At 41.0% G+C, this 570,500-nt stretch overlaps 31 protein-coding genes and 4 long non-coding RNA genes across 78 annotated transcripts in view; 24 read left to right on the top strand and 11 right to left on the bottom strand.

Moving 5' to 3' along the window:
• scn1laa (sodium channel, voltage-gated, type I-like, alpha) overlaps positions 1 to 6,231 on the top strand; it is a 29,938-nt gene extending 23,707 nt beyond the window's left edge. For all 3 annotated transcript variants that reach the window (XM_037109510.1, XM_037109509.1, XM_037109508.1), the window contains 6 exons: positions 1,125 to 1,397; positions 1,543 to 1,599; positions 1,843 to 1,980; positions 2,068 to 2,172; positions 2,279 to 2,549; positions 2,662 to 6,231. In XM_037109510.1, coding sequence (XP_036965405.1) covers positions 1,125 to 1,397; positions 1,543 to 1,599; positions 1,843 to 1,980; positions 2,068 to 2,172; positions 2,279 to 2,549; positions 2,662 to 3,836 — 2,019 coding nt within the window. In that variant the 3' untranslated portion in view covers positions 3,837 to 6,231. The remainder of the gene's footprint in view (positions 1 to 1,124; positions 1,398 to 1,542; positions 1,600 to 1,842; positions 1,981 to 2,067; positions 2,173 to 2,278; positions 2,550 to 2,661) is intronic.
• A 6,035-nt stretch (positions 6,232 to 12,266) lies between these two features.
• ttc21b (tetratricopeptide repeat domain 21B) lies at positions 12,267 to 25,705 on the top strand. 5 transcript variants are annotated; one of them, XR_005076755.1, is made up of 30 exons: positions 12,267 to 12,457; positions 12,929 to 13,058; positions 13,145 to 13,255; positions 13,352 to 13,518; positions 13,651 to 13,773; positions 14,145 to 14,302; positions 15,355 to 15,439; positions 15,542 to 15,640; positions 15,755 to 15,947; positions 16,043 to 16,140; positions 16,306 to 16,506; positions 16,707 to 16,836; positions 16,963 to 17,120; positions 18,028 to 18,252; positions 18,385 to 18,623; positions 19,032 to 19,104; positions 20,234 to 20,344; positions 20,430 to 20,568; positions 20,916 to 21,022; positions 21,142 to 21,330; positions 21,549 to 21,659; positions 21,752 to 21,833; positions 21,932 to 22,082; positions 22,164 to 22,325; positions 22,415 to 22,610; positions 24,367 to 24,591; positions 24,752 to 24,872; positions 24,964 to 25,031; positions 25,114 to 25,243; positions 25,282 to 25,705. XR_005076755.1 is itself a non-coding variant. In XM_037108662.1 (30 exons), exons 1-29 carry the CDS (start codon positions 12,434 to 12,436, stop codon positions 25,189 to 25,191), a joined length of 3,954 nt encoding a protein of 1,317 aa, XP_036964557.1. In that variant the 5' UTR covers positions 12,267 to 12,433; the 3' UTR covers positions 25,192 to 25,207; positions 25,250 to 25,705. The 5 variants fall into 5 exon arrangements, 4 of the variants coding, with proteins under 4 accessions (XP_036964557.1, XP_036964556.1, XP_036964555.1 ...); XM_037108662.1 differs by having other exon boundaries at positions 25,114 to 25,207; positions 25,250 to 25,705; XM_037108661.1 differs by having other exon boundaries at positions 25,114 to 25,207; positions 25,242 to 25,705.
• A 2,286-nt stretch (positions 25,706 to 27,991) lies between these two features.
• On the top strand, positions 27,992 to 38,636 carry galnt3 (UDP-N-acetyl-alpha-D-galactosamine:polypeptide N-acetylgalactosaminyltransferase 3 (GalNAc-T3)). 2 transcript variants are annotated; one of them, XM_037108673.1, is made up of 12 exons: positions 27,992 to 28,060; positions 28,173 to 28,514; positions 29,117 to 29,634; positions 30,342 to 30,514; positions 31,585 to 31,734; positions 31,933 to 32,167; positions 32,251 to 32,368; positions 32,529 to 32,729; positions 35,384 to 35,515; positions 35,750 to 35,851; positions 36,333 to 36,485; positions 37,097 to 38,636. In XM_037108673.1, exons 3-12 carry the CDS (start codon positions 29,138 to 29,140, stop codon positions 37,208 to 37,210), a joined length of 1,875 nt encoding a protein of 624 aa, XP_036964568.1. In that variant the 5' UTR covers positions 27,992 to 28,060; positions 28,173 to 28,514; positions 29,117 to 29,137; the 3' UTR covers positions 37,211 to 38,636. The 2 variants fall into 2 exon arrangements, with proteins under 2 accessions (XP_036964568.1, XP_036964569.1); XM_037108674.1 differs by lacking the exon at positions 27,992 to 28,060 and having other exon boundaries at positions 28,171 to 28,227; positions 28,390 to 28,514.
• A 625-nt stretch (positions 38,637 to 39,261) lies between these two features.
• csrnp3 (cysteine-serine-rich nuclear protein 3) lies at positions 39,262 to 68,780 on the bottom strand. 9 transcript variants are annotated; one of them, XM_037108665.1, is made up of 8 exons: positions 68,520 to 68,780; positions 66,514 to 66,554; positions 50,324 to 51,453; positions 49,754 to 49,864; positions 47,250 to 47,418; positions 44,652 to 44,911; positions 44,236 to 44,532; positions 39,262 to 43,240 (listed from the first exon to the last, which is right to left on the bottom strand). In XM_037108665.1, exons 4-8 carry the CDS (start codon positions 49,778 to 49,780, stop codon positions 42,107 to 42,109), a joined length of 1,887 nt encoding a protein of 628 aa, XP_036964560.1. In that variant the 5' UTR covers positions 49,781 to 49,864; positions 50,324 to 51,453; positions 66,514 to 66,554; positions 68,520 to 68,780; the 3' UTR covers positions 39,262 to 42,106. The 9 variants fall into 9 exon arrangements, with proteins under 9 accessions (XP_036964560.1, XP_036964558.1, XP_036964559.1 ...); XM_037108671.1 differs by lacking the exon at positions 49,754 to 49,864 and having other exon boundaries at positions 39,267 to 43,240; positions 51,380 to 51,453; positions 68,520 to 68,779; XM_037108663.1 differs by lacking the exons at positions 66,514 to 66,554; positions 68,520 to 68,780 and having other exon boundaries at positions 50,324 to 51,803.
• LOC119025277 lies at positions 52,212 to 54,437 on the top strand. The gene is made up of 2 exons (XR_005076756.1): positions 52,212 to 52,497; positions 54,039 to 54,437. It is a non-coding gene; the product is annotated as an uncharacterized LOC119025277 (long non-coding RNA).
• Positions 68,781 to 68,783: 3 nt separating the features above from the next.
• xirp2b (xin actin binding repeat containing 2b) lies at positions 68,784 to 114,177 on the top strand. Of its 4 annotated transcripts, none has more exons than XM_037108656.1 (10): positions 68,784 to 68,909; positions 74,144 to 74,486; positions 99,221 to 99,389; positions 100,489 to 100,617; positions 101,189 to 101,278; positions 101,503 to 101,560; positions 101,649 to 101,740; positions 103,348 to 112,717; positions 113,492 to 113,622; positions 114,045 to 114,177. In XM_037108656.1, the coding sequence occupies exons 3-9, from the start codon at positions 99,339 to 99,341 to the stop codon at positions 113,581 to 113,583; spliced, it is 9,882 nt and encodes a 3,293-aa protein (XP_036964551.1). In that variant the 5' UTR covers positions 68,784 to 68,909; positions 74,144 to 74,486; positions 99,221 to 99,338; the 3' UTR covers positions 113,584 to 113,622; positions 114,045 to 114,177. The 4 variants fall into 4 exon arrangements, with proteins under 4 accessions (XP_036964551.1, XP_036964553.1, XP_036964550.1 ...); XM_037108657.1 differs by lacking the exons at positions 68,784 to 68,909; positions 74,144 to 74,486 and adding exons at positions 95,858 to 95,976; positions 99,060 to 99,123; XM_037108655.1 differs by lacking the exons at positions 68,784 to 68,909; positions 74,144 to 74,486 and adding an exon at positions 95,845 to 95,976.
• A 3,919-nt stretch (positions 114,178 to 118,096) lies between these two features.
• On the top strand, positions 118,097 to 173,900 carry b3galt1b (UDP-Gal:betaGlcNAc beta 1,3-galactosyltransferase, polypeptide 1b). The gene is made up of 2 exons (XM_037108637.1): positions 118,097 to 118,293; positions 169,774 to 173,900. Exon 2 carries the CDS (start codon positions 170,009 to 170,011, stop codon positions 170,996 to 170,998), a length of 990 nt encoding a protein of 329 aa, XP_036964532.1. The 5' UTR covers positions 118,097 to 118,293; positions 169,774 to 170,008; the 3' UTR covers positions 170,999 to 173,900.
• A 2,514-nt stretch (positions 173,901 to 176,414) lies between these two features.
• Positions 176,415 to 208,458, bottom strand: stk39 (serine threonine kinase 39). 2 transcript variants are annotated; one of them, XM_037110588.1, is made up of 18 exons: positions 206,836 to 208,456; positions 204,253 to 204,365; positions 203,929 to 204,037; positions 202,131 to 202,269; positions 201,709 to 201,764; positions 200,956 to 201,065; positions 200,718 to 200,819; positions 199,623 to 199,756; positions 199,423 to 199,471; positions 198,087 to 198,152; positions 193,123 to 193,245; positions 191,481 to 191,510; positions 190,901 to 190,957; positions 189,355 to 189,416; positions 182,527 to 182,579; positions 182,263 to 182,331; positions 181,843 to 181,907; positions 176,415 to 177,994 (listed from the first exon to the last, which is right to left on the bottom strand). In XM_037110588.1, exons 1-18 carry the CDS (start codon positions 206,933 to 206,935, stop codon positions 177,920 to 177,922), a joined length of 1,512 nt encoding a protein of 503 aa, XP_036966483.1. In that variant the 5' UTR covers positions 206,936 to 208,456; the 3' UTR covers positions 176,415 to 177,919. The 2 variants fall into 2 exon arrangements, with proteins under 2 accessions (XP_036966483.1, XP_036966484.1); XM_037110589.1 differs by lacking the exon at positions 190,901 to 190,957 and having other exon boundaries at positions 206,836 to 208,458.
• Positions 208,459 to 210,044: 1,586 nt separating this feature from the next.
• cers6 (ceramide synthase 6) lies at positions 210,045 to 232,839 on the top strand. Its single transcript, XM_037110940.1, has 11 exons — positions 210,045 to 210,797; positions 212,751 to 212,856; positions 212,958 to 213,088; positions 220,485 to 220,542; positions 223,876 to 223,926; positions 224,051 to 224,143; positions 228,243 to 228,371; positions 228,640 to 228,746; positions 230,709 to 230,865; positions 231,024 to 231,047; positions 231,830 to 232,839. The coding sequence occupies exons 1-11, from the start codon at positions 210,628 to 210,630 to the stop codon at positions 231,986 to 231,988; spliced, it is 1,185 nt and encodes a 394-aa protein (XP_036966835.1). The 5' UTR covers positions 210,045 to 210,627; the 3' UTR covers positions 231,989 to 232,839.
• Positions 232,840 to 234,176: 1,337 nt separating this feature from the next.
• Positions 234,177 to 242,168, top strand: nostrin (nitric oxide synthase trafficking). Of its 4 annotated transcripts, none has more exons than XM_037109572.1 (16): positions 234,177 to 234,247; positions 234,436 to 234,521; positions 234,626 to 234,709; positions 234,930 to 234,992; positions 235,100 to 235,181; positions 235,286 to 235,348; positions 236,440 to 236,538; positions 236,626 to 236,751; positions 237,279 to 237,377; positions 237,473 to 237,598; positions 238,953 to 239,061; positions 239,222 to 239,310; positions 239,458 to 239,583; positions 241,141 to 241,399; positions 241,496 to 241,588; positions 241,673 to 242,168. In XM_037109572.1, exons 1-16 carry the CDS (start codon positions 234,221 to 234,223, stop codon positions 241,807 to 241,809), a joined length of 1,668 nt encoding a protein of 555 aa, XP_036965467.1. In that variant the 5' UTR covers positions 234,177 to 234,220; the 3' UTR covers positions 241,810 to 242,168. The 4 variants fall into 4 exon arrangements, with proteins under 4 accessions (XP_036965467.1, XP_036965466.1, XP_036965465.1 ...); XM_037109571.1 differs by having other exon boundaries at positions 241,123 to 241,399; XM_037109570.1 differs by having other exon boundaries at positions 241,496 to 242,168.
• Positions 242,066 to 246,681, bottom strand: spc25 (SPC25 component of NDC80 kinetochore complex). Its single transcript, XM_037109579.1, has 7 exons — positions 246,535 to 246,681; positions 244,698 to 244,869; positions 244,416 to 244,481; positions 244,163 to 244,309; positions 243,922 to 244,047; positions 243,686 to 243,784; positions 242,066 to 242,953 (listed from the first exon to the last, which is right to left on the bottom strand). Exons 2-7 carry the CDS (start codon positions 244,846 to 244,848, stop codon positions 242,829 to 242,831), a joined length of 714 nt encoding a protein of 237 aa, XP_036965474.1. The 5' UTR covers positions 244,849 to 244,869; positions 246,535 to 246,681; the 3' UTR covers positions 242,066 to 242,828.
• A 98-nt stretch (positions 246,682 to 246,779) lies between these two features.
• Positions 246,780 to 248,972, top strand: LOC119025707 (glucose-6-phosphatase 2-like). The gene is made up of 5 exons (XM_037109576.1): positions 246,780 to 247,700; positions 247,806 to 247,915; positions 248,002 to 248,116; positions 248,198 to 248,319; positions 248,422 to 248,972. The coding sequence occupies exons 1-5, from the start codon at positions 247,483 to 247,485 to the stop codon at positions 248,931 to 248,933; spliced, it is 1,077 nt and encodes a 358-aa protein (XP_036965471.1). The 5' UTR covers positions 246,780 to 247,482; the 3' UTR covers positions 248,934 to 248,972.
• A 1,654-nt stretch (positions 248,973 to 250,626) lies between these two features.
• Positions 250,627 to 262,583, bottom strand: abcb11a (ATP-binding cassette, sub-family B (MDR/TAP), member 11a). 2 transcript variants are annotated; one of them, XM_037109567.1, is made up of 30 exons: positions 262,449 to 262,583; positions 261,092 to 261,144; positions 259,618 to 259,727; positions 259,207 to 259,271; positions 258,908 to 258,920; positions 258,752 to 258,800; positions 257,891 to 258,132; positions 257,731 to 257,815; positions 257,440 to 257,573; positions 257,185 to 257,356; positions 256,931 to 257,055; positions 256,671 to 256,845; positions 256,364 to 256,477; positions 256,136 to 256,246; positions 255,929 to 256,054; positions 255,635 to 255,838; positions 255,353 to 255,523; positions 255,054 to 255,243; positions 254,598 to 254,676; positions 254,416 to 254,503; positions 254,162 to 254,326; positions 253,961 to 254,065; positions 253,702 to 253,863; positions 253,384 to 253,587; positions 253,057 to 253,298; positions 252,784 to 252,940; positions 252,479 to 252,676; positions 252,166 to 252,372; positions 251,018 to 251,164; positions 250,627 to 250,843 (listed from the first exon to the last, which is right to left on the bottom strand). In XM_037109567.1, exons 4-30 carry the CDS (start codon positions 259,232 to 259,234, stop codon positions 250,643 to 250,645), a joined length of 3,894 nt encoding a protein of 1,297 aa, XP_036965462.1. In that variant the 5' UTR covers positions 259,235 to 259,271; positions 259,618 to 259,727; positions 261,092 to 261,144; positions 262,449 to 262,583; the 3' UTR covers positions 250,627 to 250,642. The 2 variants fall into 2 exon arrangements, with proteins under 2 accessions (XP_036965462.1, XP_036965463.1); XM_037109568.1 differs by lacking the exons at positions 257,731 to 257,815; positions 258,752 to 258,800; positions 258,908 to 258,920; ... (2 more) ...; positions 261,092 to 261,144; positions 262,449 to 262,583 and having other exon boundaries at positions 257,891 to 257,963.
• Positions 262,526 to 268,315, top strand: dhrs9 (dehydrogenase/reductase (SDR family) member 9). Its single transcript, XM_037109578.1, has 5 exons — positions 262,526 to 262,681; positions 264,392 to 264,708; positions 265,738 to 265,996; positions 266,104 to 266,267; positions 267,856 to 268,315. Exons 2-5 carry the CDS (start codon positions 264,396 to 264,398, stop codon positions 268,092 to 268,094), a joined length of 975 nt encoding a protein of 324 aa, XP_036965473.1. The 5' UTR covers positions 262,526 to 262,681; positions 264,392 to 264,395; the 3' UTR covers positions 268,095 to 268,315.
• Positions 268,316 to 268,648: 333 nt separating this feature from the next.
• On the top strand, positions 268,649 to 273,997 carry rdh1 (retinol dehydrogenase 1). The gene is made up of 6 exons (XM_037109577.1): positions 268,649 to 268,718; positions 270,549 to 270,584; positions 271,140 to 271,470; positions 271,858 to 272,116; positions 272,638 to 272,801; positions 272,886 to 273,997. Exons 1-6 carry the CDS (start codon positions 268,716 to 268,718, stop codon positions 273,101 to 273,103), a joined length of 1,011 nt encoding a protein of 336 aa, XP_036965472.1. The 5' UTR covers positions 268,649 to 268,715; the 3' UTR covers positions 273,104 to 273,997.
• Positions 273,991 to 322,248, bottom strand: lrp2a (low density lipoprotein receptor-related protein 2a). 5 transcript variants are annotated; one of them, XM_037109562.1, is made up of 82 exons: positions 322,110 to 322,248; positions 321,249 to 321,508; positions 316,309 to 316,416; positions 315,861 to 315,983; positions 315,320 to 315,436; positions 314,762 to 314,872; positions 314,514 to 314,627; positions 314,278 to 314,394; positions 313,598 to 313,741; positions 313,388 to 313,507; positions 312,782 to 312,910; positions 312,117 to 312,286; positions 309,641 to 309,864; positions 309,011 to 309,217; positions 308,685 to 308,887; positions 308,350 to 308,490; positions 307,964 to 308,167; positions 307,107 to 307,299; positions 306,567 to 306,692; positions 306,243 to 306,373; positions 305,891 to 306,028; positions 305,501 to 305,782; positions 305,109 to 305,348; positions 304,191 to 304,310; positions 303,683 to 303,799; positions 303,179 to 303,559; positions 302,821 to 302,835; positions 302,273 to 302,521; positions 301,451 to 301,662; positions 301,171 to 301,355; positions 300,832 to 301,060; positions 300,495 to 300,672; positions 300,242 to 300,370; positions 299,305 to 299,471; positions 298,796 to 298,939; positions 298,590 to 298,699; positions 297,910 to 298,087; positions 297,604 to 297,817; positions 297,262 to 297,501; positions 296,961 to 297,149; positions 295,127 to 296,059; positions 294,865 to 295,030; positions 294,031 to 294,189; positions 293,654 to 293,943; positions 293,376 to 293,576; positions 293,139 to 293,165; positions 293,005 to 293,040; positions 292,677 to 292,919; positions 292,457 to 292,582; positions 291,356 to 291,475; positions 290,631 to 290,762; positions 289,797 to 289,998; positions 289,413 to 289,708; positions 288,540 to 289,206; positions 288,012 to 288,182; positions 287,698 to 287,921; positions 287,325 to 287,502; positions 286,236 to 286,432; positions 285,816 to 286,061; positions 285,512 to 285,640; positions 283,418 to 283,537; positions 282,625 to 282,741; positions 282,161 to 282,277; positions 281,929 to 282,066; positions 281,683 to 281,805; positions 281,417 to 281,545; positions 280,455 to 280,586; positions 280,232 to 280,363; positions 279,987 to 280,130; positions 279,722 to 279,887; positions 279,505 to 279,633; positions 279,181 to 279,404; positions 278,911 to 279,090; positions 278,354 to 278,473; positions 278,089 to 278,179; positions 277,877 to 277,944; positions 277,319 to 277,436; positions 277,101 to 277,221; positions 276,813 to 276,914; positions 275,362 to 275,481; positions 275,207 to 275,278; positions 273,991 to 275,124 (listed from the first exon to the last, which is right to left on the bottom strand). In XM_037109562.1, the coding sequence occupies exons 2-82, from the start codon at positions 321,316 to 321,318 to the stop codon at positions 274,954 to 274,956; spliced, it is 14,046 nt and encodes a 4,681-aa protein (XP_036965457.1). In that variant the 5' UTR covers positions 321,319 to 321,508; positions 322,110 to 322,248; the 3' UTR covers positions 273,991 to 274,953. The 5 variants fall into 5 exon arrangements, with proteins under 5 accessions (XP_036965457.1, XP_036965458.1, XP_036965459.1 ...); XM_037109563.1 differs by lacking the exon at positions 302,821 to 302,835; XM_037109564.1 differs by lacking the exons at positions 293,005 to 293,040; positions 293,139 to 293,165.
• On the top strand, positions 322,027 to 326,142 carry zgc:172182 (coiled-coil domain-containing protein 89). 2 transcript variants are annotated; one of them, XM_037109574.1, is made up of 7 exons: positions 322,027 to 322,166; positions 324,386 to 324,852; positions 325,140 to 325,270; positions 325,350 to 325,486; positions 325,566 to 325,642; positions 325,731 to 325,830; positions 325,930 to 326,142. In XM_037109574.1, exons 1-7 carry the CDS (start codon positions 322,053 to 322,055, stop codon positions 326,014 to 326,016), a joined length of 1,113 nt encoding a protein of 370 aa, XP_036965469.1. In that variant the 5' UTR covers positions 322,027 to 322,052; the 3' UTR covers positions 326,017 to 326,142. The 2 variants fall into 2 exon arrangements, with proteins under 2 accessions (XP_036965469.1, XP_036965470.1); XM_037109575.1 differs by lacking the exon at positions 322,027 to 322,166 and adding an exon at positions 322,291 to 322,430.
• LOC119025705 (ATP synthase subunit beta, mitochondrial-like) lies at positions 326,134 to 329,276 on the bottom strand. Its single transcript, XM_037109573.1, has 10 exons — positions 329,111 to 329,276; positions 328,398 to 328,571; positions 328,139 to 328,313; positions 327,844 to 327,965; positions 327,562 to 327,746; positions 327,300 to 327,458; positions 327,072 to 327,194; positions 326,774 to 326,986; positions 326,477 to 326,678; positions 326,134 to 326,385 (listed from the first exon to the last, which is right to left on the bottom strand). Exons 1-10 carry the CDS (start codon positions 329,214 to 329,216, stop codon positions 326,288 to 326,290), a joined length of 1,557 nt encoding a protein of 518 aa, XP_036965468.1. The 5' UTR covers positions 329,217 to 329,276; the 3' UTR covers positions 326,134 to 326,287.
• Positions 329,277 to 331,540: 2,264 nt separating this feature from the next.
• On the bottom strand, positions 331,541 to 332,820 carry LOC119026498. Its single transcript, XR_005077169.1, has 2 exons — positions 332,732 to 332,820; positions 331,541 to 332,589 (listed from the first exon to the last, which is right to left on the bottom strand). It is a non-coding gene; the product is annotated as an uncharacterized LOC119026498 (long non-coding RNA).
• col28a2a (collagen, type XXVIII, alpha 2a) lies at positions 332,582 to 351,497 on the top strand. The gene is made up of 35 exons (XM_037110941.1): positions 332,582 to 332,955; positions 334,398 to 334,972; positions 336,194 to 336,214; positions 336,344 to 336,403; positions 338,571 to 338,624; positions 339,695 to 339,739; positions 339,834 to 339,860; positions 339,938 to 339,982; positions 340,094 to 340,138; positions 340,404 to 340,457; positions 342,210 to 342,278; positions 342,454 to 342,522; positions 342,683 to 342,751; positions 343,745 to 343,813; positions 344,411 to 344,479; positions 344,579 to 344,647; positions 345,201 to 345,269; positions 345,359 to 345,430; positions 345,519 to 345,587; positions 345,676 to 345,747; positions 345,988 to 346,056; positions 346,212 to 346,280; positions 346,382 to 346,450; positions 346,855 to 346,923; positions 347,018 to 347,086; positions 347,725 to 347,793; positions 348,035 to 348,103; positions 348,203 to 348,283; positions 348,543 to 348,578; positions 348,659 to 348,695; positions 348,841 to 349,398; positions 349,491 to 349,795; positions 350,055 to 350,316; positions 350,474 to 350,665; positions 350,750 to 351,497. The coding sequence occupies exons 1-35, from the start codon at positions 332,739 to 332,741 to the stop codon at positions 350,755 to 350,757; spliced, it is 3,801 nt and encodes a 1,266-aa protein (XP_036966836.1). The 5' UTR covers positions 332,582 to 332,738; the 3' UTR covers positions 350,758 to 351,497.
• A 369-nt stretch (positions 351,498 to 351,866) lies between these two features.
• bbs5 (Bardet-Biedl syndrome 5) lies at positions 351,867 to 356,326 on the top strand. 5 transcript variants are annotated; one of them, XM_037109741.1, is made up of 13 exons: positions 351,867 to 351,955; positions 352,501 to 352,546; positions 352,882 to 352,964; positions 353,056 to 353,121; positions 353,526 to 353,575; positions 353,811 to 353,938; positions 354,039 to 354,174; positions 354,401 to 354,496; positions 354,964 to 355,026; positions 355,149 to 355,283; positions 355,526 to 355,609; positions 355,849 to 355,872; positions 355,972 to 356,326. In XM_037109741.1, exons 3-13 carry the CDS (start codon positions 352,886 to 352,888, stop codon positions 356,071 to 356,073), a joined length of 963 nt encoding a protein of 320 aa, XP_036965636.1. In that variant the 5' UTR covers positions 351,867 to 351,955; positions 352,501 to 352,546; positions 352,882 to 352,885; the 3' UTR covers positions 356,074 to 356,326. The 5 variants fall into 5 exon arrangements, with proteins under 5 accessions (XP_036965636.1, XP_036965638.1, XP_036965637.1 ...); XM_037109743.1 differs by lacking the exon at positions 351,867 to 351,955 and adding an exon at positions 352,023 to 352,166; XM_037109742.1 differs by lacking the exon at positions 351,867 to 351,955 and adding an exon at positions 352,283 to 352,362.
• A 1,251-nt stretch (positions 356,327 to 357,577) lies between these two features.
• klhl41a (kelch-like family member 41a) lies at positions 357,578 to 361,999 on the top strand. Its single transcript, XM_037109153.1, has 6 exons — positions 357,578 to 358,797; positions 358,886 to 359,043; positions 359,131 to 359,238; positions 359,338 to 359,523; positions 360,384 to 360,530; positions 360,625 to 361,999. The coding sequence occupies exons 1-6, from the start codon at positions 357,718 to 357,720 to the stop codon at positions 360,734 to 360,736; spliced, it is 1,791 nt and encodes a 596-aa protein (XP_036965048.1). The 5' UTR covers positions 357,578 to 357,717; the 3' UTR covers positions 360,737 to 361,999.
• A 97-nt stretch (positions 362,000 to 362,096) lies between these two features.
• On the bottom strand, positions 362,097 to 369,856 carry fastkd1 (FAST kinase domains 1). Of its 2 annotated transcripts, XM_037109149.1 has the most exons (16): positions 369,727 to 369,856; positions 368,135 to 368,248; positions 367,520 to 368,031; positions 366,967 to 367,035; positions 366,560 to 366,685; positions 366,075 to 366,473; positions 365,879 to 365,989; positions 365,377 to 365,508; positions 364,807 to 365,293; positions 364,610 to 364,724; positions 364,401 to 364,529; positions 363,505 to 363,636; positions 363,281 to 363,394; positions 362,764 to 362,908; positions 362,550 to 362,664; positions 362,097 to 362,427 (listed from the first exon to the last, which is right to left on the bottom strand). In XM_037109149.1, exons 3-16 carry the CDS (start codon positions 367,852 to 367,854, stop codon positions 362,332 to 362,334), a joined length of 2,505 nt encoding a protein of 834 aa, XP_036965044.1. In that variant the 5' UTR covers positions 367,855 to 368,031; positions 368,135 to 368,248; positions 369,727 to 369,856; the 3' UTR covers positions 362,097 to 362,331. The 2 variants fall into 2 exon arrangements, with proteins under 2 accessions (XP_036965044.1, XP_036965043.1); XM_037109148.1 differs by lacking the exon at positions 369,727 to 369,856 and having other exon boundaries at positions 368,135 to 368,527.
• Positions 369,031 to 375,535, top strand: ppig (peptidylprolyl isomerase G (cyclophilin G)). Of its 3 annotated transcripts, none has more exons than XM_037109150.1 (13): positions 369,031 to 369,194; positions 369,837 to 369,920; positions 370,341 to 370,415; positions 370,508 to 370,615; positions 370,870 to 370,914; positions 371,003 to 371,090; positions 371,214 to 371,243; positions 371,323 to 371,462; positions 371,703 to 371,871; positions 371,955 to 372,140; positions 372,225 to 372,315; positions 372,454 to 372,593; positions 373,623 to 375,535. In XM_037109150.1, the coding sequence occupies exons 2-13, from the start codon at positions 369,860 to 369,862 to the stop codon at positions 374,602 to 374,604; spliced, it is 2,115 nt and encodes a 704-aa protein (XP_036965045.1). In that variant the 5' UTR covers positions 369,031 to 369,194; positions 369,837 to 369,859; the 3' UTR covers positions 374,605 to 375,535. The 3 variants fall into 3 exon arrangements, with proteins under 3 accessions (XP_036965045.1, XP_036965047.1, XP_036965046.1); XM_037109152.1 differs by lacking the exon at positions 369,031 to 369,194 and adding an exon at positions 369,221 to 369,729; XM_037109151.1 differs by lacking the exon at positions 369,031 to 369,194 and adding an exon at positions 369,221 to 369,733.
• ccdc173 (coiled-coil domain containing 173) lies at positions 372,405 to 380,113 on the bottom strand. 2 transcript variants are annotated; one of them, XM_037109155.1, is made up of 10 exons: positions 379,934 to 380,113; positions 379,050 to 379,249; positions 378,778 to 378,951; positions 378,484 to 378,689; positions 378,070 to 378,226; positions 377,850 to 377,989; positions 377,584 to 377,761; positions 376,908 to 377,072; positions 376,539 to 376,801; positions 372,405 to 372,575 (listed from the first exon to the last, which is right to left on the bottom strand). In XM_037109155.1, the coding sequence occupies exons 1-10, from the start codon at positions 379,980 to 379,982 to the stop codon at positions 372,563 to 372,565; spliced, it is 1,545 nt and encodes a 514-aa protein (XP_036965050.1). In that variant the 5' UTR covers positions 379,983 to 380,113; the 3' UTR covers positions 372,405 to 372,562. The 2 variants fall into 2 exon arrangements, with proteins under 2 accessions (XP_036965050.1, XP_036965049.1); XM_037109154.1 differs by lacking the exon at positions 372,405 to 372,575 and having other exon boundaries at positions 376,068 to 376,801.
• Positions 380,114 to 382,644: 2,531 nt separating this feature from the next.
• phgdh (phosphoglycerate dehydrogenase) lies at positions 382,645 to 390,049 on the top strand. Its single transcript, XM_037110910.1, has 12 exons — positions 382,645 to 382,923; positions 385,166 to 385,317; positions 385,394 to 385,459; positions 385,566 to 385,620; positions 385,802 to 385,900; positions 386,648 to 386,780; positions 386,880 to 387,028; positions 387,151 to 387,303; positions 387,919 to 388,057; positions 388,385 to 388,509; positions 388,607 to 388,829; positions 389,623 to 390,049. The coding sequence occupies exons 1-12, from the start codon at positions 382,786 to 382,788 to the stop codon at positions 389,775 to 389,777; spliced, it is 1,587 nt and encodes a 528-aa protein (XP_036966805.1). The 5' UTR covers positions 382,645 to 382,785; the 3' UTR covers positions 389,778 to 390,049.
• Positions 390,050 to 391,858: 1,809 nt separating this feature from the next.
• On the top strand, positions 391,859 to 396,376 carry klhl23 (kelch-like family member 23). The gene is made up of 4 exons (XM_037109765.1): positions 391,859 to 392,400; positions 392,546 to 393,769; positions 395,427 to 395,579; positions 395,660 to 396,376. Exons 1-4 carry the CDS (start codon positions 392,394 to 392,396, stop codon positions 395,968 to 395,970), a joined length of 1,695 nt encoding a protein of 564 aa, XP_036965660.1. The 5' UTR covers positions 391,859 to 392,393; the 3' UTR covers positions 395,971 to 396,376.
• Positions 396,377 to 397,795: 1,419 nt separating this feature from the next.
• ssb (small RNA binding exonuclease protection factor La) lies at positions 397,796 to 404,914 on the top strand. The gene is made up of 12 exons (XM_037108995.1): positions 397,796 to 397,949; positions 399,159 to 399,225; positions 399,312 to 399,415; positions 401,765 to 401,939; positions 402,485 to 402,592; positions 402,674 to 402,777; positions 403,331 to 403,402; positions 403,508 to 403,550; positions 403,641 to 403,781; positions 403,869 to 404,052; positions 404,168 to 404,302; positions 404,412 to 404,914. Exons 2-12 carry the CDS (start codon positions 399,166 to 399,168, stop codon positions 404,450 to 404,452), a joined length of 1,167 nt encoding a protein of 388 aa, XP_036964890.1. The 5' UTR covers positions 397,796 to 397,949; positions 399,159 to 399,165; the 3' UTR covers positions 404,453 to 404,914.
• On the bottom strand, positions 404,480 to 407,320 carry mettl5 (methyltransferase like 5). The gene is made up of 7 exons (XM_037108996.1): positions 407,019 to 407,320; positions 406,819 to 406,933; positions 406,548 to 406,732; positions 405,883 to 405,965; positions 405,375 to 405,426; positions 404,996 to 405,045; positions 404,480 to 404,592 (listed from the first exon to the last, which is right to left on the bottom strand). Exons 1-7 carry the CDS (start codon positions 407,116 to 407,118, stop codon positions 404,551 to 404,553), a joined length of 627 nt encoding a protein of 208 aa, XP_036964891.1. The 5' UTR covers positions 407,119 to 407,320; the 3' UTR covers positions 404,480 to 404,550.
• Positions 407,321 to 407,952: 632 nt separating this feature from the next.
• ubr3 (ubiquitin protein ligase E3 component n-recognin 3) lies at positions 407,953 to 451,208 on the top strand. Of its 6 annotated transcripts, none has more exons than XM_037108989.1 (41): positions 407,953 to 408,762; positions 410,323 to 410,462; positions 410,742 to 410,894; positions 411,218 to 411,373; positions 412,105 to 412,145; positions 412,396 to 412,462; positions 412,543 to 412,673; positions 412,866 to 413,094; positions 413,915 to 414,094; positions 414,988 to 415,121; positions 415,209 to 415,295; positions 415,382 to 415,447; positions 415,570 to 415,659; positions 415,766 to 415,894; positions 416,010 to 416,062; positions 416,162 to 416,295; positions 416,990 to 417,075; positions 417,157 to 417,298; positions 418,951 to 419,047; positions 420,048 to 420,189; positions 420,705 to 420,809; positions 420,903 to 421,073; positions 422,318 to 422,350; positions 423,737 to 424,182; positions 425,765 to 425,853; positions 427,887 to 427,922; positions 428,147 to 428,296; positions 429,803 to 429,936; positions 430,494 to 430,604; positions 430,978 to 431,178; positions 431,845 to 431,981; positions 436,692 to 436,777; positions 440,263 to 440,368; positions 442,275 to 442,375; positions 443,283 to 443,407; positions 446,035 to 446,142; positions 446,400 to 446,525; positions 446,625 to 446,804; positions 447,694 to 447,903; positions 448,050 to 448,189; positions 449,235 to 451,208. In XM_037108989.1, the coding sequence occupies exons 1-41, from the start codon at positions 408,329 to 408,331 to the stop codon at positions 449,350 to 449,352; spliced, it is 5,604 nt and encodes a 1,867-aa protein (XP_036964884.1). In that variant the 5' UTR covers positions 407,953 to 408,328; the 3' UTR covers positions 449,353 to 451,208. The 6 variants fall into 6 exon arrangements, with proteins under 6 accessions (XP_036964884.1, XP_036964883.1, XP_036964885.1 ...); XM_037108988.1 differs by having other exon boundaries at positions 420,903 to 421,091; XM_037108990.1 differs by lacking the exon at positions 427,887 to 427,922 and having other exon boundaries at positions 407,955 to 408,762; positions 420,903 to 421,091.
• A 1,252-nt stretch (positions 451,209 to 452,460) lies between these two features.
• Positions 452,461 to 528,144, top strand: myo3b (myosin IIIB). Of its 3 annotated transcripts, none has more exons than XR_005077147.1 (37): positions 452,461 to 452,798; positions 453,121 to 453,157; positions 460,757 to 460,940; positions 463,203 to 463,337; positions 464,854 to 464,958; positions 465,225 to 465,324; positions 465,992 to 466,068; positions 466,772 to 466,917; positions 473,023 to 473,088; positions 476,716 to 476,871; positions 479,573 to 479,657; positions 479,749 to 479,865; positions 481,260 to 481,364; positions 481,600 to 481,683; positions 481,795 to 481,997; positions 482,078 to 482,176; positions 482,273 to 482,387; positions 482,477 to 482,603; positions 483,918 to 484,128; positions 484,931 to 485,078; positions 486,240 to 486,393; positions 486,567 to 486,655; positions 487,851 to 487,980; positions 496,477 to 496,556; positions 497,851 to 497,871; positions 498,988 to 499,065; positions 500,585 to 500,790; positions 503,557 to 503,668; positions 503,830 to 503,992; positions 504,363 to 504,536; positions 505,981 to 506,077; positions 507,392 to 507,446; positions 508,380 to 508,503; positions 510,425 to 510,443; positions 518,461 to 518,561; positions 518,939 to 518,985; positions 519,327 to 519,420. XR_005077147.1 is itself a non-coding variant. In XM_037110825.1 (37 exons), the coding sequence occupies exons 1-36, from the start codon at positions 452,732 to 452,734 to the stop codon at positions 519,433 to 519,435; spliced, it is 4,107 nt and encodes a 1,368-aa protein (XP_036966720.1). In that variant the 5' UTR covers positions 452,465 to 452,731; the 3' UTR covers positions 519,436 to 519,482; positions 528,010 to 528,144. The 3 variants fall into 3 exon arrangements, 2 of the variants coding, with proteins under 2 accessions (XP_036966720.1, XP_036966721.1); XM_037110825.1 differs by lacking the exon at positions 510,425 to 510,443 and adding an exon at positions 528,010 to 528,144 and having other exon boundaries at positions 452,465 to 452,798; positions 519,327 to 519,482; XM_037110826.1 differs by lacking the exon at positions 510,425 to 510,443 and adding an exon at positions 528,010 to 528,144 and having other exon boundaries at positions 452,466 to 452,798; positions 504,456 to 504,536; positions 519,327 to 519,482.
• Positions 528,145 to 532,472: 4,328 nt separating this feature from the next.
• sp5a (Sp5 transcription factor a) lies at positions 532,473 to 534,780 on the top strand. The gene is made up of 2 exons (XM_037109761.1): positions 532,473 to 532,846; positions 533,219 to 534,780. Exons 1-2 carry the CDS (start codon positions 532,796 to 532,798, stop codon positions 534,293 to 534,295), a joined length of 1,128 nt encoding a protein of 375 aa, XP_036965656.1. The 5' UTR covers positions 532,473 to 532,795; the 3' UTR covers positions 534,296 to 534,780.
• A 9,128-nt stretch (positions 534,781 to 543,908) lies between these two features.
• LOC119026380 lies at positions 543,909 to 546,262 on the top strand. Its single transcript, XR_005077130.1, has 3 exons — positions 543,909 to 543,998; positions 544,293 to 544,399; positions 546,085 to 546,262. It is a non-coding gene; the product is annotated as an uncharacterized LOC119026380 (long non-coding RNA).
• A 2,102-nt stretch (positions 546,263 to 548,364) lies between these two features.
• LOC119026472 (glutamate decarboxylase 1) lies at positions 548,365 to 561,979 on the top strand. The gene is made up of 17 exons (XM_037110904.1): positions 548,365 to 548,851; positions 549,755 to 549,923; positions 551,605 to 551,667; positions 552,733 to 552,891; positions 553,591 to 553,833; positions 553,998 to 554,088; positions 557,310 to 557,422; positions 558,088 to 558,203; positions 558,328 to 558,407; positions 558,495 to 558,549; positions 558,952 to 559,068; positions 559,165 to 559,229; positions 560,335 to 560,413; positions 560,525 to 560,674; positions 560,774 to 560,881; positions 561,170 to 561,259; positions 561,394 to 561,979. The coding sequence occupies exons 2-17, from the start codon at positions 549,848 to 549,850 to the stop codon at positions 561,565 to 561,567; spliced, it is 1,779 nt and encodes a 592-aa protein (XP_036966799.1). The 5' UTR covers positions 548,365 to 548,851; positions 549,755 to 549,847; the 3' UTR covers positions 561,568 to 561,979.
• On the bottom strand, positions 558,642 to 561,501 carry LOC119026473. Its single transcript, XR_005077167.1, has 4 exons — positions 561,364 to 561,501; positions 559,122 to 559,212; positions 558,918 to 559,034; positions 558,642 to 558,781 (listed from the first exon to the last, which is right to left on the bottom strand). It is a non-coding gene; the product is annotated as an uncharacterized LOC119026473 (long non-coding RNA).
• Positions 561,980 to 570,500: the final 8,521 nt, after the last annotated feature.

Genomic DNA, 570,500 nt, shown 5'->3' with positions numbered 1-570,500 from the left:
TTGATCACCTTATAAGACAATGAAGCATAGTGTGAATCTACAGGGACAATGGGCCATATTTCAAGGGATAATTGAATTGACCTACTGGCATCCAACCAAATTAAAATTACTATTTGATAGTGTTACAGGCTACAGCAAGAATGTCAAAAAAGTATATTAGTGCACATCTCGGGCACATTTATTCAAATTCAGAAGTGATCACACACTGGAAGTAATCAAACAGTAATGTTAGCTAAACAGCACAAATTTTTCCCAGCATTTGACCTTCCCACCCTAGGGTGACGTCAGAGGAAAATGGCCTCCGTGTGAATGTGGTCCATTGATCTTACTCTCAGCAAGAAAGCGAGTAAGCTGTTTCCCAGAATGTCAAACTATTCCTTTAAGTGGCACCATGTTTATTACTATGGAAAATTAAATAATCTTTTTGTTAGTAAGTGTTTATATGTAGTATTATTACATTATTTTACTGTTTAAGCATGGTCTAAATACAGTTTGACAACTTATGTAACTGAGGGAGAGGGTTAGTCAGCTGCTGAAATCAATGTAGCATGTATTGATTAGCTGCTTTCATATTGTGGTGATCTAGCTTTACAGCACTGATGAGCCGATGGTCTTTCCTCACGTGGTAGCCAGTGTATTCCCTCATTTGCATGAACAGCTTTTCATGTGCGTCAGTCTGGCTCCAGTAGTTTCCATTATAATGTCATTGTTTTGAATATTGTTTGCTGGGTTCTTTAACATGACTCCTTCATGTTTTATTTATGTTTCTGTTTACAGTAAGCAATTTTTGTGGCATCGTCCTGCCTCTGCAAGGTGTTCTGTTTCAAAGTTTGTCCAAAATTTAGTTGTGACCCATTAAGACCACCTTTAGAATACATAAAGTAGCACTGATTTCCAGCCTCCTCTCCTGATTCTTTTCCCATCCTCACCACAAAGTTACCATTGTATTTGAGCTTCGGTGTTAGTCATGGCTGTGTTGGGCTCATGCTGATGTGTATGTTGGCTCTAAAACATTCACTTTTGTGTTTTCCTGTTCTTACCGTTACCATTAGTATACAGCTGTGTGCATCTATTTGGTCGCTGTCTGCTGTACAGATAGGCTGTGTTTGTGTGTCGGTGTGCAGGTGGTTGTCAACGCCTTGCTGGGAGCCATTCCCTCCATTTTCAATGTGCTGCTGGTATGTCTCATCTTCTGGCTCATCTTCAGCATCATGGGAGTCAATTTATTTGCTGGGAAGTTCTACTCCTGTGTGAACAGGACCACAAATAAGCCTTTCGATACTTCAGAGGTGCGACATGTTAACGACTGTATCCGTTTGGGTCCTGACTATCGCTGGAAGAATTACAAAGTAAACTTTGACAACGTTGCCTTGGGTTACCTTGCATTGCTGGAAGTGGTAAGTAACTGAAACATTTGTAAGTGATTGATAATTATGAAAAGTGCAATTTTAGGCTTATTTTTTAGGTAAAGTGTAATTGATAAAAAAGTATCTACCTGGGCTAGTAAAATATTTTTCCTGGATATTGTTCTTTGCTATACAGGCTACATTCAAGGGCTGGATGGGCATCATGTATAGTGCTGTGGACTCTCGAAATAAGGTGATCAATTTTTCATGTTTATTACATTTTATGATCTTTTCATTAAATCATTGCACATTTTTGATAGTATAAATGTTACGTGACAAGTTACTTTTTAATGGTGGTTGTCTTGTAACGTAACTCACTTTCTTTTTTGTAATTTAAGTTTACGTAACTCTCAACTGGAACGCTACCCCAAGGACTGAAATCTTCAGGATTACAACATTAACATGATAATGTCTCCATTTTCTGTCACGATTACAGACAGGTTTACAACCAATATTTGAGAACAACCTGAAGATGTACCTGTATTTTGTTGTTTTCATCATATTTGGAGCCTTCTTCACACTCAATCTCTTCATTGGGGTCATCATAGACAATTTCAATCAGCAAAAGAAAAAGATAAGTATCAAATCTGCTTTCTAAACCAAAATCACATATTTGTGTCGCCTTTGCTGAGATTTAACATTCCTTGCATGCCTTCTTTACCTAGGAGGTCAAGATATCTTCATGACTGAAGAACAGAAGAAATACTACAATGCCATGAAAAAGTTGGGGTCAAAGAAACCACAAAAACCTATACCTAGACCGTCGGTGTGTAATTAAAATCGTGACAGCATCTAATCTGCATTCCAGATATGATCTTTGTTTCATAGCACCTAAAATGTGTTTTTGTTTCTCCACCTTGTGTCTTTTTCAGAACAAAATTCAAGGGTACATCTTCGACTTCACCACAAAACAAGCATTTGATATTGTAATAATGGTTCTGATATGGCTTAATATGGTAACCATGATGGTGGAAACTGATGACCAGTCTGAGACACAGGAAAACGTTCTCCAGAAGATTAACATAGTGTTCATTGTCATATTCAGTGGAGAGTGTCTACTGAAGATGATCTCGCTTCGCCAATACTTTTTTACAAATGGTTGGAATGTTTTTGATTTCATCGTAGTCATCCTGTCGATCATTGGTATGACTCATCTCTATTCACTGTGGTGCTCAAATACATTCAAATAACTTATTTTGTCGGTATACATGTTCTGTTTACTTTTTGCTTACTGTGTTTTCCTTCCACTCTTTAGGTGTGTTCCTCTCAAAGTTGATTGAGAAGTATTTTGTTTCGCCAACCTTGTTCAGAGTCATCCGACTGGCTCGGATCGGCCGCGTTCTCCGCCTTATTAAAGGCGCCAAAGGAATCCGCACACTCTTGTTTGCCTTGATGATGTCTCTTCCGGCCTTGTTCAACATCGGTCTCTTGCTGTTCCTGGTGATGTTTATCTATGCCATCTTCGGCATGTCAAACTTTGCCTACGTCAAGAGGGAAGACGGCATTGATGACCTTTTCAATTTTGAGACATTTGGCAACAGCATGATCTGTTTGTTCCAGATCACCACCTCAGCAGGGTGGGATCTCCTACTATCACCCATTCTTAACAAACTCCCAGATGACTGCAACAGTTCCATGGAGCATCCTGGCAGTTCTGTGAAAGGAGACTGTGGAAACCCTCCTGTAGGAATTGCCTTCTTTGTGAGCTACATTATCATATGTTTCCTGATTGTGGTGAATATGTACATCGCAGTCATTCTGGAAAACTTCGGTGTGGCCACTGAGGAAAGTGCGGAACCACTAAGTGAGGATGATTTTGAAATGTTTTATGAAGTCTGGGAACGGTTTGATCCCCATGCAACACAGTTTATTGAGTACAATAAGCTGTCAGAATTTGCAGATACTCTGGACCCACCATTACGTATAGCCATGCCTAACAACCTCGAATTGATCTCTATGGATCTACCTATGGTGAGTGGTGATCGCATTCACTGCCTGGACATTCTGTTTGCATTCACAAAGCGTGTTCTGGGTGAGGGTGGGGAGATGGACATCCTAAGGGGGCAGATGGAGGAGCGCTTCATGGCCTCCAATCCCTCCAAAGTGTCCTATGAGCCCATCACCACTACCCTCCGCCATAAACAGGAGGACTCGTCAGCCACTGTCATCCAGAGAGCATTCAGACGTCATGTAAGGAAGCATGCTGCTGTTAGGGCCATGATAACATCCGGTCATAACATTCAAAAGGATGAAACACTCAACAAAGAGGATCTGGTCACAGACAGACCCAAAGAGGTTTCTGGTGCTGATAAAAGTGAAAATGAACCTTCAGCAGCACCCCAACCTCCAGCTAACAGTGTGACAACAAATGGAAACAACAAATATGAAAAAGACAAAAGTGAAAGGGAGGTTGTGGGCAAAGATGTATAAAAGAATCCTGGAGGTGCAACAAAGACATTTTAATTAATGACGAAATGTTTACAACCTTTGAAAGAGACTAAGACATCCATTGGACTCCTCTCTTTAGTATATGGATATCTACGCTAAAAACTGACCATGCTTACTTGAGTCTAAAGGTTGGTGCCTAAAATGGTGAAGTGGTTCATTCAGGCTGCAGTGGGACCACTTTTGCTGTGTTCATGAGTAAAGATGCCTTTTGGCTGTTTGTGGGGATGGGCAAGTGTTCTGAACAGACACATTAGTTAATGCTTTAACTTACAATGCAGCTAGTCCTGCTATCCAGTGTCTTGATTTATTGTTATATCACTGACTGTTGTATTAATTTACCTACTTATTTTTCAATGCTATTATTTTGAAAATTCATAGTTTGGTTGATTGACTTTTTATACACTTTTTTTTACTCTTCAAAAGGGTCGTTCCTTCAGGGTTACTCTACAATGAGCGACATTGCTTCAAGGCTAGTCTTGCTAACTATTAGCGCTTAGAATACTTGACAAATCCAGGAGACCATGTTGCTGTTGCTGCGGTCAACTAGAAATGTAGACCTGCATGAATGTGTCTTCATGATTATGCATGCTAGGGTGTAGCGCTCTCCCTGTCCATCATGCTTCACGATGCGAGGTATACTGTCAGAACATGGCTGTTTTTTTTTTTTTTTCTACATTGCAGAAACACGGCCCTCTAGTTGAGTGCTTCGATTTCGTTTGATTATCAGTGTGAGAGCAGGAACACTTGGCAGAAATACTTTGCACATTCAGTTTTATTCAATCATCAAGATCATTCACTTGCTTCAACCCAGCCTGCTGTGTTCTACCTATGTACAAATGTATGTGTACATTTTGTAATCAAAGTGTGCTAAAAAAAACCCTCTTCAACCAAAGGTTTGTCTTTCAAAAGCTGGAAATATATAAATCGTATGTTGTTTGCACATTGTACTAAACTTTGCTATAGCTTACCTGTCTTAAAGGAGACCTGTTGTGCTTTTTGGTATTTTTTGAAAGTTAAAATGTTAACTCCGCAACAACAGTTGCTCTTCTCTTATTTATCACCTGTGATATGAAAACACTTCTCTTGAAATGACTTGTCAGTTGTCCTGCCTTTAACTCCCTGACTTTGTGACATCACACTATGTCACCATGTCACATGTTTGAATAATTTATGCCTTAGCAGCTAGTTTGGCATGTAATAATTGATTTGGCACAGCTGTTCTGTTGTTGTTAGTGGTGCTGGTGTGTGTGAGCTGACCAATTAGAGCAGACTGGGTATTCAGGAGAGGGGTGGCCTTAAAGAGACAGGAGCTAAAACAGAGTGTTTCAGACAGAGGGGAATACAGTGCTGCAGTTCTGGACAATATGGGAGAACTGATGTTTTTGGAGCATTAACGCACGTAAATCTATTTTAATAGTAATCCCCCAAAAATTATGTACCAGAAAATGAGCATAATATGTTTCCTTTAACTGCAAATCTCTTGGAGGTTATCTGTAATGTTGCCTATTTTTTGGACAGCAGGTCTCCTCTGTGTGTCTACTTTTTTCCTAATCTTTGTCAGTTTTCTTTCTTTGCTAAGTTTGATGATGGACCTCAGCGTGGGTTCTGTAATGATTATGAAATGATTGAGTTTATGGACAATGGTTATTTATCACCTGTGATAGGAAAACAGATTCTCCATGTTCTGCTGTATTCAGGCATACAGGGACATGATTCAAAAAGCAAGAGCTGTGGGGCTTGAAATATAAATGCTCGTAAAAACTGTTATATGGATGGTAATTTTACTTCATAAAACAAAACTCTGTGTTTGCTTACTGGTGATGTTATGTGAAACTAAGCTTTACTTTATTCAACCTTTAATTGTGTATTATTTGGAAATTGTGATTGGAACTAAAAGGGTAGTTGTATGCATTGCGTTTTTTTTGTTTGTTTTTTTTACAGTTTACCTCTCAAGCTTTATCATGATAAATATCTAAGTTGGATGAATGATGGTTCAGAATATTCTAAATGACTGTCTCAAGGACATGGCATCACACATCTCTCATGTGCCCTTGGCTGTTTCCTACTTTGTTTACATTTTATAGTTGTGCTACATTTGTCAGTTCCCCCGATAGCTACGACATCCACCCTAAACTGTGTCACTACATCTGTTGTTCCATGTTATTAAAGTATAATTACATTCATGTAAGTATATTGTGCATGTGATTAAAACACTATACATTATGCATAAGGAAAGAATGTTTTGATTACACAAAATTTCACATCTCCCATCACTCATATGCATAATGCTTGTAGTGTATAATTAAACTGCATGCAAGACACTCTTATAACCCATTTCACTGAAAAGCCAAAAGAATAAAGATTACATGTACCTCAAGTATGCCTAAAACATGCATTTATTTTATCATGCTATGTAAAAGACATTTAAATATTGTTTTATGTATGTGGGGTTCAGTTTGATGGAATTACTGTGCCTTTCTTTCGCTGAATGTATGAGTGGGGTTAAAAGTGCATTATATGAAGAATATTCTCCCAGATTGAGACTTACTGCCCAAAGGTTGGCTCTCTGCTGTCGCTGCTTTTTTTTTTTTTTTTTGTCATTTGTTTTCTTAATAAGGATGACCCTGTTTTCATCTATGATCTGGTAAAACTGGGTACTGCTTTTTGTCTCCCTCTTTGTCTCTACAAATCCTTGCTTACAGTGATAATGGTTCTGCTTTTATTGCACTACATTCAGTGAAATATTTGGAACTTATATTTTACATTAACTTTGATGTTGTTATCAATTCATTTGTTCATTACAGAAGCGTATTGCTGCCACACCAGAAGGAGAAAAATGTATTAGTATTGTGTTATAAAGTGGAATACTTATTGTCAGAACAAGCTGTTTCCATGTTATAACAAATATTTTAACATCACTAGCTGAAATGCTCATGTTATTAGAAAATTCTGAATTTCATTTGTGTTACATCAGTCTAATCTTACAACAAGAAACTTTTCTTATAACAATATACTATTGATATTGTTATAAGCTGTAATAATATCAATTGTGTAAAGTTGTAACAAGAAAGAGTTTTTCATAACTTTTTTAAGAACTTGAAACATTTTGTCATAAAAAAATATACTATTTAATTTTTAATAGCGTTTTACGTTCTAACCTGATATTACATATATTATAATGTGGAATGTTTTGTTATAACAATGGATTACCAAATTATATCAGACAAATTTTAGATAGTTACAGTTGTTATTAACTTATAACAACACCAAGTTTGATGTTATGAGGTGATTACTTATTGCGTATAACGTGATCATTTTAAAACAAACAATTTAGTGCTATAACAAAACATTTCACCTTATAACAATTTGAATGTAACATGTTGTAACAATATAAGTTGTCACAATGTAACATCAAACATTTCATGTTACAACAAAATACATTATATATTTCTATGATAAAATGTTTCACATTTCAATGATGATAACTTATTACTGATAAATATATTGATATTGTTATAACCTAAAATGTTTCATTTAACATTGTAACAACACGTGTGAGAGTTAAACGATTTTTGTACATTATATTATGAGGTCAAAGGTGAAACGTTCAATGTTATAACAATATAAGTAATTGCGTCATAATGTAAACATTTCACGATAAAACAAAATAAATGGTAAATTGTTATAAAAAAAAGTTTCTTGTCATAACAATGTAAATTATCATGTTGTAATGTAAAACATTTAGTAACATGGAATGTTCACATTATAACAAAATGAATAAAATACTGTTGTGACAAGAAATGTTTCCTGTTACATTATGATAAGTTTGTATTATGTAATGTGAAACTATCCAGTTATAATGTGAAAGACATCTTGTTACCACAAGCTTTTCATATTATAACCTGGAACTGATCTGTTTTTCTTTTCTGGCATGGCAGCAAAACACTTCTTAGGTCAAGATAAAAACAAAAATGTCATTTGATTGCTCAGAGCTGCTAGTCTAGCATGAGAGAAGCTGTTTGAGAGTGCTGTAAACTTTAGCATTTATTATCCATATTGTTTGGGCCGGGAGCAGCTTTGTGTTTCATTCATCTCGGGTTCATTATCTGCATTGTTTACTCACGCAAAGTGCTGACATTTCTTTAATTTTGAACTGAAATCCTAGAAAAGTTGCTAATGATTATCTTTTATTTTGTTAAGCTGAGTATTTCTACCTTATTTATTTCCCACATGCTTTTTTATTTGTTCCACACAGGTATTCGACTTAAGCATGAGATATCTTTTCTTGCTTAGTCTGACAATTTTGAATGCAATGGGTGATTAACATGTTTAGGTTGCAGGAAACGGCTGGAGCTCATCAATCTACACTTATTAGAAATATAGCCTACTATCAAAAACATCTGCCTATCTAGATTATGTCCTCAAGTCAGACTGATTCATTTTTCTTTCCTGAAAAGTAAAAAAGTTCACATGTATGTATTTGGAGAGTCTCACTGTGATTATTCATTGGACCCTCAAGTTTTGTTTTTTATGGAGCCAGCAGCTGTACTTCATCTTTGTTTGATAAACTCTTATCATTATAGGCAGCAATTCCTGTCCATAGTGTAATGGGAACTGATGATTAATCATCAAGCTCTCGTGATAGTTTCCAGTCAAGTGAGGCGATTTAATTTTGAAAAATGGATCTAAAGTGCTCACCACATTTAGAGGCATTAAGCATACCAGCTTTATGACTGTTACTATGCTGACAGCTACCAAACCGCAATCAGCATTAGTGTCATTTCCGAACTGGTGAAATGTTGAAGTTGTCAGTGTCCATTTCACATGGAACAAGTGATGAGCACTTTAGCTTTTATATGGTTCAACCTATATTGATCTCTGGAACCTCTTGAGATATTGATAGCACTTGTGAATGTGTGACTTCAAATCACCTAGAGTGACAGTCAGGAGTGACAAAAACATTTTGGAGAAGTGGTTTTGTCACTCCTGACTGAAAGGGGGAACTTAAGCTGAAAATGTGTGCAGGTTTATAATACTTTCTTTTTGCCATGCACTGTGTTTTAGCAAACATCTGTGCAAGAACCTGGTTTCTGAGTGTGCTTTGTGGCTCCTGCCAGAAACTATTAGCATCTTAAGTGGGTGGAACATTTTTATTAATTATTAATAACAGTCCAAATGTTCATTACAGTCCAGCATTACTTGTGCCTGTTGTGGCCAGTGAATCCTGGAGGCAGTAAACAAGAGGCTGATGGCAAAGTGCTGATTATTCCTGCCATTTTGTCTCACAGCGATGATATGATTATCAGTTTGCGCCGCACCCAACCTCACATCTTGTTTTCCTGTCACCAGAACAATTGAGCTATCTCTGTATTTGCCAGCATTCTCTCATCACCCAAGGCATTATAACTGAAACAAACAGGGCACCTGTTTTTAGATAGCAAAGAAATCTTTGCCTCACAAAAAGATAGCCAGTGTACTTTGAAATGACTGAAACCAGCACACAGCTCCACTGATGGTAACAGGTGGGGTTACAGACTGCCTTTTTTTCCCCTTTTTTTTTAAATGACCAGTAAATCAAGAGTGATTCTGCAGATTCTCCTTCCCGGTTGCCGGGCAACATGACATCAAGCTCCCTTGTTAGACTGCATTAGGGTGGAAGGTCGGAAGTTGGTCTGCCATCCCCACCCGAGGAGTCTCGCAAGCTGGGCAGTAATATGTGGACATGTAATATGTGAAAGGATGTCTGTTCAGCTCGGGATCTCGCCACTGGCATGCATGGAGGGCAAGAGTGAAAAACAATTCAGTGAGAAATCTGAGAATGACACCCATAACAGCTCTGTAATTTCATTTGCTGTAGAGAGATGGGAGGAAAATCCCATTAGATAAGGTAGAGGTGAGTGGACCCGCCTACCTTCCCAGTGTGTTAATAGACTGACACGTACACCCACACACTCGCTTTTTTATCTTAACCACTAACTCACACACGTACACTCACAGTTCATGTGAGCCACTCCCTCTGTAACTCAGAACAACACACAGAGACCGCAGTTTACAGACCACACCTTGAGGACAGAACTAATTCTTCCATGTTCTCTATTTCTGTTTCATCAGAAGCAAATATGTAAGAAACCATAAAAACCCAGCCAGCAGTATGATTTGGTATGTTTACAAGATAATTGTGTATCTCTGCTTTTTAATTCCAAGCAACTTTCTTTTATTGCATCACATATGGAAAAAGAAATAAAAGAGTTCAGACATTAGCAAGTGAGCTGCTTGTGTTATTAGGCATGGCTCTTTGATCAATAATGGACTGTGCAAACCACAATGGATATAGCCATTAGAATGCTATAGCAGCATGTCCCATGGGGTACATATTCCACAGCCTATCCTCTAATAGGTTTTCAAATGCATTCTTTGTAAGTGCAACAACACATGCAGTATTTAGCGCTCTTTGCTAAGTACAACACCTTCATCATGTACCATGTAACTACTTACATGAGTATTATTATAAACATTTATTTCAGAGGGATTGATACATTAATAAACACAAAACAGATAATATTAAAGTTGCACTTTGTGGTTTGGGGAATTAATTTTTATCAGAAGAGAAAGATCTTCATTGACTGATTTTTTTTTTTAAAAAACAAACAAACTGAATAAATAATCTCACCTTAAACACCGTTTCATACTGATTTACTTTGGCTTATTAACCCTTTAATGTTACAAATATTGAAAAGTGTGAGTTTGATTTTCTTTTCCAAAACAACATAATGCCCATTTGAATGGAAAATATAATTCATCATTTGTATTTCTGGTAAAACAAACAAACAAACAAACAAACAAACAAACAAACAAAAAAAACTAACAATATGATTTCAGTGCTGCCAAATTGTGTGATAGAGCACACAGACAGTTCCCATTGCTGCACATGCTCAGAGCTCGATACCAACCTGATTTACTCTCCCATTGATGTGTGCTGCAGAGAGTAATGATTATGTGCCAGAGCTAGTGCTAAATAGTATCTGACACGGCATAGAATAGTCTCTCCTGGAACAGTTGCACTCATGCTCGACACTGGCTGCTCCTGCCATGGACTCAACACTGTAGACATATGAACACAAATTCATGCTTAACAGTCAATGCAGGTTACATAATAACACTGGGCCGCCAATTACAGCCGGCTGGATGGAAACATTTTTCCACTGTGCAAGGTAAACAATGTAAAGATGTGTTAAAGGTGCAATATGTAAGAATTTTAGTTTACAGTAATTAAACTTATCAACAGGATGTGATGAAATAACAGTTCTCTTCTGTTACAAACTGTTTCTGTAGCATTCCTGGTGTGAAACATGACAGTGATGCTCAAAGTGATGAGATTATCGTGAATGAGCTGCCTTGCCTGTGGTAAGTGGAAATGGGGTCACTTGTGTATTTTTAGTGTGTTTAAAAAAACCTGCGTTTTAATTTTGGAGGAAAAGTTGTATGACACTCCGAACTCACAGTTCGAGGTAGAGTCAGCTAACATGGTAACAGGTAATTGAGCTAACTAACTTATGGCTGCTACAGTTAGCCGTAACTCTGGTGGTTTGTTTGTGGTATGATTTTGACATGTGGTAAATTCTTACATATTACATATTGGTGCAATATTACATATTGCAATATTACATATTGAAACTTTTTATAGGTGGAAATTTCCAAATGTTTTTGTTGTGTAGTGTGGATGAGCTGAACCATGATATGTTGTATACAACATAACAAAAATGAGAGGAAGATGCTGACATACTTTTGAATGTCTTTCCTAGCCTGAGCATGGTATATTGTGTAGGTCTGGCAAATACACAACAACAGGCCTGCTGACCACATGAATCCAAACACTGCCAGTGAAATCCTTCAATCATTTCCATGTATTCAAAGTAGGTTTAACTTTGGCGTGCAATAAATCCTGGAACTCAAAGTATGATACCTTATAAAATAGAAAAATACATACAAATACATTATAAGTTTATGTTATGGGATTATTATTAGTAGTATTGTAATCATCATAATTATTAGTTGTAGTAGTAGTAGTAGTAGTTTAACAGTTTCTAAAAGGATGACTGCGCCACCTGGAGATAAAATGGCCAAAGTAGCGAGACTCAAATTTAAAGATGGCGCCCAAGCACGTTCTACACCCTGAGTTTCGTCTGTCAGGCTACTCATCAGGCTTTGACGCCTTACACTTGCCGGCCATCGCCCGACAAACTTTTAAAAATAAATAAAAATTAATGTTTGACACGTGATTGAAAGACAGTTCAAACTACGGTTGGGTGTTTGAAATGCCAGTCACCGTTAAGGGGGCGAAATGCACAAGCTGTCAGTGAGGAAGTACTGCCTGAGAGGACAACTGCAGGGAGAAAATAACCCTGTGCTGCATAGCTGTTACTTAGTTACCGGGCAACGCTACGTTGGTGCAAGATGGCGAAAACAACACGAAAACTGCAATAACACCGTTCTTATGCTCAAATACAGCGCAGATAGGGCAAACCAGTGGATTATTCTCACGTCAGCAGCCGTTGAAGCACAAAAAGTTTTCAGCCAAGATGGAGGATGAAGACACAGCGTTGGTAAGCGAACATAGTTTGATGATAACGTTACAGTACCAACGGCTTCTGGTACAGCAAAAGCAGCAGCCTGGAGATACAGTCTAAGTTCGTTACCTGACGTTAATAGTACAATAAATGCGCACATTAGGCAGTCGGACGTGTGGCAAAATTATAAAGTAACGTAGTTGGTTCTATTTTAGAGAGGGCCTTTCGTCAGACCTTTAAAAACATTTAGCAGTTGTACTAGCTGTTGGTAGTGTGGATAATAACGAATTGAACGCTAACTAGGTTAGCTAACATAATGCTAATAGAGCTAAACACAGGGTTTGTCTTTCACTTCAAACAAATAACCTCTTTGGTTAGTGTGCTTTTTCGTTCTATTAAGAATAGTACATTGGTTTCAACATGTGTTTGGGAGTGTATTTTACAAACCGTTATTTGCCACTAGCTAATATAACCACCTCTAAACCTCCCTCCTCTATTTTCCCGCAGGCTTTAATCAGGCACTACTGCTACGAAAAGTATTTCAACCACGCTGTAAACACTGCAGCAGCTGCTCAGAGGAAGTTCAGCAATGCACCTATCTACAGTTTTTTCCATGCATATGGTACCCTCATGCAAGGTAAGCCTGAATAACTCATATAAAGTAATAGCTTTTCTGTCCCTTTGCCATCTGTCATATGCACTTGTATTTCCCCCCCACTGCAGATAAAATTCAAGAAGCCTCAGTTGAGTTGGACGCTATAAAAGATAGTCGGGATGTGTCCCTCTGCACATTAATGGCCCTAGTCTATGCTGAGAAGAAAAAGACAAACCCGGGTAAGCCAACGTAGTCCAGGCTTGCTCAGGCTTGTGTAAAGTAGCAGTCACACTTTTCACTTTTCTTTAATAATTTAAGTGTCTTTGTATTCACAGACAGAGAAGTCATTCAAGAACTTGACGCAAAGGTCAAAGAGGACCGTAAAAGTGCATCTCCCAAGAGTCTGTACTATGCTGGTATGTTTCTCTGGCTATTAGGGCGCAACGATAAAGCGAGGGAGTACACAGAGAGAATGATCAAACTCTCCAATGGTTCCAGAGAGGTGAGATATGTTTGAGAAATGCATCAATATTACCTTATCCCATTTTTTTGCAAATCGTGGCGTGCATGCATAATGATAAGCAGGGCTATCTGGCTTTCACTTCTGTAAAATTTGCACTGATATCTTGATCAGGGGGTAATCCTAAAAGCCTGGATAGATGTGACATCTGGTAAAGACGCCTATGCCAGAAAGGCTGGAAAATACTTTGATGAGGGACTGAAAGAGAGACCAGATGTTTTCGCCCTGATGGGAAAGGTGAGATGGGAGCTCCACATTCATAGTAGAGATGAGAGTAGAGAGTCTTCCTCAACCACAGCTGAAAATGTGACCATGCTTTAGTCATATTTCCTGCACCTTTTACAGTACTTACTGTGTTTGTATTTTTTGTGTTTTATTTAATATGTCCCTTGCCATCACTGTGATTGATGTGTTATAGTTTTTCAGCTCAGCTGTTCAGTTCATCATATCATATTATTCCTTTGTAACTTCGGAAATAAGGCATCCATAGTTGTTCTGGTTTCTTGTTAGACATGAAGATTTTTATTCCTATTTAACATTAAAGTAAGTATCATGTTTTGTATGAGCCTGTGTTGTATGATGCCTAACTGTTGTTTGGTCTGTCCTAGGCACAATACTATGAATATCGTCAGAATTTCTCTGGAGCTCTGGAGATGGTTAACCAGGTCATTGTTAGTTTCCCAGGGTTCTTGCCTGCTCTCATCAAGAAAATGAAACTGTTGCTCAGCCTTCAAGATTGGGAGCAAACCATGGATGCGGCACACAGGTGAGTCATTAAGATGTAAAGAGGGTTTCCTCCAAATCATGCACAGGCCACATCTCTCTCACAGGTAGTTCAGGACAGGTATTAACATCCATCCTGAGTGATCTAATCACAACTTGATAGTCTGTCAGTTTACATCTGGCACTACACTTTGGATCGGCTCTTACTTCCCCTTTTCTCAAAAATGGACAGGATTTTCTCACATAAAGAAAGAAATATCTTGTAAACAAAAATAATTATCATGTATAACATTTGCCCTTATAGTTAAGAATGTTTTGTAGACAGCTTTGCATCGAGTTTATTACATGTCTGCTAATGTCTAATGTAAATGTCCCTGGTGAGATCATAAAACACAAAAAACTACTGAAATCACCAACAGATGGTAACATTCATAGTATTGTGTTTATGACAGACCAAACATCAGTCAGTCATCATACAACACAGGCTGGTACAAAACATTGTACTTATTTTAATTTTCAATATGAAAAAAAATCTTAACGTCTAACAAGTAACAATGTGTAAGAAAATAATGTGAGAGTTTCACAAATCTATGGGTACCATCTATTATCAGCTGACCACAAGGGATGTAAGAAAAAACACAGTCTGCATTTACCAATGGCTCAGCATTCAAGTTCAAATGACACACTAGCGTGATGCCTCAAACCAGTGCATACTGATTAAGCCATTGTTTGTGTTTGCCCCGCTGGACCTCAGCCAGTGTTAGACAGCATAAAAAGGCCTTTGAGCCAAAGTGCAGAAGTCTCAAACAATACCAACGATTTGCTGCTTCAACTTTGCTGAGCAGGAGCAAGAGTGATTACTCAAGTTGCACACAGTTCAGAGTGATGCCGAAGGCAGAAGGTTGCATCTCATACAGTATACTTTACATCCTTTGGCGGCATTGACAGTTCCTTTTAGTTGTAATGTTATTTGTATGGGAGCCCTACACAGTGCTGTAGCAGTATCAGATATTCTATTACTATCAATCAAAGGAATCCAAGTTTGTTAAGTGTAGAAGATGGATTTTATTCACAGCACCTTGTGTCATATTTCAGACTTTTACAGAAGGATAAAAATAACTTGGAGGCACTACGGATGCTAGCTCTACATTCTCTATGTAGAGATGGAGATATTACGGAGGTAAAAGTTCATATTTTAAAGTTTAAATACTCGCATTTGTGATGGAGCTGTGGCAAAGTGCTCATAAGTTTACAGAAACTGTTTTGATTTCCCCCCTTGCAGTCAGTAAAGCAGCTTTCAAACCTCATCAGCAGCTTGGAGATCTTGGAGCCAAACAACCCAGAGCTTTTCTACAGGATGTCTCTCGCCTTCACCCGTGTTGTAAGACAGTTTTCACTGTTCTTTACTTTACTTTTTATGGTCATCTTTCCTTATGAGGAGTTGTGTGACTTGCACTGAATGTCAGCATTTACTGCATTTCTCATTTTGTCATAGTGTGGACGGAATGATAAAGTGATTGAGCAGACTTTCAGAATGGTGGACAGAGCCTTTTCTGTGGCAGCGGGGGACTCCGATTTAGCCACAGAGTTGGGCTACCAGATGGTGCTTCAGGGCAGGATCAAGGAGGCTATGAAGTGGTACAAGACAGCCATGACTTTGGATGAGACAAGTGTCACTGCTTTGACTGGTATCGTGTTAAAATTACTAATCTGTTGTATACAAGACATTCAGGGTCTATACATGGACTTTTTATTTCTGAAGATATGTTAATTTTGACTGCAGGTATTATTCGTTGTCAGCTGATAGAAGGCCACCTTGAAGACGCAGAACAACAGTTGGAATTTCTCACTGAGATTCAACAATCTATTGGAAAATCAGGGGTAACAACATGAAATCTCTTTCATTCTATCAAGAATATCCTAGAAAAAGAGGCTCATCATGGTTTAAAATCATTATTGTGCTTTAAAAAATGTTTGAAACCCATTAAGGAAAAGCACATGACACGATAAACAGGATAGTTCATTCGTTTTTTTCTACTCCATTAGGAGCTGCTGTACCTGCGTGCCATTCTGGCAGTTAAAAAGCGCCGGCCGCAGGAAGAGGTGACCAATCTGTTGAATGATTCTGTAGACACACACTTCTCCAACCTGCACGGTCTGCCTCTGGGAGTGGAGTACTTTGAGAAGCTGAACCCTGACTTCCTGTTGGAGATTGTCAAGGAGTATCTTGCGCTGTGTCCTGCTAAGGTATGACTAGGAGGCTCAGCGATGACAGTGTGGCCATCCATCTTTGAGATGTGAATTCTGGGCCTTAAAAATTGGCAGTGCAAGAGAGCGCCAGACAGTTGTATTTAGTTTAGTCAGTTATTTGGGGATGGTATTGTAGGGATATGCGTACATCATCCCCTTGCAATGAGTACGTAAAACTTTAACCTTTCTTCTTTTAGCCTCCAGCCCAGGGCCAGCCTCCTGCACCTCAGCTCCAGCACTGTGCCACATTATTAGATACTGTGGTCAAGATTGTGCCAGGTCTACCTCAAGGTGTCTTCTTGCTTGCCAAAGTCAGATATCAGTCTGGTGAGAGAGCCACATTTAAATATATATATACATACACTCGCATATACACACACACGTTTATTTTTTTGTTGTTGTTTTTTTTTTTTGCAAATGCTACTTTCAGCTGCATTGCTTCTGTTTCCTCAGGTGACATTGACGCTGCACAGAGCAGTCTACAACACTGTCTGGACCAGTGTCCTTCCCACGCAGACGCTCATCTGCTAATGGCACAGATCCATCTGCTGCAGGGAAACTTCACATTGTGTTCCCAGTCTCTTGAACTCTGCCTGAGCCATAACTTTGAGGTAAGATCACCATCAACGTGGACAGTATGACTGGCTATAAAGGTTTATGAGGCAGTGTGTGTTCAGGCTTTTATTTGACCCACAGAAAATGTGCAAACACATTGCAGCGCTGTCATCTTTATTAGTAATATTTGGGAACAAGTTAGCTTGTAATATTATGTTATATTAATACCCACAATTTTATGTTACCGTATTGTATGTATTTAATGGTGCACTGTGTAGTTTTGTTGAAGAAATCTTAATCAGAGAAGAAAGATCTTCATTGAAAGATTTTTTTATATCTAAACAAACTAAATAAACAAACTTTTTGTTTTCATGACTGAATAAACAAACTTACTTTAAAGGACAACACAGTGTCATACTGTTTTACTTTGTTTATATATGGCGGAACCTGCCAATTTTCTAGCATCAAACAGTGTTCTGGGGACCTTATTTTCTTCTGAGAGCAGCTTATTATGTTTATTCAGTTTGTATTATTACCTCATTAAATCTGGAGAAGTCATCCTTTCAAAAATGTGATTATTTCAAGTTTCAAAATGTTTATTGTATATCAAACGCGCTCAACCACAACACCTTGCTCCATATGCAGTTTTTGTCACCTTTTTTCAAGTTAGGGTCCAATAATCCAACTTGGTCAATAATGGTCCATCAGTTATGACATTCCTGGAACAAAGCTGACATGTGCATAGCAGATACATCATATTAGTACAGTAAAGGATGAAATTAAAAGAAAGAAGAAAGTCACATCTGGTAAATGTACATCATCTCCACTGAAGAAAACTTTAAGATATTATCAGCACTGACAAGTCATCAGTGTGTTTTGTTAAATGCCAGCACCCCAACATTGTTTTGCTCTGGCTCATTGACTGCAGGGACTAACTGGGTTGTAACTTTTTGTGCATTCCAGATCCGAGATCACCCGCTGTATCACCTGATAAAGGCTCAGGCTAAGAAGAAAGAAGGCAAGCTGACAGATGCTATTCAGACACTACAGATGGCCATGAGTCTTCCAGGTGTCCGCAGAGCTGGATCCTCCTCCAAGTCTAAGAACAAGAAAATCGAGCTGGGTCCTGCCGACTGTGTCTCTGTCTTCTTGGAGTTAGCTGAGGCCCTGTGGCTCAATGGAGAACAGGTAAAGTAGTGAGTTGTGATGGAAGAAGGCTTTTACAAACCATCCTGTTTAATTCAAAGCAACAGATATTGTTCTTTACATTAGTACATTATATTACATTAGTACAAACTAATGAGTGGGTTAATATTTCAGCATGAAGCGGCAAAGGTGATGCAGGATGCCATCAATGAGTTCTCAGGAACCCCTGAGGAGCTACGCGTCACCATTGCCAACGCGGACCTGGCTCTGCTGCGTGGTGACACCGAGCTGGCGCTGAATATGCTCAGAAACATTACCCCCGAGCAGCCCTACTACATCCAAGCCAAGGAGAAAATGGGAGACATATATCTGAACCACAGAAAAGAGAAACGTCTGTACGCCAGCTGTTACAGGTGAGCACTCAAGTTGGATCAGAATGAACAAAAAAGGGCATACTGAAGTCTTAAGTGATCTAAGTATTACCATGATCAAATCCATCTGAAACCTGATGCATTGTAAATGTTTGGCTGAAACTTAATTAAATACATGACTCTAGGATATTTAACCGACATTTCATCCAGCTGAGTCAGTAGTAGGATTTAGAAGGCCGCAAAACATAAAGTAAATCAAATCAAATCTTAACTGAATCCATTTATACGGGAAAGACGACATGTGCACAGTTGCATTCCAGTCTTCCGCTGCTCTCTGCTGCTACTTGTATCCTCAGCTGAGACGTAGTAAAGCATGACTGAACCACAGACCAGCAGGTCTGCATAATGAAGTGCGCCATATGTGATGTGATATCTCTGTTTGTACTCCAGAGAAATGGTGGAGAAGCTGCCCAGCCCTCACACATACCTCTTACTAGGTGATGCCTACATTAACATTCAAGAGGTAAGTGGGAGATGCGATTTATGTATCCATTATGAGGTGTTTTTTTTAATCCCATAACCATTGATTTTTGTCAATATTGGTTAACTCAAAACTGTAATGAAAAGTTATCCTTCACTCAGAGATTATAAATAGAGGAGGTACATGAATATGTTTCATCTGTGTAATGTACTGTTTTCTGCATTCATATAAAAGAGCCTTGCTGTTTACTTTTACCATTGGACAGTGAGTAAGCAAATACCTCCCTTCTTGGCAAATTTAATACAAATTTATCTTAATAACTTGGCCTATTGGCACTATTCTGTGTCCCAGAAAATCTGGGAAATTAGAAAGTTTGTAACTTCACGTCTCGAACATGAGAGGATACATTAACTTCCCTGGAAAATAATGTGTTAAAAGTGGGAGATAATATATAACAGCTAATGCCAAAACAGATATGTGAAAGGAATAGATAACATTATCAAGCTGAAAAAGAGCATAATATGTCTGCTTCAAATCAGTCCGCTACATGTTAGGTCACAGGGGTTTACATATGTTAGGTTAGGTTAGTCTGTGAGACAGTATTTTATAAAGGCTTAAAAGGAGGAAAAGTGGAGCACCCTATACTCGGAAAATAGGTTAAATGAAACAAGCAACATAACATTCACTGATAAATCCAGGTTAGGGTTAGGGTTAGGGTATCCAGAAGTTTCATCAGAAAATATCCAGAAGTTTCATCAGAAAGTTGTCCAGTTTCAATAATGATTGACAATGGAAAGAAACACAGTGTGCCTGCTGCTAAGTGACTGTTGTCAGAACAGTGAGGTTATACACACGGTTTGATGGGAGGGGAGCCGAGTCTCCCATCAAAATCCTTCAGGCGTGTTAACACATAGTCTGGTTGTGATGATCGGTAAGGTGGCGTCATTCAAGTCAGAAATAGATCTTCATATCTCAACTGTCAGAATTCCCCTCTTTATTCAGCTCTTAATTTTGAAGCTTACAGCATACTTAACAACTTCAGGTGTTTACCACATGTTCACAGAAATTGGTAAATAATTAAACGAATTCGACTTCCAAAATAATATTTACAAAAACTTCAAACCCATACCGGAATGTGACGCCACTTACTGTGTGTCATGTTTATCCTCAGCCAGAGAAAGCCATCGAGGTTTATGAGCAAGCTCTGAAGAAAAACCCCAAAGATGGTGCTTTAGCCAGCAAGATTGGAAAGGCTCTGGTCAAGACCCATAACTACGTCAAGGTTTGTTTTGTACACTCATTTATAGATAAACACAATTCACTCACAGAACAAAAAGCTGTGTTGACACAAGGATGCTGTTACACAGGCAATAAATTACTATGAAGTAGCCCTGAAGACTGAGCAACAGAACTTCCTACGCTATGACCTGGCCGAGCTGCTGATGAAGATGAAGCAGTACGAGCGCTGTGAAAGAGTGCTGCATGAAGCTCTGGCACATGAACCAGGTAGGTTCATGGAACCAGACGGAACCAGACGGAACCAGACGTCACTGTGTTTCACCCACAGTGAGGACTACAGCTGCCAAAGTCAAAGATTAACAAGGAAATGGAAAAAAAAAAATGACTGTCTTAATAAAAACTAATAAAGAAATAATAATGATAACAATAATAATAATAACAACAGCAATAATAATAATAATATTAATAACAACATCAAGGGTTTTATTTTTATTTGGGTTTTATTAAGTCCACACACTGTCCCCCTCAGATCAAATATTTACTGATTGTTTAGTGTTGATAATTGTTCTGTTGTGCTTCTAATTTCACTTTTTCTTTTTCGACTGATTGCCCAGGGAATGAACTGCCGGCACTCTCAGATGATTGCCGTTATCTGGTCCTGTTGGCAAAAATCCAAAATAAGGTTGATAAAAATGAGGAAGCTTTACTTTCCCTACAGAGGGTAAGTGGTTCCACTTAGGGAAATACAATATTCTCAAATGTGTTCCTGCAGCAGTGATAAGGATGAAGCATGTTATTCTTGTTGTATTCAAAATAAGTTTGTGCTTTCGCTGCGTTTAGGCTCGAGACGTGCAGGCCAAGGTGCTGAAGCGGGTGCAGTTGGAGCAGCCTGACGCCGTCCCTGTGCAGAAGCAGCTCGCTGCCGAGATCTGCGCCGAGATCGCTAAACACTACACAAGTCAGAGGGGCTATGAGAGAGCAGTCAAATTCTACAAAGAAGCTCTTGTGTATTGTGAGACTGATTGCAAGGTCAGTGCAGCTGAATGAAAAACGTCCTGTGTGCTCACTGCAGCTGTGGTTTACAAGCACTGGCATCTTTTAGAGTCTGCTGCTTGTGTTTCTTGAGATTTTTGAGATCTCAGTTGTTGATAGTTTGATTTAAGCGAACACTCTGATTTATCTCCCCCACATTATTCCACCGAGAGTTTTGTCACATGAATTTAGCTGAATACACTCTGTGTTCCTAGGTGATGCTGGAGTTGGCTCGGCTGTACCTTAACCTCAATGAGGTCGATGCGTGCCAGGAGCAATGCAGTGTCATTTTGAAGAGTGACCAGTTCAATGAAGATGCAACTCTGGTTTGTTCCTTCTGCTTTTTCTCCACTTTTGTTCATAATGTGTTTTTGGAACTGATTTATAGACATTAATTCTTACATGTGTTTGTTCTTAGATGATAGCTGACATTATGTTCAGGAAGCAGGACTACGAACAGGCGGTTTTTCACTTTCAACAACTCCTGGAGCGCAAACCAGGTGCAGCAGCCACGCTTCACTTTTTTTTCCTTCGCGGTGAATGTGAATCAAGTTGACTCTAATCAAAAAACATAACAACTTGCACCTGTTGCTTTTAGACAACTACCTGACACTATCGCGTCTTATTGACCTGTTGAGGAGGGCCGGGAAGTTGGAAGAAGTTCCAAGATTTATTGATATGGCAGAAAAATATTCTTCCAGGACCAAATTTGACCCCGGGTTCAACTACTGCAAAGGACTTTATCTTTGGTAAGTTTGGATGAGCATTTCCTCTGGAGTGAGGCAACATCTGTTTAAGGATAAATGACTGAAGTTGCGCTTGCTGCTCAGGTACACAGGAGAGCCTAACGATGCTCTGCAACACTTCAACAAGGCGCGGAAAGACAATGACTGGGGCCAAAATGCCATTTATAACATGATTGAAATCTACCTGAACCCTGACAACAACACCATGGGAGGAGAAGTATTTGAGAGTTTAGATGGTGAAATTGGGTGAGTGGCAGTGCATATTGCAATATTTTCTTTATATTGCAAAACCGACAGATTTCCTTCCAACACTAGTCACCCTTGTCTCTCATCAGGAACTCCACAGAGAAGCAGGAGTCAGAGCAGCTCACTGTGAGAACAGCCGAGAAGCTGCTGAAGGAGCTGAAGCCTCAGACGCCAGGCGGACACACACTGCTCCGCATCCTGGAGAACTACTGCCTTTTGGCCTCTAAGCAGAAGAGCAATATTGAGAAAGCACTCGGTGTTTTCACAGAGATTGCAAACAATGAGGTAAGTAAACTCCAGATGGTGTGCATGAGTCACGTCATTAGTTATACACAGTATCACTTCTGTGTAAATATACCTCCACCAGGAGCTGGTGCATTATATAAGACTCTCTCTTACAGGTCCACTGTGTGCAATATAATATTCTTATTTTTTTCAAAACATTTTGTTGTGTTTTCATCACCTTTAGAATGAGTTCTATATATCTACTGAAGGAGCCGGTCCTCTTTCAACGAGGCCACCTTGTTGTTCTGCCATGTTTCAGTACAGTAGTGCACAATGGACAAAACAAACACCAGTCCGGGAGAGGGTTTTTTAAGGCAGCCAACGAAGGTTCCAGGGTGTCTGCAGGACCATAAAAAGTCTTAAACTATGTTAATGTCTACAGAAAATCAAAATGCAGCTGCCAGGCTCCTGAGTGGTTCCAGGAAGAAGGACGACTTTACTTCCATTCTAGCCACCCCTCACTGACTTCCAGCACACTTTAGGATTGATTTGAAGCTTATGCTGTTCTTTTATAAAGCCCTAAATGCACTAGTTCCATTCTAAATCACAGACCTCCAATTCTCTAACACTACGTTGTCTGACACCTGCGTTTTGGCTGTCCCGTGTTCTAACTTTTGCAGTCATGGCCCCTTGACTGTGGAACAAGTCAAGTCAGCTTTACTTATATATTGCCAATTTATAACTTAAGTTATCTCATGACACTAATCAACTGGAGCAGGTCTAGGACCATACTATTTAAAGAATTTACAGAGACCCAACATTTAACCCCATTAGCAAGCACTTGCTCTTGTCTGTCAGGTCCGCCTCCACTGTTGGCTCATTTAAATCTTGTCTTAAAATATACTTTTATATTTTAACCTTCTGTTTGGTTTTGCTCTTATTCACAGATTTTGACTTTGTACAACACAGCTGTGGCTGTTTCTTAAATTTTGCCCTCTAAATGAAATCATTTGAAATTCTGTTTTATAAATATTAGGCCTTAAAAGACATAAAATAATCTTTCATCTGAATTTGTGAGGTCTTAATTGCCACCATCACCCATCTCTTTCATCCAACCCATTTTGTGAAACTGAGTCAAGCTCTTCTACATGGAAGTCTTTGCTGATGTTCCATCTCGCTATCGCTGAGCATAATACTGCCTTTTATAAGCTCTGCTTGCCTGTTGGCAAAATGTAGATTAACTTAACTCACTCTAAGTATATTCCTACATAAAACCTGCCTCTGAACATCTGTATATTACTTACATTTACACTTACCTTTAGTTCTTGAATTTAAAAAAAAAAGACAGTTTGCCCAAATTTTCCCTCCTACATCTGATGATAATTTATCTTGAAAAGGTCTTAAAACACATTACATTTAATTGTCTGATACCTGTAGACAACCTGGGTTTTCCTCCCTGTGCACCTGGAAGGGGAGGGTGAGCGAGGGGTGTTCAGTTTGTTGCAGTCTGCACGCTCACCTCTAGATGTCACTAAACCCTAAACCTTACACACTGGACTTTAAATGTCAGTCATCCCATTCAGCCATAAACTGCATGTTAAACTGTATCAGGTTGAATTTTGATAGAATATGTTCTGTATATATTACTGCTCATATGCTAAATTTTATTTGTCAGATTTACCATTACATTCTGCTATTTAACTCAATGTACTGACGTGAAGTCAGTGTGGTTTTGGTGTAAAAGGTGGAAGTGGGATTGTTGGGGAGGTGTTGTCTGGTTCATCGTGTCTAACCAGGATTCTCCGGTCGGATTCAGAAAGACCACGTGCCGGCACTGTTGGCCATGGCGACGGCTTATATGATGCTGAAACAAACCCCCCGAGCCAGGAACCAGCTCAAACGCATAGCTAAGATGAACTGGAGCATTGTTGACGCCGATGAGTTTGAGAAGAGCTGGCTGCTCTTGGCAGACATCTACATCCATTCGGGGAAGTATGACATGGCCGGGGACCTCTTAAATAGATGCCTCAATCATAACAAGGTCAGCCTAAAAAAATTGTCGCTGCTTGAGTATTGTGTGGTTTACAAAGCAGTCCAGTTCACACAAAACTCTGCTGCACTTATTTTGGAAGTCTATGTTCCTTTATAATGTTGTGGCCGCCTTTTTACTTACATTTCTTTGTGCCCTTTTTTTTCCACAGTCGTGCTGCAAAGCTTATGAATACACAGGCTACATAATGGAAAAAGAACAGGCATTCCGTGATGCAGCACTCAAGTATGAAATGGCTTGGAAATATGGAAATCGGACTAACCCAACTATTGGTGTGTTATCCAAAAATCACATGTCCAGTTCTGTTTGTGAGGGGACTGAAAGAATTATTTTTCTCACGTGCAATGTCTGCTTATATTTCAGGGTACAAGCTTGCTTTCAACTACTTAAAAGCAAAGAGGCATGTTGACGCCATAGACGTGTGTCATAAGGTGAGACACTTGGATATTTACAGTTTAGGAGACGACATCTGTGTTTTATCATCATGTGAATCATCTTTGCTTCTGTCAACAGGTTCTGGCTGCTCATCCCAATTATCCAAGAATGAGAAAGGACATCCTTGACAAAGCTCGCGCTGCCCTGAGATCTTAGTGTTGGAACTGTGCACGTGTGTGTGTGTGTGTGTGTGTGTGTGTGTGTGTGTGTGTGTGTGTGTGTGTGTGTGTGTGTGTGTGTGTGTGAGAGAGAGAGAGAGAGAGCGAGATGAAGCCAGTGGTTCTGTTACTTTGATTGAATCCAGTTTTATTGTTTGGCTTTTACTGTCCAGTTATACTGTGTGTTATTTCTTTGGGGAAAACCCCTGAAACACATTCTTTTGCAATTTTGTTTTTAGTATATGAATAGTTGGGTGCTGGCAGTCCTGAGGGAAAACACAGTGCAGAGGGGTTCAGGCTAGAGCTGGACCGATAATCAATTTTAAAGGCTGATGGCATTATCAATATATTGGCCACACATTTTTTTTTTTTGTAATAATCCCTCTAATGTGGTCATCAAACACTTGTCACAAAGAAGTGTAATGGATGCAGGAATCTTTTACAGTTAAACAATTGTCCAAAGTGACTTAAATGCGCTGAAACAATAAACTTCACTGAGAATTTAGTAATTATGATTTCCCTCAAGCATCAATGTATAAAAATGTTTTCATACCTGCACATACTGGACATCATCAATACAGTATCAGTCAGGCTCAGCTGGAAGCATTAAAACATGCAATTGTTGTAGAACAGTACTGTCTAAATTAAAAAACTTTTTGTAAAGGTGCAACATGTAGGAATTTTTGTTGAAAACATTCAAAAATCAGCATTAGTAACAGACTGTGAAAAAATGATAGTTTTGAAATTATGACTATGTGTTGTGTTGTGGGGATATCGACTGAAGTTAGCATGCTAAAGCCAGTGAGCTCCTGCCCAGTCCAAAGCTTCTGTGCTCCTGTCCTCCCAGTTTGGACCAGCAGATGAGCTAACCGGGCTAACTAGCTGACAGCAGCTTCAGTTAGCAGCAGTTAGCAGTAACTCTGCTGATGTGCTGCATCTCGTTAGTTTTGAGTACTAGTTTGACAAGTGGCTGATTCTTACATATTACACCTTTTTAAATGTCCAATGTACCGCTAACTGCTGCTAAACTGTAGCTGATGTTAGCTGGTCAGCTCAGATAGAAGTGCAGCTAGCGTTCCTTTCTGGGAAAAGGAAACTGTCGGCGTTTGCAGTGCCCATGCGGGAGCTTTTGGCCAGATTGGGCCAGGGCAAGCTGGTTAGCATGCTAACTTCTGTAGATATCTGCAACACAATATATGGAAATAAAAACGCTGTAGTCTTAGGCCCTGTCCATACAGAAACGCTCTTTAGTGTAAATGCACGTTTTGCATCGTTTTGGCTGATCGTCCGAAAATCCGAAAATGCAGCCCTCACGTTTTTGTGTGGACAGCAAATCCACATACTTTCCATATCGTTGACGCCATCGCCCCACCCATCTACATCTAGCCTTCGACCTCTGAACCCCACGACATCTCATAACAACAACAACAACAACAATGGCAGACTACTGCTTGTGTTCTAGTTTCTTGCAACTTACTTGCCTTGTAAGTCGAGTGTGAGTCGCAGCAGCAGTTCGACCTCATTATCAGTCCACAGAAACACTTCTGGTTTCCTTGCACTAGCCATTTTCGTCTTCTTCTTGTTGTGTTCGTTTTTTCCGGCTATTGTCTGTTTGTATACAAGCGCGCAAGCTGTATGCACATGCTCCATCTCTTCTTCTCCGGTTTTGGTGAATTTCAAGCGCCACCTATAGGCGTGTAACATGAACAATACAGCGTTTTGAGTCTTTTTTTAGTGGATTGCAAATATTCTTGAAACGATGCCAAGGAAGACGGAGGAGGAAAAAAAAGATTGTTTTGGTAAATGTGGACAAGGCCTTAATGTTAAAACTGTTATTTCCTCACACTGTCGATCATTTTAGTTGATTTTATTTTCACTGCAATTCTTACATATTGCACCTTTAAGATTTACTCATCAGAAGTTGAAATATTCTCTCTTTTGTGTTTTCACCACCTATATTTAATTTGATTGATGACATGTTGTCTTTTCTGCAGTTCACTTATGTGAAAATATATACTTAAAAGTTTGTTTCTTGTCCTGATTATTATAAGACAATTAAATGCTGTTATTTGTGATACTGTAAAGTGTATATTTTAATAAAATAAAATAGTTTGGATACATGATTTTTGCTCTTATTTCTTTCTGACATCTTCGTAATAAGACATTCTACATCATCAGTGTCTCCGCTCACAATTGCCACATAGTCAAATATTTACAACCCTGACCGGAGGGGGAAAGAAAGGGGGAAAAAAGAGGGACACTGAACATTTTAATGGACATAATAAACTGGATGCCTGCCGTGGATAGGAAGTGCTGGGGAACACAGTGGCTACAGATGGAGTCGCTGTGCAAGTGAAAGGCAGCGAGGCTTCAAACTGGGCACCAGAGCCGGCTCCCTGCGGCTGGAATCCGCGTCCTCACTCCTCCATCCAACTCTGTATGAAGACCATCCGTCCTGGAGGAGACCTGGGACATTAGAGGATCAGACTCAGCTACAGAGGAGCGCTGGTGAGTGTGCGTTCTTACAACTTTTTTTTTATTTTTTTATCTTAACCAGGATAGGTCAGACTGATCGATCATTGATCTGTTCGCTTCCACGCGTAAAGGACGCTTTTAAAAGTTGTCCGACCATGTGCGGGGGTTTTTTTTGTGTGTGTGTGTGTGTGTGTGTGTGTGTGTGTGTGTGTGTGTGTGTGTGTGTGTGTGTGTGTGTTTGTGTTCATAATGTGCAGGATGTGGTGTTTGGTCGGATGCGATGGGCTGCGAGTGTGCGGTGGTAAACCGCGTTCCTCCGTTATCTGTAACTTAGCAACTGTCCCGCTGAATGACCGGTTGAACAAATCCTATTAACGACTCCGTTATTGAATGTGAGGGAGCTCAGCCTGCAACTCAGAGTGACCGCACACCACTTTCAGCCATTCATCAAGAGTGTTGTCGCGACTCGTGTTTGATCCTTTTTGTTTTTTTGTTTTTTTTAAGGAGACTCGTCGCCAGAGCTGTTGTTCATGCCTCGCTCCTCATCCGTGTATCACAGGTATGGATTTTGACACGCGCAAGTCCTCTCTGCGCAAGCGCGCCGCTGCGTCCCCTCCCTCTACCTGAGGGGAGCGCACCTGGATCCAACGAGACGGAAGTTCAGCGGACAGGAGGAAGAAGACAGAGCGAATCTTTTTTTTTTTTTTTTTTGTCTCCCCAGCTTCAAAAGTTTCTCTGGAGTTCAAGCCGACAAACGCAGGATCTCCAGCGACTGCAGGATGTCATTCACCGAGCCTCTCCAGGATTCGTCTCCTCTCACCTGAACCTGTAGCTCAGCGGCTCACGGTACGTGTTCTTTTCTGTCTTTCTGAAGGAATCCAGAGCGGTGGCTGCTTCGGTTATTTCATGCGCCGAATTCGAGGATGTGATTTTGTCGCGCAGCAGACAAAGCTTCGCGGGTGATTGTTTTCTTAGTTCAGAGGTGAAAAATGTCAAATTTGTTTTTTAAAAAGAGGTGCTATCAACGATGTGAATGTCGTGACGTGCCATGTAGTGAATCTTACTTCTGTCTCGGGGTGCGCTGTGTAGTTGTAGGGAAGGAATTTTAACCAGGAGCGAAAGGTCCTAATTGTTATGCCTAAATAAACAAACTCTCGTTGTTTTTATGACTGGATAAACAAGCGGATCTTATAGGACAACACAGTTTCATACTGTTTTACTTTGTTTATATTTGGCGGACCCTGCCACCTTTCTAGCCTCAAACTGTGTTCTGGGGACCTTATTTTCCTCTGATTCATTTATGGAAAGAATACATATGTCTGAGTTTGTATAATTACCTCATTGTTATTGTAATTCTGAGTTTGAATCTCTTCACCAAAACTACATAGTGCCCCTTTAAGTTTGATGGTTACAGTGATGCTTGTTGAACAAATCTGTATTTATTACAGCCTCATCTCCAGTCGAAAAGGATGACATCCCTCCGCAGAGTTCTCCGAAGGCGACTGCACCCAGTTAAACTGGCCGTAGTGGCCCTCGTCTTCGTCACATTCGTGTTCTTCATACAATGGGAGGTGGGGAGCCAAAGCCAACTGGAGGACCCCTGGCTGAAGGAGGTGGCGGTGAAGCGGGACACCATGCTGGGCATGGTGATGGGAGCTGTCAATAACTTCAGGGATGCCATGCCAAAGATGCAGATCAGAGCTCCTGTGCGTCAGCAGGACAGTGCAGACAGCGCGTCCTGTCCGCCGGGTCACTACACAGCCGCCGAGCTCAGGCCGGCTCTGGAGAGGCCGCCTCAGAACCCTCTCGCTCCCGGAGCAGCCGGGAAGCCTTTCCACACAGACTCGCTGAGCCCGGCAGAGCAGAAGGAGAAGGAGAGGGGTGAAGAAAAACACTGCTTCAACCTGTATGCCAGTGACCGCATCTCCCTGAGCAGAGACCTGGGCGCTGACACCAGACCTCCAGAGTATGTCAAGCTTTTTCACAAAAATGTACAAGAAAGCTCAAGGATAGCACGGTGCCAGTGAACAAACTCAACTAAATAATGTTCAGTTCTGATTTACAGACAGCATGTTATTGCACCATCTAGTGGGTGTGCAGGCAGCTTTGGTGCCGTACAAGAAGTACTCTGCTTTCCCCTAGATCTGCTCCATGACTCGATGTTCTGGCCCAGAATATAACTTAAAAATCCACCCACATAGATCACTGTAATATAGCCGGAGTATTACAAAACTGACTCTCTAACCCAAACACATTCATCATGTTTGCTTTTTGCAACTGATCCCAGGCAGAAACCCCAGAGATGATTGTTCTGACTGGGACTTTGTTTCAGCTTGCCTGCCCAGTCACTGTGGCCAGTTCAGAGAGAGTTGTGTTTGGCTAATTACAGTACATCCAAGTGCATGTAGGTCCAAGTACGTGTCAGTACATATTCAGTGCGTGACACAGACATAAAGCCCCGTGCATGTACTGGCTATCTTATTGGGCTGAATTACACAGTCTCTCCCGCTGTGATATGGCAGGTATTTCAAAGGCTGCCACACATGTGGTGTCACAGCTGAAACGGACACCCCACAGGGGAGAGTCTGCAGATGTAATAACTAGACCATTGTGCCACTCAGGAACTGTATAGGACAGTCACATCTTTGTGCTCTTTCTCCTTCTTCGCTGCAGATGCATTGAGCAAACCTTCAAGCGATGCCCCCCCTTGCCGACCACCAGCGTGATAATTGTGTTCCACAATGAGGCTTGGAGCACTCTGCTGAGGACAGTGTACAGTGTCCTCCACACCTCCCCTGCCATTCTCCTCAAGGAGATCATCCTGGTGGACGACGCCAGCGTGGATGGTGAGAATTCAATAAGGGGCCCTTCAGGACCGCCCTGCTCTCTTTTGGGTTCGATTTCACGCCGCATGTTGGGTGGGCAGCTGCGAAACGTGCAGAGAGGAGCAGCTCCCGCTCCTTCTGCGGGCCACGAGGCGGTTACAGCAGGAAGCGAGGCTGCTAGTGAATACTTTCCTAGGAGGAATTAGTACCAGAAATGAAGCGCACTAAAACATTTTTAAATAGGTCTGATGTGGGAGGGAAACATGATGCCGGAGAGGAGAGAGAGGTTTCAGGGAATTCAGTCTGTCAGTCTGAACTCAGGTATTTGTTGGGAGCCAGCCACAGATGGAGGTCTGCTGTAAAACAGCTCTCCCGAAGATGAAAGCAAGACAGCTTTGTCTTTTTGATCTGCTCGAGTCTTACTTTACAAACTGAGCACAGCAAATATAATCTTTTTTTAACTTTAGCAATAACTGCTTAAGATTATAGTAGCCGTGACTATAATTTTATGATTGATTGATTGTTTTAGTCATTTTTTGAGCGATAGTTTCATAATTTTTCTGGTTGAAGCTTCCTACACATGGAGATTTGCAGCTTTTTTTGTCATGTATGATCGAAAACAGTGTCGTTTGGTTTTGGATTGTTGGTTTGGACAAAATAAGTCATTTGAAGACATCACTTTATCCTCTCAGAAGTTGTGATGAGTGTTTTTCAAATATTTTGACATTTTCTAGACCAAATGACTTATTGACTAAAGCTACATTATGTAGAAACTGGCACTTTGTGAGATCCCCCCCCCTCCCCACACACACACAGACACACACAAAGTCTGAGTGCAACACTGCTGTTGCAAAAACAAATCTCAGGTCTGTAACAATATGTCATACGTTATGCAAGTCTTAACCACAAACTAAACTCATTGCATCACAACAGTGTTATGTGTTGAAAAAAGGTGGCGGAGCAGCTGAGACAGAGACACTATGTATTCTTTTACAAGACGCTGTACCATCAAAATGTTTTTAAAGTACCGTTACATAAAGTTTCTTTAATTGTGAGAACTATCGATGAGCTCATCTCTTGTGTCTTCTCAGATGTGCTGAAGGACGAGCTGGATGAGTATCTGAAGCAGCTGAACATCGTCCGTGTCGTCCGCCAGCGAGAAAGGAAAGGACTCATCACCGCTCGCCTTCTGGGTGCCGCTGTTGCCACCGGTGACACCCTCACCTTCCTGGACGCCCACTGTAAGTCAACACCGCTGACGTTACTCACATATTATAAATACCACTTGCATGCTCGCCACACCCTTTCTCACACACCCACAACTACAACCCAGTGGTTGCTTTTCCCTTGGCATGGCTTACCGTTCCAAAATAAGCCTCTAAGTGCTTATTGTTAAGAGACGTGTTGTGATGCAATGTTGGATCTGCGTGTGTCGACAGGTGAATGCTTTGATGGGTGGCTGGAGCCGCTGCTGGCCAGGATAGCTGAGAACTACACTGCAGTAGTGAGTCCTGATATCACCACCATTGATCTCAATACATTTGAGTTCATGAAACCGTCCCCGTATGGCCAGAACCACAACCGGGGCAACTTTGACTGGAGCCTCGCCTTCGGCTGGGAGAGTCTGCCAGATCATGAGAAACGAAGGAGGAAGGACGAAACATACCCCATCAAGTAATACATGATTGTAGATTATCAGGTTTTATAAAAAGTCTTGTATCTTGTGATTGGAAATCACAAATCACATTTCTCTGTAGGACTCCCACATTTGCTGGCGGGCTGTTCTCCATCTCTAAAGAATACTTCTACCATATCGGAAGCTATGATGAAAAAATGGAAATCTGGGGCGGTGAGAACATTGAGATGTCATTCAGGGTAAGCTGTCAGTATGCTGCCATTCAGGATGTGCAGCAGCTTATCTGTGTGTCAGAGCCCTTTCACCTGTTAATCATTCCTCTATCCAAACGGCTGTATGGGGCCTGTCTGCTGGCATGTCATTATGCATCTGTTCCTGCTGTCTCCCATTAACCTGCAGGTGTGGCAGTGCGGCGGACAGCTGGAGATCATCCCTTGCTCCATTGTCGGTCATGTTTTCCGCACCAAGAGCCCCCACACCTTTCCCAAGGGTACACAAGTGATCGCTCGTAACCAGGTGCGCCTGGCGGAGGTCTGGATGGACGACTACAAAGAGATCTTTTACCGTCGTAACCAGCAAGCTGCACAGCTGGCCAAAGATGTACGTACAGCTTCTGACCCTAAAGTACCTTATCCAACTAATGATTATTTTCATTGTCAGTTCATCCTTCCATCATTGTGTGCCTTTATGGTGCCTGTTCAAAAAAAATGCTCTGTTTTGTGTTGCAGAGATTTCTGCTAAACATAGCGAGCTAACTAGCTAGTCCCCAACAGTCCAAGGCTCCTGTGCTAGCAGTGCTAACACCAACACTGCCCCATTGCTCAGAGCTCAGAGTCCAGGCATACTCAAGTCAGCTAACAGGACCATTTGCTACAAGCTAACTAAGCTAACTGAGCTAACTAGCCAACAGCAGCTGCACTTGGCATGAGTTAGCATTTACTCTGGTGCTAAGCTGCCCACTAGCAAATTCAACACATTCTTAATTTTCATTGCCAAGTACACTGTGTAAACAAACTGACCTTAAAGGACAACACAGTTTCGTACTGTTCTACTTATGTGTGGCGGACCCTGCCTCCTTCCCAGCTTCAAACAGTGTTCTGGAGACCTTATTTCCCTCTGAGAACAGCTTGTTTATTCAGTTATAGAAAAAAAAATGAGTTTGTATTATTTCCTCAATAATATTGTGAATATAAAAATTATCAGGTTTAATTCATTCTCCAAAACTATATGTTGCCCTTATTTAAATTTTGAACATGTATCCAAACGCATGTCCAAATTGCACCAAATTTAACACTGCACTTCTCTGGCTACTAAGTAACACACTTGCCAAGTGTGAAGTAAATGGGATGAAGAGTTTTTGAGATATACAAATAACTAACAGACATATTCCTTGCTTTTTGGTTAGATGTGGTCCTTACATAGAAGGGTAAAGACACCAGAAAAAAAAAAACAAAAACTGATAAATCCACTATCGAAATAGTTGATTAATGAAAAAAAAATGGAACAACTAATTAATTATTAATTTCAGTTCTATTCATGTGTCTGTGTTACTTTCAAATGCAGCAAATCGCTCTCCACCCTCCTCTTTCACTCCCGCTTCTCATGGTCACACGTAAGTGTTTTTTAAGACCACTCATTATCTTCGCCTTCAGACAAGTTTGAGCAAATCCAGCTCGCACACAACCAGCATTAACTCTGATCATGGCTTACTTAACGGGCTCTGAAGGGGGAAGCATAGAATTACACTTACTTGGAGGAACACAGCATTGCACTATTATAATTCTCAGGGCACCCATCCTTTCGACATGGAGAGAAATAGACGAGCTGCTAGGGGCTGAAAGCTGTTAACCGACTGAGGGAAAAGGGGCCCGGAGGAAGTCTGCCCTGGTAAATGACAGGCTATCAGCATTTCCCCAACATGTGGTCCCGTAGGTGCCATAAACAGTCCCTTCAGGGCTCTACCTCACAGAGTGGGCCAGCCCTTTCCCGTTGGCTTCAAACAGACACGCTGTCGTCAACAGCTTCAAGGAATCCACTGTAGTAGCTATCAGTGTGCACTAGTGTGAGCAGCATCCTCGTCATTGTAGTAAGTGCTCTCATTATTCAAGAGCGTGAGGTGCCTGCAGATCTTCTTAAATGTGGCGCTACGCTTCAGTTTAAAAGGAACAGTGATGGAATACTTGTCGCGTTTTAATTTGTTTAACAGAGGAATCGTTAGAGCACTAGAATGCAGTCACTGACTTCAGGAAGGTAAAGTAATGATGACATTCAACCTTAAAACAGAAAAAAAGAGGAGTGTTCTTGTTGAGGCTTTGCGATGGAGTAATTTCTGTAATTGCAGGACAGTTCAGCGTGCGGCTCCATTGATGCTGTTGTTGACTGATCAGTGGGTCCAACAATTTGGTCCAGACTGAAATATCTCAGCAACTATTGTGTTCATTTTTTAGTTTTTATTTGCTTTATGAAGCCACCTTGATTCCTAATAAGTTTGATGGTACCCAGAATTTTCCTCCAGCATCCTCATGAAGTTGACATTTTAAGTCTTTTGTAAAATACATATATTGCCATGAATTTTGGTAGATATTTGCTCAACCCTCAGGATACATTCTAATCATTTACTCTAGTGCCACCATGAGATCAGATTTTATATTTTGTCCAGTATGTCAGTTAAAGGTGCAATGTGTAAGACTTTTAGTTGTAATCATTCCGAAATTAACTACAATTATCAGCAGACTGTGGGAAAAAAACAACAGTTTTAAAGTTATGACATCTTTGTATTTTGTTTCAGGGATATATATTGAAGATAGCATGCTAACCAGCTTGCCCCCACCCAGTCCAAAGGTCCTGTGCTAGTATTGTAAACTCCCAACACTCCCCTGGTGCTCCAAGCTCCCCGTTAAGACCACTACATGAATGGCTAATAGTGTTACAAGTAGCAGCTACAGTTGGCAGCAGTTAGTGGCTACTTTGCTTATATGCTCCTATAACTTAATAGTTACACACAAAGCATTTATTGCTCAAAGTATTGTTTTTAAGTCCCTTGTCATTTGTTTTCTTGACATCTGAGTGAGGCAAACTGTTATAGAAGGATTTGGTGAAACACTGTTTGGGCCTTCACATCCTTTCTGACGAGACCCGATTTCATATCTGACAGTGTTTTGTCAGCATAAAAAGAGCATATCTGAATTCAAAAGTCAAGAGCATACCCGTCTAACAGAGCTGCTTTGCTCTTCTGCATGCCACTGTTTTACCAGAGGGACTTTGGAGACATCTCCAGACGCGTGGACCTCCGTGAACAACTGCAGTGCAAGAGCTTCTCGTGGTATTTGAAGAACGTTTATCCAGAAGTCTTCATGCCTGATCTCAACCCACTCCGCTTTGGCTCGGTAAGATCACACACGCCCCACCGCCCGCTCTTTTTCTCTTTCCAAAACCTCAGAGCTCTGTCTAGCCACTGTGGGTTTCCACTTAGGATCTCCAGAGGGCACTGAGCAGTTCCAATCTGACACCGCTGAAAGCACTCCAGAGACGAAAGTTGTTTGAACAGCTTGCACTGGATGTTGGTTTTTCATTTTGTTTCCTTTCACTGCTTTTTCGACTTCCCCCCTCTTTTTCTGTAGGTGAAAAATGTCGGCAAAGACTCTTGTCTGGATGCTGGAGAGAACAATGAGGGAGGGAAACAGCTGATCATGTATCCATGTCACGGACTAGGAGGAAACCAGGTCAGTTGGAAAATGCACCTTTTGATCCTGGATTTACTGAAGTATGATTCATTTTAAAGGTGCAATATGTATGACTTGACCAGCTGTAAAACTGATATTTAAAACAAATGGGGGGCACCAGAGTAACCACTAACTGCTGCTAACTGTAGATTTCGATAGCTTGGTTAGCCGTGCAGCTAGCAACCTTGGAGCATCGAGGGAGTGTTGTTTGCATTGTTTACACATCGTGCCACAGGAGCTTCAGAAAGGTGGAAGGAGGAGGTTTTCATGACCAGGCTAGCTGGTTAGCATGCTAACTTCAGTAGATATCTTTGCAACACAATAATTAGACGTCAAAACCATGACGTCAAAATTGTTATTTCCTCAAGTTCTAATTATAATTCAAGTTACATGTTAATGTTTTAAAATACCATTCTTACATATTGCACCTATTTAAAAAACGGTGTCTGATGGCATTTCTTTCCTGTCTCCTCTGCTGTAGTATTTCGAGCTCTCCACACATCACGAGATTAGACACAACATTCAGAAGGAGCTATGTTTGCACGGGGCAGAGGGGGCTGTGAAGCTGGAGGACTGCCAGTATAAAGGCAGGAACACATTCGTAGGAACAGAGCAAAAATGGGAGCTGAAGGATGTGAGTTTGGTCTTTTGGATTCTCTGGGCTTTCATGTGTGATTTCAGATACCCGTGTTGTCTTTTATTGAAGAATAATTTCACCCAAAAATGAAAATTCAGTCACTGCCTTGTCACCCTTGTGCCAGTGGAGATTTTAAAATGTAAAAAAGCAGTGTACAGAAGAACATAAAAGGGCTCCGTACAACTCAACAGGTATAATCCAGGTCTCCAGAAGCTCCAGGTTCCCAAATGGATTTGATTTTTATGTTAAGTCTCAATCTACTTCAGCTGTTTAGGAGAATGCTGCAGCACTGCTTTGCCGTGAAGCTCCAGAAATGTTTTGTGGACTACGAAACTTCCTCCAACTTTCCTCCTGTGTAGTGGTAGATTGACTGAATGTAAATTTTTGGGTGAACGTGTCCCTTAATCAATTAGTCGTCTACAAATTTTGAGAAAATGTTGAAATGATGTAAATCAGTGTTTCAAAAAGCCCCACAAATGTCTCATTTTGTCCACAAGTCAAATATATTCCACTGACTGTCAAAGAGGAGTATAGAAACCAGAAAAATGTCATATTTGGGTGAATTTATCCTTTATGGCAAATAATGCTTTTCTCTTCTGTTCTTATAGAACCAGCTACTCTACATCCCCGGATGGAACATGTGTCTGAGCGCCCGTCATGAGCATCCCTTCCTGGCCCCCTGCAACCCCGCAGACAGATACCAGCTCTGGTCCTTCATCTGAGTCCGAGCTACCACTTCACAAGCTAGCCACTCCGTATGAGTGGGCATACTAGGAAATGAGTTTACTATACTGTATGCAGTTAAAAGGCAGTTTTCTTTAGACTATTGACATTGAGTTTTAATTTATTTTTATACATAGAAGAACTGAACTGAACTGCTGCTGCTGGGAAGTTTGGACTATGAGGAGAAACCACAGTGTGCCTCTGCTGGAGGGAAGCATTGAAACGATGCTCGCCAATCAGACTGTGAACTGAGCTTCTTGGAAACGATGAAGATGCACCGCGTTCTGGCGAGTGCCTCCTTTGTGTTTGAGATGTTTTCACTACGCCGACTCTTCACAACCAACACATGCAGTATTGGATATATAAAGCCAACAATGAACTTTTTTTTTTTTTCCAGCAAGAATAAAAAATACAGCCGATCATGTATGCGATAAGTTCGCACAGAAATATTATAAATAAGGCTATTATGCACCAAAGTGAGTGAAAGTGACGACCTGAAACACACAAGAATGATGTGCATTGTCCCTTTTTAATGCAAAACCGTCTGGTGCCTTAGATTTTATTTTATACAGGGTGGGTGGAGTGGTGGAGGGATGGGTGATGGTGTGGTGGCATTGTGGTTGCAGTTGATGCAGAATAATGGCTTCTACAGTCTTGTGATCAGAAGAAAGAATTATTTCACTTTTTTTTTAGGTCAAATTCAAAAACCTTTTTTTAAGCTATGTTAGCTACAGACCACTCCTCTTAAAATAATGTAATCCAATGGAAATAACCTGCAATAAATTCAGCCTTCATGAAGATTGTAGTACCTTTAGTACCTTTGTGCCTGTTTAGGGAGATGTCCATTCAACTCCATGGTTATTTCGTGGGCTTCAGTTGTGTTTTTATTAATAGATCAAATAGGCAAAAAAAATTAATATCACGATATTGTTTCGCCCACTTATCGTGATAGACGATAGTATTGTTGCTCGTCTCGCAGAGTGAGCTGCGCTGTGTCATGGACTCTGTGGTAACACCACAGACATATAACCTCATTCAAATCCCTTGGCTCGTCAGTTTCTCCTGCTTTAAACCCCCCAAATATTGCCATATTGGGGAGCTGGCATTCATCTTAGAAAGTCATCCATGTCTGTACATTAGAACATTGTGCGTATGTCACTTACTCAGATATGGTCATGCATTGCCTCTGCTGCCATCAAAGCTCTGCCTGCATTTTTTTTTCAAAATAAAAGCCTGAAGGTGCTGTAACAGCTGTTTAATAGTCGATAATGTGAGAAATATCGAATATGTGGCAAATATCGCAATACTTGCTAATGACGATAACTAATTAATACAAACACCTTTCACTACAATGGAATTAAAAAAAAATGAACACATAAACCTTCATGAGCACAGGATTTACTGCAGGACTGCTAATTAAGACTACTTTTTGTTAAGTGTACCTAATAAACTGGCAACTGAGTGCCGAGACATGAATTTTGGATGTGCTGGTGAGCTAAATATGAATTACATGGTTCAGACTTCTCATCTCAAGTGCTAAAGACAGAAGTGACACTTGTTTTATTGATTAAAATGCTGTTTTTTTTCTTTCCCTGCTGTAAATATTTTGTTGGCAACATTAATTCCTGACTGATTTAAGACAAATCATGTAATTGCAGCAGTGTTAACCTGTTTTATTTCAGTTGTCATGCTTTTGTGTTCCATCAAACGGGAGTTTTAATGTAAAATCAATGCACCGAAGGAACTCTTATTTGTTAAACCTTTGCCTGAAACTCTGCCTCTACATCTTAACAGGAGTCCACAAGTGAATTTCTGGTGCAGGCACTAGTGTTGAGGTGGCTGTGGAATATTGTAAACGACTGGACGAGGAACAGACCGAATTTGTGCGTTTGTCTTCAATGGAAACTTTCTGTTGTTGGTATTAAGAGGTCTTGTTTGTTAGGTCAATAAATTCAGTTGGATAGTACTGAGACACTCTGTCATTACTCCCTGTGAGCTGCAGAGGGCGCTTTGCACCAAGAAATCACCGATGAGCACAGCGTGGACTAACATTTTGAATTAGATTTATTTCAAAACCATGTTAAAAATGAAACAACCAATAATAAAATTGGCTCTATCTACAGTTGAAAAAAAAAACATTGAAACACAATGAAAAAAATCTGTACCATTTTGTGCAAAACGTATGCATTTCACAGAATAAGAAAGAGAACAAAACAAAATCAGGCACATGAAGCTTTTACAACTCACAACCAGCATGAAACAAAAGTCATTTTTTTAAGATAGTGAATCAATTTACTCAATACAGACTTTTAGTAAACCACAATAAATACACATTTCAATATATAATTCATAATAAATACTGGAAATCAAAATTAAACACAGGATCTCTTAAACTGGATGCGGTGTCGTTGTATCTAAGCCTTCTCACACTGTACGCTTTGGCACAATTAATATGCACTGTAGGCCATGGTGATGCCACTGATTGCCTGAAAGCAGTCTGTACACTTCCTTTGTACTGTCGAAGTGGCGTGAGAGGTCCCAGCTACTCCGCAGTCACACACATAAGACTCCAGTGCTGACCCTTGTGACGATTAAATATGGGCAGATATTTGCAAGCTTGGGAGAGGGACAAATATCTGAACTCATGCAGGAGCAGAGAGCTCAAGGTAAAGAATTCAGCATCGTACTACAGTTATGCTATTCACTCAATTGTTGCAGTGTCTATAGCAGTCATTTTAATGTCCTTTTGTTGTGAGAAGGTTGTTTAAAGATTTTTTTTTTTTTTAAATCCTATCATCTTGTTTAGTTATTTTCAATGGCTCATGGGACTCAAGAGTTGTATTGTGTGGCTATTAAATACTGATATGACTCATGTTTGATAGTAAGCTTTGATTGTCAACCTTGAACATTTGTTTCCCCCCATAAACAGTTATTAAAAACAGTGGCTTCTTTGTTTTCTTGTTTTATCAAAGCAATGGTGCTTGGAGTACAATATTAAGTACCATGACAGTCAATTAAGGGTCGGCTCAGTCCACTTTACTGAGGATTTTCTCTAAAATAGAATGTGTATTAAAAAAAAACCCTGTGCACTATTGCACTAAACACTTCAATAAAACAAACTGACATCATTCTTGGATCCACATAAATAAACATTTCAGTATATTAGATGAATGAAGCTTAAACACAAATCTGGTAACCAGTTAGTCAGTTAAAGGTGCAATTTGTAAGAACTGGCCACTTGTCCATATTCATACTCCGAACCAATAGAGTGCAGCATATCACAGAGTAACCACTAAAAGCTGTTAAGTGTATCTGCCATTAGGTAGTTACCTCAGTTAGCCGTACAGCTGGCAGTCTGGACTCTGAGTGTTAACACTGCCAGCACAGGATTTTTGGACTGTGACGAGCCATGGTTAGCTGAATAGCATGCTAACTTCAGTAGATATCTCTGCAATGACACATTGAACCCTGACGCTATCCCCAACATCAGATTTTGTTGCCAATTTTAATGTCTTTATCAAAAATTCTCACATATTGCACCTTCAAGTACTGACACATGAAAGGTGCAGTACGTAAAAGTTGGCCACCTGTTGAATTCATACTCCCAACAAATAGGAGTAGCATGTCACCAGAGTGACTGCTAACCACTGCTAACTGTTCTCGAATTATACATCCTGGACTGTAATAACTATTAGCCTGTTAGCTCAATTAACCCTGCAGCTAACCATGCTACCAGGGGTGTCTTGATGTTTACGTCACTAGCACACAAGCTTTGGACCGTTGGGAGAAAGAGGTCTTCAGGACCAGGGCTATCTTGTTAGCATGCTAACTTTAGTAGATATCTTTGCAACACAATGCATAAGTGCCAAAACTGTTATTTCCTCACATTGTGTTTATATTTTCTGTTCATTTTTGAATGTTTCAAACTAAAATTCTTACATATTGCACCTTTAATTTGTGTCAATAGTTTGTCTCCAGTAATTACATGGACCCTGGTTACTGATGGTTTCTGATCTGATCTGTTCTTCTCATACTTTTGGAGATATGTCAAAGTGCTTCTTTATTAATATCCCTGTATCAATAAAACACTTCCAAGAACAAATCTTCATTTGTGGTGACACCCGCAAATCAAGTTATTCTAAGAAGTGCGCAGTAGAGGACAAAAGAAGGGGCCGTACTTTTCCATCAGATAAACCAACTGCATGCCACTGGACCCCCACACGTCAGTGCAAAAGGCTGTGAATTGATTTCTGACATTATATGCTACCGATATTCTAAACATACAAATAAGAATTCAGGCTTTTTCATGCTTTTCAAAATCATAGAAAAGCATAGAATAGTGACAAAAGAAGGATGTATACAACACATTTTCATATAAAACAATGGCAATTTTTTCCCCCTTAATGTTAACGAGATTCCCCCCCAAAAACAGCATGCGTATTGTTATCAAAACATTTACAATATAGAAGTATACACATAATTCAGAAACAATAAATAAACTGACAATAAACTTTTTTTTTTGCACATTTGACACATACAGTAGACATAGAAAAGTCCCATCTACAGTACAATATCTGCGTAAAACTAGAACTTTACATCTGAAATTACAAGATACATTGCACAGCATGACGTAACTGATGTTTCATGTGTTTTTTTAACTGATCCATCTTGCAGTGAAGCAGCGGAGCGAATAAGTCCTCGAAAAACATTTTCCACCATGAACCTATGGCTTTATAGTTACAGATGTGAATGAACCACGGTGCTGTAAATTGCTTTGAAATTTAAGGTCAGATGATGCAAAAAGGCCATGATTATGATCCCTTAAAATGCCGCTTGGCCAGGCTCAAGTTAAGACATGATAACAGAAGAAAGAACACTTCAAAAGTTGAGACCCACTAAATGGCTGCGACTTCGGGGCAATGGTCTGGTAAAGGGAGGTTCTTAGTGTTGTTTGCTAGCAAGGTCAGGTCAGAATGTCCACTAACGCTGGACTCTTGCTGTGGCTGTTCAGCGGTCACGCACGAGTTGTAGGAACTCTGCGTGTTATTGTTCAGGTAGTTTTGAAACTGCGTCTGCGCCTGGTTGTCCGGCTGCTCCACAAACGCTGCTTTCAACAACACCTTCTCCTGATCAGGTGTGTAGCAGGTCAGCGGGGTGGCAGTAGTGCCATTGGTGAGAGCTAAATGGTGATTAGCTGCGTATTGCTCCTCGGCCTGATTCGAGTAGTCTGTGTACTGCTCAGCAGTCAGGTTGAAGGGTCCTTGGGCCGCGCTGCCGTTGGTTGTTCTGACTGGATCCTGGAATGCTAAGGCTTCCCCGTAGGGTTTACTTGGTTGACTGGTTTGGCCATTAGAGACGGCACTGGAGCTCCCCAGCTGATAGTACTCAGCCGAAGAGGAGTTCATTAAGTAAGTGTTTCCGTTCATGTGGTTATCATGCGCCACGGAGCCATCGCTGTAGCACAGCACAGAGGACAACGGCACCACCTCAGTGTGAGACGCTGGCGGGCTCGTCATGTCATCCTGAAAGCGCTCAGGCTTTTCTTCGTCTTCATCGTCCTCCTCGTCTTCAGAGTCGCTGTTGGCTAGGCTCTGCGTGCTGGAGTCGGAGAGGCCGCTGCAAACGCTGCTACTATCCTCCTCATCCTCGTCGTCATCTTCATTCTCCTCTTCCTCTTCCTCCTCCTCGTCGTCTTCGTCCTCTTCCTCCTCGTCATCGTCAAGCGTCTCCTCCATATCGTCCGAAGCCTGCAGGTGCATGCTGGCCGTCTGCGGGACGGCGTCTGACAGAGAGTACTCCAACCGGTGCTGGGACTGAACGAGAGGGTTTCCGCTTCCCAGGTCGTTAGTCTCGCCACGGTAACCGTTGGTTGGAGATGCCTGCTGCTGCTCACGACTCTTCTCCAGCTCGAGCTTCATTATGGTGTGCAAGAAATGGGTCCGAACACGGATGGGATTGAACTCCACTCGGCCGGTTGAATTGCTGCAGCCCTCTTTTGTGCAGCCACATGGAAATGACATGCGGTCCACCTAAGGAAAACATCATATTTAGTGTGCGATTCACTGGATGATAAGATGTGAAACTCTTTCCCATGTTGTACAAAGTGAGATTCCCATGTCTTTGTGATTATAAAGCAGGTCAAGGTGCTATTAAGACACTGTGAAAGTATCAAAATGCCTAATATTTGGGGACATGCACACAGCTCGTATTCAGTAACTGTGTCTTTAAATGATGTTGTGATGACATAACTTTCCAGGCACCTCCCTTAGCCACGCCCCCAGCACAATCTGTCGTCTGAACCTTTTGTTGTTGTTGTTTCAACGGCATTAACATCTACAACTATTTGTATGGAGGCGATTTACAACAGGTCCAACCGGGACTCTGATCTGGATCATATTCATAGAGAAAATATTTGTGGTTCTCCCTCAAGCTGCTCTGTCTGAACTCTCAGTAATTTTTCTGAGTTTCTAAGGTTCCTGATGGACAGATATCTTTACTTGTTGCCTTAGTTACAAGCATCCCTCTGGTGCTCTGAACTCCCAGCCTTTGTAGAATCAGGACTACAGCTAACTGAGTTAACTAGCTAACCACAGCTGCTTGATTGCCAAGTAAAGCCGTCTTCCAATCAGCAAACTCCTTATACTTCTAGTTAGTTCTCTAGTGAGTTCTCTTCGTAAAATAGGATAAGGAATCAGGAAGTGGTGAAATGATAACGTCTGAGCTTCCCACCCTGATCATTATGTCAGGAAAATGGTAGTTGTGTAAATATGGTCTTTTGCCCTTTGAGCAGGCCTCTAGAAGTTTGTTCGATTAGAGTGAGCTTTTGGGGAGGGGGGCATGAAACAGACAGGAGCTAAAACAGTTTGTTTCCCCAGAATACAAAATATAGAGCTAGAAATAAGTATAATGGATCCCCTTTAACGTACCTTACCAGTCATTAATCCTCCTCTTTAAATGTACAGTCTGTTTTTCTGTTTACAGCCCACAGGCTAAAAGTGAAACACATGCATGTCCTGGGATTTACCTGGCACTTGATCCCTGCGATGCTGCAGGCACAGGTCTCCGGGTCACAGAAGACGCGGCAGTCACAGCCGCAGTCCTCTCTGGACATCCGGATAGCCCTCAGCTCGTGTTTCTCTTCCACGTCAATCTTCTTCACCCCAGAGGAGCGCAGCAGTGCCCTTCGCTTCTTAGTGGTAAGAGGCTGCAGGAAGAAGTACTCGTCCACCTCTGTGTTGTCCAGATCGATGTCATCGTCGGAGATGTCCTCCGCCGTGAGCGTGTTGGCCTCTTCAGACTCCACGGTGCCGTTTTTAGTCAGCTGAATACAAGAGGGAAACACATTTTTACAGGGAACCAAATCTTCCAGGCCTTTAAAATTCCTACTACTGGCATCTGTTAAAAGACGATATGTTATGCAATCCTTCACAGATTATCTACCTTGAGTTTGATTGAGTTGAGTTTCTCCTCCTTCAGGTGATCTCGGAGCATGTCTCTGTGGATCCTCTCCTGCTCCAGGGCAAATTCACCCAGTGAGTACTGCCTGATCCAGCTGTGCCTGTTGGACATGCCCAGCGTGCTGCCTCCCTGGCTGGGCACGCTGGTGAAGCCCTGCCGCCGGCTGAAGTAGTACACTGTCACATTCTCAAAATGCACCCTTCGTGTCCTCAGGCGCTTCTCTCTCTTCAAGATTGAGTCAGCTGCAAAGGGAAAAGAGGGAACCGTGGCATGTAAACTCTTTTTCTTCACATGTCACGTTGGTTGTACACAGTTTTGACAATTCCTTAGTCCATTGTGGAAAGAATTAAGTCAAGAACACATTATTCTTATCATTTATACGTTCTTTCATGTTGGAGTACAACTGTTTCATAGCCATGTAAAGCCTGTTAAGATAAGTGACGTCTTTATGGCAAAATGTGGGACACGCTAGCAGAAAGCATTGTCCTCAAACGCCTGGAATATGAGGGATTCTTTCCTCGCCAGCTTTGCAGCGAGCTCCCTCTACATATCTTAGCTCAGCTTTGTAGGGAAGGATTTCATCACAGCTCTGCATGCGAGTCCTCGGTGTGTCTTTTTAAGGAGCGCTCTTACGAGAGGGAGGGGCAGAGAGGAGGGCAACGGTGGAGCATAAATAATCCCCTGCCTGGCCCGGAGATGAAGAGCGCTGGTTCACGGAAGCAGCGTTCCCAGCATTCACCCCTCCGTATCAGACAGACAGGACAAATAGGAACCATCTGGTTCAGACAGCTAGCCACACCACACAAGAGGGACAATGCGCTTCTTTTGCAGATGAAGAGCTGTCAGACCGGAGCATGAGACGAGCTTCATTAAGAAATGCAAACAGCTATCAGCCTGATTTTTTAAGTGTCAAAACAGCAGAACAGATGTTAAGGTCTATGTAAACAGCCTTTTTTTTTTTTTTGAGAAAAAATTTTTTCTGAGATTCAGACAAAACAAACACATTACAGGTGTTTTTTTTCTCTCTCCTCCCTCCAACACAACAGTGTGGGGTGTCAAACCAATCAGGACTTAATTGTCTCATCTCTGTGCCGAGGCAGTCAATCACTATACAGTCACATGTCTCTTCACAGGAGAGGCGTCTTCACGTTGCGCTAGCTCCCTCGTTTGCTTGTTTCTCCACCAGCAGCTGCAGCTGACACAGAGGCCACGCTCAGCCCCTCTGGGGGAGTCAGCACCCTACTTATGTCTGGCTGCAGGGAGGGGGGGGGGCACCCTGTCACCCATCTGCGTGTCATTCACACACACGAATAACATCGTAGTGAAATCATCAAAACGCACATTCAGTGTGCATGCTCACAAACCACACACGCTTGTCCAAACGTGACCCCTCTCTTTGCTCCTTTTACGAGAATTTGTATTACTGAGATTTTCTTTTGGCACAGAGTATCCGGAAGCTTTCATAATCCCCCTCCCCTGAAAGATTAATAAGCTACAACTGTGTTATCTATTTCGTTCACGGTCTGTCTCATCTTTTTTCATATTAAGATTCACACACGTGCGCCGTGTTATTTATTAGTCATGACTTCGGTGTCCTTTTCAACCCCGCTGAGGAGACTCGTCTCTTCTGGCTGGTTTATCTTCCATTCAGACTGAATTCTTTAATACAAAGTCGAGTGTGAGCTGAGGTGCTGAGGTCTAAGAAGTGTGGAATCTCTCAGCAGCAGAGCATGCTCGAAGCATTTGTAAAAATCTTTACTTGTATGGCACCTTGACATAAAAAGTCATATATAACAAAATACTTTACAGATTAGACAATTAAAATGACATCTCCAACTGTTTTGATTATTGTTTAGTCATCCGAGTAATTGAGCAAAGAGCATCTGATGGTTTCGTCTTCCTTAATGCAAAGATGTGTTGCTTTTCTCTGTTTTTGAATAATTATAATTTGAATATTTTTAAGGTGGGTCAGACAAACCTCAACATTTAAAGACCTTAGGCTCGAGGAAAATGTGACGGGCATTTCCCACTGCTAGACATTTTACAGAACGAGTGGTTAACCAGGGGATCCACCAGGGATCATGAGGTTATGTCTTTTGTTAATCCAAACATGATTTTCTCAGTTTAAAGACAATAATTCAGTGTTCTTAGAGAGTGGTACATTTCCATGTACAGTACCAACAGTGTTGCACACTCGCAGCTTGAGCCTGCATCAGCTCATTGTTCTGGCTCGGCCTTTACACTGACGCTGTTCCTAATGAGGGAGGCTGCCTGCACATCCTTCTCCTTTATTACAGCGTGAGACTCTGGGCATCGCTCAGCCTCCTCTCCTCTCCCCTGCACAGCCTTGACTGTAAATTCACGTTATCAACAGACGTGCAGATCCGTTTTCTTTGACCTGCACTGATTGTGCGCTACAGAAAAATCCGCCTGTTGTTCTTGTCTTGATTAGAAAAACCCCTCTCAGTGCTTCAGCTCTGTTTTCCTCGAGATGGAATGATGACATCAATCTTACTGTCAATAGCGCACGTTAGCCACACCGGGCGGGGTGGATGAAATTTAAAAGGCGCAGGCACTCACGGGTGAAAGGGCCCGAGGCGGAGGGGTTGACACTGTCACTGCTATCCCCGCTCTCACTGCAGGAGACCTCATCATCAGACTCCCGCAAGGAAGAGCACGGGGAGGAGGAGGCTTCCACCTCCTCAAATTTCCTCTTCAGTATTCCGCTCATGGCCCGCCGCATCTGCACCTGAAACCCAAAGACAGCAGAGGGGCCAGACATTATTTAATATCCAGTTTAGGGCCTTCATAATCCTCAGTACACTCAATTAGCAATGAGACCCAGACTCCCTCCCCCTCCTCCCTCCTCCTCCTACCTCCCCTCACACACACACACACACACACACACACACACAGCCACTCCTGCCGCTATCCCGGCTCCCAGGGGCTCCCTGAGCGATTGATCACCTTGGCACAAAGGAGCTGAGATGGAAGGAGAAAGCTGCTAATTACATACTACTTCTGCTTTACAGGAAGTTCATTCTGCTGTGTTTGATTGAGAGGCTGGAGGAAAACAGAGACATGAGCAACGCTGCTTCTGGTCAGGGTGAAAACGTGCAAGAATTATGTGATTGCATTTATTTGCTTTCAAAAACAACATCCACTGGATTGAAGTGTAAATTACTGCACATTATATGGAAGAAAACATCTCATAAAAATACCTTAATGCAACAAATTTAGGAGGAAATGTATATTTACACTGGTGCATTCTGCGCATGACACAACGTGACCTGTACATAGCACACACACCGTGCAGAGCTAAAGGAAGAATAGGTGAAGCTGCTGACAGTGACATCCTGTGTGTCTGTTATGAGCTTCTGTTCGGGCAGAAGCTTCCTACAGAAAATGAATGAAATCAATGAAGCCACAGTCACTGCAAGGGATGGGATGATAAAAGATTTTATGGCAGATCATGATAAAGAACACTCAGATTGATCACGGTGAAATTTAATTATTGGGATTATTGTCGTCATTCCTGTGAGGATATCACATGAATGACTTGAAAAAGATGTCTAGCTCGCTGACGTTCAGACCTTTTATTGGTTTACAAATGTATTTTTAACTGCCTAAACCTTTTACTGCTGCTGAAGGCATGACTTGCACATTGTATCCCCCACAAAAATGTGTTGAATACTAAGGATTCCAAACTAAAAATGACAGGGAGATGTGTTTACCACCATTTATTCATCCTTTATTTGTGTAGGAAGACATCATGATCGTGATGTCGGACAGGATGATCATGACATGAGATTAGCATATTGCCCCATGCATGGTCACCACAGAGCAATTTAGAAAATCTATATCAAAATGTAGCCTTTAATCTTCTACAGTCAATACTGCTGTGTCATAAAATATTGTAATCTTTTTTTTCACATTCAGTCATGAAAACAAAGAGAGTTTGTTGAGACATGAAAATCAATCAATACAGATTTTTCTTCCCCAAAGAGTGCACCTTTAATCTTCTCCCAGAAATGAGCAGCTTCTGCGATCTGGATATTTCACTCGGTCATACTGCAGTTTTACTAATATTTTGATGAAAGGTGCAATATATGAGGATCGGCCACCTGTCTAAGTTACACTCAAAGCAAGTTGGGGGCAGGATATCAACAGAATAACTGCTTACTGCTGCTAATTTAGCTGTCATTAGCTAGTTAGCACAGTCAGCTATGCAGCTAGAGGTTTAGATTGGGAGCTCGGGGTGTAGATATCGCTGCAACACACAACAGACATCCACTTTTTCACATTCTGTCGATAATAGGAGTTAATGTTTGTGACTGAAATTCTCACATATTGCCCATTAAACTGTGCAGCCCTACACTTCAGTAAAATCAGCTCCAGCTCCTCATACAGAGGCTGTTACGGAGCCCTTCAATGTCAAATGAGAGGGGGCCATTAGCTCCCTTTGACTGATGAAGCAATTAGACATATAAACAAGAACAAGCTCATCAGTCAGCTACACTAAAACTAATCAGCTTTACACTGGAACTGCCTCCAATAACTTCTGCGTTCTACCTGTCAAACAATATAGAATTGTAATTACAGCTTTTACCCCCTTTTGAATTATATCCTTCCATTATTCCTCAAAGTGCAATAATGATTGTAATGTTGCAGGACTAGCTGGAACGTCATGTCACATTTCAAAATAAACCCAGTAACACAACGGCGCTGCTGTAGCACAGCGAGGCTCGCTATGACTGGCAGCCTTTCCCTCGCTGCCTTTCTTTCTTGGAAGCTGGAATCAGTAAAGACAGCATGCATCTCCTTCGCCCAGTCCCCGCTCTGTCTATCAGCCAGAGCAGCTTGTGGGGGAGTTCCATTCACAGACAGCCACAGTGTTTCATCTGGGCTCCGCTATCGAGTCATTACAGATGCAAATGCTGCCTGAGAGAAAAAGAGGTGCGACCCGGAGAGGACTGGCGCTGCCAGCGAGAGGGTCATTGTTCCCAGGAGGCTGTGCTTGTTCAGTGCGGTGACATGGCACCACCAGCATTTGGAGACCCTCCAGAGTCAACAACTCTACCTACAACTGAGGAATGTGAGGCATCCTCCATCTGGGCGAGGGAGAGAGCGGAGGAGAGAGCAGTCCGTCAGGGAAACCGTGTCTTTCTCAGAAAGAATTCTTTTGGAGGTGAAATCTGCGCCGAGCGAGAGATATTTCAGACTGACAAGAAAGCAACACTTTTCTGAGTAAATATGACACAGCATGGTGATATTAACAGTGCAACGTGTAGTTCTGGGGAAGAAATTGTAATCAGTAGAATTTTTAATGCCTTAAAATTAATAATTAAACAAACCCTCTTCCTTTTCATGCCTGAATAAACCGAATACATAAACTGACCTTAAAGTACAACACAGTTTCACAGTGTTTTACTTTGTTAAGATGTGGCGGACCCTGCCACCCGTCTAGCTTAAAACAGTGTCCTGGGGACTTTTTTTTCCTCTGAGAAAAGCTTGTTTATTCAGTTATAGAAAAAAAAAAAAAACATGTTTTCTGATTTTGTATTATTACCTCATTGGAAATAATCCCCCATCTACATAGTGCCCCTTTAATAGATGTACACCTATTCTAGTAGTTACCCAAAATAAAGACGAACCTGACAATGAGCATAATGTGTCATCTTTAACTAATGAACCAATCCTGCTCTAAAATATTGAATTAGTCTTGCGAGATTTAAAAAAAAACACTGAGCAGCGAAGGAACTGGATTATCTGTTTCATTTCATCTGTTGGCCAACAGGAGTGGAAATTTCCACCAGAAAACGACCTGTGCAATTTCAGTCCATTTCCTAGCGAGGGTCCTAATTAGATACCATTGTTGGAAACCTATTTGTATGCTTAGCCCTCAGCTGATGCTGCACTGGGCTTTGATGCCAAAAATGGTTTCCATGGAGATTCTAATGTACTCTCTCAACAACTAGGGCTCTCTCATACGACAGCGTCTCCAGTGTTACATACTGTATGGAGAGGTTCTCCGCAGTAAAGCATCAGTGTCAGAGCAACTTAAACGACGTCTGAACATTTATCCCACGTCCTCCCAGCACTGGTTCATTTACATGTTCTTGTGACGGCATGAAAAGTTAAAATCTTGACATCTCGGGTGACATCATTAACCACGGAGCTGTGGGTAATCTCGGGTGAAACTCTCTCTTTGTGGCTAAATAAAAACCAGAGATTGTTGCTCCTCTCCAACAGCTCTCTCTTTGTCTCCACTGTTGCCTTACCACTAATCACGGCCGGGCAGCACACACTATGGTACAAGGGAGAAAATCCCAGAGAAAATAATGCAGCAAAAGCCAGCTTGGAAAGCCCCTCCCTGTGTTTGCCTCTCATCATCTGTGGAAGACAAAGTCCTGTCCTTAATCAACAGCAGCACACTTAGATTCTGAATGATTCCCCCACCCCCACTCGTCATTCACAAGATTCCAGCAATCGCAATGAATCGATGGTATAACACGGTGATCAAAACACTCATACTGACTGAGTGATGCCATGAAGCCTATGGCATCTGGAGCAAGTCATGACACATGAGTCCCACAGTGACCAGACAACACTTCTGTGTGTGTGTGTGTGTGCACGCGCGTGTGTGCGTGCGTGTGTGTGCGTGTGTGTGTGTGTGTGTGCCTGCACCGGCCCTCACAGGAACAACTGACCTGTATCCACTGGCGAGTCTGTGACTCCTTTCACCTCTCCTTACAGCAGCATAGGCGCACAATCATAAATGTGGCTATTCAAAAGAAGCAGAAAAAAAAAACCATGATGAATGAAGAGGTTCCCATTTTATTCCAGTCTACTGACTTGCTGCGACCCCTGAGCTCCAAGGGGCATGAGTGGGGGGATAAAAAAGGGAAAAAAAAGGGTGCAGGAGAGTGAGAGAGACAGAGAGACCTGTAATTCTCCGGATCAGGACTCTCAGCACTGTCGGCACCATATGCTTTTATTGTTACAGGACTACTGTCTTTCTCACTTCAACTCTCTGTCTGTCACTGTGCTCGTTTCCCTCTCTCTCTCTCTCTCTCTCTCTCTGTTTCTCTCTCTTTGGCCACACAAAGGCTCATTAGCTGCAGCCGGCTGAAAGGCAGGAGCCTGACTGGAGCAGAGTGGAGCAGAGCAGAGGCAGCCTGTGAGATCACATGGGTGGGATGTCTGAGAGAGGGAGAGAGAGAGAGAGAGAGAGAGAGAGAGAGAGAGAGAGAGAGGGAGTCAGGCGTGCCTCTGCTCCTGCTGTCTGCAGATATTTTTACCAACATGAGCCGGGGAAGGGGAGGAGGGTGAGGATGGCGGAGGAGGAGGAGGAGGAGGTATGAGAGGAGGTACTGGGGGGGGGTCAGGAAGAGGGAAGAAGACAGAATGTTGGAGAAATGGGTAAGTGTGAAGGGGATGCAGAGAGAGGAGGGGGAATAGTAAAGAGGAGGGGGAGAATAGGGAAGAGGTGGAGTGAGAGAGAGAGTAGTTTTGTGGGGGGGGGAGGAAAAAGGGGAAACATCTGATGCCAAGAACAACATAGAGTGAAGAAAATCCAAATCAAGAGTGAAGAAAAAAAAAACCCTACAAAATAAAAGCTCGGAATCCAGGATAAATCAAATGGAATCACAGAACATGACACCGTGTTCATATAAAAAATGCTGGCAAAAAAAACAGAGAAAACATCCAGCTGCAAACTCGTTTGTGCCCAGAAAAATTAAGCAGGAGAATCATAAAGCTGGACGAGGCTGACAAGAAAAATATCAACTGCCTCATCCACGAGGAAATAAGATTTGTCAGCTCAGAGGTAAATGTGCTCCCAGCGCTTCCTATGCCAGGAAGTTCTGCAGAAGAGTTAGTGGGGCCTCGGCCTGTGCAGTCAGAGAGCCATTATATCATTCTTGCACTCAATTGGACTGTATGTCAACATAAACGCTCCAGCACTTCCTCGCACAGGATAGCACTAAGCCTCCAGGCTTCAGCATTACAGCCTTTAAAAAACAAATGACTGCGTCTGAGCAGCATTCAGCACAGTGGGTGAGAATCGCAAGAGTGCAAGGCTGCAAATAATAATTATTCATTGTTGATCTATTTGTCTGTTCACGTCAGTTCACCTAAAAATGAAAATTCAGCCATTATCTACTCCGCCCCATGTGGATGGCAAGTCAGAGGAAGTTTCGTCGCGCGCAAAACAATTCTGGTCCTTCAAACAAAACAGCGTTGCAGCATTCTACTAAACAACTGAAGTAGATGGGGACTTGTATTAAAATGTAATACAAAAAAATCCCACATATAATAGACACATAGAAAAAACATATAACAGTTCATCCTGCATGATCAGAGTGTCCTAGAAGCCCAGAGATTCCATTTGCACCCTTTTTAAAGCTAACATTTTTGCTGCAGCTGCCGAGCTAAAAGCGTTAGCGCAGACCGTGTCCGAGGTAGGAAAGCGAGATTGACCATGCATCATGGGCGTTAATTAAGTCTTTTTTCCAGTTATGCCATATGAGCTGCATGGAGCTATTTTATATTTGTTTGTTTTTTTTTAGTTGTTTATGTTACATTTTAAAAAGTCATTTAGGAGAATACTGCAGAATCTTCCCCTGACCCTCCATCAACATGGGGCTGAGCAGGTAATGAACATGTTGAAAAATATCGATTAACGCTTTCCAAAGCCTAAGACGAAGTCCTCAAATGTCTTGTTGTTTTGTCTAAAGACATTCAGTTTACTGTCATAAAGTAAAGAAACACATTTCGTATTTAAGAAGCTGGAATGAGAGAATTTCTAAGAATCAATTAGAGAACAATAAAATGGCTATCAATTTGTTAATTGACAACAAATTGGTTGTTGCAACTCTAACACATTAAATGACATTACTATCAAGAATTCACTTAAATCCTCACATTTACCTTCTTTTTTATGGCTCTCTAATGGATTTAATTATCACTATATCGTCTATAAAAGTCAACATTCTGGTGTCGTTCCTTTGATGCAGCTTGACGAAAATAACAGTCATTCGACCCTGCAATGTTCTGCATCCTCACCAGTGTCCTTGCTGCACTCCTCCTCCATCCCTGTTGTGCACCCTGCACATACCGTCTCTCTCTGTCGTGTACTATATAACATCATCCAGCTACAGTCTAAGATACATTAGCATGCAGCCTTGAGTTCATTTGGTCTTGTACCTTCAGAGATAATCACAGATCTGAATGACTCTTAGCGACAATTAGAGGTTACCCTGGACTGTGTACATTGAGGAGGAGTAGCTGTAGCGGGGATAGTGTATTATTTAAGGGTTTAGATCCCTTCTAATAGTGATGTTGTGCTCTGAAATGGCTCCTTTACAGTGTGCACGCAGGAAGCCAGGGGAAGTGTGCTGACTGTCCTCTGACAGACTCTGCTGAGCACTCAGAGATTACAGCTGGCTGTTTATGACTGAATCACAGACACCTCAGAGCGAGCAGGCACACCAACACAACTGCAGCAACGAGATACGCGTTCGACGTGAGCAGTGGACACAAAAACGGACCTATTCAGTCCGACACAGTTAGGGAGAAAAGTCATTTATTTTGTTTACCCCATGTATGTATCATTGGCACAACATATGTACTGTTACTGAGATGGTCTGGATTACTGTACCACCTACTGTAGATAAATGATGCTGTATCTCATCTAACTGGACTGACGAGAAAGCTGATACCTTCATCATCATAATGTATAAAATGACAGAGCTGTTGTCCATGTCACAGCTGGTGTGTGTGTGTGTGTGTCTCCACTAGGCCCTGTAATAAAAATGATTGCCAACGACAGACAAATAGGTCTGTTTGATCTGTGGGGTATAGTTCTAGGCAGCGTGGCAAGGGTTTAAAGCAAAGTCACTGTCTCTGCTTTAGTTTGAGCAACATCTGTATTCAAATTTGTATAATGGAAATGGGTAGGAGTCAGGGTTGCAGCGATATACCAGTTTCTAGATATACAAAAAAATATGTTACTGTTCTACTGTAGACATACAGATACTGACTGTTTGTTCAACCATAAAAACCCTTCTGTTTTCATTCCCTTAAATGAGACGTGGTGAGACATTTTAATCAGAAGAGAGAGATTTTATGCCTTAACAAGCTAAATAAACACACTCTCTTTGTTTCCATGAATGAATGAACTGAATGAACTGTAATAACATACAATATATTCGTTGTTTTAACCTGGCTGTTCTCCTGATCCCTTCCTCCCCTGAACCTTTCATGAAATGTGTTATTAGATGACCCCATCTGCATCCCTTTAATGATTCACCACACATATGGGCTGCTGCCCTGTTGCATAAAATGCAAAACATAAGCCGGAGAGATGGCATTTGTTACACCACTGCGCCGGCGATGGTGACCTATATTTGCTCTGACTTTCAAAAGGCTTTTCCTCTTTCAATGGAGGAAATTGAAGACAGCTGGCAGAAAAATAAACAAAGAGAAGGGTCTAAAATTAATCATTTGTGTAGCCGTACTGAGGTCATATGCAAAAGACCAGCCCAGCTCCCACTGTGACGGATGAAAGGTAACTGGCTTAGGTTTAAGTATGTTTTTAATGACACAGAGGCAGATTATTAAAAACAAATAAGCAAATATAGAAGGGCGCTGTTTGTGTGTTTGTTTGCTTCTTCTTTTACAGAGCGCGACCAAAGTGGCCTTTTGTCTCAGCTATAACACAAGACCTGTCTCATCGACAACCTTTGTCTGATCGCTCTTCCCAGTGTCCTTTGCACAGCATTAGTGTTACAAGACCTTTAGAGGGAGTGCATGAGTTGAGTTTAAAGGTGTGAAAAAAAACAGCCGTGACCAAAACATTTAGAACTCTGAACTGTCTGGCCTCATGAGAGTCTTGACAGTTTAGCAGCAGCGCCATGAATCAGACCCGAGTGAAGCGAGGATGAATCACTTTATCCACCCTGCTTATCACCTTCGTAACATCCAATATAGCCATCTCACCGTAGGTGGATGTAGCATTTAGAAGAGATGGCGGGCTCTTTAACTTATATAGCTTCAAGTCAAAGGCCAAGGGTCTCCACCATCTTATCTATGAAGTGGCGGCATACACATCATAATGCCTCCGGCCATCATTGAGAATTGGAACTGTAGGGCGCCAAGTCTGCATTTCCAAGGCCATCGAGAGCGAGTAGATAAAAGTAATCTGTGCTACACCCCGACGTGTGTCATAGACCACTTCTTTGTGATCATATTTCATTGATGCACAAAATCTTTATCAGCCTGGTTTTTGGAAATGTAACATTAGCATCTACTGATAAGATAATATAACTCTTTTCAGTGAACTTTCACATTCACTTGGCATAGCAAGACAAAACAGGGTGAAAAGACTTCAACAAATCACAAATGAACACCAACAAACAGAATTATTCTTTTAGAGCTATGGAATATTAAATCATCCATCCTTGTTCACTACACACTGAGCCTTTCTCAGCCTCAGGGCTGCATATGTTATTTTATCAGTTATCATTAGCTAAAAAAATACCCTTATCTTGCATTCCCTAATATTTACTATGAACATGATTACATAGGGGTGGGGATACATGTTTATAGCTAACAAATAAAGATCATTTATATAATTACAAATGTCACTGTATCAATCAGCACAAAATGTTAAAAAGCAAAGTGATAATAAACCAAAGAAGCGCCCCCTGGAAATGATGGACATCCACTGGAAAATAGATCCATAAAAGGCCATATAGTCATAATGTCTGACTAAACCTACATTCTGGCTACCAGGCAGCTATAGATATTAGAGACAGTGGTGCTGGAATGTCACAGAACATCAATACATTGCACAGGCAGACATCTCTTTGGTAGAGAAGTTTATGATAAATATTTTCCAACAGGTCACACAAGACAAAGACGAGGCTGACGAGAAACAAGGCACATCCATGTTGATCCATGATGACCTGCACCCTCGCTGCAGTAAATACTGTGGTTCCAGGAACAGACTGTCCAATAAAGACGTGGTACATTTCAGTTTTGTACGAGGACTGCTAAGATATTTTGAGAACACATCTGACTCTGCAGCTTCGAGACTCTTAAAGCTCATTACCTGGCTGGACTGGCTAATTCCAGCAAACACACTCAGATCATGGAAGTGTTCAGATGAAGATTAAGATTAATTCTGTTGAATACTGCTTGCTGGTAATATACTGTGAAAAGCAGGAAACAGCAGTGAAGTCAAAGTAAACAAGTTAATAATGGAGAAAGGCGAGCTGACGGCCCAGATTTTGAGCTGGTGAAGACCAAAAACACGACGACGACGGACTTATATCGCGTGAAGAATTTGCTAACACATTTAGCAATTCCAAACTAATTAGCCGAAAGCAATAGTGGCTGTGCTTCGGCTTTAGTTCGTTCAATCCATCAAAAATTGCTCACTGCATGGGATCATGGGAGTTGTTGTCTTCACTGATAAACAACAACCAAAATGTCAGTACACAAGTTCAGGAAAATATACATTAATTAGACAAAACATTAAAACTAGTGACCCCCTGACTAGAAAACCTTGACATAGAGCTGGACATGTGACTCTCAAGTCATTTCAATATAGTCTCAAGCAATTCAAGCAGGAAACAGCAGTCTCACTTGCAGTAGGTAATCTTTATACAGAGAAAAGACTAGGTGTTACCCATCTTATAATGATATCATTGGCCAATTCATCTGACCTGTTAGAAAAAGGTGCTATTTTTTAAATTTCTCCTCAATCCAAAGAATATTCCCTCCTCATCACTTTTAAACAATGAAACACTACCTAGATTAATACAAACATTGAATGTAACGAGAGTCAAGTCATTTATTTCCTGTTAGGTCCAGTTGCAAGTCATCGAAACACTGACTCGAGTCGACTTCAGTCTCTCATCTCTGCGCAGAGCTCAAAGTGCCAACCAATCCCCGACTGAGAGTCCAAGGCCCCTCCTCACAACCCGCAAAAACCCAAATCAGCCACATCACTACACCATATCCTCGTGGCTGATCGATGTCAGTGGTTTTAATATGAGGGCTGGGGATTTATGCGGTCGGTACGTGTCAAAGAACACCCACACGAGCGCCAGGATCTTGGGTTTCGCAGCGGAAATGTTGCATTGTGTTCAATCTTATCTACTCCACCTGTCAGTGTTTCATAGTGCATATATCTAAACAGCAACACTGACATTCAGTACGTCTGTGTCACAGTAGGTGAAATACAGAAGGTAAATATGCATAAATCTCTAATTAGTTTTTCACATATGTATAAACCAATTATTTGCATATAAATAGAATTTTTTTTAGACAACGCAGTTCCTCCAGCTGGATCATCAGACTCTTTCAGTGACAGCCAAATGTGTATGTGTGACGGAGCAGGGGTGGGGTTGGGTGGGTACAGATTGATATAGATTGCGGATTTGCTTCCTTGTTCTGCGTCTGCCAAACGCCTATGCCATTCAATATGGCCGGTCGCCTCACAGACTACTAGTGTTTCCACAGTGATGAAGCACACATTTATGCAGCGCAGATGGCTTGGCAGATCTTTTTATTAATTCTTTCTTTTTTTTTCTTTTTTTTTTTCAAATGTGAGAAACAATTTGATTTATTTTTTTCGTTGCGGCAGACCCCGTCTGAGCGACTGAGGGCGCATTCCAGCGGAACCAAAAGACAAACCCCCGAAAACCACAAAAGATCCTGGGCCACGCACGCAGCCAGTCTGAGCTCAAACCCATCCATCACTGATGTCACACGCTGCCATACGCGGCAACCTTGAAGGAGAGTGGGAGAAAGCTCAGCAGAGAGAGAGAGAGAGAGAGAGAGAGAGAGAGAGAGAGAGAGAGAGAGAGAGAGAGAGAGAGAGATGGGAGATAAATAGATAGATATGGAGGAAGAGGCTTGGTCTCAGCTGGACTCCCCTGAGGAGAGGCTGTGGCCTGGATGATTATACAGCTACAGATGATGTCAGCGGAGGATCCCTGCCACCGAGAGAAACACAAACACACACACGGCCACAGCCGAACGTGTTTTTCAGCGGGGCGCCTTAATCTGTACGCACTGCCATCGTGTTTAGGTAGAGCACAATAACACATTGCTGACCACACGCTAGGTTTAAACTGACGCACTGCATAAACAGACAAAGATCCTTCAGTCATGTGCCAAAAATCAAAATGCAATTAAAGGCGTGCTACGTAGTTTTGGAGAAGAAATTCTAATCAGAAGACGAGGAGCTTCATTAACTGATATTTAATGTCCAAACAAAAAAAAATTGAACAAACTTTCTTCATTTCCATTGCTGAGGGAACTGAATAAACAAACTGACCTTAAAGGACAACACACAACACTACACTACTTTATTCATATGAGGCGGACCCTGCCGCCTTTCTAGCTTCAAACAGTGTTCTGGGACCTTATTTTTCTCTGAGAACAATGTGTTTTCATTAAAGGGGCAATATAAATGAATGATATTTCACTAAAATTACCAGCAGAATGTGAATATCTAAGTGTTATGACATTATGATGTATGCAGGAATATCTACTAAAGTTAGCATGCTGACCAGGTAGCTGCAGCTCGTCCTGGCCCCAAGCTCCCGTGATATTGGCGCAAACAATAACAGTCTCCTGGTGCGCTAACTCCCAGTCTGGACTACTTGCTGCACGGCTAAATGAGCTAACTAGCTAACGACAGCTAAAGTTAGCAGCAGTTAGAAGTTACTCTGGTGATACACTGCCCCCTGTTTGTTTTGAGTGTGAATCCGACAGGCAACCAATTCTTACATATTACACTTTTAAAGTTAATTATTTGAATTGTGATTTTAAATTGTCCTCTCCAAATCTACATCGCACACATCTACGCTACAGCAGTATGCTGAATCTAAAAAATATTTAATGTACGGCCCAGTTTGCAACCGGCCTGCCATCGCTGCATGCTGGAGACAAATCCGCCTGAAAACCACACTTCTCTGCTGTAAAGATCAGATGAGCAATTTATGCAAATAAATAACGTTAATTGTCAAATATAGCCATCCTCATCATTAGTCAGCGCTGAAAGAATTCCACAAATGCACGAGGGACATAAACAGTGAACAATTAAAAACACAAAGGAATCCATTTAAGGAAATGTGGCCACATCTACAGATTTATGCAAATGAGCCTTCACATGCGCTCTGTACATTTGTTAACTTGCACTCGCCTCAGGCTGCAGACAGATCAGCTCCACACACATGAACGGGGGGGGGGGGCGGTAGGAAGGGAAGGGGGGGCGGTAGGAAGGGAAGGGGGGGCGGGAGGAGAGAGCACAGCCCGCTGCTCAGCACTCAGCACACGGAAGAGCTGCAGCCTGGTGATGCCTGCTGCAGCCTCCCTCCCGCAGCTACAGTACAGACGAGTGCTGGGAATCATTGATCTGTTCTTCCTTCCTCGTAGAACAATAGAGGAAGCATGGCTCCTTATTAACCACATGGGTCTGGAGCAAAGGGTGGCAGCTACTCTAATACTGCGCAACTACCCGCACGTGTTTGATTTGATCGCATTAAAGCACAAACAACTGTCTGCGTGTGAGAATATTATTTTCAGAACTCGTCTGACTCCTGACATGATGTTGTGTGTGTGTGTGTGTGTGTGTGTGTGTGTTTTTTTAATCCTCTCGCCCCACGCAGCTTCGGCAGTGTTTTAATTAAACAGGGCCACGCAATTCAATTAAAGTGTAATCTTTGAGGAAACATTTCATCCGGCATCTCGCTCGCCTTTTGTCGTTACGGGCACCGATCAAAATACGCCGTAGCAGGCGAGTGTGAACGGGCGAGCGCCGCGTTCACACTAATGTTTTGATTTGCCTGTAATTCAAGTCACACGGCGCGGAGGCATAATCAGGTGCTCTCACCCTCGTGTCAATCACAATGCTCCCCCCTAAATTATTCAGGGCTCTATATTTTATTTATGACTATATTTTCCCATGCCACCTGAAAGTTCGCAAAAGCCGGTTTTGCTGGCAGAAACAGAGCTGCCAAGGCATTTCACAGAGACAGGGCCCGCTTTCATCTCGCGCACAGGCTGGGAGAGCTGTGGGATGTGGGGTTCATATTCTGCAGACAAGCCTTATCATTTATATATAGCCAGTATCATGTTGAGATCTTGAATCATTTTTTTTTATATGCAAAAGCACTCGCGCTGCTATCTGAGAACGTGCGGGAAGTAGGCCAGCTCCGCATGCGATTAGAGTATACGGCGAATTAAGAGTGATGTGAAGAGCAAAGTGACACAAAACACTCTCTGAGAAGTTACCCGGGCCACACACCTCATCTATCGGCTCTTATTGTTGTTGTTTGTTTGACTCTGACCAACGTCTCGGTCAACTCTGCTCGTGGATACATACTGACTGAAAAAAATGTGGCTCGTTTTTAGATGTCCTGTAACATGAATTCAAAACCGCGCCATAAACGTTACTTAAAGGGGCACTAGGTAGGTTTTTTTTTTGGAGAAGAAATGTAGAACTCAGAATTGTGATGTTTAGATTTTAATGAGGTAAAATACAAACTCAGAAAAATTAATTATCCAAGCAGTTTTCAGAGGAAAATAAGGTCCCCAGAACAATGTTTGAAGCTAGAATGGCGGCAGGGTCCGCCACATGTAAACCAAGTCAAAAAGGATGAAACTGTATTGTCCTTTAATGTTAGTTTGTTTATTCAGTTATGAAAACAAAGAGAGTTTGTTTATTCAGGTTGTTAAAAGCCTAGGGAAAAAAATCAGTCAATGAAGAGCTTTCCCCAAAACTACATAGTGCAGCTTTAAAAAAACAAAACAAAAAAACACCTTGTATTTATTTCCCTCCTAAATTAGAATTCTGTGTTGATGCTGTCATGATGATAATATTGGGATCCTTTGATGACAGCAGTGTTATATTTCTTAAAGACTGGTTGGTTTTAATCTCTAAGTTTTTTTTCTACATGCCTTTTTATGTTGATTACATGACAGATCAAATAATCAAACATTTGAATAAACTGAGCTGAAATGACTAAAGATCAAATCATTTGCTCACTTATCTCCACTGCACAAAATGCATTATCTAATCTTTTGGTCACGAAGATCTTCATCAGAGAATGAGACACATCAAATTGTGCAAACACATGTAAGAAAAGGTGACGTGACTGTTTTTGTCGCCAGTGCATTCGCGAACAGTCCCGGGTCCCAACCACCACCTGACGGACCCCCACATCATGCCCACAATTCAAGTTGACTATTATCCTTGTTGCTCTTAATAGTTTTGTGATATGGCATCATACATTCAAAATAGTGGAGTGAAGAGGAGATGCACCAAGCACCAGATCTGGATCAGCAGTTTAATAAGGTGTTTGAAATACTTTAATCCAGATTTAAATACATTTTTTCTTCTTACATTTTCATCTGTCCACCATCTGGGGTGGACGTTATGCACCAGACACTTTAATCTGCCTATTTAGTGTGTTTCATTAAAATTATGATATAAGGACATAAAGAGTAAAAAAAAAAAAAAAAGACCTAAAATTATGACTTTGTGATTGAATAATTTATGTATGAAAGGATTTGAATATTTCATTTAAATCCAGTGAAGATTTGCAGTTACAAAATTAAAAGCACTCGTGACTAAATGAGCAACAAATCAGTTTAAAGTTTGACAAATCATCCTAAGATATAACTTATTAAGAAATTTGACAGTCAAAAACAAAAAAACAACCCACCAACTGTCATCAGATTCTGTTTGAAATGTTCGGCGCTGATAGCTGATCTGTGCACAAAAGTACGTGGCGTCGTGTTTTTCCGACTGAGCCTGGCAAGCGTCAAACCAGAGAGAAAGCTGGAAAAACATAAATCACTCAAATGCAAACCAAACCATAAAAAAAAAAACAGTCTGACACTTCTGTTATTTTTGTTTGCTTGAACTGTCTCATTCTACTGTTGCCATTGTTTGCACTTAATGTCTGTTTTTTTTCCCACAGAGTGTTGTTGCTGTCATGTCTGCCATTTATTTTGTTCTGCATCACTTAAGAATAAAAAAAAAATGCAGCAACAAAAACCATTTTAACGACGACTGAAAAGGTTCATGCAGGACCCCGTCACTCATATGGAGAAGCTAATCGAGTAAAACCTTTAAAATGCTAAAATCAGACATTATATACACTGTGTCTTGTTTATTTCTCATTTTCAACCAGGGAGTCTATCTTGTCTCTTTTACGACACACACCTGATCGAAATGGCAGCATGGAGAAGTCAATTCACAGTCTCGTAAGAGCACCTACATCCGTTTCAAATTCACATACAGCACAACAAAACACGGCAAAAGACGTTTGTTTAACTGTCTTAACAATGACATCTCTCATCCAACATTTTATGAACATGGCGTTTGAAAGCGGCCAATACAGTTCATGTTGTAAATGATTACAAGCTCAGGCTGCATATCTCCGATTTGTTGTAAAGCTGCTTCCATTGTTCAATCAGTTACCAACTATAACATGAATCCCGAGCTATTATCTTGATAAACGATTAACTGGTTTGAATATTGTCTAAAGAGAAAATGTGTAAATATGTGAATATCTGTTCGCTTCTCTCCTCCTCTGTGACACTGAATATCTTTGGGTGGTGGACAACATGAGACATTTGAGGACTTCAGCTTCTGGAAACACTCGTCAATGTTTTCACATTTTACAGACCAAACGACGAATCAGTTGAACGAGAAAGCAGTAGACACATTAATCGACGAGGAAAACAATCATTACCCGCAGCCCTCATGTGCTGTGGAAACAAGAGGGCATTCCCGAGCTCATCTTAAATGATTTCATCTAAATGAATCAGCACTTGTTCATCAGAATGAATGTTTAATCTGCACTGATCACAGAATGTATGCAAAAAAACCTAAACAAATAACTACAACATCACTTTATATATTGATGTCTGAGCTCACACGGGCTGTTCGGAGCATTAATGCAGCAGCATAACATGTGCTGACAGATAAAACTCGTCTTTTTTTTTCCTTAACACTTAATTAGCTGGCAACAGACAAAAGATTTCAAATAGGTGTCATGGCAACATCTCAAGAGAGCACAATCCTGAACCGTGAAAGCCCAGAGCTCAGCCAGGAAGGAGCCAAACACACAAAAAGAGTCACATCAAAAGCCTCTAAATTGGAACCATGAACCCTGCTGAGACTCACAAAGCTGCTCCGTAATCTAAAAGGTTGATATTAGCTCACACAACAATCCTGCTGTATACTTCATTGATGCCGGAGATTTGAATTCTGTGTCTGGGAAAGAGAAAACGACAAATACAAACATGCACAGTGACAATTAATGGAAAACATGAGCGCTGGGAGAGCCGGCGGGTGTTTAGTAAGGAGATAAATTGTGTTTATGACGCGGAACATTTCGACTGATCAGGACCGCGATCCACACAGAGTCACACAATGTTGCCTGGCCTACAAATATTGTATCAGAATAAGATTAGATTAAAAATGTATCGTCATCGCGCACAAGTACTGAGACAACAAAATGCAGTTTATGTTCATGGTACATCTGAGTGCTATCTGAAGGTAACTGGACCTGCCTGAGTTTACTGAATCGAGAAGATCAATCAAATAACTGACTATTAAACTTATCACCAGCTAGTCTGATCATTAGTTAATGGGTTACAGTCATAATAATTTCTGATTTCTCTCCTCCTCTGTGACAATTAACTGAAAATAAAACTAGGATTGACTGCTTTGCATGCAGGTACATAAAATTATGAATGAGCTGTATCAACATAAATATGTATGAGTCCTTCTCTTCTTTTTATATTCAGATGTTGTTTTTATTTTATTTATTTTATTTTTTTTTTACATTTTAAAGGCACACTTTGTAGTTTGGGGGAAGAATTTTGAATTGGAAGAGAAAGTACTAAATAAACAAACTTTTTTGTTGCTGAGGAAACTGAATAAACAAACTGACCTGAAAGGACATCACAGTTTCATGCTGTTTTGCTTTGTTTATATGTGGCGGACCCTGCCACCTTTCTAGCATCAAACAGCTTGTTTTCCTCCGAGAACAGCTTGTTTATTCAGTTAAGGAAAAGACAAATGTTTCAGAGTTTGTATTATTACCTTATGGATATTGTAAATATTAAAATTCTGAGTTTGAGTTTGAATTGTATTATTGTAGCCTGTTGTAGAGGGAAAGAGGGATGTTTTTTCTCAAAGGGCAGAAATATTCTGTGTGCTTTGTGGAGCTCCATTCTGTGCATGTTTGGAAGGTTTTTAGTGTTTGACTTGACTTATCTCATCCATGTCAAGCAACCCATTGGATCTGTTCTAGAACAATAACACTTAAAACTCCAGCAAACAAGGTGCAGCATATTATGAGAGCATTCTCGCTGGCTTTAACTAGTTAGCTCAGTTAAGCGTGCTGTTGTTTACTATGAGAGTCTTGAGGTGCAAAGTGGCTCGGGGCTAGCTGGTTAGCAAGCTAAATTCAATAGGTATCACAATGCATGCAACGACTCCAACATTATTTCTTCACATCCTCTTGCAGATGTCCATCAATTTGTGAATGTTTTAAACTAAAGTTCTTACATATCGCACCTTTAATCTAAAGCGCGACCTTCACAACATCTATTTACAACCTGAAAGGAAACTAAATTGATTTAGCTGTGCATGTGAACCCTCTGTGTGTGTGTGTGTGTGTGTGTGTGTGTGTGTGTGTGTGTGTGTGTGTGTGTGTGTGTGTGTGTGTGTGTGTGTGTGTGCACAGACAGCAGCCTCCTGCAGGGAGACTCTCCTTAGCGCTGTTAAGCCACAACACCTTCCCTGTGAATCTTTAATAGACCACATTCACTGGTATCAAGCTTTAGCCATCTGTGCTACAGTATGTAATAGCAGCATGGGCCGAAATTACTTATTCAAATAAGCCAGCTTAATGATACTGCTTTGCACAAGTAAATACATCTCCTTAATGTTTCAGTGTCCTTTAACTCGGTGCCACGTAGACTAATTAAATTCCGCTCCCTCTGAGGACTGGGTGTTGATAGACGGAGGAGACAGATGGATTGAGGAGGGGGAAAACACACAGTCACAAGAAGAAGCAGGGCCCCCCCTCCACCCGCTCCCTGCAGACACACACACACACACACACACACACACACACACATCGCCCACCCCCACCGCCCCCGAGTCCTCACCTTTCAGATCTCAATCACAAAGATGGAAATGGTTGTGTGTTTGTGCGCGCACCGGTCGCGTGTTCAAGTGCAGTGCTTTCGCACATAATGATGGACTGTTGCCTTTTTGTTCTGACAAAAGAGGCTGGCAGAGGTACAGTAAAAAAGGCAGGGGAGGGATAACGATGCTGCCATGTTCGAGCCTGATCAAAAAAATAACAGAAAGAACAGTCCACACTGGGATATTTCTGTGTCATTTGATTACAATAACGTATCTAAGCATCTTGTAAACATGGCAAAGCCTGTGATTTCACCCCTTTTTTTTCTAGCACCATCAGTTGATGGGCAGAAAAAAAAATATCAAGCTCATAAGAGAACGCACTCTAGAAAGAATATGTCCCCTTTTCATCATTTTGATATCAGAGGCATCTCTCGGGTGTAATCCAGTGAGAATAGCGCAGCTGTCTGTATTGACTAAACACTGCTGTCTGCATCAACATCACATCATATCTCGTTATCAGAGGGTCTTTTGTGGCAGCGTAGCAACAGTTGTGCGAGCTTTGAACCATCCATCTCGCAGGCATGAATTCAATATGTTAATGTGTGTGGCGAAGACGGGGATATCTCAGACGGCGAGGGGGAGACGTGGTCTTACCTTTAGCAAAATATATTAAACTGGAGCAACCCGCCTCTGCTCTGTGAAGAGAAGATGGGAAAGAAGTATCAATAATTTTGCGCTCTGCAACCAACTCTGGATTCATCATGCAATAGGGCGACCTGACATAATGTTTTATGCAGCTTGCTGTACCAGCCAACACAAGGTGCAACACAACAAAGCTCTTATTTTGTAACGCACGTGTCGTTATCACAGGTTTTGTCAGGCAAAATTTGTCACCTCAGCACTGATGTACGGATGATTGACAGGAGCTTAATCTGAATCTCTTTGTGAGCCGCTCTTTCTTTTTATAGCCGGTGCGAGGGGGGGGATCCCCGGGGGAGGCAGGAGGGGAACAGACTCTCTGCCTCCTCTGCCCGTTCTGCAGGAGGCTCTGCAGGGAACCAGACTCTTTCCCGTCCCCCCGGTCCACATGAGAGCCTCTCAGCCAGTTGGCCTTATACCAGTCAGCTGGCTCCCAGTCGAGCAGCCCTGGATGACACACATGTGCGACCTCAAATGTGACACACAAAGTGGACGGCGTCTCTCCGGCTCTGTGTCCTTTATAGAGCTGTGCTGACATGAATCTGACATGGGGCCTGAAAATAATATCGTTCTGTTGTAATTTTTTAGGCTGTTTTCTCACATAGCATATACCTGGATATTTTGAAATGTCCTAAAAAAGTTTTTTTTTAAAAAGCACATCATGAATGCTAGGACTGGGTGACTGGGCTCCAGGGTGCACCTACTTTTGCTGGACATACACTGAAAAATCTGCCATGTTTTATCTCAAAGGGACACTCTGTAGGTGGGAGAGGAAATTCAAACTCAGAATTTTGAATATTCACAATACAAATGAGGTAATAATACCAACGCTTTTTTTCTCTTTTTACTTTTTCTTTTCCATAACTGAATAAACAAGCTGTTCTCGGTGGAAAATAAAGTCCCCAGGCAGAACACTGTTTGAAGCTAGAAAGGTGGCAGGGTCCGCCACATGTAAACAAAGTAAAACAGTATGAAACTGTGTTGTCCTTTAAGGTCAGTTTGCTCATTCAGTTCATTCGGCCATTAACACTAAGAGAGTTTGCATGAAAAAGTCAGTCAATAGAGATCCCTAAAACTACATTGTGCACCTTTAACATAAAAAAGTAACGCACAAAATATTTTGAAACAAACTCCAACTGGGAGTGTGGACAGTTTCCTTTGAACAAACTGATTCCTGTTTACGAGTGTTGACTATATTAGATAAGAAACACTTATTTTTTTCATCATTGTGTGTGCACCTAAATGACAAAGCCAGGCGCACCACGGCAACCAGAATGTAGAGCTCTGGCAAACACCTCCATGATGATACTGCAACAATATTGTGGGGATGACTATCGATTCTTTCACTAAATATTAGCACAATGAGATTTTTTGATACATAATCATCACTAATGTGAATATAATGACCAGGTGGTAAAATGTAAGTATAAGAACAAGTACAACAGTCTGGTAAGTTTGTAAAGCTGGACATTTTTAGCTGTTAAAACTGGGAAAACACAACATATATGCTTTATCGTGATATAATGATGTCCATAATTTAGGATGATGTATCCTATATAGGCTCATATCACAATAATGATATAGATCATAACGTATACGGTATACTGCCCAGCCCTGGGTCCTTAGGAGGAACAAAGAAAGCATGGTCTACAGTTATGAGTGCGATTGTGAAATCTGAGTGACTGCGTATAGTTGCAGCAGATGTCCTGAGCAGAGTGACTGCTGAGGTGTGATGCCTGGAAAGAGTTTGACAAATGGACCGTTCAGGGATGGGTCCCAACACACTGAGGTAACAAAAGCAGGCAAACATGTAAAAAATTAAAAAATGCCCGGTTTATTTATTCACGTGAGAAAAGAGATGGCCAGTAAAGATAACAGGATTGTATATTTTTTCTTTTTAATAAACATGCATGTGTTTTAAATCCAGGCCTATTGTGACATTTGAGATTGTTCCTACTCACCATTCATTTCGTTACTATCATCCAGCCAGTCAATGACGCCCCTTCTCTTCAATGGACTTCTCTCTCCTGTCCCTTCCTGCACCGTGTCACGGTCCTCCGCTGCGGAAACCCTCCTTCCACCGCCGCTGCACGATCATTAAAAAACCGGGACCGGCTTCACCCCCTCCTCCCCGAGCAGTGTTTGGACCGACCGGCACTGTTTGTCGCATATGAGAGCGCCTGATCAGGCTCTCCTTCCGGCTGCTCGGGGAACAATGGTGCAGCATCAGACTGACAGCTCCGCGGACAACGTGACTCTCTCTGTCCAATCGTGGCTTCCTGAGGCAGGAACGAGCCGCAGAGCTGCTGCTGCTGCCGCTGAGGCCCCAACACACCGTGTGACCGACCGAGGTGGGCTCATTTATGACTTTTTAACATATTTATGAGGCTTTATAGGCAGATGCGGGTTTATAGTCATCTAATGTTTGTTGATGGGGATTCTTGGCCACACGGGTGAAAAGTAAGTCACATACTGGATCTGGTGTTTCACGCAAGACTAAAAATGAGATTTTTGACAGAAAAAGTTGATTTTTGATTCTCACACAGGGCTCTGTGTTGTAATATTTCTGTCTCCAGTGGTCTTAAAGTTGTTTTAGATTCTCTGTACCACTGCTGCAAGCTATGGAAGGAGATTAGGGCCACATGTGAACAATCTATTTGAGTTTTTATGTAAACACATCTTTTTTGTTTGCTAGTTTTTTAACATATGCATCTACAAAGCTGGTACAGAGCTGCTGAATAAATGTATTTTCCTTAAAGGGGCCCCATGTAGTTTTGGAGAAGACATTCAAACTCAGAATTTTAATATTTACAATATTAATGAAGTAATAACTCAAACTCATAAATATTTATCTTTTCCATAACTGGATAAACAAGCTGTTCTCAGAGGAAAATAAGGTCCCTAGAAACACTGTTTGATGCTAGAAAGGTGGCAGGGTCCGCCACATGCATGTAAACAAAGCAGAACAGTATGAAACTGTGTTGTCCTTTAAGGTCAGTTTGTTTGTTAAGACAAACAAAGTCAGTCAATAAAGATCTTTTTCTTCTGATTAAAATGTGTTCTACAAAACTTTATGGTGCAACATTAAAAAATATCATCATTGTGATTATATAACAATTATTTATCAATATTTAGGTGGAGCTCCTATGAAAGTTGCTCTGTTGCAATTTGAAGCTAAAAAATCTTGACTTCTTAGTGAAATACCCAGATCTTACTGGTTGTGCGGCACACAGAGCGTCGCACTAAAGATTTCCCTTAACAAAGGCGGCATACTTTTGGTTTAGCATCTGCTAAGTATGATGGGGTTAAAATATCGAATCTCAACCGAATGGTTCAAATTATGACAGTGAATCTAGTCATTTTGTGGGGGCTTGGTATCACGCGGTGAGCAAGAATCCTGATATCTGTAGAAAAAATGTCTAAAATGGCAGAGTTCTACAGTATACCCCCAGCGCTAATGTCAGCTAGTGCTTGCAACTTTATCTTTAGGTGACGTTAGCAGAGTTAACATTAGCTAGCATTAGAAACCTTACTTTTTTCTTACATACCTTTAGCAACGTTAGCTGGTGCAACAAAATGGCAACCACTCAAGGGGGCAGATGAACACCTTCGCAGTCAGGAATTCCTTTATTCTCAGAAAATTATAAAATCAAAGTAATCAGAGTAATGAATGAATGTAAATGCACAGTATGCAGTTTGTGCAACTAGGGGTTTCTCAGTAAAAACAAAACAAAAGTATTAAGTAACCGAAGTAGGTGGTTAGATGTAAGTAGTGGGGAAGCTATTGTCTTTACTGTTAAACTTCTGTAATTTCTGAAAAAATGTATCTGTTTTTAGTGTAAATGTTCCTGTATGAGTGTGCATTTTTTTTCCCCAGAAGATAAATTCCCACAAGCTAGATATCATGCACGTCAGGTTCCCTCATGTCGAAGTCAATAGATTTTTTTTGACTGGGTTAAACGTCTGACTTTAGGTCTGTGGCTAACACAACCTTAAAGCTGAAATAGACTCAATCAACCTTTCAAGCCCCCCTGCTAGGGTTCCCCTATGGTATTACAGTTAACGCCACTGTCATAAAGACAGCATTAGCATGGCTACAGCTAACAGCCTGACTACTGTCCAAAGCAACAAACCTCAAAGTAAAACACCCGGCTGTATGAAGAAATATGCAGGTGTTGTTACTGACTGATCTAGTAGGAAGAATGACGATGGTAAGGATGAACACATATCAGCAGGGGAACAGACATTGACACAACATCGAAAACAAGCACTACTCAACACAACACACAACAAAAATCAACTGGTTTTAGACATTTTAATGCAGAACATTACATTTAAATTTTTTCCCTAGTGGCCTTAATCTTTTTCCCTATGCTATAATTATAACATCCTTCTTAATGTATTGTATTACTGTGGTCACTTTAATAGTTATGGTTTTGAAATAAGCCACACATGCTAATGAAAGTGAGGAAGTTGAGAGGCTTATAAAAAGAATCAGCTGCCTTGGCAAACAGCCCTGCTACATCAGGTTTAATTAGTCCCTGCTGGGTTAAATGTCAGATCAGCCAAATGCGACGAGTCGGTTAAAGCTGAATGGAACAGGAAAGCTTTGTTGGTTTTTATGTTGGTGCAAATAAAAAAAAAACTCAACACTAGGTCCTCAATATGTGACTTCTTGGGGGGGGGGGGTGAAAAAACAAATCAGTGAAGCACGGCGCCATCTTGTGGCCATTAGCCGAAACTACGGGTGTTCTACAATCCCTGATGAACTCAAATACCTCTTGTAAGGTTCATCTCCAAACAGAGCCAGGCGTGTGGGTGGGGATGGCTGGTTCTGAGTCTGCTGAGATTTAAAGGAGAGGGATGTTGCGCTCTTCCTTTCTGTTCAGTATGATTTATTTTAGCGTGCTTGGTAATTGCTGGACATGAAGGGGAAGGTGACGATTCTGAAGCTGAAACAGAGGCAGCTAAATGGAATTAATCCATCACTGATTTCATTATTTCCACTTGGGCTTTTTATACTGTGACATGCTAAAATATCTTCCCTGGAAAAAAAGGACCTATTGTCTATTGTTGAGTTTAACAGGCGTCCAGTCAGGTATCACTTTTCCCAAACCTGTTTGGATAACCTGACACCGGCGTTCTTGAACAAGCATCAGGAAGGCGGCCTGTGCTTCCCACGAAGAGCAGTAGATGATGCTAAAGAGCTGATGGTGAAATACACTCATGTAGTTAAACCTCAAACTGTGTCAGTCCAACCACAGGTCTTCATGTGGTTATACACAACGACAAGGTAAACCGATACAGTGCACCGTGTCGGCTATGCAAAGATGCAGCTGCTGCACTCTGAAGCGAGGTAGTCACACTGTGTTGACACAGAGACACGCTGTTGACATTACTCATTTCAAGTATTGCATTAAGTGTTTAACAAGATGAGGCTCCAACACAACCTGTCCTCAATAGAAGGGGCATGAAAAAACAAAACAAAACACAAGAGGCATTCTCATGGATAAAACATGTCAACAGTTAGAGTCAGGTATGTGGTGTGTATCGCAGAATATTGTGGGGAAAATACAGAGGAGACGTGAGTGATGCAGGGTGGCTGCATTATCGGGAGGCAGGTAAACATATACCTGCATTGAAGCAACTCCTTTTATACAAATCACACCAACGTTATTATTGTCAGCTGAAACTGAATCTGAAAATAATACCAAAAAAAACCAAACATTTTAATTAATTGACATAAATATAAGAACTTAACTTTAAAAACAAAACAACTATAAGTAAAAACATTTTGCATAACTACAAAATTAAGTCAGATACAATAAGATTATCGAGGAAATGTCTCGACTTTCAGTCTTTTGTCTATTTGGCCAAATTTGTCAACACAACAAGCATTAGTGGGAGATGGTATTTGTCTACACGACTTTACTGAGTAAACTGCTTTCACGAAGTGTCACGTTTGTATTGTAGTCCTTGTTCTGAACTTCTTGAATCATCATCCCTGACAATGTTCCCCATAATAGAAATAAAGTAAAACAGACTAACCGTAACTGAAATGAGCAAACACACAACTGGAGCCCAACTGACACTAAACTGAATTGAAAATGATAAGAAATTAACTTTGTTGGACACCTGAGAGCGCCTGAGAGCACCTTCCGGCCATAACAGATAACAACAGAGCAGCACTGGTGTTAATCATTTTACTCACTCTACTTTTATATACCACAGGATTGTTTAAAAGAAAATTCTTACACGAAGCAGACAGTATTTAAATAGAAAACAACTACATAGAATTCAACCAACACAGTAAAGGAATTAGTGATGTATTTACAAATATTACATCAACACTAACCCTTGGTTTTAGTGTGATCAAATAATGGGTTATGAATTAAATCCAACTTGTTAGATTGGTGTTTGTTGAATGTCATTCAAAACCTGTCTGAAATACTGAAGCTTTGCATCTGTGGCTGGCTTGACTGACCAACCAAATACGAGGCCTCAGTGACTGAGCTGGAAATTAGGCTTTTTAATCAGTTGTCTTCGATTTGTAATTAAACTGGACATTTATACATAAAGTCTTTTTAATTTCTTTTGGGAACTGTGGACTGAATGTTGAATCAGAGCATGTTCTGTGTCCTCCTTCTTCTTGTCTGCTGTCTGATAACTTATCTTTTCAAATTAAAGAATTGTTGTGGCAGCTATAAAAATGAAAAACAAAGACTGAGAAGACTAAGTGAGCTCAGAGGGAGCACATACTTACAAAGCTATTACAGAACTAAACCAGAAAAACTGCACAATTATCTCTGAAGCACTCGCCTTCATTATGTGACCAAAAAAAATAAACACTGTCATTAAATTGGATTGTGAGATTTGACAGTGCAGCAACTGTTGTGACATAAAGTGCCTCCCTTTCAACATCCAGACGTATTATTCTTATGTTTTTATATCCCCCAATTACTGTTATTTTATAATTAAGCCTGGTGTGACTCTGTTTTCTCATTAGTGCTGATGAGAATTCACTGCTCCCATGTAGTCTCTTTCATTAACACCTAGAAAAGCACCTGGAAAAAAAAAAAAAACTGATAATAACAAAACACACTTTGACATTTCACCTGAGGATGATTTCAGAAAAAAAAAAAAAAAGTTCATTGTTGTTTTGTTGCATGGTTAAAAAGTCAAGTTTACTGTGAAGGAAAAATGGTCCGCTGTCAGCCGGCTCCTATCAGTGTAACCTGATGGCTGTGAATGCATGAAGGACCGGGCTGTACGTGATACTCCCCTTTCTGGCCTTTCTGAATTATGCATTCCTCTCAGGTTAACGGTGGATATCCGGTGTCCTTCATTCAACACTTCATTCAACAGTGGACAGATCCAGAATGGATGTTTCTGTCTTTTTGTCCTCCTTGACAGTCACAAGAAGCATTTCAAGTGAAAAAAAAAGCTTCTGTGTGTCAGTTTCAGGGGAGATTATTTGCATATCCTCACGCGAATTACTTGTCCATGCTGTGCCATGTGTGAACATGTTGCGTTTGTTGCGGTGTTTAAATGTGTGAACGGCCTCACTAAGTGTGTCTCTATTTAGGGGAGCTCAAGAGAGCTTTTGTGCACAACGTGTCAATTCTCTGCCTCTGCGGAGCCGCTGATAGAGGCCCCCTCAGGCGGCAAAGGAAAGTGGAACCCTGTGGAGTGCGGTGACCTGTGTCCTCTCCCTCCTGTAGTCAGAGCACCCAGCGATACAATTGCACCACAATGGAAATTCAATCAAGAGATGGAGCCGGAGCGAGTCGCAACTACTCTGCCTTCCATCCCCTGCTGGCCTGCTCATTGATGAATTCATCTGAAGAGGAAGAGGAACTTTGGACACATCTGGATTAAAGATACTTCAGGTTTCAGGGGGAAGATTATGAACTTCGCTTTGAGCAAATGTAAGTAAGACTGTCGTTCTATTTAAAGGCTGCGTGTGTGAATGAGTGGCAGTTATCACCTGCAGCCAAAGCTTTACACAGTAAGGCCACAAACGGCTCTATGCACTTCAGTGATGATTGTGACAAATTTATAGTGACTGCTGTTGATGGGTTTGTTGCTAAGGCAGCATCAACACCATCCATTAGAAGGGAGGTATATTGGCTTTGACAGACCTGATGCTATATTACAGTATGCAGACCTACTCCGTGACAATGTCAGAGAAATCCACCTGTGGCTCTAACAGAATACGCACCAAATGGTGTGTGTGTGTGTGACAGACGGAGTAAAAAAAAAAGCAACAAAAAAAAGAGACTTTCTAATTTTCAACTGAGCGATTTCCTCCCATGTATTTTTTTCAAACGGATCAATCCTCCCTCGCACTTCACCTAAGAGACTCTCCTCTCTGTATGAAGTTGCCCTCACAGATGTGGCCACTTCACATTAATGGGAGGGTATAAATAAACAGGTATACAGAGGGAGTCACTCTCAACCATTAGTAGGAATGTTGGATGGCTTGCTTAATCAAATGTTAAACTGTATTATGTGCAGTTTGCCTGTGAATGTCCTTCAAACAAGCACGAGCTGTGAAATGATGTTTGATTCTTAAACCTGCACTAATGGACATTTTTATATAGACAGTTTATCAGAGAATGAAGTGTAATGTGAAAGGGGGTGCTTGTAGTGACGAGTATGCAGCGAAGTTTCACCCTGCAAAATGGTTTTGCATCTCTTTCTTACCTTGTGAGTAAACTGGAGATCATCGATCGTGCTCAGCTTCAGGTCCAAACACACAGTGGTCGAGCTGTTCAGCTGTTCAGCTGTTCAGCGTTGGGGCACCAGGACTACACTGTTAGCACAAGAGCTTTGGAATGGAACTGAATGGGGGCTAACTTGTTAGAAGCTAACTTTAGTAGATATCTCTCCAACACAATACACAGACATAACTTCAAAACTATTCTTTTTTCACAGTCTGTTGATAATTGTAGTCTTTCTTTGTGTTTTCGACTAAAATTTGTACATATGTCAACTTTAAGGCCCACGGACTCTCTCGCCACTTTCATCAACCCAGCAAGTTTCATTTTGAAAAAGCATTCATAAACCTGCAACCTGCCCTGCATCAAACTGCGAACCAGTAAAGATAGCATCTAGCTGGTGAACACTGTGGGGCATTCAGCAGCTAAAGAGCCAAACTAATTTTTCAGGTGATGGTTGAGACCAAAACAGAGCTAAAAGGAGAGTGAAATCAGCCAGGAACATAACTGCAAGTGAGGGATGATGTCTCCACCTTGTGTGCTGGATGGGTAGTCTAGCCAGACATTGAGAGCGCTGGAGAAAGGTCTGGCTGTGCAAAATCAATCACAGTCATCTCGGGCGATGCTAAACTCTGGATGCAGCAATCATTACCCTGCAAAAAAATACTGGGGGGACTCGAAACTAATGCTCTGGCATTAAAATAGGATACGATCTAGCTCGTTTAGGCTAGAACTGTTAGCGAACAGGTTATGGTGAGGGTAACTTGCTACTCTTATTGTGTAGGTTGTTAGCTTTGATGTTCTTGTGTATTCGCCATATTAATGGTATAAGGTGATAATATGTCAGTGTCATTTTTACAGATTTTTTTCTGCCCCCGAGTGGCCCAAAAATGATGAAATGTAGCCTCAACTGTTCTGATTTTTGTCTAAATCTATCACAGAGCAAAAAATGTAGCGAATGGTTCATTTGAATGATGAAAATAATGTCTCCTTAAGTTGCCAGTCGTAACTTTGTGGCATTTCTCCATTCATCGGAGTTTGATGATTAATGTAGGGCTCGTTTGAGTCAGTTAAGTCAGCGCTGATGCAGAATCCACTCCCTGCCAAAGCGTTCAGGAGTTTGATGAATGCGCTGCTGCTGGCATGGTTTTGTAAAACATGAGAAGTAGTAACTTGTGATTGGATGCCATTGTTCCCACTAATTTTACGCCGTGAGAAGAACAATGAGCACAATCAGTCCAACATGAATGATCCTAATAGAGGGAGACAATCTGGCAGAACACAGAAACGCATGATTAGCAGGGTGTGGGAGCCAATCATGTCATATTCCAGCGCTGGGAACCGCTGATGAATTTGAATGACAGGGTATCCATGACGACTGCTGCAAATGGGTGTGCGCTCAAGAGTAAATCCTCATTTAGTTTGAAAGAAGCAAGCACGCGTGTGTGTCAAACAGGCCATGTAGCACATTACCCGCTTGGATTGACATTTGTCAGATCTCTCAGTGAATCTCTCAGCCAGTATTTCTTTAACATAAATAATGAAAGCAGAAGTACTGTTACACTGTGTGGGGCCTTGAACCAGTGAATTATTGTTTCAGCAAGCTGGCAAGCTTTATGCATATGGCTCATTTCCATACAGACTCTCTTGTAGGGGCAACAGGAATGAGATATTACAGTTGATGTATTTTGCAGACTTTTGAGTGTGGCTCATCACAGCGACAAGAAAACATACTCTCTGTCTCTCTGCTGTCCTCGTTTTACACTTGCAGCAGTCGTTCTTGTGAACGGAGGGATCAAACTTGTCATGACCCTGAAAAGGATTCAGTTCTTTGTATTTTATCTCCTACCATCATGTTCACCAAATTGACGTTGTAGTGACGGTACTGTGCCACAAGATGGCTGGTGGGTCCACACTGAAATCATGAAGGAGGCAAGGGTGTTTTCTTTCCTCTGACATTCTCCTCTGAAGGTGGTGTGTTTCTCCAGGCAGAAAACAGAATACATTACTCTTTAATTACTGAAATATTAAAAAAAAAACCAGCAGCCTCATATTACACTCTCCAAATTATTGTTGATAAAATGACTGAAATGTAACCAAATAAACATGCCGTGTTTGTAAAACAGTCAAATCATCCGACTCTCTTTACAAATCTCTCATGAGCCGAAACCAGTTCAGTGGTGATTTGTTTTTTTTTTTTTACTTTAGTTTAAAAAACGATGGGACTTTTGATTTAATCTGCTTCTACTGCACTCTCACTGCGGCAAAGATTAATTGTGCATGATACATTTTGCATAATGGGCACTTGTGTTTAGCAAACAAATCCAGTTAACATAAATCACCCAAATACAGGCAGTCTAGTCAGGAGAAAAACCTGCCGCACGGCTGTTTTTTTTAAGTTTGTGGTACTGTTGGGCACAGCGAGTCTAGCTTTAAGCCATTCTGTCTCAGATGCTCATTTGTATAACACAGAGTGTCTCATGGCTGCCCTATTAATTAGTTTGAGCCAAAGTGCTGTTTATCAGTTGTAATGCACATATTAAACTTAACCTTATACCTATGAGCCTCAAGTTTACCACAGTTCAATGAGGTGTGCACAGTCTCAGATTATGGCTGACATCACTTAATACTGTGCTCTTTAGTTTAGTGCTTTGAGCTAATTGGAGTCTGCATATGGTTATATTTGACATGTTTCTGGTGTTTTACATGTGATAGGCCTATGTGGTGTTTTTTTTTTTTTTTATGACAACATGTTTTGAGCACGACCACTGGACCGCTAAATTATCTGTTGATAATTTTAGTTATTTTTTGCCCCTACATCTTTGATGGTGATTCTGTAAAACCAAATCAGCTCATGCAGGTTTCCAATGGATCAGCAGGTTGTAGCAGATGTGTGAAATCGAAGATAAAGACTCTCCTCTGCATGTATAATACATGCTGAATTTAAAGTGAGAAAGCTGCCCTGTTGTCTGAATCTAACAAAGACACTTCATAACACAAATACTGTTGAAAAAAAAAAGGCAGCAGAAAGCCTTCAGGAGCACTTGTGGCAATGTCCTCTCAAACATTTTATTCAGATAACAGCATCACGGTCCTCTGCAGACATTTTACTGCCCAACATAAAACCACTTCTCGCTTTAGCCAAAAACATTCAGAGACATATGGCGCTGGAGTGGTTTCTAACAAAAGTGTGGTTCAGCATACCAAGTCAGAGCATGACTAACAAAGCAGGCTTCGCCCTGATGCTGAGGTGCAGCTGAATATGTACACTACCCAAACAAGGGGTCGAGCTGCTTGGCCTCGCAGCGGAGATATGTCCAGAATGAAATGGAACAATTGGCATGTAAATAGATTTCTGAGTGATGAGTGTGAAGAAGGTTGACAGAGTTCAAAAAGGAGAGGACCCGGGGAAGATGAATGGAGCTCAGCACTGACAAAGAAAGCCAACGTTGTCACCTCTGATCCAGATGAAGTCAGGAGAGAGAGAGGAGTGTGGATTTATTGATAAGGGCTAATGTCATGGAAAAGTAAATTGATATTATTTCATGTTCTTTAGTTTTGTATTAAGCCAAATATGATTTTATGATACAGTATAGCTAATGTCAAGCCCATAAACAAACACAGAGAGATGTTGTTGGACACTGAATGGTGTTTTTGTCATAAGTAAGTAAAAAAATAACTGTATTGGACTGTAACTAAATACAATTACTCAATTTCTTGGACCTAATTTACAGTTCATACAAGGGCAGGTACAAACAACCATTCCTGCTCACATTCACACCTACACACAATTTAGAGTAACCGATTAACTTAACATTTGCATATCTTTGGATTGTGGTGGTACCCGGAGAAAACCCATGCTGACACTGGCAGAACATGCAAACTCTGCACAGAAATCAGTGACAGAACTTAAAGCTGTAGTCTGTATATTATATGTTTGTTATATTTGCTAAAACTGTCAGTATGATCTGACAGTAGAATAAGATACGTCAGCTGTGTAAAAATCCACTGTCTGTAGCTCCACCCAGTGGCCCTAATTTGATTTGCAAGAATCCACTGCTCCCAGCTCAGTACCACCAATCAGAGCCAAGGAGAGTGTCTGAGAAGTGTCAATCATTATTGTGCGTATGCTGCTGGCAGCCCCCCTCCCTCATGCAGTGGTTACTGGGCAGTGCCCCTCCCCTGTAAAGACACAGTCCCTGCTCTTACCTGCTCAGATCCTTTCATGCCCAAACTGTAAACAATGGCAGAGAACAGACAACAACAACAGAGCTGAACAATGCCCCACAATTGCCCATGTCAAAGAGAAGAAATAAGAACACTGTCAAAGAAAAGCTTTGTAAAAACAAAGAAGCTGCAGGATTTGTAAGGACTCAAGTGCTACGCAGAGTTGGACGCTTTTCTGCTGGACAAGTAAGGACCCCTGCTTGACATATGTTTCATTAACCACAGGGCTATGGTGGTGGCGGTTACACTACTCGCAATAGTGAATATCATCGTACAATGTTGCAGTCAAACTACATAGCTTGTTGGTAAATCTAGCTTGTTCGCTTGTATGCTAACCCTGGTGATTAGCTTTGTTTTTATGGCGACTGGTTAGCAAAAGTGACTGTCAAGTGACCTGGCAGTTAAACATTAGTTTGTGTTCAGGACAGTCTGAAGTGGTTGCATTGGTTTAGAGAAATAATGTAACTCATGCTTCAGAAAGGCAGCATGGTGATAATTTTTACCTGAATGATTACCAGGTAACTCTGTCTACCGCGATGTGAGGAATATTGCTTATTTCTCGGGATATCTACAGTGACTCGGCATGAGGCAATAGTCATTGTAATTTAGTTGTATTGATCAAAAATAGAACAATCGGGACACTTTTGTTGTTGTTGTTATTATTAATATGCTGCCTTGGTTATCGGGCGTCCTCTGTTCCCGTTGTTACAAGCCTGCTCATGCACAGCAGGCTCCTCTGTGGGGAGGGGCTTTGAAGGCAGGGCTACAGTGCAGCAGAGAGGAAGACAGAGGGCTCTGGGAGCTGTGGTCATTCAAATACTCTATTTTATTCTCAGAACTCCAGACTGCAGCTTTAACTTTATTTAAAAAAGGAAACCGATTACCACAGAATTTACAACTAAAGAAGAAGATTACTTTTAAGTTCTACAAGCTAAAATGTTTTAATTCAAAATTATTAGTCTTCTCTGTTTGCTGACTTTTTTTAAGATAACTTTCTCAGATTGTACCGTGTATTTTGATAATTGTTAAAGTCAATGTTCTTGTTACTAGAAGCTACTGGAACCTGAATAATTTCATGTTTTCAGCTTCACAAATGTCAGGGTTCTCCACTTTTCCTTTTTAATTGTTTTATCCATTTAAATTAATGTTTAATCATTTAGAATTTTGTACCATTAGTGGGACAAAACAGACCAGAACAAACCAGAAAATCAGTAGATTAATGGAGAATAATGAGCCATCCATCCAGTCCATAATGAAAATATTCATTAGCTGCAGTTGTATCCTGCTTTTTTATTAACGCATTAGTCATAATTGTATAATGAGATAACATGCAGTAGTTTAACAGAGAAAAGGGTCATTATTTATGCCATTGAGTACTTTTTACTTTTAACAGTGTAAATACTACTTCTTCCTGATTACACATTTTTAATCATGTAATACTTCAGTACAGGATGTTTTGACAGTGTTGTCTAATACTTTTACTTAAGGTCCCATTCAACTCGCTTGAGTGCTACATTACATTACATATGGTTGTGCACACCAACAATCCACTGCTATTACAATAATATTTGCTAACTTGTATGTAATTGTCATGTACCAGGTATAACATTAGCATCAGGCTCCCTTTCTGTAACATGAAGTGATTCTACATTATGTTAGCTAATTTTAAACTTGCAATGCTGAGCGCTACTGTCCAGCCAGGGAAACAACCATCGTTTGTTGTTAGGTGACGTCAGACTCACTCCCCTGCAAAATGTATTTTATTGCAGTTATTTACCCAGTATTTGCGAAACAAAATCACTGAGGTTAAAGTTCTGACACAAAACTATATTGTTATGGATCTTTGCACATTTTTAAGTAGGTATATGGAAATCCTGTAGTGGGTATATGGTGTATACCTGCATGTCACGTAGACTACACCACTGATTTGGACACATTTGACGTAACTGAATTTTTCACTGACAGCAGTGTGGGTCAACCTCCTTTGAGTGACTGTGCTCAGTCTTTTGTCACTTGAGACAGTTATTTTTAGGTTCTTTTTGAATTTCCGTCGTGTCTTTTGGTGCCGAGATTGGATGTCAGGCATGACTATGTCATAGGACAAGCAGGGGCTAAATATATACGGCCTGTTGCTATGAATGTTGCTGATGTCGTGGGTTTTTCTGCACACTGATTGTTTCTTTGTCTCAGCAGCTTGTTTCCCACATGAAGGGCATCTGAACATTTACAGGTGAATTTACCGGGGTAGGTTATTAAGAGATTTATTTTTAGGAGCTTACCTCTTTGTGTCGACATTAAAATGCCTTGATTGTTGTGTCTCTTGGGCAGGATTTGACAGAAACTTCTGGGCACTGTTATCTTGTCCTTGTTTCCTTCAGCTGGTTACAGAGCCTCAACAAAGTCATGTGAGATCAGGGTAAAAGCCTGATTATTTTACAAAAATCTGACACCATAATTGAAGGACAGTGGTGGGTAGAGGCAGCGAGGGGCCACTCGCACACGATGATCATGAGAACACAAGTAACTGCCATTGAAGTTTACTGATGTTCCTCCTCTGCAGGAATGACCCAGATTCAATGAAGTTGTAATATTTGTTTCTGCAGATTTTTTTCTCTTGCGACATAAAAGTTCAATTGCACAAATTGTGTTGGGATGTGTGGAGCAGAACAGCATATGGAGAAATAAAATCCGTCTTTAGAGTCACTTTAGTATTTTGTCACTTTAATCAGAAATCCTACAAAAAATTTCAGGAGACTTAATTGTCTCTGCTTTTAATCCTCCTTTGGATCTCACAGATGTAATTAAGATGAAGATTGGTTTGCGCTTCCCTTCTGTTTTTCTTTTTTGGTGTTATCTGGTGTCAGTCATGAACACACAGATGGAGTGAAGTGGTGTTAAATGTTTGCCGTACCTTCTAGAATGAAAGGTTGAGGGTTTTACTTTGGGTTACTGATTTAAAAAAAACCAAACATTATTGCAAGCATTTCCTTGGAAAATAGAAGGTGGAGAATTTGACTAGTGGTTATTGAAGGTTTTTCTCTGGTTTATGGATGGAGGTCACTCTGATTTCCCCAAATCGGCAAACATGTTGAAATATTTAAAATGCCTCGATGCATTCCAGTCACATGTTAAAGTTCAGCGGGGGAGGAAGAGGGGGAGTGGTGGAGGAAGGGGCCAAGGTTCTTCACCACAGGGCTGATGTATTCGGTTTGTGTGCACATGAGTGTGTGTGCTTTCCTCTCCCTTCTTTTAATCTAACATGTTTATTGGAGGTTGACACGCGTTCAAGGTTTTAACAACTTCAAAGTAGCGTCTTTTTACAGTAATATCTTGCTGCCATTGAAAGGCTGCTGGTATTAAGAGCTGATCTGTGAGAAATGAAAAGATGTGAAGGAAGGCTGACACTGGAGCAAGAAAAATGTCATGACTGAATTCATAATAAGTGTTTATTATTCATTCTAAGACCATTTAAATGAGGCAAATTATATTTTGCCTTCCTCTGAACTGGGAATTCTGCTCGTGTTTTAGGCAGAACGTGAACGTGAATAATCACAGCAGTTTTCTGAGAATGAATGATACGATAACAACTTTCTTGGATGATATATTGCCCAGGAAGAAATTGCAATAAACACTATTTTTCAAATGTTAATACCGCTGATAAATAGAAAGCAATATCAGATGATGATGATATGATAGGATAAATATGCAAGTATACCCTCTCAGACAAGAATATTCCGACATTGGAATTGATATATGAAACAAATATTAAAATATCCCAAGTGACTAAAAAGATCAAAAGTACTATGAGGAGTTTTTAACTGGTTATAAAACAGTCTCAGTTTAATAGTGATGCTTCTACCTGACCTACATAAGCAAATGAGACCATCAGTGAGACAAGGGGCTCCAGGTCACCTGTCACTACGTCAGATCTGACTTGAGGTTGCGTCACAGCCTGAGGAAAGACGCTGCTCTGTAGTCTGGTTGTACGGCACTAAATAAAGGTTGACTATGTTTCACCATCATCTTCCTACAGTTATCAATCGTGGCAGAATCCACCATAATAGAAGCTCAATACAGCAGCTTAAAAGAAAATCACACAGCTCAAACAAGAAATAAAATGGGCTCTTGGGCTGTCAAAAGTTAACTCCAACAATTTTACACATAAAAGTTTGTTTACAAGCTGTATGTAATCTGATAAATTGCCTCCAGTGATGTCCCTCAGCGGCTAAATTGCATCATGAGTAATGTCAGCACCTGGTTTTCAAATGGAAGAAGAATGAGTGGAATTACAAAAACGTGATACCTCTGGTTGTGCTGTGTCAATTTTGATTACCCATTACTTCATTACCCACAATGCAACTTACTAACCAGCTATTTATGAGATGACAGGCAGCTTTGTCTAACCTTCCGTTATCCTTTAAAAAATAATACGTGCGAATGCAATGGCCAATATCGCTATTAGCAAAAATGATCGAAGTTACGTACATCTAACTAAAAGATCGGATGGCTGTGACTCACGGTTAGAGCCAGCATCTTGTTATTAGAAGGTCGCTGGTTTGATTCCCCCTGGTCTGCATGTCGAAGTGTCCTCGGGCAAGATACTGAATCCATACTGCTGCTGATGGGTTGGTCGGCACCTTGTATGGCAGCCACCGCCGTCAGTGTCTGAATTACTGTAAGTTGATTTGAACAAAAGTATCTTATAAATACCCTAAATGTAAGATATGTAGGTTTAGTTGATGATGTAATTATTGTGACAGGCCTTGAGTAGAATGAGTAGAAAATATGAGTGCATAACATATGATGTCATTTGCTTTATTTACATGCTGACCTTTTGATCTCATGACTTCAGACCTGAAAAAAATCTCTGTGTGACACATATGACTTCTGGATGTTATTGTAGGACCTTGCCTCTGCCGCCCAGCTGAGTGATCGTTTCTAACTGTTATTCAGTGGCGGGCTTCTCAGTTAATGGATATTTCTCTCCAAAGCTGATGTCGTATTGATTGGCAGTCCCCCAAAAGGCCTAGCGCTGGACCTGCTGCGCTGGCCTGAGAGCCCCTGAAGTATATCTTGAAGAGTTGCAGAACCACAGTGAGTGCAGTGTTGCATTAATGTGTACGTCCGTGTGTGTGTGTGTGTGTGTGTGTGTGTGTGTGTGTGTGTGTGTGTGTGTGTGTGTGTGTGTGTGTGTGTGTGTGTGTGTGCGTTTGTCGCAGTGTAGTCAACCAACTCAAAGCTCTCGCCGTGCTGCCTGCTCTTCACTCCAGTCATGAGGAAAGATCAACCACACAGCTTTATTAGCATACACCCAATTACCATCACACACAAACACCCATGGATGCAGGAACACAAGGACGCACACACTCACAAGTACACAAACAGTGCGCTGTGAGCAGAAGCAGCTCCCTCCCCACTGGGCGTCTGAAACAAAGCGTTGCCTGCTTTTTGTTCTCGGTAGTGGGAGCTCTGACAGCTGACTGGGGGCTTGAAGAAACAAAAGTACCTGTATGTGTGTATGTGCGCGCAGGCAGAATTGATTATTTGCCTCTGTGCATCGGAGGCCTCAGCCTAATAAAATGTCTGTTTATTTTACAGATATTTCAGTCTCTCCTCAGTGTTTGTTAATGAATTCCTCATTGTGTGAGACATGCTTAGACAGACTGACTACCGCAGCAGCATTTATCTGCTTTTTTTGCAGTTTGATGTGTTAGTTAAATGTGTGTTTTTTCTTTCCTCAGCAGCCACCTGAGGTAAAGCGCACTGATGCATTTTCTACATCCCTCTGTTAATTGGCAATTTGGATTATACACCGCAACACAGAGATAAATTTAGGTGCAGTGTTGATGGATATTTTTCTGCTCAAGTAACTTATTGTGTTTGATGCGTTAGAAACCTTTTTTATCATCATTAGCCAGAGGAATATTTGACTTTCTAAAAGAAATTTCATACGGTTGAAGAAATGACATGGGCAAAACTGAAAGCCAAATGCACAAAGAATACTTAGAGCCAGTTATGCATGAAATGACGACGACATGAAGGAGGAGAGAGATCGGCAGTATAAATCAGATACACATGAGCTGCTTCCATGCTGCTCATCAGCATTCTCCAATGAGGCTTTTCTGGAAGGGGCCAGCTTTGGACAGCTGGAAGTGAGAGATTGGAGCTTTCACCGAAATCCCTCTGTCTTCAAGACGCTTATGAGGCCCAAACACTCACAGCTCAGTTTGGCTCCGTAACGTACAGTAAGCAATAACAACTGCAAGTCTGTGGGGACAGAACTGTACACTCATAGATAATTATGTTCTATTTCGATGATACAATGTGTGCACGTCTGCAGTGTGATAGCATCCAGAGAGATGTTTTATTTGAAACATAATTTAAAAGTTTGAATGAGAAGTTTCATATTAAAGTTGTCTTGCTCAGAGGTTTTAGCTCAGTTGTTTTCCCAATTTATTTTGAAGATTCTCTGATAATGTGTTATATTTAACTTGCCAATTCCTGTCTTTGTCTCGTTCCCGCCCCTTTCCTGTTCACCTGTGTTTCATTAGTTAATTAGTATGAATTTAGTTTTGTATTTGACTTTACTTTTTGTATTTATGAAAGGATTTCAGTTTTGTTGCCTCTCTTTGATTTTTTTAAACTACAGCTTCTGATCATCAAGGCTCACCTCTTTGCTATTTGCATCCTTTTTGTAAAGCCATTGCAAAAAATATGCTTATTTACTTTCGAATAAGTTCAGTGTTACCAGCACTGTACAAGGTTGGAATCAGAAGGTAATCAGTTTAAGGCCCTGTCCACATGAGACCAGGTTATTTTGCAACCGAGATTTTGTTAAATAAAATTCCACGTCCACACGAGTGGTGTAATAAAAATAACCGAGAATAACTCTGTACACACGCAACCGTAAAATCCGCCACCAAGTGATGCAATATACGTGTAATACATATGCCACAGCAATAGGTAGGGATGTAAGGTAAAACGGGAAGGCTGTTTTAACCAATCAACATAGTTTAAAACCGGAAAGGGGAAGCATGGCAAATACCAAAACACAAACAACAATGGCGACTCGCAAGGGTGCATCGTTTGTTTGCTAGCAAGAAGAGCAGTCTCCTTCGTTGCTCATGCAGGCGCCGCCGTTGTTGCATTAGCAGCTGGACATGACAGCCAAACACAGCAGACAGCAAGCCAATAAACAACAACTTTGTCACGTCCATTTTAGCCAAGTTATCAAGCGAAGCTAGTTAACAACCTCTAACCACCTTCTAACTGTCGTTACTCTCTGTTTACATTGCTGCGTGTGCAATATTTACAGAGGCACGCGCTCAGATCTGACATAAGCAGTGGAAATATTTGCGGTTGTCTTATCCACATGCAACCGCTGAAACCCGAATCAGCTGAAAACCTCACCCTGGACTCCGGTTTCAAACGACCACGGTTTCAGTGTTCCAAAAGCACGGTTGCATGTGGACAGAACAGTAAAACCGGGAACATAATTTCACAGTTGCAAAATTAACCGGGCTGGTGTGGACAGCTCCGAAGTTAGCATAGGGACTCAAAGCACAAAATGGCTAGCCTGGTCTTTTCTGATGACTGACAGTCACTGCAACGCATTATGGATATTACAGCTGAATTTTGTATGGATGATGTAATATTGTAGGTTAAACCGTAAATAATGTTGTGTAGGTTTAAGATAAGTAAAGAGCTGAAGCTGAATTATTGTTGAAACACAATGTGTCACAGTTGACATGATGTACTGTAATGCTGCTGTCATTCATGGTCTGTCATTATGTTCCACTGGGGAGTGTCATTTCAAAAGCTCATAGTGGGGGATACAAACCTCCCATCCTGGGAAACTGTATGAATCACTGTATATATCACTGGAAACACAACTGTGTCATTGCAATAATGTTAATAACACTCAATAAAAGCATTTGTGCACCTTTAGCCCTCAGCAGTGGTGTTACACAAGATCCAAGTAAACCTACAGTCCATGATATTAATTACCTTCTGACACAAAATACAATACAAAACAACACATTTATAATCATCATGGTCCTCATTTTCTCTGACCTCAATCAGGGTCACTCGTCGTTTTAGCTGGCGGTTAGCTGACGTTTGCAGTTGTTTGAATACGAGTCAGTGAAAGAAGCTGGAAAAGCAGTGTGGTTTTGCTTAGCTGGCAGGGTGATGGAGAGCTCAACAGCAGAGTTACAGCACTACTGTTGGTGTCCTCCTCAGGGATGAGGACACCAGCAATTGCTCTTAAGAAATTTTCATGAAGAAAGTTGAAATTGAAAGTTGATATTGGATTTTTGACTTTGGGACAATACCAAGCAAAAATGCAATCCTGTTTCTTGGTGTTATGCACTCTACAAGATTAACATGACATGAGTTAAATACTGTGATTAGGTTGTGTAGATACAGTGCTTATAGAGGATTAAATTATAAACCTGCTTTCAGTTTTTGTCATGTTTCACATTGAGAGTGTGTGTGTGTGTGTGTGTGTGTGTGTGTGTGTGTGTGTGTGTGTGTGTGTGTGTGTTTGTGTGCTGTTAATAATTCAGTGTTGGAAAGCACCTTTCCACAGCAGCCAGTGACCCAACACCACACTAAATATATCAGAGACAAACATAGAGTCCGGGACGCTTTAACTGCCTTCTTAATACTGTAATCTACTTCAGGTCTACCTTATCTGTGCAGTGCAGCGCTAAAATGTAAAAAAAAAAAAAAAATAAGCACGTTAGCTTGAAGGTTTGCGAAGATTTTTTCTCTATATTCACGCCCCAAGCAACAACACCTGCATTATTTTGTGTGAGTGGAGGTGGGGGAAATACGTGATCACAGTGTCAGTTTGAAAGCGAGCATGGATATTTTGAAGACAGTTAGGAAAAACATATTTTGATCTGCTGGAGGAAGCCCCCTGAGGATCGCTGCCTTCGCTTCAGCTTCTTGTCTCTCTGATGCCTGTTTGGCATTTTCTCTCTTATAAGAATTTGATTTCAGCCCGTTAAGTGTTTTGATGTGAGGGCTGAGCTTTGTGTGAGAAGGTTCCCCGTTGCAGGTTCCAAGCAGAAGGGCGGCACTGTCTCAATTGCAGAATTGTTCTACGTAATTTTCCAAAGGAGAAGCAGGAGAAGCACCTTTGGGGGCTTATTCATGGGCCCTGTGGTGCCGATTAGTGGCTAAGTGGTATATCCTCACTCTGCGCCCTGAGAGCATTTGCATATATAAAGCTAAAGCAGTGTGCATATATTATCTATTATATCATTAGTAGGTGAATGGCAGGAAGGATGCTCTGTTAGGGATGTTTTAGAAAAAGCTTTCATATGAAAACGCAAGAGTTAAAACACATCACATCCTTTATGTAATGTATGAGACTCTCTCTGTGATTGTTGCAGACAAACCTGCAGGTATGAAAATCACAAATCTCTCAGATGAGTGCCCTCAGCTTTCAGAGCACTCTGAAATTATGTTGGTGTTTTTGATAGAAAGGGGGTTTTTGAAACTCTCACAGTGTTGCTGCTTTTGGACATTTCAAGTCTCCGTTGTTACTATCACTGAATGAAAACTTCAAGCTGAGGTTTTCCAGTTTGTGTGTCTCACACCAAATAATATACTGGCAATAATATTAGTGGTAGTTTTGCCCACGTGCGTGACTTCACTTGTATGGATTTAATGTTGCGTCATTATATGTAGTTGATCCACCACTTTGTCTTGATATATTGCAACAATTATTGGATAGGTTGCCAAATGATCTGGTACAGACATTCATAGTGCCTGGAGGATGAATCCTGCTGACTATTAAGATCGTCTGACTTTACCTCTAATTAAATGTATTGTACCTGCAGGTAACTGTTTTCCCCAATTCTGTGAAATAACTCAACATCTTGGATGGATTGTCACAAAATAAGAACGCTCAACCTGCTATCATGCCAAATCGTTAAAAGGACCCCTGGTCCACCATGTCTTTTATGCGTTTGGCCCATCGCCTATCCATGAAATCTGTGTTCATGTCACCAATAAGTGACAAGCTGTGTCTGATTACCAAATAAAGGCAGCCAATCTACTTGCTTAGCTTACTGCTACTTCCCAACAACCTCCTCTCAACAGTCAGCGCCGGCTGTCTGCCTGGTGACTCTAACGCTCTTTGCCTGAGCTGGAGTCCTACATATTTATCACCCAACCATTCCCATCGTCCACCTGCCCAATGTCACCCTCACATGCTGACCTCTAATAGACTGGTGGGTCACTCTTTGGTGTGAGACTGGGCTGGATTTTTAAGTGAGCCATACTCGTCTGACATTAATTTCTGAGGACGTGCACAACCAGCGCTCCAGATGGATGCAGGATAGGCGAGCCAACTGGACCATGTTGTCTGTGCTTTTCTTTGATTAGCTGCTAGATGCTTTTTAAATCTCCAGATGTGGGTCGCACACAGATGACAAAAGCTTTAAACACCGGTCCTGTCCTGTTGTTTCACCAGTTTATATGGCTTACACAGCTCAGAGTGGAAGCGTTCTGTCTTTGTGCCTTTCAAACAGGACGGTGAGGTGGAACAATGGCATAGCGTCCCTGCCTAGAACACGCTTTAGTTCAAGACAGGAAGTATGGTCCAAAATAGGACAATGCAGTTTATTAACCGGTTTTAGAATGTTAAGTTTTGTTGCATGCCAGTTTTTCATTGTCCTTTAATGAGTTTTATCAATCAGTCTGTGAAGTTTGTGGGTGCACACTGTGCCTGGTATTAATTAGGTCTTGTAGTGTTTTTTTGTGGACCACAGGAGACCAGCTTGTCAAAAATAATGGCCTTCCTGATAAGGCACAAATAGCTTTATATTTGGCTTTCTCTCTCTGCAGTAATAGAGTTATTTCCAATCAGCGTCACCATCCATTACATTATCTCCCCTTGCTGTACTCTAAAATAGCACTCCTTCATTCAGTTTGTTCAACACTGGAATTTAGTGATTGAAAACACAGACTATGTTCCCTTCTTCAGTTCATCAACTTAAAACCTTCATTTTCCTGGGCTAGCAGACTTGTCTTTGATAGGCTGTGGGTCGCTCCCTTCAGCTCTACCAGGTGGCCTATAGTCAGGAGCACAAAGTGACACTTTCTGTGTGTAGCGGCGAGCACCACACACAGAGCAGCGACTATGTGGAGCTTAAAGACGCTGTGTCTCTATGTAACACCACAGTGTACAGACACTTTGGAGCTTCTTAAAATACTGCATATCACTGGCCACTCACTCCTGACATCATCTGTTAGGCATGCTGGGCTTTATGGTAGATCTGCGCTCGTCATCTCGCTTCATACATAACACATTGCACTCCTCCACTTGAGATGATCAAAAGCCAGAGCAATAAGAAATTGATTTTGAGACGTCAGTGTGAGAGAAATCACATGAAAAGAGGAGCTTGTGTACTTTGAGCCTCATAGTAGCATTGAAGGCAGTTAATAATTCCTGATTTTGCAGTTTATCGGGTAGTTTCACTCTAAATGTGGATCCAGTTAAAAGACATAAAAGAACAAAGTCTGCCCCAAATAAAAACAATTTCTTTTGGGAGTGTGTGAAGAATCCTTGTGATTCATCGCCTTGCTTCTAATGGCATCTGGCAGAGTTGTGGCTCATTGTCATGCACCCCATGGTGCTATCTGCCTGTGGTCCGCATGCAGTGCTCACTTATGTGAGCTACACCAGGCCCTGACTGGGGAGAGGATCGAAATGAATACACTGTTGGCAATATTTCGAGAGAATTCACAGGAATTGTGGAATACTGGCCATTCAAACTTCTCGAGCTTTGGATGAAACCACATAGTTCAGATGAAATGTGAATAAAATCCCTTCATATTCCAGCGGAGAGGTGGCAAAACAGGAAGAGACGTCCGGTGACTGTAATGATTCTTCGCTGTTGCAGCTTTAATAAAATCATTGTTGTCACATATTTGTGATAAAGATGACAGAGCTGTTAATTAGCGCATTTTGTAATTAGCATTTCTAAGAAGAGCGCTGTGGATGGGAACATTTGCATTGCACTTTAATGTTGTGAATTTCAGCATTAGAAACAATTATTGTTTCTTTACGTTCACTAAACAAAGAGAACAACTGCAACCATAATTATCACACAAGAAAGGTCAGGTTATTTAGCAGCCATCATATTATATTTTACATATTTGTCCCTGAAGGTGCAGTATGTAATAATTGGCCACCTTGAGCTCATACCCCCAACAAATAAGAGGAGCATGTCACCAAAATAACTGTTGCTATAGGGTTAGGGGCCTATATTATATACTATATACTTTATTCCGTTTTTTAACATCCATTACTGCAGTGAATGTTAGCTTAGTTAGCCATGGAGCTAGCAGGACTTCCAAAGGGGTTATGGTGTTTAATGCTACCACAGGAGCTTTGGACGGTTGGGAGAAAGAAGTTTTGTAAATTAAATTCCTACATGTTGCACTTTTAAGTTAGGGTTAGGGTTAGTACCGATACCTATAGAACTAATAGTTATCATAAGAGCGTGACATCATGTCTTAATGTTTTAATCCCCTATATTTTCTTGATGTTTTATCACAGGGTGTGTTTGGCAGCCTTTGTGAATGTGACATTTCCTCACTTTCTACAGAAACCTAATTAAACGTTGTGATGTAAATAGCTCAGAGGCGTCCTCTCTGGGCTTCGCTCTTATTTAATCAGGCGCTGTGACAAAGAGCTCACAGATATTTGCAGCAACAGTCTGGACGAGAGTAGCTGCGAGAGTAGTGAGGTTTACAAATTCACACTGTAAGACTCTCCAGCAAACACTTGTGTTGGCTGGCAATGGGCCATTTTCTCGTGAGGGACCAGCCGTGGGGTTTGGTGCCTTGCCTAAGGGCATGTTGGAGAAAGTTGTTGGGAAAGCAAAGAGCGTTTTACTCAGCCATTCTGTCTGTGTTTATTGAAAGAGGATTCCTTTTGTTATTATTCTTTGTAAATTATTCACTGTCAATTATTCTTTTTTTAATGTTATTCATTGTAATTCTTTTGTCACATTCCTGGGAAACATCCCCAAGCTTTGTTTTGATGTCATGAATCAGAAATCTAATCTACTTTCCCATCGAACAGACATTCAGTATACTAAAGCTGCTTTTCCAACAAAGTGCTTTTTCCCCTGGTGAACCCAAGATCGGTTTTGTGTTCCCACCATGTTCAGGACTCTAAAATGTAGGGGGAGGTTGTTTACAAGATCTTTGGGGGTAATCCTTTCATTGTCCCAGTATTTGGGAAACAAAAGGGGAAACTGATCTTAACTCTTGGGAGCAAACATTTGCGAGTTGGGGAAATCCTACATTAATGCACAAATGAAGAGACTAGTAGAGTTTTTTCTGACTGACCAATCAGTGTTCAGTGCTAGGTGCCTTTACAGGGAGATGACAGGCGGCAAAAAGAAGTTTTAATGGTAATGGAGCTGCAGAAATAATAGTGCTAATGTATCACAAACTCAGCTCAACTCAACCAGACTGCTTAATTGAAACGCAAATTCATAGACAGTACTGACCAATACTAAATGTTATTTTCAGCCCTGGCCATGCAGTGGTCAAGTACTTAGAGAGCAGCTCTGTCCCCAGAACACTGCACTAGAGAACAAGATAAAAACCAGGCTACACTTTCAGATTTGAGTTATTTGGACAAACAGCGAATGTAGCTGTGTCAGTTTCCTGCCTCACTTTCCAAAAGCATGCAGACTATAAAAACAGCTCCATCTACATACCTGGCAGGTAGATGATCCCGACACTACCATTCCTCAAACACAACTGCAAGTCAGCACATTTAGCTGAAGTTGATTTATTTCAAATCCAGTGTGCTGGAATAAATTGGCAAGATTAACACAAAACTGTCCAAATATACTGTACTATGGAGCAAAGTGACTGTGTATATCGACCAGTTCACAAATTATTTTGCAGCTTCTTTCAAGTCACTGTCGTTGTTTGATTAAGTTTAGGATTGCATGGTTTGGGTTAAAGCTGGAGCTGATCCCAGCTGTCATTGGGTGACCGGCTGAGTACACCCTGCATAACTCACTACTCCATCACAGGTCCGAAATATAGGGAAAAACAACCATTCACGCTGACATCCACACCTACAGACAATTTAGAATAACTGATTAACCAAACCTTTTGGATTGTGGGAGAAAGCCGGAGCACCCGGAGAGAACCCACACTCTGCATGGAAAGGGCCTGCCCCATGCAGGTCTTGAATCCAGGACTTGCTGTGGAGCAACAACGGCAACCACTGTGCCACCAGGCTGCACGTTAAAGGTGCAATATGTAAAAAGAACATTTTAAAAATGATATAATAATACATCTACATGTTGCATTAAAGACATTTCTACTGATAGGCTTTTATGTATTGTGTTGTTGGACATTGTGTAATTGCTGGGACAGCAGATGCAAATTAGCCACTAGCTAACTGCGGTGCAATTACATTTAATTGTGTGCTGTTGCTGTTAAAATACATGAAGAAATTAAAGCAAGCATGTTAATTAGCTAGCCCAAGCCTGTGCTTTCCCACGATACCATTCCTAGGTCCCAGTCCGGACTGCTAGCTGCTCGGCTTACTGAGCTAACTAGCTAGTGGCATTCACAGTTTTCTGCAGTTAGCAGTTACTTGGGGTGATATGCTGCCCCTTATTTGTGTCTAGCATTTACGTTTGGGGTGGTTAATTCTTATAAATGTCACCTTTAAACTCGTGTTCAGCCACTTTTTTTCTCAGAGTTACAAAGACGTTATAAAACATGAGTGGTCAGTTGCAGTGATCCATGGAGTAACGTTAGTTATTATGTTCCAGTGACAACAGAAAGATGGCCATATACAATTGTACAGTCTTCTTGGTCAGATATATATTTGTTGCTAGTTTTGCCCTGTACATCAGATTTGTTAAAAAATAAGAAAAATATCAAACAGCATCCTGTGCCATCCGCATGAAAAGCTTCATCATTAATTCAGAATTTTCTCTGCAACACTTTCTCTGCTTTCTAAATCCACGTAATTACAATGTTTTTCCAATCGAAGAACTTACTGCAGGGCTCAAAACTGACAATACTGATTTTCTTTTTTAATTCTGAAGGAACTCCAAATAGAATTGAACATCTCAGCAGTCAAAGAGGTGACAAAAGATGCTGTCACTAAAAAATTTAGCTCTATGCTCCACAGTCTGGACTTTTCTTCTTCATCTGGAAATATGTAAAATATCACATGGAAATCACTTCTTATCTCCTGTGCTCTCTGTGTCTGTGAGAGAGAAAGAGAGGGGGAGAGAATTAAATATCTCTCCTTTCCTTTCACCCTCACTGCTTGGCTTAACTCTGCTATGGATCACAGCGGACTAGCTCCGAGCCGAATAAAGCAGGGTCATCATGAAAAGAACATGAGACCTCAAACACTGACACAAATATTCAGATATTTTTTCTTCCTCGTTAAGATTTGGCAGGAAAGTAATGTGACTTCCATTACAGCGAGCACCAGGCTCTCCAGAGTGATGCCAGAATCGCATTAACTCACATTTGAAATGATCGGGAAAACAGGTGCACGGGCTCTTTTGCATTTCAGTCTGGTGCAGTTTGGCGGGAGCAGGAATCCCAGAGTGTCTCTTTAAAACAGGTGGTGTATGGAAAAGCAGGTATGAGTTACACATGCTGTGGACGAACGGGGGTCTTGCAGATGCCTGGCAGACATGTCTGCTCTCCGAGCACCGGCCCCTGCTTCTGTGAGATACCAGGGTCAGGCTGGCGCCACTGTCTCCAGCTGGGCCAAACAAGATGAGCTGGCCGCCTCCTCCACACCTCAGAGGTGTCTCCTGTCATATTTACAGCCCCTTTAACCCTTCTCTTCTCAGCAAATAGCATGACATCACTGACCCCATTTCGATCCAACTGCAAAGCTCAGCTCACAGCCAACACATTTCACCACCTTTTACCGTCACCTGATTTCGCACCTGTCCGACATCCACTACCGGCTGCTCGGGGATTATCAGAAGCTGTGAATTATGAGAAACTCTCAGGTTATTTGTTGTGGATTTGTGCGTGCATAGTTTGGCATATCATGACAGGCGGCAACAGCTGCTGGAGTATGCAGTGCACTCTGATGATGAAACCTGGCTGGCCTGATTTACACAAGCGTCTGCAGTGGAGTCACAGGAAGTACTTCCATGTGGATTTTCTGGGGACTTGACATTGGAGGCATGGAGACCTCTGAGGCTCTAAAAAAACACCCCAGGCCCATCTTTTGGAAGTGGGCGGAGGGTCTAAAATAAAATCAGCTGTCACTGTCTGCTCGTTGGACAGAGGTGAACACATAGTACCGGAGCTGGTCTCTAGCGCTGACTTGGATTTTGGCTTGGAGAGACCCTGCAGGTCGGGGGTGCGCTGGCCTTGGTGTGGGATTTCTACCTGCTGAGTTCCTGTTTTTTATAATTCATCATCCTTGTACCTGGTAGGTGACGAGCACTTTGTCTTGTCTTGTGATGAGTGGAAGTTTGTATGCGTAAGCGAATGATTTCAGCATTTTTTAAAAATGTTGTGCTGATGATTTCACATGCAGAAAATCTATTATCAAATCTGTTTTTGATATCTACCCAAGACACACATGAAAAGCTGGCACTGGATTCTTGATTCATCACCATTGTCCTCATGCTTAGTGCAATTCTACTCAAAATATGGGAACAGAGGCAAAATATAACTCTTACGTCCAGCCCGCAGCAAAATAAACCGTGACTAAAGCACTAAATTAACTCTGGATTTTTAGCTTGAGGAGAGATTATATTTATTCTGTTACTAATTCCAAATATATGGAGCAGCTGAGCTGTTTGCGCCAAGGCTAGCACCTCAAGGTGTTATGTCGCTCTACTTCCTCGTCACCAGGCAAGCCTTGAAATGAGCAATACTACAAATAAAGGCACAAACACAAGGTTTTCAATGCCGGCTATCTCAAAGCCTTATGGAAAGGAAAGACTTGACCCTCCAGCTTTCCGCTATATTTCACTGAGAAACACGAGCCTTTGTGGTTCAGTTTTAAAATAGGCTTGATTTATTTTTGCAAGTACATGGCGCCGAGATTACTTCACTTTCTTGTCATTCGAGCTCTTAGCCCGACCTAACGTGTCATCAGATAGCCTCAGTCTGTTGACAGATTTTTTTTGGCTCCAAATTTTAGTTCCTACCTCAATAATTTACGGTCTATGAGTCAGTGTCCTGAAGATCTTAACTGGGTTATGCTGCAATATAAAGTTTCACTGCTCAAGTTGAGATTTGAACTAAAAGATTGACTAAAAGATGTGCTGTCAGTAACTACCTGTAGTCTAGCATCACAGCAGTGAGTGCCCATTTTTTTCCCCTAGAGACTTAATTAACTCCCTGTGACTCCAGCTCTGTTCATTAAAGGTCCAGTTTGTAAGATAGTTGATTGTTTAGTTGTGAACTTGTCAAATACAGCGTCATTATTTGATGAACTGGGAATGAGACTCATCAATGAACGATCTGACAAATTTGACCTTTAACGTAGTGAATAGTTAATCAAATGAATGAAGCACAGATGGTCATGCTAAGAATCAAGAAAACCAAAAGAATGTGTCCGTGTACATGAATCCCACAGATTATATTTAGTGACAGTTTCAGGAACTGCTGTGATGCTACGATGAATTTTGAGAGTTGTGTAATCTACTTTACTGCTTTAACGGACTGATAGGTTTACACACACACATACCCACCATTCCTCCAGGGCTAAAATAGATCATCCCAGACTGGTAAGCTACAAATCAGAAATGGCCAATGGAAACCAGCTAACATCAATTCAAAGCACTAAAAAATAAAATGTAAATGCAGTTTGTTTTTAAACAGCTTATTACGTTTAACCCAAAGAATTGATAAAGTAAAAAAAAATAAAAAACTGCTGTGTTTTGCTCTGATTTCCTGTTTCATTGACTCTGTATTTCATTGAGTTTTCAATACTTTGAAAAATGATATGCAGTGATTAAATCTGCGCTTTACTGACAAAAATATAATTACAGGTATGAAATATCATCTCACATCGCCCGTCTGGCAGCTTTAGCTTGCATTATTCTGGATATTACAATAAGATGGGTACACACATGGCTCCAAGTGGTGCTAATTCACCACAGAGCGGAGCCGAGATTAAGATTTTCAATATGCTGTGTGCCTTCAGAGTAATAGATGGTCGGATGCTGTGCTTTTTTTCAACAGTGGAAAACAGTCTGTAGTCGTATTTCATTCATCTGATTTGCATCAGCACATTTCGTGTCCACAAGAACCGAGGTGTGAATTCTCCAGACGAAAACGTTGTGTCAGCAAATGGCTGGGTAGTATTAGGAGTCAGTGGATGTTAACAAGTAATAATCTTGTTAACTGTCTGTTAAGCAGATAGCAGCATCCTACAGGTTAACAATTATGCTCCTTCGCCTCTGTTGGTTATCATACATAAACTCCTATATTACAGTCATGCCTAAAAGTGAAAAGGAATCTTAATGACTGTTAAAAACACTTCCTGGATACTGGGCTGGATCTGCACACAGGATTTTTGGACACATGCCGAGGGCCTCCATGCCAGTAGAGGGTCCAGATGAAAGGAAAGAATATCAACCCTCAACATAAAATAATGTTTAACATAAATTTACATTTTTGAAAATCCAAAACATCCAAACATGCACAATCAGAGGAAAGATATATTAAAGGGGCAATATGTAGCTTTGGAGAAAAACTTCAAGCTCAGCATTTTAGCATTTACAATATTAATACAGTAATAATATGAACTCGGAAATATATTTCTTACCATAACAGAATAAACAAACTGCTCTCAGAGGAAACTAAGGTTCCCAGAACACTGTTTGAAGCTAAAAAGGTGGCAGGGTCCACCACATATAAACAAATTAAAACAGTTTGAAATTGTGTTTTGCTTTAATATAAGTTTGTTCATTCAGTTTATTCAGTCCTCAAAATAAACATGTTTTGTTTATTTAGTTTGTTGCATATTGCATATGGCTGTCCAGAAAAATGATAATCATGTAACACTTACATCATTTATTCATCCAAATGAAGGAGACAAACCAAGTCAAATCATGATGAAGCCACCATCACTCTGGACATCTGGGAGGTTGTACATACTGTAATAATAAATCCCCTACATCTTGTTATTATCACTGTAAGGGAACAGGTTTAAATAATTCCCCTGTAGAATATTTTAAATCACTCACAAGACATTGTTTAGCCAAGAAAGTAAAAACTATCAAAGCATTATTACACATAACCATGGCTCAGCTTTTGACGTCTTCATCAGCATATTCATAAACGGAATAAATACCATCAAATTGATTTTTTTTTAAAAAAAACAAACTAGCTGTTGCATTAGCAGACTGTTTGTTTTATGTGAATTTACCTTGAAATTTATGATTAACACACAAAAATATCATTATTGCCTGTGAGCCATTTTATCTGCAATGTAATGAAACATATTAAATCAGGCTCATAAAAGTCCGCTCTCTGTGCTCTTTTGAAACAAAACAGCCAGAAACATAAAGGGATCCATCACCTGAGGCAGTGCTTTAATTGCATGTGTTAGCACCCAGAGGTATTGTGCACTTTTAATAGTTAATGACACACAATATTACATGCACAGTAAGTAGAATTTAACACTTATATTTATTGGCTTATTATGTGTGCCGTAGCTGCTGGCAGCGCAGGTTTGAAACCAGGACAGGACTTCCTGAAAGCGATTTGTAACCAGAGGAACCGGATTCACTCTGTGGACTCAGAGGTCATCCCACTGACCAACTGTGTGAGGCCATGTACCAGGCAGCTGTCTCCAAGCGGGTCGAGCACAACATCCCCAGCGGGGTAGTTAAGCCTGCGCATGGACACGTATTGTTTCAGCTATACGACATGTACCTGCCAGAGCTGCCTGCGCTGATAGAGCATTAATGCAATCATGAGCCAAGTTTCTATGGTCAACACTTTTGGTTTGTTTACTTTCCTGTTGTACTGTGTATAGTTGGGCGATTAAAAAAAAAAAGGCGCATAATAAAAAAATGATTTACTTTAAAGCAACATTATGTTTTACTTTTTACTTTAAAGTAACAGCCACTTGGTGGCACAGTGTCTTGTGTGTAACTACAAGCACAACTCATCGCCTCATAACAGTGTTATGTGCTTAAAACTTGTATGTTGAAGATGTATGTAGCGCTGTGATCCGACCTTCTCACTGAAGTTACACAGTGCAGACGTGAGTGATAGAGACAGAGACACCATTCACCCTGTTACAAGACACTGAACCATCAACATGATTTTTAAAGTTGATATTATGAAGTTTAAAAGTCGCATAATGATGTTTAAATGTTTACATATACTCATTAACGTTAATAAGCATTATAATGGCTTAAGAGGGGCCTTATTATAGATTAACTAATGTTTCCTTAAAGTACCTTTATATAAGCGGTACTGCAATATTTAGCTGCAGAGATCCAGGTTTGCACAGTAGCAGAGTCGCTCTGAGACGGTATTGTTACCATTCATTGCTGGCGTTGTCATACAGTATTAGTGGAGGTGATGGCAGTTTTACAGCTGGCAAAGGGGGTTCAGGCAGTTTTGTGCTTATACTACATGCATGTATATAAATAGAGGGGAAACATGAACCTCTCTGCGCAGGGCAGAATACAGAGGGAAAGGCTGCAGAAATTATTTAACACAACCTGGCTTTGCTTTGAAAGTGCTCTCCCAATTCCTTATGTGAATTTTAAATGATAACATAAACATCAAACCATGCAAGTTTGCATGTCTGCAGAGAGAGAAAACAAACCGCACATAGCAGCGATTGCGACGTGCTCGACAGCGGCCTGCACTTGCACGCACGCCAGAAAAGAATGGCCCTATTAAGCTTCAGTTTGATTTCAGGTCATGTAGAAGTGGAGGCAGCTGATGATATTTCCTGCTTCATTAGGTCATGGAGGAGTCGGAGGTCTGTTCCCTGCCTGGGGGACTTGCCAGTGTGAGGAGACAATTTGAGACCCAGGAAGCTGCAACCTCACACAATGTAACCCAGTTCCATGTTCATCACAGAACTGTGCAGGTACACAATGTGGAGCACGGCTGTACAGGCCAAGAGCATGAGAGCGGTGACCGTGGTCATATGACCGCCTCACATTTAGCTTTCCACCTGCTTCGCTGCACGAGGAGCTTTGCAAGTAAATGTGTGAACGTTAATGCCGAAATTTAACACTTAGTACACCAATACCAGAGAGAAGTGTGTGGGTTTAGGTTCGAGAAGTTGCTTGACACTTCTAACATCTTTCATGAAAACCTCCAGGGTGCTTATTCAACGCTTATATTGCAGCTGAATTCAGTTTAAACTTAACAAAGCCATGGAAGAGAATGTCTTTGCATCAGTGCGGTGTGAGTGAGCCCTCCATCTGTGATTAGTCATTTCAAACTGCGGCGAGCAATCTGGTCCAACGTCTTCTCTGCATGGTGTTCAGTTGTGTGCCATTAAGCTTTGGCTGGTGGAGTAAATTGTAGTGGAATCAGTTCACATCTGTGGCTGTGAGAAGAGTTGGAAAAAGACAGAGAGAGTCGTCTGTCTGCACGCGTGGCAGGCGCAAATTTCTCACTGTGCTCGGCAACCACTGTCTTCATCTTCACAGGAAATGTCAAACTCAGAGGTGACGGTGTCGAGCAGCAGCAGGCAGGTCCTCCCAGGCAGTCAGCAGCTACATTTCAACCAAGAAGCAACGGTACTGAACATTTTCTGAAGGCTGTGTTCCTGCAGGCAGTGGGACGAGGCTTTAATTGGCCTGTTGAGTAAAAGCCACAACTGATTGCAATCAGTCAGATCTGTGTATTAAATGTTTGTGTAATAGTCTCTGTCAGACTGGACTGAGATTGAAAACATTAGATTAATGCCTGTATTTCTATTGTATTAATATTTTTCTGCTGTTTCTCATTTTCAAACACATAGATGTCATACAACAACAGTAACCTGGAATCGAGTTTTGAAAACCATCAGAATGAAACAGGTAAGACGTTGTTCACATATTTATATTCTCTCCCATGCACACCGACACTGAGGCCTGCCTTTGTACTTCTGTTTGCTCCGACTTTTAGAAGAGGAGGAGTTTCCCAGGTACACTACAAAAGAACTGAGGGATCGCTTTGAAAGAACAATAGAGGAGGCTGCTCCACAAAAACCAGTGAGGGTAAGCATCTATGTTTAACATGAGCTGGACAAAAGTACTGAAACTATGAAAGAAAGGGATGTTTAATTTAGGATAGTTAAAACTGTATTAGGTTTAATTTGATAAGATAAATACAGGTTAATTGTTAAAGTTGTAATCCTTAAGATTTCAATCCTGGTTGATTCAATTGTGAGTGTGGTTAAATACTACAGCAAATACTCCTTGAGTGCCTTCTTCTACAATTGATGGACAGGTGGGTTTTTCAACCCATTTTGTACAAATACGGCCAACTTGCATGCAGGTGATTAATCCAATCCTTCCCTTTAATTGATCCACAAGTTTCCTGGGGAGGTCACTGGGGAGGTGAAATGGCTGTAAATGATACTGTGGGTGCTTAGTTGAACTAGCAAAAGCAATACAGTACCATCTTAAAATGGACCAAGGAGGCACTTTCAGGGCTGTAGAAGCGATTTCTAAGTAGACTTAGAAACAATATTAGTGTAAGTAGTATTCACCGGATAAAGATGTTACAGTTGCCAACTGTGTCAAAATTTTGAAAAACCAAGTTTGGAATTAACCTAAGATAATATACTCAAGTATTGTATCCTAAGTATTTCCATTTTTCTGCTACTTTATACTTCCACTCTGACACATTTCTTCATGATACATTTAGTTACTAGTTACGTTACTGATTCAGATCATTCACTGTTAAAAGGCTATTAGTTGTCAGGTGTTACCAATCAGATAGTGTTGTGGGCTGGACATTGTGTGAAAGGATGTTGCATCAGACCCAAAGTAGCATATTTCTAAATTAGTTTATTCTATTGGCAATCTGAAAATCACAGATACCAGACAATCGGAAAATGCTGAATATTGGCCCCAATAATCAGCCAGGGCTTGATAATCGGTCTACCCCGTAGTTGTGCAATTTGTACACAGATTAAAGCGACTGGGCTGGGTATATTTCGTTACAGTGCTGCCAAGCTCACGTCATTTTAACAAAGAAACCCGTCAAAAACAATTGGAACTGGGATCTGATCCAAAAACACAGAAAATTACTGTTGTATTGTCAGTGCTGAGCTCCATGAGGAATAAACTGCATTTCTTATGGCTCCTTCATGGTGAAAGCCATCCCCCATATGTCATCATGTATTTCCAGTGTTAACTGTAATTTGCATTAGCAGTAAATTAACACAGCTCTGATGCAGCAGCAGAAGAGAGAACAGTAAACAGTGGGAGAAGGCACTTTGAATCAAAGTGTTGGAATTGCTTCACCACACCACAAACAGTGACATTTCTTTATAGAGATATAATAGCAGAATGTCAATACATGGGATTTGCACTGCTTAGATAATGCAAGCCATGAACACCATCAACGAAAGCGTCTGACTCCATGAAAATCTTAAGGATTATGACTTTAACTCATCCTAATGATTTATTGATTTGTGGCTGCAAAGAACATAATAAGAAAGCCACTTATCCATACAGTAGCATAAACCATCTGACTGCTTTGTAAGGTTAACGTTGTGTTATGACAAGTAAAAAGAAGTGTAATGCGCATATAATAATGGAGTAATGTGATTGATTGATTTATTTACCCACAAATGTCGTTTTTGTTCTTCAAAAAGATTGAACGTGACATCAATCGAGCTAAGTGGTCCTCAAAAGTGACACAAAACAACACAGTGGCTAATGAGGCCTATGAAGTGAACACTACCGAGGCAACAGAAGACACGCTGGCTGCACTGATGGATTATGAGGACTTTCCACCCCCACCGGCTGATGATTCTGACTACCTTCCACCCCCACCTCCAGATTTACTACAAATGTCATCAGACAGTCAAAATATCCCAGCATGCAACTACTCACCTGAGCCTCCAGAGCCAGTGAACCCTTCCAAATACCCAGTCAACAGGGACACTTACTTCAAGCAGAAGAGCATGAATGAGCTGAAGCGTCTCTACAAGCACATTCATCCCGAGGTTCGTAAGAATATCGAGAAGGAGTTCTACAGTGATTACACCGAAACTGAGAACAACCAGTACCAGAGCCAAGAGTATATGTATGAGGATGATGATGGTAGCCCCATTAATATCAATGATGAGGAGTACGGGGAATGGGAAGAGATTCTCCCCGGGGACGTGCAGTCGAAGCGTTGGATGTTTGAAAATAAGGCACTGGACTCCATTAAAGATGAGGTTCCTGATGAGGAAGACGAAACAAACAAAATAACGGAACAGGAAATCATTCTCGGGAAAGATGTGAGACGCACAGCTTGGATGTTTGAGACCAAGCCGATGGATGAGCTGAGCTCACACAACATCAGCTCGACGGAATACAAAAACAAATTCAACAAATTTGATAAAGGAGACGTCCGCGCTGCAGCGTGGTTGTTTGAAACCCAGTCGATGGACACTCTGAATAAAATGCACAAAGAGGAGGACTTAACAAAAGAGATTGTGTTCACAGAGGAGGATGGAAATGCCACCATTTACATGATTGACAACAAGTATATGGAAAGCCTCGGGCACACTGAGACCATTGATGAGAGCCACTTGCTGAGTTTGAGGTCAGTGCTAGAGGAGATTAATGGCGAGGTGAAAACTGTTACAACCACTTTTGACACTCAGTTTAAATGCATCATTATGGGACAGTCGAGCCAAATGCTGGAGATTAAGTCTGTGCGTAAGATTGAAACTGAATTGGAGAGCTCCATCGCTTCACGTTGGCTTTTCGATACCCAACCCTTGGACATGACAAACAGGGAGCCTACACCTCTGAGACTTGTGTGCAGCCTTTCAATGGAGGACAGCAGTAAAGGCGACTGGGGCAGGTGGCTGTTTGAGATAAAGACCATAAACTCTCTGAACGAGTGGGAAAGCTCCAAACTGGAGAATCAAGAGATCATCGGGGCTGATGTGCGCAAGCACTGCTTGGTGTTTGAAACCCAGCCAATGGACTCTCTGAAGGATGACTCCAATGCGAGACCCCACTCTCTTGAAGAAATCATCGGGGGCAATGTCAGATCTGCCAGACACTTTTTTGAAAGCAGCCCTCGTGTAGAGAGGAAGACCGGCCCCGAGGTTGGAAAACTTCAAAAGGCAGCAGTGAACGACGAGGTGAAAGGTGATGTCAGACACCAAAAGTGGCGCTTTGAGAGTCAGCCTCTTGAGCACATAAGAGAGGGGAAGAAAGAGGTTACCCGCACTGTGAATGTTCACGACGACCTCACGCAGGAGGATGGCACAACCTGCCGGGCAGATGTTCGCAAGAACTGCTGGGTGTTTGAGACGCAGCCTATGGATACGTTAAAAGATGAGTCAAACAGTCTCTCGGTGACAAAGGAGGAAATTATTGCAGGTAATGTGAGATCAGCCAGACATTATTTTGAAACAAATCCAGCGGAGGAGCTGAAAGAGCTCGCAGAGGTGGGCAAGCTGAAAAAAACAGCAGCACTTAATGAGGAGAGGGGTGATGTGCGTCATCAGAAATGGCGATTTGAGAGCCAACCCCTGGAGCAGATCAGAGAGGAAAAGAAGGACATCCTCAGGACGATCGACCTGGAAGAAATTGATAAAGTGGACGTCTCGAACTACAAGCAAATCTTTGAGAGCACAGAATTAAACAGGATCGATGAATCTCAAAAGATCACCATCGAGGGAGTAACATCTGGCTCTGTGATATCAAACAAAAACCTGTTTGAGTCGACCCCTCTGTACGCCATGCGAGACCGCTCTGGGCACTTCCATGAGGTGAAAACGGTGCGCCGAGAGGAGGTCGTGAAAGGAGACGTTACAACATGCAAGTGGATGTTTGAAACGCGACCCATCGACCAATTTGATGAAAGCATTGATAAATACCAAATTATCAAAGGCATATCCAAACAGGAAATAGAGTCTGGTGACGTTAAAACTGCAAAGTGGCTGTTTGAAACACAGCCTCTCGATGGCATTAAGTACTTCAGCAACATGGAAGACGAAGAAGTTGTGGAGACGAATCAAAATATCGAGGTCATGAAGGGTGACGTGAAAACCTGCAAGTGGCTCTTTGAGACAAAACCAATGGACGTCCTGTATGAAAGAGCGGAGTTAAAGGGTGAAAACGAATCTGAGGAAATGCAAAGAGGAGACGTCAAAACCTGCACATGGCTGTTTGAGACGCAGGCACTTGACACCATCCACGATGAGACCGGGACCCATCTGAAAGCGTGCACTGTGAATCAACAGGACATCAGCGGAAAAGATGTGAGAACGGCTTGTTTTCTCTTTGAGACAGAGAATCTGGAGAACCTCACTGGAGAGGAGACGGGCTCTTTCAAGCGTGTCACCGAGATAGACATCGCATCTGGTGACGTGTCAGGGATGAAGTACATTTTTGAGAACCAGACATGCGATATCATGACTTCAACGTCTGAGGAGGTGATGCAAAAGCTCAAGAGGGTTCAGACTGAGGATATACAAAAAGGAAACGTGGTGAACTGCAGATGGATGTTTGAAAACCAGTCCATAGACACAATCCACGATAGCGCGGAGGAATCTATGAGCAGCCGCACCGTGAACGATGTGCAAGGAGGAGATGTGCACAAAGGCCGTTTCATTTTCGAGAACTACTCCATGGATAAAATTCAGGAGACGGACTCTGAGCTGATGAAAATGCGAACCATTGTCCGGGATGAAGATGAGAAAGGGGACGTGAGAAATTACACCATGATGTTCGAAAATCAGCCCCTTTACGCCATCCAGGACAAAGAGGGTCTTTACCACGAGGTCACCACTGTCACGAGCGAGGAAGTATCACGTGGAGATGTCATCGGAACCCGGTGGTTGTTTGAAACCAAGCCCCTTGACGCCATAAGGGACACGGATGAGGTGTATATAATTAAATCTGTCACACAGCAGGATGTGCAAAAGGGAGATGTCACCTCAGCCAAGTGGAAATTCGAGACACAGCCTCTCGACAGGATCGCTGAGGAAAAGAAGGCTTTGATAAGGACTGTGGATGATATTCAGGGTGGCAATGTGAGGATGAACAAAGACCGTTTTGAGTCTGACGCCCTGTCGCAGGATTCTGTTAGGACGGTCAATGTGAGCGAAATACAGAAAGGTGACGTGAGGACTGCCAAATGGCGCTTTGAAACCCAGTCCATTGACAAAATAAGAAGCATGAGCTCTGAGAATCTGATTGAAACAGTTAAGAAGGAGGATGTTGCGAAGGGAGACGTTAAACACTCAGTGTGGCTCTTTGAGAAAAATCCTCTCGATCAACTTAAAGAGGTAGACGAGGATGAAGGTCATCGCGCCGCCACTCAGGAGGACGAGATCTCCAACGCGGATGTAAAGACGACAACGTGGCTCTTTGAGACGACGCCATTTGACAACTTTAACGAGACAAAGGCGGAGAAGACAGAAATCCTGGGAAAGAGCGTCAAGGGAACTCTCGAGGAACTTTATAGTCAGAAAATGGTGAAGTCGAAGGGAGTGCTCATTGAGGCTGATGAAATAGGCGATGTCAGGATGGCAAAATACCAGCTAATGAATAAGCAGGCTCCGGAGATTCAGCGAGAGGAAGTCATCAGGGGAGATCTGCAGACTGTTATGATGAACCTACTGAACAGACAGGAGAGACAGGAGCGTCAGGTAGTTATAGATTCAGAGGAGAAGGGTAATATCACTTCAACAGTGCATCAGCTGTTCAACCAAGAGAGAGACAGCAGTGTCGAAAGGGAGGAAATATTACGAGGCGACATCCGGGAAGCTATAAACAACCTTTTCAATGCGGACCAGTCGAGAAAACATGGAATACTCATCCAGGAGGACGAGAAAGGTGACGTGCAGATGACGATATACTCGCTCCTCAATCAGCACGAGAACGTGAACGTTGAAAAGGAGGACATCGTAAGAGGGGATATAAGGAGCGCTCTTCAAAAGCTGTCCAGCTCAGACAAGTCAGATCAGGCAGTGAGGATAAAGGTGGACGCCACTGAGAAAGGAAACGTCAACTTCTACTCCACATGCATCGAATCTGGCTCCCTCGACTATCTTAAACAACTCCATTTGGATTCTGATGAGACTCTAGCAGACACAGTGGCGAAAGAAACGGTTGTCGGAGGCGACATCAAGGGCACAAAGCTCATCCTTTCTCGCAGTCAAACACAGGTTGAGCGTACAGTGGAGGACGTTATACCTGGGGATGTTCACAAGACGGTGAAAGTTTTCATGTCGGAGCCGACCGTCTCGTTGGAGGGACTCCAAAAGGAGGAGATAGTCAAAGGTGATTTAAGAGCTGCTTTGAGTTCGCTGTCTGAATCAGCGAATCAGACGGTCGTCGTAGAGAAAGAGGAGGTGGTGAAAGGCAACATCCCGAAAGCCCTGCGGTGCCTGGAGAGGGCTCAGAAACGCTACAAGGAGGTGGAGAAGCCAGATATCATACCAGGAAATATCAAAGGGGCGCTGAGATCTCTTGAGAAGTCAGCAACATCCAGAGCCGAAACCACTGTCGAGGATTTAGTTCCTGGGGATGTGAAGGCCACGCTGAAGTCTCTGGAGCTGGCAAAGAAAGCGGTGAGGGAAGTGGAAAAGGAAGAAATAGTGAGGGGTGATATTCGCATAACGATGCAGAGTCTCCAAGATGCATCCAGCGAGAGGAAAAAGTGTCAACAGGAAACAGATGTTCAGGGAGACGTCAGAGGAACGATTCAGCTCTTAATGGAGCCTCCACCGTCACCGAGGATGCAGAGGAGCCCAAGCCTTGAGGGCGAGGTAAAGGGTGATGTCAAGATGTCAATCAAGTCATTATATGAGTCACAGGAGCAAGCCCAGCTGGAGAAAGAAGAAGTGATCAAGGGAGATGTGAAAGGCAAGATTAAGTGTTTGATGGAGACAGCGCAGCGTCAAACTCCCAAAGTCAGACTCGGAGCTTACCGAAGAGTTCGAGTCAAGCAGAGTCCTCCAGTTAGAAACCTGAATGTTGATGCGCAGAGGAACATACAGAAGATAAAAACTGCTAATTCTAGTGAAACCTCAAATGAAAATCACTCCACGTCTAAAGAAACCGAAACAGTTACAACAAAGACGAGTTCTGTGGAGGAGTCGGCACAGCAGTCAACAACTGTGGTGGAGCATAAAACGATCACCCAAAACCACGGCATCAAAACGCTAAAGACACAGTTTCGTAATCTGAAGTCGAGCCCGAAGGGAATGATAAAAGTAAACAAAACCAAAGTAGAAACAGATGCTTATACTCTCAAGCCACACGTGCCAGAGCCTGATCTGCCTCCTCCACCCCCACCTCTCCCAGTAGTAGACACTGACCTTCCTCCTCCTCCTCCTCCTCCTCCTCTCCCTCTTGATTCTGACATCGATCACCTTCCTCCTCCACCGCCACCTCTCGCCGGCGAGCAGGACTTCCTCCCGCCTCCACCATCTCAACAGGAATTAGAGAGCATGCCAGCGCAGGCAGTTCATCCGGCAAAAGCCAAAAAGATGACGGTTAAGAAAGTGAAAGGTCCCGCTCTCCATCCGGTCCCGAAGCTGGAGGCCAAAGTGGAAATCAGCAAAACACAGCAACACGTGGAGGTTACATCACAGAAGGTGGTATCAGTGAGCCAAAGCTCATCGAAAACAACATCGCATACATCAAAAACTGTCTCGCTTGAGATCCCTCCACCACCGGCGTCACCGCAACCACTAAAGAAAGTTTACATCCCTGTGAAATTCACCCCTCCACCCTCTCCTCCACCTGCCATGAGAGGCCCGGTGAGTAAATTTAACACACCATTAATAAAAGCAGAGGGAAGGTACAGGAAGCTGAAGGAGGAATACACACCTCCAACCACTCCAACACCCACTCACATACATGACTCAGTCACCGCTGCTCTTGAAATGCTTTCCAACAAAGACGAGCAGCAGTCAAGTAACAACACAGCTGAAATGATGGCAACGAACGTTCATTCAGACTCCCGATCAAGTGAATTATCCAAACATGTGGTCTCAAACACCACCCAGAGCAATGTCAGCGCTAATTTCACAGATTCAATGATTATAACTTCTGCTCAACAGCAGTCTTCTAAGGTTGTCTCTGTTCAGAAGACCTCATCTGTGTCGTCTGTTAGACAGCAGATGCACACGACTTCACAGAAAACAGTTACTGTTTCGTCCACGCAGTCGGCTCAGGCAGTCACGGCTAACGAAGTCCAGGCCTCTGTCAGTGTCGTAGCAAAACCAGAAGATCTGTCGCCTGACAGAAAGAGAGATTCTAAAAATCAGGCAACAAAGGCCTCCAGCAAATCTGAAGATCAAAACGAAGCCCAATCTGAGAACAAGAAGACAAAAGATCATAAAGAGTCCGAATTAAATGTCACCTCAGGGAAGGATGCAAAGGAGTCCAGATCACCCCAGCGTGGCAACAAGAAGAAAACAGATCATTCTCCTCCCAAGAGCCAGGAAAAGGTTTCCGATCAGACAATGCAAACAGAAAAGGCAGCTGCTAACACAAATGGAAAAACAGGCAAACAAAACCAAAAGGTGAAAAAGAACAATAAGCAAGAAAAGCATGTAGAGACAAAGAGGTCCAGTGAAAGTGAAAGTGTGGAAGTCAAGGTGGAAGTCAAGGAGGCTGCTGAGGTGAAAGTGATCTGTGAATCTAAAGAAGTAAAGACAGAGTTAAAGCAGGGGATTAAGAGTGTTACTGCCTCTTCTGCTCTGGCCTCTCCGCCTGCTGCTACTGTTAGCATAACTGACAGCCAGCCAGAACCTCCGGCTCCAACAAAGAAGAAAAAGAGGTCCAAAAAGTCTAAAGGGGCTGCACAGGCAGTCCAGGGCAAAGAGCCTTCCCCAGAATCAAAGAGAGAAGTTACAGAAACCAAGACAGCGACGCCTGAGAGATCCCCCCAAACTCAGGAAGCGACTGCCCAGATTCACAAAAGTGTAAAAGAAGAGCAAGTCGAGAGAGAAGTCATTACCACAGACGGCAAAGACGAGCACGTTTCCCAGCAACAGAAAGCGGTTCAAAAGAATGTGAAGGGATCTCAGAAGAAGAAAGGAGTGACAGTGACGCAGCAGAGCGCAGAAGAACCACCAGAAGAGAGTGGGGATGTCCCAATTACGCTGACAGGCGAGTCAGAACAAATTGAACTAGTAAAGTCCACAACAGGGAGAAGGGAGGAATCTCAGAGGCAGGAGGTCCAAGAATTCATCTCTCACGTCACAGAGATGCGACGAGTTACAGAAAAGACCGGTTCTAAATCTGTAAAGACCCTGCTCGGCACAGATCCAGATTGGCTGATGAGTGTGGAAAGAAAATGCGAAGTGCGGAGATCTGTTGCAGAAAGTGATGCTCAAGACAATCCTGAAATCCTCTCACATGTGAGCAAGGCAGCAGAGCCGACACTGACGCATCTTGAGGATAATGAGACAGTGGAGAAGCACGAGTGCGAGCCAGTGTCTGAGAAATCCCTCTCTGACGGGGCAACGACGAGAATATCCAAGATCAGCATTGGTTCTGCCAAAATCGAGAACCAAATGAGGAAGAAGACGTCCCACGAGAGAAGGAGAGAAGACGTGAGTCAGTGCAAGTCTGTCGACCTCCGCGCTCCCTCGCCGTCGCTCAGGATGCGTTCCCCCTCGCCGACGTTCATCACCATCGAATCCACGCGGCGAACCGACTCGCCCCAGAGAGTCACCCCTTCACCCACCCTTCTGCACAGGCCGCCCACGCCTCCCACCCCGCCGCCACGCAGGTGCGACACCCCGACATCACGCCTCACGAGAATCACACCCTCTCCAACTTTTGACAGAGCCGAGAATCTGGCTCGGCTCAAAGACACGACAGCCAAGCTCTCGCGTGGCGTCACCCCGCCGCCGCTGCTTCCCCAGCAAATCTCAGAGAAGAAATCGGAGATTGTGGAGTCGCCTGCTTCATTCCATCGGCAAATTAAAATCGAGTCACAACTCGCGGAGGCCTCCGGGACATCGACTGAAACAAGAAAGATTTTGTCCAGGGAGGAATATGTAGAAGATCAAGCACGCACTTCAGAAATACAAAGTGAGCCAGAGACCTGCATGCCTTGGAGTCTAAATGACCCAGATCTCGTTGAAGCGGCAGATATTTCAGAGCCGTCATCTGTATCTGTCAGAGAGAAGAGAGAGTTTTTTGAAGAGGCTCACAAGGCTGAAATCAATAAGACCTATGTGCGTAAGGAGCCCATTGCCATCCCAGAACGACTGGGCCCAGACATGGAGGAGTGTGAGCAAGAATATAAGAACAAAGAAAAGGATGTGCTTCCCAAGGCAGACTTGTCGGGCCTTGTAAACAAATTCGAATCACCAGAAGAGAAACTGTATTTGAGAAAAGAGCTTATCGCGCTCTCGGAGTGGCTTCATGATGACACTGAGAGCGCAGACTGTGACAAAGAGAAAGCAGACATCCTGGAACAGGAAATGCCAACTTTTGACATCCAGGCTATTAAAAATGTTTTTGAAGTGGGTGAGCAAAGTTCCCCATTCAGTGAGGAGAAAAAGGATCAGGAGGAGCTTGTGTCAAGCCTGACTGAAACAAGAGCAGACACTTCAAAGCGGGAAAGTCCTCAAGAGACAAGGAGAGGCTCGCGGAGGAGCACCCCCCTCCCTCTGCAGAAATATGAGGCGGAAACTGTGCCAGCAGAACCCCCAGCCTTCTCTGAAACCCAGTCATCCACAGAACATTTCTCAAATGTTGATGAGTTTGGTAACAAGGTCACTGGAACAAGGACGGTCGTCACCGAGCACTCTGAGAGCGCGTCGGCCCACCCGGCTCCTTTTTCCTATGCTGACGCGGTGAAAAGAAAAGCCGCATTAGCAGCGCGCCGAACAGAGACCTACGACGCCGACGCCACCGACAAGTTGCTGAGCAATTTCCACAAAACGTGGTCGGAGAGCGAGACGGTCTTCAAGAGCCTCGGCTACACCGTGTCTGAGGAGACGACGTCACAAGTCGTGTCACATCAGACGGAGATTGTGTCTGGTAAAGACCTCGCTTGAAACAACAGAAACTAACGGCATGGACTGTGGATGGATGCAGCATTTTTGATTTATGCATTGAATGAATTGCATTTTCATAACAAGAATAACAAATGAGACTACAGCCATGCTAGCATTTTGACCTAGAAATCCAGATCTCTGTGCAATGAAAAGACAAAGTAAAACACTCAGCTGTATTAATCAGCAGGCAGGTTTTGTTTTTTTTTTGTTTTTTTTTTACAAGTCGCCTGTAATAAGGATGATGTCATTCCAAACCTAACTGGTCGTGATAAGCACAGCAGCCATGCTATATTGTCAAGAGGCTGTCCATTAGCCAACCAAAATAAAGCCAGCATGCAATGTACCTTTCCAGCAGGGAAATTACAGTATACACCAACCGAGGAGCTCATCTGTAGTGCTCACAAACAAAGTGCAGCTGAGAGATGCATGCTTGAGTGTGTGTGTGTGTGTGTGTGTGTGTGTGTGTGTAGGTAGACGAGAGAATAAAACAGAATACTGATGAAACCATACACTGAATCATCTGCTCTCACGACTGTGATAAACGTGTTATTTAAACGCCAAATTAATGAGCATGTAACAAGTTGTGCAATAAAAACGTAATCTATTTTGCTACAGTGTTCTGACGAGATTCAACACGATAACAAAATGGGAGAAAAAAGATTGTGCATTGTGAGGCAGCCCAAAGGAGGTTCTGCTCACCTGGGGAAAATTACAAAAAAAATAATCAAATCATTTGCATTTTATCTCCTTTTAACAGGCTCGTGTTCCGAAGTCGGAGCTGTGCACGGTGTGTCGGAGGAGAGCTTATCCGATGGATGCTCTGATAGTGGACAAAAAAAAGTACCATAAATCCTGTTTCTGCTGTGAACACTGCAGAAACAAATTGAGGTAAATATGGCTTTCATTCAAACAGACACTCACCGTACGCACCGTTGAACACTGCCATGCTTAGATGAGAACATGACTTAAGAGAAAGGCTCTCAGTAGAGCGCATACCTCCGCCATGGACCAATATTCAATCCAATATTTAATAATCCAATATTAAACTTGAGTGCTCTGTGTTACTAGAAACCTAAATACAACACATTTTTTCACCAAGATTACTGCCTCAAAAATTGTTGAAAACATCTTAAAACGCCCTCACAATTAATGTCACAGTTACAGTTATAGAAAGCGAGAAAATTTGTAGGTCCCATTTGGACCTACAAATGGACATGAAAACATACTCTCCTTGGCGGAAGTAAACAAAAAATAAAGAAATGAGTTAACCGTTATCTGACAGAAATAAGGAATACTCTTCTCTCTTGCAGCCTTGGGAATTACGTCTCTCTCCACGGACATTTTTACTGTCCTCCACATTACAAACAACTCCTCAAGTCCAAAGGGAGCTACGATAATGGACTTGGGCAGAATCCTCCCACAGGAAGTGGTGGACCTATCCCCTCAGATGAAAAGCTTGAATATAGATATTCCATGAGCAGCCTAAGTTCAGTTGAAAAAACGTGCGATGAAAGCAAACCACACTCCAACAAAATATCCGTCGTTTGGCCCCCGCAGACGGATCCCCCGAAGAAAGCTTTTAAATTAGAGGAAGACATCCAGCTATCTAAGCCACAGTGGCCCCCTCCAGACAACTCCCCCAAGTCACCCATACACCAGCACAGAAAGGCTGTTCCCAAAAGTGTCCTTTGAAATCACGTCACCGAACTACAGATTAGTCAAATAAAAAACAGAGAGAGAGCGAAAACAGAAGGAATGGTATGTAAGAAGCTAGGAGAGAACTGTCCTGTTGGCACAGTGAAGGAAGTGTTTGGATGAAGGTTGCGCAGTCAAGTGATTTAATAGGGAACGTGAAAAGTAAGGATATGAAAGGAAACTTGTGTTTATTCTCGTAAATGGAAGTGGAAAAGCAGGTTGTAGCTATGATTAACTGTAAGGAAGTTAGCAGGTACTAGAGAGATAGACGTGAAAAAAAAAAGTGTGTAAAGCGGATGTAGACGTGAAGCTCGTGTGCCTAGAACTGACCGTCTTGTTCCATGTGTAGGTTTGCATTCATTGCTTTTAATTTTGCTTAGTTTTTTCTGACGTTCACGATCACACTAGCACAAGATCAAACCAAAGCTGTGATGATCGGTTTTAATTTGTCATCCACCTTGTAGTTAAAGGAACAATTTGTAAGATATGGCCAGAATTTTACTGTAGTGTGAAGGAATAACATGTTAAGTTCATGTCAAAAACGTTTGTTGTAGAGATTTGTACTGACGTTAGCATGCTATCCAGCTAGCCCTGGCCTGTCCTGTCTCATACCGCTTTGTACCGCCAAAAGGTGATAGCCTGTCTGCCGGCTGTCAGTGTAATAAATAAAGAAAATAGATTAATAAATGAAATACACTTACTTCTATATTTCTTACTAAACGGAAGAATACTACCACCTACCTTCTGAGCCACGAGCTAAATAGCTAACAGTAGCTAGCGACAGCCAATGATAGCTGGCAAAGAGCAGCAGTTGAACTCTCATGATATTCTGGGGTCCATGTTTGAATTCTGGCCATATCCTACAATAAACTCCTTTAAACACATCATGACTACAACAGCATCACTCTGGGGGGGGCTCTGTTGAACTCCGATGTTGTGCTAATAACCGGTCCTTAGCTTGTTAGCGGACACCACAGTCAAGCAGCATTAAACAACTCAGACAAATCAATCACAAGTTTGTTTAGACAACAGAGAGAGACAGGGAAAGGCTAACTTTTTATGTCCCGCTACAATACACTTACATACGGCCAATAAATTGATCAATACATGTGAATTACCACAAACTCTTACATTGAGCTGCGGCTGCAAATCAATCTTAATGTTGGTTTTGATCTATATATCTGGGGGGAATTGATAATGGATAACTCATAAGTTTAATCAGGTTTGGTCCAAACCTTATAACCCTCACTGCTCCTGGAAAAAATGTGTCATTTTCAAATATAATCTGGCACAGTGTCTCTTTCATCCCTTTTGTTTTATTCTAAAATCAATCAGTTTATTGTACAATTCACTTTCTGTTTTTTGCAATCAGTTCATGGAAATAGTTTCAGTCTATGGACTCTGCTGTTGTATTACTTTATCAGGGCTTTTATCTTTCAACATATCAACATTTTTTTTTTTCATTTGCCTTTTTTTAGCACCTGGTGTGCAGACTACGAAATAGACGCATCTTGGGATGCGTTTATTTATAATATTGAAAGTATATAATATAAACAGGCGAACTGGTGATAATCATGTTTGTTTTGGACATTTGTATCCTATTTTGAACGACAAATATTTTTGAATGAAGAACTTTATTTTTTAGCTTAGACGATTATACCTTGCTTTGTACAAGACAATTCCTGATTCTGTCATGCCGTCAGGCTGGTTCACTTACTTTATTGCTGATCTAAGGGCAATAAAACATTGAATTTAACTGTCTCATGTGTCTGTTTGAAAGTGAAATGTGGGCCTCAAACATAAAGAGGAAGTACTGAGCTTGTCAGGCGTGTGTCAGGTTGATGCAGCCTACAGGAGACGGGGGCAGGTCAGCAGATCTCTGTCACACCGTCACTATAATCTCCTTTAGAAGATATCCTCCTACTGGATCTCAAACCACAGGTAGACTAGGAAACCATGTCCATGCAGTGAAGGAAATGGATGATGAATATTTTAAAGGAAGGCAGATGATGGACAGTGTGAACTACATGCAGTATGGTACAGCAGCAGATGATTCAGCGCATGTCTTAGATGAATTTTACAGCATGTCTAAAATAAGCTTGTGACCAAATGTGGTTACTCATCCTCTTAGTGACCCTCAGTGTGGACGTGCACAAGCTCAGCACACTGGCTGCTGCCTTTGACCACCATAAAACTGCAATACTTTTATTTAGGTGTCCTAACATGAGACAAGGTGTATTAAAAGAAAGTTCAGGCTCTGGATAGGCTAGAAGGGATGCTTAAACAGGTTTTTATGCAGAGTGTTTGCCCTCGTGACCTAAAGTATGTGGCCTACATACTCATTTTTGAATACTGGGCCAACATACTGTACATTCTTAGCAATTCATTACCTTAATCTAATATCCTTAATTTGTGACTTTTTTTTCTTTTTTTTTTTTTTTGCAAATTACTATCTATGCTTACTTTTTTTTAATCAAAATTAGCTTTTTAGCACAGTATCAAATTTTGAAATCTCAAATCTATTAATAGAGAGATTTTTCTAGGCCTTCAAAGGCTCTGTAATCTTAAGGATTAACTATATATTTTTTCGATCTTTAACAAAGTCCATCCATCCATCCATCATCTGTACACATTATATGTACGCCGCTTAATCCTCTGCAGGGTCGCGGGGGGGCTGGAGCCTATCCCAGCTGACTTAGGGCGAAGGCAGGGGACACCCTGGACAGGTCGCCAGTCTATCGCAGGGCTCTTTAACAAAGTTTTCATCATATTTATTTTTTATGTATTGTTTCCACTCTTTTGTTTTTCTTTATTACAAATTAGCATTATAGTTCATCTTGAGTCTATTAATAGTTGGGGGATATGTCTACACCCTTTAAGAGGTCCTCCATGCTCTGGGACATAAAGTTGGCCTGACACAAGGTTGAGTTTATCTTGAGTGAATAGGAAACATGCTTGGTGAAAAAAGTTATTCCTTAAATGCAAAATATTCCCATGAAAAGTCTTAATTGTGAAATAAAAGTCAAAATGATTGGACAAAAAATATCAAACAATAAAAATTAAAGTCATATTCATGAGATTAAAAAAAACAAAATTACGAGATAAAATGTTGAAATTATGAGATTATAAAACACAATAATAAAATATAAATTCATAACTAAAGTCAAAATTGAGATAAAAGCCTACATTTATCTCATATTTATGATGCAGGCACTCTTTTCTTCAGTTTTCATTAATGCTTTTTGTGCTGTGGCCCACCATTAGTTTTGGCCCCTCCATGGGAAAAGGTTTTGGCACAACTAAATTGCCATTTTCTTTTTTTTCACTTTGCAGATGTGTTCTTCATATTTCCTTTTCTAATTCGTATCTTAACTAATAGTCTTTGAAATGTTCCTGATTGAAAATAAGACTTTCAGCACCTCATCTCAACCTTTGAAATCCTGAATCTATTCCTGGTGGAGATGCTCTCAAAATACACTGTAGTGTGAATTAACATTTAAAAAAAAAAAAAAAATACAAAGAACATCAAACAACGGCTTCATGTGTGGATGCTGGGGCAGTACAGGAGCTCAGTGTGTTTGCAGGCGTGAACTGGAAATTCTCTCACAGCGTCAATCTAGCTTGCTACTACCATCCGCGTGCACGCCTCCTTTATCCTCCCTTTTTGCGCTGATTGGTCGGGAGTAAATCGGATTGCGCTCTGATTGGCCGGCCCCAGCTCGTCAGGCGGTGCGTCAGCCCAAGCAGCACTGCCATCATGTTTCCCCCTCCTGGTGGAAATAACAGTGCTTTAAGGATGCTGGAGCGAAGCGGCAGCGTATCATCAGGACCACAAGTGTGAGTGGGATGGAGACACTGACAGAGGTAGGCTCAGCGACGATGTCCTCTCTGCCCGACGTTGGTGTGTGCAATGCGGCGTCTCTGTCTCTCTCTGTGCGATGTGATGCTTATACTTTTTTTTTTTTTTTTTTTTTTTTTAGAAAAACAACAAAAAAAACAAAAACAAAAGAGAATTTCTGCAGTGTTTGTAGACTCGTGTACCCGCAGATTTAAATCTGTCCTTCCTGGTTTCCGTACGCTCGTCCGCAGCCGCTCGGGTGTCCCGGGTTTACTGTGGGGCTGTGATCCCTGCTTCCTGTCCTGCTGCAGTTAAACCCGTCTGAGTCTCCGGTGATGCAGCTACTTCTGGCTCAATCTCCTTTTCAGAGTACATGCTGATCTCAGTCCTGCTTGACTACTAAGGGCCACCGACACCTCTGCACTTAGAAATGCGTAGGATGTCCAGGAGGAGGAGGAGGAGGAGGAGGGTGCAGAGTTACATATGGTGGCTTATCAAACTTTAAACAGATGCATGTTGTCTTTGTATTTATTTATTTATTTATTTATTTATTTATTTTAACGCGACGTTTCTGCAGAGGGTTGGTCTTTGATTTAAAAAGATAGCATTTCACTTGAGTCATGGATACAAAATTGAATAGCTGCCAGTCACATGTATGTTTCTATTATCATAACTAATATTTATATTAAGTCAATAAATAATGATGCTTAGTGTGTCAGACCCTGATACAAATAATTAAAAGTGACAAATCTCTGGCAATGTTCTGTGTAGCCTATTGAAGTTTTGATTAGTCATAGAAGCACATTTTTATCATCCTTAAAGGTGCACGCACAATTTTAATATTTACAAATATCACTGAGGTAATAATGTAAACTCTAAAATATTTATTTGTTCTGTAACTGTATAAACAAGCTGCTCTCAGAGCAAAATAAGCCCCAGAACACTGTGTGAAGCTAGAATGGTGGCAGGGTCCGCCACATATACACAAAGTCAAACAGCCTGTGACTGTGCTGTTGTTTAGGGTCACTTTGTTTATTCAGTTATGGAAGCAAAGAGAGTGTGTTTATTTAGTTTAAGAGACCTTTCTCTTCTGATTCAAATTTCTGATGCACTGCTCCTTTAACTTTCCTCCCTTTTGTGATACACAACTTTATTATCATCCTCTCGCTCCGTCCATTCTTCCGAGACGTCCCTTTAATTACTAATGTGGCGACAGTGTGATGAAGAATGATCAGAATAGAAGTTCAAAGTCAAAGAGTGAGCGAGATCTCCTTCTCTCTCTGTGTCTCTCTCTGGAGGAGCTGTGTTTCTTCTTCGCTGCCATTACTGGGACATTTTAGATCATTATCTGGATCAAATGCTAATGCGCACTCTCTCATTCAGCCACATGATGGTTTCTATTACATGTCCATCGGCCGGTACAGTTAAGTAGGCTTAGCGTTCCGTGCCAGACGTGCCTGCGTTGTGTTATCTAGAAGCATCTTTTTGTTGATTTTGTTCGGCTGCGGAGCTCGTGCTCGTACTCCAACTCCTCCATGTCTGCGTCTGTGCCCTGCTTACTGCGACTGCTCCCGCTAATCACATTCCTGCAAGGTGTAATTAGTCTGGGGAGTCTGAAGCCTTAATCCACGGTTTTAAGTGCACTGTGTCTTTGCTTAGTCAGTGTTGCTCCTCTCGTTACACCAGGCTTACAGGCAGCATGTATACAGATTGTGTCAGTGTGTTTAGCGTTTGTTTTACAGTAGGTGACTGTCGCCTGAGGCACATGAGGGAGGAAAAGTTTGAAATTTGACGTTCTTCTTCGCTGGTGTCACACAGTGCATCCTGTCTGTTTGGGTCTATACGATGGACGTCGCATCAAGTCAAGACAATAGCACAGATTTGGCTCTCCCAGCCTGGGCAGATGCACGCTAATAATAGGCTGACATGTGCGCAGCTTCGTGTTTTGCAATATTTCTGCCAGCTCCTTCTCTCCTCTAAGAGCTCAACACATTCTTTATGGAGAAATGTGTAGCACCTCCTGACCTATTTGAGAACAGGCAGAGGGCCAGTACACGAATGTCAACGACTTTGATAAAACTTATTGTCTCCTCCCTCACACACGCACACACACACATAATGCAGACTTCTGGCAGCCTTGCACTGAATCATTATAGCAGGAATTCACGAGAAACAGCCAAGATGAAATATGCTGGAACTTTGTTTTGCTTGTCCCTTAAAGCAAAGTCAAGCACCGTAGCTAACAGGAGGCAACCTGTGATAGATGAGACCTTTGAGATGAGATGTTTTTGGAGAATTCCTTTAGAGGTTTGCCTGTGAAGAGTGTTGCTTTAATTACCTTAATGCACACGTGTTTCTGTTTCCCTCCCCAGTACAAGTCTGCTGTGTGGACTTCCTCTGTCAGCTGGAGTTGTAGTTGTATAAAGTTGCTTATTTGCTGCTGTTTCGGTTTTTGTCACCCCGATACCATTTTCACATGGAGTTAATTATTCAACTATTCAAACTACCAAAACCAACGTGATACAGAATAATGTAGCAACAACAAGATGCACGTACGAAACCTGGGATGTCCACCTAAGTAAAGTCTGTGTTTAGACTAGTCTATCCTCTCAAGATATGACCGGAGTTCTTCAGACACCGATGAACAAGACTTCAAATGCAAATATAAAGGACCAGTTTGTAGGATTTAGTGGCATCTAGTGTTGAGGTTGCAGATTCCAACCAACTAAATAAACCTCATCTGACCACATGTATTTTGTAACTACAATGGCTGCCATAAAGTGTGAGTTAGTGTTTGGTTTGTCTGTTTAGGGCTTCTGGTCAGTAACCTAACCTTTGAACTATGATGCTCTACTTACTCCTCTACCATCAGTTTTGCATGTGGAGGTCAAGTATGTAAAAATATATATGCAGTGTCGAGTTAGACTTGTAAAGTAAAGCTTGTTCCCAAATATTTCACATTCTGTATCTGTAATATGATAACATTTTGGACTGCTTCTCACTTTGTGAATTGGTTGCAGTTTGATTAGGTTAAGGCACAAAAGCTAGTTGGTTAGGTTTAGGAAAACTACTACTCACATCACTTTCGAATATTCAAATTATTATAGAGACTTGGTCGTAAAATGTCCTCTTTGTGACCCATCCAACCACCTCTTTATACAACTGCACAAAATATAATATAATATTGAAAATACAATACCTAACTAATGTTATGCATTTTAAATTTCATTGTGCATGTAAGTGAACTGTGTGATTTTTAACGAGACCTCGGGACATTTCCGTCCATGTCCGATCAAACCATGATCTTTTCCTCACCATAACCAAGGGTTTTTTGTGCCTAAACCTATGACCAGGTCATGAGCACAGCGGAGTCACAACATCAAATAGTACCTTAGGAATATGAAGTTGCTGCATATGGTTTTGCTGAGACGTATATATGCAATATTAATTCTGGCGATTGGGTTTTTGTCTGATAAGACCTCTCCTCAGGTTAAATGGAGCAATGCAAAGAAACCGCTGAATGAATTAACTCGACATGCTCAAAAGATTCATCACTCTAATCAACTCTAAAAAGTACCAAAAAAATTACAGAGGAGAGTGAAGGAGACATCCATAAAGCCTGTGAGAGATGCCCTGGCAGTAAAGTTGATTTGTTGAGTGCAGCTCCTGCTGGATTTTACGTAAATTTCATGCATTTTTTAGAACTGTTTCTATGCGACCGTGCAACTTTACTGCATGTTTTTCCCGTGAAACTGGTGTTTGTTTGAATAATTCACCCTGTTGAAGTTTAACTGGGGAGGGAGCAGAAGAAACCACGAGATGTTTGTTTTGGCAAAGGCAGCAGCTTGTGCATCCAAGAATGGATATTTCCGTTGGATAATGTTTTGGATATGATCGCTTGTGATGTGTTATTGACCCTCAGGCATCATTACTGTGATTGTGTCTGGTGCGTTACTGATGGGGAAGTGCTTCCTGTCCTTGTGGATGTTCAGACTGTTTCTGCTACACTCTCTCATCTCAGATGTCTATAAAACCCTTTTAATACCAAGACACTGTTCATAATACCTACATTACCTTTTGCCTTTTTAGTATATTCTCCTCCTCTACAATTATTACAGTGTATTTCTGATCATTTCATATCAGATCGCAGCATTGCCCAGGTTGTGGTGTTATATCCTATCCTCCAAGTGTGCAAGGAGTTGTACTGGAGCATATGAATAAGTGTTAATGTTTAACTGAGGCTTTTTCCCATCGGGACATCATGATTCATATTGTTTATACACTGAGAATATGCTCCATCGGTTGAAGGTTTTCTGAGCTTGTGTAGACTGTGTTCTCACCTTGTGGCTCTGACTGCAAGTAGAGTAGCGATTATTTTTATAATCTGCTGTTTTGTCTATTCATTGTTGGGATATTGTGTAAATTGCTTATTACCATTTCTTAAATCCCAAAATGCATCTTCAGATGCTTATTTGTGAGACAAACAATCCGAAAACCCCAAAGTATCCCATTTTCTGCCAGATAAGACAACAGAGAGCAGCAAATCCTCAACACCGAGAGGCATTAGCTGTGTAATATTAGCTCGAATAAAGACTTTACAACAGTTATTCGATTTTCAAAATTCAAAAACTGTTTATATCACCAGTCGTCATTCGCAGACCTCATGTGCTATACTATTAGACTGTTCTACATATATTGAGTAAAAGGGTAATTAGCAGGGTGTAGGGGCAGCATTATCAGTTCTCAGAGACGTGCAGAGTACTTGCTCGCATTGATTATCAGATAGTGAGCTGGAGGAATGTGAAACAGGGGACGATCCCAGTTGGAGGTTGTGGGGTTTGGCTGATCTGGGGGTAAAAATGAGGCCAAGTAGAAAGAGGGTTTGTGTGTGTGTGTGTGTGTGTGTGTGTGTGGGTGGGTGGAAGGGAGACAGAGCATGCACAGGATTGAGAGAGAAGAGGGAAGGTAATAAAAGGAGCGGTGAGAATGATGTGAAGAGGGATCAATGAAGGGCAAAGGTGCAACGGTAAAGGAATTGTGTATATGTATAGACGCAGGTTTTGATCCTATCCAGATATAGGAATAAATCTTGGAATGTCTCTTGCCATATACTCCTCGCTCATACACTGAGGAGAGCTTCTCTCTTCTCCTCTCGGGAAAATAACCAGATATGGTTCAGATGTTATGAATAGACCCATTTTGCCTCAAATTATGTGTTGGCATTAAAGCTGATGTTTTCTGTGTTTTTGAAGAACCCCAGGCAATTATAGCCTCCATCCCACTTTCTATTCACAGGACTCGATTAAACATGCTTACCAGTGACAAAACATTTTCATTTTTGCTTTCTGAAGCTGCTGTTCTGTCCAGTAAAACAAACACCAAGGAAGGGTAAAAATTATAACGTTACTTACAGGCATGGATGATGAACTCTGTTCTGCCTCTGTACTGAAAATGGATGGGACGGCCGTATCCTTCAGATGTAGCAGCATCTTTCTCGTAGCATACTGCATTTTCTCTTCGTAGTCCTCCAGTTTAAAATGCTCATCGCAAACACGATATTGATTGATTTTATCCACTGGTGTTGTTGCAGGAATGTCGAGGACAGCAAGCCAAAGATTTCTTCGTTCCACTGGTTTTGGAATTCTGTGAAACATTATGTTCGTGTATGTCCTCTGCTTGTTATCGCAGCCCTTCACACAGCAAATAACCATTTTTCCTCAGTAGATGTGAAACTAACTTCAAACTACTAACGTAACAACCTTACTGCAACAACTTCTTCTCTTACTGCAACTACATGCAGGTAACACTGGAAGTTGTGGTGCTGTGTGCTGTCGGTGTATTGACGGAAGTTGAGGGTTTTCAGGTGCTGGTCTCAGGTTTCAGGTCTTTGCGTGTGGTAGCGGTGCTTTGCCTGTGTTGTGGCCGCAAATAGTTCCAGATATAAATTGGTCTAGTAAATCCCTTCGTGTTAATTTGCATTTATACGTGTACTCGATATGAATGTATAGGTCACGAGAAATAATTTAAAAAAATCTTGAGTTATTTGATTCACTTTTGCAACAACATGCTAGCTGGACACTCCGGATTACAGCGACTACGCTAAGCTAAAGCTAACCGCGGCGTTTCTAGATTAGGACAATGGCTGGGTCGGCTAAAAAACGCTTTGGCTCACTCATCCAACTCTAGGGACTGCGGGGAGTGACTCAATTTCACCTGGGGGTGGCGTACTCCTTTAAAAGATCTCAGTCTTCAAGTGGTCTGATAATTGTTAAATGGAGCTGACATCAGATGTAAGTAGAGGAAAACCCATGGCAGTTAGGACCTCTTGGTCTTAGTCTCACTATCCTGCTTATCTCTCCTTGATCAGCAAAATGTTGGTGCTGCTCTGGAAGCAGCTTTCCAATGCAACTGGATCCGAACCAGCACCTGAACTTCCTCAGTCAAAGGGGAGACCGCTACAAGACGGCCCTCTTTTGACAGTACTTAAGTTGATTTGAGTCTTGTGTTGCTTATTTAGAAAATTCAGTATCTGTGTTGAAGTTGCTTTTCCAGCTCTCAGGGAACCGAGCTTGATGTATTGATCTTCTGATTGCGTGGTCACTTTGGGTCTGCCTGACCGTGCTGCGAATACAGCTGATCCAGTTCCATGCACCGCTCCATTAGAAACCTTCACTCTAGCCATGATTTGAGGCTGAGAAAGCCCCTCTTTGCTTAGAATATAAATTTGACTTCTGACTTTTTGGTTTTCTATCCGATTCCTTAGAATTCCTGATTATTTTTGGGTGTACATGAGATTTTCAATATGGTCTCAGAGTTTTGGACCCCTCTGCTCCATATTCTCACAGAAAGGTTAGCTTGTTCTGAGAATTCTCGACATAACAACATGCTAATTAAAACAGGACAGAAGCAAAGAAATGCACCCCAGCTATAGCCTCTTTCATAACTAATTATTAAACTGAAATGTTTTCATGGTCCTCTGGACTGCAATTGTATTTCTAATTAATATAATTTGTGGCCCCTTTATCACATATAGCATTCACCTGCTTCTTACTGTCTTGTTAGTGTGCAAGCATCCAAATGTGTTTCCGGATTTATGATCCTCCCCCGCACATCCTGTAATTACTCTTTGTGTTCAAATTTTAACAAGACTCTGGAGCAGCCTCTCAACTACTTTTTCTGTTCCTTTTCATAAATGAGATTCTTCCTAATCAACAGTGAGAACTTTCATAAACAATTCACAGATTTGATTAAAACCGACGCAATTTTCAACACAATCCTGGACTCAACAAAAGTGAATGTATTTCATTTCATTCCCTCCTGAATGAATTATTGGCTTGTTTACCAGTAATATTGGCAGTTTCGTTCGGTCCATATTCATGCATGCAGTATTTCTGTGTTGTCTCGTTTAGCGTGCCGCAATTTTTGACAGATTTGTTCATGAATAAGTGTGAAAAAACATCCTGATTACACAGGGTGGTGAGAAGCATTCATCTCTGTTCCATCTGTTTTCCTGTACAGTGGGACTGAAGAAACACATTTTACTGTGAGGCACTGAGGAACAATTGCAGCCCATGATTGGTTTCTAGTCACCTTATTAGAGGAATGAGTCTGAACTGGGGCCTGTTGAAGTTTGACTTGATTTCCCCAGTGAGCGGCCGATCAAACCATTTTTTATTGCCGTGACAAAAAGGGCCCTGGACAAGTTCTGCAGGAGCCATGACCCTCATACAGCAGAGCAGCTTCGGCACTGACGCTGCTCCTGATGTGAACCAGCATCGTGCCTCATACAATTTCAACTGAAGTGTACAGAAGGCATTGTTTGTTCTTCAAGAAGAGTGGATCAGCATTTACAGATCCATTTATGTGGATTTGAACAGACAGGACAATGTTTTGTAGGATGTTTGACTCCTTTGTGGAATATAACGTGGTGTTTATCTTCATAATACAGTGCAGACCAGCTAAATCGTTTTCTCGATTTGCTAGCTAAAGATATGAAGGTACAGATGAAGACGCTTTCCTCTATTATTTTGCTTTACTGCAGGGAGGCACACAGATTTTGTAAGGGTGCTGTTGCTTTAACCCAGTCCTTCTCAAATAGTGGGGCGCGCCCCCCTGGGGGGGCGCCGTGTAATGCCTGAGGGAGCGCGAGTGCTTGCTCCTGTTGTATTCAATTAAAGTGTAATTGCACATCCAGAAAGTAGGTGGCAGTGGCGCTCTCATTGTGCGCACTATTAGCTCTATGGTGTTTTTTAACAGAGCCGGCGGTAAGAGATGTAAACAAACTGAGGGAACATGGAAAAATATTTTACAGGGATGAAAAGAAAGGCCGTCAGAGAGGAAGATAATGAGACAAAGGAAAGTCACTCAAAACCCAAGACAAGGAAATATGACAGAACGTATGTAGCGCTTGGCTTCACTGTAACTACAGTCGGGGACGAGGAAAGACCGGTATGTTTATTGTGTCTTAAAATGTTGGCAGCGGACAGCATGAAGCCGAATAAATTAAGGCGTCACTTAAACACAGTACATCCCAATCATGCCGACAAACCGCTTGAGTTTTTCAGGGAAAACGCTCCGAATATTGCCAGCAATCATCCCGTTTTGTGACTGGTACGTCAGTTAACCAGCAAGCACTGTTGGCATCATATAAGGTAGCGCACCAAATTGCTCAGTGCAAGAAACCCCACACCATCGCAGAGGAGCTGATACTGCCTGCAGCAGTAGACATGGTCTCTGTCGTGCTGGATGATGCAAGCGCTGCAAAACTAAAGACTATCCCTCTGTCCAATGACACTGTCGCCAGACGTATAAACGGCAAGTTAAAGTTTAACCTCAGAGGTGCAATATGTTAGAATCAGCCATCTGTCATATTCATACTAAAAACAAATAGGGGACAGCATGTCACTTGAGTAGCACTTTGAGATTTGTTTAAATCTAAAGTGCTTTACAAATTAAATGTATTATTATTATTATTATTATTACACAGTACATAGATGTCATAATGCCAAAGCTATTATTTCTTCACATTCTGTTCATAATTTCAGTTTACTTTTTACAGTTGTTTTTCTACTAAAATCTTCCATATTGCACTTTTTAAAAAGGCACAATGGCACCTTCTATCAGTCACATCTGCATGTTGGTTGAAAATTCACAACCTGAATGATGCAAATTCAAGAGCAAAGCTAGAAGTTCATATCACAAGCTAGAGCAGCTACTTGTATTTACTGTATGCAGTAACAACAACAATTTTCTTCTTTTTTGTTAGTTTTCTCTTTCCACAGGGGAACCTTGGCCAAAAAAAGCTTAGCCACAGAAAACGATTTCTGTAGAATACATGAAAAACATTTTTGATGAATGCCCTCGAGGGAAAATGATACCATACAAATACTAATATTTTCACAGCGAGTAGTCATTCAATCAGTGTTAATGATTTCCCATTCTGCATCCACCGCTATATTGGGCTCACAGAATTTGCTCAAGCATTTTTCCAGCCGAGCCGGTAAAGTGAGATACTCAGTAGTCTACCATAATGGAGCTGTTTCATAATCCTTTAGCATATATGCTCTCTAGCTGGCCGTCTGTCTCAGACAGCTGAACGGCTTCATAGTCTTTATCAGTCTGTGAGCTCAGCCCCAAATCTGATTTATTTTCCTCACACTCCTACAACTCTGAATGCCTCAACAACTGACATGTACATTCAGAGGTTACAAATTGCTCTCCTGGGGAATAAAACGGGCCGATTCAAAAAAATAAATCAACGCAGAAATGGCAAAATTCAGCAAAATCTCTACACAAACAATTGGAAATGACTGCTGAAGGTATGAAGGCTGACATCACTGAGATCCTTGAGAGAATTATATGTGACACATAGAGGTGTCACACTTCCCATGTAGCCTCTTTATATCCCTGCTTTGTTTACAGTTTCTTTGCAGGTGGAGCTTACATTTCCATCTTTTGTGATATTCATGTATGGTTCACAGAGCTGAACAAAGTCTTTCCACTTGTCCTGAGAAATATAGATTAGACTTCCCAGACCGACACAGTCAGGGTTTCCGTAATCCAACTTCTTAGTGTGGGGGCATCCATACATGCACCGAGTGCAATAGCTGAAGAAGTCCAAATTTCAGAAGTGTAGCCTGTTTCAATGTTTGTAGAAAGTTGGTTTTTAAAGAGACTTTGATTTGAAACATCTCACATAACATCCTTCCAGAAGTTTTGTATCTTTGGACATTCCCATAAACAATGAAATAGAGTTCCTGTTTTACATTGTGACATTCAGTACAAACATCTGGAATATTAGCAGATATGTGATGGCTCTTGACAGGAGTTATGTGCATTCTCATTAACCACTCATACTGAAGTAATTTAAGCCTCGTATTTATTGTCTGTCTTCGTGCTGTTAAACAGGCGTCAATCATCAGAGATAATATTGTTTACAGCAGGTGATGTGTGATAATTGCGTCTTATAAAAGAGTCCTTGGATGACACTGGTTGTGGTGGTGGTGGCTGCCGATTCTGCTGAGACAGATGAGGCAGATGAAATGAAACTGTTGAATCCGCAAAGAGTGGGCGGTAATGAGGAGGCAGAGGGGCCATGCAAAACAGCAGCATGAATGAACTGAAGGCAGCGAGAGAACCGTATCTAAAAAGACAGCCGCAAGATGATAGGCTAACGATGTAGGTGTGTCGCTGTGCCATTGGATATACGTGACCTGCTGATGTGAACAGCTGATGGTAATTGATAGCCTGAGATAATGATGGCAGGGAAATTATAAGTGAGCATGCGTGGGAGTAATGAATGAAGGGATGGTATGAGAAATAGATTAAATGCCTTAAGCAAGCAAAAGAATAGTCCCACTGACCGACCTTTTGCTCGAGCTTCATTTACACCACACTGTTTAATCAGTGTTACGACAATAGCATCTGCAGATGTTGCATACATACATACAATTGTTACCTGGAATTCAACACCAGTACCCAGCGGCTCCTCTCTTCGGATTCTTTATTCTCTCCATAAGAACAAAAAAAAATAATTTCAGCTCTAACCAGCTGAATTATTCACTTTTGGAGACAGCATATCATGAATCATATTGCCAGTAACAATGGACATTGTTGCGTGTTATTTGTAATCCCCATGATGTGTTAGCATCAAGCTAGCGGGCTGAGCATTATGTCCTCGGTTTGATATCGAGGTCTTGGACATACTAAGAAACATTCTATTTTAGTAAACTAAACAAAATGTGTTTTTTTAATTATTTTTTTTTCTTTTTACATTTCATCGAATTAAAAGTTTAGCAATTCATCATGCAAGCAATCTGCAGATTAATCAACCATAAGAAATAATTGTTAGTTGTAGTCACAGATAGACACTGCGATGCCAGTCCATAAAGTTCATTGTAAAAGTTCCACATGGATCCCCTTGTCTAATATTGGCACTCAGTGTTTAAAAAAGATTAGTTTGTATGCACAGTAGGCTTGTGTTAGTTTGGAGAGCGATAAAGGCAGCATTTTCATCTGATGCAGTGTGTGATTTGTTAAATCATGGAGTAAATTAGCCCTCTGTCTGCTAGCAGGAACAAGTCCCTCTGGAGCTGGAGTCCCCTCATTTAAACTCACACTGAAGTCCCAGAGCTGTGGACACTCTCAGGGCTCACATATGAATATGCAATATGGTACACTAGTGTCCAAATCAGCCCATTAAAGGCTTTCACTCCTAATCCTAATCTCTGTCTAATCTCACTGGGTTTGGATTAGTTGGGTTCATTGAACAGAGGAGAAAATATGGTTGTTAGCGTATCAGAGTTCATTTGAGGTACGTGCTACGCTCAGTTTGAGAAGTCTATCAGCTCTGGTACTTCAAAGTGACAAAGATCCATCGGGTTATTTTTCTTGGCCCCTCAAGTCAAAAGGGAATTGTGTCTTAAAACCATGCATTGAAAGAGAGCCGGTGCTTTGCCTTATCCATATTTATAGCTGTGTCATCTTGGGCCACAAAGGCAACTACAAAACAAAGCACTGCATAAGAACACAGAGCCTGTCAGAGAGAGAACGAGTGTTTTCTGATGGTATTGAGAAGTAGGTTTATTCTCTATATGTGTATGTGCGGCAGCATCTCTATAATGATGTTAGTGTCAATAGTTTTAAGCCGATCCTAGCTGCGGTGCCCTGCACAGCATCCAAAGTCCTAGACATCTTCTGAATACATTTCACTTGTTCTGGGGCAGTTATCGGAGAAAATATGAGGAGATGCCAGTGATCTCCTCTCTCTCAGTGGCACTGAGCAACAAGAAAGCCTGTGAAGGTGACACTATAGCAGCACTGTGCACAAAGCAACTCGCAGCCTGCCTGGAATTGATATTCCTCAAAATCCACAGCCAATTACTGAAGTGGAGCCTTGGTGGTGGCTGCAGAAAATGTATGGTGTATAGCTCAAGAGTATGACAAGTGCCTCAGTCCTGAAACATACAGTGTGATGTGCTCTAAGCGCAACATCAATCCTGACTTGTGTTTTGTTGTACAAGTGGATGATTGTCCAGAATCTATATATCCTAAAGCGTTGGAGCTGTCACTGTCACTGTCGCTGCAATGGCTGCTTGAAAAGAGTTTTTTTAGTTGAAACATGAGTTAAATTGAGACATTTTAGCCAAAGGAGTCGAGGAAACCCAAACATTCAATCATCCCAGAAGCATTCCTCAAGCAATTTTTCCATTGTTATTGTGCCATGCCTGCAGGGGCTCTGGGGAGGTTAGTATTGTAGGCTGCTTTTTTTGCTTTTGCTTCAATAAAGAAAATACTCATCCATTGTAGATTATGCGTTTTTTTATCCATCTATTTTTTTTTTTTAGCTATCTATTTCAGAAGGTACGCTTCTTCAGAGGCGTGCAAAGGTCAAATTATTTGGAATATTCCCATAAACTGCTGTGAATTTTAATTTAAGAGGCATTCTGAAGCAATCGTTAAAATAATAATAATAATAATAATAATGATAATGATAATAATAATAACTTCTAAAAACTGTATTTTCACAGTATTTAGACTTAGTATGCCTTACTTTGGAACATAATACATTGCTGTGTTTTTTTTGTCTATATTGGTGTAAAACGAGAACAACATACTACTGTGAATCTACTGTTATTAATTATTAGACAGTCATTTACTGTAAAATGACAGTAGTACGTTTTACAGTATAGGCAACATCTGTTTGGTGATATAAAAAGAGTGACAAGGCCTCCAGCCAATTGCACCTAATAGGAAAATATGATTTGTTTGGGGGGGATACAGAACTGTGCCGTCATGTGTCTCACATGTCATCCTTCTTTTAGCGAAAGCTCCAGTGTGAAGGATTTAAAAAAAAAAAAAAAGGCTAGTTAAATTAGACCATGTTCATCAATCAGACAATAATTATATCAATTATGATAAAGAAACACAAACAAGATTTTGAATAGAGCTGATGACAGTGTGCGCCAGAGGGAGATAAATACACGTTTCTCTGGTCCATTTGCAGTAATATCAGCACAAGATTAAAGACCCCGTCTGGAAGGCTACTGGAAGCTGAATAAGGGCGATATCTAGCAGTATTGGCTGGAAAAATCAGAGATTCAGAAACAGAGTTAAAGTGTTGCCTTTTTGTAGCTTAAGGGAGCTCCTGCAAAATGAAAATATCTTTTACTAACAGAGTATTTTTTGGAGACAAAGCTAGCTGTGCAGCTTTTGTGGTTCACTATTGCCTGATCAGCCCGGGGTGCCATTTCTGCAGGCCAGTCATTTACTGAAGGCAGCATAAAAATAACTTTGACAGATCAAAGAGTCATTCACTAACATGTTCAGCACACTGACATGTAAAAAAAAAAAAATAATAATAACAAAAAAATGCATAAATGGAAGGCCACTGGGGAACCTTTAAAGCTATTTGACGGGGAAAAACATAAAAGTAGCCCATAAAAAAAGCTGTGTCGAGAATTGTCATGGAAACAACCCACATTATGCTTCCATCTCAGGTTTTGTTCTACACAAAGAGGCTTTGGAGAATGTAGAACTTAAAATATGATCATTATCATTCATCATATCGTACAGATAAAAGCATACATAAACAAAGACAAAGTGACCTACAATAATAATGATGCGCAGTTTGAAACTCAATATACAAATCTTTTCAGGTCAGTGCTGAAGATTAAATAACGCAACAATTGAACCCATTTTCTGTCAAAACTGTGTTGATGGTGTTTATACCAGATCATAAAATGTAAGAGATTAAACCATGAGAATTTAACAAGACTTTAGGGAGTCAAGTCACAAGAAAGTATGTTTTTAAAAAAGTCTTTATTTTCATAACCAACAAGATTCGAGTCTCAGTACAGTAAACAGTAACGCACCGTATTCTTAGGTATAGGATAAAAAGGACAATATCTGTTACATCTCTGTGTGGTCACCGTCGGAAGAGCTTGTTCCAGGTTGCGTTTAGCTCAGTGCACACAGAGTTAAAAAAAAAAAAAGTCCAACAATGCCGTGAATCTCTTTGTGACCTAGTGTGCTCGCTAGTGCCCGAAAACCCTCAGGACTCACCGGCGTGAGAGTCAAGAACATGAACAAAGTCGGCACCTTGGCGAGGACAGGACTCTGCATACTGTTGAGCCACTAAATCGCTTTAATATGCAGGCTAACTACTTGTTCAATCACCTTGGCCCTCATACAAGAATATTTTGGCGGACATGAAAAAACGTACTTTTTAAAATTCATTAACATCAAATATTCATTAACTTGAAACGCACAAGCGTATTTTAAACTGCCTGATTCGCCCTGATGAATCTCACCTGTTCACTAGGTGCCCATTTGTGAGAATTGATCATGAGCATAATTGATGCCCCTGAGATTGCCCTATTAAACTTTGACTGGGTGCGTGGGATAAGGCTCTGTGATTTCAGATCAAATTAGAGGGTTGTTGTTGTTTTTTTCCGTAAGGCAGAAAATTCAACAACTTGGTTGTATGTATGTACCACATAAGAACACATCTGTCATCTACCTGTAAAGCAGAGGATGAGACAGCCTGCACCATGCTGCATCTCTGCTATTGAACGTGTGCTTAGTCTCTTTTAGTCTGTCTGTTCAGTCCTCTGTTGTCTCTATGATGGGCACAAGTGAAGAAGAGGAAATATTCCACTGAGGTGGTGAAATTGAAAAAGAGACTTGGCAGAATAATATTCTTTCAGGGGGTCCAGTGTTCCTCAGGCATGCCCCAGAGCCAGCTGTATTGAATTAATCTGAATGAATTCTGAATCCCGTTGTGATATTGGAGTATAAGACACGGTGTCAGCTTATTGTGTTCTTTCCTTTTTTAATGTTTTTGATCAGCATCGCGCTCTGAATCACCAGCTCTCCCCTTTGGTCGCAGCTACAGAGGTCAGGAGCTGAATTAATTAGAATTCAGGGCAACGCTGTGAAATGGAGTGCTTTAAATGAACGTTCTTCAATGAACACAGGCAGGAAAAATGAATGAATTGCTTTCTCTTAATCTTCCGGTCAGATGCGTTTCCCGTCCGTTTGACTTGCCTTTTGTTTCGTGTGTTCATCAGAGGACGGAGAAGCTGCCGTGAGAGATTTGATTGAAATTGATTTTTCAGTGAGCAGGAAATGTCATGTGGCGTGCTGTTACCTTGTAGATGCTCATGTGTACGGATGTTGATAGTCTATTTCTGTGACGGGAAACTGAGATCCATCAGGGACGGAGATGATCTTATATTCAGTATGTTTGGGATAAGTGGTAATGATAGTCACGGCATAAAAGACTCTCTAATAGGCCTAACCAGGGGGCCGCGTTCGCCTCGGCTCCGGCTGTAACGAGCACAGCTCAGGGGACGCCGCGGTGGAAAGAAAGCTGAATTCACCTGCTCCAGTTTCCTCATTAGCGCCGCTCCGTGCGCCCATGTGGTTATCGAGTCGCCGCGTGCGATGCGATTCATGACACGCTCTCCTTTCGGGTCACCGTGAACCCAAACTCCCAGACTGTGGAGATTCAGGGAAGGAAAAGCAGCGAGGAAATTGATGCTGAGTGCTTTGCCTTTGGTCGGGGGTTGACAGCTGAAATAATGAAGTAAAAATCAAAAAAAGAACAAGTAAACTAAACGCCGCAAATGTACTCGTGGCGTCGTCAGTTGTCAATGTATCGCCGCTGTGATTTGTTTATTTTTAGCAGCATGGTGCAGTGCCACTAGTTTTGATTTGATAGGTTAGATTAGCACGTCACAGCACATCCCGCCGCTTTGTTTAACTCCGTGACAAAACGAACAGGGTGTACATGCGCAGTGTTTCTTCGTTGTTTCCATGCCATCTTTTTTCCTCGTGGCCATCCTCTCAGTAATGGCGTCTGACGGGGGACAGGTTGAAAGATAAAGGTTAATCACTCTGCGTCCGAGTGCTCAAAGACCCAAATCCTTCCTGCAGTGGCGTCCTTTGTATTCCCCAGGAGTAGCTGCGGCTCCTCGTTTCCCTCCGTAATTGCTTTGTAGGGGGGCAATGTTTCAGGAAAATGTCCAGATAAAGGATATTTTGTTGGGTTGTAATGGCCTCAGTGTTAAAAGGCTTGTGCTCTCAAGGATGTCAAATCATTTCTCAAGCTCATTCAGTAGTTTTCCTAATTAGGGTTGCAGCAACTGACTTATTATTATGGATTTATGGGTTTTAGGCTGTCCCTTTTTTTATTTTTTCCTTTGATTCACCAATTAATAATTGAGAAGGAAAAATGTCACAAACAGCCTTTACAAGTTAGAGGTAAATTCCAATATTTTTCTAATCTGGGCCCTGTATTTGCATGTTTTGGTGTATAAATGATTCATACGTAGCACATCTCAGCTGGCAGCCGTGACATGGCTGTAATGTAAATCCTTTGGGGCGATTGCAACTGCCAAAGCTACGTCCCCTGACAGTGCTTGTTTTTGCCACTCAACAGCTGAAGTGTCTTGACAGCGTCATGGAAATTATTCCTATGAAGATAGACCTGTTTCTAAAGAATAAGGTCCTTTTTGTAATGGAAAGTGTCATTCAAGTAAGATTTGCACTCTGAAATCTTGCACCAAAAGAGGAGGAGCAGAGCGGCGGCGTTAGATTTGGAGAGCGGAGTTTGGAGTTCACAGGAGGAACAGCCAGCAGGAATTTGTTACCAAAGGCACGGCTGAATACTCAGCTGATCTGACTGAACAGTCTGGATGAGGCAACAACACAAACTGTTCATCTCTCGAGATTTCAAATCGAGAGCTCCTCTTGAAGAAGTCTTGCTTTTGTGGTCACAAAAGGGATCTTATCATTTAATCTCTGGAGGAATCGTCCATAATACTGTCAAACAGTCGTCAGTGCCAAAAACAAGGACGTTATGATCGCACAGTTGCGCCAAACGATTACAGTCATCATGGCAGCTGTGCCAGCTAGAGAAATATGCTGGACTGATTCCAGAACTGTTGGTAAGTATGAATTGCCTCCCAGCATTTGGCCTGGGTTTAACAGAAAAAAATACCAGAATTCCCCTTTGACAAACCAGTAACTTCGACAAACACATACATCTCACTGTCGTTACATGTAGGGACAATCTGAAGTATCATAGAGAAGTTCAAATTAAATAGTCCTTTAACAGAGTGTCCCTGTTGTTTGGCGATATATTCATTCATATTCATTTGTCTTGGTAGGATCCATCATACACACCACAGTGAGCTTCAGACGTTTATGAAATGTGTTTGTACTGCTCGCATTACGTGCTGTGTCATACAACCAATAATCCATTTTAAGGATTTATTACGATCACAGGAAGCCTGTCATGAGATCCTCAGTTTTATTGAGACAATGAGGACACAGTGAAGTCGAGGTGGAGATCACAAATCACTTAAAACACTTCACTTCAGACGTTTGTGGTCTGACTGTAGATGGTTTACTGTCATCGCTCAGACAAACTTCTGTGTACATCGACATTTGAACGCGCCACTGTTCAAAGGCACTTAAACGCACACCGGGGAAGTGAACGCACCACCCGTCGTGCCACCCAGAGTTCAGTGAGCACCAATTCAGTCATAAATCCACTCTGTTGTTAGTCCAAGCTGGCATGTTCAGGCCAACACAAACCCAGCTCACACAGCCTCTGCAGCTGACTTTTCAAGTTATCAAATCACAATTTGTTTCTGTGGCGTTTGTGGTATTTTAATAAGCTTTTAGCGAGGAAGGAACAGGCTTTGAGTCACAGAGCTCACTGCTAGGTTCAGCTCAGTGAGCTGCCCCGATCTGCTGATTCAGTCAGTGATAGTGGTGAATCAGTAAAGTCTCCACTGTTTTTGTTTTTTTTTAAGTATTTGGCCTTTTTGATAGGACAGCTGAAGACTTGGACAGGGAGGGAGAGTGACACGCAGCAAAGGGACCCAGGCCCGGGTCCACTGCCGCGAGGACAAAGCCTCTGTACATGGGATGCCCACTCTACCCACTGAGCTAAACGGCGCCCCAAAGTCTGCTTCGTTTGAAGACTTTGTCATTACTGAAGTTTAAAAAATAAGCCCCCATCTTTGACTTCTTTGTTTAAAGAGTCCACATTTAAATCAGCAGTTCAACAGTGCTTTGAAAGTGCCTTTGAGGTTTGCTTGTACTTTTTTATTTTGCAGTTCTGCTCAGTTTGCCGCCGGCCTGGTTCTCAAATCCTCGCTGCAGAGAGTGTGATACCTCTGCGCCACCTGCCAGCAGCAGTGCTCCATCCAGACTGAACAACCCGAGGCAGTGCCACCAACCGGCTTTTCAGAGGCTTTGTTTTGAAGGGGCTCTGTGGAACTTCTGTGTGGCTCTCATTCGTTTTTGTTGGAGGACTCCATTCATAAACAAACGTTAGCTGCTGCTGCTGCCGTCTGTTAGCATAGCCGGAGCGAGGTTCTCGCACCATGAAGTCATAAAGTCACATCCTTTGTACTGTTGAGGAAAAACGGACCCAAAAAAACACACAGTCCAGCCGCATGAATCAACTTAAACAAATATTCTACAGGCTTACATTGGCAACAGAGAGAGAGACGGGGGAAGGTTTCAGTCTTCACGTCAACGTCCACTCACATATGGCCGGTTAAAAAGTGCTTATTACATGAAAATTGCCACAAGATATTATATTGACGGCCAACCAAGGGAGCTGTGTGGAGGACTAAACTGCCAAAATCATGGATGAATGAATGAAGAAAGTAATAAGTAACTGTATTTCTTGATAAAAAGATTATTATGCCATCTAATGCAGCTGAAATAATATTGAAAAATAAAGGTAGCCATTAATTGATGTATAAAATGTGACATAAATTCATTTAATCAGTTTTTTTGGGGGGGTTTTTTCACATCACGTTTATCTTTTTATTTATTAATCATTTTGAATTTACTTATTCATTCTTTTTTTCTGTTTTCTTCTCTCTTTGCATTTTTCCCCGTGTTTTTTTTTCCACAAACGTATTTATTTCTGTATTTTACTTTTTCACCTTTTATCCATTTCTGCTTCGTTAAACAACTTTTCTCCAACCGGCTGATAGACACCAGAGTGTTTACGCCGACTACACTTGCCTTGCACCCTCACCAGTGGCTCACGATGGCTCATCAGCCAAGAGGAGGCGAGCTCGGTAGTCTCAACAGAGTTTTGACTTTCTTTTGATTCTTCTCTCTTATTATTTCGTGCGGGGGGGTTTTTTGTCTTTGTCTATCTAACCAAGTGTTAGATGTTCGGGAATGTTCCATGGAACAAGCCGATGATTTGGGGATTTATAAATAAAACTGACTCAACATGATTTCCTGCAACACCTTGTTATTTGAACAAGAGAGCCGAGGTAAACAAAGCTGAACAGTACGGCACACAGTGTGTTTGTGTGCTTCTGAGATTTAAGGCTCTCGTACTCCTGCTCGCAGGTTTGTTAGTTTTTTTTGTTTTTTTCTGTCAGCTTTTGTCTTAATAGCGGTTTGGCCTTGAAAAAATAGAACAAAAAAAACAAAAACAAACATTCCCCCAAATCATAAGCTGCTCTTTTGTATTCTGCCTGTTATAATCCCGCTATTCAAACTTTATTATTCTTTGCAGTCTGGACACGTGGTCCTGGAATGAAGCGTCGTGTCAGATGAAAGGGAGTTACAGCGAAAAGCGTCCACTTACAACTGAGGGAAGTGAGCTGAAGCAAACGCGCAGTCCATCATTCGGGTTTTGATGTTGAGAAGTGTCAGAAAGGGTTGCAGTAAATCTCAGTTTCAGCCATTGCAGCGTACACAGAGGAGTCCTTTCCTGTGGCTCGCACTCCATATGGAAGACCACTCTCAATGTAACAATGCACAAACGGACCGTGTGTGTGTGTGTGTGTGTGTGTGTGTGAGTGTGTGTGTGTGTTTTTGCAGATGTTATTTTCAAGATTTTCTCTTCAGCCCTTTCACATTCTCCACTCTGCAATCTGTCTCATCACCAAATTACACCAAATCTGCCAAAACATAATTACAGACAGTCACTACGATGAATATACTTGTGTAATTACTCTGCAGTTCTATTTCACTCATCATTGACTGTCAGCACCAATTATTATTGGCATAATGAGACACTTTTTTTTTTGGACAATGTAGAGCAGCTAAAGAGGAGTCATGTGTAGTCATAACTCGTGTCTCTTCTGACTTAGATAAGAGGAGAAATTTGAACACGCTCTGAAGGGAGTAGAGATCATGTGTAGGCTGACATGTAAATGCATTTCTTTGCGGTCGTAGCCTCAGGCAGTAACATCACATAGTTTAGATGTTTTAAAGTCGCCCGTCTGACTTGAACAAATTGCCGCCTGATTCATTTGTGAAGTCGTTTGCTTTTGACAGCTCCATCTGCCTTTCAGCGATTGTTCAGTAAAGCTCCTAACGCAGCGAACGGGCCAACAGATACAATAAAAATTGGGACAAAGCTAAAGCCGACAACATGTGTGACAGTTTGTAATTCTGGCAGATGTCATTAGAACGAGATGCGAACATTTGCTGCTTCAGTCTGTCACTTACTGCTCGTCCTCTCCCTCAGGAAAGACGTGGAGTGACGTGCACGTGGTTTGTCCACATCGTGCACCTGTCATCCGTCCATCCATCCAGTCATCCATCCTTCCATCCGTCCATGCATCCGCCAAAGATTAGTACTGTTTCATAACCATCTGCTTCCTGTAGCAAATGCTGCAGTCACCTAGTCCTGATGCAGGGCTTAGAAGGACGGGGGACCTCATAAAGCCGCTTTGTCCGATCACAAAATAGTCTGGTGCACCAAACCCATGAAACAGGCTTTTGCACATCTAAGTCTTGGGCAGTAGGAGGATAACTCCCACTTCCCAAAAATGTCAAACTATTCCTTTAAGGTGGTGACTATGTAATCATAACGTTTCCAGCCAGATACATCTCATGGCATCCCTCCCTCCTTCCCCTTTATTCCTGCAGTGACATCCTCCACTTATTGAAAAGATGCCACGGCAGGTTACAATAAAAGATCTTGAACAGATCTTCCCCGGTCATATTTGTCGCTCTGAGTGTTCCCAGCGAGTTGTAGAGATGGACAATATATTCTCAGTCATGAGCAGCAGCTCTGGAGAATGGGCGACAGATGGGGGTTGTAGCAGTCTGTTACTAAGCTGTCTTCGGATGGGGAGGTCCACCTAGATCAGCAGGGAGGCCACATTCTACTTGGCAGCGATGATCAAACGCATGAAGGCCCTCGGGGGGAGAGTGGCCGGGGGCGTTAACTTTTAGGATTTTGGTGCCTCTTATATAAGACATGTACTGCTGCTCTTCACTGGAGAAGCTGGCTTGAGCTATTGCTACAAACAGACACACCTTGATCCAGCTGCCGGGGAGGGCTGTTTGATCGAATGTGGCAGTTTGTAGCGGGGTGAAAATGCAATGTGTTGCTTGGAGCAATTACACGTACCATCAAGCATGATATGGACTTTTCAAACAAGATGCTCCCTTTTCACTGTGCTAGTCCTCTGTATAACACAAATAAGGTAAAACTGCATCCAGCAGGGAATAAATTGGTTATTATATTTAACATTATACATTGTTGGTTTATCAAGTTGCCGAATACCACAGACACAAACTGCCACAGACTTCATTCACACTCTGACAAAACTGACTGATAACATATTTTTTTAAGGGAGACCTATTATGCCTTTTGTGTTTTCCCCTTCCTTCAGTGTGTTACAGTGTATTGGTGCTTGTGCGTGTAAGAGATCTCGAAAGTTGAAAATGCCAAAGTCCACACGAACAGAAGCTCCTCTCTCCCACAGAAAACACTGCTCCTTAAACGCCTCGTCAATGTGTGACATCACACTACATCACCATGTCACACATTTGCTTTATTGGATGTCTAGTGGCTAGTTTTGGCACAAAGGAAATTCATTTAGCACAGCTGCTCTGTTGATTTTAACGATGCTGGCTCTGGCGTGCGTGAGCTGGCCAATCAGAGCAGACTGGGTATTCGGGAGGGGCGGGGCTTACGGAGAGTTTCAGACAGAAGGGGGAGTATATTGCTGCAGCGCTGGACAGTATGAGGGTGCTGATGTGTTTTTTGAGCATTAAAGCCTGTAAACATATTCTAGCAGTAACCCAAGAATAAAATGATGAAGCTTCAGATGAGCAGAATATGTCTCCTTTAGGTTCAGTGCAGCACAAATCACAGTGTATTATCGATACTAGGAGCTGGTAAAAATTTAAATCCGACACTTTTTATGGGTTTTAACCTTCAATACCTGATTTCAGTCATTGTTGTTGTCTTTGATTTTGATGTTGTTATCGTCTATCTAGAGTCTTGTTCCTGGACACTCGATGAATAAAAGTCCAGTATTTATATCTGCGGTTGAGCATGTCTTTCACCAGCTGGAGGGTCGACGGTTAGATCTCGGTCATCAGTGTATCTGTGTGCGTGTGAATGGATGAAAAATATTGTAAGTGCTTTGGTGGTCGGTACACCAGAAAAGATGAATGCAAGTCTATTTACTTATTCTCAATGTCAGAAAACACTCAGCTCAGTAAGAAAAGCCACTGCCACCACAGAACCACTGCCGCTGAATTAGGAATATGATTGTGCGTAATCATACAGTAGATGTTGGCAGATTGCTTGGTCATTGTCACCGAGCTGAAACAGGTCCAGGCCCAGTGAGCTCGACCTGAATGTGGAGACAGGCAGAGCTATTTTTGACTCAAGGGGAAGTGAAAGCACAGCCGCGCTTCCGTCTGCACCACACACAAACCGAATAAACACAAGCAATAATTATATCAGGTATCCAAACCTGGTGTTATCTCTGCTCTCAGAGGATCATTAGCTGTTCCTTCTGTGACTGTGACAGCATATAGGATGTCGAACTGCTGGTTAGACGTAGGGGGATTTTCAGGATTTTATTCTTTGAGAAACGGAGGGAGTTGTGTTTCCCTGATACATTGGTGGTGTAGTATTGACAACAAACACAGCTGCGTCCCGTGTTCTCTCATTAAAGATCCTGAACACTTTGGTCCTGGCTGTCCCAGATGAGTCTTTGTGGCGTCACCAATTTTGAAGCAAGATTTCATTCAAAGTTTTGAAAAAAGTACACAGGGCAGCCTCTCTTAATCAGCTGTTCAATATACCCTGAATCATGCACCATATGCCAGGTCTCAGAGGCTCCGTGTCTCCAGGGGACCGTCGGCTCTCTGTGCTCGATACGCGTTCATTTCAGCAGTTCGTGTGCTCAGGTGTGCAGCCAGACGAAAACAAATGGCAGCGTGTATTTTCGAGCACAAAGGGTGTTTCAATTCCACAGGACAAACTGCGCAAAGCCACGCAGAGGAGCGAAAAAAAGGGGGGGATGTCCACGCAGGCTGTTGAAAAGAGGCAGAAAGTGGTGACAGTTTCATTTGGAAACCTCTCGCCTGGTTAAGACTCTCGCTCCGGATTCTCTTCAGCGAACGAGGAACACGCCTGTTATTTCTTCTTTAATTTAAGTCACACAAACCAGCGGCGTTGTCTTTCATCCCTGACATAAAACCACATTTCATCTGTACCTGAAACTCTGGCATTTGACGAAAGCGTCAGGCTGCTGTTACGCTCCGCATGCTACTCCTCTTGGCAGTGCTTCTGTAGCCTCTGCCTTTTGAGAAGTATGAGCCTTTCTTTGCCCACGCTGTGAAGGATATGGATTTTCTTTGTTGAGTCAGATACCATCACACTCAGATTCTTCAACCTTTCACATAAAGAAAATCTCAAATATTTGTTTAGACGGAGTGAGGTGCGCACATGAAGGGAACAGGTGACATTTCGGGAGACGTAACTCACTTTTCTTGCCAATAGAACGCTTCCACTGAAATGTTCGTCTCCTAATTGCGAAGTTGTGGCCCGGAGAATGTTGATGTGGCTCAACACAAAGACTTTAAGCAAGGGAAGCAGTGAGATTAATCACCAGGCAAGAAACAATATCGAACATGACCTTTTCACGCTTGCTCAGAGTATCGATCTCTTAATGCCACTCTCTTTAGTTTTATTTAATCCAATGCTGTTCTATGGAGTAAGACACCCAAATTCTTAGAGTAAATTGGACTGGGTGGTCTAGGGGAATGTATTTTGGAAAAAAAATACACTATGTTCATATTTAGAAATTGAGCCCATATTAGCAAATGGCACTACTTTTTGTTTAAGACACAACTGTCAGTATTCTGCTTCACTTCTATGACAGGTTGAGTGTCAAAGTGTGTCATGGCAGGATCCACCCATTTCAAATATTCATTGTCTGATGTAATGTTTTCTCCTATTCGTCACAAATATTGTCATTGATATATGGTCCTGAGTGTTTTTGAATGAATGAGCTGTCGAGTTTGTCATTTGCTGACAACTATCTACGTGTCCTGATCACCAGGGACCACAAAATAAACACTGTCTTTTGTTATCCATGACAATTTCTGAAAGACCCTAGTAATGTTCTTTTCTACTGACAAATAAAATCAATCAATCAGCATTTCACACAAAGAAAAGGTTGCGTTCCATTGTACTAGGAACTGAGAGAGAAACGACCTCCGAGACAGAAAAGTGTTTGCCGATATCAACACAGATGAGGCAACAGTCTTTAAAGATGAGTCTTTGAGAGTTTGGGTTTGGAGTCGACGACTCCTGTCTTTTTTTTCAAGTACCCTTAACTGTGGCAAATATTCAGCTCCTTTGTGTTCTTAGACTTGCCATTCAACCTGTTTGCAGCAAGTGTTCGCGTTTTTTCCGAGCTACTGCACTGGAACGCTTTTGGATCAGAAGTTAGAATGCCAGTTTGAAAATTCCAACTTCCGACTTGAGATGGGATGCACTATAGTTGCATTTTTCTCAAAAAGCCTTTCATCAGTGTGATACCCCTGCCGCTGTCCTGGAGGCTGACCTAGCAGGAGGCAACTGCTGGCTGATATGGGATGGTCATCAGCTGATTAAACTCACCTGGGCCTTTGGGCTATAAAAACTGACCCATGTGTTCAGTCAGCAGCTCTTTTAACACAGTGACGCCGCATTATCTCTAGTGAGGTGTTTGCCAATTCTCCACAGATGGTGATTCACACAGAGCGAAGCATCTCTGCCTTAAAGATGAACCGCTGTGTAATTCACACAGAAAGCCGGAGCTGCAGCTCTTAAAGAGGCGTGACGGTACACGTCATGATGATGACGTTGGTGTGTTTTCAAGGAGCTTCCCCGGTGCCCTCCTCTGTCAATCTAAACCCGCGGACAGTTTATAATTATATGGATGCTGTTATAATGTGTAGTGATTTAGATCCTGACCCACCAAACTTCCTGGAGAGTGACAAAGTTATGTTTTTCGCTATAAATTACATAATTACATAATCGCCAACAGTAAACATGGAGCCTGATACTACCTCCAGAGGCGGATCAATGCCGGAGCGAAATTTCACCCCTTACCGAATCTGAAACTTTCACACAGAGGAGGATGCGGAGAATTGGGAAAGGATCCACGCATGCAAACGGCAGTGTGAATGGAGCTACTGTCTGACTCACTGCTACCATTAAGTGTCCAAATAGGGGGCATTGCGGATCTCGGCAGAAAGAGAGTTCCAGAGGGCGGGGGGCCGCACAACAAGAGGCCCTGCCCCCAAAATTTCAGAGGCCAGTGTCCAGGGTATAAATGATTTACCATCATGCATTGAGCTGGAGGGACAAAAAATTAGGGAGTAGTGAAGGACGCAACCACCATCCCTCCCTTCCCACAGCTGACATTCACCCTGAATTTTTTCCCTTTGCTTTGTCTTGTAATTTGTATTACTCATAACTTCATTACTTATTCTTGTTTTAGGTCAATCTCTTGCCTGGACACCCGGCCCCCGTGTTATTTTGGTCTCAGACAGCAGCTGTTTTTCAGCAAAAAAGCTCTTTGAAAAAAACCTACTGTGTGCTACTCGTCCAGCACCAAACAGCAGACAGACAAAGGCCAGCAGGAAAGTAGACGTTTCGTTCATTTGACCAGAGACGTGATTCCAAACCAATTCAAATATCTCTGTCTCCTGGATATGTAAATAGAAACCAGTTAAAAAGACTTCACTGGATCAGCTTTAAGGTCATAGGATGTCAGTGCTGCGTTCGGAGCTTGTTTCTGCTGCCCCAGAGTGGCCGAAAACCTACTTTTAATAGATATTAGTGATGCTGAACGAGGCTTCAATTCAATCACAGCTCAACAGTTGAAACCTCTTGGCTCTTGATGTGGCGGTGGGTCAGAGCAGTCATCATAAAGGGCATCCAGAGGTCATATTCTTGGAGGACTTTCACATAGTTTAACGTGGGTTGCAACAGCTGTTGGCTCAGCACATGAGCTTTTTAAGTTTTTTTTCTGCATGTCTCTGTGTCCTTGGCGCCTTTTTCCCACAATGTGGTATTATGGTAATTCACTTTCTCTATCTGCACACCACTTAGCATTCTGGGGTTGCCAGCCAAAACAGCTTTGTGGTCGCATATATTATTATTACTGCACATGCACTTTTGACATAATGCACAATAACTACAATCCCCAACAGCCGAAAAGCTGCAAAAAACGCAGAAGCAGGTTTTTATGTATCGACTAAGCAGAAGATACAAATAAAGCACATAAGAATCACAAGATCTATTCATGAGTTCTGTCACCTTCAATCTGAATTGAGGACTTTGTGCTCAATCGTGCTTTGATATTCCAGGTGAAAGAGAATAGAGTAGAACACAGTGATTTGGTGCAACATTTACCATGTCTTCCTCCACTTTTCTTTTCATTCATCATCTCAGGCTTACTGTGCCCGCAGAACTGAACACGTCGCCTTGAACAACACTTGAGATGGTGCAAGCCTTTTTTCTCTGACGATGTGGACATGAATCACTTTGTCGCTGCATCACAGAAAATGAAGATAGTATTGATTTTACCTTAAATTGTTCTGCTCGCTGCATTTCATTTTACCTAGAAGTCCAGAGTCATATCTGTGTTACGACAGTGAATATGTCTTTTGTCAGAGTGTCCTTGTGAATTAGTTGGAACGTTGGATGCCCATTATATTCTTGTCGCTGCAGGAGTGTGCTGTGTGGACACATGGCCAACTGCTTGAAGAACATGCACTGTGTTTCTGTGGCAGGGCTGGAATTAGCATATGTGTCTCAGTGGCTACAGCGGCCATCTGCTTGTAAAGAAAACCTGAACAACATTATTAATAGAGTTTCAACAATTAATTGCGTTTACGCATTAGGGCTGGGCGAATTAAACTGGCATAGGACGATGTCTTCAGTGAAACATGGTGATTGATGATGACATTGTTGTTAGGGGAGCGTTTGAGAATTCGAAGCAGGCTGCTCATTAGCACACTACTGTAGTCACTGCTTCCTCCCACCCAGCAAAGAAAACATCTGTCATCACTAACATATACAGTGCTGCCTGTTACCGTTCCTGGAAATGTATGCATAATTATCCTAAAATGCCTTTTCCAATCCAGCCCAAACTCAATTCAAAGCTATTGTTGGACCATTAGGAGTACAGGCTGACAGATGCTCTGTAGGTGCATTCTGGTATTAATCGATAGGACTTCCAACACACTGATTTGTTTATTTGTATCCTGCCTAAATTTATATATATATACAGTATGTGTATATATATATATATATATATATATATATATATATATATATATATATATATATATATATATTATGCAAAATACATAAAACTATGTTAACCTGCATATTATATAAAAACTATATGACAAAATCTATATATATTGCTGGATAGGAGCTCTGATAGGCAAGTGTCTCAGGAGAGAGGATAAAGAAATGGGAATGTATCACTGATCTGCACTATCACTCATTTGCTGTTATAGGTTCTAGGGTGGGCACAGAATATAATCACAAGACTCTAAACTTGCTCACAATGTACGGCATGACTACGCACTTTTGCTGACACTGAAGTGTTTTGAATAGGGTCTCTGTCTCCGCATCACCTGACCGTAACTTAGCTGTGTGCTGCTTGAGAAGCCTGGAACAAAGATAGCCAACACAGAGAAAGCTAAGCTGAGAAAACGCAGATAACAACAGCTCGGTCTAGAGAAACGCATAAAACACAGATGTGCCTGAGCGTCTGGGGTTCGACTCCCTGAGCTGGTTAAATACAAAAAAACAATAAATGGAACATGGAGGAGTAACTTCAGTGCACTGAGCAGCAACAAACTTGATTTAATTTTGTCTCCCACGTGTCACAAACAAGGCAGCAACTCCTGCCTCACAGCAGTTCTGAGAGGACACGCTACATGGTTGTGTGCCTCTAGTGGTTGCATTGTCCTTCGGCCCAACCTCGTTATAAATAATGGATTTTGTTTTGTGGCAACTATTATTTTTTGACAAATCTTTAACTGTAATGCAAAGTGTGAATTCCACCTCTGCACTCACACTGAAATCATTACTCTCAATTTAGGGGTTTATAAAGGTCTCCTCCACCTTTATAATCATGGCACCGCCTCACTGTTTCAGAGCAGGACAAAGCTTAGTTAGTCCTGAGGCACTTATCTGTCTCCATCCTGTACCTGTAATGGGAGCCCTGGAGCTGTATGTTCCTCATCATCCTTCCCACCATGCTCTGTTTTCCATCCTGTCCAGTCTCTCAAACGGCTGTGCTGGCTCTCTGCTTTATGCCCGCGCAAGCTGCTGGATGCGACGCACTTGGGAAACTTGCATTCATTGCTGACAAAATCCTGATTTAGTAACAGATTGAATTTTGAAAGCTGGGTGCTTTCTTCATTCTTCATTTGGTGATCAATGGAAACAAAAAGTCTGAGTCTGTGACAGTGACTCACCGTGGCCTGCCCTAATTGTGTTTGCCCAATAGCTTTAACTTGTATCATAAATTATCCACAGCGCTGTGCCAGTGAAAAAGGGGGCTGGAAGCAGTTTTTTTTTTTTTTTTTTTTCTACCGCTAAGGAAATAGGTTTTTCCTTCGGTTCTGTGTGTTGACTCTGGATCCCAACATATTGAATGTGAATGCATATTTCATGACAGAGCTCGGGGAGTAAGGGGGAGGGAAGGGCACTGAAACGGAGCGAACCTGTGCTGTAGTACACAGAGACACAGCAGCGTTGTCACAAAAGAAAACCATGTCTTGCATTTAGCGTGTGTGGGTGCGTCATGATAATAAATACACCTTTGTGCGGCCTGTGTGTGGGTGCACAGTACGACATCGAATTCTGTATACGCCGTGCCTTTCTTTCCTCAAGGAGCTGCGGTTAACAACGTGTGTCATGGTGAAGCGCTTTACAAAGTGGCGATCCTCCGCAACCCTGACGGAGTGGGGAACTCAAAGGATTCAGACAGAGGTGTCTTTGGGGTTGACGGGGGAGCTGCATCCTGTCACGTAATGAGAGGAACTTTCCACAACCCCTCGCATAATGATTCATCATTAATGCTGAAGGCAAAGGCTGTGGTGACTTTTGGGCTATTTACATTAACTGTGGCGGTGCATTTGGAGCGTGCAAGAGGAAAATCTTTGAAGTGCATTAACGGTGCACAGAGATGAGCAGCTCCCCGTAATGGATGCTTAATTACTTCCTGTCACGTGTGCAGGTCCCACAGCTGCTTTTACTCCGTCAATACATCAATGCCGGGCTTCATAAACCACACATTTACAGACCTTTATTAACCCGGAGATGAGAACCTCATTATTAGCAGGCTCGGTATACCAATTTGCACAGTCAACTAAATAAATTACATTTTGCTTTTACCATCCCCAGTGATCAGCATGTAAAAGGATTTACAACCTGGCAGGGGACAGTGTCTGTAGTCCTGGTTAAAACCTAAGCATTAATTCTGTCCTTTCATGTTAAACCACTGCTACACAGCATTAAACTGCACCGTGACATAATGGCAACACTACCTTTTTACTGTAAACACACGCTATTATGAGTATTTTGCTCATTAAATTCACTGAATCTTTCAGTGTATTTGTGTACCAAATGAGAACCAACTGGACAGCTTGGGATCACGCTCCTTGTCAGCAAGCATCTGCCTTGTGGAAGTGTGTCTGGAGAAATCTCTGCCAGCTTCGGAGTTGATGATCCTTAGCTGATTCTCCCATATGAGGTGGCGAGGCGTCCCCTTCATACACACTGTTAAAGCACATGGTCCATTTTGCCACCTGAGCTGAGATGATACAGGTCGGTCAGCGCTGCCATCTGGACAGACAGCCCACTAACTCTTTAGCGTACTGTCGTGGGGATAATTAGCGTTGGGCCGATGTATGGATTTTTAAACCAGTTTGATATTAAGCCAATGGCCTGGTCAGTTAAAGGAAACATATTATGCTCATTGTCATGTTCATATTCTTATTTTACATTTCTACTAGAACAGGTTTACTGTTGCTGAAAAAAACGCATCAGTTTACTGTCCACAGCGACAGTCTGAAATGCTCTGTTTAAGCTCCTGCCCTCCCACCCCAAATACCCAGTCTGCTCTGATTGGTCAGCTCAAACACGCCTGAGGTAGCACTGCTCACTGTGTCTCAGGTTGGCTCAGTTTTCAGATTTCTGATTAAAATCTCAGTCTCAATTGTGAAAAACAGTGAGAGTCAGAACTCGGTTTTCTTTCTACAGTGGCCCTGATCCTGTTCTGTACACATGCGTGCCGAAGCATTTAATTTGGCTCAAAATGTTTCATGGTTACACATGCTGATTCAGTCAGTTCACATAAAATGAAGCCAGTTAAAGCTTGTACACCCGACCTGCAAAAATGGAAACTGACCCAACCCTATCGGGGTTGTTATAGGGATATAATAACAAATGCATTGTATCATCTTTTAGGATTAAGCAGTTTTGCTTACAAGGGAAACAGTTACGCTGAAGAGTGGTCTGATGGAGAATAGCATTAGTTCAAGCAGAGCACTGAAGTCGTGATTGGCTGATTGATCTTGTAATGTCAGGCACTGAGATGAGTTTCTTTTCAAACGCCTTAATGTGAAACGCTGTTAACTCTTAACCTTTTTTTATAAATACATTTTTAAAGATTAAATTAACAAGCTTAGATGTCTCATAATGGACACAGATGTACTCTGATTTGCTCACATGCAGTAACATCTTGCTGTCTGGAGCCATAATGGAGCCTTTGTTTGGGGGGGTATGAAGTCGGTTTACCTATGATAACAATGGTGGACTCAGGACATTTTAAGGACAGGGTGAAAAACATAAAAAGGGCACCAGCCCAGTCGTGATACATGTATCTACATTTTGTCCACTGGACAGGCACCCTCGAAGGCACTTTATCATGTTTTATCTACCAATGGGGCATTTTTGCTGTGTTTTTCATAAAATGGAGGAACCAGGGATGGCAATTAGACACTTTATACTAACGTAGCTACTGACTGCATTAAATCTTATTGATTTTCTAGTCTTATCATTAAAAACAGACAGAGAGAGAGAATACTTTACTTTAGGTAAGCAACAATACTTCAGCTTTAGCATTGTGAAGTTGGTTGCATCAGTCACAGACTGCGGGCAGGACATCAAACGTCATTCTTGCTTGAAGAAGTGCACTTTTGAAGCTGGCAGCCAGTGTGACAAATGACATCACCTCAGAAACCAGCAGCGGGGGGGTGCACAGCAAAACGTCGACTGTTTTTTCCCCCCACAGCGTCATCCTGGGCTGAGGGTGTTTGACTGCTGGCAGCCATGCTTGCTTATAAAACCCAACATACAGTAGGCAGCAGGTACTTCACTGTAGTGGAGCTCCGTGCAACTCGTCATTAGAAGTGACACTTTGCAAGAAGAAATCCAAATTGAGAGCTACTCTGTAAGAGAAGCTGAATACATTGAAGCTGTTTCACTTTATGAAACATCTACTGTAAAGTAATAATAAACAAATGGGCTCATTATTTAATGCCGCCTCATTACCTAGCTCACTCCATGAAATATTGCACTATTAGAAAAGTAGCTACTCTACTCAAACTGGGGAATTTAATTAGCGGCGCACTATTGTTGACAGCTTAAATACACTGCCTTATTGAAGTAAGTAGTTCACTCGAGCTGTTTGCCTGCAGCAGCCTCGAGGCTTTACTCAATTTATACAGTAATGGCTCATTTGAGAAGTGACACATTGATGTTTCTTTGTTTTGATCTCTCAGACAGTTCTTTGTCGCAAAATAAAAGGAAAAATACAGTGTGTAACCTGTTGACATGTGAACCGTGTCGCACTATTCGTGATTGCTGTATATGCAGTGGTTTACTTTATAATTGGTTTTCTTTGTTTGAATCATCGGCAGCTCCTTGAGCCAAGAAATATCTAGTGCGAAGGCCTTGTTGCACTCCTTAAAACTTGAACACATCGATCCATCCACGAGGACTGGCGAGAGAAATTGCCCGAGAAGGAAACAAATGTTTCCATCGTCTCATTGTGCAGCCTGTGTTTTCCAGTCAAGCCGCAGAGAACTCCTTTAAATATGCTCATTTCCGTTTTGAACGGACTGCCTCAAGGTGACATTATGGCAGAAATTCTTTTTGCAGTAGCCTTTTGACACATTGATTAAATTCATTGCACTTGCACAGATTTCTTAAACTTGTACTGTATGTTAACTTGGTACACCATCCTGGATAACTTGTCTTGTAGCTGGTTTTGTGGAGTTTTAGTTTAAATATATTTATGTTAGACACTGGTGGACGTTGCGAAAGTGCCCTCTTGGGTGCCCCCGTGGTAGGTTAACTGTAATAACGTGGCCTCTAGGGTGCCCTTCCAGTACTCCATCTGGTTGCTGGTGCCCCACCCCTCACAGCTTTTCCACCTCTGCCCCTCAAACATCCTGAAACCACCACTGGCCTCAAGGTAACATTATACCAGAAATTCCTCTGACTGTACACCTCTGGCACATACCTCACTACTGATGCACCTGCACAGATTTCTTAAATCCGACTGAAGGTTACCGTGGCAGACCTTGCGGGATAAGTTCTTGTTGAGTTTCACATGAATTCAGCTGAACTGAAAATGTATTTACGGAAATCTCCCGACTGGATACTACAGCCTCCATTACCAAATTGGCTGCTTGTCAGGCACTGCAAGACCTTGTTTTTCCCCTCTCACAAGATGTTGTTTATTTCATGTTTTTGTGGCAGACAGTGAAAATTATAGATTCCTTCACTCATTTCATTCACCACTTCTGTAGATCATGGCTTTGACAGAGAGGCTCCGCCACACTCTTTGCTCTTTCTTTGGATGCCAGACTTGCAGTGACAGCCATCGTAGAAGTGACCCATTATTCTTGTCTCCGCCATCTCGCCTTGATTATTCCTGCCGCGGCTCCTGCGTGCGTCCCGTTTCATCCTCCTCTGTAAATGTTGCAAAATGAAACTCGATAGGCGTTCTGCAACATGAAAGTCCCATCTGTTCCTCCTCTGGTCGATAGTGCAAGTGAAAAATGTATGGCTTCAAATGTAAATTTGCAACATCAGAGGAGTCATCAGGAGAGATTACTGGCTTTATGATGTTTGATATTTTCTCGACATGTTGAATTCAGGTTGTTATGGAGATAATAAGGATTTCTGGCTGCTCTGATAGAGAAAAGAGCCCTCACTATCACTCTGTATTTCATTTTTCAGTTACAGCACAGACCTACAAAAAAACATCTTTACTTTCTCATACCGAGATTTTCATTGTGCATGTAATCCATCTCTTTTCTTGGCAGCAGATGATTTCTGTGCAAAAGTAAGGTGGAAATGTGACAGTTGGTCGGTACACGGGGTACAGCAGGTCAGTTTAGGATTGCATCCTCGCAGGACCAGCCCAAAGATTTGTTTCCTCTCCAGCTCCAGTCGACAGTCAACATTACAGTAACTTACACAAATGCCAGACAACGGGTCAACACTGTGGGTCGTTGCTGCAGTCAGGTTGATAAACAGGACTGAAGATGGATTCACTTTTTAATCCCTTAAATTAAAAAGGAATCTCTGAGTTTAAGTCTGTCTTTTTCCGTCACACTTCGCTGGTTCGTCTTGGTCTCCTGCTTCTCTTGTGATCCTGCTTTGCTTTCTGTGGCTTCTGGTTTGTCTTCAGTTTTGAGTTTCTCTTTAGTTTTGTCCTCGGAATTTCATTTACCTGCCCTCTGGTTGTTTGCATTTTGGATTCTGGACTTTGAATATTAGCTCATCATTAAGGGTCACCTTTTGTTGTTCAGTTTGTTGTCTCTGTGTCTACTACTTTAGCCTTGCTAACAAACCTGCTACTTCGACTCCCTTTAAACGTTAGCTAACAACTGGCTTGTATAGCATGCTAACTTGCAGAGTGGAATTTGCCTTAGTATAACAAAACCCTCTCCTACTGGGTTTTGATCCCATGACCAAGGTAGTGTAGATTTTTTCCTTTATAAGCTGGTTGTACTGTATTTTTACGCTACTTGCTCGTACTTAACTCCTTTCTCCTTGCCTTTTCACCAATTCCAAGATCCATCTGTGGAATTTCCTGCGATAATTTCTTTGCTAAGCTCTATGGATGTTTTGACAATTTCTTCAAGAATTACTTTACAGGATAAGCCACATATCCTGGGGTTATGCATGTAACTAAAGTCCCCCGAGGGAGGGACACAGGGCACAAGACAAGTCACCGCCTTTCAACTCGGCGAAGTGCAGTTGAGACTGAGGAGGGGTGATTGCGCAAGGTGTTTTGTAGCCCTACCCGCAGCAGCCTCCTTGGTGTTTACAGACGTTTTGCAAGAGGTTGTTCAGGCTGCATCCCCGAACTGACCCCAAAGCAACACCAGTTTCACGCCCATCCCCCGGTTATATGGCTTCATCTAAAAAGGAAGACATGTTTTGCACTTTTTATTCATGAGTAATTCACAAGCTCATTTAGTCTCTTATAGCCTTCCGCACATCAAAGCTGCTACAGGCCTCCCGCAGATTACTGAAGTGTACTTTGCATTTCTGTCTTTATTGGAGCCTTGCTATCTCTCAACACTTCTGAGGAGAGGCCTGATGAGGAGGAAAAACACCTTCAAATAGGTCAGCGGAGAGACCAATCAGCCGCAGCACCATCTGGCCCTCTAATGACTACCTGGTTGCTCTGTGATGTGACACGGTTGGCTGGAGAGAGGCTCCGTGGCATTCTCATTAAGTCTCCGCACATACACCCAACTCTGCACAACTGATGACACATGATCAGGCCTTTTTTTTCTCATCCGAGCACAGAAATATACACTCCATCATATTCATTAGTGTGGAGGAATGAGGTGATGACTTTATTTCGGTATTAACACAGCAATACGTGAACAGCGTCTTCCTTTGTTCTCGGCAGTCTTGATCAATTTGGGCCACATACCCGCACTAAAGTCTCGCAACGCTCATGTGAAAATGTTTGCAGGAGCAGCGTAATGATCCACAGCAGGGTGTTATATTGTGACTGACACACAGTATAAGCAGATAAAGTGAGAGATAAAGATTCCCTTAAACTATTCTTAACAGTTTGAATGAATTATACGTATCCTACTGAGAGCTCAGAGCTCATGTAAATAACTTTCAAAGTCGAGAATAAAGTGATCGCTGTGGTAAATTTATTTCAGCTTCTTCGAGTCCACCCTTCTGTATCTAAAATTCACATAACCAGTCAGTTCCAGACATGCAGACAGAAGCAGATCCCTGTCAAACTGTCTGGTACTGTACCAACAGTAATCAGGGACAAACCTTGCCAGGATTGCCAGACCAATCATGTTGTCTAGCAGGGAGGTAGAGGATGAATATAAAGCACCCAGTGTTGTAGAAACTGAGATTTTCACTGCTTATTTGATCATGAAGTTAAATACTGCTAAGTATCGAAAGCGCATAGTCTATGACAAACGCACACAGACTATATTCAGTCTTCAAAATGAGCCGTCATAACCTCGGTAGGGTTGTGATGTCACAATGTTACAGTCACTTCCCTAAGCCGCACCCCCAGCATGTGCCGATGTCGAGACATGGTGGGCTGACAAGGATTTGAATGTGCAACTGTTCTCCATGCGTCTTAATATAACGCATCCTCAAAATGCTTTAACTGCACACGTCTACGTTTGCATCAATCAATACAAGCAATTTATTTGGAAAGTCCTAAAATCAGACTACAGCTGTCCTCAATATAAAACTGCATCTTTTCAATGCTTGATTCCACTGCACCCATCTTAGGGTGAAAGGCAAAGTTGACAGCACATCCTCAAGTCCTGGCTGAGTAGTTTATCAGTTATATGCTTTATGATTGCAGATGTTAGCTCAGGGTGACAACAGTTGATATAGGTTGCAACTGTTTTTAAGGTTATTTTACAAACTGCGTACATCTTGTCCACTTCGCGTCTCCTAGCAAGTTCATAAAATCTGAAATGAGGCGTGATGTCTAATTACAGAGTAGGGGTGTGTTTTTTTTCATCACTTGCTGCTGATTCCTTCCTTCCACTACATCTCCCACATATCAAAATAAGCTGCTCAGTGGCACAGGAAGCCAAAAAAAGTTCAGCTTCCTTGGTATAAAATTACCCGGATCCTCCACAATATGGGGCCCACAGAGCGCACACACCAGTCTGCGTCTTCCATCAGCCAAGCTGGCTAACTTCTGGTTTAGCCCCTGGCTAACTTGAAATGGGCTAAAATGATCTGACGATTTGGCTCTTTGAGACTAAAAATACTGTCAGACCAAATAGATCAAACAATTTGTCATTTTGTGGGGGCATTTTTTCACCATTTTACAGCCATTCTTGGTGTTGTTCCTTTTGACCATCCTGGGGGCTTGAATCGAATCGAGAAATCTCCACACCTCCAGAGACGACCAATAAGAGCAGACTGGGCTTTTCTGGGAGGACAGCATTAAAGAGACGGTGGCTTAAACAGAGCGTTCAGACAGAGAGTCAATATTGATGCTGCTACAATCGACAGTATTAGAAAAACCTTTTTTTAAACATTCTCTTGCAGATATCCAAAATAAAAGCCTGAACCTGACATGTGCATAATGTGGGAGCTTTTTTCAGTTTTTATGATTGAGTAATAATAAAGTAAACTTCCTAATCAACAGTATGAATTACAAAAGACTCGCCTTGACACTGTGTGACTGACTAGCGCTGCCTGTCTGCATGCATTAATCATGTCGGTGCTTACACAGTACACAGCGGCTGGTTAGAAGTGTCAGTCTTTTCAAACTGACTGAAGTTCATTTTAATGACCGGCGTTTAAACAATACTTGTTTGTTTCCACAGCAGAAAAGAACGAGTGAATAATTGTGCTGTTGATGGAGGATATGTCAGGGCTTAGCTGAGCCCGATGGTGTCTGAGGACCTGTGTGCCAGGGCTGACGCCTGGGCAGCCTCGATCCAATTTATCCGCTGGCTGTGTGTTAATGCCAAAAAAAAAAAAAAAAAATCCAGGGCACTCTCCGTAACGCTGAATATGTCACTCAAAGCTCTGCTTGCTTGACATTTGAGAACTGATTCTTATATGTGCTGTTGGCATTTTGTGTACAATAATCTTCCGCATAATAACTTCTGGCTGGAGGCTCTGCAAATCCTCACTGTGTCATTATTTTCATCATTCATATTTATGACGCATGAATTGATTAATGTAAGCCTTGCTCTGTGCTTTGCTCTGCGTGCTGTATGTTGCAGAAGCAGGCCGAAGTTATTTCACCTTTTTCCTTTTTTCAACAAATCCCATGAAGAAAGCAAAACCAAGGATGCTGCTAGGAAGTCTCTGTGCTGTCAGACTTCGAGCCTGCTTGCTAACAAAGAACTAAAACTACTTAGGTTAGGTTAAGGAATTAAATTTTATTGGTTAGGTCAAGGCACAAAAATGACTTGGTTGGGTTTTCGCAAAGAAAACACACACACTGTATGTAGACAGTTTGACTCATAGGTGGTGAGTTGAAGTAAAATACAATAAAGACTAACTATCTACTTTATTTGTAAAGCACTTTTTAAAACAAGGTTATTAAGTGCTTTACAAGCACTAAGCAGTGCTTTACATCATCAAGATTAAAGTGACACCAGTAAAAGCATAAAACAGAAGACGGAGTGTACAGTAAAAGCACAAATACATACAAGTAATAAAAGAGGGATAGAAACTAGACACACGACAGATTTATTATCAAATTCCTTCCTATAAATGTGAATTCCTCAGGCAGGGAGTTCCACAGCTGTGGAGCTCAAACAGAAAACGCCTGGTTTTACTGTCAGCGAACAGTGTCCATGTTCATTGTAATGATGTACAATGTCACCCAGTGTGACAATGTAGCTTGCTGATGCGCTTTTTATTGTGTTTTGGCTAAAATGAAGTTACATCAGGCTTTGGCTACAAAGGGAACACTTGTGGGTGGATACATTTAGCTGTGGTGTGTCAGACGGGTATAGAATAAAGAATATTTCGACCTTCTTTTTCTAATATGCAGCTTACGGATGGATGAATGGCTCATACTAACTATATGCTTATTGTCTGCACTGCCCTTCAAACCGCCCGAAGGCTTCCTTCTCTAATATAACGCCAGTAGTTTCATATTCACTATGGAGACACTGTCCTTTGGTAACAAAGCAGTCTGTGTTTAGACTGAAAAGAAACTTTCCGTTAGATCATCATCTTTAAGCCATCTGGTGTTTTGGCTGGAAAAAATCCATTTACATGCAATGCACTTATCTGTACTCGTCTGTTCAGATCTGAGATACGCAGCTGCTGTGCAACAGGCCAGTCGGTCGTGTACAGTGTTCATCACTTGTATTTTGTTGTAAGCATCAAATCAAGTGGTGAGTCAGACCCGCAAACTCCTGCTCGAGCGTTTGAATTTACATATTAATCCATTAGTGTTCACCTATTGTGGGAGTTCAAAGCCACATATCTCATGAATCTGTTGGCGTGCTGTCTGTCTGGCACATCACAGCATTTCATCTAGCAGCATTTTAACGTCAGCGCTTAAAGAATAGCTGTTTCGTGGAGTGAAAAATATGGAGAATCTGGGAAAAAGCTTGGATTTCTCTGTAGATTTTAACAACTAATTTTAACAATATATGAAAAACCAAAAGTGTATGACAAGATTTTTTCGAGGTTAGACAATGCCATTCTCACCAGTGTTTGTTTCTTCTTCTGTTGGAGAGAGAGTCCCCCTGCGAGAGGGATCAGAGGATTACAGCGTGATCGCTGTTCTGTGCAACGTTGTGTCCTGTTTAATTTAGTGTCCCGGCCTTACTAATGAGGGTCCTTCACATCATATTACTCAGGACAAGATACAGAAACAGACAGACAGCAATGTGATCATAAATAATTTGCTCATATCACAGTTTTAATAATGTACGAACAAATGTCGCACACATGGAGAATAAGCACGCAATGAAGAAATAAAGGCTGTTCGTTGATTTAACTGCAAGGAATCACTTGTCAGGCAGCACGTAGAGATTCGCCTCCGGTCCCAGACAGACAGTGGCCACCTCAGGGAGCTGTAGGTGGATAATCAGGCCTCTCACTCATTTCTGTGAGGAAAGCCTCAAAAGTTGCTGGATGTTTATGAGAAGCCAGCTGGGCTATGTAAAAGTTACAGACCAAATGTATGCAAATGTTTGTTGTATGGAACAAGCTCTGACAAATGAAACAGTGAGTGCCTCTCTGATTGACATCTGGTCCAGAAGGAACTAGCCGTCTTTGTTCCCTATTCCAAATCAACTAAATGTATCTTTCGACAGCATCTGGAGCAATACCAGAATCCAAGAAAACGTCACTCGTACTTTGGTATAATGGTATAATCCATTTTCACACTGTCATGAATTGAGGAATGAGACTCTACTCGCTCATTTTGTCAACAGGCAGATGGAAATGGTGGAAGATGTATTACTTAAGTAGAGTTGCAATAGTAAAGTGTGGAAATATAAGTGAAAAGTTACGCAGTCAGAACGTACAAAATTATTAGTATCAACATTTCCTTAAAGGGTCACTCCACATTTTTAAAGACATTTATGTGTGTTTAAAGGTCTTGGGGAGTACGACTGCATACACAGAAAAAGCCTTTTGTAGTTCCAGAGGATGATGCATGTAATCTGATACATTTACTACAGCAATGTCACTCAGTAGCCACATTGCATCGTGGGTAATGTAGGCAATGGGATTTGAAAGCAGCCCACTGGTCGAGCGTTATATTCCTATAACACTGTTGATAAATTACGGACAGCTTAGAAACAACTTGAAGAGTAGAACCAGAGATATCACATTATTAATTCCACACGTTCTCTTTTTTCAAAACCTTGTTTCCTGCATTACCCACAGTGCAACCTAGCCACTGAGTGACATCACTGCAGACAATATATCAACGCAGCATGCAGCTTCCTCTGGAGCCACAAAAGGCTTTATACTACTTTGTTCACATATGCGGTAGTACTCTCCAAGACCTGTAAACACACTTCGATGGGTAAAATCGATGGAATCAGTGCCCTTTAAATCCCTTTAAATGGGCACTTTAACAGATCATAAAAGTTTGGACTGATTAGCTGGCTAGTTAACTACCTAGAATGGCCTAATATTTGCAAACATATTAAGATTGTTGCGTCTCATTTGCTGGATCTTATGGTACATAATTAGATATACTGTAGCCCAGCATAACAGGTTGCAGAGTGGGTTGCTGAAGTAGTTTCTAATGTATCCTACATTTTTATTCTTGGACCCCACATTGCCTAGAATTGTGTTTTGTTTGAAGACCATTTAAAACATTTTCCCCACTAGTTTTCAACAGAAAGTGATGACCTTGTTTGCTACAATATCAAATGACACCCTTGTGCATTCCTATGTGGTCCGAGCCCGTGTTACCAGCCTGTGGACTCACATCATTTGACGGGACAAAAGTTTTAAGAGACCAAAAGAGGCTTACATCCAAAGTTAACAAAGTGGCCTCTTTTCATTGTGTCAAGGAATTGGATTTTAAATTCTTGTTTGTGGGCTTTTTCTGTATCAGGACATGATCTAAGAATGTGTCTAAGAATTGATTTTTTTTTTCTTCTGGGGTTGGTTGATTTAAAACAGGCAAAAAGTTGTTGTTTGGTTAACTACATTATGTCCTCTACTGGCAACAAGGTGAGCATTCTTATTCTGTGTGCAGTCTGTGAGTGGAGGGTGGGGGGGGGGGGTACAAAGAACAGTGGACACTGGCAGCATCTGTTCAGTGAGAAAGAAACCTGGCGTCGTCCCAGCAGGATGCCAGCCTCCTGTTTTGTCTACAGCTCTGCCTTGAAAACCAACTCAATGCTGCCTCATCTCTAACATTTTTTTGGGAATACCTGATGCCAGAAAGGTGGAAGCTGTCCCAGTGGTAGGACCATTGAGTCGGGATCTTTGACTCGGCTCTTTATCCCTCCTCTAGTTTGTCTGTCACCGTTATTACTCCTCTGGCACCGACCGCCTGCCTGCCTGTCATCTTCCTTGAAACCTGGAAATGAATCTTATTGTTTCAGACAGCCTCTGCTCCTGCCCAGGATTAAAATTAGCGACAGCAGTTTAACCAGCCGATGTCTGACGGTGGGGTCCCTTCAAAAATCTCCATTTTCCATCTTGTTAATAAGTACAGGAGTGGAGGATTCCCAGGGAACATATCACGCTAATGAACAGTGAAATACACCGGAATTAGGAATCAACTCAACAAGCTCAGCACAACAAACTTTCCAGCTCAGAAGATTGTTGCAGTGTTGAATTTCAATTTCCTGATTAGTTTTTCCAAATATGTGTTCAGAGGAGCACAACTGCTGCCTAAATCGTCTGAAATGGCAGCAGTGTTTATACGAAGTGCTCCTTTTTTTTGTGTGTGGTGAATCACTTATTTGAATGACGGCTGATGACAACTCAGGGACATTGTTAAAAGTTACTTAAATCAGTTTTAACGAAGGTATTGGAGTTTACACAACATCAAATTTGCTTCACACTGTCTTCCAGACGTCTTTTCTATTATAGTACTGTTGAGGGAAAACACAGGATAGTTTTAAAAATAATGTCTCAAATTAGGCACACTGTTGTTCTTGTCGATCCATGGGATATTTTCCCATCTGGACATCAAGTTTTGTACGTCAACAGTTGTAGGCTGTAGTGTGACAGGCCTGCCATGCCAGTTGCTAAGACATGGGAGAGTAGCCAGCAGACAAATCATTTTTTCTTTGGCAAGTCGAGTCAAAATATTCCCTTATCATTTTCAAAGAAACAAAAATGTAACAAAATGAATAGAAAATAACACAAACAAGTCATTTATATCATCATGTTTAAAGTCAAATAAGCCCCCAGGAAAAGAATCAGGCTCTGAAGCCAGTTTTCATAGTTGCCAAACCTTATCATTGTCACATGATGCACCGTTGCCCAAAAATATGTTTTACCATAAGCTTACATTGTGGGAAAATAAACCCTGCGAAATGACTCGTTTGAAGTCATTTGAGCCATTCGGTCCAGTAGAATGTGGAAAGTCTTGAAGAGTCGCACAATAAGATCATTTAAGGGGCACCGTCTCCAGCGCTGTATCAGGATTTCAGTTGTTAAATCAGTGCTTCAGTCGAACTCACACCACAACAGGACTGTTGTTCAAAACTGGCTGCCAGCTTGTTGCACTAGCTAACGCTGCCTGAGTCGTTTAAAGTCTACATTACAATGACTCCCGTCAATATCTGCAGGCTGGTTTATCAGATGGTTAAGTTTCTTAGATTTTACTACATCTTCCATCAGTGAGATCGACTGATTAATTAAAATTAGCCATGCACGGCACTATGTGTATATGAATATTAAGTGCCTTTCCCTTCTAGTTTCAAGCATATATTGTATTTCTGTGATCATGAAACCTGAACAACCGTCAACAACAATCCCTGAGAAGACTTGTTACACTTCACTTCCCTAACGTGCATAAAAAATAATTGCTACTGCTGCAATCTGCCCATTTTAAAGCCAATGCTGCATTTGACTGGTGTCATGTATATAGTACAAAGCAATCTTCAATCCACCCAAGCAAATCTGTCTTTTACAGACAGATTTGGTTAGAATATCAACATTTATTAACTGATTACTTTTTCTGTCACAATACTGGAGGGACCTCGGCTCTCCCAGTGGAATAAAACCACTGTGATGCGGGCTTTATGATTTTTAATCTATCAAGAGTTTTCATTCAGCTTAATGTAGCCTCACTCCTTTAATTGCCAGTATAGATTTTCCTCCAGTGTTTAGCTCGCCATAATAGCAGAATACTATTTAGATAAAGCCCTGAGCGTCAAATATGTAAATGACAATATTCCCCTAATGTTTGAGTCAGGGAGCAGTACAGAAGAAAAGAGTCTGTGGAAAATAGATGGTCTGGATCTTTTGTTTGGCTGGTTTCAAATCAAATCTCATCTCCCTCTGCAGGGGGACGGAGACACTGATTCGTCTGTTACTGCAGCGGTTATTTGTCTCATTTCAAGGAACTACACCAATTCATGTAACAAGATAAAACCTATGGAGACGTGGGTGGGGTCTGCTGGACGTTTGACCTTCTATGTGCGGAATGACGGCATGAGTTTGACGCGAGGAGGCAGTTTTCTACATTCATCTGCTGAAGGACGGCAGTTTTCTACATTCATAATGAGGGCGAGTGAAAGTTTCTTTCCTGGCATTGATTACATTTATGAAAACTTTAATTAAACCAAAAATGGGTAAATACAAAGTAGGAACATTATGATGAGGTTGTAAATGCCGGTATTTTTGTGACTTCATCTTCTTTTAACAACAACAGTCGCTGCCTTTCATTTGTATTTAATTCCGGCTGCTGTCATCGCGCAGTGTCCTTTCTCCAACAACCATTTGATTTCATAAATCCACCTTCCATCACACTGCCTCTGTCTACGCGTCACGTCAAGCAGGGTGGAGGACAGTGATGTGATTAACTGTCGCTTCAGTCGATGAATGGCTTAGTGAAATACAAAGAGACTTATTTTTATGAGCTGACATTTATTCACTTCATTTATTCATTATCGAACACCTTAGGTCACCATAGCAACTTGGTTAGATAGTCTTACAGCACAAATGGAGACATACACAGCACAGAGAAAATAAATGATGATTTTAATGCCACTACAATTTAGTAGTACATGAGTATCGACCAGGGGCTGCCATCTGTGCCGCCAGGACAACAGATCTTACAGCACAACAGTTGTTCTTGAACAGAGATTTATAGAGACAGTGCGATGAGAAAGCTTCACAGGCTCATTCTTGTTTAAGGGGATGTAGTGCTATAGTCTGACAATTGTCTTTTCAGTTGGGCTTTTTCTTTGATTTGTGTTCTTTCAGAAAAATGGCTCATAAAACACAGCGAGCGTCAAAGTAAATGTTGTGCAGAAGAAAAAAAACCCTTTTAAATGACTCTGAAAATGTGCGCGCCGTCGCTCGCTCTTTCTCTCCCAAGGTCGATGAAATCTTGGCTATAAGCTCACAAACGCGGGGCTTTCAGGGACATAACCCCAGCAGGGAGATTTAAGACTTCACCGCTGGCTGTGCGGCGATTTTCATATCATTTTTCGCACGTCTCCTGCTCCTGTCATCAGAATTTAATATCGCGTTCAGTTATTTGTTGTTGTGGAGAGGAAATGCACAGGAGCTCGAGTGATGCTAGGCTTATAATCCACATCCAAATGAAAGGTTTGAGTGAAAGAAGGGAGGAAAACTATATACACGTGGTGGCAAGCTATTAAAGGGGCATTATGTGGTGGTGGAGAAGAAATTCAAACTCAGAATTATTAACAAGGTAATAATGCAAGCTCAGGAATATTATATTTTTGGCATGGTGGCAGGGTCCGCCTCATATAAACAAAGTAAAACAGTATGACATTGTGTCGTCCTTTAAGGTTAGTTTGTTTATTCAGTCTATTCAGTCAATCAGCCAATGAAGATCTTTGTCCTGTGATTCAAATTTCTACCCCAGCATGCACCTGTAGGCCCCCGACCAGGGCTTTCAAGATGTTGTGCTCATCACTCTCCAATATCTCTATGTAAATATATCTGCGGGGGAGCGATGAGGTCGGAGCCTCGACGCCAAACCTTAATGATGTTTTGCCGCTCTAATAAGCGTTTCAAACGTGAGTTGTCTGAGTGAACTACATAATGCACCTTTAAGATGCGAAGCATGCGGGATCAACATTAATCGTATTATCTCCAAAGTTTTTTGCGAGTGCCGCGCTGTGTGATTAAAAGTATGAGCAGCAATATTCAAAGAGTGATGCGACGAATGAGAGCCAAGGTAATCAATTTAAATTTGGGACAGGGGCGCTCCTCAGTGCTCCAGCCTCGCATGAACTAGTTAATTCAATCTGGCAATCTATTAGCTCTGAGATGTTGTTATTGGAAAAACACTTTAGAGTCCTGTCTATAGACGGTCAGGGGGCCATGAATCAAAACATTTTCGTCGTGTGTGGAGGAGAGCGTAATGGGTCCTTTTTAGAAACCAGCCCACCAAACAGTCGACCCAGACGCTCGCAGAAAGAAGTGTCGCGTCTTGATGAATGGCTGTCTTTGCAGCGTGCTCTCCATACAAGTTTACCTCCTGCCATATAATAAATCATGATGAATTGGGTCTCTGTTGGTAGTGCGGGCTAATTATTTCCTCATTTCATTCGCCTCTCTGTTGTGTTTCTCAAGCACGTTTTGTGTCCTGAAGGTCCAGTGCGACCGTACTCCTCCTGATCCAGACTGTTTTATAGTTCACCATCCTTTCTGCCAGTCGCAGACTGAGTCTCTGTGTGACATCCAGTTTTATAGAAACTGATTGGAATAATAGCTCTGTGAAGGTCTGGCAACCCGCCTGTGGGCTCGGCTCCATGCTACAGAAACCTAAACACAAGCTTGAGCCACTTCTCAGCTCCCACGCATGCAAGAAAACCAGAGACTGACTAGACTTTTTAACCACGTGTCTGCGGTTAAAAATGTAACTGTTCTCATATTTTATGTGCTCGCTATGTTCAAAAGTCTTTTGATTACATGTCAGATTTAATACAGTGTTTAATATTCAAGTATTATACATAAAAGTCACTTCTAACGACTCAATATGAAACTTTGCATTCAATGTGACTCTTTACATTAAAGTTAACTAATAGAAATAGATGGATAATTAAAAGATGATTGAAATACTTTATAGGTGAAATATGTCAGTTAGCAGTGTACACTTGTTACTGGATGATTCAACTAGAAAACTCTTCAAGGTTTTTTCCGCCATTGTTGTCGCTGCTCACGAGCGTCAGGCGGTGTGACTCTTGCTGCAATCCGTCGTCCTTGGAAGTTCAGGGGCCAAAAAAACAACTCTAGCATGAAAAAGTTCAACAAAATGTTGGAAACTTGCGTAAGATCCTACAGATCCTACTTCATCGAAACATAGAAGCACATAATGTGGAATAGCGAAGCATCACCTTTCATCCCTTTTTACTTTATGCAGAGTTTCTGTTGTGAAACGTGCTGCGACGACTTTATAGTCGCTGCCTGATTTATGCAGACACACTTGGACACTTTTCGGAAAACACCGACTGGGGAATATCGACTTCCGCCTTGCAGTGGATTGCAGCATCTGTCACAACCCCGTAGTGCCCCGCCACCGCCCCTGTTTAGAGCCTATGATAAACAGCTTGAAGGTAAAGTTGTCCTCAGCCACAACACTGAAATCCAATAACACTGGCTCGGTCACGTCTGCAAGCGAAACTGTTTTTGTCTGTTTAAAAAAAAACAAAAACATTTGAAGATATTATTCATATGACGCTATTCAAAAATCTCCCACCGGCTACACAATGGCCGCTTTTTTGTAGAAAAATTGTCGTACTGCCACTTGTGTTTGAGGTCACATGTTTTGCTTTAGAAACTCTGGTGAAGCAGAAAGCATGACAACACTGTGGCAGGTTGTTGAGAATACATCTACAGATATACGCAGCTGCCTGATTCCACTGCAAGTAGACCCATTTATGTCTCCCAGTCACACCCACAGAGATAAGAACGTCTGATGTTGAATCTTAAGTGACGCTCTGAATGATACACAATCATCATGACCATTATAATCACGCAGATTAATGACTCATCATTTTGTCGCCAATTAACGAGTCACCGCTCTTCACAGAAAAAAAAGACTTTATGGAACATATCTCACTGCAGTTTTTTTCGTGTTCATTCTGAGCTAATTAATGAGAGCCATTTGGCAGAAGTACATGTGCTTTTCTTCTGCATCAAACTCAGTTTGAGTAGTACATTGAATCTGCTGTGTGTGTGTGTGTGTGTGTGTGTGTGTGTGTGTGTGTGTGTGTGTGTGTGTGTGTGTGTGTGTGTGTGTGTGTGTGTGTGCGCGCACATGAGAGACCCAGACCAGCTTAAAAATTATTGTTCTGAGAGCCGCTAGAGGTTGTTTTACAGACTGGCAGCCGAGTGAACTGTCACATAAACATAGCCTCGGCTCTGTCTCATAAATATTTTTGCTTCGGTCTGGAAAGTGACAATGTGGGACTCAGCGGCTGCTTGCCACCAGCTGGTCCTTGTTATCATGTATTCGAACCTGTGTACACATACATATGTGGCTTGTTTATTTGTAGTTTTCTGTTTTCGCGATGTTATTAACCCCAGAGCCAACAGTCACCACTTGGTCTCCATCCTGTTTTTTCTGTCTGCACTCTACCTGACCCTCCGCCCTCCTCCGGTATTAGAAAATATTGGTCGTCTCTTTGTTTTCCCTGCGTCTGAGTAAACTGCTGTTAAAGGGGGAGCGATTGTTTGCCTCTTCAAATCCTGTGAGATCTAACAGTAATTTCGCGAGAGGCGGAGAAGTCTGATATTGAGAGCACATACTCTCAACACAGGAGTTTCGTTAGAAGACTCCAGAGGAAAGGGTTCACCACAAAATAAACTCAGGAGCAACAGCGTTTGTTTGACTGCGTATTCTCAGACTGACACCAAATAAACAGAATGGCTGTAGTCGCAGTGCAAGGCAAAGTGTGTTTCTCATAATACGTGTGCATAAAAAAACAAACAAACAAAAAAAAAAGCATTTTGTGTCGTATGCACTGTTAAAAAGCAATTAAATTCTTCCTTTGCCTTCGAGGCTGAATGCTGTTGTACAATAAAACACTGAGTATGAGTCTGAGAATACAAAAAGGATTGAGAACAAACACACAAGATTTACAGTTTGGAAACACGGGATAAATATGCAACATCAGTGCAATATGTGTAATGGCATCTGTGTGTGTGCGTGGACTTGTGGGGCCAAACTGAAGCTTCCTGTATGTTGAGGCTTGAGGATAAGAAGGTGGCAGTGTATCAGATGTGTTGATCAGTCTCTGATGGCCTGTGGGTTGAAAACTGTCTCTCAGCCTAGAGGTCCTGCATCCCACAGTTCAGTACCTCCTCCTGCCAGAGGACAAATGTGTGAAAAACCTGTGTCGGGGGGGGGCATTGGATTCCTTGTGTTTATCTGATATTGCCATGTTGGTGTTGTTCCGAGAGCATCATAGTTAATGTTGTTGCAGGACGATCATTTCAACTTAAGGGAAATAATAACAGAAAACACATTTATAGTTTCTACATTTTTCAACTATTGTCTGTGTATTTACATTGTTTAGTTTGGTTAAGGGAACTTAGACATGACAACAGACCCTCTCCACCTTGAGCTTGTGGATTTCCAGCAGCGGAGTAAGTAAAGACGTGTTGTTAGGGCGGCAACTAATGCTCATCTTTTATTGTCAATTCATCTGTCAATGTTTTTTTTTTCTGTGCCTTATCATCACCAGTTAATGTGACAGATCAACTACTAGTACATGGAAGACATTGTTTTCCTAACATGTACGTATCCTTTCAACTGCAGTTGATTGTAGTCTATCTTTAAACGACGTCCGAACCATGTCATTATGGCTACATTTGTATTCTCAGACCAGCTTTCGCTTCTCTCCAGCTTTGAAGATGGAAATAGAGATACAGTCGTATTGAACTATGGCCTTCCTCCTGTGAAGTGAATCGTATGATCTGCTTTCGCTGAGTGAAAAGAAAAGTCACAGAGACCTTCAAAAAGGCAGAATGCATGCTATCACATACTGTAGCTGCTCGGCCACCTGCAGAAAAAAACACAAACAGCTGCCATTTCAGTGTCCATTCTGCAGAACAACTGCTCAAAAAAGGCAGGCATGCCAAATTTCTGTCCTCTCAGTAACAGGCAGTGTAGCAGTGCTGCACTGAAGAACCCAGAAGAAAAAAAAAAAACACCCCAGGGGCAAAGGCTTATCGTGGCATGTTGCTTCCTTTGTGGCACCATATCACGCTGTCATGCAGAATGCTGCCAACCCCACAGCCCCTTTGAGCCACCCAACAAGAGAGCTTGTAAACTGCTTTTTCTCTGCTTTTGGTTGGAGTTGAAAAGGGCAGTTGTTGGCTCTTGTGAAATGTCAACCTGTAGTAAGATCATGTATGAAAATGTCATCACATGTTTTGTGAGGTCTTGATACAAGATAACTCTGTAACTCATTGACATACAGATATGAGTTACAGATTATTCAGTTTGCAGTAATAAAGTAAAAGAGAAGTGATGTTATTTTATTTTGGTAAAACAAATCTGCTGGTGAAGAAAATATGGCCTATTGAATTCACACTTGTGACAAATCGGGGCTGGGTGTAGCTGCCGTTAGCTAGTTTAGCGCAGTTAGCTGTACAGATTGAGATCCGGAGAGAACCGGGGCAGTGTTGGTGTTTACACAGCTAGCACGGGAGCATTAGAACGGGGCCAGCTGATGAATATAGTGGAGCATTTAGTAGCTATACAGCCAGATGTTTCCCTGAGGAGGTGGCGGAGACCAAAAACAGAGCAAAAAGACATGAATATTAGATATACATCTACCAGGTGGACACAAACAGTCTGTTGGATGTGTTAATAAGCAACTATCAATCAGTTGCAAGTACAGTACATGTTTTTAGGTAGTTTTTCCATGTCATTCCTATGTATGCTTCTATTACACTTCAAATCAAAGGGAAATATTTTGTAAACACTTATCTAAAAGCTAACTATGTAATCAGTTGTTGTCAGTTGCAAACCAGATGAGAATATGAACCATTGTTAGGAAACTAACCAATAGTATAGACAGTAGTTTTGATTTGAAAGATTAGTTTGAATAATCTGATGCTAAACAGTAGTTTAACACTTGAGGAGCTTAGTTCTTTATATTGAGTGCTTTTCCCTCGACAAATGACTTACTATTACTTCTGAACATTTAGTAACATTTTGAAAGCAGGACTGACTCTACCACTGAACAAAACAACATCTCTAGGAAAATATGTCGCCGTTTGAGGCATCTACAACAGCAAGATGTCCAAAGTCTGCTTCATTATCATGACCATCAATTATTCAGTGTTGTTTGTCGCTGAATGTGAGAACAAAATTAAAATTAAAAAAATCGCTGTCACAGTCAACATCACGGTCGTATCATCACAGAGGTGAAGTTGGCCCGTCGCAGATTGAGGCTGTAACACAAATCTGCCCATCACAGTGTGTGCTGCCACTGAATAATAACTAAACTTCAACAATGAATAACATCAATCTGTCTGATGATGAGTCATTTCGCCAGACGCCTGATGGCACCGCAATCGTTCCCACGTGTGCTTCAACCACTTCTGTAATTTATTAGATATTGATTTCATCTGAGTCCTTTCCTTTGTTACTCCAACTAGATTTACTCAGAGGAAACAGATTAATTTTTGAAATTGTGTTGTGATGATTTTTGACTCCAGTGGCAAAAATGATGGGTTTGATGTGTCAAGTTTCTCTGCAGTGCTTCGACAGTAATTGAGGTTATTTATTGTATAAATATAAGATGATACTCAGCAGCATTTCCTCATTTGTTTAACTTGTTGCTGGAGTCGCTGACAGCAAAGTGGTTTTGTGCGCCTTTAATACATATTTGAGTGGCCACTGCTGAGTTTATTGGGTTTGAAGAAAAAAATGCAATGGTATCTCTCCGGAGTATTTCAAAATAAAATAACTTTTTTCATGCCTATCTGGACGTACACATTTATGTTAATGCACCGTTTCTCTCTTTCTCTCTTTCAGATGTAAATGGAGAAGCAAAAGTGTCACCAAGAGGAATTGGACATCAATCGGATTTTAAAGTGCTCCGCATTAAAACGCAAACAGCATCACTTCTCTCTGAAGTAATCCATTACTGACAATTAATGTCAAACTGCGCGCTGGAGCAGCTTCATGCTGCCTCGCCAGATGAAACATTGCTAATGGAAAGAAAGCCTTATAAGATCCAGCTCATCAAAATACACCTAAATGCAGCATAATGCCTTCAAAAGTGTCATGTTTATACCTGTTGACAGTGGTCTGCTGGGCGAGCGCTCTGTGGTACTTGAGTATATCTCGCCCTACGTCCACTTATGTCGGCCATATGTCCGTGCCTATACGTAAGACTGTGAAAAAAGTCAACAACAACATCACCTTCACCAACATCCGCACCCGCCCCCTTAACCCACATGCCTTTGAGTTTGTCATCAACGAGGAGAAGAAGTGCGAAACTGTCACTCCCTTCCTGGTCATCCTCATCAGCACCACGCACAAGGAGTTCGATGCGCGGCAGGCCATCCGGGAGACCTGGGGGGACGAGAGCACCTTCAGCGAGGTCCACATCCTCACCATCTTTCTACTGGGCAGGAACACAGACAACGTCCTCAACCAGATGGTGGAGCAGGAGAGCCAGATCTTCCATGACATCGTGGTGGAGAACTTTATCGACTCCTACCACAACCTCACGCTCAAGACCATGATGGGCATGCGCTGGGTGGCTACGTTCTGCCCCAAGGCGCAGTACGTCATGAAGACAGACAGCGACATCTTTGTCAACATGGACAATCTGATCTACAAGCTCCTGAAGCCCACCACCAAGCCAAGGAGGAGATATTTCACCGGCTATGTTATAAACGGTGGTCCCATCAGGGACATGCGCAGTAAGTGGTACATGTCCAGGGACTTGTACCCTGAGAGTAAATACCCTCCTTTCTGCTCGGGCACCGGCTACGTGTTCTCAGCAGACGTAGCCGACTTAATCTACAAGACTTCCTTACACACGAGACTGTTGCACCTGGAGGACGTGTATGTGGGACTGTGTTTGCGTAAGCTGGGTATACACCCGTATCAGAACAGTGGTTTTAATCACTGGAAAATGGCCTACAGTCTGTGCAGGTACAGACGGGTCATCACTGTGCACCAGATCTCCCCGGAGGAGATGCACCGCATTTGGAACGACATGTCCAGCAAGAAGCACCTGAGATGTTAGAGGACATGAGGACCACTGAACTCCGACTTAACTTTTCCTCCTTTTTAATTTTTTGCCTTTTTCCTCGAGTTTCATCACACTGAGAAATGTAAACACGTTGAGGGCTGCTGCTGCTGTCTTGATTTCATGACAGATGTTTTCATCAACATCCATCCATGTCTGTTTCTGCTGATTACACCTCTCGATTGTTAATGAATGCATGAGGCTTGTAAAGCGTGTATTCTCATGCATAATCAAAATGTAGTCTTGTTACTGAAACTGTTTTTTTTTTCTTGTTCATGCATTAAGTCAATCAGAATAAACGGTGCAATATGTAAAATTTTAGTCAAAAACATTTAAAAATGAACTAAAATTATCACCAGAATGAGAAGATATAACAGTTTCTGTATTGTGCGACAGTGATCTACTGAAGTTAGCGTGCTAACCAGCTAGCCAAGGCCCGTCCTGTGTCATAGTACTGCACCGTGCTCCCAGTCGGACCACTAACTGCTCGGCAAACCTGAGATAACAAGCTAACATCAGCCACAGTTAGCAGAAGTCAGCGGTTGCTCTCGCGATACGCTGCCACCTGTTTATCTGACATAAACTCAACATGCTACGAATTCTTACATGTTGCACCTTTGAAGTGACAGTTCACCCCAAAATATCAAGAGCAACACATAAATACCTTCTTTCACGTAGTGCTGATTTCTCCATCAACATTACGTTTTGGTGTGAGTTGCAGAGTTTTGGAGATATCGGTTGTAGAGATGTCTGCCCGCTCATGAATGTAATGGAACTAGATCTGCTTGTGTTCCTCAAAGCGCCCAAAAAATATATATACATGCGTAGTATATTTGAAAAACCCAACAGCAATGACTCTTTACATAAATCAGGACCCAGTTACTGAAGGTAATCCACAGACCTTGTTGTGAGCAGTTTCATGTTTCAAGGAAGCGTTGTTAGTACCCGATCTGTGCCAGCTGCCTGATCGATTCTGCCCGATGCACGAAAACAAATATTCCGTCTCAAAAAGAAGGTTACGTGACGTGGATGACTGATGAGAAAATGATCCTACTGTTGCTAAATCTTTTAAATTAAAGGAACAAAAAAGTCTGCCTTTGCAAATTTGCAGTTTAACATTTACTGTGGGAAGTTTGGTGAAATTAGGATGTATACAATTCAGTTAACGGTTAAGAATATAGAATTTACTCAAGTGTCTTTCAGACATCCTATCAGAGATGTCAGCAGATGACAGTGCCCCCTTACAGTTAAATACACTTCAACAGGAACTAGGTTTTATAGAGAGACAAAGGTCCTTTTATACCAGCCACATTAAAATAGCATGAGAATACAAGAAAGTATTGTTTTAATACAGGGAAAAAAAGAGACAGAGAAATTCGGTATCTAAATTAAAATAGCTGGGGGATATGTATATACACGATATATCTGACAATGGATCATTATTTGTATAATGTTTTATACTGTGATTATTATGAACAGCAACTTTCATATTGAAAAACCCTCTGAAACATGTGGTTTTCATATTTTGATTGAATAATAAACTTGATACACATATCACTCTCTATATTAATATTTCTTTAAGACCATAATTATCCTAACACAGTAAATGAATGCATTTGCAACCATTGTTTTGCACAGAAACTCTTACCATCCTGTGGTTGTCAAATCATTTTGAACAGGCACAGAACGGACACGTCCATGTCGGGCACTGATGAGCACAACAAGCTGAGAGAGGGCCGTCATTTCTAAGGCAAACTCACACCAAAACAATCTCGACTGGATGAAAAGCACTACAGGCAAGAGGAAAAATATGTATTTTTTTTTTATTTTGGGCGGGTGAACTGTCCCTTTAAGCGCAAAAGTAGTGTGGCCTAATGAGTGGAGGCGCTGTTTAAAGCAGGCGACCTTGGTTCGAGCCCTCACACTGACATCCCTCTGCCCTGTTAAAGTGTCCTTGAGCAGGACGCTGAATCTCAAGCAGCTGCACGGCCGCTGCCCGACTGACCCCTCCTGCAGGGGTGAGGGCTGAAGGGGATTTCTGTGCAGGAATCAAAATATTAAATTGCTTTAAATTATGCTTTTAAAAAGTATTAGCCACAAATGAATGGAGAGCTCCCGAAGAAATGCAAAGTTAATCTAATCCAACAACAAACCAGAACTCTCTGTTGAGATAAAACTGCACTGATGCTAGTGCTGCTGTCCCCTGTCGTCTTTATCACGAACAGAGAGTGCGGATCTAAAAATAAAAGCTGCAGGATGTCATCAGTCTCCAAACAGAACCAAGTTTTACACTTTTCAATCAATACTTTTTCCTCCAGCATCGGTAATAAGGAAGTCATGGCTGAATTCCCCGGATGCCCTCTTCTTTTTCAGCAAATGTCTGATGTTTTCCTCAACACGTTCTCATAATTTCACTGCCTCCTCTCTCTGTAAAAGTCAGCTGTGTATTTGGGTTTGTTTTTTTGTTTTTTTTTCAGATTCACTTTGCTTTTTTTCCCCCCCTCCTCTCCTTGACTTTTTTTTTTATATAAGCTAATTGTGTTTTGCAGCTCCCAGCCCCTCATTACTCAAGCTGCTGCTCTTGGTTATGTATTCTGTAAGTCAGCAGCTCATCAACTCCTCCGCACATCAAGAGAAATACAGTACCATGTTGTGCAAGTATGAGTTCAATTGTAACTACAGGATGTATTATCATATGTACCTGGCATATCAGTGATTACCGAAGCACTGCTACTGACTTTTTGTTTCCTCAGCAAACGTGGCTTTCATTGCCAAAATTTCCTCTTTTATTTTCAGAAGTTTTGTAGTATTATAAGCGGACGTGACATTAACTGTGAAAGCATCTATCCCGCAAGGGGTTGTTGTCATATATTGTATGTTTTTTATATTAAAAAACAAATACTTGAATAATTAAAGTAATATTACTGCTTCTACGTGTTGCTTTTTTCCCAAGTTCCCATCTGCAGATTGCAGGTTGTTGAAGTCCTGTACAAGAACAGATTTGTAGACTGGAAATGCAAATTATGGGGTTCAGGGAAAACACTGCAGCAAGAGTAAAGTCTTGAAGTCAGCACGCTAGCACCATGTCGTCAGTCACAGTAACAACAATCTAAAATTTGCCCACACTGGGTGACATTTGCCACTGTAAGCCGCTACTGGTCACGCCAAGTAAAGTCGCAGCAAAAAGAAATCTATTGAGGATATTGATTTGTGCATTTCATTGCTCAGAAATTCAACTTGTAAGCGTATAGAAGGTGTAAACTGAAAGTGACTCAAAAGTCAAAAGTCTCAATTTAAAGCCAACAAACATAAGCCTGGATTTGTTTCTTGACACTGAAGACAGACTCCTTCAAAAACAGCCTTCCGTCTGCTTTATTGCAGGGGTCTTCCACATTCGTCAGGCCAGTAACCCCTTAGCTGATGGAAAGTGCGGCGACCCCAACTACATGTGTTGTATACAACTGTATAGAAAGGGCTGCCTGGTACCACGTATAAACAAGTGGCCAGCAGTTCGAGCACGGGTTGACTTTAGCTGTGTTAGCCTCATCGTCTGCAGTCTCTCCAATGTGTCTGAGGCGGAGGGCCTGTAAGAGTCTGTTGCTGGATTATCAATTGAACAATCCACTTTGGCTCAGAAGAATGTCTGTAGACTTAGTAATACAGATAACTGGTAAATACTGTAAATACTCCCAAAACAATCTAGATGCATAAACACAACTATAGGTGAGAGGGGGAACAAATATTTTTGATTTATAAGGGAATGTTTGTTTATATAAATGATTAACTCTAAAAGGTCCCACATTATGAAAAACATGTTTTCTCTGGTCTCTACATATATAAACTGCTCCCTGAGCCTGCCAACTCCTAGACTGAAGAAAACAAGTGATTCCTGCATGGTCTCTGCAGCCCACCCACTGGTAACACGGCACTCAAACAGGCTGTTCAGATTCAGCTCCTGTCATTACGCAACGAAAGGAGTCATTATCATAGGCCGACCTCCTCTGTGTGGTGATAGGAAATATCTGAGAGGGGGGCGTTCATCCCTGAGGTGAAGTTCGGTGTGTCCAGTGGTGAGACAGCAGTGTTTCGCAATGTTGTCACTCAGAGCTAGACATGCAAATTGCTCTGTTGTTGGTTGTAAAAATCAACATCAGTGCCTATATTCTGTCCCAGCTACAGAAGAACAGAAGAGACAGTGGCTGCGTTTTATATTTTAAGACAACGTGCCGGCTACGGTTCGTGTTAGCTTGTGTGCATGTGCTAATCACTTCACATCGGACTGCTTCAGTAACGAGGGTCAATACGAAGCTGGCTTTGCCTTGACACTGACCCTGGTAAAAGGATCAGTCCCAACCATACTGGACCCAGCAACTGCACCCGAGCCACCAGAAAGTGTCGCCGCAGTTTGATAGTATTTATAGTTGCCTACGAGTATGGTGAAGTCAGCTGGAAATCGGCTAACTAGTTAGCTCCGCTTCAGTCCGCTATGCAATGGAGTTTGAAGCGAGTTTAATGTTAATGATATTACGATGGAGCTTGGTTGTCACAGTAAAAAGTCTGAAAACGTGCAGATTGGAGACAGAGACGATGCTAACAGTGTCCTAGAGTTTGGAGACTGTGTTGGAGACAAACACAGCTTTCACTAGCTGTTAGCCATTAGCTTCATGGTGGTAAATGTAACAACACATGCGAACAAACTAACATTATACAGACACACTGACCATTCTGAAACGTCCTGCTGCAGCCACAGAGTTTGTACTTCTTCAGGAGCCTCTTCTTCTGGGTCCCATTCTAGGTCAAACTGGTATGAGTGAACGAAAAAATCTCTGCGAGACACAGCGATATATATACATCCACCGTAAACATTAGCTCATGCTACTGCTAACGCAAGGGGCATCCTCTCCCTGAGATTGAGGTAGAAGGAAGGGCTCTCCAAGTGGGCGTTGACAGACGGAGCTCATTAGCATTTAAAGGTGCAGGCACAGATTCAGACTGCTGTCAGGAGAGCTCTGTAGAGCAACTTTCAGACAGCTGAAATTCAGGACCAGACATGGGTTTAGGGCAATGCATATCCAATATAGAGTTGTTGGACCTCTGACAGCTGTGTGAAATTGATGAAAAACGGTATAATATGGGACCTTTAACCAAAAGTTTTGCAGTCTGTCCAGTAGATCGCCTCAGTTGTTGTGGATGCAACGAAATCCTTTGGCGCAACTCTGACTGTCAAAAATACACTCAACACATTACGGAAACTATTCCCACAAAAAGGGATCGACCTCTTTTGCGTGTGCCAAGTCAAGCATTCGAAAAAATAAACATCGAAATCATCTTGTATCCAAAGTTTTAGCTTCAGTGGCACAGCTTATATCTAAATACATTGTGACACTCTGCTGATAATAAAGACTCCACGCCGTTTCCAAATAATAGCAATTCTTTATTGTTGCTCCTCGTCAGAAACTTGACATCAGCTGATTACAGAGAGGGAACAGGGGTAATATGCTGAAATGGTACTCATACTGTACATAAAAAAAACAACAATAAATTACTCCATAATAAAGAATTTAGTAGAATTTAATATTTACCACCTCAAATACTTAAAAAATAATTTAGTACTACTGGACTTTGTTTGGACAAACAAATGGCTCGTCACCCTTTCAGTAGTTGCCTTTTGGTTTCATCCTCAGATGCATTGTCATACAGTACATTTTTTAGAAACTACTATATTTTTTTTGGGGGGGGGGAACGAAAAAGGTTTTGTAGTGCAGCAGGACAGAGCGAGAAAAAAAAAATCAAACTGTTGTGGTTTTCGTGTATTAACCTGGCGTCTGAACACAACCAGAGCTGATTAACTGACTACAGGTTCCGTTACATTTTATTTGTCTTGTCTCCGGGGGGCTAAGCATCTGCTGGCCGGGTGCACACACTCAGCCCGAAAGTGCATTGTAGCTTGTCTCGTGAAGTTAAGATACTTGATTTGTGTCGTTGCTGTAATAGTAGTACATTTATGAAATGGTAATCAGCGGGTTTTCTGCTCTTCGTGTGGTCTCACTTTACTTTCTTAGGCACAGAAAAATGAACAAGGCACCTCTAACATTTTTGAAGCATTTAGCACTGTCGAGAGCAGCAAATTATACACAGTAGCATCCGGGTCTCGTTTTGTTTGTCTTTTTTTTCTGCACAATCAAACGAAGAGTTCCCTTCTTGTCAATGGAAAAAAAAACAGGTCTTGACACAGAAATATAATCCACTCTCATTTTTCAGACATTCATTACATTATTATGAAAAAATGTGCTTTACTCCATGAATGAACTAAACCTCACATTCTGACAAAGACCTCAGGGAAACATCACAAATGAGTGGGCTTGTGAGATGAGAGTCAAAAAGCAAATTTGTTTTGTTTTTTGTTTTTTTTGTTTTTTCTTTTCAGTGTGGCAACAAAACAGCGTGAGAACACAAACAAAAGTAAAAATATATCTTCTCATTTCAATAAATAATGAGAGCTTTGATGAACACAAAACGTAATATGGTGTGAAACAAAAACCAAAAAATGAGAAAAAATACAAATAAATAGACATTCAAAGCTACATCTTAATCACCTCATGTCACCACCTGAGTACATCTTTAGGTTCCTGGGCTGTTTCCTGATCCCGTCTGTGCGCTGGGCGGTGGAATGCTTTTAAGGTTAAAGGTCGGGGGGGGGCAGTGAGCAGGGGAAGTCGGCGCTAAAGGAGGTGTAGCTTGGAGGTGGAGCTCAGCCTCGGGGTAAGGTGAAACAAGTGAGGGAGGGGAGGAGGAGGAGGAGGAGGAGGAGTGAGTTTTCAGGGGAGGGGTGTTTGGGGGAGATGGTGGTGTGTTCCTCAGTCTGTGTGCCCTGAACTGTCTCCCCCTGTCTCACCTGCTTCAGGCATGAAGAGGGCATCAGCAAACGCTTAGCTGTGCAAAGCCGATCAGCTTCACCTCGTCCGGGATCTCCGTGTCGTCGCAGCCGGATGCCTGCATGAGGAGGAGGGAGACATCGGGAGGGGTCAACGGGGGTACGTGGCATCCTGACACTCCCATCTCCATCGGCAGAACTAATCCCGCAAAAATCTCTCAAACAGCTGTAGTGTGACACCCCTCAGCGGGAACACATGGGTTTAAGACTGAGTAGCTCAAACAGGGCAGGAACTTCAGAACAGTGGACCAGAAATTGTTGGTTTTGTTGACAGTAAGACAGATACAGCATATCGTCAGCCTTATTCTGAATTATGAACGGAGCCGGCTCATCAACGATCTTTTCAGGCTGCGCAAATGTCAATTATATTGTTCCAGAAGGTTTATAACTCTGCATTCTCACAATTTTATGACAGTGAGTGAGAATGTGGCTGAGTCCCAGCGCCCAATCCGTTTAATAAGGTCAGTACTGGGGCCATTCCTTATCATGCAGTCGGACTTTATGTGTAAATAAAGCCATATTTTTAAGTCTGAGGCCCTTGATCCCTTTTAGTTTGCGCACATTAAAGCAGCAATTTTTACGCCAAATGAGTGCACTGATGCAGATTGTGGGTAAAGTGGGAAAACCTGGCAAAACAGGCAGTTGAATCTTTTCTAATTGCTAGAGCACGAATTTGACGAATTTTTCGGAGCCAATAAACACCTGTGACTACTGCAGAGTCACTTGACCTGGAATGAATGCCAATTGCGCCCTTTTCCAGTGTTAGCTGGATGTTAATGGGTGTTTTTTTCTTGTCTAGTGTGAAAGGTGGTCCATTTATCACACACACACACACACATGGCAGAGCGTTCATGATGACTGCATTTCAGAAGCGATCAACTTCTCCTACGAAGAAGTTGAATAGCCAGTTCAACACAGGAGATCTATCATATTTTCACGTAATAACAATGTGGAATTCTTGATTCAAAGGTTCCAGCTCCCTCTCCGCATGCCCCAACTGCCTAAAGCAGCATATTATTCTGCGAAACCTCCAGTGTACAACATAGACTTTTGGACAGGGGCTTTTCGTGCTTCAGGCTGGTGGGAAGAAGTGGTATAGTGGAATATTTAAGTACAAAGTGTGCCTGTAACTTTTTGGCAATACTTTGGAAAAGACTGTTTCCTGTTTTAACATGAAAATGCCCCTGTGCACTAAGTAATGGAACCCCGACTGGTCCACACAGAGCCCTTGACCTCATTCCCATCCAACACCTTTGGGATGAATGGGAACACCGACCGTGAGCCGGGCCCTATCGCGCAGCATCTGAGCCCAGCCTCTGTACTCCTGTGGCTGAATGGGAACAAAGCCCTGCAGCCAGGCTTCAAAATCAGATAGGAAGCCTTCCCACAGGGGAGCAGAGGCTTTTAGAGCAGCAACATTCTGCCCATAATTTTAGAATACGAGCAGTCACGTATTGGGTGTAATGCTCATTGAGGCGCCTGCTATGTTTGGGAGTCAGGTGCATCATCACTAAACTGAACAGCTCCCAGTGACAAAACACAATATTTAATTCACTGACAGTTCATCCTTCGAGTGCCTGACGTGCTTTGAGTGCTATAATACAGGCAGCGTGCGTTTAGATTTGTGTTCCTTGAAAACCAGAGTTTGTCTTCTTCATTCAGCTCTCCTCCTGGGGACAAACCAATGTGCTGGCCTCTAACAATTCACATCTGATCGAAAAAAGAAACAATCCATCTCTCTGGAGGTCTGAGAGCTCTGTCTGATCAACACGGAGGAACCGATGATGAATGAAAACACTGAGTCCATAGTGACCTCTTGTTCGGTTTAGTCATAAAGCTGCTCCTGTGCCACCCACACCATAAATTGTCTACATAAAGTGTTACAAACGGTTCCCCCAGTGAGGGCAATTATTCTCCCTTCCTTGGGTTTTGTGACACTGCCCTCGTAACTCTTTGCTCAGAAAGGCAGTTTTAACACAGTCTGCAGTGGAGCGCAGTTAACATATGGAAATGAGAGCATGTCCATATATCTACTAGTTGCGCCCACTGTGCACTGCCTGCCCTCAGCCCCGACCCTCCAGAGGCCGGTCCACCTGCAACACTCAGAAGCTGCTGATGAAGCAAATGTGGCAGAAAAAGGTCACTTAGTGAAGCACCGTGACCCCTAGCACAGATGTTATTTACACATAAACACAGAAAGGTCAACAAAAAAAGCACAATTTACTTTTTTTTTTTTTTTTTTTGTCCGACCCAGGAGGACGGACATTAAAGTGTCTTTTTTTTTTCACAAATGTCATGCGAAGGTGGCTTCTTCAAGTGGCACATATGCAACATACACTTAGTCTTCATCCGTCCTCTCCTCTGCTGCAGCTCACATGCAGACCTCCTATAAACATTACTCTACTCAAAATCAGTGACCCACAGGTGAATTGTAGAGCCTTTCGATTACGAGTTAACAAGATGCATTGCAGATAAAAAAAGAAAGAAAGAAAGAAAGAAAGACAGAAAGAAAGACAGAAAGAAAGAAAGAAGCTTCCTGTTGGTTACATGTACGCTGCAGCAGCCAAACAAAAAAACAAAAAAAAAGACAAAAATAGATATTGGATGAAGCTTAATACTGGAAGATACTCAATATAAAACATTTTTAGAAATCTTTAAAATCCCTGAGGCAGAAATGCCATTGCAGCCTTTTTGTCTTTTTGAAGCTCTTGCCAGGTAATAGAAGCTAGTTTATGACTGGACACACATCAAAATGTCCACCTACACAAACTCTATATAAACAGGATGTCTGTATTTAAACATGCAGCGTTAACTTCAGATACATAGTGTGTATCTTATTTTTATTATTAAGGGGTAGTTTGTTACTAGGTAGCTAACTACACTGAGTAACGTACACGTGGTGTATAGAAAAGAAAATGTATTAATGAAAACATTTTTACTTTATTCTTCAAGTTAGCATTTGCTAATTGTCTGGGCTCAGAATAATTAAAAGTTTCAATATCTACAGTCTAACAATTGAGCAAAGTGCTGATGATCATACTGTCAAAAAACTGACTGGACCTTGAGTTGAGATTGTCTTTGCCACTGCTGTACAGTACGTGGTCATAACCTTAAAGGAACAAATGATACACATTTTATATTCATATTAGAGGGCATAAACATTTTAGTGTTTCATCTAATCAGGGTTTTTTTTTCGTCATATCAACTCTCAACGGAAGTGATGGGGTTGAATGTTTGATTCAAATCCCTTTCTTGGATTACTAAACAGACAGGGGTGAAAAAATAAAATTTCACACCTTACACCTTTAAAGTCTTATTTTAATTCATTTTGATGTCTCTGCAATGCACTTTGAATTACATTCTGCCTGAATGGTGCCATAAATAAACTTATCTTGCTTAGATGTGGATGTTTACCTGCAACTTGTGAAGGAAAAAACTAAAAAACATTTTTTTTTTTTTTTTATTAAAAAAAAGGATAGTGAAAGTTTAATATACTGACCAACAGTTTATATCCTAAATAAGCCTTCTACTGTGTTGTTACTAACAATCTATTTGGTGGGGAACAGTCTCAGTTGCAGTATTAGGACCACAGAAACGGTCTTATCCAATATTCTGAAGATGAATTATAAGACACTGCAGCAGGTTCTGGACTGTGTCGCGCTTTTTTCATTCTGTCAACATACCTTTTTTTTTTTTTTAACAACGTACCAAAAGAGGGCGAGAAACTAGTTGACACAACATTCTTTTCATGCTGAAGGTATCTGGACTGTTTTTGCTGCCTTCCCAATAACTCCGGCTCTCACATCCCTCACTGAGCCTTTCATCAGCAGGCTGTTTACGGCGGCACATTGACGGCCAGGACCGACCCGGGAGGGTGTGATCAACATCAATCATCTGGAAAACTCACCAGCTTAAAGGTCAATACTTTGTAGGTAGTTGGGTCATCTACAATCTTCTGAAGGTTAGCAGCAACTGTAAGGCAGAGGGCAGACAACAACAACATGCTCAAATAATATCAAACGACCTTTCAGTACGTGTTGTGCAACACTATAAAATATGTCTAGTGGCAATATCAAGTTCCCATTTTAGACTATATGAAGGTTATTGTAATCATTTCAAAATCAGATGCAGTGTGCGTATAAAAATATGAGTTATTACTATCAATTGTAGTTGTGTCAGGTTCTACGGAGCAGAGTGAATAAGTGCCCATCTTTGCATTTTCCAGTAAAAGCCCGATACCCTCTAAGTGATGTGTTATGGCTCATGGGCTCAGATGAGAACCAACTCAGACAACATAATCTAACAGAATAAAGAGGTGGAACATTACCAATAACTACATCGTGCCCGTTGACCAGGCCGGCGGAGAACAGTTCCTGGGAAACGCCATCAGCAGTGTCTTGAGAGGGAATAACATGACAAATACTGGGCCTGAAACATTCCACTTAGCAGGTAATTGTGTTAGATATTGAATTAGATACTGTCAAGAGTGCAAACACGGCCATTACCCGTTACACGCAAACAATACACATCGCCTGAAGATGTTATCACAAGAGGAGCAGCACTCTCATATCCGCACAGACGGAGCTCTTACCTCGGCCAGGAGTGAATTCAAACCGGATGTCATTCAGCTCTTTTCTGGAGTTCCTGTGAGAGCAAACAAGAGGATGGTGAGCCCAAAATGTCACAATTAAATTTGTTGCAGAAAGCGGTGACATTTAAAGGAACAAGAGACAACAACGTAGTAGAAAAACAGGTACAACACTGTCATCCATCATCAGATGATCGAATTTTGGAAACTATAACCTTCAGACGATATGGTGAACATGTCATTAAACACTCACAACATGTCATCATCAAGCAGCAAAACTGATTTAGAGGCATGATTGTGATCCCTGGCAAATGTTAGTCTGATCTTCACTCTCCTTAAAACTCAGTTTTTGGTCTCCACCAACTCCCGATGAAAATGTCCAACTCTTTAGCTGCAACTACTGCTCTACTATGTTCAGTAGCTAGACACTAACCTGTGTGCCAGGTAACAAAACACTTTTTTTCTGCATTTTTGCTGAAAAAGGCGCTAACAGGTGTGAACTCCAGGAAAACCAAAATAAGCTGAAAGGCCCTAAAAAGAAAACGTCTTTCACATGACAAACTTGTTCAAAGTGGAAACAGACAACTATTCCAAGTGGTATTTTTGTCGGCAACACTGTCACAAACACAACCGTATCGTTTCTGTTTTCCTCACAGTCACTACTACCTGCAACACGGGACAAAATCTGAGTTTATTCATTCATTTAGTCCACAATGGAGGCAGAATGAGTTTATTCAACACACGCAATCAAACAATGTACAGTGTGGTGAAACTTGTCCTTTGGGTGAGAGCAGTGGGCAGCCAAATGTAGACTGCTCAGGGACCAACTCCAGTTCTACGACAGTGACTTGGATACGTCGACTAGAGTAACCTGATTTACATGTTTTGATGGTGGGGGGGAAACCGGAGCACCTGGAGAAAAACCCACACAAGCGCAGGATTCGAACCTGGAAACAGAGGCAACCGTACCGGTAAAATGGAGATGTGAAAGCAGATAGAAATAGTACCAGGCTGCCAGCAAGACTTAATTATCCCAGGAGATTTCGTGCCCGGTGGCAGGCAAAATTACATGGTGAGAGCGAGATTTAGAGGAAACTAATCTAAATGTGCAATCAACATTTACTTCCTAATGATACATTAAAGCAAAACCGCTTGTCTAGTGGCAGCTAAGTCTAAGTAACTAGCCAATTAACTAACACATTAATTGGGTAAGTTGTGTGGGGAAAACGTGCCATAGCAGTGGATGAAGGCGCTATAATGAGTGTGCAGAGGACGCGTCTCAGTGGTTTTCATCACGCGTGAAAGGTAACAGCTGTCCGACCGCTTCTTCTGCATGCCAACATCTGCTGCATGCACTGAGATATACAGATTACTGTAGAACGGAGAGGTCTACATAAAGAACGGCTTAAAACGTTGTCACCTGCTGTGTAAATCCCACTTTCTTTTCATTAACAAAACGTGCCCTCCAGCCTCTTTGCAGCCTCAACCTGCCTTCATTTGTATCACCTGCATTAGAGATCTGTCTTTAAAAAATGGAGCGTGACAGCGGAGTAGCCGGCTGCCGATGAAAGCGCGACACATCAGTGCGACCCCAAAAGAAGTGTTGCAGGAGAGGATTAATTTGGTCTGTAGTCTCGCTTAAATAAATCACACGGCCAGCCCACGACCCTCGTCTCGGATGAGATTAGAGCCATAATTCAACACACATCTGCAGAGAGTGTGTTAGCAGCAGATCTATACAAAACAGTGGGCGTGAGGATTTACTATTAGCTCAGCTGTGAGTCAGCTCAACTTTTTTTTTTTCCTTTTTTCCTTTTTTTAATTTTGGAGAGTTAAAATCTGGTGGAGCAGATGGATGTAAACAACGTCTCTGTTCCCAGCAGTGGAAGCTGAGGCCGCACACTGCCAAGGCTAGGCTAACACCTTTGTCAGAGAATTATAACCCTGCCCAAAAAAAGATTGTGTCTAAAATCTGCCTCCTCTTAGGAAAACCGACAATGTTTCGAAAAGCGCTCTGCAAGACGACGTCAGGAGGATTAGCCACATATAGAGGGCTGAACGCTGTCATGACGTGTGAGGGTTTCAGCCCTCTGAAGATTTAGTGTTGTTCACAGTTCAACAACAGAACGATTAGAATTCCACCCACCAACCCTCCCTTTATTTCTGACACATTGTGAACTAACTTGCGCATGTGAGATGGCTGTGTCATCCCACGGGACAATGGCAGGTTTATGAAACTAAGATAGAGTATAATCCATAAGTGAGCAGACTGCCTTCGCAATGGTATAGACAGGTCCGTGGCAAACATAATGAAGACAGGCCGAGAATTATTTTCTTTTTAAATGTCTCCACCTGACACCTGGTGATGTCTGTCAGTACAGTCCTGTATTGTTGGCTGTCACAGAGAGTACTAACAGTGGAGCTCAGTAGTTATTTTTAGGTAAGAAAAAATCAGATATTTGAAAGAAAATGCAACATATTGTGATGCAAAAGCCAAGAGATGGTGCCCTGCTGGGACTACATAGTTTTATTCTAAATGATATGTCACATAGACAGAGAGACAGGTTTTTTTTTAATTCACAATGTCTGAGAATGCCAGTCAAGATACTGCCATTTTTGCATTTGTTTTGAATGTGATATCATTTTTTTCCATTGCAAATGATAATATCAGCTTAACAATTTGAGTGGAAAGTTAATCCTTGAATTTCAGTATATCTTAGGATCTGGTATGTCCCCCCCTTTGCTTTAAAGGAGACATATTCTGCTCATTTTCAGGTTCATGATTTTATTTTGGGTTACTACTAGAACAGGTTTACATGCTTTAATGCTCAAAAACACATCAGTATTGTCATATTGTCCGGGGTTGCAGCACCGTATTCCCTGTCTGTTTGAAACACATGCACTTGAGCCAGCACCACTAACAACATGAGCAGCTGTGTTAAATCAGTTCTTACGTGCCAAACTAGCCTCTAGGCATAAACTGTGCAAATTTATGACACGTCAATGTATTGTGATGTCACAGAATTAAAGTGCAGGACTACTGACAAGGCATTTGAGGAGCGGAGTTTTCTGTAGGTAAAAGGAAGCCTCTGTGGGTGTGGACTTTTTTACCATTCAAAAACAGGTATAGGTAATAGGTTGCCTTTAATGATAGCAGAAACTCAAGCTGGCAAACTCAGGCTGGCACTGACGTTTGTACAAAACCTGATGATCCTGTCATAATGAAACTCATCATAACACTCTCAAACCTTGATTATTTCCATGTTCACATTAAAATATTGAGGATGTTCAATGTGGTCCCAGACATTTGGACCCCACTGTGAGGTGAAAGTCTACTGCTATGTCTGAAAAAGTTCATGACTTGATGGCACATAAAATGAAAAGGGCAATCAATCTTATATGTTTATTAAAAAAGAAATGAGATCCAGGTTTCAGATGTAAAATAAAAATCTATAGCACTTGTTAAAATGTTACAAGTGCTGAACCTGGTAACACTTTATTTTACAGGTCCATCATTTCCTGGTAATTTGAATAATTTCCTGGAAGGAACCATGTTATATTTGATTAATTATGAGGACATTAACACTGTGTCCCGTCTCTAGACTTTCAATCAATTAATTCTAACTAATTGCTGCCATAACCTTGAGAGTGTTTTAGTCTGTGAACAGCTGGTCAGCTTAACAAAACAATGAATTTGCCTAGAGGCAAACATATAATTCACCAAATATGGAAACTACAGTTTCCAAGAATAAAAGACCATTTAAATTCCCATGTTACCTGTAATAAGCACCAAATTATGTGAGTCAATTATTATCAATTTAGTCTAAATGAATGTCAAAAAAATGGGGGGGAAAAAATGATTAATTATTTATGCTACTGAATGTATATCGAAAAAGGCCCCAAACCAAAGCACCAAGACAGGCAGGTAGAAAAACAAAAGATTTCATGAAGTATGCTGTAGTCTAAAGAACCTATATTGGCAGGCGGCATATACAGAAGAAACAGGCAGGGTAATCCCACTTCAGGGTTATGGGTCTCAAAAAATGTAGGTAGATGTACATTCCAGACGATACCCTGACATTTGTCAACATCAAGTTACCCTTTATGAAGAAGAACCTTTAGAGGGAAATGTCACCTCTCGACTGAACTGCTCAGTGAAATCAATTTGCATCTGTGCTGTTTTGGCTAATTTAAGCTCCAATGACATTGCACCAACAGCAGGCATATTGTGCAAGTCTGAACTTCCCCTTCAAACTGCTGACAGCACTGTTCGCAGGAGACCTCAGTGCCTTTGTAAAAAAAAAAAAAAAGAAAAGAGATTGAATGAGTTCCAAACAAAATGTTGACAAAAATCCAATCATGCTGCTGCGGCTCCCCTGTCTGTGCTGCTCGGGGATCATATTGCAATAAACTCGTGCTAATCAGTTAAACCGCCTTATTAGTTGAGAAGGGAGACCAATTAGCTGTTTATTTTGCTCTCTCAAACTCAATTACTTTCATGCATTCACTATTTAATCTTTTGCAAATTCTCTCGGACCATCAATCTTTAAAATTGGGGGGCGGGGGGGTTATTGTTGTGTTTTCCGCCATATGTTTGCACAATATTTCACACCTGGCGACAAGATTCCAGCTTTTTGAAGAAGCAATTTTCTTTGAATTTACGCCGAAGTCGAGCGGAAAAAAAACATCTCGCCGTGCTTTACATTGATATTCCAGACAAATCTTTCACTTAATCGCCCTACTTCTCATGCAGCGCCACACTACTTGTGCCCATAAATATATCTCATTCTGCCCCAAAAACATAGGACCACAGCCAAGGAAAATCCCTAAATGTGAATGCAGCCTCTCATCTTATAAAAACCCCTCCGTGCTGATTCACTTTAGAAACACACCAGCCAAATCCGACTCAACAATGAAGAAAAAGTCAGAGGCAAATAGCTCAGAAAATGCTCTTTCCCAGTTATTTTTCGAAATCAAGCACACCGACTGGTTCCAAGTCAGAACAACATCTGCTGTTCGGATGGAGATAACTCTGTTGACGCCCTCAGATTCAGCATTTGAGGGATAAATTGTGCACAAAGAGGTGCTCGACGTTATCCACCCTCTACAAGGCTCCACATATCTTGCCGCTGCATCAAATATAATATAATGTCCTGTCATCCGTTTCCAGCTTAGGGAACATAAACCGTCATACAAAAATCCCATCGTTAACGCATTCATACTGGAGAGCGTGTCACATGAAATGGTTTTGGTAATCTAGCAGGGCGTATATGAGCATTAGAAACCCTCAGAAAAAAAAAAAAGGGAAAAAATGCCATCACGCTTTATGGACTTACATCTAAGAGCGCATCCATCACACGTCTGCATCTCTAATACTGAATATTCTGGCTGACAAATCAGAGGGGCGACCTGACAGCCTAATCCTGGGATCATGTTAAACACAGTGAAAGCATTTCACCGTAGAAATTAATTCATTCGCTGCACGACCCTGCTTTGACACTTTTTTTTACAAGCTTGTAACAAGGAAAGGCAGGTTTTTTTACATTTAATCAGCGCTGCGTTGGACGTTGATGCTGTAATTGTACTATTATTAACCACATCTGTGTGTTAAACAGCGGAACCAAAAAGAAATACTAAAAGCCCGAACCACTGAAAACCGCCAATTTATTTTAATCACCAGGTTAGAATGATTTCTCTGCTGTTGCATCCTGACCGCTGTTTTGTTGGTGAGTGTGGAATAAAATGGCTGTGCTGGACGCCTGGGAAGGGACCTTCAGATGTCTGTTCAACCAAGAGTGTGCTCTGAAACCAGCTCATCAGGGAGCTACAGGCAGACTTTCCACTGTCCAAAAATGCATCACATTCTGTCTGTTGCCACATCCCTTTCTCGTATTCTCTCTCGGTCTGTTTGCATAATGAGAAAGAGAAGGTAAATATGGTGTATATGATCTACTGATCAACTTATCGCAAATGTTGGCTGAATCACAAGCCTTCAAGATGTGTTCATGAGCAGCAGTGTCTGAAAATGCGACAGCAAGAAGAAAAGGCTGCTATGAAAGGAGGGGAGCAGAATGTGGAGCGCAGCCAGCGAACCAATGGAGTGTAACACCCTCCTCGCTATGACACCACCGGTGAGACGAAGGGAGGAGAAGGGATCCATGGCAATGCCAGATCCCCTGCATAGCAGGCAAACATCATTAGCTGTATTAATAGCCGGCATATTTAAGACAAAGTGAAGAGATGACGCAGTTTGTGAATCTGTTGTGTATTTCTCGCATTGCGCTTATCTACAGGTTCACACCTTTACTCTGTGTGTTTACTAGAAATTGTTTACATGCTTTGATGTTCAATAAATGCCTTATTTTTCTCAAACGGTCCATTGCTGAAGCACCTCTATTCATCCTCAGTGTGACCGCTCCATTTGTTACCTGTCTCTTTAAGACCCCCTACTGATTAAGCCCAGTCTGCCCAGACTGGTCACCTCTCACTGGCCAGAGCAGGTACCGCCCACCATGTTTCCACATCAGCTCTGTGGGCCTTGACCATAAAGTTGTGACATCACAACCTTACGGAAGTTCTGGCGGCTCATTTAAAGTCACAGTTTCTGGACACAGGCTGCGTGAATCTCTGCTTGGATTGAGCATTTTGTCAGTTTAGCAGTTTTCATATGGCACCTAGACCTGCCTCATAATCAAACAGGCATGGAAATCTCACTTTCTATAATATGGGAACTTAAAACTGCTTTTAAAGCTTCTATTGCCACCTGGGACTTAAGAAATGTCTCATGTAACAACAGACGAGGAAAAGATCTGAAGGAAACGTCCGTCTCACCTTAGCCGTAGTACCATGTTCACAGCTCCTTGTATGTACTGGGAATCCTCGTACGGTTCGACCTGCATGAGAAAACATCTGATGATCGTGAACTCATTTCAAATTCACGAGATCGGACAAGCAAAAATGTTTTCAGTGAAAAAGAAGCTTTGCATACAGCTTGTAGCACAGCGAGGTCAACATATAGTCAGGAAATATAAACCACAACTGTGTGCAGCAGTGAACGCACACTCTTGGATCTCCTGATGCGGCGAGGTCAATAATCAGACCCAGTTCACGACATGTGGGTTTCCATTCTAAGCTTGGCTAATTCTTCAGCTTTGGCGAAAAGTAGCAAAGATGATAGAGATCATTAACAAAAGGTAAATGTATACTTCATAAAACATTAGTTAATTGTTATTTCACTTTTAACAAACAAAACAAATGAAATGCTCTACAAATGACTGTTGACTTTGAATAAATATTTCATTGGATGTGTGTTCTCTTGTTTTTGCTACTTTTTGTCATACTTGAGGATTTACATTAAGAGCAAAATAGTCAACAAACAGTAACTTGCTGACATATACTGTACAATTACAGAAAAACTCAGTTACCCTACCTTAATATACTAAATTCCAATATATGGTGGTATGTTGTTAAAATAAATGACAGTAGATGCTGACATCCAGCCTACCAGCACTGCACTGTTATTTTACGGAGAAATTCTTTACACTGTTCTGTGTGGTTCATCTATAAACATTGTTTGGATCAGAATTGTATAACTGTTTAATGCATGGTTATAAAGTGTTTCATGGTTTGCTGATGGTGTAATAACTATTAGCTAAAGTTTAATTAACTTCAAATTCAACATTTATTAATAATGGCTGTCATAAAGCGTTACCTAAATCACGTATAGATTTTAAATGCATCAAGATCCATCTATGATCGCACCCTCTTAATTGGACTTCAGTCGAATCATGAGGTGCCTGGTGACTCCCTGTCTTGTGTGGTTTATCTTTTCTGAAAAATGTCTTCCATTTATTGCAGCTCCAGGGAAAGTTGTATGGAAAAAGAAAAAGGAGCAATACATAAAGGTGCACTGTATTAGGCTCTATCACCGTTATCACTTCCATCTTGAAAATGGACTCTTTCTGCGGCAAAAAGAAAAAAGAAAAAAAAAAGGACACTAAAGGGTAAGAAATGACGGCTGAGTAGCTGTCAGAGTTAATTCCTTACCGGAGCACAAGACTGCACCTCAAACTGCTTTGGCTCATTTTCAAAATGACAATGGCTTTAGAAAATAGGTTGTAATGGCCGTGATTCTTTAGATGAGATACACCCAGGCACTGAGCCGGCACTGTCAGGCAGACAGCCATTTACTCTGAGTTATTACCGCTGCGAGCATCCAGGAGCTGCAGGAGGCCGACACTCACACATCCGCCCACCGATGCACATGCATGGACAGACGCACACATGTACAGAATGCAGAAGCGCACACAGATAATCAGTGCGGCATCAAGGTCATTGAATCATGACAAATTAGTGCTGCCGCTGCCGAATCCCTCACCTGGGGATGCTGAATAGACAAGCCTTCAATAGGGACATTGTTGGCATTCTCCTCATTCTGGGAGGAACAAAACGAGAGGCAGAATTGTGCAAATGCTATTACATCGTTGGTAAATATCAAATCAGAGCTCATCTCACAAAGACAACACAAGCATGTCGTTCAAAACAATCACTGAGGAGCAATTAGTCGTCTCAGTCAGACAGCTTAAGAACAGTTGCTCCGGCTGTTTTGATTAAACTGCATAAAAACAGAATGTGTTTGGTGAACTTAAAATTCATAATGGAGTTTGTGATTCTTACACAAGCTTCATACCAAGAAGGCTATGTAATCGCTTCCCTTAATATGCCCCTCAGTCAAGTTACCCAATAACACAGCAGCAGAAAAGATGAAGCTTATTATCTGTGACAACTTGTCTCTTCAACAAAATGCAGAAAGATCTGTGTTGTTTAAATGTCATGTTAAAAGTGTGTGTGTGTGTGTGTGTGTGTGTGTGTGTGTGTGTGTGTGTGTGTGTGTGTGTGTGTGTGTGTGTGTGTGTGTGTGTGAGTGAGAGAGAGAGAGAGAGGAGGAGCTAACTCACATCTTTGGCCTCATCTCTGACCCTTCGTGACTGGGGGGAGAAATCAAACACACATTTACGTATTCATATTCACAGGTACACATCAATAATAATGATGCATAGAATTTTTTTCAGTATTTTTTTTTTTTTCCCTCACAAAATTTACATCAAACACCTGTAAAGGTCCAGTGCATGGGATTTAGTGGCATCTAATACAGTGCCTTTAAGTTCAGCAGAACTTTTGGGTCGACTGAATATGCAGGTTTTTTGCATGGATTTGCAGCGTGTTTCCTGGCTGTGTGTGTGACAATGCTTTCTTAATTTGGTTGCACTTCATATATTTGCCTGAGTTACAGTGCATATGCCTTTGTTATCGCATCTTCCCTCACAATGACCGCAAAAAATGCATAAAATGCATGAAGCCCTCTTCACAGCCGGCATTTGTCCATTTTAGGCTACTGCGATGCAATGTGTAAATATAAAGGGCTCGTCACAATTAACAAAACGCAACAATTCTTAGTTTTCTTTTCATTTATGACAATATTATTGTCATGACCTGGATGACTGATGCCTGATAAACTTCATCAGCATTATTGTCATGGATTTAGGGTTTTAAAGTTCAGCTGTTTCCTGTTTTATTTTGTATTTTGTTTCATGTTTCATCATGTTTTGCTTCACACTTCCTGTCTTTGTCTTTTTGCCACATTTTTTCTATGTTCTTCTTTTAATCCCAGTCCCAGTGTGTTTGTCTGTTTTGTTCCTGGTGTCAGTTCATCTCCACTTCTTGCATCTGAGTTTCCTGTTACAGCTTTTGACCTCTGGTTTGTTCTTAGTTTTGTATTGTTAGCTTATTCTTGGATTCTTATTTGCTTAGCCTTTCTTTGCCTGCATTTGATTTTTATATTCTGGCTTTGTTATGAGACCTCACCCTTTTGTTTTTTTAACCTGCCTCCGGCTGAGTCTAGACCTGGGTCCTCACCTTTTTGCCTAATGCTAACTATTATATTCCGTTTCTACCAATGGTTCCCCCCTAAATTCTACACAATGGACCTTTAAGGCATTATTCAGATTCATATCCTGTTTGTCCTCTGTGTGTCAGTCCAAGACATGTTGTTTTACTTTTATGAAAAAAAGAGCTCTAAGTTCTGAAAAGTAACATACAAGCCTGAGATTGATGAAATTAAACTACCAACACGTCCTCCTGAAAATACCATCAGGAACGACTTCATTCTTAAACTATGACTTTTGATGAGGTATTATTTATTGCGTCACACATTAAAGCTGGATACATTTATCAAAGGGCCCTTTGATCAGAGCTGTCTACTTCCTCCTGCCTCAAATCCTTGCAGCGATCTTCCAGCTCATTACGGAGACCTCATGACAGGCTCTCTCAGAGATAAGCCATCTGTTATCCCCCCCCAAAAAAAACACTGATTGATCGGAAAGGAGAGGATGTAGAGGGTCAAAGACAAGAGGGGAAGTTACGTCACACTTTGATCTACAGGTAAGACATGACGTGCAACGATAATGACCAAAACTCCCAAGACTCCAGCTCTAAACTTCCATGCATGTGGTTTTGTTCCGTTTACAAATAAAAGCTGAAGACAAACATAATCTGCAATGATGAATGATGTTTTACTGGCCTTCATGGAGTCTCACCTACCCTGCCCTGATTCACTGCTGCCTTGCCCTCCTCGCTGCCCTCGTCCAGCTCGTCGTCGCTCCACTCCCAGTCTCCGTCCTCCGTCTTGTGCAGGTGGCCACTGGAGCCTGGGACTCTCCTCACCTGGACACACGGCCACAGAACATCATGTCAGTCACCTCCGTCATTGTTTTTATTGTTGTTGTTTTTTTACACATAATTTGTAAGGTGTTGTTAAGCCTTTATCTCAGAGCAACTGGGACCCTTGTGATAAGCTGGTGTATCTAAAGAATCCCCTCCCCTGGGAGAAACTACTGGACAACCCCACCTGAACATTAATGACATTTAAAGAAGCACCATGTAGCTTTGTTCATATGTGGCGGACCCTGCCACCTTTCTAGCTTCAAACAGTGTTGACAGTCTTATTTTCCTCTGAGAACAGCTTTTTTATTCAGTTATGGGAATAATTATCATTTCTGATTGTATTATTACCTCATTTATATTGTAAATTCTGAGTTTAAAGTTCTTCTTCAGAACTCCATAGTGCCCCTTTAAAGTAAACATACAAAGCCAGTCACTCAGCCTGTTGAATACATCTGGTATATAAGCATGACAAAAATGAAAAGAAAATCCAAATAACTTTCCTTTTCTCTACCATCATTGTTTTCATTTCGCGCCATGAAATCTCTTTGTGTTAATATTTTGTTACAGTAACAATAGTCATCCCTAGAATATTGCCACAATATCGAGGTATTTGGTCAAAAATATTGTGATATTTGATTTTGTCGCTGAGTCTTGGGCTGTTGGCTGACTGTTTCAAAGGTTACTGGTTTTAATAACATCCCAACATTGGTTATTGACTGAAAAAACTGCTCAGTACTCAGTTTAGTGGGCAAATGTTTCAGCACAGTAAGTAGAACACAGTGAATGAAAATGCAGTAAATCAGAAAAAAAAGTATAACATATAAGTGACAACTAATTTGGCAAATTAATTAACTGCAGGTGTAACAGCAGAACAAAGCAGATAAATGCGATAGAGTCGTTGGTGAAGCCTGTCATCTGCTGCAGCTCGACAGTCTGAGAGAGTGTGTGAGGCAAAGCAGCACACGGCTAGTCTAGCAGGGTGAGGTAAGGTATCAGTACACCACAGACAGCACACAGCACTGGAAGCCACTAGTTCCAGGGGGTCGTACACACTCCCCAGGTTTAGACACGCTCAAAACTTAAAGAGGCTCTACCCTTCTGGTGGCATCGGGCTTTTCCTCCAAACCTGACACAGAGCCGAGGCTCCCCCAGTTCTGCTCGGGGTCCTTCAGCAAAACAGACACAGATCAATGCACTCAGCAGGCGTACGTGACCACCGGACAGACACACAACAAACATGCAGCTGAAGAGACGACACCGCTGTGAATGTGTGGACAAAAAAAAATAAATAAATAAAAATGAGGGAATCAGAGCGCGAACGTGTTGCTAATGTCTGATAACCTGATGCACATTTTGTGTTTTGAAATCAGGCTTCAGAGAGCATCCACGCAGAACTCAATCAGTATTCATCATCATTTGTGCACCGGACCATGAACCCTAAACTCAATACTAATCCTTTTCTATTTTTCTCACCTTTGGAAAAATTTAACAAATCAATAATCCAAGCCCACATCGGCTGAAAGCCCCTACTGTCTGATCTTTACACAATTAGGTCTCCAATTTTCTTATTCAGAAGCTCAACTGTGAGTGTCGGGGCGCCCTCTGCTGGTGACTCAGCTCACGGGCTCCTTCTGATCTGTTTTTTTCACATTCATATTTCAAATTTAAAAGACATTACAGACCCTTGTTTGTCTGTAAGAGGCAATTTTCTACACTCGTCACATCCACCTTATTTTGAGGCAATCATTCCTGAGTTCCTCCCTTCTTTCAGTGGATAAAGTAATTCATTCAAAATTACCTTGTCTGTGACAGAAGACCGGAGGATCTGCCATCTCCTTCTCATTTCCAATGAGAGGTAATGTGCCAGTGAAATCCCGTTCAAAGAGTAAGGTTTCTCACTAGTCATCTGGCTTTAGGTGAACAGGGTTGCAGTCATAACTAACATGTATCACCATGAAACGATCATCACATGCTGATCACATGTGTTCTTAAAATATTAATATGCAATGAGGCACATATGTGTTCTAACATATGTGTTCATTTTTTAGAACAGAAAACTGAACATTGGATGAAGCCTGGTTCAACATTCTTGTTTCATAAATGAACAGACCCTGATGCAGAGACCTTCAGAATGTGGAAAGGAATAAAAGTGGAAGGTTTGTCAAATGTACATGTTGCTGCAGTGGAGAATTGTGGCTCAGAGTTTGATTTAAAAAAAAAAGCCTTCAGCCCTATTTGCATGTGACTGCTATTATCAGGGGACCTCGCGTCTTTTAAAAATGACCACCTCACATCAGTGGGTCATGTGGCACATTCGAAGGGGATGAGCAAAGTCTGTGTTTAACGACATTAACTCATGGATATTTTGGAACGGTACTCACAGATCAACTTCTGGGATTGATAGCTCGTAAGAGGAACGCTGTCAAAGCACAAACAAGGCCTCATTCATTCAGGACGGACAATAAGCTACAGCCTCATTTTCATCTGAACGAGCTGGACAAATTACATTTTTGTGGGCCAGTGCACAGAAACTGGCTAAAAAGTACAGTTACAGAAAAAGTAAAAATATTCAGTAACTTCACATTAATGCAGCATAGTGTCACTGAAATCCCTTCCCACATACGTGGTCTGCTGCTGGTCATACTAGAGATGAAAATTTAGTGCAACATTGGCTTTTTTTGGTGTTGCATTCTATAGAACGCACTCCTGACCCTCTCTATCGTGTTGTTTATACAATGCAGTTGATCTCACTGCACAGTTGCAGACTGCTGTTAAACGTATTATGAGCCACGATCGAATTTCATCACCGTTCAGTTGTCTGAAAGCAGGAAAACAGCAGTTTGAAAATAAATGCAACCCAAAATCACCAACGAAACATGGTGGATGATACTCGGTGGAATTATTGCTTCACAAATTGCAGACGCGACAGACTCACACAGGTTTAAGATCACAGACATCCTCTTTAATCATTACAAAACACCAGAGGTCCACAGGTAATATTAGCCCCGTGCAAATATGGCTTGAAAAATATGTATTGTAAAATACTACTACTACGTATCACCATGAAGTTTGACCAGTTGATTACTCACATCAAGACAAATGCTTTTTGTATGTTTAACTATGGAAATTTTGCCATCTTATATATCTCATATAGTAAAATAGCCCCAAATCTCAAAACTGCCCAGTGCTTGACAAAACAATGTTTCACCTGTAGAGTCTAACCTCAAGTCCCGTCTCTTAAACCCACATGGTGCTTCCCTATGTTTACCACGACTACAGAACACCACACAGGACAAAAACCACAGAAGCAAAACAAGTACACCAGGAAACAAAGGTGCAAAAGGGCAGAGAGAAGCTCCTGCAGCACAGAGAGGTAAAGCAGTGGAAGGAGGAGCTGAACTGGGACGCAACTGGGGGAGTTACTGGACAAGATCTGAGGAGAGCGAGGCCACTGTGGTGTAGACAGGAAGAGGTCACAGCATCCTGAGATTACAATGTTTCTGCAGTATTGCTGCTCTCTGCAAGATCTGGGCCGCTGTATAATGTGGACGAGCCTGGAGGTCAAAGCAGCTCGAAGTGACAAGGACGCCGGCTCTGTGGCTCATATGTTTCATCCACCTGAGCTATTAAGTGAACCAGACGTTAGTTGGCTGCATATGCTGCTGAGCATGCTGTCTATTTTACACAGAGTTTTGGGGTTTTGGACTGTTGGCTGGACAAATGACACACATTGAAGACGTGACTTTGGGCTCTGGTTACATGTGATAAGCACAGTTTTCTTTCAACAGTTTTCAATTATTCATAACATATATATACATATATATTATATAGATTAAATGATTTATTGAGAAAATAAATGGCAGAATTATCAGTAATAAAAGTCATTAGCTGCAGCTTCACTCCACAGTGTATAGATTCTCGTCATTAAATTTAGATTCATTAAGTGCCGATTTTTAAGATTTTAATCTTTGTTTCACTGGTGGCTTTAATTCACTGTATTGATATTAACATCCAAAGTCAGTTTGGTCCTGCATCAAAAAAGGAGTGCAACAGATCTTGCTAACTGCTACATTAATTCACCCACTACAGGAAATATACAAACCTATCTAGCAATAGGTGCCTTTCCATGTTTCAGTTGTTCTGACTGCTTGATGCTTGTGGTTACCGCATGAACCATCAACAGAGCTCAACATGATGCCATTCCACCAACAGTTGCCTCCCTCTTTATTGACACCCTGCTCTGTCTGTGCGTAACTGTTAACGTCACACACAGCAACAACCCTGCCATTCGCTATGCCCTCCATTTACTCCGGGCCCGTCAGTAGATTTCCACCCCTCCACGCGGTCACTCTGCCTCCCGGCGACGGGCCTCTGTTCCCATTTCTGTCCTGGCCATCCAGGCGGAGCATTATATGAAGTCAATATCAGCAGTGCCTGAAAACTGCACTTCCTCCCTCTAAACTGTGACCCCTGGGCAACTGAGCGAGCAAATTGAGCAATAATGTGCACCTCTCGAATGTTAAAAATTCATTAAATCCTGTTTGTGTTTAGTGTGCCACATGAGGAGAGCCGACCGGGAGCCGCTGACATAGATGTGCTTGCCTCAGTGCTGTTCGCCTCCTGTGCCGCAGTGGCCCATATTTTTACATAATCTACACAACAGCTCGCGCATAAAGTGTTTGAGGTGCTGAAGAAAGTCAGAGTGCATAGTTTCTGTTGACTGTAAATGCAACACTCGGGAGGAGAGGGACACTTCAGACGATCTCAGCGCTCTTCCATCATTTCTTTCGTGTTTAGTCAATAACCGAGTTATTTTACGGGGACTGTTTGTGTTAACATACCCTCTTCGCTCGCTGGGAAATCTTTGGTGCGCGACACAAAAGCCTCTCAACCAGATATTCTTTGTTCTGCAAGAGAAAAATCAAGATATTATCATCAAACACAGTGAACTGACTAAATGACTCCTGACCTAAGACTGAGTTACAAAAATCACAAGTATTCATAAGTGTTTTTAAACGGTAGCACTCAGAAATCAACAGGCTTGGTGGGGGAATGTAAAGTAAATAAAAATTTCAAAGTTTCCTTTTTTACTGTGAAAAGGCATAATGCATAAGAAATGGACAGGATTTGAAAGTAGCCTCAAAAAATATAGGGGGCAGCATAACCACAAACTGCTGCTCATTATACACTTCACTGTAGTTATCTTTGGCATAGCAACTAGCAGTAATTAGCTCAGTTAGCCATGGATTAGTATGTGTATTAGCTAACGAAACTCGGCCTGGATCATGGGTTCAGCTCAACCACACACAGCTGGAAACCAGATACAGACACAGGGGATATAGTACAGAGGCGATTTACAGTGGCTTTGAGCAGGACTATGACTCTAGGGACGAGAAAATACAGCAGGGAGGGACAAGAGGGAGGTGCAGGAGAAAGTGCATGGTTGTATTGTTCTGTTTAATAAAGAAGGAAGAAGAGATATTAATACAGGTGCTGTGTGTGTTTGATGCAGCTGAGCCTTTAAGTTCTTTGTTCAGTCTCTGTGTGTCGTGCCATTAAGCTACATTGTAGAAGGTACAGGTCTATTGTGGTTGATATGGTGATTACAAATATGTATTCCTATCTCATAATATATTACACTTTCATCCTTTTGTCTGTCTGCTCATCACTCTGTCCATGGCCATTTGTTTATTTCAAAAGATCTCTGCTATTTAATTGTTCTATACAGATTATTTTGGCATTTTGCACAAAAAAGTAGAGTAATAAGTAATGTATTACTCTACGCAGACAGTAATAGTGTAATGTAATATATTATTCTAAAATGAAGATAACTAGTAATATGTAATATATTGCCTTTTAAAGGTAACTGGCCCAACACTGGCTTTCATAGATGACCCAACAATAAATAGATGTCATTGATGTCTTTGACATAACATCAACACTGTTTGTTAATGATGTTTTTTGTATTTTTTTAACATCCTGACCATATCTTACATATCTCCCCTATAAATGGAATCATTATTTCCGCAACTGAATCTGATGATAATAAAAGTGCCCTTTCGGACTTTTATTACTGTTTGATGTATAAATGTATAAAAGTAGGAAAAACCATCATGAAACATTAATAACAAAACTGAACAACAATGGCAAGTCAAGGATTTGAGATGAAACAAATACCTTGGCCTTTTGGAAGAATTTACACTTCAAAAGCTCTGCGGCTGTCGGCCTGCAGATAAAGAAAAGTGCAATTGTTGAAAACAACCTCACAACACAGCAGCGCTCTCTGAATGTTAATCGGTTGCCTTTCATTGACCACAAATTGCATCAGCTTCCTTCATTGAAACATTCGGTTGATATGTCTGGAATGCGGCTCTCACCTTTTGGCAGGATCCTTCTGAAGGCACATAGTTATAAGCTTTCTAAATGATTTGCCGTATTTCTTTAGCACTTCTTTGTCCTCCACACCTGTCTCTAGAGTGGGGGGATCATTCTGTAGGGTGAGCATTAAAACCTGAAAAGACAGAAGAAGCCACAAAATGATCAAAGCCACACAGCTGCTGTAGAAAAGGAATAGAAACTCAGAGGAGGAAACTGTTGTGGGAAGTAGAAGCAACAGGTTTGTTAACATTGAAAGTTGCCTGTTCCAATCGCAGAAGTCAAAATGTGTCCTTTCTGCATTTTCTTTATTTTCCATTTAGATTGATTTTGTGCGAGCTGTTGAGTCTCTGCGTTATCGGCCATTGATTTGTCTGTCTTTTCTCAAACATAATGGAACTGAATGGCACTCTGCTTGTGGTGCTAAAAGCACCAAAAGCTACATTTGAAAATCTCCAGAAATCATAACCCAGTTACTCGAGATAATCCACGGACCCTGTTGTGAGCAGTTCTGTGCGTATCGCTGTGCAGAAGAAGGCTTGCATCCACTCATGGACAGAACTCCAGCTAAGTAACTAGGCTAGCTAACGTTACATCTATGTAATGCCAACATCCTGTGCTGTCACATGCACAAGCTTCTCGTCCATGAGTAGAAGCACACTTCCTCCTGAGTGGCGCTACGGAAGTAAAATAGTTCCTACACGAAACTGCTCACAACGAGGTCCGTGGATTATCCGGAGTAACCAGGTCATGATTTACGGAAAGAGGCATTGCTTTTGAGTTTTTTTTTCATGTTTTCTTTTTTTGTTTGCCACTTTGAGCACCAAAAGCCAGGTGCAATGTTTTCCTTAATATTCCTTAATATTTAATAATCATTAAAAGTCATTAACATACAGCAAAACAATCTAGATGGATAAATAACGCTACAGGTCAAGGGAATTAGATGTTGGATTTTGGAGTGAACTGTCCCTTTAAGAGAGGCTTTAGTAAGCCAATAGTTTATTTTTTATGCTGGTGAAAGGCTGTAAGACTGGCTGTGATTAAGACACCACGCTGATGAAATAACAACACCCACTCATAGCACCCAGAGGTCTCACCTTCATGGGAGGGTAGCGGTGATAGGGTGCGGAGCCCGTCGCTAACTCTATGGCCGTGATTCCAAAACTCCATATATCTGCTTTAAAATCATAGCCTCGAACCTGTGGGTACCAAAAAAAAATATCACAATTACTTCTACTATCAATGCATTAAATCCAGAATTGGATCAGCACATTTTGAATGAGACTCTATGTTGAACTTGCAGCTGCCGTTTCGGGTGAATAGAGACATACTCACCTGTTCCATCACTTCAGGCGCCATCCAGCACGGTGTGCCAACAAAGGTCTTTCGTACTTTGTTTCTAGTCATATCTCCGCCCGTGGCTAGGAACGCACTTACTCCGAAATCTGGAAACACAGATACACAAACAATGCACCGTTCAGAGGCGAATTTAGATATGTTGGAAATAGAACATAGCTGCAGGCAAGACTTTTTTTTGAAAACATAAAAAATAACCACAGACAGTTTTTTGTTTTTGTTTTTTTTTCCTTTTCTTTTTTTGCATTTAAAACTTAAGAAATGCGGGGTGGATATTAAGTTTCATATAAATTCAGATATCAACTTGTCATGTTTTTTATGTATATGATAGAGGTTCCTCCTTAACAGCTTATACACAAGATATCTATCTTAAAAACAGCAACAAAACAATTATTATTAGTAAATACCTTTAATTAATCTCTGTCACAAGGGTGTACAATGCTTATAGTTTTCAATAAAGTGATGAAATCAAATTATTTTATGAACTTAAAGCAACCTCACAGAGAACCTGCAACTAACAAATGATTTGTTGATTAGTTCTTAGCTGTAAGTCAATCACTGGTTCAAACCTTTTTAAATCAACAATATCACGAGTCTCATGTCAGATCAGTTTGATCCTGTTTAATCTCAATGCATGACTTTCTTCATGAATCAATATAATCTGTGAATTCGGTCCCACTGTGTAAGCATGCAATGGAGCACAACGGTGCACTTCGACGTATAACAACACACCTGCAATCTGAACAGATCCATCTTCTCCCAGTAGTATGTTCCCAGCTTTCACATCCCTGAGGTCAACGAAACACAGACACAGTCAGACAACAAAGTCATGTGGCGCTGCATTGATTCTTCCGTCCGTGGAAACGACTCCCACCACCCACCACCATCTGGAACTCTGCCCAAGGGGCTGACAGAGGTTCGAGCCTGCCTCTCGGTGACCTTGAAATGCACAGACTTCACAGAGCACAACAACTGCACTGCTGCTCAGTCAAACACAAGTCCCTGGTTTTCAGTTTTCTTTAACTTCAGCCAATTCTTTAAACTTGCAACATGGTTGGTCGGCTCTCTTACAGTGAGTTTCGTAATTCTGACTAAAGGCAAAACAGCAAATCTCATCTCAGTTAGATGAACTGTTAAGTAAGTTAAAACGTTACCGGTGGATCTGTCCGTTTCTGTGCAGATAATCCAGGCCCTCCAGGACCTCCTTTAATATAGTAGCAATAATAGGCTCGTCTAGCGCTCGATTTCTGTCCTCCTCCTTGCTTGTGTGCTTAATTATATCCAGCATGGAGCCTACGAAGACACAAATACTCAGTTAGTGTTTCACATATTAATAAGAAACACAAATCAGCAGCATTAAACAATCAATCTCTACGACCAGGCGTGAATTACTGGGGCGTCTGCTAATTGCTTGTAGTCCTTTAAACAGTCAAACATATTAGACAGTTCATTAAAGTAAAATTACTGCTTTAATTCCTTAACAAGAGAAAGCTGTAAGGATGTGAAGTACAAAGTACTGTGACTACTGGATGCCATATACTCACAACACAGATATGTGTGTGATAGGCTAATATCAGCTGATAATACTGGCTAGCTGATATACCGGTCAGGCTCCAATGCAAATAAAGCATCATCAGACCACAGATGTTATGATACTGCTTCCACATAAAAAACACTCTTATAGGATTATATTTGTATTTATATCTTTTATGGCACATAATGGGAAACAGTTATGATGAGGCAGCCGTGATGTAACAGTGATGTAATTTGCTCAAATACTGTCCTTAAGTAGTGTACGCACTTGAAGTAGATGCACTTTGGATATTGAGATTCAGTGTTTCACTTCATTGTATATTCTGTGATATATCTGAAATTTTATTTAGTCTTTTGTCTGTGAATATGTTCGGGCCCTAAAAATAATGTGACACACTTAATTAGATTTTTATTGCATAGTCATGCACATGCGTATATGTACCCATATCTCAAGATCCCTAATTCATTTTGACTGGTGTATTTTATCTGTAAAAAACAAAAAAAAACACTTTCTCTGACATTCAGCCAGGCAGGGTATTGGTCGAGCTATATTATCCAATACAGAATATACATGTAAGTTTTATTTGCTTTTTTCTCATATTTTTGATACTTAGGTGCATTTAATATCAGTTACTTTAACACTTTAAGACTTAAAGTACTTTTCGTACGGATGACTGATATCACTTTTACCAAAGTCATATTTCAACACAGACTCAGACTCACAAAGAAAAACTAAACTTTCTAACAATCATTTCAATCTCTTGCCCGTTGCTTGTTTAACTTCCTTATAATGCAGATCAATGATGTGCCAGTAATTAATGTAGTTAATAAACAATGAGTTTATTCAGCGTCAGGGCTGGGAAAGTGATGTCATACCATTATTGTGATGTGAGGCCATATATCATTTTAGATTTTGGATATCATGATATTGTGATGACTGGTGTCTTTTCCTGGTTTTAAAGGCTTCATTACAGTAAAGTGATTAAATACTCTGAACCTATCAGACTCTTCTTTTTGGTCTTTCCTTTACCCATTTAGTTATTAAATCCACACCAATTACCGATGATTACTGATTAAAAAAAATATATATTGTGTTGATATTTTGTGAAATTAACAGTAGTCATCCCTATAATATCGCTGCTATATCTGTATTCTGTCATTTATGAAGTAATTTTGATGACATTTCAAAATATCAAGATATATATTGTGTCTTGTGACGCAACCTAAAAATATCACAATGTCAAAAGGCCACGCTGCATGACATTTACAAAAGTCTTTATCTTCAACAACTGCCGTAAAAGTGAGCTACAACCCAGGTGGCTGTTGGCTGTGTATCAGCAGGTTAAACATGTAGCATCCTCATATTCACACAGCGTGCATGAAATACCAAGCCAGGTGTCAGATTTGGCTGAAGCTCACCTCCACTCAGAAGCTTCATGACTAACCAAAGTTCATCCTTCACGACAAAGGAGGTGTAGTAGGTGACAACGTTGGGATGGTTGCACTGGCTCATCGCTTGGATTTCTTTCTGTTGTGAGAGAGACACGACAGGAGGTGACACGGACAGACTTTTAGTGTTTTTCAGGAATCAGTACATCGTGCATCAAATGATTCATTACAACCTTTTAGGTGTGTTAAACTTACACTAAGCAATGGGAACAATACAGGTCACAGCTGACGTAGTAGCATTAGAGAGCGGCACAATCACACACAGAATAATAAGCCCATATTTATTGTACTCGCCAATAGCTCATCCATGCTGGTCTGGCATTTTTCCAGGTTTATTCTCTTTATGGCGACACGCTCCTGTCTGGGGGTGCAGAGGGCCGCCTGCACCACAGCTGTGGCCCCGCTGCCTGGAATCACAGACACAACACAGCCATGACAAAGTGGACGGGAGCGGAGGAGAGGGACTCGCAGCGCGCGCACACAGCTGGAACACAACTCGCGAGCTGAGCATCACTCCGCGGCATTACGGCATTCGTCTGACCTTCTTGCTCCTGTGTTTATGTTACAGTCTCCCGTGCGCGTGTGCCTCCTGATACATCAGACACACACGATGGTGACGTAAGCTATGTTTCGAGAGCAGCATTCTTTTTTGATGGGCTGCTTTTTCATCGATTCATTACAAATCAGGCCACGCCGGAGAAGGTGGTGTTGTTCACACTGAGGAGCTGCGACACACAGCATATTGCTTGCCAACTGTTGGTAGCAGATAAGGAGAGGTAGAGAGGTTTTGACTGTTTAGCAGCTGATTATGAGAACAGAGGGGGGGGGCGTCCCACTAACTCAACATAGTCAGCACCTCACAGCTGTTTGGTTGTATTTCTTATCAGTGCTGATATGACTTGTCAGCTCATCTGCAAAGGGCCGGCACTTGCCAAAAATATTCAGACACTTCCCCGTGCGCTTGCTTAGTGCATTTAAGATTTTCATTGTTGGTATATTTGGTCATGGATATTTCTAAAAACTTTCTGTGACGCAAAAAACGTTTGCAATTCAGAAAAGGTTGATTTAGCGGAGAACAATGCAACAGTGCATGTAATTATTACAGAAATGTACAGCAAGTACAAACATATCCCCACAAGGCTGATCATGGCAGTAACAAGGTTAATGCACATGAAGGCTACACATCATCATTTGTTTTGGTTATAAAGGTGAATAAAATCCAGGTTTAACAAGCAGTGTTGAGAAAAGCACCCGATACTTCAGTAAAAGTAAAGATATCGTGTTAAAATATTACTTTGGTAAAGGCGAGCACCACCCATACAAATAGTACTTGAGTAAAAGTCTTGAAGTATCTGATACAAGATGTACTTCAGTATCAAAAGTGCCTGTAAATGTAAATTAAACACATGTTTCTATAGACTGCATACCATGACATATACCAGTTAATCGGCCTGGCTTACACTGGACCAGATATTAAGAATTTTTCATCCAATTAATCTGAATGTGTGCTGTTTTGACTCTGCTGCAGTATGTAATCTGCACAGATACAAGTAACTAACGCCATCAAACGGAGTAAAAAGTGCTAAATTCGCCTTCAAAATGTAGAGGAGTGGAAGTATAAAGTAGCATAAAATGAAAACGCTCAAGTAAAGTACAAGTAACTCAAAATGCAAGTACCTGTGTCAATGTAATTAGTTACAATCCTTCACAAGTGAGTGAGCACTGTAAATATACTGCCTCAAGCAAAAAATGCACACAAAAAAAAAAGAAAGAAAGAAAAGCTGGAAACTGTCATTGTGGAGGAGCTGGGAGCAGTAATACATCTATCTAGACTGTAGGTTGGACATTAAAGGCACTTTTGTGCTCTGAGAAAATAAGACGGAGAGTCTTTGCTACTATTTCTTGACATTGTTTAAACCAAAACCTAAACCTGAATGATCAATAAAAACATAATAGACAGATTAGCTAGAAACAAAGGGGATAATTATAGTTACAGCCCTGCTTGGAGTTGAGTATCACTTTTTAGAGTTATTAAAAGTTTCACTGATGTTGAAATAATCCACAAGGTCTAATATTGCCACCATCATTATCATCATCATCATCATCAATATAGACGTTGTTATGAGTTTGATTATTACTATGTTAAAGGAGCAGTATGTTGTTTTGAGGAAGAGAAACATATTTTTTGACTTGATTTTTTATCCCAAACCGAACTACATAAACACTCTCTGTTTTCATGACTGAATAAAACTGACCTTAAAGGACCACACTTTTATGCTGTTTATGTGTGGTGGACCCTGCCACGTTTCCAGCTTCACACAGTGTTCGGGGGACATAACTTTCCTCTGAGAACAGCTTGTTTATTCAGTTATGGAAAAGTTTGCATCATGACCTCATTAATATTGTGATTATTACAATTATTTGTTTGTTTTCCTTTGCTGGGGTTGATGAGCGCACGTCACACGTGCACATGCCACCACAGACCACACAGCTGTAGTAACACAGCCACAGCGTCTGAGATTTTTATTAATGGCCCATAAACTGGACACGTGCCATACTCTGACACAGCTGGAGTAAGGAGGTCTCCATCATCCACACACTAAACATACATGTGCAGCCTCGTGCAGCAGCCTTCCCTTTTTCTTTTTCTGTTTTTTTTTTTCTTCTTTCTTTTTTTTCAGCTGCCTCAGCCTGCTCACACTTTTAAACCGGCAGTCTGTGAATGTGATGGTTAACATCCGCATTGCAAAGCATCGCAGGAGGCTGCTGCATATGAAAAAGCCGGTAGGCCCCTCATCGTCATTCACAGCTGATAACGCGCCGCGGCGTGCCTTCCCATGGTCGTATGTGGCCCCCCATCCCGTCCCCGGCACCTACCTATGACTTCCTGCAGCTCGTACGACTCCCTGGTAATTGGCCAGCTGGTTGTCAGCGCCGGTTGCTGGACAGGAGCCGGAGATTCGCCTTGATCCGCCATGATGATGATGATGATGATGATGATTCTGCGCTAGTTAGCTGCCTGCCTCCCTCGCGTCCTCTCTCTCTCTCTCCGGCAGGCGGACAGACAGACAGGCGGACAGACACACACACACAGACACGCAGAGAGGGAGAGATCAAGTTTGACCTCGCCTCCTCCCGTACGAGTGTCAGCTGGCGGCTGAAGCAGAGCAACTACCGCTGGCGATGAGCAGCAACCCGGAAAATAACGGACCCGCACACATGCGCTCTCTCTCTCTCTCTCTCTCTCTCTCTCTCTCTCTCTCACACACACACACACACACACACACACACACACGCACGCAGCAGTGACATGACAGCTGACTACACGACGGTTCGATACACACAGGAAGACACTGAAACCACCATGAATCATCTGTGAAGACTTCCAGAGCGCCTCCACACATTCACGTGTTCAATCCCTCATGTTTCATTTATTTATTTATTTATTTATTTTTATCTCGTTCATTAATAAAAATGTCCTCAACAAATGTCCGGATGTTCGTTTATTAACGTGAGTTAAAACACGAGTCGCTTTGTGTGAGACAGTAACGCGTCTGTGTGACGATGTAAATGTGTCACGTGCAGTCAGAGTTGCCAGTGACGTTGCGGACGCCGGCCAGCAGGTGGCGCCAGCACACCTGGATACCTTCCAGCAGCGAGCCGCGATGACAACACACTGGCCAACTGAACACACGTGACGCAATACGAAACGATTAATCGATTTCTCAATATGAGATTAATCAGCAACTGTTTTGGTGGGTGATTCGATACCGTCATTTAAAAAAAGGTTCTCAAATGTAAATACTTCCTGCTTCCTGATAGACAGTAAATTTAAGATCTTTAGGTTTACAATAAGACAAAAACGTGCAGAATAATTTGTATTAAACTAATAATTAGGCTAGTTGCTGCTCTATTTATTATATTTTACATATAAAGTGTGTCTACTATTATATCCGCTTTAAAGGTGCACCATGTTGTTTTTGCAAAAAAATTGTAATCAGATGAGAAAGATCTTCAATTACTGATTTATTTATGCCTAAACAAACTAAATAAAGAATCCCCCCTTTTCTTCATGACTGAATAAACAAAGTGACCTTAAAGTGAAACTCTTGCCAAAAAGCAACCAAGGCTTTATCTGCAATTGAATATGAGTCAAACCTTCGTGTAAAAGCATAATTACAACGAAAGAGGCACTTTTAAGACTTAATGTAGTTTCGTTTCCGGGCAAGCTGATTTTCACTGGGGTGCAGGGGCACTCTTATGCTAGCATCAACATCGATATGTTTAAAACACTAAGAAGTCTTGACACAACATAAAACTTTGCTCATAGTATCACCAGGGTCTTGACACATGAACATGAGCACTGAGAACGCAGAGTTTACTAAAAAGAAGGTTTTTGAACTACTCACCATAGGAGCTGAATCTCCAGCACACCATCGTCATGACAGACAAAAAGTGTCGATCCCCGAGTGCGACCTAACAGGCAGGAAGTCCACCATTACCCTCCTGCCTGTTATCATTACCTCGTTAATATTGTCAATATATTAGAATTGAGTTTGAATTTCTTCTCTAAAACTACATAGTGCCCTTTTAATAAGCAACGATTCTGATAAGTGATCTGATTCAGTCAGTTTTTAAACAAATAGTGTCTGGTTCCAGCTTTTTAAATGTGAATATTTCCTGCTTCTTATATTTCATGTAACAGTAAACATAATGTTCTTGGATTTAAGGGGAAAATGTTATTTAAAGATCACATCTGTAGCATAATGTGTGTGAAACGATTCACTCTTTTCTTATAGACCAATAAATTAATCAGGACAATAAAGGGCAGAATAATCTATATTAACAATGATTATTAGTTATACTTGATACAAAAAAGCCATCTGAGAATATGATAAGGACTAAAGCAAGTATAATACTGAATAAAATGTATTATTATTTTGTACTATACAAGATAAATACATTCTTACATTGAATTATTGCACCATGCACATGGTTCATACACTGAGAGGCCAGTTAACATCAAGCTAAAACTATTGCAGTTTAATGTAACGGCGCAATAGCTTTTATCTTAAGATAATTCAAGACTTTTAGACCGTTTTAAAGATGTTTTAAATTAACTTTCAGGTCATGTTGGACGCTGCAGTGGTTCTGCTTAATTGTACTGCATTATAATGAGAGGTGTCTGACAGGGCTATTTCATTTATAGCCTCGGCTATATAATGGTTGAAAGCTATTAAAAAGTGAAAGAAGTCTCACACGCTCCGGCTCCATGTGCAGTTTTCTTTCATTAAGAAGATGGACGATATTAAACCACAGTTGGAGCTCACCACAGACTCAAAATGTACAGCATATGATATATATTTAACAGCTGCCACAGAGGAATTTACTTGAATGTTAAAAACAAGTAAGCTTTGGTTTTCTACCACTTAGAGGGGCAATATGTTACTTGTAGAGAGGAAATTCAAACCACCTCCTTAAGCTGGAGATGTCATCTTCAAAACCCAAGAATAGTACATTTACTGTCATGTAAAACAAAAGGAACTAGACAATATTTGTTTAAAAAGTGACTGAATTGAATCATTTATTAAAAACGGTTTACTATTAACGGGGCACTATGTAGTTTTGGAGAGGAAATTCAAACTCAGAATTTCTTTTTTTTACAATTCTAATGAGGCAATAATACAAACTATTATTTGTATTGTATTATTTGTTCTCTAACTGAATAAACAAGCTGTTCTCAGAGGAAAAACAAGGTCCCCAGAACACTATCGGAAGCTAGAAAGGTGGCAGGGTCCGCCACAAATAAACAAAGGGAAACACTATGAAGCTGTGTTGTCCTTTAAGGTCGGTTTGTTTATTCAGTTTATTCAGTCATGAACACAAAGACAGTTTGTTTATATAGATCAGGAAAAAAAATCAGTTCTCTTCTGACTGAAATTTCTTCCCAAAAATGACATAAAGAAATATGTGAGATTATTATGGTATGAAGTGAAGAACATGTTCTCACAAGGTCAGGCTTTACCTCTACTGGTCATACATCAGAGCTGTCAGTAGATGGCAGGGTTCACCAGCCATGGTGTGTTTGTGTCTACTGGTCCTGGAGCATATTGCTTCAGTGTTGTCATATGATTTGCGCTTAAAATTCACGTTTTGACAAAAAAAATAAAATAAAATAAAAAATCCTAAACGATCAGATCGATTTTGGCGACAGAAACCCATCGAGGGTGACGCCCCGTGTGGTTCTTGATGGATTCGTATAATATGATAATAAAACAGCAGCAGAGCGAACGACATAAACCAAACATAATACGACATCCAATCCTCTTCAGTTCCCGTCGTGATGAAACCTACTTGAACTTGTTACGTGCTCCACACAGACGTGCTTTACCTTGATTGCGTGCTGTGGCCGGCACAACGTACACACGCGGCGCGCTGCATGACATTTCAGCGCACCAATCAGTCGCGGCGGAGCTGATTGAGTCTACTTCCCTACACAGGAATAGCGGAGGGGGGAAGCGGACGGACGGCGATCTCGCACGGATATCTCACCATCAAGCCCCAGTGCTGCGCGGCCAGATCGCCCTGCGAGGGGGGGTGAAGCTCGGAGATAACAGCGAGCCATCGATTCGTCTTTTCGGCCCGGTCACAGTGCGCGCTGCAGGGGAGATGGCCGGTATTCTGGCGTGGTTTTGGAACGAGCGGTTCTGGCTCCCGCACAACGTAACCTGGGCTGACTTAAAGAACACAGACGAGGCGACGTTCCCGCAAGCCGAGGATCTGTATCTGGCGTGTCCTTTAGCGTTCTGCATCTTTATGATCCGGCTGGTTTTCGAAAGGTGGGTCTGAGAGAGAGAGATGGAGAGAGAGAGGGAGAGAAAGAGAGAGCACATGATGCGGTGGTCCAGGTGGCTGTGGTGTGCGGGGGGTTCGGTGCTTGTCGAATGATGCAGCACGCGTCGCTGCCCCGTGTTCGTCAGTCTGGTACCTAAACAATGGGCATCTTATCTGGTTCGCCCGCAAATCACCACGGTTGATCGTCCCTCTTTTTTTTCTGCAGGCCTGCAGCAGAACGCGCTGTCTGCATCTGATGCGTCTGTCAGTGTGCAGCCAAGTTACCAGACCTGTCCAACAGACAGACCGTCCTCTCAGGTTAAACCTGGGGTGGGGGGGTCAGCACAGCATCGTGCTGGAGACAGGCTCCTCTTTACTAATCCGGCGTTTCTTTTTTCAAACTCAAATGCACCACTTGTGATTGGTTGCACCAGTTTACTATTATTATACGGTCATCAATGTAAAGTGTGGCACAGATCCACGATGGTCACAGCAATGCTTGTACTGCACATGTGGGTCAGGAGTCTTTTCAGAGAGTCATTTTCACCACTAAATCCCTCACTCATGTTCAGCACTGGTCCCTGAATATACAGCTAATGTGCAACAGCTACCATTAATGTGTAATGTCTTCATAGTATGTTGTTTATTTACATGGTCACTTGTTAACCTGAACTGGGTGAGAGCACAAGGCACATGCCCACAGGGGGGGCCGAACAGAAGTAAGACAAGGCAAGTTTATTTGTGAAGCACAATTCAGACACAAGGCAACTCCAAAGTGCTTCACAGAGGCACACAGTTACATGAAGAGACACTACAAATTGCATTTGAAATACATTGAAAAGAAGTAGGACAACATCAAGAAACAAAACATTAAAACAGGTTAAGAAATAGGCAAGTAAGCTAATGTAGAATAAGTCACAGTGCAGTTCAAAGCCTTGAAATTGCTTCAGTGAAAGACTGTGGCAAACAGAAAAGTCTTCATTTAAAACAGGTGAGAGTTGGAGCGGACCTGCGGTTTTCTGAGAATTTGCTCCAGACATGTGGCGCACAACAACTGAACAGACAAGAGAAGAACCGCCTACTATTAAACAATGTTTAAAGGGGTGCTATGTAGTTTTTGGAGAAGAAACTCAAGTTCAGAATCTCAATATTTACAATATGAACATAAAAATATTTATTTCTTCCATAAGTGAATAAACAAGCTGTTCTCAGAGGAGATGAGGTCCCCAGAACACTGCTGGAAGGCAGGAGGGTGGCAGGGTCCGCCGCATATAAACAAAGTCAAACAGTACAAAATGGTGTTGTCCTTTAAGGTCAGTTTGTTTATTTAGTTTATATAGTGATGAAAACAAAGAGAGTTAGTTTATTTAGTTTGTTTAGGTATAAAAAAAACAAAATCAATGAAGTTCTTTCTCTTTTGATGAAAATCTACATAGTGCATCTTTAACATACCGTATACTACTATATGTGGCATTAAAGGAAATTTTGTTTGTTTATCAGATATCAAAATATGCATGTAGGAGGTCTGCCCCCCCAAAATAATGCCCAGAGTAGTCTGTCTATTGAATGCTGCTCTGAAATGTATCTTCACATTTTGTTAAAACACAGTTTTAACAAAATGTGAAGATACATTTGCAGACTGTTCTGTTCAGGCTTTGTAAAGTGGTTCACAACACCAAATGTGTCAAAAAGACTAAAACAGTTAGCTTCACCCTGCTGCGCCGTACCCACTTCTTCTTTTATTCTACAAGAAGATGCCAAATTTCTCAAGATGACTGTGAAGAGTCGTGTCGTGGAAGAATAAAATAAGAAGAGAGGGCAATCAGACACGTGTGCCCAGGTGCTGATAACACCTCCTGGTGATTGAATGGCTCGTGTCCCAATGTATTTTTCCTTAACCTCAAAGATAATCTTTCTGTGTCTTGATATTGAAGGGTGTCATGATATTTTGATTGCAGGTTTATTGCCAGACCATGTGCCATGGGCCTGAAGATCCAAGCCAACGGGCCCCAAAAAGCACAACCCAACGCCATCCTGGAGAAGGTTTTCACTGCTATAACCAAGGTGGTGCATGTTTCTGTCTCTTCATCTCGGAACATTTGTGCCTCCACAGTGAAAGCCAGCGCATCTCATACGTGGAGTATTCTGTATCTTGTACTCGCCAGCACCCAGACGAGAAGAGGTTGGAGGGCCTGTCTAAGCAGCTTGACTGGGACGTGCGGACCATCCAGCGCTGGTTCAGACAACGCCGCAACCAGGAGAAGCCCAGCACCCTCGCCCGGTTCTGTGAAAGCATGTAAGACAAAACACTTCAGCGCCACACCACACAGTGTGCCCGATTTAGCAATAAGCCATTTTTCTTTGGATGTAATTGCATAGACCGAGGCAGGCAGCTCACAGTGAACATCACATCTACCTTAGTGTTGTATGTAGTATTGTTACTTACAGGATAAGTTCACCCAAAATTAAAAAATTCAGTCACTATTTACAAACTGCTCATTTCGATGAAAAGTTGGGTGAAGTCTTGAAGTCCACAAAACATTTCTGGAGCTTCACAGCGAAACAGGATTGCAGCATTCTCCTAAGAAACTGAATCAGCTGGGGAAATGGGGGGAAAAACAGCTGCAAAAAAACATTTAAAATGGTTCCATACTGCTCGTGTTCGGCGTAAGCCAAGTCTCTGGACGCTCTGTGCTCCTAAATTGATTTTTGAAAGATGTTATCTACATCCACTTTTTAAGCTGAAATCTCCTCTGTAGCTGTTAAACTTAAAGCATTAGCACGCACCCCATCTGAAGTGGGTGCACAAGCTTGGTGTAAATAACACATTTTCAAATCAATTGGAATCTCTCGGGCTATCAGGGAACTCTGATCCGACTACATGGGACAAGCTGTATGGACCCATTTAATGTTTGGTTTCAGTGGTTTACGTGCTAAAACAAGTCCCCATCTGTTTGTCACTAGTTGTTTTTGGAACAAGGTGCAACTCTGTTTTACTGTGAAGCTCCAGAAACATTTTTAGATAATTTAGTTTTTTATCCTTTTAATTATGTGAAGACTAATTTGAATAAGATGCACTGCATTTACTCATCATGAATAACTCACCTGTGACAGTAGTAAAAGCAGGCGCGATGCTCACTGTGACTGATGCCTTTATCCAAACAAGTTTCAAGTTCATTTTCATATTTTATGGAAATTAAGGGAAAATCTCTGTCGCTGCTTAAAAGCACACCATCACAAAAACATGTTTTAGGGATATAACCAGACAAGTCTGTTGGTCCAAGTCTGAAGCAAGTCTTTTTTTTTTAACAGGTAAGTCAAGTCAGAGATTGTGTTGTGTCAAGTTAGGTGGAGTAACTTAAAGTTGCAAGAGAGAAGTCGTTGACGCGGCTCACACAAAGACAACCAGATCGTTTCTGTTTTCCCCAGGTTTGCAACTACCAAAAACACGGGACAGAGGGTTTATTTATTCAATTAATAAGTCTGTTCTGCAGATGTGAACGCAGATAAAAATGTCTGACAGGCTGACTGTATCACCAATCAGCCTTCATTTTCCAGATTCCATGCCTGGTGGCAGATATAACAGTGTGCTTTATAGGGAACCAATCAAAGTCTCACCTGCAGAATCAAAACAATGACTTAACCCAGCATTCCTGGCTATTGATTATTTTGTTGGCTCATTGATTTATTATTTAGTCTAAAAAAATGTCAAAAAGTAGCACACGCCCTATTCACTTCATTCGAATCCCAAATGAGGTCCTTTCGTTTCTTGTTTTGTCCAACCAACAGTCCAAAACCAAAAGGTACTCAGCTTACGGCGTTATAACAAAGAGTGAAGCGGCAAATCCTCAAGTTTGAGGAGCTAGAACAGGTTCATTAAACTGCAAGTTAATCTTTGAAAGGATGTGCCTTCCTTGCGTTTTTTGATTCTTTTTGTGGTGTTAAACCAGAGTCATATATTAATACTGCTGAATACTCAGGGGTATAAATGTAGCACACATGCAAATCTTCAGGACAAAGTTGACAAATCATAATTTCACCAATTTATTCTGGCTTTATCAACCAACATGCATGTTTCATTAGAAGTCATGTCACTTATATACAGGAGTTGCTGCATATCACATTGGCATGATGGTTGACATGGCCGGAATAAATTGGTGAAACTGAGATCAGTCAACCTCGTCCTAAAGGTGTGTGTGTGTGTGTGTGTGTGTGTGTGTGTGTGTGTGTGTGTGTGTGTGTGTGTGTGCGCGTGTGCGCGCTTCTGTGTATTCTTCAGTTGCAATCGTTTTAACTCCACGAAGGGTAGTAGCATTAATGGTCCATTAGCAGTCATTATGACAGTGTTTTCAGGCTTTGTTTAACCGTTGCTGTATCTTACATGGCTTTCAAAGACTGCAGCACGAATGCTGGTGCTGCTGAGGGATAATAGTCAAATGTGTCCCAGTGCGAACCAGCAAACCCACTCAGGCTGCAAGAGAGAACTGGCTAATCTGCAGTCGAGCATTTGCCATCAGGGAGATTGTAGTTACTTAGCAGTGTGATGTTAAAGGCCAACAAGCGAGTGTGGCTGTCAGAGTGGAGTCATGTCTGACACCAGCAGAGCCGGTCTGGCAGTTTGATACACGGGGAGCCTGGCGTCCCCTGCTCCGCCCGAGGCTGCTGTTCACTCAGAAGGACACTGCTGGCTGATTACACCGCCGGACTTGTGTAGAAGAAAGCAAACCTGCCTGGAAGAGAGTGAATTTGTGCTCCAATGGAGTGCGTGCGAGCTTTTTCCTAACCTGCTCGTCTCTGGCATTACAGCTGAACCAAAGCTGTTATCTGAGCACAGTGTAATTGACTGCAGACGACTTTGGGGTTTTGCAACAGTTTGGCCAGGTCGTCCGTCTCGGTTGCTTATGGTGCAGTTCTCCAAACGGGCCCCCGGCTTCAGCCTTTCCAGCAGCGATTGCACTGTAATTAGGCCCTCGTGCGCAGCTGTTGCAGACTGATAGCGTTCTTTGTCTCGCGGTCGTCAGGATAGCTGATCTGTTGTCTATTCTTTTCATTATGCAAACACAGCCGACACGTTTGGATCTGGAAATAATGAAGACTCCGCTTGGAGTTTGTTTACCAGCTATTGTTGCCGCCTCCCTCTTTTTCCGACATGTACAGCAAAGAATGATTTCAAGTATTGATTGATAGCAGAAAGAAACGCACAGCAACCTCCGCTTTGTAATGGAGGGAAATGAGGTGTTTCCAAAAATGTCTTAAACCAGGTGTTGGGAGACAAACAGAACAAGCTGCATTATTTCACTACAGCGTATGAAGTTATTTGTGACTTCGATAGAAAGAGTCGCTATGAGACAAAATGACACATTTGGACGAGTAGTTTTTCTCGGTGTAGTTTTACCAGAGAGGCCCTCCTCCTCTCATCAGGCCTCCCTGTTTAAGGCGGGCAGAGGAAGGAGCCTGCTTTGATGTCCTCAATAGCCTCCGACGTCTGATCTCGTCTTCCTCCGTCCTTTCTCCTCTCTGCTTTCAGTGAGAACAAAGACATTATCACAAGCAACATAATGCAAATCATAGCTTCATTTTTCTTTAAAAGAAACAGAGTTCTGTGACAAGATTTTATATCACTAAATATTGTTTCTACTTTTAGCTTGCGTCTTTTTTTAGGCTTGAGTTTTTACTGGATTTGATGTATTGCGCAAGTGTTTTATTAACAGGTTTTTGACTGGTGTTTTTTCACAGGCGGCAATCTTACTACTTCTGTCATTGATCCATTTACCAATTTATCTATTCGGGTGTTTTAAGGACGAGTTTTAGAGACGGGAAAAAGAGAGCTTTGATAACCACCTTCATCATTCATATACCAAGTATGATGCTACTGCCATTAGCCAGTTAGCTCATCTTAGCAAATAACCCTGAAAAATGGGGCTAGTCTGGCTTTGAGAATGATAATAAAATCCATCCAGCTGCACATAATAATAATAATAATAATGATAATAATGATAATAATGATAATAATGATGATAATGATAATAATAATGATAATAATAATGATAATAATAACCTAATAAACACAGAATATCTCACTATATACTGGGCTGTTTCTTGGATGGATGCATCGCTGACATCACTAACAGGTTCGGACAGCGAGATGTGGACAGATCCAGATTTATTTTAGGTGGAGGGTCATTGCAGTTATGCTCCATTTTGTCAAAATTATAACTATAAATCAACATTCTTTGGTGGCTTGACAAATAAAACGTTGACAAATTTGTCATTCCTCAAAAGTTACTTTCATCAGATACAAAAATCTAAGTCTGCAGTAGACTCTTAAAAAAAATGAATTAAGGTGTTAACCTCGAGAGATTACCAGTATCCTCATTAAAGCTCTCTCTGTCATCGATATGTAGGTGTATGATATCTGTTTCCTTCAACCAACACACCTCCCCAGAGGAAGCTCAGCAGCAGACACAGAGCCGACAGCTAATAACCATGCTTGTGCTCAGCGGATGCTAACAGGACAGCTGTGAGATGAGACATTTACATGTGTACTTGAGAGAGGACGGACGGCCACACCCCTGTTATTCCTGAAATTAGTTGCACCACATGAGAGTAACTGGCTATTAGCAGGCTTTTGCCATGTGGGAAATGTTGAAATCATGCCCATCATCAAACCAAATTGGACAAATACACAAAGGTGGAAGGGACAGCCATCACCGCCTGAAGATTAACAGAGGTGTTACTCCCGATTTAACAGCGGAGAGGGAATATATGAAGGCTTTCACACAAACGATCAAAGCTGGAGCGTCATGACTAATTGTTAAGTTGAATGATCCAAAAGTAAACACCTGCAGCCAGCTGGCTCTCCATCTACCCACCTGGAGAAGTGACATGGCGGAGTTAAATTAGCCAGGACGAGCTGTTTTTATATTTTATTCCAAAGCAAGGTGTGACACTTGGAATAAAGCTAGACTCATTACAAATCTGATTTGCCCCCCTACATTTTTTTTTCATCCCTCAAGCTATGCTTCTGTCTAAACAGGTACAGCTGATTTAATAGTGAACAGTGGATCCGCCCCAGTTTAAGTCTCACATCATGAATGATTCATTGATGCCTAATCAAGCCATTATTAAAGAACTGTGGTCCCGTGTGCCATGACGCGTAACAAAAGCCCACTTCTTATTGTGTCGGTTTAAAAGTTGTTTACAGGAGAAGTTTGTCATAACACATAAATGTAATTCAGTTAACTACCCAGCACTAATTAATTGCTGCAACATCATGTGCATCTAATAAACAGCAGCTCTCAGATAATTAACTGCGTAACGTTTGAGGGTTTTTTTCCAACGCCATCATTATCAACACTGAATCTGAGGAACAAAGTCAGAATGACAGTAACCATGTGTGCTTGACTTGGGGAGAAAAGGATCCATGCACAGGGAGCAGTTGTGACTCATTGTGATTGTACATATATATATATAGCAGCGATTCAACAGCACTTGAAAAGGCTCTTGCAGGCTTGATGAACCAGTTGCCATGCAACAGTCTTTACTGTGTGCCAGGTAGACTTATCCAGTTAATTTGGTTTAACAATACTATTGATCAAGAACAAAAAGCAGGTAATGACGGCCTCCGTGGGCTCGCTTACAAGTGATAATCTTGAATAAACATCCATATATAAAGGGACAAACTGTGCCGCGAAGCTGATGTGGATTCACCCTCTTTTCTCTCGTGTTCATGTCATGTTGTGTTTTTGTCAAAATGCGTTTGATTTGAGGTCAGCTGGACCAACCACTCAACCTTTAAAGTATGCAAACCTCGTGACGGGCTGTAGAGCTGCTGTCACAGTCATGGGAGGAGGGAGTCATGCATGGATGTTTTCTTCCATGTCACAGAGGCTTTGTTTTAGTTCTTCTGCATGTGAAGCTTTTGCACTGTGTCTCAGAATATAGGCTCCACTTCAGGGAAAAAACATTTTAACTAACTGGCTGCAAAATTTGTGAAATGCCTTGACAGCTTAATAACGAACAGCGGGGGGTCTCTGACTGAAGCCCAGCGGATGAATTCGCTTCTGTTCCCTGTAGGACCACGTGTTTTCGCCTGATGCAACTTCTACAGCTGTGTAGAAAGAAAACTTGTGCTTGTTGTCCAGTAATAAACCTGTCCTCCCAGTTGCTGACGGTTATGAGTTGGGTATATAAGCACATCGCCTGGCTCAGCACGGCTTTGATCACCGATGTGTCAGCTGAAGCAGCACCGACCTCTTGATGATCGCTTTCCCTGCCATTGTGTGGCTGGAGTTACTGCACTGCTGGAGTTAATGTAAATACACAGGGTTATATGAAGGCACAGAACTGGCTGGGCTGAGACTGGACAGTGTGAGTGTCTTTCTTTCACCCTGAACCTTACCAAAGTGAGGTCAGTGGCGGCCCATTTTCAGTCACTCGCCCTTGACTGCACAGTGGGGAAGGAAAAGGAGCTCAGACCACTTCGGATTTCTAATAGTCACGTAGTGTGCCACAGTGTGCTGCGCGCCTAGGGACACGATTACAGAAGATTGATTATTACTTGATTAAGAGAAAATGAGTTGCCAAATATTTTTATCATCAATTAATAGTCTAAATCAGTGATCGCTAAAATGTGGGCTGCAACCCCCTGGAGGGCCATGAAGGTACTGCAGGTGGGCCATCAGAGCTTATTTACAGTAAATAAATACAAAGTTATCAATGTTCTATTTAGAAGTTGAGTTTTGTAATTGCCATAGAATATTTATGATTAAATATTTCAGGGTTCTCACCAGACAATGGAATGGTGGCGCAGCGCCGCTATACTGATTTTCGATGTTGTGAGGGTGACGAGCGAGCGTCCGTCCAAACCCCCGGTCCGACGATAGCGACCATCTTCTCTCTCTTCCCTGGGACAGAGTTGTGATTAAAAAGCTCCAGAAGATCTTTGTTTTTTAAATCAGCCGTTTCATTCTTATTTTTGTGAGTGGCTTGTCCGAATCATCTCAAGCTTCTTAAATGTAAGAGTTGTCTACTTTTGTTTGTCATTTATGAGAGCAAGTGGAGAGTGTTTGAGGTTTGGACTAGTGGTTGGACAAAAGACGCAATCTGAAGATGTCACTTTGGAGTAGTACAGGGCGATCCAGTTTGATATTGAATTCATCTTGACGTTATATAGCCTTAACAATTCTTTAGTACTGAAAAGAATTTGCAGAATAATCAATAATGACAGAAATTGTTAGTTGGAGCCTTAAGATGTAGTCAGCTGTTTTAATTAGAAGTTACCTGGAAAGGTTCATATTCCAGGATGCATCTTAAATTGAATGACTTCAGGATTGAGGCAAGTGCATTATTCTCTGCAAATTGTTTTTTGTTTTTTTTTCCGCAAATGAAAACACTCAGCTTCTCTCTGTAATTTACTAATCCTTACACTTAATCCCAATTCATAGCATAGACTTGAGAAAACAAAGTGGAGAAGAGAAATAAATAAACAGTGAAAGAATGAAGGGAATTGCAAACACACTGAAGAGCTAAGGGCTAAACCAATACTGTCCAGGCTTCTCAAGGTTTTGCTCCAAAAAGTAAAGATTGCAGATGTAATTAAAGCTTTGCTGCCTAAAGAAATCAAATGTTGAGGATTAATTCATTCTGCTTTATATTCATTATATATTTTCTTCTGTCTTCCTTTCTTTCAGGTGGAGATTTACTTTCTATCTCTACATATTTACTTACGGAGTGCGTTTTCTTAAAAAGGTAAGATTTGCCTAAAGACTAATGAGCACCTGTAATGTCCGTTAAAGTTAGTAGACTGAGTCACTGAGGTTTGAAGCCATTCACAGATATGGAGGCACGCGGCTCGCATGCCATGAAAATCCTGTGGCTTCCCAATAGATCGCTGCCCAGTCATGAGGCTGGCATGTAAAATGGATGTCCTGGTTGAGAGGGGCCATTTTTATCAAAGGTGGTGTTTTGTTTTTCTTTGAAACAAGAGTGACGGCTGCTGAAAGTCGATGTTCATATGCGCAGCTGTTATTTGCTGTCAAGTTATTCCATGTAGGATGTGCCATATGGTCACTTGCAGAATGTTGACAGTCGAGATGATGATAGTTACCTGTTGCCAGCTACACTGTTTTAAATTACATTTACAATGACAGCTATTGCTCTGTGGAAGACGTGGCGGCGTACAGTGACTAGAGTGTCTTAAAAGACGCTAAGTGGTGACAGAAAATACAGCTTTATTTTAATGTCTATTATAATGTAACGTTATTACTTTGGGCTGGTTCAAAATGGTGTCAAAATCTAACAACACTGCTTGCAGCTTGAAGTGGTGCTGAGTGATGAAGTTAGCATGCTTAACCTTTGACATTTTATCTTTTATCTATTTATTGATGTGGTTTACATCTATATAAAGAAGCAACCATCCAGACAATATACAGTAACAACAGCCTGCTGTCTCCTTCTAACTTTATTATAGTTATTTTTCTATTTTTTCCCCAAAAAATATACCAACCAATAAACTGCCATGCTAGCATTTTGTATAAATGCTAATATTACATTTTGTGTACTAGGGCTAGTATTTGTCAGAAGAAAATTAGCTTAAGCCACTAACGTTAGCTACAGCATGCTAACCTGTTTAACAAACTTAATGCCAGCTAGAACTCATGGCAATATTTAATAGTGAAAGTAGGAGCATTTCCACATGCATAATGCAAAGAGAACTCAAGGGATTGGGACTAAACAGCTGTGTAGCTGTTAGAAAACGACTTGTCAGCGTGGCTAATCAGAATAAAAGGCTTCATTTTACCAGGGAGCATACAGATTGGACTCCGGAGCAATGGGAAAAGGTCATGTGGTCTAATGAGTCCAGATTCACCCTGTTCCCAGAGTGATGGGCGCATCAGGGTTAGAAGAGAGGAGGTTGAAGTGATGCACCCATTATACCTAGTGCCCACGGTACAACCTGTGGGGGCAGTGTTACGATCTGGGGTTGCTTCACTTGGTCAGGTCGAGGTTCAGCAACGTTATGTGCCAGAACAGTGTGGTCCGCTGACTGCCTGAATATACTGAATGACCAGATTTTTCCATCAATGGATTTTTTTCCTCCCCATATTACATGTTGACAATGGCACGATTCATCAGGCTCAGATTGTGAAAGAGTGGTTCAGGGAGCATGAGACATAATATTCACACATGGATTGGCCACCGCAGAGTCCAGACCTAAGAATCTTTGGCATGTGCTGTAGAAGATTGCATAAGCTTATCGAAGCGATGCCACAGCGAAGGCATGCTGTAATCAAAGCTAAAGGCAGTCCAATTAAATATTAGAGTGTGTGACTTTTTTGTAGGGCAGGTAGTGAATCAGTGTAGTCCAAGTACCTCGGATCTTTACTTAAGTAGGCTACATTCCACCACTGCTGATTAAAGTGACTGTGACATAGATTAATACATTTCATACATAAATTCATGAAATATACGGTACAGCATAGAATCAACAGTGTAATAGTTAAGAGATAAGCAGAGCAGGAAGAATCTCTAAGAGGCACAAGTTGCATGACAAAGCACTTTGTGAAAATAGTTCATTCCCTGGCAATCCCTGCTGGAGGCTGGACTCTGTGTGATTTATTAATAGAGCCGGTCTGGAAAGGAGCGCGCAGATGTAAACTCCGTCACAGTGATGGGTCACTGTTTGCTTATATCGCATTCTTATGTATCACAGTTACCGTTTCTCTTGTCATCCGGATGTCAATACGTGGCTCCTCGGAAATCCAGCTCCCTTTTTATGTCACAGTGACAAAATCTCTGATGACGTGCGTCCAGTGTTTTATGCACTACTTTGATTTCATTCAGAATCCATCAGGGGAATTATTCCTTTGTCAGTGGGCACATTGATAGTCATGTGTTAGTCCCTAAGTGACAAGGAAATATTGAATTGAACTCCACCTGGATGTGTGGGAGCAGCATAACATTGTTGCATTTAATGATGTCTGTTATTTCAAGGGTTTACTGAATGGCTTGGTAGCTCACTTTGATTTAAGTTTGCTCTGGTTAATTGAAAACATTCGGGCTTGGAGAGTTGATTGTTTTGTTTATCTCCGTAAGAATTCCATGAGTTGGTTCCAGCTTCTAACAAGGTTTGTGAGTTAATAATATAACACTGATGGTGTCACCTGGTATCTGTGTTTCATCAAGAGGGTCTTGGTAGTTGCCAGTTTGTGGGGTAAAAAAACAGAAGAATGACTGAGTTCTACAGTATGCTACCAATGTTAGCTAGCTAGTGTTAGCAATAGTAATGTTTGCTAGCAACATTAGCTAAAATGTTAGCTAACATTAGCAACGTTTGCCAATGCACAAACTGACAAAGCTTGCGAGCAAATGTAGATTTTGCCAATGCTGACTCGCTAATAAGACTTGTGACACCAGGAAACTGGAGGGTCGTCTGTAAAACTGTTGGCAGGACACCAAGAGCTGCAAACAAGGTCAATTTCCACTTTCTATTATGCATTTTTGTTCCATGGAGGTTTTACTTTCTTTAAGCTGACAAAAGCTATTTAAAATTCTACTGCACATATTCATGGGCCACAAAACCAGGAAGTGAATGCAGAAACCAGAAAGTGTTTTGACATGTATGCTAGGCAAGCAGTTCTCACTGGTATGAATGGCTGCCATCTTTCCATCTGGTAGTTCTTCCATAATAAGTCCATGGTTGACGCTGACAAAATCACATGATACTAACAGTGTTATACTATTGGCTTAGAAGCTGGAACCAACTGTCAAAATTCAAAACAAAACAAATAATTTTTGCCCAGACAATTTATTTTTTCATTTCAAATTACATGACGGTAATATTGTGATACTTGATTGGTCTAAATATTTAACTGATAGTAAGTGTGTAAGAATATGTTTTTTAAAACGACTTCATCAGGGAGAGATCATCAAAGTCTTGGTCTCATTTTCATTGTCGTCTCTGATTGTTGATTGATGGTGCATTTCAAAGTACAAGCTGGTTTGATTTCTTTCATTAAGTTTAAAAAATATTTATATAATAATTTATATAAATATTTAACTCACTCTTTTCATTTTTTCCAGACTCCATGGCTTTGGAACACTAAAGAGTGCTGGTACAACTACCCATACCAGGTAAAAGCCTTTTTTTTTTTATACAGCATGTTTAGAACAACATCTGCAGTAATCATGATATGGCAAAATGGCTTGCAATACTGAAATGTTTATTTTAACCATGTTGCTTTTTGTGTTTATGCAGCCACTGACTGTGGACATCCATTATTACTATATACTGGAGCTGTCTTTCTACCTGTCCTTACTCTTTTCCCAATTCACAGACATCAGGAGGAAGGTAAGGAATGACTGCGAGACACACATCATGCATCCAATAACATTTATTATTCAATGTTTGTCTACTAAGCGGCATAAAGTGGCAGTTTTAGTCACTTTTTCCAGTAGAAACCAGAAAATTCAGTTTCGTTTATTTCATCGACTCTATAAAGACTCAATAATGCTTAGACCATTTGCTTGCGAACATCTGCTTTCTGCCTCAGCGTATTCTCACTGATGTGTGAAATAACAAAACACTGCGCGGGTAAAAAGGATTAGCACTTCTTAAACATTCAGAAATTGGATTCCAAGTCAAACTTAACAAAAACTTTTCTAAAGCTGTAATTCCCTCAGAAAATGATCGTACCTTTTATAATCTGTTATACTGTATGATGATAAAGTATAATTCTTCATGTTGTACAAAACATAATTTAACTCAGCAGTCGAGGATTTGCATCAAATTGTACTCACTCATAGAGACAAGCCATCTAAATGCATCTGGTTTCTTTTCATCAAGATCCATGAATTATTCTGTGAGAAGATGAAAATGTAGAATTTATTTAAGAAAGTGAGAAAAAGTTTTTAGATCCATCCGTTTATCTGGACGAGCACCAAAAGTTAATGGAGTCTATTCTGGGCCGGGGCCCATCCAACCAAAAAAACCATCAAACAAACGTTAACGGGTAAAAACTTACATGTAATCAGGATTTAGTGATCAGATAAGAGAGAGTGAGCAACTATAGTCAGCCCAGACTACATCTGAGTTATTAATTGTAGTTACATTAGTCAAAGATCACTAAAGGGCTTCTGTGGAACTTCTGTGTTGGCGGTTGTTAGCTGATGTCACATTTATAAACCAAACCTTGAGAATGTGCATGCAGTCACGTCTTTTCAGCCGTGGACCATCCTGCACAAAGAAATCTGCAATCCAGCAGCATTAAACAACTTCAACCAATCATCAACAGACTTTAATAGACCATATTCACAGGGCAGTCATGTCCGCCGATTTCACGCTCTGTCGTACTGCTGTGTTCCAAGTATCTGCTCGTATAAATGAAGGAAAACTGACGAATGATTATCATTGCACTGTTTTCCGATTAATCAGCAGCTGAAAAGACAACGGATAATGAAAAACCTAGAGGAGCATCGGGGTCGCATTTCAAAGTTAAATAACATATCTGATAAAACCGTTAGCATTCAGCTACTTCATAGCTAATACTAACTTTTGATTACATCCAGTGCATTTTATTTCCAGGTTTAAAAAAAAAAGATGTCTGATGATGGCTAAGAATTCATTTATGCCTCGACTTCAAAGAGCATCATTAGACAGGAAGTGGTTGAATGCTAACACTAGCTTTTTTCAGACGGGAAGTTATTGGGTTATTGTTTTACCATGAAACATGGTGCAATTTCTCTACAAATGTTCACTATCTATTGTCTTTTCAGTTGCTAAATTTATCAGGCAGCAGTGAAATGGTAACAGAATTTGTCGTACGTAGAAATGTTTACGTAGAGCCCCTTTCAAATATTGCAGTTTTTTTTACAGCATCCCACATTTTGTTCAACGTGAATAGAACAACTGTAGTTTGTGTCAGTATTGTTTTTGATATTAGTAATATCAACTGATACTAATATTAGTAATATTATTAGTATCAGTTTCATATCAGTAATTTGATATTAGCCAATTGTGCCTTCTTTTAATTTATTTCTGATTGAAATGTTCTGATTTATGAAGAGTATATATGTGAAAATCCAATTTTTGTGGCTGTGTCCAATTTTTTGCATAAAATACTATAAGCTGAAGTATTCAGGTAACATATATTTTGTTAATTACAGTAACTGCTGTGTAATTTGAATTCAGTAACTGGCTACCTTTTAAAATGATCTGACCCGACTCCAGCCAGTTATATGAAACACCTACTTCCACCAAGCTGCTGCAGGTGTCAATAACTTTGCATTCTTTATTTATTAAACCAGAACAGCCTTCCATATAGCCTATACAATATGTACATTGTACTATAAATGAAGTTTAAAAGCTCTAACTTGCCCAGCGTTTGTAAGAGCTGAGACTCAGTTTCAGTTTGTACAAACAATGTGCGACGACCGACTTCAACCCACCTCCATCTTCTTTTCTTTGTTATGAAACAACCACACTTTTGGTTCATTCAGTATCAATTTGCATGCCTTCCAGCCATGATCTTACTCCTGTCTCCAGTCCATCCCGCAGCTCTTCCTTCTCCACACCACACTCCACTCACTGCACTCACAGCAGCCACCCCCGCCCCATGATGCCGTGCTGTGTATGCCTTCACTCTGTCATCTCTTTGTTGACTGTTGGCATGTTGTCTGTTTTTGTTTCTCCTTTCAGTTTTTTCATGCACAGCACTACACTGAGGAGGTCCTCTGCATCCCCTGCCAATTCCAGTATGTTTCTCCCCGCACACTCTTTTGCCTTGCTTTCATTCTGCATCTTGCATCATCACTCATCCTTTTCTCATCTTCCTTCTCGTTCTCTCGCCATTTTGGACCGGTTGCTTTGGGCTGAGGCATTTCAGTAGCTTAAGATTTGGCAAAGGAATGCTCCCCCATCACCACCACCCCCACCCCACCTGTCTGCACCTTTAGTCACCTGGTTCAGGTCCAAAAGCTAATAGCTCATACTTAGGTGACTAGTGTCTGCTTGAATTGAATGTCCAGAGGGGAAACAGAGATCTTAGCCCACTTTGGTGGAATGTAATGAAGTCCATGAGGTAATAGGGTACTGTATTTGAGTTTGAGTTTTAATTTCTATTTAAAGCCACTGTATGATTTCTATTCCACTAAAGGGAAATGATGTACTTTTTACTACACTACATTTATTTCACATTTATAGTTACTAGTTATTTTAAAGGTGCAGTGTGTAGGGTTCACCTAAATATATATAATAATGTAAAAATACAAATGGAAATTAAAATAGAACTAGATAGTGCTCCCAGGCTACTTCCTGGTGGTGTGGCCAACTGAATATGCAAATGAATACATAAGAAGGGGGTGACGCTCAATATATGTATTCACTGTTTTACTTCAGTGCACCAGCTGACAATGTAATTACACAGTTTGGCCACTACAAAAACTGGCTTTAAAGCCCGGTGCTCTCCCTGGGGGCTTGATGCAGTAGATTCACAGCCTTTTTGCACCGCCATGGCTTTTATAGTAGCATTTATGGCATCCACAGTCAGAAAGGGTGAGACAAGGGATGTTCAGTGGTTTATAACTTGCAGCTGTACTGCCACCAAACTGCCAAAGGACAATCTGGTTCTTTAAAAAGATAAGACTTTGTGTACTAATGAGCTAATAAAATGCATTTCATGGAGATTAAACTCCCCAACAGCACCTAGAATCATTAAAACAACGCTCTACCTCGATCAATGATATACAAAACTTCTTTTACTTTTATATTTTTGCATTATTGACAATGATCCAAAGAGTCCAAATTTCTTCTTGAAATGGTGTGTTTTTTCAAAATTTTACTGTCGCTTTTTAATTCATCCCCGACCACTGTTTGACACAACTACACCATCAGACGTAAAGCAGCAACACATTCAGAAGATGAACACATGCTGCAGCAGCACACAGTGTTCACGAACGCCCGAACACTGAGGGGCTTACTTGCTTTGTTTCTTCAGAATGTGGTGATTAATCGGTGTGTTGACAAAACTTTTTATATCTTCTCAATAGCTGTGCCAATCACAGTGGCACATGACGAACGGGGCTCATCGAAATCGAGACTGTATCACGGCAGATCCACACAATGATCACATGTGCAGCCACTGGCGCTCTGCAAGGCCGCAAAAGCAAACAAACACGTAGTGCATCTTGCAGCAGTTTTGAAAATAGGCACTGTTTTGTTGCACAATAGTTCCACGTGTTGAGGTTATATTCGTCGGCAGTAGGGGCTTGAGTTTCTACAAACGCACAAAGCTGCTGTACGTGCACACAGCAGTCATGTCACTCTCACGTCTGCACTGCACTCGATGCTCAGGGCATGTGCCGCTGCATGCGTGGCTCGAAACAGCCAGGAGGCATTTCCTTTTGCGCTTTCTTAAGTTGTGTGATATATTCCTCTTCGACTGTGTCTTCAGGATTTCCTGATCATGTTCCTGCACCACGTGGCAACAATCTCCCTCATCACCTTTTCCTACGTGAACAACATGGCACGAGTGGGAACCCTGGTCATGTGTCTCCACGATGCAGCCGACGTGCTGATAGAGGTGAGGAGGATGCGTGAGAGCAGTGAATGCTGTGGACTGACAGATTGGGAAAAAGGGAAGCATAGATGGTCGGGTGTGTGGGTGGAGTGTGTGGAGATTACGCGCTGAGCTATCCATCGTTATCTATATATAACTACAGTCTGTACATAACGAACGTTGTGTCCTTGTGTCAGACTGTGTATTAGAGGTGAGGCGCATGTTGAACTGATATTGTCAGAGGTATCCAACATGATCAGATCAATGACTGAGTGTTTGTTTTTCCACCAAGGCTGCCAAGATGGCCAACTACGCCAAATGTCAGATACTGTGCAACCTCCTGTTTGCAATGTTTGCAATCCTCTTCATAAGTTCCAGGCTGGGAGTTTACCCTGTCTGGTAAGTGTTGTTTTCTTTCCTGTGCACCCCTTTTAGCATCCCCATCCACTGTTAGCATACTGGCTCGCAGGAGACTTTAAAAACCTGAGCTGCCCTGCAAAATCTTGGCGCACCAATCCCTCAGATTATATGTCACTGCCATGGAGATATCAGTCCTTTTTTTTTTTTCTTTTTTTTTTTTTTTTTTTACTACTTTCTCCGCAACGGTTTGCAGTTCAGACACATCTCTCAGGATTTTGTTGCTAAGTAATAGTTACTATGGATACAGCAGCTTTGACCTCTCAAAGAAAGCCAAACAAAAATCAACACGTAAAAAGCGGATCATCATGTTATTTTGTTATCGTTGACACACGTGTTTCACACAATTGTTAAATAATTAAAGGTTTGTCCGCTCGTTAGGATCTCTTTTTGTATTGTGGTGTTGCCTTTTTGCATTTGTTTCCAGGCCAATCCATCCAAATTGTATTGAGGCAGAGTTAAATATATCTTTCAAGCACCTTTGTCACCCAGAAATGTAATTAATTTCAGCTTAATTACAGTAGATGGTGAATGCTAATTATAACGGGCCTTCATGATGATACTTGCAGAGTTACTACAAATTAATTTTCTAGTCCTTGAAAGTGTGCATAGTAGTCATCGTGCAGTCATCAGCAGCAGTGTTATCACACATTTCACGACATGATTCGGTTTCTGACTCAGGAAGCTGCTTTTCCTTGAGATACCATCAATTCTTGATCAGCATAAATACTCTATTTTTGGATGTCTAACATCACTTTTTTTTTTTGTCTTGAATAATTAAGGCCGTTCTGGAGAGAAAACATTTGTGAAATGCAGAGGCCATTAGATCCACCACACTTCTCTCCCTTTGTTTCCACGCTGTAATATGATGAGCCCACACTACATTTTTAGTCGGCCCCCACCGCACCGGTAGTAAAGTTGTCATTACTGTAAAGCTGTTGCCATGGCTTCAGTATCTGGAGGATGATTCACAGAGAGCCATTTGCAAGAACTGGCTCGGGGATAAATTTAACACGGATCCTTGAAGTTTTGATGGCATGTCATGCGAAGCCAGGTGACACTTTCCTTTTTCTTCCCCACTAGCAATTTTAATCACATTCAGATTTATTACTGTGCGTATGTTGAACTATAAACAAAATGCTGTTATAAAGACAAATGTCTGTTGTGCTACAAATATCATTAAAGGTGCAGTATGTAAGATGTGGCCATTTAGTTTAAAACACAAAGAATAAACATAAACTACTATCAAAGTGTGAAGAAACAACAGTTCTGACGCTTTGTTAAAGACGCCTATGTATTGTGTTGCAGAGATACAGTATCTACTAAACTTAGCATGCTAACCAGCTAGCCTCGGCCCATCCGCTCTAGAAATACCACTTTGTGCCACAAGAGGCAACAGTCTGATAGTGTGACTAAGGTATCTGGAGGTGGATGCTGTCTAAGCCAATCTTCTTCGTTTCCTGTTTATGATTTTAGTTCATTTTTATTGTTTTCGCAATTCTTGCTCAATACACTTTTAAAGGTCAGCGAGCAGATGTAGAAAACCCATGCGTACACCATTTCCACACACAACGACTGGTATCTATAAAGCAGAAGGGGCCGTTTTTATCAGTGAGGGTAGTATCGATATGCAAAATGATGTTTAAAAGTATTGCTACATCCATTTACAGTATGTCTAACTGTGGGACTAGACATAAGGTTGTGTATATGTGTCTAGTTCCACTTTGACTGAGATTAAAAAAACTACATAAAAAAGAGAGTTTTATGTAGTTTTTGGCCTCTGGGGTTCCAAGAAAGATGAAGAGCTGGAGCAGAGTCTGTCGGATTTTTTCGTTTCACTAGATTCTGTTTGGCTTTGTCTCCTTAGGACATACAGTACTTCTCCCACTAAGTTCCAAGACACACTATGCTAATTACTTCCCTGTCCTTCTTTTGCTACCAAAGGATTTTAAATACCACCTTGTTCGAGAGCTGGGAGATTGTAGGTCCCTATCCGTCTTGGTGGGTCTTCAACCTGCTTCTGATCCTGCTGCAGCTTCTTCACTCCTTCTGGTCCTACCTCATAGTGAAGACAGCATGTCGAGCCATCTCCAAAGGAAAGGTGAGTCACTTTACACTCACCTCCTCTTTAAAGCGCCTCTGTGGAATCCTTCCATTTGTACCTGTTCTTGTATAATGAGGTGTTTTGCTGCTTAGTATTTTCAATAACCACTTTCGACCCTCTCTGTCTGTTCTCTATGCTAACCTTCAACCTTCAAGGTGGGGAAATGGAATCCATTACATGTAAGTAGCCTTGAGGAGGAGTATTTCAATCAAGGTGGTGTGTTGTGTGGTGTGGTGGTGTGTTTAAGTTCATGTCTCTAGCTGCCATAATCGGTGTATTTTTAGCTTTGCTAACTGTGGGGCTACAGTAGGAAATTTACATAGTGATTCAAGAATGAAATATCTCAACAACTATTGCAGGTAATACCATGAAAATTTGTGGAGACGTTCATGATCCCATGAGGCTGAATCTTTAACTTAATGCAACTTTTCCTTTAGCCTCTCGAGCCTCCATAGCAGGTCCAATTTGTCACTGGAAGGGCACCCTAGAGAGCATTTTATCATGTGCCCAACAGGGCCCAACAATAAGCCGAGTGAGCTTAATCTTCATCAAAAAACAAACTCAATTTACATTTATATTAACATTGAATTTATTTGGACTGTTCGGACAACACATTGTGAGCCTCTGGGGAAACAACTTTCATTCTTTTCTGATGTTTTGTAGACCAAATAATTAAGCTTCAATCTGAAGGATGAAAGGGAAATTAATCATGAATGTAAATAATCACTGGCTTAAGACCAAATAATTGTATGTTCAGAGCTTTCCATATTTTGAGTTGTGCAAACAGATGTTAAGGCTTTTCAGAGCCTGTTCCCTGATATTGATTGGCAGAACACCTCACGACGTGACACACTGAAGTCCCTCTGTAGCGGCGTCACGCATGGCTGCCGCAGATAATGACGAGGATAAGAATTTTAATGAGAAAACGTTCATCCTCAGCTTTCCCTCCTCATTTCTGCAGGTGTCTAAAGACGACCGCAGCGACATAGAGTCCAGCTCCGATGAGGACGACAGCCCCCCACCTAATCAGAAGCACCACAGCAGCACCACCAACGGGACCAACAAAAACCACGGGACCAACGGCTACCTGACAGGAGCCCCATATCCCGACGAACACTGACGAAGCTAATATCACAACACTGGAGCCATGCTACAGACACCATCCATCATCTGTGTGTGTGTGTGTGTGTGTGTGTGTGTGTGTGTGTGTGTGTGTGATCGAGTGTATGTTTGGAGACATGCACAACATTGCCTGTCTGGCACTGGAAGTTCTTGATAGATTTATGTGAATGCAGTTCTGTTATCAGTTTGGGTCTTTACATACATTTCCACACTCAGTTTCTTCTCTCCATCTATATATTTGCATCAAACTGCACTCAGTGAAATATCAAAGCACTCCTATTGGTACAACCCACTCTCTGTTTAGCCAATGAATGAAAGCATTCCACTTTATGGTGTAAGCATGCTACTTTAACATACAGTAGTCTGGCATACTGGGGGTGTGATTTTTTTTTTCTTGTTAGTGTCTTTCTATGTTATTTATTTTTTATAAATATGTTTGCAGATGAAAGTCAGACATCGATTCTCCCTTGATGTCAGTGTCAAAGATGAAATAATCTTGGACAATACCTTTTTTTTTTCTTTTTTTTCTCCTCCCACTACACATCATGATAACGAGTATGAGCAAAATGCTGGATTTACTTTCAATGCTACACCCCCAAAGATATGCCAAAATGTGTGAAGTTTACTCACATTATGAAATACTTTCTCAACTCAAACTGTATATGAGATGTCGATAACAGTATTATGTGTGTGCATCAGATATGGCTAGCTGCTGTATTCCCAATTAAAGCATTTTGTTAAGTATTCTGGTACATTTCTGGTAAGCATTTCATTAAGGCCATTTTGTCCTCTTTCAAGGCAGACATCAGTTGTTTCAAATATTCAATAAAAAAACATGAAGATTGCAAATTATGTGTGGGTCTGTTCAATAAGTTCAATCAACAGCAGCAACAAAAATGTCATTAAACTCTGATGGGGGATTTTCAAACATCCATATCAAATGACATGAATATAATAACAAATGATTCTGCATTCAAACTTGTCTCACTGGTGGAAACTACACTATTAAATAACCACCGTCTCTGATTTTTAAAAAAAATCCATCTGAAGTGACTCAGCGGCAAATTTTCACTGGAGATGTGTATTTCATTGCTAAAGTTTCATCCGCTCACTTCCCAATCCTGGAATTAGTAACAGGCAACAAAATGAAACGCAACATGACGCTGGGAAAATGTGGATTTTTCTGAGTTTGAACTTTGTTGGAAACATTTGGGATAATGTAAGTAGACAGTTCAACACAAACACTTAACAAAGATAAAGTAATATTCTTACATATCATATTTTAAATGGTGATAGCATAAGGTTTGTGAACTGGGGTCACACAAAGTGACAAACTCACCGAGGATTATCTCCGGCTCTGCAGCTCCCATTTGCTCCACCAAACATTTTAGTGTCTTTCAATTTGATTGTTTTGGTTTTCCCACCCACAACTTTACCGTGTTGTTTTTGGCTGCAGAAGACAATGCTTTTCAGTGAAAGTGCTCTGAAAAAACACTCACTGCTCAGATACAGTTAGCAGCAAGCTGGTGGGCATAGTGGAGCATTTAGAAGCTAAATAATCAGATATTTCCCTCTGGAATTGGTAGAGAGCCAAAAACAGAGCTAACGTAGAGTGAATATTGGACTTAACTCCATCAACTGGAGAAATACATGAATCCAAAATAATGCTAATGTTGCTCAGCTGGGTGTGTGAATAGTAAAAATTTTCCTGAATGGTTGTATAATCTTCACACATGATCAAATCTCATTTTTTGTGTTTCAGCTGTTCTCTAGTTACCAAAAGATCAGTTATTGTGAATTGAATGATTACCAAGATTTATCGCTGCAATATACAAAATTGTTTGTATAGGCTAATAACTGATTCAAAAAAGCATTCATACTTTATTTTATAACATTAATTAAAAGCCAATAGTCACCATTTATGAGACCTTAATGAAGGGTGACTTGTTAGAACCTTCTTTTCGACATGAAATAATAAGGCAGTTGTTAGTTCTTCCCAGAGCCTTTCATTTGAGTTCATGTCTTTCGTTTTCTTCATATCAATAGTTGACAAACTTGCCACCCTGCGTGAGTTTACATTATGCAGCTTTTGTTCCCCCCCCCCCCTTCTCTGGAATTTTCCTTTGTATAGTGCCCTGCCAAAAGCTCAGGTGATTTCCGCATGAGTGACTTTGGGAGGAGGCTGGTCAAAGTTCAAAGTCCAAAGTCAACAAACAGCCACAGTCTTAAGATGAGGGATCCTACGAGCACCTGCTCTGTGAGTATCTCTTACAAAAATTACCCTAGCCCAGTTCAGTGTTTCCTTCCTTGGAGTAGCAAATGATAGTTTAACATGAATTTTTCTTGTCATAGCTGCTACGAAAGCTGGTTCTGTATCGGTTTTTAACTCAGGCTTTTACAGCTCCAATGTAAACATCTCATGGAGCCTTGTTCTCTGCATTTCAGTATAACAAACTCTATCAAAATGTTAAACGGCTTTCAAAAAATGGGGAGTACTTCTGCAAAGAACTTATGACTGTCTTTCAGCAAAGGTAGGTTCAACACAGTTGTGGCTTTCAGACTTCACCTCTAATGACACAGGAGTTATTGTTTGACTCAGTTATTGCCTTCTTGCTGCAACCCTCTCCTGTTTCAGGGCTGAGCTGGAGCTAAATTATGCTAAAGGACTCCAAAAACTTGCTGGCAAACTCATCAGGGCCTCTAAAGGAATGTCGAGCAAGTAAGGGACACACCGCTGAATTTCTAATTGGCTCCGTCTTTTGTCTGCTTTGTGTTCAACATGACCTCTTCCTGGGGACTAACTGCCAAGTGGTGTACAGAAATAATGGTATCAGGGGAAATGGCACGCACATAGCAAGCAAGATGTGATCAAAACATAGGCAGGTGCCGGGCCAATTAGCCCACAGCTCTAACCTTTTCATGCTGGCTCCCCCACTCAGTTCCACCTACAGCGCCTGGTGTCATGTGTCAGATGAGATGTACTCAAGAGCAGACGCCCACAGGTAGTTTTCAACCCCAGTTCACTTCAAAGCTGTGCACAGTGTCCACGGAGTCAAGAAATGTCTGAGAGATCTGAAGAGTTAAACACTGTGTTTGGTTCTCCTTTCAGGTCGTTAGGAAACGCGTTTCAGCAAGAAGCCATTCTGGAAATCCGACAAGTCTTTGACGAGCACACTAAGAGGAAGAGGCCTGTACGAAATAGATTTTTTTTTCATTTTTCAGGTGTTTCAGTTTATCTGTTCGAGTTGCCTGCCATTATGTGTCTCTGACCTTTCCTCGCCTTTTCTTTCAATAGCTCGACAGCGCCATTGAAAGAACTGGAAAACTTGTTACTGTTAACTGGAGCGAGCAACTCAAGGTAAAGAATCGTATGATAAGTCAGAGAAAGATACTATTTGTGTGAAAAGACAGAAAAGGATTGCAAAGCAACAAAAGTATTCTGCTTGAACAGGAAGTCGAGAGGCACGCACAAAAACTGGATCAAAAACAATTAACAATTATTATGATCACACTGATCCATCAATCATAATAATGTCAGTGTTACTGTGAATGTTATGGTTAACTTTAAAGGGAGGCCCTGACAATATAGACCTTATAGTGTATTATAGATACTTGCATATTGCATTACAAAGCATACATAATGCATTATTGAGTGGATTTATGCTGGAATGCATTTTGATGACTTAACAAATTCAAGGATTATAGCAGTGTGTTGTCAGTCTGTCCATTTTATAAGGTTGAGGTTTGTAAGTCTTTGAAACATCTTGGAATTGTTGAGAAGTTGTCGCAAGTAGCTATACGCACACTCGTTGCTCTTTAAGGACACTGTAAAGTTAACTGGTTCAGTGTGAAGATTGGCAGGAGCGACTGGGATGTTTGAATTTACCAGTTTCACAAAAGAAAAACTTCTGGCTGTAGATACAAAACAGCAAATATCATCAGATTACAATAATACAGGAGCTTTGACACAGTATTATGAAAGTGTTTTTTGTTTTTTTTTACTCGCACACACACACGGTTTCATGAGCTTCCAACCACAAACAGATAAGAGACGTGTCAGGAGAGGTCAAGAAACCTGCAGGCTTATAAAATGTACCCATCCTTTCAGAAAAAAAGAACAAAGTGTTTCATTTAGCTCAGTTTGTGTGTTAAATGCAGTGTAGGAGTGCACTTTATGTTTCATGTAATAAGGGCACAGTCTGTGCTTCAGATGGGCCTCATTTGTGATGTCCAAGGTGCAGGATGGTGCCCTTGTTTATACGTGTGGAGATATTTACCCTGTTTGTTCTTTCAGTCTGAATCTATTAATATATTGTTGCTTGTTCACATGTTGGTACTGTCTTGTAATCGGGCTAAGAACTTCATAGTGTGTGACTCTTTGAAAAGAATACACACCACATTACATCAGTAATTACTTTGCTGATTTTTGTGTTTCCTCTTCTAAAACAGACAAAGAAGAAATTGGGTGGACTAACACGGGAGCATGAGGCATTGTTCAACTTTGTTGAGAACAACAAGCAGATTTGCACAGAAAAAGAAAAACAAAAGGCAAAAGTGCTTTTCACATCAAATACATGTTCTGTTTGGAAATGTTGCCAAAGACTGATAAGATTTTTTTGTTGTTGTTTACTACAGATGTTGAACAGGCTGACCAAGTCAGCAGAGTTGCAGACGCGGGTGGATGAGGAGTACTTTAAAATCAACATGGAGGGTCATCAGATGAGACTCAAGTTAGAAAACACACTGAAAAACTGCTTTCAGGTGCGGAGAAAAATCCTTCATAACTCTTCCTCTTCTTAGTGTCTTGCTCAAGGATGCCTCATTTACGAGTTGAAGAGTTGAACAACCAAACGTTTGGTTGCAGAAAATGTTGTGGGAAAGTAAAAAATGAATGCCAAGAAAAAAGATAACTGGTTAATTAATGCAAAAACATAAATCTATGATAGATACTATAAACAATAATTAATTATTATATTTTCAATATTTTAGGGGGGTTAATCGGAAATCATTTTGATGTATTTTTTTAAAGCAATTTTAAAATTTATTTTTTTATTTTTTTTTATTTTTTGGAAGTTTCGGTCCTCCATAGTTTGGAGCACCAAACTACCACAGTCCACTCAGCGTATATTATGCATCTTCCTTCATACTGCATTCTCTGAGATGTGAATGTTGTTACATAATTGTTAATACATTCTTCAAAGAGTAAATGACAATGACCGAGTGAGTCTGAATAGGGATTGGATGTGCTACAACGAAAGTATCACAGCGCCTCTTTCCATCTTTTTCAGATCATACAGGAGCTGGAGAAACAGCGTATTGAGGTTCTGTGCAACATTTTGAACAGATACAACCTCCAAATGTCCAGCTTCGGGCAGACTCTCAAACATGTGAGCATTCATCCTCACCTGCGTCCTTCTCATGAGTGTCCCTTAAATCCGTCGATGGATATTATAACTTGTACACACACTTTTTCCACTTGCAGGGCCAACGACAGATAGAACAGGCAGTCCAGAGGGTGGACATGGATAAAGACATACAAGTCCTGACTGAAGAAAACAGCATCACAGCCGATGATAATGTCGCAGAGTTTCTAATGGCTGATTACTTTGTAAGTCTATTTTACTTTTTTATTTGTGCTCTGAGACTCCAGAGAGGAGCTTGTCTGCAGGCCACAGACTCATTCAGTGACTCATCCCCATCAAAGACATACTCAGTCATCACTGCGGGGGGTGTCTTTTTAATGTGAGCCACACTTAAAAAGATGAATTCCTCATTTTGAGTGTGCTCTGATGTAAATGTAATGTTTTTAGGGTGGGTTTTTTTTTTTTTTTTACATCTTTTTAGTGGTTTAAACTTTAAATTATGCAGCTGTCAGATTGGTTGCACAGTCAATAGAATGTACTTGATTTAAAGGATAAGTCCACCTACATATTGAAATTGTCTCAGTATCTCTTCATCCCCATGATGAGGGGAGGTCTGGGCAAGTTACGTAGAAATATAAAACATTTCTGGAGCTTCACAACAAAACAGAGTTTCAACGGAAGTAGATGGGGACTTGTTTTAAAGGTGTTATTGAAAACATTCAGCCATTAAATGTGGCCTTCCAGCTCCCCTCTTCCACTGAGTTCACGTTACAACAACACTGTTGTTCGAACTTTCTCGCCCCTCAGGTGGTTGCCAGTTTGTTACTAACATTGCTCATGCTAGCTTGAAGAGGTTAACAGTGCTAAATAACGTTGTGAAAATCACCTAGGTAATGTTATTGTTGCTATTGCTACCTAATGTTAACGTTATTGCTAGATTGTTAGGGACCATGCAAAACATATACAGCTCGTCCAGTGTAATCCAAGTGTCAGGAAACCTCAAGATTCTAACTTGATTTGAAAAGACGTTTTCTTAAAAAAACATTTTTAAAGCTGAAATCTTAACGGTAGCTGCTAAGCTAAAAGCGTTAAGGTGCAACCTACCTGAAGTGGTAAATAAGCTCCTTACAAACCATTTGGGGATTTTGGGCTTTTCCTCAACTTGGATAACACAACGATGAGCTTTGCGGAGCCTTTTTTGTGGGGGGTTGTTTTGTTTTTTTACATTTTAAAACAAGTCCCCATCTGTTTTAGTCGTTCATGAGAATGCTGCAACGCTGTTTTGCTGTGTAGCTCCAGAGATGTTTTCACTAAGAAACTTCACCTGACATCACATCAGCACAGAATTGGGTAGATAATGACTGACTGTTTCATTTTCGGGTGAACTTTTCCTTTAATGTTATATCCTGTAAATGAATATGCAGAGCAGAAGTGACAATGGCTTGTTCGTGATATTTCCAGGAACTCGCTTTGAATTCAAATTAATTCAAACACACAAAAGAGCCTGCAGCTTTGGCATGCATAGCATCAATGGTGTATTTTAACCACCACGGATACTGATGGGATAAATCCATGTTATCTGTACTCTGAATGCATTAGGAGGAGGACAGCAAATCACTGATGGACAAAGACCGAAGAAAGGAGGCCATCAAACTCAAACTCCAGCGTCTGGATGACACCATTACAAAAACAAAGAAGGACCGCGAAGGCAAGTTCAGTACATTACCCGTGGAATAATGCATTAGAATTACACAATATAATCTGATGGAGACGGTAAAAATGTGTCTTTCAGTATAACTCAGTGATTCATGGCGGCTATTGTTACGTAAGGTCATTCATTTGTCTCTAAATCGACATTCTGGCTGCAGGAGTTGAGAAGCTGATGAAAACGTACGCCGAAAATCCATCTTTCTCCAACCAAAAGAACCTTGAGGAAACAGAACAGCAGCTAGACGAGGTAAACAGGACGGATGGATGGTGTGTGTGTGTGTGTGTGTGTGTGTGTGTGTGTGTGTGTGTGTGTGTGTGCAGATGGATGTTTACTTTAATTGATTATACATCAGATTTGCTGAAGTGTTCACTAACGTCATCTTGTTGCCTGTAGATTACTCTAAAACTGGATCTCCTGGAGGCCACGCACTACAAACTCTCTGTGTCGTTGTCCGATTTAGAGGGGACAGAAAAGTCCTTTCACCGATTCAAAGACAGCATTGTGAAATGGAAAGATAAGGTAAGACTGGATTGTCTTCAGTGGATGAGGTATGACCTGGGGGGGATAAAAGGTATGTTCTGTGGTAGTGGTAGTCAATTTGTTTAAAGGAGCAAATGTGACATGTTTAAATGGGGGGTGAGAGAGTAAATGTATTCCTCATTAGGTGACAGCAGTCTCAAGAATACATTAAAAGCAGATCTGAACCAGAGTGGGATACTGAACTGGTTATATTGGACAAATGGTGAAAGAAGTAGAATATCTCCTTTCTCTGGATTAAAGGATAATATCACTATTTTTATGTCCAATTTTCAAATGGGGACAATCATAGGCATTGGGTTTATTTAAACCATCCCAGAGCTGGTGATTGTTGCAACAGAGGGAAGACGAACCAAGATGGTTTGAGGTTTTATTTTGTTTGTTCGAGGACAAATTTATTTATCTCTTCAAATGGAGTCTAGTTTATTAGCAGCTGTTTCTGGTAAAACTAAAAGGATGCTCTTCTTTGAGCACCACGTATATCCATGTTTTCACAATGTTTTTATAATTCTCAGCCTGTCAGAGCCAAAAACAACAACTTTAAGTGGACATGCTTTGACGCTGTGCAGCTGCCCTTAAGGATTACACTGCAGCCCATACAACAGTTGCTGGCTGCAGCAGTCTCACTCAATACTGGACCAAGCTACCTTTAAAAAAGGACAACGTGAAAAGTGTGTTCTCACTTTAGTTCACATATGTGTTAGAATTGTGTGAGGCCTCAGATATATCAGGACAACAATTCCCGACCTGTTTGGTAAACATCAACAACAGCTGTCTTGTTTCAAATGGGTTTTTTAATACATTTTAAACTGGATGTCACCTCGAGACTTTTCACGTTAGGTACGCTTGTTTCGTACTGTGCCAGAGTATAATTGCCCCACTCCGCTCTCCCATGCAGACTCAGTCCATTTCTGTGTTTCGGTAGACTTGCTTTCTCACCTGTGGTGAACCCAGGTACACATAAATGTATTTGAGACCCCCCCTTCAAGTAGAGCCAGTGCACTTGTTTTCACACTAATCAAACGAACTGAACTGTGTCAGAAAACAGCGTTTTAATTAAATGTTGTCGAGCTGAAGAGATGCTCTGGCCTCCAAAGCTTGTTCTCCAAAAAAGATACACTATCATGATTTTAGTGACTAGTTTGTCAGTCACAATGAAAACTGTGATGTAAAATGTTATCATGCATTGTAGTCATGAATTGTATCGCAATCACAATATCTGTCAGAAATAATCCGCTATCACTTTTTCAACCATATTGTGCAGTCCAGGTTTGCATTTACACAAGAACTTGCAAGCTGGATGTTGTGTATAACTCAAGTCAATTGCATTTATACAGCCAGAAACCACAAATCTAGGTTTGATCTTTAGAACTTTAGAAGTTCATATGAGGAGAACTTCCCTCCTTGATGACAATTAGTTTAAACTAATGCTTAATCAGAACTTGCAGAGTCAGAAATCACTGTTATGTTCCTACAATGTTCACATTTCCAAAGACAAATCACTTAGTGAAAACATAACAGTCTATTTTTATGTCTAAGGACTGTGAGCACAGTGTCGTTCAGCTGACTCGTCCAGTCAAACTCAGGAGGACCCCATTCAGATCCCGACAGTCACTGAGAGCTTCCATCATTTACAAAGGCCCGGCTCAGTTTGTGACCCAACAGTCTACAGAGGCTCCACCAGGCGCTGATGACCCGGTTACTCCCACAGCTACAACGCAAGAAACTGTGGCTGCAGAGTGCAGCAGTACCGTCAACGGAGCACTGCCTCACGCTGATGATGACGACAAAGAACAAGGTAAATATGTCAACACACATATTTATTTGTAATCATTGCGTTAAAAAATGTACAAAAATGAAATTAAAGCAATGGAAAAACATCAACATCGAACAGGTCAAGTCACACCAGAGTCGAGCAGTATAGGACAATGCAAAGCCCTGTACAACTTCACACCCGAGCAGGACGATGAGCTGACTTTAAAAGAAGGTGAGTGGCAACTCAGCTGCAGACGATCTAAAACAGCAGAGGTTTTATTAACTATATCTAATAAAAAATATTTGTGTTTCACAGGAGATCTTCTAGACATTTACACAAAGGAAGAGAATGGATGGTGGTTTGGAGAACTCAACGGGAAGACGGGCCATTTCCCATCGACCTACGTTGAAGAGCTGCCTGTGTTAACCAAAGTCAAATCATCTGATGCCTGAATGAGTCCCAAAACCCACCCTGAATCAGATTGAATGAAAAGATTAAAGGCAACAACTGTGTTTGAACAGAAAATATGTACTGCTTTAAAATGGTTAATGAAAACTATTTAAATAAGACACGCGTCTCTGTTGTAAAACAGGATCTAGGATTTTTGGTCATTGCTCTCCCAAGAGTCATATTGTTTGTAAATGCTGCACCCAATTATTTTTTCTTTCATTATTTAAGCCACTTTGTGTACAGAAGAAGAACAAGCACTGAAATAAATATGTATTTTATTGGATTAATATCATTAACGTTGATTAAAAATGAGAAAGTAAAACTAATGACATGACAATAAATGAAAACTTTTTACACTGTCTCTAAATTGTTTTATTTTACTATATTTTGAGCTGCAACACTTGGTCAATTAACTGGTCGGTCAAAAAAAATAGTAACTGTTGACCATTTTGATGATAGCCTAATTATTTCAGTCACTTTTCAACCATAAATGTAAAATATTTGCCAGTTCCAGCTTCTCAAACGTAAAGATTTGCTCCCTTTCCATGTCATTTATGAAAGAAAATAAAAGGGTCTGTTAGTTTAAAAAGAGCAAGTTGAAGACGTCACTTTGGGCCCTGAGAGGTTACGATGAGCATTTTCTTGACTAAATGATTAATCAATTAATCGTGATGATTAAGCAGATTAACCAATTCTGAAAATAATCCTTAGTTGCAGCCTTAAATGTATTTGTTTTTTATTTGATTAAGTGCAACATCTATAGTTAACGCGTACATTTTTTTAGGAATAAGAGAGACACAAATTTCAATGAGTTGTCACCATTTCCATTAGAACTGCTCTCGTAATGCCAAATACATAGTGAACTGCAAAAAGATCATTCTCAAAAATAATGAGAGACGACGCTTGTACATACAATTAACAGCAGAATATATGCGGTAAAGTCTTGACAAGGCAGGCTGTGCTCCTTCCTGACATCAGTCCATATTACAGGAAGAACTTCACTGTACAGTTCCCTCCATTCTCAGCGGCGTGCCTGAGAGATGAATTCCTTCCTGACGTTTGCAAGGAATGCTGGTAAATTGTTGGTCTCCTGAAGCCGGCTCTCCAACACTGGCAAACACTCAAGCACGGGGTCACTTGACACAACTGTACAAAATAAAGATTTGTATTAAAACAAGCCATTTACAGTGGTAGCTGCAGGATAAGGCTAGTGGTTTTTAATTATTTTTATTAGTGTCAATAAATCCAATGAAAGACCAAAACCAGCAATGCATCAGAGCCGATGTCGGGGCCAGCGGTGCAACAAAATTACAAGTCGCAATATTAGTGAGAGATGTGTTCAAAAAACGCTGTTTCGTCATAACAAAGGTTCCTCTTATGCAGGCGCAGAGCGTACAGGCTACTTTCCCGTCAACTGTAGTCTTTCCCGTGTGTTCACCTGCAACTGTCTTGCTGAGACACAGGCGACACAGATGTTAACTCTGATATGTTTTTGGTGTGGGCTCTTAGTCCATTTCTCAATAACTTTTGACATCACTGCCCTGTCCCTGCAGCACTAATCACTATGGCCATTAAATCCTACTGAAACATCAGTGTTTAAAAAATTGTCATAGGTAGTTTTACTATTAAAATACACAGCAGTTCCCAGCTGGGCACTTTTGCTTTGAGCAAACATTCAAACATGAATACATTCTGCATTTGGAGGGAACTGTTTTCATTCGTTTAGTAGGTTTGTTATTTTTGGTGTTTTGCAATGGTAACAGAAATATAGAATGAAGGGGAAAAATGTATACCAATGAGTCTGATTGCATTAAAACTCACAAAAATTTGGCCATAACAGTATCGTCTTGAGATATACTGTAAATGTGTTTAACTTACTCTGGTATGCTCCGTCTTCTCTGATCCCCATTGTGACCACGTAGGCGCTGTCCTGATCCGAAGGGTTGATATTCCGGAAAACAAACTGCAGCTTTTCACCTTGACAAGGACAACAACACAAACAGATTCTGTAAACAATTGCTATTAGTGTAATGTATGAAAACAGTGATTCATAACATCACCAGGGCTCAAGAAAAATACTGAACCTGGAATGAACACATATATGTTTGACCCACCTTTAACCAACTGTGTTTTGCCGAGGATTGTTCGTATCTCCATCCCCAAATGATCCTGAAAGACTAGTCGGGCTTTCCCAAGATTCCTCAGTCTGTCTTTGTTTGCTTTATTTTGAGATTCAATTACTGAATGGAGAGCAAGAAAAGAATCAAGTGTAGGGGTCAATTACTCAATATTCTACCGTCACAAATCAAGATAAGTGATTTAAACCATTAATTTTATTTTTAAATATCCACTTACGCTCTTTTCTCTTGGCTTGCTCTTCTCTGAGTTTCTCTATCTTCTGGATGATGTCGTCTTTCTGCATCTCCTTCTGCTGAATCTCAGACACCATCCCAGAGATGGCATGCCGTTTCTCTTTCAATGACGTATTTATTTGTTCAAGGTCTGGTGGACAAATATTACATTCAGGTTAAAATAAAATACAGCATATACTGAGCCACACATGTAAGGCACAGATGCAATGCTTTGTGGCCTGATGCATAAAACTCACCTTTTTTGAATGCCTGTATTGTCTCAAACAGCATGTCATCGTCCTTACATTTCTTTAGACAAGTATCTGCACCAAAAGGGAAAAAACAACATCCACTCTTATTAATGCTGTGGGAATTTAATGTATAATGCAGTGTTAATGCTGTAAATGTATTGTTCACTGTATGAAGTATAAGGACAAACACTGTTGACTATTTGAATATGGACCTCAGGGAGAGTAGTTACAGCCAAAGCAACAATAAAAGGGGAGCCCAATAAAGAATAAATAATATCTCAATCATACCTAGTGCCGACTTCACGAACTGTCTGTGGGACTGGCACAGCTCTGTGGTCGTGTCAATAATCTCCCCATATGTCTTCAGGTGTTTGTTGTGAATCTCCTCCATCGCATTAGAGAACCTGTCACTCATGTTTGGATCAGTAATGGACGTCATGATGATCGGATATCAGACAATCTGTAAGAACAGCAACAGACAAGACAATGCTAATCATGATAAAATAACAATTGTAATCTTACTTCCCACAGCACTTTCTCATCTTATGTCACCACTTTTTCTGTGATGTATGTGTTTAATGTCTGGCTGCAAACCAAATTTCCCCTGGGATGATAAGAAAGTGCAGGTTGAAGCTGAGAAACAAAGACAAAGAAGCCAGTGTTTCACAAAGCTGTTGACATGCAGCCGACTTACTGTAAGAAACTACTGTTATATAAAGACAAGGGCACCTTGCACACACTCATTGTTAAATGGGTTTTTGATTCTGATTTTTGGAGAACATTTTAGTGTTTCACAACAGACCTTATATAAAAGGCATCAGTACACTGAAACAACAAACTTCACTGTGAATTTTATAATACCGAATCAGCCAAAGCACTTTTTTTCTGCAATATGGTCTGTAAAAACAAAGTTTTCATTAGAGCCTGACCAATATATCAGTTGTCTGATGCATTACTGGCCAATATTGGCCCCATCACAGATATATCAATATTGCTGTGTGTGTTACCAGATATGCGCTCATTTTTAAAAACTTTTTTTTATTATAATGCAGGAAAAAGATGTTAGAAAAAATGTATATGTATTAAATGACCAGTGAAATTTACTATTCAAGTGCACTGATGTGATTTTAGACAATGTATTTTATTGTTAATCTGTAAACATCCTGGCTTTTCTTATCTTTGACACAAATGTTTGAAAACAACATTTGGCCCATCGCATATAATTTGTGTATACTGGCCAACCTATTGGTACCAGCATCAGTCCCAAAAACTGAGTAGCAGTCGGGCTCTAGTTTTCATATCAGCCAACATATCAATGTCATGTCAATATATCAACAATAGGACAGCATTGGCCAAAGGATATATTGGCTTCACTCTAATAAACCATTGTTTTTAAAGAACACAATGCTTGTTGTTAAATTCTTTAACATATATACACAGCAAACCTGTATGGGTGTATAAATATATATAAATTACCAATAAAGTGAAAAACAAAGACATAAGAGACCTTTCTCAGTTGAGCATACAGTAAAGAGACTGTACGAAACAAATGAAAGCTTCAAGACAGCAAGTGGACCTTTAGATGAGATTGTTGTGTTCAACGTGAAGAAGCCAAAAAGAAATACATGGGCTATGGATGACGCCATAACATCAATGTCAGCAGATCTAGCTGCTTGACAGCCGAGCAAACATCCAGCAAATGAAGACTGCAGGATACGGACGACAGCTCGGAAAATAATCAAGCAACCAAACTTTAGCAAGCTTTCATAAAACATCAGCAGCCTTCAACTTCCATGACAAGCTAGTCAAGCTAACTAGCGTTACCTTAGAAAACAATGAGTCGTGTCTGGGTTAAGTATCACCAGTTAAAACTTAGTTACGGCGCACAAATCTCACTATGTGGCCTCACCACTCCGCACTGTTTAACATGAATACGTAATGTAACGTTTGAAAGTTTGACAACATGATCCATGTCGACGCTAACATTTGCTAGCAAACACGAGCGGCTAGCTAACCGTTACTTGCCCACCACTCGCGTTACTTACGCTAGAAAATTAAAACCAACTGACTCCTTTGCAGTTTGATTAAGTGGGATGTTTCGTTTAAATATCGAGGCAATACTCACGCGTTTTTAGTGTGCGGCCGTCGATTAAGTATGTTTGATTTAACTTCCGTCTTGCTCCTGATCCTGTCGTTATTTTCAAAAATCCGCGGTCTGTACGGCGGGGGGCGGGGACTGGACACCGGAAGTGACGTTTCTTTATTTTTCTTCCGCTTTCAAGTCAGCTAATGTAAATAATTTTAACAACTCAGATGGACTGTGATTTCTTCTCCATGACTTGAATAGAAAATGTGACTACTATTTTTTTTACAATGTTACTTCCTGCTTAACATTAAAGTGCATCAGAGACTGACAACTACCTTTAGCGTGCAAGTCTTTGTTGCGATTTTGTACCACCTTGTGGTGAATCTGGGGAAGTTCAAGTGGGCCCAAACTACTCAACATCAAGTTCCAAATATTGTTTTAGTAGTAGTATGATATCCTTTTTTATATGTACATATATAAAAGTGCTCATAAAAAACTACGCTGTTTTAAAGAGGAGAGGGAGGTATGGTGATGACGGGTCGACTCTGTGTGCCAGATGGGACGGTGTCATTCACTCACAGTATTATGGGAAGCCCATTTTGTTGCCACGCTCACGCAGAATGAGAATATTAATGAGGCTGAATGGATCCAGGGGGTTACGAGGTTCACCGTCTCTTTCAGTGTGTACAATGGCTAATATGTAACGACGGTAAAAGCAATGATCTGTAAAACATCTGATGGCTGCACAGTCGGGGGGTAAACAGTTTTTGGAACAGCTCTTAAAATGCTGAGCTCTCACGACTTGGGAACACATCATTTTATTCCATGTGGGTCCAATCTGGAGAGCTTGCAGCTGTTGCCATGGCTCTGTTTAATGATTTATGATGGCAGGGTGAGATATAAAGCTCTATCTCAGACGGGGAAGGGGTTTGTGGTGTTTTGACTGGTGCCGAAGAAGCAGCTGCTGGACGCGGGCACACAGAAAGGATGGATTTTGTCTACAGCAGTGGCGTGCTGGTTATACAGCACATCCAGAACAACTATAGGGAATACCACGACTTCCTCAACTTTATGTCAACTGTGGGAGACCCTCGTAATATTTTCTCTGTTTATTTCCCCCTCTGGTTCCATCTCAGTCATAATGTGGGCATCAAGATGATATGGGTGGCTGTTATTGGAGACTGGCTAAATCTCGTTTTCAAATGGTAAACCAGCACTGTGGTATAGCTGGGGTTTTTTTTCTTTTTTCTTCTTTTTTTTTTTTTGTATTTTGCATGTTTGTAGACTTTAATGTGATACTTGTCTTTCAGGATTCTGTTTGGCCACCGACCTTACTGGTGGGTGCAAGAGACTATGTTCTACCAGAACGATTCATTCCCGCACTTGGAGCAATTCCACATCACATGTGAAACAGGGCCAGGTTAGCATGTAAATTTTAGCTCATGCCATCAAAAAGGGGCATTATCAAGCACTATCAAACACTCTCTTTGATATGTCCTTATGCAGGAAGTCCGTCCGGTCATGCCATGGGCTCATCTTGTGTGTGGTACGTGATGATCACCTCTGCTCTCAACTTCACCAGGCCTGCCTCCTCTGTCACTTCTCTGCAAAGATTCCAAAGGTGGGTACTTGTTTTGTATTGCACCCTTACATCGCTGGCTTCTTCATCACTGGTTGTGTCTGAATATTCTCAATATTGCAGGTTTCGTCTTCTGAGGTCTTGCCTGTGGATGGCTTTTTGGGTAGTTCAGATAAGTGTCTGCATCTCCAGGGTTTTCATCGCGACCCATTTCCCACACCAGGTCATCCTCGGTCTCTTAGCCGGTGAGTGTCACCTTGCTGCCACAAATATCCAGAGCTGCTTTGTTACATGCAATAGCTGTGTATGTTGTAATCAATCATTCTATTTTTGTCCACAATGTGTAGGTATGCTGGTTGCGGAGGCGTTCAATCACATCCCCTCAATCTACAATGCAAGCTTGAAAGTGTACCTCCAGACCAATGTTTGTCTTTTCTCCTTTGCCGGTTGCTTTTATCTGATCCTCAAATCGACAGAGCTCGATCCACTGTGGTCAGTAACTAAAGCCAAGAGGTGGTGTGCTAACCCAGACTGGATCCATCTCGACACAACGCCTTTTGCCGGTCTGGTGAGAAACCTGGGAGCCCTGTTCGGTTTGGGCCTGGCGGTGAACTCTCAGATGTTCATCCAGAGCTGCAAGGGGAAGAACGGCTACAAAACCCGATTCAAGCTCATGTGTGTGACTGCAACTCTTACATCTCTGCAGGTGTATGACTTCATCAAAATGCCCACGAACACCGAAGTCGTGTTCTACATTTTATCGTTTTGTAAGAGTGCTTCAGTTCCTCTCGGTGTGGTTGCAGTCATTCCTTACTGTGTACATTTGCTGATCGGAGACGAGGACCGCAAAATAGCTTAGAATATGGGGGGATTGTGAGGTTCTTGTAACATTGTGTTACATGTCAAATGGGTCAGGTCCACAGACAAGTGGAGACATATATACCACCTGCCTAACTGTCGTTGTCACATAAGCACTGAAACTGCATTAAATGCCAAGACACATTACATTACTTGGTTAGAATTGGTTAGAAGTAAACATGTTTTTATGTTTTTGAACTTTAAATGATGAACATAGCAGAGTACGATGTATAGCCTGAGTTTACCTTTGTTTAGTTCGTTTTACATGTACAGTATAACCCTCTGAAAGAGAATATATGTGACGCGTTAGTGACATGATGTGATGGATTGCTGTAAATAAAACTGGAGATTTGTATCAATTTGAAAGTCACTGTTTTTTATTTATTAAAGAGTTTTGGAAAGTTATATGGAAATGCTATCCATGTTATATTATACATTCATTTTTTATTTTTGCATTTCACTTTTCCCCTGAGCAACTTTAATTTTCTTTACAATCTGAGCACAGCACACAATTCAGTGTCTTGCTTAAGCATTTCTTGAAATGTACACAATAAAGTGCCAAACAAATGTTAGATTTGAATAAAAGCATGAGAGAACAATACTGTTTTCTTCTTCTTTCCCTTCTTTCTTTTCCCATCAGCCTGGCATTTCATCAAGAATACTAAATTAGGGCATGTTGTAAAAGTATTTTATCAAACTTTGAATTGCTGCTCAGCTGGAAACATAAATTATACTCGATATTTCAATCAAGCTGCTATATAAAAAAATAACCTACAAATTCATGTGTATTTAAAGGGGAAATCTTTTGCTCCAATAACAGATCTGATATATATTTTTCCATAAGTCCCTACATTTTCCAGGACCTGCTAAATCATTCAGGGTTTCTCTCCCGTAAACCACAGATGAGTGTATGTGCAGTATATCCTGCTTTCTGTGAATTACATAATCTGTCATGAGTTGCCCTTTTTCTCCAGGAAAATTCAGATATCAATCACCCAAAATGTAATGAGGCAGACCAGAGTCTATGATGTGATTAGGGAGATTAGTTAAACTCCCCGGCAGAACCCATTTCCACATCTTGAACCTGGTTGCTTAGCATCCAGTGGGCACCCCAGGCCTGGCATGATGTAACTGTCCTAAGTGCATAGGCTGCTTGCTAAACCAAGCTTGAATGAACATCTGTGTCTCTGGGTATTTTATTACACCTTTGTGCTGAGGGTCAAATGACAAAGGACCACTCAGCAGCTAACCCGTTATACAATCAAACTTTAATTTAATATTTAGAAAAAAGAAATAGAAAAAAGTTATTTCACATTGAAATCTGGAATTTAATTGGATTGCAAACTCGGAAAATAGTTATTTTACAATTTGACTCTGTCCCTCTTTAAAGAAGTTTGGGTTAGGATTCATGAGATGGCCAAATCCAAAAAACTAAAGCATGAATTTCATTTTTCTGCAAAAAGAAAACAAGAGTATAATACTGTATTAGTTTTACTATCAAAGAAATTATGAACTATTTACAATTGGATCACAACTTTCTGCGCACAGGTGCCCCATCGCATGCAGTCCAACAATGACAACCTGACCAGACCAATGTAAACCCAAAGAACTCATAATCAATTAACTATATAATAAATACTTTTATCATGACATCATAAAAAAGAACAAACATGTAATTGCAAAAACTGAAGATGAAAAACATGCCAGGGTCTAGCTGATAGGTGCGCCTGTTGTGACCAGTTTATAATAGGCACCTCTCTTGGACATGAGTTCATCATGTGTGCCTTGTTCTATGACAGTTCCATTTGACATCACCGCGATGATGTCAGCAGATTGGATAGTTGAGAGCCGGTGAGCGATGACGATGCAGGTTCGACCTTTTCTGGCCTCATCGAGCGCAGACTGAACAGTCTGCGGGAAAACAGAGAGCTGTCAGGAACCTACTTGGTGTCGTGGTGGAGTGGTGCACACATCTCTTAAAGCTTGGTGTCTCATTTAATTATGTGGAGCAGAAAAGATGTACCAATGGGAAGGAATACATGGCTTTATGTTCATAATGTGCTTTAGTGATTACGAATATTATACCTTTTCACTCTCTGTGTCCAGGGCAGAGGTAGCTTCATCTAGAAGTAGGATCTTGGGGTTTCTGACAATGGCTCGGGCAATGGCAATGCGTTGTTTTTGTCCTCTTGACAGCTGAGAACCCTGGGCACCAACCTGAGTCTCATATTTCTTAAAATTTGAAAATGTTTTGAGAGAAGTGGAGAAAGCAAAAGTTCTTAATATAACATTTACATCTTTAGTTTCAGCATGACTGATTATTTGATTTAAACACTGTTTATGATGACAAAACTGATGGTTTAATGAAGTCACACAGAGGAAGTCTGCATATTCTATATTAGCAAGTCCAGACATTAGCTATAGTAGAGATTTAGCAGTTGTTTTTCTGCTAGTTGAATTAGCTATGCTGTATGATTTTCGTGTTGCTTATTTTTGCTGAAAAAGTAATTTTGAAAAAAGCAGGCTTGCCAATTTACAAGCCAGGTCAGATCGACGAGTCTTGGCGAATTAGTGAACATTATCCTCTCAAGATGTCGGTTGGCTGGCTAGTAAATCTTCCACGTTATCAAGCAGGCTAATGTTAGCTAACGCCAGATAAAACCCTAATATCACAAGATTTTTCACATGCTTTGCAGTAATGTTAGCTTTGAGCCTGGAGTTTGTGTTGGACTCGGTTGTGACCAGTTCTGGTTGTTTGTTGATATTAGTGAACTCCATTTTTAAGCCAACTTTAGCTAGTTTTTAACTGTGTTAATGCTGTAGGGGAGCTGAAGAAATGCAAGATACTCAGGACTACAGCTGCATTTTATCAAGTCACAATTCCAGGCTAGTAAAAATCTGAAGTTGTATTTTACTAGTCATAATTTCGATATCTGTAACGATTCTACAGATAGTAGTAACACTGTAATTTTGAAAAATTACATTGTTGATGTCTGGAATCTTCATTTTTGGATCTGATGTAAAAATGGTCCTTTGCAAAGGAATCAGTCCAAATGTTGTTTTAGGCATTCGAGAAAGTTAAGAAAGGCCTCATATTTGAAGACAGAAACTGACACTAGGGGATGGTGGCCGGCTCAGCCTGCAGTCTCGAAGCATCATTGTTTGACGAGTGTGGAATAAGACTCAAAAATCTTCTTTTCTTACACATACTACCTTTAAGTGTTTCTACTCACATTTGGTAGTGTCATGACAAAATCATGAAGGTAGGCTTTCTTAGCAGCCTCAACAATCTCTTCCATGCTGACACTACGCGTGTTAACGCCATACTGAATATTCTCCGCTATGCTGCAGTCAAACAGCACTGGCTCCTGGGACACTATGCCAATCTGAGATCGTAGGAAGGGCACATTGACTCTATGAGATGGGCGGCCATCAATCAACTGAAAAAAAAAAAGGATGACATTTTTAAAACAGAGTTGATGGCTTTTGAAGAGATTAAACTCATTGTGTGATAGGGGAAATTAATGTCTAAATCAGTCGACATACCACTCGCCCTTCATCGGGGTCGTAGAACCTTTCCAACAGTTGAACACTGGTGCTTTTCCCGCAGCCGCTGCTCCCAACAAATGCCAAAGTCTGACCAGGCTTCACGGACACAACCAGGTCGTTCAACACCTGGATATCTGGCCGAGTTGGATAGGTGAACTTGCAGTTGATGAACTTTATTTCACCTCTGAATTTATCCTAAAGATGGACAACTAGGCTTAAAACATTTAAAAGTAACAACATGACAAAATTGCATCTTGCTGGATATGAATGATATTTTGTGCCTTATTGACAAATTCACCAACCCATTTCTCTCCATCTGTGTCACTCATGCTGATTTTTGGCACACGGTCCAAAAGTCTGAAAAACTGAGCAGCAGCAGTCTTGGCTTTGGCATAATCTGGAGTGAAGGAGGAAGCTCTGCCAAGCGCCGTCCCACTGATCACTACGGCTGAAATCACTCTGTAGACACAACACTTGGTTGATTTTTGGTGACCGCATTACGAAACATAAAACACTTTTTAACATAGGCTCTGAAAAACACAAAATTTCCGTTTGAAAGACCTCATTTTACAAACCTGAAAACGAACATGTATTGCAACCCCTCAGAGCTAACCAGATAGCCTCCATATCTGAATGAAGCAGCATATGCCATGAAGATGACACACTGGGAAAAACCAAAACACAGCCCATAAATGTGCGCTCTCTTCTTGGCTGATTTATATGGAAGCTCGAGTTTCTGCTCATATGATTCCACAAATGAGCTCTCTTTGGCCAAGCCTGCAATCGTCCTGATGTTGGCAAGAGCCTCACTGGATACCTGTGGGTGAAAGTGACGATCATATCAAACCATAGTCTTTGGTTTCTTGAATAAATATGCTGGGCCAATGTTCTGTGAAGCTTACCTGACCTGCTGCTTCCATAGCTTTTTTATCTTGATTTTCAAACCCTGTGAGCATTTTGGCTTGGAATACCCCGGACAGCCCGATGAGTGGCAGGAAGCACATAATGACCAGAGTTAACTTCCAACTGAAGTAGAAAGCAATGATGAAAGACGCTCCAATGTTGGTCAACGAGTTAACGATCATGCCGATCTGGGATCCTGTTGCCTGCACAACGAGACCCAGTCACATTCAAAACAATGTTGCACTTGCTTTTTATGCTTTTTATGTGAAAACGTAAACTTGAATATTGACACAGGCCTGGACATCAACATCACTTACCCCCTGGACCATGGATGCATCTGTGGCCAGTCTGGTGGTCAAAGCGCCGGGGCTGTTTCTGGGATCATCAAACCAGCCAATCTCCTGTCTCAACATGGCCTGGAAACCCAGTTTCCTTAGACGACGGGTCAGCAGTTCTCCAGACTTGGCAAAGGCAAATCCCTGGAACATTCAACCATGCCTGACATGTCCATATCAAGGTGACAAAGAGATGTTAACTCTAAATGTCTGTGTCACGTGGAAAAATTCTGAGTCAAACCTGTAAAAACTGGGAGAAGAAACTAGCCACAGCCACAATGCAAAACAGAAGACATATCCCATCGATCTGCTCCCTCTGCTCGTTCAAGTCAGGAATGGCAAAAGTCTGCAGATACAAAGATCACATGACATGTAAGGAATTTCTACTTCATTAAAGTAAATCATACCAGAGGCAATGAGTTATGAAACATGCAGCCCTCACCCCGAGGATTTGGCTGAACAGGATAGCGTAGATGGGGTTGACAGAGCCGTTGACAGCAGCTCCCAGCGAGCCCAGCAGCATGTAGGGCCATTCTGGTTGGTTGTACTTGAGGATACGTGCCACTGGGGCGGGCTCAACATGTTCATCAGGACCAACCTCATGTTTCTGTTGAAGAATGGCACCGGCAACATTAATTTTCTAAGTAAAGTTTGTAATTAAGATCATATATTACAGTTCATAGAAATGAATCTCACTAGATTAACGGGTGTGATGCTGATGCTGTCTAACGGCGTGCCGGAATAACTTGACAGTTTGCTAAGAGATCGCAGTCGAACAGAGCTCCTGCAGGAAAAATGTGGAGAACATCATGTGGTGTGATAATATCTGTAATTACTTTCTTTTCTGAGAGGATCATTTGGAGCTGGATTTACTGTACCTTTGACCAGAGGCGCAGCTTCCAAAACTAGAACTCCTTGATTTTATTTCAAAATCTTCTTGACCTTCACTGATCACATCTAGCAGAAAAAGACAAAAAAAATCAATACAGATTTAATACATGTCTTGAAGCTTTTGTTGGTCTTAAACCAACACTAAAAAGACCTTCAGACACTGGATAGGATTGTCCAATGACTCCTGCTGAGCACTTTGAAGTGTGCTGTTTCAGCCAATATATTAAGATCCGCTTCTCGAACGATCTGTGGGCCTTTTCACAACTAACGTATTTGTTTTGTCATTACAGCATGAGCACAGGTGCAATTGATAACATTAAAGAAGGAGCAGGGGGACTTCTGAAGTGAGCCAGAGTGCCGACAGCTCATGACCCCATTATGGAGTCCTGAGTGATTATAAATTGTAGCCCTACTCCCAATATAAGCAGCCCTGCATATCCAACCTTTAGATGTGTCAGATGTGCCTTGATTCTGCAGGGTGACCAGAGTGAAGTAGACTCCTCGCCTTTCGATCAGCTCACTGTGTGTTCCCTTCTCCACGGCCTGTCCATGCTCAAAACCAATGATGACATCTGCATTTCTTATTGTGGAGAGGCGATGGGCGATAGAAATTGTGGTCCTGCCCGTTCGCACCTGCACATATACCAGGTATTAGGGTGTCACTCAACAAAACAAGTCTATTGCCGATGTTAATGGTTAAAGTTCCTTCAGTTCTGTTATCTATGGGCAGAGAGTGGCTCACCTTGTCCAGTGCCTCCTGGACAACAGCTTCACTCTCATTGTCTAAGGCAGATGTGGCCATATCCAGCAGCAGGATCCTGGGGTTTCGGATCAGAGCCCGAGCGATGGCAATCCTCTGCTTCTGTCCTCCACTCATCTGTCCTCCACCTTCTCCCACCAGAGTGTCGAATTTCTGGTGGATACGTGGCAACATCATTTTCTGCTTAGGTTAAAGTACTAACACAAATTGCCCTGTGAAACTGTTGTATGTACTGCAGTTCTTCCATTTTATCATTAAGCGTACCTGTGGCAGGTCCATAATAAAATGATAGGCATTAGCCTCTTTAGTTGCTTGGATGATGTCTTCCATTGTCACTCCAGGTCGACCAAACCGGATGTTCTCTGCAATGGTTGTGGCAAACAGCACCGGCTCCTGCTCAACAATACCGATGAGAGATCTGAGCCACTGGATGTTTAAAGTACGAATGTCGTGGCCATCCAAAGTCACCTATAGAATGAGAATAATAGAAGTGTGATTACACTGAGGCATTCAGACATGATCTGTCCTGTGTGTCTGTGCAGTTATTCAGATTGTTACCGTTCCCTCCATTGGGTCATAAAACCTTTGGATGAGCTGGATGGTCGTGCTCTTTCCAGATCCGCTCGGTCCCACAAAAGCAGTAGTTTCTCCTGCTTTGATCTGCATGCTCAGATCATTTAAGATCTGGAAAAATTGAGATGTTGTGTAATTGAGTTTCGAGATCCTAGAAATGGACACAAAGAAATGCTAGCTGAAGGAACTTACCTTGACCTCAGGACGGGATGGGTAGAAAGATGTGACGTTGTGAAACTCAATGTCGCCTTTTACTTTGTCTAGTTTGTGACCTTCTTCGGAGAAACAATCGATTTCCGGTTCCTGTGAATGTGACAACACAGACATGTATTTTATGGAGAAGACTCTCTCTCTTAAAATGAACTGTTTCCAATCTGGATTCCATCTGCAATAAAGTCTCTAGTTGCATTTCGATGTTACCCGATCAATTGTGTCAAAAATGGTCTTTGCTGCAGCACGGCCAGAAGCAAAGGCCTCCAGGCAGGGTGAGGCCTGACCCAGGTTCATAGCTGCCATAAGTACTCCAAAGAATACCTGATAGAAACACAGCAGCCACACGGTGAAACAAAGGCCTCTAACTACTCACATAGAGTATCAGAAGTTAAAGTTTCTATTTGTAAGAAACGTTGATTTTGGAGTTTCATTCCCAACTTTCTTGACAGCATTTGATGAGTTTCGAATGAGATTTTTTGAAAAAAAAAATCTTCTTACAATAAATTTGACATACCTGAATGAGACTACCAGGAGACAGCTCCTTTGTGTCAATGACCAATTTTGATCCATACCAAAAGGCCAGAGCGAAACAAAAGAAAATGATGCACCACAGGTATCCTTGAAAAACTCCTATGATGGTTCCCTTTTTCACTCCCCAGGTCTGAGCTTCCGCAAGGTTTCCATCATATCTGTGCAAATTTCACATTTTAATAAGTAAGTAATGGCGCATCAGCATATGCAAACTCTTATGATCTTAGAAAAATGCCTAAATACCTTTCAGCCTCTTTACTCTCCCCACCAAAGGCTGCTACCGTTCTGATGGACGACAGCACCTCGTCAGCCACTGCCCCCGCCTTTGCATAGGCCTTCAGCTCTCGTCCTGTCAGCCTGGCCACAGCCTTCAGCAACAACAAAGTAATCAAATAAAAATCGACCCAGAAAAACAACATTTTCTGTCTTGAAACATTGTGTTTTCTCATAAAGCAGCAATAAATCATAGTATTTCACTGACGACTCGCCCCCCTCACCGTGGCCATAAGTCCGGCAGCTATTCCAATCAGTGGGCTCACTGCTACGACCACCAAGGTCAGCTTCCACCCACCAATGAATCCAACCATGAAGCCAAACACAAATGTGGAGATCCTCTCAACGAAGATAGACACCTGGTCAGCGATGGCGTTGTTGATCTTGTTGATATCACTGCAAAGGAACAGAAACAATGCAACTTCATCTCATCTATGTATTGACAGCGGTAATAAAAGATGTCAGGAGCCCCAACTCACTCTGATATCCTCGTGTTCAGTTCACCAACGGAGTTGCAGTCAAACCATCCGATCTCCATCTGCATGACTTTTCTGAAATAAGTCTTCCTTATTCTCTGAATTTGTCTTGCAGCCGCTGACACCCAGAAGAAAATCTACAGTGTGGATAATCAGTAAATGATGAGAATCGACGTGATGGGCCCCGGTGTCATAAAATCTACAGTGTGGATAATCAGTAAATGATGAGAATTGATACGATGGGCCCCAATGTTATAAGCAACAATTATTCAAGAGCTGAACATGAACACTAACCTGAAAATAACTAACAAACAGAACACCTAATCCAATTCCAATATAGTAATATGCAAACATGGTCATCTGTGCTTCAATATCCACCCTGCCAAGAGAAAACAAATGATTAGCAGCTTCTCAGTATCACACAGACCTCATCAACAACGAACCCATGACTCACCCACAGTACACCGTCTCGTTTTCAGCCGTCTCAAATATGGAGCCATTTATCCAATAGATGGAGTTGTTGTTGCATTCCTTGTTCGGGTCTTTCAGCTCCTGGACTTCAAGCTCATAAGCCACAAACGTGTCTGTCATCATGCCGTACACGAGAAGCATGAGAGGTGAAGCTGCACCGTGTACGAGGGCGCACAAACCCCCCACCACCATCATCACGGTGTCTCTCCAGGTGGCAAATCGATACTGCGAAAAGGAAATTGCAGAATTTTGAGATTCCTTTAAAAAAGTAGCTTGCTGGACAGTCTAGAGTGGTGAGACAGTCACTCAGATTCTTTACTTAAGTAAAAGTACCAATAAACTGAAAAGAAAAAAAAGTCCATTACAAGTTCAAGTCCAAGCCTAACCGCCTTAACATTTAAAAAACAATTTTTCGTGCCGGCACCACGATTCTTTGACTGAATTAAACCTTTAATCTATTAACCTCGACAGAGTCGTAGAGAGGTGGTCTCTTTGGTCACAATTTTAGTTAAAACTCAGTTTGAGAAATAAACTCAAAATTCAATCTTTAGTATTTGTGTACATGGACACTTGTGCTTACTGTCACAGCATTAACCAATTCCTGCGTCACAAACACAAAACCTATAGATTGCATTTGAACAGTATTTCAGTTCTGTTATTATTTTAGCCTCTTCTCTTATTAAGGAGCACTTAAACTGTAAAACTGAACAAGCCTTTAGTTATTTGTTGGAAATAGATGTTTTAGATGATATCCTGCTTTTGCTCACACAATTTGAATCTATTTTTATGATATCATGTTAGATAATCTCATTACTTTCCATGTAAGAAAGAAAACAGTGTTTACCAGCTGAAAGTATCCAACACTTGGCTTTTTTTCCTTTTTCTTCTTCTCTCTGTAACACATGTGAATAAAAGTAAGCCACGGGGAACTTTCTATAAAAACTACAAAAATGTAACATAGTGTATTGTGGGAAATGTTAATCTTGCAATACAAACTTACCCATTATCGATGTCTGCCAGAAAAGAGGGAAAACTATTAGACTTTAGACTTTAGACTTTTATTCATCCCACATCGGGGAAATTCACTTGTGACAGTAGCAGGTAGACAGACAAACAATAAATACAAGACTTACAAATACTAAAAAAGATTTAAATAAGAGAGAAAAGATACAACATAGAAAGGACTATACGCTATGTGCATTATATACAGTATTAGTGTTATCCGTAATTACTTGGCTTTAAATGAAATAAAAAAAGAAAAGAAATGAAACTCTTTTATTAATGTTGTAATTTTCTCACCTTTGGCTTCTATTGGAAATTTCTTCATGTTTGCTGACCCAGGCAGGTGTGTCCTCGCTCGGCAACTGTGAATTAAAACAATCTGAATCATCATTTGGATGTAAATCAGTGGGATGCAGTCAAATGGGATATCATTTCAAAATAAAATCAAGAGAACCAGGTTCTCAGTCCGTCCATGTATTTGAAATGTGCTCCTCAAAAAAATGCACATTGCAACATTTAGCTGAATGACCCACCGGTTACTAGAGCAACTAACTGTGTATTCAAATGTCACTGGCTGACAAGAAAGACACATCACTCCAGACACTGATCTTTAAAAACAAAGTTTTGGTCATGAGAATTAAATAATCCTGATTGAGTTTTAACACAGTGCTGTGGATTACGATAGAAGAAGAGGAGACAGAACTGTACCTGGACTTCTCCCTGAATGTTTCTCCAGTTATCCACCATCAACACTGAGGTCCCTCGGAGTAAATCCCTATCTTATGTTCAGGTAACCTATGGCTGTCCTTTCCCATTATCTACACCCCAATTAGACAGATAAGATTGCGTCAGCATTATGACCTTTACTAAACTGCCCTGTAAAGGCTAAACAGAGTTAATGTGCGTTAACTGCTATTACTGTAGATATCTACAAAAACAAAACAAAAAACGTGATTTTTCAAAAATGTGAAATTTACTAACATTGGTACAGAAAAATCATCCGTTGGTATTATAAATGTTTGTGCAGATGTTAACAATTATGAAATCACTTATCAGGCGATTGTAAAATGGGTGTAATGACCGTGAGGCCATTAGTTATGTTCACGTGCTCTGTCGATACATCTGAAAACCAATTAAAAATGTCAGGGATGGTGATGTTTGGTCGCTTCCTGACACCAGACAGCCAAATTGTCAGAGTGGTTTCATGAAGCTTTGATTGATAAACACATTTTAGTGGACAGCTCTTCATTTTCACAAGGCAAAATGAGCAAAGTTTCTGTAATAATAAAATAAAATTTGAATTTCTCATCCGAAACTGCTTAGTGCCCCTTTAATCATTACAAGTCGTGTGCGTGGTTGCCACGTCTCATTGCATCAGTGTAATTCTTCTATCCAACAGCATAAATCTACTTTATCTCACAGATGAACTAAAATATGTAGATTATCAAAAGGAGGAAATGGAGACCCAATAATAGTAGTCAAACAGATGTCCTGGGAGGTTAATGCCCGCCAGGACAAGTAGCAGAGAGGAATTTGCTCCTTCTTTACAGCCGGTTATTATTCACAACACAGGTGATTGATAATAAACAGGAAGGAGGGGCTCTAGTCAGAGACGCATGGAGAACAACTGTGTGCAAATATGTGTGGAGAGCATGGAGTCAAGATCAAGGATACTTAATAAAAAAATGTTTAAATGTGTCTTTTGTGTATTCAAGAGTAAACTATTAAGGAGAGTAGCGCTTGTGAATCCAGTTGGTTTTTTTTTTAATTATTATTTTAAATATACTGAACACATACAAGACTTTTTGATTGTCAGCAGCACACCATGTGTTGTTTTGATGGTTATTTTTTTTGACAGGACTGAGCAGTTAACCAGTCATACAAAGGCAAAGTCATTATTACAACACTTTACATCTATTGGCTTTTCATCCTGCATATTATTTCACATGTATTTCTTCTAGCCCTGGGTTCACTGTCTGTTGGAACACGACTAATGTTACCATTCGAGAATGTCTTGTTGGCCTTGTTTCACACTGGCAAGCTTTTGGCACAGGTTCATTTTCAGGGGATCACCTGGGGAACCAGGGTGAAATCTACTCCAGAGGAGGGCTAACGTCAGGGCTAGCCCACTTTGGAATGTGCCGTTGCGAAAGCACTCTCACGGTAAGCGCATTCCATTTACCTCGGAAGTTTGAGACAGAGTCGGGAATGACTTCACACTGGAGTGCAACATTCCTGTATGAGTCGGAAAACCAGTTCCAGTCAGGTTAGCTACTTGCTACAACAAGTTCACACAGAGAGGCTGAACAGTGCTGTGAGAAGGATTGATTTAATGACACACAAATAAGACTGAAGTCCTAAAAAACAGTTCGTTATACAGCCCTCACAGCTGTCGATGTGCAGAGGTACCATCTTGGATTTTAAGTTTGGGGCTTGTGAGATGTGTCAGACTTTCTGAGGTGAACAACAGGCGTCATCGTTCCTCCTTTTCAGTTGGTACACAATGTTACCATGGGGATAATAACTCCCTTCACTTGGGGCTAAGAACGTTTGAAGAATGTGTTCAGCCGAAAGCCAAGTGCAGCCTGAATCAGCCCATCACTAAAAAAAACACTTTGGCAACTTATTATGTTGGTCTCTTCGTAGCTATATTGAATATATTGGACAGAACAGAGAGAGAGAGGGAACAACATGCAGCTAAGGGCCACAGGTCGGGTTCAAACCTTGGGGTGCAGCACTGAGGACACAGCCTCTACACATGTGGGACACATTCTACCAACTGAATTACCAGGTACCCCAGTCTTCTTATTTATTGAGGGCAAAAGAAACAAAGCAATCCAGCCAGATGTTGTCATCAACATAACCTGAAACAGTACAGATACAAGTTTATAACAAGAGATGAGGTTCAGAGTCGATCTGTGAATGAAAATACACAACAGTTACTGTAAAACCTAATAATAATTAAAAAATAGGTTTGTGATGTGCATGTTATAACTGTATATGCTCAAGTTTGAAAATGTGTATATTAATAGATTTTGGATTCAGTGAAGGAGAAGTAGGTAAGAGGTGGCTGTAAAGTCAAGAACTTTTAACAAGGTCATTGAACTTTGAAAAAAACAAAAAAAAAAACACGTCAGACGCACATTATTATTATTCATGTATACATGTTATCGTTTATGCAATTATCAAGTGATTGTAAAAATGGGTTTAATGACCTCGAGGCCATTAGTTGTGGTCACGTGCTGTCTCAGTACTTGCGTAATCAAATAAATCACAATGCTTCCTGTCACCATCTGACAGGTAGAACATCAGAGTGGCTTCATGAAGGTACAGTTACAACACAACACATTTTTGTGAGCAAGTATTAATGATAATTGCAACTTGAAGGAAGTTCCTAATAGAGTTTTGTGTGATTCTATCTATCTATCTATCTATCTATCTATCTATCTATCTATCTATCTATCTATCTATCTTTCTTTCTTTCTTTCTTTCTTTCTTTCTTTCTTTCTTTCTCTCTATCTACCCTGCATCATCCCGACCTGTCCACCAGATGGCGACCTTTCGCCAAACACTCGCGTTAAAAGCAGCGGCGAAAAAGACGCACAACTTTCCCGGAAGTTATAATGAAGACAACCGGCTGAGGCAGAAAAAGAAAACTTAGTCCTCGTCCCCTCCGTCTCGGTGTGTGTCCCGGCCGGTCACACCCTGCTGCTGCTGCTGCTGCTGCTCATCTCGACACAGACCCATGTGCTGACCAGGAGCTGATAGTCAGGTGTTCTGTTTTTGTCTCTCTGGTGATGTTTAATCTTGTTTAGCCTTGTTCCAGCCATCTAAAATCTCGTTTACCATCTAAAATCTCGTTCACCTGTGCTGAACACTGACTGCACATTCATTGTCTCTGTTACATGATGTACATTTATGATATGAATGTAGTCTGTTGTAATCTGTAATATGTCATCTGTTAAGTCCTGCTTGGCTGTTTTTTGTTTTTTTTTAAACTTCAATCCAGACTCTGTAGTATGACAACAGTGAGCTCTAAATTAGTTTAAATCTGCGTCTAAACTGACCAGAGATCAGTGGTGAATTCTGGATTTTCTGTATAGACGTCTTTGAATTTTATATTATGCTGACCGTTCTAAATCGACTTTAATTGAAGAGTAAGAAAAGTTTGAGGAGCTGGAATCTTTTTTCTTAAAAAAAAAAAAAAAATTGTTTATCAATTATCTAAACAGTTGCCTTGATGTAACTGAGCTCTTGTATGTTTAGGACATTTTCAACAGATTTCCAAACCACCTGCCGTCTATAAAGTATTCTTATTTTAAATAATAACAGGAACAGGAGGCATCACACCCTGGATGTGGTGTTGAGTGTCACCAGTTTGTAGGTGACACGTCCAGGACTGCAGAAAGTACTGAAACAGTTGATATTATGAGATGAGTCCCTTCTTTACCTCAGAAACAGAAGCTGCTCAGGAGCTTTTGGTTGTCAAGCATGATCTTTATCAGCTGGTGGACCAGTTGTCAGTCCCGTATGTAAACGTATCTCTCTGACTGGTTTAGTGATTCATCCTCTGTCCTTTCTCAGTAATTTTGAGATTAAATTCTCAGTCAAAGAAAGATTGGAATCACTCCGTCTGCTGAAGAAGATCTCATGTTGCCGCCGACAGCACCAGAGCAACCGCTGAATAGACCTCATGTTTAGATTTCTTTTTGTCACATACATGGTGAAAATGTTCCACAGTACTGGAGGTTAAACTGAACTCCAGAGGAATTAAAAGGAAACAAAGCAAGGACTATGTCAAATTGTGACACGTTAGTGAGTCATGATGGCAAAAGGAAAAAGCCAGTAACATCTCTTGGTATGTAGATTAAAGGTGCTTTATGCAAGAACTGGCCACCTGCTGAACTTGAATTTCGACTCACACATCTCACGGCTGCAAGCTGCATTCTGCCCATGACTGTAGCTACTCTTTGCTTGTTAGCTGCGTTAGCCATGAAGCTAGCCAAAGTGCTGGTGTTTACACTGCTAGCACAGAAGATTTTCAGGCCCGGCTAGCTGGTTAGCATGCTAACTTCAGGAGATATCTCTGCAACACATAACATGAACTTTACTTGATTTTTTAAAAATGTTTTAACTTAAAATTCTTACCTATTGTACCTCTTTATATGTTGTGTCTTTTGTGCTTTTAGACAAAAGTTTAGTTGCTTTTAATTTTAACGGTAAAAGAGAAGATTACACATCACAGACAGGCCGACGTGTCCTCATTTGTTTGCGGTATTTCTCCTGATAGCATGTTCTTATCAAAGTTTTGATTTAAAACATTCATTTTTACAGTTACAGTACTACTGGACATTGACTCTGTATGTTAATACTCGTTATTTCTCATTCTCTGTTACTGTAGTAGTAGTAGTAGTAGTAGTAATAATAATAATAATAATAATAATAATAATAATAATAATATAAACTTTATTCTTTGCCTCAGAAAAATGTTCCTGTACGTCCTTGGACCGGTAGCCATCTGGTTCCTCTATCGCTGGTACAAGGAGAGCAAACGAGTGCCCAACAAGGGAGATAAATATGTCTACATCACTGGCTGTGACACTGGGTTTGGTAATCGCCTCGCGAGGCACCTGGACCAGCTGGGCTTCCGCGTCATCGCAGGCTGCTACACTGAGAAAGGAGAGGACGAGCTGAAGAAGACGACCTCCGACAGACTGACGACCGTTCACGTGGACGTGTCCGACTCCGAGAGTGTCAAACAGGCAGCAGCGTCCATCAAGGATTTGGTCGGAGAGAAGGGTGAGTGGATTTCTTCATGTCATAGGGAAACATTACACTGTTTATATTTGTTTATCTCTTCACGGTAACCTCATCAGTCATGAGATTCCACATATTCATGTCACATTGATGAATTCCCTTTAGAGGGGCTGGTCAGCAGGTTTTGTCACCTCCGGACAGAGCCGGGCTGTTCCCAGTCGCTGTGCTAAGCTAAGCTAACCAGCTGGTGGTAACTTTGTATCTACCATACAGGCGAGAGAGTGGTGTGAGTATCATGTTTATCCATCGCCCTGCAAGAAAGAGAAACAATAGAAGACTCATGCAAGGTTTAACATGAAGCTATGGCCAGCAGCAAATTAGCATAGCTTAGCATAGATACTGGAAACGGAGAGGAAACGGCTGCCCTGGCTCTGTCAACTGTTACATCGTCCATCTCCCAGCATCTCTAAAACTCACCAGTGAACATGGCAAATCTCATTTGATAAATCTGTACAGACATCCATTAAAATGTAACAGTTTGTAATTTTACAGAGACATTTGCGCTGTGTGTTTCAAATTAAACTGTGATCATGTTAACTGGCACTGATTGGATGCATCAGTGGAGGCTGCCACTTCCAGGCGACCAGCTGAGACTTCCGGAAACAGACAGTAATGCAAAATAGATGTTTTTACGTTTTGTGTTGTGTACACAGTAAACTAACATACACATATCATGGTAATCGGTGGCTGTTAGAGTTGCTGGTTGGCAGATTTTGTCACCTTCAGGCGGAGCCAGGCTAGCTGTTTTTTTCTGTGTCAGGTTTTTATGCTAAGCTAAGCTAACCAGCCACTGCCTGTTGTTTTGATATTTACCATACAGACATCAGAGTGGCATCAATTCTTATTTTCAGACACCAGTTTTTCCTTCAAAGTATTCCTCCAGCTCAAGTTTTATGATTGACTCTGAATGAAAAAAGGAGCACATAAACTGAAGCAGTGTTTTACTTCTCGGTGATGCAAGGCGCACGTGAGTATTTATGTTTCCCGCCTCCCTGTGTTGTGTTTCTCCAGGCCTGTGGGGTGTTGTGAACAACGCCGGCGTCGCCTTGCCGTCCGGCCCCAACGACTGGTTCACTATAGAGGACTACAAGCCCATGCTGGCCATCAACCTGTGCGGTGTAATTGACGTAACTCTGAGCGTCCTCCCTCTAATAAAAATGACAAGAGGCAGAGTGGTGAACGTCGCCAGCGTGTTTGGGCGAATCAGCCCGTTCGGGGGACCGTACTGCATCTCCAAGTACGGAGTGGAGTCCTTCAACGACAGCCTGCGGTGAGACGAGATGCCACCTCTTCAATGCTGTACATACGTTGTTGTTGTTCTCGTGAGTGTCGTCTTGACTTGTGGCGTTTCCTCTCTGTGTTTCCTCGGGGTTTCAGTATAAACATGGCGCCATTCGGGATCAAGGTGGCGTGCATCGAGCCCGGCTTCTTCAAAACAAACGTGACTGATATGGGCATGTTGAAAAATAACGTGAAGAAGCTCTGGGACAGACTGCCACAGAATGTGAGGGACGATTATGGCCTGGACTTCTATGAGAGATGTGAGTTACTGTACCTTTGTGTTACCTTTTTGTATTCGTCCGGTTCAAAACATCACAGAACAAGTCACAGATATAGAGCAGATGATCTTCAAACCATAAATGTTTATCTATTCGTATCCTCTCCTTCAAACAAATATATTTCTTTTTTTTTTTAATTTATCAATCCACAATCTATCAATCCACAATTTATCGTAGCTTTAACTATTGTTTCATCTGTTCTCATGTAGTATGACATAACAACAAGTGCTGCATTCAGTGTCCAAATATGATAACTTTATGTATGTGGCACTTCTTATTATAGCCTGATATACATTTTACAAGTATCTCATCATTGTGCTGGATTGTGCCTGAAGCAAGGTCGCAAGTTATGAAGTAATGAGAAAGAAATTAAATAATCAACCAAAAAACAGTGAAATGTAAAAGAATCACAACAAATCCACAGCATAAAGACTTCAAAAGATCTGAAATATTCACATAAAAGTGAAACTGTGAAAAAGTGCTTGTGAGGCAATGTTTGTTTATTTAGCTATATTTACTTTAGGTCACCAGGATAATCCAATCAGTGTCAGTGGTGCGTTACAGAGAGTCCTGGAGACAGACGGATAAACAGAGCGAGCAGTCTTCACAGTCTATCAATCCATCAGTTTGAAAGTCTGCAGCATTTATTTCTGAAAAAGAGCATGTAGAGCTGCTCTTGAATGCAGCATCATCGGCTGCAACGTCATTTTGTCTTTAATTCCGTCCGCTATGCTGTCGGTACCAGCTGAAGTTGAACAATAATGTCTGTAATGAGACATGCAGCTCTGTTGATAACTCCTAGGATCTGGTCAAGCCTTCAAACTTCAACATCCAAACTTTGCATCACTACAGCAAGTTATGAAACACGTACGTTACAGTTTAGATCGTACTGATAATGTTAGTGTTTTATCTATAAGAGATGCACGCACATCTCACGCAATAACAAATAACAAATAATGAATGAAATCACAACACTGAGCCCTGATATTTAGCAGTTATAAGAATGTACAAAAATGAAAATATGGAGCAGTGTTTCTGTTGCCACTATCCATCAGCGCAGTCACACAAATAACATGTAAAGTGTGTTTTCAAACATTGTGTAGGTTTCTTGGAAATGATTGCTGACAATTTATTCCACAAATATGTTCATTACATAAAATAATATTCATTATCACATTGTGTCTGAATGGAGACTAAATGCTCTGATAAGGCGTCTTGATTTCACTCTGCGTTTCAAGCCCCTTATCACAAAGAGTGCATGTTTATTTCCGTATGTGATCCACCAATCACAGCTTGTAAAAGAGTGTGTCACGCCCACAGTAGCAACAAGGTCAACCTCGATGCCTCACTTAGATAAAGGTCTCCGTGCTGTCTCTGCTCCCAGCTGCTTGAAGATGTTTCATCACCCTTAAGCTTTAGACTCATGGAGGGAGGTTTTAAGTCCTCTGATGCTCGTCGCCGGGAAAAAAAACACTCAGCTGATTGATGAAGAAACCAATGAGCTTTAAGTCACTGTGTCGTAGTTTTATAATAGATCGTGATGGACGATTGTGAAATGCTTCTCTTTCAGCCATGTCGGAGGTGGATTATAAATTCAAGAAGCTGACTGACGGAAACCTGATGAAGGTGGTCGGCTGCATGGAGCACGCCATCTCCGCCGTTCACCCTCGGTCCCGCTACTCCCCTGGATGGGACGCGAAGCTGCTGTGGCTGCCTCTGTCGTACATGCCGACCTGCATCGTGGACGCGTTTTTCCTTCTAACGGGGCCCAAACTCAAAATATCTGACCGGAAGTTTCCGTCAGATTAGTTACTGAATTAAAGGGGGAAAAAAAGCACTAATATGAAGATCACTTAGTTTTTTTTTATATTGTCACTACAGTAAACGTTTTGCACATGAAGATTTGTACCACTGACAGCATCATTTTAACATTGTGTGTACTGTTCTCGATTTATATCTTTGATCGGACTATCATGCTGCCTGAACGATTGAACAATCTAATACAAATAAACCTCAGGTGATTACCCTCAGACAGGCCTCTGCTTCTTAAATCACATGATATTGATCAGAGTCACATTTCTAATGAAGTTTTTTTTTGTTTTGCTCTTGATGGACTTTGACTCCTTCTCCTGCCATTTAAACGCACTCTCCAGGTGGGTCAGTAAGAACCTTCCGGTATCGAACGCAGACAGCGATCGACTTGGTCTCTAACCTTTGGGCTGAGCTGTTGTTGATTTCGGAGTGGATCTGAGGTAAAGGTGGAACACGGTGATCAAAAGCAGAGGTGGTGTAATCTGGTGTAGACTGTTACACAACCCAACTCCGACCCTGCTGTTACACCCATGTGGACCTTGACTCCGCAGACACACTGAAGCACATCATCACACCCTGATAGGACCGAGAGCGAGGGGAGCGACACCGTAGTGAGTCATGGTATGTTTGCATTATTATTACACTCTTTCCTTTATCTTTACTTTTATATCAGCCTCATTATTTGATGTCTTTGAAGAGTAAATTAAGTGACTAATTGAGTTATTTAGTGCAGGGGGTTTTTTGTGCTCAAACCAGCCTCAAGAGGTTTGATGCCACCTTGTGGTTGAGAAAAAGTTACTGCTTTAAAGAAGTAATTAACCAAAAATAAAGTAATAAAAAACACAAACTTCAGATTTTCATCATGTCACACAGTCAACTTTTTTAATTATATTATTATATTATATTATTATATATTTTCATTGTGTTGTCTGTTGTCCTTGAAAAAAGCCATTCAGAGTCAAATTAATGTGCAAATCAACTGTCCTTTTTCTTCTATAAATAAATAATAGTGTACAAGAACCTAAAAATTGTGCTGGACTGAGCCAAAAGAAAGGTTGCTGGTTGGGAAGTAATTAAACACCGTGGGAAAAGAAATGACCAACAGAAAACCTCTCCCACTTGCCACTTGTGTTTCTATTTCACTGTTAACAACCAATGAAATGTGTCAAACTATTTATTGTTATTGTATTTATTGTAAGCAATTGTTCATTATACAGTTGCAACGGATGCTTATAATACACAGTGAATGGTGAGCAAATACCGTGTGGTTCATCTATTAAAACATTGTTCGGATGACCATTATGAAGTGGCAACTGATGTTTATAAACCTTTACAACAGCTTAATGGATGGTTAATAAAGCATTTCATTGTTTGTTAGCAGTGAAATAACTGTCAACTAAAGTTTCATTAGTAGTTAATTTAACATTTCTTAATTATAAGTATTAATAACCTTCTGGCAAGAAATGTACTTAAGTAGGTAAAATTATCATTTTAGGCTACATACACAGCATATACATACATACGTATGTATATGCTGTGTATTCTCTGGGTCGAGTGATTATCAGTGTGGATGATAATTAATCTTAAATGTGCTACTTTGGCTGATAGAGCAGGCAGCTTGCAAAGTAACGAGTATCTAGTAAGTTATCTAGCAAGTGTAGTTGAGTAAAAGTTGCCTCTGAAATGTAGTGGAGTGGAAGTAAAATGAAGAAAATGGAAATACCCAAGAAAAGCACAAATACCTGCGATACTTTAGAATGTTCTTGGTTACATTCCATCACTGCTTGAGTAAAAGTTTCAACAACAGAAAAAAAAATGTTACTCCTGCATTTACAGGTTTTTGTACAGGAAAATAGAAAATGTGCAAAGAGTAATCGACTCGATTCAGTGATTGTTACAGTATGATTCACTCTAACGCGAGGAGGAGCTGACTTTAACAAATGTTGTCTGGTTCAGCATCTAACCGATATTTTAAAAGCTGATCCTTGCATGTAACACCAACCCCCCTGTTTACATGTGGTCACTTTAATTGTCATTTAATTATTATGTCATGTGAGCAGCTTCATGCGAAGTTGTCGCGGTGGAAAGCATCAAAACAATCTGGCAAAACTGGCACACCCTGCTCTGACTGGAAGCACAGTGTGTAGACGCCAAGGCGCTCTTTAACACTTTAAACATTTCAGCTGATGGTCTGCGTTAGTAAAGTAAATGTGCAGCTGATCAACTAAAAAACAGAAGACAGGACTGACTCTGGGGCCTCTGGCGGAGTCTGTGGATGGCAGGTTCACAATTTGTCAGACCTTATTTATTTCTAGTTCAGATGAGGGTTAGAGGACAGAGTGGAGACGTGAACTTAAAGGTTATTTCAGCGTTGATCTTCCGTGCACATCTGTGTGTGGGATCTTAAAGTGCTTAACCTGAAGAAAATACATCTCATGTTTATCCACTCAGGTGCCGACTGACAATCTGACGTCATGCTTATTAGAGGTAAGTTGATTTCTCCTCACTTGTATGAACCCTTCTCAATTAACAAAAATCCAGTGAGCATCCATCCATCCATCCATCATCTGTACACATTATATGTACGCCGCTTAATCCTCTGCAGGGTCGCGGGGGGGCTGGAGCCTATCCCAGCTGACTTAGGGCGAAGGCAGGGGACACCCTGGACAGGTCGCCAGTCTATCGCAGGGCTACACATAGAGACGAACAACCACACTCTCATTCACACCTACGGACAATTTAGAATGATCAATTAACCTCAGTATGTTTTTGGACTGTGGGAGGAAGCCGGAGTACCCGGTGAAAACCCACGCTTGCACAGGGAGAACATACAAACTCCACACAGAAAGATCCCAGGCGTCCCAACCGGGACGCGAACCGGCGATCTTCTGTGAGGCAGCAGTGCTAGCCACTGGGCCACTGTGCAGCCCTCCAGTGAGCATATTCCAGAAAACAGGAAATGTCATGTCATTTTGGAATATGTGAAGAATAAAAAAAAATAAAAAAAAACAGACTGGCAAAAGTTTGTTTTGTGATTTCCAGGTGATACTGTCACACCCGGCCTTGTCCTGTGCTCTACTTGTGGCCACTGTGGCTGCCATCCGCTGGTACATCAGAGATTCCTACAAGGTCGAAGGCTTCAGCCAGAAGCATGTGTTCATCACAGGTTGTGACAGCGGCTTTGGGAACCTGCTGGCCCGGCAGCTGGACGGAAAGGGGTTCCACGTCATAGCTGCATGTCTCACAGACAAAGGGGCGGCAGATCTGTCGGCGGCGGCCTCCTCCAGACTGAAGACCGTGCTGCTGGATGTTACAGACAGCGAGAGCGTCAGGAGGGCGGTGGAGTTTGCGAGCAAAGAGGTCGGACAGCGAGGTGAGCCGGGGCGGACCGCAGGGGGTACGCACAGATAGGGTGCCAGTCAGAGGGAGGCACTGGGAGAGATAAAGGAAACCTGGATCCATCATCCTCCTACTGGGGTGTTTAAACACACCCTCTTTATTAAAGAGGAGGGAGAAAATACTTAGCCGCATTTTTAAAGTAGGGCTTTTGCAAACATAAATCTGAACTACAGACTGATAAAAGCAGATCCTTCCTGACCATAGATTCAACTCTGCAGGAGCTTCTCAGACTCTTGCGTGAACGTGCCTGTGGGTGGTTTGGGCTGCGAGATGTGAAAGCTATAAGGAATCAAGTTCTTTCTTATCCTTTAATCCAGATTTTGGTGACACGAATAAAGAAGTTGATTTCTTTCTTGCGCAGGTCTGTGGGGTTTGGTGAACAATGCTGGAAGGTCCGTACCTATCGGCCCCACAGAATGGATGCAGCTGGAGGATTTCACAAAGGTCCTGGATGTGAATCTGATAGGAGTCATTGACGTGACCCTCCAGTTTCTGCCCCTGCTGAAAAAGGCCAAGGGCAGGGTGGTAAACGTGGCCAGTATCTTGGGCAGACTGTCCCTCACTGGTGGAGGATACTGCCTGTCCAAATTTGGAGTGGAAGCCTTCTCCGACTCCCTCAGGTAGGGACCAACAGATCCCGTCTCAAGGTTCCGTGTTATTCTCATTTTCAGGTTGACACTTGAATTTTCTATTCAACCTCAGTCTGAACGCTCCGTTTTAGTGCCTGTCACTTTAAGGCACCCATGCCTGCTCTGATTGGTCAGCTCTCACAGGCCTGAGCAGGCATGACACTTCATGCAACCACTGGGGGCTCGCTTAACGGCAACATTGCTGAATACAGGCTGTGTGGAAATGTACTTATTAAACTTATTATGTAGTTTTTCAATGTGAAATCATCAGCGTTAAAGTGATAACGAGAGACGACAGCTTTTAGATACATGCAGTGGAGTAAAAAGTACAATGTTTCTCTCTGAAATGCAATAATTTCACCAAATATTGTGTATGTATTGTGACTTTTTTTTTACAACACTTCTTAAAAACTACTCTTGAAGAAATGTCCCAGACAGAAGAATAAGAAATTCTCAATAAGAAGTTTTCTAGTTGCATTAAAGAAACATCATGATCTGCGTCCTCTTCCCAGAATCAACATGCAACCATTTGGCATCAAAGTGAGCATCATTGAGCCCGGTTTCTTCAAGACAGCTGTCACCAGGTTGGACATTATCGAAGCTGACCTGAAGAGGCTGTGGAGTCGCCTCCCTCAAGAAGTCAAAGACTCATACGGACCTACGTACTTTGATAAGTGTGAGTGGAAGCACTGCTCGGCATTCAGCCACTGTGTCAAAATGAATCCTTTAAACGACTCCCCTCCTTTGTTTTGCTCCTCAGATGTGAAAGCTCAGGACTTCTCCTTGAACATCCTCTGCAGTCCAGATATCTCTAAGGTGACCGCGTGCATGGAGCACGCGCTGACGGCTCAGTTCCCACGCACACGTTACGCCGCAGGCTGGGATGCAAAGTTTTTCTGGATTCCTCTGTCCTACATGCCTTCATTTGTTTCAGACTTTGTCACCCATTTGCTTCTCCCTCCACCGAAAGCGAACTGAACCGCTCCCTCATTGGAACCACTGTGAAACGATGCAGATATTTTGGTAACACTTTAAATACATTTCTTGGCAACTTCTAACTGGTTTTCTGCTGATCGAGCCAATAAGTATACAAGTTAATTTCTAACTAGTTCCTGACAAACATCTGCTGACGGTGCAAGCTGAATTTCGGCTCTAACTTCCCCTCAGCAGGCCACTAAACTGAGGTGAGCTGCTGCAGCTTAATTTCCAACCAGTTTCTGTCCAACTTCTGCTGGTCAGTAAATTGTCAGTAACCATTTACTAGTTCACCACTTTCTGTCACTTAGGCAGGCCAATTTTTCTAACAATTTGCTTAAATGTCAGGTTTTATAGTTTTAGTTAAGCTAGCTGAACTACCCAGGGAGTGCTTGTACTAGGAGCTTTGGACTGCTGGGAGAAAGATGTTATCCTGCTCAGGGCTAGCTGGTTAGAATAATACATAGACATCTTTGACATGATATTAAAACTGATACTTTACTGACCAGCAGAAGTTGGACGGATATTAAGCTGCAACAACTCACTTCAATTGAGTCCCCTGCTGAGGGGAAGTTAGACAGAAACAAGTTGGAAGTTTCCTGGAAGTGTACTACAGAAGCTATCAGCTGTTTCTTAACGTCCTCTTAAGGAAAAAGCAGAATGTAAGTATCAAATCATATTGGGGTCATTTTCAGTCAATTTTGGGGTAATAACTGGGGTAATTTTAGAGTCATTTCAAAGTAATTTCAGATACATTGCTTGGTTATTACCAGCATCTTACCATCAAATTTAAAGACCTGTAAAATGAAGTGTTACTTAATATTCTGCCGACACTGATGTATGTTTAAAGTGTGTTGTGACAATTAAATAAAATAAAAAGGTGTCAAGGCTGTGTTACAAAATAGGAAATTTATTCATTCACGTCTCAGCAGCAGCAATTTAAAACATACGTGCATGTTGTGGATGATCACAGAGAAGAGTTCTTATTTGTCCTCATCATACAAAATAAAATCATTCTGTTCTCCAAATTCATTCATCGTGTTTATACAATGACTGTCTACGACTGCATCCTCAGGTCATGTGTCGCTTTTCAGCATGATCAACTACAAAATTTCCATTTCCGTGCAACAAACATGGGCACGTTCAAGTATCGCTCCAAACAATTTGGGCCATTGCTCCAATATCTTGTTGATTCAAAGTCATAAAGTCAGGGATGAACAAAAAAGTGGAAATTAGTTTGATTAAGTACAATTAATATGCTTTGCACATATTTTTGCTCAAACTGAAGTACACACATTTGAAAAATGATTGGCGTGAGTTAAAAGTCCAATTATTCTTGCTTTTATTCAATTTCCCGCCCTGAAATGAGGTATATAAACACGAAAGATGAATAAATACATCTTCAGTTTTGTTCAGTGGCAAAACAAATATCATTACTCAACACGTTCCTCTGATAACCTTCGATCATATAAGTACTGTACATTCAGAATGCAGCTCGCTCTTTACGTGTGTTATTGTGTTTATGCTGAATTATTCATAGGATCTATTTCAAAAGATATTTTCAGACAAAATCTTCCTGTTCAAATTTACAAATATACAACTTATTTATTAACATTTCTATCAGCAGCTTCAGTGCAAAGATATACATATTGTACATCAGAATAAAGAAAACATTAACAAGAATTGGCATAAGAAATGTCAGAAGGCATAGTCACAGCAGACCTTTTTCTCTTCATTCTATAGAAATGTATTTCTCTCTCAATTTGAGTTTTGTACACAGGCTGCATAAAAAAATAAATTCTGTGCAAAGTGTGTTTCTTTTTTTTTTTCTCTTCAATTCCCGTGAGAGAGGGTTATACGTCGCTGTCCTCTTTCACGAGGTTGGCTGTGTCTTTGAAACTGTCCTCGGTTGGCGAAAAGGTGCTTGGACGATCCCTCTTCTGAGGTTTGGCGGTGGGTACAAATGGAGAGGGCTCAGGGGCTGAAGGGGCCGCGCTGCTTTCTACGGGCTTTTCGTCCTTCATCTGTAGAGCGACAAAGAGGGTAAACAAGAGGAAATAACAGCTGCGCTTTCTGCTTATTTGTCTTAAAATTGTCCAGATTTACCTCTGAATATGAGGGGTTTTCAAATGTGGTGCCTGGCTTTAATTTCCGCTTGAATAGGGTCCACTTTGACTCCTGGTAAACAACACAAACAGTGAGGCGGCATCAAACTGATCAGGCATGGATTTCTATTGATGAACTGTACACAGGAGACTCACCTGCACAGGTTTGGTGCTGACAGAACCAGATGTGTTCACGATGCCCACATTCTGATCTCCACGATACGCCGGGTTCACAAAGTTGTTCCCTATCTGTTCACCACTCACATTAACAGTCACCTGTTGGAGAAGAGGGCCGTCATGTCAGTGTCATCAGCCGTGATTGCTGAACTAACTGACTCGCATATTCATGATAATCTATCAGTTAAAGATGCGACCAAAATGGCTGAAATCAGTATCAGAAAAAATTCATTGATTCTTGAGGGGAAACTGGGCACATTACAGCTCCCTCTAGAATGGTAATGTCACAGTATACAGACATTATAAGAAAATATAAATAGAGAAAAAAAAATAGTGAAATAGTAAAAATATATACATATAAAGATAGAAATACTAATAGGTATAGAGATGTAAGATATAAGAGAGCGGGGAGTAAAAGAGTTGCATTATCTAGTAGATGAAGTCTATGGGGGGCCACATACATTTTTAGTGGCTGATAAAAATATTCAGACACATGCACATCCATACATTTGTGACCCATTTCACTTTTACTCTACGTGGACATGACAATGTTCTGACCACAAAGTAAATGTTGTGTGTGGAATAAAAGAAAACTCTGGCTCCCTCTGGCCACGGAACACGACACATATTCTGTTCAGTCCATAAATATTGTTCCCTCACTTGCTGTGTTATTGTTAAACTGATCTTGATCCCCTAAACATACTCAGCATTGCAAGTCTGAGCCCTACATTTGTTCGTTTCAGCAGAAATAAAACATTACAGATAACTTATAAAATAAATTGCTATTTGGCCAGTCGTCTCTTTATCCTCAATAGTTCAGGGAAATTCCTCTCTGATGAAATAAAGTCAATAAATCACACCCAGTTGCCAGTTTAATATAACCTAGCTACATAAATTTCACACAGTCTAATAAAAAGAGACCAGCAGTAAATTCTACTTCAGTGAAGTTTATAAATCTTCAGTTTTTGTTGCTTTTAAAGGTGATTTGAGAGGATGTTGTCTGTGGTGCTGTTACTGTATACAGATCAATGTTTCTATTATATTCTCCAGCTCGATCCAGGCAGACTAAATAACAAAACGACTGTTGTACAAGACTGCATTAGTTTTAGCCATGTGTACCTAATACTCTGATGATTGTGTGTTTGTTATCAAAAAGAAATTAAGTACACTGAAAAATTCAGTGCCTTTTGTTGTATATTGTCCTTTACATCATGGATTCAGAAAGAGGTCATAATGTCAAACTCAATAAAATGATACTCTGTTATAGATGCTGAGATGATAAAAAAACACACGAGTGTACAGTACTTGGCCTGTTTTTCTTTGGAACACAAGTGGCAACAGCTGTAAGTCTTAGTTCACCTGTTGATGTGAGATGGACTATTTAAACGGTATGACAAAAAAAATTCATTTGTGAACATTTGAGTAAATACCTGTGTTGCATGAATGACAGCAGGATCACCGGACACGGCAGGAGCAGTGGCGTATAACGGGTTCTCAAAGGTGATTGGCTGCCTCCCAGCAAAATTATCATCCTGTGGGTATATCATATGGATGACTTTATATCATTAAAGATACAGCATTGATTGTTTCTCAACTGCTGCTGATACAAGCAGTTCTAGAAGGAATGCTGAAAGGAAAGTTGTCAATAAATACCATGTCTTGTTTGTCCGTCAAAAATGCTGATAGCACAGAAAATATTAACTGCCTGCAGGACTCACCATCTGCATGGCTGTGTCAATGAATGACACTCCGATGTGTGATGGTCCCAGGTCGACATTATCACCCGAGCGAAACGTCACCCCGTTCCCCGTGTCACCGGACTTCACCAGGCTGCTGAGGCTGGACAAACACAAAAGATCCAGTCTGTAATTTGATCTAAATTCTGCATCAAGCTTCAGCATAGTTGTCATTGATATGCCGTGATGAGCCAAGATACCTGGGTAGTTTGGGCATGGAGGGGATGAAGGATCCTGTTCGTTTGTAGTTCAGGAAAACTCCGACAGCCAACGCTCCGGTTATCAGGATGATAATGACTGCCAGGAGAACAGCCACAGCTAAAGAAAAGTAGAAAGTATTCAAATGTGTGCGTACTGGACTTGCAGTAAGATGCTGATCATAAATAACATGTAATAACATTCTGCAGACTAGTCCATTACTGCTCATGTCCTTTAGATGACCCATTATTTTGCTGAACCATAACAGAAGTTAAAAAGTCATTGATTCAAGCATTAACTTGGCTATTTATTAAGGAAATTTCTGCCAGCCCACATCATCAACATCTGCAGAGCCAGACTGTTTTCTAAGTTGTTTTGTTAAGTAGATAAGCCAGAAGACTGACTTCATCAAGTCTGGCCTTGATCTGCTACAACAGATCACGACTGATACTGTGCGGCAGCTCCCACATGTCAGTCTGGGCATTTCTGAAGGACTACCAGGAATTGACTAAACTGTGAATGAGAATGAATACTTAAAAATAAGCGGTGAATTACAATACCTGTTCCTGCTGGAGCGCCTCTTGACTTCCCCATCTCACAGTAGCTGCCCACATAACCGTACGGACATCTGCAGGAAGTCATGATAAACATCAGTTTGTTACACCAGAAAAACAATATCTTGAAAAAGGTGGAGAGTGTCAGGCATTACTGGATATGATTGATGGAGAGTCAATCAAACACTGGCGTGAATGGCTCCTACAACTGAACTCACTTGCACTTGGGCAGACCACCTTCATCAGTGTAGCAGGTTCCACCATTCATGCATCTACATGCAAGGGGCATTGCAACAGGTGCCTCAATGGCTGCAGGAGCAAAGGCCAGGCAGACACAGAGTCAACAACAATGATATGACACCACAAAATCACACAGGAGCAGCCAGGCACATGTGAAGAAGGGATTAATGGATGCGCAATGAGATGCAAAACAACAGTCAACACCAAAGTGCAGGCAGCAGATGAACTCAAGCTGCAGTTTACCTGCGTCACATTCATTGGAGTCAAACTCGACCGGAGAGGAGCCCTGTGGGCAGGCGCAGGTGTAGCCGCTGGGCCGGAGGAGACAGAGGTGGCTGCACACGTTCTTACAGGGGTTGGGTACTGAAGGGGAAAGAGCAAACAGACTATTAACACAGAGATGTTACAAATTACATCTTTAAATTACTTTCAAATTTGATGTAATGTTTTATATCAATAATCAATCAATAATCAAATAATGTTCTCTTCTGTACTGTTCATTTTAAGATATTAAGAGAATATGTACAACTACAACTTGCCTAAAAATAATGAGAATATTTACACAGATCAGGTGTGACATGTGATTGGATGGGAGGGAGAGTCAGTCTTGACTTTTCTGCAAAATTACTACCAAGTTGTCAAATTTCCAATTACAATATTTACATTTTACACACTGAGAACCCTTTTTCAAAAATAATCCAGCATTAGTTCATGTTATACCTTTAACGATATCATTTGATAGTAGAACATTTAGTCTAATTGTTAGCCATTATTACATGAACGTGTGTGTGTGTTCTGACCTGACTGGTTGTGTCGGTGCTCCTGGTAAATGCGGACTTGAGTCAGCCACGGGTTGATGGTAAGAACTTTGACTTTATGTCCTCTCCCAAACTTGTTTGTCCTCCACACTTCACCTCTATCTTTTGTTGTCCAGTACACATGTCCCTCAAACACATCCAGACTGTAGGGCTGTCCAATGTCTGAAACAGAGAACAAAGAAAACTTGATGTATTGGCATTGCCCATTTTTATTTTTCGCAGACTGGCTGTACTCCATCTCAGCGTTCTGACCTCCAGATATGACGATCTTCCTGTCTGTGCCATCGGGCTTCATGGACTCAATGATGTTTTCTTTGGAGTCACACCAGTAGATCCTATTTCCATTCAGATAATCCACAGTCAGCCCAGTAGGCCAGCCCAGGTCCTCCTCCCTCACAAGCACCTCTCTGTGCTGACCGTCCATCCACGCTGACTCTATTCTGGGTTTCCTGCCCCAGTCTGTCCAATACATCATCCTGCAGACACAGAAATAATCACAGAGACAAAATGATGTTCTTGATGAACTAATAGAGAATGAACACTACATCTGTGTTTACATTTACTACAGCCTCATACCCCAGTGATGGATTGACAACGATAGCAGCAGGCTGGTCGAGGTCTGTGTGGACCAACCACTTCCTGTACCGTCCATCTAGTTTGGCCACTTCGATTCGATTTGTTCCTGAATCCGTCCAGTAAATGTGCCTGGAAAAAATGATAGATAAACACTAAGCAATTGAACAGACACTAGAGAATCCTCCGCAATGTTAAAGTCTTGATCCTGGTGAATTACCCGCCAACCCAGTCCAAAGCAATGCCTTCGGGTTTAGCAATGTATCTCAGGTTCAGATCAACCTCCTTCACTGGGTTGTTGCCGTAATCGTTAAACGTGGTCATGTAAGCACGTTTGATCGTGCCAAACTGAGATCCCCGGCCCAGAACTGTCCAGTACACAACACCTACGGCACATCAGGGGATAAAGGTTATCCAAACTTGGAGGTCTTATTTATTTATTTTTTTTCACGGCAACATTAGAAGGGTTACAGAGGAGGTCTTACTGAGTCCTTCTCCCTCTGGATCCCAAAGGTAGTCCAAGGCTTGGATGTGCTCGGCGTTGTCCACGTAGTCTGAATACTGCTCGGAGGAGAGGTTGAAACGACGGATGCGGACGTTGTCTGGCAGGAGCAGCACCGGTGGGTTCCCTGTATAGAAATGATGCTGTGGTCAATTCAGAGTTTGATTTATGTTTTAACTAATAAAAGGAAACAGTTGTAAACAAAGTTCTCCTGTGCTGAGCTCTTACCCTGGGCAGCACACTCTGTCCCATGCGGCTCACCGAAAGAGAGAAAGCCCTCAGCACAAAAACACTCGTAGCTGCCCTTTGTGTTCCTGCACTCTTGAGGACACGTGCTATACACCTCACACTCGTTTACATCTTTTTGCAAAAGAAGAAAAAAGAAATTGTTTGTTGAAGGTCGAAGAATAATTCTTTGTCTGTGTTTTAAAGTATCTGCTGTGTGTTTTACCTTCACAAGTGTGTCTTTCTGTCGCTCTGGGCTTGTAGCCGGACCTGCACGAGCAGAGTAAGCCTCCCTCCGTCAGGTCGGTGCAGTTGTGTTCACAGATGTTGTCGCTGCATGTGTGCCCACTGCCCTGGTCTGACAAGAGAAAACACAAAAGCACTCTGAATGTCAGACCGGACGCTCGTGGGGGTAACTGTGTTTTTCTTAAAGTAGGTCTTGTTGTAGTTTTATCCTGTATTTATTCTTGCACACACACTTGGGTGTAGTTCTTTCTAGGCACAAAAGAATGTTGGACCCACAATCCTGCATTTTAATGCTATCACCACATGAAACAGTGTTGGAGGCCAGTTAGGCTTTTATTCATCCAAAGTTTAGTACAATTGTTTCTGGGATTTTAACATGTTCAACTGGCCAGTTTCATTTTACAATTCATCATCATTAATCACTGAGGCTTTCCATTGGTTAGATAATAGGTCAGGTGTTGATATGTTTGCAAGAACTTTTTGCAGGTTATGTTGCACAGGTTACAGTATTATTATTTATGTTGTTTTCCTCTGTTATTTATCCAGTTATGTCCTTTTTGTCATGTACTTATTTATCTATTTATTTTTAAATGTGTGCTCCCTACATGTTTTAACAGAAGCCCCGTGGGCCAAGTGAGGATTTTTTTTTTCCGCTTGAAAAAGAAATTTCCCAACATGGGGGAAAAAAAATTAAGGAACTTAGAAATATTAAAGTAGCATAACATTTTCTGACTTGTTCTCAAGTCATAAACACAGGAGAGGTATCAAATTAGATTTAGACTTAAAAAATGGATAACCAGAAAAAAAAGTCTTCACATGCTTTTCAGGGTTTGTTTATATGATAAGAAGCACAGTATCACCATGTTTTGTTTTCCTGAAAATGACGCTCCACAATAAAAGATTTTAAACATATAACGAATGTGCTTTTGTTGATGTACTCACGGCAGCCGAGTTCATCCGACTGGTCTCCACAGTCGTCATAATCATCACAGGCGTATTGCAGAGGGATGCACTGTCCATTACTGCATTTGTACTCGTCGTCAGTGCAGGGTCCGTGGGTTGGGTTTTGGCCTTGACAGAGAGAAAAACACTTACTTCAGAGATGCTCTAGATGCTCGTAGTTATGCTCAACAAAGAAAAATACAACATGGCATGAGAATGAGTAGGTGAATAAGATCATCAGCTACAGTGCAAACTATTACACTTACAGTTTTCCTGTCTCTCGTCAGAGCCGTCACCGCAGTCATCAACAGAGTTACACAACTCGTGGCTGTAGATGCAGCGGTTGTTGTCACAGCGGAACCGGAACGGAGCCTCACACTGGATGTCCACTGTGGATGAACAGAAAGAAGAAGAAGTCACAAATCTACTCACAGCAAGTCTGACAATGATATGGGTTGAGAACTTGAGTAGGAATCTAACAAGTTTGGTTTTGGTTGTGCAGGACTTCTTACGGCAGAGGTGAAGCTCCTCATCTGAATTATCTCCGCAGTCGTTGTCTCCGTCACATTTCCAGTGAGGCTGGACGCATACGTGGTTCTTGCACTCAAACAGGAAGGAGGGGCAGTATGTGCCGTTGGGGAAACGAGTCGCTGGAAGTCAAAATCATTCTGTCAAAATCGAGTGCGCAACCAAACTTACAATTAATCATCAGAGGGTAAAGAACATTTAAAGCAGGACACTTACGACAGGACGTTTCATCTGTGTAGTCCAGACAGTCGGGGTTGCCGTCGCATTTGAAGCGCTCAGCGATACAGTGTCCACTGCCGCACTGGAAGTAACCGGGATGACAAGTCCGCAACTCTGAAACAACAATCAAAAACCAATGAAAGACTCACAGCAACCAAAATCCACAAGTTTATTAGTTTATTCCTACATGAGAAATACTAAATGCTAGAAAATACTTTATTTCATGAGTCTCATCTAGAAAAACTTGAACATATTTGATGGCAAGAGACTTGAACTTGTAAATCATTTAACTGTCGTGCATTCAACACGGCACTGTAAGGAAGGAGCAGAGTGAATAAACTTTTTTTGAATAGATGACTATTGGTGGTCCTGTCTGTCTATGCTCAAGTTTTATTGCTTCTTTGTTTAGTGCAGCCCTCCGTCACTCTCGAACAGCCGGCCAACAAAAGGCCTCCACTTACCACAGTCCCTTTCATCCGAGTTGTCCTCACAGTCGTTGTCATGGTCACAGACCCAACGGTCGGGAATGCAGCGCAGATTATCACAACGATACTCACTCTCTGTGCACGCGCGTGGAGCTGAGGGGAGACATGAAAAACACAGTGGAGTCAACCAAATGTGGACATTTTTTTAAGTCTTTTTTTTAAACTCTGCATGTTATGTTCCTCTATATTAAGACATAAACCATCCTCACTATCACTAGCAGTATGAGCAGCCATTATTCTGCGGTGAGCTCATGAGTTCACCAGAGACAACCTCTCCTGGCATCAGCAGCGCTGCAACAAGAGGAGCGGTACCATCATGATTTAACCCCCATCACCGTTTCTGTGTTGAGAAGCTGCATTATCGCTATTAACTGGCATGTTCTCAGACGTGTTTAAACTCTCCAGGGCAAAGGGTGACAGACTCCTTCACTCCCTCTTCCTGACACACTGAGGACAGCCTGTTTCTCTAGCAGCTGATAAGACTACCTCTCTCAGCACTCTGCCGTCGGCAGAAGTGTCGAGCCTCTTACAAAACCTCCCTGCTGTCTGATGAAGCGATAGCAGGGCTATTCTTCGCCATCAGCACTCCTTTTTCATTTGGAGCTACGTTACAATCCGACAGTGAACCTACTTAAAGACACTTAGATGATATCAGGACAATTTAGACAGCTTTTCAGTGCTCACACTCTCATCAGTGCTCAAACCAAAGACATCAAACAATGAATGATGTAACGATGTCACTTCGTCAGTGACGGCGAACAGCACTCACTGCAGCTGCGTTCGTCAGAGTTGTCCCCACAGTCGTCGTCCCCGTCACACCTCCATCTCAGCGGGATGCAGCGGTGGTTGTCACAGCGGAAGTCTCCTTCAGGATCACAGGTCAGCTCCTCTGGAGAAAGGAGCACGCACATGCAACTGATTTTAAACCACCATGTCTGACTTTCTTTTTGCCACAGCCCAAAAGTGCCTGAAAAATATCATTTCCTGTGATAACTTACAGCAACAAGTTTTTTTGTCTTAACTAGTTGTATTAGGAGAAAATGTTGACAGGACAATGAAATGGATATAGAGTAATGACACCATTGGTATTCAGATTGGTTCTCTCCAAACTTTTCTTCAAAAAATCTCCTGGGAAAAAGTGTAGTGTAGTGCCACTTTTTACCAGGTAGAATACAGAATGATGTCCCTTGAGAAAACATAATTAGGAACATTATAAAAACCTAGTTTACATCTGTTACATCAGTCTCAAGACCACCGTCAACTCTGGCCTCTAGAATGAGCGTTATGTTGAATCAACACCTCTCATTATGGGAAGTATTTAACTAGATAGCTGTATTACCATTCCGCTGTATTAACTCGATGTACCTAACTAACTGGTAGCTGAGTTTAGATTGTGCTTTATCAGTTTCACAGATTTAAAAGCTCTCCTTCTTTAACTTGTCACTAAAATGACACCACACACCTGTGTAGTAACCTGTGAGAAACCCAGTGAAGAGTGGAAACTCTCACTTTTGTTTTCTACATCCAGCAGTCAGAGGTGAGACATTTTGATTACGTTGTAGTTAAATCTATCAATGAGAGCAAAAACAGTGAATTTTGTTGCTTGGTAATACCACAGCCTTTTTAGAATGCCGCGCTCATCCCCAATCATATGGAGGACTTGAAAAGGCAATTATGACATAACATGCACAAAAAATAGCATCAAAATTAAAAGTAGTTCTTCATTAATTTCTAAAATCCAACATTATTTGATATTTCTGTTTTCATTTTGCATGTGTTTCGTTTAACCTTTATAGGTACTATTTATTTACTTCCATAATTAATTTTCCATTTCATTCATTAATTTATCTGTTCTTAATATTTACTCTGTATTCTTACCCTTTATTGAGCCATTTAATTATTCATTTTTTATTTATTTTTGTTTTGGCAGTTGTCCTAATGATCCCATCACCTGTTTTCATTTAGCCTGTCCACCTGTGGAATGTTCCAAGCAGGTGTTTTTTGAACATGAGGTAAAACACTGTCTTCTACCATTTGTAATTCAAAAAAGGAGTGTTGCAATGATCAAACTGTCAGTTTGGAGTGAAATGCATCCCTGTTTTTTAATTAAATTACAACAGTCGTAGAGGGAGGAGAGCAGCATGCCCGGGACAGATGGGTGACCTCTATCTATGCCAGTATGAGCCGGTAGAGGATAAGAATGAAGGAGATGAGAAGCACAGACGGGAGAGGAGTGGAGGAGAGCTAGTCTGAGCCGTCTCTACCACACAGTGCTGGGGGTCAAAGATAGCGCGGTGTTAGCTAGTCCTGCCCTCCTAGCCCTCCACCTGGCCCATCTGCTACATTCTTACAGGAAGATTAGCACGAATCTCCCGTCCTGCGCGGGCATGGCACTAATGGAGCGAGGGCCTCCGATAAGAGATGGGAGGGCCGCAGCGGGTGTGTTTGGATCGTAGCAAAGTACAAAGAGACTTGTATGAACCCCTGCCCCCACACAAGGACAGAGCAACAACACACACACACACACAAATATATGTGGAGATCCATACCACCGGACAGCTCATAAATCTGCCGTGCTCTCAGGGAAAGGCAAATGGTGGGGGAGGGTGAGTGGTGAGACCCTCTCCATCAGCACCTCCCACTACTTCACTGTGTAATGTTCCACAGGAGGCTGAGGTGTTGGCTAATTGCCCTTCACTCACATCTTGAGCACATAATCTTGCCTCTTTGCTGTGAACTTTTTAATCCTCTGAGATCTCTAGTATCGTCTTTATACTAGCGAATAATTAAGTTATTTGATTAATTAGCTAAGCTTTAAAACACGATTTCTAATCACTGCCAGTCCTGTTCGTCGCGGACTCACCACAGCCCTGCTCATCGCTGTTGTCTCTGCAGTCATCGTGGCCGTTGCAAACTAACCACAGTGGCACACAGCGGTAGTTGGTCCTGCAGTCAAACTCTGTGTGGTTGTCGCATCGATGTGCTGGTCCCACTGTGAACATAACATCACTTTGTCAAGCAAAGGGCACTGGCAAATATGTTAAGGTCTTGATGTAATGTGTGCCTTCATTGTGATTAAAGTTTCTCCTGTGATTTAACTCAGATTGTAATTGGGTCAACGCGCACTTAAAGATGGACCTGGGAGTAGTTCTGTGTGTGTCACTTACTGCATTCCTCCAAAGGTTCGTCAGAGTTGTCACCGCAGTCATCATCGACATCACACTTCCAACTCTGAGGGATGCAACGTCCGTTGCGGCACTTGAACTGTCCAGGGCGGCAGGTCCTGGCGGAGCAGTGGGCAGAGTCTTCATCAGACTGATCACCACAGTCGTCCTCACCGTCGCACTGCCATGACTCAGGGATGCAGCGCTTATTTGCACACTGCCACTGGTGGCTTTCACACTGGTGTGTAGCTATAGGGAAGAAAAGTTTTTTTAAACATTGAGTCATGAGAAAAAGACACGTTAAAAACTGCAAACAAACTGAAGTTAAGGCACTAAAAGTTAGCCTTATAGAAGAATACTCTTCATTTTGTATAAACTGATAACAGCTATTAAAAAGACTCAACAAATAAGGACACAACCCACCACACAGCACAGGGTCTTCGTCTGAGCCATCATGGCAGTCCTGGTTACTGTTGCACAGGAAGTGCGGACTGGTACAGTTTCCGTCATTGCACTGAAACTGGCCGAGCCTGCAGTGGCGTGCCGGGCAAGTGGAGGGCTCGTCTGAGCCGTCTCTGCAGTCCGCCTGACCGTCACATTTCCACCATATGGGGATACATCTGTTTAAGACAGGTAGGAACGAAAATGCTCATGTTTCTGTGCTGGAGTTTCATATTGTGTGTCGCATAATACTGAACAGAGCTTGTCAAGGCTTCCTTGACTCCCTTTAACCATTGAAAATTCATTACATCACCCACAGAACAACAATCTATGAAAGGCTGCGAAAACTGAATGTGCATTAAACGTGTGTAGTATTTAACATCAATAAATCATTACTGCATCAATTCTACATTACTAGATTTATTTTACACAATGTATATGTATTATTTATTGTGCACCTATTTCTGTCAGCAGAGTAGGATTTTGTAAAACGTCTGGTGGATTATATTATGACACAACCAGAAGGGGGTGCTGTTTTCCCACTGCAAAGAGCGCCAACAGAGAATGACTGTATATTTCAGTGTTTTGAAATTACAGATGATGGATGAACTAAGTGTACTGTCTATGTAAATACTGCTTCCTTAACCCCTTTCCTCCTCCTAAGCGAAAGGGAATACAAACAAACACAACCTTGCCAGGCTGAAAGAAACATAAGACTTTTTTGATAATCAATTAATCATTTTAATCATTTTTAAATCAAAAAAAAAAAAAGAGGTTGCAGGTTTTGGGCGTTTAGTTGGACAAAAGAAGCCATTTGAAGGCATCACCGTGGGCTCTGGGAAATTATGATAAGCATTCTTTTTCTTTTTTTTTTAAGTTGACATTTTTATCCTTAGTTGCAGCCCTATTTCTGTGATAGAAAGAAGACTATAAAACCACTGGTATGAGATAACAACTACCACTCATGCTGATGTTCTTTTATGGCAGTCCCACTTCTGTATCACAGCCAGTTCAACAATGATATATTAAGGTTAAAACTAAAAAGAATACCAAGAAGAAATCTTGACAAACCGTTCATTGTTGGCACATCTGTACTGGGTGCTGGTGCACATGGGAAGGCATCGGGTCGCACCTCCTATTTGAACAGTCAGGAAATGGTCGGGGCACTCACAGGTGTGTTCCCGCCCCCCATGACGGATCAGGCACAGGTGAGAGCAGCCTCCATTGTTCACCGCACAAGGATTGGTTACTGTCAGAGGAAGAGCCACAACTCTATCACACAAGTCATCAGTTCACCACAGCTGGGCAAATAAAGGCCAGGTATTGTTCAGCCTGTGGTCAGTACCAGACCTTAAACCTAAAGTCACCTAAAGTGTTAGGAAACAACTACATTGTAAATAAAGGTTTTAAGAAAAATCACTGTGATCAGTAGATTCCAACTCACCAATAGGCTGCCTGTAAGGATGACATACATGGATGTCAAATGGTCTGTGTGTGGTGTTGACCAGCATCTCACGACCAGAGCCGTCGTATTTGTTGCCTTTCTCTACTGTGCGTGTGTTCCAGTCAGTCCAGTACACAGTGTCCTCGAAAACAGTGAGGGCAAATGGGTGAGGCAAATTCCCATCATACACTGTGTGTCTGTGCTGACCATCCAAGTCTGAGTATCTAAAAAAAAAAGAAATCAAAGATTTTAAAGTCTCTCTTCTACGCTGTAGACAAGAACAGTGGGATCACCTCCTGATGAATCATACTTACTCAATGTAACTGAGATGAGCGTCAGACCAGTAGAGCTTGTCGTTAGTGTAGTCGATGGTGATGCCATTGGGCCACTCGATCTTGGTGGTGATGATAGCGACTTTGTTGGTTCCATCCATTCCAACACGGCCTATGAAGGCTTTGTCTCCCCAGTCTGTCCAGTACACAAATCTATCAGGGAGCCGAGAAAATGACCTTTGTTTTAGTATGATGACGACGAAGCCTGAAGCTGTATTTAGATATTTCCAATAACTTCAATTAGAAAAACCCTCTGCATCCCGCATTAGCTTACGTACAACTGAATTGTCATTTTCGATGAAGCTATTTCAAAATGCATACATCTAATTGATCCAAAATGCATATATTGATGAATGTTTCCTGAATGTTCTTTTCTGTTACCCACCATCATATACACACACCAATATTTTTGATAAGCCAATATAATAGAAACCCAGTCAATAATCAGCCCTGCTGATATAACAATCAGACTCTATCGTAAAACTTAATTCCTCCTTTCCTCCAACTCACCCATATTTGGGATGCAGCACAATGGCTCTTGGGTTTTCAAAGCAGTAGGTGTTATTTGCATCGACACAGTGTTCAGCCAGCTTCCTCACAAATCGACCGTCCAGCTCAGACACTTTGAGACAATCTTGGAAGCTGTCCACCCAGTACAGTTTTCTGGCTATCCAGTCAACTGCAAGGCCCTCCCCGTGCAGGACTCCATTGACCACCACCTCTCTGTTGCTGCCATCAAAAGACATTCTCTCAATCACTCTGCGGCTCACGTCAATCCAGTAAAGACGCTTTTCTACGCGGTCGAAGTCCAAGGCCACCACACTGGTCAGGCCCTGCAGCATCAGAGAGTAGGCCTGCCCATCTGTCGACAGGTTCCTCAGGTAATAGCGGTTGCTGAAGATGAGGTAGGGAGAGATGTTGCTGTTCTGGCGGCAGCTGTGGCCGTCCGGCTCTCGGAGGAATCCCGGGGCGCACTTGCACATGTAAGAGCCGACGGTGTTCTCGCAGACCTGGCTGCACACGCTCGGCGTCTCGGCACACTCGTTGATGTCGTCGCACGTTTTGCTGTCGGACATGAGGCGGTAGCCGGGACGACAGGTGCAGATGAAGCTGGTAGGCGTGTCGGTGCAGTTGTGATCACAGTGATGGATGGATGGGTCTGTGCATTCATTGACACCTAGAGTCAAAGAGACAACAAAGTTATTAAATCCATCAGCAGAATTATACCCCTCAAGCATCCTCTCCTCAAAAGGTCTCATGAGCGCTATATAAAAACTCATTTTATTATCACTGTCAGACCACTGTAGTCATGGAGAGAAAACACAGTATTATTAGTGTTCTTCATTTAGCTATTTATTTATTCCCTTTTTGTCTCATACTCACCGCAGCCTTTCTCGTCACTGTTGTCAGAGCAGTCATCGTTCCTGTCGCACACCTGCCTCAGGGGGATACAGTGTCCATTGTCACATCTGAACTCTCCAGGGGGGCAGGTGGGCGCTGGCGTGCGGCACATGTGCTCCAGCTCATCGGACTCGTCCCCGCAGTCATTGTCGCCATCGCAGACGAAGTCATGGGACACGCAGCGGCCGTTCTGGCAGGTGAACTGGTGTTGCTGGCACGCCTGATAGGTGCAGCCCTGCTCGTCACTGCTGTCCCCGCAGTCGTTCCGTCGATCGCACCTAATTTTAGAAGACAAAGATGAAATCACCTTGCCAGAAAGACTGATAGCAGATGAAAACGTATGATATATTAGTTAAAAGTTCTAACCTGTAGGCACTGCGTATGCAGAGGCCATTGCTACATGAGAACTCATTAACGCCACAGGATCGACGTGTGCAGTTTTGATGTTCATCTAATGCGTCTGCACAGTCTGCGTCTCCATCACACACCCAATCACGTGGGATGCATTTCCGCTGAGGTGGTTGGTTGTTCGCACAGGTGAACTCTGCACTTGTACATGTGCGATTGGCTGGAAGAAAGAAACAACGCAGGGGGATTTACAAGAAGTGAAATAATGATGGGGTTGACCCGACATCGACCTGCATTTTTAGCAATCCAAATATCCCAGACTGTATTTCAAAACACGCAGCCGTGACTTCAAATTCTTTATCCACCTAATGCGATTGTTTTTGAAGTGAGTCTCCTACAGAGGCTCAGGCAGTGTCGAAGTCTTTAGCTTCAGGCATCTTATTGTTGGAGCACACATTGGTGAGACATAGGAGTCCTGATCCACCCTGAGCCAGGAAGCCAGAGAAAGAGACATGCACAAAGTAACGAGTGAGGCAGGAGAAATCAGGAATGTCAGCTCCTTGGAATGGAGAACTTCTACAGGAGAGTAAGATGCCGGGGCACTGACTTGCCAGTGTCTCCCACACAGCACTCCCCCAGTGGTGTGTACCCTAATCCATCAGCGTCCTGAATAACGAGAGGATGAGGGAAGCAGGAGGGGGCATGGTGGTGTGTGGGAACACAAGTGATGGGGAACACAAGAGGATGCACTGCAAGGGGAAGAGATGAAGAAGTGGGAGGAAGCAGATGAGGATGAAGAGGAGGACAAAGAGAAAGAAGATACGGAAAGAGAGGAAGTATAAGGACGCCTACCACAATTATGCCTCTGGTCTTCATCACTCATGTCGCCACAGTCATTGTCCCCATCACAGATCCAGGACGAGGCAATGCACCTGCCATCATCACAGCGAAACTGATCTGTGTTGCAGGTCCTGACCAGTGTGGCTGCAGAGATAAATCAAACAACATTAAACTGTAGATACTGGGAGTTAATATCTTCTGACAAATAATTTATAAACAATATGAATTATTTCCATTTTTTTTATTTATTTTTTTTTTATTTTTATACTTTTTATGAATTCCCAATTATCTCAGGTACTTCCCCCGCTGCTTTACAACTTATAGGCAAGCCACAATACAACACTGGCAACGCTTTCAAAATAGTCATGGCAACTCCACATTCCCATGCATGGTGAACTATCTAAACAAAAGCCAAAGTGAGGCTCTGTAACCCCTGGTGGACAAAGGGAGGGGGAGGTGCTGTTTGTCAGAGGACACTGAGGGGCGTCACCACCGAGGAATGCAGCACACAATAGGAGGCCTGACTGACCACATCGTCAACAAAGCAATACACCACTGACTCACACTCTCTGCTACATCACTCACCGCACTCTCTCACAGCAGCAGCAGCAGCACACAGATGCAGAGTGGCGGACAGACACAGACACACAATAACCGAGCAGCTGATAATGGGGCGAGAGCACACACACAAAGCCAACAGGCCCGGTTTGGGGGTGAGAGAGTTGAGCGACACTCACTGCAGGAGAGGGGTTCATCAGAGCCGTCGGCGCAGTCAGCCCCTCCGTCACAGTACCAGTGGGCGGGGATGCAGCGTCCGCTGGAGCAACGGAACTCAGTCTGGGAACATGTGGATGCAGCTTTGAAGAAGAAAAAGGCATGAAATTGTTTTAAGGACATGGTGGTGAGAATCTTATCATGCTGATGAGGGGGTGGAATATATACTGATCTCTTTGTGGTTCGTTCATATGCACTTTCTCATAACTTTAAGTAGGTTCAAATTCTTCTTGTGGATTAAATCCATTTATCTGTGATATTCAAAAAGCACCAAATTGCATTTGTGATGGATTTGAAAAATTACAGTCAAGCAACACAAACAAACAATAATTAACCCCATTTTGAGTGGTCTCAACCATACAACGAAACTGGGATCATTTATTTCTGTTTATTAATGTCATGGTTACTTCTGTGTTTTATGTCTTTTCTGGGGTTTTGTTTCTAGTGTTCTGTTTCCCTCCTGTGTTCCTGCGCTCTTCCCAACGCTGCTTTCCCTCCACACCTGCACTGCATCATCTTCGTTAACCAGCCAATCAGCTACTTTCCTGCTCTCTTTCTGGTCAAGTCTTAAATCTTAATCTCCCCTAGGACATCAAAATGGCCAAAGCCAGCCCTGGCTGACTTTAGTGCTCCTGACCCGTAGAACACTACAATACAGTACCTCCTTAAAACCAATAGACCATCTTATAAAATAAATTTTAAGCCTTAAGACATCTATATGAAATAGTTTTGTACAACTTTATTTTATTTTATATTCTAATAATCTAATCTATTTTAATTTATCTTTCAAAATATTGTGTATAATATGAAAATTGGCTTTTTATCAGCAAACTTTCTTTGTTAGCGTATCCCTGCAATGATTTCTCTAGTATAAAAAAAGGCTGAATGAATGAAAAAAAAAATAAACTGGGTCTTTGATGCAAGAACCTGTTAAAATGTCTGATGTGAATACAGCCCTTTCAAGTTCTACCAACATGAAATAAGTTGTATGAATAATATAAGGAAAGAACATATTATTTAGCAACTGAAACAGTAACACTGCTTTTACATGGTGCTGGACTCACCACAGTGTGTAGGGCTCTCATCGCTCATGTCCCCACAGTCGTTGTCTCCGTCACACAGGTAAGAGCGTGGGATGCAGATGTTGGTAGACTGACACTTTGTGTGCTCTGGCTGGCAGGTTCTCTCCGCTGAGGTGATCATGGGTTAGAAAGTTTTTACTATGAGTAAAAGCCACTTTGATTTAGACATTTACTTCTGTTTGATGTTTGTATGGATACTCACGGCAGTCTTGTTCATCACTGGTGCCGTTGTCGTAGCAGTTGTTGATGCCATTGCAAACATAGTCCTTGGCAATGCATCGGCCGTTGTTGCAGGTGAACTCTGTGTTGGGGTCACATGGTCTGAACAGACAGCCCACCTCGTCACTGTTGTCTCCACAGTCGTCATAGTGGTCACAGCGGTAGTGGTAGGGCACACAGCGCCCATTGCCACAAGTGAACACAGTGGGCTCACAGGTGTGGAAGGCTGCCAATCAGAATCAAGAACAGGTCAGAGCTTTACCCAATAGAGAGTGAGACCAGGACAAAGGGGGATGATATGCTAATTTTACCTGACATGGCAATAAAGGATGACAGCAACTGTGGGACTGCATGCAGAGATATAAGCACATTGATTCATTTGTTAGTGTCGATTTGTTTTAATACTGTTAGTGGAAGTTTAATCATGAGGTGCAAGCATACACACCGACATAGTTGAAGTCAGGTTTAGGTCCTGAGAGAGAAATTTGTGAAGGCAAAAAGACAGAATTTGTTAGGGTCAGTGAAGGTAAAGAGAAGAAAGGTGAGTTTTGATTCCCTCATGCAGAAGCGTTTATCATGATTAATAATCAAAAATCACACTGATAATTCATTGAAACACAAAATGAGGAAGAAATGTGAGTTAGAAAAAAAATCAGTTCAAGTTCTTTTAAAAACAGCCTACCACAGACTCTCTCCAACTCATCACTGCCATCTCCACAGTCATTGTCGTTGTCACATTTCCACTGGGCGCGAATACAGCGGCCATTCATGCATGTAAATTGGCCGGGCTGGCAGCGGGTGCCATTATCTTGTATACAGTGCTTGTTGTCAGCCAGGTACCAGCGGCCCACTGATGGACACTGACATTCAGCTCCGTTGGGTCCTATCAAGATCAAATAGCTTTCAATTACTACACTAAAAGAATATCACGCTGAAAAACAAGTATGAAACCACTTGTACCTGGTGTGCAGATGTGGCTACAGCCTCCATTAAACTGCTGGCAGGGACTGTCACACTGCTGCTGCTTCCTGCCGGCCAGAACGTGGACATCCATCGGCCGAGTAGGAAGGTTCTGGATCATGGCCCTCAGGTTAGAGCCATCGTGCTTGTTGGCCCGATAGATGCTGCGCGTGTTCCAGTCAGTCCAATAGATGAACTCGCCAAACATGGTCATAGCAAAGGGGTAGATGGCTGTGCTGACGATGACTTCCCGGTTAGAGCCCATGAGGGAGGATCGCTCAATCTTCTGTCTGATGGCAGAACAAAATAATGATAACGGTTGGTGTAATAGACAAAATTGAGAACATATTTCCACAGTGGACTATTTTAGATCTTACAAGCTGGCGTCTGCCCAGTAGAGTCTTTCTTCTTCATAGTCCAGGGTCAATCCATTGGGCCACACCAGACTGCTGTTCACAATCTCTGTTCTGAAGTTTCCACCTAAGGTAGCACGTTCGATCTTTGCATGGGTTCCCCAGTCTGTCCAATACATGTATCTATGGAACGAGGAGGGGTTCATCATTAAATCTCAGATTAATGTCATGATCTAAGGAGGTGTTTGATTTAGTGTCTTTACAAAGCAGTTAAAATACAAGTACACTCAAATAAAACCTATTTGAGATACTGTATGTGAAATGGCACACCCTGATAAGCTTTCTGAAGCTTGAGAATAGGGGCCTAGACACTAATCAAATAATATTCAAAGTATTGGTTTACTAACACATCGTCTAGATTTGTAAAGGGCATGTGTCATGTAGTAAAAATCACATCCTACAAAACACATTACTAAATGTCCCCAGGAGATCTATTATCAGTCTAAACCTCGATTAAAAAATGAAAAACGTATGAGTGAGGGCACTTCCTGGATTCAAATTCAGCTTGTTAGAGGTTCTCCTTGGATGGCGATACAAGTAGACCTTAAAATCACAAGAAAATGCCAAGGCACACTTGTCTGAACAAACAAAATGCTTTTATTGTCACAGCATGGTCATGTTAGACCTTTAAGACAAACTCTGATGTACTTTGTCATCAAGGCATCATCAGGGAGACAAAAACCTTGTTAAAACATAAAGAGACAATAATGGCATGACACACATGGCTAGTGGAAACAACAGCACAACTTAAACGAATTTGGATGGAACAGTGTAACTGGCTTCGTGTTTAAGTCTTACCCCCTGCAGGGATCCAACATGATGGCCCTTGGCCTCGACACATGGGCAATAACAGTCCTCTGAGAACCGTCCACAGACATGGAACTGATGCTCTGGTTGACATAATCACTGTAGTAGATTCTCCTGTTTATCCAGTCATAAGCAATGCCATCAGGAGCCCCTAGATCTTTAAAAGACAACAAACAAAGAAACATCAGCCAAAAAAAAACAAAAAAAAAACGTAAGTGATAAGTGTATGTGATAGTGGAGGTGTAACACCAACCTGAAGCCACCACTACAGGAACTGACGTGGGAGAGGACAGGCTGATGTAGCTGATCTTGCTTGATCCTGCGCCCGAGCTCTGTGTGAAGTAGATCCTCCTGTCTGTGAGGTCAAAATCGAGTGCCACGGAGGTACGTGGCACATTGACCACAGGGAAGGGCAATGCATGGTCGTCAGGGTCGAGACGCAGGCTGCGTACTGTGCTCTCAGTCGTGTAGATGAGATAATCATCCCTTGACACTACACAGTTCTCATTATCTGCTGCAAGGTTCCCAAAAGCGCAGCTGCATTTTTTGTTCTGACCACCTGTGCCAGACCCTGGGAGGGCGAAGCAAAAATGAGCACAGCCTCCGTTAGCCTCTACACAGGGGTTGTAGTTAAGCTCCTGGGCAGTGATAGGCTGGGTGCGTTGGTCGAAGATGGAGACGTCTCTGAGCATGTTGACGTTGTCTCTAATGACAGCGGGCTGCTCCGTGCTGCCGGGCTCCTTGCTTGCTTGGAACACCTTCTTAAGATTTCTGTCCACCCAAATGATACTACTCTCAAACACTGTGATTCCATAAGGAGTCGGGTAGCGACTGCCATACCTGACAATCTCCGTCTCACCCCCATGAGGGTTGACACGGGCGATCATATCCAGGGAGTCATCCACCCAGTAGACATAGCCAGTTTGCCAGTCCAGAGCGAGACCTCGCGGAGTAATAATTCCCGATGACACTAAAACAGTGCGGTTGGTTCCGTCCAAGAGTGCTCGCTCAATTTTGGGGTTCTGACCATAATCAGCCCAGAACAAGAATCTGTTTCTGGGGTCCACCACGATGTGGCGTGGCATGTCCACCTGGGTCTTCAACAGCACCCTGCGGAAAGTGGTGTTCAATCGTAGCACCTCCACATACGTCTCAGTGAGGAAGGCGTTGGTGAAATACAAATTCCCTAAAGAAAGAACCTTGTTAGTAAGATACTGTATATTTGTACGTCACCTGGCCATAAGGTCATCAATCACAAACTATGGCATGCCACAATTAAAGTAACATTTTCACTGGCTGACATTATGACAAGATTTCATACTTCAGTTAAACTGATGCAATAATGAATGAGTAACAAGCTAACAAATTTTCCCGCCAGCAGCTGTTTTTCCTAAACCAGCTAATGAAATCATCTCCCTGTCACCTGTTTGGGACTGAGGTACCTGTACTGTGAGTCTGGCACTTTCATAAAGCTTCTTAACTTTAACACTACCAAGAAGTCCTGAACTCTACCAGGTAGTCACCTGTCTGAGGCCTGTGTTATAAAGCAGGTTGGCATTTAAGAGTCTCTCTTTTTCTGACTTACGTCATCAAGAAACAGATGGAAATGATTTAACCATGTTTATATCATATACTACAGGATAGATGCACTTGGAAGCATTTTCAATACGCAAAGTAGCTTGTGCTCCTCATCCAGACTTCCTGCGGGATATGTTGCCCCCTATTTGAAGGAAGTTAAGAGGAGGTCAATTCTTACAGTGCACCTTTAAGGTCCTTTGATGATGTAATGCTGGATCTTTTAAGCAACAATTTCAGGACCAACAACTACAAATCAGCTGACTGACATCCTCTTTTACCTGCATCTGACATGTTATGCAAATCTTATGGGAGTATTTCATATAGATAAAAATGTGAGGATTAGAAATGCAACAAGGAGGAAACTGAATAGATTGATAATAGATTAAAACGATAAAAAGATCCTAAAAAAACAGCTTACTTACTGTAGTGAGATAATTGCGCACTACTTACAGTATGTGGTTAAGCAAAACAAAATTAAAAAACATTTGTGAGCTTAGACAACAGCATACCTGCAGCCCAGTCAACAGCGATGCCTCGTATCCCGTTGCGACCTATCCCAGATGTTACTACACTACGTAATCCTGAGCCATCTGGCTTGATCCGTCTGACCCCGTTCTGAATGGCCACAGTGCTGCTGAAGTCGCACCAGTAGATGAAGCCAGAAGCCATGTGTACATCAATGTGTAAAGCATTACGGCCTGCAGGAGGATAAGCCAGCCGTTAGTAGCCATATTTGTTTCTTCAAACACAATTGCCATGAACATTTAATATTTTTGTCAAATAAATAGATAATATATAACAATCCCTAACCTCTACCAGCCACGGGCACCATGGCCTCAGAGTGATCGGCTCCTTCCAAACTGAAGCCTTTGATAGCAGACAGAGTGGAGATGATGACATAGGACTGGTAGGGTGCGCAGGTCCTGTTGTCACTGTTAAGCTTAAAACCTGTAGCACAAGCACAGGTGAACAGACCCTGCGGCCGGGGCAGGCAGAGCTGCTCGCACGTGCCCACATTGTTGGTGCAGCCATTGGATGTACCTGCAGAGGCTGGATTTGTAGAGAGAAGACAGTGTGACCAACAGAAAGCAAAAACAACAAGCTGAAAACAGCCAACAGTGAATGAATGACATGTCCCTTTGTGCCACTCACTCTCTCGATAATGCACTTTCAGGACTCTGAGCCCAGAAACATTGTCCCGCAGCACAACCTTATCAGCGCCAGTCAACTTGTTCACGCGCTCTATGACCTCAAAGTTGCGGTCAGTGAAGTAGAGGTAGTCACCATGGACAGCTACACCCCAGGGGTGAGACAGTCCTGACACAATGGTGATACGGTTACTCCCATCTGGATCACCACGCTCAATCTGTCAACATTCAAATGCCAGACAGTAAGTCAGAGGCTGCATGTTCTTTTTGACCTTAATGAGTGAACAAATAGTGATCCGTGAAGACCCACCACGCCAGTGCTTGTGACAGCCCAGTACAGCTTGTTCTCTCGGATGTCCACAGTGAGGAACTCGATGTGATCCAGGTTGTTGGTGAACAAGGTGACAGGGTTTAAACCATCCATGTCTGCAGATGCCACCTTGGCTGGGATGCCGCTCTCTGTTCCCTGGTCTGTCCAGTACAGTTTGCTTAGAAGACAATACAGACAGGATGTTAGTGTTACTTAGAATTTAGTCATGGATCTCTATGCTTGTTGCTTTTTAATAGCCTTATATACCTTTAATAATCAAAGAAATATGATAAAAATTGTCACTGTTGGGTGAGAATCTCCAAAATACTTTTCAGGCATACAAAATGCCAGCCTTGCACTCGGTGAATGAGAAAAACATTTTTTCATGAAGTTTGAGGATTTCTCTGAACCCACAGAAGACCAGGTCAGACCTGAGCTAAAATTTTAAATAGCCATATCACCCAAAATTACAGTTTTCATATTACAGTAACAAGGGATGGGTTGGAAACGTCTTTCTTGTGTCTTTATTGCACTCGCTGAGTTTGACTGTGCAGTGTAGTTTTCAGTAACACTGGTTGAGTTCTCTCTAGAGGCAGAGCAGATGGCGATGAGGAGGCAGTTAGAGCTCAGTAGCTGTGGGGATGAGTGGCCTTGCCAGGACTGTGTTAAATGGGGCTTACCCACGTGCTGGGTCCACTGCGATGCCAACAGGACTTCCCGCGCCAGTTGGAGAGCCGTTATTTGTGATTAGAGTTTTCCTGTACTGTACCTCACCTCTCAGCTTCAAAACCTGGCCGAGCACGAACACCAACAAGTGAAATTTGTGAGTATTCACATTCATTTTTTGTTTTCCTATTACAAATGCAATCACAAAAAAGTACCTCACCTCAATAGACTGTGTAGCTGGATTGGTGTAGTACAGGTTCTCTGTTATCCAGTCCAAGGCCAGGCCAACTGGGGAGCCAAGAATGGCTGCAGGGGCAAACTCTGTCCTGTTAGTACCATCTGACTTCACCCTGTGGATCTCACCCTGGAGGAAAAAGGGTGACAGATTCAGCTCAGCCACTGCTGAATTTGAATGTGTAGAGTTTATCATGTACTGTGTTTTTCCTGCATGGTTTCATTGAGTTTTTATTGTGAATTTTTACTGTTTACCCTTGGTGAATAAGTTCTGAACTGGAGTGTGACATGTACAGCTACAGTATGTTGTATATACAGTGTGTCTTTTATAAGAGAAGAGAAGAGAAGCAAGTAATTTTTCATAGTACAACCAGTGGGTTCCTTGGGTCAGGGTCACATACTGGGCCCATTAAATACTAGTGAAATATTAAAAATATAATAAACCTTGTAGCACTGCATTAATAGGACATTTAATGTCTTTGGACAGTAACTTACCGGGTGCTCCACCCAGTAGATGGTCTGTTCATTGTCATCAAAGTCAACATCATAGCCATTCTGAAGCCCAGCAACAGGGACCATAGCATCATTACTCTTCTCTTCTGGATTCAGTGAAATGCCATAGATGATGCTGTCTCTCACAACAACCAGGAAAGGATCCTCAACTAAAAAAAAAACAAAAAACAATAATGCAAAAGCAGTTAATAAACAGTGACAAGGAATACATTCATATAACTGCTGCATGTTACAAAACTAACTCTGGGAAAGCACAATTCCTGGATGAGGATTTAGCTCCATGGTAATCCAAAACTTAAAGTTGCTCTCAGTGTACCATACCTGTTGCAAAATAGGGAAATGGGGATCCTGAGCTAACAGGCCTTTATCTAAAAAGAGGATTGACTGGTGAAAGTTGTTTCCACAATCTGATTTGCTTTGTCATCAGAGATTAGAATCGATGAATGGTTGTGGGGCATTTTCATTCTTGGATAATCATTGGCCTCAGGGGGAGACTGTGTTCTGTTTGGCTTGAATGGGCTGAAACCTGAGATGAGTTAAGCTGCTGACCTAAGGGGGACTCCTTGGACTCTGAATTAAAGGTTCCTTGTCTTCCTGAGACCTTGAAAGACACGCTTATATGATTCTTAATATTTATAACTGAAATAGCAGTTTACACGAGAATCTAAATAGGAGACTGTTGACAAGCACCTGGATCAAATTATAACACACGAGGTCAGTGTTTTCAAAAGTTTCTCATTTTATCAACATCGAGGATGCAAATCAAACATGCAAAAAACATTGTATCTACTATACTAGGTTTACTCCTTGCTCTAAGATGAAAACCTGAGTGCTTCAACTTATCAGCTGCATCTGACCTGACTTCCTTTTTCATCAAACTGAGCGATGAGTGTTTTCCTCCATTTGGCTGGAAGCATACCTCTGGTGCAGGTGATCTGGTCCGCTGCCAGTGTCCAGCCTGAGGGGCAGGCACACGAGAAGTACCTCGGTCCCACAGCAGAGAGCAGGCAGATATGACTACAGGGACTCCTCAAGCAGTGATTTTCACCTAGAAATTGTCAGCCCACACATGCAAACCAAGAGTCAACAGAGTAATCTTCATAGGTTCTTTATTCCTAAATGTATTTACAGAAACAATGGACCCGCATTAATGTAGTTTCTCTTTGTCATACCTGCTGGCTGCCTGGCTGGGTGTACTGCCGCCAGACCCATGGGCTGAGGGAGGTTGAACAGCATCACTGTCTGGTTCTCCCCATGCCACTTATGGGCTCGCATCACACGGTTGATGTATCTGTCGGTCCAATACACAAAATCCTCAAAAATGGTAATTGCGTGGGGATGTTGCAGTACCTTTTCATAGAGAGTAGCAAAAGGAAAAAAACGTATGTCTTACACATACTATCCAAAAGGAAACTGAATGTGCTCTGTTCACTTTGAGATGAATAAAATGTCTAGAGATCATTCAGAAAACGTATCATCAGAATAAAGTCTTCAGCCTCACACACTCACCAGGTCACTGGCCAGAACTTGTTTCCTGTTGTTTCCGTTATAATCGCAGTAATCAATGAAATCCAAGTAGGCGTCAGCAAAGTACAACAAATTGTTTGGATAGTCTATTGTTAGACCATTTGGCCAGTATAGCTTGTTGCTTATGATCACAGTCCTCAATTTCCCATCCATGCTGGCCCTCTCAATGCGGGGGTTCCTTCCCCAGTCGGTCCAGAACATCAGGTGAGCACTGCAAAACAAATGTCTTGTTCAACACTGAGAAGCAGAGACCGTGATATACGCATCATTCCCAGACACACACAGATTTGAAACAAACATGTTCCTCTGTTAGTCACTGACCTCTCCCTTGGGTCCAGCACCAGACCTCTAGGGTTGGTGACATTTTCACTGACCAATACAGTGCGGTGGGTGCCATCCAGTTTAGACACTTCAATAGTCTCCAAGACATAGTCAGTCCAGTAAAGGTTCCTGCCAACCCAGTCTACAGCAAGGCTCTCTGTTACAGTCACTCCACTGTCAAATATCTGTCAAAAAGAGACTCATTCTTGGTGAAAATGAAAATACATGTGTAAAAACAAAGTTTTATGCACAGTCTGTGGTGACAAAATGGAACACTCACCACAGTTCTGTCGCTGCCGTTTTTGTTTGCACTCCAGATTCTGTCCTGGCTTGTGTCGGACCAGTACACACGGTCAGTGACCGAGTCAAAATCTAGGGCCACAATGTTGCGTCCGTCTCGGACCAGCGAGCGAACCACGTTGGGCTGAGCAGTTATGTCATCTTGCACAATCTGATTTCGACTTGCCACTAGCAAGAACGCCTGACGGGAATCTGTAAACAGACATCAAATCTCTGTTACCCATTTTTCACATCCATTCTCATGCTAATAGCAGCACTTATCAGCTTTTGCATGTCTACCAAAACTCTACCACAGGTCTGTTAAATGGACCCTACTCAAATGGCCATCCTTGGGGAATGCACTTTTGTCCAAATAATGACCTATTGTATTGCAAGGCCTTTCAGCGGGGTTATCTGTGTGGAAGAGGAGCTCATGTCAGGCACGCTCCCCATAAACAGCCCTTTGTTGGTTGATCATGTCCTAATTACACCAGTGATGGCCAATGAGTGACATATATGTTATTTGTCTTATCTAAAGAAATCAGAGCAGCAACAAGAGACAAGGGAGAAGAAAGACTGTGTGTCAGTCTCGCAGTCTGGGGGCCGAGCTCCCCCGTTATCATAGCTCATTCCTGACAGCACACTGGGAAATACTGAGATATGTGCTGTAAAGGCCAATCATCATGACAACCAAATTACTGTGGGACTGATAATTGGCCTATTTCCTATAATGCTGCACAATGAAATTAAAGGTTGTTATTTACAGCTACTAGGGGAGCAGTATGTTCCATGCACAAAAGTTTTAAATCATATCCCTCCTCACCTGAGGCCTTGCAGGTACGCTGGTCTGCTTCAAGAGTGTAACCGTCCTGGCAGTGGCAGCGGAAAGAGCCTCTCTCATTAAAGCAGTGCTGGCTACATAGTCCGGGGGGATTACACTCATCTACATCCTCACATGTTTTGGAGTCATTGCTCAGTTGGTAACCCACAGGACATGTGCACTGGGCCCCAAACGGCCCTTGGATACAACCGTGGGTGCAGCCTGCGTTGTTGTCCGAACAGCTCTCCTGATCTGAGGGGAAAGCAGGGAAATGGAAATGAGACCACGGAAATGACAGTTCACACAACACAGATACAAAATTTTAAAAATGTATGCAATTATTATACATCCTCTAAAGATAATTAAAGGCCAACAAAGCACTAACTACTTCAGTTAGTGTCTTTAGAAGTGCTATTTTGAGCCAGAGCTACACAAATCTTTCAAATAACTAGTCTATAAATATCAGAATAATTCTTAAAAGGGTTTGTTTGTTGAAATTGAATCAAAACTACTTGCAGCATTTCTACCAATGATTGAGAGTTTGTTCCTACCTGGCAAAGGCTCGTCTGAAAGCAGTGAGAAAGGCAAGAAAGGAAAATCACAGATCATTTTCAGGTTAATACCACTCAAATCACACACATGCATGATTTAAACACAAGAATCCAAAGACAAACACATAACATCCAACAAGTGAAGTGAAGTCGCCCTTGTTTACAGAATACCAGTAGTAGAAGAATGTCAAATAAAATCAAATCAAGTCAGAGTTTGATCCTGTGTCATCATGTGATATCAAAACGAAATTGAATTTGAGAAGGCCCGCAAACATCGAAATGTAATAAAACAATCAAATCTTTCTTATAGACTGAGAGCACGTTGCAGGCTGAGAAGGAAGGCAGAGATCAGACTTACTGCAGAGAGGAGACTCGTCAGCACCATTGGGGCAGTCAGGAGTGTTGTCACACACCGTGGTGAGGTTGATGCACACACTGTGGCCAGGGCACTGCCACTGCCAGCTGGGACATCTGAAAGGCGGCGTGGGACAGTCTCTTTCATCGCTCATGTCCCTGCAGTCGTTGTCGCCGTCGCAAATCCAGCTGCGTAACACACAGTTCCCATTGTCACAGCGGAACATCGAGGAGGGACAGGTGCGAGGTGGGCAGGCGTGGTGTTCGTCGCTGCCATCTTCACAGTCTGGATGGCCGTCACATTCCCAGGTTGATGGGACACAGCTGCCGTCTGATTGGCACTGGAACTCACTTTCATGGTGGCACATACCAGGAGGCCTAGTAGCTGGGATACATCAGAAAACGCAGCAAACAGCATGTTAGTACAGTCCAAAACTATGGAAAATCCGAATATGTCGCCATCCAACTGAGTAATACTTAAGTAATATGACCATATTTGTATACTTACGACAGGCTTGCTCATCTGAGCGATCACTGCAATCAAAGACTCCATCACATCGGTAATAGGAGTTGATACACTGGTGACCACTGGAGCACTTGAACTCATTCACAGTGCAGTTGTAGACTGAAAAAATCCAGTTGAGTATGTTAAACCTGATATTCTATTTCTCTACAGTTTTGTATGCATGCTCAACCACTGTGCAATGTCCCTAATGTGATAAATAAACTAAGAGGCTTAGCACATGCTTGTTGAATTTTACAGCACATTCAATTGACCTCTATAACTTTTTGAGCATGTTAAACTGGACGTAGCAAATGTATGAATGAATGTAAAAATGAGTTAATTCATTTTGGAGAAAGGGGAAGTGGAGGACCAAATTCACAATATCTCAAAGTGAAATGGGCTTAGGCATGTTTACAATCATAAGAAAGTTCACAAAAAACCTGATGCAAATAAATCTGATCAGCAAATAATTGTGTTAGTTTTATAAATACAATATAAGTGAGGTACTCACTGCATCCCTGCTCATCCGCACCATCCACGCAGTCCCTGTCCCCATCACAGACAAAGTTGGGGTCTATGCAGCGGTGGTCTGGACACTTAAACTGTCCTGGATAGCATGTGCTTAACAGATCTGTCAATACAAATTGTTAAACAACATGAGTCTGTGAGATAATCTCCTACCCTTTCCTGGCCAAAATGTACAATACTGGACAAGTCTACATTTAAAATCCTTTACATTTATTTGAGGAACAAAATCAGTGCTTCTGTCAGCAGTTTACCAAATTTAGCTTAAAGCTATAAACAGTTTTTTGAGTAACCCATTTTACTAACAGGGGACCTGAAATAGGTGTATATGTGTAGATGTAAACATAACTGAATAAACAAGCGGTTCTCAGAGGAAAATAAATTCCCCAGAACACTGTTTGAAGCTAGAGAGGTGGCAGGGTTTGCCAAATACTAACAAAGTAAAACCACTGAAATTGTGTTTTCCTTTAAGGTCAGTTTGTTTATTCAGTGTATTCAGTCATGAAAACTAAGGGAGTTTGTCAATGAAGTCAATCAAATTTCCTACCCAAAACAACACAGCGCATCTTTAAAGGCATCTAAAAAATGACACTTGTAAAATTGAGTTATGTCCAGAAGCCTATTGGTCTCGCCATGTTCTTATAATTGCTGCTATATACTGTACATAGGTTCATCTATCACCAAAACAATGCATTAAATGTACATAAATCCTCTTAAACTCACACTTTAGACATGAAATGTTTTGTTTCGAACCATCAATTCCAGTATTTTCTTTAATAACTGTTTTCCTTCTTCATCATATTTACTTGTCATCCTGTTTTTGCCCATATGATGTTTAAATTAATAAAACAAGTCACATAGAAAATCCTAATTTTAAGTTAATAGACTCTATAGGGATACTCACGGCAGTCAGCTTCATCTGAACTATCTCCGCAGTCATTGTCAGTGTCACAACGCCAGGTGTGTGGAATGCAGCGGTGGTTGGAGCAGGTAAACTGATTGGCAGGGCACGTTCCAGGTACCCGTGTAGGGCAGTTAATCTCATCGCTGTTATCAAAACAGTCATTGTGCCCATCACAGCGCCATCCTGCAGGCACGCAGCGCTTATTGGAACAGGTGAATGCAGAGGGGGAGCAAGTTGTGTCTGAAAAAAAAGAGGATGAACTTGATTTGATATCATTATATTTAACTTGAATTTGAGAAATGTCAGGGGCATGAATCATTTTTTGGAATTCTGGTCTGGTCAGACCAGGCCAGTATAATAAACTAAGTTTATAAACACAAAAAAAGCATTACTGTTAATTCCACAGTTGAGTTCGTCACTGTTGTCATGGCAATCATCAACACCATCGCATCTGTAGCTGTTTGGGACACATTTGCCGTTGCCACAGGAGAAGGAGTTGGCTCCACACTGCAGTGTGGGGGGCTCGTTGGAAGGGTCGTCCACACACGTCTGCTGGTTGGGCAACAGCTTCATGCCATACGGACAGCCACACACCCTCCGTGAGTCTGGGGCCGGGAAACAGAAGTGGCTGCAGTCTCCATTAGGATTTGTTTGCCTGTTGCAGAGGTTGGAACCTGAGAAGGAGAGTGAAGGGTAATTACAAAGGACTATGACCTGACAGGTGCGAGCCACAGTTGCGCATGAATAGTGGAGTGAGAAGAGCGGTGAATAAAGCTACTGACCAATCTGAGAGTTGGAGTTGAAAGACTTGACATGCATGATGTGGCTGATTCCTCTTCTGATAACGACCATCTCCCCACCGTCGGTCTTGCGCACACGTACAATGCCACCCAAGCGCCAGTCAGTAAAATATGCATAGCCTTCAAGGGATAGGAGCAACAGACCATAACCTCGGTTACTTTGTCTGTCAACACCCACTGGTATTTCTACTCTTTTGACATGAGCATCATTAGGGGCAAGGTTGACAAACCACAATTGAAGTTGCTGACAGGGAAATAAACTCCCTCTTTATGGTCTTTGGTTCAGATATTTGATCCTGTAATGGATGTTTTTAATAATGTAAAGAACTATTACCTTCAAAAATGGTGAGACCAAATGGATGGGAGATCTGGGTTATGCGGTCCAAAGAAATCCTGTTTTGTCCATCAAAGTTGCTGTGTTCTATTTTGTCAAAGAAGGCATCCACCCAATACAAACGCATTGAACTGGGTGCAGATAAAAGAACAGAGAGTTTAAAAGAAGTCACAAGTGCTGTCAGGAGAACTATCAGAAATAAATATCATCAATATAGCAACTATAAATGGGTAAAACTATGAAAAATTACATCAATCTTCAGTGTAATGAAATTAAATGGTGAACTGTGGGAGTGTTATTTTAGCCATGTAGCTAATGACTCACCTCCAGTCAATAGCTAAGCCATTTGGCCAGCCAAGAGTAGTGTTTACAATAGACAGGGCATGTGACCCGTCACCCCAAGCCCTCATAATCTTTGCTGGCCGGTACCAGTCGGTCCAAAAAATATACCTGAGGATGAAAAAACAAAGCGCATCAATACATGTTATAACAAGGTTATATTTCATTCAAAAATGTACTTACTTTGACTACTACACAAATACCCATTTTCCTTTCAATTTTATTTTGATACTTCCACATTATAGAGCTTTTCTGTTTAAGCCAACTTCTTAGTGTGCGCTACAATACTGCCCTTCAGGCTGAACTAATCTCGGCTGTTGGACACAGAGGCCTTATGACTTTGAGGCCAATGAAAATAACAGCTTGTTCTAAATAAGGATTCATTTTATCAGGTGGGGACTTAATTTGAGGACATTTCTGAATGGGTGAGCATATCTTAAGGTGTGTTACCAGCCATACACACAGAAATTTCCCTTTTCTATAAAGCAGACAAAGCTAAAAATCCCATGGTTATAACTAATTTACCCGATGAGGGGATGCACCACAATGGCCCTGGGGTTGTTGAGGTTCTGTACAATGGCTCTCCTGGACTTATCAGCGAGCTTCATGACAGATATGCTCCTGTATCGCGGATCGGTCCAGTAGAGGTTCTTTGAAATCCAGTCGTAAGCCAGGTCCTCCACTCCATCCACTCGATTGGCTGCCAACACCTCCCTGCCTGTACAGATCAAAGCAGTCAGACTACCGTTTAACACAGACATGAAAGAGGAACACATTTAAATAAATAGGCTGTCAGCTTGCATTTTCCCCGTGCAGACTGGACAGAAAAAACTAGAGCAGCTCCAAAAACAACATCACTGATCAGAGCAGTGGTGTTTCTTTTTGTGTGTGTGTGTGTGTGTGTGTGTGTGTGTGTGTGTGTGTGTGTGTGTGTGTGTGTGTGTGTGTGTGTGTGTTGTGACTGCTAGTGGATTATCACATCAGAAACTACCTTCCACAGTTTGAACTAAATAGAAAAACTGCAAAATAAAAATGTGTTCATCAGACTGCCCTACTCATTTTCTAGGTCATTAAGTTTGAGATGTAGGTTGAATATATGATCCATTTTCCACTGTCCTGTCCCTCCCCCATAGTACCAGTCGGCCCCATCAGGCACTCCCTTAACTCCCTGTATAAGCCTTGCTGAATCACATGGTAGAGCTCTCTGCGCAGAAAGAAATTATCCAAGGATGTAAGTACAGAGAAAACACAGAAAACACATTAGCTGCTGATAGTCTCATACTCCACATGATGTCTTTCCTTGGTTTATCAAATTCTATGCTGTCAATGTGTACATTTATTAGGATATTCAGTTCAGCTTTGGCAACCAACAAGATGCTCACCAGTTCCATCCACTTTTTGTTTATAGATGATGTCCCTGACTGTGTCTGAGAAGAAGATGGCATCATCTTCAGCACTAAAATCCACCCCAACAAAGTAGGAAGGCGTTCCAGTGACGGGAAGGATGATGTCTTCCTGAGAGGAAAGATTGAATGGGATCCCCCTCACGGCCAGTTGGCTGGAGAACAGCAGAAACTGCCTAACAGCTGAAAATGGGAAATCAAGTCAAACAAGTGGAAACCACCGTGGATTGCTGACCAGGTGACTTTCAGGTGAACCTTTACCACTTTAGGGTGTTGAGTGTAATCTTTCACTCAAAACCGGGAAACATATTGAGATATCATCAGGAAAAAAATCACTAAAGTTGTAAGGGGAATTTTTCTCTTACCAAAACAACGCTTTCCATCGGCATGAAGGTCATATCCCATGCGACACTTGCAGCGATAACCCAGTCCTCCATTGTCACTGCGATGACTCAGAACACAGATTTGCTCACATCCACCTCTGTCTACGCCACAAGGGTTTGAAACTTGAGACGAAAATGAAAGAAAAGTTACTGTTAACTGGCAAAGTTATTTAAGGGATTTTCCTGTAGAAACACTAGAAGTTGTAGGGCAGAAAATGTTGGTAAATTAACACCAAACTGAAGGAGGAACAGTGAGAAACATGAGCTGCATCAGCACCATTCTGTAAAGGAAGCTCTAGCTAACTGAAGGGGCTTACCGTATGGCTGTTTGAGCTGATGTATGACTGCAACTCCGTGGGGAGTCTGAGTTGTGTTATAAACAACTTGAGGGCTGCCGTCACTGAACTTGTTGGCTTTCATCACGGCCATCTTGGTCCAGTCCGTGAAGTAGACGTTGTGCTCAAATAGACTGATGCCAAATGGGTGTGGGACCGCAGCACCTCCATGGACCACTGTTTTCCTATCAAAAACAAAAATATTCAGAACATTGATTTGTTGGGATGTAACATTTTCACAGTATTCTACAAGATTATTTTCATGTAAATTCACCTAAATGTTGAGGAATAACACCTGACATATTTACCTATGAAGGCCGTCATATGTTGCAGTTTCAATGTAGTCATAGCGACTGTCAACCCAATAGATGCGCTTGGCCTCAGTGTCCAATGTGATACCAGCTGGCCAGCCCAGTTTACTCCCAATGATCCCGTAACGGTTGGTGCCATCCATGAAAGCCCGCTCCAGGCCTGGTTGTCCATTCACTGCCTCCCAATCTGAGAAGAACATATACCTGTGAAAGGAGGTTAAATGTTTAATCTGCTGGTGGGATCATTACATAAGGACTGCCATGTCCATCTGGGAATTAACATTACATGTATTCACTATAGGAGACTTCCCTCTTGTTAATTAAGTCTAACATCCGTGGCATTATGCGGCAAAGTGGGTGGCTGCTCATCTCACCAAAGAGCTATACATTAATTTAGGATAAGCAATTTATATGCGGCCACCTGGCTCTCCTCCCCCCCTGAACTATACTATTGGATTACAAGGAGGGTCATCACTTACATTGCCCCTTACTAATCCACCCAGGGCAATCTGGTAATCTCACACACACCCCCCATTATTCCATGCCAACGGAGCACGACAGATACTGTATGTGTGGTTTTGGAATGTGCAGATAGATGAATGAGTGGAAATTGGGAGACATGCTTACCCAACAGTGGGGTCCACGGCTACTCCTCTAGGGTTTCCGAGGTTTTCAGTGATGAGTGTGACCCGGTTACTTCCATCAAAGTCCACCATGTCAATCCTGTTGACGCTGGCCTCCACCACATACAGTTTATTGTTCACCCAGTCCACTGCCAGGTTCTCAGGGTAGTCAACTGATACATTTAAAACCACCTGCATGTTGGAACCGTCCATATCCACAGAAAACACCTGTACACAAAAGACACCATTGTTGACAAGAAATTAGCCCCTAGGTGGTCAGTGCCTTCAGATATGAGGAAAGATATTAAAGGATGATGTTACATTTTTTTCAAGTTTATCTTAATACATTATACTGATGCCTGGAGGTACCGCTGACTGCTTCTCCATCTGGAAAGTGAGGTTAACACAGAACTGCCTTAAATTTGCATTCTTTCTAATTGCCAGCAGGGGCAATGCCACTGGTTTAAAAAAAAAGAGTCTGATTGCATGAAACTTATGAGAATAAGACCCTACTGCTCACTTTATTTATCATTCATTAACAGTTTCCAAGTGAGTTTGTGGTCTCAATTTCTAGTTTTTATAGTCTTTAATACTGAACGATGTTCATTTTGTAAATTATGGTCCCGTTTAGAGTAGAATATATGATAAAGCAGGGTATGCTTCATGGCTCTGAATAACCAAGATAGTGACAACCCTAATGTAAAACTTGAGATTTCAAAATTGTAGTCCACAAACTAATCCCCTGGGTTTACTCTTGGTAGGTACATTGAAAGTATTGTCACCTCCACAAGAAGGTTATGTTTTCGGTTCAGTTTACTTGTCTCTTTGTTGATTTGTCAGCAGGATTACAGCAAAACTACGCACCCAATTTTCATTAAGCTTTGTAGAGGGGTGCAGCCTTTGCCAAGAAAGAACCCATTCAATTTTGGAGTGGATCCAAGTCATGGGCTGGATACAATAATTCTTTTTCACTTTCGTTTATATTGCAAGATACGATAACTATATTTTGACATAATCCTAATAGTTTTGGTTTATATATCAAGACAAATATAGTAGCTTGCACATCAAAGAAGAGTGGACTAATGGCCTGAGCAGCGCTCAGCAGCTCTCTGAGGGCTGTTCTAGTTGGTCACTGTAACTGTCATCCTCTCAATACTGGCCACAAAGAGATTCATGCAAGAAGGGATTTCTGACATTACAATGTAAGTGACGAGAAAGAAAACCCACAGTTCTTGCTCTGAGTAAAACCGGACATCTTTTAAAATGATGCTCTTTTTCATACAAATGTCCTTCAAGGTCCAACAGGCAGTGTTATCTTACGTAGCTGTTACAAAAGGACAATCACACAACAGCAAATTTAGTACTAAAAGGACTTCAACTTTGGAAAACAGTAACTTGATCTGTCAGACTGCTCGTACTACCTCTGATTGAACTTTGGAATCATTTGTGGAGAATTGTCCTTAGATTTTGGTTCCCATGCACTGTATCACTCAAACTGATGTTAGAGGGGATCACTTTGTGGCCAGTATGAACAGGAGAAACAATTACAGCAAACAAAAAACATTTAAGAGAATTGTACTGCAGTCAATGGCTGCCACATGCATGAATGTAAAGTTAACGACAGGAAATACTTTTCAGGGGGAAATAAGGCAATGAGACAAGATATTTATTTTTCTTGTTACACTTTTGTGAAGACTGTAAAGTGGGTTTCTGAACCTGCCACTCAACCGATACTATGGTGGCACTAGTTTCTGTGACTGGAAATCTTGGCACCATGCAGCTGGTTACGGGGGTACTGCTCTTAGCAGCTCTGCTTCTTTTGAAACAAGATCCAGACGTCTAAAAAGCAGGATTTTCAACTGACCTGTTTAAAGAGAAACTGAAGATGTGGAAATAGCCTGATAGTTTAACCTTTCTGGTTGCATTCACATGCCCTGTTTTTGCTTTCCCTCCATCTAATCTGACATGCACCCATAGAGGTGGCTGATATACACAGATGCCCAGTCACAGATATGTCCTCGCTTTTTAGCCCAGTGGCTCCAGTTCAAACCATCGAGGAGCCAACAAAGACTTTTTAGCGTGCCAAAGAATGCATATAGATGGACAGTGCCACTGAAAACAAATACAGCATGATTACTTCCAACCAGATCCAGTTACAAAAATTGCACCCTGGTATGTGAACATCATACCAGCCCATCGGACAGGTTTCAAGATTAGGGCCATTTGGATTCCATTCCACATCTACTTCCCTTCATTAAGACCCAGCCGAAAAAGGAGCCAGCAGCTATTCCATTATTATAGTATCAACATTGCTGATATTTTAAAGGATAACTGGAAGAATTCCATCCTGGTCGGTCCCAGTCTGACTCGAGTACTTCCTCAAACAAGAAACTGGTCTACTCCCTGTAAACTTTTAATATGGAGACACACAATGCAGTAAATTGGTACAAATAAGAAGGAAATTAGATTTTAAAGAATACCTTATTCTGAATGGTATCTGTCCAGAAGATTCTATGAAGATTATAATGGAAGTCCACTCCGACTGCAACCCCTCTGTTCTGTGAATTAACCAAAGTGCGAAGGTTGTTGCCATGGATGTCGCCTATAAGCAGGTCTCTGCCATTAGAAAATATCAAGTAAGGGGCTCCAGCTGCAAAGGAAACAAAAAACAAGTTAGTTACATAACACAGCATGAAGACGTTAATTCATTTCAGGTTAGAACCAGAGCATGATTTGTACTTAAAAAAGATGTAAATCTTGTAGTATGCTTGCTCACCTAACATATCGGTGGAAAGTTACAGAATGTAGCACACGTTAATTCAGATCCCTGACTCAGACTAATGAAGGTAGAGCACTTTCTAGCCACTATCATTACACACTCTTTTCACTAAAGCTAAAGGCAGAGAGGTTGGCCTCTCGGTCAACACTCTTTCTATGTTCCACAAAGGCAAGAGACTAACTAAAACAACATTCAGTACGCAACAATGCACCAGAAAGAAGCGCAGACGCTCAGTAAGGCAGCCGCGGTGGTTGGCAAACAGGAAAGGGGGCTATGCCAAAGGAGCTCATTTGGATGGATCAGTCACACATACAGCGTACTGTATGTTAAGAAGATCTGTTTAAACTGAGGGGAAATGACACTCACTTGAGACGTCAGCCCTGCAGTATCTGTGCTGCTCCAGGGTATAGCCTTCTCGACAGCTGCAGCGATGGGAGCCTATACGGTCCTCACACAGCTGGTCACACACGCCCCACATCGAGCAGTCGTCAAAGTCTTCAGCATCAGATCAAAAGTCACAGCAGATGAGTATTAAACACTGATTTGTTTGTCTGTGTCGGATTATACTTTTAACACATTTTTAGGACAAGATAAAGCTGCAATGAGATATAAATTAACAAAGTATTCCCATCCTTCCACTTCATTTTTTTCAAACTCAACAACAGAGGACAAACAGTTTGAGTGCTGTACTTTTGAGTCCCAACAAAAACATCAGATTTCATGCGCACTTGTACTATATATCTTGCAAACCTGATTAGAGTTGATTAGGCTCAGACCAAAATAAGAATCAAGTTTCATGGTTTAAAAGTTAAAAGTCTTAAGATATCTCTGTTGAGGGATTTCCAAGACTAGCTACCGCTTGTCTCGCTTGGCCAAAGTTACATAAAAAAAGCACTGAATATCCCAACATGTCCTTACATTGTTTATATGAGGAAAGAATCTCAATCATTGAGCAAGTGTGACGTTAAGTACCTGTGCATGAGCGACTATTGTTGCTGTTGACAATGTATCCAGAAGGACAAGAACAGGTCCCTCCATCAGGGGAAGCATGACAACGGTGCTCACAGCTCAGAGAGGCACATCTCCAGATACCTGACCGACGCAGAAACCAGATAAGTGACAATAACATGGTGATATTAGATGTCATGATGTGTACTTGACGTTAGCTGTGTTGGTACTAACTGCAGTTGCGCCCAGCAGTGGTGTTAGTTTCATCCTCCCCCTCGGGACAGTGAGCTGTCCCATCACACAGCTGATCCATGGGGATGCACAGGCCAGAGGACGGGCAGGGCCACTCTCCTGGGTAACACTCCCGCTGGACGTTATCTGAAGATGAAACAAATCCATCAATTTTGTTCTGTGCAAGCTCACACGAAGAAAAATAAGGGTTTCACATAAGTTATAGACTGTTAGGAAAAAAATATATTCAGTGTTTAATACAGGCAGTTATATCGCCATAGGCATGCGGTTCTGGTTCTAACAAAAATTGTCACCGGGATTTCATTGTCAGGGAAATTACTGTCACTTTAAATCGATGCAGGGGAGTGGAGCTTTGAGGGGGTCACATGGGGGCTCAGAGGGCTTCTGCAGCCCATCCTCTAAAAACACACACTCTTCACAGCCGTGTGGAGGAATTCTAAAGCCCTTTGGGGGGCTGCGCGATCTTTTGCCACAAAGAGGCATTTGAATAACACACTTAAAGGAGCACAGGCATAGTGTCTTGCAAGCACAAACCAACCATGGAGACTGGAGATGAATCAGGTTCACACAGAGAGCCTGAGTGTGTTCTCTAATGTCCTTTAACCAGCCAAACGATTCTGACTAAATTTATGACAACCGCTTTCGAACTATTGTGTCCGTACCACAGCCTTTTTCATCTGCATTGTCCTCACAGTCGTCTTCTCCATCACACACCCAGACCTGGTGGATACAGCGGCCACTGGGGCAGGTGAAGTAGTTCCCTCTACATGTGGGATAGGCTGCAGGTGAAGCGGAGAATATGAACACACAGAAAGGATCACAGAGTAAGTGACTCTGGGTGAAGATGAGCGGCATAAGACAGACAGTGGGGTTTGATAGAAAAACAAAGGCTACATACTGCAGTTTAGCTCGTCACTTCGGTCTCCACAGTCATCGTCATGGTCACAGACATAACGTTGAGGAACACACACCCCGTTATGACATTGGAACAGGCCTGTATTGCAGTGCTGTGCTAAAGAAAACACATCAGAAAAAGGAGAAAAAAGCTTTGGTGATAAAGTCACGCTGCTGATGGCACTGCATACTTTGGAATGCTTGAAACAAAAGACTCCATTTGAGCTGTTCAAGGTGAATCTGGCTTCTTACTGCAATTGGCCTCATCAGAGCCATCGCGGCAGTCAAGTACATGGTCACATCGCTGGGTCAGGTTGTAGCAGGCCCCATTAGCACACCTCAGCTGTGCACACTCGGGGTAATCTGAAAGATTAAATCATCATCAGGGCCACACTATGCACTCAAATCGGCCTGACAGCTGTGCGCTTTTCAGCCTTTTAAAATGTGAGAAGCTTGGCGAATGGGAAGGAAAAGTGACTCAAATTTAAGGCTCACACCATAACAACAGCAGTCGCCACAGCGCTCTTTATGCAATTGTGAGATTACCACAGTGTGTAGTGCTGCGAGTCTACCATGTCGGCACAATAATGGCATAGCAGCTGAACTTCAGCTTGACTAATCCACCAAGGAATCTGCAATCAACCTCTGACAACAAGAAGCATATTGTGGCCCATTCTGTCAGTCAGCAAGCCTCTTAATCTTAACAAATTGATTAAAATGCCACAGGAGCCTGAGTTTTAAAAAAAAAAAAAAAAAAAAAAGCGAGAGAGAGAGAGAGAGAAAAGGGAAACCGCCCTGAAGAAGACTTACGACAGTCTCTCTCATCAGACCCATCTGAGCAGTCGGACAGACGATCACATCGGTACTCTCCTGGGATGCATGCCCCGTTACTACAGCTGAACTGGCCACTGGTACACGTCCTTCCAGCTGGGGAAAGATTGGACAGTGACTTAGCAGCACACAGTTAATGTTTTATTAATATCATTTTCATATGGACCTAAAAGTTTTATCTACTTTAACAGTAGCTATAAGAACTGAACAATCATCTAATTCTTTAACTTCCTCAGTCCAATATTTGTAGATCTTATTGTTCAAACCCTCATTAACACATCTAGGAATATTTAATCTAATGTGCAGCCATAACAATTATATGGATTTAAATAACTAAGTTAAAATAAGTGTGATACAAAGTAGTTTTAATGAGGCACTGGACCAAGCGATTTGTGCGATGGACAAAAATATTAAAAACTTCATATCAGAAAGACAATTAGAATATTGACTTGATATATTTACCGTCAAATATATACATATTCCCTTGAAGAAGTGCTCATGATGTAAAAAATTTACTTACGGCAGTGCTGCCTCTCGTCTGAGCCATCCTCACAGTCCTCCTCGTCATCACACACCCACACATCGGGGATACACTCGCCGTCACTCAAACACTGGAAATGACTTTCATCACATGTTACCTGAGCTGTGGGAACACACACAGAGCATTTCATTTATTTCTTGTATTTCCTTGTAAAAAAATGTAAGTGTGTTATACTTCCACACTAAAAACATGTGGAAACGCAAAAGTTACTTTGCAGATTAAGACTTTACTTGTGAAAAATAAAATACATTTGTAAAATATGATGGATAAACTATTATAGATGAAACTGGTACATTTTGACAATAAGTACTTAGAATGTTTTGCTGAAGATAAAATACATTTTTAGCAAAGGATCTGAATGTTTCATCCACCACTATATATACCAACCCTCTCAAGAAACCGATGTGTGATAAAATGAGTAACTCACGGCAGTCGTGTTCATCAGAGTCATCCACGCAGTCTGATGTGCCATCACAGTGCCAGTCACCTGGTATACATCGGCCCGTCCCGCAGCGGAACTGCCCCAATTCACATCCTAAACACAATCAAAATGTACATGCTGTCAGAGCATTAATCAACAGGGCTTTCCATCATTGATTTCTCCATTGTTATTTTTACTCAATTATGTCCGAAACTTGTCATCCTGTCCATTCTTCCCCTCAAGGACTCTTGAGAGGGAAAAAAAAAATAATTAAATACTTCTAACAGGAACATTGCATATGGGGGTATGGATGCCTTCTACTGATGAAGCATGTTTTTAACAGCATTGACAAGCCTTGGAGACAAGCGTGCCAGCCATCCCCCCCAACAGTTACACAACCTTCACCGCATTCATCCCAAGCCTGCTTTTGATGTTCTCGGTGAGTGGCATCTGTAGAGATAAGGCACCACCACTCTACCTTCCCAGACATTTTCCAGGGGAGATTGATTCAGGCAGCATAGTTCAGTGGCAGAGCACTCCATCAGACCCGTCCAAATAGGAATGCGTAATTCTGATTGTCTCTCTGACAGCCTGATTTATGGCGTACACTGATCTTGTCCGGTCTAAAATGTAATTGGAATAAATAGTGGTACTGGGTGGTACCGCAGCGATTTCAACCCCAAATTCTTCATGAAAAGAGCTGTGAGGTGGTGATTGGTGGTGCACGCTTGGGGTCGGTGGTCTATCTCTGACCTGTCTTAACCAGCAATATAGAAACATTTCTCCTTCTTGATCAAATAGCTTACTGCACTTGCAAGACACTGGAGTGAGTCTATAATCAGATGCTGCAGTACACCATATCTATAGCTCTGCAATTCCACTATAATGACTTGAGGTTACAAGTTACAAGAAAAAAGAAAAGAAAAAAAAGTTATGCCATCATGTGCATTGTTGACCTGAGCAGAGAAATGTGTCTTTAAGATAAACTACTGAAAATAATTCATCTACAAACCAACAGCCTTATCGGCTTGATAAATGATGTGTGAATGAGACCTTGATTGTATTAACAATCAGAGGTTTATCATGTCCTTTATATAATGTTCCCTTTTAAAGATCGATTGCTTCCACAACAGTTGTGGGGTCACTGCCTCTGCTACTACACTAAAAGCTTTGCAGATGCTCCAATCAAGAATTCGTGTCAGAAATTATTTAGCCATCAAACCACCAAACTGCTTTATGACCAACCCAGTGAGACAAGCTGCATATTTAACTCCTTCCGCAGCTACCCAGGAGGCAAACCTTTTTTCCTGCTCAGTTTACTAATGATAAAATTGCTCACAATTTGCTAAAAGGGGTCCTTTGTCGCAAGGCCGTGAAGGTTTCAGCATCATCTATAGCATGACAGCAGTGGCAACTGTTGCACACAGTATGCAAACAGCTAAGAGATGCGCTTTATTAAACGCACAACATTTTTTTCCCTCAACCATGAAGGGCACATTTAATATATTCTAGTTTTGAATGTGCAAACACAAAACTACTGTGTGTATAGGACAAGAAAGTCTCCAAAAAAGAGAACGATGGTGTCAATAAAATGGGGACAATGTAACAACACAATAAAATATGATGTAACACTATTAGAATCTGCTTTGGGAAAGATCAAAATGCTTATAGTTGCCATACATTGAGACCAAGGCTGACAACGTAAAACCACATATGCCTAGGAGAAACCAATCGGCTGGAAGCTTTCAAATGCATCCAGTGTTTCCTGACAGCATTACTTCTGGGAAAGGTGACAGATACACTGAAGCTGAACCTTTCAGCAGCACTATCTTGTGCGAGGGTTCTTCTTACATGCTGAAAAGAACGTCTTCTTTGTATCTGTCCCTTAATCCACAAATTTTGACGTTTTCCTCCTTAAAAAACATTCACAGTCACAATTTCACTATGTCAGACAATATTATAGAAGACAAAGGCCAGGGTGCAAATCTGCGAATAAGAATGTTTAATCTGAGTCTGATGATCGGGGCTTTTTGTTTGAGTGTTCTTGTAATTTCATGTTTTCCTTTCCCTTCTTTCTAGCCTTGTCTTTTCCTAATTAGCAACTTAAACCCACAGCAGGAGAGAGCACCGCACTATCCATGCAGGAAGATAAGGACGCCCTACTATTGCCCAACAAAGAAGAGCAGTAGAGGAATTTTCATTAGAATGAAGCCCCCCAATCGCCTTAAACCCCACAGTGAAATCACAATGGCACAAAAGAGGTGCCAGCAGGGAAGCGAACTCATAACTGGAAGTGTCACCCTAAAAAAGCCACTTTGGAGGTGGGCAACAGAGAGCTGAGTACAGTAAGGCTGTGATAAAGTTAACAAAAAAAAAAAAACAAGCTCCCCTCTCACAGCCACCCATTAAGAAAACACCTGTCCACTACCACTGAAACATCTCTCTCTCGTCACGTTGGGCGCCTGAAAGATGTCTCCAGGCTCTCATCAATACCGTCTTGTTTTGGCGCTGCCCTCTGCACTTGCTGAATGTGTGTGTAAGAAAAGTGGAGAGAACGGCTGCTGGCAGCATGAAACGCTGGACCCGTCCACGCTGTCAGAGCGGAGTGCTGCTGCCTATTTCATATGGAAATCAATGCGGCAGAATGCAGTCAATTGCCAAACAAGTGACTTTGGCTCTTACTGCTACACACAAAACAGTGAAAAACCAAGGGGCTTTGGCAATGGCATGGGAGCAAACGGGAGGAATAAATAGAGTGAGGAATAAAGCCTCAGTCTGGTTAGAACTGAGGAATACTCCTCATGATTTTCGGTATGTGTCTCATCAACTATATGAGTGAAAAGGGACATAGATTAAGTTGTCACAATGCGCCGAGCCACTGGACAACTTATTCTTTATCTGTACAGTAAGTCTCAGCTCACCAGCTGTTTACTGGAAGCTGAACTCCATCCTCAGTGTCTGTAACCTAGACTGGGGGAGCTGCAGGAAAAGAAAGGATTTGCTCTCCGTTTGTGCCAACTGTGTTCCTGTTTCTAAACGCAGTGTAACTGTTGCACAAGGATTTAGGCTCCCACACCGGAAAGAAGCCGGCATGTGTGAGGTTTAACATGCACGTGCTGGCCAAGTTTGTGTGCATTGTAAGGTCTGAACATAGCAGAGGACATATTAACAATGTCATTACAGACTCAAGACAGTCCAGCCCGACACCTGACCAAAATACTAGTCCTTAGTCTGTGTCATAATAATAAAAAATCTAATTGGTAACACCATTAAAATTCTTACTGTGCACCTAATAGGTTATTAAAATTGCACTGGCCAATGATTAATGGGGGAAAACAACTCAATTTACTGCCAAAACATGTCTGGAACAGCAAAAACAGCAGAAGATAGTTAACAAACCAGCACCATTAAATCCCCTCAGAGTGACACATTAGCTATTAATGCCAGTGTAAGCACTCTGCAAGGGTATCAACAACAAGGGCTGGATAATGTGTGACAGAGGGTCATGGACGAAACAATTATCAAACTAAAGGATTCTTGGGGAGGATCAGGCAGAGATTAGAGAAAGTACCACTCACCCTGACAGTAAAACTACAAATATAGACCATTACTAATCTTTCCTGGTATATGATTGAGACATCTTTCAGTCTGATTCACACACCACCGGAAGAGCCTTCAGGAAGCGCTGTGAATTTCTTTTAAGCGGTCTACATCACTGTCTGCTAATCACAACAAATCCAAGCAAGTTATCAACCGTGAACATGCTGACAAAGTCTTCTCAGAGCCTGTGGTTTTAGTCAAGTCATCACTTTATACACCTCAGTTGTCATCAGTGTATTTCAGCAACAAGTACTCTGACTGCTGCACTTCAAAGGAAATGCCAAGTGAATTTTCTAAATGCTACAGTCTCAGTGGCAACACTGTTATATTGTCCTTTGGCATGGACAGTGCACTTTTGCTGTTGTGTGTGCATCTGTTAGCCAGCGAGGAAATAGTCCAGGATGTTTCATTATAAATAAATAAGAAAACCATCGCCATGACCCTATTCTTGGTAAAAACACAGTTTTCCTTTTACTCCAAACAGCCCCTTAGGTCGAAATGGTTCCTTTCTGCAGCAGCTGCAGTGTAATTAGTTGCTTGATTCACACTAAGGAGCTTACATACTAAGGGTTGAGCAAAAAGAAAGCAGATTACAATTTGAGAAGTAGGCTCTAGCTGGGCAACAGACACAGGAGACAAACACAAGACTGTCATGTTTAAAGAGCACTATCTGAGCATTTCATCTGCCCACGTCGTACATTAGAGAATTAAGTTCTTCCTCGAGCATGGAATCAGGTCTGAATCAGTGGGTTTTTTTCCGGCGTAAAATCTGCTCCACCGAATGAGATTTGTACCAGTGGCTCTCAGTCCTCACAGATTGTCTGTAAGTCACATGCTCTTTTCTGTTACCTAGCAACAGTAAAGCTCAGGCAAAAGTTCCTCAAGAGAACTTCCAATCTGTGTGAGGAAGGCTTTGTGCTCAACCTTTAAAGTAATACTATGTGGCAAAACATGCAGCTCTGGAGCCAGACTTACTCTACCGAGAGGCCTCATCAAGATTACTGAGGCTGAACGGGTGGTTCAATTATAAACAAAATAAATAAAAAGTGGCTTTTTGAACCATCAGCAAGGTTGTTTTTATGCGTTATGTTGATTTATCTACTTTGATTCCTGTCATAGCTGAACCATTACTCACTGGATGGACATTGTCTCATCTTTGCTGAAAAAAAAAAAAACATTAAATCATCAACAAAAGCTAAAAAGCTGGTTTGTTGTGATGAGCAACAAGTGTGCTGGGTGAAACACTAGTGGCACAACTCTGCAGGTCCACAGTGAATCATTCAGCTGATCGCCTGTGGGAGCAGAAAAGAATTATATACAATATAAATAAATATCACACCACTTACCTTCAGAGTCGCACCATCTAACACAGCATATGAAGACGAGGAAGAGTTTAAGTAGCACTGCTCTCCACATTCTGGCTGGTCCGTCCAGCTCCGCTGTGCAGATGGAGGAGCTGTAGGGACTGGGGCTGGGATGCTGTTGCTTTCTTCTGTCTGTCTTTCTTGGCCCGCTAGTTGATGAAAAGGGGCGTGCACAAAGGCCAGGACAGCCGCTCCCCCAAGCCAGCCCCGGCCCTCCGGATAAATCCCTCTGGCCCTGGAATCTGCATAATACCAAGCAGGTCCGATTTGTCCTGTGTGCCAGTGATTTTTCACTCGCAGCGGGCTACCATCAATGTTTATTTGCCCCTTCAAAACCCCCTTGGCTTGAGGAAGGACGGGGGTGTCTACGGCCGCTTTGGAGGAAAATAATGATGGGAGCAATAACAAAGTAAAACTACGAGAAGCGTCGAGTCAGGGTGCCCTGATTGCTCAGACGGGTCACGTTAAACCTGAACGTCTACGGTCCGAGTCCGAGCATGGAGCTTTGTGGGTTTTTTTTTTTTTTTTTACACTCATCAAGTTTGATATAGGTACCACAAAAACATGACAGGACAATTGTTTTTTCACATTTCACCAAAGCTAAAAATGCCTGAAATTTTATGGGCGCGATCGATAGAAATCGGCTACTAACATTTTCCCCAGAGATTAGACACACAAGTGGCTTATGAGTGAAACAGTAACATTTAATGGCGCCGCCAGATCTCAACATGAACAGAGATAATCGCCTCACACGGTTTTCATACTCCAGATTTTTAATTAAAAAAAATGCACCCGAGTGGACGTACTGCATCCTCCACCTTGTCTTTTCGAGATGGCTCATACCTTCACAGTCCTAGCGGCGGATATAAAGCCCAACACCTCCATCATGTGGCGGAGCAGGGACACCAACACATCTTCTTCACCTGCTCTGCTACTAAATCTCAGGGGAGTAATGTACAAGCTCTATGATGGTTGCCATTAGCGACCGAGCAACTTCAACTACCGAGAGTTTTCTCCGAAATGAGGAACCGAGTCTCTTGAGCAAAATTTTCTTTTTCGATGTAAAACCGACGGGAAGTTATGTACACTTAATTATTAGTCATCATGGCAACTCCGCAGAGAAATGCAGAAAAATTCATTAAGTTGAAGGGCGACACGACGGAGGTTTGTACAACTTACTGAAAACATCGTTAGCTAGTTTAGCGAACTTGCTGGTTAAGGCTAGCTGTGTCCTGAATACATTTAAGATTTTATGTCAGGAATATCTTACTCAACTTCACAAATGTCATTTATTGCATAAAAATGTATTAAACTTGTTTTAAAAGTCTTTAAACTTGAAACTTGCTTCAAAACGTGTCCCATTGAGCTAAATGAGCTAGGTAATGCTGAAAGAGAGGCACAAAACGGTGAACTAATCTAGCAACTTTTCAGCAAACTTTAATGATATCGTCTCCCCTCTCTTCAGACGTGCCAGCGCCATACTTAATAACTTGAAGGGGCACTGTGTAGTTTTGAAATAGAAATTATAACCCAGAATATATTAATGAGGTGATAATACAAACTCAGAAATATAAATTTTTCCATAACTGAATAAACCAGCTGTTCTCTGAGGAACACTGTTTGAAGCTAGCCAGGTGGCAGGGTCTGACATATATAAACAAAGTAAAACTGTATGAACCTTTGTTGTCCTTTAAGTTTCAGCTTAATTAGTTATGAAAAAAATGTGTTTGTTTAATTAGTTTAGGCATAAATTTCAGCCAATAAAGATCTTTCTTTTCTGATTAAACTTATGTCCCCAAAACTACATAGTGCACCTTTAAGCTAACTAGTAAAATAACAAAGTTACTAACTAATAGAGAGACTAAAAAAATAAAATTATTTTGAGTAAAGTAAGCCATTCATAGTTTAACATTCAGAAATGTGCTGTTTCTCATGTATGATGATGTGCTTTAATGAAGTTAAAAGTATCTCTTTTATAGATTTTTATAAGTTTTCTGTTTGTGTAACTCAGCTGTTGTTCAAATTAATTAAGTAAATATAGCAACATTTATTACAGGTCTCGGAAATATTTTTAATTTATAGTAGCATTGCACTAAAAAGCAACTAACCTAACATATTTTTCCAAATTAACTATTGCACTTTCTACACCATTACATTTTAGAGCCCAACCAGTTTATTTGTTAGCCATGTTGGTGTACCACAGAAATGTTGGTCATGATCTATACATTTCACAATATGTACCAATATTTATTTTTATACATTACAACACAGAAAAAAGATGCAATAATACAATAACCAAGTCCTTAGTGAAGGTTGCTGTTTCAGTTAACTGGTATCATTTTAGACAAAAACGTGTGTATTGCACGGGTATATCGCCTGATAGACTATATTAAAAAATGTTCACTCTTGTAATGGAATTTGTCCAAAAAATCAGTCATATTATTTGAAAAGCTTTGTTCGACAGTATGTTATATACAAAATATACATTTACTATGCTTGCTAAATATAATCTCTTGCTTGAAACACAGCCACACAACTGTAGAAAAGAAAATAAGTCAAATTAGCTACAGCTCAACCATCTTACAGGTTATACATCACTAACTTTATAACATCAAATAAAAGTATGTCAGTGGCATGAACCATTCTGCCTCCATAATGAGTGCTTTAGATTTGATATTTAAACGTATATTCAGCTTATAATACTTGTACATCAAAGTGACTATTACTTTTTATTGTATTGTATTGTGTTGTATTGTGTATTGATGTTGTAAAATTAATAGTTCTTTCAATGTGTGTTGAATTTTACTGTGTTCTACCTATTCCTCCTTGGAGATTATGTCACTTGACTGTCCAAACCAAATGCAAATCAATAGATCAAAATATGAGTAGAACTCTAAGCGTGGAAACATAGCCAACAATTTTTGAGGTCATTTAAAATTAGTTAGCAACATAGTTTATTTTTCACTTGTAGAATGTCTGCGTCAGTTGATACCATGATACCATCCTCGTCAGTTTTGGCCTAAAAAAAAAACAGTAACATAATGGCCCTTGTCCAAACACAGCATAACTTCACTAAGCTACCAAAGATTTTAACATTCTGCTTTTTCCCTTGTTCCCAGCATATGGACAGTGTTCAGAAAGCACAAGAGAAACTTCAAAGCCTTTCTGTGGAGGATACAACAGAGATGCTGCGGTCCAGGATAGATGAACAGTCAGGTCTTATCTGCATACTGAAACATCGAGCTGATGAGCTGCTTCTTCGATGTCAAGCTCAACAGAAAATCAATACTGAGCTGGAAGGCCAACTAACAGACTGCCGGCAGGAACTGGACTGTGAAAGAAAGAAAGGAGAGCTCATAGAGAAGAGATTCATGGATTTAGCTGCTAACAATCAAGCAATTATTGCATTCATGGATGACCATAAAAATCAGAATGCCCAGTTAAAGCTGGAAAACGAAAAGCTGCAGTCAGAAAATGATTCGCTTTTCTCCCAAAAACTGCAAGAAAAAGAAGTGTACGTTCAAAAATTGTTGCAAGACATCAAACAGCTGACGGAGAAATACACAAATCAGGAAAATGAATATCGGTAAGAAGGAAAAGAATCAGTGTCACTTTATATTGGTGCTAACATATCTATTGGTCGATCAACAGACAGGTGATCAAAAACAATTTGGGTAACTTTGACATATTTTTAAGTAATTTAACTAAAATGACCATGAATTTACCACTTATAGCTTTTAAAATGTGAAGAAGACTTCACCTTGAGCTCCTAGAAAATGTAATATTGTTAACACTTTATAGACTTAAGGATTAGTCCCTTGATTGGAAAGAAAACTAATGGTTTTGATGCTATACTTTATGTCTTTGTTTAAGGGAGAAATTGGCTGGATGCCAGTCGAAAATCCTGGAACAAGCAGCTGAGCATCAAGCTAAGGAGGAATCACTTCTTGATCAGTTGTATAACGCTCAGAAACAGCAAAGAGATGTTGTAGAGATGTGCCAAGGTGGGTATTTAATATCTACAATTCTCTGAACTGCTACAAAATACAACTTGTAAACTCTTGGCATTCTTCCCATGATCAGACTTGAAGCTGAAGCTACAAAAATCTGAAGAAGAGCATGCTTTGAAGGAAAATGATGTGAGAGAAAGCATAACAAGACTCACCAAAGAGAAGGATAAGTTATTAAGTCTGTCTATGGAAAGGGGGAAAGTAATACAGGTGATTATAAAGAGCAAGTGTTCTAACTAAAATCACAGCTCTGCATAAATGAATGCATGCAAAAATGTCTTCAATATAGGATAAACAAGAGGAAGTCCAGCAGCTGGAAATGAAATGGAAAGAAGAGAAAAAAGCCCGGGTCGAAGCAGAGGACAGGTAAACTGTGCATCAACATCATACAACAACAAAAAATCCACAGTAATGTAACAACCTGTCCTTATTTGTCGCTGACCTTTTTCCTCAGGTTTGAACAGGAAGCAGAAGCCGTTAATGCAGACCTGAAAGTGAAGTCTCTCCAGTCCGCTCTTGATGAATCCACACTAAAATTTAGGATGTTCAAAAAGGTTTGTGGGAATCTGCAATATTGGAAAGTGAAACTGACAATGTCCTATAGATGGTTGAGAACACACTCAACTCATTTACTTCTGTCATTATTTTTACAGGATTTTGAAGCCTTCAAAGAACACAGCACCAAACTTCTCACACAAGAAAGAGAGTTAAATAAGAAACTTTTCCACATGACGGGCTAAACTTGGGTATTATCGAAGTGTATGTTTTCTTACCAACATTGTCATCAAAAATAATTCCCACCAAGAATATTTGGTTACTGACATCACCAATAAAGAAAAAAGGCAATAATAAGGGTTTATATATATCACAATGAAACTTTTTATTTCATCTTCAACTCTCCAGAGAAATGGAACCACGACACAACATACTTAGCATGACATGTTAGAAGTTCCTCAAATAGAAATTATACTGTACAAATGTTTATCTCATAAAACCCTACAGACGAATCACTTAAGAATGCTCCTCTGCCAGTTTCTCAGCCTTTTGGACGACTTCTTCGATGGGACCCACCATGTAGAAAGCTTGCTCTGGCAGGGCATCATATTCACCTTGAAGGGAGAAAAGAATGACCATTACGATGAAATGTCGACCAAGTTCACACCATTAAGGAAATGTTTAAATGTTGGTGCAACACTCTACCTGCAAGAATGCTCTGGAAGCCTTTGATTGTTTCCTTAAGAGGCACCAACTTTCCCATGTGGCCAGTGAATACTTCTGCTACCTGGAAAGGTTGCGACAAGAAACGCTGGATCTTACGAGCACGAGCCACGGTCAGCCTATCTTCCTCGGACAATTCATCCATACCCAGGATAGCAATGATGTCCTGCAATGATTTGTAGTCCTAAAAAAAGAACAGTTTGGTTGTTAGACAAAGTTTTAGTTTATTTTTTCACTGAAAACCATTAAAGATCCCTTAATATCAAACATTAGGCTTGCCTGAAGGATCTTCTGCACACCACGAGCAACATCGTAGTGTTCAGCCCCAACGATATTGGGGTCCATGATACGGGAGGTGGAATCCAGAGGGTCCACAGCGGGATAGATACCAAGCTCAGCAATAGCACGGGACAGCACAGTTGTGGCATCCAAGTGAGCAAAAGTTGTGGCGGGAGCAGGGTCAGTTAAATCATCAGCGGGCACATAGATAGCCTGTAACAAATTAGCAATTTTTGTGTAAACAATCAGGAACAATTACAGTTTGCTGACGTGCGATTAGAGTCTTGCGTCATCTTACTTGTACGGAGGTGATGGAGCCCTTCTTAGTAGTGGTAATCCTCTCCTGCATGGTCCCCATGTCAGTGGCCAAGGTAGGCTGGTAACCCACAGCTGAGGGGATACGACCCAACAGGGCAGACACCTGAAGGACAAGGACACAAATACTCAGATTCAAGATATACAAAGAAAGGTGTTGTTCTATTGATGACATGTGCTAATAAGGAACAATCTCTTTCCCACTGCATACCTCTGATCCAGCCTGGGTGAACCTGAAGATGTTGTCAATAAAGAGAAGTACATCCTGTCCCTCCTGATCGCGGAAGTATTCAGCAACCGTCAGACCAGTAAGAGCAACTCTGGCACGGGCACCTGGGGGCTCGTTCATCTGACCATACACCAGTGCTACCTGGGAAAGAGAATCACCTCAGAAGTTAACACAGTAAATTTACATGAATCCAAAAGAGTAAATTGTGTTCCAACAAATAAAAATATCTAAGTGAGATCGTCACCTTTGAGGTGGTGTCCTTCAGGTTAATGACACCAGACTCAATCATTTCATGGTACAAGTCATTTCCCTCGCGGGTTCGCTCTCCCACTCCGGCGAACACTGAGTAACCACCATGAGCCTTGGCCACATTGTTGATCAGCTCCATAATCAGCACAGTCTTGCCCACACCAGCACCACCGAACAGACCTGGAGGAAAACAACACGCACAATGATCAAAAATGAAGACAAGCCTGTAAGAAAATGTGAACAAAAAAAAATCTTGGATGTCAGGTTATACACCCACCAATCTTTCCACCCTTTGCGTAGGGTGCCAGCAGATCTACCACTTTGATGCCAGTGACCAGGATCTCCTGCTCCACACTCATGTCCGTGAACTCAGGGGCTTCAGCGTGAATAGGAGCCGTTCTGTGAGATAATAAAGGGGAGTCTTGATTATGCTAAAAGGATATGAATGGAGATATTCACATTTTTAAATTGTCAATAAATTACAAAGTGAAATTGTCCTCAAACAAGCCACTCAGAAAGTGAAATAGGCTTGTAGCTCCTAACCCCAGCATCCTGATCATCTCAACACTTACTGTTTGGTGCTAATCGGACCCCTCTCATCGATGGGTTCCCCAATGACATTCATGATCCTGCCCAGGGTCTCAGGGCCCACAGGGATCCTGATGGGGGCTCCGGTGTCCAGAACCTTCTGACCGCGCACCAGACCCTCTGTGCCGTCCATGGCGATCGTCCTGACCGTGTTTTCACCTGAAGTAACGCAGGAAGAGAGACAGTTAGGATGCAGGTTAAATTTCATAACAGAGAACTGTTTCAACCCCAAGGATCACTCACCCAGATGCTGCGCCACCTCGAGCACCAGCCTGCTCTCACGGCCGGCCACCTCCAGGGCGTTGAGAATAGGAGGGAGGCCTTCATCGAACTGGACATCCACCACAGCACCAATCACAGCCACTATGCGGCCATTAGCCAGTGCTGCCTGAGCAGCAGGGGCAGCATAACCCCTGCCTTAAAGGACAATGACAGGAGAAGGACATTGACATTAATGACATGTTAGAAGTCAGCAACCAAAAGTTGAGAAATCAAAACATATTTCAGAGAATAAGCATTGATCAATATATGCATGTCATACATTAAATCTGCAAGACAAATTAGCAAAAACTAAAACACATTCCTATATTCTGAAGCTTCGGAATATCATTGTTGTACATTTCGATGCCACTGAAAGTCAAAGGCTGTAAAGTTCAGTGTGAAACATTGACTTGTACTGAGTTCCTGGGAAAGGTCATTGAATGGACACAGTGAACCGAGACGTGACGAAAGCCACAGCGTATGATTTAAGTTCATATATGACAAAATAACCACTGATTTATTATGTTAGCTGCTTTCCTTGAATAAAAACACCTTCTAATGGTAAATGAATGGAGGCACTCCATGCTAAGTCTGAGGCCTGACCCCACTGAGCATGCTACATCAGCGTCAAAAACAAGCCAAAGCACTTTTAATGGTGACATGTCGCTTCAAAAGTAAAAAGTATATACACTCACTCGAAGAGAGGGCCGCATGTCTCCCGCTGATTGTCTTCAAAGAGTTGACTCCAGGCTTAAAAGCCTTCAGAGCACCGCTGCAGCACCGTCCTACAGCTCCCAACATGGTTAAGATGGCTGAAGGTGAAGGCTCACACAGTCCTGTCCCGTTCAGCCCAGCAAGCCTGTCTGAGCATGCGCAGTCTGTCGTGTTGTTATCGCCCTCACTTACCGAAGGGGGGCAGCAAAAACCAAGACACTCGTGTGTAGCACGGGGGACAACAACACTCCCGGATTGCTGGTTTAGCTGTTGCTGCCACCCTCATGCTGCATGGTGATATTACAGACGTGTTTGTGTTTCATGAGGTTGTAGTTAAGTTAATGTGGTGAGTAAAATCACTTGGATATCACTCAAAACAACAGTACTGAAAAAGTTAGAAAGTTATTTGATATTGTTTGGTCTCGTGGAGCTGTTCATTTAACACAGTGAGGGTTGAACAGCTGTATTCTCAGACCAGAGTATGCAGTTCTTGTGTTTTATAACCTCTCCATCCTGTTTGGGTGTTGCTGTACTGGCACAGAATTGTTCACAGGGCATTATTTGCATAGATTTATGATCAGACTTAATGTGACGATTGAAATGAATGGATTAAAAAAGTGTCAAGTTTACCCAAAAAGTTAAAAGTAGGTTATCTTTTAAGCTATAAAAACTGTATAACCTTGTCTTCCAACAAGAAGTCACTTTTATTTTTGTGAACATTTCAGTGCTTCTGCATAAACAGTACATTTTAGGTTTCTGTGACATTTGGCTAATCTCATTATGTCTTTACTTTTTTTTTTTTTTTTAATTTTCAATTGCAAGTTAGTTGTCAATAGCTTGAATGTAATTACTTCTTTGGAGACAGGGATGCTGAAGTATGAGCAATCTCACACAGTGTTTAATGTGAAGATGTGCATCAGTGATAAAACTGCATAATTCTCTAAGAATTTACTATAATGACCTCATACATATTATGTACATGCAAGTCTATTTCTATTTCTTACCTTTTTATTATATGGTTTACTTTTTACTGCTGTGACAGAAATGTACCTGTTTGCAGGACTAATAAAGGAATTTGATTCTGATTCTGAAGAAAACGTGATATTTTACTGGTTACTACTTTTTGTGTGTGAAGTTGAGTAGGTAAGGACTGCATTTTCATATTTGGGTGAAGTTATCCTTTAAACTTCTGGCTCTACAAAACTCTTACCTTCCACGACACTCCTTAAAAAAATCACCTTTTTAGATTTGACATTCCTGTTTCTCTCACCTACACTGTTCTAATCCTTGTTTATCATTTACAAAATGATTTGCTTCAGTGTCATTCAGTTGTGTAGAAGTATGTCATTTCGATTCAGGTGGTCTCTCTGCAGGTTCTGTTCCCACCTCGTTGTGTATGGCCTATAAAACTTCTGCAGTCATTGTCCCCTCAGTAGTTCTGATGGTTTATCCAGTTTAGCTCTAATCTTCTGCTATAACTGGTAGTCACAGATATAACTGGGAACATAAACAAAAGGTGATGGACACGCATGACAGTCAGTCTAACTTCATCATTCTCACAACTCACAAATGTTGCCGCTGCACATTGGAACACTATGAACGGTTGTCATTCATCATACAGCAAAGTGACGGGCTGGATTCTGCCAGGCCATCATTCAGTGCAACATTCCTTTGTGTCAGAAAAAAGTCTCCTCTAATTACTTCTTGCCTGGAGCTTTGCAATACAAAGCCTCCTCACCTCGAGCACAGCGGGCGGAAGAAGCTCCATGAATCCTCAGCCAAGTCTGCACAGGACCAGCCCCATCTTTAAACCGCACCAGGAGGAGTGTGCTGAAAGGTCACCTCGACCAGTCAATGGTCAGCTGAACTTCTTTCAGGGTCCTAAACGTGAGTTACCACTTACAGCTTTCAGTTATTTAGTTTCTGAAAGATATACTGCATGTCACTCGCCTGCCAGTTGCAACCCCCTTTTCATGAAGCTATAATTAAAGGAAACAAATCACAATACCCAGTAAAGGTATTCTAAATCTGCAGTACTAACAGCACATCATTGTTTGAGGCCCTCTCTTTAGATCTGCATCTAACCTAAAAAGGAAGATAACTCACAGCTCTTGATGGTAATTTGGAGATGTTGTAGCTTTTTTATCAATAGTTAGCCTTGTTTTAATTGATTGGACTTGTGGACGTTTCCACTGTTATTTGCGTCCAACAGATCAGGATCTAATTTCCAATTTTGTAACATGTCTCCACTACTGCTGGTCATTTTACAATGAATTTAGAAAATCTGACACCCCTCAACCCTTTATCCCCAGGCACGGCTGTTCTGGTCATTCCAGAGTCTGGGGTAGAGACCAAAGGTGAACAGACCTCTGCCCCTTACCTGAGGAATTTTGGTGGTATCAATGCCATTTTTTTTTTTTTTTGTAACACCGCTTAAAAATGCATTTAACCATCTTATTGTTCCAGTTAGTGTCTGCAAACATTACTGATTTCAATAATTATGATAATTATTTTATTTACCTTTAGTTTACAAAGTGAAAAAACAAAAAAGAGGGAAACTCAAGAAGATAACATGATAGAATAAAATCAACAGTCAGACAAACGGGAGGAAGCCTATGGCGAGAGGTTAAAACAAGAAGGCAAAACACAAAATGTCGACATGAATATATGGAAGTAAAACAAATAAAAGTGTTATCATATAAAAGCAGTACAAATAAAGAGAGTAAAAGAAAAAAAGGACAATGAGAGGATGATATCTCATAAGAGTCATTAGAAACAGATACATAGATTAAGAACAGTAAAAAGAGGACTTCACACAAAAGCAAGTCTTGAAAAAAGTGATTTAACAGTTCCTGATATAAAAAAGAAGATTATGTTAGCGTGCTGTAATGAGACGAGGCGCTGGAGAACTTGCATAAAGTCACATCCTTATGATTGTCATGTAAAATCTGACCCAACAAAGAAATCCACAGTTGGGTAGCATTGCAAAACGTTTCTTTTTTTTTTTTCTTTTGGCTGGCGGTTCACTTCTAAATAAAAACCAGACAATTAACACTAACAAGTCACAGTGCATGATAACTATAATTCAGTGGTACTTACAAATGAGTTCCCCCCTTGTCAACACATACATCTACAGTTTATGATACCTGTCATGATTATAATACAAGTTTCCACTAACACACACAATGTTGCTTCACTGTTGCAAACATATCCGAGCAGCCTACCTCTGCCCTGAGGGCAGAGCGGGAGGCTTGGCAGAGCTCCATGGGATCTGGTCTGTCGGTGCCTCCTTATAAAAGAGGAGTGCGTGTCTCGGGGTCTCTCACTCTCTGCTCCACAGGATGACTGACACTTCTGCTGCTCCTGCTGCACAATCACTGAGCTGACCGGACCTCACTGTGCACCTCTGCTGCTCCCACTTTTGGCATATGCTCAAAATTGGACGCTGAAATACCAAAGGCTGAGGCAGAGGTCGGACTGTGAGTCGATGTGAAGACTTTGCTATATCAGGAATATACTCCACTTAAAAAAAAATTAAAATAGTTTGCAATTTAGTTTGACTTTTAACCTCAAACTGTTTTTTGTATTATTCTTAAACCTACCAAGTGGATGCACAGACCCTTCCACTCTGATTTGATGCAAAATCGACTTTTGTTGTTTCTGGTTTTTTTCTCCATAGTTGGGACAAAGATGTTCCCCTCCTTTACGTCAGTGCTGCTGGTCACAGCGCTGACCGGTGTCTGGGCCCAAGACTTGAATGAAGAGAGGAAAATAAACAAGAAATCCAGGGCCAAATCCCTGGCTGCAAACATTCAGGAAAGACAAGGTAAGAAAATGAATGAAACATACCAGTAGAATGAATGAAAATACTTCTGGTGCAGGAAAATATGTTGCTACAGAAGTTTATAGTTTTAAAGGCTTGTGTTTTGTTTTCATGCCTTAATCTGATTGTACTTATTTACAGTTTTCCTCCTTTATATGAAGATTTACAGATATGAAAGAGAAAAATGCATCATTTTGACACAAGGATGACATCAGAATATAGGCAGTCACTTGAAAGTGAAAATACAACCCAGTCACCAGAGCAAATGCTGGAAATCTACGTCTGCAAACATGTTGACACCTCGAAACTTTAACTTTGATGCGTTGAAATGTGTCTCTTGCTATCGAGTTTTTCAAATATGCATTTTTACTGCTTAGAACACCAAATGTAAAATGTAAAATTGTATGTTCTGACAACATTGTGCTTATGCATTTGTCAAAAATAACCAGCTAGGTAAGACAGCTGGTAAATGTCCCAATGTCTCGCAAAAAATATGTTGATTTATTGTGTCTACAATGGCTGGAAAATGTCCTGACATCTCATCAAAAATATTCCTTTTTTGTTGCCAGAAGCACAACTGGAAAAAGTCCCAGTGTCTTGATTTGTTTCCACTAACATGACCTGAAAATGTCCTAATATCATGCCAAAAATTGTAGCCAATAACAAGTAGAGGTGTGAATATTTACTGGCTTCAAGATTTGTTTCAATTCTGATTTAGTTGTCAACGATTCGAATGCGAAACAGTTCTCCATGCATCTTGATGCCTCTCAGTGTGTGGCATCCTCAATTATCTATATTTTTACTTTTATTCCCTTTTATTCAGAAAGTCTAATAATCAGACTACAGCACTGTACAAAAATAAAAGCTGTCGTTTCAATACATAAACATTACAAAACCAAAGTATTAATCCATCAGCAGTGCCTTACACATTTGTTGTAATCAACAGTAATTTTGTTTTCACATAGAAGCTTTAAGATAAAGCATTTATTGACTCTGCTGCACTCACCTCTGTCAGAGTTGGGCGGCAAAGTTGACAGCACCTCCTCAGATCTTGGCTGATTAGCTGGGCTTGCTCTAACAGTTATAATTTATGGTTGCAGGCATTAGCTTCAGGTGAAAATGGCTAACATGTTAAGTAAGACATTTCCAAACCTAAAATAACGAGACTGGAAAATGTCCAAACATATCGTCAAAAACAGTAGCTATGTGGCCACTAACATGACCCGTAAATGTCCCCAAGTCTTGTCAAAATGATCTTGTTGTGTTGCCTCTACAACTGCAGGAAACCATCCAAACACATGTGCAAATTTGAACGTCTCTGTGGATTACAAAAATGTAGAACCCTGACGTTTAACTCTGGTGACCTGGCTGTGAAAATAATGACACTTGTAAAACACACTGTAGTGCCAATAGAGAGTCCCTCATCCTGTTCTGTGTGCACGCAGCCATCATAGATGAGGACTGCAGCTTGGAGCTCTCCTTCCTGCTGGACAGCTCTGAGAGTGCCAAGGACAATCACGAGCAGGAGAAGCAGTTTGTCATGAACATGGTGGACAGACTCCAGGGGATACAGCTGCAGACCGGCCGCAGCTTGAGCTTCAGGGCGGCTCTGCTGCAGTACAGCAGTCACGTTATCACAGAGCAAACCTTCAGAGACTGGCGAGGCAAGGAGAACTTCAAGTCCCGCATAAATCCCATCATCTACATTGGACACGGCACCTACACCACCTACGCCATCACCAACATGACTAAGATCTACCTGGAGGAGTCCAACCCCGGAAGCATCAAAGTGGCCATTCTGCTCACGGATGGTATCTCCCACCCGAGGAACCCTGACATTTTTTCTGCTGTCACTGATGCCAAGAACCAGGGAATCAAATTCTTCACTTTGGGCATCACCCGCGCAGCCAACGAGCCAGCCAACATAGCCCAACTCCGTATGCTCGCCAGCCCCCCGGCCTCCCACTACCTGCATAACTTACAGGATGAAGACATTGTTGAAAAAATTGTCACTGAGATTGTGAGTATAATACCTTGTCTTTCAGCAGACGATACCGAGAAGAAAAGGGAAATGCATTTGCTTTGAATAAGCCTCCATTCAAAGCTGACACATGGACAGGCTTGGTCAGGTATTTGTCTAGAGATGGAATGATGACAATGCTCTAGGGAAACAAATGAAAGAATGTGTATGGCAGCTGTGGATAATGCACAGCTTTAGAATAATACTGTTTGACATGTGCAAAAGCATATCCCTGAGGATTTTCTCTGGCAGGGGTACACTCTTTTTGTCTAGTTTGTCCATCAACCTCACATTATGTTCCTTTAAGTAGAACTGGGTTTAAACAGCTATATTCTTTATACAGTGACACATGACTTGCATTTAGACATGTATTTATTACACTGAGACTCTTTTGCTTCTGGCTCTTAATGTTGAACTATTCAAAAACTGCATTTGTCTTTATCAGTTACACCTCTTCTGATTTAAAGGGCATATAGACCGTATCTACATAGCAGCCATTTTAAGCATGGTCAAGGTAGAAAGCTTGAATGTCATAAAGTTTGTAATTTACAGTTTCTCGATTGATTCACAAATTTAGAATTACATTGGTGTGAAAGTGGAAATCCAGAGGGGACATTGAGTCATGTTTGTATCACAACTCATTTGATAAATCCAATTAGCTTCTGTTAGACAACAACTAACATAGCATTTAGCCACTTCCTCGCTAACATTATTGTCTTAAAATGTACTGTAAATGTTACAATACAACAGGAAAAGTGTAAATTAATTCTAAAGTACACATTCATTTGAGGCTGGGAGTGAAACACACTGGATGTAATCAAACAGTTACATAAGCTAGGAAGTGGCTGAATGCTAACGTTAGCTAATGGATTATCAAAGATGTTGTTTTACCTTACAATATGGCCTGATTTCCCTCTAGTTTTTCACTATCCATCATCTCTTCAGTTGTTGATCAACCAGGAGACAGTGAAATGACAACAATTTGTCAGACTTCCTACGTTTATCCAACTAATAACGTGGAACACAGCTGCACAACATTAGCATTCAAGCTACGAGAGAAAATGTCCGCTGTGTGAAAACAATCTTAGGTTTTCCACAGCTACTGTTTGTATGAAGTAGTTTTACAGGCATTTGTTCCGCTCCAGTTCAGATCTGTGTCTCTAAGCAATGACTGACCAAATGTAAGTTTAAATTCTGTATCAACATCTCTTTTCTTTGCAGACTGGTTTGGCAGATGAAGGTGTAAGTATGATTACATTTCCTCCATGAAATATAATGATGTGTAATTACCTGAAGGTGCCCACAATGACTGGACAGAATTCAGCTTAGCAAACATGTCTGCTTTTTTTTTTTTTTTTTTTTTTTTTGAAGTGCCCTCTGGCTCAGAGATGTGCCTGTGAGAAAGGAGAGAGGGGACCAGCCGGGCCTTCGGTGAGTATTTAGCCTCAAACTCTTCCACACATCCCCACAATCAAAGAGCAGTTTTCTTGGAAGAGCCTCAAGTGTACTTGTCAGAAGGAAGGATTCCTGAAATCTTGTCCGGAAAAATCTAACATGATGTTTTAGGAATGGTAATTGTGGAGTTTTGAACAATTAGAGAAATGACTAGTGTTCCCCCTGTAGGTAGAGCTTGCAGGCGTTTGCATAAGCAGAGTAAGTGGATAGGTGGTCCTGTCCCACATTCTCTGAGTACATCTATAGCAACAGGTTAAAGGAGAGGATAGACTGTAGTCGGCTATTCCCAGAGAAATATGTTTGTCTTTGTGCCACTTATTGTGCATTTCTCATTTAACATAAGATGTCTCCCATGGAAACCAGAGGTACCACATTTAGAGCTCCACTGCCCATAAAACTGGACCTCTGGCCACCATAAATCAGCACATACAAACCCTGCAGCCATGGTCAGTTACACAGGGAGCGACGGCCAGCAGTGTGGAGCACAGAAGATGATCCCACTGCAGACAAAACTCGTGCATTTTAAATTCATTTCCACTCAAGCTCCTCTCCCCCTGATAATAAAGAGCTCAGTAGCTATGTATAACACAGTTACATGCTCCATAAACTACACTGTAAAAAAGACTTTGTCAGGGCTAGCATTGAATTTTAAGTTGAATTGAATTTGCTGAATTTGAGAAGACGAGTTGAGGTCATTTCAAAACAATGAAACGTTTCTTGCTATTTAAATTTGATATTAATTCAGTTTATCAGAGCTTTGTTGCTCCAGTATTGGCACTTAAATGAAAGCCCAAAATGTTTTCAGAGTGTAACGGGTGAGTGAGGTAGTAATACTAAATTCAATACTTACCTTTATCATGGTTTCAAATATTTTTATTATTGTAAAAATAAACAACTATGACTTCTCTTAAATTGCATTTAAACCTGAAATAGACCATTCGTGGGTTAGAATGAGAAAGATTGTTGACTATTGAGTCTCACTCTCAGGTTGTCAAATACTGATGCTTTTGTTGGCCAACCCAAGCATAAGTAAGCAAATTTTTAGATGTGCAAGGATTTTGTTACAGTGAGATTACTACATACATGGAAACGTTTAAAATACCCGAAAGCAGCCTCTCTAATCACTGAGGTGCATCTAAATATCTGAATAATGCGCCCTGTAAATAGCATGAAAAACTTTCTGTTGTTTTTTGTTTTTGAATGAGTTCTGAAGTGGCCTGAAATCATAACCTAAACATTTTCAGTTGAACCAAACTGGAATTAATAAAACTTGTATTGTGTTTAGTTAATGATAAATGTCTTTTTACAGTATATGAAACCTTTAAAAAAATAACATACATTAATTAAATGAATAATTGTATTGTATGTATCTTTGCATTTTGCATAGTGTGTGTTAATGTACTAAGTCGAGTCTCTTTTTGATCATGTGACAAGGCGACACAATATAACAGCAGGTAGTTTAGGTGCAAGACTAATAAACTGAGCATCTTCAAGCCAGGGGGAGCAGTCATGCAGGTGAAAAGCAATAGCCAGAAAAAGACAAGAGAGGAAAAGGTAGCAAGGCTCCCTACTGCTGTGTTCAGTTACACATGCATAGAAGGACAACACTGTGGGGCCCCAGAAGAAGATGATCCCACCCGCTCACACGTCTTCCCCTCACATGCAAGCTTCCACTCAGGCCCCTCTCCTCATCAGAGTATTGACAGCTCAGGTGATGTTGAGATTTCCAGGCGGTCCTGGCAGATAATCATGTTGCTGACAGACAGCTGCACAGACATTAACCAGGTGCTTTCTCCTCAGAGAGATTCTTCAAATTCTTACACTCAGACTAAGAGGCTCTCATAATTGCTCTCATTAGTTTAATGGTCACAAACTAGCGATTTCTGTTGGATAGAAGCTGACACACACTGTCCAGGTGCAGCTTAAGACAACGACCCCCGGCTCTGTGGACAAGACACTTCATGCCAATCCATCCATAAACACAGATAACACACAGTCAGACATCAGCCCCTCTTCTCCCTCTGTCTTTCTCCAACAATGCCTGTCTACAGAAATAATGATTTTATTGCACTTAAGGAAGAGAGCAAAATGTCAATGGAAGAAATTAGATAAACCTTAACCCTGACTTTGTTTCGTTCTCCAGGGGAAAAAAGGTCGCCCAGGAGAGGATGGAGCCCCCGGGCTTAGAGGGCAAAAGGTGTGTGCTATTTGATGGACATATGGACTTTAAATTACTTAGCTGGCAGGCGTTTTCAGGAGTTACGTAACACTAACTGAGTGCTGCACACCTGAAATCTATGCTCAGTTTCGGAAAAAATATGACAGGCTTCCTGAACTGGGTCATTCCAGAAGTATTAAGTTTTTGGTAAAAAATAATACTGATCACAGACAAACAAGTGTTTACTGAAGGCATATAAAATATATCACATCAATATACTGTGATCAGTATCAATATATATATATATATGGTAATTTGAAGGAAATCTCTACATTTTTAGGAATGACGGTAGTTAATTTTGTGGATTCTTTTAAGACATTAAATAATTTAGTTTATTGAATAAAACATGGCAGCCTGCTGGACCACACATGGAGCTTTACCAAGGGTTTATGAGGATAAAGAGACAATAATCTGTATCATTACCAATGATTATATAATCAATTCTGGTTCAAAAAGGAGAGCGATCTGTTCAATGAGGAAGTATTAGGATGCCCTCAACACAGACTCGTTAGTGCTCCCAGCAAAATGAGGTTGAAAGCTTGAAATTTATTCTAAAACTCAGAAACACGTGTGTATTGTTAATACAGCTGCCATTACTACCTGTGATTACAACAGTTATGTTTATTCTTTGCAGTTGTTTGTCTAAAATCACAAAACAGTCTTTGTCACTTTTTATTTTTATTTCCAGTAACACAGGGTTCAATTTTAGGCTTTTAGTATTCTGTCAATATGCTCCAGCTGGGCTCTTTTTTTTTATAATGCTAATCACACTTTATTTTAGCATTTATTGTTTTGAATTTGCTCTATACTGTTAATACTATTAACCAGTCATATACTTAATGATGACCACAAATGTAACAACTTGATCATTTTTAAAATTGATATTATGTTGAGGAACTGTAGGTCTTTGCCATATTCACATAAATGGACATTGTTTAAATTTTTTCTCCCTTTTTTTTCTTTTCTAAAAATGCTTAAAGCTGCAGTGCTTATTTGGTTGAATTAACTCCTATTGATATAATGAGACAGTGTACTTTCTGTTATATCAGGGTGAAGCAGGACTGAGTGGTCTACCCGGACGAGAGGGTGCTGAGGTAAATGCCAATAATCATGATCAATATTAAGAAAATAAAAACCATTATTGTAACTATATTTTGTTTACACAGCCTTTCATTATTTTATTTGCAGGGAAAACCAGGTTACAAAGGAGAGAAGGTGCGTGATTTAGATGAATGAAAAGGATAAACATTTTATTTTGTTTGAATCAAGCCTGCGTGACACTTTCCACACAGGGTGAGAGGGGCGAGTGCGGGACTCCAGGAATCAAAGGAGACCGGGTATGATGACACTGTGGACACCGTACAATAAGAATATTATGTTTTCAGTTTAATATTAAGTACTTTCACACTGTGAAATGGTCTTTCTTTTCCCTTTGTGATGTGCTTCAGGGTCCTGAGGGTTCGGTTGGAAACAGAGGGCTTCGAGGTCTGCAGGTAAATCATATATCCGTAGTATAATATGTAATTAATGTGTTTACTGACCTTTCTGTTCACTTGGTTACTCCGCGATACTATATGACTTTTAAGACAGTATGACATTCTAATTTTGCATATATGTGTATTACTAGAAATACCCATGGACTGCTGTACAGTATATGTTAGGGATACTGTCTGTGAAGAAAATGTCCTTTATATAGTAATAAATCGCTGCAGATGTTCAAATGTTTCTGGATATTATCTTATTGTTGTGTCTGCCCAGGGGTTACCAGGACCACAGGGAGACGTGGGACCAGAGGGCCCTCAGGGAAAACAGGTCAGCCCCCTTTTGAATGACTTTTACTTCATCGTGCACATCTGCTGTGACCTTTACATTTCCTTTTATGATCAGTTTAAACAAGAGGTTGGAGCTTTACCACCCCGGTTATTACCATGTAGCACAGAGGCCTGTTTGTCTGGTCCTGTGTGAACATTTGGCAATAAGCCAGAGTCTTCCCCATCATTACTGTTAGTCACCAACAAGTTGATGAACCACCAGCAAAATATCTCACTGCAGGTTCTCCTCCTGGCTTGTATCCTGTTTCTAAATAAAGGCGAGGAAGTGCCTACAGCATCGTCAGATGCTCCAACGAGGCCTACAGATAATAACATATGGGGAAAGTCAGTGTGTGCTGAGTGTTTCGCCGTGTGAGGACATGCAGAGATTACCAGGAATCTTGGTGGTCCCTACGTAGTATTATTTATGTTAGATCCCTCAGGGAGACCCGTGTAAGATATAATTTTTGACATGTTAATTTTATCATATACGTATTTCTTGAAATAAATCAAATTTCCACCTTAAAGTGATAGTTCAGGTTCTTTGAAGTGGGGTCATATAAAGTACAAATCTATAGTTGGTCTGTTCCCTACCGTAATCGCCGATCAGCGCAGCCTCAGTTTGGAGAAGTAAAGAGCCGCTCCAGCCGAGACGCTCAGCTTTGTCCTTCACACCGCTTTACATCGCCGATACTTGATAAGACCCCACTTCAAAAAACCTGAACTATCACTTTAACATAGCTCAGCCATTTAAATACAAGCTACATTAGCCTGTTCATTAATTGCCCTCAAGAATACTGCGATCATCTGAAATAACTGAAATAGATTAGTGATGCAGGCTGCGTCGATCAGCTCGTCAGTTTTTAAAGAAAGCGATCGCTTCACTTCAGCCTTCAACCATCTATAATCTTTTTTCTTTTTTCAAGTGTTGTTCATCGCTTAGCATGTTTACTAGTCTAAGCCGTCACCAGCGCTGTAATTAGTAGCTTTCCCAGTTCAGACATTGCTGGTTTGGGTACCAGAACAGGAGGATTCTGATCTCTGTGTGTGGCCTGAGACAGACAGAACTGCCTCTTCAAGGCGTTCTCTGTCATGATTGGATAAAGTGGGCAGGGATACCACAACATTTATTTTCTCTTTTACTGCATGAGCAGGAGGAGGAGAGACATGTGTTACTGACCAAATACTCTATAATAGTGATAACTGTTATTATAACATAGTTATTTAACACTTTATTAAAACATGTGAGCAGAGTTAAATTATCATTTAATAAAAATGTATGTAGAAGGCAGTAAAATGGCAGTTATAAACAATTATATTCTGTTAAAACAGACTAAATGAATAAATCTCTCTCTGTCAGGCTTTGTATTTGGTTTTCCCAGTCATTTTTTTTGGTCAAAACACCTAAACCTCAAGAAAATGCTGTAATTAATCCAAACTTTGATCTAGTGAAGAGCTTCCAGCAATTCTTTGTTATTCTGAGACGCTGTTGTTTGTTTCTAGATCTTTGAGACATTACTGGAGCTCATATCTGTCCTAACCTGCAGGAAGAGATCAAATGTCTCGACCACTGCCCTGCTTAGTACACACAACAAAAAAAGAACTTCCAGCATTATTTTCAGCTTCAAAGAGCGCATCTGCACAAAATACATGAATGACATCATGTAAATGGTTTAAAGAGAGGGGTTATGAAGACAAAAAAAGTGTTTTTAAGGATGTTGCATGTTAATTGTTATCGTGTTTGTGATCAAAGGGTGAACGAGGCCCAGCCGGTCCTCCAGGGATTCAAGGGGAAATTGGAATTGGACTTCCAGGACCAAAAGTAAATGTTTCTTTTATATATATATATATATATATATACGTGTGTGTGTGTGTGTGTGTGTGTGTGTGTGTGTGTGTGTGTGTGTGTGTGTGTGTGTGTGTGTATTTTGTGCGTTGTCATTGCTTATTTGCTTTGTATTTCCGCAATTAAATTAAGTCACTATATAAATCTGCAGGGTGACATGGGATTCCAGGGCCGAGCAGGTCCTCCTGGTCCTCCTGGACTGGGCGAACATGGCCCTCCTGTGAGTAAAGAAGAATATAATGTTGTGGCCAATTTTGGAATATTGTATATATGTTTTTGTGGTGTCCATGTTCGTTAAGCAGGAAATGTGATCTGTAGAGAAAGACTTTGACCTGAGCACTTCTTGGGTGACATATAATGCACACTGATTTTGTTTACAGGGGCCTCAAGGACCACAAGGTGCTCAAGGAGATAAAGGACCCCAGGGCGAAGGTTTTCCTGGACCAAAGGTAATATTTGGAGTCTATCATCAGAGAACTCAATTAATAAAGTAATGCCTAAATGCTTAAAGTTATCTGAGTTTTCTGAGAAGATGTAACATTTACATGGTCTCATATAACTCATCCACTGTTTTCTATGTCATTAGTCAAAAATGTGTCATCTATTGTACAGGGGCATTGCAGCCACATGTCTGAATAGACCATATTCAAATGGCGACCACTTTCCTCTGCAATCAGGGTGGGAAAAAAAACACATTTCGCTCCAGCCCACTGACGCGTAACTCAGGTGTTCACGCCAGTGTTCCTACTCACTCTTGTTTAGCCTGTGAAAACCGTATTTCTCCCTCTGTGCTGCAGCATGCTGCACCAGCAACAAGAGACTCTACAAATACCCTCCATTCAAACTGACATGGGGATTGCTGGTCATATTCCTGGAGATTATTAATGACAGCAGTAGCACAGAAAACCTAACCACAATGAAGAGAGATTACTGTTAAATACCCTGGTAGGAGTAATGCATCAGTGCCCTCTCACAAGACAGAACATGTGGGTTAAGATTACAATGGGAGGAGCACCTTAATGTGGTTGTAGGGGAAATAAATCTGTTTACACTTTTATTTGTTAAAGCAAGCTCTTAGAAGATGAACATTGGAACTGTCCTTAAGCAACAACACATCTGTTTGACTTGTGCCAGACTTCCTAGCTCTTATAGATTGTAATCCTCTGTTGAGTTCCTGGTAAAAAAATAGATAAAAGGATCAGCCTGCTTCCATCTTCACTTCATAATTCACAAGCAGTGGAAAAGGTTAAAGGATTATGTAGTTGTGAAGAAAAAACTGTTCCATTCCTTGTGCATAGGATCATTTTGTATCAATCACTAACAGGAGCCAACATGCTCGTCCTTCATCCTCTCTTCACTGAGAACAATGCAGATTTGGCTGTGACCCAGGAGTGAGTGGCTGTGATGTAACTGACAGAGATCACCTGATTTTTGTTCCACAGGGGGATCGAGGGCTTCCCGGACCGAGGGGGCCGAGGGGACAGCAGGGTGCAGGGATCAAAGGAGAAAGGGTTGGTCATAAACGTATCATCTAACGAAAGAGAATTTATTGTTAACACTCAAAGGCAACACAACAAAGGCTCCAGTTAAATCCATAAGGGAACGAAATGTCCTCTGGGCTTCAAAACAGCTTCTTGGATAAGATTAGAGGAGTGCATTAAAGTCTGGTTAATGAAGAAAGGTTGAGAGCTAAAGATTAAACAAAGTGCTGCTCTACCATGAAAGACACCATAACCAAATTAAAATGAGGTTATAACATCTCACTAATGCAGTCAATTTAATTAAAAGGTGCCCTGCGGAGTTCTTTGTAAACAAACAGAAGTTATTACTCACCAGAAACACATTGTGCGTATAACAGGCCTACCAAACTTCATGAGTGCATTTTTCCCACAAGCTTGCAGTTTTCTTCTTCACTGCCTTTAAAGGCAGACAGACAGACTCCGGTTCTATCTCTTCTTTTTCCCCTCTCTTCTATGTAATATTTAATTAAGCAAAGAAACATTTCCCATACAGCCCCAGCTGAAATTCAATATGGAGTTTACCTATCCTGTTTTCCTGTCATATCTATGAAGTGATTCATACGTATGAAACTGGTGTTTCACTTCCAGGGTGATTTAGGGCCTCCAGGTCCTCCAGGACCAACCGGGCTGACAGGAGTGGGCATACAAGGAGAGAAGGTCAGCAAAGTGTCTTCATCTGTGTTTTAATAATGTCACACTTATATAAGCATGAAGCGGTAGGACACTCAACACTTTCTAATCTACATTACTGATCAGGGAGTCGAGGGTCCAAGAGGTCCACCAGGATCCAGAGGAGTTCCAGGAGAAGGTTTACCTGGACCGAAGGTTTGTCAAAACATTTACTGTATAAAATGCAAGACTGAGTGCACTTGTATGGTCAGAGAGAGCTGACATGATGGTTAACACTCCCACCGCATAGAGACAATTCTCTAAATTTTATTCCATGTGAAGCAGGAATGGAATATAATATTCGTAATTTTGTTTTTTATGAGTGTATGATTACCGAAAACTAGGAAGTGTTTTGTTTTCATCATCTTAGAATGAGCCTTTAATATCTGCAGAGGTAATAGGACGTATTGCACTATGTTTCTACAGCAGTGTACTCAGAAGTTCAGTTAGTTGCAATCTATGACCTCACCACTAGATGCCACTAAATCCTACACACTGGACCTTTAAGTGTACTACCAAACAATAACTTAAACTAAACAACATGCCAAACAAGTCAATTGTATTATTATTATTATTATTGTTATTATTATTATTATTATTGTTATTGTTATTATTATTAATAATAATAATAATAATAATAATGATAATAATAATAATAATAATAATAATAGTAATAATAATACTGTCATCATGCTATTTCAATTTCAAGGGAGACCAAGGTTTACCAGGAGAGCAGGGAGCTACAGGAGAGACAGGCATTGGTGAGCCTGGTTCAAAGGTAAGTTACTATATGCACTGAACCAAACCAGTAATTTATCATCTATATTTCCCTATATATGGAATATATATACCATTTTGCTGTTACAGGGAGAGCCTGGATCAACTGGTTTAGGCGGTGTTCCTGGTCTTCCAGGAGAAGATGGAGCTCCAGGGCAGAAGGTAAAGCACATTTTACCAACTCTGTGTAAAAGTTCCATTTTGTAAAACAGTTTTCTTAGAAATGACTCATCCAACTCTTCTGTCTTAGGGGGAGCCTGGTTTACCTGGTTTAAGAGGTCCTGAGGGAGCACAAGGAATTGGTACTCAAGGGGAGAAGGTGTGCTTTAGTTGGATATCTTTGCATAGTTGTGTATTTATAATGACAACAATGGTAATCACATGATGTGTGCTGTATTCCCTCCCAGGGTGACCAGGGTATGAGGGGCATCCGTGGATTACATGGGCCTCCTGGGATCTCAGGACCATCTGGGCCAAAGGTGAGAATTAAAGGAACAAGTATTTGATTGTGATGGGATAGCTTCCTGGATGAAGTAAGCAGCCTCCTTCCTTATATTCTATGATGAATACCTGCTGTTGAAGATTTATGCCACATCAACCTAACCTTTGAATCAAGCCATAAAACAAGTCCCCTGCATGTTTTGGCAGCACAAGTGCTGTCAAAATAAAGACGAGCATCAATCGGATTTCAAGTCTCTTGCCAATTCAACACTTTGCAGGGTGAACGTGGAATACCGGGCCAGCTGGGCATGCCAGGGCAGCCAGGACGGTCCATATCCGGCCCAAAGGTAAATAAATATGAACAGATCATCAAACTGTCTCTTAACATAATTGGCGAGGTAATGAATAGCAGGCAGCCAGAAGAACTGCCAGATGGAGTTTGATGCAATCAGAAAGAAATGTTCTACTATCCAAAGCTGTGTCTTTATTGTCTTGTCTCTAGGGTGACCTCGGTCCTGCTGGTCCTCCTGGACCAGTTGGAGAAACAGGCCATGGATTACCTGGACCAAAGGTAATCACTTAAGAACTGTGTATTTATACATGATTCATTAACCATATTGTTCTAATCAGCATAATGTGGTTGGTCTTTATCAATACATTTTGTTCCACCAGGGTGATCGCGGTCATCCAGGTTTACCAGGTGGAGTTGGTCCAAAAGGCGAAGGCATCGCCGGTCCTGTGGTTTGTGCCATCAATATTTTGCATATATTGAGATCCTGTTACCAGCAGGGTACACAGTTAGCGTCACTTGCCAAATGAAAAAAGGGCCTCCTTTACCAAAAACTTTAATCACTACACAGAAGTTGATTGACTGTTTTCTTTTACATCAACTTTGCACATGTGAGGTGGCATGCAATGTATCACCAGCAATAACTGGATTACAATAGTATGATTACCCCTCGATGTCCACAGTCGCTACGGTTATGCTAATCAAGCTGGTGCCTTATCTGTTGGTTAAAAATATTTTAGCCGGTAAATCTTCACAGTTCAAGCCTTGGCCGATAGATGAAAATGTTTATCTTGGACACTGATTACCAGATTATGCAGTGCAGGTTGTCTAAACTTTTATAATTTACTTATTTTAGGGCCCTCCAGGACTGCCAGGCTTACCGGGTGAGTCAGGTCCAGAAGGAATAGGAATTCCTGGTCCCAAGGTTTGTGTCTACATGTTGTTTGTTTGTCTGATTTTAGCTTGTGCAAATGTTTGGGGATGTTTATTTGACTTACTGGTTTTAATGTCTGCTTCAGGGTGACATTGGTTTCAGAGGATTGCCAGGTTTGCCCGGCCCACCTGGAGAGGGCTTACAAGGACCACCTGTAAGAAAGATTATCTAACACACAGCTTCATCAAGTTATTATTACGGTCCGGCACTGTAAAAAATGATATTCCATGTCTTTTCTGGTAATAAGGGCAGGTTATAGTGCTGTATAAATACTGCTAAAGTATCAAAAATGTGCAATTCACAGAAAAATGTATTCAGTTTTCTGTACATCTGTAATGTTGTGATGTCACCACCCATAAAACCTACTTAAAAGGTAGAAATGTGGTAGGTTTTGCCTGCTCAGGTCTGTGAGAGTGGACGAATCAGAGCACACTGGACTTTTGGGAAGGGGGTCTTAAAGAGACAGGAGCTAAAACTGAGAGATCAGATAGAGGGTGAATAGAGGTGCTGCAGCAATGGACGCAAGGAGAAATTGTTTTTGTTTTTTGAGCGTTAAAGTTTGTAAATATGTTTTTAGTGGACACCCAATATAAAACTATGAACCTGAAAATTATTATAATATGGGACCTTTAATATTATAAACTCAATCTTAGCTAAAAAAAAAACAAAACAAAAAACACAAATGAATCCTTGGACAGTATATGAGATAAGACATTGTACTGTGGTCATTTTCTAAATTGAAGTTTCTTTTCATTAACCAGTGATGTGATTGATTTAAACATTTGTTTTCAGGGTAATATTGGGAGACCAGGACCTGCTGGTCCAATTGGACCTCCAGGAGAAGGTATCCAAGGACCGAAGGTAAAGGTTGCCACTGTCTTACATAAAAGCTATCTTTCAGTCACTTACCAAGCTCTTTTATTTTACAGATGCACTATCTTGTCCATGGCAAGTAAAACTGAAGCAATGTTCTCAATTGGTGCTCACATGTTACACAATAGAACTGCCTGACAAACTTGCTGCAGGACAAAACACAACAATAATTTATGATCTGCTGAGAGCACCCCTCTAAGTTTCAATAAAACTAAAAAATTTATTTCAGGGTGAGCCAGGGTCTCAAGGTATGACTGGGCCTAGAGGGCCGCAAGGAGATGGGTTTCCGGGAATCAAGGTGACAAATTTACGAGTATACTATAAAGAGACGTAAACATTTTATTAACATCTGATTTACTGGTCTTCTTTCTGTTGAATCACTTTTCCCTTGTTCAAGGGTGATCATGGAATACCTGGCGAGAGGGGAACAAAGGGTGCAAAAGGAGACTTGGGCGATGCTGGAGTCCCTGGTGATGCGGTAAATCAAACAGATCTTAATCTTTGCTTCCTCCAATAAAGAATTAAATCAGATTAATTTAGACAACTCCCAAATTACTTAATCCTTTTGACTATTGTACTGGACGAGAGATGTGCTGCCCATATAAACAGTTCACACTTAATTATCATCAGAACCATCACCTGGCTCTACATGTCAATCCTTTCAGATAGAGACACATTGTTATTTTTGACACACTACAGAAACAGTGATATTCTTCTCAACTTTTCTCAAATACCAGGGGAAACCAGGGGCAAAAGGAGATCCAGGCCTCACAGTAAGTTCATCAATTCAACTATGGTTTGGACATCCAATAGATTGTAGTGATCTTGTGCTTAAATATCTCATATTTTTCAGAGAGAAGACATTATCAAGCTGATCAAAGAAATCTGTGGTAAGACTTCAAGTGAAGTTTATTAGTATAACAGTTAATAAGTAGGTGGTGTCTAAAGGGAAAGCATGCAGCAATGTGTAATGGACAATTCATTCTGATATATCTTTCTAAAGCAGATATAGTGACAATATTTCATTGTTTACAGGATGTGGCATCAAGTGCAAAGAACGACCAATGGAACTTGTGTTCGTCATCGACAGCTCAGAGAGCGTTGGCCCCGAGAACTTTGAAATCGTCAAGGACTTCGTCACCAGGCTGGTGGACCGGACCACAGTCGGACGCAACGCCACCAGAATCGGGCTGGTCCTCTACAGCCTGGACGTCCATTTGGAGTTCAACTTGGCCCGCTACATGAGCAAACAGGACGTGAAGCAGGCAGTCAGAAAAATGCCTTACATGGGAGAGGGCACCTACACTGGCACCGCCATCAGGAAGGCGACTCAGGAGGCTTTCTTCAGTGCTCGGCCTGGAGTCAGAAAAGTTGCCATCGTCATCACTGACGGTCAAACTGACAAACGAGAGCCTGTCAAGCTTGATATAGCTGTGAGGGAAGCTCATGCTGCGAACATTGAGATGTACGCCCTGGGGATTGTCAATTCGTCAGATCCTACGCAGGCTGAGTTCCTGAGAGAACTCAACCTCATTGCCTCTGACCCCGACAGCGAACACATGTACCTCATTGATGACTTCAATACTCTACCAGGTGATGATCACAGTCAGATACTGCAAACGTATTATCTAGTAATATTATATTGTAAAGGCCCTGAAGTTAACTGATTTTGTTTCTTGTTTCAGCTCTGGAGTCAAAACTCGTCAGCCAGTTCTGTGAAGATGAAAATGGCGCCCTCATTTACAATCGCATTACAAATGGACACTGGAATGGCAACAATGGGTATGGTGTTCATGGAAACAATGGACACGAAGAGAATAACAACGGAAACAATGGCAATAACGGTTTAGTTCATGGAAACAACGGATACGGGAACAACGGGAACGGTTACAATTACCAAGGGGAGATCCAAAATGAGAGACGCACCAGCAGCCGAGGCCGTGGGGACACTTTCACGCTGCCCATCAGTGCTGATCCACTCCGTCTTCAGGTCTTTGCTGTAAACCATTGACTGTGTATGAAGATAGACAACATGACATCTCCCCAAAAGTGAAGCCAAAACAGGTTGATTGCCCCCCTGGTGGCTAGGTCATAAATCATGCCAGATCACTACTGTGCAGACTCTGGCTCAAAAGACATCACCAGGGCAGTATGGCAGTAACCGTATCCAGTGTCTTTTGGCTTCATTTTTGCACAATAGGAGGAAGGGGGGACAAAACTGACAGTTATTTTCTTGTTGTCTTTCTCAGGAGCTGGAGGACGATGAAGGTGAAGATTTAGACATAAGAGCCCAATCTAGGGTTGGCAGTACCGTCGCTTTACATGTAGTCAACAAAACAGCACCTTTATCGCCTGTGAGAGAAACCTCCGTGTCCAATGAGGCAGTCTTATCATCTTCATCTTCCTCTAAATCATCTTCCTCATCTTCAACATCTGCGTCAGCACTGGACTCAGCATTGTCTTTTAACTCTAATCAGTTGCAGCGTGTGGTGAAGCCAGTCCTGCCTGAAGGTGAATACTGCAGTCCCATCAGCAAAAGCACAGATGTGAATAATAAAATGAATGAAGGCTGTGTTGCTTTTAGGCACTTTTAGGCACTTTGATTTCAATGTCTTATTCCAGACACATTTTTGGAAAGCATGCATCTCACACAGCGTTTCTCCTTCAGAGGCTCCTTCTTTTGATCCTCGCTGTAACCTCAGCTTGGACCAAGGCACCTGCAGAAGCTACAGCATCCACTGGTACTATGACAAGCAGGCTAATTCCTGTGCACAGTTCTGGTACGGAGGCTGTGCTGGAAATGACAACCGTTTCGAAACAGAAGAAGAATGCAAGAAGACTTGCGTTGTATCCAGAACAGGTAACTTTTTTCTTTTTCTTAATTTTAACAACAAATGGCGACACTGTCTTTTTGTATTCTTTTCTGAATGTTATCTGTCTGCAGCAGGATAAAAGGAGAGAAGCCATCAGAGGGTGGAGAGAAGGTGGAATTTACTACCCTTCAGTCTGCTGATTTGTTATTTCAATGTGATGCATTTCATCGGTTGTGTTCAGAAATGTTCATCACGTTTGTAACACACGCATTTTTCTAATCAAATAGCAAAATGGTGCCGTAACGAGAAAAAACAGCTGACATGTTGATTTTTCAACCCAGTGAATGACTCACTTAAGATTAACCTCCACAAAGACTAACTTTATTACCTCAGAGTTGTTGTATTGTTCTTTTATACATTGATACCCTTTATCCAAGGTTAGGCTGTCCTGTGTTTAAAATGAGAACAAAGGAAAAACAACTAAATAAGGTTAATTCCAAAACATTAACAATTAACCTACAGATCATTCTTATACCTCTATGAGTGGCGTGCCTTACATTAACTCAATATATTTTTTAGCGAGTTAGCAGTAAAAACAATTTTTGTTCTTTTTGTGTTGATATAACTTGCCGAAATATGCTGAGTGCTTTTTTGTGTGTTCTGCTTGTTGTCGTGATGTCCATTTGGGTTGTGACTGGCAGCTGTAATAAAGAGCCATTTTCTGTCCGGGTGCTGCTTTCAGAGGTTTTATATGAATATCATCTTCTGATGAAGACTGAGGCTTTCTGCGATCCATCCATTAAAGACCTGTCTATTTTGGCAGTGTGTGTATATCTGAACAAATGTATGTTTTTTTTATAATAAAATATAAAACAATGATGGTCGCTGGTTTTGTATGTGTTTATTAGGAAAAAAACAAGTAGTATCACTGTTACCATTAGCATCTTATCATTTGTGTCCATCCTACTTTGTGTTCTTAGTCTTAGTACTTCAGAATATCTGAGTACATAATGACTCTAATCTCTGCTTTCCACCCATGGTTGGTTGCAGTAGAATTCCAAGATATGTTGTTTTAGACGTTTGAGCTTTGTGAAACAGCTGTCCTTTAACTGCCAGAGTGCTATAAATGTAGGTACATAAATCGATTTTTTTCCCATAATGTCTGCAGGCTGGAATGCTGCAAAGTTTTGCAAGCTATTAAATCTAAAAGGGACTGTTGATTAGCGCTTTATTAAAGGCAGGTGTGCTGGAAAACAACTGCCAATTAAGATGTTAGAAACACGTGGTAGAGAAAAACCAGGTGCACTTAATTTGTATGAGACAGCAAGAATAGTTTGATAAGGTTATATTTTGGTAATTTTCATATGGTTAAAATACATTTTGAAACTATTTACTCCTTTTATCATTTCATTTGCCCCAAATATTCACTGACACTGCCTGGGATTTGACATCAATGGCAGTTAAGAGCTCACAATATTGAACACTTATGTCATTAACTAATGAATACTGGACCATTTCCAACCTATTGAGGGCCACAGATATGACTCTGTAAGCCTATATAAACAGTTTGTCCCCGTTTTGTTAAGGCAGTAATTAATGTTTAGACTAAAGATGTCGTACTCAATGGCAAAAGAGTGACTAATATTTAAATGTGAGCAACAAATCTATTGTTTATTTCCCACAACTTTTGAAACTCTCTTCAAAGCTGGAATATTGTCCCTTTGGCTTGCCGTCTGTTGCCACGGTGATTATGACGCTACAGAAGCTTTTTCAGATTAGCCAGATAACGTTTAGCTAGCTAGTGAACCAACGGTGTTACTGAGTAAACGTTACAAAACTAACCAGGGGGAGTAACAACCAGCGGTCATGTCGTCTGTTTTAGATGCCCTCTGGGAAGACAGAGATGTTAGATTCGACATAACAGCACAGTAAGTTAACGTTTCTTCACTGAAATAGTTTGGTACTATTACAACTCCACCTTCGCAGTTAGCTCATCTACGTTAATTAGCTAACCGAAGGTAACATCAGATAAAGAAAGCTTATTCGCATGCTGTGAATACTACTAGCTCACTGGTTTTCTGGTAATTGTGTTTAGCTCCACATTTTGTATTGGGGGAAAAAATTTTTACGTTTACGGCTGCTGTATGTCACGGTCTGTCGTAGGTTAGCTTAGTGCTAGCATTGCTGTAACCAGCTGTAATACACTTAGCTATGTGAAGTGTCAGGGCTATAGCTATCACTAATCAATCTGTCCTGCACGCAGACAGATGAAAACACGTCCAGGAGAAGCACTAATAGACTGTCTGGACTCCATAGAAGACACGAAAGGAAACAACGGCGATCGAGGTAATGTTAGTTGACCATCCTGAGGGGTAAAACTATCTAGGCAGTGTGTGGCTAGCCACCTACTAACTGACGATATTCCCCTTTTTCGCAGGTCGACTGTTGGTGACAAACCTGAGAATCATTTGGCACTCTATAGCTCTGCCAAGGGTCAATTTGTGTGAGTACAGCTGCAGGGTTAAAAATGCATTCATTTACGCCTCTGTTTGAGTCTGTCTCACCAACAACACATCAGCTGAATAATTCTGCCCTCATTAAATGCCATTAGATGAATATATATATATATATATATATATATATATATATATATATATATATATATATATATATATATATATATATATATATATATATATATATATATATATATATATATATATATATGCAGCGTACATTTAGAAAACTTAAACCAAATCTTAAGATTTATTGCGTGACCGTTGCCACCAGTTTATGAAAATATAATTCACAAAAACTATGAAGTCAGGATAACTTGAAGAAGCAAGGTGGGTTAAACCATGTAAAGAAATCTAGCCAACCTAAAGAAACATCTGTAATTCTTTTCAGCTGTGGGTTACAACTCCATCATCAACATCACAACGAGGACAGCGAACTCAGTGAGTACAGCTTTCTCAGATTTCTGTAACTATTAAACATTTCATTATTGTCTGGTTATTTCTATATTATCTTTCTACATTTTCTCACACTCATCCAATATACTGTTTATATTATGAAGTCTAATCTATCAAGGATAAAGCCAAACGCGGCTTCATTGTTTTAACATCCTAATGTAGGAAATAAGAAATGATGCATATAATAAATGACATGTAAACATGCATGCTTATTTTCTAGAAACTTAGAGGCCAAACGGAAGCACTCTACATCTTAACAAAGTCCAACAACACAAGATTTGAGTTCATCTTCACAAATGTGGTTCCAGGGAGTCCACGGCTCTTTACCTCTGTCATTGCTGTCCACAGGTAAAAAAACAACACTGATGGAAGTGTTTGCTTCTCTGATTGCATTCGACACAAAATGTATGCACAGCTCAAAATCTTCAAATGCCTTGTTTTGTCACAGGGCTTACGAGACGTCGAAAATGTACAGGGACCTGAAATTGCGAGCTGCTCTCATTCAAAATAAGCAGCTTAGACTGTTGCCCCGCGAGCAAGTGTATGATAAAATTAATGGAGTTTGGAATCTATCCAGTGATCAGGTAATGGAGCTTGAATATGTGCCTGTTTCAATAAATTCTTTAACTTGCTTTGTTTTTAAGTTTGCTTGACACACAAACATATTTAGAGTTTTCAGTAAAGTTTAGTAAGGAGTGCAGTTGCATGGTAATGTTTTTTAACAATGTGACGTGATTTTTCTCAATTAATTATTTTGTTTGTATGTGTCACTTAGTTCTGTTACCTTGATTAATGTTTTCTTTCTTTTAGGGTAACCTCGGAACCTTCTTTATCACCAATGTCAGGATTGTGTGGCACGCCAACATGAACGAGAGCTTCAATGTCAGCATTCCTTACCTTCAGATTGTAAGTATGATACACTAAATGACATCATCTATCCAGTTCTTACTTTCTCCGAGCTCCCAGTCTGTACCTTTGTACCAACTGAGGTAACTAGCTAACTCCAGCTACAGTGAGCAAAGTTTAGCAGTTACTCTGGTGATATGCTGCCCCCTATTTGTTTACAGTCACTTCGACTGGTGGCAAGTTCGTACATAATGCACCTTTTTAATATATAGTATCCCAAAAACTACAATAAAAGAGACACATTTACAGAGTGAGCCACCTTCAGGAGTTCTGTATATCCACACATCGAGATGCATGAGTTGTTATATTTGTTGAGTTATTCGTTTCAGCAGCACTTTGCCACTAAAGCACATTAGCTGTTACTGATTATCCTATTTTTGTTATAAAACCATGTGTTTTTACTCTTCCACTGTGAGACAATGAATGCCTTTTATTTATACATTTTTAAAATCTTTTTTTCCCCAAAGTGGTCCATCAGGATAAGAGACTCAAAGTTCGGTTTGGCTTTGGTGATTGAGAGTTCACGCCAGGTAACCTGTTTTTCTGCAGTTTGGTTGACTGATCGCAACGTAATGATCTGATATTATTACAAGTTTCTTCTCAGCTTTTGTTTCTTTTAATATACAAATACACTGTGTCCTTTTGTTTGCAGAGTGGTGGATACGTGCTCGGCTTTAAAATCGATCCCGTGGATAAGCTTCAGGATGCTCTTAAGGAAATCAACTCATTGCATAAGGTGTACTCTGCCAACCCAATATTTGGAGTGGAATATGAAATGGAAGAAAAGGTAAGCAGCTGTGCACAACATAACAGTGACTAATCCCTAACACCTTAATAGTGAAACATTAAAACATGTCAGAAACTGTAAACTCGTCAAACTAGAAACAAACTGACTCCGATTTGCTCTAATTTCTGCGTCTTTTTTACTCTACTTACTTCCTACAAATATTTTGTGGCTGTTTTTTTTTCACCAGTTCACCTGATCTTGTTGTCATAGCTCTGTTTTTGTTGTCCATACAATGATTTCAGCCACAGCCGCTGGAAGAACTCACAGTGGAACAGCCTGCTGATGATGTGGAGATTGAGCCCGATGAGCAGACTGATGCTTTTACCGTGAGTGTTACACTCATCATCACGCCTTCAGGAGTCAGTCAGGGGTTTAGTTTTCATACTCTCAAAATAGCTGTCTGCTCATGCTCCTCAGCATGATGAATGAACATGAATTTATGTTGCCTAGTGCTCATGTTTGTATGGAGTGGTGTTCATCAAACAACAATAATCTGTTAATGCAACAGCCAACTTGGCCCTGTTGGTTGGATTAAATGTGTGAATTGTGTGTTGTTTGCCAACAGGCTTACTTTGCTGATGGAAATAAGGTAAATCCCCACAGTTTTTTTATCACCAGCTTTAATTGTAGCATACATTTTGTAGTATGTTGTGTCCTAACATATTTTGAGTTCTTTTTGGTTCCAAAGCAGCAAGATCGAGAGCCAGTGTTCTCCGACGAACTTGGCCTCGCTGTTGAAAAGCTGAAGGACGGCTTCACACTTCAAGGACTGTGGGAAGTCATGGGCTGAAATAATATGAAACATGTATGAGCTCTATGTAGATATTGTGATCATTAAGGCAGCAGTATATATATTTATAGGCCAGGTGGAAAGTTGTACAGTTTGTGCATAGGTACTTTTTCATAAAAAGAAAATATTCAAGTACGTGTGTGACATACGTATTGTTGGGATATTTGTATAAACCACATTTTTTTGTCGTGAATAAAATGTGAATTATAATGTACTTTGTAATATTTAAATGTAATAAATGTATTTAAATAGATATTCAAGAGTCATTGTTATGTTTCATGGATGAATGAAGCAGGTTGGTACTGCAACTCACACATAATTCATTTGTATGTGGAAAGAACACAATGAACTCAAGCTAAATACATAACGGCACAATGCACTAAAGTATTTTAAAAATCTAAAGACAGGATAAACCGTCACCACCTGTGGCAGCAGCTGCTCACTGACCCTGTCTGCTCGTTAGATAACTCCCCTGAGGACGTCTCACACTCACACTGAATCACAGTGGAGTCCAGTGGTCATAACTATCAGTGAACAGTGATTCACTCCACTATAGTTGAGGTGAAAGTCAACTGTATAAAGATTACTATATAACTTGAGTAAAAGTCTTAAAAGAATCACATATTAAATGTACTTAAGTATCAAAAGTACAAGTTAAAGTCAATTAAAAATATATTTACTTTTTAAATACTGTATACTATGGCAGCCCAATTTTTGGTCTGGCCAAATATCAGGTCCGATATTTAGTATTTAGAATGAGTGTTTGTTAATCTGCCAATGACATACATTTTAAAATGTGCTACTTTTCCAATGGAAACTAACTAGTAACTACAGTTATCAAATCAGTAGTGAAGTAAAAAAGCAGAAGCAGATAATGGAAGTACAATTACCTCAAAATGTTATTTTAAAGGTGCAATATGTGTGAGAATTAGCCACCTGTCATATGAATACTCTACACAGACATGGAACAGTATATCACCAGAGTAACTGCTAAATTCTTCTAACAGTAGCTTACATTACTTAGTTCGCTCAGTAAGCCATGCAGCTTCGGTCTGGACCAGCAGCTTGGTGTTGGTGTTGGTGTTACTGCTCCTAGGGTTTACAATGATAGTATGATAACTTAAGTAGAACTTAAGTTCTTTGAGTGCAAAGATTCATGCCATACTTGTGACCAACCAAAGCAATGACTTGGTCTCACCTCTGCCCTAGAATACACATGATTGTAGTAAATGCCATCCGTATCTGTGAACACATAAAGCACTGGAACAAATGCTCCTGCCATTGTGAGTTCTGTGTCTTAGAATTCACAATTACTGTTTTCCTTGTTTCCATCCTCTTAAACTGACAAAAGTAAATGACATGGAAAAGATCACAGGTTATTTTTGTGTGGCCGTACAACAGTGTTGTTACTAATCACCAGGGTGACGAGGCTCCACAGTCGTTTTTACTCTATGACAGCTGTGTGAGCTCTCTGGTTTGGCCAACCTGAATTCCTCACAGATGGGATGCTTGGCTATATTTAGAGGGGCACGGTTATATTGAAGTGTCTTCAGACCTGGCTGCCTATAGTTCTCTGTCTCCACCAGATAGGTCAGTCTGTCGTGAACTGCCCCACTTCTTCCATCCGCTTCCTGACCATTCAGAATGGATCCCCAAGGCTTGAGGGAAGATCTCCGTCTGTTTCAAACCACTTTGCTGCAGGATGGACTCAAAGAGCTCCTGAATGAGAACAAGTTGATCGACTGTGTCCTGAAAGTTGGAGACAGGAGCATCCCCTGCCATCAGCTCATTCTGTCAGCTTGTAGTCCGTATTTCCGGGAGATATTCTTCTCAGCAGACGACAAAGAAGTGGACAAAAAGGAGGTCGTTCTGGAGGACCTGGACCCTGGTATCATGGAGGTGATTGTAAACTACATGTACTCGGCAGAGATTGACATCAACGACAACAATGTGCAGGATATTCTGACCGTCGCCAACCGCTTCCAGATCCCCTCAGTGTTCACGGTTTGTGTGAATTTTCTCCAGAAGAAGCTGTCAAAGAAAAACTGTCTCGCCATCTACAGGCTGGGACTGATGCTGAACTGCGCCAGGCTGGCGATGGCAGCACGGGATTACATCGCAGATCGGTTCGAAAGCGTAGCCTTGGATGAGGACCTCCTCGACCTTGCTCCAGCTGAACTTTTTGCCGTGATTGGAGCAGATGCACTCAATGTAGAGAGAGAGGAGTTGGTGTTCGAGACCCTCATGGGGTGGATCAGGAAAGACAAAGAGAAGCGTGTGAAATCCTTGGAAGAGGCCTTTGATTACATTCGTTTCCGTTTACTCCCAGAGAAGTACTTCAAGGAGAAGGTGGAGAAGGACGACCTCATTAAGGCCAATCCTGAACTTCTCAAAAAAGTCAAAGTCATAAAGGAGGCATTTGCAGGGAAGCTTCCTAAGAGAGAAAAAGGAGATGAGGAAGGAGAGGCGGGAAAGCTGCCAGGCTATCTGAATGATAACCGCAGATACGGTATGTACGCCAAAGACGTGATCCTTATGATCAACGACACTGCTGCTGTGGCCTACGACGCCCAGGAGAACGAATGTTTTCTCGCTGCCATGGCGGAACAAGTTCCCCGAAACCACGTCAGTCTGACAACGAGGAAGAACAATCTGTACGTGGTGGGGGGACTGTTTGTAGATGAGGAGAACAAAGAAAACCCGTTGCAGTGTTACCTCTACCAGGTATAGACATCTTGTTTACATCGCAGATGCACCAAACACATCAGAGGTAAATTGGTTTGTCAAAAATATCTTCAAATGTGTTTTTCAGCTGGACAGTCTGGCTGCGGACTGGACTGCTCTGCCACCCATGCCCTCCCCCAGGTGTCTGTTTGCGATGGGGGAGTTTGAAAATCTCATCTTTGCTGTAGCAGGAAAAGATTTGGAGTCCAATGAGTCTCATGACAGTGTTATGTGCTATGACACTGAGTAAGTTCAACACACCAACCACTTGGATATGTTCTCTGTTTTTACTGTTGAGCACATTTGACATTACCTGCCTTTTCTTTTTTTTAGAAAAATGAAGTGGACTGACACTAAGAAGTTGCCTTTGAAAATCCACGGCCACTGTGTGGTCTCTGAGAATGGGCTGGTGTACTGTATCGGAGGCAAAACAGATGACAAGTAAGACTCCAACCACATTAGATTTCATATGAAGTCACAATCTGATTTTACGTGACATTAATCTTTTTGGGAATCATTTTTCATTTCTCTCTGGTAAAGTAAAGCCACCAATAAGATGTTTGCATACAATCACAAGAAGTCTGAGTGGAAGGAGGTGGCCTCAATGAAGACAGCCAGGTCGATGTTCGGTGCAGTTATCCACAACGGGAAGATTGTTGTCGCTGGAGGAGTTACTGAAGACGGCCTCACGGGTTCATGTGAAGCTTACGACTTTGGAACCAACAAGTATGTTTATTATAACAATAAGTAGCTAAAGGCCCCTCAAGGTGTACAAGAGTGATTGTTGTTTTACTCTGATCCCAATTTGATTAAGTTTGTTTGCTCATACCTTTCATTGTTGAAGGAATATATCAGATTTGTAAATTATTATGGGTCATTTCAATTTCTGAATATAACTTAACCATGTTCAATTGAATTTCAGTGAAATATTCTTAAATTGTTGCAGCTTTTTTTCTATATCTGAAGGATATATAACATTATATAAAGACATGGAGAAAGACAGTAAAACATGAGATAAAAGGCAAACAAAGAAACAAACTTACTACGAGGATTTTTTTAACACATTTTATAGAAAATAGTTGTCCAATAGTAGTCCATTAGAAGTCCTCAATTTTAAAAGCTATTCTGTTATTGACAGTGTAATTAAAAGAGCAATTAAGAAAATAGGGCCAGAATTTTTTGCTTTAATTAAACAAAATAAAGACAATTCAACTGTTTAGAGTAATAGATATAATGTTGATGCCTTCTTTCTTCCCATAATTGTCCTGACCCCTCACTGAAAAAAAATAAGTTTTTTCAACTAACTTTGAAAGCAGTTGTGTTTGTTTAACTTGTTTCCTTGATTTTGAAAACAAACTTAATTCATTTGGGTGTTACCAACTGAATTATTATTGTATTACAGTTATAGTTATTAACTATGTTTCTTTTTGTGGTGCTCGTCATTTCTTAACCTCCTGGTTAATACCCACTGCTTTAAGTCTATATTAAGAAAAAAGTCAAAAGAAACTCTGAGGTGTTTAAGGATGAACTAAAACATGACAGCATAGAGATGCTCCATTAATACAACTGAATGCACCTTGTTGCAGGTGGTCACCCTTCCCAGAGTTTCCCCAGGAGAGGAGCTCAGTGAACCTGGTCAGCTGTGGAGGCTCGTTGTACACTGTAGGAGGCTTCGCCATGGTGGAGAACGAGAACAAAGAGTGTGCACCAAGCGAAATCATCGACATTTGGCAGTACGTAAATAACAGACTATATGTCTTCTTGTTCACTTTCCTTTACAGTGATAAGACACTGTATGATCATAACTTGTTTTCACTATCTTACTAGGTATGAAGAGGACAAGAAACAGTGGACTGGCATGATTAGAGAGATGCGTTATGCAGCCGGAGCCTCCGTTGTGTCGATGCGTCTGAATGCAGCCAGAATGCCCAAACTGTAACAACAGTTCAGGGACATGCGAGGGCCTTTGACACACAAGGGACTTTCACTTCACTGCCGTAGGCAAGAATATAGGAAGTCATTGAAGTCTAACACTGAACAGTTGCTGTTGTTTGGACCATTGTTGTTTATGACCTTGAAGCATATCACTTATTGACGGATTCCCCACCACCTGACTTCCATTGACCCATTAATGTGTGTTTTATTGCTGTAAACTGGTAAAGGCTCGCATACTGTAAAGATTCCTCTGCTATTACAGTCAGTTACCACCTGTAGCTCAAAACTATTCAGTATTAAAATATCTTCCACAGACTCAATATGTCTATTTGACATTTTAGATTTTCTTCTGTATACATTACTTAAGTATGGATGTTATACAATGTTGGAGAGTTTTTCCCCCGGGGCATATTGATGATACATTAACATTTTTTCACTAATTTTAAACATTTCAGTACTGCTGTTGTTGGAATCAATGTTTAGTCTTTGGAAAATGTCTGCAGATGAGAGGCCAGATATATCAGCTGATGTTAGTTTTGAATCTTGGTTCATGCTGAGGGTCATCATGTTGACTTTTGTAAAGGAGACATGTTATGCTTTTTTGTTTACCTTTCCGTCATTGTTTTCTAAATGTCGTGCATATAAAAAGGTCTTGAAAATGAAAAATGTCAAAGTTCGCCCCAAAAGAAGCTCCCTTCTCCTACAGAAAACCCTACTCCTGAAACACCTTGTCACTAGTCCTGCCTTTAATTCTGTGACTTTGTGACATCACACTATGTCACCATGTCACACATTTACATAGTTCATGCTTAGCAACTAGTTTGGTACATATGAATTGATTTGGCACAGCTGCTCTGTTGTTGTTGAAGGGAGTGTTTTGTCGTTGTTTTTTTTTTGTAACCCAAATGTATTAGTACTAGCAATCCATTATGAACAAGAAAAAGAGCATGATGTCTCCTTTAACGGCCAGTGGTGAAGCAGTATTCAGATTCTTAGATGTAGTAGTATAACACTGAAAATATACCATGACAAGTAAAAGTTGTACATTCAAATTCTGACTTCAGTTAATCTAAATTATCATTAGAATATACTTCAAGTATCAAGTAAAAATACTCAACTCTGCAATAAAATACTCCCAGGCAATGTTTCACTATAACATCTTATGTTTTTGGATTAAAATTGCTGCTTAAAAATGAATTTGCACTAAAGTGTACTACTTGAATACATGAATTCTTCCAAATAGGTATAATGGCAGGCCCTAAATCTTTAGTTGTGATGAGTTATCTAAAACATCACTATGTGTCAAGCAACACTGATAAACCCCCATTAATGTTCGATATACAAAAGAGACTCAAGCCTTACAGTTTTCTTTAAATTGCTCATTTTAATAAAAAAGCACATAATATACAATCTCACTCAACATGAATGAGGTAGATCCATGTCAGCTTTTGCTCAATAACTAAAAATAAGGAGCACTTCATGTATATCAATGTTTTTTTAAAATCTCTGTTCAGTCATTCAACCTCGAAATTCTCCAAACCAAACTCAAAGCTCAGTGCTGAATGTAACATGACGTTCACTGTTCAATAAATAAGTCCATCAAGAAGAACCTTCCTTAAATATTTTCTTCCTCAGATATTCCCTCCAGGCGTCCTGTGTCGAGAGCTCCATAGAGTTCCATTCATAGTGAGGGATCTGTAAATAAAACAAATCATTTATTTCACCCTCTGAGAGGCTTCTGTAATATCACTGACGTTTAAAAGTATTCAGTGTTAGACACCATGTGAACACCATGGGAAATCTTTATGTTTGCTCACCTGAACCATGCGGTATCCCAGAATTTCGAGGTGTCTTTTTCTCATCAGAGCTTCACCTTTCATGCGGTGAGAATTCTTGCAGAAGGACTTTGAATCAAGGAAGTCCACAGCAACTCTGCGGGATGAGGAGAAACAGAGCGTCAAACATATTTCATTTCTGAATGGTCTCACTATTCATCTTTAGTATTATGGGTGTTTTCGGATATATCCGTACCTCTGGGCTCCAGGAGGCAGCGCCTCCCTGATGTTCTCCACAGAGTTCCCTCCCCAGTGAACTTTTGCTCCGTCTGAGATCTGTAGTGCGCTCGGCTCACTGTAAGGCAACGGCTGTAGGTTTCTGTCCAGGATGCATTCAAAGTCTGAGAGGACAAAATAAGGACATGTTAGACTTCTGCCCCACGAATATTCACTGTTTGCTATTCACTTCTCCTAAAGCCAATACGACAGACAAATCTGATCTGGCATTGCTTGTTTCTGTGCGATCTCAAGCCAAGTTTTGTTTACCTTTGGACAAACGGAAGTGACGCTTCTGTACTGCTAGCATGTTTTAGCCTATATTTAGTACATCATCACACTACCGGACTGCAAACTGTAGAATAACACTTACACACTGTTTTTACTCTGTGATCTCTTTATTTTTTCAGAGGACGTTTGTAGAAGAGGAAAATGTAATAAAATTTCATCAAATCAGCGATTAATGTTAAGATGGAAAACTACCCAATATGACCCACCTATGGTGTAAAAATATGGGGTGACAACTGCCACTCGAACACGGTTCATGCCATCGAGAACGTCACCCAACATTTTGTGGATTTGCTGCTGCGCAGAACTGCCTGAACCACCCCCTAAAAAACATTTAAACAGGAAAAGGAAATCATTTAAATGAATTACATATATCTTGCGTTTTTAAAAACCCACTTGAATTAGAAAACTGTTTCTCTGTTCATCTACATACCTTTCTTTTGCAACTGCTGGCAGAAGCGATCATGAAACCACGGCACCTGGAACTCAGGACACTGGAGACACACGGCCCGATTCAGGTCCATGAGGCGCAGTCTGGTGCGCATATTCAGGACATCAGGGAGGGCTTTAAGAAGTAAGGAGAAGAGTTACATAAGTCCTATTAAACAAGTAGAAACTGCTTGAATACTTTGCTGTGGATGCATAGACACAATGATATTTAAATAGTACACTATGCAGGATTTTCCTAAAAAGAAAAAGCAATGTATAGACTCCACACATTACATCAAACTATCAAAAAGTAAGTAATGACCCACTAGAAATATGTGGCGGTGTCCCCACAAACCCAGCTCTCTGACCATTTTGTCTTGGTGTTCTTGTTCGGGATGTTTCTAGGCATCAACCTTTAGGCAGTGGTGTGTAGACTGCCAATAACGGCGCAAGGTCAGGATTTTTTGTGTAGCAAAGCTAGTTACATTGCTGTCTCTCTTTTCTGCTCTCAGTCCGTGTCATGTATGTAGGGAGCTTCAGGTCCGTGTGTGTTTGACTGAGGGCGGGGCTGAGCTACACCGGCACACGGAGCAGAGAGCAGAGTGGACGGGGTGGAGCCTGTTCTTTGACACCGTCATGCAGGGTTGTGCATTCTGGTATGCTGTGAAACATTTTACCTTTATCAAAAAAATTGCGCCTCCCACAATTTGTATACGAATGTTTGTGCTTTGTTCTCGCATCTCTTCATCTACTCTCTAGCTTACTCGACTACAGCTGCTCTCTGTCTTCTTTTTTTTTTTTTTTCCTCTTTGAGCTGGTGGACGAGTAGCCAAATTTTTTGGTGTGCTTACAAACAATAAACCAACAATTCCTATGATTATAAGCCACGTGGGGACGTACTGTCTAGTTGGGCATCCAGCTTTCCCAGGAAGTCTATAGTGAAGATTTCCTTGATGATTTCCCCGGGGAAACAGTCAGCCAAAGCCAAGCAGTATGCCAGGAAAATCAGCAGATGTGGGTCAAGGGAGCCTACGAACACAAAGACAAACGTTGGAGTGTAAGTGTAAGCTTAAACTAAAAAAAGAAAACATGTAAAGTGATCCACTTACTGATATGAGGAGTGACGTGCTGGATACAAACATCATACAGCTCGTCTGCTTGTACGGGATCATAATTCAGGACTGAGAAGGGCAGCAGGATGGCATATATTGCCGTGTGGTGAAACTTTAAAGTCATACAGGAAGAATACAGTTAATATAGGTTTAGTTACTGCAGAGTTACCATACTGTGATGTTTCTTAAAGCACCTTGTCGATGTCTTTAATGACCACATTGGCGATGTGGTCCATCAGGGGAGGGGAGAGGTGACCTATCCTGGTTAAGAGGAGGGTCAAGTCAGGCACATTTGTCCAGTTTATTTGGTCGATCATCCTCTGCAGTGTCGCCATTGTGTCTTCAACCAGTATTTCCTCGAACCACTCTCCTGAAATGTACTTGAGCTCGTCCAGCAACAAATCCAGCCGGTCAGCTGTCTGCAGCCTCTCGTGTCCGCAGCGGTTCATGGTCTGCAGCAGACGGACGTACCTACTGGGAGTGTTGTGGCGGTAGGAGGGATCGTTCCGCACCCACTTGGCGACGGCAAAAGAAATGGTGCTGAGGTCGCTGAGACTGCACTGGGTCACCACTGCATCTACCCGCGAGATCACACAGTCCTCAATCCGCGAGCAGGGCAGCATGGACAGAACACGGGTCAACATGGTCACTTCGTAGGGGAAGACGCTGCGCTGCAGAAAGCTGTGAACGTAGAGTGATCACTTTATGCTTTATTCAATCACAAGCAAGAAGCAAAATTGCCTCCATCTCAAATAAACACTTACTCGAGCAGAATAGCTCTTAGTTTGGTCAAGAGTTCGGGGTTCTGGTATTGCAGCAGGAGAAGAGCTTGGGTGACTCTGGCCACCTCCACTGGCTTGTAGACATGAAGGTGTCTTTGGATTACTGATGCAACTCTGGAAAATTGTTTAGTAATAAAAAAAAAATTGTATAAAATGTTTAAGTAGACATTTAAATTTATCAGCAGGGGCTTAAAGAAGGGGAGAGATAAATACAAAATATACGTAACATTATGAAAAGGATCACCCTTAGGTTAGATGTTTTAAGGAGAGGTAAACAAAGAATATAAAATCTGCTCATCACATGGACTTCTATGCAGAAGAGCTTGCTTTATTTTGACAAAAATAAATGTAAAGGCTCATAAATTATACAAGTTTTGATGTTTGTGCAATTTACTCAGAAAATTCAAATTGAATTACTTTGGAGGACTATTATTTATAAAACTGACCTGCAGATCTGCTTTTTAAGACAAAGGTATGAACTCACTTGTTCAGTAAGCTCAGGTTCCTGCTCTGAATATCCTCGAGAGCTTCAGCTACAGCCAGAGCCTGCTGTGCATTGAACTCATCCACCAACAGGAGGGCAGTGTTCTGCAACCTAAGAGGGATGAAACCACATTGGAGACCTGTGAGACTAAAGAATTGCTGTGAAGGGTTAGACCTCCACTGACTGTGTTACAGACCTTTCTCTGATCTCCTGACTGGCCATCGGAGCCAGACAGAAAAACAGCCTAGTGAAGGAGACAGGATCGTTGCTTGAATCGAGCAGTTCTATGAGTCTTTGTTTAACAGCCAGCCTGAAGTCACAGTTGTTGAACTGCAAGGACTGATACAGCCCCATGATGATGCCGATATTTTCTGCATCTAGCGTGGGCATGTTGCACAGCAGGATCTTGTTGCACTTCTCCAGCAGAGGACGGTGACTTTGCTTTATGTTGCGCAGGAACTGCACCACTCTCCGCGGAGTGTTGTAATTTGAGGCATCTGTGCTGTCCAGGAGAAGGTCCGCCCTGTTAATGAGAGCATCCCGGAGCCGGGGAGATGCCAGGGATGACACACCGAGCATCAGCGTAGTCAGGATCCTGGGAAAACACAGTCGGAGAGTAAAATGTACAGTAAGAGGTACTTATATTTGAAGGCATTTGATCATATGTGACTCGTGACAAACCTGGAATCATCAATAGTTGAAAGCTTCTGATCCACAATATTGGTGATCTGGCCCATTAGAGGGCTGTGATGAAGCTGCTGATCACTTAGACAGTTGGCCAATTTGGAAAGGGAGGCCATTGAAAATCTGCAAAAAATCCACATTTGAAACACCTCATTAGTGCAGAAACAACAAAACAATCAATCCAGAAATCAACAGCAAACGTAACAAAGATTATGATGTCATTGTCATTTAACTTTAGTTTTTTGGTTTAATATTTAAGAATAAATTGACAAAATAATTTCCTGATTACTAAATAATCACAATCACAGTTGCAGTGCCAGATGTCAATTAGACATCTACAACAAACAATCAATTAGTTGTCAGGGCTAACCCAAAAAAAACAAAAGAATGTAGTGCAATCATACCTGTCTAATCTGAGCCATGCTTCTGAAATTAGGTGCTGAACAAGAGTGTCATGTGGATCCACATTCAACCTAAAAGACAATAACACAGAACACATTAAAGTGTCCTTACAGGTCTGGGGGAATAGGACAGCATATATAAAAGTGGTATAAAGCCTTTTGAGGCTCCAGAGGAGCCTGCATGTAATCTGATAAATTGCCTCCAGTGATGTCACTCAGTGACTTAGTTGCATTGTGGGTAAAGTAGGCGCCAGGTTTTGAAAAGCAGTCCAATGGTCTGCATTGCACTCCTATCAACAAATGAAGAAAGTCAATACAGTAGATTGAGAGATGATGCTTTTTCATGCCTACATTACCCATAATGCAACTTCACCAATGGGTGACATCTCTGGAACCAATACATCAGATTACATGCAACTTCCTCCAGAGCTATCAAAGGCTTGATACTACTTTTTTCACATACGCAGTAGAAGTCCCAAAGACCCGTGAACACACTTTAATGTGTAAAATTGGTGTAGTTAGTCTTTAAACTGATTGTGTCTGTATCTTAATGTACCTGAGGAAACTGTAAAGCATGTCGACCAACACAAAATCATCCATGAGAGCAATTTTGTTCTCCGCCAAAACCCGCAGAGTCAAAAACTGCGGGTGGCTCTTGATGAGATCGACAGTCCGGAGCAGTTGTGGCTTCTCTTTCTGAAACTGCCACAACATTCCCACAGCACAGCTGACATGGTTCACTTGGAGCTTTGCCTTGTTCTTGCCCACCAAGTCAAACAGCTGGTCTTCAGCTGAGCAGACCGTCAGCTGGTCCAGGACCTGGTCTTGGCTCACCGTGCCCCCATGCAGGAGCCTCCGGAGAGAGGGGGTGACACACCGGAGCCGTAACATCACCACAGATCCTCAGCACAAATCAAGTATACACTGGGGCCTTCATTGTTCCAGCAATGTCCACTGTCCACCTCAATGTCAAAGCAACAGATAGGCTCAGTCGGCTGAGATCACATCCACTAAGCTGCAGTGTGGGTGGTGGTAGATGTTAGGTGCTGAAAGAGGGACACCTGTCAACTGAACAAGAGGCACAAAACACAAACACATTATTCCAACCTGTGTGACAATGTCTTCATTAAAACAGGTTCAGTTTTAAACTGTATATAGAAAAAACACTTACATGACAGTGAAGTGAGGTAGTTATGACATGCTGACCTCAGGTTCAGATGGTTTCATCTCTCTGACGGCGGCATTCAGACATTTCATGACTTTCCTTCAGTGCACCTGAAGGAAGCTAACAGTGGCTAGGTTCAGAATGCTAACGCGGTGCTCACGTGGATAGAGAAACAATCACCTAAAATGTGTGACACCCCTGGATTACACCTGGTGGCTGGATACGTAGCTAAACTTCTGTAGGTTATAGCGACTCAAACTATACACAGCTTGGACAAACAGAACAATGTCATTAAAATCTCCCATTCAAAGTCAAAATTAGCCTGCATGTGTGTTACAATGTTTCACTTCCGTAGCCAGTGATGTAATGAAGCTGGGGGGGTTTGAAACCCTGGGTTTCGGCTGTCAGGCAGCAGGAATGCCATTCGCATTTTAAACGTTTAAATGTTTACCTGGAGTAAATTTTATTTTCTTATTCTATTATCCATCTACCCCTCTGTATCTCTTACAGAAAACATAGATCAACTTTGCACTTTGGTCCACCTAGCACCGTCAGCGGCCCATCTCCACTGACATTACATACTACTACATTTCACTACTGTAGACGGACAGGGCACATGAGTAAGATTTTTTTTTTAAACATACAACCTACAATTCTAAAACAGGCAAATATACGATCACACTATTTTACATTAGTGAGGTCACAAATGTGGCAGTATTGGCATGTGAGGTCAAATCAGGAAATTCCATTTCACCACTTGGATTTTAATCAATACAGATGAACACCACATTGAACCATTAACTGGACATAAATGTGTAATGTGGATGATTTTAAGCAGCCTGGCCGAGCGCTGCACAGCCTGACAGGCCGGATTCAGGGCACATATAACACCACGGTTCCTCCGCTGCGCGCCACGCAGCGTTGACTGGCGCACGGTTCTAGAAATACATTGACGTCCTCGCCGCGCCATCTTTAGAAAACAGTCAGTCCGGCACTGAATGAAACTTACATTTTCGTCGTTTGTGAGACCCGCTCGTTGTATGAAGTGATATCCTTGGGTAGCCAGGTGATGTGATTTCGCATGAACCATGTCTTAACGATATTACGTGCGCAGATAAGGTGAAATTGAGTGTTTTGCGTGACGTAGAATAAGCCCCTCTAAACGGTGGATGTTGTCTGCCCGAGGATGAACTTGCTAATGCTAACCATTAGCAAGCAGGCCTAGCTTTAGATAGATGCTGTGGGTGACCGCGTACCTGCGTGAAATCGTATCGATACTATCCAGAACGGCGAGTGTGTGAAGAGGGGCATCTGTGTCTATTAACTTACACAAGAAACTTGTCGTCGCAGCTGGCTCTACAGGTCTAGTGGGTACACGTAGCTAGTTAGCTAATGCTAGCTTGCGAGTCATAAAACAAGCGAACATTAGCGTTAGCCAGTCCAATTTGCATACAACCCAGCAGCGTTTACCCAGACAGTGATGTTCGTCTTATCAATCTAATAACCCTGTCCGTGATCTGAAAACATTTGAAGTCGACGTGTATATTAATTTGGCTGCAATATGCAGTTATGAGTGAACATCGTTGAACTGGTCATACCTTGTAGGTGTGCAGGATATTCCAGCTAAGCCCCGTTTTAAGTATCATCCTGCTGGCATCAAGTCATCATCAGCTTTCATCTGTGTGTTATCTGTGTCTCTCTCCCTCAGGTGTTTGATCAGTAGCGGTGATCATGGGGATCAAGGTTCAGCGTACTCGCTGCTTCCTTGACATCGGAATCAGTAATGTGCTCGGTAAGACAGAAACCTCTGATGTTTTCACTCAGTTGTTGTTAAGCCATACTACAAATGCCCCCAATTAATGCTACACAGATCCTTTTTCATTGACACTATATTTTAGAGAGGTGTTGATTAAACCGCAAAGTCATTTCAGAGGGTATGGTTTGTGCTGCTGTTGTATCATACTGCAAGGTGCAATATAAAGTCAGCCCTGACTGATTTAAATTGTGTGGTCAGAATATTAGAAACACCTTAGTTTAATGCAGTACATTTTATTTGCATCACACACCACTCTTGTAGGGTTTCAGTAGGGCACCTTGCAAGGATTTTGTATCAGACTGCGTTGATTTTAGCTCGACATACCCAAATGAACTGGTGAGTGAAGGTAATTTATTTAACAATAAAGAAAATTAATTAACGATGCTCTTTCTTCAGTCGGCAGAGTCGTGGTGGAGCTCTTCTCAGACATCTGCCCCAAAACTTGTGAAAACTTCAGATGTCTCTGCACAGGTGAAAACTCTATTTTCTCCACAAGAACATGTCTGAAACTCACATGGTTCTCATGGTTTTTCAACACTGATTCGTACTTTGGTTTTATTCAGGTGAGAAAGGCATTGGCAAAGGAACTCAGAAACCCCTGCATTACAAAGGATGTCTCTTCCATCGAATTGTGAAAGACTTCATGATTCAAGGAGGAGACTTCAGTGAAGGTGAGTTCATAAAACTTAACTGTTGTGAATGATTGACATAGCTTATTACCGGTAGTTACGTCCAAATATGGTCCATTCAAAGAAGGGGTGATAAAGTTTCTCACTGTGAGTCTGTCCGTGTAATTGGTGTGTGAAAAGTGTAATATCAATCAGACCAGATCTATCTGAATAACCACTAATCAACAGGCGTTTTATATGACTACAAACATGTCTTTCCTCCTTGCTTATATTTTATTTATTCTCTGACATCGTAGGAAATGGAAGAGGAGGCGAATCCATCTATGGAGGCTTTTTTGAAGGTAAAGAGGCCACTGTCAGAGCTGTCACTTGTTATCCAAACCAACATTGGCTTCAAGATGGCAGTACAATCTTCTCCTTTTCCCCCAGATGAAAGTTTTGCAATTAAACACAACAAGGAGTATCTGCTGTCTATGGCCAATCGGGGCAAAGATACAAATGGATCACAGTTTTTCATGTAAGCACAGTGTTTATTTCTGTATAATATTGATTTGATACCATTATTGATACCATACCATTAGACAATTCTGTGACCGTACAAATATATATATATTTTTTTTTTTCTGCTGTGACACTTCAGAACAACAAAGCCCTCGCCCCATCTGGATGGGTAAGTGCTGATTGATTGCATCTGAAATTCTTCTTGAGTCAACATGGATATATAGCTCATCACGTCTTTGTTTTCTCAGTGTCCACGTGGTTTTTGGTCATGTGATTTCTGGCCAAGAGGTCGTTCAAACTATGGAGAGCCAGAAAACAGACCCTAACAGCAGGCCGTATGCTGATGTGAAAGTTATGAACTGTGGAGAGCTCGTCCCTAAATCTAAAGGTTTGTTTGTGTTGAAGCATTTTCAGTTTTCATTCATTCATTCATCCATCCATCCATTCATTCATTCATTCATTCATTCATTCATTCATTCATTTATTTATTTATTTATTCATTCATTCATTCAAACTTTTAAGTAGGTTTAAACTTCAACTTGTGGTTTTTCTGCTGCTGTTTTTTCATGCAGATACAGATTTTAGATTTTATGTTCAGTGCATCTGACAGACTCTTAAATGTTTGCAGCAAAAAAAGAGGAAAAAAAGAGAGAGCGAGCATCTTCCAGCTCCAGCAGCAGCTCCAGCGACTCTGAGAGCTCATCTGAGTCCTCCTCTGAGGAATCAGAGAAGGAATCAAAGAAGAAGAAAAAGAAGGCAAAAAAGCTGAAAAAGAAAAAGAAGAAGGAAAAGAAAAGGTACCAAATTTATTTTCACACTTAACCCACCTACAGCGTATACAGAACCTAGTCCTTTAATCTGAGCTGCTATGCTTCCCTAGGTCAGAGGCTGAAAGTGCTGAAGAAAAAGAACAAGAAGAGGTGGTTACATCTACTGTACGTCCTGAAGAAATCCCACCCATCCCAGAGAATCGATTCCTCATGAGGAGGAGCCCCCAGGCAGTCCAGAAGTCAAACGAGGATGCTGAAAAGGATCAGCGAAATAAAGAGGAAAGGCCAAGAGAGAGGTTAGTTTGAAAGAAAAACAGCTGTCATGTCAAACATCCAAACATTTCTGTTGATTTTAATGCATTGTTTGTTTTTCTCTCTAGTACTGGCTCAACATATAATACTCAGTCATCATATCACAGAAGACTGGTGATGACACGATCTGGGAGGAAGATAAAAGGCAGGGGTCCAAGGGTAGGTGCACATTGTGTTTGATTAGATTGGACTACGTGAAGTTGCTCTTATAAAGCGGTGACACATAAAATTAAACTGTAACATTTAAACACATTTTGATTGCAGACTTTATTGCTCTTTGTCGTTTCTCTCATCCAGTGGTACCGGACTCCATCACGCTCTCGTTCAAGATCCAGAGATCGCTTCCGGCGTAGTGAAACTCCTCCACGCTGGCGTCAGGAGATGCACCGTCAGAGGATGAGGGCAGTCACTGGAGAGCGCTGGATCAAGGGTGACAAGTAAGATAACCTCATTAAAGACACTGTTTCTAGTCATTGTGGTTAAATTAGTTCTTACCATGTCCACTGACCATGTGCCAATGTGATACTTTAATATCTTATATTAAAATGTGACAATATTTCAGGAACAGGCATCATGTAGACAAACTAAACAAATGTATTGCCTAAAAAACATTGTTTGAAGACCACAACTGTCTGAAAAACAAAATATCAATGAAAAGGGGTAAATTTGCTAAAATCAATGTATTACTCTTTAAAGAATTAGACTCAATGAAAAAGCAATTCATTATTTTTCTAGCAATAAAAGGAGGATTAATAAAGAATTCAAATTCAAAAGGGGTTTACAAAAGCAACTTAAAACTCTAGTCCGTAGATTGAAAATACATTAATGTAGCCACAAAAAAAATGGAATTTAAACAAATATATTTGAAAATAACAGTTATATTTATCATTTATTTATACAGCACTTCTCAAAAATGGGTTATGAAGTCTTTTACAAAGACATGAGAAATTAAAGATAATAAACAAATGAAAATGAAATTTTCAAGAAAGAATTTTTAATATCTTGATTCAGAATTAATAATAGTTTTTGATGGTAAGGATTTTTATTGAAAGGTATGGGAGCCCAGAACAGTTTTAGGTTATCTTGGTAAAACAACATTAGTTGCACTGCGATAATGACCCAAATAACTTGTGATCTTGAGAAAATTTGTAAAATTGAACTCATTATCACGAGCTGAAGAAGTGATGTTTGACACATGATCGTTTAGAGCGTCCAGGCAGTTTTGTTAATTTAGCTTCACCTTTTAGCATTTCTGTGACAGGTTTAACAATACCAAGTAACCACTGGACGTAAAGAGAGTATGTTACATCCCAAAAGAACAATTTAGTTGCTAGTTAATTACATTTTTGTTAATGACCAGTTGTGACATTTGTGGTCTTCTATAGCTGTCATGTAGCTTCATAATATTTCCTGGTGTAAGTTGTTACCATCTGTTAGTGATATTTACTCTGCACTTAATTTCACAGAGGTGACATGAATGACGACAAGGGTGAGGCTGCTAAAGCTCCAAGAAGAGAGAGGCGCACCTCTGAAAACCCAGCTGAGGGTAAAAAGGAAAAGAAAACTCGGTCACACAGATCCAAAAGCAAAGAGGAGGACACTGCTGAGAAGGATGAGAAGCAAAGTAAACACAAGGCAAAGAAAAGAGATAAATCTCAAAGCCGCAGCAAAAGCAGAGACAAGAGGAGGAGGTCAAAAAGCCGAGAGAAGGATCACAAGCATAAAAGTGATGACAAAAGAGGTCGCTCAAAGAGCAAAGATCGAGATGCTACAAAGAAAGAGAAGGAGTCTGAATCTGATCATAGTAAAGATAGAAATAAAGGTCACGAGTCTGATAAAAAGCATAGGGAAGACACCAAAGGAAGAAATGGTGAGAGAACTCGGACAAAGTCACGAAGCAAGGAAAGAACAACCACAAAAGACGGGCACAGATCTGATAGCAGGAACAGGGATAGGAGTAGACCTGCAGTTTCAAAAGACAAAGAAGAAAGACGAGACAAAGACAGGGGCAGAGAGCGAAGCAGGAGTCAGGACAGACGACACAACAGTGAAAGGGACAATAAGAAGCGTGGAACATCCAGGGATAAGGACCACCGGACAAGAAGTCCAGACAGAAACAAGCCGAGAGACTCGCACAGAAGCAGGCGCTCCAGAAGCAAGAGCAACAAGAGAGACCACAGCAAAGATCGGTCGTCTCATAGAAAGGACAGAGACAGAGACACTGCCAACCAAAGGAGAAGACGCAGCAGCAGCTCGGAGAGCGATAGAGACAAGAAGAGGAAGAGTCAGAAGAGCCCAGATTCCAGACGAAACAGAGGGAGTAGTACCTCCAGGTCCAAAGACAGACGAAGTCCATCTAAACCAAGACCAGATAGTACGAAAGGCAGAGACAGAAACGACAGCAAGAGGGATAAATCAAGCTCTAGCTCCAGCTCTGACAGCGACTGATGATAAGGGAGCTTTCAAGTCCCTATTTTATACCCACTACCCATGTTGTGTGCAACACCAGCTTTCCATCTAAAGAAGGACTTATTCACGATTCTCATTCAGTGCAAAAAAAACTCAGCCAAAACTAACTTGAAGTAGAAAAAAAAGGAAATTGCAACAGATGCTGGAGAAGAGAAAACATTGTAATGACAGAGTTGTAGCATCATGTGAGCTTTGGCTAAAATTTGATTTGTCACTGAATGGAAGCTGTTGATTTGTCCCCCTTCAAGTGTGTTACACTGCTGATGGGGAGCTGAGGCTGCATGGTCGGTTTAGAAAAAAGGTGAAGACTTTCTTTTAACTGTAGATGACCAGAGAAAGAGGAAGTCAAAGGTTTGAAGGCTTTTTTTTGTTTGTTTCTTGTGGATTCTTTTGTAAATTATATTTTGGCTTTACGAAAAGTTATCTTTTCAGACTGTTTGTAAAAAGCAGATTCAAGGTTTTACTGCAACAAAATTAATTCAAGTGTCTTTATTTCCCCCACAAGGACATTTTCTCCTGAAATTTGATTTGATGTTATTAAACACAGTTGTGAGGACCGTGTCTGAGTTTGGCAAATGTCTGATGTTCACCTGTCAGCTTATTTTTACTACAGCAATCAGACTGAAAGTGAACATTGATCATTTCTTGCATGCTGATCCCTGCCATAATTAGATAAATGATGTACCTTTTTTAATGTACATCCACAACCTTTTACTGTAATTTTATTTGTTGACCAGTTTTGAGATACCTCTGGTTTGTTTTTTTGTTTTTTTTTGGAATGGGTAATGTGTCAATGTCATGCTGTAAGTACAACATAAAATCAATTTGTATAAATTGTGTTTTGTGCAAGTTGGTTTTAAGAACTTGACTGCCATGTAGAACGAATTAAAAGGCTCAACTTTGATTTTAATCAGTTGTTTTAATATTTTGTAATTGCCATCACAACATACCGTCATATCTGTTCAAGGCTCGAACATAAGCGTCCAAAAACAGTTATAATAAAAGCGGTGATAAAAGGAAATTCGCAGTGCTGTTAACATCCACTGCCAGGTTCAACCACCTGCTGTGGTGATAAGTCCAGTGGCTCAAATAAATTTTATGCAATTAAATAAACACCAAGTTGATATTTGAAGTAAATGTGGGCATAAATTACTAAATAGTGAATATATAGTTTCCTTTTTAAAATTGGCTTTTGTGGCTATATACCTCCATTAATCCCTCTATTTATTTACTTAATTGAATTTACCATTTTATAAATGTGTATTTTCAGTTTCACTGATTAGTTATTTCTGTATTTAGATCTGTATTCTTTTCCCTTTTGCATTCAACCATACATAAATATGTAAATGGATACATCAATTAAATATTGAAAAAACAAATACTCATAAAACAAATGGATTAATTAATGGAACCAATACAAAGGTGAAAAAATACAGAAACAATTTAAATCCATTTTTCCATTTATTTTTAGTCCTACGTAGGGCAACTGTTTTCAAACAAAAAATGTTTCTTTGGGTGTTCACAAGTTGAACTTCATTACAAAATGTATAAATGATAACAATATGTAATAAACAGTAGAGCATCCTGAATGGATCATTGCACAAACGTTGTGAGAATGTTGTGTTAAGCTACTTAACATCATGTATTTAACCAACACTGTGTAAAACATCCCTGCATATGTTTTTCTTTCCAAAAACAATCCCAATTTACTATATTGAGTGAGTAGTGGAGTGACTTCAGAAACAGCCTCTGTCAAAATATTTTAAGGATACTACTAAAACATTACACTTAAGGGAATAACCAATAAGCTGTGAATGACCTATCACCATGTAAATCCAATTCTCTTCTTTGCCTCTTGAATATCTACAACCTCATGACGCTTTTTAATGTCCTGCGTAGTGCCAGAGACATACTTGGGCATCTGAGCACCGGTTTGGTCCTGAACAAGGTAGACGGGTCTGACTCCACTAGAAACGGGACCAAAGCTTCCACCGATCCCTTCCCTTGCAGCTTTGCAGAGTGGAAACACGTTTCGCTGAGCCTCCGCTGCTGCATTGATGAGTTGCTGTGAATACTGCTGAAACTGCTTGTCCTCTTCAGCCATTAGTTCTGCCATCTTTTCTTGAAACTCATCTTCCTCTCTTCTCAACTGCTGTTTCCTGGCACTTTGCTGAGCCTATATTTGAGAGAAAAAGATTAACGACAAGCAAGTTTAATACCGCAACTATAATTGTTTTAATAATTGAATTTTGTAAGCGTGGTGGAAGTGGTTTCAACATTACCATTTGTCTGGCGTTGAAGTCTTCGAGTTTTCTCAAATCATCTTTGATCTGCTGAGCCTTCAGTTGTTGTTTCTCAGAAAAGATCTTGTCAGACTCTCTCTTGGCCTCAAGTGACTCTTGGTTGTTCTGTTTCTCTTCTTTGTCCCTCTGCTCCTTTTCTTGTCTCTGATGAAACACAGTTTTTTTTACAGGTGTGATTTGTTGCTGGCAGCTTGATTAACAAAATTTTGAAACCCAACATAAATGACCAAGAGGCTTTTAAAGCAGCTACAAAGAACCTTAAATTTTATTCTGGCACCCCGTGGACAAAAACTAAATGCTAAATCGATCGCCATGTTTGTTATCATCCGTAATCCATGACTATGAACTGTGGCCTAGTACATGTTTCGCTTCGTCCATGCCAACGTAAACAATGCATAGAAGTATGAAAGGAGTTACGGTTACATCATTTGACGTGGACGTATCTATTCTCATTCATAAAGAGGGCTTAAATGAGATTTTAGAGCAACTATAAGAACTATATAGAAATAGTCAGTCCTCTAGAAGATGGTCTTGTTTGCTTTCATATGGAAATATATAGAGGCATCAGTATTAAACTGAGACTGTTTCATAACCAGTTAAAAGTTCCTTGAAGCACGTTTAAGTAACTTTTGTTTTGCAGCTGAACACATGTTACCATCTTTTCTCTGTGTGCAGTGATGGCCTTCTTCTCCTCATCCTCCCACTGCCGTTGTGCGTGTTTCGCGTCCCGCTCAGCGACAGCCTTTGCAATCCTCTGCTCCTCATCGTCGGCCTGCTGCTGCCGTGTGACTGTCAGTTTGTTCATGATCCTCTCCCTGTTCTCCTCGGCCTCTCTGAAGAGTTAAACAATGCACTGGTGATAACCAGGGACACGTTGCCACTGTATGCTTGAAATGTATTCCTTGTCCACTTGGTTATTACCTGAGCATTTCTTTTTTTCGGTCATTCCGCAACTTCATCATTTTCTGTTTTGCAGCCAGAAAACATTTCCTTTGCTCCTCCTCAGCCTCCTGTTTTTGTGCGTCTGTCGCCCTCACAAGGTCCCTGTTGCTCAGATGTTCCTGTAAATACAGAGAAAAACAATCATAAACGCATGTTTTATAAATTAAGAACACCAATGCTAGATAATCTGTGACCCTACCAGGTGAGCTTCCATAAGGTCTTTCTTCTCCTTTGCCTGTCTTTCTTTGTTCATCCGTTGCTCCCACTGATAGAGCTCTTGCAGACGCTGGGTTTCCACTCCGTCATTTTTGTCCTCGGCCTTCAGCCGCTCTCTCACTTGCGTGTTTTCCTTGATCCTAAAGAAAAGGAATTACATGATTTGTATTAAGTAAGAGATTTTTACTCAGACCTTCTTTCCTGTTTCTTATTTAAAATTCACCTTCACTTTAAAATAGGATTCATATTCTAATGCAATTTTACTACATTTTAGACAAAAATAAAACAATAATTTAACACCTTTAAAACAGAGAGCACCATCATGTACACAGCTCAGTGAAAAACCATGACATCTGTTTTCTCTGCAACTGGTTCTCGGGTATGATTTAAGACTTACTGTTGCTTCAGGTCCTCAACAACAGCCTGTCTCTCAAGCTTTTTCTGAAGCGATTTCTCCTTCTCCTGTGACAAGGCTTCATCCTCCCGGGTCTTCGCGATTTTACAGAAGTCTTTATCCAGGTCTTTAGATGCACTCTTCATTCTTTGCTTTAGTTCAATCTGAGTCTCCCTCTCCTTCAGGACCTCTGTCAGCAGGAGCCCACTCTGTGGAGGTATCATTTTATTATCTCAAAACATCAACAAATAGCCAAATATGAAAAAAATGAGACAATAATTCTCAAGTGGTACCAACATGTAATCCTCTAACACGGTCGTTTTGATAAAACAACTGAGTATTGGCCTTCTCAATGGCCTCTTTCCGCTTCTGCTCCTGATATTTGGCCTCCTCTCTATCAATCACTTTCTTTTTCTGCTCCTCAAGCTCGTCCCGAATCTTCTTTGCCTCAAGTTTTTTTTGCCTTTGACCCTTTGATAAATGTAAACATAGAGTATGTCAGCTCACAAGCACATCTAAATGTAATAAAGCCAATTCAATCTCAGAAAATCCCTGGAGAGACAACTTACTGCGATGGTATTGGGCCACAGTTTCACCACCTCCTTAGATTGCAAGTGCAGGGCCTCTCTCTGTTTTGCCACCTCTCTCACACTCTCCTCTTCTTTATGAACCTTGTTCAGTTCATCCTGAATCCTTAGCCATTCAGCCTTGGTTAAAACAGTGATTTGGCGGAGGTCCGGTGGCTGGATCACCCTGCTGGCCTCCCCAGCTGAAGACAAGGAAGGAGACCTCCTGTCAGTCAGACACTACATCAAGAATATTTTTCTAGATGTGTATTTGATGTATATGAATATTTTTAGGGGGCCTGAAAATGTCCAGATTAATAATGCTTTCTTCAAGAATTATGGTATGCATATTTATTTTTTTCCATGATGGAAGGGACAGTTGTTGCTGTGTGCCAAACAAAGGCTGATAATATAAATGTATTTATATGAGCAGGGCTGTACCTGCCAAGGAGAACACTAACATAATGTCCTCTGTTTTGTTGAAGGGCACTTTACTTTTTTTATCACAAGTGCTATCATGAAAATCCACAGGAGTTTTTGGTATAGTCAAAAGTTTCATCATGGGATGAGGCTGTACTGGGGGATTCGGACTCAGTATTTCTAAAATCGTGGCTAAAATATATGCAGAAGTAATTCTGCACAGTATTGTTTTGTTTTTGTTGTTGTTGTTGTTTTTAAAACGGTTACAGGTTTGCTCTTGACACGAGACGGATGCATAATACTGACATAATATAGTGTTTTTCAAAACTACTTTTACTAAATAAAATTCAATGTTACGTTACAGAGTTTAAAGACTGTAGCTGTTACTATTGAAAACTAAGCTATCTTATACCAGCTAGCTTACCCTCAGTGGGGTTAAACTAAAACTCTGTTCCTGTAGCTCTCACCTCTCTTACTGGAGCCTCTTCGTCGGCCGTACTGAACCACTGATGCCATTTGGATTCGATATATTACCTAGTAAATAAATAAACAAATATCACTGCGAAATAAAGCTAGCTAGCGTTAACTCTTCACAAGTTACATACAGCTTTCTGATGGTCCGCATCTGTTGCCCTGTATCCAGGCAACACCTCAACCAATCCGGAGCCTTTCTGCTGATTGACGACAGGTGACGCTGTGTGTCCGTGAACATATTCCACAAACCTCAGTTCCAAAGAACCTGCTTCAAGTAGACTCATAAAGTATTTCTTTGCTTTGCTGTGGAACAATGAACTAATGAATGAATGAATAAATACATTTTATACAAAACAAAAATCCCATGTATTTGAATAACAATATTCCAATGTTTAAATCCAGAAGAACAATAGTGACTATGAGTAATTCTGACAAAGATGAAAAATGTATTAATATTACTGAGGTTTGAAATCAATGAACAATATTATTTAGACACATTGCAGTATAATGATTTTATTTTTGTCCTCCAGGAGAAAACAGTACGCCACTGTATACGGACACTGACTAGTCCCTTAACAAACCCAGTCAAGTAAACAAACTAATGTAAAGTGTAACTTACTGGTAGGCTACAGCTACAGCCAATGTCTACGGAAGCCTTTCGTGGCAGCTCTTGCAGGCTGAAATCAAGACGACGACGTTATTAATTGACGAGATAAATGTATTTGTTATCACAAGAAAACAATCTTTGTTATATCGAGATAACAAGATGAATGTATTCAAAAACAATCTTTATTATATATTGAGATAACAAGATAAATGTATTCGTTATCACAAGAAACCAATTTTCGTTATATCGAGATAACGAGATAAATGTATTTGAAAACAATCTTTATTATATATCGAGATAACCAGATGAATGTATTTGTTATCACAAGAAAACAATCTATGTTATATCAAGATAACAAGATGAATGTATTCAAAAACAATCTTTATTATATATCGAGATAACCAGATGAATGTATTTGTTATCACAAGAAAACAATCTATGTTATATCAAGATAACAAGATGAATGTATTCAAAAACAATCTTTATTATATATCGAGATAACCAGATGAATGTATTTGTTATCACAAGAAAACAATCTTTGTTATATCGAGATAACAAGATGAATGTATTCAAAAACAATCTTTATTGTATATTGAGATAACAAGATAAATGTATTCGTTATCACAAGAAACCAATTTTTGTTTTATATATATATATTCTTATATATATTTCGCTAAATCTCAAAAACTGGAAAACCTACTTTTTCGAACTCCACCTCTTCAGCTGGACCTGATCTAAAGTTATCAAAGGAATTTTGCTGACAAATATTGTTAATGTCAGTAGACTGGAGAATTGTGGAAAAATTGCAAGACCCTTTACAGTTTTTGGTCGGTTTGTTACTTCTGGCGTTGTGCAATAATCTAGAAACTGCAGCTTAAAATCAGTTACCAATACATTTTAGAGCACAGTGTCAGAAACATGGGTTTTTCTTGTGCAGGCGCCAATAGGGGGCCACAAAAGCTCCATTCTCACTGCCCCAAATGAATATTTCACATCCAACATTATCACTTGATTTGACATCATATCTTCAAGAGTGTTACAATGGAGTTGTGCTTTTTGGTTGGATAGAGAGTGGGAAGAATGTGGGGGTTAATATGGCACTCTAGCAGGTTAATCCAGACTCATATGACCAAACTGCACAGTCATCATGTGAACTAAGCAACATGATAACAGCAGATTCCTGTTTGGAGGAAGAGAAACAAGCCCAACTGATTGACATAGATATACAAAATTGATTCTAATATGGATTCTGCAGACAAAAACAAATGACATGTGTTGTAAAATCTTGATGTGAACGAAGATAAAATGGTTTGGCTGTGACAGGCATATCTCAAAACTGAGCTGACACCGAGATTAAGGACCCATCATGTGCAGTGTAATGAGTCAGGTGATAAACAGCGTCTCTACAATTTGGACTGGAAAATGAACTCGCATGACCTTCTGCTAAAGACAAGACATAGACAAGATGGGAACGAGATTGATTTTATTTGAGGCATTAAAATCTTTTCAACAAAAACACAGAAACAAATAATTGTAAATGCTGTCTATACAGTATAATAATATATTGTCTAAGTATAGTGATATATTGTTACCGGATACAGTATAATGATAGACAGTTACTATATGAAGTATAATGATATATTGTTACTATATAAAGTACAATGATATACTGTTACTATATGAAGTACAATGACAGACTTTTACTATATGATTTATTGGTACTATATAAAGTATAATTATAGTTTGTTATTTTATAAAGCATGATAATAGCTTGTTACTATATAAAGTATAATGACTGTTGCCATATAAAGTATAATGATAGATTATTACCGTATAAAGTACAAAGATAGATTATTATACTTTGTATATACAGTACATTGCTATATTAGAATTTACAATAATTACACATAAAGCGTACTTTTATTTTGATATCTCTATGCTTATGATACTTCCACACCTCCTTGTGCAGAGCGTCACACACTGGTGTCGGGGTTTATGTGAACTGGTCTCCAGTCAGGTCGGACTACTTTACGTTACGTCAGAACTGGAGACGCAGGAGAGGCGTGTTTCATTTAAAAGGGGGCTGTCTTTAATCCGTGATAACCATTCAAAACCGAAGAGGGAAGGAGGGGGGGGGGGAAAAAAAGGAAAAAGCCTTCCCGTGTCCATCACTTCACGGAGCCAGCAGCCATTCAACACTAGTTGCCCACCAGATACCAACTACTAGAGAGCTCAAAGATGGCCCCTGTCTCCATCAAGACCGTTTTAATCAGTGAAAGTGTGGACCCTCGGTGCAAGACAATTCTGGAGGAAAATGGCATCCGAGTCACGGAGAAACAGAACATGAAGAAGGATGAATTAATCGGAGAGATAAAGGTAAACTTGGCTCTCTCCTGTCTTATATAATCACCTCCACATGCACCGGCTGTCGTTTTATTGTTTCTGCGCAACCGTTTATTTCCCCATCACGTTTTTAAAAAAGTTTAGTCGCTTTAAGCTAGCATCTTTTTAAAGCCCGTGTGTTTGACCGAGAACGTGGAGGAAAAAAAGCAGCACCTGTGAATATTCTCATTTAAAGTTTAATATCAGGTGCGTGCTCGTTCATTTTGAGGCAAACGTTACCGCGAACCCGACACGTTATGTTTGCCGGGACAAGGTGTGCGTGTGTGTGAGGTCTGATTGTTGAGCTAGTACCGCCCCACGGGAGGCTGATGCAACTCATCCCTCACTTTGCCAGTTTTCTCCCATCATCACTTTCCCCGCGTGCTTGCAGATCATCGGCGGCTCTTATCTGCCCATTACCGCAGAGGATGTGCATGCAGTAGAAACACGGATTTGCCTCTTGGTTTGGATTAGACTTTTCAGATTAGAAACAATAGAACTGGACCCGTATAAAGTGAATGGGAGTGCTCTGCAGGCGAGTCAGGGGTTGTGCCAGTCATTGCTGGACCCTGAGGCAAAACTGAGCAGAGGGCCCCTTTTTAACCATGAAGTGCCAGAAAATCAGTGTTACTTTGACAGTTGCAGGACTGCCTTTTATCGACCACTGCAGCCCATTTGTACTTGTACATTTTGTCCTACTTTAAAGCTCTACTCCACCGTTCTTTTGAGGCAAATATTTTTGTTGCACTACATTTCTTTGATAAATCCGTTCTGCAATATTTGCAGATCCAGGGTGATAATACAAACCAGGGCTCGAGGGTGATGGCGACTTAACCTTTTCATTGGTCACACTGGTGCCCCTGACATTCATCAGGTCAAATAGTCCCAACTTGTTGTGTAGACCGCTGCCTTTGAACAGTTCAACCAACAATGAAACCAATGTAAAAAAAAAAAAAAAAAAAAGTTTGTCTGGTGCTCTGCAAAAGATCATCAGCGAGTTAATAACAATGTAAAACTATAGGTTAAGATGAAAAATGTATTGATCGCCAAGGTTATATTAAGAAGCTGCCCAACAGATGAAGCATGTATTTTTTTAAATTAATTTTTTATTTAACCTTAATTTCACCTGGAATATTCTCATTGAAATTCAGAATCTTTTACAAGGCCATCCTGGCTTAGACAGCAGCATAAGAAGTTTTAAATGAAATAGATTTAAAACAGGGCGACTGCAGCTCAGTGGGTAGAGCGGGTCGACTAGTGATCGCAAGGTCGCTGGTTCGACTGAGCTGCATGTTGAAGTATCCTTGAGCAAGATACTGAACCCCAAAATTGCTACTGATCCTCCTTGCGTGGCGGCCTTTGCCATCAGTAAGGGCCCTGCGATGAGCTGGCGACTCGTCCAGGGTGTACCTTTCACCCAGAGAGATAACTGGGATTGGCTCCAGTAACCCCTGGGTCCCCTTGGAAAAAATGGGGGATGAAGCAGTTACATCCCCACTACCCTCACGGATAAGCGGTTGATAATGAGATGAGACATTTAAAACAAACAACAAAGTAGCAAAAATGTAAAACTTAACAGGCAGCATATTACATCAAGACAGTGGATTTACCAGTGTTCCGTAAATCCTGTTTTTATCTGCCATACTTATCAGATGAACAAGTTTATGAATGATTTCTAACTGTTAACAGTTGGTGATCAGCTGTAGATAAACTATCGAATTCATGCCAAAATCATATCCGCTATTACAAAGGCCTTTGGGTTCATCTGTCTGTTCACAACAAAATCCACAGAGAAGAGGACCAAGACAGTCCTCTTCAGGTAGATTCTATTTGGTTGTTCATGCTGCACCAGAGTTGAGAGCTTTCTCATTGACCAGAGTTATTTTTAACTGCACCAAACTGGTAAGGCGTGAAAAACACCCTTGCTTTGACATGTCTTACATGAGTTGACACGCATTTATTTCACTGTGTAATGTACCCTTTTACTAAAACAACCGCAGTATTAAAACTACATTTTTGACAATATTCTCCTCTACAAGACTTAAAATGTGGTAATAATGATTGTTTTTAGACTTATTATGTTAGTTCAGATTTTGCCGTGTTAATAAAAATTCTTACAACTTTGCATTGAAATTGGGCCACAGGGCAATTTGTCACTTTGAACAGTTTGTAATCTATCCTCTAGTTAACAACAAACCACTATAAGATGATCCGTACGCTTTTCTCTCCATCCTAGAACTACGACGGCCTTGTGGTTCGTTCTGCAACAAAGGTAACGGCTGATGTCATCAATGCTGCTGACAATCTAAAAATCATTGGAAGAGCTGGGACTGGTGTGGACAATGTAGATGTTGATGCTGCCACCAAAAAGGGCATTATTGTCATGAAGTAAGTCCCCAGTGTTTGCACAGATTTTTGTTTCAATATAATGCACTGTCCATTAACTGTAGACCTTTTTCTCCAGCACTCCAAGCGGTAACACGATCAGTGCTGCTGAGCTGACTTGTGCCTTGCTGATGAGCCTCTCAAGGCAAGACGAGTCATGTTTTTATGAGCAATTATGAACTAGCTCAGTCATTTTTTTTTTAATGTATCGAAGTAGCGTGAGTGAAATCATTTTATCATTCCGTTTTCAGAAACGTGCCTCAAGCTGCAATGTCGATGAAGCAAGGCAACTGGGATCGCAAGAAGGTGAGGGGAGAGTTTAGTTTGCCCCCGTGTGCTGTTTTTGAGCGACTGTGTTTGCAGTAGGCGCACAAAGCCATTACTGTCGCATGGTTGACTCCATTGTCCAGCTGGTCTTCACTAATCAGAGGTGACACATGGATCCGTTCAGTTTTTTTGGGTCATTGTTTATTTTCTAATTTTACAGTTCATGGGTGCAGAGCTGTATGGAAAGGTACTCGGAATAGTTGGACTTGGAAGAATAGGAAAGGAAGTCGCCTCCAGAATGCAGTCGTTTGGCATGAGAGTAAGTAAGGAGATTTATGACTGACAGTACTGTGTGCTCACATGAGTCCAGGGCTGCATCTGATCATTATTTTCACTTTTTTCCATAGTGATCAAAGAGCATAATACCTGACATTTTGCTTAGTATTAGTTACTTTGTGGATGCAGTTTATTCAGTCTAGATGGGCCTCTGCTGTTGATGTGTAACTGAGTGGTCATCAAACTTTCTGTGCAAGAATTCATGTGAAACTTTGTAGAATTACATAAATGTAGCAACGCAGGCATTTAAACCAGACAGTCACAACATTTAGAAATGCTGCACACAAAAGTCCCCTTTGTGACACTCAAAATACTGAGTTTCCCTTGAAAGTTTTTAAAGGATTTGGGTTTTTTTTCTGTGGCAGAGAATTTGGTCCTTGAGTAAATTACACCTCATTCATTACTTTTTGTATAGTGCAGTATTAATGTATAATTGTAACAAAATCCCATGGCACACCTGGACTTGCCAGTGAGCCTCGGCATACCATTTGTGTACCAGTGGTGTAACCAGTCAGATAATGATGTGGCCAGCTCACAGCCAAACAAACACATTTTTAAACTAATTTATTTAATAGGTAATCGAGCAGGAAATGAAACACCTATTCTAGTAATCAAAGAAAATGCTGAATATTTGATCCGACGATCAGGCTCTGTTTCTACAGCAGATCAATTAATTGATGAGACAAACATGGAAAGATAAGAGTTGTTTTCTTTGTCTTACGCTTTTCAGACTATCGGCTATGATCCAATCACTCCACCTGAGGTGGCGGCCAGCTGGGGGGTGGAGCCGATGTCTCTGGAGCAGCTTTGGCCCCAGTGTGACTATATCACTGTCCACACTCCTCTAATGCCCTCTACTGTCGGTGAGCTTTACCGCGTTTCTCCTGAATTAGTCATCATAAATTTTACTTCAAAATAATGGAATTTCTTTTTCAATCCTTTTTTTTTTTTTTTTGCCGTAGGTCTGCTCAATGATGCATCATTTGCAAAATGCAAGAAAGGTGTAAAGGTTGTGAACTGTGCACGAGGGGGAATCATTGACGAGGATGCTCTCCTCAGAGCTCTGGAGTCTGGACAGTGTGGAGGAGCAGGGCTCGACGTCTTTGTTGAGGCAAGACTAATGAAGCATTTACTTTCTCTACAAATAATCAGATTGTGTCATTAATCACTTTTCTGTCTAATAGAGGAGAGTCTGTAGCCTATATTTTTCTTTGTGTTTATGTTTGGCTGCAGGAGCCTCCTAAAAACCGATCATTGATTGAGCATCCTAACGTGGTCAGCTGTCCTCACCTGGGAGCCAGCACGAAGGAGGCTCAGGCTCGTTGTGGTGAGGATATTGCTCTGCAGATTGTGGACATGGTGAAGGGCAACAAGCTGGTTGGAGCAGTAAGTTTTATTCAGTGTTGTGATGGTTTTCTAAACAAATAGCTGTTGAGCATTCCTCTATGAGTAAATGAAACGATCCAGTTGTCATATTTGTTTTTTTCTCCTGGCATTGAAGATAGTGAGCATAAAATAATCATGGTCAAAACATACAATCAACAGCTGGTCAAATATACAAAGTCACAAAATACATTGAGTGCTGTGGGTGTAAAGGAATCCTGTAAACTAATTTGTATGCATTTGCAACAATTTAGATTTGATGAGCAAGGCTTTGAGTCTCCAAAGTGTTCATTTAGGTACCTTGAAAGTGCTTAAGAAGTGTTAATGTTTCTCAATCTGAGTTTTGTAATAGAACCTCAAGATACAGTGCTTTATGCAGGGAGATTAAGACTCACATTTGGATCTGAAGGATCACCTAACTTTGCTTTACCGTAATGGCAATATAACCAGGATTGGTAGAATGTATTTTCGCTTTTAAGGTGAGCCAAGTTCTTCAGCATTACAAAATGCACATGAAGCAACAGCTCACAGGCAGAGATGTTGATGTGAAGAATCTGTTTTTAAAAATGTCTGATCACATTCAGTTCACAAAAGCACCATGTCTTCTCCATTTTGTAGGTAAACGCACAGGTTTTGGCGAGCACATTCTCTCAGGAGTCCCACCAGCTGATCAAACTCGGAGAAGCTGTCGGCTCTGTGTTGCAGTCATGCACTACCTCCACGAGACCAGTCAGCCGTGTTCAAATCACTACTCAAGGTAGATCTACTGGTCAAACCTATGTGTTACCAGGGTCCTGAAGAAAGAGATCATAACATAGGAAGACGGTGTATGTAATGGTGGGATTTAGCTCCCTCTGGTGGTGTGACTTGAAACAAGCACCGTTTAATAGAAGCCATGAAGTTGTACACACGCTGCTGTATTTAACTATTAAGACACACTTCCTGGGTTTTATTTTATGTCATGATGGTTGACATTTGTACATGTTCTGCACTGTGTCTGCTCTATGGCATGGTAAATAAATACAAAATTAAATTATAAAAGAAAGACATTCTGAAATCAGCAGTTCTGTTTCTTTCAAACCAGGGGATTGCATGAAGTCCTCTGCTGCTTACATGACCTCATCAGTACTGGTTGGACTGCTGAATCATGAATCCTGTTGTCCGAACCTGATCAATGTTCTGAGCCTAGCCAAGGAGTCTGGAATCACGGTACAGCAACGACTCATTCTGATAAACAGCACATAACAATGATGATTGTGTCTCTTTTGGAAAATACACTTTTCACACATTGGAACTGACTCCTCAGGTTAACCAGACCCACTGTGCGGCTGACAGGGCAGCCAGCGGAGTGTGCACGGTGGAGATCGAGGCCAGTGGCTGCCGCTACAAAGCGAGTGGTTCAGTTCAGGGTGGAGTTCCGGTCCTGCTGGAGCTGAGTGACAGTGTGTTCAGACAGGCGGTGTCTCTCACTGGAAACCTGCTGTTCTTCAAGGCCTCTGCAAACCCTCAGCTCCTGTCTTCAGTGGCTGGTAAGAAGCTTGTTAGCATAAGGCCATAAGTGATAGCTACAGCTAGTGTGTTTTGTGTTAAAACACTGGATGGATCAGACATGCAAACACATTTGTCTACTGGTGGTGCTGTAATATCAGTATATCAGGAATTCATTAGCAAAATCAAACAGTCAAAACCTTTTTTCAACCCTCAAAATTTTACGTAAATGAAGTAGCAAAACTCTATCACACAGTGTGCCAAGGACCACATTGGCACTATCAACAGTGTCAATAGAATTTATAATTTATATATTTTTTTAGAGATTGGAATTTAGTTAAATAGTTAGATCCCCTCTTTTCCAGGTGTTTGAGACGAAGTTAACAAACTGAAACAGAGCGCAATTCTGCCATTATTATATCTTATCATCCATACACCAATCTACTTGATTGAGAAATGTATATTGTAAAAGGATAGCTGCTCTCAACTATGGAATTTAAGTATGTGGCTTCTAGACCCATACTTTTGTTTAAAATGCTTGTATGTCCTTAAGTTTAAGCATATATATTTGGTAGGTACATTTTCTTGAAACTTGAATGAAAGTCTACTTATTTATATTCATAGCTTCAGTGAAGCAGTGGAACAGACAGATATGGGTTGTTGTAATGCTGATGTTGATGACTTTAGAGCACCTGAAATGGACATGTATGGAATGAAACTGCCACCATTTTTTTCACTGCTTTTTGGCTTTACATTTGGCTGAAAGTTGGTTTTGAGTTATGCCTTTGTCTAAAATCACACGTATTTTTCTCTCTTCGATTGTTCTCTGCTCAGGACTGCTGACCTCAGAGGGAGTGGAGATTGAGTCTTTCAGTGCTCCCGCCGACCGCTCTGGAGACCTGTGGTATTGTGTGGGGTTGTCCTCTCCCCTGCGTGACCTCGGTGCCTTGAAGCCTTTGGTTAAGGAGGCAGCACAGCTCACCGTTTAAAGAACAGCAGCCAGCAGCTTATCTAAAAGATCCCAACATTCTCCAAGAGTGTCTAACATAATCGATCCGTCTCGGTCCTTAGTGTTTACAACTAACAACTTGTTTAGAAGTTGAACCCTGGCAGTTATAAGCTTTTGATAATGATAAAGCCTTTTGATAACATTCCATTGTTTAGATGCTTTACATGCACTTTGTTGAAGTAAAACTGGATGAGATGTTTCAGTGTTGTATGCTGCTTAATTTGTAAAATAAAGTACACTTACTAAAAACACTGCAAGAACAAGCATCTTAATTCACTAAATGGATTTTTTTTGTAATTAGTAACATAATCCATTGGGTTACTAAAATGTGTAATCTAATCTGATTACTTTTAGGTTACCTTGCAATCAAATGTTGTTAATATTGCATTTTGTACTTTGAGTTCCACAATTGCACATGAAAGGCACTCTGCAAACACTCAGATGAACAGTGCTGGAACAAACAGGTGTACTCTGTGTATTCTACAACAGGTGGGATGCAGTTTTAAAGAAGGAAAATCTGCCATATATGAGGTGTTGTCAAAAATGTAATCAAGTGATACGTTACAATGTTACTGTTATCCCATTACACATTTTCTTCTGGTCTAATTATAGTTAATTTTTTTTTTTTTGTAATCAGATTATGCGATCTGGTATTACCAAACCTTGTCTCCAGTAAAACTACACAACAGTATGAAGAACTAAGATATAGTGGAACATAGACCACCACCAACAACAATTTACAACAAAATACTGCAGTCTTTCTAAGATCAGTCATGCTTCAGTTTGAATGTTCTTTGACATTTCATTCTATTTTTCTGATGCTTAAATCCAGTTTTCACCGTGTGACGCTAAAGGATTAAGTTAAGGAAAGGAGATCACTGTTTGTTTTGGGGCACTTGGAAAACTTGAGAAAGGGGACTTCAGAAACCAGAAAAGAATATAAGAAAATGTATTGAAAGAAAGTATTAAAAGCACTTTAGCCAATTATATGGCTAAATCATTAAAAGGCCAGACATTATAAAGGCCCTACTAACAATGTGAACAATAGGTACATTGTATTCATACACTGTTCACCTTGTAAGTGGTGCCTTTAATAAATCAGCCTTTAATAGACTGAGCATAATCTCTCAGTACATGCTAAAGGGCTCCTTGCTTCTACGGAAGACAGAGATGGAGTGTATTTTTTATTTCACATTGAATATATATTTAAATATATATTTTATTAAAAAAAAACTTCAACTTCATTCTGAAGGACAAAGTATTCCATTGATTTAACCTAATCAAAGGTCAGAAGAATGAGTCTGTGTCTACATTTTGCATTCTAATGACTAAATCTGAACGAATTAAAACAATATTAAACAATTGTAAAATGGAATGAAAAATTCTTATAATTGAATTATGTATCATAGGGCTATGCTTTTCCTATAAATACATGACTAATCAATTGAGTGTCACCACCAAAAAATCAATAGATGAGCTAAAACATAAACCTGAAAAAACTTATGAGCATCATAAGAATCATGGAAATTAAAGGTGTAATATGTGCGAATAGGCACAGTTAGCTGTGCAGCTAGTGGTCTGGATTGCTATGAGCTTGGAGCACTGAGGAGCACAGGAGCTTTAGACCAGGACAGGGGCTAGCTGGCCCTTATAGTAAAACCTTTTTACAAACCTTGATTGCCTCTGGTTAGTGGGGATGCCCATTTCATGAGATAGAAAAAACATCTAAATTACAAGGTAAAAGGAGAAATTGTGAGGTAAAAGTTATAATTATGAGATTTAAAAAGTCAAAATTTGTAATTAAGATGAATATTCTAATTGCTTGGATTTTCTCTTAAATCTAAGAATTGCGACTTTTTTATCTCAAAAACACTCTATTTTTTTTTTTTTTTTTTTAAATCAAAGCCAATTTTTCATCATTTTCTTTTTTGGGGGCTTTAATTGGCAGATATGGGCTTCCATATCAAGACTCCCTTTCCCCTCCGGTGTTCAGAGCAGCTCTTGCGGTCATATCTTTCAGATCTTGCGCAGGAATGAATATTGTGCGCTGTGCTTGTTAATCCTTGTTAGGATTAGGTAAAGCCTTGGCCACACTGGAGCTGGGTTCAAAATGCCATGGCAACGACAAGAATGGAGGAGGAAAGGGGAGGGGGACAAAACATGAATGGAGAACAGCACGGTGGCTCCTTCTCCTTCTTCTTCTCCTCCCTCTCCTCCTCCTCCTGCTGCTCATTTGTATACAGATTAGTATTCGGTGTGAGGGGATGCTCCTCCGCCTGCTGGCTCCACTAACGCGCCGTCAGCCAGCGCGTCACGAGACTTGAAGTGGACGGCTGGGTGGGTTATATTTAGACTCTGGGGAGGAAAAGATAGGAGCGATTCCTCTTGAATGGGTTGGCTTGGTTTTGACGAGGACTTGCTGTAGTGGAGAGGAGAAGAGGAGGAGGAGGAGGGGTGGCAGCTGCTGCGCACAAATACCAAAATAGGATAGGACTGCCTGCGACCGTCCAGCATGAGCTAAATTGAGGCTCTTGTGTTTTGAAAAGAGAAGGACGGCGTGGAGTGTCGACCAGCGCGAGGCGTTCATGGACATAGGATGAGAGGTAAGGCTGATTAATAAAAGGGGGATATTTGCGCAGTGGTCCAATTAAATACGTGTGACCGGGACAGCTCCATATTGCTGATCGCGTAATTGGACATGTCCCCGCGCCTTTATTTTTTAAAAAAATGTTATTTTCTTTCCTCCAGACACCATGACACACATGCAAGGAATCTACACGCACGACTTCTGCGACGGTGACCACGCAGCGGAGCTCCTGGATGCTCTCCGGCGCTTCTACACCAGCGGCCTGTTCACCGACGTGTCCCTGCAGTGCGGCGACTCCGGACAGGTGTTCCGCTGCCACCGGGCGCTGCTGTCGGCCCGCAGCTCCTATTTCAAAGTCATGTTCACGGCCGACATGAGGGAGAAGTCCAACAGCGTGATCAAGCTGCGGGGGGTGGACAGCGGGGTGCTGGGCGCCCTGGTGAACTATGTCTACACGGCCCAGGTGTGCATCACCGAGAGCAACGTGCAGAGCTTGCTGGAGGCTGCGGATCTCCTCCAGTTTGTGTCCGTCAAGCAGGCGTGCGAGGAGTTCCTCGTCCGCCTCCTGGACGTGGACAACTGCCTCGGGATGCACGCCTTTGCCCAGCTGCACCTGTGCCCGGGCCTGGAGAGGGAGGCCCGCAGGGTGATGCTGAGCAGGTTCACGGAGATCCTGCAGCAGGAGGAGTTCCTGGAGCTGGATCGGGAGAAGATGGGGGCTCTCTTGGCCGCGAGCCTCTCCTCACAGAGGGACGAGGTGCTGATGGAAGCCGTGGCTAAGTGGGTGACACATGACTGGGATCATCGTGTTCTGCACGCCGCAGTCCTCCTGCGCTCCATCCACATAGACCTGGATGAGAGTTACTTCAAGGCTGCTTTAGAGGTGCACAGGCAGTGCTTGGTGAACAGCGAGGGGAAGTTTAAATCCCTGATCTTCCAGGCGATAAGGTCTAATGGTAAGGAGATGCCCGTGAGTAGAAAAATGTCCTCCAGCATGTATGTCATCGGAGGATACTACTGGCACCCCCTGTGTGAGGTCCACATCTGGGATCCTGTCAGCAACACCTGGGTGCAGGGGAAAGACATGCCTGAGCCCGCCAGGGAGAGCTACAGCGTCAGTTTACTGGGGGCAAACATCTATGTGACCGGTGGTTACAGGACCAACACAGTGGAAGCCCTGGACACAGTGTCAGTGTATAACTGTGACTATGATGAATGGACCGAGGGCTGCCCCATGACCACAGCCAGATACTATCACTGCTCCGTGGCTGTGCATGGCTGTATTTATGCCATCGGAGGCTACAGAGGAGGAGCTCCAGAGCAGGAGACAGAGTTTTATGATCCTTTGAAAAAGAAGTGGTTCCCCGTGGCCAAAATGATACAAGGTACGCCAAATGTGAACAACAATAATAACTTTAGTGCACAAGTCAAAACCCATCCACGCGTGCATACCTGCAAACAGACACACAGACCGACATGCATTCAAACACAAGCTCGCCTGTGGAGTGATGTGTTCCTGAGGAGGGAGAGGGACAGAACATGTTCTGGAGCTTTCCTGGAGCTTTCAGTCATGTTGCACCCAAGTCCACCCAAATAATGGAAAGTCAAGTGGAGTTTTGTAGTCCACAAGACCTTTCTGGGGTGTCACAGAAAAAAAAACAACAGTGTTGCAGCATTCTCCTGAACAACTCAAGGAGATTGAAAGCTGCAGTTTTGCTGTGAATCCCCGGAAAGGTTTTGTGGACTTAGTAGAAATTAATGACTGAATTTTCAGGTTTGGGTGATCTTATCCTTTAAGGAATAAGTTCTTGTTCTTAAATGTCGATAAAGAAGCAGATAAAGATCATGTGATTTGATGGAACGCTCCCGAACAGCTTCTAAATGCAACTTGGTCGTAACAGTCGTAACTATGAACCTCAATGAACGCTTTTCTGAAAATATATTTTTGTTTGTGTCAACCAGGCTCCTGATGATTACTGACAGTCGATTCATGTACCTGGTTGTAGAAAAAAGAGGTTATATGCTAATGTTTTAACTTGGCAACAGAGAACCTGCTTTCTGTCTGTATTCACATCATATTTTGCTGTGTTCAGGACACTTCTGGGTGTCCACGATTCTGGAGAAAGATGGCTGATTGTTGAGGTTCATTTCCAGGTCGCCAGATACCGCCACTTTCACCTGAGCATAGCATGTGAATTTGATGCCCTAAGAATAAAACTCAACCATCAATTACTCACTATCTTTCACCTTTGAATGCTGGTGTTTACCAACAGCAACCAACTGACAAGCCCGGCATAGTGTTCCCTTTAAGACGAGGTCCGTGGTTGGAGTGGGCTCAGTTGTCATGACAGCTGCATCGTGTCCAGAATGCAAATATTGTTGAAAAACCCCTGAAAGAAATGGGGGGGGAAGTACTCGAAATGGGTTCAAAACAATATTTTTTATTTCAGCTTAAAGCTTCACCAATCAACATGTCGTGTTAACACAGGATCGCATAACCACTCATGTATGAAAGCTCGAATCTATGGAGCATAACGGCTCAGAATTTTTTATATTTACAATATTAATGAGGTTATAATACAAACTCAGTCAATGATCTTTCTCTTCAGATCAAACTTCCCTCCCTAAAACTACATAGTGCACCTTGAATGCTGAAATTCGGTGAACAAAAAAGCTGGCAAACTAAAAAGCAAGAGCAAAAACAATAAGGGATGTCACAAGTAACACAAGCAGCAAAAGCAGGATAAGGGAACAGACGGAGTGACAACCAGAAAAAAAGCCAAGAAAAATCCAAAGACAGGAAATCTAAAGCCAAACATCACTCATGAGGGGAGTCTCTTTAAATATAAAGCAGGAACTATTTAAACTAAAACCCAGGACCATGACAGCAGTGGAGCACTTGAGCAGCTAAATAGCGAGATATATTTCTTGAGAACCGTGGAGAGGGAGATGGAACTGTGTTGTATTTACAGCTTGTCTCTTTGTGTCAGTCATTATCGACATGAGTGACAGATCGAATCTTTACCTCTGTTTGCTTTAAAGGTGTAGGAAATGCAACAGCCTGCGTAGTGGGAGATAAAATCTACGTGAGCGGGGGTCACTACGGGTACAGAGGAAACTGCACTTATGAGAAAATCCAGGTCTACAGGTCGGACGCCAACGAGTGGAGCATCATCACAATGACTCCCCACCCAGGTACGAGACAAAGAGGAAGAGACAGGAAAAAGAATATGCTGAATGAGCTGTTTTATGATTTGAAATCCTCTGTTTTTCAGAGTATGGGCTGTGCTCAGTTTCTCTGGACAACATGCTGTATTTAGTGGGTGGACAGACGACCATCGCCGACTGCTACAACATGGAGAGAGACGAATGGAGGCCAATATCAGTAATGAAGGAGAGGAGGATGGAGTGCGGGGCTGTGGTGATAAACGGTTGCATTTATGTAACAGGAGGATATTCCTACTCAAAGGGGACTTACCTGCAGAGCATTGAGAAATACGACCCTCAGCTGGACTCTTGGGAGATTGTGGGGACTCTGCCCAGCCCGGCCAGATCCCACGGATGTGTTTGTGTTTTTACTGTTTAGTTTCTTACCACGAATGTTGTCATTATGTGCCAAATAGATCAACTGGTGAGCTGTGTTCTGTCAGAGAGGGCAAAATGCTGCCACGTTCTGGACCGAACAACTGCCTTGAGATAGCTAAGCCAAACTGTGAATACAATGAAGAACAAGCAATATCACTTTAAACTCAGGGGCATCATTTGAGCATTTTAGTTTATCCTGTTTTAAGAGATATGAAGACTGAAAAGAGAGAGATGACCTTATTATAGTATTATTAAAATCCACTTTATATATACACAAAATCCACCTCAGACTATTTATGCAGTAGAGTGTTCCAAATAATGATTTCCTCTTTTTCTTTGCGTAAAAAAAGAGAACTGTACCACTGGGCTGCTACTTGATTAAATAAATCACCACTCTGATGATGTGATTCATGCCTGAATGTCTCAGTGAAGTCCATGTAAGGTACATTGTATTTAATAAGATTAATCACATCTTATGTGAACAGTTAAAATGAGATTTATGTTTGGCTCCAGCCAGCTACTTTTCTTGCTATATATAGAGGTAAAGACTGTCAGCTTTAATGTAAAGAGTTTAGAGTTTATTGGTGTTTGGCAAATTCCTTTGTAGAGTAACTTTCAACCAGGCCATTAAAAGGGCAATACATTAGACTTACAATGCCCTTAAGGCAACATAAATATAACTTAAAAATAATAAAACCAGACCATATAAATTAATAGGCCTACCACAACATTTAAAAGTTACAATATGTAAGATTCTAGTTGAAAACAATACAAAATGACTTTATATGAATTGCCATATCATGAATCTATATATTGTGCTGCAGCGATATCCACTTAAGTTAGCATGCTAGCCAGCAAGCCACGACGCATCCTGGTCCAAGGATCCTATGCTTGTGGAGGCCTACAAATCCAAACAGTTCCCCAGTGTTTCGAGTTCCTAGTCTGGACCACTAGTGGCACAGTAGGCAGGCCCAATCCAGAATTGCAACATAGTCATTCTTTTCTTCCGTCAAACTTAAATTTAATCCTGGTCCAAAGCTCCTTTGCTGATGGTGTACACACTCCTCTAGTGCTACGAGCTCACAGTCTGGACCACAAGAGCTAGAACTAGCCAAAACGAGCTAACAAGGTAACAGCAGCTACAGCCGAGTTAGTAGTTAATTATGAAGCCCCCAGTTTGCAATGAGCATTGATTCACCAGGTGGCCAATTTATACATGTTGTATCTTTAAATTTGCAATCTTAACAGAGAACAGGTGGTCTTGCTCTGCACTGAATTTAAGTTAGCTGCTCTGCCTCATGTGTTCGTCTCCCCAAAAACAAATCCAGATAGAAAGATGGCATAGAGTGAAAATAACGAAGTTAGCGTTTCATCATTTTGTTGAATTTATTAATAACGGACAAAACCCCTGCAGGGCTTGGCAAGGGCTTGAACGAAGTATACAGTATATTACAGCTGACACTTTTATCTTAAAAGAACACATCAGTGGAAAAACAAGAAAAACATCACCTTCAAACTTTTGAGAAAGAACACAAACACACAACATTGAAAAAGCAAAATGTATGAAATAAATAAACATAAATATACACATAAAACAAAAAGGAACAACAAAAATGGTATTTGTTTAAATGACATTCAAGCACAAGTTATATCATAAGTGGCAGCTCATGTTGAGGTGATGATCACTGCCGTCTGTCTGATGTCCTCCAGTTGAGTCACAGCGACACCCTGAGGCCGCTGTGACTTCCATCTCACTCTCTCTCACACACACACACACACACACACACACACACACGCTGATAATATAGCTACTCAGATTCAAGCCATTGGAGAGCTCCAGTCGCGCATGCGCTGAACGAAACCTTTTTGGTCCTCGGTGCGCTCCGTAGCACACAGTTCCACGGCGCAACGTGCGAGCAGAAAAGTGAGGATTTCTGCTCTGAATAGCTAAAACTGCCGCTAGCACAGACTCACCGTACCGTAAGTGTAACTTTGAAAGTTGGTGTAAAGGTGCTTTTACAATTTCTTTAATTATCACCTTGAAAATATTTTGTAGCTTCACAAAAGAAGACATTGTCGTCCTTTCATGTTTGGACAGCATGCTTTTTCTAAGTCGGAGTTACGCAGTGTGACGAAATGATAATTTTAACATTACGCATATCAGTTATTTATGGCTTACCGAAAGCTGCTGCCAATAAAACATCTCCTGTAAACTTGGCTGTACTCATAAAGCATGGTGACTCTGCAGTAAGTGTGCGGACACAGCTGCGGGATTTAAGCTAAGCTATGCTAGCTGCTGGTTAGCCATCAAGCTAGCAGCAGTGGCTGCATGACACCAGGATGAATGAAAACTGTTCACTTCATATGTCAGTGATGTATTCATTTTCATATGTTAGTTTTAATTGGCTTCTTGGATTTAATTTACTGGGTCAAGCTTCTGAAAATATATAATCAGCTGCCAGATGTTTTTTATTTTATTTTTTAAAATTTTTGTTATTGAACTGCTACAAATAGGAAATGACTCATTAGAGAGTGATACACACCATTCTCCCCAAACAAGAGAGAGTGCTGTGTCAGTTTATGGTCTGGAGGACTCCAGAACACCTCTGAAATTCTGGTTCACTTAAATATCAACAAATTAAAAAATAAAAATGAATTCTGTGGTATCTTGCCTTATAGGTAACTTGCAAAAAAAGTAAAATATCAAGTGAACAACTCCTCACCAAAGGCTTTTTCCACTGACAGTGTGTAGGTTACACTGAATAATCCTATAACCATCAGGGTAGCCAATTTTTCTGATTATTAAAGCTTCAACACTCAACTCTCTGCACCCTCCAGGATCAGAGCAGTGCTCATAAGCTTTGGACAACACACAAAGTACGGAAGAAAAACAATTGGTAGAATAAACTAATGCAGACAATATTATATTGATTAACTGTATATACATGTAGCTTGAAGGCAAGTAATTATGATTTTCATTAAAAATTGTGAAAAATGCCCATTTCCCAGAACCCCAACAATCTAGTTTGCAGTGATATACATCAGAGATAAATAATTGCTCAGTTGGCAAATTGTTATGGATTTATTCATTTTAGTTTAGGTTTAAGTTTGAGCTTAATCAACTCAATGTGTCAATTCTTTAACTTATTTTTTTCCTCTAATTTTGGTCTTACTGTTTTCTACCTGCAGAACAATCATGGCAGAAACTCAAGAAGGGATGTCTCCAGTTGAGATGAAAGTGGCACGACAGATAGAGGTAATTCAGATTTTAAATCTACATTTATATTACGAGAAGGCAAGTCAAATTCCAGCTCTGAAAATGTCTCTCATTTCCATCTCTAGTACTACTTTGGGGATCACAATCTTCCGAGGGATAAGTTTCTCAAAGAACAGCTGCAGCTCGATGATGGCTGGGTGACTCTGGAGACGATGCTCAAATTCAACAGGTTTGTTATATTTCGCTCTATCACTACCATACAACACACAAGCAAATTCTTCTTCTGGCTATCAGAATTGACAACTTACCTACCTCGTGCAGAGAGATGGACAGCAGAGGCACGAGGTGCTGAGGTGGCCGGCCCCTTTTATCTCTCGTTTAATCTCCACATTACTGTTTCCCTGTGGATTACAACTATTACAACTCTGTGATTTATGGGATGTAATATTATATAAAAGTAGAGTAAATAATGACTAACCATTTGTTTGGCACCTTACAGAACACATTTTATAAAGTGCTTCGCATTTGCAACAAAAACAGGAACCAATAAAAAGACATTTAATAAAAGCATTCATTTAAAAGTAATAGCAATCATAAATGAATAAACCATGAGACATAATAAAAACTATAAAGGGCAAGTAAATGATGCAATGTTTCACACACTATCATGAGTCATGAATGCTTGTACTCTACATTTGATATAGTGCGTATATAGCTTAATACAGTTTACAGTTTCCCTCAAGATGAATAAAGTTCTATCTCATCTTCCAATTCTCTGATATAGTGCTCTGACACTAACACTTTTTGCTCAGTATGACACCTGCAGTGAAATCTTGTTTCTCAATATACTAACACGGGATATATAGCTGTAGAAAATTGAAAATGAAAGCTGACTAATATGAAAAGATCTGTGTCTGCTTTTAGTCTGTTTCCCAAACGTTTTATTTTTATGGAGACCCACTTTTTTAAAAATTGACCATCTCAACCCAATTGCCAATAGGCCTTATATCACGAAGAGGGAATTTGTGCACCAATAACCACTCCTGACCATTTTTACTACTATTTTAGCATCACCTCACATTGTCTTAAATAAGTAAACCTGCCACGTCACATATAGTTTGTTGAAATCACAATTTTGGGTGTGAGAGAGAAGCACACAGTCGTTTCTATGTGCCTCCCTCTGCCTACTCAGAGCAGTAATCTTGAATGCTCTTAACTAATAATTCTTAGTAAAAAAGGCTCTGTTTAAGATGAGTTTTGTTTAGTTTTAACAGCTGGCATTCAATGCAGGACTTTCTCTCTCCCCCTGACCCGCTGAAGCAGCACCCTGTGTGTCTCCCTGGATATTAAGATTTACAAATTAAGCACTTGAACTACCAACAAGGTCTCCTTATGTGGCCAAAAAAAGTACTGCAGTCTTAACTTAATAAAAGGCTATGGAAGAAATTCTTCTAATATATTTGGCAACCCAAATAAATTATGTTTTGCACAATGTCTCTAAGAATGGCTGCTCTAGAGGGCTGTAGCTGTCATTTGCAGGTAGAGACATTCATGTGCAGGAGGATGTGTTGAATGACGAAGGCGAGTCGCTGAAACAACAGTGAGTGGCTCTCTGTGTGGCTGTCGGTAATCCTGGTATTTACCTGAAATAACACTGCTGTTATGGCATTGTTTTGGTGGCTCTTTCTGCTATTTCCACCACACCATCAACCTGTGTCTGAGATCACAGTCCTAAAAGTAATCTACATTGGTTTTTGCTGATAAAAATAGGTCACATCAGCAATGTGGGCCTTTTTTTAAACACTCAACAAATGATGGCAAACATCTGAAAGGCAGTTCAAAATTCAACAGCTGATGAGGAAGCATTTCCTTTGACCTCGCTAATCAAATCAGATGCCAAAGCTTCAGAAACAAGATGGCAAAAATCATCTTAAAGCAATGTTCAAGAAATTGTGAGATGTAGAGTTAAACAGTTGGAGGTTGTGTGACTGAGAAAGAAGAGAGACAATGATGAGCGATGACTGATTATTTCGTGTACCCATTGTGTGACTCATGACAAGATTAGTGAAAGCCCTCACCCTTGCCCTGAAGTGCACTTGTTGCCAGCCAGATTATATTTAGCCTCAGCATGCTCGCACAAAAAAAGGACATCATTAACAAAACACAATCATGCTGACTGGAAGAGGTATTTATGTAAGGCCATCAGACTCAAAGGCAGTCATATTGACAGCTTGACTAAATGCCGCTGGTTAAAGTCTTCATATATTGAGTCTTGTGTAGACAGACGTCGGTGTGAGTCAGCTGTTTTACTTTTAATGAAGCCAAATTGCATCAAAGAAGAGTGCAGTAGTGATTCAGTTGCCAGTGTGATAAGATTTTTTTTTTTTGTTTACTCTTTAAAATTGAGCCCTGTAGATGGCAGGAAAACATCAGCGATGATTGATCTTGGTGCTGGATTAAAATAAGATGCTGTATGTTGTCTCCACCTTTTTATACTGTCACTACAGTGAAATTAAAGAGTGCGTGCTCTGTAGATCAGGAGAAGAGTACTTACTAAGACCTGTATTCTTTTCCCCAGACTGAAATCTTTAACTACAGAAACCAGCGTCATCGTTGCAGCTCTCCAGAAATCAAAGACTGGCCTCTTGGAAATCAGCGAAGACAAGACCAAAGTCAGAAGGTCTCCAGACAAGCCCTTACCCGAACAGAATGATGAATACAAAGACACTCTCAAACACAAATCTGTGTACATTGTAAGTTGTTTTGTTTTTTTCTATGGTTGCACCCAAATTCAGAATCTGATTTGAATCAATACATTTATCTTGGTAATTTGTATGCCACTTATTCCCACTTGCCACTTTATAAGGTACATTTTGCCATAGCTAATGGAGTCTAAATGTCTGTTCTATAGTAAATAATGAAGGTTATAATGTTTAATTTCTGGAGGATGCATTTTATAGTTCTGTTGAACAGGCATGGTTTTTTTTTTTTTGCCTACATCCCTCAAAATGTCTCATCTTACAGTTTCAATAAAACACTTCAGCCTCAAAACAGGCAGGGTTGTTGTGTAGACTATATTGGTTTCACCTAATAAACTGACATTTGAATAAAAGAACACTATAGGCAAGTATTTTTTTTTCTCCCCTACAGATATTTCCTTAGTGTCATGCCACTCTGTTTTTGGGCTAAATTTACATTTCAGTTATGCACATTCAGACTCAAACTGTGAGCATACTATTATTGTCTCTCTTACTATATACTATTATTATCTCACACTCTCTTAACTTTTCTCATCCAGAAAGGTTTTCCTCTCGAAACCTCCCTTGATGAGATTCAGGAGTGGCTGACTGGGAAAGGCGCCATTGAAAATATCCAGATGAGGAGAAACCTGCAAAGGCAGTTCAAGGTATGTTGAACATATTTCATTACCAATCGTTTTCCCTGGGAATTTTAGGAGATTTGTCCTAATACTTTAATTTCTTTACAGGGCTCAGTGTTTGTCTGTTTTGACACAGAGGAGTCGTCGAAGAAGTTCCTAGAACGTTCAGACATCAAATCGTTCAAAGACAACGAGATGCTGGTGTTGGCGAGGTAAGTTGTTCTGCTTCTTCATTTAAGATTCATCTACAGTGGACAAATGCTTTGTTTTGCTTGAGAAATAGTCTGTACAAGATCTGAACAGGTGCCAAAAAAATTAGCCTAATTGCATTTCGCACCCTTCTAGTCTGTCCAAACCAGATTACTACATTTTCAGAATTTACAGATTTGTTCACAGTTTTAACTCCCCAGGGGGGTAAATGTTAACCACATCTGGGAAACCAGATAATGGAAGTAGTGATATTAGTGCAATGCAAATGGACAGCAGAAAGACGACTTATGCTCCAGCAGGGGTGAATGTTGTGAGTTTTACTCTGCCTTGGAATTTTACTTGGAGACCACCGTGAATTCAAGCTGATCACAGCCTCGTCCGTTTACATGAAACAAAGTGTGTAGTGTTTTCACATGGTATGTTCTGATGGGATTAGTTTATGTCTGAAGTTGAAGTTTTCATCTAGAAAATCAACATGTTAAATTCATCCAGGGCCGTACAAACTTTTGAATATCGCTGTATGTGGTAGTCATTTAATTGCTGTTTTGCTTTCAGAGAAGAATATCATGCAAAGAAGGCGGAAGAAAGAAAACAGTTCAAAGCAGAGACAAAAGCAAAAGCTAGACAGTGAGTACACATGCAGTGCCTTTTTTTAAATTCTAAAAAAATATTTTACAGTTTGTTAAAAAAAAAAAAAAAATACTGACCCTCCTCCCCCAAAATATTATTCAGGGACAAGGAACAAAAGCAGAAAAATGCAGAAGAGAAGGAAATGGTAAGATTCCCTCTGAGCTTACAAGCTGATGTTTTCTAACTGGCGTGGTCACAATAATAATTATAATAATAATTGTCATTTGTCTGGCAGGGAATGCTTTTGGATGAACAGACGGGCTGTTTGTTGAAGTTTTCGGGAGGACTTGAAGACGTTTCGAGAGAGGACTTCCATGAATTGTTCTCTGGCCATGGAAAGATAAAGTGGGTTGATTTTACACGAGGAGCCAAAGAGGTGAGTAAACTTCTGACTGCTCAAGTATCCTACTTGGTGTAAAAAGATCTGCTGTGGTTAAAATTGTGTGTCTTTGCATACAACAAGGGCACCCTCCTTTTCGACGGGAATGCAAAGGAGGCATTCGACAAGGCCAAAGAAGCAAACGGAGGGGAACTGACTATCAAGGATAGCAGCGTAACATGGCAGCTGCTCGAGGGAGATGAGGAGAAAGAGATGATGAAGAAGATAGTTGAAGCTCAACAAGAGACGTTCAGATCCAAAGGCAGAGGTAAAACTTGTTTAAAACTGGCAGCTGATCAAAATGTAAATCCAACTATTTTAGATCATCAGTGATTTATTTGCAGTGTTAATAATTCAGTGATGCATCTTGTGTGTCTTAAAAGGCAACAGAGGACGAGGAGGCGGACGGGGAGGTGGACGAGGAAGAGGAGGTCGTAGGGGAAGAGGTGGCAGAGATGGAGGCAGAACCGAGTTCAGAGGCAAAAAGACGAAGTTTGACAGTGACGATGAGGACAACGGTAAGCTCTGAGCTGCAAAATGTGGTTTTATGGTGACGTTTAACTATTTACATATTTAATCATATTCTACCTTTTGTGTGATTTTCATTTTTTTTTCTTTTTCCTCTAGAACCCGCAGCAAAGGTTGCCAAAACAGAAAATGGATCTTAGTCAAAAACGTTACACCCAGATTTTTTCTTCTTTTTTGAAAACGTTTATTATAAACAGTGATAATGCAGAGGCAATTTAAATCCATTCCAGTCAAACTGTCAGGTGTTGGAGAATCGTAGGAAGTCCACCTGGATGTCAACCTAGAGAACAAACAGCAAAGCTTGGCTTTACTTTTCAGCCTTTTTAATTAAGTCCCTGTATCTTGTGCCTCTCTCATTATTTGTGTACCCCCCCCTAACATGTATTTGATTTTATCATATTCAACAAAGAACCGCTCTGACATTAATTTAATTTCACCTGAACGATTAGCTGGGTTTTGTAAGACCTGTGATGTCTAGAATCTGTGTGCCATTATGTTTTTTTCCTGTAGATTTCCTACATTGAGTGATGAGATCATCTGCTTTGCTATTTTTAAGTTTGCATATGTGAATAGCAAATAAAACATTTGTAAAAACAAGTAGAGATCTGATTGACGGTTTTCTCAATTTCTGCTAGAAAACGTGTTCCCGGAGAATGTATGAATGATACAGTGCATGAGCTTACCGATTTCTTTTTGTGGAACTTGTAAGATGCTGGCAAGTCATATCTTAGTTCTGTAGAGAGAAAACATACTGTGTGTGTGAATGTTTAACAGGGTTTGTACAATGTCTTAAAGTTTAGAAAATGCCTAATTTTAACCATTAACTTTTCAAGGTTTATCTGGTGATTCATCTACACTAACCCATGTAAACCAAAAATCACATCTGAAATTAAGCAATCTGGCTGTGAAAGGTAAAATAAACAGCTGTTAAAATAAAGTGACAAATACATGGATTGGTGTGGGTATGAAAGTAAGGTACATGAAAGTGCTTGAATTTTCCTATTAAAAAGATGTAAGAGCCCTTTTTGTAGTTGAGAAGATGATGTACTGTGTTCCTCTTACCTGCTATTACTTCCATCTTCACTCCCCAGTCATTAGCCTTCTTCTGTATGTGCTATAACCGATGAAGAACACAGCTTTCAGTCTCCATATCATTTACATTTAGCACACCCTTATAGTAATTAATACATACATCTTGCCCAAGGACACTTTGACATGCAAAACAGGGAACTCGAACTAACATCCTTCCGACAACAAAACGCTGGCCCTACCACTGAGCCACTGCCGCAATGGCCCCATATCAGATCTACACATTTAACTTAAAGACACGAAATGACTTGAGATCTGAATTGGATCTCCAGTTTTGTGGAATTTATATAATTTGTGGTTTGAAAGGTTTTGGCCTTTTAATGGAAAAAAGCACAGTTTTTAGTAGTCACAGCTTTCAACAGAACATGCACTGATGTAATTTTAATGGTAAGTAACCAGAGACCTGAAAGACTTGGAATCTGATCTGGAGTTCTCTATACCAAATTCCTGTAGGTGTAAGAGATCAGGATACTGAATGTACCTCTCGTGTCGATGTTTTATGGAGTGAATACACGGCTGTCTTTGCCATCGTTAAAGCTGTCTGCAGGAACCTCATGTCCATGCCTTGAATAAAGAATCAAATGTAAAAATACATGCAAGTTCATTGGTCTACACTTTTACACCTTAAGATCACAAGGAAAAACACACAGCCTGTGACCACTGTTTTTAAATCTCTTGTGGCTTCAGAGAGCTTTTTACAGCCACATTCAGACGATCTACAGGATCAAACCAGTTTCTGACTCCTTCAAACACTTTGTGTCAAAATCAGGGAAACTCCAATTTGTCAAAAGACAGTATTGTGGAGCTTTGTTTTTAAAGCCACATTCTGCAATCATGCAATGGTCTAAAGTTTTCTCATGAAGTGGTAAACAGGGTAATTTTTCCCAGCCCTAACATCTATCCCATATTACCTGAACATCTCATAAAAACATGAGGAAGCTAACCCCTTATGATGTCATTACAAATATTTTGGATTGTGCTTGGGGTTGTTTTCCCTCCAAAGAGCCTCTGTTATGTCCCATATAAAAGGATATTTTGATCTCTGCTGGGTCATTTGTTGTTAAGCTTCTGTTCCATCTGTCTCTCACCTTTATAGAAACAACAGCAGTAATTCACTAGAGGAACCATTTACTCTTGAGGGCTCACCTTGATTGTGTTTCGTCCCAAACGGTGGGTTCATTATTACTGTGTCAAACTTTTTCTCATACGCCTTTTCCTCCAGAGAGCACAGGTCACACTGGACCAGATCCAGGTTGGAAATCTCAAATTCCTCCACATTTCTCCTGAAAATCTCCAGTGCGTCGTTGTCAATGTCGAAACCGACGCACAAACTGAGTAAGACGGAGATATAGGAATTGATTATATTGACTTGATTAAATGAAACAGTGTGATGTGATGGACTGGTCGATGATCTTACCCTGCATCAAGCATCGCAGCTCCGATGCTGAGGACTCCACAGCCACATCCCAGATCAGCCACCAGTTTCCCCTCAATGTCATCAAACGTACTCTGGATCGTATAAAGCATGCATGCTGAGGGGAAAAGGGCAGAACGTGAACGAGAAAGATGAACGCTATGAAAAACTACCTCTCTTATAATCACATGATGTCACCTCACCTGCAATATGAGGACTGGTTGGATATTGTTCAAGAAGGATTTTTGGCTCTTCAAACACGTCCACCTGCTGCAGGCAGCTCTCTAACTCCTTTAGTTTCATTATTAGCGACGGTGGTGTCCTAAACTCTCGGTGACAACCCCGATAAATGATCCCTGACTGTTATTTTTCGGCTAGAATCTCTGTGAGTTGATACTTTGTGGAGTGAGCATGGTCGAAAAAGACTTCCGGAATTGTGCGCATCAACCAAAACAATCCGACTCTGATTCCGGAAGGCGTGACAGTAGTTCCTCTGTTGGTTGGTTGGTTTTATGAAAATAATTTAGTGAATGTAAAGTCTTAAACATTTTTCGTGGGACATGTTAGTTCACTACAGTACAACTCATAACAATGCTGCAAAAAGAAAAAAAAACAATAAGAAGAAATTAATTAAATCACATCTTTTAATGTAATTAATGTTTTAATTATAAGATCAAATGTATTATAATTTATTTAAATGTGAAAATAAAAATAAAAGTGAACAAAAAAGAAATAATTTGATTCGATAATTTGACTTATAACTACTAAATGCTATATACATTTACATTATGTATCATGAGTGCATGGGTACTTAATAGATATATAGATATTAAAAACAGTTTTCAATTAGACAACACTTGTAGATTAACCATATCACTGTCTTTACTAGTAGCATATAGCGTTACATTCAAAACAATATATGGGGGCAATTTAGAAACATTTGTTTAAAAAATAATTAATACATGTTCACACTTGAGTATTGTCAGCCATATGAAATGTGTCAAAAGCACAGAATTAGTTTTCCTTGCCATACTGTTTCAGTTTTTGATCAAACAAAATGTAAAAAACAAAAAAAAAATGTAGTTGGGGCTGTGGAATTATAATATCAACTGTAAAAAGAAATAATTTTTTTGTCCCTTGTCTTTATTTTCAAAAACTATTTAGAATGTCACCGTCTTGACGTTTGATAGTTTCCCCGTTTTCTATGAGGTGAACCATAATGTTTTGCCATTGTCACTCTTATGGTAGGGAGGACGGTCCCATCTGTTACCTAGAAACAAGTACGGCACTTATGACTGTGCTGATCTAGTTAAACAGGAAGCAGGTCGCTGACTCTGCTCGATCAAACACATAATCCCACACCTGATTTATGCTCACTCACCGCACTCACGCAGCGCACATTACATTTGGAAATCGTTGGCCAGCAACCACGTAACGGCGGCTATCGCGAGAAAGCCCGAGAACATGGAAACAAGACAACAAAAATAAATTTGTGGACAACAAGCCAGAGTGCATGATGGCGGCGTCGCTGCTGCGCCGGGACAAGAAAGCCACTGCCGCCCACTTGAAGGCAGACTTAAATCGGACTGACAATAGCTCTGGGCTCCGGCAACTCCAGGAGCTGCTCGACGCTGTGCTAAATCCCGAAAAACCAGCGGCGGACACTGAAGCTCTTGACTGGTGTAAATGTCTAATTGCAGGAGGCGAAGGTTTCGAGGAGTTCTGCAAAACGGTCCGGTCCTATGACAACGCGACTCTGTGCGGACTGGTTTGGACGGCCAATTTCGTGGCATATCGATGCCGGACCTGTGGCATCTCTCCGTGCATGTCACTGTGTGCTGAGTGTTTTAATAACGGAGACCACACGGGCCATGATTTCAACATGTTCAGGAGCCAGGCTGGTGGGGCCTGTGACTGTGGAGACAGTAATGTCATGCGAGAGAGTGGGTAAGTCCAAGCTAGCTGCTAGCTAAGCTGGCTAAGCTAACTAACGGGTTAGCCAGTATTGTTTTGACAGGTCCTGGTGGGAGAGGAGCTAAGTTAGCTTATGCAATATCATGACCTGCGTTGCCAGTGTCAGTGTCCAGTTAATTCTGTGTAAGATATGTATACGACAGTCAGCTGCACTTTTGAATATTACGATGCTCCTGTCATTTATTAATAGGACTAAGCAGCTCTGCTCAGAGGCTTAGCAAGCCTTGCTAACCATAACAGTCGTTCTCGTATCAGCAGCTGTAATTTCTATGGATCTATATAAAGATATATGACTGCTTAGCTGTGGTTCGGGAATATAATTATCGTGATATAAACGTGTCTTCTTTTATTACTGATTTACAGTTGAGTGATGGCTATAATTATATGTTAATGTAATTGCTCTGGGATGAATGCTTCTGTCTTGTGTCTGTCTGACTGCCCATCGTAACTCCATTCTTCATGATAGATTTTACACTCAGAAACCATAATGCACAATCATAGTTTAGATGAAATATTTAATGACTGACTCAAAACTTCTGCACACATTATTAACAGTATTTTATATATTATTACCTTGAGTGAAAGAAAACATAATGATATCAGATTTGGTATGTGTCAAGCAGCTGTATTAGCACCTGTGTGAGTATGGCAGTGGCCAACTTAACAGTTTAGTTTTGGTGCTTCTATTAAACATCACTTTGTTGCGCCCTGATTTGCCTCATTCCTATACAGTCTTGTGTAAAATGACCATGAGATGTTGTACATAGTGTCTTATTAGGGGTCACATTATGTACATGGGAAGACATACAAAAATATTGTCCTGGATTCATACCCTGGCCAGTGCTTACCTAGTACCACCTAAGCATGGGATAAATGAAAATTGTACGTCACACTTATCCTGTCCAACATAATTGTGATTTCATGATACTATCCCTATAATTGTCAAAATGTTCAGAATTTACTGGAATCACTTCAACCACAAAATTTCTTATGAAGCAAGTATTTTTATTGCATCACAGGAAATCATTTTTTAGTGAAAACAAACAAAGAATCTTAATTAAGGTAATAATAAATCACAATGTCTTACTGCACAATTAGTGGATAAAAATAAATGGTGGTAAACTCATCTCCCTGTCATTCTTTAGTTTGAAAATAGTGGACTATTTACACACATGTGATTTATCTTGTTTTTTGTTGTTGTTGTTTTTATTGCAGTCCCTGTTATAAATCTTTTGTTGGCCTACCCCTAGTCCCAGCCTTCTTTACTTCTGTCTTTACCTGAACCCCAATCAGTATTTAGTGTACTCGACATCTATAATGTTGTAACATTTTGCAGGGCTATTATGGAGCCTTTATTTGAAATGTACCTAGTTTCTGGTGTAACCTGTTAAAGTGGTTTAAGCTGGTGAAGAATTCAAACAAAAATAGATTATGTAAGCAGTGAAAGAGAGAGAGAGAGAGAGAGCAACTGAAATGACTGCTTTAGTGTTTGTGAGAGGTCTGCAACATTAATGTTTATTTTCTCTCTGACAGGTTTTGCAGACGGCATCGGTTGAGAACAGGGGAGAATGTCCCCTCAATACCTCGAGACCTTCTCTTGATGTCTGAGATGGTTCTTCCTCGCTTTATCCTGTGTATCATACAGTATCTGAGGGATGGATACATTGAGCCAGGTGAAAACACTCCTGACCGTCTTAAACGAAGGCTGTAACTTTGAAAATATTGCTTTAAATCTGTCTGTGTCCTTCAAAACTCAATATTCAAAAGTATTTCATACTCCCATTTATTTAGATTTTGACATTTTATGTATGATACAGATCTCCTGTTGCATATCAGTGCGAAACAGCACCTGCTGTGCAAGCTGGGTATCAGTGTTATACAACTGTTTACATCCAAAAGTATGTCACAATGTCCTAAAACTGATGCTCATATCTCTTATCTTGCTTTACCAGACACATCAACTGAGAGAGATCTACAAAAAGTCCTGCAGCAGCTGGAGCCTCAGATCTCCTTCCTGGAGGAGCTCACAAAGATGGGAGGAGCAATGAGGACTGTACTGACAAAGATCTTGACCAATCAGCAAACATTCAAGGAGTTGAGCATGGGTAAATATCTACCCTTGAGTTTATGTTGGTTTTAGTTAATATTTTCTCTTTTGATTATTGTGATTATATTGATATATTATTATATTATGTGAACATTTTTATAACTTAAAAAAAAAGAAATGCACATACTGGAATTTGAAACTTTCATAGTTACCCTACAAGGAATTTGATAGTCTATTGGTCCCTTTTATCATCTTTATCAACAAGCCATGTACCCTGTCATAGAATAGCAAATACACACACTGATTTCACTCGTCTCACTAATACCCATATTTTGATCTTACAGTAATAAATGCAGTGTCTGTTTTGCTTCATTGTTGCAGGCCAAGAGGAGAACCTGTATGCTAAAAAGAACTATGACAAGTATTTGTCAGCCTTGAAAAATTCAGGTCTGGTGTCTGTGGAGGAAAAAGCCCAAGGTGCTACTGCTGATGTCACTGTTGGTGCAGAAGGAGGTGCAGGAGCATTGGTCCTCTTGGGTAAGATAAACTCTCAACTTTTTTGGGAGATCTAAGCCATATAGGTGGCAGAGTTCCTAAGTTTTTGTTGTGTATGAACATTGACAGTAATCATCCCATATACATTTGCTTATCAACTTTATTGAATTCTTGTGTATAGATGTTATAAAAATTACTTGAGGTATCACATTTTTCGAAGATAATATTTCATGAAATTATAGTAAAAAACCCTTGTGTTTCAGCCCTTTTGAGGGTCATTGTAAATGATTATGATGATGATAATAATAATCATTGTGCAACAAGATATCATAAAACTGAGATAGTTTGTAAGATGACCATTTGAAAGCCCAGTTAGGAGTTCTCTTTTGCAGCAAGCAAACAGAAAGTCAAACAGAATCAGAAGAATACTAAATGCCGAGTAAATAAATTAAAAAACGTGATGATTTGTACTAAATTGCACAAATATGCTTGTTGTATTAAGCTTTTTCAGGTAATGTTCATGCATAATATCAGATGTTTTAGATAAACAAATAAAGTTCATCTTCCAACAGCACACACCTCAGCAGTTATTTCTAGAAACTGAACATTGCATGCTTGAGTTCAAAGTGGAAGTGTGTCACATGTTATTTTTAATACCCTGTAATTAAATTGTCAGTTTTACAATCTGTGATATCTTCGGTATGTGCATGTGTTTGTCTAGTGAAGTGAAGATTGTGCTGCCTGCAGCTAAATTTTTTTCTTGGTTTTCTTAGGATCCACTGCACCTGCAAGCCCAGATGAGTCTAATAAAGAGGTATGTGCCAGACATAGAATAACCAGTTGTAGCCATTTTTAATTTAATCTGTGTATATTTGGGATTACTTGACCCTTACATGATTAAATGATTAATCAATACCAGAATGGTTTGGAATAATTTTTTGTGTGTTTATGTGACCTGATGTTTTCATGAACTATTTTAATTTGCTAATAACTGACCTACAGTTGCTGTTGGACATTTTGGTGAAGTTATTGAAATCCATGTTGTTTTTGTTTTTTTCTCTCAGGAGGACCAAGATGCAGGGCAGTCTGTTGGACAGAGGAAGAGGGTTAAGCTGAGCAGCAGTACCAAAGGTAAATGTAAAGACAATGTAATGTACCACTGTATGTTACATAAACATCCCTTTCTTATTATGTGCCCTTTCTGCCCTCAGACCCGTGCATTATTGAATCTCTGAAGCACAAATGCTTTCTGGAGGAGTTGCTCTTTTGGACAATAAAGTACGAGTTTCCTCAGAAGATGGTCACCTTCTTACTAAACATGTTGCCAGATCAAGATTACAAGGTAAATTATCTTGCCATGTTAACATTTATTTGCAAATAACAGATGCATACCTAGCCTTCTGTTGTAGTATAGTTTCTTTGTATCTCATGGTATAGACTTTCTGGTAAATTTAAATGATGCCTGCAGACATTTACAAGCAAAAATGTTGGAACAGTAAGCTTACTTTTGTTTTTTTCTCATCCTGTCTGACAGATCACTTTTACGAAAACCTTTGTTCAGCATTATGCATTCATCATGAAAACACTGATGAAAAGCCACGAGTCGGACACCATGTCCAACCGCATTGTACATATTAGTGTGCAGTTGTTCAGCAACGAGGAGCTGGCTCGACATGTGACTGAGGAGTGTCAGCTGCTGGACATCATGGTCACAGTCCTCCTCTACATGATGGAGAGTTGCCTTATTAAAAGTGAGCTTCAGGGTAAGTTGTCCCAGTGCATTGGATCATTCTGATTGAACACTTCAAGTCAGTATGAAGCAGGTGGCTGACGTAATTCTCCTTTTGGATCACCACAACACACCCCATGTGAATAGCATGAGATTTTCTGATAAGTTTCATTTGAAGCAATTGCTGATTTTGCAGACTGATCACTAATATTTTTCGCAGCATGCATGATGAAACTGATATTCAATTTTATAGATTTAGCTGAGATGTTGTGACTCAATTTGTCGAACTGTAGATTCTGTGTCTTGGATAGGCAAGGATGGCATCATACCAGGAGATCATTATTTTTATGTTAGCACTTCGTCATTGGCTCACTATTCATAAATACTGCACTTCCTCATTTTTTTTGTAGGGTGAAATGGGTTATATATGAAGCTTGTGGAATATTTTAAAAAGGAAAGCTGGACTGCTTTCAAAGAATAAAATGCAGCTGTTAATTTCATTTTGTATTTTTAAATATTCTTAGTGCAGAATTATAGATGCACAGATGTTTCATCCCTCTGGACTGTCTCATGAAATACATTTTTGAGTGAAGTCCAAAGTCATATCAGAAAAATTGTGAAAAACAACATTCACTGTTTCATAAAGCCTGATATATCATTAAATGTCTACGGTTATTCTGAGAAAATGACTTCAAACAATGCATTGGCTATCACAGCAGTCGGTGATTAGTTCGATAGTTGACAACTAATTGTTGTTGCTCTAAACTAAATGCATACTTAGCCCAAATGCTTTTAACTTAATCTTTGTGTGTTTCCTGTGTTTTTTTTTTTTTCTTTTTTCTTCCCTGTCTTAGATGAAGAAAACAGTCGCCATGTTGTAGTGAACTGCAGTGAGGCTCTGTTGAAGAACAACACCTACTGGCCATTAGTTAGTGATTTTATTAACATCCTCTCACACCAAAGTGTAGCGAAAAAGTTCCTGGAGGACCACTCATTGTTGATGCTGTGGATGAGCTTTGTGTCATTTTTCCAAGGTAAGTCATAGTTTGATGGCTAAATGGTTGATCAGCTGCACATATATTATAGAGTGTTTTCGCCTGAGCAACACAAAGTGCTCCATTGTGCCTCTCATTCAAACATTGATGGAAGCAGAGTTTGAGGTTCAGCATGCTTGCTCAAAGACATTTTAACCTGAGTAGCCACTGGTGTTCAATAGCTTCTTAATGGCTATGCATTGCCGTTGTTTGCTTATTTGTTCTCATGCATCAATTATGAAAGCTTTTTCACATAAATAGAAGTTTTGATTGCAGAACTTAATATTTGTTGCAGGACAGAGGCCCTGGGTGCCCTGCTGTAAATCTACCTTTGATCATTCAGATTTAAACAGTTGATTTAACTAATTACTTCTGCTTGTGCAGATTTTCAGTTAGACTTTATTAATCAACGTTATGCTTTGTCAGACTTCATCTATCATCTACTAATAATAATGCCCAGCAGGGAAAAGTTAGTCTCCCTATGGGATTAAAATGGGGCTGTGTGACTCTTTGTAGTTAGAAATGTGGTCAGTGCTGCTCATTTGCCATGTATGCTCTACCCTAAAAATAACACTCCCCCCTGCTCAGTGTGCTGGAGTATCCATTTGCTGACGTTCTGTTCACAGCTCTCCCTATTACATTGTATGCAAGACTGCTGCACTGCTACCTTTTGACACATTTGAGAAATTGCTAATATGCTAACACACACACTTGCAGACATCTTAAAATGTTCATGAACAGAAAAAATATTTATAGACCCTGCGTATATATTTATATACTGAATTTGAAGCATTGAAGCACACATTTTAAATCCTGATATTTTTTCCCCCTGATTGTTTTCTCATTTGGGCATTAACATGCGGTGACTTTCAAACCATTTTCTGCTATGATAGGTATGAACCTGAATAAGCGGGAGCTGAATGAACATGTGGAATTTGAGTCTCAGACATACTATGCAGCGTTTGCAGCAGAACTTGAGGCCTGTGCACAACCAATGTGGGGTCTCTTAACACACTGCAAAGTCAAAGTAAGTCCTGTCTGTAAACCCTCAGAGCTGCATTTACTTACTGTATAACCATATTATTTTTTAAAACTTTTTAAATCATCTGAACAGGAGACACAGGAATATACTAAAACTGTGGTGCGCTACTGCTTGGAGACCCTGCAGATCTGGTTTGATGCCATTGGCTTTATTGACGAGGTAAATGTAAAAGCCATACTGCTGTATTTACAAGGAAATGATTTCTCCTTGCCTGTTTCTCATCATTGCTCTTATATCTCTTACAGCCTGCTCCAAATCAAGTGACATTTCACCTGCCACTGCACCGCTACTATGCCATGTTCCTCAGTAAGGTATCTCAGAGCCTCTTACTCTTCAGTACTTACTCTCATTCTTACTCTCTTACTATTTCAGCAGGATATTATTGTGTTTTTCATGCGTTTAAAATGTATTTGGTTAAAAAAAAAATCCTCAGGCTGTGAAGTGCCAAGGCTTGGACCTGGACAGCCTCTTGCCTGACCAAGAGATGCTTATGAAGATCATGGTGCATCCACTCCAAATCCAGGTATGTCAGGAGAGGCCTGTAAACAGATTTTTGGTTGTTAGTCATTTGTAAATATCCTCCAGGTCTGCAGCCACAGGTTAACTACAACGCTGTTGTATGACTGTAGGCATGCCTGTCAGAGATCCACAGCAATATGTGGGTCAGGAATGGTCTGCAGATTAAAGGGCAGGCGATGACCTACGTGCAGTCACACTTCTGCAACTCCATGATTGATCCAGACATCTATCTGCTGCAGGTTCGTTTGCTTTATCACAGGTAGTCTCCACTATACTGTAAGCATTGCTCATGTAGTGTAGTTGTTTTAGCAATAATCATTATTTCCATTGTTTGTTCCTATTTTTCCCCCCCAGGTTTGTGCATCCAGATTGGATCCAGACTACTTTATCTCAAGTGTTTTTGAGAGGTACGCGCTGACTCCTGCACATAGATTCATATAATGTATCTTCATGTGTTAATTCAACATATAGGAATAGAACTGTATGCGCTCTGCTTTCTCACACAGGTTCAAAGTGGTTGACCTGTTGACCATGGCGTCTCAGCATCAGAATGCTGTTTTAGACTCTGAGCAGGAGAGGCCAATGCTTGAAGGTGCACTGACCTTCCTGGTCATTCTGACGAGCCTTCGCATTCATTTGGGTAAGTGGTATAATAGAGGATGCACACAGCTTACAGGGAATAAGAAATGGCTTATGTAAAGTGAAGTAAAACTATGGTACATTGATAAGTAAGACCGTAATGTGTTTGCTGTCTGAGGTAATGATGTACTTTAGTTTCTGTGTTTGGCATGTGATGTCATTATTTTCTTTAGACTTTTCTGTCGACACATCACTTAAGTTTCTGACTGATGCACCAGTACTTAAGGGCTAGTAAATCAAGAATAGCAATAACTGTATTTAGTTATATATGAAATGAAATTACAAATTAAAAAACAATTAGTATTTTGTGACATAATCTCTATTTTTGAATCCTATCCTATCCAAAAATTAATGGCACAACAGATCCACACTGAGGGGATATCCACTCCTCTCCATGAATTTTACACTTAACACTATACAAAATACCTGCAAAGGAAAGCTGTAATGCACAACACCCTCCTCTGTTTCAGGGCAGTGATGGTTAAATTGCTTGTATAATGAACCATCCCTCCTTTTATAATCATCCTGCCAAACACAGAGAAACTACCAGTGACCACAAAAATGTGGACTCTGGCTTCAACTGACTGAAAGATACTTAACATGATATTTATACGCAGCTTCCACTTCTGCTGATTTGTATTCAGGTTTTCATCTCTGTCAGTTTGTCCTTATGTTCTTCTCACTCTCACTATCAGGGATGACGGATGACGAGATCCTTCGGTCTGAGATGGTCTCCCAGTTGTGTATGAATGACCGTACACACAGCGCGCTGTTAGACCTTGTATCCTTCAACACTTAACAAATGCATTAAAGTAAACTCAGTCATCCAGGACAGTCTCTTTCCCTAACAGTGTTTTTTTAGATTCCTGAGAATCCCAACCCCAAGAGTGGCATTGTTCCAGGGAGTTGTAGTTTTGAGGAGATGCTCTCTGCTGTGGCCGACTTCAAAGCACCGGTGTTTGAACCTGGAGGCTCCATGCAGCAGGGCATGTACACACCGAAAGGTAGGATGTTTGTGGTGAAGTTGTAACAGTAACCTGTTAACCTTTTTCGAGAGTGCAGTGAAGTATGTCATAGAAGCTTCTCGTGAAAACTGAGATGCTGAGCGCCTTCTGGTTCGTTGTGACATCTACACAGTAAGATTTGGGTCAATCCATTGCCAGGTCACCTCGGCTCTCCCTATTCATGTCGTCAGTTTTCTTAAAAAAAAAAAAAAGAAAGAAAGAAAAGGGAAAAAAAATTAACCTAAAAAGTTGAATTCATGGGAAATTTTTAATTTAACTGTACTCCTTTTTTAATCAAGATTTTTTTAAAGATTGGCCCTCTGAACTAAATTTTCATAATTTGTGTGATCCATGTGTTTTCGAAGACTCACCGATTGCTAATTTTTCACTGGATTGTGTCAAAATTCATCCTGACCATCAAATAAATCGTAAGAATACATGGCAACAAGTGTTGATTTGAATAGTTGTTGCAGATTGGTTACCATATCCAGTAAATTCTCTTTTACTCTTTACTTTTTAAAAATCAGAAATTTTAAAATATTAATGTTATTTTTCACCATTTTTACTTTCTTGCCATCACATTTTGATTCAGTAGTGTTAATGTAGTTCTTTCACATCTAGAAGTAATTTTGTTTTGCATAAAAAATTGGGTGCCACAGATCTTGTTGAATTTAGCCTCAGAGTTGATAAAGCACATTTTTAATATATTTTGACTGCAGATTTATTTTAATTTCTTTGAAACTTTTTGTATGAAAAAGTACTGAATGAGTACAGCTACAGAATTTTGCACAGTTCCATGAATAAAAAAAAAGACATGAACTGGGAAAAGTTCTGAATTCTGGGTAGCATGGAATAACCCATCTGTATCTTGGGGAGCGTGTGAACCTCCTATCAAAAGGTAGATGTCTATCTGCTGCCCTCCGCTGGACAACAGTAGTGCTATCACTAACAAGGACTGTAATTTGTTGGGACAAAGGTGTTCAAAATTGGGTAAAAATAGACGGGAAACTGCAAGTAAATGGTACAGTACACCATGTTGTATTAATCAAAACACAGAGCTATTTTTTGTATTTGAATGAAGAACATAATAAAATCTATTTCATAACAATTATAGTAATGTCAGCTATTTCGTGGCTCAGAATTAACTTTAGAATAATCCATCAATCCAACAAAGTATCCTTATTTGTGTTTAGATACAATTAAATATTTGTGTATACAGATGCAGATTGCTATTGTTCTTTACTAAGAAAACCAGTGCACTGTTATGTATACAACATTTTTAGGTGGATCCTTATCTTTATTCTTAAGTAGCCTGTGGTGCATTGCTCATAATCATTGGATAGTATTGATATAGTAAGACACATCATAAAAGCAGAGCTATGCTCAATGCCTACTTGTGTAATTTATGTTTTACCCAACCCACAGAGATGAAAGAAATGTAATCTATTTCAGACCACACGCTTTCTTTTTTCCAATTTGCTGATATAAATGAGTAAAAATGGTGATGTAACTGAGATGTGTCTATGGAATAACTTAACTGGCCACTTGGGGGCAGGCTTACACCACTAACACAGAGGGTGGACTAGGAAGACAGTGAATCAATGTCACTTTGTAGTAGAGGTTAAAAAACATCTCTCCTTTTTCTCATCTAGCGGAGGTGTGGGAGAAGGAGTTTGACCCCATCATGGTCGTTCTCAGAACGGTCTATCGGCGTGATGTCCAGTCAGCAATGGACAGATACTCAGCATTGTAAGTAAACACTATTGCCTTGATGTCCCCAAGTAGATTTTTAGTTTATATGATTTAGGTATTTAATAAATGGTTCAAACGTTTCGACTCACTCTCTTGGGTTCTGATTGACAGTATTCATTTGTTGGGATTGTTCATGATCAAACCCTGCGTCATGCTTTGCTCAGTGTCAGAGGGTCGCCTCTCTCACCTGCACACAAAGACATGATAAGAAAGGTCAGGTCTTCCAGGTGCTCAAGTTGGTTCCAATTAGAGAGCTGTCGAGAAAAATCAATATTACAGTCTAAATTGTAATAGAATTGAGGAAATCTTTCTTGTTTGACTGTGGTACGGACATCTCCCAGGACTAATGTGCCAGTGGAGGTGAAGGAGATAGGTGAAGGTTAATTTTCCTGAAGGTCGCTGCAACGCCTGAAGATGCTAATTATAAGGAAAGGGTCCCTCACTGAGTGCTTTTGCTTTTGAAATAGTTGGGAAGATAACCTTTTTTTAATGGGATTTTAGCCTGGCCTTAATTGGTATAGCTGTAATTGAAAGTACGGCTAGATCACTGATGTAGTTAATTGTACTCCTTTTTACACACACTGTACGCGTTTTGTGTTACAAACCAGATGAAAGAGGCATGTTTCTCCTTGAGACATATTGAAGCTGCCACTGCCACCTTCAGAGTCTGCTACAGCCTCATGTTGCTCATTCACACTGTTTGAATATGATGGATTGCCTGTCAGACTGGCCCTGGTTTTATATAACAACGATCCCATCATCACTAATAGAGTGAGCGACTGCGTTGTCCATTGGCTGTTCTCTTGCATAGACTAAAACCTTTTGTGCAGTGAATTGCTCTTAACAATGTAAAGTGTCACTTCATCGGACTGTTATTTCTCTCATCGTCATACTCTATGTCGAAATTGAACCTTGTGCTGCGTGTAAGATACCACATGCCATCATGTCGAGTAATCACTGTGTTACTGATTGTTCTTGTTGTGATGATGTCGCCTAGTTTGAAACAGTGTGGCATCCACACTGGCAACCCATGGCCGCCGTACAAGGAGAGGACTCCTCTGCATCCATGTTACAAAGGCCTAATCAAGCTGTTGCACTGCAAGACGCTGCACATTGTCATATTCACTCTTCTATACAAGGTGAGCCTTTCAACAGCTATTCATGTGGTGTAATCCAGTGCTGCCCCTGCATCTTAATACACTCCTTGAGCAAGATTAGAAGTGATTCTGTTTGCCATCTTTAATTGATGCACAGGTAATATGACTTGTCATATTAATTGTTGCTGACATCTTACAATATGTTGGTACAATACAGGACTAGAAAAGTGTAGGAGGTGAAGCATAAAGTGAACAAAACTTATTGTGTGGATGAGGCATGATGTAGAAACAACGAAACAAAAGATCTGACAGGTGAGCAATGATGCTGTAACAACATTGGCATGGTGGATGATACTTGTACCATGACAATGAAAATAGTTTTTTAAAGGAAAATGCATAAATGACAGATTGTTGCGATTTGAATATTACACTTGGCCATGTTGTGATCTTGATGATATTTCAACTGTTCAGCCCTGATTTTTTTTCATCAAATGGAAAACGTTAAGCCAAATGTTTTATTGTTCTTCAGTTAAAACTAATACTTTATTATGTCCTAGATCTGGATGGATCATCAGAACATGTCGGAGCATGTGCTGTGCATGGTGTTGTACCTGATTGAGCTGGGCTTGGACAACCAGGTTCAAGACAACACTGTGGATGAGGTTAGATATGTTTGTTTGAGTCACAGCCACTCTCCTTCTCACTGTGTAGACATGTATTGCCCATCAGTGTCTTACATGATGTTATGCATCCAGGAGCCTTGCATTGAGGAGCACTGCCACGACAGCTGGTTCCCTGGCACCAACCTCCTCTCCAATCTGCACCATATCATCAACTTTGTGAGGGTTCGTGTTCCTGAGACGGCCCCTGAAGTGAAGAGAGAGGCCCCGCCCAGCACCAGCACTGAAGCTTCTTCTTATGGCCAGGTAGAGGATTCCTCTGCTGTAAGCAATATACCTACAGTACTATTAATAACAGTGTGATGTCACTGTAATCTAAAACAACTGGAAGAGACACTAATAGTGACTCCCAGATTGGTATCGACTGTATGCTTCCTGCCAGTATAAAACAGCAGTGAATTAAATCACGAGATATTTTGCTGAGGAGATTACAGCTAAAAGGCAAATAATTATTGGACTTGAGGTCATCAGGAGCCCAAAAACAGACTCCAGTGCCAATGTTGCTGTGTATCGTCTGGATAATATTAGTATGCGATCTTCTGCTGAAAGGTTAGCCATAAACACTCGATGAGCCGTAGAGCACGCCCGGCTTGTATTGCTGTCAGTTTCGCTTCGGTGTCTCTTTGTCCTCCAGTGGTCAGTGGACCAGCACAGTACCAATCAGGCATGCTTTCCACTCCTCCCGTCAGTTTGACCACATATGGCACTTGCATAAATTGTATATGGCACTCACGTAAACAAATTCTACATGTACCAAAAGCAAGTTAAACAATAAAGATTCAAAAGCACAGCAAAGAAAATGTGTTTAACACAGCATGAAGTGGCTGAATCTAAATATAAAAGATACTGTAATGTTTCTAACAAATTCTAAAGGCTGTGGAAACATTCAGTAATAGTTTGCCACAGCTTCTCCTCCACCTGCTGCATCTTGATTATCTGCTGATGGGGACTAAACATAATACCAAAACCGCCTCACATGCCATCTACACTCCATTCAACTGAGTTTTCCTCCCTTTGCCACCATGTAACAAGGAGCACAGCAAAACCCATAATGGTCTTGCAATCGGTGTGAGGTTACATGTTCAAGTAGAAACTATAGAAATTCACCGCTCCCGTCCAAGAAATGGTCAACAAGTTAATGTCGTAAACATATTTTTTCACATCAGTTGTTGATGACATAGGTCATCCAATTATATATTAAGATATCTTATGGCCAAGCATCCATATTTTGCAAACTCTTACACAGAGCACCATGATATTTGGTGCTCATGGTTCCCAGAGGATAAATATTTGTGACTTTGGTGCTCCCCTGACTTTTTTCAAGTTAAATATAAGTTGGCATATTAAAGAACTCATCACACCAAGGTTCACATTTTCTTTGATCCCTGGCCTGATATGCATACAGTTTATCATCTTACTTTTTTTGTACTTCAATGTTCCTCTTTCATAGAAACATTATTATTGCTCATTTTGCTGTGCCTGATCCACAGAACTCCAGGCGTCTTACAGGGAATTGGAGAGAGGTAGCTATCTACATCCATTTCTATAAAAAGGCTGGTGGCTTTGATGCCACTAGCAGCTGCATTTGTCTACTTTTATCTTTTATTATGAAAGAATTTCTTTGCACATATTTGTTTGGTGCATTTCAAAGGACATCTGCCTTTGTGTGTTAAGGCGTGTGTATAATGCTGTGCTTCAGCAGTTTCCCTCCCTCCTGAATGCTGAAACTAATTACATGTGTAATGCAGGTTTGGGTAAATGCTTTTTAACCGCACGTCAGTATGATTGATGTTGCCTTGACTGGGCTATGATCCATGTTTATTTAACAGCGCAGCTCAGGTCCTTTTTTTTTGTCAGGTCAGGTCATGGCAACGCTGCAGACGGCTTGTGTGCTTTAAAATCAGTATGATTTTAATTTTCACAGGAATATGGTTGTTCTCTGTGCTATCAGCAAAGGTATTCATGAAACGTCAGCTGAAATTTTATTATGGACATTTAATTAGACTTTTATGTGTATTGTGCCTGTCTGACTATGGTAATGAAGCACCCCGCCAATTCATCAAAGTCCATCAGAGTATTGGTAAGATAATTTTAGGAGATGGTGTTGTGCTCAAAGACAGATCTCCCGAAGCCACCAGACGCAGGTGGAATATGAAGGGTTTTATATCTTTTTTATCTGTTTGCACATTCTGCTGATATGGTGTGGGCTTGATACTTGAAATGTTGTGTGCTGTGAATTTTGTATGTGTGTGACATAATTCATTTGTGTGTCCATGTAGTTTTAACCATAGGGCACAGGGTTTGGATCATCTATACAAAAACAAATGTTATTAAGCAGTTTGAAGTAGTTTTACCAAATGTGTACTTTAATGTAGAGCTGGAAGACAGGGCCTAGAAATAATATTGCTATATTTATATGCTTCCACTTTGGCCTGAGGCATTATGTTATATTTTTGGGTTGCTAAGATGTTTATTTGTTCATCTGTCCATCCCATTGTTGTGAATGCATTATCTCAGTTGCTTCAGATTTGTTACAGATGTCCACTGTGAATCGAGGATGAACTGATTAGATGCCCAAAGGTCAAGTTCATTGTGATGTCATGGTGAATTCCTTTAAATTTTGCAAAAGAATCCACAATGACTTGAGGATGAAATTATTAGTTTTTGGTAGCCAAAGGGGGGTAAAGGTCACTGTGACCTCATGGCGCCCCAGGATTGTGAACACTGGCCATTATTTCATGCCACAGGACAGGAACAGCAACTACACTTTACTTTTATGCAGCCATTAAAAACTTCCTACCACAGTATAACGATATCCAAAAGTGAAGACGATATATAGTCGTGCATTCATATATTGCCCAGCCCAACCTCAAAAAAATATGTTTTTTTTTTTATGTGCTTTTCTTTAGAACCTGCGCGAAGCTCAGGTGTTCAGCCTTGTAGCGGAGCGCAGAAGGAAGTTCCAGGAAATCATTAACCGCAGCAACACTGAAGCCACCCAGGTTGTCAGGCCCAAGAGCTCCTCCACACGTTGGGTCCCACCTGGCACCCCCCCTCAGCTGGTGACAGAGATCCTGGAGATCCGGGAGAGCATGCTGTCCCTCCTCATCAAGCTCCATCAGAAGCTGTCATCCAAGCAGAACTCTCTGTCGGCGTCCTGGCTGGAGGACATGGACACGAGCCGTCACGCCCATGGAGATGGTATTACAGCCATTGAGCGCATCCTCACCAAGGCGGCCACACGCAGCTGCCAAATCAAGCGCAGCATCCAGGACATTTGTGGGAAAGTGTGTCCTCCGGTTCCACCAAAGAAGAACAGTCCCACTGACAAGAAAACCATGGACAAAGAAGAGAGGTAACATAATTGTGTATAGTTTGTTAAATAACATTCACCACTCCGGATTTATACAAGCACTGTTACATGCCAAATATTAATATTGCTCATTATCTTTTAGCTCTATCTAAGTAATATCAAGGAACATATAGGGCAATCTTAAAAGGCTGTTGTAACATGATTTGTCTGGTGAGTATCAACAATTTTGTCTATAAAAATACAAGGATCACCAATTCCTTTATTACAGTGCAGTTGCAACAATGGCTCAAAACGCTGAGTCATGTGTGCAGTGACAATGCAGAAGGTTTAATCAAATATAGAGTAGAGATCAGAGGAAGTAAAAATTCGTCCTTGTCCTCTGAGGCTGTCACTTTATATAATTTAAACAGCTGTACCAGTCACTACACAGCACAACAACAACAGCTTAAAGAAAAGGCTTGTAGTTGTGTAAGGCAGGGAATCAGTCAATTAATGTTGGGCTGTTTCATTGAGATATCTTAATTTTTATTTTCATTAAATGACTTATTTTATCTATTTTATGCAAATTAAATTTTAAAGAGTATTCTGCATATCACAGCTAGTATATGTCATATATATGTTGCCAAAGCAGCAGCAGATGATGCTTCTTTCTAAGCTACATTTACTGACTTTTGTTTTATCTATGAAGATATTATAAGTCTTTATAGCATCTTTCAAAATTTTGATAGAAAGACAATCTACAAAATAATTACCTGTGTTGCCATCAGCACTTTGGCACTTTGCACCGCCATGAAAATAGGGTCCAATGTCTGTTTGAAAAATTCAATTCAAACTCAGTGGGTTTTGGCTTTTCACCTCACATTCCCCCACTAGTCCGTGTCTCCCATTTCCCTCCTCTAATGATGATGGAACGGGCTATAACCATTTAATAATTGCCTGCTTTTGGGGTTGGCTTCACCTCACAGACAAAGGTAAAGGTAGAATCTCTCCCATTCACACGAACTAGGGCTGTTTCCAAGGCAACCGTCAGGCAGCGGTGCGGCCAGTGGCGGCGAGCGGCGAGAAGCCAATGCCCATTCCTCATACTGGTTGTCGGCGCCCCTGAAGCCATCAGTGAAAATTATTGAGCTGTGACGCTCCTGTCAGCATTTGTTTATGTCCTCTTATTAGGGACTTAATTTACAGTCAGCTCTCACCCTGTAGGTCTGCAGAGGGGTGCTCGACCCACCATATTAGTTTAATAATCAAACTCTTCAACTTTCACAACACGGCCTGGTTGGAATCAGACACGTGCTACGTGGAAGAGTATGTTGCACATGTTGTGGGTGATCGGGGGAGACATGCCCCACACAATAGAAATGCTCAATACCAAGATACTGTAATGGATTTGTTAAGTGAAATTGCAATGGTTAATGTTCTTTGATGGAGCAAGCAGTTGCCAGGACCTTAACAGGAACATGGATGAAATTAGAGCAGCAATGATTAATTAGTAAAAAAATTAATAAATAAATTCAGTAGTTGACACAATTAGTATTCCTTTTGTGTCCAAATCAAGTTAAATACTACGCTGTTGTCACATTACTGTATTTTCATCAAATTCTGTCTCACTTGTTCTTGCTTTCAGACGTCAGAGGGCGAGAGAGAGACAGCAGAAGCTGCTCGCTGAATTTGCCTCCAGGCAGAAGAGCTTCATGGAAACAGCCATGGATGTTGGTAAGAAAAGGCTAGCTCTGCTTTCCTCCAAACTTGTTACTGCAGTTTTTTGGTCTTAAAGCTTTAAATGACTGACACATCACTCAGAGCAGCTACTGTCCGAATTCTGTTTGCAAAGAGAATGGAGTGGCAGGGTGAGCTTCAGCCGTGGAACTTGTGTGCTGACGCAAACTTTACTTGGCATATTTACTGAAAATGTAAGTCACAGTGCAGTATTCAGTGTTCCGTAACCTTAATGCTGCATGGCCAAGCAGACGAGCCAGGAATAAAATGCATAAGGTGAGGTGAATTTGTTAATGTTGCATTCTTTTCGGAGTCAGAATTTCTGGTAAGAAATAGTTTGTCATCAATTAATTTAAGAAAAAAAAATGACTTTGGTCAGTCTTTATGTACTCTGTGCTTCCCTTGTATGATCAAACTGACTGAAAATATTGGCAATTAGTACAGAGCCCTGCTTTGGATCTTCATTCCTTCAGCAAGGAGCGTTACGCCCAAGTATATGCTGATGCACTGCGACTCTAATACAATGCTTACAAAACTGTGGTTGATCTAACATAGTTGTATAAGACCTTACAATAGCACAAAACACACATTACAACTTTTTGTATGAAGGGCATCTTGCTGATGTAGCCCCGCGAAGAAAGGCGCTGTTGGCTGAAATAAACATCATTGCTGGTCCTTCATCGGGGCAAGGTGACAGTGGGCCGAGTCCGTGTGTGTGGTCTCTGCAGGCCTGTTAGGAGAAATTGAGAGGAGAGTGCTCCTGTGGGAGTGTGGGTGGCTGTTGGCTGAGGGCATATAGGATCAAAGCACTAATAGTGGGCTGGACTCCCAGGGCCCACCCTGACACAGCATGGTTAGTGAATGAATAATGGCCACTATGATCAGACAGACTGTTGTGGCAGGACTGTATACTGACCTCTTTCTACATATTTCCTGCTGAGCAGTCACTTTAGTTGCTGTTACTTCAAGCTCACTTGCCTTTGCATCACCTGTTTTGCTTGTAAATGGGATGGGAAGATGACTGTTTTTGCCTCGTTTGCCCCTCATCATTAATTAGTCATGTTGGTAGTTTCAGTATCGTTTACTCAACTGAGACATGTCTCTAAGATTTTGGCCTCCTTCCCAATAGACAGTTGATGAGCTAACCGAATTCATTTTTTTGTAATCATAGCGCTGAAGAATTGATTGTTGGTTTTCAACAGCAGCATGCCTTTTGTTGCTACTCAGAATAATCAAGAGAACACAACTGATCTCTATGACTTTATTCATCTTTTCTTCATTTAAACTCCACTAGCTTTCGCAAAGTGGTTGCCTTCCTGGGGTCCATATTAACAGCTGCAAAAAAACACATTAAAATAGTGCATTATCTGTATGTCTAAAAAATCCAACCAACCACAAAGATCAGAAAATTAATGAATGACTCATATAAAATTATAACGCATAAATCAACAAACAGCAGTAACCCATGATATTAAAAGGAAGACAACACAGCTCCAAACTAAACGTCATGTTTTAATATAACAGACCAAATGCCTTCATATTTTCGTATCAGTCATATACTTAACCTGTCTACAAGGAAGCTGTGTCATCATAAACCTAACACGCATAGTTTAAAAACTGACTAACAGTTGAAGAATTACAAACACATTGTCTACACACAATTCTTTAAAGAGAAATCACAGATTTATTGTGTAGGAAGCATAAAACAACCTTACACCAACAGTTTGTGTCCTTGTTACCTTACCTTTCGCGTGTGTGTGTTTTTGTTTGTGCACACACACGTTGGTTGCCCGATGTACTGGGATGGCCCGGGGGCTAAGGCTTTGGCGTTGACATCTAATGCATCCTACATTTCCCCAGGAACACAATGACCTCTCCTGAGAGCATATTTCCCCAAAAGCAATAAATCAATTTCCAACACAGCCTGACATTTCACCACAATATTTACTGCTCAAATTGAACACAGTTCTTAACATTTAAAACTAATTTCACGTCACTAATTAATTTCTGGTGCTGTGCCAATCATGCAGATGGGGTGGAAGTGAGTGACTTCAACTCAGTTCACAGTATGTATATATGGAAGTTGAATACCTCATTGCACAGTACCATTTTGAAAGTCTGCTTATAGATCATTAAATATTAGTGATAAGATCTCAGAATTTTATTTTAGTAATTATTTGCTTCACTTGTTTCAGTATATTTCATGGTTCTGATGATGATATATTTATGGTAGAATGTAGGGAAGCTTTTGCAGACTTGTACTAAGATTTTTTTTACTTTTCTCCCATAGAATCCCCTGAGACTGAGGCAGCCATGGACTTGGGAGCATCTGAAGTGATGGAGTCTGAGGTTCTCTATGACTGCGTGATCTGTGGCCAGAGCGGACCTTCAACCGAGGACAGACCCACTGGCCTTGTAGTTCTCCTCCAAGCTTCGTCAGGTACTTCATGTCCCAGCATCCTCCCCGTCCATTCTCAGACACTGAAATGAATTGTATACACAGGACACATTTTTTAACACTAAAAGCCTCTAAAAGCTTTTAAAATCAAAACAGTTATGACCCAACATGATAGAAATCTATTACTCTTTTGATCTATTACAATTTTATTTTTTAGTTCAAAAACTGTTTAAGAAATAACTTTACAGCATCATATCTGTGAAGAACATACTAACTTTAAATAAGAAATCTGACAGTATTCTATCATGTTGAACTGTATTAACCCATACACAAACCGGAAATCTGATTTTTAATTGGTGGTAAGTTTTGTTTTAATTGGGTCATTTATCATTCATATTGATCCCTGCTCACTTGTAAGTGGAGCATCATGTTTTCAATGTCTGTGGACGAAGGAGGATCACTCATTGTCATCCCAATAAATGCTATGTTTGATTAGTAATTAGTCACCTTGTAAAACGGTTCAGAAGACTCTGACCTCAACGTCAGAAAACATCTCGTAAAGTCCTCCACCAGTGATTGGCAATGGGTCCATAATGGTATTAAGTGTATCATCCTTATCAGTGACCACCACGTAAAGCTGCGTGCTTGTGTTGAATGCCAGGTTCTGTCTGATTTATTATGTCAATATGAATACAAATCTGAATCTAGACATGGGTAGATGTGTAATGGATAGGACTGAAATGAAAAGCTGAAAATGAATTGCTGTTTATATTGATAGACAATAAAAAGTTTAAAGTTCTTTATCAAGAAAAAATGCCCCAGATTCTCAGTTCTCTGCTGCCACCTTCTGTATTTCTATCATTAAAAATGAATAGGTATTGGATGTGTGAGTCAAACAAAAAGTTAAACTTGATCAGTTATTAAAGCCTGCCAATATAATAGTGAAAGTATGTAACATGGAAAGCAGGAAGCAATCATTAAGATAGCTATTAAATCAAAGAAATAAATACCTCAACGAATACTGAATAAATCTGGAACTAATGATCAGATTCAAAGTAATTAATCTTGCTAGCAAAACAGAGACGGCATGCGGTTATATTTAGTCGAATGCATTGATAATGCCAAACTATAACCAACAACCTTATCATGCTCATAATATGCAAATACAGCTGTCTTAAATAAAGTTGACTTGCATTTGAATATGAATGATCTTAATGGTCCACGATAACATTAATTTTACTTTGTGTGTACTAAATGGTGAGGTTGGATGCTGTGCAGGGATCGGCCAATATTAAATCAAGTTCTGCTGATAAGGATAGTTTGTAAAACGTTCTATCAGTGCTGAGTAGTCACTCATCCTCTCTCTGACGTTAGTCACTGTTTTCTGATATTTTGAAATGTGACTGCTCAATCAACAAAGCAGTTAGTAGTCTTATCGCTTATTAATTGTAGCCTTAATATTGTATGAATTTTGACCATAATCGCACCCCTTGACTTCTTTCATCATTACATCATAATTCATCACTGACTTCTGTGATTGCCTTTCAGTGCTCGGTCACCGCTGCAAAAGCAAAGAGGCTAAGAATCTACCAACAAGTGATGAAGAGCACATCTACGCTGCAGACACGTGTGGAGTTGCTCACGATGTCAGACTCACGCTCATGCAGCGGTTCTTCAAAGATGTAGGTGTCTGAGATAATGTTGTGTGTTTGAATTTCTTGATGTTTCGTTTACATACTGGTCAGGAATGTCAGCACCTTGTTAAAGAATGTATTTCTTACATGCTGGTGGTTGTCACATTATAGACCAGCCACTGGCTGTCATATAACAACAATATGAAGACAGATTGTGTAACAAACAGCAGAATAAAATTGTATATACCAATGGGCAGCATTTCCAAAAAACATTGAAAGTCATCGTTTAAAAACGAAACTAAAAAGCTTTATTGAAAGGTGCTTTGATGTCCCTGGTTTCACTTGCTTCTCATGCCAGCATTGTGTATTGATTAGCTTTCAACACAGCTACAAACTAATAGTGATTATACCCGTTGAATTGGATATAATGTAATAAAAAGCAGGCAATTGAGTCATGCAGTTCGTTTAAAGGCGCTGGCTTTAAAATGCTTCATCAGTAGGATTAATTGCAGTTTGCTGATTGAAGCTCAAGAAATGTTTTCTATATTTATCAGGCTTATTTGCGTTCTGTAATTAATGTGATTTTTCTCTTGTGAATTCCACAGAGCTCCTGCCTGCAGTCGGTGTCAATAGGTTGGGATGGGGGCGTCTACGTCCAGACCTGTGGACACACTTTACATATAGATTGCCACAAGTCATACATGGAGTCTCTGAGGGTAAGAGAAAGCTTGACCTTATGAAATGATTAGTTGCTTAATTAGAGTAGTTATGTGGCAAGAAATTGATCAGTTGCAATTCTGATAATTGATTAGATATTTAGATCTTTAGTCAAGTGAATTGACCAAACATTTTTCAACTATAGCTCTTTTTTGTAATAATTGGAGCCCTAAATTCACTGTTTGTTGTAATTATCCTTGTGTAGAAACAGTCTGCACTAAATGTTTAGTCCACATTTTCAGACATTGTGCACTTCTTTACTACATAATCATTTATTCTTTAAAAGTCCAGTGTCCCTTACATCTTGCAAGTTTTTAGTTGATGTTATGTATGTCACGTTTCACTTTCACATGTCTTTTTTTTTCTCTCCAGAATGACCAGGTGCTCCAGGGTTTCTCTGTTGACAAGGGTGAGTTTACGTGCCCACTGTGTCGACAGTTTGCCAACAGCGTCCTTCCCTGTCGCCCTGGGCGAGGCACAGAGGCTGGTACCTGGCACACACCCACAAACAAGAAGATGTGTGTGCTTGTAAAGGAGGTGGAAGATCTTCAGGAGAAAATTGGTCTTTTCCCAGTAAGTTTTAGTGCAGGAGTTTGTAACTTTATACATCCTGTAATTTTTACACAGATGCATTTCAAACACGCTTTCAACTCATTATTGGCTGGCGTTCACATAGACAGTGATTATCATTACTGGAAACAATCAGCTCACTGCAAATTATAGGATGCGTTGACCTTAAGTGCAGATAAGAGTAGGGCGGTTCTGCTCCTCAGAGACTGTTCTTCTTTCTGAGAATACAGAGACAAGCACCTGTTTGATCATCCACCCGACTTCCTTGAAGTGTCAATAACTTCCTGCGAAATAATTCTGTCACTGAACCTCTGATCTAAACGGATCGACGTCACATTTTTTCATCCATTCTCAAGGTTGGCAGAACGCTTTATGCTATATTTCATGTTGCTTCGAAACGACAGAAATTTACAAATTGTGACGATCCTTTACACAATGTGTAACCTTTACTGAACACAGTTAAAATTGTCTTTACCCACATTTGCGTAATTTTTACATCAATGTCTCATACCACATTATAGATTCATTTAAATAATTTCAGCTCAAAATTTTCCCAAAATTTGACACTGCAAGGATGTTTTGAAATCTCTCTAATGCATCTCATGTTGCCAGATCTTCAGTTGTTTATTTTGACAACACTGACCTCATTGTATCCTTGTTTTTTTCCAGACGGAATCCAACTTGAGTAAAGAGATGGAGTTTGTTATTAAAGACATCAAGAACACCACCCAGAAGAAATACATGGACTATGGCAAGAATCCTGGCTCCCCTGACAATGATTTTCTCTTCATGTACTCAGTAGCCAGGTGAGGACAGAGTCGCACTTTAAATAGAACCCCGCTTTAAAAGTGATGATGTAGATTTTGCACCTAATGTTCACAACTTCTTGTTCTTCGAGGTGATAATACAATATGTAATACCTACTTTATGTGTGTTGGTTCTCCTAAACACCTCATCTTGGTGGTGTTTTGTCAGTGTGAGCCTGGTAAAGGGGAATCCCAAGGAAATTGTAGAAATAGTTTTATCATTGATGGTAATGTAGGAAAAAGAGAACATGCACAGAATTGGTATATGTGATTCTTAACTGGGGTGAGGTTGTAGTAAAACCACAGCTCCTTAGTGTCTAGTGAAAATAGTTGATTATATCGATGCTTCCTGGGCATCACTACTGGATGTGGAGGTATTTTAGGCTTGTGCAACTGGGGAGAAGCCCAGAACATGCTAGAAGTCCCCCCCCCCATTTGGCCTTAGAACACCTCTGGTCACCACGGGAGAAGCTTCTTGATACACCAATTTGATCCAGAACTGGATAAGTGGCACGAGATGGATGAATGTGTTGATGCATAGATGCAGTTACAGTATAATTTCAGTGTCTTGTCCTTCTAGCCTATCAAATAAGTGTTGTGGGTGGACTGAATATTGACCTTTTGAAATTAAAAAGTGGTAATAAACCTAAGATGTTATTCCACCATAATCTGGTGGAATTCTTCTTCTAATGTGTCGTGATACTTTGCAAGGATCTGGACAAAATACTACCTCAGAGGTTGTTGTGCATATGTACATATATCTGTTGTAAGCAATGACTTTATCACATTCATGGTTTTACCTATATTTGGAGAAGGGTTTTGGTGGTCTGTCTAAAATGATACTAAAACCTTTTCTTCGTCTTTTTTTCTCAAAAACTGTGAAAAACGGCAACAACACATGAAAGTCTTGTTGATAAAAATTTGCTAAAGACGTCCACTGGTGAATACCAACAACCCATAGATCTGGATTTAAGTAATTTAGTTTTATTTGGTTTAGGTGGTGACCAAAACAGTTGAGAAAACCTTCACATTGGGGTATCTCTCTGTCTGCAGTCCTCGAACTCAGAGGTCCTCTTTCTGCACCACCTCACACATTTTTGCACTCATGCACACACCACTGACTGTCGTGCAGTGGGATAGATTGTCTGCCTGCTCCTTCATTTCTCGCTTAATGCCAGCCCCTCAGCTTGAATAACAATGATGGTTCATGCAAAAAGACAGTGGTGTCCTTTCTCAGTATGAGTGAGTATATTAACATTTTACTGCAGAAAGACACCTTGAAATGGAATTGAAAGTCAATACTGCAGTTGTTGCTTAGTAGTTGCACCAAATGTATGGATTTCTTCTTTTTTTTTTTTTAATACAAATTTGTTCAGGGATCTGTGAAGGTGTTGATTTGTTTTCTTCATACTTGTCATTAGGCTGTTGCATTGGGCCTGGAAGTGTTGCAAGAACAGCTTCTCTCTAAAACACCATTAGCAGCTTTCTCCCTTTAGGCCACAATAAAATGGTGTTGACTTTTGCTGTATCTTCACTTATTAGGTCTGTCTGAGTATGGATTCATTTACCTCCTCTGACAGAATTGTTAAGTGCTCCTTCACATAGTTCCTGTATATTATATTGCAGCATGTTGTGGTGAGCTAGTGGTCAAGACACATATGATGCAGTTGTGATGATCCAGATTTTGGAACAAAATCTTAACTGCTTATTAGGGCTGCACAGTATATTGTTTCAGAATCGGCATTACACTGTTTGTGTGCGCAGAAGTCACAGTGTGGGACATAAAATGTAAAGCAAATTAAATCAAACATGACCCTACAACTGTTTTGCTGCTGGATACAAAACTCACAGTTTGTTCTCATTTCTGAAATTTACAAGTCTGTCTAAGTTAGTCCAACTTTTTTAGGTGTCTTGGATAAATGGGAGTTTTAACACTTTCACACAGGACAAACCCACAACATCTGGCTTTTAATGGGATTACTTGCATTCACTCCTGCATCAGTTGACTCTGCAGTTGTCACAGGTATTTATTGGCCCTGGCTTCAGTCAGCTGTGATGGAAACATAATGCCCAGATGGATATGCTAATTGACTACCCTTTTCAGGCACGATGCTAGGAGTTGTAGTTGAGGTTGCCGCCTTGTTAATACTTTTTCCAATATTCAGTTGGCCTTAAGTTTGAGTGAAGTAGAAGATAATTATAAAGTCACTGCTACTAAATTGTCAGTGGCCTATGTGTCACTGACCAAGCCCTCTTGAGTGGTACTGCACATGTGCAACTCTCAACAGAGATGAGAAAGAAGTAACATGTTTTCACAATCATTCTTGATCAATATATCAGACAAAGCAGGGCCTACTTTGGTTCTATAATACAAAATCACCTGAATCATTCTATAATGATCAAGTCTTTCCAAATAGAGCGATTGAAGTTTTTTTTTAAAATTGATACCACAGAAAAACAAAATATTGCAACGTCAGTTTTGTCAAATACAGTGCAGCCCTATTGCATGTCACTCTCCATACTCGCATCATCTTGAAAAAAGAAATTACACGGTCCTCTCAGATGTTTGTATCCTCCCAAAAAGCAGGAAACATGTCAGAGACATGACTGGCTTTCAGTTCACCTTGAGGTCTTTAACTTCTCACCACTCCCATTCCAAAAACTCTGCCCCTCTTGGAGTGTAACCATCCAGACCTTTTGCCCACCCAGCGCTGTGGTTCCTTCAGACCTCTCCACCCTGAACAGAAAGATCCCCTGAGTGTGTCTGGGTGCCTGTTGGCTCTCTGAAGTTCAATGAACAGCGCAAATTGCCTGAGGAGTGGAAAATTCCTTTGTCAACGGGGCGCTCTTATCAGCAAAAGCCAGATGGAGCTTCACCGTGGCTGCATTATCTATGTGAAATTGCTTTTTCTCCCAGGAAACCCAAGGATTTGCCCCCACCTCCCTGTCCCAATAGAAGGAAATGGCCACTGGCGAGATGAAAATAGGCCCAGATCAGTCCTATTTTAGTGATGCCTATCTGTTTCCACCATCTATGTACTTTGTTGGAGGTTTTAGTTTATTTCTTCACTGTTTTGGTGTTGGCGAATTAAAATTCACGAGTGAAATGTGTTTGGATATGCATGGCAAATTCACATAGGGGATTATGCATGAACTGTGGTTGGAACAGCTTTTATGCTAATGGTCCAGCTTGTGCAAAATCAGTCTTGGAAAGCTGTCATTTACTTGATACGGAACTGCTGCTGCAAAACAGGCGCATTAAATGGCAAATGGCTTGACTAGGCAGCATCTTTCATCTTCCTAATCAAACTGGTTAAAGAGGCAGGCGTAACCAAAAGCTGAATATGATGATACTCAGCCATTTGTACCAATACCACCATGCTGCTCTCTAACACGTGAACATGATCTGCTTTAATGGCTGGTTTTAAAGGGATACTGCGGCCAAATTTGATCAATTTTGTATCAGTGGCCTGTCCCATGTAACCTGCAAATAGATGAGTGTTTTCTACTTGCTTCTCAAGAGAGAATTGGTTGCAGCAATTGTGCAATGAAGGGGATCCATTATGAAGATAAAGGTTAAAAAGGTTCATTGTTCCTTTACTGATTGTTTTACAACATCTGGGTTGTAGAGTGAGAGTGACAGTCTGAGAAGCGAAGCTGCTCAGTTGTCTGGTGGTACGGAAGCAGATACTTCTGGCTGGGGTGGGTGTTGTTTTTAGTATCCTCTGACCTCTGTGCAGACATCTCACTAGACCGGTATCACTGATGCTTGGTAGATGGGTGCCAGTGATGTTCTGGGTTGCTATATAACAGCAAAAATAATTAAACAGCTATTAAAAATGATGACCAATATCCAAGTATCTGTTGTTTGTTATTCAAGGCCCAGTAGGGAAGTTGTTAGGACTGTATTAATACTGATATAAATACTGATACTGCTTATCCACACCAATATTTTCAGGACATAAACAGTTTTTTGCAGAAATATTGCCATATACCGTCAACATTCTCCAAAAACCTTTGACTTCATTCTTCTGCATATGGTAAAATTAGTTCCGTTTGAGTTTGTTGAGCCACATAATTTACAAAGTACAGTTTTCAGACTTCATACCCAAACCACATCACTGCAACAGAAGCTTTGAGGGACAAGCTCCTCATCTTGTGTTGGCTGGTCGGATAATTTTCCTGTTCGGAATAACCGCGTTCTGTCACTCTCACCCTCCTTCATTTTTGTGTTGCCTTCATGCAGATTTCCTCCCTGCATGTATGCTAATTGAAAGAGCACCATGAGTCATCCATGTTGATGAAAAATGTTGTGGAGAGTGTGATTTTCAACACAACAACAGAATTGTTGGAGCATAATTTGAAGCGATAGATGTTTTTTTTGTTTTTGTTTTTTTATCGTCACACAGTATTTTTCGTCATATCACAAAGTTTTTTTTCAACTGTTTTGCACACTTGGGTGCAAACTGCTTCGAGGTAATTCTTTGGCCAGTAGACACTGGCTGGTTATTCACTTTTTGAAGACACCTAATGCTGAATGATTTTAACCAGTGGAAGGTGATGGTAAGACTCAGCAGGGCCACAGATGAAATGGCCTTGCCTTACCTCTGTGAAAGCAAAGTATGATTTTGTCATTTTTAGGAACTCTTGTTGAAATGTTTTTGTATGCCTACTTTCTACCAACTAATAGTCATGACTCTGTCTCCTCAGGACCAACCTGGAGTTGGAACTTGTGCACCGGGGAGGAAATTTGTGCTCTGGAGGGGCCAGTGCTGCTGCCAAACGCTCATGTCTCAGTGAGTACTCTTAGACCTTTTAAGCTTTTATTTCTAACAGTTCTTACAGTTTCTCATCTGAATCTTATATGTCTACTGTACAGTATGTTAAGTGATGGGTATTGCCAATGATCAAATATGACTATGTCAGTGGTATCATTCGGTTAAGACTTCTTGGTTACAAAGTCAGAACTATATTAAAATGCTTTTATTTGCTAATTTTTAATTGTTGAAACTTGCTTTGTCTGTGGACTTCATTTACTTGTCATATTTTCAATGCTTTTTGAATAAAATTGTGGTTGTCACGTGTATTTCACTTTTTAAGGCTTTCATGTGGGCCTCTGCGTAATAAAGTGTCTGACTAGAGATCAAAGCCATTCTTCCGTGTTGCAGCTGAGCCATTATAAAGAGAAAAAAACAAAGGGTCGATTAGCAATGGCAGGCAAGGATAGATGTTGTCCCAGGTGAGCTGTTGGGAGCAGTCAGAGTAAATGAAGCAGACAAATGGGTCAAGTGCTGTTTTAGTTGATTGTGTGATGGCTGACAAGGGCATGCATCTAGGGGAGGATGAAAACTGATTTTAGCTGAACCTCACTGAAAACCCTGAACATCAATGACTGCCAAAATTGATTGTATTGATTATTACTCCTCAGCTGAAGTCAATTGTTCAGATATTTTGTAGGATATTGCGACAGAAAGGGGGTATGAAGTTGTCATAGCCGAATTTGCTGTACTAGCTACATCCAGTTTTCAGTTTGTTTAATTATTCTGTCAAAGTTGTGGCTGCTGCAGTGAAATGGCCTGTCATCCTTGAGTGGCTGAAAAGAGATTTCACACTGGAGGTTTGCCATTTGTGAGCTACATTAACTGTGTAGCCGTGCTGACGGCCAAATTTACTCAGTTGCAGTACATTAGTGTTCGTTCTTCTCAGGGAAATGGATTTGAAGGAAAGCGATGTGTTAACTGTGAGAGCTCATGGGGTTACTAAGCCTGTTTCCCTGTAGGCACTTCTTCAGTTCAACTGATGAGGATACGATGGACCACAGAGTGAAGCTGCCTTCAAATCCCCTGAAACGGGCTCAGTCAACTCTAGAGAGTCCAGCTTCCAAATAGCATGTCCTTGGTTTATTTAACTGCAAATATTCAAATTAATCTTGGGGACAATGTGGCTGCTGTTGTACAGGGAGTTTAAAGGCAAATCATGTTGACCTCATTTGTGCAGACTTGCAGTACTTGGTGAGTGCTGACAGCTGTTATTACCTCTGCTAAGGAGGTTAGGTTTTCACAATTGTCTTTGTTGTTTGGTTGGTTTGTCAGTACAATTACACAAAAAGTACTGAATGGATTTCCATTCAACTGGAATATAGGATGAGTCTCGGCCCAGAAAAGACCTCATTAACTTTTGCTGTGGATCCTGATAAAGATCTAGAAATGTGTTTTGCACTTTCTTTAACTTCTGGGTTAAACTTTTGGTGAGCTTAGATTATGGCTATGCGGTTATGGGTGGTCTAATATTTAGAGTGATACAGGGCTATCGAGTTTGGTAAAGGATTAGGATTGATTGAATCAAAGGGGACTCTTGGGCCTCAGTGGTGGTAATGTTTGTGTTATTACATCCCCTTATGTGTGTCTGATATGTTTCTACATGTTGACTAGGTTGGTATGATGGTAAAAAAAACAAAAAACATTTGCGATTATGTTATGATTTACGAACTGTTTTCTTACATCTGGAGAACAAGATTTGTAGACCAGGACATCTCTGCAGGACTACAGTACTTTATTATCATGCTGTTGGGTCTCATATTTTACCTTTATCAAAACATTTGCAGCCTCTGTGATTTAGATGTCGCACTTATCGGCCATGAAATGTGAGCACACAATTAAATGCACTTACAGTGTAACCAGTAGAAAAAAATCTGCATCAAAAAGAAAGAGAAGCACACACAGTCATGTTTAATGTTATTGGCAACAAATGTGTTTAACCTGCTTGTACATTCAAAATGTCTGCTGTGAAAAGGCTTATTTTCTTGACACTGTGTGAGTAACAAAGTGTGTGTCAGCTAAACTGGATATATCAAATTGCACTCTGTGTTTTACAGTTTATGATCACAACAATAAGAAAACAAGAAGTGAGCATGATTACCATGAGTTCTGACAGCCACAGCAGATGACTCATGTCGGGAACCAAATAGGGCTGCAACTAATGATTATTTTCATTCAGTAATCATTTTGTCACTAAAATGTTAGAAAATGTGAAAAAAAATTCTCATCATAATTTCCCATGAATACTCTTTACACACCTTCCACAAGCCAAATGTTGGTAAAACATGTAATTGCCCAGTGTCTTGCTGTTGTCTGAGTAGTGTAGGAAGCAGAATAACAAGCTTTATTGTGAGAATTATAAGTGTTTTCATATACCATGACACCAATCACTTAGAGGAAAAACTCCTCGGGGGACAAACAGCTGTGATTACATATTGGACCTGACGCTTGTAATCAGCGCCTCTGCATCCGTAAACATTTTGCAACTCTCATTTCCTTTCCTTCTCGCTCTCTTGCCTACTCTTCCCGGTTCATTCCTGGTAAGAGCTGAGTGATAGTGAGGGAAGAGAGGAAACAAGCCATAGTGAAGACAAATGGGACGCAGCGAGGGTCTGAGAGACGCTTTGCTTATTGTGTGCTGTGTCTCTGTCAACCTGTGGAGGGCAGTGTTGCTCCAAGTATTGGTAGTTCACACAAGTGAAATTGCAGTGCTGATTGTTTGAAGCACTTTGCTGCATTACAACATCATAATTCCCTGTTAAACAAAATTGAATAGGATTAGTGTTGCTCTTTGAACAAAACAGGTTTTGCTCGTACAGAAGGTTGTTGCGTTCATGTAAAGATGAATCTGAATGGGACTGATTGTTTGGTGGCAAGAGTGATTTAAATATATTACTCCCATGCAACTTTAATATCTGTCTTTTAAAAGGAGTTCATGATTAGAATAAATGGGTTAATTTATTTCCGGACTAAAGATAAACACAAGGGCATTTCTTCACTTTACAATATATCACTTAACATCTAAAAAGAGTGCTGCACTTTGCTGTAATGTGATAAATGTTGGTGCTTGTAACAGGTTTGATCTAGATAAAGACAACTGAGGGTGTGAAGTGTCCAGCTATTAAAAGCTATTGTGTACACGAGAGATTGTGCATTTACAGCAGGCCTCTCTCTTCATGTTCCATTAGTTCCACAACGAACAGGTGTGACCTGACCAAAGAATTGCTCGAGGCTATCGAGCACTGCCATGTATCCATCTGGCCTGGCCTGGTTTTATCTGAGCCAAACCATTAGCCTGTAGTCCCGTTCAAGTCAGCTGCTTTCATCATTTGATCTACACCGGTTGCTGGTGGGGTGTGACAATGGACACTGAGATAAACAGAGACTTGCTGGTTTTTGTTCCCGTCAGCCCTTGTTGGAACATAACAACATGCTTTTGTCCCCCCCCTCTCTCTCTCTTACAGATCAGCTGTTTCATGTGCTGGCCATGCACATGCGTCTGTACAGCATAGACTCAGCCTACAACCCCTGGACTAAGCTGACTCAGATTGTACAAAGCAGAGAGGCAGAGTGAGTGCTAACAGTAAATCTATAAATCTGTTCCTACATTCTTTACTTTCTCTCACATTTTTTTTTTTCCTTCCTCAAATAAACATGCAATCAAAGCGCCACTTTGTCCTCTCCCTCTCTAAACACCACCATTTCCTCCTGCACCCCCGAAAGCTTTTCCTCCACACAAAGAGGAGCTAAAAACAGAAAAGGGACCGTCCGTGGTTTCCATAGATACCGATAATTGCTGCATCTGGCAAATTACCGGGCACTCCACGGAGAGCAAAATGACCCTGTCAGATTTACTGTACTGAGAGCACCACACCAGCGCCACACTAGCATCTCTACTCAACGGGCTCCAATAGGAACCTGTATTTAGGAAAACATAAAGGACATAGTTACTACCACACACACAAACTGTCCTTTTCTGTCTTGAATCACTGGTGTACGTCAAAACATGCTGTTTTATGAACAAAAAAAGCTACTGGCAGCACTTAACAATGCAGGATGAGCTTGAACAACCTTTCCTCCCTGTTAGTGTTGTGAGACAGCTTTTACACCTGTTACAATCAAAGAGCTTGCGGCCGTAGAATAGTCTCAGAGGGGCCATTTGGTGTTTAAAAATACTTTGGGAGGGAGCAGTGTCATTGACACCCTAAGGCAGTCAACCTGATTTAGCCTAGTTAAATAGGACGGAGAGAGATGTTCCGTAACATTGCTCTTGCCTAATTTCTATTGGATACACAATGGATACAAGAGGAGTATATGAAGATTTCACAGTATACGAGTGTAGTTTGTATTCAGTGGTTGAAAGCTCTGTCTTCAGAGACTTTCCCCCTGTGCACAGTGGAATTAACTGGTGAGTGCTTTGGTAATGGAAGGTATTATTCTTAAAGTGCAGTTCCTCTCATTGAAAACCCCCTCAGGCCTTTCAAGAGCGGAGTGGAAGCTCGCCGAATCGTCAACAGAACAGAAGACATTTAAATGGAGATGGCACACAATGTGAACATGTAACTGTGGCTACATTAAAGAAGTGGTTGGAAAATAAAAGGAATGAGTCTTTTCAAGCTGTGTGTTTGTTAAGCAAATTTGAAACTATATACACAGCAAGACCTTTTGCTCTCACGCCTTTTTGAAATCCTTTTCAGACATCTAGCTTCGCCGCCCTCATCAAGCTAATAAAGTGATTGCCTTTTGGCATTCAGACAGAGGCGACATTCACATTAGAGCTGCAACTGACTTATATTTCTGTTGTGATCTGGTGATTGCAGGGCTCCAGGGTGCCGCTGTTGTGGTCGCACATGTACCTAAAAGTGCGACAAAATATTTTCATTGGTTGCAGCGGTGTGCCTCAAATTTAGCAGGTCTGAAAATGAAAAACATTTATCTGCATCCTTATTTCTGTTTAAAATCATTTAGGTAATGTGTCAAAAAAACCTTTTTTTTTTTAAAGTTAGGCACACTGCAGCAAATGTTTGACATTTTTGCTTGAGGAATTGCTGAAATTATTGGTTTATTAAAAAAAAAAAAAAACATAGTTGGTTGTTGATTTTCTGTCAGTTGACTGTTTGATGAATCAACCCATTCTTGCCGCTCTAGATTACATGAATGTGCCATGGCTTTACTTACATGTGGAGGGAAAGAGAGAGGCTGTGCTCACATGATATAGGACAGATAAAAATACGCTGTTGAAGCCTTGATAACCAGTTTGTACACAGTGAATTCACTAAAACATTTTTGCATCAGTTGAATCATTTAAGTTATTAGAGAGCCAGTTCTGCAATGTAGAGGGGCATTGCTGATCTGTAACTGGTATCACAAGGGTTTTCAACCAGTTCCATTATGAATGAAATAGCTTCTTGACCTGAGACTAGATATTTGTGCAATCCTTGTGATTTAATGAAAAGCCCCTTTCCTTGTTTTACAGTGACTTTGATGAAGAGAGACCTGAGGTACCAATGCTGTTTCGAGATGTTCCATCCCTCCTGATTATCTTTGTGCTAACAATGCCACAGCCGTTGAGAAAAGGTACCGTTCTTACGTCTGCATCACAACACTACAAGAGAGTCTCTTAGTGGCTGCTCCACAAGGGCAGCCCCATTATCAGGAGTAATCAGGGCTGAGTGCTGGAAAGAAGCATTTCACGTCTCTTATCTGTGCTCCTGTTGCTGTTATTTGGCTGTGAGGATCAGACAGACTCAACCTCCTTTGTGTGCCCTTCATCTGTGGCCAGCTCCTGCATCTCCTCCATCTTAGCCTCTTCACCAGAAGAGTCGAGGGGCCACCTAAAGACCTGGCCCAACATACTGCAGTCATGTTTAATGGGAGATGTGTTGCATAGGCAGATCATTTCATTGATTACTGAATTAGGTCATCAGTCCCTGATAGTGTTAGAACTTCAGGGTTTGTAAGAAGTCTTGAAAGTCTATGAATATGCTTGAAATTGATTATGCTCCGTTTCTCACAAAACATGATGAATGGGTCTTAAATACCTCTGCGAAAACACAAGGCATGCTCGGTCCTTGAGGGTCTGTTTGCACTTGACTTGTAAAAAGTTATTGCCTCCTTCTTTTAGTTCTGCTTTTTAATTGTGTGTACTGACACTTGTCACAGTGACCAGGACGGTGGAGCTGACAGCAGCCCTTTGCTGTGGAAGAAAAAAATTGGTGCTCTTTGTTGTTCTTTAAGCCAAACTTAAATATCCGTCAGCCTACATTTTCCACCTGAAACGCTCTGCTAATTATCCTGTGCACTGTTCAGTGAGGCTTTGGTGAATAGCTGCCAACCACCATTAACTGGATTTTCTTTTTTCTTTTTTTCTTTTTTTTCCCCTCAAGCTGTAAGATCTTTAAATTCAAAATGATGTAGGCTTGCATATTGAAATCATGAATTCATTCTTTGATAATTATCAGAGTCACCTTCTCTTCCTGTGCAGAACACTTTACCTGTGTGGTGAAGATGCTGTACAACCTGCAGTTCACCCAGGCTTTGGCTGCACTCTCATCCAAGTTCAGCCCAGAAGAAAGGCATGCCTGGAGCACAGCTGGAGCACTCAAGAAGGTGAGAGTGAAATGACGTTACAGTAGCCTGAGACCTGGGCTGCGCTCCAGTACCCATAATACCCTATTATTAGTATGCCAGAAGATTTACTATGTCCAATACATAGTATGTCAAATGCAGTGTTCAGAAAACGCCAGCATGTCCTCCTGCATCTGGTCACATTTTGCAGCATGCAAACCAGTATGCTGTTCTGGCTATTCCAACACACAGTCCTCCTCACTTTATACTACTGCAGTACGTACTAACAATGAAAAGTAAAAGTGTGAGATTTGGAATGTAGCTCCAACCAATAATGAATAGCTTGCGCCAAAGTTGTCTTTTATTTTCTTTTTTTTTTTATTTTCCTTTATCCTGCTCTTTCTCAGAGGCTTTAGTGACGTAAACAGAAAAGAGGGTCACCTGAGGTTCTGAAGTCCCTGACAGTGAGGAAATATGCCACCCTTTACCTCATTTGTATTGATATGTATTCTTTATTATGGGGGATTGTGCATTTTTTGGACTTACGCTTAATCCTTGTTCCTGCAGATTTGTTGGTTTTCCTTTACTTCCATTAGTTTATTGCTAAACTAAGACACAGAAATACAACACAACAGAACACAGTTCGACAAATGGTTGGTCACCTATGCATTCATACATATGTAACACTGATGCAAATACATGCAAGTTCGTACAGTAGCGGATCAGTAATCCTCTTGTGAAGTCACCAAAGGAATCCATTTTTCCATATGTTGCAAGACTTTATCGACCAGTAGATTCACCCAAAAAGTAATTCTCTCCAGACGTTGAACATGAGCTACAATCTCTATCCAGTCAGCCTTCGCTGGAGGTTCGATCTGTAACCATTGTATTGTTACAGCTTTCTTGCTCACTGTTTGTAGTATATTTATTAGCTATAGTCAATTAGAAATGTTAGGAATTGCTCATATTACCTCCTTGCAAGTATGATTGAGTGGTTGGGCAGCTCCGAAATATCTGGAAATGATTTATAATGTTACATTTAAAAATCATTGATGATAAAGATTATGGCCCACGGATGTGAGCACAAAAAACATACCCAAATACTGACCCATAACTGTATTTTTCACTCAGTTTCAGCCCTGCTGGGGAAACCTTTCTATAACTGTTAAGACAACTTGTTTCCTGTGCTTGTTGAACTAGTTGTATCCCCTGATTGTTCCCTAGAACCAGCCAACAATGACAGTAAATCATTGCGTATGGCTTAGTATTGAGATGAATTGAGCCCCTTCTGGTTTAATTTACATGATCCCCATAGTTAACAGTATCGATCTTCATTATCTAGAAAAGTGTGATTGCTGGAGAGTGTTGCATTAATTGGCTATCTGTCTTCAGTCTATTAAATCTGTATTAGTGAGGAGCTGGCTGGAATATCAAAAGACAAATAGCTGAAACACTCCCCTTCAGGGTGTTTCCATCCATAATGGAGGTGTGGATTAGTATCTTCCTGCTACACTGTCATGAACAGTAGTGCCGGCTGTCCCTAAGATGGATTTCAAATCCACAGCGAGGACGCCATCCATATTTGGTAGAACGCCATTTTAATTAAATCGAAGTTGTTGCAGAATATGCAGTGTGAACAAAGATCAGAGCCACGGGGAAAGAAAATCCAAGGACTTGAAATCCTCCCCTATAAATCTATGACAAAGGACAGCAGGCGAGATAAGAGTGCTGTTTTAAATTATTCTACCTTCAGCCTGATAAACGCTTGCAGCTTCTCCTCTAATAAAATACTAGCCAAACAAACCAGTTGAATTTTTATCAGAACTCGTAGTCAATAATGTCTCGGATCTCTTATCAGATGTTATATTCTACAGAAGAATTATTGTCTTCTCCTTATTGTGCATAAGTCCTTGTAGAATGGGGAATTTGGTGAAGTCGAGTTGTTGATGGCTGTGTGAAACTTTAGCCCACATCCTATAAACTAAACGAGAGGCAAAAAGAAAGATTTGGTTATAGAAGTCTACCTTACAAAGGCTGCCAACACAGAGGAAGAGGGCGGTGAGCAGCTAACTGAAAGTTTGTCAAATAGATTGTGGAAATATGCTCATTTAAGTTTAAGTGACTGTAAGTCACCGTACGACATTTGTGTAAATCTCATTTACTCTTACCACCATTTCTCTGTGTCTATTTTGTAAAATACGAGGCTGTTTTTTTTCTGGCTCTGCCAAAAGGAGATCAGGTCCTCTCTTAATCTCTACAAAGCTCAGATCGGTTGGTTTTACTGACTGGGAGAAAAATGGCCTATTTAAATCACTGAAACAATGTGGGCAATGGTTGAAAGGTCTGGAAGCAAAAGCCACTGAATAATAACACACTTCATGTAGGTTTTTTCTTTGTCATCTGTCTGAGTATGGATGGAGGTCACAGTCAAATGACGATGTGTCATTGCTGTCTGTGAGCAGCCTAAAAAAATCCAATATTGTGCACCCCTACGAAATAATTTTTTAATAGCCAGCTACAAACTACTTTGTTTAATCCTTACATCTTAATGCAGCTCAGATCGCTAATTAACAAACAGAAGCTTGTGTTTGTTGACTACTGAATAAGATTGCAGATTAAATATAAAATCTTTGTTTAATGACATCCTGCATTTTGTTTTTCTTACACAGAACACTGCAAACGCTGAGAAATCTTTCGAAGCACTGCTCAGTCATGTTATCAGTGATCTCTCTACAGACAAGAGTGTCTACAAGGTGAACGCTGAAGAAACTTCAATGGTGAGTCACTAGGATGCCTCTCTCTCTCTCTGTCTCTCTCTCTCGCTCTGTCTCTCTCTCTCTCTCTCTCTCTCTCTCTCTCTCTCTCCCGTCTGTTTTGCTCATTGTCGTTTTCTCTCAAACAATGAATTGGCCATTACCCTGAGAGACGGTGGTCTAATATCTCCACTAATCTCCAGGAGAGATATACATCACAGTATTATCAGCGAGCTGCTGGCAACTTATTGATCAAGTGTTGCTGCTGTTTCCCTCTCCAGCTGATTTCCAGTGTGTGGTCCCCGCAGTCTATCGAGTTTAGCCTCCAGCAGTTCTGCCTGCCCTTCCTTCGCCTCTCCTGCCTTCTGCAGCATCACCTTTACGGAGACAACCTGACTGGCTGCCTGGTATGTTCCATCATAAGTGTCGTCCTACCTGCACAAACTACGGGTATGAAAGTGAAGAGAGTGACCTCACCGCTCTTTTCTTGTTGTGTGTCTTCTCAGGAGGAGGAGGAGTTCTCGTCCTTGGCGGTGTGTTTGGGGCTCCTACCGTCGGCCCCTCAGCCTTCCAACGTCGTGCACAGTGCCTCATGTCTGCAGTGGCCAGTTGGCGCCTTTGACTTGGTGACACAGTGGTGTGTTGAGGTCACAGGGCTCTCTCAGATGCAGGCAGAGCAATCACTGGTAGGCCGTTTTTTCTACATTTATTGTTTCATTTTCATTTTATTTGATATTGGATTAGACTTGATGGAATTAAAAGGGCTTGTTGGGTGTTGACAGAGGAGTGCCCTTGTAAATAAATAAAATGTATCTCTCTTATTCAAGTAAGAACTGAATGTAAACATACAAAAACATCAGAATGACTGTTAGCTGCATGCTGGAAAAACTTGGAAGAAGTTATTTGCAGCATTGGTTTAAATTGAGAAAATGTTCGAGTGATGAATTTCATTTACAATTAGGAGGTTTTCAAATAAATGGTATAAAGACGCTCTCAGGTATTAAATATTCCAACCATGAATTTCGAACTTCATATCCTGTAAACGGTTCATGTAACGGCAGTGCTCCTGACACCCTGAAATTAGTTTCAGCCCTGGTTGACAAGGTGTCTCTGAGGAGAGCGACTGCAGAGCTAGCCATGTGTCTTATGTCCTCGTCATTCGCTGTGTTGCAATGACCTTCAGCGTTTTACATCATTTCATGGAGAGTCTTGCATGTCAGTTTAGGTTTCTTATACTTAACATGGGACATTTTTTATTGTTACATCTGAGAGCTGGAGGACATCATAAAAACAGGGAAGGTTGAGATGGAGTGGAATTATTTTATTTAGTTTTGACTGACGATAGCATTAGAATATTTTAGCACTGTTTATCGTATATTTCAGAGTTTTAGACATTTAATCCTTTGTGATCAGTCTTTTACGGATGATGATTTCTGTAGGGGACTAAAGCTGATATGATTTAAGATCATGAGTTTCTGGGAGGAGGAGAGAAAGTGGTAAAGGCTGTAGCATGATAAATGTATGGCCTGAGTACTGTATAGTTTACATACCTCTGTCCTTTCTCTCCTTTTGAAGACCTTGCTTGTCCAGGATCCTCTGTGGGCAGCCCCCCGCCTTCTGCAGCTACCAGACAACTACAATATCATCTTCCAGTACTATCACAGGAAGGCCTGCACTGCCTGCAAAAAGGTGCCAAAAGACCCTGCACTCTGCCTCGTTTGCGGCGCCTTCGTCTGTCTCAAAGGCGTATGCTGCAAACAGCAGGGTACCTGTGAATGTGTTTTGGTAAGTTTCCCAGCAGTTAGGGTAACAAAACCTGCTTTCAAACTGAGTAACTCGTGTTATACCAATGTGCGAGCTGAATTTACATCGCTCTTTGGGAGTGTCAGGATTTTAAAGTCTTTATTTATTTTTCATTTTGTCACATGCAGCACTCCCAACATTGTGGCGCAGCTACAGGCATCTTTCTACTGATAAATGCCTCAGTCATCATCATCATCCGTGGACATCGTTTCTGCCTGTGGGGTTCTGTTTACCTTGATGCCCACGGAGAGGAGGACCGCGATTTACGGTATGACACGTCACACCCGACACAGTATTGGGCAGTATTTGAGTAATACAGTTTGTGTAGGTGCTGTGTCCCACCTCTATTATACATACCCAATGCATAATCGTCATTGTATACTATATTTGTGGGTAGTGTATAAGAAATCAGTTTACTTTTCCATTTTGTACCAGTGCAGAATGGTTCATCATTTGTGCTGACAGTTTTGAGAATTAAGTTTCACAAAGACAAAAACAAGTTTGCCAACTTTTCCGATAGTTAGCAGCTCCTTGGTTGTCTTTGTGAGGAGCATTGTGCCTACATCAACTGAACACTCAGGACGAGGGGTGTCGTGATTTTGATTTTAAATTGAAAAATCAGTTGCAGTGGGCAACTTTAAAAGTTTGATCGTCAAACTCAAAAGGAGTGGCGACTCTTCCTGTATTTTTATTGTCTTCGCAGCCACCTGATTGTGTGTGTCAGAAGAAAATAACATATCAAAGATGACACAGCTAGCTTACCATACTCTGCAGCTGCACTCTCAGACACTTCAACATCATCATCACCATAACAATCAGTTGTCTGGTATTGGAGGTGACACCAGCAGCGTCAGAGATGTTGGGTTTATTTTTATTTTTTTCCTTTATTGATTTGTTTGGGAAGAGGGGTTTACTTTGAACAGATTTGAGAAAAAACAAACTTCTGAATTTCTATTGCTTATTGTTTATTGTTGCGTAGCTACAGGGTAATATTTCTTGCTAAACTCTCAAATCTTTATTTTTGATGAATATTATTTGAACTTGGCTAACCCTAATCTGCATGAAGCCACCAAGATAAAGCTGTTGTTGAATAGTTTTTTGGAGTACAATTACAAAATGTAAATAATAGTTGTCTAGGCATAAAACAATGATCATTTGATCATGGCTTAGAGAAGTACAAACACATAACTTGGTAAAAACCTTCTTAGAATCAGGATCAAATATAAAATTGGGACACAGCTTTATTTTTGATACTTGTTGCTGCAGAGAAAACAAACTCACTCCTGTTTTTTTCCCCTCTGGCCTTTCTGCAGCCGCGGCAAACCTCTCTTCTTATGTGAAGAGAGGTATCGAGTGTTGGAGCAACAGTGGGTTTCACACACCTTTGATCACATCAATAAGCGTTGGGGGCCTCACTATAATGGACTCTAAGATCTTCCAAAGTCCACTGAAAAACAGCAACCCATGACGGAGAAGATCCCCCCCCCTTGGCTCTTATGTCTGCCTCGATCAAAATATTTGGGAACTCTCAAACGTGATAAATACAAACATCTAACGAGGGTTTTGCTGCCACAGCCTTGGTTTATGTGAAGTTTGGTGTACAATCATGCCTAAAGATTAACACGTGTGTGTGTTTAAGTGGTTTATTGTGTGGTTTTCAACAGGGAATAATTTGAGAAGATCCAAGTTTAAAAGAAAAAAAAAAGCACAACTTTGCCCAGAATTTAAATTGGTTTGGAACAGGCTGTTGAAGCCTGTCGTATTTATTTGGGTTAAAAGAATAAATATATATCAAGTGCTGAGTGTCCCTGCAAAGTTTGGTTCCTTTTTGCACCATTTATGACGATGTTAAATGCATATCCCTTTTATTTATCGAAATGTGCTCTGCTGTGCTGGCATGAGTTTCAAGCTCCTGATGAGTGTGGCGATGTTATTGCAATGTGCACTCATTGTCTGCTGACACGTGATGGTAGGCAGGACAAGTCCACCCATCCAAACACTAGAGTTTTTTTGCAAACAAAGCAAAGGCTCTTTTTATGGGTCTAGTTGCAATCCATCCTCAGGAATTTTTTTGTTTTTGTTTTTTTTTGCTGTTTAAGATAAGTTTTAGATATTTAAATAAATGCTGCTGCTCATTGTTCAAGTAAGTAATTTTAACTTTTGTGAAGACTTTTTTTTTCTAAGGTTGTGCTTTGAGTTTTTTGGTAGATGGCTGGGAATGTCGACTCAATCCACTCTCTGATGTTTAAGGGGGGTATGCGGTCAACTCATTATGCTCACTACACTTTTTGTAGTCCTGCCCAATATCGTTTTATCCCATTTATTTTTTCCCTGGTTGGTTCTGAAGAAGATGCTAAAATGCCCACTTTAACTGGTCAATGAATAATCAAAAATATGTTGTCTTTGCTCCCCAAAAACCCAAAGTAAGACATATGGAATTTAAGTAGCATACTATCATTTGGGAGGGAAATTTGCTGTCAGAGCTGAACAACTATATGAGAGCAGAAATATTTTACTGGATCTGTCAAAGTATACAAAACTTAATGAAATGAAAGCTGCCCTTGAGAAGAAATGCTAATACTTTTCATGTTTCTGTGCTGTCAAAGTTATATTTTTTTCCTAATTTGCTTTCAATTGTTGAGTCCTGACTCCAGTATGGAACATTTATTGTGATGACTATCCCTTCTCCACGCGTCTCCTAGTTGTGATTTATAGTTGCATTCCAACATCACAAGATTATCAGACTTGAGTATCCGTTATACACTGTGCATGACATCCTTTAAGCCACCATTATTTAAGTGTCTTAGCTACTTAATTTTCTGATTATCATCTTCTTTTTTTTTCTGGAAGAGAGGAAGTCTATCCAGTCGTGCCTGCAAAGATTAGTGTTATTTTATTTTATTTTTTTGCGAGTGATACACGGCATACCGCTGATGTCTGGTTTTCAAATGGTGGGCCGCGTCGTGCTGCATCGAGGAATCTCTAAGTTAACACTTGAAAAACTTTCCTCTTGAATTCATGCATGCTGCTTTTTCTGTTTACTGAGTTTCTCCTCTTCTTTCTTTATTACGCAGTACCCACTTTGTAAATGACCGCAACCAAATAGCCAACGAGTAATGGGTGTAAATTGTAACTGAAAGCTCTTGTGTGTTCTCCTGTATGAATGAAGAGAGAATACAGTACATTACTGTAGGTGCTGACTCAAACTTTCTGAGTTTGATCAGAAAGTATGACTTGGACATTTAATGCAAAATGTAACATATGTGAATAAAATATAATCACACTGATTTGTGTCCTGTTTTGTTTCCTGTTGCCAGTTTGTTTTTCTTTAAGAGGTACAATCAATCACCTTGTCTGCTCTTATGCTCTCCATATCAGAGCAGTGAGGCTGTATTGGTAAGTATTCAGATCCTTTTCTTAGGTTTACATTTACCTTTATATTAAATTTAGGGCATTTAGCAGACACTTTTGTCCAAAGCAACTTACAATAAGTACATTTGTCACAAGTAAGAAACCACAACGTATTACTTCTTATTGATTCTGTGACATATCTAAATGTATTATTATTACATAAAGCAGCACCAACAGTTGTTGACATTATTGTTGTTGTAGTTGAATCCTAAAGGATTTTATCACAACCAACGGAATTAAAACAGATTTCCAGTAGGACTGAGGAAATCTTAAAATAACCAAAAAATGTTCTTATTGGATTCTTGAAAGATTTTTGAATATAAGATCTTGCAAGGCTTTTGAAAACCCTAAAGGACCTTTTTGACCTATGGAATTAATCGATTCATTTAGGGAAATTATTGATTAATTGACTATTTCAGCCACTTGCATGAGTTGTCAGGTAGTTCAGTTTGTAAAAGAATATATTTTACAAGTTCTTAACATATTTGTGCAAAAATCTTCAAGTGATAAGTAAGCATGCCTGACTAAAGTTGTCAAATAAATGCAGCAAAATGACCAAATGTACATCACCTCAAATGTACTTGAGAACGCCTACAGTACTTTAGTGAATGTACTTCATTACATTCCACCACTCATTCAAATCTCCATCTGTCCCAGCTGCAGATAATAACTCTATCATTCTCCTTCTCCTTCTAACAGGTGTAGATGATGTCATTTTACAGAAAGCTGGCTGACACCAGACCAGAGGAAAGACGGTTTATATCTGCACAACTCAGCCCCACAAAACTCAAGTATGCGACTCTCTATAATGGCCGTGTGTCCTGTAGTGAGGACATGTTGGCTGGTAGGATACAGACGTCTACCTCCGACTGTCCACCAGGGGTCTCAGTTCACTGGAGCTAATCAGATCATGACTCCTGCAGACCAAAACCTGGAGCCTTTTCAACGAATAATGCGACTTTACGTGGTTGTTTTTAACGATATTCCCCTAAATGCAACTGGTCACCTGCATGATTACGCAATATCACTTAAGGACGGAATTATCAGTGTATGCTAATTTTGAATAGGAAAAGTTAAAAGTGAGGAAATGAGTCACAAAAATGAATAAAAGTAAGCTCTATTGATTATATACTGTTGCACATTGTAGTCCACAGGCCTTTTCCGGGGCACCAGAGGGGAAACTTCACCGCCATGTGATTGAGCCCTTTTGAGGATAACTGGGTCGACATTTCATAAAGCAGGGAGGCCCTCTGGCTAATGACCAATGTCCGCACAAAGCCTCTCTCTCTCTTTTTTTCCTGCCAATTACACAAACAGAAACAAGCCTCCGCTATGGACCAGAGGAGGACTTCGCCCGCGTTAAACCACAGAAACTGCGCCACAGGTTTCACACAGAGAGATGCTGTTGTTGCAGACGGTGCTACGGCGAGCATCACTGGACATTTCCTCATTATCTCCCCGTCCAGGTAGGTACACTGCAGCCACACAGGGATGAATGGACCATTGAGGGCCAGGAAGAGGTGATATGGGTCAGCCTGTGGTCCGCAGGGCCGCGTGCTCAGGTGTCCGCACTGTTAATAATTAAAACCTTCACTGAGTAAACAGGGAAATCAGTTCGGACATGTTGCTATGGACGGTAAGCTGCATGTAAAGACCTGTTAGTTAAAGCCATAACAGTGAGGGTCACAATGTAAAAGCCCCCCTCTCCAGTGTTGGCTGTGAGGAAACACAGAGATGCAGGACTGAGCTGGGATCAGCTGAAGTCTGACAGTTTCTCCTGTTTTGCAGATTTTGGAGATGGAAGAGCGGAGGCAGCACAGACAAGGTAGGACTCATGTTTCCTCATCACAGGGCCTGCTGGCTTTACTGGAAGCTCGTCGGGTTCGCTTTAATTGTTGTTCACTTTGAAGTGCTCCATTTTGTTTAAAAAATGGGAGGGGACAAGAGTTTCTTCATAAGTTCTTCAACACAATGGCATTTCAGACAGTGTAATGCAGAGCAGAGGTCTATGGCGGGAAAATAAACTACCCACCTAGCAAAAGCAAGAAAGTCTCAATTTGAACATTGAAAAGACGTTCACTGGAGAGCCAGGAAGTGTTTTTCAACATTCATTAGGGATGTTCAAGTGTATGGAAGAGTGTTAGGGACAGACGACAAGGAAAAGTAAAATAAAAAAAAAGAGAGAGATGGAAGTTTTTTTTTTCATTATGCAAAAGTCAGAAATGTCTGGAATGAAGCTGAAATACAATTTTGTGAGTAAAGTCGAAGTGTCGAGAATAAAGTTGAAATGTTGAGAATGAACTTGACATTTCAAGATTAAAGTCCATTTGAGACTCCACCAAACAGCGCACTGCTTTGTGTAGATGAACTGGTGAAACTGTACTTAATAACACAGTAATGATTTGTCTTTTAGCTCAAACCACAGTGTAGTCATCAACAGTAGGTGCCTGAAGAGATTGTAACACTACTCACTACACACTGAGCGTTACACTCCCAGGATGTAGTAATGGCAGAGACCATATGTAACTGGATTTGATTGACCAGGAGAGTTGACCTTGTTCTTGACATTTTGACCCTGCGTTCAGGGTTCAAAATTCAAGTTTTAGCATGTCATTTTAGACATCTTTTGTGCTTCAGTTAGAGGCGTCTTCAAAATGTTTTTACGATGGCCAAACTATATGTAGCAAAAGCTACACGGAGGAATCAGACCCCAAACCTCAACAGTCGCATGAGGCATGAGCTTTACCAGGAGAGCTATTCACCAGCTTTATTAAACACCATGTTATGGTCATCCAGCCTTCATCGGGTAGGCAAATATTCAAAGGTGGGATGACCAAAACATGGCTTTTAATATGTATATTTTTAAACCAAATACTTTATTCTAAAATGCCACACTATAGTGATCCCGCAGGATAATCACTCATAGGTACTGTGGTTAGCAGCTAACGCTACAGATGCATAAACCCAAACTGCATCACGAAACAGTTATGATTCAATATATAAGAATATATTGCAATTCTTTTTTTAAATTAATGTTGGGAAAAGTCAAACTATAAGGAACGCACCACCCGTTTGCATAAAATCTGAGTAAAATAAAGTTTACCTGTCACAGACCCTGTAACATCCAACATCACAGTACTTTTAGTGCAGTCTGGTCAAAGGAATTAACAATTGCCTCTATCAGTAAAAATGTATGAACAAATTAAGTTGCTTGCAGGATCCTTTAGGTAACCAAATTAAAAGTAATACAGGAACTAGCAGTGACATTTTCATATAAGCTGTAAATTAAAAAATCTGTAAGTGTTTTATAGAATTGATTTAATCACAAAAAGAATGCCACACTACTTGAGTGTAACATTGTTTTCTTATACCTTTATAACATTTCATATTTCCATTACCATTAACCACATTTAACATTAATGTAACAGACACTTCATATATGTGCAAAATACTGGCAGTAGTCATCAAATAAATGTCTGTTTTGGTGATGTAATTATCTGGAAATCACTGCTGTTAGAATAAGCAGATTCTATCATATTGATTAATTAAAATCAAAATTAACATTGAAATTTAGATTTGTGTTTTATAATCTAAAGGACTGATCATGTGATTTAGTGTTTTATGAAGATATGAATCTGTAATTGGAGGTAAGAATTTTTGTAATAAAATGTTAATGTTTTATATATCCAATGTTGTCGCTTTGAGATTATTATTCATGCAGGTCCACTGCTAAGCTCAGGGCGCTTAAACTTGGGGGAAAAAAGTGTTTATTTCTGGTCGCGTGAGACCTTTGTCGTCAAGGGTGAGAACAAGGGCACCGTGCCTTCGGCCTGACTCGTGGCTAGTGGAGGTTTACTGCAAAGCCTCTTCATATCCCCTTAAAAGGGATTATAGTTGAGAGTTTTTTTCTCTCCACAGACTTACCAAAGGGTTTACCAAGTGGTGTTCCTGTAAGGCTTTAACCAGAGAGGGTGGGATTGTGTGCGTTTGATGGAAGCAGAAAATTAGATTACTCACTTTTACTTCGCAATGTTTCTGGTGACAAAAACAGTCTGTGTGCTGCTGCTGTTCAAATCATTTAAAGCTGTTACCAACTCCAACCATCTTTGAAACTGGGAATTATGTAGATGCACCGCAAATGTCCTGGGGGGGGGGTACATATTCACAAAAAACATGTAACCGTGAACCTGTACAGTTTTTATGTATAATCTATAAAACTATTTCACTGTGTCACACCGAAGCACTGACCAGCATTTTATACACCAGATACGATGTCCCTTTTCAGGTATGCTGACACAGTATGGTAAACAAAGGGTAACCTTACCTGAGCATTGAGGACCAGTGGTGTCCTGTTCCAAAGCAGCAGTGACGTATCGGCTGTTCATTTAAAAGGGCAGTGTTTGGGTTTTCTCTTTGCTTTGTGACACCAAGAAAAAATAGCCTTTGATATCAGGTCACCGATTGATGATACACTTCTGACATGGAACAACGTAGTATCGTAAATATTTAAAACACTGCTTAACATCTGCTTTGTTACATACTGTCAGTTACATTCGAACGGCGCCTTCCAGGCTGAGGGGAGAGAGACAACCAAAAAACATGTGGGAACTGATGATGCATAAATCACATTAGTCACAGAGAAGTGTAAACCCACTGTTACATCACACATTGATTTTGGAAGTAATGGCCATCACAGTTTTGAATCTTCTTTTTCTTTTTGAGCTAGAAGTGACCATACTTGGACAAGGTGGTGTAGCTGGGTAGGATATCATGATTCAATCTCAATTAGAGCTCAGTTACACACAATGATAATAACCTCACAGTCCCAAGATAGCCACAGAAGAAAGCATGAACTGCTTTATTGTATGTTACTGTATAAATGATTAAATTCATTAAATTGATTGTCTACTGAGGTAATTAATCAAGTGAGAGGTGGGTCATTCTCTCATAAGCTTCAATATAATTGGGACTTATTTTTGAAACCGGTGAAAATGCCCCCTTCTGGTAATTAGAAGGAATGCAGTTTTAAGGGAGTTCCATATTAGCTTTACTTTTCAGACCTCCATATAAAGGCATTGGTGTAGGAAAAATTTGCGAAATGTCATAATCTCTAGATAAATTCCCAAACTTGTTTCTTCCCTTAAAACAATGCCATATCCCTTTGCTACCGCACTTCCCTCTGCAAGTCATAAGGATTAATTAGTTTTTAAAGGTAAAGACTAGTTAAATGAACTGGTAATCAACAAGACGCAGAAACAGGGAAGCATTTGAAAAAAGGTTTGAAAAAACAAGCAGAATTCTGTGTTTTTTCCTCTTTTATTTTGTTTGGCACCACTGTTCTAATTCACTCTCAACATATACTCATGGGAAAGATGCATTAAAAACCTGTCCATGTCCCTTGATAATCCTATTCAGCAACATTCTCCTTTTGTGACTAGTTTTCCCATTAATAAATAATCTATTTGCAATGGAAGGGGTTGGAGTGGGGATATTTGTATAACTTTCAAAGGTGGACATGACTGAAAAAATTCAGGAACTGCAACTTTTAACATGCATGTAAATTTGAGCTCTTCTTGGAGTGAGATCTGCTCATATTAAAGCTCTTTCCAGCAGGCATGACCGTCTTATACATTATTAGATCCCTGGGGCTTTAAACTCAAGGCAACAGCAACATCCAGTCTCATGGCTCTTCAGGTGGCATAGTGTCTTATTTTTAATCAACAGCATGTAGATATAGAAATAGATGATAATAAACTTGACGTTGGAATCGCCTGCACAGTTCTGGGCTTAAATTTGACTTGATGGTCAGTGGAATCCTCATGTAACATTCCCACTAAAGCTGGCAGCATTTCTGCAGAGATGCTGATGACATTGTTGTCACTGGCACACAAGAAAGCTAAGAAAAAAGCTGCTGGATGAAGTAAAAGCAACGGGACATGTAAAGAACATAATGTACAGAGAGGACACGGGCAGCAATTCATGTGACTTAGCAACTACCACACACTTCCTGGTTACCTGTGAGCAACCTGAGATGCTTCATATCAGCCACCATTATGAGCGGACACATCTGCCACCTGAATATTTAACGGTGTTGCAGATCGGGTTGCAGATCACTGGTGAATTATTAATCCCTATAGATTAGCATGAATTAGTGTGGGTTTTTTCTGTGTGCGGGAGAGACAAACACTTTCACAGAAGCAGGTATGCATCACTTTTGGCTTTATGATCTGAGCTTTAAGGATTTTTGACCGCTATTTTGAATAATGAGTACATGCAAACAAGTAAATGACCACTTGTGTGTGTGATAGTTGTAAATGCTTGTGATGAAGTCTTTTTATGAGTGATCTTCAAACAGTAGGTGAGATTATTTATGCTTGACTGATGCACAGTTTCATGTTAAAGTCTTATTGTTGTGTTTCACTTCAATAGCTTTTACTTATACTTTTTGAGGCGATTTCAGAGCTGCAGCAAAATGTTGATAATTAAGCCGGCCATTATATGAGCCATCTGTTACAGAAGTCACGAGTGAAGGTGTCTTGGTGACAGGTGACTGGTGATGTGTTCAGAGCACGATGTAGATGCAGAGCAGGTGAGACGCATGTTACAAAACAGAGCGACAGTTATAAATGGTACGTAAACAGGTTTGGATCTTGTTGATTAATAAGGCAGGTGTGATGCATTATTCACGCACAGTTTAAGGTGGCCGATTAACTTCAGAACAATCAATGATGGATTATTAGACTGGAGATGAAACAATACTTATAGGTAAGTGATTCAGGTACTTACCATGTGTAATTAGCTTTTAAAGGTGCACTGTGTAACTTTTTTAGCGCAGTCTCGGTTACATAGCCAGTTTTGCTCTTTAAAAATACAAATGCTCAACATATGGATTTCATCTTAACAATTCAGTCATGGAAAAACATTTTCAGATATTTAATGCTTAAATATGCAAATTAGTTGCACACTAACAGGAAATAAATCTGAATCAGAATAAACCGCTCAAATGTGAAGACATAACATCTTTGACATGATTACATCTTTCTATTTAGCTCCATGGATATCTACTGAAGTTAGCATGATAACCATGTAGCCCTGATCTGTCCCTGTCCAAAGCTCCTGTGCTCTCAGTATAAATGTCAACACTTAATCGGTGCTCCGAGCTCCTGGTCTGGACAGCTTCCTGCATGGCTAACTGAGCTAACTGAGCTAACTAGCTAACGGCAGCTGCAGTTAGCATCAGTAAGCAGTTACTCTAGTGTTAAGCTTCCCGTGTTTGTTGTGAATATTAGTTTGACGTGTTGTAGTTTGGACGTTCTCTATTTACTTATCTACAAAATCTTAACATTGATTGGTTTATATAAAAAAATATGTATTCACCTGTAGTTTCTCCCTTTTGATGACAAAAGTTACTGAATTACAAAAGGTACATTAGCTTTTGCTTCTGTCACACGCGGCTCCCTGAAGGACACAGTGAAGGATATCAGTTAGTACTCAGTGCTGCATATTTGAATGTCTCCGCAGAATAGTGGTATGTATATCCATCTAATATCTACCCGGATGCCATTGCTCATCCTGCATGCACAACAATTCATAAATCTGTGCTTACGTGTCTGAGTTGCCGCGGCTCCCGAGGGATAAACATCATTCATGTTTTTAGCATCAATCTGCTGATCTCGACTTCGCTCCCTCAGGGTCACACGGCCTCCGTGATGCACAACACGTTTATGACGAGTGGAGCGGTCGTGAGATCGCACGCAAACATTCCTCTCCATCATGTTTATATCTGGAATGTGTGTCATATTGCAAAAAACAAAAAAAAGGATGCATGTATCCCAACATGGCAGCACCACTTCCTCATCCATCATGTTATTCTGTTTCAGCTGTTTTGACACTTAATGCCTCGCATCATTGGTCTGACATGTATTTGGTCACAGAAACATCACTTGTAGGTTTAAAAGGATGATTTATTTTGAGCCTCTGCATCACTGCTGATCATCTGTTCCTATAGGCTGAAGACATGTAAATCACCTTATAACACACTTTACATAATAATCATTTTACAAAACAGTTTGTGTGGAGGTGTGCCGTCAGCTCATTCAGGACGGCACTTGTCAAGTTAATCTCTGTCCAATCCAATTGATCTTGAGGAGATTGCGCTTCTTAGTTGTGGACAGTGACAAGGTCCCCGTGGAGAGAGCTAATTCAGTGTCTCCGTCAAGTGCCACTTGTTGCCCATCCTCTCGAGGAAGCTTTTGCTGTTGGTGTTGTTTTATTATGATCACCAGAGACTCTTTAGTTGTAGTTTTTCTCAGGCCCGATGAGTCAGAAGAAAATAACATTCGCCATGTAAGTAGAGTGCTGTCGTCTCCACCTACAGCTGTCTGCTTTGTTTTTGCTTTGATTTCTGCCGCTTTAAACCTGTTAAGTGGCTCCCTTGGCGGATATAGTCGTTTCACTGAGCTGAATGAGAAGGCCCTTGGGATTGAATGCGCTGCTCTGAGCTATACACGCACAGCTCTACAGAGATCCTACTTTTTTATTTTAATTACTTCCTTCTCTGTGATGTTAACAGGGAGATGTGTTTTTCTCTCTTGCTGCAAAGTCTGTCTGGTCTGTTTTGAGGCTCAACAAGAAGCTTTCTTTTTGTAGGACAAAGTAAAGGATTTCTCTCAGATTCTAGTAAGTTTCCACTTAAAGTTATAAGATGTAGGAATTCTGCATTAAGATGTCTAAAAATGACTACGCCTTTGATCTATATTTTGTTGAGTTGTGTATGTACATAATCCGAGTTGTTCCTGAAAGGGTTCAAATCGAGACAAATCAACAATTTTATTGCGTAACCTCGCGTCTTCTTTTGCAGCCTCTCGCTGTTATTTCTGGGAGAGTTAGAGAGGAATGAGACTAAAGGTTATGTGAATAAAACTCATGTCAGATAGATTTTCATCAACAATGATGGTTAAAATATTTTTCCCCATATATTTCCCCACCAGTTCCAGCTGGCAGTCAACATTACTGTGTGTTAACACCAGACAGTGGAGTTCAACTCCATGGATCACTGCTGTAGTCAGGTCGATAAACAGGAGTGAGGATAAATAAATGTTTTAGTCCCACAAGCTAAACATTCATCTCTGAGTTCCCCCATGTTGGTAAACAGCTCTGGATCAGAAAATAATCTTATGCGATTCAGGGTCTTTACTCCTCATGGAGGTCTGGCTCTGCCCGCGACTCTCTCCTTCTGAGCTGGCAAACACACTCAACAAATGTCTTGTTTATTTTTTTTCTTTTGTTTTGATAGAATACAGATGAATTTCAATCAAGGATTCATTTTTTTTATTTTGGATTTGCCATTCATATGACATCATTTATATTTTGTAATGTTGATTTCACCAAAAGTTTTGCACCTCATATTATCTTCATCCCCCAGGAGGTCACTGTATGGACTGTATCCTTACAAGTCCAGCATGATTGGCATGGAGAACCTAGGCGATCCATCAGGTAACTGGGATATAGTGGAGACCATTGGTAAAGGAACGTATGGCAAAGTCTACAGAGTGACCAACAAGAAGGATGGGAGTCAGGCAGCGGTCAAAGTGCTGGATCCAATCAATGTAAGTCAGATGAAAGCTTGTTTACCGTGGAACATTTTACAGAATCCATCTGTTTCTACTGCATATTGTTCATTTTCAGGTTCCTGTCTGTAAAATAATCTATTAGGGTCTGTATACGGTGTCTGTTAAAGCTGAGAGATTTATGTGCAGATATTTGAACTGATAGCCAATGTGCAAAAAAACTACATCTTTGCTTGACAGCATAATGATCAGCTTGTAGACTTTGAACTAATGCTAACTGTAATGGGAGAGGAGAACCAGCTAGAGAGCCATCGTTAGATCCATGTATTACTCTAAAGTAGCTCGCTGTAGTATATATACATCCTGTTTTATATTCATATAGTCATTTAATGCAGTGGTTTTCAACCTTTTTGAATTTTAGCCAAACTGCAGTGACCCGTAATTGGTTGATGGATGGGTTAAGACTGAAATCCGATTTTTTAAGGCCAGAATTTGGAAAAAGTATCCAGTAATTTAACAGACAAAAAGCACAAATTAGAGGAATATATGAAAATAGTTAATAGTAGTTTGGTATCCTTAAGCAACCGTGGAGTTAAGGATACCAAATATTAGCATACTAACTAGCTAAATTAAGGTGGTGATCAGCATGACAAATATTATACCTTCTAAACGAAGTTAGTATTGTCATGTAAAGCATGTTACCATGCTGACATTTGCTTTTAACTCAGAGCACTGCTGTGAATATATAGAGCCTTATAGAGACTCTTGCATGGCAGTAAAATCTTCAAGTGAGCGTTCATGGAGGGGCCTGAGCTACAGCTGCTACTTGTTATCTCACAGTTTTAAAGGTGCAATATGTAAGAATTGCCCACCTGTCGAATTCAAACTCAACAAACAGCGCCTCACAAGAGTAATGGCTAACTGCTGCTAACTGGAGCTGCTGTTAGCTAATTAGCTCAGTTAGCTATGCAGCTAGCTACTCAGGGGTCAGGTGACTGTCGGTGTTTACTTTGCTAGCACAGGAGATTTGGACTGTGACGGGGCAGGGCAACGGAAATTCTGACACATTGAACCTTTAAGGCAAGAAACTACCCTGCTGGAAAAACGAGCATAGACCAGCACCAAAACACAACATGTGTTGGTCCTGCTAGTGACCAGTCACTATCCTGGTTTTTCCAGCAGGATATGATAAGACTATTCTCAGTAAGGGTCCTTTACTTACCTATAATTGTTTTATTTGAGGCTGTACCTTGTTGATTGTCAAGTATTCTGTTCGTTTTGTGACCCTGTGTGAATACGTGTTAAAAGAAAATTGCGAAAATATAGTTAACTGTGGACCGCTTGATGGACAGTTTTAAGTGTGTATACTGTCTTGCTGGATAAATAAGATCATTCAAGCACTGATCTGACATCAGTCTATGTGCCTTCTCACTGTAAGCCTTTATTGTCAGTGCTGTTGAGGAGGGAGTTCCTCACAACCATCTATGTTGACAGTTTTTTCACGACTGCAAGAGCTCACAATATTGTGACAGGAGAGTAAAAAAGCAAAGACTATAACGATTGTGTTTCTCTTTATAACTGTGACTTGTCTCAGCATGTGAGCCATTCAAACAGAGTAAGCTGCCAGTACTTTTTCCTCCTCTCCGTCTTGATGCAGTTGTACTTGTAGTTGCTCCCGTGATATATATCAATGTCTCCCCTTTTCATTTATTTCCTGTCATGTTCAGTCCTACGCACACTTTACCGGAAAGTGTAGCTCCTGCATCGGCTCCTTCCTCCCTGTATACCCGTTCATTTGTCTGTGTGATAAGGACGCTGTAGTCTCTGCATGGGCACTGCATTGTGCTAGCGAGTCTTGGTCTGAGGCATTCCTGTGATTGTGTCAATGGAACAATCCCCATTCTGGCAGTGCTATTCACCATTCCCCTGATGGCCATGAAGATGAAGCTGCCTCCTCTCTCATCCCTCTCCCTGATTAGACCGCTGACACTATCACTCAGACATCCAAGAAGAGAAATTCTGCCTTTCTGACTGTTACTCTTCCCTTCCTCTGAGATTTACTTGGATAGAAAAGCACTTCCAGAAATAGTTTAGTATGTGCTGTCCCTTCCTTTGTTACTGAGTTATAACCCTGTCCTGAGAAGTCTCGTTATAGTCAACCTCCGAATGTCAGAATGAAACACAACCCTGAGATATTTGTGCATATATGTTGTTTTTTGTTACATTACATTTATTTGCTTCTCATTTGCATGACTACATATCTGACTGTTATGTTCTTACCGTGCCTGTTATTGATTAAAGGATGTGGATGAGGAGATCGAAGCAGAATACAACATCCTGAGGTCCCTGTCCAACCACCCTAATGTGGTGAAGTTTTTCGGCATGTTCTACAAGTCAGACAACCAAGCAGGTGGACAACTTTGGCTGGTACTTGAGGTAAGCTCTTCACCGGTCGTTTTTTTTTTTTTTCAGATGCATGATTATCTGACATCCATACTAACTACAGTTTAGCATTTTGTTAACAGCATACCAGTGATAATAGTTTTGTGTGTCAATTTGTCAGAATAATCTGACATGTTTGGAAAGGGAAATATGCTTTATTTCTTATTTATTTCTGTGAAGTAGAGGAGAAGACTGAAACCAGTCTCATATCTGTAAATTAAATATGAAGCAATAACAAACAGCTGTTTAGCTTAGCAGAGAGTGTGGAAGCTGGAAAACAGCTTGCTGGTAAAAACAGTGGTTCAGAGCCAGGTCATTGTTTTGCTCAGCTAACTGCCCAGCTGTTGGCTGTAAGCAGACTGAAAAACAAGTTGTATTGATCTTCTGATCTAGCTAACTTCGCTTAAGACAGCATGTAAGCATATATCTCATTTAAAGGTTCATTTTTTTTGTGCCAGTGTTGCCTAGTTCAGGACCTCTGAACACCTGCCACAAGTCAAAATCTTCAAAATAGCACCTGTGTTGTGCTCAATCAATCACCCTTATCCACGGCTAGAGAACAATTGGGTTGATTAAAACTGGCCCATCGTACTTCTACATAGCTAGATGACACTCTTGGGTGAGACTGATGCAGTTGTACGGGATGTTGTAAGTCAATTCATAGAAATATAACACTCCTAAAACAATGTATTTTATTGATCTAGGCGAAAAAGTTGTTGATGCGCAGAAAATGTCACAGCAGTGTGGACACGTCACTCGTCCCTGATCGCTTTGACAAAAAAACTAAATAAAATAAACCCTGAGCCTAGAAGCAATTGATAAAACTATAGAGAGCAACGTTTTGATGTGGGAGCAACTCTGTCATTTTCAACTCTGTCGTTTGGGCTCTAGTACGGACACAAGCATGCGGTTAACCTGACATATACTGGCAACTGCAGAGGTTAGTAATGCAAAGGTCTTCAGCATGACGGTTATAACAAACATGGAAGAATAAGGAGAGTAAGCTTCAAGGAATCATTTCATCTTTTGCTTCAGCCAGGCCTGCATGTTGATATGATATGATATGATATGAAATCTAGCAACATACATGTTTTGGTGAGTGAAACTGAAAGTAGCCATAACTGTGTCCGTGTACAAGTCATCTCCACAGGCTACCCCTGTTACTCACTCTCTCCCAGCACTGATTGTGTTTGTGAGCCTAAAAAATATGAAACTCTAAAAATTCTGGCTGCTTTAGTGAAACTCTTTAATGATTAAGCAGTATTTAAATGGGCTTCAGTTTGTCACTGCAGCCCACCTACAGGACTGTTGATGCTGTCATGCTGCCATGTGATGCTGCATTGCTTTCCCCTGGTCTTGTATATGTGTGTGTGTGTGTGTGTGTGTGTGTGTGTGTGTGTGTGTGTGTGTGTGTGTGTGTGTGTGTGTGTGGGCTCCCTCTCCCCATGAATCATCATCTGGAGTGGTGAGTGATGGACGAGTCACTGGAGTTTCTCTGTCTCCCTCCCAGCTGTGCAACGGCGGCTCTGTCACAGAACTCATCAAAGGCCTGCTCATCCGAGGCCAGCGTCTGCAGGAGCCCGTTATCTCATACATCTTATACAGTGCCCTGTTGGTAAGATGGCCCGCTGCAAAGTTGCTAATGTTCGGGAGGAGGTGGGATGCAAACAGGCAGAGAGCTTGCTGGGGATTTATTTCCAGCAGGGGAAGTGTGGCAGGCGGTAATGGATGTCTCTCCTTCTGAACAGCTGTGGGAGTTCTTTTATATAGTTTGCACTGCTCAACCTTTGATGCATCATTTTCTCATTTCTACTAATGACAAACGACTAATAATGTGACTGTGATTCATGCCGAGCACCTTCCTGCCCTCCAACTTTAAAGGGTCTTCAGCATTTGCACAACAACCGGATCATCCATCGTGACGTCAAGGGCAACAACATCCTCCTGACAACCGAGGGAGGAGTCAAACTGGTTGACTTTGGTAATGATCTTTATAAAAAGGGGATTTAACTAATTCTTTTTTTTTTTCTTTTTTTTTTAACTAGAAAGAGACGAATGCTTCAAGGTCTGAGAATGTCAGGTTCATCTTTTGTCTGATGTCCCCTGTAAGATGAATGAGTCGTTTCTGGTTATTTGACTGATCTATGGGAAGTGTCAGCAGCACAATCCTGCAACATTGTTTGTGAAGGCAAACACAGGCACAGGATAACACGTTTTATGTGCTCCACACTTTAGTTCCCCCTCTCACCATAACATCTTTTTATTTCATGGACCGTAGCCTTAACCCGAGGCTATTATTGCTCATTTAAATTGCATTATTTGATCCTTTGCATATTAAAAGAAAGCTGTTATGGCAAATGACTTTGAGTCACCCCTAGGCATGTTTATGTCCTCTGTGTCACGGAGATGAAGTGGACCCATGCTGATAAAAATCTGTCCTACATAATTTGAAATGATTATAGCCCGTTATTATTACGGCTTGGCAGGTTGCCACACTAAATTATATGCCAGGATTTATTGATTAATTCAGACATTTATTCTCCGTCATAAATTGTGTTTTTATCTGCAGAAAATTCACTCAAACAAACATACGAATATCTAGACCTTTTAATTATTAAAAGATGCATTTTTTTGTGTTTTCTTTGTAGGTGTTTCAGCACAATTGACCAGCGCACGATTACGGAGGAACACATCAGTCGGCACTCCGTTTTGGATGGCCCCTGAGGTCAGAGTCTGCGTTTCAGTTAACACACACATCTTCTACATCTGTAATAATGCATAGACGTGTTTTAGCGCCTATTGGAAACATTTTAAATGAGCAAAATCTGTTTAAATGCGCCATAAAGAGGGAGGGAGAGCAGCCCAGTTAATTCTGTGAGACTCTCCCCAGTGTCATTGTGTATTCCCCTCCACGGGCACAGCTCCTGAGGTCGCCTCAAGGTTAATAGCTGGGAGTCGGTGGCCCCTCGGCTTGCTCCTTGGCAGAAATGAGGTGCGGTGATTGGGCTAGTAGGGAGGGACCTCAGGGGCAATTAGAATAAACTCAGCTGTAAAATGTAGTGTCAGTTATAATTATTGACTGTGGGAAAGAGAGGCTCATAGCACCGGCAAATGAACTGACCCACCTTCTAGTGTTTCAACAGTCCATAAATATAGATGTTTGTACCTCTGCCAGATTTGAGAGTGAGTGAGTATAAAATTCAGCTTTATGATCCTTTTGAGCATAATTTCCTTAAAGTTATTACACCTCTATATTAATAAAGTGCTTTATTTCAAGAATCTGACACAATTTTCCGGTAGAAAGTGAATTAATCTCAGCTCACTGGCAGATTTCCTCATGTGTATTGAGGAAAAAAAAAGATTTTTAGGACTCAGTAACAGTCTAAAATGAGCTGTTTCGGATGGTCACTGTTGTGTTATATTGCCAGGTCATAGCCTGCGAGCAGCAGTACGACTACTCGTATGACGCCCGCTGTGATGTGTGGTCTCTCGGCATCACAGCCATCGAGCTGGCAGACGGAGATCCCCCGCTGGCTGAGATGCATCCAGTCAAAGCACTCTTCAAGATCCCCCGGTGAGTCCACTAGAGGGCGCTCCTACCACACAGCTGGAGGCTGCACACACACAAGGATGCTGGAACACTGCTTTCCATTATGTCAGGGAGGACAATGGCAAACTGAAACTGACAGTGGAGAAGGTGAAAGGAAAACAATCACAGCGGCTCTCTTTGCAAATTGATTAATTTTTTATTACGGCATGAAATGTAGAAACGCTGGATATTTGTGGTTTGATCTGCGTGTCTTGCTGCTGTTTGCATTTTAATGTTTCCAATCTGAGAGGCAGCATCTGCTGAATAATCAGTGTTTAAAATCTTTATCATTGAAAAAAAACGTAGCAGTGTTTGTCCTTAAAATTAATGCAGCGATTCAATCTGTAAAAATATTCACTGCTGGAGACGGTGTGTGTCTGATGATCATTTGAGAGCTTTAGTGGCTACACGCGGTTGACCTTTTGTTATCAGCACAATCGCGCAATTATCTCTCAGTTAGGTAGAGATATGCCCTTCTGATTGCAATTTGCATTGGTGATTAGCTCCATTCACATTGAGATGAGGCTGTCACCTCCTCCCCGTCACAATGTTATCTCCTCCCTGCCAAGCCAGAGGAGGAATATGGATGGCTCGTGTGGCAGGAATTATGGAGCAAACGCAGCATTTCATCAGCACCAAACTCAACCAGAATTTAGAAAATCATTACAAGACGGCTGAGAGCAGGAGGTTGGGGAAAATGAATGCTGCTAATTTTTACTTTGGCGGCACTTTTTTGGTGGAATGTAGCTTCTGTTTGGGACATTTAAAAAAAAAAATGCAACCTGGAACTGGTTGAGTGGTTTCTGTCAAGTGTGTTTCATATATAACTGGAGCTATAATAAGAGGGGGCATATGTATTTCCCATGTCAGTGTCCAATCCTATTTCATTACAGCAGATTTTCTTAGACCCTTTGACTTTAGGGGATAACTAGGATGTTGATAGAATTGGACATATATCTTTAACTGACATCCCTCCGTCTCTGCTCCAATCAAAATATATATTTTGCCCTTTTTAGGATGAATAGGGGACCTTAAAGGCTTGGCGGTTGCGGTATAAATCACAGCAAACGTGTCGAACCATGAAATCATTCTGTTAACATGTCATTTATCTCAAATATATGTTCCCGTCATTGCGGTGCGGCAGACAAAATCACGAGGAAAACGCGGGGTAAATTATGACTCCCGTGTGAATTACTTTCTAAATAGGGAAATGTGTTTCACCTTTGGGTCTTTGGTGGCGGCAAGAGTGATTCATGACGAAATCAGAGAGATTTATCACAGGATTTGATGATCGCAAAAAGTTCTGGATTTTTTCCTATTTAACACGTCACAAACCATTACCAGAGAAGTATTGTCCTTGGGTGGTACATGTTTTATTAAACCATGCAAAGCACTAAGATATGCAGTAAGCATTATCATCATTCTGATATTTTACAGTTATGCAGTGTAATGTGTTTCCAGGCTAAAGGGTTCACTGTCATGTAATCAATCTTGTGTATATCATCCACCTTATCGTTCTTCCTCCTTGAACAACATCCAGATAGTAAACATGGAATATACCATTCATGATATACAAGATAAAAATACACTTTAGTGTTTTATGTTATACATTTTCTTATATGTTACAGTAGCATTTAGTCATTCCTCTGTCACAATATAATTCTGTTTGTTGTTCCTTGCTACAGTAAGCTCTTGCTGGACAGTCTCTCTTGTCAAGCTACAGATTTAATGGCGCCTGTTGAGGACCAAATAAACACTCTGTGCTATCACCACTTAGACTGCAGGGGCTAGAGCAGCAGATAGCCATTAGGTCGTAGATTTGGTTGTGCAACAGGAAAACCTGCACAGGTTGAAATGATATTGGGCCCAGCAGACGGCTATAAACGATAAGAGGAGCTCCGATATTTGTCAGAGGGGATGCTGATGAGCTCCATGAATTAGGGTCACCTTGGTGTTTGTGGCTCAGAAATATCCGATACTTGATGAGTTGTGACACACCGTCAGTTAATGCATATGTGTCAGTCTCAGGTAGATCAATCTGCTGTAGCTTCAGTTGTTTTAATTTTGAGTCTTTTGTGAGTCTACTCTCTGTGAGTGTGTGTGAACGACATACATGTGATGTCCATGGATGAAGGTAATGGAGCATGTCAGAGGGTAAAGTTGTAAAATCATCAAGTGCAAAATTAATTATAGATACTCAGGACAAAGATGGTATGTGATATTTAATATGCAGGAAGGTTAATTGCTTCTCTGTGCTGCACAGGCTTGTAGTGTCCATGGAAAGTCAAACCAGAGTGTGTGTAAAATGTGTTGTAAAGGTTAGAGGCAACTAGCAAAGACGTCCAAGGTCGTGTTTATCCGGCCAGATCCCTGTAGATATTAGTCATATATTTAACAATACGTGTAGCTGTCTGAGCGGAGACCAGAACGAGGGAGCTAGAAGACAGAAGTAAATGATGGCTTGTCAGACACAAGAAAGGCTAATCAAATCGCGAAATCCAGACCAGAGTGCTCCGAGAGACAGCACTTCATGGGCAAAGACTGAGTTAAAATCTGTGGAGCGCAACAGCCGAGGGTTTCTGACACGGAGTGAAATATTTCAAGAGGTGAAAAATCAAGATGGGACTGAACTAAAGTTATGTCTGGAATAATATGTTGAAGCTAAACTGGACAAGATAGCACTGTAGAAAGTAATGTTAAGAGCAATTGCAGTTTTGTTTGTATTTCCTGTACATCTGTTTTTGATTTTCTCCTGGCAAAAATCAATGTTCAGAAATCTTTTATTCATCAACAACACTAGGACCAGCCATTAGGCTTTAAAGGGACAGCTCACCCCAAACTCAACAACACATATTTCCCTCTTACCTATAGTGCTATTTATCCATTCTGATTGTTTTGGTGTGAGTAGCAGAGCTTTGGAGATATCAGTTGTAGAGATGTCTGCTTTCTCTTGAATATAATGGAACTAGATGGCTCTTGGCTTGGTAAAAAAAAAGAAAAGAAAACTCAACAGCAGCGTCTCGTTGCAGAAATCATGAGCTGGTTACTGATAATCCAAAGAGCTTGTTATGAGCAGTTTCACGTAGGAACTCTTGTCTTTCTGTGTCAGCACGCAGAAGGAGGCCTGCATCTACGAGTGAATAAGAAGCTAGCTATCAAAGCTAACTGAACTAGCCGAGCTGGGTGCAGTAAATGTTTAGGTCCCACGATGTCATGAAAAGATGCCTCCTATCCATAAGTAGAAGCAATCTTATCATAAACCAAGGTATTAAACAAATTAGAATTTTGACCTGATGATGGTGCTACATGAGAGATGAAAGTCTCCAGACTTAATACAAAATAATACCAGAACCAGCTTTCATGAGAAGCCATCCAATAGTTGTACGTTTTACTCAAACCACAGATATGAACCTCGTGGTGGCGCTTCAGAAAAGTAAGGGAGTCACAGATAGGAGGGAAAAATCACTGGGGAAATGATTATAGGTGATACTTCAACTAGCATAAGTAACACGCTATTTTAATAACTGATGCAGCATCGTCATATCAGTCTTTAGAAGCATTAGCTAGTTGGGCTAAGTGCTATTATTAATGGAAGTATTAATCACTTGACATGATTCATCCTTTGGGGACCATGAATGTCACTCATCTATGTGTTTTTGGTTTTTTTTTTTTGGTTTTGTTTTTTTTTAGATTTTATCTCACATTATAGACTCTATAAGTTAAGGACCAAAACAGTGGACCTGCTGAAGGGACCATCCCTGGAGCCCTGGTAGCTAGTGTGACTATTTACAGACCAGAGTGCATTTGTCTGTATTTAAGGATTATTCCTCTGAGAGGCTTTGTCAAAGCTGTTCCTAAAGAATTGTTTTTCATCAATAACAGTGAGACATTTGACTTCCGGATGACTGCGATTAATATCTTGTCCATTATTCAGTCTGTCAAACACTGCAGAAATACTGCTGACTTTGAGCCTGTCAGTGTTTCTCCCAACAAGTTGCTTATAGCTCCTCTGAAATCCAGCTATCATTTAAAGGAACTCACATGACTATAAAAAAAGTGTATAGATAGAGTGATGTAACCATACACCTTAACGTCACAGATTTCCCATCATCAGACACTGATGCAGTCTTGACCTCCTGACAGAGATCACTGGCTGGTACGATGACTTTCCAATCATCAGTAAATGCCTGAACATCTCCGTCTTCGATGCTGTTATTTCAGTGCTCTGTGTGCTGTCCGGGTCTGCAGCATTTGGGGCGACGTGGCAGCCAAAGACATGATAAATGTAGTAGTAGTTCTCCGTGTTCATGCATGTATGCACAAAGAAGTGCTGGTGCTGTGGCCGCGGTGATGGATGAGCTGAAATTTTAAGCGGGTGGTCTATTCGCTGAATAAGTCTTTATTTTTGGACCCTTGCGCTCACTCCCTGTTAAGCCTGTTTAAAGGCCACGGTGTTACTGCTTTCGGAGACTACGTTTTTTCGACAGTTTTTTCCAACCAAGGCATGAAACTTTCACAAGTTATTTTGAATCTTTCGTGCCGTTTTACCACTGCTGGACTCTGGCTCTCCATCAGCATCACCATAACTTCCTTATTGTGCCAAGAACGATAAACAAGAAAGCCTTAGGATAGATGTACAGTATATTTCAATTTATATATGCTTCACAACTAAAGCTAAAAAGAAACGTGTTGATTCAAACCCCCTACAGTATCTGTTTTTTGGGGGAAAAACCAGAGGGCTGTGTGTGATTTCCAGTGACAATGCATTGTGCAACATGTGCACTAACAAGGTAGAATTCAGTGCTGCACACTGAGGAATTTTCTTGAATGAAAAAAATAACAAAGCTTTGCATCATATGGGAAATAGAGGAATGATAAATTCTGCATATGAAGTATCTTATTCAAATATTGCTTTGGCCTGATTTTTGTCTTCCTCGTGGCTTAGTTAGAGCCGTCAAGTGCTGTTGACACCTCTGTGATTTCGCCTCAATCCACTGTGAGGAACGTCTGACAGTACAAGCTCTGCCTGGACCTAGATTTGAATAAGCCATTTGTGTTTACAATATGAGCCAGCAGTCTCACAAATACTGAAAGAGAAAAAAAAAAAACGCCTGAATTTGCTAAACACAATGAGCACAGTTGACAGTGTTATCAGCAGTGTGCTGCTATATTGACTCTGTAATGTATAAGCAATATGGTACAACATCAAGGCACGAACGTGTCTTCGGGCTCATATTAGAGGTTGCATTGAAGCAGTCAGTTACTGGCTTTGATCTGCACTTTGGAAAGGATTGCCTGTCTGAATCCTTATCAAAGACTCGGCTAACTTAGCGCTGCGGAAAATGACAGATTTTGTACCCCAACATCCTCGTCTCTCTTCCAGAAAGAGGAAAATATGTTGATAATATGTCAAATATATTGTTGTTTAATGTGTAGCTACCTCTGGTGGGATGGTGATAAACATGAAGCGTTTTTCATTTTTTAAATCCAAATTCATTCATTTTTTTTCCCCCTCTTTTACTGTTGAGCTCTCATATCCTACTTGTCTGTAAAACAACACGTGTGAACTAATTAACACAGTTGATAGAAGCCTTGACCAGGTCTGTCGCAGTTTGCCTGACAGTGACAAACAGCTCAGCCTCCAGCTGTCAGACTGGCAGCTCCCTGTGAAGATGACTGTGCTCGGGCCTGTCCAGCCTTGGCTTCTCATACAGACCTGCCTCCTGTCATCGCGCGCACTTGAAAAGTATTAGCCTCATTATAGATGGCCTCCGTAAATGCTGCTGACAGAGGTATAACTAGCTCACATAACTTTTGGCTCCCAATGGCAGATGCTTGCTGCCAGACAGTGGAGGAGCTGTTATCATTTGTCACTTTTTCTGTAGCTGCCACAGACCTGGACCCCGACCAGCTTGTCCTCGGACCAAGAACTCTCACAGGAGTCTGACGGTCGCACTCTGCCTGCCAGCCATCATTTGTCAGCCAACTCAGGAGACAAGCTGAAAGGCTTTAATTTCCAGCGCTGATCATCATGGCGATCACTGTTCTCTAAATATTTTACTGACTTCTGTACCTGTGATTTTGTTTCAGAAATCCCTCCCCGACGTTACGAAATCCAGAGGAGTGGTGCAGAAGTTTTAGCCACTTCATCAGCCAGTAAGTATCCTGTAACCTGTTCAACCTTGTCCTCTCTCTGTTGCGAATGTTCTTTTAAAAAAGGGGTTTCATTTTACTTAAAGGGTTGTGAAAGCACACAGTAGCAATTAAAGGTCCAGTGTACAGGATTAAGTGACATTTAGTGATGTCGCAGACAGTGTTTGGTTTGTCTGTTCTGGGCTACTGTAGAAACATGAGGGACTCAGAATGGGATATTTACAGCATGATGTGAATGAGATGAATTATATATATATATATATATATAGTCTGGGGGCAGGATATTTTACTTTAACTAGAAACTTGAAAACTGGAACTGTCACCTTGAAATGTTTCACTTAATGAATTGCTGTATATAATAATATCCATTAACCACAAAAAGTATATTAAACATAAAATAAGAAAATTTAGCATCAAATGTGCATGAACATGTAAATGTACTGTAAATAAACAATTGCTACAATTTACTTAACAAATCTGCCCACAATTTCGTTATTGGTATACACACGTCACTATTAATATAAAATGTTATCGCATCGAATTGATACAATCACAGTAGTTTTCACAGGGTTTGTGACGCTCAAAAAATATATCCATCATTTTATAGCTGCCTCTTTTACAATATTAGCTTATGGACGCATATCTTTTTGGGCACCAGTGCATCACATGACATTGTAATTACACAATTTGGCCTCTATGTAAATTGGTTTCAAAGCCTGGTGCTCTTCCTGGGGTTGATCTGAATCTGCACTCGGAACAGGCGGGGATTAGGCCAAACACGGGTGGTGCTTTCAACAGAAATGGGTTTGGGAATATCTTCAGCCACTAGTCCATAACTTGCTTTTCTTAACCTGTGAAACTATTTATACCATTTTATAAGAACGTGATCCGTCTGTTGGAAGACAGTTGAACCTGTGTGTGAAAGTGACGTTGAACACCTGAAACATGAAACATTTACTTTATTGGTATCGTAAGCCAATTACATTTTCATAAAGCATTTTTTCCAGTGTGGAATTATAAAACATACAGGGAGATAAGGTTTTTAAACCAGGAGCAGCTGAACATTAGCTATTTTACAGCCTACAGCAGGTAGGAATGTGCATGTGCACATGGAGGGAATTGAAATTGATATTTTATAGCCAGATGCTATCAACCCTCTCCTCTTTCTGTTCATTGACTTTCATTTGTGTAAATCTGCCATGGAGGAACAAACTAATTCACCTGTTATCAGGTCCATCTGAGGCGCAGATAACTTATCATTTGCTCCACTGTGTGCAAAGCTAATAATGTCAGGGGTGGCTTGTAATGGTCGTGGAGAATATACAACCTTAATATCTACCGTGCAGAGGTGTGTGAGTCTGAAGCGTAATGAGAAAATAAAATTCAATTTGTTTGGAAGAGTGTTTGTGCAGGCATGGTTTCTGGCTAACATTTATGTTTGAGGTTTGCAGTGAAATGAAATAAATGAAGAGGATTAATTGAAAAAACAAACAGACCATCTGCCCTGAAGGTCTTTTTGTTTGTCAGTTGAATTATTGATTGGACAGGCCAGAGTCATGGCATATTACCTCTCAAACCAGCCAGCACATACTGTAGTGATGCAGGCTTTTATACTGCTACTGCAAGTGTAATTGCAATGCTTTTCATTGGATGCGTTTTAGATTGCAGCTTTGTAATCTGTGTTAATGGATTGTGTGATTTCATATCACAAATAATCTCCCCAAACAAAGCCCAGCCGAGATCAGTGTGGGGAGGCTGGACAATGTTATCAAGCTTCGCAGACTGTTTGTGAAGCTCTTTCAGGCCCCTGTGTGTGTGTGTGTGTGTGTGTGTGTGTGTGTGTGTGTGTGTGTGTGTGTGTGTGTGTGCGTGCGTGCGTGCGTGCGTGTGTGTGCATGCGTGTGTGTGTGTGTGTTTGTGTGAAACAGAGGAAGAGGAGGGGTGTTTTTCAGGATGATGAATCCATCACTAGTGTCTGCACTTGTGCAGCCAAAGATCTGACTTCTGTGACAAAGTGTCCCTGCCGCTCGGCATCCCGGCAGCACAGCCCTGCTAATAGCAGCAACCTCTGCTTAATGTCCTGACGCTAATGAATTCATGGAATTAACTTTCAGAGTCGAACAAACTGATAAAAGCAACAGAATTTCAGTGTAGATTGGGTGTTAGGAATTAGATTGGTGTTTTTCTACTATCTGCCTCTGCCTGCAATTGTTGGTGTTGTAGCACACACTCACATGCACGTGTGCACACACACACACACACACACACACACACACACACACACTATATATATATCTAGATGTTGAAAGACTTAAACAAGTAACTGAGCTGTTCAAATGTGGATTGCTGATGGATTAATTGTTGAATTTCATGGTTCATAATTTCATTGTTTTTTTCTCACATGAGGGCTGCAACTAACGATTATTTGTGGATCAGTCAATTAATTGAATTTAATATTAGTCTATAAAATGTAAAGCCTGACCAATACTGGATTTTTGGGTCCAATGGCAATATTATGGAGTAAAAAAAACTAATATTGATTTATCATCCGTTATTCTTATATATGCAGAAAATCCATATAAACACACATTTTTTTTTGCAAATGTCCCCCAACTTTGGCTATGAAACACTGAAAAACAAATGTATGTGATGCCAGATATTTTACAATTTAACAATACTTTTATTCTGTGGAAAAAAGTTTGCATACTAATATGTAACGTCAGAAAATGGGGAAAAAACAAGTGTCTTGTTTTGTCTAAAACTCAAAAATATTTTGTTTATTGTCGAGGAGGAAAGAAACCACAAGACATTCACATTTAAGAAGCCGGAATCAGAGTTTATAAAAATGATTATTTGATCATCAAAACAGTTGGCAATCGATTAATGGTTGACAACAAATGGATTCATCAAATTGTTGCAGCTCTACACAAAATCTTTAAACTGTCAGCCTTTAAAGCTACATTTAATAAGGCAATAATACTTGTATATATTACAAATACAAATATTTGTGTGATTGATATATTCCCTTGAATAAACAAGCTGACCTCAGAGGTGTTGGCAGCTAGAACAGTGGCTATTTAGAAAGGATCTGCACATATAACCACAGTTAACCCGTCTGACATTGTGCTGTCCTCTGTGGATTGTCTGTTTATTGAGTTTGTTTATTCAGTCATGAAAATCAATCAATGAAGATATTTCTGCTCTAATCAAAATGTATTTGTGACAGTGCACCTTTAAACATCAGTATTTTCAACTGTTCATATCAGCAGCTAATTGATGCTGAGCTGTGGCCACCGGCCGCTATCTCAGACTAACATCACCTTAGGGCAAACACTGCACATCACAGATAGGACTCACTGCTGTGCCATCGCGGGGGTTGTTTGGACTCGGGGGCCATGGTGATTGTGACCATGTGGTACTCAGAGCACAGAGCACGACAGATTAGTGACCCAGACTTTAAAACACTTGTAAGGTGTTCCTGGCTGGTGTCGGATCTGATCCAGACAAATCAGCTTGCTGCAATGCTCAGGTGCTTGCATAGTTTCCCCCTTTTAATTCGCTCTGGTTCAAACAGGCTTTGACTGTCTGAAGTGTTTAATTTTTTTTCTCTGTTGCTTTGTGATCACAAAGGTGTCTGATAAAGGATTTTGAGGCACGTCCATCCGTGACCCACCTCCTGGAGCATCCCTTCATCAAACAGGCCCAAGGCAAAGACGTGGCGCTCCAACAGCAGCTAGCCGCTCTCATCCTGGAGCAGCAGGAAGCCGGCTGCAAAACCAAAACCAAGTAAGCTGCAATGACTTTTCATTCTAAAATTGCCTTTGCAGATGAAATAATGTGCTGCAGTGACATTCATGTGCAGATCGCTGTTGCAGCAGACAGGCATTGACTGAGTGGTGGTATCATTTCTGTCCAGTAGGGGGCAGGGTCTCATCTTCTTACGCTCAGGACTGATGATGAGCCCCAGTAATGGACATTACAGTGTATGATTAAAGAGAAGTTAGAGGAGTGTGACTAATTCAGAAGGAGTGATTGTGCTGACTAACCTTAGATTAATAAATGCCATTTAGGCCAGTGGATGTGGATGTGACGACTGTTTTTTAGGGGAGTCCGTAGTACAACACATTCTCCCTCCTGTGTGATTAAACTAGTGGATGAGTAAATACAATGATGTACTTATGTAAACAGGGGACATTTCAGCTCTGCATTCTCTTTGCTTTGTTTTGAACAGTGTTATCAGTATTGTTTTCCTTTTTAGGTTATGGAAGCAGCTACTAAGCATGTTCCTGATATTTTTATAAACAAATAGATGTGTAGAGACAATGAGGGTGAGTTGATCAAAAATGTGTCTTGATGAATGGTTCACACTCATGGCAGCGAATAACATAGCAGGGAGTCTCCTGTTCTATGCTGGAGAAATACTGACTTTGGCGATGCTTAATCTTCATTATAAAAGGAGTTCGCTGAACCTGCCCTTGACTGAGAGTCTTGATGTTGTGCCAGCTCTGTTTACTCCCGAGTGTGTGCAGAGTCTGAGCCTGATCCCGAATTCCTGTCCACAGTGAAAGTGGATAATGGGATTAGGAGCTTGTAGGGCGAGAACTGGGCTCGCCCGGTTTAGTCTCTCATGCCACAGATCAGCTCACAATGACTCCAGATAAGAATAAAGACATAGAGAACTTAAAAGTAGCTGCCGTAGGTGGAATAGTGTGATTTTTTTACTTCAAAGCAGGAGCGAGGTAGAAGCCAGATATCTGGAGCCGTTCTCTGAAGGGATGCGATGACGAGTATTCACTTTAGAGCAACCAAATGTACATTTACACTATATTCAGAATAGAACATGAATACAAAGGCAGAGGAGGAAACAATTCCTGACCTGAAGCTTGAATAGTTTTATTCAGGATAAGATTGGTTATTTATTATGATAAAATATAGATATATCTTGTGAATGTAGATATTTAATGGTTTTTGCAGTTTTGAGGATTGAGATGAACCAGAAGTGTAAAGAACACGGCTGGTGTTATTCCACATTTCTCTTAATTGTATGCTAATGCCAGAAAAAGACCAAAACAACAATCTGTTTGTACGTCTTTCTCTGCTGTCTGACTTTCCTGCTCTGTGGCACTCAGCCCCAGAGCCCATTTGTTCTTACTGTAGATACACATCTGACAAATATTACCGTTTTTGGGTAAAGTAATACAACAGCTGGGCACTGTAGTATTGATCAAACTTTATAAAGGAGCAAGACATGTATTTGCTGTGTACTATTTTCAGCTGAGAATTGATGCGCAGTTTGTGTTATGGAATCGGTTGCACCACTTCTTCTTCGCTATAAAGTGAGCCCAGTTATAATTCAGGTGTAGAAACAGAGGTTTACAATATGTGAAGTTGTTTTCTCGATATAGTACATTGTGTTGAAGTGATTAAGTCAAGAAAACCACTGCTAGGCACTGGACATGTAGAAGCCGCCGAGGCAAACAGCTTACAAAATGCAGGTTGTCGTTCCTCAGACCTATTATTTTATTAGTCCGACCCAAATTTACAAGGAATTTCAATTAAATATAATACGTCACAACACTCCCTTAACCCTTTAAGCCCCCCCCTAATTGGGGGACCCTAGAAAATTGGCCTTGGGCTTAAAGGGTTAAACTGTTATATCAGGCTGTTTAATTTCAGTTTGTAACACAGCAGTGACTTCCTGTATATAAAAAGGTTTCCTGGCATCAAAAATACCTTCTACTAAAGCATTTATTCTTACAGCTCAATTTAGTACATTGATAGTTGCTCTCTTATGAAGACTTTACACACAATGATGCACAACAGTGATGGATTTACAGATAGCTGGGGCCTCGTGATCCTGGTGTTAATTGACAGCAGCAGGGTTGGTGTATGTGGGATTGGCTCAAAATAAACCGCAGTGCCCAGAGCTATGTGACTTTAAATGATGAGTAATAAGCTATTTAAGGGTTTGGCTGCCTGTTAGTGGGATCAATTCAGTTTTGCTTTTGATCTTCTCATGGGATTTCATATCAATTAGTGTAGTATAGAATATCACCAACCTTATCCTCTGAATTTCATAGAAATGACTTATTGTCCACTACACACTGGAGTACACTGTGTATGAGCCCACAAACGTGTATATAGACACATGAAATAAGCCGTGGGCACAAATGCGGCTCTCATTTGCTCTCGTTCACACACTCCCTGGTGTCCCCTGAGGTTTTCCACAGTCCCACGGAGCCAGCTGCCTCTCTGTGTTGACCTCTGCCCGCTGGGGCTCATTGGAGAGTGATAGGTCAAAACACAGATGAAGTGCAATCACAGCCCGTGATAATGGGAGATGTGTCCCCTGGGAGAGCTTCAAAGGCTTCACACAAACCTTGGAAGTGACTGGGTCTCACATCCGGGCCAGTCGGACTACTGTTTCTCATTGGGGTGGTCATTTTACAGCTTTCTGATGCATTATCATGTCCTTGGCTCCATACAGGCACGAGCGGATCAATACTCGTAAAACCCTCATAATAGAGAGCTGCCCTGATGACGATCTGGTCAACCTGGAGTTCTTAGATGAGGTAAGATTTAACATGTTTATCTCATCATGCATCGATTGGTCCAGGGTACACCCTTGTTGATGCTATGTTTGTATTTTTATGTCTTCTGCAGGAGACAATAATCAGCCATCTCCAGAAGAGGTACGATGAGCTGCAGGTGTACACTTACGTCGGTGACATCCTCATCGCTCTCAATCCCTTCCAGAATCTCAGCATCTACTCCCCACAGGTTTGTTATGGGCCAGTCAAACAGCAACAGATGTTCCCAGCAGTTTCCCAATCACAACTGAAGTGCTGAAAGGCTACTGTCCTTCATTTGTGGATGTACAGATGTTCTATATTCTGTATATACTTTTTTTAAGTCAGTAGATGAATGAATTTGAACTTATTTAAGATATTTAAAATGGATGAAAACCTGATTCATAAAATGAAAATACAAAAGCTGGCATTAAATTAGATTTTAGAAATACCATTGTCAGCAGAAACACTACAGCAGTGTCTGACCACCACAGATTGATATATCTCAAGAATTAATGTGAAATGTTGTGAAGACATCCATGGCTCCCACAGGCTGAATTCTGCTTTTGCGCCACCATGAATCTCTGTTTTTAGTGAAATGTCTTGTGAACTATTGGATGTATTTTCTTGAAATGTACAGGCATTCGAGATCCTTTCAGGAATTGTAATAACTGTTCATCCCTTATCCAGTGCCTTATCATGAGCTTATAGTTCTATTATATTCAACACTGGTTTATGAGGGAGATCCATTGGCTATCATTTGACAAAGATTTAGCCTCTGGGGCAACGTCCGATGTTTACAGATGGCGCCGCGGACGGCTGCCTCGGTGTGTTGGTGCGCATTGTTTTGTTTTGTTTTGAGCGTAAACTCTGTTTTTACCCAAAAAACAGATTGTGTATATATATTTATATTGTATAGTTATATTTTCTACTTTTTAGAATAGTTTATATTGTTAATTTGTTATATTTTCTATTCTTTAAATAGTTTATATTGTTAATTTGTTATATTTTCACTTAATAGTTATTTGATGCATGCACCAATATCACCACTACAAATTCCTCGTATGTGTAAAATCGTATTTGGCAATAAAGCTTTTTCTGATTCTGATTCTGATTCTGATTACAGTGCAGTCGGTGGATATCCACATATCTGGATAACTGATGTCTGGACAGAGGCTTCCTCTTCTGTGTGCCAGTCATTGTTTACATAAACGGATATCCCTAAATGACCACAGATAAATTTAAAAAAGCCAATAAAAAGTCTAAATTATCCTTAGACCATATCCAATCTGTACCAAGACTACATTATGGACAATGCAATTCACTATTTCTGCTCTCCACTTTTTCTGTGCATACAACCAAAGCAAGTTTACATGATTGGTTAATACAACGACTACAAATGGAAACCAGAAAGCCTCCACTACAAACTTTTAGGCCTTTCCCCACAGATTCTGCATTCACATGCTGCCAAACTAAATAAATTGTGAAAATCTAATTATAAAAGTAATACTGCAAAATCTTGGCCAGGTGGGATTTATTTGGGGGAAATTTTTTTTTAACACACTAAGAATAACAGGCCTTGTGTATGCACGTCCCTTCTCTCAGTTCTCTAAGCTGTACCACGGTATGAAGCGAGCTGACAACCCTCCACACATCTTTGCTACTGCAGACGCAGCCTACAGAGGCATGGTGACGTTCTGCAAAGACCAGGTACTCTACAGCAAAATCATTACACAAGTAGAAACATCCCACCCTCTGACTGTAAATATGATAAAATAGTGATGAAAATCTTTAACGAAAACCATAAACGTAATCATATAATATCATAAACATTGTTTGGGAAAATGTTTGGGAGGGATTTCAGCTTACACCCAGCTCTGAGGTGTCCACCTGCAATATAACCTGCTGATATTTTAGTCACTATAACTGTATCCCTTTGTTTTAGTGTATCATAATCAGTGGGGAGAGTGGAGCAGGGAAAACAGAGAGCGCTCACCTGATTGTTCAACATCTTACCTTCTTGGGAAAGGTATAGTAACACTGTGGGCATCTATTCTTTGATAAATACTTTAATACTTGTGTTGAATACACTTCAAAATATCCCCACAGTTCATTAAAAGAAACATGTTGTCGCTCTCAGGCAAACAATCGGACTCTACGTGAGAAGATCTTGCAGGTGAACCCCCTCGTGGAGGCCTTTGGAAACGCCTGCACAGCTATAAATGACAACTCCAGCCGCTTTGGTAAATACCTGGAGATGAAGTTCACACCCACTGGAGCCGTCATCGGGGCCAAGATATCTGAGTACCTGCTGGAGAAGTCGAGGGTCATCAAACAGGCGACGTATGTGCAGCTCAGGCTTTTTTCAGATTGGAGTTCCCTTTGTCATACTTCTGACACTATCGGCTTTCTTTTTCTTTCAGAGGGGAGAAAAACTTCCACATATTTTATTACATATACGCTGGGCTTTACCACCAGGACAAGCTGAAGACTTACAGTCTACCAGACAGGACACCTCCCAGGTCAGAACAGCAGTTTGAGATGTTTTATAGCACTCCTGACATCTTTCTCTTCCCATCATGGAAATTAACATCGATCGTCATAATGTTCATCTGCAGGTATATCGACAGTCAGCACCGCACAGTGATGCAGGACATCGTCTCCAGCAAACTGTACAAGGAGCAGTTTGACGCCATTCAGGAGTGCTTCAGAAATATTGGCTTTACTGAAGAGGTATCAAACGTATCAATCAAACGTAGGCCACTTGGCTGCAGAGCAGGTGTGTGATGTTTGCATTTTTTTTTCTCTTTTTTTCATTGTAGGAGGTCAACTCCGTTTACAGAATTCTCTCAGCCATTTTGAACACGGGCAATATTGAATTTGCTTCCATCACAACCCAACACCAGACAGATAAGAGTGAAGTGCCCAACGCAGAGGCCTTAGAGACCGGTGAGATATGATACATCAGGCAGTACGTGCTCTTGTTTATTTAATGATTTTTAAAGAACTTGTGTGTTAAATGATTGTTTAGAACCCAGCAGATCAACAAGGGATCCGTGACCCCTCGGGGTTCCTCAGTGTTACTGCAGGGGGACTGCCTAATTATTATGATAGGATGGGTTTAGAGATCTAGTCTTAAGCCTCCTGAACTGCTCCCTGACTCATTGGGGCCAATCCAATAATAACAGACATGTATGACATGTAATAAATGATTTAAAATCTTGTTGATTGTATCAGTACTGTCAGAACCGAACACCATGTTGAGTGCATCTCCCCACACATCCAGACTTATTTAACCCTCTGCAATGTGGTAGCACAGCAGATTGTTGCATCACACCTATTTTCGTTTTCTTTACATCTGCTTCCCCATGAGAGGGATCACGTGTAAGCCCAACTTCAGTCTGCAGAGCCATGAAGCTACAGTGCTGGAGTGCTGCAGACATTTTTTTTTCTTTATAGTTTGATTATTGTTTCCAAGTTTCCAAAAATGTAAAGGTATCTGAAAATAAAAAAAATAAAAAATAAAAAAAACATTGGATTTATGCAACAGTGATGACAGTTTACCCATGATTCAGGTGTTCAGGTGAACATTCTAACCTAAGCATACACTAAATTACTATGAGGCATCCATGATGACAAACTTGACAGCTACATATTATTGAAACATATTAGCCAGTTTTCTGTATTTTTATTCCACGTATATAGGCATTATCATGAGCTTCAGCATTTTAGAACTTATCATGGAAGAGACTTTGACATAACATCCACCTCAGAAATCAGACCAGACAAATGGCAGAGAATGAGGACAATGTGCCTACGATTTGCCACACTACAACTGTAGGCCAAGTTTAAAATGCAACAAAATGTTAGAAAATATATTGGAGGAAGTTCCTGTTCTGCCACTCTATCAGTTAAGGGGTCCTCAGCTTTAATGACTTGTTATTTTGTGATGCACTATGGCAACAATATATTGGATGTCATGTAAGCGTTTGTGGGTATTTTTATGTACATAATGAAAATAAACAATGAATCAGTCATATCTTATTACCTTAAAATAAGGAGGGTAAAACAAACAAAAACGCAAAAACGAAAGTTGACAGTATAATATATACAACAATATAGACAGGATCCGTTTCCATTTACATAAAAAATGTAAAGAAGCCACGACATCCACAGTAAGAGATAGTTGGAGCTTATCTTTATGCTAATGATAAATGAGCTCTTGATTATCAAACTGATTAACTCTCTCGTCTTCTCTCTCAGCTGCGTCTCTCCTCAGCATCGGCCCTGAGGAGCTCCAGGAGGCGCTGACCTCCCAGTGTGTGGTCACCAGGGGTGAGACCATCATCCGCACCAACACGGTGGACAAAGCCGCTGATGTCCGAGACGCCATGTCCAAGGCCTTGTACGGACGCCTCTTCAGCTGGATAGTCAACCGCATTAACTCCCTGCTGCAGCCTGACATGAATATCTGGTGAGTTCCACGGTGGTGATGAACATCTGTGCGGACGTTTGGCTGTTGCTCTCTCTTCTTCGATTATTGCCGTGAGTTTCTGCAATGCTCTGATGACCTTTATGGATGTCTGTAGAGGTAGATGCAAACATGCAGAGGAGAATATCAATGGGCAAGCTCAAGACAAGTAAAAGGAGAGCAAAAAAGAAGTTTTAATAAATTTTTGATACAGAGTTGCGTGCAGAGAAAATAATGTTGGGATGATTAAAAAGACTTCAGAGAGACTGCAAAGAGGCTGTTCATTGATCCAAAAGAATTCCTTCATAAATATGAGCGTCGACTGTCAAGGAGTCGTCTCTCAGAGATGTACAAAAGCCAGAGTTCCTGTCTGCATTCCAGTCATCTCTGCCGTTCCCTTATTGCCATTAATAGCCCGGTAGCACAGGCTAAAGGTGACCTCTATGTACAGTGGGTAACGACTGATCATGAGAAGTAGCAGCTCCATGTGCTGGATATGAAATATTCGTGCTGTGTTAAGTCTCCATGCAGAGGATTGTTTGTGCAGATATTGAAAATAACTCGAGGTTAAATCAGTAGAGACCAAAATAAAACCATTTAAGAAGATTCTTCAGCTTTGTTTCTCCATGAAAGCTGATGTTTATGATTTCTCATCAGAATACTAGAGCTTCCATACCAGCGCTCTGTATTTGGGTTGAACTTGGATTATCATTAAAGTTTTATCAATTAATATGGCTGCTGGGGATTTGCTTGTTCCATTACATAGAAGAATAAGTTTGTTTGTCCCCTTTTTTCTCCTTTGAAGTGCCGCGGAGAGCAGCATGAATGTGGGAATCCTGGACATCTTTGGATTTGAAAACTTCAAAAAGAACTCGTTTGAACAATTGTGCATCAATATCGCAAACGAGCAGATCCAGTTCTACTTCAACCAGCACATATTCGCCCTCGAACAGGTGAGTTTTGACGCCCAGAGACAGGTTATTGATCAAGCATCCAGCTTAAGATGTCATTGTAATGTGTTTTGAATGATTAAATCCACAGAACAACACTCCTCAGCAATGAAATAAATTCCCTTTAAAACAGTGTTATGGAAATTTAGCCATTTTACTATTAGTTGTTTGTTTTCACATCCATTAGGGCAGAGAAGCTCTCAACGAGAACACTCTGCTTTTAGTCGAGCTGTGATGTGTAAAGGATTGTTTGTACTGTGTGCACCGTCAAATGACTCTCTTAATTGATTTAATGAAGTTGTTTACAATGAAGTGTGAGGAGTCTTTTGTTTTCCTTGATGGAAATGAAGACGCATTAATCAAGAACCATTTTGCCATAATGCCTTTTTTATGCTTAGTCTTTACTTTGCATCAATCCTCTTAAAAGGAAAAGAATATATTTATGTAGCACTTTCTGCTACAGACAGCTTTACATTTAAATGCATAAAGCAACACATGTGCAGGAGAAACATTTTAGTAAAATGCAAACACAATCATTAATTGAGGCAGGATTATTAAATGTAGCTGTTATTGCAAGCTACTTTTACCCTTCCCACATTAATTACAGCAGTGATCACTGAAAATAAGCCCGTGGAAAAGTTTCTCTTCCACAAACAAGTGTGAGCTGCCCCTGATGAAGGGCTGCTGCTCACTGGAAAGGGGATTTTTATTTGGTGAGGATGTGTTCAGTCTTGCTGTACACAGAAACTGATTATTCTGAGTTAATGACTTAAACATGAGGATGGTTTAGATCCATTGGTTCCACTTTATTAGTAAAATATATATTTAAAGCAACTTTTTGATCTGAAATTAAATAGATGCAATAATATGATATGACTCTGGGTTATTTGCAAAGTGAAATAAATTATGAATAAGTAAGTGGCTCTATTTGTTAGTTCAGAGCTGTCCTGTTTTATGCATTCAGTAAAATACTCTATTATGCTGTAAACTTCAGCCGTAGACACACACACACACACACACACACAGCCGGCTGGAGCTGTTTGGGTTTGTTGATTAGAAACTCGTTCTTTTTTTTGCACAAATCATATTTAGCCCAGATTGTTTAATTGGGTCATTTAGAGAAATCATTAAATAGATTATGCTACATTCACTTGGTCTCATTAGATGGAATATCAGAGCGAGGGGGTGGATGCCAGCCTGGTGGAGTACGAGGACAACAGGCCCATCCTGGACATGTTCCTGCAGAAGCCCATGGGTCTGCTGTCCCTCATGGACGAGGAGAGCCGCTTCCCTCAGGCCACTGACCAGACCTTAGTGGGTGAGACAGAAGCTCCTCCTGCCACATGCTCAGACATTAAATATAAAAAATCATGAAAATGTTTTATTAGAGGTCAAAGGTGACTGATTCTTTGACTGAAGCTACAATTCTTCTGTGTGGCTTAAAGCATCTTTTTGTAACTTACACTTTTTTTTCTCATTTCTCATCTACAGATAAATTTGAGGACAATTTGCGCTGCAAGTACTTCTGGATACCGAAACGTGTGGAGCTTTGTTTTGGGATTCAACATTATGCAGGAAAGGTATGAAAGGAGACTTTGGGTGTGTGCAACAAATCATTGTATTACTTTGTTCATTGGTGTTATAAGAGTGGAGACTTAATCATGTTTTCAAAGTTGCCGTCCACACATGCATCAAGGCAGGCCAATGTGTGTCTGACATTGTGACAGCAGAAAAACGTACAATAATAGAATAAATCTCTCCTCAGTGTTTTTGTGCACTGGAGGCTGAATATTGAATACTGAATATAAAATAAACTAAAAAAACTCAGATGAGACTTTAAAGTTCAAGTGTAAAATGCCTGTCACAGATGCTACTTTATGCTAGGTGAAGTAAACTAAAATTCTACTTGTATGTCCTGTGCGTCTTTCTATTAAGTGTGATGCTATGCACAATGTTAAGATAACTGAATCAAGTTGGAAATTGAATATTCATGATTAGGCTGCGTCATAATTAACAGCTAAACTGTATGGACTGTGTGATGATATGATCATGATTTGTCGATTAAATGTATGATTCCAAGATTAGAGAAATCATAATTTTTTTTTTTTTACATTTTACATTAAAGTGATATATGATTTTAATGTAATGCAGAATGGTGTAACTCAGCTCATTGGCCTTTTTCAAAGCTACAAACCAAGAATATTTGAATCCCTACCGGAGCTCTCATAACATTAGACCAATGTCTAAATTAAGTTTGGAGGACATTAGTTTACCCCCCCCCCCCCCAAAAAAAAGTCCCTGCCCCTAGGGTAGTACTTTAAAAAAGGGCAGTGCCGAACATTTCTGATTCCTCACAGTCTACTTTAGCCACCATTTTTAAAACCCTGAAGCCACAAACCTCTGTCTCTTTTTTGGACTCACATTCACCGGTTTTTTATCATAGTAATGAAATTTTTAATTTCGTGAAAAGTAGACAGCCACAGTCGGGGGTACTTTTGGTGGAAATGTGACTATAGTATTTCTTAATAACAGTGTACAAGTGTCCCAGTAAGTGGTGACCGTGTGAGAGTAAGCCAGAGTGCCCAACAGTACACTGAAACTGAAGCAACCAAATGCAATTCAGCTTGTCTTCCTCAACCGCCACACACTAATAAAATACAATAATACAAATATTGCCAGAAGCTATACAATAGGTAATGACGAATCAGGTTGGCTCCTTGAAATCGGAATAACATTCAGACTGTTTAAGTGAGTGTCTTCTGTCTTTCTCGACAGGTGATGTACAATGTGAACGGGTTCTTGGAGAAGAACAGAGACACTCTTCCTGCAGACATTGTCGTGGTTCTGAGAACATCGGAGAACAAACTTTTGCAGCAGCTGTTTTCCAGCCCGTTAACTAAAACAGGTACGCTACGATAGCCCTCAGTGAAAAATATAGAAATGAAGACCATCGCTGACACTAACAGGGGCATTATTCTATGATCACCACAATAGAAAAATGGAAATGGAAACTTTTCTTTGAGACAAACTATTGTTAACAATGCCGGGTTCTGGCTGTATTACTGTGTGAATTGTGCCGGTGTCTCCTGCTCCCATAAATGTTCAGGTAAGTGGGTTTCTTAAAGACGCGGCTCCCAGCCATCTCCTGGTCCCCCCTTCGTTTCAAGCCTCTGTGCGCCGTCCTCGGATAAATCTGCAGTCTCCATTATCTCTTGAGAGGCTCAGCTCTCTGCACGCCGCTCTGTTTTTATTTTCACTAAGCTGTCCCTCTTGGTTTCCCACTGCTGAATGCTATCTACAGATTGTGGGTGCAGTGGGATATTTTTATGATAAGGTTTCTAAATACCCAGGGGATGAAGAAATAGTATTTAGAGAACACAAAAGCAACTCTTCCCACCTCTTTTCTGTTGGTTAAATGATGGTAGAGTAATGTGCTCGTCATTAGCCGTGCCTGCGGCCTCCTGGTCACTTGACTTAGCTGAAATGCTAATAGATGTGTTAAATTATCAGATCCCCACTTCCCTACTATATTTCAGCTAAGCCACATTATGTGATTCACTTCCTTTTTTAGGGACCTGTAAATGCCTGCTTTCAGCCCCAGTGGCATTAAAAAGGAGCTTCAATTCACAAAAGGCACCTTAGCTGAGACTCCTGTAGAAATCTGTGTGATGTGTCTGTAAACTTGAATTGCAGGTTGGGCACAGGGGAGCCTTAACCCACTTCCTTTTCTGCAATTAACAGCTTCAGAGGAGCACACACTATAAAAACAAATTCAGCAAACACTTCATTTCAGTGCACAAAGGCACTGAATAGATACTACGATGTGCTGTAATGTTTACTGCTGCTGCTATGGTGTCACTTATGTCTAAAAGCTTCTTTATTTCCCTTTTGTTCCACAGCACTTTTGTCTGTTCAGACTGCTGGATCGAGTTAATGTTATGATTTGTTGCAGAAAATGTTGTGCATTTCGAGTCGTTTCATCCTGAAAAGCTGCACCAAAGCACACGGTTATAGATTCTCTTGCATGTTACATTTAACCGCTGTAAACTCTCAGTTATTTCTTTGGAGTTGGAGGTCCAATTTCCTTATTGCAGTTTGAGAAACTGCAGATCATCTCATTAGATAAAAGCTATGAAACGCTCCGCGCGAGCTTATCATTCTGGAAAAGATGGAGCGCCGTTTAAAGAGAGATACAGTATGGCGTAAGAAAATTATAAATCTTTTCTTCGGGGTAAAATTTGTGGGGGGATTTTAATTTGCATTTTACTTCACATTATAGATTCACTGTTATCTGTGAAATTACCATTATCTGGGGGGATCTGATGGAAATCTGTTTTTTCACCAGGGTGGTTTCACACTCTTGGGTCGTCTCCTCGCTGTGTCACCACTAGGGGACACCCTCGTAGACCTGCAGCCTGACACTGAGGATGGAGGCACTGATATAGTCGAGGATGTCAACCTACACACTTGCATGCAGCAATTCATCTAAAACAGATCACTTACCTCTATATTATAGTTTTTGGAACAGACACACAGTGTGCCTTCATGTAAGTTATCAGTTTGTCTTACACACCAGATTGAAAATGCGATGGTCCGAATATCGCCACAGTTCATGTTTGGAGAACAGTAGGAAACGAGAAGGGCCTCAGAAAGTAAAAAGCTCCCAGGCGGTGAATAGCGAGGCCACTCGAGCCCTGCAGAATGTGGGTCCTTGAGGCTTGGACATGTGGTGGTGTTTTGTCAGAGGAAATGGGATGTATTTGCATGGACAAATTCATCAGAGCCAGGGCCTTTCCCAGATCAGGAGGATCACAGTGTTTGAATTGGCTGGGCTCGGTCGGGCCTGCCAGGGCCCGGGCAGCCTGCGGTCACAGTACGGGTCTCTGTGGGTGGGTGTGTGTGTGTGTGTAGCTGCAGGGCTGCCTGGCTTTGCTGCTTCTAGGACAGAACATCTGCACACACAGCACCTCAAGCCTACCAGTCCTTTTGTTTGAGCACAGTGAAAATGGAGGATGTGCAGAGTGATGTGAGTCCCCTGAAAAGTTCACAGACAGCGTGAAGATATATTTCCTGCCTTTTTCCTTCTCATTGAGATGCACTATTTATCTTTGACAGGGCTTTAACACCATATAATGTATGTAGAAAAAAAAAATCAGTGGTTTGAGCAAAACCTGCACTACACTAATGCAATTTATTGTCATTTTTGAATTATTAGTAGGAACACCAGCTGAGCATTTAAATATTCATGTGTATAAACTTAAGCAGCGGCAGTATGCATGTAGAGCTCAAGATGTGGGTATATTTTACTTATAAGTGTGATTTACTGCTGCAGATTTTAAACTTAGTATTTTAAGTCCTCTAATTTCAGTGAGAGGAAGACTTTTTGAGGTCTGTGTTTTGTAAAAATCCTCGAAAAGCCCTGAAAAGCAGGGGACCATCCATTTAATCCGTCTCTGTATACTGTATAGTTATTTGCGGTGGTGAAAAATAACTAAGTACATTCACCAAAGCACTGTACTTTTTTAGGTGCATGTACTATTATTGTACTTTTTTACTCCACCAAATCAATGTGACATGTACTCATTGGTCTTATATAAAAACTTGTGATTGGCTTTTAAGATGTGATGCAAAATCCAGCTGTTTATAAAGCAGTTAAACTACTTACATTTAATCACCATTTATTTACACAGTAGTCTATCGTCAGTAATTGTTAATTAAGATGATATTCAATAACATGACTGGCATTTTCTAATATTTCTGCACAGATTTTAAATGCTGATGTTTGACTTCTAGCAGTATTCTCATATTGTGGCACTGCTTTAAAGGATCAGATTACTTCTTCAACCAGTTACCCTCTCAGTCAGATTGACTCGAAATATAATCCACATGATTTGTGTACATGGACATTAATTTAGAGTTATTTAAGTGACTCTCAGCTCTATTTACTTTTGTGCCCATACATTGTTACTTTGACTGATTGAAATGCTACATGTATGAGCCACGTAGTAAATATCCAGTGTACATCCAGGGTTTGCTCTAGTCTGTAGTTAGGTTTAGGCAACGCACTAAGCACTTTGGTTAGGGTTAGGAAAAGTTATAATTAAGGATTAACTGACATCATGTTTCTTTCCAAATCTAACCAAAATGAATCTAATAGATTATAACTTTAAAGGTTAATAAAGAATAGCACTTGAAACACTGATGAAATGTTCTCTTTCCGGTGCCTTACTAATTTTCATTTTAAACTGTAAAGTGTCGGGAAAAGATGGAAAACTTCTGGCCATGTACGAGACTCCTACATATTACATTTCTGGGTTGTGCATATAGTAACGTCAGCAGTATGGACCTCATGTTTCTTGTGAGTGACAAGATTTACCTGAATTTCTATGTTCAGGAAAGTCTTGTTCATATTTTATAACGCAGTTATTTAACAAAACAAGCTCACAATATTCTCCTGCGAGATGTCGAGGGTGATAAGTTCAAGTCACGTCACGTATATGTCAAACCATTTACATTGTTTTTTATACATCTTCACATGAAGCCACAGCTTCAGTCCTCCCGTCCTCTGCGTCTCCCCTCCGTCTCCCTTCATGTTAGGAGATCCTCCTATGTAGAGATGACAGGCTTCTCCCAGCGATATGACACATTTGGCTCTTTGTTCTATCTCAGTTGAAGCCTCTTTTTTTTTTTTTTTTTCATCCCAGTGGGCAGACACCACCGACTCTATCTAGACTTCCACACAGGACCAAGAAGAGACACTCACCAAGTAATACTTTTGTTCGGTTTCTCCCCTAATCGCGATATTGGAGAATGTTTTGAGTCAGCAGTGGGATTTTTCTGACGGGCCCCGCACATCAATAGCGAGGAGCCAGCTCTCCTAAGTCACATGGTACAACATCCTTTGATAAATGCAACACTGTGTTGTGTCACTAAAAGCCAATTACACCGTGCTTTTTATGATTGATCTGCTCTGACAGTAGTGGATGGCATTTAAATCAACAGCCCCCGGAGCCATCTCTAGGCATAAACGGTGGTGGTTATGGAGGGTGGGGAGGGTGGTGGCGGGGGTTATGGGTGCTTTAATCTCATTTGCTTGGTTGCTGAGTTGGGTTTCTAGATCACATGTTTTCAAAAAGAGAGCGGGAGAGCGGCGGAGATATCCAGCGAGCTTCTGCTCACTCAGCTCGGGAAAGGCTGCTCTCTCTTACAACTTTGATTGTCCCCCGTGTCGACAGCTCGATCCACAGCTTCTGAAGTACAAGGCGCACACTGGGACTCATAAAAGCGTGTAGGGAGGTGTCATATTGAACGCAGGATTGCTTTTTAATCCCGAGCACATTGACTATTCTTGTCAATAGAACCCCAATACAACTGCCAGCTTGAGCTTTTTTTTTTCCTACAGGATTCTTGCTGGGCTTAATTTTCAAAGTGAACGCACAGATGCCAAGGAAGGCTTTTTCTCTTTCTGCCCCCCCTCCCCCTTCTCCTTCCACCTCCCCTTCCCTGCACACTGCACTGCCTCACTCTGTGTTTGTCCTGGAAGTCCATGCCAAGAGCAACATGCGTGAAGCAGAAACGATCAGTGGGACGCTCCCCCCACCGCCTGTTTCTCAGCACTGAGTGACCTGATGGGAAATATTCCCCTCACCTGCTCTCCTCGTAATTATTAAGATTTTATGCTAAAACTCTTCTTCTCTCATATTTTATTTTGTCTGTTTCATAGCACTGACCTAAAATAACTAGTCCCTAACTAAAAACACATGTTTCATTAAAGAAAAAGATCACCCTCAGAAATCAAATATACCATCCATTATCCATCTAGATTTTTTGGTGTGAGTTTTTGAGACATCAGCTGAAGAGATGTCTGCTTTCTCTTGAATATAATGGACCCAGGTTGCACGCGGTTTGTTGAGCTCCAAGCACCAAAAAAAATCTACATTCAAAAAAAAATTAGCAGCAATGTCCCTTTCCAGCAATCATGACCCGGTTCGACAAGATAAATCCATGGACCTTGTTGTGAGCAGTTTCATGTGTGAACCATTTTCTTTGTGTGTCACCATGCAGAAGGGAAACGTGCACCTGTCACTGACAAGATGCGAGCAAACCTAGCTAATGGTACAGTTGATGCAGACGCTATTAATGTTACCTAAATCTTGCGTTCATGAGTAGATGCTTGATTCCTTCCGTGCTGTGACGCAAAAAGAAAATAGTTCGCACATGAAACTGCTCATAGCCAAGTTATTTTAAGCCATTATTTTAAGTAACTGGAATGAGACGTTAATTTTGAGCTCCTCAAATGTTTGGGTTTTTTTGGGGGGGGGGATTGGGGGGTGCGCCACAGGCCAAGAGAAGGTGGACATCTCGATGGCCCAAATCTCCTGAATTTGGCACCAAAACCATCTATAGGATAAAAAGCACTAAAAGGGGAGAGAAAAATATGTATTTTTGACTTTTGGGTGGACTGTCCCTTTAACTGAATCCACTGTCAAAGAACAAATCTTCCCTTTTCTCGCTCGTGTCTTATTTGAATAATTATAATCCACATCATTAGACAAGTTCCCCACTGTATCTAAATTAGAAGGTCTTCTTTCAGGCCGGACATCACAGGTGTTCCCTTGGTTTCATGTCTCAGGAGGCAGAAATCTTTGAGGATACTGACTATTAACCCGTGCTCTAATCATCTAGTCAGGAGGGGATATGAAACCCGCCAGAAGAATGAATTAATATGACCCGCCAAGGAATACACGAAGAAAGCAGCGAGTGTCCATTTGCAAGGCTTAGGTACAACTGTCATAGTTTCTCTCATCGCGGCGCAGCCCCTTCATCTCCCCTTGATGGTGTCATGGAAGTGAGAGGCGTGAAAGCACAGTGACACTCCACGAGCCCGTTCCACTCGCAGCCGCTAATTCATCATGACAAATGTGCTCAGATGATCTGGCCCAGCAGCACTAATGGGGAGAGGAGAGAGCGCACTTCATTTGCACAAGACCCACTCCAATTAATCCATCCAGCTTTACTCTGGGCTAATTGGAGCAGGGCCCTCCCTGCCTGTGTGCTGGTAATATACCCGACACAGTTTAACGGCTCCTGTTCTCAAAGATCATACTTTTTTTTGTGTGTGTGTTTTTGTGTGTGTGCGGATTGTGCCAAAGGGGCGTTTGAGGTTGTAAAATCTGTCCCCGTGATCCCAAAGACAAGGCCCGATCACAAACATGTGTTCATAATGAGCAATTAGCTGCTCATATTTCCATGTTATCATGTTTTACACTCTCCTTTCTTCTATTTTTAGGTTTTGGATTCAGATCCTGTGGATATTTTTCTAAGCATATTATTAACAAATATAAAAGTGCATATTTAAATGTGACAGAACATCTTGAATTTTGTTTATTTACCAAATGCAAAATGTATTAATAGCAGAATAAATGAGGGGATAGATAAATAAATAAAAATTAGTAGATAACTGTCAAATGCTAAAAGCAGTACCATCACTAGCTTAAAAGACTGTTTGAGTTCTTTTGAAGTGCTCTCACATCATATGTTTTGGCTTGTTTTGACTACAGCAGTGTGTGTGTGTGTGTGTGTGTGTGTGTGTGTGTGTATGTGTGTCCCATGAGACACCACATTGCTTTGGCTCACTTTAAAACCTTTGGCACAAATAGGACGTTCTTTGTCTCAAGTTAGAAGTGGTCTGGCTGTTAATTAATCCATCATAAATTGATTTTGATCTCTGCAGCGTTTGATTGATGCCTCTAATACACACTTGATAGGGCCGTGTCCTCCGAGGAAGGCAGGCGCTGATCCAGTCTTTAAGTTTTCTGGCTCGTTGTCAGACCATGTCCTTAACAACTTGACGCAAGTCTCGAAATTATATAGCAAAAGCCGACTGCATATTTGCATTTTAGAAGTTTCGTCTGTGTGCGGTGGAAAATCTAGAACAATTGTTGGCCTGTCACTTCAGCTTTATCTTAAAAAACTTACAAAGGTTTTCCTTCTTGCCATACACGGCAGCTTGGGTAATGCTGCCTCCTGTGTCTGCAGACGTATTTTTCTAAAGGTGTGTGTGGCACATCTGTGCAGCTATTGTTTATTCATGGAGTAAACCCTTTGAAATGTGTTAAGATACTTCCCACTCATTATAAAAATCCTGCCACCCATGGATTAGGACTTTGATGTCACCAATCCTGCTTCAAAGGCTTCTTTCACTGCTATTAATCACAGTTTAGCCTCTGAAGATATAGCCAGAGAAAACATTTGGACATCTTGTGCAGAAACTTTGAAATGTTCAGACTGTCTTGCATATGCTCTGCTCATATCCTTTCCGCTGTGTGTGGGGCTGTTGGACTGCTGTGCAGGCAGCTGCACTCCTGAGTCCATGGGATTCAGCTAAGATTTAGGCTCCTTCTGAACTGTCTTTTATGCCCTGCTGCAGTATCAACACCGCTGTTTAACCCAGTAGTCTGGATGTTCACCTTGTTTTTTCTTGTGTCTTTTATGTTGAGAAAGAATATCACATTGAAGGTGCAATTTGTAATATATGGCCAGAATTTAAGTTAAGTAAAACATTTTAAAAAATGAACTAACATTTTCAACCAAATGTGAAGAAACAATAGTTTTGATTTTACGTCAAAGATATCTGCTGCAGTTAGCATGCTAGCCCCAGCCTGTCCTGTCTCGTAATGCGACTACTAAATTCCGACGCAGTAGCCTCTGTAGTTTCAGCTCACAAATGTATGCGAGAGGAGACGTCTCACAAGAACCCTCACCTCTTTTAATCAAATCATAAACAAAACTAGTATTACACTCAGTAGAGCACATAACTTCGCTGAGGCCCAATGGTCACTTTTTATACTAGAGGATACCAGCCACCTAAATACGTTGTGGTTTGCCTTTTCACTTCCAATATTCATCTCTGGTATAGTTGACATAAATCCTTAATACACTGAGTTGGATGTAAAAAGTCCTGGTCGGAGCCGCTGGCTGCACAGCTAACTGAGCTAACTTGGTACCTCCACAGCTCTCCTACTCTCTTCCAACTTTGATACTTTTTATTGGCTGTCTTTGGGCAGGAAAGACGCGGCTCACCACGTGTATGTGTCATGTAATCTTTTGTTAAAACAGATTTTATTATACTGAAAATAGTTTAGAAATGCTTGTTGAAGTCAATGTATCGGTAAGAGTATCAAAATGAGTATATTGAGGCGCAGTTAGCGGTTATGCTTGTGACATGTGCTTCCCCCTGTTTGTTTGGAGTGACCTTGGACAGAAGGCCACATCATACACGTTGCATCTTCCAAGTGTTTACGCTGTCTCCATGTTTGATGGTTCACTCTCACACAGCTGTTTAAAATCTCTATGTTTTAAATAGACCCTGACATGATTACTTATGACTGGTTTTAAACAGGAAATCTGGCCACGTCCAGAGCCCGGGTCACCGCTGCCTCCAGATCTCTGCCGCCGCAGCTTGGCTCAGGACGCACGAAGGTGAGGCCTGTGCTCCTGTAGCACAAATCATCACATCTGAGAACATAATGTTTTTTATTTGTTGCTCTCAGGCATTGCACCACAAGACACCCAGTAAAAACTTGTGCTGTGAAGCATAGCCACATTAATTGACTACCCTGTTATGTTTGCTGTCTTGCTTGTGGTGATGCAGCATCGCCATCTGGCATTCAGTGTCTCCGACATAAAAGTAGTTTTTCAGGCTTAGTAACTATTGTTTTGCTGTTAATGGGCACTAAAGTATTGTTAAAATGTTTGTGGGTTCTCCACACAGTCAGCTCAAATAGCTGCATCAGTGTACTTCAATGAGAGGCCCTGACTATAATATTGCAATATAACTCTTCATGTAGCAACACTCAAAAGACTTATTGAGAAGTAGTCTGAAAATATTACATTCTACCCGTAGGAATACTGAGGGTCACTGTGCAGTTTCTTTTTATAGTCACACAACACTTTTTTTTAACATAAGACAGTTTATTAGAAACAAAACATTTTTAATACTGACTTTCTCACCTCTGAGCTCAAACTATTAATTCCACTGTTTCTTTTTCATTGATGGCATGTAACTAAATACTTTTATTTAAGTACAATTTTGAGGTACTTGTAGTTTAGTGTTTCCATTTTCTTTCACTTTGTACATCTATTCTGCTACATTCTGGAGGTCATTTTTGTTCACTACATTTATTTGATAACATTAGTTATTTGTTACTTTGCAGATTGCAGCTGCTGAGTCAAAGCAGCACATTTTTGTGTTTAGATTATTATTAATTGTTGATTGATTGACTTTTTTTGTCATTATTCATAAATGTAATATTGTAAATACCTGTAAATATACAGTATACATATATGTCATTTACTTTTACTTGTACTTGAGTACTTAAGTACATTTATTGCCAGAAAATTGCTTTTTTGATAGTTAAGACTTTAAGAGTTTTACTAAAGTTCTGTTTATATGGGTGACTTTCATTTTTGCCAAACTAATGTTTTAACATATCTTGTTACTTGTTACATGTGACTTTTTTTTTTACTTTTAACAACACTTAACTATTTTACTTTATTTAAGTGGAAGCATTTGGCAAAATCATAATGTTTGTAAGATATGAAACTGAAAATACTACATCGTTGTCTATTATGGAAGTATTTTTACAGTCTTTTGAAGTCTTCACATTATGATTTTCAGTGAAAAAACCCTTACAGGTGAATTTGAGCTTCTTCACTTCCTGTCTATCCAATTCTCTCTTCCTTCATTTCCATGTCACTCGTGTGCTGTACTCAGTCTCCCAAATACCTATTGAAGGTAAGATTTCTGTTGTATAGATCTCAGTATATTTCCAAATCAAACAGACAAATGAGTAAAATACATATTTCACTGAAATCAACTGATTACCATTGTAATCCAAAGTGAAACTTCAGCTTTGCGTCACTAACTCTGAGATGTGTGCAGCTTCTCTCGTCTAACATCAATCACAGTCTGGCTTTGGAAAATGTAAATCATTTCTTTTGAACTATTTTCTCATGCTGCCACAATTCTGCATCATTACTGTAAACAAATGCTCTGTGATGTATCTCTTTTAGATTATAGAAATACTTAATGTGGGACACAAACACGGGCCAAAATAGCTGCGGAAGAAAGAACTTTGTTGAACTTCCTCTAAGCCCCCGCTCAGTTATTCTCAAACAAGATGAGCTTTCTTGGTAACAGCTTGGTGTCATTGATGTAATATGTATGCCGTCATGTTCTCAATCAGAGCTGGGGGGAAGTTGACAGAAACTGACACTTACAGAAAGTTACCAGTACGACCAGATTAAAGTAGCGTGAGACTTGTTAGAGAAGTGGAAGTGAGTCCTAGATAACCTTTTGTACTTGTGTCGAAGCATCTGATTCCTCCCTTCATGTAACCTCGGAGATTGTTTGACGTACCTTTTCTTTTTCTGTACGAGGATGAAATAAAGTGTTAAGATATTCACTTTGCCTCATAGACATACCATAAAATATCTATTGCATCATTAATTTTGATGAAGCCATGAACTGCGAAGGCCATTAGAAAGCTTATATTGTGTCCTCGTTAATCCGTCGTTGTCGGAATGACTGTCTGCTTGGTGACAGCTAGTCTCATTACTCAGAATGCTGTGCAATTTTCCCATGCCCCACAGCAGTGCAGAATTATTCTCTAGATTGTTAGTTTTAAGTGTTTATGGTGCTATGTTATACAGACGGCACAGTTAGCACAGCTGTCTATTCCCAACTGGCCCATTTAGAGGAAGGAGACCTGCTGTAATAACACCTTTATCTCTACAGAGCCCACCGAGGACGTCAGGTCGCAAATAAACTGCATCTCATTTGAATGTGCTGCTGGCCTGAGTGTGGCCTGTTTATCAGTGCAGCTTATTCACTGTGAATGTCTGTGTTCAGGTGGACACTATGGAGATGATGCGTCACCCTGAGGAGACCACCAGCATGAGGAGACAGACTGTAGCCTCATATTTCCGTGTAGGTGTTTTTCTCTTTTATGCTGCTTAACTGTCTGACAGCAACCTGCAGTCAGATCATTTTGTGTTCTCCTCAGTTCAATCAAAATCATGATTATTTTGACACAAACAGACCGATCCACCTTTTACTCAGAAGTAACTTTTGAAATAAGTCGAAAAGGACTCAGAACTCTGTTAACGAGGAAGATATAGTTAAACTACTAGTACGTGTGTCTAATCTCTAAACTCAAAAAAATAATTATAATTAATATAATAGAAACAATCCACTAGAAAGTAGCATTTCATTGAGTTACTGGACACTTGTTTTCAACAACTACCACTTGTTCCATTAGCATTTTGTTTTCTGCTTATTACAAGGAACCTTGTTCGCATTCATTTTTACTTCCTGTATTATTAACGTTGTGTTTTTGATAACATTGTTTGCAAAATGCCTCTATTTAAGAAGAATTTCAGTTTGATTAATTTCAAATAAACCAATTTGTAATGTTCTTATCTATTTAAATACGTAAACCACTCCATAAGATTAATGCCATTCGACAGGGAAATCAAATCCAACCTAAATTGTAGTCAAGAGATCAACTGTCAAGTTAGGCAGAGCGTGTACAGTAATAATCTTCATGACATTTTTTCAGGTTGTGAACTATCTTGTTAGGAGTTCATACAAATTTCATTAATTTTAATCTATTGAGGCTCCTGTAACAGCTGATAACAGAAGTGCACATTAAGGCAGAAACAGTTAAAAGGCATCTAAAATCCACAGAGAAACACAAGATTACCAATTACAACAACAAAAAGATATTCTAATGCAAAGGTTTTTACCACAGTAACTTACACAGTAAATTCAGTGTGATCTGAATTTCTACGTTATTTATCCTACCGGTGAAACAAGGGCAGACGTTTAGCAGCTAAAATAACAGATATCTCTCTCAGGAGTTGGTGGAGACCAAATTAGAGCTAGAAGGAGAGTGATTGTTGGACTTATTTCTGTCAGGTGGCCAGAAATTCTTCTCCACAACAATGTTCGTGTTGATCCATGTCTGTAAAATCTTTAAGAACTTGATGCGGTGATGATATATGATGTTTATATGATTCTGTGCTATTCCCAAGGCCCCCCCCCCCCCAAAATGTTACTTTTTAAAATCACAGTTGTTTCTTGTCTCCCACAACTGGTGATCCAAAATAATAAAAAAAATTCTGTGATTCAGTTGCTTTTATTTATTTTTCTTTTTTGTTTTAAATCCTCTGCTTCTTCATTTATTTATGTCTGTTTTTATGAGAATGAAAAAAGTCTGCCAGGTCCTGTTGGGACTGATTAACACTATCAATTACTATTCAGCTTGTACTCTTATCAAAACATCTATGTTTGGAAAAAGTTTCATGTTTGAGGTTGAAGTTAAGGTCATTATGAGTCAACTGACGCCACTGGACACAGATAAAGTGCATTTATATGATAACTTGCCTTCTTCTTGTCCCTACCACCTGTTTATTAAATGAACATAAATCTAATTGTGTGTCTGCAGTACTCCCTGATGGACTTACTGTCAAAGATGGTGGTGGGTCAGCCACACTTTGTGCGCTGCATCAAACCCAATGATGATAGGCAGGCGCTGCGCTTCTGCAAGGAGAGGGTGATGGTGCAGCTGCGCTACACGGGGATCTTGGAGACGGTGAACATCCGCCGGCAAGGCTACTCCCACCGCATCACGTTTGAAGAGTTTGTCAACAGGTAAGAGCCGCGTTGAGACAAGCAGCAGCTACACTCTGCAGCTCGTGCACACACTGAGCATCGACGCAGCCCCAGAGATAGTACAGAACAAGCGGGCCGTGCTCCGCATCACACAAAAACACGGGTTCTTTAATTAGATAGGGGTACAAGTCGAGCAGAGCAAGAGGCTGACTAATTGGCAGTCATTAGTGATAGTGCAAGAGTAAATCCTACAGCTCTTTTAACTGGGTGGATACCCAAGCCTGGAAAATGTGGAGTCAATTCAAACAGGGAGGAACTGTGATTATAAGGGGTGATGCATTTTAATGGATTTCCTTTTGCTATTCATAACGAGTTTGTTCTTAAACTCAATGACCTGGAAAAGCTCAGACGTATTCTCCAGGTCCCCCCGGTATTACATTGGACCACAATTAAAACAAGGCTCCATCATTAGGCCGGCTTTACATAAGGGGTGTTGTTATTGTTGTTGGAAAATGTGGGACAGGATATGATAACTGTTAATAAGTGCCAACGTCCAACCACATATTTAAAGCTACACATCCGCAGCCCTGCGAAGGTGAAAAACACACAGGCTTAGAAGACTGTGGGAAAATGCGGGGAAACTTATGTTTGATCAGTTTTCCTTTGAAAAATATTCCAGCCACCTCTAATGTGGAGACTTTAGGATGATATAGAATTTAATTAACTTGGGCTCGTGGCCAGCAGGAAAAAAAAAAGCTCTTAGATGGTTGGTTAGTCTCGCTGCTTTAGGGAAACTTTAAAATACTCTGCTTAATTTTGGCAACCTAAAACTGTGAATCACAGCATCACATGTCCTGGTTAAACAGTGTTTGATTATTGGAAGACCTGCCGGATTTTTTACTGTTTTCACTAAGTCACCTGTGAATGAAGTGTGTGTGTGTGTGTGTGTGTGTGTGTGTGTGTGTGTGTGTGTGTGTGTGTGTGTGTGTGTGTGTGTGTGTGTGTGTGTGTGTGCAAATGAGAGGGTGTATCACCACTTCAAACTACATTTTAACCTCACTACTGAATCCATATCATCCTACCTGAGCCAGGCAGAAGTCATACAGACAGACCTGTACGGCTAAACTGCACCTTTAGTGAAAACTGATTTAAATTTGTGCTCTCATATCAAAGGCTCGTCTGATGTTGCCAAGCAGTGCTTTGTATTTACCATCAAAGAAATAACAGGTATCAACAGGAATTAGAATGAAAGGCTCTAGACTGAGGCGGGGAGGGGAGTTCAAAGAAGTTTTTCTTCTTGTTGTTGTTCTTCTTTTTGACCAACGCCAGAACACAAGAGATGAACCAGTCGTTTTGGAGCCTTGATGTCCCTGAGCAAACAGTTAGAGCCACTTTGTCCTATGCTGGTATTTTGTAAACTACAACGAGAGGATCAGGGGACGGATCCAGACAATGTGAGCGATAAAAACACGCAGTGGAGCTGATGAACAGCAATAGGCCCCGGCTGATGGACATTTCATGAGGCCACTGAAATAAGAGACGATGATCCAGTCAAAAGGGCTCCAACAAAGAGCCTCTGTTGAAGACTCATGTCTCGGTCGGGCTAGTTCTTTCGCTCTGGCTGAGCAGGAGATTTTCCAGCTGTGCGATGCTTCCAGTGGTTGTGGCGATGAAAGTGTTAAGATCTAGACTCTCCTCTTGATGAGTTAAAATACTTCCAAATGTTGTCAGTTACTTGAGAATAGCTGCATGTTTGTATTTAATTATGAGGAATTTGATGAATCATTGTAGCTTGACTATAGATCATTCACTTGTAGTCCTTAATTTCACAGTTTACACCAAATCAGCCCAAAAGTAAACAAAGGGTGTAATAGAAAGAAACTAAAGGGGATATATTGACATTTTACAACTTTTCCTGTATAACCCACATGGGAATGATGCCAAACAAAAAAGATATAGGTGTATTTCTAATATAATGTGTATTTCTATTTTTTCACCTGCCCTTGTGTCTGGCAATGCTGGTGTTAAGACAGTGATCTAACTAACAATACTCCATTATTATTACTGATCTGTAGCTCTACATTTTCACAATATGGGTCATTTTTGTCACCACAGTAGACCCGTTTCAGCGAAATATTTTTTGCATATTTTGAAGAATTTAATGCGAAAGGTTTGGAGGAAGCTCCCTCAATTTATCAAAAATATTTTACAAAATGCAAAATGGAACTCAAACTTCAACTCACTTGACTGTTTCTGCTGTAGTAGATGAAGAAGAAGCAGTTTAAAGAAGGTGAAGGTCTAAATTTCGTCTTTCTTCTTCTTCTTCTTTAAGGTTTATCAGCAGCTGGAAAACAACTGGTTTGTTTCCAGTTCGTGACCTCTACAGCCCCTTCTCTGTTTGTTACAGCCATCTGTAAAGCAGCCTATACTGTCAACTTCTGACAAAACTATGCTTTGCATAGCTCAGTTTATTCGCTCCAGCTGTCAGAGACACACCTGATTCACTTCTTCATTTTCTCTTTGCAACTTTACAAAAGTTCCCTTCAGATATTGTCTTTACAGTAAGGTGGAAACACGTGTGTCTGTTTTATGGAGGAGCTTCCTGTTGCAAAACTAAGCTTCTGAAAGGTGATCCTTAAATGTGCATCAGATAAGTTTTTCTTTTCAAATATCATCTTTGGTGAAGTTTCTTTAAGTTTTCTGATCTGAGCGCTTGATTTCAGAATCAGCTCCAGCCTGACTCTGCAAGAATAACATCAACGGATCACACTTTTCATTGTTTTTCCCCTTTGCCTCCTCTCGTAGATATTACTACCTTGCATTTCGGGCTCACCAGATGCCTGAGACCAGCAGGGAGAACACCGTCGCCATCCTCCAGCGGGCCAAACTGGAAGGCTGGGTGCTGGGGACAACAAAGGTAGCATCATGACTACACAGAAAATATTAAACAATAAAGAAATCCGTTTTTGTGTCCAATATTATGCCTCTAATAATTATAACATGTACCAGAAACATGTATAAATGAGAGTACAGAAATCTAAACTGTGATAATCTAACCTGGTATAAACATCGTCGTAGGTTTTTCTGAGGTACTACCATGTGGAGCAGCTGAACCTGCTGCTGAGGGAGGTGATAGCTCGGGTGGTCGTAATGCAAGCTTACACCAAAGGCTGGCTGGGTGCCCGGCGTTACCGAAAAGAGAGGGAGAAGAGAAGCCGCGGGGCTGTTGTCATCCAGTCAGGTACGCCGGCATCAATTAAACAGCAAACAGAAGAAATTATTCAGTGCAGTTTTTCTTTTTAAAAAAAGTACAAATTAACATGAAAATTCTGATGAAGTCTTTTATCGGGTAATGATGAAACAGGTGCAAATTTGATGTGAACTCGGCCGTTGGTTTCCTTAATGACCTCTAGTCTATTATGCTCCTGCGAGTCTTCATAAAAGAGATGAGTTTGATAACCACAGCTTGACCCACGAGGGTTAAGAGCAATGCTTCAGAGCAGACAATAAGACCTCAGAGAGTTCAAAGGGATCCATCCCTCTGCCACCTGGTTTAGCAGTGTTTTGAAGTGGGATCTTGTGTAGTATGTGCTGTCTATTTTGTTTCACAGAGGCAGGTCAGCAATCTCTTCCACACATACACACACACACACACACACACACACACACACACACACACACACTGTCTCTATCTCTTTCCCCAGCCTGGAGGGGCCATGTTGCTCGGCAGAACCTCAAGCAAATAAAAAAAGAGCGGGAAGTGGCAGCTGTCCGCATTCAGTCAGGTAAAGACACTTTTGCATTTTCTCCTCGAGTTCTTCGTATATTCAAGAGCAGACATCTGGAATGTCTCTTGTTGTCCTGTGTCTGGTGTAAACCCGCACCACTTTTACGTACATTCTCAAAAGCAGAAAAAAAAGGGTAAAGGCCTGAAAACCTCATGTCTTTGTGAAACACCTTTTTGATCTCAACGAGTGGCCTTCGAAACAGTAATAATTAATTAATAATGCATAAAGAAAAAGCTTTTGAAAGTTTGGGCAGCATTTGGTCCCCATGTTTCAGAAGAACAGTGCATACTGAGATCCTTTTTTCCTTTCATCTCTTTCCCAGTAAAGGCAAGAGAGGGGCTTATCCCTTCTGTTTCCTCACGACTTCCTCTCTCAAATTCCTGGCCTATTACACAGCTCTCACATACCAGAAACAAGATGCCTTTTTATACTGTCAACCTTTTCATCTGAAATGTAAATTAATTCTTACTCAGTGTGCCTTGACGAAGATCAAAGTGGGCACATTAACCTTCCCGGGTCCACCCCCCCCCCACCCTCCCCCCTCCTTGGAGCCTCTCACTGGAGGACAAGGGAGGGTGCCAAAAGGGGCAGGAGAGAGGAGGGCAGGGGGAGGAGATTTGGCATTGTTTCCCCCAGCTCTCCTAAGGGCTGCCCTCATCTGGCACATGGAGCATCTCAGTCGCCTGCACACCTTGTGTAAATGTCCTCCATTAAAGCCCCTTGTAAATAATGCTGCAGAATGGGTAAACATGGTTTTGGTGTGAGGAAAGCCTCTCTGTCGCCGCCGTCTTTCTCTTTAGAGGGATGTGTTTGTGTGTGGCCGCTGGGGTTCAGGGTGGGGGGAGAACCTGAACCTGACATAAGTGGGGCCTCAGCCCCCCGGCAGAGCACTCCAGCACATTCACATTGTGTGTTCTCCGCAGCTTATAGCCTTTGAGGTGGGCTGCATTTGCATTCTGAAAATAAACAGATGCCTTTCAAATGTATGAGCCTGGTGGCTCCTCAGATCTCAGCGGGGCCTGGGGGACATGCTCACCATCGATCAGATTAGACCATGCAAAATAGGAACCGCGGTTCAACAATGTACTTGAGCTTTATTTTCCTGCGCATATAATTTTACAAGAAAAACACAAAGCCGGTTGATAGAGCAAGTCAGTGGGCTCTGTTTACCGTCCATCTGAGCGCAGTGTGTCTCAATAATCACATGATGTTTTTCCCACTGCTGCACTAAACTCCTCAGACGAGTACTAAACGCATTGCACCTCCTCCAAGCAAACGCAGCATTTTTAATACTGTTTGAGTGCTCCAATAAGTTGTTGTAAATTGTGTTAATTGCTTCGATTACATTCGATAACCGCCTCAGTGGACTTATGTGTATGTTGCTTAAATCATATCAGAGGGAAGAAAGTGAGAGCACATCTGACATTCATATCCCTCGCAGCTTACAGGGGCCATCGGGTGCGTCGGGACCACAGACCCCAAAGGCAGAAATGTCACCCTGAGGCTGCAGGGAAGACCACCATGGAGGGGTGTACAGGGTGAGCTTTGACACCTCTCATCCATCAGGGTCTATCCTCACTGAAGGGAAATTTTTCCTGTGTTTTCTTTTATTGTTTCTTCTTACAGAGCAAACAATAGGCTCCAGATACGACCTAAAATGAGACCGGTGTTAGAGACAGCGGATGGAGCAAGAGGTCTCGCATACCTGTCACTCACATTAAGCCTCCTTTTGCCCTATGATGTACTTGTTGTTTCAAGCAGAAGAGAAAGCTCCTCCCCGAGCACCACCTCTCTCAGCTTTTATAAATGTAATAAATATCTTTCCACCAAGATAGCACACTTGTCTGACCACAAATGGGGTTGGGCTCTGCGCTGGTCTCCAGATGTATGAGCCGAAGACTTTGTGTTTATTCAGCATATGGGCAGGCCGGTCATTAAGAAAGTATGTGCTAAGCAGCAGAGCAGCCACCGAGCAAACAGCAACACACATGGTGTCGATGGCGGGTTTTTGGGGCTGCGTTTAGCTTCCTCTCCCCACCACAACTCACACATCAGTTATTACAAATTACATGCTGAAATGTGTTTAAGAGGAGACGTATTCCTGAATGATTTTGGGTGTTGGGAGATTTTTTTTATATACAACAGCTCTTAAAATGAACGCAAGGAAATCACAGTGATAACAAATATTTGTGTATCAATGAAATCTCAAATCTTGGGTACTTTTGGTCAATGCTGTGCATTTCTCTCCAGACTCGAGCTCCAAAAATACTAGATTTACACATCAGAAAATGTTATGCTTGTTGTATACTCAAACCGAGCGCAGCCTCATTTGGGATTTTTCTCTCTGTGTTTACAATCATATTCCTTGGTGAGAAAAACTTCAAACCTCCACTTAACAATTCTGTTTAATCAGTGTTGGAATCTCTCCATATAGATTTATTTTGACATGATTTGGCCCATTTTCATCCTGTAAGATCTATGTTCTCACCTACATGCTGTTCTCTTCCCTTTTGATATCCCTCCTCTCTCTGCCACGCATGAATTCTGTGTTTGCATCCAAACAGTGAGAGCCTCCAGTTGCATCACCGAGTCCAAACTGGATGAGATTTTTGTTTTTCTAGATTCAAAGCATGACTGCAACTGGCATGCAGCACTGTGTTTGCAGATGTTGTGTCTTTTCTTTTAGTTTTTTTGAATAATGCAACAGAACATACCGACAAGTCTCTGTTTCGCTCTCTGCAAATTGCATAATCATAAACCAGAAGACATGTCTTCCTCATCTTTGTATTAATATGTAATTATCCAAACAATATGTGTTCATTTTCAGTTGAAAATGCTTCTTCCTTTCACAGGTCTAACAGCACGAAGAGCAAAGAGGCACATGCAGATCACATACAAAGAGGAAACGTAAGTAACAGAATATCAATGAGCATTTTTCTTACGCCTGACTTTAGCCGTGTGTGTAAAAAAAACGCTGCTCCTCTACAAAGCAGCTTTAACCCAGATTATTCTTTGGGAATTTTTTGAGTCCTTGAGACAAAAGAGTTCTCTTGCTCCAACCACCATCTCAGCGGAGAAGACAGGGTGGTACGGGAACGAGAGAATCAAAAGGCTGGAAATTCACGGCTGAGAATAAATGCTCGCTCTTCCCCGAGGTGATTTGTCTTTGCGCTCCTCTTTCTACAGATGTTAGACCCCTTTTTTAGTAAAGACCTGAGGTTCTTTGGTAGCACTTTGATATCCTGCTCGGATTCAATATGTGAAATAGAAGAGCCACTCCGTGACTTGGAGCACATCACAGTCTTTGAAGTCTGATCCAATTTTTGCTGCTCACCATTTGATGTTGAAAGGATGAAATGAGGAAAATGTACAGTTTTTGCCAGTAACTCTGCTGAGCATATGTAAGATTAAAAAAGCAAAATCCTTTGGAGGATGTACTTAGAAATGTTAAGCAGATTAATACTTTCCTATAGCTCTTTTATTCAAAGATAAAATTAAATATGAGAGGAAGTCTGTATGAGCTGTTTTTTTTTTGCCCTCACAATTAAGTCAGTGTGGTGCTGTTTGCTAGGAGGTAGGGCTAGTAAAGGGGGATATGCAATTGCATTAGCATTTGATTAACATTGCAAAGCACATTAATGGGTTTGAGTTATATGAGTGCCAAATTGTAAATTGTAAATAAATGAATACAGCGTCTACATGACTAAATTGAAAAAAAAAAGAAAAAGAAAAAAAAAACACATTATGGGGCTTGCTTCAACTTGTGTCTATTTATCCGCTGCTTTCATTGACATTGCTGTTCTCTTCTGGGTGTGTTTTTTTTACGCCTCCTCTTTCAAGGTTGGCCTCGACAGCCGAGACAGACAAGTGAAAGACATCAAGAGAGACAAAGGCAGAGCAGAAGACAGTGTAACGAAGCCTTGCAGGGAGACAGCAAGGCTGCGAGACATGCAGTGTAAACAAGGTAAGCCTGAGCACAGAGCTGGCGGGTGCAGGTAATTACACAAAGAGACAGCAGAAATCCTGCTTTAATGGATAAAGTGCCATTTTTAATACGGGGCCCCTTTCAACCTTTCATCCCAGCCAATCCTCTGCTGCCATTCTCTGTTGACAGCGAAAAGAGAGAAGCATTATGGGTGATCATTTCTGCGGTATTTTAATAACCCAGGTCAGCTCATCATAAACGTCTCATGGCAAGCGGGGGGGCTTTCGAAGTGGCGCGAGCACTTCAAAGCGCTCATTCTCCCGCACGGCGAGCCCTTCACTAAGGATCTCATCAATGACTCTAATAGACCTGCACAGTAACGGTGACAAGAAAATACACAAACCCCTGATTTGTTGAACATATGTTTGGTTTGCTTTTTGCCCCAGGCGATGAATTACATTAATTCCTGCTGCCTGGAAGGCTGAGTGGGTGGCTGCGCAGGGGGCCTCCGATTACGGCCGTCACCACTGGGGTAGCCTGGGTAATGGGTGCCCGGCCCTTCATTAATGTTATTAGAGGGGTATGAGGTAAGAGACGGAGGTGAAATAGCATTTAGCAGCGCGGCTGAGAGATTACGGGGATTAGACATGATAATGTAACACAGACAGGGCTCTCTAGCGGGCCCGGGATTAGTGTCAGCACGCCACAGCAGGTCTGGGTTAGATAGCGGCTAATTCGGTAATGCTGCGTACAGGTGACCCCCGCTCCCAGGCATCACGGCTGCTGAAGGGAGGCAGTGTTTGATGAATTTATAATGTCAGAGTGATTACGGAGGGAAACTGTGCTGTTACAGCCAGTATGAGGACATTTTGCTCAAAGGTTTTGCGTCACCAGAGTCATTTGCTAACACAGAGTTTTGAAAAAACAACTGAATTCAATTTTTTGTTTTTTTGTTTTGTTTGTTTGAAGTTTGAAACCCAAGATGAAGATGTAGGATGTTTAGTTTCATATGTAAATGTCACATTCCTTTGCCCTTAGCATCCCTTTCAGTTTAAATATCCAGTATATAGATGTTTGCTTTGCTATACAACCTTAAAAAAAAGCTTTGAAACCATGAAGTTAGCACAATGTACTATTTTGTGCTGTATTACCTAATGCACTGATCACCAATCATTTTGTCTTGTGACCCCTTTGTCCATGCTATGGTCTCAGTATGGCATGAATTGCTCAATTATTTAATTTGAGCACTTTTTAAACGTGCATAGATGTCAAAGTGTTTGTTTTTTACAAAGAAAAAAGCTAAAATATGAAAGAAAAAAGTTAGAAGATGAATTTATAGTTATTCTCTTTTATCTCTAAGAGCATAACTAGTACAAAACCTCCAACGTAATGTGCTTTCAGTCTAGACTTAAGGAGAATATAAACCTCTTTCCAATAGAAATCAATTTTGGTATTAGAAGATCTTTTTAGAAATTACTGTCAGTGTTTTTTTCAAGAAGAAATAATGTTGCTGTAGAATGAACAAAAATTAAACTTGATTTCTGAAAGCATTTGATTTCCCCAAGAAATTTGAAGTTGCACTACAGCAAATTGTTTCACTTTTCTTAACAACGTAAAACTACAACAACTCAAGAGAAACGTACTTAAAGAAGGAGATTGTTTGCGACCCTTTGGGGGGTCTCTCCCTAAGGTTTGGGACTACTAACTTAGTGGAACCTATTCTTTTATAATAAATGTCATTAGCATCATTTATTCCATTTTGTCAGACTCTCTCTTTCCCTTCTACTTGATATTATTAGGTAAATTGGAGAGTCTCTACACTGACTAAATTAGCCTGGAGCTAACGTTTCATATCTGACACTTCTCTTATATTCTATTTAAATGTCCTGACAAAATAAAGAAAAGTCCTCTTCCTCTCCCGCCATGGGCTTTACGAGCTCTTCACTTATTTTTTTTGCAGAGCGCACACAGATATTCAGGTATTCATCATCGCCCCTTCTCCTGCCTCGTTTATGTTCCAAGGTCTGCTTGTGGCTCCGGCTTCTTTCAGGAAACCCCATTTGAATATGTTGAGGGAGGCCACGGTGGCTCAGGCACCCAGGGCACACTTTGATCCCGGCAGATCTGAGGGCCCTTTTTTTTTTCATCCCGAGGTTGAGCGAGTCATGGAAGCCTTGCCCTGCCAGATGTTTGGAGACCAGGCTCCTTCCTGTGTCTCATCCTGCTGTCGCCTCTGGTGATCGCGTCGGCTCACTCGGGCTGGAACTCGACCTGGAGTGTTTCAGGACACCAGTGGAGAAAAACAGAAAATTAGCCATGGAAATCGAATTACCCCACCCCTCCAGACACTCGCACACACTCCACACCCTGCTCCCATTAATGCCAAAACACCGGGGCATGACCTGGAACCTCTCAATGTGTTTGACGGACGCTAGGGTCTTTTCTAAGTGATTTAACAAAGCCTAGCGATGCAAGTGACGTCCTCAGCACGGCTTTTTCTTTCATGTGTGAAACAAAGCAGGCAAGGCAGTGAGATGATTCGGATAGATGTCTGTTTCGCTCAATATCTGACACCAGGCTATGCAGCTTTTCTCACTCTTTAGCAAAATACCCGCAGTGTTGCATTTTATGGTGGAAAGAGAGCATTAAAGCACTTTGTACTCCAGGCGCTGTCTGCAGCACAAACCTTTGACTTCCCATGTTTTTGTCAGTGAAAAAGTTGCACACATACACGGCGCGTGCTTGAGCTGCACGCTCAAGACGATGCCACCTCTCATCACCTGTCTCCCGAGCCTGAATATTAATACAACATGTTTGGAAATGAGTCAAAGAGGCGCTCGCAGAAAGAAAGCCTTTGCTAGCAAGCAGCAGATATGATCAGAGTGCTGCTTATGCTCCTCAGCGTGGTAAACAGGATGGTGCTGAGGATCAGTCAGAGCTGACTTTATGGTTTATGAAAGCTGAGCTACTTATGTTAACAGGCTTTTTGAAGATTATAGTTGTGGTAAACATACATGTCAAGAGAGAGACAGTGATAAAATGGAGCCACAACACAGAGACCAATTACCTCTGCGCCTCGCGTGATAGTTAACCTGGTCGTTTGAAGGGATGAGGGGAGAGAAAAATGAAAAGGTTTTTGCGAAGAATAGTTTGAGTTCATGTTGACATATTGGTTATAGTTACATCCCCGCAGTGCATAACGGGGTAAAGTCAATATGAATTGATTTTGTTTGTCGCCCTGAGCTCTCTGTGCACTTTATAGCTGCAGCTGGGAGAGCTCGTCGGAAATGTGCACGTTGTGTTTTTTTTAAGCCACACTGAGGTCAAACCCACACTCACCAGTACATCTCACTTTCCTCTCTTCCTCGCTCCCTCCCCTCAGCACTTAAGCGTCTTCCCACATGTCCTCCCACAAGGTTTGCAGCCACCAGGTGCTGCTTCGCACAACCCACCACCACCACCACCACCACCTCCAGCAAAGCAGCAGCAGCAGCATCACCATATCAACATGCATCTGCCAGACAAATGATCCACCCTCTCCGTGTTCTCTAGACAAATACGCTCCCACCCTCTCGCTGTCTCTCAGCCCTTTTGATTGATCTGTCTGTCTCCGCATATCGCAGCGTCTCAACCGGATGCCTTCAGTTTTAGGCAAATTACAGGCTCGACATAGCGGCAGCAGAGATTTGGAAGGGATAGGAAAGACTCAACTTAACGGAAGGAGTTGCCTCTGTCTGACGCTACCTACGTAATCCTCTTAATGTCAGTGGGAGTAGTTAACAGGATGTACTTCCAAACTACTCATCATCACAATTCCAACAGAATAATCTCCTCAGACGTAAAATCAAGGTGGAAAAATGATGCTCCAAGTTCTCTGTAATTTCACATGAAGATTGACTCATTTGATGTAGTTGAACAAAGTTTTTTTCTCCTTCGTTTGTCGTTGTTGTGGACAGAATGCAGTTTCATAAGATAAGTGAGGCATTATTATTTAATAGAATTGTTAGGAATCCCACTGATCAGGAGAGAAAAGGCTTAATGCCATCGATTTGCATAGTTTATCTATTTTTGGCCTGGTTTTCTTCTCATTCACGTCTCCCTCCTCACTTCTTACTTTTTTTACTCATCCTGCGAGGTCACAGCTTCAACATAAATGCATTATGCCTCCGACAAATGATTGACTTCCACAAAGTTCCAACACTTTTTTTTTCCCTCCCCTCCGTATAAACATTTCTTTTGGAGTCAAAGTTCCAAAATCTGCTGTCAGGGGAAATGATTGATTTCAGTGTGAAAAATTGGTTGTAAGTAACAACATCCTCTGCTCGCATTAGTGAAAACAGATGCAGGAAAACTACTCTTTTTTCAACATTATCTGCAGGACTCGAACAGTTTGTCTTATAATCCGAAGCACATGAGTGTTGCTATTTAAGTATAATGTCCAAAATGACGAGAGCTGTAATAAATCTCAGAGGAGAAGTTCTGGAAATCCTCTTCAGATATCTGTTTGGAGTCTTTGTTTGAGGGATAATGCCGCCGTTGGTTTTTGTATGCATGTGTCTGGGTTTATGTACCGTGCATGTGTGTGTGTGAGAGAGAGAGAGGAGGCAGTTGTGAGGTAAAGAGAGGGGTCTGGGTTGCACATGCCTCATTTAGACATCAAAGGCCCCTACTGATGATTTTTCCTTATAATCCATGCCTTTTGGTGCCTCCACTCCCTCCATCTGAATAAACAAAGCCCAAGTGGTTCTCTGTGGTCTGGGAGAAGTCAGGTGATTGCGGCACGTGATTTTTTGGAAGTAAATCGATACATCTCTAATTTATTCCACTAAAAATCCCTTTTAGCAGCTCTTTTATGTTGTTTCTGAGAAGCATTCTGATTTTTCCAGGGATTTCAAAGTGGTATTTAGAGATGTAATACGAGTCATCTGCTGCTCTTTGAAAAATGAAAGAAACACCTATCTCAAAAAAAAATTGCAGGCCCCTTTTTTATCTCAAGAAGCAAACATGTACAATATGTAAGTCTTCGCACCGAGACGAGCAAACTCTGTTTGGCTTTCTTTTGATACAGAGAAATCAATATTGTATGAACCGCGCTGCCTCTGTATACCCAGTAGACCATTATTCCTACCCACCCCAAACAGCACACATTACCCGCGATCATTTAGCAAACCCCTGGTGTGAGCCACTGTCTGACCCTTTCCCAGCTCTGACTGCCCATGTCCAAACCACACTCTCCCATGCCAGAAGCCAGTTTGGCAGCCCCTTCCTTGCCTGTAATATATCTGCAGGAGCAGCATTCCTCTGGGGCTGGCCTGGATCAAATGGCAGTGATTTCCCAAACAGAGGCACAGAGATGGGAGGCCTGACCCATCCTCTGATCTGCTACACGCTCTAATCGCTGCAGGTCAGAATGGATAAATGGTGGTGCTGAAACCCCCGTGTGTCCTGGTTTGGGCTTCAGGTCTGCAGCTGAGCAGTGTGAGGGAAAATGTCTGATTGAGACCTCAACCAAATTTGGCAAGTACGATTTAAAATGCAATTATTTTTCGACAATCAAAGATACGGGCCATTGTATGTGGTCTACATTTTATTAAACGACAGCTGATTGTACCAACCACAATCCCAGATTTATTCTGGTATTTATTAAATCTGGTCCCCTTGGAAACAGGGGAATCTTGTAAGAGTAAGATCACTTTTGGAAGCCGAAACACAAGTTCAAGGGCACCAGCCAGGCAGAGAAAAGTCATCTCACGTAATCTTGCCCATGAAAACAAGACTCAGAGTCAACAGTCTCCGTGACCTGGAGCTAATGTTTTCTTTGAGCTTAACACTAACATGCTAACATACAGATTTTTTCGCAGGGTATAGTATTTACCATGCTCACCATCTTTGTTGAGCGTGTTAGCATGCTAGCTGAAGGTAATGTTGTAAACCTGATAATATCATAGGAGCAAAGTCCGAGAACCAATTAAGCTATTTTGATTCATCATCTGATCATGAATGTCTCCATGAAGTTTCATCGCCATCTATCCAATTGTTCAAGATTCAAAATCAATTTAATTTGCATTATGAAACCAGGACTGTACAACAAAATGATATCTGTAGTCTCTTTATGCTCTTGATGTTTCATCTTCTACAAAATTATTCTTGACCAGTGTTCAGACACAGACTATTAATCTGGCAACAATCAAGAAAAATAATGTTAATTGGCTGCAGCTGAGTAAATTTACCGCTCACAGTTGACGTTATTGCCATTGAAATCAACAGATGCCAGTTTTAAGAGACAGTCAGGATTCAGGTTGCAGCACCAGTTGTAATCTCAACATTAAAACTGAATAGTTCACCCCTACAAAGTTAGCTTTTTGCTGCATTCGAATCTCTGAAGCACTCAACACAGTCAAGAGTCAGTGTGTAGTTTTTTTCTGGATTTGTGTAGTGGCTATTTTGTATTATTTTTCAGATAAACAAAGACATGAATAAAGTCAACACAGTTTGTTTTACAATGTGATTGCATTTTGAGACTTTGTTTCAAGGACGTGAGGATTTATTATTTGTGATTGAGTTCTTTGATGCAGTTTCGGGGGAATAAAACATTTGTTTATCAAATCCATTTCTGCATCATTAGCACAACAATGTCCTACATACAGACACTGTTTAACTAAACAGTAAGGTGCAAACATTTCTCTTTATGCTGGTTTATTTTCTTTTCACTACAACATGCCAGGAAGATGCGGTAGCTCTAAGCAGCAACATTACACAATTCAGTCACAGTGTTAAACCTAAGAGCTTTTGATGCAGCCAAACTGAGCTACTTGATTAGAAGAGATACATACAGCTGTTCTGTTTTTTTTTTGTTTTGTTTTTTTTCTCAGTTATTTTCCTCAGTGCATGAGATCTATCCAAATATCCTCACATATTCTGAGGGTGACAAGGATTCACACAGTGTTAACACCTCTGAGGCATGGATAGATAACATTCACGGTAAAAGTTCACTAATATCTCAGACCTGAGAGGAACTTTCTGGGCATTTACAAAGTGTGACTTTAGTAAACCTGTGCTGGTTTGAATAACATCAAGAAAGCCGAGGAAAGATGGGGGGGGGGGGGATTCGGGGGGCTGGTAGCTGAGAGTTGGCGGGGGGAGCTTGCTCTTTGATGTATAGGATTGAGATGTGATGAGGTCTGTTCAAAGTGAGTACAAAGTAGTGTTAAGATGGAAAAAGCAAATGCAGCTTTAGTCAAGGTAGAGCAGCCGAGGTAGCGAGAGATGATGAAGAAATGTCCTGTCTCACCCAAAAACGTAGGCAAAGAAGATGAAACGTTATCTGACATTAAATATAGATGCCTCCTTGTAAAGGTGTCTTGGCTTTAAAACACACTTTTGTAACCTATAAATTTTGAAACCCAGCCCGCGCTGTGGTAGAAGAATGTCAAAAAGACGTCATGATCGTCCTTTGTTTGAATAATAAATCATTATTCTTCAGTAAGCCATCAATAACATTTCACTTTCTGCGGAGCAATGAATAATTCTCTGGGAATCCAAATGTGTAAAATTACTTCTTTTTCTGTTTTACAGATTAGTGACAGCTCACATTTGTGTCAGTGATTTCAATACGAAGTAGGAGGGTTAGCATCGACATCTAGACTCCTTGATCTGCTGAGTCAGTGTCAGATTTTAAAGGGTCAATTAATCCAAATCATCATAAATTAAATTCTATACTCTTCCATTGTACTGGGGTAGCAGCACAATTCTCAGCCACATACCCCTTTTCCATCATAACTGAACCGGCTCTGTCCCAATTCGCAGAACTAATTTGGAACCACCGTGGAGCACTTCAACCAAAAATAAACTGGTTTGTAACCTGAAAAGTATGTTCCAGGCTGGAATCAAGAAAAAAAATAGCAGTCTTTTTTCTTGACCTGAAATGCAAACGTAGTGGGTGCATCATATCGCTCTGGCTTGTGCAACTCTCTCCATTGTTAACACATCCAGGCCGGGCCAGTGAGCTAGGCAGTGCAAGGTTCAGATAATCTTGAGTGGAACAAGTTCAAGAACCAATGCCAGGGGTTAATTGTCAGATCTCAACAATTGATCACAAAAACTACTGCATGACGAGACAACCCCAATACGAAATGTGAAAAATATAGTTTTTTTTATTGAGGTGAACTGATCCTTTAGAGGACTACTTAGACATTTTGGGAATGCCTCTTATTTGCTTTCTTGCCAGCAGTTAGATGAAAAGATTGATATGAACCCACAACCAGCAGTCAGTTAGCTTAGCTTAGCATAAAGACTAGAAAAACAGCCTGGTTTTGGCCAAAGGTAACAAAAGCAGCTCTCCAGAGCTGACTAGCTCACAGTAATATTTTAAACTATTCATTTGTTTAATCGCTCTACAAACTTGCATGTAAAATGTCAAGTTGTAGTTGTAGTAAATTCATTTTTAAGCTTTTAACCCTGTTTCTAGTCTGAATTGCTAAGCTAAGCTAAGTGGCTGCTGGCTATATGTAAATTACAGATATAAGATTGCTATCAAACGTCTCATATAACTCTGAATAAAATTATTTCCCAAAATTCAAACTGTTGTTGTATTTTGGATTATTTTACTTTATATCTCTGCAGTGGATCAACTTTAACATAAATTGGTTTATTTCAGCTGCAATATGTTAAGAACCTGGTACTTGACCCTGATCTTATTTAGGCCAGCTCAATATGAGAAAGTTCTATGATGTACGATAACATTGGTCAACACTGTCATAGTAATATGATAAAAAAAACAAAAACAAAAAAACAAAACCGAAGTGCCCATGGTAGCTCTTCTCTCCTCCCTCAGACGTCATATTACTGTAGCTAACCTCACAACCACCACCAAATAGATGCCACTTCAAGCGGAGGGAGCTGATGGCTTGCTGGGGTTTCATCTTTTTGCTCTTGCTCAGTGTGAATGCACGGCAGTTGTAAATAAAAAGATTTTTGTAATTCCTCCAATTTCAGGCAACATCTGTACTACACGTGTTTGTATCACAATGGCGATGAAAATGCTATTTATCACTCAGCACTAATTCTGTTGGCAAATAATTCGTCCCAAACCAAAAATATTCTTATTCGAGGCTCTAATGTTCCACTTCTACTCCAGAAAACTGTCTTCAGCAGAAAAACAGCACTGTGTGAAAGACTCTAAACAACTCCGTACACCCGTTACACAAGATAACGCTGAACTCCTCACTGACACAAATGTTTGATACATTACAACAAAATGCTTTTCCTTCTCCCAAACTAAAAGTATTAAACCGTCTGACCTGTTTTAGGTAATGTTAAATTACACATCCATGAAATGAATATGATTTTCAGCACTTTCTTGGTGTCCTTAAAGTGTCGCCACTGTGTTATTTTTTATCAGGACCGTTAGCAAACGTTAGTAGCGACTCTTCTTTTTATTCATCTCAGTAGGTGGTTGTTTTTCTGTCTTAGGAATGCGCTTAAACGAGGTTCATGATTTGTCAAGATGGTCACAGCTGTCATGCCTACATTGTAACTGGCACCACGTCAGTTTTTCGCTCGATCTGCGCCTCAGTGTGAACACGCTCAAGAATCACTTCCCTCGTTATGTGGTCACGGGAAAGTGAGAGTGTATCCACTGCAGCACGCCACAGTCTCCCCTCCACCTCATCCACTGCAGCTATTCAGTAAATTGAACTGCAGTCTGCTGCACCTGTGAGCACAGATATAATTAGACGTGGTTCACGCGTGTCTGTGTTCTTGCAATGTTAAGCTGATATTGAGTCAGCTCATCGATGAAATTACATAATCTTTAACCCAAACCGGAGTACATTTGAGATGTTTCTGCCACTTTGTCACACGAGGGTGCAGATTTACCAAAGTGGAGGGCAGAATCTGTTTTGCGGCTGCTGTCATCACCGCTGATGTCGTGCTGGTGTGCTTGTTGTTGTTGTTTTGCTCGGTTGGATCACTGCCCTCGTTTTTCCTCTGTTGCAGGTCCAGTGATGAAGCTGCAGCAGAGAACTCCTCGCCGGCGGGGCCAGCAGCCCAAGCTGCTCAACAGCCCTGAAGACAGCCTGTACTACAACCAGCTAAATGTGAGTTCAAAGTGCCGATAAAGGCCTTTGTCTGACTTTGGTTCCACATGATAATACAATTAAACCTACCTGTGCCAGACCCTGGAGCCCCACCCCCACGCTTCTCTGCCTCTTGTCTTGAACATGTGCTTATGCTCTTTATCTGTTGCTTTCATGTCAGGATGTCTGCCTTCACGGTGAATAATTGATGTGGTTTATCAAAGCTGAGCAAGATGCATGCTTCATCAGACTCACTTGAGCCCTTTGATCAGAAAAAATTATGCTGTGACTTCTGATATTATCAGCATCTGCTCGCATTCAACACAAAATCACTTTGAATTAAAAATTAATGACTCTCTGCTCATCTTTTGACTGTGTGCTCTTGGCCCTTTCCTCAGAGAACTCTGGATTACCAGGGGAGCAAGAGGAAGCCGAGAAAACTTGGGTAAATAACTGCTTTCCTACTTACAGCAACTCTAAACAGAGCAGGCCCTTTGTGGAATAGGAGAATCCAGAAATGGAGTTGTTTTCTTATAATGTAAATGGAGAGCCGAAAATAACAGGCTTTTTATGAGCGGTCGCTCTGCGTCATTAGAGAGGGGGGTGTTACATATTATGGCTTTGTCAGCATGCTGTTTTTAATTGTCGAAGGTCTGACTTGTATTTATCCTATAAATGACGTCCTGATTCAGAAGAAAACGCCTCATCGCCGCAGCTGCAAATATTGCTTTTACTCTACATCAAGACTTCTGTATCCCAGTTACTTTTTTCTTTCCCTTCTCTCAGTCAAATCAAAGTGCTGGATGGAGAAGATGAGTACTACAAATTACTGTCAACTGTGGAGTCAATCCCCGAGGAAGAGTACGCGACTGCCCCCCCCTCCCACCCTTTCTAGCGGGCCCACTCGTCAGTCAGAGCTGAGCCTTACAACCATGTCAACCGGTAAGACAGACGCACCAGACATGCAGACAGACACTCCAAAGAGCATCCTCAGTGTTGGATGTGCTGCGGTATGTGGAGCAAGTAGCAGCAGTGCAGAATAAGCGACCTGCGCAGTGGTCGGAATGTATGTTCAGGAAACGACCCACTAATATCGGCGATATTACTGCAACTGCTTTCTATAAGCAACGTATTTATTTTTTGATGTAAGCCACTACATTTATTTGCAGGCTTTATCGCCACAATGCTTGATTATAGGTAGAGAAGTAACGTTTTGTAGGAAGATGGGCTCTAGATGTCTTCCTAGTGTATGTTCTGCACAGCACTTGCTGCTACTGTGCCTCTCAATGCATCACAATGTGTGAAAATATTTAGGTGTTTCTGCACCACAGTTAATTTTCAGATGACAAACTGCTGTGAAATGGCCCTGATGTTGCAGCAATAAATGAATTAATGATATGTAACAGGTAAATACGTCATCATGTGGTGCACATGTAGGAGAGGTTTCTTGAAAGGTTTTAAAAAACACCTGAATGCTGAACATCCATTCATATTAGTGCTGTGCAATATTTCCTCTAACATTGTTATCATGTTGTGAGTGATTTTGTCTTAGATTTTGAGTATTGTTATGTCGTTTTATGACTTGTTTGGCTGCATTACTGTAAAGTGATGTAATTCCCTGAACTTACCAGACTGTTCTACTTGTTCTAATTCTTGCCTTTACCCACTTAGTCACGATATTCACATCACTGACAAGTATTCATCCATGGATGTGTATCGTGCATCGCGATGCAGCCTAAAAATATCACACTAATATTTAAAGACAATGTGAGACACCCCTCTTTCTTTGTGGTATTGTCAGATGTTTAAGCTCTGTCCTGTGTATGTAATAAAAATCGTATTCACTGATGATTCATTCTTTGAAATTTGAAAGATCATAACTTCCAACAAATATAATGTTATCAATGGAAGAGAAGCTAAAGAATTGTTGGGTATTTAAAGCTTTAACCCGCAGTTGTTTGGTTATCTATCTTAATAAATCACGACAATACCAAAATTCTTAAAATTGAAATAGTCATCGATTCTTTTCCATCAGTTGAATATTATCTGAGCACTGCCCCAAATTTAATCTAAAATATGACTATTGCGGGACCTCATCCAATCAAGGGGCAGCATCAGAGTCGCCCAGCATACGTAAATCTAATGTATGACGGAATCTATAACACTACCTACAGTGTGTATGTCTATATGTGTCTCACACGTGTGATTATAGACATTATGTTCGTATAAGTCACCATACACCACAAAATATTTTAATTATGTACTTGCATTTATTTGAAATATGTCATAACCAAAATCTTGAATAAGGTCTAAAATCTACATTTCCTGATCTTAAATTCTGGCCCAGTGGGATTTTTTTATTGCTCCAAGGAGCTCCTCATCTAGCAGGCAGTCTGTTCCTTAACTCAATGGTGTTAACCTGACTTGGGAACATCTAACATCTTGGGAACCTATTTTACGTGCTATGTCTATTGTCTAAGACAGATCCAGAGACAAATCCCTCTGAAAGCCTGAACTCTCCCTGCGAGTTCTCCCACAGCGAGCTGCCGGTAGTTAGAGGGGCTTTGTGCTGTCTGAGTGCTGGAATCACCACACATAGCCCCACAGAGGCAGAGCTAGACCTCACTTTGAATTTTACCCTAAATACAGGAATTTTCTTTTAAGATGTGAAGTGTCGGAAATGCAGGGCTGGCGAGTTGATTTGTGGAGCTTCTTTTTTTTTTTATTTTCAATTTGCATATCATTTACTGCATCTCCCTTTGTTGACACCCGAGGGCCTGAGACGAGATTTTGATCTTAATAGGAAGAGTAGGGTGGTATGACTGAGGATCTCATCCTCCGTATACTCAGTGGGGAAAACATTAGAGCTCTGCCTCGATAGCGAGACCGGCTTCACTTTGGGTTCAGGTTCACAGGAATCCTGTTTGGTTTAAGGAGGCCCAAAGTGTTCGTCAGATCCCACAGCTCAGTGCTGTGAGGGTCAGACTCAAGTTGAGACAAGGAGGTCAGACCCATCACCATAACAAATCTGCTTCTATGTCTTATTTCTTCTTTTAAAAGCTTGTGAAACATAAGGGGTTTCTTGAGATTCGTCCTCGTTTTATACAGTAATATAATCAAAACAAGGTGCGAGAGAAATTTGAGATGATGCATGGTTTTGTCACTTGACAACGCTGTGGTTTCAACCCTGTCATCTTCCAACCATAACTATGCTGTTTGTTGTGTTGAACTGCCACAATGCTTTTAGTGGTAGAACCAACAATCCACAATGTCTAAACAGTGGTGAAGAAAGTATTTAGAGCCTTTAATTAAAAAGTATGTGAAATTCTCTTTTAGAACCCCTGTTTTGATGTTACAATGTTCCTTGAACTGGTGATACAAGTTTTTTGCTTATCATCATCATCATCATCATCATCGTGAAGGAAATGTTGATTGCACAGTGTAATGGGTATAGAATAATGACACCATCAGTGTGAAGATTGGTTCCATATAAACCTCACATTCACCGTGCTATTCTGCATGCCACTGAAATCACCTTCAATGAAGGCTGACTGGTGAGCCAGTCATGCTGGCACCATTTCTATCTGCTTTCACGTCTCCATTATGGACTAAATGAATAAATGAACTCATGTTTTGTCCTGCGTCGCTAATCTGAGGAGGAGGAACGATCAAGTTGTCTTTGCAACAAAAATAATGCCGCTTGGGAATGCTAGGGGGGAGGGAAAGTTGCCTGTTTCCACTTTAAATAAAGGTGTAAGAGTATTAGTGGTGAAATGTGCTTAAAGCAACATTATGTAGAAATTGACATTTTTTTGCGGTTTGGCATCCTGACAGTCTCTGAGTGCAACAACACTATTGTCAATACAAATCCCAGGTCTGTAACAGTTTGACAGATGTAATGTTGGTGTTAACCACAAACAAAATTCATTACGTCATGACGGTGTTATGTGTTGAAAGCTTGTATGTTGAAGTAAACTTGTGTAACGCTGTGATCCGACCCTCTCACTAAAGTTACACAGTGGACAAACAAGTGATAACTGAGACAGAGACACCGTTCACCCTGTTACAAGACACTGAACCATCAACATGATGAATGAAGATGTTATTTTAAGGTAAAAAAAAAAAAAAGTTACATAATGTTGCTTAAAAGTACATATTTTAATGAAGAAACTGACTCCTGTCATTGTAACATTATTATCTGCTTATTATTGGATTGTTACCTCCACCAAGGACTTTATGTTGCAAATGTCCATTTGTTTGTGGATCACACAAAACTACTTAATGGGTCTCAGCCCAGATTAGACCCCTTTAATCTTTTAGTGCAGTTGCAGATAAAGGGACAGATAGAGGAATTTCTTTTCTCACTTTCTTTAACATTGCGAGGGCGTTTTTTCAATGTTTTCATTCATTTCTCAGGGTGTAACGCATGGCACTGGATTAAATAAATCAGGCATATTTAGATGGCTGGTATCTATGAGTGAGTACAATTTGATACGGATCCAAATAAAATCCAGATCTAATGGATTTAAACACATTTTATTTGATATTGGATTAGACTTGATTGAATTAAATGGGATTGTTGTACCTTGGCGGAGGTATGCAATCAGTGCCATTCTAGTTACTGATGCATTCATGTAAAGCAGCGTTTTATGTAGGAGTTAGTTGAGGTGGAGCTTATTCTAAATTGTTTTGGGTAGTTTCATTAACAACACCGTATTCTATTTTTAAGCCTGTCATTGATTTTCATGTAATAAAATCTGCAGGGCAACTAGTAACTATTGTTGTTAAATGAGTAAAAAACGCATATTTCCCTCACAAATGCAGTGATGTGTAATTATTAAGAATAAAATGGAAATACTCAACTAAAGCACCCAAAATTGTATTAAATCACAGCCCTTGGGTGAAGGTGCTTAGTAACATTACACCTCTCCATCTACAAGACTATGAAAAAGATGTAAAAAGCAGCAAAAAGCAGCTCTTATTTAATAACTATATTTATCTTAAAATGTGTTAATGTCTTTTTCTCAGGTCATTAAATCCTGTGGTGTTTGAGACTTGGTTCTAATTATCTGCGGACAGCTACGTCTGAAAACAGTAGAGATCAGCTGTTTCTATGATCAGATTAGTTCACATAATTAAGCTGCATCATAATAAAGTCCTGTTTTCTCTTTCTTTTTTTTCAATTTATTGTCATATTTAACTCTAAATAAAATAATTCAAGGAATAACAGCCCGACCACTGGCAGTGTTATAATGTGGTGTCACAGTTAGTTCAGAAGCATTTCACCTCCGGTCGTAGCCACAGATCCTGCAATAATTAAAATCCTCGTTGTGCATTACTCCCTTGCTGGGATAGTTGGCTCCTCTGAAGAGCACTCTGAAATAGGTCACCCCAGCACCCTGTAGTGCATCTTAAAAGTACACTGAATCAATTAAGTGTGATCATGCTCCCTTGATTATTTTGGCCCTGTTTTTACCATGGAGAGGAATTTCAAATAGGCTCGCTAGTTTGAATAACAAGGTTGGACTGTGGTGACAAATGGTTCCAGAGTGGGTGTTTCTTCCCCTGTTTTTCTCTGCCAAATTAACTCCCTGGCTGATTGCCTGCTTTAGCATACGAGGGGAGGTGAGCGGAGGTGTGTAGGTAATTGCCTTGGTTACCTGATTATGTGTTGCAAAAAAGCAAATGTTATGAAATGCTGTCGTCACTCTCGCAAAAAAGATGTTCGGAGCGATTTAAATGGAGCTCCTGTTTGCTCGGACTCTCATCGCGTTTTGGGTCGCAAGCCAGCGTTCGGGGGCCTGACACCTGCTTCCTCTTTAATACCTCTGCGTAAATCCAGCTCCCTCTTGTTTTTCCTCATTAAATCTGACAACATCTGGCGCGCAAGAGAGGACCGCTTTAATGTGGCTAACGTTACTGCTGGTGTTATTCTTGCCATTTTAGCTATTTGCTTCATGAGCAGCACTTTCATTTTAAGCGGCATCCGAGGCAGCCTCAAACGCCGTTATCCAAAGTTTTAAACCACCTTTATGAAAATCACTCGAGCTGCAGCCTTAACAAATGATGAAAAGCTTTTTATTTTCTAAAGAAGCATACTTACCTTTTCACCTAATAGTGATGTCTCACTTCAAAGAGAGAACACGATTAGGCCAACATTGTCCTGTTTCTATATCCTTTGAGTTCAAAGGGAGAGTTTGAATACCTGTATTTCATGTGCACCCTTTTCAAATACTGTTTTAATGCAGTTTACGTGCTTTTCATATACAGATGTGTCAGTTTTCCACCACAGTAGAATATATCACACTATATTCTAGTTGCATACCACCGATTTATGAGTAAAGAATTAACGCCAAAGCCTTGTTTTGAAGCAGTTCTTGTTCCCACCGACTTCAAGAACGGAGGACGAACGGGACGGCTACAGACTTGAGCACTGTGATACTCTGCGCTGGCTAACGACCACTGCCGAAAGAAAGCGACATGACGTTAGCGTCACCCAGATGTGTGTTGAGGGCTCTGAGCAAAAGAACATTCCCCAAAGACGGCATTAATAAAGAAACTGGCTGAGCCGGGTAGAGGCAGAGAGAGTAAGAGGCGAAGAGGAAGAAGGAGATAAAAGAGTCCGTTGAGTACATACATCAAAGGTCTCTTAATGACAAGGGATGCCATTAGGGTTACAGTGGCTTTTGTTTCAGCTTCCTCACACCTGCAGTTTGTTGAGGGTGCTCTGTGCACTGTTTTGTTGTTAACATTTGCATGAATAGCAAATGCATGCATGAGTAGATAAGAGTTTGTTTTCAGACTGCTAATCTTGGTGGTGACCAAATGTTTTGGTCAAAATTACAGCTTCCTCCCCTATTTGCATAAAAGAGGTGTAGCCATTCAGTTGCTAAGAGGGGTGAAGCAAGAAAAAAGGCTTACATGAAACAACAGGAACAGTATGGAGGGGCTGTTATCCTGTACGCCCATGAAATTTATTGCCTTAAAAGTTTTCTCGGTGCCTCCGGTGCTGGAATGGGATTTGACAAATCAGAGCGTGAAATTGTGATTAGCCTCTCTCAGTTTGTAGAAGGAGTGGGGCACTTGCAGACTTGGCATGGCCAAAGGTGTAACCTGTTTTGTTTTGCCCCGGTGCTGCTTTCCCAGATGGTGGGACCAGCTGCCGTTGAATAAACGCTGGACGGGTAACAGTGTGAGAATTATCACGGCCTTGTTTCAGTTTGGGATGCACAACAGAAAGCTTGTCTTTTTGCCACTGCCAGGAGGAGCAGGGACGAATCGCCTGGTGCTCAACCAGACGACCTTTTGATTGAGGTCAGAGTAAAGTGGAGTACGGTATAAATGCTTTAAAATATGTCCAACAGCTCCTAGATATTTGCGTAGTTGTCCGTGGAGACCACCCACAGTCAGATTACACAGTATAATTACAGTATTTTCCTTACTTTCTGCACACTCCTTTCCTTTTGGTTGACTTGAGCAAAACAATAGTTCTACTGAAACAGGGTCTGTCACTAACCAATGGAATTACTTAGAGTTTCTATATATAGTTCATTTCACTTTGTTTTTCATTGCTTTACCAAACTTTGTCTCCTTTTTTCAAATCTTTTACTCAAATTAATACATTTATACAGATCAGTTCGCTCATCACAACATCCAAGCTTGCTAGGATGCTGAAGGAAAGATATGAACTTGAACAATTTGATGGTTAAAGTATCAAAAATGGCATTTTTGCAGATTTTGCTGTTCATTTTTGTGCTTTGAGGGAGCTGAGAACTATGAATGAGCGAGTACACCACAATCTTTATCTGTTACCATTGTATCTGTAGCCCTGCTCTGCATGGCTGGGGCTTAAACCAGAAGTGGGTGTGATTTATCAGAGGTTTTTAATTTAAGTGTGAAGTTAATATGAGTTGATGGGTTAATATGGATGATTTATTAAAACTGTTGAATGGACAGCCTCAGCACTGAGCTTCAGATCTATGTTTTTGAACACAAGAGTGAAAGAAATATTCACAGATAAGTTTGGGCAATATAACTTTTGGGGAATCTTTTCCTTGTGTCCTCACGGAAAACGTTCATGTTCCAAGTCTGAACTCTATCCTTCCTAGAGCTTGAGTTTCTATCTTCCTGTTATTACAACTACAGTGAATGACATTATTTTAGATATGCTACATCTCTAAAGACCGCATTGTAAAATCAACGTCATGGCGAAAAGTGACATCGAGGACTAAACCGGCACACTGCCCACCCCTATTTACAAAACAAGCTTTTTTACAATGTTATTCATACTTGTCAAAAAGTAAATGTAACTGTACTGGCTCCTCAAATAAGAACCAAGAACCTGTTGTGTATCTTCGAAGCACTCATAGACGACAATACTTCAAAATTTCCATCAGTTGCATCATTGCCTACCTAAAGTTGCAAGAAGCCTTTAGCAGATATTGCTCAAGTGCTCTGGCTCAATGGCACCTGGAAGGTATTCACTATAGTGCAAGAATATTTTAATATTTAAGTATAGTATAAATCTAAACCACCTGTTCTTATTCACGGCCTCAAAGTTTAAATGATGATCGGCAATGACATCTTATTATTGTAATTCTTCCTGGTAGAGCACTGCAGGCTGTAACCTTGTACATCATCACAGAGGGAGAGTGTTTCCCTCTTTAGGGATGGATGGATTAAAGCATCTAGGGTGGGCTGAGGGAAGGTAAAATGACCTGCCCCGCCCCTACGTGACCCCAGGCCAGCCGTGCACATTGCCAGCACTTTGCTCTTTGCCCTTGAATATGCAGAGATCCGCAGCTTCATAGGCTCGGAAGAGAAGGGGAGAGAAAAAAAAGAGTTGTATCGCATTGCAGGGAAAATTAGTGAGACCAAAGTTGGAGTTTCTGTGTGTTGGGGGCTGCGAACAATGGCAGCTTTCTGTCAGACAGCAACTTCAAAGGTCGGCTGAGTGACTGCTCTGAGTTATACTTTGTTGTAGATCACTGAGGAAATTCACAGATGTTTTCTCATACGAGACACCATTATAGCGGCTCAAGTACCCAGTAGCCTCGAGCGTCTCTCTCCCTCCCCCCCATCCCCCCCCCCCCCCCCCTCCCTCTCCTCCCTCTCCCACACACTCCAACTCTCACTCTCACACATGCACCACCTCCCCCTCGCTCCCCCACCCTCATACCCATCTCTGATATCTCTCGTATGAGACAGATGTGGAACCTGTTTTCTCTCCAACTGTCCGGAGAATATGGAAAGTTAAAAAGGGTTCGTGTTGTGGCATTGCCCCCTGTCTCTGTCAGATCCTCCGTTCTCTCTGTCAGCCCGCTCAAATTGTCAAGATCACATGCAGCTCTACTTTCTCAGATCCAATGACGTCAATATAACAAGTTGAAAATAATATAAAGTGAAAACTGAAGTATTTTAAATGTGCTACATTTGGTTGATTGATGCAGTTCTCGTCTCTCTTCCGCAGATTGCCTTCTTTAACCTGAACTGGATGGGAACCAAAACAAACTCAGCGACACACGTCATGTCTGTTGTACATTTTTATTTATTTCTAGCAAACTGCAGTTTTATATGAGGCAAATAAACGTGTTTAAACTGCTGATCTTTGACTACTGGTGCATTTTTTTCTTCACATTCTGTAGTAAATTTTTTCACATATTAGGCAAAACTAGGGTTCGCGATATATCAGTACTGACGATAGCAATCATCTTCTTTATACACACCCACCACAATATGGTGATTGCCAGGGGAGCATACTTTGATACATTTTCGTATGGATTTCTGTTATATCTGTTGATGTTTTAATAGAAATGATCATTCACTGTACAGATTGTAAAGCCCATTGAGGCAATGTGATTGAGATTTTGGGCTGTATAAATAAAATTGATTTGATTTGATCTAGAATGATAACATGAAAGTTAAATCTTCAAGTTACAAAAATGATGTCAAGATGAAATTAATGAGCCAGTTTTGGGAATCCAAGCACGTGTTTGTCACCTGTTGAACTTTTAGAAAATATTTCATTCAGTTTTAAAGTCATGATATTCAAATTGAACGAGCCAAGTTTAACATATCTGCTTCAGTTCCTGACCTTTTAGATGAAGTACGATACAATACGGTACACTACAGTGCAGTACGATACGATACGATACGATACGATACGATACGATACGATACGATACATTACGATACATTATGATACATTACGATATGATACATTATGACACGATGCGTTACGATAGAATATGTTATGCAATATTTTAATTATCTCTGTGGATGAATTTGTCTTGGACTCAAAGGCTGTGAATATATAACTGTCCCCACAGTTGCGATAATACCAGTTGACGCCTAAATGCAGCTTCATACATGCCTCACCTCTTGTTAATCGACTCTCTGCTGTACGCTGTAAAGTACAAAATGAAATACATGGATGGTGCAGACTGCTCCCATGTTCACATCTTTGAGTGTACAGGCAGAAAACTACTGCAGTGGGGGTTCCTCCAACTTAATTTTCCCATCAAATGCCGCAGGAAAAAAATTCTTTTAGCCAAACCACTGCTGAGGTGACCCTGTAAAACTTGAGGCATGGCCATAAGACGGCAAAGGTTTGGAGCAAGTAAATTACCTCGGGGACTGGACATTGTGTCAAGCACACAGTCATGAATTTCTCACAAACTATATCAAAGTCCTGCTCAGCCAAATCCATCCCTCAGCTGGAGTCCCATTGAGATGCATTAAAATGTAAGAACTTGCTTTTAGGGCTGAAGCAAGTATCTCAAAGGAAGATATCAATGATTTGGTAATGCTGATGGTTCACAAAATTCACGTGGTTGTCATATATGGCTGTAATTTGCCTTTGCATAGCATGACAGCTCACATGTAAAGCAGATTTAAGTGAAATCCACCTTAAACCAGAATTAATTTCTTCAGCTTTTATGTCCACAAATCCAAAATGTGCTGCTGCTGCTGCCGCTCGAGATGGTGGAAAAATCCTAATTCCGTTTTTGGGTGGATTCTCCCTTTACTTTTACAGTAGTCTGGTTTGACATGAGAGAGCAGATTACAACATTTGACATTTATCTGACATTTAAACCTGAAGGCAAAAAATCAAGTGACAGCACTTCTCTGCACAAATACACAACTTTTGAAGTAGACCGTAGAGATGTGTACTACTGAGATGTCTGAGCTGGTCAGTACAGCTGGTTACCTGAGTTTACTGCATTCAGCCATTTCATAAATGACTTTCAACTGTTTTGAGCCGTGCTGTGTCACAGTCTTTTAATTCAACATGAATATGGTGAATAAATGTAGTCAAATAAAGCAAATTTCACTGTGAAAATAATGTGTAATTTTCTACTGAGGCATCCATCATGAATTATGAAAAGTAGCAACTAACAGCATAATAAATGTTTGAGAAATCATTAGCAGGTGCTTTATAAACCAATTATGAACCATTGATACTAACAAGGTTAAAGTTTTATCTAAAATAAGATTTGTGTAAAAACAATAAATTAACCACTTAATAATGTTTTGATAAATACTACGCAAAGGAATTTCCACAACCTGGCAACCCAAACTTGTGCTTGCTCACTGATTTATTAACCGTTCAGTTATTTTTATGAATTGACTTTCCACCTGTTTTGAGCTGTTTTGTGTCAGAATCCTTCAGTCCTTATAAGTGAAAACATGAACACTAATACAGTGCACCTCACACACAGTAACTAATGGCTTTGTGCATGGTTAATAAATCATTTACAGATGCACTTCATGCACTAATTTGACATTGGGTTGCCAGATTGGCTGGTGTTCATCTTGTATGTTTGTTTATAAATGTTACCATTAAATGAACAAATAACAAAAATGAAATCTTAAGGTCTCACTTTCTAATAAGCCATGAAGTCTTCTGTATTTCAATAAGTAGTTAATAAAGTGTAATCCAAAGTGAAATCCATCTCACTGAGGGATTAAAAACATCAAACGACAGTGTTGTCATGTCATCCATGGGGAAGATAGACATCAGCAGCAGGGATTCTTCACAACTTGGCGACCCATAACTCGTGAATGGATTCCAAATGATCTATAAAGCATCTGTAAATGATTTATTAACCATTTATAAAGCCATTAGTTATTGAGCGCAAATTGGTCTGTATTAGCATACATCTATTCACTTAAAAAGGTTTCAGGATTTTGACACGAAAGATCTCAAAACAGGTGAACACAGAATTACAATACTACAGATTTGTTTGTAGGTCAGTAAGAACAAATGTTGGAATGGCAGATTTTGCGAAAGATTCATTTATTCAAAGTGAAATTCACCTCACCAGCAAATTTAAAAAAAACATTAAAAGATGGTATTTTTGTGTTACAAGGGAAGATAAACATCATGAAAAAGGTATTTTTCTCAACTTGGCAACCCAAAAGTTACTTCTCTTGGATGCTTTTTAGTAAATGATTTATTAACTGTTAGTGAAGTTATTAGTTATAACTTATAAAATGTTAATAAAAACACAAGTGTAACTTATAAAAACTTAAGTTACTACAAAAGTACACACGCAGTTTCTCTGGAAGCGCCACATTTAATAAATCATGGCTCTGGATTCAAACCTTCCTGTTTTCCTCATATTTTTATAAGCGCTCTATACAACAAACTTCATGGCCCCGCTGCTGCCATACGTGATGTAAACAAGGTTAATCTGCACTAGTTTTTTTTTTGTTTTGTTTTTTTTCCATCAGTTGACAGTGTGAGTACACCACTCCTGTAGCCAGTTCTGTAGTTTAACATGGCTCCAGTACAGCCCAGCAGGACTCCCCCTTTCCCTCATGACTGTGTGTAAAGCCGTGGGAGAGGACTGGGAACATTAATCCCTTCAAAGGAACAGATCTAATTCAAAATCTGCCGCTCCAAACTAGTTGAGAGGACAGTGATTGTTTCTGCAGGGAAGCCAGATAAAGATCAGAGAGTTGATATAGAAAAACTACAACTTCCATTTCCACTGCTCTGCCACAAAAAGTTTGGATGTTATCTTATGAAAACTGCATACTTTTTTTGCCTTCATTAAATGTTCTGAAACTAAAAAAAAAAAGAAAAGAAAAATATCACATTGCAGTTTAGCCTTTGTGTTAAAGTTCAGTTCAGATGCTTATGAGAGCCTCCTCCTCCTCACACATACTGACAGAGCGAGTTTAGATTGAGACATCAGCATTTCAAGTGCTGCTTTTGTCACCTGATTTAAAACAGAGGTTTCCCCCTTTTTGTGTCATGTAAAGTAACATGTTATAATTTGAATTAGCTGCTGGGATATATATATATATATATTCCCCTGAGGCTCTGGTGCTGAACAAAGAGAGGGAGAAATTAAAAAAAAAAAAAATAAAAAATCAGGAGTAAGGTTCTAATAAAAACAAATGAAAAAAGAGAAATAAGTATTTAAATAATTCAGAGAGGGCATAATTAAGTGTTTAATGTCGTGTTGCGGGTTCAAAGCAAGCAACAAAGACATTTTAATTCACATTAGAAAAAAAATGTTTAAAAAAAAAAAAAAGAGAGAGACGCAGATTCTTCAGAGATGAGAAACTTTGTGTTGAGTCACTTGATTTCGGTCTCTTTTTTTCCTCCCCATCAAACAAGGCAAGCCACCGCTCTTGGAGATCTCCAGAGATAACAATGTCACATTGTCACATAGGGTTCTGCTACAAATCCTTAATTACAAAAAGAGGATCAGATGACTACAGCATCCAATACCGGGGTCTCCAGGCGGCATGGGGGTCTTTGATCAAGAAAATCCAATTATTTGTGTATATACATTTCCCACATAGTGATTACTTCATTAATTGTCCCGCCTTTATCTCCTCCCTTCCCATCCCCCCTAATAATCAGCTCCTTTATCCAGACCAACAAACACACCATAGGAGCTTTGTGGATTCAAAGGATTTGCTTTCCCCTCTCAAAGAGCCGCTATTCTTTGATGATTGGGCAGCGGCAAACTTCAAAGTAATAAATCTTATTTCTGACTGGCTGGCGGCCCACCAAAGTCCTTATCAAATTCTAAGAAGTGATCCCTCACTCTTCAGATAGACCGAGGATATCTGGGAGAGAGGACGCACTGTGAAAGAGTGGAGGAACCTCGCTCGCTCGAACGCGACACATTTTCACCGCGAATGCACATATTTGTCTGAATTAAAGCGCTTTTTTTATTTTTATTTGTTTTGCGTGTTTTTTTCCCCCCGTCGAGCAGGGAGGAGGACGTCTTACCATGGCATCAGTGGCTGTACTGCGGAATGAGACACTCCAGGCTTTTCTCCAGGTTAGTGCAGCAAGTTTTCCTCCTCACTTTTGACGACTTTTGATAACTTGTAAAAGTCGCTCAGCCCGAGTTGATTTATGTGAGTTTTCTTTTCTTTTCTTTCTTTGTTTTTTTTACGAGTATATAAAAGACGTGTTGTCTTGATAGTCCTGCGTCATATAACTTAATTACTACCGCTAATTTGTTTTGGGTTTTATTTTTTTTTTGCGCGTTAATGACTTCTGCTGCAACATAACTTTTATGTTATCGCCGCCCCGAAATTTAAAACTGTTCAGACAAAAAAAAAAAAACATTTCATCAGTTTGTTCGGCGGCACGTCGTTTGTGTGTGTATCATGGTTGTAATGTAGAAAATGTGTGTCTGGCTCTCCAGGATCGCACTCCAAACTCCTCTCCAGAGAACTGTAAGCACTCCCCGCTGGCTCTCCTGGCTGCCACTTGTAACCGGATCGGGCACCACCACGGATCCAACCCGACAGACTTCCTCCAGGTGCCCTACGACCCGACTCTGGGCTCCCCTTCTCGGTTGTTTCACCCGTGGACTAACGAGGGGACCCCTCAGAGCAGCCTGGCGAGCAACTCCACTTTCGGACTATCCTCCAAGCCCCAGCTCTCCGCGCACATCCAGAGCTCCTTCAGCTCGCACCACGAACTGCCCCTCACCCCTCCGGCGGACCCCTCGTACCCCTATGACTTCTCCCCCGTGAAGATGTTACCTTGCTCCATGCAGTCCCTGCAGTCCACCTGCCCTCCCACCTATGTCCCCGCCGTCAGTTACGCGGCTCCGACTCCCATCCCGCCCGCGATGCCAAGTTTTGTCACGGGACCCTCCGGCCTTGTGCACCAGCAGCAGAGACAGTTGTCCCCGAACCCCGGGGAGGATATTCCGTGGTGGAGCCTCCAGCAGGGGAACCACGTCAGCCACACGTCCTCCCTCGGTCACCACCGCTTCCAGCTGCAGAGGGGCTTGGTTCTGGGGCACACGGACTTCGCGCAGTACCAGACGCAGATCGCGGCTCTGCTGCACACCAAGTCCCCCCTCGCGACCGCGCGGCGGTGCAGGCGGTGCCGGTGTCCGAACTGCCAGTCCTCCACGTCCAGCGACGAGCCCGGCAAGAAGAAGCAGCACATATGTCACATACCGGGCTGCGGGAAAGTTTACGGGAAAACTTCTCACCTCAAGGCGCACCTGAGGTGGCACTCTGGGGAGCGGCCATTTGTGTGCAACTGGCTGTTCTGTGGCAAGAGTTTCACCAGGTCGGACGAGCTGCAGAGACACCTGAGGACTCACACGGGCGAGAAGCGCTTTGTTTGCCCGGACTGCTGCAAGAGGTTCATGAGGAGTGACCACTTGGCGAAACATGTCAAAACTCACCAGAACAAAAAGAGCAAGTGCCACGACAAGACGCTCGGCCACGTCAAAAGGGAGGACACGAGGAATATGTTGTAACACACCTTGTTAGTCTGTCGTTTTAAAGAGTAGACATCACTAGTGCAATACAGTCAGTCCTACATTAGTTCAAGTACACAGTGAGCTGCGTTTTTTTTTTTTTTTTTTTTTTTTAAATTCCCTTCAATTTGTCGGTTCTCACACCCTGACACTAGTTTCTAACATTGCTGGTTCTGTGTAGCACATATTTTGTACATATAGAAAGTTTCGTAAGTTAATTTGGGACCATGGAGAAGTTTTAGCTCATGAGTTTGAATTCACTGTCTATATCATATCAGCAAGACAAGTTTTCAACTTGTGTTTTGATCATTGTCTTCGGTGGAAGATTTCACTCCCCTGTAAATTATATTTAATAGCTTTTGTTGAATGAAAGTGTCCGTTTTTTGCTCCTTATGGGGTGTTTCTAAAGCATGCTCTTCTTGAAAAGATCTGCTATTGTTGATATGACCCAAATACTGTGTGAGAATAAAGATTATAACATTTTTCCTCAACTCAGAATAATTCATTTAATATCTCTCAACATTACCGGTGATGAGACAATCAGGCTTCATGTGTAAAGGAAAAGAATCAGTTGTTCCTTGATTATCGTGCATAGTGAGTTGTTGTACAAAAAAGAAAGAAAAAAATAGTAATAAATATCCAGCTATTTTGTTTAGTTAAATCTAAAAAATGAAGTGATTTGAGGACTCACAAGTAAAAGTTGAAAATTCCAGCTGATGGTGATGGTAAAAAAGATCAATCCTCCCAAAATGGATCAACATGTAACGTAACTTATTTGCTCCTCTGAAGGTGAAAAAGATGGCTGCATTTTTTAAAAATTACATTTTTTGGCCTTACACCTTTGCTGCTCTTGTTGTTGAACCTTCAACACAAGCGCCACAATATTAAGGTAACACAGTTGAGAGAGGTTGAGTTGGTCTGGACTGCATTTGAAAATCTTAACAGAAATAACTGGAAATGTGCACGCTGTCCAAACATTTAGAGCACTCTGTTAAACGGTTGTGTGAGCCCTGCAATTTGGTCACAAACTGAGTGGAAACGCACAGATTCCTCTCCATCATATGTGGACCTGAGCGCCTCAGAGGTGCACACAGGTGCTGTTGTTCTGAAACAAGATTTAGTTAAAGTCCAAGCTCTACCTTTTATGCATGGAGGTATCAACCTCAGTAAATTATGAGGTGAAATGTAAACAACCCTTGAAATAAATGAAAAGAAATATTACATTTGGAGAACGTCACAGTTTTCAGTATTTTTTCCACAGTGGATGTTAATTTTATCGCCATTAGAGTCAGCTGTGGAAGTGCTCTAATGTTTTAATGCACTCTAATAGATGTGGTCTTTTCTCTTTGTGCCACAGTTTCTGAGTTTTACATATACCTCTGGACTTTGCAGCGACACCGTAGGCTGAGATAAAACCCATTAACAGAAAAAAAAACACTTTCCTTGTTACACTCAGGGTGTGCAGCAAGTTTAATGTCTTAGCTGTCTGACTGACACTTAGCGGACAGTTAACGACAGACCAGCTTATTTATTTAGTTCTTATTTTTCTTTGTCCAACAGCTGCTTCGTAGGACACACGTATGACATACGAACACCTGGATTAAGCATCAGGTAATACTGATCCACCACCTGACAAAGTACAGTAAACGTGCTGCTGTTTCCCAGTCAGTATTTTTTTGGGTGACCTCCTTCACAGGTTGTCCCATCTCGGATTTTAAGTGACCCCCAACTGGAAGCAACAGATTTATTTTCTAAGATTAAAGCGTCTACAGGGAAGTGATCAGATTTTCAGTATCTCATAGAATCTGAGCGATGACACAACGATCCAAACATCCAGTTCAACAACTCAAGAGTTGCGTCTCCAGCCGTGAGCCCTTGTTCTCCTGTCTGTCTTCTGAGGGATCACTGAAGATGTCATTTCTAAAAGAGAACAACTGCTACCCTTCATTCATCACTTTTCTGCCTCAACAGCGCCCCCTTTTGTAAGTTGCTCCATAAGAGCAGTCAAATATTATTATGACAAATGTAACTGATTACTGTAGAGGTTCATTCTTGGAAGACATTTCACAGAAAAAAAAAATTTAAATCATGTATTTTGACGCTCAGTCCTTGAAGTTCCAACATGTTTGAGTCCAGTTGTATCACTTGATTCAATTATTATTCATATAATTAATAGTGCAAACATAGAGCAGTTTGTTCAGGTTTGCTTGTTGTACGGCTGTACGGTTCTCCACGATAATCACCAGAAAAGTTTTGTCCCTTGTTTGCTTCAAATATCCTGATACAACTCATTTCACCCGGCAACTCAAACATGTGGTCAAGTGTCCCTGAGACAAAATTTAAGACACAAATGTAAACATGGAGGTGACCTCCACAGCAAAATTTTAAAAACAGGATTTGAACGTGTTCACAAACAAACCGACTTCAACCTGCATTCAGAAGCCTCACCAAGGATGGGAGCTGCAAAGTAACTTCGACTTGATGCCCTGTATGCCAAACCTTATATCTGCTGCACTATTTCTCCTTAGATTATGTAACAATGTTTGTTATTGTTAAATAAACTAACAAGGAGTAGCACAAGGCAACAATTAAATACAAGTTATCATGTTTGCTAATGTTGTCAAATGTTTGTTCACAGCAGAAATAACTGTAGATGACAGCAAACCAGATCGGTAACACTTAGAAATAATAACCATCATTTATTTGTGGTAAATGTATAGTTAATTAAACTTTGAATGATAGTTGCTTCGCTGTTAACAAAAAATTAGATGGTTTATTAAACATTTGTTAAGCAATTGTTTATTGTAAAGCAGCAACTGGTGTTTTTAAACATTAATACATGTTTAATGAAGGATTCATAACCTAAGTTTACTAAATTGAAACTTTGTCATTTATTTTTGTGTTTATTATTATAAAGTGTTACCATTTTTCATCATTCAGAGGCTTCACTTACATACAGTATGACAAGGTTGCCTGACGTTGGACTCGTGGGCCAAAACTGGTCCACCATAAGATTTAAATTGGCCCCCCAGATGTTTTCTACTGAGCAAAAAAAAAGTCAGAAAAGATCAAAAATAAAATCTGAATAACTTATTTTGCTGTTTCATTTTTTGTGAGGTAAAAATGCTCACAAAAAATTAAAAAATATTTAAGATCTCTAATTATTACATCTTTTACTTTAATCTAAGCGCACTGGGTGACAGTCGAGTCAGTCAATTCACGGAACTCAAGATCCTGCTATAGACGCTCTGAGAGGCAAGAGAAGAAACTGTAAGGAACTCTGAAGATTTTTTTTTTTTTTTTTTTACATATTTCTTAAGTCATAAACACAGGAAAGAAAACAATCAGACAATCAGACTTATATAGTGTAAACGTTGTTTCTCTCCCTCTGTGTGGTTCACGTCTGCAGTCTGAATTCACCTTTAATTTATGAGTCAAAAATGACTGATTGGACAAAATTGTTAAACTGTGTGCTGCAGTTTTCTGTTATCTTAATCAGCTGCTGCATTTTAACCAGATTTGACATATAATACACTGCACAGTACTGTACAGCCTCGTTGCCGCTATATGCACTTGATATTGTGTGTGCAAGTATGACTGTGAGAGTTATATCCAGTTCTGCCGAAGTATGAATATTAACTCACATTCATCACAAAAGAGGAAAACCTTCAGTAATATGATGAGATGTGACCACATGAACTCTAAAATCTTTATGATCCTATTATCAAACGATGCCTATGGATGGATATGTTGAGTGCACCAGACTGGCTCTGCACAAAGGCATTGTTCACCTCTGATTTGGCGTCATTGTCCAAGTTAGAGGCACCATTCTTGAACACTCCAGGGGGCCTTAATGCGTAATTGTTCATAGAAGGGATATCATATGTCGTGGCTTAAGTTAATTTTCCTGAAAATGAATGAAAGGTTTAAAAACTTCAGATATTACAAATGCCTGTCCATGTAGGATTTAAAATGATTTAACCTCGACTGTCCGACAGAAAGAGAAGGATCATTAATATTATTAGCATAAGTGTTATTGCAGATTAAATGCTCATTTGTAATTATCTCCTTCTGTGTGTTGTTACTCTCACGGTGACACTTTTGCAACCACCTTTTTAAAGCATGTATAAGTAGTATAGTATAACAGTTCAGATGTGGTTTTAAAACCTAATAATGTAATTGTAAGCATATATATTTTTGGTAATTTTTATTCACAGTATGTTATAAGGTGCAATATGGGTGTGTAAGAGTGCTGACGTTGTGTCAGATATGTCTATGTAGGCTATTATGTTGCAGCGATATCTACAGAAGTTAACATGCTAACCAGTTAGCCCATCACATATTACCACTCTGAGCTTCCTGTCTGGACCACTAGCTGCACAGCTAACAAAGGTAACTAGCTAGCTGCAGCTACAGTTAGCCGTTACCTTGGTGATATGCTGCCCCCTATTTGTTTGAGCATGGATTTGAGAGGTGACCAATTCTAACATATTGCACCTTTATTCATGTTATTTTATAGCCCCATGTGAAGCCTTTTTAACTGTGTACACACTAACAATGTCTGGGTTAGAACTGACCAACTAGGTCAACATTGCACTGATGTAGTTACAAGTTTACATCGGGTTATCTCCTTGGGCTGTGCAGCAGTGTCGTCGACTTCAGGGACTGGAATCATGCCACTGCTTGTCAGTCATTTTATTTTGAAAATCCTCTGCAGAGCCAACAGTAAAGCAGATGACTGAGCCTGATTGCTAAAACTGACCCAAAACGATTCTTTTCTCTTTTGTCATTTGAGGGTCCAAACTTTGATTTACCGGCGTGACTGTAGAACATTTGAAAGTGTTTACCGTCCTCAACCAGAAATGTGACACCTCTTTTTTACCTCTTTTGTCAGTGCTCATTGTCACTGTTGTAGTTTAACGCTCATTGTTTCTATTCTGTGCAACATGTATAAGCAGCATATGAACACTGAGATAACTGATTATAACACAGTGTAATGTTGGGATGCAGTGGGATGTAGATAGTTTTAAAGTGTTTATCACTGTATTTGTCAACAACTGTAACTTCTCCTATCAACCATCAGCTGAGCGAATGAGTGACTGATAACACAGTACAACAAAGCTGCAATTATATTTAATGACACATGATTACACACAAACAAATCTCAGTGTGTTATGGCGCTTCCGTTAGCTGTTTAGACACAAGTCAGGTTCTAAACACCGAGCCTGAATGTTTATTATTTGTTTACTGATTGTAGTGGTTTGACTCTTAACTCAAGGGCTGCTTGTCCAGTTTCTTCCAGGCTTTCAGCTGCATCCTGTGGTGTTCATCAGTGGATGGTGTTTGCAAAGATGTCACTGGTATATATAATTAAGAGATATAAAAGTGCAATTTATGAATATTAGATAAATGTTAGAAACCAGATGTCTTAGTTAGATTTGAAATAGTCAGATGTAGAATAATTAAATTAATAAAACTCACTACAGTGTGGCATGACAGGAGAGAAAAACATTTTATTATCCCAACCATCCTGCCCTTCGAATTTGTTTCCGGTCCTGAAAACCGTAAGTGACCCTCAATCGTTATTGAACTGTTTCCACTGAAAGGGTTTAAACTGATCTCTGTGTCCTTGGCATGCTAGAATTCCCTGCTCCAGCTCCAGTAGCACTCGCCCTGTTCCTTCCAGGTTGTTATGATCATAATGGTGGACACACTAAAACAGGAAGATAGGTAGTAGGTAGATCCAAACACAAGTCACATCCAGTGGAGCATGGTTTGATTAAATATTTAACTAATATATTCAGCTACTAACCAATGCCAGTCCACATTGTAGCTCTGGCACATTACCTGTGAAGTGGAGGTCAGTTTTGCGTTATAACTCTTGACTGCTGCATCTGTGCCTCATCAAATCATCAAATAGACCAGGTCTATTTCTATCCCTCTTGTGTCCTGTACAGTAAGTCCTGGTGGTTTTGTAACAAACCTGAAGCAGCTTGTTAAACCCGCCTAAAAACTCTCTACTTGAGATGGTCATTATATGTAGAAACAACAAATATATGTTGAAGTTCAAGTGACAAAACCCTCTGGTAGTGATGATGACAGGAGCAAAAGAGGAAGTCAGGTAACAATGCGTGTCAAGGGGGGAGGTCAACAGAACATCAGACTTCGTCACTGAGGACAGTTCTTTGTTTCCTGTTTGCTTTAAAGCATAAGTACAATCTTTCCCAAACCTTAACCACGTGTTTATTAATGTTGTTTTGATGATGGAGGTCCTTTTATCCAAACCACACTGTTTCCATAACCCCTCAGTACAAAAAGAACTTATTTTAACACAAACCAAGATCTTTCCCCAAAACCTTACCAAGACGGTTTCGTGCGTAAACCAGACTTTAATGACGGCGTTGTCACATCATGAAACTGATTTATTTTGCCAACAGCATTTTTTTTTTCTTTTTTAAAGCAATTGAAAGGAATGGAAAAACACATGGATAAACAAAATCATTTGGAGGGCTTAGAAAGGTTCTTCAGCCTGGAATATGCTCCAAGACAACATTAGATGAAAAACAGATTACTTTTAAAAATGTCACTGAAACAATGTGCAACGGTATTTTGTTGTGGCTGTTTTTGGTAAAAAAAAATTTTTTTGGGAGGGGTCAGTCCAGGATGAAATTTTAGCAGTTTATGTTTCTGCAAACTACTGGTATGTTCACACTTATGTCATAAAGGCTGCGCACAATATCAACATTTCAAAATGTGGCATATAACCTGACTGACTGTCGTATCACCAGTTTGAGACTATGACTCAACATGCGTGAGTATATTTAAAGTGACCTCGGGACAATTTCAAGCCATGTTAGTGGCGACCAAAACAAATATTTTAGGCCAAATCATGATCACTTGCAAACTCTTACCAAGTGCGTTTTGTGCCTTAACCTAATCCCAAGTTTAAACATATCTGCGGTTGGCAGAAACATAGAACCAACATTTTAGTCTTTCGATTCAGTTGACAGCTTGGTTTTTGTTTCTACAGTGAGGCGTTTGATTCTCTGGTGACTAGCTTCTCTTGTTTTTGCGAGCTTTGCGTTTGGCCTGGACTCTGTTGTGTTTTCTCGTCTCGTTGACATGAAATGATATTTGTAATATTCTCTTATTTTTGTTCTTGGTTTCGTTTGGACTCTGGGAAGACTTTAGCAATATTAGTGGTCCGGTGAAAGAATGAAGAACACCCATCCGTAGACAGTGACAGTGAATAACGTGCATTTGAATGATGACACAATAACTTGGCAGGTGAATTAATAACATAGATGGTGAGTGTTAGTCTTTCAACTGGACTGAACAAAGTGATTCAAAGGGTTACTCTCCACCTCTACACTGGATTTACCTGCGTAGGAATAAACAGGTAGCTGCTTTAAAGCACCTATAACTGCTATAACTCTCCTGAGACCTGGCAATTCATTTTTGTCCTGTGTGGAGGACATGAGTGTGAGACCTCTAAGTCAAGCACCATTTATGCAATCTATTTGAGTCCTATTGTGTGTCAAGAGGACATCCTGGGCTTTTGAGTGATGTCGCACACGTGGGGATGTGACCAACAGAGCACATCTTCTGTCTTTTTAAAGAACCGGAATTGCAGCAAGCGCACGGGGGGGAAGCGAGTTAAGTGATAAAATTTATAGAGTTGTATTGATTTATTTCTTTATGAGGGTGTTGATTTTTATTTTACGAGAATCATAAGTATAACTTATCAAGATTTTTTTCAAAATACACATTTTAACCCATTTGTGGGGGCAGTGGGACTTGATCCCTGTTACTTACTTACTGAGGTACAATCAGATATTGAGCTGTCAGGAGTATACAGTCATAACATGAGCATGTTCATGCAATGACAGGTGTTACAGAGTCTCTTCATAGTGGACTTAAGGTACGATATTCAAACTCAGCTCCTCTTCTTGTGCTCACACCGGAGCTTTAAGAGGTTATAGAGGGTTTTCATGTCTCACAGGGGACCCGTTTGAATTACACCGACAACACAACACAGTCATTCAGTTAAAGACAATAAACCTCGTTCTGTGTGCGTAATCAAGATGACCTCATATTGCATCTCAGCCCATCTGCAAAGAGAATGAAGATGTCTGAATCTCTGTTGTTCTTTATTTAATGTGCTGCTGGAGACAGAGATGTCATTGCTTTATAATTTCATGGTGACATTTAGAGGTTTATTTCTATTGTTGAATAATTCCTCTGACTGTAAGTACCCATTTTGAGTCATTTACATTTTTATGAGAAAATTAAAGGATTGTACTTCTGCATATTTTAATTGGCTTTTAAGGAAAAAAGGGGGGGTATCGGTGAATACCCATGAAAAATTGCTTAATTAGATTCTAACTTTGACTTGTCACATTGCGACATATAAAAGTGTTGTGATGAAGAGCAAATCTCTTGCCGGTCCTGATTAAAAAATGGCGACTCTTGAATGGAGGCGATGTGTGAGAGGTCAGCAGTCAGTCTCCCACTGGGTGCCATGTTTTATACATCAGTGCACAGTGATTAAAACGTAATTAAAACATGTTATTTTTCTTCACAACTGATTTCCCTCTCCTTATTGAATACATAAGTATGTTTAGATGCAAATAAGCATTTACATAGCCCCACAGTGTGCGCACAATGATACAACGGAGCGCAAGAACTTCAACCACATGCTCCCCGTGGACGTGTTTTGGAAATCAGGATCCGACCTTGTTTACGCTCTGTCCTTGACCCTCTTTGAGCTTGAACCTCACTCAAAGGGGCTGGAGATTTCAGTAACCTTGGGGAGATCGCGTTCTGCGATTAAAGGAAATATTCTCCATTTTGGGGAATATGTGTCAGTTAATACACAAATAATTGCATGTTTGGTTTTTTCCAAAGATTAAACGAGAAAAATTAATACCATGCTCATGTCTGTATGGTGAATATGAAGCTACTGCCAGCAGCCAGTTAGCCTCGCTCCGTCCACAGGCAACGTCCCAAACCCCTATATGCGCTTCTTAAAGGAAAAGTTCACCCAAAAATGAAAATTCAGTCATGCCAAGTCAAAGTTGTTTCATTTAAAATGTAAAAAAAACAACTAAATGAAGACATAAAATGGCTCCATACAGCTCGTCTGACTTCTTCACAGTAGCTGCTGAGCTAAAAACGCGTCCTGTCTGAGGTGGGTTTTTTTTTTTTTTTTTTTTACGATCTCTGGGCTTCTGGAGACTTTCAACAACCACAATGCACTAGCCACACAGGACCAACAAACCCTTCCGCTGATGGGTGACATACTGCATGTTGGGAAGTGTTTTGGCTCAGAGCACATTTTAGAACTGGAAACAGTAAGGCAGCCAGCGTGTTACAAATTATATTGTGTTACATCCAAACAACAAACCACTCTGATTATCTTACCATTACTTACGTGTCTTTGTGTCCCCATCAGAACAGTAGCGTATCATTTCAAAACTAACTAGCTACTGTCTTCAGGACAAACCCAGAACAGCAAGAAGTTCACGCTCAGCTTGTTCTCCGCCTCCTAGTGGTGATGATTTATATTTTTGTCTCACCATTGTGTCAGGTGACATCAGACAGGAAGTAGGACGTCAGGTCTCTGCTTTTCGGCCACACCAAGCAGTTTGTCCACAATCCATCTGGTCCTGCGCGGATCACTACTCCTGTGTTAACATCGTCAGTACGTGTTGGTTTACTTTCATCACACTTATTTTTCTAGATGAGTATTTTAAGGTTTTGTCTTGAAATTAGCTCATTTGTTAATCTTAATGATTTTGTTAATGTAAATTTATCTGGATGTGCTTTATGTGATGTTAATCACAGGAAGCTATTTATCTGATCGATGTGATTGGTGTGGAGTAGTGTGGGATCATTATTAACACCACTTGACCTAAGGGGCAGATAAACAGTAGCTGATACTTAAGCTCGGATAAGTAGTAATGAATGAATTGTCATGTTTTGTGCTGCTCATCAGGTGATCCAGAGGAGCGACTCACTGAGAAAGTGGTCAGTAATTCGATCCATGGACATCTGTGAACTGATCATTCAGCCACAGTGGTGGAAGATGTTCAGATCCCTCACGTGAGTAAAAGTGAGAGTGCTGCATCAGAAACACGTCAGCGAGCCTGAACAGATGGACAAGTTTAGAGTTCAAGAGTTTTTGTTGAAGGGTCAGAAGCCCCAACACATCCCGTAAGGACTGAATACGTTGATTTATCTCCAATCCCATAACAAAATGACCATTTAGCAGCAAAAGGCACACTGGACCTTCACTGTACACTCACTGTTAGGTTAAGGCACTAAAACCAGGGTTTTCCCCAGATGCTGGAATAATGGCGCTGCACCGCTATACTCATTTTCAATGTAAGCTGCTTTATAGCGGGTGTTTGTGGGCTGCCGCGGTCTTCTTGTAGTGAACAAGTGTCCGATGAGGTTCGACGCCACAAACCAAGCTACTAACGAGACAGTGCCTGTTTTGTACAATTAAACAGTTCAAAGGGGAGGAAGTGGGGGGGGGGGGCGACCTCGACTTGAAGTCCCCCCCCCCTTTTAAAATTGCGGCAACAGCCCTGAAACAGATGAACAGACGATGGCTGCTGATGTTATCGCAGCTTCACCTGCTTTAACGAGATCAGACAGGGCTTTTCACAGTGTGCGCGTTTATCCTTAATCCTCAGCTGTGGGTGAAGCCTCGAACGTCACCAGCCTGCGTCCTCTCTCAGCAGGTGTCTTCTTACTGGAGCCTGAGTTTTTAGACTTGTTGTTTTGGATTCTTCAAACAAAACTTTTATCAAACTTGCAATTAATCCCTGCCACCTGAATATGATTTATTTGCTAACTTACCATGAGAAAGAGATTTTATTTGCGTCTTCAGATGTAATGATTTGCATTTCTGTAGGTTTCTGTAGGTTTGTTTTTTTTTTCTGATTTGCGCATGTGTTCGTCTTGAGCGCCACCAGTGACACCAGCGAGACACTGTGTGACAGTCGAGGGAAATTCACTGATGGCTGCTGTAAAGGAGAGAGAGAAGACGAGTGTTCGTGTCTGAGGGAGATTCCTTCATTTCTCCCACTGGTTTGTCTTCAGTCAGTGGCATTTCAGATGATGACGTGTTTTGGTCAGATTTTTCTCACAGATTGTAGTGAAAACAGCCACTGTCAGGCACACTAACACATGAACAGTCTGTCTCCCTGACGCCCCTCTCTCTCCTCTCTCAGTCTTTCTCACTCTCTACATTTGGATTATGCCCCATCTTGTGGACACTTTCATGCAGCTGCTGGTGCAAAAACAACCCCACCCCTTTTTTCTTCCTTTTGGTTTTTTACATCTTTTGTATTTTTTTTAACACCACACAGCTGACAAACAAAAAACAGAAACACCCTTTTTTTGCCCTGTCATCGCTGCTGCAGGGTGACCTGTCCCCCCCCCCAAAGATCACACGACAGGTATTGGCAGAGGACAGGAGTACAAATAGATGTGTGACGAGGTGGAAATGCATTTGTTGTTAAGAGTATTGATTGTACACAAAGCTGGACTATTAAACAGGCAATGAGGGTGACCGCCCCCCCAGACTTTCAGAGGCAACCCCAAAAAATGCATGATTAACTGATTATTTGGAAATTGTATAATATGTATATCATTGTCCCCGTCACACAATCCTCATTTTGTGTGGAAATGCAGGATAATGAGGCTAATATGAGCCTTTCAATCTTATAGTGTTATGAGAACAACATCCCTTTTTCAATGACACTGTTTCTGTGTTGCAGGGACAGGATTGTAGCTAAAGGGGCAGTTCATACTGATAATAACGTCTTTATGTTAGGAGGGGATTTCAAGGCCAGAATGGACTAGTGCTGCAGCGGTATACCGTCCTCAAGGCGTACCGTGATACAGAAATTGATGGTTATCATACTGTGTACATCTAAGGTATTGATTTCTACTCTATTAGTGTTATTAAAATATCTTGATATTTAAAGTATGTTGAGTGACTTGTCTCTCAGGACAGAATAATAAAGTTTGTTCAACTGAAAAAAAAAAAAAAAACCTTCATATGGGCGGCTGTGGATCAGGAGGTAGAATCCCAGCTCCCCCTAGCTGCATGTCGAAGTGTCCTTGAGCAAAATACTGAACCCCAAGTTTCTCCTGATGAGCAGTTGGCACCTTGCATGGTGGCCTCCGCCATCAGTGTATATGAAAGTGTGTGAATGGTTGAATCTGACGAGTGTTGTGAAGCACTTTGAGCGGTCAGTAGATTGGAGAAGCTGTAGAAATCCAAGCCCATTTACCATTCTCTTTTCACTCTTTCAAGGGTCACTGTATCTGAGTTAATAATAATAATTGTGTTATTCTGTTTTCCATGATACTGTTAAACTGGGATATTTTTCCAAAACGGGTTATTGTACTATTGAAATGTCATGCTGTTGGAACCCTAGTATGGTTGGGATGAGCAATTTCAGCCGCTGGCAAGTCTTTCAAGCTCTTTCACCTGAGCATGTGAGATTTTATTTAGGATCAACTTGGAAGTCAGTCAGGTCAGGTCGGTTTTATTTATATAGCATAATATCACAAAACACATCTCAGTGAGCTTCATGATCTGTTCAGCAGACGACTCTCTAAAGAAAACTTTAGCAGCCAGAAGAAACAGTAGTAGAAACTTCAGGACAGGCCACAGAAGAAGAGACTCCTCTCCCAGGATGTCAGACATACATGAAGAGATCACAATGACAAAATATCTGTTACAAGTAGATCATAATAACTGAAGAAAATGGATCCAGGAAGACGACTGAGCCAAACGACCTCCTCTGGGACCTGGAGGAGGACAATCAAAGGATAATCAAATAAACAAATATCAGAACGTTTACAGATGTGATATTTAAAAGTGAAATGCTCATTATTGTGTTGATAACACTGATAACATTGTGTGAATAATCCAGCAAAGACACTCGGCCTTGTGCATCTTTCATTCAGGAGTTCATCCGGTTGCTTTTTCAACTGAGTCGTGAGTAATTGAGTTGATCGATCTTTCTTCTTGTACACCCCCCCAACACACAAACACACACACACACACACACACACACACACACACACACACACACACACACACACACACTCTGACTGAGGGTGATTTATTTGATAATATCATTATTGTGAAGTGAAAATGTGAAGATTGTGACCGTCATGGTTCAGTTTATAAGAAGATAACAATGTGAGTCTATCTTTTAAGATTGTGGATTTTTAGTCCCTATCATGTCAAAGTTGGTCAAATTCTAACTTTTATTACTTTTTCTTTTTTTTTTTATTATCATTCAACATTGTTATAAAACGTTGCTTCTGCCTAGTGGAGAAATTCTGACTGACACACAGCAGCTCTTTGGTCCAAAGGAGGGATACTCCCCATCCAGTTGTCTCTATATGTAATGTACAGGTTTAGTGTTTCACACGAACAGAGACTTCTGTGTGACCGGATGTGATTGGCGTCATTTGTCCCCGTGTTCACGCATGACGGAGACGTGTCCCACATTAATGGCTCGGGTTATAATTAGCCTCATGGAGTATTTGTGGACTGGCCCATTTGTGCTCCTGTCTGCTCCTGCAGGACTCATTCTTGGTTTCTCACTGCCACCTTGTGGACTTGGCGTTTCGTCGTCCTCCCGGTGTGCCATGATGTCGCAGGTTACATCTTCACCCTTCAACAACCAGCATCCTGTCTGCACACACACACACAAAAAAAGTGTGGAAAATCAAATGCAAACTCTGACTTAAATGGCGAGAAAAGGGTTGAGGTGAGGTGAAGAAGCCTTTATTGGTGTGAGGGGGGAAATGGCAGAATCTGTAATTGGGGATGGAGGGGGGAGGGATACATAAAGGCAATTAAAGGAGTGTTTAGGCTCGTGATTGTGCTGCTTTCCTCCCTTGTTTTTTTCCACCAGAACAAAAAAAAAAAAAACCTCGATCTCTCCCTCCTCCTCCTCCTCCTCCCCTTCTTCGATCCTGGTCCCTCCTCACGGTAATGTGTTGCTCACAGCATCAAACTTCATTTCCACGTTGGTGGATTCAAACCTCAGCGGTGATAGATAGATCGGGGGACAATCAGAGCGACTTCTTGTAGTTTTCTTTCTTTTCTTTTCTTTTTAAACAAAAAAAAGTCCCACTTTGACCGCTCAGTGCTGGAAGCTGTGAGCGGACAGCGGCTCCACAGACATGCAGCAGCCACCGGTGGAGGTAGTGCACGCTGTCCGTGACTCATCCGTGTGCGCAATGACAGCAAACAGACGGGGCTCGCTTTAAATATCTGCTAATCAAGCCCACTTCAACAAAAGCAAGGTCACCTTGTTGTGTGGGGATCTGTAGAGGAGGAGAAGCTCAGCTCGGCTCCTCTTCGTCCTTCCTCTTCTTTTTCTTTCTTTTTTTTTGTCCTTCTTGGAGTGGACCAAAAGAGCGCAGCGGGACTTAATTTGGTGCCAAATCCACTTTCTCTCTTTTTCCCTCCTTGCCTTTGGACTGCACCTGCTCACCTGGACGCGCATCATCACGGTGAGTGGCTTCATCAGGACGCATGTTGTGTGAGAGAGAGAGAGAAAAAAAAAAAAAAACCAGCCCAACTCTTCTTTTGTCGTGGTTGGAGGGGCTCTAACAGGTGTTTTATAAGGTTTGCGCCTTGATAAATACAAGGTTTGAGCTACGTAATGGGGTTTCCCGCTTTGGGTCAGAACTGCATGCTTGTAGAAATGATGTTGCTCAGGTGAGATCCCCATTTATCCTTTTTAAATGACCGAGACACAGAGGAGTGCGCGTCGTCCTCTGTGTGTGTGTGTGTGTGTGTGTGTGTGTGTGTGTGTGTGTGTGTGTGTGTGTGTGTGTGTGTGTGTGGACCCGCATCACGGCCGAGCCAGGCCAGAATCACCTTGAGCTGGTTTGGTGTCTGTCAGGCAAGTTTGTGGAACCAGAAGCAGGCTGGTGAAGACCTGTAAGGCCGTGTGGCAGAATTTAAGTGATGCCTCTTTTTTACGCACGTTTCGTAATGTCATGTTGTGCACATGTGTTGAATTTGTGGGCCGGTTCTTAATGATGACTGCTGAGGTTGTTTTTTGTTTTTCTCACACAACCTTGGCTGGAGAAAATGTGGATGTGATGTGTATGAATATGAACATGAAGATGTGAGAGCTGGATAAGTGCTTCTTAAATGGCTTGTTTATGAAAAGAAGAGAAAGGGGGGGGGGGGGGGAGTGCACTGGAGGATTTTTTTTTTTTTTTTAAATCTCTTTATTTCTGATTTTTCTTTTCTGGTCCGACTAATTGAGTCCAAACTTGTGGGACGGTCTGTGCCCTTGTCGCCCACAGGTCTCTGAGCATCTCTTATTCCCTGCCTCAATTTCCATCTTTCATAGACAGATATATATATATTTATCTATTTTATTTCTTTTTTCTTTTTTGGAGGGGGGGCATTGAAGGGAGGAGAGGAAGAAGAAAAAAAAAAGAAAGTGCCGAGGCTTTTTGAGGTGAAGACTTTGGCACAGGGTCTCGGGAGTGATGGCGGCGTCTGCACCCTCCTCCTCCGGCGGCGAACCGGATCCCAACTCGACAAATTTACGACCACCGGGCTCAAGTAGGTCCATCACCGATAAAATGCTATTTCACGTGTGCTATTTACTTTGTGTGGCACCGCCATTAATCATTTTCATCGAGGGAGGGGGTGGTGGTGGTGATGGTTGTGGTGGAGGAGGAGGAGAGGGAGGAAAAATCCGCTGCCATTTGCGGAGGCTTCCTCCGCCACAAATCACCGCTGCATTTCATTCAGCATACGGACCTCCCGGCATGTGTGTGTGTGACAGATGAATGCTGCTGTCAGGAGCTGATGTCCTCTGCTAACATTACACTGAAGGCAATTAGCCTGCAAGAGCGAGCCTGAGGGCTGCAGCACCGGAGCGTCTCCCCACAGAGACAGGATGACAGAAATCTGCACTTATTATTATTATTATTATTATTATTATTATTATTATTATTATTGGTGGTGGTGGTGTGTTCATGCCCTTTTTTTCCTTTCTTTTTTCTCCATTGCTTTTTCTAAATGCTCCCCGGCTGAATAAAGTGCCTGCATGAAAGGAAGAAAAAAAAGGAGGGAAAAAAAGCAGGCAAAATTGCCCCTGAAGTGGCTGTTAATTCAGCCACACTAAATTGCCCCCTTAATGGCATCGTAGCCCCCTCAAGAAGGGAGCACTACACAGCCACCAACACTACAGCCCCTTCACTGTGACCTGGTGGCTCGAGCAAATAAATATATAAATAAATAAAAGAATAATCAGCCTGATTATCTTAATGAGTGGGTGAATAGGGGTCTGAAATCAAGGTTGCAGGTGTGGACGTGGACGTTGGAATTAAAAGGAAAAATCAAGTGTTATCTGGTGCACTCACACGCGCCACTTCTCACAAATCTCTTATTTTGATATTAAAAAGGCAGTGATTCTATTCTAGTGTCGGGCCCCATGCAGTAGCATCCCAAGCTGCATCTTCTCTTCCCTCCTTTTTCAGCCCTCTCCTTCTGTTTTTGCTCGTCTTCTTTGTCTGCTCCGGCTTGTCAGGGAACAAAAAAAAAATCATTGTGAGGGCCGAGTTAAAGTGCGTCCAATGAGCTGAGCAGGGCAATGATTTATCTAATGATCCAAAGCAAGGGTTAAATTGGGATGTGGGAATGGGACTCCCTCCCTCCCTCCTCCTCCTCCTCCCTTTCCCACCCCCCTCCGCCCTGCCCCCCACCCCCCCCCCCCAAATTGCTGCATTTGAGGATTTCTCCCTGTGTTGCTTCGCCCTCCTCTCCATCCAAGGTGCCCCGTGTGATCCCCATCCCCTCCCCTGGCTGGGAGCCCTTGATAACGCCAGTAATTCTCTATCTGTCAGCGGACAGCCGCTTCATGTCCGCTGACTGCTCGCATTTTAAACCGGCATCTTTTCACTCAATTAGATCTTTAGGCTGGCGTGCCTCCAAACGGCTAATTAATTTGAGGTCCCTTCGCCTATAGGTCAGGAGCGGTGACAGTGGGAATAAAGCTAATCCACATCCAGCCAGGGGCCCGGCGAGGGGAGTCACGCTCCAGTAAATCCCCAGACACCCAAATACTGGCTGATATTTTGAGTGTTTCATCACCTCACCTCATACCGTCTATATTCAACATTAAATAACCAAAGAGTTAAAAAAAATAAAATAAAATAAATCAAAATAGGCGCTGAAAATGGATTTTTATCTGATTTTAAGTGAGGCCCTTTTAATGTGGCTCTTTAATTCGTTCCAGGCTACGATGCCTGGTGCGGAGTCGCTCATGGATGTACAAGAAAACTGGGGATGAAGATATGCGGTAAGTGCGCGCTATTATATATATTTTTTCTTTTGCCCTGTTTTTAATAGAATTGTGCAGAAATATTAATTGTGAGGGAGATATCAGACATGTGGGGAGGAGGAGGAGGGGTTGATTTAAAGCCTGTGGCCTGCGACGACGCTTCACCCGGATCATGACGAATTTCTTAAACGCAAACATTCAGATTTACAGATATCATCTAGTTAATAAATCACCATCGCGTCTGCTATTGGAATGATTTCGATAACAATGATAAAAAAAAAAAAAGAAAAAAAAACTGCTTTCAAAATCTAAAATGATAATAACAAAGAGGGACCTGGTCAGGTTGGGCTCTGGTTCAGTCTCACTAAACCAAAGACGGACTGACATCTCCCATAATGGTGACTGTCACGCGCCACTGCTCGGGACAATTTTCCGGTATTTTTGACCGACACGTTTTTTTCCCTATAAGGCCGTTTAATTACCCGGAACCATACAGCTGCGAAACAAAATGGAGAGAAACAACAAAAAAACCCCGAAAAATAAAATAATTGTGTTCTTGTTAGATCAAAATCAGTAAAGTTTAATATCTCAGATCAGACTTCATGTATTTTTTGTGCCATTTATTGGATATATTCTCCTCAGCAGGCTTTACTGATAAACCCCTGCTATTATCTAATGTGTTTCCATGCTGTGCTGCCATCGGCTACGTGTTGTTGTTTTGTTTTTTCTTTTTTCTGCCGGATGGATATTTACTAAGAATTTACAGCCGCTACATGACAGCGGTGTGTTTGTGCTTGGCTGGAGTTTGACGCTGATGTCACCGAGCGCAGCCTCCCACAGGGGCCCCTCTCCGCCCATAAATAGGACTCCCGGAGCGGGATGGGACCCTTCTTTTTTTCTCTTCCTCATCACAGAGAAGATAACGTACAGAAGGGAGAGAGAGGCAGAAAGAGAAGGAGGAGAGAGGAGACTTGTTAAAGGGCCCTTTTAAGAAAAAAAGAAAGAAAAAGAAAGCTGCAGCTGTCAACATGTATGGGAAGTGTAACCACCCTGCGGACTCCTCTTCTTCTTGTAAACGTTTAGGATTTTTGCAGAAGAACAACAGTCTGGAGGAGAGGAGCAGGATCGTGAGTTCCTTCAAGGAGCGAGCGGCCAAGAACCTGCAGCTCTCCTGCGATAACGTCGGCGGAGAGGCGCGCTTCAGACGCACAGAGACCGACTTCTCCAACCTGTTCGCCAGAGGTAGGCACCGGGAGGAGAGTCCTTGTGTTTGCATTTCAATTGAAACATTGTATACTTCACATGTGATATGAAAGTTAAAACTATGAGAAATCCGACATTATTAGATGTATACTGATAAGAAAATATGCAATTAAAGGTGAAATGAAGAAATTGTAATTTAGAAGACAAATATTTTTTTTAACAAACTAAATAAACAAACAATCTTTGTTTTTACTTCTGAATGAACTGAGCAAAACAAACAGACCTTAAAGGACAACACAGCTTCATGCTGTTTTACATTGTTTAGGCTATATGTGGCGGACCCTGCCACCTTTCTAGCTTCACACAGTGTTCTGAGAACCTTATTTTCCTCTAAGAACAGCTTGTTTATTTACTGATGCACAAAAACATATTTTATTCTTAAATATTTTGTATTATTACCTCATTAATATTGTAAAATGTATTACAATTCTGAATATGATCTCATTTTACAAATCTATATACTGTCCCTTTAATGCTCTGAGAGTAAATAAAAGTGAACGTTATGCTGATGAATCAAATTGCTAAACACAAAATAAATCTCTAGCTATGTTTATAATGAAATAAATACTGTTCAAGCTATAGTTTTGAAACCAATTTTTGGAGAATTTGTGCAAAAATAAGTGAGTCACCCTGCTCCAAAAAGTTAGAATGTCCTGTAAAGATGATTTCATTTCACAGATCTGTTGCCTGCCAAAAATGGCGAGGAGCAGACCATGCAGTTCTTGCTCGAGGTCGTGGAAATCCTCACCAACTACGTCCGGAAGACCTTCGACAGATCCACCAAGGTGCTGGACTTCCACCACCCCCACCAGCTCCTCGAGGGCATGGAGGGCTTCAACCTGGAGCTCTCCGACCAGCCCGAGTCACTGGAGCAGATCCTGGTGGACTGCAGGGACACCCTGAAGTATGGAGTGAGAACAGGTGAGGACAAAAGAGGCCCGAAGGCGCAGCTACAATCAATAACTCTCATTAGCTTACATGCCAGTATAATGATTACAGATAAGCCATTTTCTCTCTCAGACTCGCGAATGATTAATCATGTGCTGGGGGATTATGTTGCTTTGCTGTCTCTTTATCTATCGCAGGTCACCCCAGGTTCTTCAACCAGCTGTCCACTGGGTTAGACATTGTTGGGCTGGTGGGAGAGTGGCTCACCTCCACAGCCAACACCAACATGTGAGTACCCGGATACACCGGTCCGCTTTTTTGGAATAATCTTCACTCTCCATAAACGCACTCGTGCAGATAATAAGAGATAAAAGCCAAGGGAAGCAGATCCAGATTGTGAATCAGTAGGCTCATTTTACTCCACTTTTAAAAAGCCTCTTTGTTTTCAAATGGCCCCTCATAGAAGCGAGGCTCTCGGTGAAACGAAGTGGCATACAGTAATTACTGTCTGTGGCTGGAGAATACGCCTCACGCTCCAGTAGATTGTCAATCAAGCAAGTAAATGAAAAGCACAAAAGAAGACATTTGTACAGCTACTCCCTACTGTATTGTCAGCGCTGGCCCGATCTCAGGCTGTGGTCACATAATTCAGCCCTGCAGGCGAACTAAATTGCATATTGATTTGCGCTCACAGTTTACATGCTGTCTTTGTTTTATCCAATGCTACTTCCTGTGACATAACAATGCCAGGAGGGGACGTGGTGTGCAACCCTCGGACCATCTGTGCACAGTACAAATGGCCATCACAGAGGGAAACGGCAAAGAGTTTTGTCGTTGAGGTTAACCCTTTTATGTTTAATGGCTTTCACAGTTATTTCATTTGATTGCATTTAATTGTAGTCTATTGTACCTTTATAAGCAATAATGATTAACTTAGGAGAGAAAACTTGGCCCATCCTGGTGAACTAGCAGCCTAACGTGCCTATGATGTGTCCCATGTTCGATTCCACTCAGGGAATCTCCCACAGACCCATTCCTAATATTGTAATCCATTAAAGCTGCAGTTTGGGGCTTCTACTCATAATTTAACGTCCTTTAGATTCAAGCTGTCACCAAAGGAGTTCACGCCATGCTGATTAAAGGATAAGTTCACCCAAAAGTGTAAATTCACTCATCATCTACTCACCTTGATGCCGATGGGAAACTGTGGTAAAACTCTCACATCGGTGCACTTGTAGTGATGACTTTTACGTCAAATGTCAGCCGTAATTTAAGAGAAAAAAAGAAAAGAGAAAGCTAAAATCTGCAGGCAGATGTCATAATTGCGTGTAGATGTTGTTTGTGTAATTACTCTCACTGCCAGAAGGGGGAGACAAATGTTCCACACTGCAGGTTTTTATCAAAAAAAGTGAATCGCTGACAAAGTGACTGACTAGTAGTGGCTTAATACATCTGTCTCAATTATGACAGCCTAAAAACATACTCTCACAGTAACATCAGTCGATGTAGAAGACAATACAGGTGAAAAATATCTCCAAAAGTCTTATGGTTTATATTTGCATTACTAGTAAACAGACAGCAAAGGCGCCAGATAAAGGGATTTTTTGTCCGTTTTGTTTTCTTCTATAACGCTTGAGTAAATGGTTTACTAACCATCAAGAAAGTGATTACTGACAGCTAATAAATGGCCCATAAAGGTTGAAGCTTGATTACCAGGCTCTGTTACAGACCTTCAACTCATATGAACATGTTTTATAGCCTTCATCATCTTCCACGGCCCGTCTCAAACAAGCGCTGCAGTAATCTCTGCCTGTTCTTGGCGACATCAGTAGCGATGATGACTTGAACCAGAGGGTGGAGGTTGCTTACATACTTGTAATTTACCTTTATTAATTACTCCATCAACCCTAATTACCCCTGGCAGATATTGACTGACACTAATAAACTGACAATCACATCCAGGTCCTACATAATCAGAACGAGGGAGCGTCGCCTGCATGAATGAATGCAGTGAAATTAATGTGCGACATCTGCGAAGTGGCATCTGACTTGTTTATTCTTTCCCCCTCCACATCACTGTATGCTGAAGACGCTGTGGGGCACAATGCGACATCCCGTAATGTTCCACTGATTCATTCACTCTCCCTGCATGAATAGACAGATACTTATGTAATTAGACGAATATTGGTCAGGAGAAGATGGATGAGCCTGCCTTGGCTGTAATTCCAAATCGACCGTGCTTTTTTCTCTCTCAGGCCGAGGGTTTTTTACTTCGATGATGTGGAAAGAATGATATACCTGAGAGGATAAAACATGAAAATTCTGCCGACGGGAGAAAAGGCACCTGAAACAACCGTGCAGACCATTCTTATTACGTCTCCAACATTTCTAATGATGTTTATCCCCACTAAAGGAATATTGTTCATATTTTGCTGTTTCATCTCACTGCAGCAGAAATCCATTTCTGAAACGAGACGGTGTTGTAACTGAAGCGTGACTGTGTACATAACGCTGTGCGCTCAGTAAGCATGCTCTGCAAATTTAGGTTCACAAATGCAAGTTGTTAAATCTATGAGTGTATTTCTTATTGGTCCCATCGGTCCCTCCTGCTGCTTGTACAATAAAAATCATACACAGCTGTTACAGAGCTTCTGTGTAATAATGTGTAGTAATTTACATTTATTAATCACTTTTATATCAGTTATATGTGAGCGGATTGTAATGTGACCTGAAAACTGAGACCTCCCCCGTCTCTCTCGGTTGACTGTGCAACCCTGCGGACGATTTGTTGAAGTTGCTTAAAGAAAAACTCCCGCCAAAATGGAACTTAGGCTATTTTTGTAAATGTATCCGAGTCAAGCCTTTCCTATAAAAGCATAATTACAACAAAAGAGGCACTTTTAAGATTTACTGTATTTTCGTTTTTGGGTCAAACTCATTTTTATGGGCACTTTAGTGATAGCATCAAAATCACTACACTAGGAAGGCTCGACACAATATGAAACTTTGCTCGTAGTCTCACCAGGGTCACTATACATGAACACAAGCATTGAGAACATTGTTTGTGTACATAGAGTTTACTAAAAATAAAGATTCTGAACAACTCACGTTAGCAGTCGCTTGTTCTGCTAGCTGTTGTCCTGCCAGTGTGAACAAAGATTCAAGAGCACAGAGTGCTACGAAATACATGAATCAGAGACAAAAAGGCCACTTTCCTTGACACTATTCCTGGTCAATTATACGAAAATAATTGACCTCCGAACGTTGGGAAGGCCCATTCAAGTGAATGGGGCGTTCTACAGCATTAAGAAGAGCCGTGTAATAACATAAAATAACCACCACCTCCAACATAAGTTCCAGGGAGCCCCATTAATGAACTCACAACAAACAAGCACAAAATACAAAATTAAGATTACACTATATGTTAAATCAGTAATGAAAGAGTGTTTCTGCTTCTTTCATCCCATCTTATTCATTTGTTGTTTTTATTTTGTTTTGTTTCATTCCAGGTTTACCTATGAGATCGCTCCCGTCTTTGTGCTCATGGAGCAGCTGACGCTGAAGAAGATGAGGGAGATCGTTGGCTGGCCTGAAGGAGAGGGCGATGGAATATTTTCTCCAGGTGAGAGCCAAACCAGTGACTGAACAGGGGCTCAATTATTATTAGCCCAAACATAAACGTGTCTTGTTTTCATGGCGTACTTCATCAGATTATACTACATGTTCTGGGTTTTGTTTTAGCTATTCTTCCAAATTTGTAGCTTCACTTCTAAAAGATCCCATCTGCTCTCCAGTGGAGACAGAAATAGAATTACCAAAATTTAGAAATATGTCTTTTGCAAGTAAGGGTCAAGCATTCAAAAATATGCAACATCAACATAAAGCACTCAGAATAATATGTGTAATATTTTTGGATTAACCATGTGAAAATGGACAGAATCCATACAGTAAATATGACGTTCAGACATCTCAGAGATTCTCTGGAGAATATGGACCGTTTCTGATGCATACTCTGAGTTTTCTTGATATGCACCACATCGGTTCAAAGATGAACTCAATACTTTATAAGGACCCACTAGATACATCTAATTTTTGTCATGTAGTGTCTGTGGCCCATATGACCTCATTTCTACAGTATCTGAGACGATATAAAACTACAGATTTCAGATGTCCATACCAATGTTATCCAGAATCAGCAAAAATAAAAGTTCCTCATTGCAGCTTTAATGTTGTTGCTTGCTCTACCCAACTACAATATTTACTCTCCTCCACTGTTGGTTTCTGCAGGAGGAGCAATCTCCAACATGTATAGTGTGATGATTGCCAGATACAAGTACTTCCCTGAAGTCAAGACCAAAGGCATGGCAGCTGCACCCCGACTGGTCCTCTTCACCTCGGAGCATGTTAGTCCCTCTCTGCATTACTGATTATTGTCATCAGACCATTTAAACACCTTTTACATCAAAGTTTAACAATTGATATCAGTACACAGAGTGAATCCAACCTGAATTGTGACTTATCCTGCAGAGCCACTACTCCATCAAGAAAGCCAGTGCAGCTCTGGGTTTTGGTACAGAGAACCTCATTCTTTTGAAGACAGATGAAAGGTTTGCTCGACACTTAGCCCACATGCACACTGTCTGGTGAAAGATCAAATATGTGGATGACTTACTACTGTCCTCTTCTTTTTGCAGAGGGAGAGTCATCCCAGCTGATTTGGAAGCCAAAGTAATAGAGGCCAAACAAAAGGTGAACACAAGCAACAATGACTTATTTATTTGCTTCTAATAGTGATTCCGCACACTGAGGGACACTCCTCTGAGCCGTGGAGTTTACTTGTAGCAAAGGGAGCACTTGTGTGTGCCAGGGCAGCCAGGTTATTTCAGTGAGGTTAATGCTTCTGTCTGCTCACATGCGATGCGGCACCGGTCTAAAGTACCTCTCCTGGAAGTCGTCCTTCAAAGGCAAAGTGATGTGCAGACTAGAAGAAATGGGAAAGAGGAGGGTGCGCACAGGAAAAGTGCATCATTTGAGAAATGTGTTTCACCCCATCTCTTTCATGTCAACAATCATGGGGAGAATGGACATAACAACTTGGATCCAGTCCACAATCGTACCAAATGTCTTTTTTCTCCCGTTTTCTGTTTGCAGGGATGTGTTCCGATGTTTGTGAACGCCACCGCTGGCACCACCGTCTACGGAGCCTTTGATCCCATCAATGAAATTGCAGACATCTGTGAAAAGTACAACATGTGGCTTCACGTGGATGTAAGAATATATCCATGGTCTTAAGAAATATCTGTTAAGCCACCGTGACAAACCTAAGCATCCTCACTCGTGTAAATGTTGGTGTTTCCTGTGTAGGGTGCTTGGGGTGGAGGTTTGCTGATGTCCAGGAAACACAGGCACAAGCTGAACGGTGTGGAGAGGTAAAAAGATAAAAAAATAAAAAAAACACAACACATAAACATCTACGTAAGAATTAATGTCGTACATGAAGAATCCATCATTTTCGTCACACAGCTTGTCACAGAGAGTATTACTCAGCCTGTGAAAATACTTTTATAATGTCCTCTGTTGCTCTGGTGGAACTTTCTTAAATCTAAACCTAATGATGTCCACGATCACGGAATTTTTGGTACTGATGGCATTTTTACCTTGTTGCATGAGCTTGATCACACAATCATTTTTGTTTATATTCGTGTTTGTCGTGCAAGTTTTACGTAGTTGTACACTGGCGACCAACTGCGCATGTCGAGTGTGTGTGACTGCCTATTTTAATTAAGTTGAGTCTGTCAGTGAACTCAGCACTCACCAGAGAGCATTCTGTCTATTCTACTTCCCTCCCTCCCAAGTACATTTCCCGTCTAGCTCTAGTCAGCCACCAACATTACAGCACATAAGCACTCGACAATGGAGGTGACTTCTGTGGATCGCTGCTGTAGGCAGGTTGATAAGTAGTCATGAGATGAATCCACTTTTTAATCCAAAAAGTTTGTCTCTTAGCTCAACTGGATCAGAGCACAATCTGATATGACTTCAGGTGTATAGTCTTCCAGAATGTCTGTCTCTGTACCCAACTGTCTCTTCCAGAGCTGGTGGGCTTTGAGCATCTTAGCAGAGGCTGCCCCTCCCCAGTCTCTCCATTATTTTTGAAATAATGAAATTGAATATTTTCAACTTAAATAGATTTTCTTTGCATAGACTTGGTATGTAATCTAGTCCTGTAAAAGATTCTGTGGGCTCACAATTAGCCCACAAGGGCACCCCATCTCCGTCTGTCTGAAGTTAAAGTAATAAACTGTTGGGGTGCCCCTTTAAAATCTGGGCCAATACGGTGTATGATATCAGATCTGCAGTCAGCATGTGCACAGCCAAAGATGTTGCACACTATATCTTTCAAAAGACTTATGTGCACATTTATTTCTATAAAACTGAAAGGACCCGTGTCCTCTTAGATTACCACTTCTGTTCCTAGAACTGACACACACACACACTCACAGAGCTGTGTTTACTGTTTCAATATCTGTGCAGGGCCAACTCAGTCACCTGGAACCCTCATAAAATGATGGGAGTGCCGCTGCAGTGCTCTGCCATTCTGGTCAGAGAGAGGGTGAGACTGCTGCACACAATACTGCACAAACACCATCAGACAGCCCACCAGTGTTCTGCTGCTGTCTTCCAAACTTAAAGTTTCTTTCACTCTGACTGTGTCCGATTGCAGGGATTATTACAAGGCTGCAACTCCATGTGTGCTGGTTACCTCTTCCAGCAAGATAAACAGTACGATGTCGCGTATGACACAGGCGACAAAGCCATTCAGTGTGGACGCCACGTCGATATCTTCAAGTTCTGGCTCATGTGGAAAGCAAAGGTGGGAATTTTAACAGTTGCTTTCTTCCAAAGCCTCTGAGAAAATGTAATATCTTGAGTGAAATGGTAACTTCTTATTCTTTTTCAATCTACCTTAAAGGGAACAGTAGGATTTGAGCAGCATATTGACAAGTGCCTGGATCTGTCAGCATACCTCTACAATAAAATAAAGAACAGAGAGGGGTACGAGATGGTGTTCAACGGAGAGGTGAGGTCATTATTTCCACACACAGATGCTTTTTTTTTCCCGATTAAACTAGAATTTATTGGACACTCGAGACGAAACTGTTCTTATCTGGGATTTTCCGCCTTACAGAACACCTGTTTGTCTTTTGTGACAAATGACCACAACAATACATTAAATATCTTAACTTGGTCTGAGGATTGATTGGGTCATTTTGCTTTGCTGACAAGCTGACAAGCAAATCTAAAATTACAGAAGGCGTTTTTTTTATCAGCACTCATTACCAATGTTGTTCCCATTTTCTCTTATCAGCCGCAGCACACTAATGTGTGTTTCTGGTATTTGCCACCGAGCCTGCGCGGCTTGCCTGACGGTGAGGAGAGGCGGGAGAGGTTGCACAAGGTATTGACTCATCAATCTGCTTCTTATGCTGCGTTTTCAGCTTCACCTGCCCTCTTGATTGATCCATACGTTGTCATCTTAGAATTAAGAAAGGGTGTGCTTACACTCACAACTCTGTATGTTCTCTGCAACAGGTGGCCCCAAAGATCAAGGCGATGATGATGGAGTCTGGGACTACGATGGTGGGCTACCAGCCGCAAGGAGAGAAGGTCAACTTTTTCCGCATGGTCATCTCCAACCCCGCCGCCACCAGGTCAGACATCGACTTCCTGATTGACGAGATCGAGCGATTTGGGAATGACTTGTAAAAGTCACGGTTAAAGGAGACATATTCTGCTAATTTTTATGTTCACAATTCTATTTTGGGTTACAGCTAGAATGTGTTTACAGTCTCTATTTCTCAAATTGTCCAGTGCTGCAGCATAGTATTCCCCCTCTGTCTGAAACACTCTGTTTTAGCTCCTGTCTCTTTAACACCCCCCACGTGAATACCCAGTCTGCTCTGATTGGTCCCCACACACAGGCCTGACCGAGCACTGCTAACAAGCACAGAGCAGCTGTGCTAATTCTATTCTTACTCGCCAAATTAGCCACTGGGCATAAATTATGCAAACAAGTGACTCTGTGGCATAGTGTGATGTCACAAAGTCACGTAACTAAAGGCGGGACTACTGATGAGGCGTTTCAGGAGCAGTGTTTTCTGTGGGAGAGAGGAGCTTCTGCTGGTGTGGACTTTGACCTTTTTAACATTCAAGATCTTTTACATTCACAAGAACATAAAAAAACAATGACTAAAGCATAATATGTCTCCTTAACATCATTTTTCTCCTGAAAAATATTGTCCTTTTCCGATTCAGGAGAGCCTTGAGCTTGCCATCATGTTGCTTTTGTCTCATAAAGACGTTTTAATTTTTTTTTTTGCTTAAAGGTCTTCTTTGGCAATGCACAAGAAATAATATGCCCTGTGTGTGTCGCCTCTGTCTTTTCTCTATTTAGCAGCGATCACATATATTCACAATGTTTGCACACAACATTATCTGAGTAAAGAAGAGAGAAAATTGCAAAAGCACTCTGATATTCCTGCTACAACTAACCTGATGAGTTACTTTTCCTGCAAGAATATTTGAGCTCTTGAATGATTCTCTAAAGCAGCTATATATATATATATATATATATATATATATATATATATATATATATATATATATATATATACACACACACACACACACACACACACACACACACACACACATAGATATAGATATATATATACATACTGCTGTATATATTTACGGCTGTATCATATGAAGATCAGTATTTAAAACAGAATTAGATCAAGATATTTTTTCACAATTAACAGAGCACAATATAGGGAAACTTATTGCATTGACATAAACGGTATTCATAAAATACATACGTATACGATGTTCTGACTGTTGGTGCTCCATGTCATCTATGTAATTATTAAGCCAGATGCATCGCCACATTGTACTGTTGTACCTAACTGTTATCTCCCTTTGATATTACATTGGTGGAAATATATAACACAGTCATTGTCACTTGATCGCTGTGTTTTTAGAGATTTTTGTGTAGATTGTGTATAGTATCGTCACATTGCCTTTGTGCCAAATGTGTCCTAGTTTTACAGTGAGAATATCCTATATGTAAATCGACCACATGGTATAGTATGTAATAGATGAACCACTTTATTTATATCCAGAGATTATAATTGTGAATAGGTTCTATGCTCTTCTGTTCCATTTGTAATGTATCCTCCTTCCTGTTTGGAAACTGTATAATATCACAATGTTTTGATTAACATTGAAGTCTTTTAGTGTATTTGTGAACCAAAGAAGGGTTGACTTACTGTATGAACGTGTACACGGCCCTTGTTTTCCCTCATGGATGGATTTATATAAGACTACTTAACTTACCGCCCTTAACTTTCGTGCAATCTATGTTGTGTAACTGTGCAATGTCATTGTGATTCACTGATTGAATGTTGGCTATGGCTGCCGGTGCTTTGTTCATGACAAAAAGCACAATGCTAAACCATGATCATGGGGCAGCTTTTATTCTATGGACACATGATTGTCTGTTCTAATGTGTTAAGTGGAGTAAAACTATGATATGCAAAATTTTGTTTGTCTTAACACGCTTATAGGCACATGATTATGTTGAGAAAACCTATGTGAAAAAAAGGGATTATTTATCATAAGACTTTTTGCTTCAGCAGTGAAATGCACAGCGTTTGCTATTGTAATAAGATTTATTGAACAGTTGTCCATTCCTGAATTAGTGGGATGAAACGTCCCTGTTTGAATTCAATGTAGGCACTTTATCTTCACGCCATCATTTGCAGAGTATTACTGTTGTATCCACAGCACTAATAAAGACATAAGCTGTAGAACATCTGTGTACACAAGTTTTTTGCGGTTTATTAAGTGACATTTGAACTCTACGAACAAATATATGTGGCGAACAACCCTGGAGAAGACCTTTTGTTTGTTTGTGGATTTGTGTGCTAACGTTATTGCAAATGTTTCTAACAATGTTCAAACACACAAAAAATTCAGCTTTTCATCATGGGTAGCTGCGTTTCATTTCTAGCCCATTGCTACAACTTCTGGAGGAACATCAGATGATATGTAACAGTCAGCAAGTCGGCAAACTTGACCCAACATATTGTAGATAAAACTTAAATAATTACTCTGACTGGGAGCATTTCTGCCTAAATCACGTTTGATAGTCATGAGTCAGAGTCATGATGCCACACTACTTTAAGATATCATCAGACTTCATCTTTTGTTTGCCCTGTTTTGATCGAGAGACCCCTAGTGGCAGAAATGATATCTAGTGCATTTCACTCGTGTTTAGTTGCGCTCAGTCCCTCAAACATTTCTCCTCTTCTTTTGAACTAATTAGAACTCAAGAAAGGAAAGTATTAACGTGGTAGCAGAAAATGTAAGTGTTAGAAATAATCCCCCGTCTGCTTGCCAAAAACTCCTTCATAGAGAAACAAATACGATCTCCTATATGGTGTTGCTACTTAAATGTCCAAGAGTTACTTATGGTAACTGGGATTTAGGAGGGGTAATGCTGCATCTAAAAATTGTATTGTAACTACATTTTAACATGTTCACAATATCACATTAAAATATTATGTTATAATGTCAAAATTTCATGTTACAGCTTGAAAGGTTTCACGTATATTGTTATTACAAGATACGTTTCTTGCTATAGTGTGGTAAGATTGTATTTTCATCACAACACGAAATTATCTTGTTGTAACAATAAACTTTTAACGTGCATGAACACTGATCCATATTTCTTTTCCTGGAGTGGCAGCAATATTATTCCGTATAAAGCTGATAAAACAATGTTAACTTTGTTTTTTGAGCTGGTATCAAAAGCCCAGTGTCTCAGGCACCCCGAACAGAGCATTAAGATTAAAAGATGCTCAGTCTCTGGCCTTGGCTGTTCATCAGTCACTGCCAAAGACAGTCTGAGTGCATCAAGGGATTGAGAAGTTGACCATCACAAGATAGGACAAAACTGTCCCTGTATCAGTGACCATATACGCACCAAACAAGAGGTAAATATATGGAGAACAAAATCACAATGTTGGATGCATAAAACTCTACACTAAAGCTAAAGCTTTGTATAAATATGCCCGTTTTACCTTTCTCTTTTTTTGCCCTTTTCTTTTTTCTCATTCCAACTTTTCAATCCACCTGGCTGTCACCAGCCATTGGTCAGATTAATCACCCCAGAGGGATTTTTTTTTTTATTGGCTGATCATCTCACAGCTGAGGTTTCACGAGCGCACCCCTGCCAATTCCTTCACTCCTCTCATTACTCACACTTTTAAGATATTTATCATAAAAGGCATTAGACTGTGCTCTCTTAAACTATTTTTTTTTTCTTTCCGAGGCGCCCATTTCGAGGCTCTGCCTGGCTGCGTTTTATTTCGACACACAGCCGTGGAGGGACTGGGCTGTCTCAGCGACTCTCCTCCCCATCCTCCACCGGGCAGACGCTGCTGCCTCTTTGTTTCATGCTTCAGTGCAGCAATCATTACAGACCCGGTGTCACTGGCTGCTTTGTAAAGTTACAGGGAACAGAGGATTAAAGGAATAACTACTCATATAATGGGGTAATAGAAATAATAACCCTTGACTTCTTGCCACATCTAAAGGGAGAGTGATTTTGTTTTTCGGCTCTGGGGACGACGTTGAAGGTTAAACGTGCCAAAGCGTAATGACAAGGCTAATTAGGAAGCAGGTGTTGGAGAATCCTGAAATGATTGAATGCAAATGAAACCAGGCTTGTAGTTTGTCACAAGGCATGAATGAATGACCACCCAAAGAAGGAAACATAACCACTGAAGCGAGCAGTTCATACAAATATCAGCCAGTCTGTTCAGTTCATCGCAAAATGTTTCAGAAAAGCATCAATGTTAAGGGTATAATGATATAAAAAGGATGATTTAGGCTATAAAATGAACATTTGGTGGTATATCAAGGGGTTCATCACTTTCATCCACGATCAGTATCTCCATCAATTCTAATTACAAGCATAATTAAACTTTGATCAGGAGGGGATGAGGCCAGAAAAATAATAAGGTGCCGGAGCAGCTCTGTTTTTGCAGTATATTCTGTCTCTGGAGGGAGGGGAGGGTGGACGGGTGGGTGGGCCGGCTCTGAACACCAGACTGTGAAACACTTAATGTCTGTCTCTGCACTAGTCTGTTCACCCTCCATTTCACACCTGGCACACACACACACACACACACACACACACACACACACACACACACACACACACACACACACACACACACACACACACACACACAGACACGCACAAAAGGGATTCAACACCCATTAAAATACTGCAAATGAAACAAAAGGCCGCCGAGTTTAATGGGCTCGTTGCGTCGCACTTTTCCCCTTGCGTATTAATCGTATTTGGGTTTAGTTTTTGAGGTAGGGAAAGTTTTCTCTCTCCCTCTCTCTCTCTGTCTCTCTCACGCGTCTCTCCATCCTCAGCTGTGTTACTCCTCTTTCTTATACATCCATGAATCTTGTCAGTGGTTTCCATGATGTGCCAAATATATCCCCCGCCCCCGGGAATCACTGCCACATTAGCTTCCTGATAGACACTGACGTCCCCATTGTGTGAGGCAAGTCTAATGAAATGATGATGATGATGATGATGATGATGATGATATTGACTGCAGGCTGCTCCCCTCCCCCTTCCTCCTCTTCACCACAGCTCACAGAGCAATGTCTTTTTTTCACCTGTTCAACCTTATTTACCTAACAACACGAGCAGCATCTTGGCTCTTGTATGTGGGTCGATAATGATGTGTTCTCCTGCTCCCCCCTCAGAACATTTTATTCTTAAAGGTGCATTGTGTAGTTTTTTGGAGGAAATGTTCATCAGAAGGGAAAAAAAAAATGTTATGCTTAATCCCTTTGTTTTCATGACTGATAAAAACACACAAAGCTCAGTGTGTTTTAAGGACAACGCGGTTTCATACTGTTTTAATTTGCTTGTATGTGGCGGACCCTGCCACCTTTCTAGCTTCAAACAGTGTTCTGGGGACCTCATTCTCCTCTGAGAACAGCTTGTTTATTTAAGTCGTGGAGTTTCTCTGTGTTATTACCTCATTAATATTGTAAATATTACAGTTTCCTTCTCCACCACAACATATTGCCCCTTTTTAATTCAAGCCAAACAAGTAGTGCCTGACATTAAAAAAAAACAGGATAACAGAATCAATTACGACACCTTTAGGCCCCTGACTTCTAAAGTAATTATAATGGGTTACACTTATCTAAACAGCCTCCTCTTATTGACTCGCGTGTCCAGGGCTTGATTAATCTTGGCAGAAAGTAAATTTTAAGCAGGAGATTAATAGTCCAGGGACTGTAAGTTGCCTGTCAGTATGACTGGGGAGTGTAAAGCTAATGTGGCGCTTGTTAAAGTTGAAAGGCTGCTAGTAAATGTCTCTGTTGGACACTTTCTAAAGGAATAAGCATGACGAGCCCAGGAGCAATTACACTGCAGCTAACCAAGTCTCCGTGCGGTGATTGCTATCATGCATGCTAAATGAACACAACAACCTCGAACAGCACATGGAAGTAATCTCAACATGGGCTGCTGTTTCCTGCAGGAGGACTAACGTGGAGCATTTCTGTCCTCCTGTCCAGGACAGAAGGCATGCGTCTGATACTGCTGAAATTAAGATGATGAACAATAATGACACCATAACTACATGTGTTGGTGTTTGCCTCTGCTGCTCTGTCATCCTAACACTGGCTTTTTTAAATTCACTTAGCATTTTATCTCGTAGTCCCAGCACAACATTATGTCAGCAGGGAGCGCGAATTCATCAGGCAACCCTCTCATCCTGCGAAGAAACGACCTCCACTTTAAGCAACTAACCCTGACAGTAACAGCTTATGATGTTTTTTCAGCTGTGACTTCACTTACTGTATATTAAAAAATTTTAAAAAATACAGCATGATAGATATTCATCAAATTATATATGCTTTGACTTTTGGCCTCCTCTTTGTTAATGTCTTCCTCGCCCCCCTCACACTTCTCTGGTGTGACCGCCTTTGGCTGTGGCTTTGCAGCGTTAGTTGTAAATTCCTCGGAGGACTGAGGAAGTATAAATCTGAGAGAGCTATCCAGAACAGTAATCGCAGAGTTTTAAGGCGTCAGCAAGCTTCTGCTGAAATACAGAGTTTATTTATCTGCTTCTTGAAAGAGCAAGTGTCACCCGTGTAAAGTATATTTCTCACTGGTAGTAAATAAAAGATATGAAGAGCTTGCCTCAGTAAGGAACGATGAATGATTGAGGTTTTAATTTTAACTAAAAGGGTGTTGGTGATAGGGCTGCAACAGAAGACTGTTTGGTTATATAAGGTTAAATAATGGCTTATAAGCATGCATATTAGTGGCACATTGGCTCCTTTTTACTCATTATAAAGCACTTGTTATATTATCCAATTTAAAATTCAGCAACTTTTTAACTCAATTACAGTGAGGACCCTCCGCTTGCACTACTTACTACTTCTACCTCCGCCATCTTGTTCAATTATCCTGTGCAATAATACTATTCTTATTTATTTATTTATTTATTTTTACATATTTATATTCTTACATTGAGTCTGTTTATTTCAAACACTGTATTTATTTATGCATCCAGCCTTCAGCAAGGCAATACTTTTACACTTTATTCAAATGTATATAATGCACACTTATCCTATATACAGTGCACATTGCTGCCTGTATATATTGCACATAGCATATAGTCCTTTCTATATTGTATCTTTCTCTCATCTAAATCTTTTTTAGTATTTTTAAGGCTACTTGTTTAATGTCTGTACTTGTACTTATTATATGTCTGTCGACCTGCTACTGTCACAAGTGAATTTCCCCGATGTGGGATGAATAAAAAGTCTAAAGACAACAAGAGATCTGAAATATTTAAAATCTCAAATGATAAAAAAAAGAATGTGAAATAAAGAGAGTTTGTTTAGTTTATTTAGGCATTCATAAAAAAAAAGAAAATCTGCCAATGAAGAGCTTTCTCTTCCAAATAAAATGTCTGATTGTAATGATGATGATGATGATGATGATGATGATGATGACATGTAGTCTGACTTCTTCTTGTTTATGGAACTATCTGATGCTGATCTTAGAATATGGAAACATCATAAAGGAGTAGTGCAGGTAATCTGGGGTGAGCATGGTCTTATATGCTAAAATGCAGGTACAATTGTATTGTTGTTCAGCATCACTCCAGAAACCAGAGCTGAAAGTGTTTGAGAAAAACATTTTGATGTCATCAATAGGTTAAACCTGCCTAAATGAGGGGAAAGGGTGAAATATTCTCACCAGATAACATTTCTGGTCCTGAGCTCCTAACAAAGGGTTGATGCATCCTGGTGCTGTCTTGTGAGGAGAACCACAAATGTGAGTGTGTCCAGAGATGTTGGTGAATTACTGAGATTTTGATTTTAATGCAACCCACAACAGTGTCAAGTGACTAATGTTATTTATGTTCTGCATATATCTTGTAATCAGACTGATCCAGTGTGCTATGTCAAATAGGCTTGTTAAAATAAAACTCTCACTTTTCTGGTTTTATCCTTGGAAATGTGTCATGTTTAAAAGTGATAATAGAAAATAGTGTTTGCACATTCAAAACAGTAGACAGAGGGTCAATTATTGTCTAAAGACATTATATGAATCACAATGTTGAGAATAAAATCTTCCTGGAAGTCTAGTTCATACCAATGCCTGATCTCCTCTGTTGAAATATGCATTTCAGTTTTAAAGTATGGTCCAGTGGAGCCTGCAGAGAGACGGAATCAAGGTGAGCTCCAGACTGACAGGTTGGCTGATGATTGATGAAGAGAATCACAATGCTGAGCAAGTTTATTTCAAATTATTTGATAAGAGCCGCTGCTCTCCAGAGATATTCAGCTACATATACATTAATCTACTCCTCCAACCCATGTTCTTTATAACACTGATGATGTCCCTTATTATCGCTGTTTGATCACAGAGACCATTTTGTTCTGTCACGACGCCCCAGGCTCTCATTTCTGCTCTGACGTGATTGTACGATCAAATCAAAAGCAGCTGGGACCTGAGCAGAAAAACAACATCTAAAAAAAAGCTGAGGTTACCGCTGATCCTGCTCAGCTCTTTTAATGGTTATAGATGGTGACTGGAAGTTAGAGGCGAAGAGGCTCATTACTCATCTTCAAGGTAATCTAAGGCAAGGTGCATTTATTCTCCTAAAGATTTAAAAAAAGAAAAAGTAGGCCTTTGTAGCAGAATATTGCAATTTAAATGTAGAATACCACATTAAATGCATTGAGCTATTAATGTGTTTTAACATTTTGATGTTTAAATCAAACTGTCATATTTCATAATCTTATATCATGTTTTCAAGAAAATATATGTAACATCAATCAGACAGGAGCAAAAAGTATTTTCTACAGACATATTGCTGATTGAAGGACACAGTTTGTTCGGGGATACTCAAATTAAGTAACAGAACCTCAGAATTGTAAAGTAGAATTATCCACAACAATAGTAAACCTACATCACTTTCCAGTAAAGCTTACAGCACAAAAACAAATACTGAGAAAAAAAAAAATACACGTGGCCCTTAACATTTGGTTAGAATGGATTGACCAAAAAAGTTCTG

The sequence above is a fragment of the Acanthopagrus latus genome, chromosome 9, assembly GCF_904848185.1.
Source record: "Acanthopagrus latus isolate v.2019 chromosome 9, fAcaLat1.1, whole genome shotgun sequence".
Classification (NCBI taxonomy): Eukaryota; Metazoa; Chordata; class Actinopteri; order Spariformes; family Sparidae; genus Acanthopagrus; species Acanthopagrus latus.
This window is presented reverse-complemented; position numbering and strand designations above follow the sequence as displayed.

Bases quoted from the DNA above. Each gene is read 5' to 3' on its own strand.
- ttc21b (XM_037108662.1), top strand. From the start codon at position 12,434: ATGGAGGATGAAGACACAGCGTTG. The intron at 13,059-13,144 runs GTAAGCCTGAAT...CCCCCACTGCAG, and splicing joins ATATGGTACCCTCATGCAAG to ATAAAATTCAAGAAGCCTCA. The intron at 14,303-15,354 runs GTGAGTCATTAA...GTCATATTTCAG, and splicing joins ACCATGGATGCGGCACACAG to ACTTTTACAGAAGGATAAAA.
- galnt3 (XM_037108673.1), top strand. From the start codon at position 29,138: ATGACATCCCTCCGCAGAGTTCTCCGAAGGCGACTGCACCCAGTTAAA. The intron at 29,635-30,341 runs GTATGTCAAGCT...TCTTCGCTGCAG, and splicing joins GCTGACACCAGACCTCCAGA to ATGCATTGAGCAAACCTTCA. The intron at 36,486-37,096 runs GTGAGTTTGGTC...CTGTTCTTATAG, and splicing joins AAAAATGGGAGCTGAAGGAT to AACCAGCTACTCTACATCCC.
- csrnp3 (XM_037108665.1), bottom strand. From the start codon at position 49,780: ATGGAGGATGCCTCACATTCCTCAGTT. The intron at 47,419-49,753 runs GTAGGTAGAGTT...TTTGGGTTTCAG, and splicing joins ATGCCTCACATTCCTCAGTT to GTGCAGATGCGGCGGGCCAT. The intron at 44,912-47,249 runs GTGAGTGCCTGC...TTCCCTTTGCAG, and splicing joins CGCCTCGGGCCCTTTCACCC to CTGACTCAATCTTGAAGAGA.
- xirp2b (XM_037108656.1), top strand. From the start codon at position 99,339: ATGTACCAGGCAGCTGTCTCCAAGCGGGTCGAGCACAACATCCCCAGC. The intron at 101,561-101,648 runs GTAAGACGTTGT...TCCGACTTTTAG, and splicing joins AAACCATCAGAATGAAACAG to AAGAGGAGGAGTTTCCCAGG. The intron at 112,718-113,491 runs GTAAAGACCTCG...TCCTTTTAACAG, and splicing joins TCAGACGGAGATTGTGTCTG to GCTCGTGTTCCGAAGTCGGA.
- b3galt1b (XM_037108637.1), top strand. From the start codon at position 170,009: ATGCCTTCAAAAGTGTCATGTTTATACCTGTTGACAGTGGTCTGCTGG.
- stk39 (XM_037110588.1), bottom strand. From the start codon at position 206,935: ATGGCGGATCAAGGCGAATCTCCGGCTCCTGTCCAGCAACCGGCGCTG. The intron at 199,472-199,622 runs GTGAGAGCCGCA...CTTTATCTGCAG, and splicing joins CAGAAGGATCCTGCCAAAAG to GCCGACAGCCGCAGAGCTTT. The intron at 181,908-182,262 runs GTAATGTTCCAC...TCTGCCTTACAG, and splicing joins CGGGCACGATGTAGTTATTG to TTGCTGCTAACCTTCAGAAG.
- cers6 (XM_037110940.1), top strand. From the start codon at position 210,628: ATGGCCGGTATTCTGGCGTGGTTTTGGAACGAGCGGTTCTGGCTCCCG. The intron at 213,089-220,484 runs GTAAGACAAAAC...CCTTTCTTTCAG, and splicing joins GCCCGGTTCTGTGAAAGCAT to GTGGAGATTTACTTTCTATC. The intron at 223,927-224,050 runs GTAAAAGCCTTT...GTGTTTATGCAG, and splicing joins GGTACAACTACCCATACCAG to CCACTGACTGTGGACATCCA.
- nostrin (XM_037109569.1), top strand. From the start codon at position 234,221: ATGAGGGATCCTACGAGCACCTGCTCT. The intron at 234,248-234,435 runs GTGAGTATCTCT...TCTGCATTTCAG, and splicing joins ATCCTACGAGCACCTGCTCT to TATAACAAACTCTATCAAAA. The intron at 239,062-239,221 runs GCAAGTTCAGTA...TTCTGGCTGCAG, and splicing joins AACAAAGAAGGACCGCGAAG to GAGTTGAGAAGCTGATGAAA.
- spc25 (XM_037109579.1), bottom strand. From the start codon at position 244,848: ATGACGTCCATTACTGATCCAAACATGAGTGACAGGTTCTCTAATGCG. The intron at 244,310-244,415 runs GTGAGTTTTATG...TTTGTCCACCAG, and splicing joins AATACAGGCATTCAAAAAAG to ACCTTGAACAAATAAATACG. The intron at 242,954-243,685 runs GTAAGTTAAACA...TATTTTGTACAG, and splicing joins AGAAGACGGAGCATACCAGA to TTGTGTCAAGTGACCCCGTG.
- LOC119025707 (XM_037109576.1), top strand. From the start codon at position 247,483: ATGGATTTTGTCTACAGCAGTGGCGTGCTGGTTATACAGCACATCCAG. The intron at 247,701-247,805 runs GTAAACCAGCAC...CTTGTCTTTCAG, and splicing joins CTAAATCTCGTTTTCAAATG to GATTCTGTTTGGCCACCGAC. The intron at 248,320-248,421 runs GTGAGTGTCACC...CACAATGTGTAG, and splicing joins CATCCTCGGTCTCTTAGCCG to GTATGCTGGTTGCGGAGGCG.
- abcb11a (XM_037109567.1), bottom strand. From the start codon at position 259,234: ATGAAGAAATTTCCAATAGAAGCCAAAG. The intron at 257,056-257,184 runs GTGAGGGGGGCG...TTGTTGCTGAAG, and splicing joins CTGCCGGACTTATGGCCACG to GCTGTGGCCAGGCTGACAGG. The intron at 255,244-255,352 runs GTGAGCCACTCT...GTATATGTGCAG, and splicing joins TCCAGGAGGCACTGGACAAG to GTGCGAACGGGCAGGACCAC.
- dhrs9 (XM_037109578.1), top strand. From the start codon at position 264,396: ATGTTCCTGTACGTCCTTGGACCGGTAGCCATCTGGTTCCTCTATCGC. The intron at 264,709-265,737 runs GTGAGTGGATTT...GTGTTTCTCCAG, and splicing joins GGATTTGGTCGGAGAGAAGG to GCCTGTGGGGTGTTGTGAAC. The intron at 265,997-266,103 runs GTGAGACGAGAT...TCGGGGTTTCAG, and splicing joins TCCTTCAACGACAGCCTGCG to TATAAACATGGCGCCATTCG.
- rdh1 (XM_037109577.1), top strand. The intron at 271,471-271,857 runs GTGAGCCGGGGC...TTTCTTGCGCAG, and splicing joins CAAAGAGGTCGGACAGCGAG to GTCTGTGGGGTTTGGTGAAC. The intron at 272,802-272,885 runs GTGAGTGGAAGC...TTTGCTCCTCAG, and splicing joins ACCTACGTACTTTGATAAGT to ATGTGAAAGCTCAGGACTTC.
- lrp2a (XM_037109562.1), bottom strand. From the start codon at position 321,318: ATGTGGAGAGCAGTGCTACTTAAACTCTTCCTCGTCTTCATATGCTGT. The intron at 309,865-312,116 runs GTATTCTTTAAA...TTTTGTGTACAG, and splicing joins CAGATACCATTCAGAATAAG to GTGTTTTCTGTGGATATGGA. The intron at 305,783-305,890 runs GTCAGTAGCTTT...TCTCCTTCTCAG, and splicing joins CAACTCCAACTCTCAGATTG to GTTCCAACCTCTGCAACAGG.
- zgc:172182 (XM_037109574.1), top strand. From the start codon at position 322,053: ATGCACCCGAGTGGACGTACTGCATCCTCCACCTTGTCTTTTCGAGAT. The intron at 322,167-324,385 runs GGACACCAACAC...CCTTGTTCCCAG, and splicing joins TCCATCATGTGGCGGAGCAG to CATATGGACAGTGTTCAGAA. The intron at 325,643-325,730 runs GTAAACTGTGCA...CTTTTTCCTCAG, and splicing joins CGGGTCGAAGCAGAGGACAG to GTTTGAACAGGAAGCAGAAG.
- LOC119025705 (XM_037109573.1), bottom strand. From the start codon at position 329,216: ATGTTGGGAGCTGTAGGACGGTGCTGCAGCGGTGCTCTGAAGGCTTTT. The intron at 327,966-328,138 runs GTAAGTGTTGAG...ATTATCTCACAG, and splicing joins GGTCCGATTAGCACCAAACA to AACGGCTCCTATTCACGCTG. The intron at 327,747-327,843 runs GTGGGTGTATAA...GTTTTCCTCCAG, and splicing joins CGCAAAGGGTGGAAAGATTG to GTCTGTTCGGTGGTGCTGGT.
- col28a2a (XM_037110941.1), top strand. From the start codon at position 332,739: ATGCACAGACCCTTCCACTCTGATTTGATGCAAAATCGACTTTTGTTG. The intron at 336,404-338,570 runs GTGAGTATTTAG...TTCGTTCTCCAG, and splicing joins GGGGACCAGCCGGGCCTTCG to GGGAAAAAAGGTCGCCCAGG. The intron at 339,861-339,937 runs GTGCGTGATTTA...CTTTCCACACAG, and splicing joins CAGGTTACAAAGGAGAGAAG to GGTGAGAGGGGCGAGTGCGG.
- bbs5 (XM_037109738.1), top strand. From the start codon at position 352,485: ATGTCGTCTGTTTTAGATGCCCTCTGGGAAGACAGAGATGTTAGATTC. The intron at 353,576-353,810 runs GTGAGTACAGCT...CTTATTTTCTAG, and splicing joins CAACGAGGACAGCGAACTCA to AAACTTAGAGGCCAAACGGA. The intron at 353,939-354,038 runs GTAAAAAAACAA...GTTTTGTCACAG, and splicing joins TCTGTCATTGCTGTCCACAG to GGCTTACGAGACGTCGAAAA.
- klhl41a (XM_037109153.1), top strand. From the start codon at position 357,718: ATGGATCCCCAAGGCTTGAGGGAAGATCTCCGTCTGTTTCAAACCACT. The intron at 358,798-358,885 runs GTATAGACATCT...TGTGTTTTTCAG, and splicing joins TGCAGTGTTACCTCTACCAG to CTGGACAGTCTGGCTGCGGA. The intron at 359,044-359,130 runs GTAAGTTCAACA...TCTTTTTTTTAG, and splicing joins GTTATGTGCTATGACACTGA to AAAAATGAAGTGGACTGACA.
- fastkd1 (XM_037109149.1), bottom strand. From the start codon at position 367,854: ATGTTACGGCTCCGGTGTGTCACCCCCTCTCTCCGGAGGCTCCTGCAT. The intron at 366,474-366,559 runs GTTTGTCACGAG...GTGTTTTCCCAG, and splicing joins TCAACTATTGATGATTCCAG to GATCCTGACTACGCTGATGC. The intron at 363,637-364,400 runs GTACGTCCCCAC...TACTTCTTAAAG, and splicing joins GCTGGATGCCCAACTAGACA to CCCTCCCTGATGTCCTGAAT.
- ppig (XM_037109150.1), top strand. From the start codon at position 369,860: ATGGGGATCAAGGTTCAGCGTACTCGCTGCTTCCTTGACATCGGAATC. The intron at 371,091-371,213 runs GTAAGCACAGTG...GTGACACTTCAG, and splicing joins AATGGATCACAGTTTTTCAT to AACAACAAAGCCCTCGCCCC. The intron at 372,594-373,622 runs GTAAGATAACCT...TTAATTTCACAG, and splicing joins CGCTGGATCAAGGGTGACAA to AGGTGACATGAATGACGACA.
- ccdc173 (XM_037109154.1), bottom strand. From the start codon at position 379,982: ATGGCATCAGTGGTTCAGTACGGCCGACGAAGAGGCTCCAGTAAGAGA. The intron at 377,762-377,849 runs GTAATAACCAAG...TTAACTCTTCAG, and splicing joins CGAAAAAAAGAAATGCTCAG to AGAGGCCGAGGAGAACAGGG. The intron at 377,073-377,583 runs GTAACATGTGTT...GTGTTTCATCAG, and splicing joins CTGCACACAGAGAAAAGATG to AGACAAGAAAAGGAGCAGAG.
- phgdh (XM_037110910.1), top strand. From the start codon at position 382,786: ATGGCCCCTGTCTCCATCAAGACCGTTTTAATCAGTGAAAGTGTGGAC. The intron at 382,924-385,165 runs GTAAACTTGGCT...TCTCCATCCTAG, and splicing joins AATTAATCGGAGAGATAAAG to AACTACGACGGCCTTGTGGT. The intron at 388,058-388,384 runs GTAGATCTACTG...CTTTCAAACCAG, and splicing joins TGTTCAAATCACTACTCAAG to GGGATTGCATGAAGTCCTCT.
- klhl23 (XM_037109765.1), top strand. The intron at 393,770-395,426 runs GTACGCCAAATG...TTTGCTTTAAAG, and splicing joins CGTGGCCAAAATGATACAAG to GTGTAGGAAATGCAACAGCC. The intron at 395,580-395,659 runs GTACGAGACAAA...TCTGTTTTTCAG, and splicing joins CACAATGACTCCCCACCCAG to AGTATGGGCTGTGCTCAGTT.
- ssb (XM_037108995.1), top strand. From the start codon at position 399,166: ATGGCAGAAACTCAAGAAGGGATGTCTCCAGTTGAGATGAAAGTGGCA. The intron at 403,403-403,507 runs GTGAGTACACAT...AATATTATTCAG, and splicing joins ACAAAAGCAAAAGCTAGACA to GGACAAGGAACAAAAGCAGA. The intron at 404,303-404,411 runs GTAAGCTCTGAG...TTTTTCCTCTAG, and splicing joins CAGTGACGATGAGGACAACG to AACCCGCAGCAAAGGTTGCC.
- mettl5 (XM_037108996.1), bottom strand. From the start codon at position 407,118: ATGAAACTAAAGGAGTTAGAGAGCTGCCTGCAGCAGGTGGACGTGTTT. The intron at 406,733-406,818 runs GTAAGATCATCG...CGTCTTACTCAG, and splicing joins GCTGCGATGCTTGATGCAGG to TTTGTGCGTCGGTTTCGACA. The intron at 404,593-404,995 runs GTAAGCTCATGC...TTTGTTCTCTAG, and splicing joins AGTTCCACAAAAAGAAATCG to GTTGACATCCAGGTGGACTT.
- ubr3 (XM_037108988.1), top strand. From the start codon at position 408,329: ATGATGGCGGCGTCGCTGCTGCGCCGGGACAAGAAAGCCACTGCCGCC. The intron at 413,095-413,914 runs GTAAGTTGTCCC...TCCCTGTCTTAG, and splicing joins TATTAAAAGTGAGCTTCAGG to ATGAAGAAAACAGTCGCCAT. The intron at 440,369-442,274 runs GTGAGTGCTAAC...CTTGTTTTACAG, and splicing joins GTACAAAGCAGAGAGGCAGA to TGACTTTGATGAAGAGAGAC.
- myo3b (XM_037110825.1), top strand. From the start codon at position 452,732: ATGCTGTTGTTGCAGACGGTGCTACGGCGAGCATCACTGGACATTTCC. The intron at 466,918-473,022 runs GTGAGTCCACTA...ATTTTGTTTCAG, and splicing joins GCACTCTTCAAGATCCCCCG to AAATCCCTCCCCGACGTTAC. The intron at 479,866-481,259 runs GTTTGTTATGGG...CCCTTCTCTCAG, and splicing joins TCAGCATCTACTCCCCACAG to TTCTCTAAGCTGTACCACGG.
- sp5a (XM_037109761.1), top strand. From the start codon at position 532,796: ATGGCATCAGTGGCTGTACTGCGGAATGAGACACTCCAGGCTTTTCTC. The intron at 532,847-533,218 runs GTTAGTGCAGCA...CTGGCTCTCCAG, and splicing joins CACTCCAGGCTTTTCTCCAG to GATCGCACTCCAAACTCCTC.
- LOC119026472 (XM_037110904.1), top strand. From the start codon at position 549,848: ATGGCGGCGTCTGCACCCTCCTCCTCCGGCGGCGAACCGGATCCCAAC. The intron at 551,668-552,732 runs GTAAGTGCGCGC...GTAAACGTTTAG, and splicing joins ACTGGGGATGAAGATATGCG to GATTTTTGCAGAAGAACAAC. The intron at 560,882-561,169 runs GTGAGGTCATTA...TTCTCTTATCAG, and splicing joins AGATGGTGTTCAACGGAGAG to CCGCAGCACACTAATGTGTG.